The sequence below is a fragment of the Scyliorhinus torazame genome, chromosome 21 (genome assembly GCF_047496885.1).
Source record: "Scyliorhinus torazame isolate Kashiwa2021f chromosome 21, sScyTor2.1, whole genome shotgun sequence".
Lineage (NCBI taxonomy): Eukaryota > Metazoa > Chordata > Chondrichthyes > Carcharhiniformes > Scyliorhinidae > Scyliorhinus > Scyliorhinus torazame.
In genome coordinates, this window is record NC_092727.1 from 14,908,034 (window position 1) to 15,448,346 (window position 540,313).

Genomic DNA, 540,313 nt, shown 5'->3' on the forward strand with positions numbered 1-540,313 from the left:
TGCCCAAGCAAAGCTGGAGATGAGCCACTTGACCTTTCGGAAGGGAGACTTGGGAAGGAACACCGGGAGACTCCGAAATAAAAACAAAAATCTCGGCAGGATGTTCATCTTAAATGATTGGACCCGGGCTGCCAAATATAATGGGAGCTTGTCCCACCACTGTCAGTCCACCTGAACTCGACTCACCAAACTTGTACGGTTCAACCTCCGGAGCCGTGCCCAATCCCAGGCACCTGGACCCCTAAGCATCAAAAGGCAGTCCCACTAACCAAAATGGCACCCCACCCCCCCCCCCCCCCACCAAAAGCTGACTCCCCTTCTTGACGCACCGTCTGGTACGGCGTGCCCTGCCAGCAGTAGGATTCTCCGTCCCGGCAGCCGGCTAATGGACTTTCCCATTGTGGGCATCCCCATGCTGCCGGCGAAATGGAGGATTCCGCCGATGGAGAATGCAGCCCCTTATTTTTAAACAGTTCCCCTTGATTGGAGATTCCTCCCCGCGAGGAGGCACGCCCAGCATCTACCTGTCAAGCCCTATCAGGATCTTATATGTTTCGATAAGACGACCTCTCATTCTTAAAAACTCCAGTGAGCGGAGGACCAGCCTGCTTTACCTTTCCTTTTAAAACCCCCACATCGCAGGAATCAGCCAAGTGATCCTTCTCTGAATTTCTTCCAATGCAAATATAACCCTCCTTAAGCAAGATCAAAACTGTACACAGTACTGCACGTGCGGTCTCAACAATGCCCTGTATAGTTGCAGTAACACTTCCTTACTTTTATATATGCCCTTGCAATAAAGGCCAACATTCAATTTGCCTTCATAATCACTTGCTCTACCTGCATGCTAACCTTTTGCGATTTGTGTACAAGGTCACCTAGATTTCCCTGGACTGCAGAATTCTGCTGTCTATCTCTGTTTAAATAATATTCAACTTTTCTATTCTTCCTGTCAAAGTGGACAACCTCGCACGTTCCCACATTATACTTCATCTGTCAAATTGTTGCTCACCCACTTAACCTGTCTATATCCCTTTGCAGATTTTTTGTATCCTCCTCGTAACTTGTGTTCCTTCCCATCTTTGAATCATTAGCAAATTTGGTTACCAGTCTGTCCCTGCATCTAAGTCATTCATATATATCGCAAATAGTTGAGGTTCCAGGACTAATCCCTGTGACACTCCACTAGTTACAGAATGTCAACCCGTAAATGGCACATATCCCAACTTTATTTCCTGTTAATTAGCCAATCTTTTATCCATGTTAATATATCACCCTCAACACCATGTGCTCTTTTCATGTGATCATGAAATCCAAATCCACTACATCTATTGATTCCCCTTTATCCATCCTGCTTGTTACATCATCAAAGAACTCTTTGTCAAATACAATTTTCCTTTCACTAAACCATGTTGACTCTGCCTGATTGCATTACGATTTTTAAATGTCCTGTTACCACCTCCTTAATAATGGATTCTAACATTTTCATAAGGACAGACACTGGATTAATTGGCCTATAGTTTACTGATTTCTGTCTCCCTCCTTTGCTGAATAGTGGTGTTATATTTATAATTTTCCAATTTCCTTGGACCGTTGCAGGATCTAGAAAAATAATTTTACAGCCCCTCAGCTGGTGTACTTGCAAGTGGGAGTCACATAAAACAGGACAGATGGCTAGCCCTCTTCCTTCGCACCCCCCCACCCCCCACCGAGCTATTCCCCATAATTTGTGGGCAGGTAAGGCAGATAGTCCACCCATCCTTAGGCCTATTGAGGCCATAACTACCTCCATGGACTTCCCAACCTTCCTCCCTGGTCTTCCTAACCTTCCTCCCTGGCCTTCCTAACCTGACCTACCTGGCCTTCCTAACATGACCTGCCACTCCCCTCCTCCATAAGAACATAAGAACTAGGAACAGGAGTAGGCCATCTGGCCCCTCGAGCCTGCTCTGCCATTCAATGAGATCATGGCTGATCTTTGTGGACTCAGCTCCACTCTCCGGCCCGTACACTATATCCCCGAATCCCTTTGTTCTTTAGAAAGGTATCTATCTTTTTCTTAAAAGCGTTTAAAGAAGGAGCCTCAACTGCTTCACTGGGCAAGGAATTCCAGAGATTCACAACCCTTTGGGTGAAGAAGTTCCTCCTAAACTCGGTCCTAAATCTACTTCCCCTTATTCTGAGGCTATGCCCCCTAGTTCTGCTTTCCCCGACCAGTGGAAACAACCTGCCCGCATCTATCCTATCTATTCCCTTCATAATTTTATATGTTTCAATAAGATCCCCCCCGCATCCTTCTAAACTCCAATGAGTACAGTCCCAGTCTACTCAACCTCTCGTCATAATCTAATCCCCTCAACTCTGGGATCAACCTAGTGAATCTCCTCTGCACTCCCTCCAGTGCCAATATGTCCTTTCTCAGGTAAGGAGACCAAAACTGAACACAATACTCCAGATGTGGCCTCACCAACACCGTATACAATTGCAGCATAACCTCCCTAGTCCTGAACTCCATCCCTCTAGCATTGAAAGACAAAACTCGATTAGCCTTCTTAATCACCTGTTGCACCTGCACACCAACTTTTTGCGACTCGTGCACCAGCACACCCAGGTCCCTCTGCACATCTTACCGTTTAAATAATAATCCATTCTGCTGTTATTCCTCCCAAAATGGATAGCCTCACACTTGGCAACATTGAATTTCATCTGCCAGACCCTAGCCCATTCACCTAACCTATCCAAATCCTTCTGCAGACTTCCGGTATCCTCTGCACTTTTTGCTTTACCACTCATCTTAGTGTCGTCTGCAAACTTTGCCACGTTGCACTTGGTCCCCAACTCCAAATCATCTATGTAAATTGCGAACAACTGCGGGCCCAACACTGATCCTTGAGGGACCCCACTAGTTACAGGTTGTCAACCAGAGAAACACCCATTTATCCCCACTCTCTGCTTTCTGTTAATTAACCAATCCTCTACCCATGCTACCACTTTACCCTCAATGCCATGCATCTTTAGTTTATGCAGCAACCTTTTGTGTGGCACCTTGTCAAAAGCTTTCTGGAAATCCAGATATACCACATCCATTGGCTCCCCGTTATCTACTGCACTGGTAACGTCCGCAAAAAATTCTACCAAATTAGTCAGACACGACCTATCCTTAATGAACCCATGTTGCATCTGCCCAATGGGACAATTTCCCTCCAGGTGCCCCGCTATTTCCTCCATAATGATAGATTCCAGCATTTTCCCTACAACCGAAGTTAAGCTTACCGGCCTATAATTACCCGCTTTCTGCCGACCTCCTTTTTTAAACAGTGGTGTCACGTTTGCTACTTTCCAATCCGCTGGGACCACCCCAGAGTCTAGTGAATTTTGATAAATTATCACTAGTGCGTTTACAATTTCCCTAGCCATCTCTTTTAACACTCTGGGATGCATCCCATCAGGGCCAGGAGACTTGTCTACCTTTAGCCCCATTAGCTTGCCCAATACTGCCTCCTTAGTGATTACAATCATCTCAAGGTCCTCACCTATCATATCTTTATTTCCATCAGTCACTGGCATGTTATTTGTGTCCTCCACTGTGAAGACTGACCCCAAAAAACCTGTTCAGCTCCTCAGCCATTTCCCCGTCTCCTATTATTAAATCTCCCTTCTCATCTTCCAAAGGATCAATATTTACCTTAGCCACTCTTTTTTGTCTGATATATTTGTAGAAGCTTTTACTATCTGCTTTTATGTTCTGAGCAAGTTTACTTTCATAGTCTACCTTACTCTTCTTTATAGCTTTTTTAGTAGCTTTCTGTTGTCCCCTAAAGACTTCCCAGTCCTCTAGTCTCCCAATAATTTTTGCCACTTTGTATGTCCAGGTTCCCAATCTCTCACTGACCATAAAACCCAGACTCAGTTTAGTCCGATATCCTTGCCGTCTTCCTTCTCGAGACAGTTTGTAGCCCCAGCAGCCGTCACTGCTGAAAAATGAAATGAAAATGGCTTATTGTCACAAGTAGGCTTCAAATGAAGTTACTGTGAAAAGCCCCATGTCACCACATTCGGGGAGGCTGGTACGGGAATTGAACCGTGCTGCTGGCCTGCCTTGGTCTGCTTTCAAAGCCAGCGATTTAGCTCTGTGCTGAACCAGCCACTGCATCCATTGTGTGCTCTGTCACACTCTGATTATCATTACCCGCCTCACTATCCTGTACTATTGTCTTGTCCTTTCCCTTTAACTTTCCAAATCTCCCCTCACATGAATGTGACCCACCCTGCCCCCCCCCCCCCCCCCATTTAGTTTAAAGCCGTCTCTACAGCCTGTCATGTGAGAGTACCTTTAAGAAATGGGTGTTTATTACTGCAGTGATGTTAGAGAGTAGGTGGAGCTGGGCTGTCTGTCAGATTTTTACTTTCGTTTTAGGCGGTTTGCTGCAGGGTGAGTTTTAGTTTTGTTTTCAGAGCTGGATAGCTGCAGTCACAGCCAGAAGGTGTATTAGAGTCTCTCTGTAATCTAAAGACTGTAAATCGATCCTGGTGATTTAAAATTAACAACAGTAAGTGACTTTAACCTGTTGTGCTTCTGGTAAAAGGTGTTTTAAGTCTTCTGGATGTTGTTTGGGAAGTTATTAAGCATTACTTAGTGTTGTATTCTTTGGGGGTTGTATTTGAATTGATGGTCGCTGAGATGTTCACTGTATATTTTAAAAAGGCTAACTTGAATTCATAGAATAAACATTGTTTTGCTTTAAAAAATACTTTTCCATTTCTGCTGTACCACACCTGTAGAGTGGGCCGTGTGCTCCCCATACCACAATCTAGTAAAGGTTGTGGGTCAGGTGAACTCCATGATACACTTTGGTGTTCTCTAAACCTTGGCCAATAACAAGCCCCAGTTATACAATTCACCAATATACTGGTCCCAACACAGTTCAGGTGATGCTCATCCCAATAGTACAGCTCTTTCTCCAATATTGGGTCGGGATTCTGTGATCCTGAGGCTAAGTGTTGATGCCGTTGGAAACGTCGTTGCGTTTCTCGACGGCGTCAGCTCGGCCTCAGGATCAGCAATTCTGGCCCCGACAGGGGGCCAGCACGGCACTGGAGCGAGCCACGCTGCTCCAGCTGCTGATCCTGGCGTGAACTGGGCATCGCGGGATCCGCGCATGCGCAGTGACTCCCTTCGCTGAGCCGGCCCTGACGCAACATGGTGCAGGGCTACAGAGGCCGGCGCGGAAAAAAGGAGGCCCCCAGCCGGAGAGGCCGGCCTGCCGATCGGTGGGCCCCGATCGCGCGGGCCAGGCCACATCGGACCCACCCTCCCCCCCAACAGGCCGCCCCCGGACCCTTCCATGCCGAGATCCCGCCGGCTGAGAGCAGGTGTGAACGGCGGCGGCGGGACTCGGATTTTTTACGACGGCCGCTCGGCCCACCCCAGGCCAAAAATTGGCAGACCGGCCGTGTAGAGCGGAGAATCACATGCCGGCGTCGGGGTGGCGTGGCGCAAGTTGCGCTGGTCAAGGAGATTCTCTGGCCCCGGGCTGAGAGAATCCCGCACCTGGTGTCTGCTCCATTTCTTCCACACCAATCTTTGAGCCACACATTCAACTGTCTTATCTTATATTGTTCACGGCTCAAGGTAGTAATTACATCTGTGGTTCTGCTTTTTAATTTTGTCCCTAGCTGCTCACACTCCCTCTCAGCAGAACATTAGACTTAACTATGTCACCCCTTTCATTTGCGAGTCTTTTGACTGTGCAGGGACAATGAATTCTAAATCAGGTTCAAAATTATATTGTGCATGCCCAATTTAAGCACATTCATGAGACATCCAACTCTCCACAGGACACTTGGGTGCCCCAATATCCACCACCATTTTATGACGGATGTCATATTTAAGTCTCTAAACCAGCCCCCCCCCCCTCTCTCACGCCCATTTTGGAAAGGACTTTAATATCAAAGCCACAGTAACTATCTACTATGACCTTTTTCTTCCCTCCCACACACCTCAAAAAAATATTTGAAGCAATGTAAGAATGGGAAATCTTGAATACATTTCCTTTTAGTTCAGGTTTTAATATTTGAAATGCCATTTTATGTTTATAATGAGAATGTTGGATTATATGTAGATTCGACCGAGTTTGACATTTGGAGAAATCAATATTACCCAATTAACGCAGTTGTACCCAAGTGTTGGGGATCTGAGGAACTGGAGATGATGTGCAGGTAGATTTAACATCAGAATCTGGTACACTGTGGGAGGAACAAATCCAGCTCTACTCCCAGAACAGCTTCCATCCTTCCATAGTTAACACACATTCGACATAGCTAATTTCATGCCTATTGGGCTTTGCACATCTGAAGAAATCTTTAAAAAAAGGAGAGAACTTGACATAATGCATTGCCTGCAAGCAAGTACACTGTGGATTTGTACAATATAGAGTGCCTTCATGAGCTGACAGGAAGTCAAATGTCAGATTCCCTGTGAATTCAAGTCACACACATAAGAATTAAGATACTTTTTGACTCATAGGCCTGGAAATTCAGCATTGTTGATCAAACTAAAATAGCTGTTTTTTATGTCGGAGTTTAAACTTTTTTCACAGTCTGCATGAACTTGAAAATAGGCAGATCTGATTAAAATCACAATTCATCTACATCCATACTAAAGGGCAAATAGATAAGGATCCAGAAGAGTGTCCGTGAAGTTCCCTACATAATCTGATAGAAATTGCAAACAGCTCTGCAGTGCAGTATTTTTTTTTTAAGTAGGAGAAAAGCAGCAGTGTGAAGTGGTATGGCATGTATTTCCATTTGCACCTCAGTAATTATCTCTATCGTGTCACTGGGGAAATGCTAACCAGCTGGATCACTTTTCCACAGGGATGATGAAGGATTGCAACTTAATAATGGAAAATGAGTCTAGTAATAGTTTTTTAAAGCCTTTGGGGAAGATATTTGGTCAGGAGCTAATCGGCAGTAGTCTTTCAATGACAATGGTAGTTGCACGATAGCGAGTATGGCTGAATTTGTGCTACTTATACTTTTAAAGTATTTAAATTCAATCACATAAAAACTAGCCATTTTAGTTTAATTAACATTCTTAAAATTGTCAGGCCTATGACTCAAATATGTAGCTTAGTTCACATTATAATAATAATCTTTATTATTGTCACAAGTAGGTTTACATTAACACTGCAATGAAGTTACTGTGAAAATCCCCTAATCGCCACACTACGGCACCAGTTTGGGCACGCTGAGGGAGAATTGGGGCGAAATTCTCCGGAAACGGCGCGATGTCTGCCGACTGGCGCCCGAAATGGCGCAAATCAGTCGGGCATCGCGCCGCCCCAAAGGTGCGGAATGCTCCCCATCTTTGGGGGCTGAGCCCCAACCTTAAGGGGCTAGGTCGGCGCCGGACGAATTTCCGTCCCGCCAGCTGGCGGAAAAGGCCTTTGGTGCCCCGCCAGCTGGCGCGGAAATGACATCTCCGGGTGGCGCTTGCGCGGGAGCGCTGGCGGCCGCTGACGGGATTTCCGCGCATGCGCAGTGGAGACAGTCTCTTCTGCCTCCGCCATGGTGGAGACCGTGGCGAAGGCGGAAGGGAAAGAGTGCCCCCACGGCACAGGCCCGCCCCCGGATCGGTGGGCCCCCCCAGGACCCCTGAGCCCGCCCGCGCCGCCTTGTCCCGCCGGTAAGGTAGGTGGTTTAATTTACGCCTGCGGGACAGGCATTTTAGCGGCGCGACTTCGGCCCATCCGGGCCGGAGAATCACGGGGGTGGCCCGCCAACCAGCGCGGCGCGATTCCCGCCCCCACCGAATATCCGGTGGTGGAGAATTCGGCAACCGGCGGGGGCGGGATTCACGCCAGGCCCCGGCGATTCTCCGACCCGGCGGGGGGGTCGGAGAATCTCACCCCAGAATGTCCAATTCACCTAACAAGCACATCTTTGGGACTTGTTGGAGGAAACCACAGTACCTGGAGGAAACCGAAGTAGGCACAGGGAGAACGTGCAGACTCCGCACAGAGACCCAAGCCAGAAATCAGTTACCATGATATGCAGGTAAATAAATAATTCAGGGTTTGATATTCCCCCATGTGTAGCACAAGGATTTAAAAAAATTATTTCATGGGTTCGGAGTTTAGCTGGCAAGGTCAGAATTTTTGTCCATCCCTAATTTCTCCTGAGAAGGTAGTGGTGAGCTGCTTTCTGGGACTGCAGCAGTCCATCTAGTGCAGGTACATCACAGTGCTGTTAGGGAGGAAGTTCCAGGCTTTAACTCAGAAACAGTGACAGAATGGTGTTACATTTCCAAGTAAGGGTGGCGTGTGTCTTGGATGGGGATCTTGGAGGTAGTCATGTTCCCATGGGCTTGCTGCCCTTGTTCTTCCAGGTACCAGAGGTGGTGAGTTTAGAAGATGTTGTTGAAGGAGTTGCATCTGAAATGAAATTTCTCAATCAGCAAAACATACTATTTACACTGGAAGGTAAGGAGTTAATATATGTCTGTTCATCCGATAGTTACAGTTAAGGCACATTGTTGGAACAGCGTACTGTAAATGTTACTCAACTCACAGTCCATGTTATATTTGACCAGTCTAAGTTGACCATAAGTATTTATTTTCCTTAAATTTGGAAAACTGATGTCCCACCATTGTTATCTTTCACTGTGATGAACTGTACATTTCAATTAAAATATAGCGATTTGATACTTTTAACAAAATTCAAACTTTGGAAATGCAGAAACATATGGGGAAATTGTCCCATTTGTTTAAAAATATATTAATTAAATGTTGATTTTTAAGTATAATCGTTTCCATACAAAAAGAAAACTTCATTTGATTCAAAAACTTATATTAGTAACATGTACAATTCTGGATAATCATAGTTTGCATAGCTTTGATTACTGTCAGTACTCAAACTCCACCCCTTTGCTGTACATATCTATTGGATCCCCAGCTCGCACCTCCCACCTATGTGCCTGCTTACTCCTAATAGTTATTGACCTCTTTTAAACTTGCCCAGTCAAATCTGGAAACAACAAAATGAGATTGTTTCAGAAGAATGCAAAATTTTTGCTGAGAGTTTGGATGTGTTATGAAAACAGAGGTAGTTTTAAAGGATTTATATTTGTATTGGTAAACATTAGAAATAAGATATAGTTTTAAGTGTGTTTAATTTAATGTTTCTGTGCTCAGAAGGATAAAATGTATAGTTAGATTCATGCTGGACAAAGGTGTTTGTATGTATTGGGGTTGCTGTCAATTCCAACTGTGATTCAATTGTGCTTAGAGAGGGTCACGGTCTGAAGAATAAATAGCAGCAGTAAATGCCTCGCAACTGGAGACCCTTGTGAGGTAGGAAAAGTTTTAAGTTTTAGCTGGATATATTGCAGTTGGAGATGGGACACCGGGGAGTAAACATCCCTCAACTCTGCCAGAAGACTGGACAGGGTGGGAGTTGGAAAGAGGCAGGCTTCCTAAAGAAGCAGTTATTGTCCAGATAACCAGGGAAATGGGACAGAGTCTCTTAAAATGACTGAAGCCAAGAAAACAGAGAGCAAACTTTTGTGCAGAAGAAGTCAAAGAAAAGTAGACAAAGGTGTTCTGAGTTAAAGAGTCAATTGCAGTAATCGGATTTAGTGTGGGAAATCAAACTTCAGCAGTAAATCAAAGGTTCGATGCCGTTTTAATACAGTCTGGGAATCGAAAGTTAACAGTTTGTACAGCAGTCAAGACAAAGAAATCTTAAAGGAGATGGTGTAAAATCTGGACTGGATTCATTGTTAAAAGTGGAGCGGAAACTTTGTTTAAAAGTGTCAGTTGGAAAACCATGATTGGATTTTGGAATGCAACTGCTAACAGAAAGTATTATTAAAGATTTTAAAGCATGCTTTTGGGAGTGGGGGTTGGGAATTCCAATATGACAAGCATCTAGGTGGACTCTGATGAGAAAGCTACAGACACTAACTTGGATTAAGAGCAGAGCGCGTGCATTTGACCGCAGTCATCTTATGTGCTAAAAGAGATTTTGTGCGAATGAAATCATTGTAGCTTAAGAGGTAGTTAGTAATAAGTGATCATCTTAAAATCTGCATGGAATCGTTAATCTAAGGGGGGGGGGGGGTAAAGGTTATTTTATCATAATTCAATTTTTCCATGCTTAATAAAGAAAAAAATATTGTTTTTTAAAACGAATTAGTGGTCCTGTGACTCAGTAACTCCATGTTTTATAAAAAAAAGTAAAGTTATCGGGCTGGATTCTGTGCCGCGACACATTTCTGCCTTGACCCACTGGCGGGATTCTCCCTTACCCCAGCTGGTCAATGGGGTTTCCCATTGTGGGGTAGCCCCACGACGTCTGGAAACCCCCGGGGCGCCGGCAAAACGGAGCATCCCGTCGGCGGAGAATCCAGCCCATGGTCAGGGTTCCATTTTGGGATTTTCTTATCCAGTTATAAACAGGTAACAGGTGTAATGCCATTTTGGAACTCCACAATAAAATAAAGAGCTAGAACTAAGGCAGCAGGAGATATACTATAGATGGAGTGAATGTTTAAATATTCTGGGGCTTCGAGGACATATGATACTACATAAATTCAAGACCAAACTGTCTAGGAAGCACTGATTAATAAATGCAGTAGCAACAGATCACTTAAATTGTTACAAAGCATTAACTGTTTGGATATATTTTATCCATCATTAATACACTTTTACCCAACAATATAGATCAATGTAAGTGATTATCGCAATTGTCCCCATTTGAAGTACTAGATTTTCATTGCACCAGCAGTAAAGGTAAGTCAATTACTAATGTTGAACATTGGACCAATATCCTTAAGTATGAAATATGCATGTTTATCACCGCAACACGTCTCAATCGATCAACCCAAGGCACGATTTCTGTGATGCAAATGCATCCGAAAGATCGGCAATCAGTTATTATGCTTTCTGCCTTCCTTGTCCAACAAAACTATTGGTGTCAGAAAGCACAGAAAAATCAATAGCCTGCCTACTTTATGCCTGTGCTCAATAAAATACTGCGGAGGCAATATACTGCAAAAGGAAAGAGAACAGGACGCAGGAAAAGCGCCTGCTATTAACTAAATAAGTAACATTCGTCAGATCAAATTACATAGGTTTTATTTGTCATGATCCCACTTTCCAACTAAATTACTAGTTGCAAGTGACCCACACAATGTACTAGATCACTGAACCTTTTGTCCAACATAAACAAGAAAAAATACTTTTCAACATTTCCGAAACAGAAATAGCAAAGTATATTAATATACATTCAACATATACTGCGTATTGATTACTACAATACAAAGCAACATTAAAAATGTGTTACAGATGAGAGATGGCACTGCATTTCAGTTCTGATTTTTTTCGGCAGTCGGCTCTCCCATAAATACAGTGTCATGTAAACAAAACAAAAAAAGATACATACAATAAAAGCTTTCAGTGTTTCCTTGGTACCTTCCCGTTAAACAGCTGAATATCAAGTTTTTTTACTTTTTTTTCATCAAATGAATGGAACAAAAAATATACAAATGACATAAGTTGGACAGATGTGTAGTTTAGAAGCAGATAAATGGGTGATATTTAAATTTTCATCAGGTCTAAAAATTCTCTGTCCGGAGCTACTTATTTTTGTTTTTTTTTAAAACCATGATTATTAAAATCACAGTTAAACACTGCTTGACTGGCTTCGTTGTAATCCTTCTTTCCGTTCGTGCAAATTCCTTTCGAAGTTCTGCTTCTTCCCCTTTTTGAAGCAGCGAAATCTTTCAACTTAAATTTCATTTTCTGATCGGTTTTAGAGTTCAGAAAGAAGCCCCAAACCTGCTGGTCTTTGGGCAGGTTCTGGGTGTTCTAATATATATATTTTAAAAATGACATGACATAGAAACATAATACGCACTGTGAAATTTCAAAGGGTTAACATTAACAAATTTCACCTGGCACAAGGAAACAAGTCACATTACAATGCCATAAAAAGGGAAAAATACTTTAACAAAGGTGCAAGTTACAATTCAAATATAACAAAATCATCTATTTTGACAATTTCTCTTTAACACACGGTTCATTTAATTGATATCTTAAGGTAACTTAACAGGTTCTACGTGGATGGGAAATAAAAACCATAAAATCTAACTTGCTTTTTAAAAAATGGGCGTACGCTTTTTTTTTGGTAATTGACGCAGAAATTAACATGAGAAAGAAAGCACAACGACAAACACTGGAAAATAAAACTTAGGAAAACAAAGCATATTGCACCACTGTTAGGCAAAAATCGAAAATGGAGGAGTATCAGAGGGACAGCAAGCAGTCTTATTGCTCACAGAGTAAATTAGGCCTCAGGGCGCATGCTGCACTGCTCAGGTACTCTCCCTGGATAAAGTGACATCACAGGGCTTGAAGAGTTTTTCTTTCTGCAGGGTAAGGCCAGGGCGAAAGGGCTTGGCGCATGAGGATGTCCAGGAGTCATGGCTGTTTCGCCTTTTCTCTTTCTGTAATTTTCAAAACTTCAATCTTCTCTTATCCTCATGACTGGCACTGACAGGTGTGGCAAGTAGCGCAACCCTCAACTGACAGCAGACAAGTCACGATGTTGTGCTGGAAAGAAATACAATGAAGTTTTGGCGTGATGCTGCTAGATACTGTTGGCAAAATGGACCTTTCACCTCAAAGCTGAACATACTCGTCTGTAGAAGAACAAAAAGAAAACTGGTGTTAGTTTGCAACTTTTCAATTTGCCAACTGTAATTTGAATCCGAGCTCCACTGATAGATCAGAGTGGTAAGGATTCAGGCTCAATCTCTAGTGCATGGAAAGTTAGCTGGAGTCCTAATTTAAGTAGCACTGGCTTTTTAAGTTGCAAAAAGAAAATCTTATCATTTCCTGTTGATCGTGGTTGTGGGTGAACTTGACGGCAGAATTAGGATTGGGAATGCTTAATGGAAAATAGCTAGCCAACAAAGCTTACAAGTAAATAATGGCTAGGTAGACCCGAAGGGAAAGCTGCATGCATGGCAACTAGGACCCAATGACTTCAACAGAGGAAATGAGTGGAGTGCAATTCTACTTAAAAAGCAACAAATATATAATACTTTCCTCAGAACTCAAAGAGGTTCAATCTATGAATGGGTTTTTAAACATTTATTGTTCATTCCGGATTCTCCCGAGGAGTTGGGGTGGACCTTCTTCTATTATTTATCCAGAAGCAAATGTGCAACAAAACGGAAGTATTTGCCTGTAATGCTACTTTTAAACTAATCCTGCAGTAGTGTCAAAAAAAGTACAAAACATCGATCAACAAATTATCCCAAATCCAAAGTATTCTCAATTTTGAAATCTTAAGATTTGTTCTATTTTATCTAGAGGTCATGTTGTAATCTTGATGGTCAACTCACACCTGGACCTGTGTGTCCTGGTCTGAGCGCCATGCTGTATGTAGGATATACAGCTGCTGCAAAATGTGCGGAGAAAAGCAATAATGATCCAAGTGAAAGAGTTTTGAGGAAAGATTAAGGGGGATTTAATTATTAGTCATGGCTCAATGGGAAGCACTCTTGTCCCCGAATCAGAAGATGTTTGTTCAAGAACCACTTCAGAGATTTGAGCACGAAAGTCTAAGACTGACATTCTGGTCCATAACTAATTGTCCTAGATATACTCAGGGAAGTGTTGCACTGTTGGAGGTGTCATTTTGGAGAAGAACATGGAGTTACCCCTGGTGTTGTAGCAATAGTTCTCCCTCATACCTCACAAAATCAATCTGGCCATTGTAACATTGTTGTTTGCGGCTGCCACATTTCCTTCATTACAACAATGTCTACAAATTCAAGAGGACTTCATTGGCTCTTAAGTGCTTTGGGACATTCTTAGATTGTGAAAGGTGCTCCATGAACGCAAATAACAAAGAACAAAGAAAAGTACAGCACAGGAACAGGCCCTTCGGCCCTCCAGGCCCTTCGGCCCTCCAGGCCCACGCTGCCAGTCTAAACTAAAATCTTCCACACGTCCAAGGTCCGTATCCATCTATTCCCATCCTATCTTCATATCCTTAAGTCAAGATACGTAAATTATTAAATAGATAATTAAATAGATGGTTAAAGGAGGGGCAGGACTGGCAGCTCAATATTCCGGGGTACAGATGCTGTAGGAAAGATAGACCAGGAGATAGGAGGGGAGGGGGAGTGGCATTTTTGATTAGGGACAACATCACAACAGTACAAAGAGAGGATAAATCCAAGCGTTCGCCCACTGAGTCTATACGGGTAGAACTGAAAAATACCATGGCAAATGGAAGTCAATAAAAGTCTGAAATTATCCAGTGGTGACTGTGAAATCATTGTCGGCTGCAATAAAACCAATCTGGTTCACTAATGTCCTTTAAGGAAACAGGTCTGCCACCCTTGCTTGGTCTGGCCTACCTGTAACTTCAGATCTACGGCAATGTGGTTGACTCTTAAAAGCCCCAGAAACGGCCCAGCAAACCACTCGAAGTTTTTACGGAATGAAACCAGATGCACCACTTGGTATCGTCTTAGACTCTGGAAACTACAACGTCAAACCCACCCCTGTTGACCCGCCTATAAACATCTGGGGGCTTATGCCAAAATTGGGAAAACTGTCTCACAGACCAGTCAAGTAACATCCATAGTCAAATTAAGGAATCATATCAGATGTTCCAGACACCACCCATCACCAGCCTAGGTATGTCCTGTCCCACCAGCAGACCAGCACAGCAGTATATAGTTGGGAGGGAGTGGCCTTAGAAGTCCTCAACATCAATTTCAGACCCCATAGTGTCTCATTACATCAGATCAAACATGGGAAAGAACACCTCCTGTACATCACTACCATCTAGAAGAACACCACCACCTGGAGGTTCCCCTCCAAGTCATACATCAACCCGAGTTGGAAATATATCACTGTTGCTGGGTCAAAATCAAGGAACACCTCTCTAAAAGCACAGTAGGTGTACCTACACCACATGGACTATAGCGGTTGAAAAAGGCAGCTCACCACCACCTCCTCATTGGCAACTAAGGATGGGCAACAAATGTTGGCCGAGCCAGCAATGCCTACATATAAACTAATTACACAGAACTTAACTTCGAGCCAGCAAACTGATACTCGGGTTGTTATTTTGCCTCACTATGATAACTTAATTTTACATTAGTGTAGCAACTGAATTGTTCTTATTTGTAACCGATAATTGCATTCAGACAGAATGGTCTGGATTTTGTCACTGAGTTTGGGCCCTCGATGTCAGGACCAAATGGGGGTTCCCAGGCCTGCACTCCAGGTCGGCAGTGAGTCCAGCACCACAATCTTCCATCTTGTGCCCAGCATTTCACAGGATCACAGAGCTGTTACGGTGCAGGAGGAGGCCATTTGGTCCATTGTATCTGCATCGGCTCTCTGAATGAGCATTATAACTTTGTGTCATTCTGCTGCCTTTTCTCTTTAACCCTGCACATTGTTTATGTTCAGATAATCATTTAATTACCTTCTTGATTGTCCTGATTGAGCCTGCCTCTACCATACTCCCAGGCAGCTGCTGCAGGCAGGTCAAGGACCACGAGGGCACTCCAACATGGAGGCAGCTCAGCAGTGCAGAAATATCCAAATTCCAGGGTGGCAAATCATTAGGGATGGAGGATAAATGCCAATGCTAGGGTGTACTTGCAAGTGCCGTTGTTAATGCTCAAGGCCGCTTCTTTTTATTTTTATTTTTTTATAAATTTAGAGTACCCAATTCATTTTTTCCAATTAAGGGGAAATTTAGCGCGGTCAATCCACCTAGCCTGCACATTTTTGGGTTGTGGGGGCGAAACCCACGCAAACACGGGGAGAATGTGCAAACTCCACACAGGCAGTGACCCAGAGCCGGGATCGAACCTGGGACCTCGGCGCTGTGAGACTGCAGCGCGAACCCACTGCGCCACCGTGCTGCCCGCACAAGGCCTCTTCAACGAGACACAGAGCTTCCAACTCCGAATTTCTCCCAGCCTGTCGCAGGGAGGCCACCTAAACTAAGTTGGCGGCCTCCACATGAGGCGGAGTCTGCTCCGCTATTGGAACAAATGTTGACGAGTCTGAAAATTCATCCCTAATTGGACCAACCCCTGCCCCCCAACCCCTCTATTTTCCTCGCTCTCCACTCCAAGTCTGCCATTACAGAGCCAGGAAAACTCAGCCCAATGCCTCCTGAACCCATACTTCAGTTTTATAGGCATAACCATACTGTATAAGTAACACTGTCTTCCACACATATTTACTTTTATGATAAAAATGCCACTGCAAACTATGAAAAACAAACCAAAATTTCCTTACACAATAAAGTGCAGCACGGTGGCACAATGGTTAGCACTGCAGCCTCACAGCGCCAGGGACCCAAGTCCGATTCCGGCCTTGGGTGACTGTGTGAAGTTTGCACATACTTCTGGGGCGTCATTCTCCGACCCCCCGCCGGGTCGGAGAATGGCCGTTGGCCGCCGTGAATCCCGCCCCCGCCCCCGCCGAAGTCTCCGAAGGGAGAAAAGTCGGCGGGGCGTTAATGGCGCCGCTGCCGCGGAGAATGTCACGGGCCTGCGCAAGGCAGCCGATTTTCGGCCTGCCGATATTCTCCCTTCCGGATGGGCCGAAGTCCCGTCGACGTGATGACCGTTCACGTCGACGTCAATCAAACCTCCTTTTCATCGGCGTGACCCGGTGCTCCAGGCTCACGCCGACCAGCGAGGAGGTGAGTGACGGCCTGGGGGGTTGGCTCTGGGCAGGAAATGGCGTGGCCGCAGACTGATTGCCTGAGAAGAGGTGTGTCTCGGCTTGTGTGTGTGTGCGGCGGGGGGGGGGGGGGGTGGTTAGAGTAGGCTGGGCTCCGGGGGAGTGCCGGGAGGGGGTCCGTGCCGGGGTGGAGGTTGGGGGGGGGGGGTCCGTGCTGGGGTGGAGGTTGGGGGTTGTGGAGGGGGTCCGTGCCGGGGTGGAGGTTGTGGAGGGGGTCCGTGCCGGGGTGGAGGTTGGGGGTTGTGGAGGGGGTCCGTGCCGGGGTGGAGGTTGTGGAGGGGGTCCGTGCCGGGGTGGAGGTTGGGGGTTGTGGAGGGGGTCCGTGCCGGGGTGGAGGTTGGGGGGGGGGGTCCGTGCCGGGGTGGAGGTTGGGGGTTGTGGAGGGGGTCCGTGCCGGGGTGGAGGTTGGGGGGGGGGGGTCCGTGCTGGGGTGGAGGTTGGGGGTTGTGGAGGGGGTCCGTGCCGGGGTGGAGGTTGTGGAGGGGGTCCGTGCCGGGGTGGAGGTTGGGGGTTGTGGAGGGGGTCCGTGCCGGGGTGGAGGTTGGGGGGGGGTCCGTGCTGGGGTGGAGGTTGGGGCGGGGGGGGGTCCGTGCCGGGGTGGGTGATGGGAGGGCAAATGAGTTGGTCCACCTGGCCAGGTGCCAGCCTCCAACAGTTGGACCCATGCGGTCCATGCCACCTGGCTGGGGGGAGGAGGGGATATGGGCAATGATGACATGTCGTCGTTCCCCTCCCCCCCACCAGGTCGTCATGTTTTCAGATCATCCAGCGATGTTGGCCGCCGTGGTGGCAGCCGCTCATGTCTATGTTGCCCTGGATGAGGAGGAGGAGGAGGAGGAGGAGGAGGAGGAGCGTGCCAGAGAGGCGGCGCAGGCTGCCGCAGAGGGGCAGGCGGCAGCCGCCCAGGCTGGAGGGACACCTGACCGACAGGACGAGGAGGGGGAGGAGGACGTCGCGGCCCCACGGCAACGGAGGCACCCGAGGGCGCCCCGTGTGTACCGGCCCCGGCAGTCATACCAGGACCTCACGGACCGGGAATGCAGGAGGAGACTCCGGATGAGCCGGGAAACCGTGGCACACATCTGCCACCTGCTGGCACACCTGTCACCGCGTGGCACTGGCGGGGGACACCCTCTCCCCGTGTCCGTCAAGGTTACGGTGGCCCTGAACTTTTATGCAACGGGGTCATTCCAGGCACCGAGTGGGGACCTGTCCGGCATATCGCAGACATCGGTGCATCGGTGCATCCGGGCAGTGACAGATGCCCTTTATGCCATGGCGCACCGCTACATCCGCTTCCCCGTGGACCGGGCCAGCCAAGATGCCCGGGCCGTGGGCTTCTCTGCCATTGCCGGGTTCCCCATGGTCCAGGGCGCGATCGATGGGATGCACGTCGCCGTGCGGCCACCTGCAGATAACAGGGCCGTGTTCACTAATAGGAAGGGGACCTATTCGATGAACGTACAGGTGGTCTGCGACCACCGCATGATGATCCTGCACGTCTGCGCCCGTTACCCAGGCAGTGTACACGACTCATTCGTGTTGTCGCGGTCATCCATCCCCGGCATGTACGAGGGACGCCATCCCCGGCTGAGGGGCTGGTTGCTGGGCGACAGGGGCTACCCATTGCGATCGTGGCTGATGACGCCTATACGGAGGCCACGCAATGAGGCGGAGAACCGCTACAATGATGCCCATGTAGCGACAAGGGGAGTGATCGAGAGGTGCTTTGGCGTGCTGAAGATGCGTTTCAGGTGCCTGGACCTCTCTGGGGGCGCCCTCCAGTATCGGTCAGATAGGGTCGGCCGCATCATTGTGGTGTGCTGCGTCCTGCACAACATAGCCCAGCAGAGGGGCGATGTGCCGCAGGCAGAGGAGGGCGGAGTGGAGGAGCAGCAGGAAGAGGCCCAGTCCTCCCCAGATGAGGGGGATGGGGGCAATGGTCAGGGCAGACGGGGTAGACACAGACGGGTGGCTGTCCACCGTTACCGGCTGGCCCAGCGGGCACGGGACAGACTGATAGACGCCCGCTTCACTGACTAGATGGGCGTGGGAATCGGGTAGTATGGCCACAGACCGCACACCATGACAACAGCCGACCACCCACACCCCCCACCCATCCATCCACCCAGCACCATCACCCCCCTCCCCAACCCCACACACCCCACCCGCATGCACACCACCCCCCCACTCCCAATTGCCGATCCACCGGCGGCACAACGGGCCGGGCTCACCCAGTTGCGGGTGGACGCGTGTCTATCGCAGGCCATGGAGAATGATGACAGCCCGCCTCCGATGAGCTCCTGGCTCTACATCGTTGGACTATGTCTGACCCATGGCCACAGTACCACCATCCACCCGGACCATCCCTGCATGCGGCTGTGATACTGCAGCGCACGGTCCCGTCCTCTGCCCGGGGGATGTTGATGGCGGCCCAGGGGGAAGGGGGCAGACTCACCTGGGGCTGAGGTAAGACCACCCCTCACACACACACTTGCGCTCAACGTACATGACACCCCCGCACACTTTGGACAGAGCATAAAGGCAGCTTCGGTAGGTGTAACATTGACTTTAATAACCAAAGGAGTTCATGCACGTGCCCTAGCGCCTAAAACTCATCTGTGCCCTGCACCCGTGCCAACTTACTCAGTGTCTAATTGTTTGGCCTTACGGGCCCTTTGACTACGTCTACGTGGTTCCCCAGACGGTACAGCAGAACTGGAGGTGGACTCCTGTGATTCCTGCCCTCTGACACTGGATCCCTTTGGCGGCCGTTTCCTGGGGCGTCCTGGCCTAGATGGGCCAGGCTGCGGCCCGGGCGACTGGGATGGCGAGCTGCCAGCCTGTCCTGCCCGTTGCCCACCCGATGCACCTGGGACGGAAGGGGGGGAGTCCGAGGTGTCGCGGTGTACCGGGACCTCCCCTACAGAGGGAGCCGGGATGGACCACACCACCTCCTCCTCCCTCGGGGTGCCCGATGGCCCCCAGGCCTCTACATGGGTGGGGGATGCGAACGGACTGGCCATCCGACGCGCCCCCGACATCTGGCGCTGCCAGTCCTGGAGGCCCGTGCTGGTATCGACAGGGGTCTGCAGGTTTGCAGCCATGGAGCCCAGGGGGTTGTCGAACCCTGTCTGCGACAGTGCGACGCCAGCTCGCACATGGCCACTGGCGCCGATGCCCTCAGCGATGGCCTGCTGAGACTGGGCCATGGCCTGCAGAGACTGGGCCATGGCCTGCAGAGACTGGGCTATGGCCTGCTGAGACTGGGCCATGGCCTGCTGAGACTGGGCTATGGCGTTGAGCGCCTCTGCCATCTGGCGCTGGCACTGGCTCATGGCCTCCTGTGAGAGGGCAGCCATTTCCTGGGCCACAGACGCCGCCTGCACGGAAGGCCCCAGGCCTCGCAAACCGTTCCCCATGTCTGACACCGTCGCACCCATTGCCTCCACCGCGGACGCCACCCGTGCGGTGTCAGCCTGGGTGGCACGCATGACCGGGACCACTCCCAGCTCCTGGACGCGGGTGGACTCCTCCACCTGCGACCGCAGCCGCCGCAAGCCACCCGTCACCCTATTCGCTCGTCTCCGTGTCGGTGGTTGCATCGGATCTATGTGTGGGTGTGGTAACTGCAGGAACCCGGGATCCATCTGGGCGGCAGATGTTCGCTTGGCCTGGGCTGCCCTCCGACCGCCCGGTCCCTCTGCTGCTCCTACCTCCACCTGCTGTACCGGGACGGCTGTGTTGTGCGCACCAGTGAGTGTACCAGACGCCTCATCACTAAAGTGCCCAACCGTGGTGAGTGTTTCTGCGATGGTGGAGGGTGTTGGTGACAGCAGTGGCGTTGTGTCGTGCTCTTCGTCCCACTCTGAGTCCATGGCACTTTGGGGTGGGGGTTCGTCTCCACCCATCCACTCTGAGTCACTGTCCGGTATTTCGTCTTCCCGGGTAGGGGTGTCCTGGGTAGTGCTGTCCCGGGTAGTGCTGTCCCGGGTAGGGGTGTCCTGGGTAGTGGTGTCCCGGGTAGGGGTGTCCTGGATAGTGGTGTCCTGGGTAGTGGTGTCCTGGCTCGGATGTGACGGGGGCCTGTGGCTGCCCCCCTCATCGCTGGGTGGTCGCTCCCGCACGTGACGGGGGTGTCGTCTCCCTGTTGCTCCAGGTCTCTCCGTCTCCCGTGGTCTCCGAGGGGCATCCTGCGGGCGTCGCATGCTGGAGGGTTCGGGTCTCTCCGTCTCCCGTGGTCTCCGAGGGGCATCCTGCGGGCGTCGCATGCTGGAGGGTTCGGGTCTCTCCGTCTCCCGTGGTCTCCGAGGGGCATCCTGCGGGCGTCGCATGCTGGAGGGTTCGGGTCTCTCCGTCTCCCGTGGTCTCCGAGGGGCATCCTGCGGGCGGTCTGCATCTGCGGGGATGGGTGCCTGGACGTTTGGTCCTGCGATACACAATGAAGCATGCATGGTTAGACATCAGGCAGTGATCAGGTGATACGGGAGAGGGGGATATAGGGGAGGGGGGATATGGGGACGGGCTGTTGGTGGCTCACTTGCTCGTGGGGCCCCGACCTCTGCATCAGCAACCTCCCGGTCGTCAGGTCCGCCAGCCAGTTCCAGGGCCCTTTCCTCGTGTACGGTCAGTGGCCTCTCATCAGCGGGCCCTCCTCCAGTCCTCACATGCTCCCTATTGTTGTGTGCGCGCTTCTCCTGGGGGGGGGGGGGGGGGGGTGGTGGCAGGGGTAAAAGGCAACAGTGTTAGGCAGGTATATGAATGCACGCCATCGGTTGCGCGTGCATTGCAGAGGTTAAGGTTAGGGCTGGATTCACTTGGGGATATGGGGGATATGGGGGAGGGGGGATATGGGGGAGGGGGGATATGGGGGATATGGGGGAGGGGGGATATGGGGGATATGGGGGAGGGGGGATATGGGGGATATGGGGGAGGGGGGATATGGGGGAGGGGGGAATATGGGGGATATGTGGGAGGGGGGATATGGGGGAGGGGGGATATGGGGGAGGGGGGATATGGGGGATATGGGGGAGGGGGGATATGGGGGATATGTGGGAGGGGGGATATGGGGGAGGGGGGATATGGGGGATATGGGGGAGGGGGGATATGGGGGAGGGGGGATATGGGGGAGGGGGGAATATGGGGGATATGGGGGAGGGGGGATATGGGGGAGGGGGGGATATGGGGGAGGGGGGATATGGGGGATATGGGGGAGGGGGGATATGGGGGAGGGTGGATATGTGGGAGGGGGGGATATGGGGGAGGGGGGATATGGGGGAGGGGGGATATGGGGATATGGGGGAGGGGGGAATATGGGGGATATGGGGGAGGGGGGGATATGGGGGAGGGGGGAATATGGGGGATATGGGGGAGGGGGGATATGGGGGATATGGGGGAGGGGGGGATTTGGGGGAGAGGGGATATGGGGGATATGGGGGACGCTCACCCTGCCTGCTCTGACGAGGTCGTTCACCTTCTTGTGGCACTGGGTGCCTGTCCGTGGTGTCAGGGCCACAGCGGTGACGGCCTCTGCCACCTCCCTCCACAGACGCCGGCTGTGGCGTGGGGCAACTCTGCGGCCGTGCCCGGGATACAGGGCGTCCCTCCTCTGCTCCACCGCATCCAGGAGCGCCTCCACATCGCGTGACTCGAACCTCGGGGCTGAGCGACGGCCAGCCATCAAGTCGGGTGTTGCGGTCGGCTGTTCCGGTCGGGTGGGGGGGGAGCTGCGCGGCCTTATGAGCCGTCACGCCGTGCAGCGCGTATGACGCTGCACGGCGTGAACCACTGCGCAAGCGCGGATCCCGTTACGTCGCTGCTAGCCCATTTCGGGCCGCAGACTATCGGCCCATTTTTATGACGTGACGCAAGTGGGATTTGCGCCGTTTTTTGCGCCGATCGGCGGAGTTTCCGCCGATAACGGAGAATTTCGCCCCTGGTGTCTGCGTGGGTTTCCTCTGGGCGCTCCAGTTTCCTCCCACAGTCTGTGCAGCTTATGTGGATTGGCCATGATCAATGCGTGGAGTTACGGGGATAGGTCAGGGGAGTGGGCCTAGGGTAGAATGCTCTTTTGGAGGGTTGGTGCAGGAGACCCGATATGCAGAATGGCCTCCTTCTGCACTGTAGTGATTCTACAATTCTACGAAAACGACTAGAATTATAGACAAGCCAAATACACGCATTCTCCCGAGAACAGCTGTATTGAAGCTCACCTCTGTATCCCCTACACTCCAGCTTGCTCCATTCCAAAGGCCAAATCAGCGTGTTTGTAGGTGAGAAGTTTGTTGTCAAATGGTGGATTCAGTTCTTTCAGGATGTCAGAGATACATTTGGTGGTGTAGCAGGAACTGTTTGAATGCGGTGAACCCTCTCCTGGATTTGGATCAGCAGAACTCTGTGAACTTTCATCACACTCTGAAAGACCATTGAAGAACCAAACAAGAGAGTAATTTAAAAAGCTGTTTGCACTCAAACCTTTATGTTGCTTTGTTTTCTCATAGATCATAGTCAGCTACAGCAAGAGCCAGAAACAGGGAATACCAAAACTTTTATCAGTGTTCTAGTAATAACATTTCTCAATTCCAGTTCATAATCTGATCTACTAGTCTATGAAAGATGGACTAAGTCCAACTCTGTTTACCTTACATAGAATTGCAGGATTTTAATCAACATTTATGGGATCAAATACCACATTTCCACCCGACGAAAATCAAAAGCCCAGTCACCTTGACAAATGTCTATTCTAAAGCTTCATTAAAAAATAACCTTTCATTTTTATTTCAACAGGTCTGCTTGTTGTATTTCAACTGGAGTTTTTTTTGATGAGAATAGGCTAACTGGGTTTGTTCCTTTTCAGCATTCCAACATACACCTTCTGATGTACAGGATGAGCAGGCAAATTGCTCCCAACACGAGCTAATATAACTGACGTAACAGCTCCTGTGGGGTGGTAACAGGATTTTTTTTGTTGTAAAAAAAGATACTTTTCTGGCTGGATTGTTAAAAAAACAACAAACAGTAATCCTATAAAGACAATGGCGGCCAGTCATAATATACAATTTACATTTCACCCAAATATAAGCATGAAGGACCACGTCTCTTGGCTTTCCACTATCCTGAAACTTTTCAAATTTCTGAGATGAGACATCAAAATGCAATTCCTGGTTCTAAAAAACAATGGCCCAAAAGGAGATATAGAATCATAGAATTTACAGTGCAGAAAGAGGCCATTCGGCCCATCGAGCCCGCACCGGCCCTTGGAAGGAGCACCCTACTTAAGGCCACACCTTCACCCTATCCCCGTAAACCCAGCTAACCTTTTTGGAGACTAAGGGCAATTTAGCATGGCCAATCCACCTAACACGCACATCTTTGGACTGTGGGAGGAAACCGGAGCATCCGGAGGAAAGCCACGCGGACATGGGGAGAATGTGCAGACTCCACAGAGACAGTGATCCAAGCCAGGAATCGAACCTGGATTAATCGAATTCCTCTGGAATATATACATACAGCCAGCTGGACTGGAAGAACTGATTCCCATTCCAGAAATATCAGGGGCATAATTCACCGTTCCTGAGGCTACGTGCCGGCGTGGTGATTCACGATGAGAAAATCTGCGTGGGCCCCTCACTGATTCCGGTACCAGCGTACCGATACGGCACCGGCGCCGCATGAAACACCCGCGGATCGCACAGAAAACGGACGGAGAATCGCTGGGTGCCGGGCCGCGCATGTGCAGGGCTGACAAGCTGCACGGTCGCGCCGGAAAACATGGCGCCGGTCATGCTGCACCACGTACCCACCCACTCCGAGCCCACAGCCCACCCCCCTCCACTTCCCCCAGCCCTAGCAGAAGCCTCCCGGTCAGCAACACAGATCCCGGCCGAGTGTGGCAGCGCTGGACACTGTCCACAACCGGCACACCATGTTCCTGCCCGCTGGGACCACACATGGTCCGCGCCGTCGGGAACTCAGCCCATCAGGAGTGGAACATCGCGGGTGGGCCAGCTGATGACGCGCCAACGGCATTGCAACTGCGCGCATCCCTATGATGCCGATTTGGAGGGGGCGGAGCATCGTGACCCGGTGTCAAACCGGCGTCTGAAGCCATTTTCCACCCAAACTCCGTTCAGGCTACCGAGAATTCCGCCCCAGAAGTCAGAATGCTGTACTGAAAAGCTGCAAATAAAGCTGTCTCTCTCTGTCTCTCTCTCTGCAATATTGTGCAAGAATTTGCAAAATAACCATCCTGAGAAAAGAAATCTTCAGCAAACCGAGATCTTTTGGGAATAAAAAGGTGGGGATCTGCTTCGAATAACTGCACCCACAAAGACAGACGAACAGAATGGCTCCAATGTGCAATCACTGCATCAGGACTGGCCAAAGCAGTGAACCATATGTTCCTTTGTTTGTCTGTCTTCTTCACAAACTGGAAAAAAATCTTTAAGCCTATCCTCTTATTCTGCCATATGTACGAGTGTGTGGGTGAGTGAATGTGGTTGAGATTTAACTAGATTTTTAACAATTCGGGTTGTAGCTTTAATCAATTAATCTTGTTATTTGTTTAAACTCAGAAAACCTGTGTCACTAATTTGTTGCAATCTGAAAGCATACATAGTGGGACTCCTGAAGTATTGGCAAACCACATCACCTTTAAATTCACAAAAAAAAGCCTGTTACGGTCAGGGCTGAAGTGGTTGGACAAGGATGTCATTATCCCTCCTCACACGGTTATATCAGAAATTTGTGGGCAAACATCTGGGATTGATCCCACAGACAGCAAGAGATTTAGAGTGGGGCAAGTAAATTGCTCCCGAGAAGCAATTTGATTCAAATTGCTACAGGTTTCCTTGGGTTTACAATACCAAAATGCAAAAATGTCCACATTCAAAGCTGGTGCCTTTCTCGGTAATTTAAAGGTCCTGTCCCTCCAGGAGTTGAAAAGTGTAGCTAAGGATTTGGAATTAAGAGTTTCACCGAAAAGCCTGGAAATATAAACATTGTCGTGGCCAATTAGATCGCAAACCTGGAGGAATTGCAACAGACAACGTTGTGTTAGTGAAATTAAACTAGAAAGAAAAATTGCTGGAGAAAAAGAGAGAGAGGGAAAAAAGAAAATGAGAGAGAAGAAAGGGAGAGAGAGGAGGCTTCGCAAAGAAGATATCAAGAAAGCATGATAAGACCATGTGAATGGCTAGGGAGGTAGAGGCAGCACGGCAGACTGGAGGATAATACTCCCAAAAAGTCAAGAACATTCGAGAGTGGTTGAAAAGACTGCAGAAAGCCAGCAAGGGAACCAGGAGAGGTTTCAAATCCCAACAGGGAACGGTGGAACTCATGAGATTTGAAGGGGTTAGGGAGGAGCTACTTGAATTTAGCAAGGCCGGAACCTGGCCAGTAAGAGTAAAAAGGGTCAGGATAAGATCTGAAGGCTTTAAAAGGGCCATGCAGGCGGCAACTGCGACTGATGATGATGATGAACATGTTCATAAGCCCTCACCCCAAAGGAAACCTTTCCCTAATCGCCCCCAACAACCTGTAAATGATAGGAGTTGGGAGAGTATTGCAGAGCACTGAAGAACTCGGTATAAAGCTCCACGGTATTAAGTGTAACGCTCTGCAGTACTCTGTATAGATGAAGTAAATGGTGAAATTTCCAATGAGTCAGTAAGTGGGGGGTATAAATTTAAGATCAAAGTGAGAGGTTAGAATGTCTTTTTGAATGCGGGTTGGACCAGGATTGGTGCAAGTGTCTGCCAGCGTGGCCCTGGCATGTTGGGCCTTGCGGTGGCTCAAAGGGTTAAGTATTTAAGGTAAGTGCCCCCAAAGTCAATTGGAGGCCCCCCTCCTACCCAAAACACAAATCCTGCCCAGCTCAACCCACCCCCCAGAACCCCCTGTCAGAGATCCCCATCAGACCACCCATACCGAGAGCCCCCCATATCAGAGGCCCCCTTATATAATTTCCCTTCATGCTTGAATGCATCTCAAGAAGCCTGCTTTGAACTAACCACAATGATTATAAACATCTAGGAGTTAAGTGCTTTCACTCTTTTTCTCAGCAGAAAGCACTTAACTTATTTTGATATGGTCAGTTGTCAATCATGGGTTAGCTGTTCATAAATATTGTGGTTAGGTTCATAGCAGGCTACATGAATGCATTCAAGCAAGATGGGAAAGGAAAATAAAAAATCCAGACATCTGGTTGTCTGGAAGCTGTCAATTACAGTCTACTAAAATCAATTTCTCTATGAAGTGAATAGAAGCCTTGCACATCAAAGGATTTGAGGGGGTTTAAAGCCTTCTGATGTGGTTTTGGCTTTCTATGAAGTAACAGATGCTGCTTTCTCCACTTCTGCCTGAGGCAGCAGGTGTAAGGGACAGGTGAGTGAAAAAACAGTGATAGTTCTCACTGTTTCTCTAGTGACTGATTGAGGGGGGTCTCAGTTATGGGCGGGATCTCTGATATGAGGGGGGTCTCTCACATGGCTCGGCATCTAGGGGATTGGGTCACCCTCATGAGTGCGTGCTGTGGCGGGGGAGAGGGGGTGCATTGGTGTAGCCTATGAGCAGAGGTGGCTTATATTCATATCAATATGTTAAGTATTTAATTTGAGTTTAAGGTAGTACTGATAGCATAATCAAGAGATTCTCACCTTCATTCTCTCTGGTCTGTAGTTGTTGGCTTCCTGTGAGTGATGACTGGCTAAGGACATCTGACATACGGGCAGAGCTAAGCACCTTTCCAGCTAACAAACTCATCCCTGAAGGTTCCGCCTGGTCCTTAAAAAGAAAAGGGACGTTAAATCCGACAATAAAAGGTAGACTGGGACAGCAAAATTAAGAAACAACGAACAGTGTTTTATTCCTGAAGGAAGCCAAATAAAGATTTTGTTCTTTTGTGTCCTTTTATAAATAGAAAATATTAGTGTCATGATAGGGAGAAGAAACTTGGAAACTACCTTTGCCCCAGGTGAGAGATTAGAAATTTCTCCAGCTCAGTTCCCCGATCATTGGCACCAACCATATAATCAAAGCACAAAAAAACTCCCACATTTTTCCAATGGCTGCTTCAGCTTTGTAAAGAAATACCTTCAGCTATTTAAATTTCTGTAGCTTGTTAGTGTCTCACACAGAGGGCAGGATTCTCCAGCCATGCCCGCCCGGCGACCGGTCAACGAACTTTTCCATTGTCCGCGTCTCGCCCGCGGCGTTCTTGCGGCGGGCGGAAGAATCCAGCCCAGAGTCACCTCAGAGCAACCATGTAGGGTCGAGCTAAAAGGCAGTGGATACTAAAGGCAGATTGGAAGGTTTAGTGGCGAAAGCATAGTTGAATAGAAGACGTTTGTTTCTGTTTGAAGAAATCAGAGGGCATTTTCAATCCTTTTAACCTTAATTTTGATGACTACCCAATCACAAAGGGGAAATTACTGTTGGGTTTTGCTGGGCCAAGACTGTGACAGATTCTGCATAGCTGAAGCACCATTGATTCTGTTTAATACTCACTAAACATTCTGCCTTTTGGTTTAATAAGCTTAAATATTGAAAGCAAAGTAGCACAAATTAAAAGTTAAACAAAATGCGCCACATTATTCAGACATTTTCTGTCACACTGTAAAGCAGAGGTAATAATCAGATGTTTAACAGTTAATGATGCAAGAGAGTAAAAACTATTTATACATACATAAGCATCGTCACTTGTCTGAATGGTGTGATGTCGTTGAAGGGTTCTAGTTTGCTGTCTCGATGTGTAACTGACACCATTGTGATCATTTACCTCCATTGGCTGCATAGGAGCTCTTCTCCCATCCATTTGATCCCCCGTCATGGACTCTGAAATAAGAGGGTGTTCATGCTGTTCCAGTGTTGTTTCTTTTTGGGTAGTTCAGAACTAGCCTTATGTATCTCTGGCTTTCTGTTTTTAATCACTTAAATAACATTCAATGCAACTTCCCTCAATCTTTGAACATGGGTCACGGTTTACATTCAAACGAATAAGACGCGGTCTAAAAGGAGAAAATAACAGACACTTGACCGTGAAGACATTACACATTACATTGGAAGTTCTTGGGCCATGCTGTATGTACAGCTTTCCATTTCAGTTCTTCAATGGATGAGATGGCACAGTGCAAATAAAGAGGGAAATGAAAGACTGAGGCATTCAAAGTTACAGAGAGAAACAGAAGAGGGATTAGAGTCATAGAGATTTTTTTGTGGATGATCACTTCATTCAAAGAATGAGAAAAAAACATATCAAAAGGTAAGGAATATAACATTCTGTCTGAGTAAAAGCTTGTGTAGCTTGATTTGGTCAACTAGAAGAATCCCCAATTTTCCCAATCTAGAATGCAAGAGACGACATCATACCGTATCACTTTAGCAGCTGCGCTGGTGTCTGCTCAGAGTGCTAGCTCCCTTTCTCTACCTACTTTCTCCTCTGCCACTGTCTTTAGATAGATCATGGGTGGGACTTAACTAATTGGGAACAAAGTCCCATAGCGAGAACATTTAGCCGCATGTTTCCCGGCATTCTAAGTGCCGAGAAACACGATGTTGTAAAACGGCACCCGGGTTATATAGGGGCCTCAGTGGGGAACACGCAGCAGAATTCGCAGAAAGCCCCGTTTTGGGCACGGATGGGATCCGTTCGCCTGAACTCCTCAGTGTAGTCAGAGGTCAGAGATTTTTAAATGGTGTCCCCCCCACCACCACCCCGCCGGGCCAACGCACTATGGGAGGGTCCCCGGGTCACCCATCGCACCCCCTTGCGCAGGTCACCTCCCGCCCGGTCGGCACTGTGCAAAAAAATGCCAGCTTGGCACCTTGGCAGTGCCATCCTGGCACTGCCCCTGCCAGCTGGTGGTGTCCTTGTCACTGCCAGGTTTGCACCCAGGTGGCACTGCAAGGGTACCCAGGTGGCTCCAGCAGTGCCTGGGTACCACCCTGCCCAAAGGGCATGCTCCTCTGGGCCTCCAATCTCTTGGGAGACTCCCACGACTGCCGTTCCGTCTGGTCCCCTTTTGTGGAGACCAGTAATGAACGGCACTCGCCCAAGGAAGGTCTCCGAGACGAAGGGGATAGATCCCAATGCCTCAGGTACCTCGGGAAACTGCACATTAAAGTGAGACTAGCTGTCTCGCTTTAATACACATGTTTGCCAAAACGTGATCCTGGGATCTACATTGCAACATCACGTGAGATCGCCTTAGATCTCGCGAAGTGTTGCAAGCCAGGTAGATTCCGGCAGGGTGGTCTCCCAGCTTCTATTGGCCACGCTGGTTCGCACAAGCTGCTTTTCAGGTGCAGCGTGGCCGTTCGATCACGACTAATGGCTTTCCATACCTGTTCAGTGTTTTCCTTTCTGTCTGATGCTGCAATAGCTGATCAATGTGCTCCTGTGAAATATTACTTTTTCATCAATTTGATTGTCAGAAGCAGAGGTGCTCCCACCATTGTGGAAATTAATCAAGATTTTATTGTAAAAAAAAATAACATAGTACAGTGGCAGAAGGAAGCATATATGATAAATGCGTTAGAGCAATTACTTGTCACAGCTTTTACTGAGTCAAGTGCAATCAACTGTCGTTTGCAGCTGTTTCAATGTCAGGCTGCATTTTGTCCAGGGCAAAACAGGAAATGAAGTAAAAGACTGCACTTCCAGAGAGTTCCTGTACATGGAATAGCAAACCTAAATGAGAAACGAAGTTCAGCTTGGACAGAGAACAAAGCTCTCTTCTGGAAGCTAACAAAGAAAATATTTCCTTCTGAAGCTATGATGCCCTTCCCAAGGACAAAACTGAGCTCACCATGTTGCTGTGTACTCTCAATAACAGGCATTTCTGGTACGCCATCTACCCCACAGATCCAACAGCACTGACTGTTTCTCTCAGTTATACTGAATGAGCAAAAGCAATTATATTATTTTCCTTTTTCTAGAAAGCAACCTTTATGCCATTAAGATAATTTTCATATTTTTTTCAGTAGAATCTTTAACGTCCAGATTACACATTCACACTGACATCTAAGGTAATCATAAACTCAGATTCTTACTGGCCTTTCAAAACAGCTGATTGCAGCTTTGAAATGTTTTGCAATCTGTAAAGCCTAAAGGGAACAATCATTTGATTATTTGCACCTCTGAAAGCCTTGGGAGCTGCTTCAGGTCAGAAGCTTGTAACACAATGGCAAAAATACAGTTTACAGGTTGATTCCCAGACCAACCTGTTGGCAGTAACAATTTTGCCTTTCCTACAAAGTACACAGCCCCGTTTTTATTAAAATTTAGCGGAACTAATTATTTTTTCCAATTAAGGGGCAATTTAGTGTGGCCAATCCACCTAATCTGCACATTTTTGAGTTGTGGGGGTGAAACCCACGCAGACACGGGAAGAAATGTAAACTCCACACGGACAGTGACCCAGGGCCGGGATCGAACCCTGGTGCTCAGCACCGTGAGGCAGCAGTGCTAACCACTGGACCACCGTGCCGCCCTAAAGCCCCATTTTTTATTACGGGGAGGTCCGCTCGCCGGAAATCCCCATTGTAGCGAGAGATTGGGATGCAACATGAGAGCGCCCCCCCGGCCCCCTCCCCTGCACCCTTCAACACCCATGGTGGGCAATGCTGGACCAATCGCGTACGAGAAAAAAATGCCAGCTTCGCACCTTGGCACTGCCAACCTGGCATCCTGGCAGTGCCCCTGCCACCTGGCAGTGCCACCCAAGCACCTTGGCAGTGCCAACCTGGCATCCTGACAGTGCCCCTGCCACCTGGCAGTCCCACCTGAGCACCATGACAGTGCCAGCTTGGCATCCTGGCAGTGCCACTGCCACCTGGCAGTGCCACCCGAGCACCTTGACAGTGCCAGGAGGCGGCAATTCGGCCCATCGTGCCTACACCGACCCTCTGAAAGAGCACCTTAGTTAGGCCCACTCCCCTGTCCATAGGCAAATGGGACAGAATGCACCAGAAAACACTGTCAGTGGGATGGAGAGCTCAAAAAATGGTGTGAGGGAAGGAATGAACTTCAGAGCTGGAAAAGGTTACAGAAATAGGAATTCCAAAAGTCCTTCCTGAGAGATTTAGTATGCATTTAATAGCTGAATATTAATCATTTTTATCACGATTTACAAACTCTGAAAAACCAGGCTTTGCATTCCTCATTTTTAGCTTTGCCACCAGCAGTAAAATAATCTTTATTGTTACAAATAGGCTTACATTAACACTGCAATGAAGTCACTGTGAAAATCCCCGAGTCGCCACACTACGGCGCCTGTTCGGGTACACAGGAGAATTCAGAATGTCCAATTCACCTAATAAGTACGTCTTTCGGAACTTGTGGGAGGAAACCGGAGCACCCGGAGGAAACCCACGCAGAAACGGGGAGAGCGCGCAGACTCCGCACAGATAGTGACCCAAGCCGGGAATGGAACCCAGGTCCCTGGCGCTGTGAAGCAACAGTGCTAACCTGTGCTACCGTGCCGCCCAATACAATAGTACCACCCCAAGATCGCCACGGACAGGACGCGGATCATGTAAAGGCTCGTTGATCTCGGGCGGGAATGTCCGGTCGCCGGACGGGCACGGCCGAAGAATCCCGCCCTTTATCTCTCCTCCCATGCTTAACGCACCATACGTCAGGACTGAAATTTGGCATTTCCCAGAGCAAATCACAGCTGTATTTCAGTAAAATCAAATCAGTATAATGCTGTAAATAACTCCAGGTTTCTGTTGCCCTCTAGTTTATTAAAACACTGCACATGAATCAGAACTGTACATAAAGCAATTAGAAAGTATCTGGTCCTGGGATTTTAACAGCTTGAACCCAATATAAAAGCCAAGTTTCAAAGGATTACTGAGATCATTATACAAGTTGCGACCTTTGATGAGTGACTTTTGTACTGAATATTACACGAGTGAACGAATGGACTGCAGGATCTTGAGTAAACCCAGTTTCTTCACTCATGAATTAAACAGTTTGGTTAAATGGGTTGGTGGAAAGGAATGGACTTCAGTGCAGGGAGTCTGGCACAATGGCAGCATAGCAAAGATATCAGATAAATCCAGATGAGTTTTTTTAACACTTCAGATTATACTTCAATCTTTGTCATTGTTAATGTGAGGTTACTAAGGAATTGTCTCCAGGTGCTTCCACTAACCCATATATATAGTGGAAGCACCTGGAGACAATTCCTTAGTATCCTCACATAACAATGACAAAGATTGAAATATAATATACATATAAATAAATACCACTTAAAATTGATAATGCAAAACATGTAGACACACTTTATTACGATGGTAGCTTTGTGCGGTTGTGCGCCATGATTTTCAATTTGCAGCCAAATTCTACAAATGCTTTGAGGGAATTTTAACCCACAGTCAACAGAAACCGGCAGGGTGGCAATGAAAGCAGAATGGGAGACTGCGCCCCTGGCCTGCCACCTTGATCTGGATGACTACAATTTTAAACTGCAGAAGCCCAGGACATTCAGCAGAAGCCAGCAGGGTCCTTGTTTACATGCAAACATATGAATTAGGAGTAGGAGTAGGCCATTTGGCCCCTCGAGCCTGCTCTGCCATTTGATAAGATCATGGCTGATCGGATTGTGACCTCAACCCCACAGTTCTTTCTACCCTGATAACCTTCGACTTCCTTGTTAGTCAAGTATCGATCTACCTCTGTCTTAACAATATTCAATGATCCTGCTTCTATTCCTCTCTGGGGAAGAGGGTTTCATAGGCTCATGGTTCTCGGAGAGGAAAAAGATTCTTCTCACCAGTCTTAAATGAGACACAGACCCCTTGGGCGGGATTCTCCGTCCCGCAGCACCCATTTTCTTGACTTTTTGGGAGTATTATCCTCCAGTCTGCCGTGCACCCCCCCACACCGCCCCCCGTCGGCAGCGGGATCCTCATTCTCGGCAGCTGGCGAATGGAGTTACCCATTGTGGGCACCCTTACGCCTTCAGGAAATCTGCGGGCGTGGGTGCGCTGCCGGCGAAGCGGAGGTTCCTGCCGACGGAGAATCCTACCCCCTATTTTTAAACTTCTGCCCCCTAGTTCTAGTCTGTCTCACAAGGGGACACTTTCTTTCAGCAGACACCCTGTCAAGTCTTCTCAGAAACCTACATAAGATCACCTCTCAATCTTCTAAACTCCAATGGATACAGGCGCAACCTGTTCAACATTTTCTTTGAAGGTAACTGCTCCATCCCAGGTATAAGTCGAGCGAACCTTCTCTGACCAGTTTCTCACTCATTTATCTCTTTTCTTAAAGAAGAAAACAAAAACTGTGCACAGTACTCCATATGTGGTCTCACCAACTGTGGTACAACTGTGACAAAACATCCTCACTTTTAATTCCATTCAGCTTCCTAATCACTTGCTGTACCTGCATACTAACTTTTTGTGATTCATGTACCAGGACGCCCAGATCCCTCTGTACCTCAGAGTTCTGCAGTCTCTCCCCATTTTAAATAATATGCTGCTGTTCCATCCTCCCACACAAAGTGGACAAATATACCTTTTCCCATCTGCCAAATGTTTTGATCACTCGCCGGTCCTGGAGCAACTCAGGACCCGATAATAGGCTAGCACCGTGCCACATGGAACTAGTGCAATTCCAATTCATGCTAGCACGTGATACGACAGACTCGGGATAAGCACTGGAGAACCTGACAAGCAGGAGCTGCATATAAGCACTCCACTCCCCACACACCTTCACCCCAGCAAAGATGGCGCTGGTTGCGCTGGAGCACTTCCATCCCATTGATGGGTTGGCTGGGGCCAGAGGGTACCTGGGGAAGTGGCCTGGGGAGGCACCCATATGACCCATGGCACGAAGTGCAAAGTGGGCAGTCAGCGGCCTGTGCAGCCGCATGGCGGCCTTGCAAGATGTGGCAATGGTGACCCATACCCGGTAACCCTGACCCCATGGCTCACCTTCTGGCTGTTCCCCCCCTGCTACTCCCTCCGGCCCTGGCAGATGCACTCTGGCCAGCGGTGTTGGACACTTTCCGTACCCCCCCTCTCTCTCTCCCTCAGCAACCAAAGGTGCCCGGTTTACAATTTTCAATAACACAAGAGAACCTCACCATTGGTAATTCCGCCTGGCGGAGGCGGAGCATCACAGGAAGCCCAGAGAATGCTGGGTAGGGCCCGTTAATGATAGGCCTTTACTGTACAATTTGGATGTCCATGTTGGTGTGCAGCCTGGAACGCATTGGTAAGGCACTGGAGCATGGCATTCCATTGGGCGCCCAGCGCTGGCCTCGACTATTGGCTGACGGGCGATTCTCCACCCGATCGCGTTTCACAATTCCGGTGCCTCTGGTCGGAGAATCCCAGCCCTTATGTCCACTTCACAACTTACCTTCCTACTATATCCTATGAAATAAATATACAGATTTTGTCCCGATGACTTTATTAGAACATGACTGCATGAGAAAGCCCTTTAGTTTCCTTGGCAAGCCAAACTTAGTGGAAAGAGGATACAGGGCACAGGATACCGAAACAGGTAAGCTTTGCAATAATGTCTGGGTTTTATTCTGGGCCAGAAGGAAGAGTTCCCCTTAGGTCCCACAAGGCAACCTTGGTTGAACCCTCCCCTGACATTTGCTCCCTTTTCCCCAACTGCGATTTCCTTCAGGGCTCCCTGGTTACTTACTAAAGTGTCAGAGATCATTTCACAGAGCTTCTGTTGTCTCAGATCCCCCTGCCGCCTACTGACTAGGTAGCGATTCCGTCCAGAGAGCTGGAGTCCAAGCTCCTATTAGGAAATGGGATCCATGAGCTAATTCCTTCGAGCCTCACATGGTATTAGCATGCCAATTTTCCCAGCCCGCACCTTCCCAATAGTAAAATCACCCCCATTATTCGTGAGCAACAGAGCTAGTCACTGAAAGTTGAGTTCATTACGGTTTCCATTTCAACAATGAACAGTGAAAAATGCATGTTATTTAAGGTAAAATCATATCAGGATTCATGCTGCAACTCATGCAACAGACAGATGCTATCCAAAAAAGATTGCTTTTTAAAAAGTGTGTGTGACTGAGTGTGACCTTGGACAGTAAGCATTTATTCCATACCAGACTGTACAGCATCAAAAAGACATACATTTATAATGCGCCGTTCACTACCTTAGGTCATCTCAAAGTACTTACAGCCAATTAAGTACTTTTTGAAGTGTAGTCATTACTGTAATGAAAACACAGCATTTACATGCAACAAGTTCCTACAGACGGTAATGCGACATTGACTCGATAATCTTTTCTTCTTGTCATGATGGTTAAGGAATAAATATTGGTCAGGACACCATAGTGCCACGGGATCTTTTACACCCATTTGAGAGAGTACATGGTGCCTTAGTTTACCAACTCATTTGAAAGGCGCTATTCTAAAACAGTGCTGCCGTCACTCGATACTGCACTGGACTGTCAGTCTAGATTTCCGTGTTTAAATTGTAACAGCAAGAAAGTTTTCTTTCTGTAAAAGTGAAATGTTAAGGATGTGCCTAATAGCCTTATGAAGTCTGAAAAATATTTATCCTTGCCAGTGATGAATCTATACTTAAATGAATCTTGCATTACCATGTTGACAAGTCTTTAGCTAGACTTAGTCATTATAGACTCAGTTTATGTGTAAGTCTGACAATAGGAGCTCCATATGTAAACTCGACGATCACACCACAAACTTTATGAATGGTGCAAAGGGCTGCCCAATCAGACAACAAGCCAAGCCTTTAATTTCTCAACATCTACAGGGAACAAGATTTTAGTAATTAGAAATCTACTATCTAGACTAAGACTATCTAATGTCATGAGAATGTCGCTTTAAGAAATGGTTAGCTGCTCATGTCACTGCAGTGGTGTCAGATTGTGGGTGGAGTTGAGCTCTGGTTCTGCTTTTTAGTTTCACTTTGAGAAAAGTTTGGGTGTGTCTCTGTCCTTTTGGTTTCGTTTTTCAGTGTGTTGCAGCTGAAGTCAGTCAATGCAGCTGTACTGTTGATCTCTCTGCCATGAAGGACTATCTCTTGATCATTTGGTGAATTCAGAAATGTAAATGTTTTCAGTATTGAATGTAAACCCTGATGTGCTTCTGTTTAAAGGTTGTTAAGTCTTTTGGATGTTAAAAGGACAGCTTTAAGGGTTACTTAGTGTTGTATTCTTTGGGGGTTATCTTTGAATTAATGGTTGCCAAGATATTCACTGTTTGTTTTAAAAAGGTTAACTTGAGTTCATAGAATAAACATTGTTTTGCTTTAAAAAATACTTTTCCATTTCTGCTGTACCACACCTGTAGAGTGGGCCGTGTGCTCTCCATACCACAATCTATTAAAAGTTGTGGGTCAGGTGAACTCCATGATACACTCTGGGGTTCTCTAAACCCTGAACCATAAAACTAAGCACATACTTCTTCTCTTACCTCTGCTTGGCACTTTGCTTCTGGCAAAACCAGGGACTGGCTGATGACTGTATGGCTGTGCCATCTCATGCACATGATTCATATTTACTAGTAGTGTCTCTGCATCCCCACATCTAATAGCATTAATCAGTGCTGGATTCTCTTGGCAGCCTTTGGTGGATGTGTCAGTGCAATCTGTATTGTCCTGATATCCCTCCCTGTTCCCCTCGCTCGCACAGTCCTCTTCCATACTCTCTGAATGCATCAATGGGGAGTGGTGTACAAAACTGTGCCCTTGGGATGATGAAGGGGGTTGTGGAATATGCTCTTGACCTCTGATCTGTAATAGACGATGGTGCTGATGATAAGTCTCTGTACTTTGATAAGGCATATTTAACGTTTGGTGCTCTGATAAAGTCTGTTGCTGCCGGCATAGGTTGGCAGTCATGTTCCCAGCATCCCCCACCCCTTGGTTCATGTGCCTCAGCAGGTCATATTCCTGCTGCTGCTGCTGTTGTTGTTGCTGCCGCTGGTGCCGTTTTAAGAAATGTGCCGTCTCAATAGGAGACAAGCGCAGGTCCTGTTGGCCTGTCAAAGAGTGTCTGGGCGATAGTAGGCCCTGGATCATGTGGCCATACTGTTGTGAAACTTGCTGGTGTCTTGTGTAGTCAGATGGCGTTGGAGAGAGCAATGCCTGATGTAGTGACGAAGCGGTGAGATCCTGCTGTTGCTCGTGCTGCAGGAGGCCTTTACCAGCCATGTTTTGGTTATAGTTTAAAAGTGGGTCCATCTGTGCAATTTTCATGGCTTGGGAAAATGCTGCTGCTGGATTGAAGTTGTTAGTTACACATCGAAACTGCTCCTGATAAAGGTGAGGGTGCAAGTGCGTCTGGTCGTAGCTCAAAGGGGAGAATCGACTGATAGGTCGACTAAAAACAAACAGAAATCAGTGTTAACAAACAGTTAAAAGCATTATGAATAGACTGAAAAGTCACATACAGATCAGAGAGTAAGAGTTCCAGCTTCAGTTCAGGACGTTAATGAATTATTTGGGTTATTACAATCTGACTGCTTTTTTAATTCCAGAGTTCGGCAGGTGGTATTTAAACCCATGGCCTCTGTATTGTTAGCTCACTCGACTTCCATACACATTGGAAACTTGAATATGTTCAAAGGCAGATGAAGCGAAATTAGATGTGCATTCCCTTAAAAGATATGATCATACATATGTGTCAAACCTACAACTTTGGAGTTAACATCAGTTTGCATATTCAATTTGTTTCTTAAGCCCAGTTAACCATTTCAATACTCAAAACTGTAATACTACATTTGGGGATCTTGATAAGACTTTCTGAACCATGTTTCAATATAGGTTATTTGTTCTCTCCATTAATTTTGATTCTAACCGTGCAATGCTCAATTCCCCCCAAAAATAGATGGTAAGGCAACTCCCCCCCCCACCCCCCACTCCCTTCCCCATCTCCCACCCCCTCTCCCCTCTCTGTCAATATCACTCTTGTGCCAGTTGCTAGGAGGAATTACTAAAATGTACTTTCATTTCCTCGCCTTTACTGGGGAAGGATCTAACTTCCCTTCGCTGTCCTGCCGTAACACGATTAGAATTAGGAGCTGTACCCAAATAATGGGTCTGATATAATGGATAAAACTTATCCTGACTATTTCGCAGATATTGGATTACACAGACTCTGGGGCAGGAGCTCCAATCTGGAGTGGGAAGCCAGGTTAACAGAAGTCATCAGCACTGCTTCATCTCCTCTCCCGGATACTCTTCAGTTTAACAGAGTGAGATGCCGATATTGAGAACTCGGATCCCTCTCCCCGCTGAAATAACCTCCTCCAGTATTTTACGTGGGAAAATAAATCATTAGGGTCAATTCACGTCAAACAATTGGATACTCTAAATTTAAAAAGAAAATGGGGAACTATGAATACAGGTCCAAACTCTTTTTTTCCCTCTGGGTCTTCAGTGGTTGCAACCAGCTTTGGCACATTCCAGAAATATATGTTTTTATTTCTTTACAGGAGGGGCTTTTATCCCAAGAATCCAAATTGGATTCTTGCCCAACCTCAGTTTTGTCGTTATTGAAGAATCTGACAGCCAGACAATGAGGTATCAAAGGAAACACTACAATTAACCCAAAAGCAAAAGGTCCCCAATCAGAACACTGTGCGCTTTAACGCCATACGCACTTTCTATTTTATGTGTAGAGAATGATTCGGAGGGTTGGAGGCATATATGGGGGAGAAATTGGAGACAGAGAAGTGGGGTAATTGATCATGGTGGGGGGGGAGAGAGAGAGAGAGAGAGAGAGAGAGTTCGCCATCAGCAGTCCATGCCTCCTTTTAGTTGTTGCATTTCCTGAGGTACCAGAAATCCTGCTGGACAGGGTTAACCTTAAAATGGAGCTAAAAATGTGAGGTCCACAGTCTAATATATTCATACAGCTAACTTGCCTCCTATGAGCAGATTGGTTTCCTCCACCACCATTCCCCTCTTCACCTCCACAACCTCCCACCCACGCCCAGCCCCCAGCCCCATCCTTTCTCCATTAAAATAGGGCCTTTTCAAGGTATATTTGGATTTGCGTTTTAAAAGAAACTTTTTACATCCAACCCAAACCCACCTGTTACTGGGGGTTTAAAATTCCCCACAAGCTTTCCGAATCATCAGGTCGTCAGTTACAACGTATGAAGAATTCCACAAGCCTCCTAAGTGAAGGTACAAATTTGATGCCAAGGGATTGGCCCTTAACCTCAACTGAAGTTGAAAGAACCGGAACATTAGAAGTCATCGGATTAATTTCTCAATAAAATGTTCTTGACCTATACACTATTTCAACACTAAATGGGAATATAACACTTAAAATAAATTTATACAAATCAGAATTTACTGTGTGGTGACTGCCATTTGAGGGCCACTATTAAACAGTTAATTCAAAAAAATATATGATTTCGAAGAATTAAGAGGTTAATATCAAGGACAAACTGGTCATATTAAAACTACGGCCAGGATTTTCACCCCCCCCCCCCACAGTATGTTTTCTGGCTGCAGAGGCAGATCACCTTTGGACCCCGACGGGATCTTTTGGTCCCGTCCAAATCAATGGCCATTTTCATTGCGCGTCGGCCACGCCGCTGGAGAAAACACCGGGGGTGAGGGGGTCACTTTCGGTGGGACCGAAGATCCCGCCTGCAGAAAGGGCTGGAAAATCCCGGCCTGTAGCACAGGTAGGTTTCCAACTGATGTAAAGAACTAATTTCAGAAACTTTGGAGGAGAATATTCCATTCTTTACTAAACTTAGATCATGAGGAGCTGCACTTAGCAATCGGGTTCAGAGATAATCTTACCTGTTTGCCTCTGCACTGTCAGCACTCAATTGCTTTGCTAAGGCCCTATGCTGTCCAAGCCCAAGAGATGGCATGTGCAATCCTCTCTGTTGTAGGGGAATTTGATTCCCGGAACTGATGATTCGGGGGTGTGCTGTGTGCAATGGCGGCCCAGCGGTTTGAAGCAAGTTGTTGCTGAGCATATCTGGTGGTTCTTGGACTTGGATTGTAACCTGCTGCGTTTGTGATTGCTGCGGTAAGCCAGGCTGTAAACTCATTCGAGGCAGATTAAGGTTTGAGGGAGGAGGGCTATTACTCGGCTGTTGGAATAAAGCATGTTGGGATGGTAAGCCTTGAAACTGAGATGGCGAGGAAACACAACCTAAGGAATTAAAAAGTAAAAACAAACATTTCAGATAGCGAACTATTCAACTGCGCAAGTGATTGTCTAGAGGCAATATCCAGCTGTTTACATGGTCCTGTGTAATCTACAATGTAGACTGGAAACTTACTAAAATTAAGCTTCAATGAGCTGAACAATAACAGAGAGTCCTGTTATCTCATCACTTAAATTAAACATAATTTTTAAAAATGTATTCTTTCATGGGATGCGGGCATTGCTGGCAAGTCCAGCATTTGCTGCCCATCGCTAATTACCCTTGAATTGAGTGGCTTGCTAGGTCATTTAAGAGGACAGTTAAGAGCCAACTACATTATTGTGGGTCTGGAGTCACATGTAGGCCAGGCCAGGTTAGGACGGCAGATTTCCTTCCCTGAAGGACATTAATGAACCAGAATGGTTTTATTTTACGACAATCAATGATCGTTTGATGATCATCATTACTGAGACTAGTTTTATGTTCCAGGTTTATTAATTGAAGAATCAAGTTTTTTTAACTGCCATGGTGGGATTTGAATCCATGTCCCTGGAGCATTAGCCTGGGCCTCTGGACTACTAGTCCCATCATATTACCACTATGCTCCTGTCTCCCCAAATACTTTTAATATTTTTGCATAGATAGTATCAGAAAAGTTATTTTATAGCTAAATAAAATACTAGCCTTTGGGAGCAGCAATAATGCTACCCACAATGACAGTGAACAGAAAGATGCAAATAATGGAGGACTTTCTATTTGACAGGGCACGATATTTTTTTGCTGGTCCCAATTACATAGGATTGGATTGGATGAGTGTCATACAACAGGCATAAAACACAATTGGAGTAAGTCAGGAATAATTATGTGCAATTTTGAGATGAAAAAGAACTGTTTTGTCACCCAGATGTCTGACATGAGAGAAACACTATCACCATGTTTAGGTTTCAAAACCAAACATCTGAAAGATCCAAATGTGTAGAATTTTTATTTGCACATTTTTCCATAAGAAGATAATACTTTTGTAAATTTGGACAGCTTAGGAGCAGGTGGGCTGAAGCAGAGTATTATTAAGATTCTTACTGCAGCACTGGCAGCACGGTAACACAGTGGTTAGCACTGTTGCTTCACAGCACCAGGTTCCCAGGTTCGATTCCCGGCTTGGGTCACTGTCTGTACGGAGTCTGCACGTTCTCCCCGTGTATGCGTGGGTTTCTTCCGGGTGCTCCGGTTTCCTCCCACAAATCCCAAAAGACGTGCTGTTAGGTGAACTGGACATTCTGAATTCTCCCTCAGTGTACCCGAACAGGCACCAGATTCTGCCGACTAGCGGCTTTTCACAGTAACTTTGTTGCAGTGTTAATATAAGCCTACTTGTGACAATAAAGATATCTGTATCTTGTGCAGCTAGGGCTCCTCAACATATTACAGCAATGGCTTGCTCAGGGTTATTTGAAACCAAGTTGGAACAATCCTGGACTCCATTATTCCATTAGCAAACCAGATTGCTAGTCAATCATCAAAAGTGACCTGCAGTACTGCTGATCCACCTAGTTCAGGTAAGGATTAATGAAATTGAAAAATTGAAAATTGCTTATTGTCACAAGTAGGCTTCAAATGAAGTTTCTGTGAAATGCCCCTAGTCGCCACATTCCAGCGCCTGTTCGGGGAGGCTGGTACGAGAATTGAACCGTGCTGCTGGCCTGCTTTAAAAGCCAGCTATTTAGCCCAGTGTGCTAAAGCAGCCCCTATGTACTACATAGTACTACAACGTTGAATGTACTACAACGGGTTGACTGACCCTAACAGGCATATCACCGTGGAATCACCTCGACTCCAGCAACTCCACTTACCCAGACAGAGAGATGATAATCAACAAATTGAAATAAAAACGCTGCAAAAGATGTTTAGACTGGTTAATCTAGACCTCCAAAATTAGCATGGAAAATGCTTACTGCTGGATTGTATGATGGCCGTGGTGCCAGGAGGAGGGCTGTTATTAGATTTGCTGAAGAGATGGTTGTTGGGATGGTTTGGAGGAGGGCTTGACTGTTCATGCTGAATCTGTAACCTGCAAAAGGTGATTTTTTTTTTAATGTCATAATTTGGAGGCAATTACAAATAATTTTAATTAACTGATCATTGTGATAAAGTCGGCAAATATAGCATTTTATCCAGAATGTAGAAGTACCCAATGATCCATCTAATAATAACTTACCACGAGTGAGCGACTTGTATAAAATCAGTTAAATTTGACAAACGTATGTGGTTTATAGCCATAAGCTAAACTCTACTGAACACAACAGGCTTTGGATGTGCTGTCTGACGATCAGTATCAGTTATGGTGGGGGACGAGCTGATAAATGTAACATTAGAATGTTCCCATTGTAATTTCACAAATATTTCAAGTGGTGCAGTTCTACAAACACTGGTTTTATTCAAAACATAATACAATGTAAGCATTAAAGACACTCTACAATGTCAAAGCCTCCAATAGCAGGTAAGTTTTTTGGGGATGAGAAGTTGTGGAGGGTTCTGGTTCTGGGAGGTGGCGGTGGGGGAGGGTGGTCCTGTGGTAGTACAGAAGGGGAGGTTTTGTAATAGTCTGGGCTTCTCTTCACAGGCACGTGGTTGAAGGTCCAATGATAGGGTGAGGTCCTGGATATGGAAGAGGGCCTCACAGTGGTTTTGGGGTATGGGTGGGGGAGGAGGTGAAAGAGGTGGGAAGCCTGGAGGAAACACTCCTGCGCCTCCTGACTTACACACTTAACTCATGGATTCAGCCCCTCTTGTCTCCTTTAAGCTGCTGAGTTTCCTGAAGCTGGGAAAAATCCAGCTGCCTGCGGTTAAATTGAAGACATGCAGACTCATTATAAAATTTAAATATCAAATCTGCTCTTGTTATGCTCATCCTACGTTATAGTTATCGGTTACTCACCTTTGCAGCTGGTGGGTGATGAATGCTGGCTGGTTTTCCATATGCTGTACCAAGGAAGCTGTTGACAATGGAGGTGAAGGTTGAGCAGGTCGAATACATTCCTATAAGCCATAGAAATGGATGGTCAAAATAGAGAAAAATGCATTACTGTGCAGTACATATGACAACAAGGTTAAAAAAAATCAAATATAGTGTGAAATTCTCCATTTGGGAGACTAAGTTCTCGGGCCGGGGCTGAATTGCCCATGATTTCCGTCAGCGCAAATCACTGAGCGATTCGGTATCCCTCGCCGTGCAAATTTATGCAGGGCGAGGAATATGAGGGATTCTCCAGGGAATCCTGCTATCGGGCTGCCGTTTTGTGCGGGAGGCCCGAAACCGAAGTACCGCGGCCACCCCCCCCCGCACCACATATCAGTCCCCCCACCAGACACCCCATATCGCAAAGCAGCTCCCACCACCCCTTGGTGACCCGTCCTGCCTCCCCCTCGGGACCCCCCAACTAAAGGAACACCCCCACAGAGACCCCTAAGTAAAGGAACAACCAACAGAGACCCCTTAACTAGAGGGACCCCACAGGGACCCCCAGCTAGAGGGACCCCCCCCCCAAACTAGTGGGACCCCTAAACTAGAGGGACCTGCCCAACCAGAGGGATCCCCTAAATAGAAGACCAACTAACTAGAGGGACCCCCCCCCCCTCCCCCCCCCCTCCCCCCCCCCCCCTCTCCCCCCCCCCCCCCCCCCCCCCCAACTAGAGGGACCCCATCCCAGAAAAAAGGACCTCTGTCTCGAAGCTAGAGAGCAGTCCAGACAGGGGCAGGGACAGAACATTTTAATAATAATAATCTGCATTATTGTCACAAGTAGGCTTATATTAACACTGCAATGAAGTTACTGTGAAAAAACCCTTGTCACCACACTCCGGCACCTGTTCGGGTACACAGAGAGAGAATTCAGAATGTCCAATTCACCTAACAGCAAGTCTTTCGGGACTTTCATTTATTTCTAGTAGTGGGCTATGATTGACAGCTAACAGCTGCAGCCTCGACTCATTCATCTTCCTTAGTTAGGTTTCTTTAGTTAGGGGGTCTCTGTGGAGGGGGGGTCCCTAATAAGGGGCTCTCTGGGGGGGGATCTCCCTGATAAGGGGGTCTCTTGGGGATCTCCCCTTTTAGGGGTCTCTGGGGGGGGGGGGGGGGGGGCAAAGGGATGGGCAGGTTGTGTGTTGTGGATGGGCGTTGCCCCTCATATGGACTTTGGGGGCAACCCCCTTAAGGAGTTACCCCCTTGGCCCACCACGAGGTCCACCACGCCAGGCTCACATTTGGTAAAACCTGTTGTGATTCCTGCCCATGTGATTCCTGACCCAGATCACCGGAGAATCACGGAGGACTGGAGAATAGAGTGCCCATTAAAAGTCTACCATTAAATTCCTGCTTTGCAGTGGTATTTATATTGCTTAATTTAAATTGTTGGATCATTTAAATACTCTGGCACAAAAAAACCTGAATTATCAGTGATTAACTTAATATTGTAAACAGTTCATGTATCCCTTAAGACTCAATTTAAAGAATGTGAATGAGAGCAAAAATACCCCTGGAAGTTCTGGTGGGCCTGTCTGCCCCTTTGTGTCTCCACAGTGCTTTCTACCAATTTACATTGCAACGGTATGACTTCTGGGTGATCTGTGTTTATTATGGATACTTTTGGCATCTGATTTAATTTTAAAATCTATTGTGTTGTTGCTTGATGAATTACTTGATTAATTGATTCTCCGTTTCCATATAGCAAGCAGAAACTTCAGGCTGCTCCTGCGTGGGAAAGTGCGACTTCCAGATTGACTTTATTTTTGGGAGGGGAGCGTGCTATGGTCACCATCAGACTAGCCAAATAGCACAATTGGAATGCCACAGTAAAATACTGTGTTACCTGAATCTGTTGGTGTAGGATTTGTTGCTCTTGTTGGTAAAGTATATGTTGTTGCTGTGTCTTCTCAAATATTTTTTCATCCATAGCATTTCCATACATCTTTTGCAAATGTTCACATTCCTAAATACAAAAATAGAGCTTAACACCGGTCATTTGGAGAACAGACCAGTTATTAGTGTTTCTGAAATACTGGATCCAGCACTAATCAGCCTAAGAACCACAATAAGAGTGATTACCCAACAGATACAAAATCTGAAAATACTCTGTTTCTGAAGCAAGGCAGCCAGTGTGCATCCTTGATCATCTTTGGAAGTCACTAATCATCAGTTAAAACATGTATCAGAAAACACTGATGGTAAATATTTACTTTCAGTGAAAGCCTTCTCATTGACCAAGGTATTGGAATTGTGCTATTCGTAGTAACTTCCACTCCATATGTAATTTTGGCTTTATGAAGTACAATCAGGTAATCATGCAGGTTACCCGCCCACAAGTATTGGTTAAAACTGCTTCATTTTTCCATCTTCAATACATCATAGTGCATGGATACCAAGAACCTCACATTGCATAGGTTAGGTCTGCACTTTATAGCTCAGACGGAGGTGGCAAGTCTTATTATGAGTTATGTGAATCATTCCTAACCAGGCAGATAACTTGCCCCTATTGTTTAGTCCACTGTCATTCAGGCAGTGATTAGTCTTGCTTGATGGGCTTCATATCTAAACAAAGGCTGTTTCCTAACATATTTTCGATTACGGAATAAGACAAAGGCTCGTGGCAAGAACATGTATGGTGAGGAATCTTTCCCATCATTGGTCGTCCAAACTGAAGAATCCTGTTTTGGGTTTTTTTAATTTTGTTTGGCGAAGGACTGGGAAGGTATTATTAGGAGCTGGAATTCTTCTCCTGAAATTATAATTTTTGTTCTCACAGCAGCCTTGTCCAACAAGTTATCAACAGGAGTAATCACTCCCTCATAATACTAAAAGCAAAATACCGTGGATGCTGGCAATCTGAAATAAAAACAGAAAGCGTTGGAAAAACTAAGTAGGTCTGGCAGCTTCTGTGGAGAGAGAAGCAGAGTTAACCTTTTTTCAGAAGAGTTATATCGCTTCTCTAATCACTCCTTCATTTGGACGGCAATGGATAAAAGAGTAGGGAAATGCTATCTGTCTGGGTATGCATTGTTCACATATCTTTCTTCATGTTTGCTATCTCTGTTAATAGCCAGTGAGGACAATCACTTCACAAAGTTAACTAGATTTTCCTGGTCAATGCTGTGGAATGCCATTTACCTGTTGCAGCTGTTTTATACTACTGTTGGTGGCGGCGCTTTTCTCCATTTTCTCCAAATGGGCTTTGAATGCCTGTATGCTAGCAGCACCGTCTGAAAAACGGCGGACGGGAGAGAATCTCTCTGTTGGAAGGTGCAGGGTGTTGGGGTCTTTGTAGCAAACACTGAAATAAAGCATGTTTTTTTAAAAATGGGTTCTGTGGAACTGCAAAAAAATTCAGACTCACTTTTATCTCAAATTCTGACTTTAACCTTACTTCATCTTGTAGCTGAGTGCAGAGGTATGATAAGCTACCTCAGATCCTAAAGAGGTTCTTTCTACATCCCACATACATCATTCCTGTAAATTATTCACAGCTTGTCTGTTTACTTTCCTCTGTTTCAATTTACATTGACAAACTTGTGAATGGATAGAAACAGCTACGTTGCATAAAGATTCTTAAATATAAACTAGATCCTAGGCAGCACGGTGGCGCAGTGGGTTAGCCCTGTGCCTCACGGCACCGAGGTCCCAGGTTCGATCCTGGCTCTGGGTGGAGTTTGCACATTCTCCCTGTGCTTGCGTGGGTTTCGCCCCCACAATCCAAAGATGTGCAGGGTAGGTGGATTGCCACGCTAAATTGCCCCTGAATTGGAAAAAATGAATTGGGTATTCTAAATTTATTTAAAAAATATATAAACTAGATCATTAAATAAAGTCAACTTTGTTATAAAAATCGGCCTCAGCTGGAATTGTGTGTCTAATTCTGGGGGCCACACTTTAGGAGGGATGTGAAGGCTTTCGAGAGGGTGCAGAGAAGATTTACACAATTGGATCCAAGGATGAGGGATCCCAGAGGCGGGATTCTCCGGTCTGCGTTTTCCTGCGTGGCGCTCCCTTGCCGGCTGTGGGATCCTCCATTCCGGCAGCCGGCCAATGGGATTTCCCATTGTGGCCACCCCACGTCGTTGGGAAACCTATGGGCGTGGGTCCGCTGCTGGCGGAGCGGAGGATCCTGCCGACCGGAGAATTCCGCTGCAGATATTTGAATAGGTTGGGGAAGTTGAGGTTGTTTTCCTTGGAGGAGAGAAAATTGAGGAGCGATTTGATGGAAGTGTTCAAAATCAGGAGAGGTCTAGATAGAGAAAAGAAAGAGAAAGGGGCCTTGACAGAGGAGATAAAAAAAAATGTTTTAATTGCCAGAAGGGTCAAGACCTGAGGGGGCCTGGCCTGGGAGGGGGGGGGGGGGGCTGTAAAAACACCTCGGTCCTTTAAAAACCTAAGTTGCTGGCAGGGCGGGCATTGAGCGTGATGGGGCCTGCCCCTTACCTTTTTCTTTCTCAATCAGTTTAAAAACATGGCGGGGAAGCTTTAAACGCCCAAGATGACACTTTGTCAAAAAATGGCAACATTCCACCCAATGTATTTAAGCTAGAGTGAAGGTTGGAGGTCTGAAAATGGCCCTTGTTGGAAATATATGTATGCCTCAATGTATGGCATTAATGGATTCAATTTCCTCCTGCTTATTGGTTTTCACAGTAAGGCTGATAATGAATAATGATCACTTAAAGAGGGAAGTAAGCAGTTGAAATATATTGTAATATCTGAGCATGTTAAAATATTGTTTGTTCTGCTGCCCTCTCTGCTGGGAAGCCATAAGTAAAGTTAGTTCAACATTGGCTGCCTACAGTTGAGCGTGGTCTTACTCAGTGCAATACACAACACAAAGAATTTTCTTCTGCATTTCGTTTGCGAAATTAAGGACAGAACATTTTGATGTATTTTTGGAACCCCTGAAATTGATTTTGAGGTTTGAGTTATTTGAAAGATTGCCGCATGTGCATATCGTGTTCAGGTATACAGTGAGTCAGCATGCTAAGTAAATGAAAAAGTGTCACAGCAGGCATATTTGGGGACAAGGAGGGAATTCAACCCCCCCCCCCCCCCCTCCCCAAAAAGGCTGGCGTAATTATAAATGGAGGTTACACATTCGGCTGGCAAACAAAATAGTAAATGAAGATAAAGCAAATGTTTTCCTCACCATGATGGGGCCAGATGCTTCTGAGGTGGTGTAAAAAATGTTGCACCATGGCATTTGGTGAAATTTGAAACCAATAAAAAAGCCTCAATTAAAAGTCTAATGATGACCATGAAATCATTGTTGATTGTCATAAAAACCCAGCTGGTTCACTAATCTACTGGGTTTAGCCCATTTGAGTTAGTTTATGGACATGAAGTATGGGATCCACTAAAATTGATGGAAGGGAAGTGTCTAAAACCAGAGGACAAATCCTCAATGTTGGATTACGCGTCCACCTTTCTGGAAAGACTCACATGAGAGTTTAAAAAAAAAAAAATTTCTTTATTCTCCTCCTTTTACACATTTTCTCCCAAATTTACACCCACCAACAATAAACAACCATCAGTAACAAATATGTCAATTCTCCATATCAATAACAACGATCCCATCCTCCCACCAAACCCCAAACATTAGCCCGCATGTTCACATAAACAAATAACAAAAAGGAATCAGGAATCACCCACAGTCACCATCAACACACACCGCCCCCCTCCCCCAGCCCTCCCACCGCCCCCCCCCCCCCCCCCCAAACTAATGTTCAATGTTATCCAGTTCTTGAAAGTACATGATCAATAATGCCCATGAATTGTAGAACCCCTCCATCCTTCCCTCAGTTCAAACTTAACCTTCTCAAGAGTCAAGAATTCCAACAAGTCCTCCCGCCACACCAGGGCACAGGGTGGAGAGGCTGCCCTCCATCCCATCAGGATCCATCTTCGGGCCATCAACGAGGCGAAGGCTACAACATCTGCTTCCGCACCCGTTTCCAACCCTGGCTGGTCCGACACCCCGAATATGGCCTCACGGGGGCCCGGGTCCAGTTTCACGTGCACCACTTTAGAAATTACCCTAAAAACCTCCTCCCAGCAATCCTCTAGCTTTGGACAGGACCAAAACATTTGAAAGTGATTAGCACCCCCCCCCCCCCCACCACGCTCACACACATCTTCTACTCCTTCAAAGAATCGGCTCACCCTCGCCCTCTTGAGGTGTGCTCTGTATACCACCTTCAGCTGTATCAGCCTCAACCTCGCGCACGAGGAGGAGGCATTCACTTTCCGGAGCACCTCACACCAGAACCCCTCCTCCATATCCTCTCCCAACTCTTCCTCCCACTTTGCTTTGATCCTTTCCAGTGGTGCCTTCTCCTCTTCCAAAGTAGCTCTGTAAACCGCTGACACTACCCCCTTCTCCTGCCCCCCTGTCGTCAGCACCTTCTCCAGCAAGTTCGGGAAGTTCTGTATCTCCTTTCTGACAAAATCTTGAACCTGCATGTATCTAAACATTTCCCCCTGCTCCAGCCCATACTTCGCTTCCAGCTCCTTCAATCCTGCAAACCGACCCCTAAGAAACAAATCTTTTAGTGTCTTAATCCCCTTCTCCTCCCAATTCCGAAAATTTCCATCCCACCTCCCTGGCTCAAATCTGTGGTTCCCCCGAAACGGCATTCCCCTTGACCCTGCCCCCAATCCGAAGTGTTGGCGAAACTACCTCCAAATTCTCAATGAAGCTATTATTACCGGACTCCCTGAGTATTTTCCCGGGGCTATCGTGAGCGGCGCTGTTGCTAGTGCTTTCAATCCTGACCCCCTGCACAAACTCTCCTCCATTCTGACCCACTGGGAATCAACCCCTCTGACCCAGCTCCGCACCTTCTCCACATTCGCCGCCCAGTAGTAATACATCAGGTTCGGAAGACCCAAACCCCCTGCCTGCCTTCCCCTCTGTAGTAGCACCTTTCTAACTCTGGCCACCTTTCCTCCCCATATGAACAACATAATCCTTCCCTCAATCCCTCTGAAAAAAGCCTTTGGCAGGAAAATCGGCAGGCATTGAAAAATAAACAGAAATCGTGGCAACACGTTCATTTTAACCGCCTGTACCTGACCCGCCAGTGACAGAGGGAGACTGTCCCTCCTTGCCAGATCAGCTTTCACTCTCCCCACCAAACTAGAAATCCTGTACCTGCGGAACCCCACTCCCCACCCCCCCCCCCCCACTCCCGGGCAACCTGCACCCCCAGGTGCCTAAAGTGAATCCCTGCCCTACGGAATGGCAGCCCCCCCACCCCTGGCCGAGACACCACAAAATACTCACTCTTGTCGAGATTCAGTTTGTATCCTGAGAAAGACGCAAACACTCGAAGCAGCTCCAATACTCCTCCTATCGACACACTCGGTTCCGACACATATAACAGCAAGTCATCAGCATTCAAGGACACCCTATGCTCTATTCCCCCCCACGCTATTCCTCCCCACGCTATTCCTTTCCATACCCCCAAACTTCTTAATGCGATGGCCAACGGCTCAATCGCGAGTGCAAACAGCAGGGGGGACATAGGGCATCCCTGCCTAGTCCCACGGTGGAGAGAAAAGTATCTTGAGCTGATGTTGTTTGTGCGGACACTCGCCCTCGGCTCTTTATATAATAGCTTTACCCAGTTCACAAATCTTGGTCCAATCCCAAACCGCTCCAGAACTGCCATCAAGTACCCCCATTCTACCCGGTCGAACGCCTTCTCAGCGTCCAATGCCACAACCACCAGTTACCTTCCCCTCTGCCGGTGCCAGAACGACGTTCAATACCCTTCTAATATTTGAAAAGAGCTGCCTCCCTTTCACGAACCCCGTCTGATCCTCACCTATCACCTTCGGGAGGCACTCCTCCAGCCTACCCGCCAGTACCTTCGCCAATACTTTTGCGTCCCCATTCAGAAGTGATATGGGCCTATACGACCCACACTCCGTCAGATCCTTATCTTTTTTTAGCAACAGGGAAATCGATGCCTGTCCCAAAGTTTGTGGCAACACCCCTTCCCTATCGCCTCTTCAAACATCCCCACCATCAGGGGTGCCAGCTTATCCTTGAATTTTTTATAATATTCCACCGGAAACCCATCCGGCCCTGCCCTTTTCCTGACTGCATCCTTCCAATCGCATCCTTTATCTCCTGCTCCACTATTGCTCCTTCTAATGTAGCCCTGTCCCCCTCCCCTAACCTCGGGTACTCCAACCCATCTCAAAATTCCTGCATCTCACGGTCTCCCCCAGGTGGCTCTGACCTGTATAACCTCTCATAAAATTCCTCAAAAACCTTGTTAATCAAATCCGGAGCCACCACCAACTTCCCTGCCCTATCTCTCACCTGCACAATTTCCCTTGCCGCTGCTTTCCTCCGGAGCTGACCTGGTAACATACATGTTAACATACATGCCTTATCTCCATGTTCGTAAACTGCACTCCTTGCTCGTCTCAGTTGGCGCACCGCCTTCCCGGTAGATAGTCGGTCAAAGCTCTCCTGTAATTCCTTCCTCTTTTCCAGCTTTGCTGGGTCCCCATCCTCTGCATAACTCCTATCTACCTCCAACATCTCATCTATTACCCTCTGCCGCACATGAGCGTTTTTAACGGTTTCTGGAGCAAGGATGAAACTGTGGGCAGACAAACATGCTGGGTCCATAATCTTCCACGGTGGAGATGAGGTATTAGTTTTGTTGCCATTACAGGGTGAACCTCTGAAAGCAAAATTCAGTGGCCCCTATAAGGTGGTTAGGAGACTGAGTACGGTGTTACTTAATCAGCACTCCGGGCCACAGGAAGAAGGACCGGTTGTGCCACATAAACATGTTAAAGAAATACTGTTGTTGTGAGGAGGATAGAAAGGGACAAGTATGTCAGGTGGTACAAGTAGTGGAAGAAGACAGTGATGGGAAGAGTGAGGTAGGAGGAAAGGTAGACAGTACACAGAATGACCCTCCTGGGGTAGTACGACTCACAAATACAGCCATCTTAGGACAATTAGAGGCCCAGTTTGCATATTTAGAAGAACAACAGGAAGATCTAATAAAGACACTGGAAAACTATAGACAGATTTGTAGGGACACACCAGGGTGCACTCCAATAACTAATCATGATGTAAACATGGGAAACTCCTAACCAATAAATCAACACCTATATCGGCAGAATCCATGGAGACTGGCTCAGTTAGGGACTGAATTCCAGAGCATTTTAGATATGATGCGGAAACAAGCGACAATGGTATGGTCCACAGAATACCAAGTAGAGTTTGGGAGATAGGGGGCCATATTGGTGGGTTTAGCTCAGTTGGTTGGACAGCTGGTTCATGATGCAGAGCGAGGCCAACAGCGTGGGTTCAATTCCCGTACCGGCTGAGGTTATGCATGAAGCCCCGCCTTCTTAACCTTGCCCCTCATCTGAGGTGTGGTGATCTGCAGGTTAAATCACCTCAGGCAAAGTCAACTCTCCCCCTCAAAGGGCAAAGCAGTCTATGGTCACCTGGGACTATGGCGATTTTACTTTACTTTTAATGTTTAAACACTTCCGTAGGGCAAAGTTTAGTTTGCTCTGATGTGAATGGCAAAGTAACCTGCCTGCTTACCACTGGCTGGGGACTAATGGCAATCCCACAATCCTCAGAGAGTATGAGCTTCCCCAATGAGGGGGGCGGAGAAATCATTAGCAGGTCCCTGCATAAATAAAGCTGGCCAGTATGGAACCAGCTAGAGAGGAGTGAGCAGCAAGGGAGTTACTGCTGCTGTTGTATATATATTTTATTGTAAATAAAGTTTTCTTTCTGTTCTACAAACTCGTGCTGGATTCTTCGTGGCCCTCACAAAAGTAAGATAAAAGCAAGACAAAGTGAAAATGAGTCACGATACACTAAACATAAAACACTAAACTTGAAGAGTTCAGTGCTGCTCAGAAGGTGGGCACTCCCTCCCCAGAGCTGATTGCCTTCCAGCGCTGGTAGCGCCACTGGGAGTGTTGGCCACTGCCAGTATTGCACTGAGGCTGATCCAGATAATCTGCGATGGATCTCCGAAGTCAGGTGTATGGGGCCAGACGGAGTTACAAGAGGGCGCAATCCTTGGGGGAATAGGGGGATCGACAGCATGGGCAGAGTATGGTTTCCTGTGGGGCCCCCCTCTTCCCACGTTGGATTCTTTGATCAGACAAGGAGTACCCAAGTACAAGGGGCCTCCCATAGAAGGCCGCAGGCAAGCCTTCAGGGTTTGTTGGGCAGCCTCCCAGATGGTGGGTCCACAACCTCCATTGATTGAATGTCAGCAGGATGTGATCCTTAAGTGACCACTTAAGGGTCTCAATGAACCACTGTGCGGGAAGGCCATCAACAGGCTTTCTCACCCTAGCCTATGGGTGGAATCTTACCAGAATGTGGCAAAGTGTCAGGCTCAGATTGAAAACTGACGTGTAACTCTCCAGTTGCGCAGACGAGTTTTCTCTCCAAATATTGAGCCTCTTAGAGAAAACAAAATGAGTGTGCATTGTTTATGCCGTCACTCTGACAGGGTGGGGCCTCAGGGAGCCAACCTGTGCCAAAGCACTGCCCAGGCACGTTCCCATCCCCCTGGGGTTATACCTACCTCTGCTCCCCCGGAGAGATCCCCTCGACTGATTCTCGCTTGGCCTAACCTGTTGTGAACCCCGCTGATGTGACATCAGGTCAGTGAGAGATGGGTGTTTAGTGAGGGGGGTACCATGTGGCACGGGGTCTGCTAATAAGATTTAAACTGATAGGAATCGATTAAAATGAGGTTTACGTGCTTTGTGGGCGTGAACCTCGTGATGTTGCCGGTGAGGGGAGGGGAAAATTGGGAAATGCAATCTCTCCAGCGAGAATCGGGTTTCTCGATTATCGCGGGATTTTCCACCCACACTGCCAATCCTGCGCACGGCTAGTGTGGGCCAGAAATTGCCCCTATGTATGTAAATAGATCATTGGGATTTGAACTTTAGAGCAAGATGCCACTAGAGTGAAATGGTGTAAAAGTAAGGAGAAATGTTTTTGAAATACACAAAGATCCAGGGAAAAAACATATAAGCAAAATTCTGGTATGTGTGGTTATGAAGTCTGTGTAGCCTATGGTATTCAACAATTTACCATTTCATGCTAATCTACCTAAAATTCTATGAGCGCAGTTATTTAAAGAATAATGAAATGTATTTCCTGCAAAATTAAAACTATGCAATTCACCAGAAACATTCCAGGCTGCTTGAATTACTGATGTAATCATAGTGCAAATGTATCATCTTGTAATGCTGTTTTGTAAATTGCTAAACCATTGGCTGCATGGCTACTAAGGGAGCTACAGCAAGCCATATCTACCCACTATTTTCTATGGCCTCGAGGTGATTTTAAGACAATAGTGACTTTTTTTAAGCTTATCATCGCACACATTTTTTACAGTTTGGGAAATAGTGGGGAAGTGATGAAAGGATTCCTGAGCTGATTCATCAGCGTTATGAGCGCTCTTTATATGGCCAACAAATCCTGGTGTTGGGATTTGAATCCAGAGCTCGGGATAGGGATGGTAGAGATGCAACTACTGTGCAACAAGACCTCCTCGTAGTGACGTTAAACTTTGAAGGTAAAAAGGCTTATGGTCCGTTCACCTATTGATGTGAGATGTGGGTGGATTTCACAACTGTTCGAGATTTGGCAAAGTACTAAAAATTCTGAACTGGGTTGACTGCTGCGCTGGCTATTTGATAGGTCAACGTTCATGATTAATCTATATCTGCATGTGTACTTTCCATCTTTCTTACAACACTGAAGCCATGCCAGTTCTGTGGATCAGGTCCTCTGGTAGTAGTAAATGTCACGCTCACACAGACTGAATGATAATCTCTTGGGAAACTAGCAGTCCTCGAGCTAACATTCTCAGAACAGCTAAGAATGGAAAGCTGGGACTCAGCTTCATCAGACTTTAAAAAAAATATGTTTTTGCTACCAGTTTTACCTGTTTTAAAGAACATGGAAGCATAATAGGAGCCATTCCCATTGGTAGGCCATTGGATTCTTTGAGCCTGCTCCGCCATTCATTATGCTGATTATTTACCTCAGTAATCTGTTCCTGCTCCCCCTCCCCCATATTCTTTGATCCCTTTCACCCTAAGAGCTATATCTAACTACTTCTTGAAAACATGCAGGGCGGGATTCTCTGATCCTGACGCAAAGTGTTGACGCCGTCGGAAACGCGTCAACATGGCCTCAGGATCAGCAATTCTGGCCCCTACAGGGGGCCAGAACGGCACTGGAGCGACACTCGCCGCTCCAGCTGCTGATCCCGGCGTCAACTGGGTGCCGCGGGGTCCGCGCCTGCACAGTGGCGCACATGCGCGGTGACTCACTTCTCCGCGCCGGCCCCGACGCAACATGGCTTAGGGCTAAAGGGGCCGGCGCAGAAGAAAGGAGGTCCCCAGCCCGAGATGCTGGCCCGCCGATCGTTGTGGCCAGGCCACAACGGAGGACCCCCACCCCCCCCCCCCCCCCCCCCCCCCACCCCACAGGCCGCCCCCGGACTCTTCCATGCTGTGGTCCTGCCGGCTGAGAGCAGATTAGAACGGCGCCGGTGGGTCTCGGGTTTTTTGTAACGGCCGCTCGGCCCATCCCGGGCTGAGAATCGGCGGGGGGGCCACTCTACGGCGCCAATCTGTGCTGTGCCATCGGGCAGCACGGTAGCATTGTGGTTAGCACAATTGCTTCACAGCTCCAGGGTCCCAGGTTCGATTCCGGCTTGGGTCACTGTCTGTGCGGAGTCTGCACATCCTCCCCGTGTGTGCATGGGTTTCCTCCGGGTGCTCCGGTTTCCTCCCACAGTCCAAAGATGTGCAGGTTAGGTGGATTGGCCATGATAAATTGCCCTTAGTGTCCAAAATTGCCCTTAGTGTTGGGTGGGGTTACTGGGTTATGGGGATAGGGTGGAGGTGTTGACCTTGGGTAAGGTGCTCTTTCCAAGAGCCCGTGCAGACTCGATGGGCCGAATGGCTTCCTTCTGCACTGTAAATTCTATGATGTATGAATGGCGCTGATTCTCCACGCGTCCCGGCCCCGGGGGCTGCGTGTCGCGATTCGCGCCGATTCTCCGGCCCGGCCCCGGGGCGGCATGGCGCGATTAGCGCCGATCGCACGGATTCTCCGGCCCGGCCCCGGGGCGGCGTGGCGCGATTCGCGCCGATCGCACGGATTCTCCGGCCCGGCCCCGGGGCGGCATGGCGCGATTCGCGCCGATCGCAGGGATTCTCCGGCCCGGCCCGGGGCTGAGAGAATCCCGCCCACAATGTTTTGGCCTCAACTGCTTTCTGTGGTGGAGAATTCCACAGGCTCACCACTCTCTGGTTGAAGAGATTTCTCCTCATCCCAGTCCTAAATGGTCTACCCCATAATCTTAGACTGTGATCCCTGGTTCTGGACTCCCCCCACCTTCGGGAACATCCTTCCTGCATCTACCCTGTCGAGTCCTGTTAGAATTCTATACGTTTCTATGAGATCCCCCTTCATTCTTCTAAATTCTAGCGAATATAATCCTAACCGACTCAATCTATCCTCATACATCAGTCCCGCCATCCCAGGAATCAGTCTGGTAAACCGTCGCTGCACTTCTTGTAAAGCAAGAACGTTCTTCCTCAGATAAGGAGACCAATACTGTACACAACATTATAGGTGTGGTCTCACCAAGGCCCTGTATAATTTCAGCAAGGCATCCCTGCTCCTGTACTCGAAGCCTCACGCCAGGAAGGCCAACATACCATTTTCCCTTTTCACCACCTGCTGCACCTGCATGCAAGGCAAGTATTTGAAAAGAAAATTATCTTCGGCTTTCATTCCCGTTTTTCATCTCCTGATTTAGTTTACTTGTCTTAACGCTGAAGGTGGACTGTTAATCCACTTGGTCCAAATGCTCTTCTATCTTTTTATCTCCCTCATGCAGGTTTCAACTGCACTCTTCTGTAGATGTAAAATACCCGAAAGTGCTATTTGAAATGCAGCAGGGGAGTCCTGCTAGCCTTCAACCAACATTATTAAATACTGTTGCTGATGTGGGACTTTACTGGGCAGAAATTGGCAGCCACATTTGCAGTGATGACGACTCTCAAAATTGGCTGTGAAGTGCTTTGGGATGCCCTGAGAATGTGAAAGGTACAACACGAGTCTAATTCTTTTCTTCCTGGACTCAACATTTTACACCTTCCTGCGTTTCATAAATCACTTGTTCCTCATTTTGTGTTTTGAAACTGCAAGCCATAGAAGCAGCCTGGCTCCATGTACTGTGGTGGCACTCTTGATAGTATTTATTAAATGTCCTGTGTTTTTCATGAATGGAACGATCTGCCTGGACAGTACGCAGAACAATACTTTTCACCGTACCTCAGTACACGTGACAATGAATCTAAATCTAAAATCTAAATCTAGTAGGAATGGATTGCTACCCACAAAGAGACATTGTTCCTTTAATGTGCCATTAATTTTGAAATTGTTAAACGGCTCAAACTGCTAACAGGATTGCGGGAAGTACCATGGGCTGGATTCTCCATCCCGCCATGCCAGATTTCTGGTTCAGCGCGCCAGCGGGATGCTCCATTTCGCCGGCTGATCAATGGGGTTTCTCATTGGGGGGCAGCCCCATGCTGTCGGGAAACCCCCGGGCTGCCGGCAATACGAAGCATTCTGACAGCGGAGAATCCAGCCCCATATAATTAAAAAGTAGTTCTTCTGCAACATTATTTTTTAGAATCCATTCTCTCATTCGATCATGTATGGTTATGGTCAATGCACTCTGACATGTCAAGCATTTAATAATATGGCAGAGTATTTTAATAAAATCTCAGGTCAAACCACTTTATGTTAAGAAGCTAGATAAAAGCAAAATGCTGTGGAGGCTGGAAATCTAAAATGAGAACAGAAAATTCTGGGAAAACTCAGCAGGTCTGGCAGCAGCTGTGGGGAGAAACAGAGGTAACGTTTTGACTCAGAGGTGCCGGGTTGATGGTGTCAGTGACAGGGGGCAGTGCCAGGTTGACACAGCCAGGGGTGGGCCCTCTGGGGAGCCCAATGGGGAGGTCACCCCAAGACTTTTGTGGTGTTTGCAGGGGGAGGTGACCTGGTCTTTGCATGGTGGTGGGGGGAGGGGCTGGTTGCCCTTCTGCATTTGGGATTTGGGGGGGGCTTTGTAGCTTTTGCCCTGTAAAAACGGGGCCCCGATCTCAGAATTCTGGAGTTGCCGGCATGTTTAAGCTCTGCCCCTTCAGCTGGGCTATGTGAGCATCGCCAGCACTATGTAACTGCACAGAGTGCTGTTAAATCAGACAAGAAAATGTATCTGTGAGGTCAGTGAGTTTCACACAGGTTTCCTTGCCGAATTTGACACTCTTGCAATCTTGGGAAAATTCCGCCCTATGTCTGCGTTGGTATCTCTATTCGCCACGTTTGAGAACTCCAACGTGGCAGTAATCCTGACGTTCACAGTTCTAATTTCTCAGAATGAAATCAATAACCTCAGTACCTGAAAATGTATTTGCTTTCAGCAGTTCATTCTGTCAAACATTTGCAATAGATTATGCCTGAGGATATAATAAACGTAATAAAATAATCAAGATATGTGTGAAGTTGCAGGGTGTGGGTAAAACTACTCAAGCAATTTGTCAAGTGTGAGCCAATTAGCAAGGAAGGCTAGGTTCGAACAGTTGTAAATACTACAGTAATAAATATATCCATGAATATACATATATATATATATATATATATGTACAAAATAAAAGCAAATTATTGCGGATGCTGGAATCTGAAATCAAAAAGAAAATGCTGGAAAATCTCAGCAGGTCTGGCAGCATCTGTAGGGAGAGAAAAGAGCGAATGTTCATACATTTACACTCTTCTGCGCTTAATTTCTCCTCAGGTAAAGCAAATGGGAAAATCAAACAGAAGGATAGCGGGTACTGCACGTGCATAAGGTCTAAAGGTACGAATTCTGGAAAGAACAGCATCCGGGCACAGGGGTGGCCTCGAATACAGATCAATCCAGTAAAATAAAGGATAGTTAGTTACCCTGGCCTCCCCGTCCCACAAAGTTATGGTTCTTATGTAAAGTCCCAGGCCAGAGACCACTCTGAAACGATGACTGTAAGAAACTCAAATATTTATTATACCTATATTACACCCCGTACTCCCCGAAGGGTCTCCCACGCCCGGCCCACGGTATTTATTTCCCAGAGGCCCCTGAAGTAAGGGGCTAGCCCTGCCCCCCACCCCCCTCATCATACTCAGGTGAGGCCCTAGAAACTCTGAGGCTGCAGATCCCTTGGCCTCCTGTTGGGTTATAACAATTATCTTTGCTGTTCCATATCCATTCCCTCCTTATTCCCTTTCCCTTGCTTTACCGCCTCCCGTCCGCATTCTCCAAATTATTGTACGGTACACAAAACACAAAAACAATTTTTAAAAATGAGATTTAAAAGACAGGTGATTTTTCATGAAGTTTATTAAAACTTCATTCACCACGAGTTTTTTTCAAATGAATTTCATCAGAATTTCAGAACAGAAAAAGTCATGTAGTACTTAGTGCCAGTGCTCCATCTACTATAACCTGAACTCTGCATTCTTTTCCCATACCCTTGGTATTTTGTTCAAGTGCTTAGTTCATTTTCTTAAATGTTCATACTGGATTGTCTTCAGTAATCATTTGTCAGACATGGTTGGGTTAATAGCACTCTTATCTCCAAGTCAGAAAGTTGTGGATTCAAGTTCCGCTCTAAGATTTGAGCATACAAACTCGGCTGAGGGAGCGCTGCAATGTTGGAGGTGCTCGATTTCAGATGTGATATTAAGCCGAGGCTCCATTAACCCTTTCACAAAAGATTCTGTGACATCATTTTGAAGAAGAGCATCAAGTTAATCTGTGTGGCCTGGTCAATACTTAACCATCAATCAACATCACAAAAAACAGGTTACCTGGTCATTATCACAATGTTGTTGGTGAGAGCTTGTGCATTATTGGCTGCCTCATTTTCTGTATTGCAACAGTGACCACACTTCAGAAGTATTTCACTGGCTGTAAAGCGCTTTGGGTCATTTTGAAGTCGTAAAAGATGCTATCTAAATGTATGTCTTTCTTTTTTTGTGATACTACATTTCATATTTTTACAATTGTTCATTTCTTCTGACCTCTCCCCTTTATGCTTCGAGCACTAACACTTGGCAAGAAATAAGAAGTATACACATAAGGTTTTTTGCACGTGAATTATTTAAGTGATAAATAATTTAGTAGTATTTTATTTACTCTTAATTATTTGGGTTCTTATATTGCTCCAGTTTCAACCTGCTCTTTACCATAAAGGTTAGGCTAGTATCGTACTCTCAGTCATCTATTGCTCTGCAACTAGTAAGGGGCTGGTTAAGAGCAATTTTGGATCACGCATCTGATAAATTACTCCTTGTGCCATTCTAAGAAACTAGAACGGAAAACTTGGACTGTTGCCACAACTGCAACTGTGCAATAATATCTACCCTTTTTGCCATCAAGACAGGCCGTAGTTAGCAGTGAAATACAGAAAGGCACATCAACAACAGCGCAGGATAATTCCTTTCCATTTCTCATGGTGCCCAGGGGGGGTTTTGTAAATAAATCTCCTTTAAAAATCTTTAAAATAATCTTCATTGGTCACTCTGGAATCTACACACCTGCAGTAGTTCAACTCTAACATCTGAGGTTTCTGCGCAAAACCCACTCACCGGCTGTGCTGCTCAGGGTGAGGAACCCAGGCCCGTGAACGGATTGCCTGTTGCTGTCCCAGCTGCATCTGCAAATCTAGGGGAACCTCAGCTGTGGGGTTGGTCATTGCAAGGGTATGGCGTTTAGACCTGTTAGCCAGATACCTGCAACACAAGTGTATACTTCAGTTGAAATATATCTATGTGAGATAGATACCATAATACTATCTAATAATTAGAAAGTTAGGGTTATCTTTATTTATTTTTTAATTTTCAGTGATTATATGTTATTTATTTACTTTTTCTAAATGTGATGGTTTAAACTAATGTTCTGTGCCAATTAAGACACAGATCATTTCTGCAACCAGCAACAGCACCAATTATTCCCAGTCTAATGATCATCAATGATGAGACGAGATAGCTTTTTACCCTTCTTATACTGTGCCATCTCAATTATTTTCTGAGCCCTGATTCATGGAATTCCTTCAAAACAAAATATTATTAAATAATATTTGCTCTTGCCGGAGATTTTTTGCTCTCAACAGCAAATTGAATGTATTTCTGCGGCAAGAAAAGGCTGAATTTGTTTCACCAAGCAAAGAAGAAATTAGGTTCTTTAAAAGAGAAAGATTTTATCTATGACTGGACCCTGATATTACACAACAGAGCTCAGATCCTGCCAATTGGGATATTGTCCATACCACTCCCTCACCCCAGCCTGTGTAAATTAATCCTATTCACCTGCATCACAGATTAAGATTTTCAATAAAATAGATCTTTATAAGCCTTAATAAGGTACATTGTTTGACGGAAACAGTAATGTATTATTTTATGGCACATAGGTGATTTAATTTGTTTCCTTTGTGCTATGACTGGTTCCAGACCAGTGATACAAAACAATATTTGACCAACATGATTGATGTGTGGATTCCTGCTTCGATTGATCGTGACAACTTTTTCTATTCACATAGTGACAATTAGAAGTTTGAGCAAACCATAATGCTTATTTGAGCAGCTATTACTTTAGGGAACTGTTTATATTACGACAGTTGACTATGATGCTATGGGCACAAAGTGTCATGCATGTTAAATGCAAGATTTTTAGTGAAGCACAAATTTAGAAGATTCAGATCTCCCTTTTAATAACCCATTCCACTATTTGTGTTCTCACATGTTCATTTTTGTTTTTTTTTAAACAAGGGTTTCTACCTGGCATTCAAATGCAGACAGCTACCAATGTTCCCAATTCCTCCACCCTTCACCTATCCATTTCTCAAATATCAACAACTTGTATTTAGATAGCATCCATAACAAAGAGAAAGATCCCAAGGCGCTTCACAGAGATGTAATCGGAAAAAGAAGCTACCAATATCAAGCCAAAGAAGTTACTGAGAGATGTGATCAAAAGCTTGTTGTAAAGGTGAGTTTTAAGGAGGGTTGAGGGCAAAGGAGGCGAAAAGGCAGATGAACTTAAGGGATGGGAGAGCCAGAGGATGAGGCCTTGGCACTTGAAGGCATGGTTATCAACAGTGTTTGAAGTGAGGGAGAATTCATAAACATCACGGACACAGAAAAAGGCCAACGCCAAGAAGGGATTTAAAGATACGGATGAGAATATTAATAGGTTAGGGAGATCTGGGGTGATGTGTGACAGGAACTTAGTGCAGGCTGGATATCAGCAGCAGGGCCTTGAATAAGTTACAATTTATGGCAGGTAATGGCCAGCCAAGAAAACATTAAAAACAGAGTCTGGGCGATGGCAAAGGCACAGTTTTAGGATTCTCAGCACTAGATAGACCAAAGCAAAGCCAGATGCAGAGTTGGATGGTGTTATAATAGCAGAAGTACATACTGGGGAATGTTAAATGCATGCTTTCTTACTGAGATAGCCTGGAAATGAAAAGAGGTCAACAACAAAAAACACCACTAGTGCAGTTACATACCTCTGCACAGCTTCCTGGTCAGGCTCTCCATCTGAGCCCTCCTCATCTACTGGAGTCACGACTGGTACAGCATGCTGTGGGGAAAATAAGTGAGTATAACGCTCTCTGTAAAATTAAAATGATGTGCGGGGCATGGCGGAACTACAAAGAAAAGAAACTAAGAGCTGCACAAAGGTATGCTGAACTGCATTCATTCATTAATAAAAACAATGGGCAACATTTATTGAAGGGTAATATTAGCTAAAGAGAATGTGTGCTGTGCAGTCAGCCACTGCTTAATTATTGCACTGCTAATAGTCCAAAGTTACAGATTAAAGATTTGGAAAGATCCAGACTCATCTTGCAAAATAATAGGTATTAACTAAAGAATCATGAAAATTAAACGACTTTGCCAGTTTAATACCAAGAATTTATACAGCAGTTATCCAGTATACTGTCTGTTGGCAAGAGGAGGAAAACAAGCATTTATCTTCTTTTATTCATTGTAGATGGGGATAAAAGTACAAGGCAACAAAGCTTATGACACAGCCTGCAAAAAGGAAGCCTGACCAAAAGTTCAAAACTTACATTCTTCATTCAAGGGATATGGGCTTTGCTGGCTAGGGACATTTATTGCCTATCCCTAATTTCCCTCGAGAAGGTGGTGGTTGTATGTAGTGATATCATGGTTGTATTGTAATTCACCGACTGACCACTCGGAGTCTCATTAGTATGTAAGTGAATGTTAAGAGTCAGGTGACCTCAGACTGACTAGGGAGCTGGGAGAGAGGTTGCTTGTGCACGGCCATACTATTATTCATCTGTTGTTTATATATATTTGACCCACAGTTAATGTTAATAAATCGTTTGTAGCTTCAGCTACAAGTGTTCTTGTAATATAAATCAGGCCATCCAACAAGAACATTACAGTGGTGAGTTGTCTTATTGAACCACTGCAGCCCTTGAGGTGTCGGTACACCCACAGTGCTGTAAGGAACGGCGTTCTAGGATTTTGACCCTGGGACAGTGAAGGAACGGTGATATATTTCCATGTCAGGGCAGTGAGTGGCTTGGAGGGGAACTTCTAGGTGGTGGGGTTCCCATCTACCTGTTGCCCTTGCCCTGCTAGATGGTAGTGGTCATGGGTTTGGAATGTGCTGCTGAAGGAGACTTGGTGAGTTCCTGCTGCGTATCTTGTGCGTCGGTGGTGAGGGAGTGAATGTTTGTGGAAGAGATGCCAATCATGGAGTTGCTTTGTCCTGGATGGTGTCAAGCTTTTTGGGTATTGTTGGGACTATACAGAACAGTTGAAATGGACATTCCTTCTGCTTACATGTAAGATCAATCCACGGGAGTGATTCTAAATGCTGTGCTGCATGGTAAAGTTTATGATCAGTTATGGTCCCTAACAAAGCAGGTCCCTTTCATCTTAGTGAAAATACACAGAAAAAGTGGGTGCCTGCATAGGGGTGAAAAATCTCAGGACATGTCGCTGGCCTGTTCACTAACACATACCACTGGACGCACAATGTCAGCATCATCCGGAATAGTACTGCTTGGTTGGAGTAGACCTAAGCTAGGTTAAGATGATTTAATCAAATATTTTAAATTCTACCACATAGCTAGCTGTGTATTCAGCATAAGAAAATGCCAGTTCTTTTATTGTCCCTCGGTTGATGTCGGTTTTCTGCATGGTTGCATCTCATGTGACTACTTACTGGATTCATGGTGACTAATGGTGAAGGGCCTCTTGGACGTTTCAGTAACTGTTGGGCATGCAACTGAATGTTAGCTCCACCATCGGAAGCACGGCGACCGAGAGGTCCCATACCATTTAACAACTGTAGAGTTGGAGGCTGAAGCAAAGATTGTTCCTAAGGAGTTCAAAAGAAAGATTTAGGAAAATGCAATATGTTTCATTAAAAATTATCCTTGCCTAGTGGAAATATCCTGCCTAGTAATATAAGACACCGCACATAAACAGAACAATATTTCCTTTAATACTTTTCTGAAAGTCAACTTCTCATTATCGAGTTTGAAAATGTATTGTTTTTAAACATCACGGTGTTTGCACATGATCACTATGCAGGGCTAATTGAATCTACGGAATTCAAGAAAAAGACAAAATGCTGTATGAGACAAAGGGAACAAAGAAACCAGGCATGAAAAAGCAGCACACTAAATAAGAATTAAACATTTAAGATACACATACACCATCAACCACGGTACTGTTCATGCTTAGAGGAAATTTTAGCTGTTTATTCTAACAGGTTGCAAAGCATTACAGTGCCCTCTCTGGACCAAACACAAATAGCAGGATTTCTTATACTACTGTCTTTTCTTTAAGAGCAGTTGAAATGTTTATATTTGTTATTTTACGAAAGTTCTGTATTTTGTTGATTAGAAATAAAGTGCTCCTGATAATTGACCAGTTTTATTATTGAAAAATCTGCATCCAAGGTCATGGTATTGGAATTGAAAACTTTAACATCTCAAAAGTGTTAAAGAATCAATGCATCTGTATACTCTTCACTACGTGTTCCACATCGCTGTGCATAATTACAAACATAGCTGCTGCATTAATGTTGTATTAATGATATCCTGTTCTTTTGCGAAAGGTTTTTAAAATCACAAATTTATACTTTAACTTTTAAAGAGTTAACTGGTGAAACATTTGATGGAAAACATGTAGCATCGAACAAAATAAACTTAACAATAATAAAAATTATATGGTTACAGGTAACTAGTTCTTACTGTAAATTTAATGCATTGCGTGTTCCTTGGCTGCTTCCATTGTTTTGCTTAGAAAGGCAATTAGAGATGGGAAATGGTGGCCTAGACAGCGACGTTCACATCCCGTAATTTTTTTTTTTTTTAAATCAACAAGTAGAAGCTATACTATATATTTACATAGACGTAAGCAAAGTAAATATGTGGTGTTTTTAAAATACGTGTGCAATCCTGCAATAAAAATTCTCTAAATTACAAATAGATTGCATAGTTTAGCCATCATCAGTGTGCCTTTTTATTTGTAACAAAAGCTTAGAATTCTGGATTGACCACATTTCTTCACCAGTGTTAAGCATTTAACATCTAAGTAAGTTTGGGATATCTGGGCATGAGTATCCATTAAAGTTTGTTTATCATGTTTTGTCCAATTGTATGAGATTTTCCAAATTTTATTAATGCGGACATCGACACAAGACATCCAATTGAAAGTGTGTCACACAAAGGCATAATGCTTATCCTCAGCTAGGAGGCTAAAGGTACAGGAATAGATAAACTGGACAACAGGAGTAATCTTCTCCAGGGATAAATAATTTTGCTTCTCTGCAGCATCCAACAGTTCTTCTGAAGTTTGATAAAACTGCTTTGAATAAAGACAGCAGTTGTGAGTTACAGGCAGCCCTGGGGTTATAACCTGTCTGATATGCAAAGCATTGATCTTGCACTTAAAAATCTTTAGTTTATTCTTATCGAATTAATAGTTGAGCTCGTTGATTACAAGGCTCATCTTTTCTGAAATGGAACGCATCATTGATTCGGGCCTCAGGAAACATTGATAAACTGTTCAATGCACAGCAAATTAATGAGTAATGGTGTCGCAATTTTGTTCTTCACAGACTTCTGCACTTTCAAAAACAGCAGAAAGCTTAAGTTTCATTTAGAAAATTTGTCAGAAAAAAAATTAACTCTGGATACAGCAATAGCTTTTTTTGCATTGTGATATTTTACTTAAAAACTGGGTATCTTCAACGCAAAGAGTGAAGTGGTGGGATTGAGCCTCTGGCTTAGAACTTGTAGAGCAGAATTTAATGCAAGAAGTGGATGTTCCGCCTTTCAAACAAAACCTGGTGGCACTCCTACCAAACTGATCTCCTGGAGCTCCAATGGAATAAATTTCCGAACAGGCAGCAGAATCCGATGGGATCCTGGCTGCACTGGGGGCATTAAATCGACGTACCATCTCGTGTGTTGAGATACTATCACTGAGAGCTACCAGACAATCAGATTCCCCAGCTCTCTAGTACCGATAGCGCACCCGGAGCGGTGGCCACTGTTGATATTACACTGGGATCCTGCTGGACCCCATGCAAAGAGGGAAGTGGAGTGGGATGGGAGCCTCAGGGATGGAGGCACCAGAAGTTGTTTGAATGATACAATTGCACACGTCTAGTGTGGAGCTTTACCTGCTGTGTAAACACTGTAGAATATTACACACAGTTAACTCAAGTTTTGATCCATTCATTTAAATAGATAAAATATCATGGGCTGCACTAGATTGACGTCCCTTTTAGCAGATAATTTAGCTTTTAGCAGATAATTCTCCACACTAATAGTACAATAAATTAGCATCCTCTTCAGAATCCTGCAGATGAATTGTGTTTGCTGTGTGTCTAGTTTACAGATACATGTACACATTCTTACACACAAGCTAATGTTACCACCTTCATCTTTTAATTGATTTAAAAATGGAAATTCTCTTAGCCCATTTTACAATTTTCATTTGAATGCGCTGCAAATACCTGCAGTACTTCAGAGTTCCTGGTAGAGGCACTGTTGATGCACGGATCTGCTCAGGAGCACCACCAGCAGAAACTCAGTGGCACTACATCCTTGCAGTGATGTAAATAATAATTTCCATGGTAATTTTGCAAATGTGGATTTAGAAATTCTGGTTACACAATTTCTGGGATCAGTAGCAGCAGCGACAGTTTCTAAATGAAGGAACGTAAGCAGTAGGGGAAAGTGCTACTGCCCTTCAGCTTGGGGGCCACAGGGATCCTTTAGTTAAACCTCAAGTTCATTATTTATTAATAATTTTACAGCTGAAACATCCATACCTTGTACTCCAGCTGTGTGGCTGGCTGTAAATTCTGCGTGGGTAGCATGTTTTGCATTAGATTAACATTTGGGACAACCTGGAGGAAAGGAGCCTGAGGCATGACACGTGGAAAACCAGGCAGGTGGCACTTCTGCAGATCTTCAGTAACTTCAGTTCTACATCATCAAAACATTTGACAATTAATTTCATTGTTAAATATCCTCCAACATTTAACCCCTATCCTTTGAAGCTGCAATTATATTTTGCACTGTTCTGTCCACAATGGCAATCCTCTGACAATCCACCCCGATATTCTTGACATAAAAGTCTAAAGAATGATTCCCAGCAGGCTGTTCAACCATGGCAAATACCACAGCTTGATCTTGTTTTCACTTGACATCCACACATCTTAAAAACTCAAGCAAAAGCCACTTGACGATAATTGTAGACAGGAAAATTGCACAATTACAGGAAAATTACACAATTCCTTCATAGCTCAAGATCACGGAGGTCAGCTATAAAATCTTCCATCATTATTCTGGCAGAGGCAGACTTCCAGTGGTGACATGTAGGATGAGATGGCATGTAAGGTAGCTCACGCTCGAGCCCTGTTTTTTTTTTAGCCCTTTTTATACGGTTTCCAGGGATAATTGGTGTACAGACCAATCCAGGTGGACAGCTGTTTGCAAATGGATGTCAAAAAACCCAAGAAGGAATATTGGGAAGAAGGGCGTGAACGTTAGTCCTCCTGCAGAATCGGGTAAGGTGCGGAGTCCATTGGGAGGCAGGCTGGTCGGGTGGGGCCGCATCTATTACGGTGGATAGGCTGGCGGAGGTGATGGCGACTGAATTAGAAAGGCAGTTCACTAAACATTTCAAACGGCAAGGGAGGGAGATGTTGGAGACCCTCAAGCAGTCGGTGGAGGATGCACTGGCCCCGATAAAGGAGGCTCTTGGGGAAACGTCGGAGACAGTGCGGGAGCATGGTGAGATGTTGAAGGGGGTGGAGGGGACGCTTTCGCGGCACAGTGGCCAGCTGGCCTTGTTGGAAGCAGACCTACTTAAGGTGGAGGATCGGAATAAGGGCCCGAGGGCTGAGGCTGAGAAGCTCAGGATCGTGGGGTTTCCTGAAGGGGAGTATTTTGCACAGTGTTTGTGAAGTTGTTGGATCAGGGGCGAAATTCTCCGACCTCCCGCCGGGTCGGAGAATCGCTGGGGGCTGGCGTGAATCCCGCCCCCGCTGGTTGCCGAAGTCTCCGGCACCGGAGATTCGGCGGGGGCGGGAATCGCGCCACGCCGGTTGGCGCCCCCCCCCCCCGATTCTCCGGCCCAGAGAATCTCCGGCCCGGTGAGCTGAGAGATAATCTTGCATAAGGCGCAGCTAGATGGGGAGACAAGGGAGGAACATCAACTGTTGGTGGATGAGATTTTGGAGGTAGATGGCAAATATTCGGAGGATCCCACCACAGAGCTTCCAGCCAGCAGGAAGAAACTGCAGGCGCAGTTTGACTTGTTGTCCACTGACGAGGCAGGGTGCATCAGTTGCCCTGCTTGAAGTGGGCAATGTGCAAATATGGGGAGAAGGCCAGTCGTCTTTTGGTTGGCCAGCTGAGGCGGCAGGCAGCCTCCCGAGAGATCGTTCAGGTTCAGGATATGGGAGGTGGGTTAGTGTCTGCGCTGGACAAAGTGAATAAGGCGTTCTAGGTATTTTACCAAAAATTGCATAAGTCGGAGTCACCTGGGCATGAGTCGGATATGGCGGAGTCTCTGGAGAGATTGGAGTGTCCTACAGTGGAGGAGGGGAATCGGGAACGGCTGAAAGAGGCAAGGCTGGGTTGAGGAAGTTCAGACAGCTATAGGAAAAATGCAGACTGGTAAGGTGCCGGGGCCAGATGGGTTCCCAGTGCAATTTTATAAAATGTTTGATGACTGACTGGTACCATTGTTGGTGGAGATGATTGCAGATTCGGTAGCGCACGGATCTCTCTCGGAGACAATGATAACGAAGATAAGGACCCAGTGGAATGCAGGTCGTACCGACCGATCTCCTTACTGAATGTGGATACTCAGATCTTGGTCAAGGTACTGGCGGAAAGGTTGGAGGAATCTCTCCCTCAGCTTGTTGGGGAAGATCAGACATGGTTTGTAAAAGGTAGGCGCTTGTCCTCTAAGGTGGCTATTAAATGTGGTACTATCCCCGTCGACAGGGTGGGGGAAACAGGAGGATATTATAGCTTTGGATGCAGAGAAGGCTATTGATGCAGAGACGGCTTATGATAGGGTGGAATGGCGCTACTTGTTTGCAGCGTTGAAACAGTTTGGGATCGGACCCAAATTTATGCATGGGTTCGGATACTATATAAGGCCCCTAAGGCTAGTGTCTGCATGAAAGTGTTGAATTTGAGATATTTTCAGCTACACAGGGGTACCAGACAGGGGTGCCCTATGTCCCTTCCCCTTTTCGCACAGGCGATTGAGCCTTTGGCCATCACTTTGAAGAATTTGGATAAGTGGGTAGAGAGGGAGGGGGGAGATAGAGGGGGGATGTTGCTGAAGTGGTTTGGAGCTTGTTCAGGATATAAATTGAAATGGGAGAAAAGTGAGTGTTTTTCGGTTAGTCCGCCGGGGTAGGGAGCCAATCTGCGGGGGGTGCCGTTCCGCTTAACAGATACTCATTTTAGGTATTTAGGGGTGCAGGTAGCTTGGGATTGGGCTCAGTTTCGTAAGTTGAATTTTAGGAGCCTGGTGAGTAGGGTTAAGGCCGATTTACAGAGATGGGAAATCCTCCCTCTGTCTTTGCCGGGTCGAGTTCAATCAGAGAAGATGAATATTCCACCAAGGTTTCTGTTCGTATTCCAGTGTTTGCCGGTTTTCCTAATGAAGGTGTTCTTTGTGAGTGTGGAGAGATTAAGTCTGTCCTTCATCTGGGCGGGCAAGGGAGCAAAGATTCGGAAAACAGTTCTCCAGAGGAACCGGCAGTCAGGGGATTTGGCGTTGGCGAACTTGTATTACTATTGACCAGCGAATGCGGAGGTGTTGAGCTGGTGTGGGGGCAGTTTGGGTGCAGATGGAGTCAGGTTAGTGTAGGGGGTTGGGATTGTGGGCATCAGTGTCGGCCTCGCTTCCGTTCTCCCAAGGAAAGTATCGAGGTAACCCGGTGGTGGTTTCCACATTGAGGATATGGAGAGAATTTTGGCAGCGCTTTAAACTGGAGGTAGTCTCAAAGTCGGTGCCGATTTGTGCAAACCATGTTTGAGCCAGTGAGGTTAGATGCCAAATTCAGAGGGTGGGAGGACAAGGGGGTGGAAGGAATGAGGGATTTGTTTCTGGAAGGGTGTTTTGTGAGCTTGGAGGAGTTGTCGGAGAAATTCCGGTTCTCGCAGTCAGAAACGTTGAGGTATTTTGAGGTGCGTGAATTTGCAAGGAAGATTTTCCCGACATGCCCAGTGGTGCTACCATCATGGTTGCTGGAGAGGGTTTTGTCACTTGCCGAAACGGAGAGGGGAGTACTTTGGGGATTTGTGGGAGGATTCGGCAGAGGATATATGGAGGGGTTGGAATTGGATGATGGGTGTGGTGTGAGGCGCTGCGGAGGGTGAATGCCACATCTTCATGTGCAAGAATTGGGCAAATACAGTTGAAGGTGGGGTACATGGTGCACATAACGAGGTGTAGAATTATTAGGATGTTGCGGGAGTGGAAGATAAGTGTGAGCATTGTAGGAGGGGCCCAGCCGACCACGTGCATATGTTGTGGTCATGTCCTAAACTCGTGAGATTCTGGGTCTCCTTCTTCAGCACCATGTCGACGATTTTGCAAGTTGAATTGGAGCGCTGGGTGTCAGACATGCCGGAGCTGCAGATCTGGGATCTGGGGGCCGGTGTTCTGGCCTTCGTCTTGCTGATTGCTCGCAGGCGGGTTCTGTTGGAGTGTAGGTCAGCTTCTCCACCCAGTGCCTCAGGATGGCTGGGGGATCTCATGGAGTTCGTTGCGGGGGGGGCCTCTTGAGGAGTTCTACAAAATATGGCAGCCGTTTATTTTATACTTTAAAGAGCTGGTCACCGTCAGCAGCTGATGAGGGAGAAGGGTTTGGTGGGGGTTGGGAGGTGTAGGTATTGTTGCTTTTATTTGTTTTACTGCTGTATTGGTATGTAATTATCAAAAATGCTAAATAAAAATATTTTCCAAAAAAATCATTCTGGCAGAGAATTCAGGTCTGTTATTGAAATGGAACCTTCTTAGCATGTATGTTTCAGTACCATACAATTCATGCATTTCTCCACTAAGCCATTAAGGAAGCTGTTACCCAACCTTTTAAACCAGCAGATCTGTAAAGATTTCCAGTAATGTACTGTTCAACCATAAATCATCAACATTGCCAACTGCAATTAAATGTATCCCTGGAGTTTTCATCATATAACCTGCCCCCACACTCCAGCCATTATTCGGCTGACACATCCATCCTTGTGACCTACTCCTTCCACCAACTGGAAAGCAAAATTACTCATCTCACTTGGATGATGCAGCTGTCAGCCAAACAGCCCTTTCTCCCATTTTCAATACTTCTACATCTGGTAAAGAGAAATGCTCAAAGAAATGACAAGAGGGCAGCATAGTGACGCAGTGGTTAGCACTGCTGCCTCACGGCAAAGAGGTCCCAGGTTCGATCCCGCGGTCCTGGATCACTGACTGTGTGGAGTTTGCACATTGTCCCCGTATATGCGTGGGTTTAGCCCCCACAGCCCAACGATGTGCAGGGGAGGTGGATTGGCCACGCTAAATTCCCCCAGAATCGGAAAAAATGAACTGGGTAACAAGAAAACAATATATTTTTTAAGGTTCCTGTGATTTCCTTCCAAGATTTCACAGAGCAGTGTCCTGGAGATTGACCTTCAATTCAAGCCCAGTTGCGGGCCAATCCTGCGAGTTGTCTAGTATTAGAGTCCGGCACATATAGATAGGGTTGATGTGGGACTGAGTTTAGTACCACCCACAGACTGATGCAAGTGAACACATGACCTGCACCTAGAGGGTCAGTGCGGTGCTGGACAGAACTACGAGCAGACCCAAGCATGGAGACAGCTCCTAGCTTCTACACAGTGGGCTAAATAGGTGGCTTGTAAAGCAGACCAGAGCCAGCAGCACGGGTTCAATTCCCGTACCAGCCTCCCCGAACAGGCGCCGGAATGTGGCGACTGGGGCTTTTCACAGTAACTTCATTGAAGCCTACTTGTGACAATAAGCGATTTTCATTTCATTTCATTATTCTTATAAATGAAATGGCATTAAGGGCAGCACGTGGTACAGTAGTTATCATTGCTGCCTCCAGGGACCTGGGTTCAATTCCGGCCTTGGGTGACTGTCTATGTGGAGTTTGTACGTTCTCCCTGTGTCTGTGTGGGTTTCTTCCGGGTGCTCCGGGTTCCTCCCACAGTCCAAAGATGTGCAGGTTACGTGGATTGGCCGTGCTAAATTGCACCTTAGTGTCCTGAAAAAAAGGTTAGGTGGGGATACGAGGATAGGGTGGAGGAGTGGGCTTAACTAGGGTGGTCTTTCCAAGGCCTGGTGCAGTTTTGATGGTGCAAATGGCCTCCTTCTGCACTGTGAATTCTATGAAATAGTTCTAGTAGTTAATAAAGACTTACAGTTAACCTGCAAAAGACTACAAAGACTACCGAGATGGAACACCCCACAACGTTAGGAACCCTATTAACCACTGGAGTGAGTGTTATAATTGCTGTCTATCCAATGTCTTGCATAATTTAGTCATTGAAATTCCCTGTACAAACATCTCCCTCAATGTTAATAACTGAGCCTCTGTCCAAATTGCCTTCCCATACATACAGTTTTTAAATGTACCTAATTCCTACTGGAGCACACTTCCATACAGCTCCATTGGTGCAGTTGAACTTGCTGTGCGTCTCTGAGGGCACATAATTCTCTCTTCCCTAACTCCCCAATTCCCAATTCCTTCTCTTTCTCATCTCCGCCAGTCTTTCTGAGCATGAAGCTCTCAAACTTATTTCTGAAAATATATTGAGTATATTACCATGATGATCTCAAAATCAATTCTGAAGTAACCTAACATTTCCTGGTTATATACCAAGTCTGATTAAAATAGAACAAATGTAATAGAACCACATATCACTTTCCTTCTCTTCAACACACGTATTTGAGCTTTTTCACATTTCTTATAAAACATAGGGCCATTCAGCAGTAACATGTTGCTGAGTTCCCTGGTATATGTGCATACGCATGAAATAAAAACATGCATGCATCCAATGCTGCTTATATTGGCTATTTAGACAAAGTTACCACATTAATAATACTAACCTGGGGTCAGCCACACCAACAGTATGTCTCCTCATGGACAGGTACCGTGCCAGTGCCTCCGGCGATGGCTCTTCACCTTCGTCGCTATCTAGATTCATGTTACCATCAGTCTGAGAAAGAAGATTAATGATACAACTGATTAATGGAAATGGAAGTAGTAGTAATACCATCGGTCACTGTTAACCTTATCCACCATAATTAAATCTGACCCGCTAGTTACATTCTAAACAACAAGTTCAGCTACTTTGTGAAAAAATTAATCTTAGTAGATAACCCCTGGATCTATATATTTTAGAATTAAGAGCTTCTAGATAAAAATTGTACAGTTTAGCCAATATTCATCAGGCTGGACAGCGAAAACCCAAATGACATGTTCCAGTAGCTAGCCTGGAAAATATCATGACATTGGCAAGCTCACCTCGAAGGTCATCAATGGCAGACCTTAACAAAACAACTAACTTAAATAACTGAGAAATGCTATCAGTTATACTTTTCAAATAGATTTGAAGATTAGAGCGCCACAGACAGCATTTTTCTACCAAAATAAAAATATTTGTAGTTTATGCACAAACAATAATAGGGTTGAAGAAATGTTTTATGGCTCAATGCCAGTTAGTATTTGTCACTTAAGCGTGTTAACATATATTAAAAAAGTGCTGCGAGGCGGCACGGTGGCGCAGTGGTTAGCACTGCTGCCTACGACGCTGAGGACCTGGGTTCAATCCCGGCCCCGGGTCACTGTCTGTGTGGAGTTTGCACATTCTCCCCGTGTCTGTGTGGGTCTCATCCCCACAACCCAAAGCTGTGCAGGTTAGGTGGATTGGCCACACTAAATTGCCCCTTAATTGGAAACAAATAATTGGGTGCTCTTAAAAAGTGCTGCAATTTATTCTAATTGTTGGATTTAGGAACAATATTGAGGTTAGCCAGCAACCCATTGACACAGCTTATTTTCAATGAAATCTCCATTGAGAAGATTATTTAAATTTTTGGTACTTTTTTATGTGTTCAGAGGGTTGGGAAAAATTATCTTGATTTTGGTTGGAGCCTGTATTGTTGGTTTTCACTTCCAATCAATATTAGAGGAAGTGATTGGCACAGCATAACACCCAGTGGCAAACCCCATGAAATCTCCACACGGTTACCATGCACAGCACCAATTGCTGCCAAAGTACTTCAATCTTACAGAGAGAATTCTGGAGTTCAGTGAAAATGCCAATTTCTGAATTGATTAGCAGGATACCAAATTACTCATTTATTATGTCCAAGTACATACTGGGCTTGCATATTATTTCAAAAAGACTTTTGCACCTAATTTCTAATGTAAGATTTATGAAACGGTCTCAAAAATAAATTGTTTGCTATTGTTTCTTTTACCTTACAGGTGGGATTTTGGAACAAATATCAGCATTAGTAACAGTTTAGTAGATCATTTAATTGCCAATAATTGAGGCTCCCAAATCAAAACTCAAAATGTCGAACACACAATTATATGTAATTATGTCTTCAGTGAATAGAAATGTCATTTATAAAGTAACGTAGTTATTGTATTTAATGAATGAATAAAAATCAACTGAGATGACAAGTTGTAAGTTATGCATCTTAAATGTCAGACAAAAATCCGTGCTCAGTTTGAGAAGCTGTAACTAGCTCGTGTGGATTGCTTTTTGCAAAAGTATGATGTTAGAGGACATCACTTCGAAAGGGAGTCTGGAGGTCTGAATAGGTTCAGAGAAATTTGAGGTTGTTGTGCATGATCTGAAAAGGAGGTTAGCTTGATGAGCTGAATGGCCTTTCCTCATTATCAATGCTCTTACATTTTTATTGCTGTATTTTGTTAACATGCAGAATAGGTCCCAGGATTAAATTTATTCGTATATGTTAATTCTGCTGACCCATAACAAAAAGTCTCCATTATCTCAATCTCATAGTTTCTCCCCCCCTCCCCCCCCCCCAAACCCAACAACATAAAGAACTTTCAAAAAGATCATCCAATTGGGTAAGAATTTCTCAAATATATTCCGGAAAACCTCGATTGTCAACAAGTTAAGATTCTTGGGTTTCTTTTTCCTTACATGAAAGAAAGAAAAATTAATCATCCATTAAGATTAAAGATGTTGCGCTAATCATTTCTGATTTAAAATCTAAATGTGGCGACTGTAGCCTTAAGATTCCAAAGCGGTTTGGTGACCTCGCCAGAAAAGATTAAAATAAATCACATTTGAACATATCGCGAACTGACCTGCACTATCTGGTTCTCTGGGTTGATGAGCTGCACTTGTGGCACATTTAGACTCAGTGTGTTACCTGTTTGCTCAGCCTGGTGTTAAAGATCATAGGAAAGTCAGAAAAGAAGTGATCAGTTTTTCCAAAATGTCATTCGCAACACAAAAGTCAGAACTATTTAATAGGTTTTCAGACAGATATAGGTGTCAGCAGGGGATTTATTTCTTAAAGGTATAATCATTGCTCAAAATATATCAGTATGTACAACAACAATTCGTTAAGTCTGAAAAAGACATGGGGTGGGGTTTTCCATCCCTGGGTTCTCCATCCTGGCAGCCCCATTTTCCGGTGCGGCGCGTCCTCGCCAGCAGTGGGATTCTCCGTTCCCGCAACCGGCCAATGGGGTTTCCCATTGTGGTCACCCCCACGCTGTCGGGCGTGGGTGTGCTGCTAGAGAAGGGGAGGATCCTGCCGACGGAGGTTCCCGCAGATGGACTTTGATTCTCTGTTCCTTTGCCGGTGGGATCCTCCCTTCCCGCTGCAGTGAAAGGAGATTTGGCTGAGCGCCAAATTCTCCGTCCTCGTTGGCAGCGGTACCGAGGCAGACTCACAACAGAGAATCCCGCACATGAAGTGCAATCCCTGGTCAGGTTAGAAAACAATAAAAGTGTAGAGGATAGCCAGATGGTGGAATAAGAAGTTAAACATAGTAAAACAGATCTGGAGGAGAAAGGGTAAGAATAACATGAAGAGAAAATAACTCCAAGCCAAGAAAACAAATACTCAGTAACCGCAGGACAATGATCTTTCAAAAAAGTATAATTAAATTCCGCAGTCCAAAAGCTATAATCAATAAGAATTCAAGTGAGTGACATTTACCCCAGGAGTAATAATAGTGTTACAGGAGTTTGAAAAACATGGGGCAAATTCAATATTCAGAGGTGAAGAATGCTAGAATGTGGACAGTGGACAGAAAAGTCTAGTCGGAAATTAAGGATAGCAAATTGATATTCAGAAGATGCCAGAAAAGACTGATGCCTTAGTTGATAAATAGGTACTGGATAAAACATGATGAGATAGCAAGGATATGTCCAGATATTAACACTGTTTCTTTGGAGAATCAAGGGGTATAAAAGAGTGGAGGAAAATAGGAGTTGAGGCAGATTAGTCACAGTCTTTATAGTGGTGATGGTGGTGTTGGTTCAAAGACCTAAAATCAATAAACTGAGTATTAATTAATGGGAATGAGATAACAGAATCAGCTAGTGGTGTTGAGGGACAATTGCATTCATATGTTGCCTCTTTCACATCCTCAGTGTGTCCCAAAGCCATTAATCACCAATGAATTACTTTTGAAGTGTTGTCACTGTTATGTAGGTAAGCACTGGGGCCAATTATGCACAGCAAAATTTCACAAACAGCAATCAGATAAATTACAAATGATCTATTTTGCTAGCATTGGCTGTGGGATGAATTTGGGTCAGGACATGGAGGATTTCTTGCTTTTCAAGATTGGATCTTTCAAAAAAAAATTCCACCTGAATAGCTGGATAGGTTCACAGTTTAATCGTCATCCCTGACACTGCAGCAATCCTTAAGAATCGCACAGACGTGGCAGACAGGTTATATGCTGGTGACCTAGAATGGGGTTTCAACTCAACCTTTTGTCTGAGATTTGTGTGCTACCATTGAGCGAAAATAAAAATGCCAACAGATTGTTTATTGATCAAATGCGTCAAATACCCCAATAAGGACAACTTGTTTCTTCTTCTAGTTTTTAAAACTAGGTCAGTGTACATTTCATAATAAGCAGTGGATCTTCTAGTGGCTAATGACCACAATATATTGATACTGGAGATGTTCTCGCATCAGCATCAGTAAAAACAATAGTGGTTTAATTTAGAGTGGAACATTTTGAAGCAGTGTGGAATAAACTAATATATCTGGCAAACGTATATAAAATATATCTCAGTTGAGGATTGATGGAACACTTATACAATTCTAAATGTTGGAAAATCCAATATAAGCATTTACACAAAAACGCAATTTAAAAAAGTAGTATAAAACATATCAAAAAAAGGAAGGAGAGAATGATGAGAGGAGTATTTGGTAGAATGTTTTCTAGGATAAGTTTCAAAAGATATTAGAGATATAAAGAGGAGTCTACAGATCTGCATTGCTGAAGTTGGAATACTAAAATGTTCTTCCTGTATTAGAATTAAAAGATAAATACAAAATAGTTGAAATATTTAATTCATATTTTCTAGAAGTATTCACCAGAACATAATTCTAATTTGTTATTCAATTTCTGTATACATCACAGAAAAATTGGAATTTGCCATATCTAAGGCATAAATGAGGGGCAATTAGACTAATCAAAACTCATGAACAAGTAGCATATAAGCAGCGGTGCAGAGAGAGATTGGTTGAGAAACCTGTGGGATATTGGCTTTAGGAGACACTAGTGAGAAATCAGTAAGCAACCATTATACAGTAGCTCCACTTAAAATGGTCATAAATCTGAATTAGCCAGGTATAGACTCAATATCCATGTAGGTAAAATATTGGAACCTGTTTTACAGCATTTTATGGAGGAGCACTTGTACAACAGGAATTCCTAATATTCAAAAAATCCTAAGATTCAAAAATTCCCTTCCCTCATTCATCAATCTTACAAAATATATCATAAAATGTTTAAACATAGCCAGAATCCTAGTCTGCCAGTGATCCTAACACTTTACAATGCACTAGTAACGCTATTTATTGTTTTGCTACCAAGCCACAAAAAATCGATACATGCATTAAAGGCAATAAATACAAAGATGTAATATATAAGGAAGGATTAAAACTTTGCCGACTACAAAAAAGGTAATTGAAGGGGAATCTCCTCGAAATGTGTATGATCTAGAATTGTACCTATCCTAATACTCCAAAGTAAGGTATGAAAAGAAGGAAAGAGGATGTAAATGGAACATAGTGGAAAGCTTAGCTTAAATTTAAATCAAATCAAGAAAAGTTTCTTTGCTCAGCGTGATGAATGTTTTGATGATTTAAAGGCAGAGACATGGAGGCAAAACCATTATGGTTGCTAAAAATATAGCTTGATGTACTGGAAGAGATAAGGTACTGAATAAATGGGTTTCAAGTCGTCCAATTGCCTCTTTTGGTCCCTAATGTTCTTCTGCTCTTGTGACAAAGCACTTCACAATTAATGGTAGCTCAGGCTATGATCGTCTGCTATTTTGTAAAACGTACTTGTCATGGAGAAAAATTAATTGGTGTTGTTTCAGGGTCACACACGACAAAAGGAAAATGATCACTGGCAATAAGCAATAGCCAACCTTGATTTCGGAGGTGTGAAATAATAGGAAAACATGCATGTTCTGACATATGAAAGTGCACTTATTCTTTTTACAACCCAAAACTAAGCTGCTAGCAACTAAGTACTGAATTTCGATAGGCTGACAAGCCACGGGCAACTGTGCCTTGGTTGTTTGGGGGAGCTCCAGCTGGAATCCAGGCTCATTCTTTGAATTCTATTGAATTCTTTGAGGAGGTGACCAAGCATGTGGATGAAGGTAAAGCAGTGGATGTAGTGTACATGGATTTTAGTAAGGCATTTGATAAAGTTCCCCATGGTAGGCTTATGCAGAAAGTAAGGAGGCATGGGATAGTGGGAAATTTGGCCAGTTGGATAACGAACTGGCTAACCGATAGAAGTCAGAGAGTGGTGGTGGATGGCAAATATTCAGCCTGGATCCCAGTTACCAGTGGCGTACCGCAGGGATCAGTTCTGTGTCCTCTGCTGTTTGTGATTTTCATTAATGACTTGGATGAGGGAGTTGAAGGGTGGGTCAGTAAATTTGCAGACAATACGAAGATTGGTGGAGTTGTGGATAGTAAGGAGGGCTGTTGTCGGCTGCAAAGAGACATAGATAGGATGCAGAGCTGGGCTGAGAAGTGGCAGATGGAGTTTAACCCTGAAAAGTGTGAGGTTGTCCATTTTGGAAGGACAAATATGAATGCGGAATACAGGGTTAATGGTAGAGTTCTTGGCAATGTGGAGGAGCAGAGAGATCTTGGGGTCTATGTTCATACATCTTTGAAAGTTGCCACTCAAGTGGATAGAGCTGTGAAGAAGGCCTATGGTGTGCTCGCGTTCATTAACAGAGGGATTGAATTTAAGAGCCGTGAGGTGATGATGCAGCTGTACAAAACTTTGGTAAGGCCACATTTGGAGTACTGTGTACAGTTCTGGTCGCCTCATTTTAGGAAGGATGTGGAAGCTTTGGAAAAGGTGCAAAGAAGATTTGCCAGGATGTTGCCTGGAATGGAGAGTAGGTCTTACGAGGAAAGGCTGAGGGTGCTAGGCCTTTTCTCATTAGAACGGAGTAGGATGAGGGGCGACTTGATAGAGGTTTATAAGATGATCAGGGGAATAGATAGAGTAGACAGTCAGAGACTTTTTCCCCGGGTGGAACAAACCATTACAAGGGGACATGAATTTAAGGTGAAAGGTGGAAGATATAGGAGGGATATCAGAGGTAGGTTCTTTACCCAGAGAGTAGTGGGGGCATGGAATGCACTGCCTGTGGAAGTAGTTGAGTCGGAAACATTAGGGACCTTCAAGCAGCTATTGGATAGGTACATGGATTACGGTTAAATGATATAGTGTAGATTTATTTGTTCTCAAGGGCAGCACGGTAGCATTGTGGATAGCACAATTGCTTCACAGCTCCGGGGTCCCAGGTTCGATTCCGGCTTGGGTCGCTGGCTGTGAGGAGTCTGCACGTCCTCCCCGTGTCTGCATGGGTTTCCTCCGGGTGCTCCGGTTTCCTCCCACAATCCAAAGATGTGCGGGTTAGGTGAATTGGCCAATGATAAATTGCCCTTAATGTCCAAATAGCCCTTGGTGTTGGGTGAAGGTGTTGAGTTTGGGTAGGGTGCTCTTTCCAAGAGCCAGTGCAGACTCAAAGGGCCGAATGGCCTCCTTCTGCACTGTAAATTCAATGATAATCTATGATTAATCTAGGACAAAGGTTCGGCACAACATCGTGGGCCGAAGGGCCTGTTCTGTGCTGTATTTTCTATGTTCATTGTGCAGTTTATGAGCTTGCTGCCCCTTTAAGGGACGAGAGCCCTCTTCAAGAGTTGGCGGTCAATCAGAAGGCTGGCAGCTCTTCAGTTCCAGTAGTGTCATCTATTGGGACTGCACCCAGCTGAGAGGATGCAGTGATGGAAACTGCCCTCGCAGCGAGGTAAGTGAGTTTGGATGTTCGCTGGGGTCAGTCAGGCAGACTCTGGGGGAAGGGGGTTGGTTGGTGCAGGTAGGGAGTGGGAGGTGGGGTTGTAGTGGGGGCAGCCATTGCCGCCAGTGGTGGGAAGGGGTGGCCTGAGGGTTATTCAGTGCCCAATTAAGGGGTCACCCTCACTACAAAAGACCACCACGGTTCACCAGGTGGTCTCGCAATGTGCCACTGGTAAAATGCAAGAGGTGGTGGGAAGAAACCCATAACTGGCCACTTAAGCAGCAGAATTGGTCTCTGGATAGGAGGGCTGTCCTCCACCTTCCGCCAGCTGGCGGAATGACACGGCAGCGGGAAGGTGAGAGGCTCTTACACACCATGCCTTTCCTCGCCACTTTCTGCCCTCCCCGTGCCTCATAGAATCATAGAATTTACAGTGCAGAAGGAGGCCAATCGGCCCATTGAGTCTGCACCGGCTCTTTTTGAAAGAGCACCCTACCCAAGCCCACACCTCCACCCTATCCCCATAACCCAGTAGCCCCACCCAACACTAAGGGTAATTTTGGGCACTAAGGGCAATTTAGCATGGCCAGTCCACCTAACCTGCACATCTTTGGACTGTGGGAGGAAACCGGAGCACCCGGAGTAAACCCACGCACACACGGGGAGAACGTGCAGACTCCGCACAGACAGTGACCCAAGCCGGGAATCGAACCTGGGACCCTGAAACTGTGAAGCAATTGTGCTAACCACCATGCTACCGTGCTGCCTCCTTCCCCACAATTGCAGGTCCCATAAAATTCAGCCTGAAATATTACTTGAACCAGTTAAAAACCATTGCAAATGGCACTACTGATAGCTGTACCTCCCTCTCTTTAATAGATGTTTATTGTTCGCTCTGTTGACATTGTGTACAAGCTTTGATGTGTGCCTGGTTTGTTGCGCAATGATTCTTTTGAAGGAGAATCACAGTATTGTTGTGCGAATATGCTGCGTCATGGAGCAGTAGGACACATAATTAGAGTGGTTGATGCATAATTTGAGTAGCTTCATTTCATGTATTCTCTGAAATATTACTGCTATTCATTCAGAATATGCCCACTGCACCTCATTCTCCTGTAAAAAAAAATGATTTAAGTTGCATTTTAACATGTCATATATGCAAAGCTCAATTATTTCACACCTCAGGTGGCAGAAAAGACCAGTTTTCTGCCTTCATCTTATAACTTTCAAGACTGTGCCCTACTTAAGATATCAAATTTCTGATCTCAGCTGAACCTTCACGATGAAATACCCAGCACACTTTGATTGTTCTTCATCGAGGAGGTGGAAAAATCTAACTCTTATCCTGTTTGTTACAAACCACTTGTCCTTTTCGTGAACAGCACAAGCACAAGACAGTGAGAAGACAAAATTAGCTAGCCACCCTCTCATCTACATAATAATACGCAGGGGGATAAAGCATGAAAAAATATAGGAAGTAATGAAAAGCAAAACTAAATGCAATAAATGCGTTAACTCTAATGCTGCACGTCAATACTCATGTGCAATATCAAAGCCATTATATTTTGAAAGTATTAAAATATTCTCCAATTCAAAGAAGAATATATCCAAATCTAAAGCAGAAGTGAATTCCATTGCTTTCTAGCAGAGTAGAGGTTCAGGAAATTACTCAAAAGAGGATTAAAGTGTGACAAGGATATAAACCTACGTTTTTTAATAAACACCTGAAAAAACTTTCATAATTAAGCAATATAAACAGTTCTTCAAAACTGTTTTTTCTTAATTATCAGAATTTACATTAAATATATTCCACGATTAACTGTTTGGCATTCATAAAGTAACAGTCACAGCATTTTTATTGAAGCTCAGCAGAGACCAGTTCCCACGACAAGTCTATGACTACTTTTTTTAAAGGTGTGTTAAAAAAGTGAGGGAGTGATATTCAAACAGAGAGCTGGACTGTACCAGTGCCACCCTCCCACTTTTATTATGCAGTCAGTCCTTATTAGGCTTTCAGTGAGGTCACTGGCTAGATCACCACAAGTGATGAAGTAATCTGTTCAAATGGTCTTCTTCCCGACAGCTGATCCGAAGTATGGGCTCAAATGACTAACCTTATGGACATATGGGTGCCGAGATGTGCCAAACGATAAATATGCTGTATATTTAATAGTTTTCTGGGCTAATTGCCTCAATTTCAAAACTAAAAGTATTTCAAACTCCAAACCATTTGTGCATTGTGGCAGAATGTCGCATTTCCCAATAAACCTATTCTCGAAAAATAACTTGATGGAGGGTGGATTTTAACATGGGTGGAATTGAGTGTGGACTGGGGAGATAAAATGGGCAAAAACGTAGTGGGTTGGGAAACCAGCTTGAATCCACTGGCCACTGAGTTATACTGAAGCAGAACAAGAGACAGACAATCAAACAAATCCTAAGGCATACTGACATTTGAATTATGTTACGGAGGCTAGAAGTCTTGGACTTAACCTACTTTTAAAGTTGGGAAATCAGGCAGCTACATTGAGGTGAGGAAAGCCTCAGGAGGAAGTAAAGTGCCTTCAGAGCACGCCTCCCCCTCTCTCTCTCTCCTCCTCCAAACCTCCCCCGCCCCCCAAACTGGGATCGGATTATTTCCGCTTACCCATTTTTTGGTGCCTGAGGAACTGAAATGCTAGGTTGGAATTCTCAAAATATTTATAGCTTAAGAGAGATGCAAAAGAGCACTTTTTTTGAAAGCCATTAACAGTAGTCAGTAAAATGCTCTGAACCTCATGATGATTGTTCCACATCGTTCAAATAGCATTTGTTTGATGATATATTGAACAAAAAGTGTATAACATTAACATTAGTCCACAATTCTATGGACATTACTGATGCATTACCTGGATATTTGCAGGCGACTGAAAGGGCATGGTGCGAGGCACACTAGGAGGTGCAGAGATGCGCAATGTCTTGTGCCGTTTTAGCTTGTCACACAGCAGGCTGTAAATTGCACTAAAGTGATCATAGGCATCTGTCTTCAACGACTAGAAGTAAAATTAAATCCACAGTCAAACTGATCCGTAGAGAAATTGGATTCAACAGCAATGTAGCCTGGTACTCAGAACAAGATCAATTACTCAATACAGGTCCTATACATTTCATTCAGTTTTCAACTCGAGTTTTCCAATCAAGGCACCAATGATATCCCATTCTTTACAAATGGGTTGTTATTAGACTTACAATCAGAAAACCACTACTGATGCATATAAGAATTTAAAAAACTCACCATGAATAAACCAACAATAGATTTGAAATTTAAATAAAACAGAAATAATTTTGCGCATACATACACAGGACAGTAAATATGCAACATATAAATAAAGATCATAAGATTTTCACAATACCTGTAGTGTGCGTTCTCTTTCCAAACCCAAATCTGTCATGTACATGAGTACCTGCTCATTCAATGGTTCGGTCTTGATTTCGACTTTGATTTGTTTAGATTCTGATATTAACTATAAAAAGCACAAAAAGACGTAATTTTACATTCACCTTCAGAGCGTATTGCAGGTTTCTGTATTGCAACATTAATAACTGAAACTGAACACAAATACGTTAATCGGCAACCGCACCTGTAGTATAAGATGCATTGCAATAACGACTACTTTCCATTGCCTGTGATGCTAGTTTGGAAAAGGAGATGTGGATGTGATCTTTTCAAGTCGATGAAAAATATGAATCATCCAGATTTTAAATAGCAAATTCACTCAGTGTCACTGCAGGTTTCTATGACACAAGAAAGCATGGGCTTGCATTTACCAGTACCTTTCATCTCCTCTCGATTTTCCAATGCACTTGACAAACAATTAACTATTTTGAAGTGCAGTCGCTAATGTTACGTAAGGAGATATATCAGCCAATTTGTGGACAGCACAATACCATAAGCAATCAGCTCAATGAGTGTAAGACTCAGGACAGTTGTAGCCATCTCATCATTGTGGGATTAGGCTCTTATTTTAATGCAGTACCGCATGTCAAAGATGCTGTGCATGATTCAGCGACCCTGTCGCAACGGGTGATTCATGCGCAAACTCTAAACTGGGCTGCACGCTGGGCGCGAGTCACCCTCACTGGGCCTGATCCAGATCGGAGAGTGTAAATAAGCCGTCTTTAAATACCCGGACGCCGGATTCACACAGCGCCCAGGACTCATCGGCCAGTATGTCATTTGGTACTGGTCCACATAAACATGGACCAATCAGAATGGCACCTGGGGGAAGGTCTCTCGGGCTATTAGAGACCCCCGGGTGGTCGAGGACAAAGCAGGGTGGCATCCTGGCACTCCCCCGGCACATGGGCAACTTGACACTGCCAGCCTAGCACCTAATCTATGACGTAAGGCTCACCGGTCTGGGATTTCCTGGATTATCATTGTTACCTTTCTTAAACAAAGGAACAAAATTAGCTATTATCCAGTCCTCTGGGACATCACCTGTAGCAAGTGAGGATATAAAGATTTTTGCCAAAGCCCCAGCAATTTCTTCCCTCAGTATTCTGGGGTAGACCATCAGGCCCTGAGGACTTATCTACCTTAATGTTTTTCAAGACGCCCAACACCTCCTCCTTTTTAATGTTAATGTGACTCAGACCATCTTCATACCCTTCCCCAGACTCATCATCCACCAAGTCCTTCTCTTTGGCGAATACTGATGCAAAGTACTAATTTAATAGCTCACCCATTTCCTCTGGCTCCACGCAAAGATTCCCTCCCCTGTCCTTGAGTGGGCCAACCCTTTCCCTGGCTACCCTCTTGCTCTTTAGAAAGGTATAAAAGCCTTGGGATTTTCCTTAATCATGTTTACCAATGACTTTTTGTGATCCTTTTTAGCCCTCCTGATCCTTGCTTAAGTTCCTTCCTACTTTACTGGGGGGCTGGGTTAGCACAGGGCTAAAGAGTTGGCTTTTAAAGCAGACCAAGGCAGGCCAGCAGCACGGTTCAATTCCCGAACCAGCCTCCCCGAACAGGCGCCGGAATGTGGCTACTAGGGGCTTTTCACAGAAACTTAATTTCAAGCCTACTTGTGACAATAAGCGGTTTTCATTTCATTTTCATTTCACCTGGCTCAGTCCTCGTCTTTTTAATTAGGTTATTTTTAAAGATGAACAATATTTTTTGGGTGAGAGAATAGAAGATAAATCATTTTTTTTTTAAGAAGAGTATTTTTGTGATATTGCAATATTCTCACCCTATCAAACTCTGGATCAGGATCACCTATCTTCATCCATTTATGTTTGCAGATCTGTTCCACAGATAAACGTTTACTCGGATCCAGCACAAGCATATGTCGAATCAAGTGCTCACATTCTGAAAGGAACAAGTGTAATTAGTAAACACACCTAGGCATACAGTATTGCCTGATAACCTTGCAGATCAGAATCAATATGCTCAAAAATGTCACTACAGTATAGAACACAGATACATAAAATATACTGTAAATTAATTTTTTGTACTGCAGTTATAAGCACGTGTTTGGGATTGTTCAAGGTAGAAAGTTGACTTTTTCCACACATTACTATAGTCTGACAAATCTGTTGGTGTGGACTAAGAATGCTCTTCAAATACTGCCTGCACGGTAAGCAATCTATTAGTCTTCACAATTATTCTGAACAAAACCAGTAAGAATTTAATTTGCATGTTCATAATCACGTCTAGTGGCAATTTGCAATGGTAGTTGATAGATTTTGCATAAACAGATGAATTCTCAATTTTGCAACTCAAGCTTTTATTACTGTCTTGCAACAAAGCTAGCTCTGGGCGGCACGGTGGCGCAGTAGTTAGCACTGCTGTCTCGCGGTGCCGAGGACCCAGGTTCGATCCCGGCCCCGGGTCACTGTCCGTGTGCAGTTTGCACATTCTCCCCGTGTCTGCGTGAGTCTCACCCCCACAACTCAAAGACATGCAGGATAGGTGTATTGGCATTGCTAAATTGCCCCTTAATTGGGAAAATTAAAAAAAACACAAAGCCAGCTCTACACCTCATTAGGCTGGAACCTGGTGCCACAGCGTGGGTTCATCAATCACCTGAACATAGGCTCACATAATTTACAACACAACTAGGCTAAGTATTTTGTGTTTATGACTAGTATATTTACATACGATAATAAATGCTTGTGCAGCATGTAGGTTTCTGTGTGGTTCAGGGAGAAAATCTGATCCAAACGCAGAGAGAATACACAGCATGTTGGTATGTAATAGCTAGCATTGGAAATGAAGCTTTATGTGACAAGAGGGGGAAGAAAGAAATTCAGTCACAAGCTCCCAATTTACACTGGCTTTGGTCTATTCAAGTCCAATCATGGTAAACTGCCATTTCGTAGCAACCAACCTGTGCTCGAAATGAAAAGCGCCTCTCCCACCCCACCTTCCTAAATCAGGCCTGGTGAGAATGAAGAAGCCCCCACGGTGGCCTGGCCCGCGATCGGGGCCCACCGATCCGCGGGTGGGCCTGTGCCGTGGGAGCACTCTTTCCCTTCCGCCTCCGCCACGGTCTCCACCATGGCGGAGGCGGAAGAGACTCCCTCCACTGCGCATGCGCGGGAAACTGTCAGCGGCCGCTGACGCTCCCGCGCATGCGCCGCCCCGATATGTCATTTCCGCGCCAGCTGGCGGGGCAACAAAGGCCGTTTCCGCCAGCTGGCAGGGCGGAAATCCCTCCGGCGTCAGCCTAGCCCTTCAATGTTGGGGCTCGGCCCCCAAAGATGCGGAGCATTCCGCACATTTGGGGCGGCGCGATGCCCGTCTGATTGGCGCCATTTTGGGCGCCAGTCGGCGGACATCGCGTCGTTTTGGGAGAATTTCGCCCCTTATTAGTATTAAATGAGAAATCCTGCCACGGTGAACTACTGGTGCAAGTTATTTTGTCAAGAAAATAAAGGACGTTCTAAGCAAAATCTGGAAATGGGTAAAACATTGGCTGAAGAAAAAGTACACAGCAAGCACTTGTTGGGTGAGTAATGACAGGGTGGGTGAGCACAGTGAGAAGTCTTACAAAACCAGGTTAAAGTCCAACAGGTTTGTTTCGAATCACTAGCTTTCGGAGCGCTGCTCCTTCCTCGGGTGAATGAAGAGGTAGGTTCCAGAAACATATATATAGACAAAGTCAAAGATGCAAGACGATACTTTGAATGCGAGCATTTGCAGGTAATTAAGTCTTTACAGATCCAGAGAGAGGAGTAACCCCAAGTTAAAGAGGTGTGAATTGTCTCAAGCCGGACAGTTGGTAGGATTTCACAAGCCCAGGCCAGATGGTGGGGGTGAATGTAATGCGACATGAATCCAAAGTCCTGGTTGAGGCCGTACTCATGTGTGCGGAACTTGGCTATAAGTTTCTGCTTGGCGATTCTGCGTTGTCGCGCGTCCTGAAGGCTGCCTTGGAGAACGTTTACCCGAAGTTCAGAGGCTGAATGCCCTTGACTGCTGAAGTGTTCCAGTGCTCCGAAAGCTAGAGATTCGAAGCAAACCTGTTGGACTTTAATCTGGTGTTGTAAGACTTCTTACTGTGCTCACCCCAGTCCAATGCCGGCATCTCCACATCAAGGCTGGGTGGGAGCATGGGAGTGGCACAGAAAACCACAAGACTGATCCTGGCATTAGAGGACTGAGTTTTGAGGAAAGACTGTGGAAATTTCAGCTGCTTGGCCTTTAAAGTGGAAAACTAAAATAAACCATCTGAAGTATACGGGAAAGCAAATAGTACAGAAAACATCGATCTGAAACGTAAGAAATTATTTCATGATAGTACGGTATGGGGACACTGTTGCAAATATGAGTGATCAATACATGGAATAGAATTCCAGTTAGGGAAGCAGAGGTAAAAACTCTGGAATCATTGAAAAAACGGATGGGTGCTTTGCAGGGGTGGGAGTGGAACAGGGTGGGGGGGGCGCAATAGTAGGTGCTTCCTGGATAAATGAGCTAAGACGTGCCAAATAGCTTCCTTCATCCATAGCTATATTGTGATCTTGTGAACAGTGGTAATTTTGTAAAGATCAAAAAAGGCAGTCTGGAAATCTGAACCAAATGGCGCGATGGCATGAAAAGTCTGACTAGTCAAAAGGAGAGTGGAAACTGGAGATATCAAAATGGTAGGGCAGGAATAGAAAGATAGACAGGGAAAATCAAATTGTAAATTAAACTGTATGGAAGAACAGGCTAGGTAAAAAAATAAAAACAAAGGGGGCAATTCTCCGATATGGAGGCCAAGTGTTCACACCATCGCGTTTCACGACAGCGCGAACAGGGCCAGGGCACGACCTATTCTGGCCCCCATGGGGGGCCAGCACGGTGCTGGAGCGGTTCACGCCGCTCCAGCGTCCTTACGTGGCGCCAAATGGGCACCGCGCCAACCCGCGCATGCGCAGTTGGAGCAACCCAATCCTGTGCATGCGCAGTTGGGCCGCGCCATCCTGCGCATGCGCAGGGAACGTCTTACGCACGCCGGCCCCTCACCAACATGGCGCCGGTGTTCTAGGGCCGCGCGCGTAAGGAGGTAGGCCCGGGGCGGGGGGGGGGGGGGGAGATGTGGCGGGGGGAGATGTGGCAGGGGGAGGGGTAGGGGAAGGACCGGCACGTGCAAATTCTTTGGATGAGGTTCACGCCCACCCATCCCAACCTCTCTGAAATTTTGAGCTGGGGTGGGAAAGGGCCCATCCGAGGCCTTGAGATCCTTAAGCGGCCAGTCTTTGACCACTTAAGGGTCGTTTCCCACCCAGCCTAAAAGCCTGAATATTTAGGATGGCGGGTATGGGCGATGCCTCACTGACCACACCAACAACCCGGCGTCCCCTACCTTTCCTGCCCCGAGACCTCCAAAATCTACTTATTCCTGGAATCCCGGGACGAATACTCCAGAGACTGCACGCAGTCCCAATCATGTCCACTGTGGCCTTTGGCGCTGCAAGGACCAGAGGGCTGTCTGCCAATCCGGCAGCCCTCTGAGGTGGGGCTTCCCCCTGAGGGAGGAGGTGAAAGAGTTGCCCGAAACCAATTAATGCTCGCGGAAGTGTGATCTAGCTGCGGGACAGACAGCTTTTAAAAAATATATATATATTTGTTAAGATTTTTTAACAACACAATTTTTTCCCCTTACAAACAATAACCCCCCCCGTAACAAAATATACCCAAATCGCACTGAGCAAGATATATACATGGCAAAATGGTATATTTACATAGCTTTATACACTGGCTCTCGCCCGCACGTGCCAGTTTCCGGGACAGACAGCTTTGACAGAGATGTGTTCCCCACCCGCCTATTGGTGGGCCCCGATCGCGGGCCAGACCCCATCGGAGGCCACCCTCTCCCTCCCCCACAGGCCGCCCCCCAGCGCTCCCGGTGGCTGGCGGCGGCGGCGGGTATCTGTCGTGTCGTAGCGGCCGCTCGGCCCATCCGGGCCGGAGAATCGCCGCTCGCTGGTTCTCCGAGCGACCCGGTGCGAATCGCTCGCCGCTGGTTTCCAGGGGGGGGGGGGGGGGGGAAATCGCGCGGGGGTCGGGGCGGCGCGATTCGCGCGGCGATTCTCCCACCCGGCGTGTGGGGGGGTGGGGGGGAATAGCGCCCAAAATATATCACTAGGTAGTGACCTAATAACCTCCAGCAGGGGTTTTCAAAGTGGGTGGTCGTGATCCGAGGTGGGAAGGTTCGTGGAGGCAGTATCGAATTGCTGCTCGTCACGCCCATCAGCTGCTAACGCAGTTTCCCAACATGGGCATTCGGAAGCCTGCAGGGAAAATCCTACCTAAAATGTCAATTCAGTCCTCTCCTTGAACAATTACAGTGAGAACAGATTTGACAGTTAGGGATTCTGGCTGATCGCACCAGATTCATGTTTATCAATTTTGCTCCTTTAATTATTTTAAACAAGTGATTTCAGTGCACTGTAATTGGTTTCGGGGTCATAGGTGCTGATGGACGTACATTTATCAGGAAGAATACGCTAGAGTGAATGCAACTCGGGGAACTGACTGTGTGTCTACCACTGTAGGCGAGAACAGAACGGGGCTTCATATCTTAAAATCCTTCCCTAATTTGTGCTCAGCATTTCTGTCCGGAAATGTAATAATACCGGCCGCTGTGAGTGATAAGTGGCACTTGATTAACCTACCAAATTGTTAAAGCACGGGAGGCAACTTCTGTACTGAAGAGCAGGATTGGTAAGATCATAAATATCGTAGTTAATCGATTTATTTGTCTATTGATTAAGGGAGTGAGTCACCAACTATCATTAAATGATCGAGGTGAAATTGCACATTTGCTCGGAGGCAAATTTATATGGTCCTATCCTAAATTCTGTTCTAATTGCTGAATACAATTGGGCATTGGAATTGTTTAGAAAGATCTGCAAATGGAATTCAGACTGACCACAAAAACTGTCATCCCCTTCTCTCTATTTTAATTAAATGCCTGCCTTGTGCTGATTTCACGTGTCTGTGAACGCGGGTGTAGTTAATCGCACAACTCAGCCAACTAATATAACTCTCAGCGGTTTCAACACTTGGAATATGGAAGGCACTATGTCGCTGAAAAAGGGAGACAGGATGACTGAATAAGGATGTGCCTGTACTTTCTCTTACCCTTCATTTTAGCTTTGAGCAGTGCTTCAAAGTTCAGTGATTAAAAAGAAATGGCTAAACTTTTCAGATTGATGGCCTTCCATCACAGCCATCAAGTGCTGCCTGACCTGCTGACTATTTCCAGTATTGTCTGTTTTAAATTCAGGGACTTCGCATTCTCGGGTCGGTTAGCTCAATTATCCTGTCCTCACTCAATGTTGACATAAGTTCAACGCACCGCAGGCTACCACATTCCATTGGGTGAGTGGATATGGGTGGAGATAGTGATTAAGAACAGGAAAACTAGATGATTTTCTTTCTCTCCCTTGTCTGAAGCAAGGAAGCTTTAGTGTCCCAATCATTACTTAGACTCAGGAAGTGAACGGGACGTGGATTTCGAAGGTCGGCCCGCGTGGGTCCCGAAGATTGGCCAGTTGGCAAAAGTGGGTCACGGGAAAAAAAGTTTGAAAAACTCTGACCTACAGTATGATGAATCTATAAGTGACCATGACAGATACCTTAACATTTTATTTTTATAAAGTGAACATATTGTTACATGTCTTTTTTGAAGAGACTTCTATTTTGTGATTTTGAATTCTTGGCTAGAGTAGAATGTTCCATAGCGCACATAATCCCTTTTCGAAGACAAAGACCATCAAAACATGCTCCACAATCAGTACTGAAATAAACACTGACATTATACTGCAAGTACCAAATGAGAGTAGTGCATGTTATACTGACAGGTCTGTTTATAATCAGAACATAAAACAAATACAGAGGTCTGTTGATCTCAAAGTCAATTGGTGTATCTTTCAATGTGACCCACGAAGAAATCGGTCGGATACTTGTTTCTTTGTCGCAACTTTTAAACTGTACTCCCTTCAAGGAGTCCAATCATATGTTTTTGACAATCAGGTAAATTTCTCAAAAAAATGAAAATTGACCACTTGACCTGTACTTTGCCATTTTTCAGATTGCAATGTAAGAATACCACCAGCAAAAATATTAATGATAAAATATGAGCCAATGACTGGCAATGACGGCAGCTCTGATCATCTGTTTAGTGTAAGCAGCAAGCCAGTATGTAGTCAAAGTCGAGGACCACTGAAAATGTGATTTTGTGTTAAACAGAAACATGTAAAATAGTGTTGGAAAGTGCAAGAACAAGATCAGCAAAGCCAAGTGTATTCATCAACCAATTTGAAAATTCAACACAATATTCCCTTGCATTCTATTTGGAAAATAATCAATAAAGACATTAACAGTGATACTAAATTAAACCCTCAGTTGAGGGTAGAATTCACCAACAGCCAGCCCTAGGTTTTCTAATTTATTAATTAAAGCTTAATTTACAATATAAAAGAAAATTACTGCGAATGCTGGAATCTGAAACGAAAGCAGAAAATGCTGGACAATCTCAGCAGGTTTGGCAGCATCTGTGGAGAGAGAAGGGAGCTAGCGTTTCGAGTCTGGATTGCTTTGACAAAGACAAAGTCAAATGGCTCTGACAAAGAGTCATCCAGACTCTTTGTATATTACAATATAGCATCGGGGTGAAGCAGTTTAATTTATACCAATATTAATAAGTTGTCGCATAAAGCCAGAGTCACAGCTGATTACAGAGCTTAGTAGAGGGAGATTTCATTCTCCGAACAATTTCAATCTGCTTATCACGGGCATTTTGGTTGTATGGTTGTAGTGTTTGTACAGTGCCACATATAACAAAACCTTTATGCAAATTTCCGCCCGCCTATAATGCGCACACAAAAATACAACACATATCAGGGGCGAGATTCTCCGACCCCCCGCGGGCGGGGCAATCTGGCCCCGGGGGGGGGGGGGCTGCCCCCACGGTGGCCTGGCCGGCGGTCGGGGCCCACCAATCCGCGGGCGAGCCTGTGCCATGGGAGCACTCTTTTTCTTCCGCCTTCGCCACAGTCTCCACCATGGCGGAGGCGGAAGAGACTCCCTCCACTGCGCATGCGCGGGGATGCTGTGAGCGGCCGCTGACGCTCCCGCGCATGCGCCGCCCGGCAATGTCATTTCCGCGCCAGCTGGCGGGGCACCATAGGCCTTTCCCGCCAGCTGGTGGGGCGGAAATCAGTCCGGTGTGGGCCTAGCCCCTCAAGGTTAGGGCTCGGCCGGTCAAGATGCGGAGGATTCCGCACCTTTGGGGCGGCGTGATGCCGGACTGATTTGCGCCGTTTTTGTTGCCGGTCGGCGGACATCGCGCCGATTACAGAGAATTTCGCCCCAGTTATTCAACTTTTACATCAGACTTGATAACGCTAATGGGCTAAATTCTCCACCTCGTACCATCGGTAGTGGAGTTACTGATAAGGTTGAGGATACATCGGTGTAAAGAAAACGGGTAAGGTGCCAGGCGCCGACCCATTTCCGATGCTCTCGCCCCCTGCTGGCATTGGGATCGAAGTTCGTGCCCTGTGCCAGCGGGAGGATGGAAATGGGTCATTGCCATCCACCTAAGGGGCCGGGCACCATATTCTCCGGGCCTGCGTGTTTCTCCAGTCCTCTGGTATACAGCCCACGTAGCTCAGTTAGTAAATAATGGGATTAGTCCCACATTGGATAATGAATTTTTCTTAAATTGTTGAGTCAGAATACTTTCTTTTATTGATTTTTACTGAAACATGTTCTTAACCCAAATTTAACAATCATTTATCCATAGTGATACTTGAGTGGCTGAAATTTCCTGCTTACATTTTTCATCATTTATTGAATTGTCAGAAGCATGTTTTACAGAGGGAACAGTTGACAAATGATACATGGACTAGATTTTTTAAAATTACAATTGGTGGACAGATAACATTTTTTTACAATTGGTAAGGATTGCACAGACCCAAAAACGGGTAACTTGAACTTTATATTTAATTTGTGACAAGCCAATTTGTATGTTTTAATGCTGGCAGCTAATAATGACACTAAAACTACAAGTTAATATGTGCAGGAGGTTTTGTGGCACAAATAATACATACCCTGGGCTGAATTCACCATCGCGCCCCGGGGATTCTCCATCTTGCCAGCTGGCTAATGGGTTTTCCATTGTGGGCAGTCCCACGCCGTCGGGAAATGCCCGGGCTGCCGGCGCAACAGAGAATCCTGACAGCAGAGAACCCCGACAGCGGAGAATCCAGCCCCCTATATTTCTTTTCAAATTGTGGTGGTGATGTGTTACACAGCATTTGGAGTCTAAGTTGCGTGCAACATACATTTTAGCATGCATGTTGCAGTCTAGAGCTTTGGATAGTGCCAGTAAAGACTCCAACTTTTACGGCTGACAAGAGATCACTGTTGCTCTTTCTGCCTGTCATTGGCATGTGTTGAAAGGATTTGCAGGTTGATAATCAACCTAATTAGCTGGGTTATGAATGCACCTTCCTTACCCATTAAGTCCTGGGGTGAGACCCAAACCTGGAGCTTCCACGTCAGAGACAGGATCGCTGAACCACTGCACCATAAAACATCCTGGGCTAGATTCTCTGTTTCAGTGACTAAGTGTTGACGGCAACGGAGCATGTGTGGTCTTTTACAACCAAAAAATCTGCGCGATACCCTCATTGATTCCGGGACCGTTGAGGGGCTAGCATCAGTGATACTCCCAACTCCCGCGCCGAAAATGGCCGGAGAATGTCCCTGGCCATGCATGCGCATGGCTAACGATCTGCAGCGGTGGCGCCGTACATGGCGCAGGCTGTATGCAGACCCAAACCACCACCTGTGACCCCACAGCCCACCCCCTGGCCATTCCCCACCAGTTCCCCCAGTTCTCGCGGAAGCCCACCTGGCCAACAGCACGGATCCCGCTGGGTGTGGCAGCGCAGGACACAGTCCGCAGCTGCTATGCCCATTTCTCGCAAGGCTGAGACCTCATGTGTCCTGCGGCATCGGGAACTCGGCCCATCAGGCGGAGCATCGTGGGAGGGCCGGCCAATGATGCGGCAACGCCATTGCAATTGCGCGCGGCGCACAACGCAATGGTGCCATTTCGGACGGGGGCGGAGCATGGCTTACCGGCATCAAACCAGCGCCGGCCCCGATTTCGTCGTCAGAGTTGATTCTCCGCCCGATCGCCGATTACGATATCGACGTCGGGCAATGGAGAATCCCGCCCCCTCTTTTTTAAGTGTACTTGGAGAATATGCTTTTGTTCTTACATTTGTATTCCTCAAAAATATTCAAATTGCCATTCACCAAAGATTGCAGGTTAGGCTATTTGTAGTACTTTGTGCCTGTACAGGGGAAACTGTTCTTAATAAGACTTTATGAATTTCCACATAATTCTATATAAAATGATCTCAAATGATAATTTATTCAATGTATTTGTAACCAGTGGTTTTCATTTTTAATTTCTGTGCAAAACCTTGAAAAATTGACATCCTCAAAGAGCTCTTATTTTAACTTCGAAAAGATAGGATCAGACACTCAACAGGAAAATTATTTTACTCGTTTAGAACATAAATATCTGATGACAGACATGTTGGCCCTTTGGACCCCGATGTCCCCATTTACAATTGTTTTAAGTAGGAACTCGAACCACGATGGGGAATGAGTAGATGAAGGAGTGACTAATAGGAAGCTTCCATCCAATACTTTTCTCGAACAGTAATCTGCACCATTATTAAAACCACAACTATCAAAACTCTTCCCTGCAGTAGCAGAAATCACAGGAATTTTGAGTGTTACCCACTGCAGGCTTGGGTCAGTCAACAGGGAGTTGCTCCAACCACCAGAATAAATTGATAGCATGAACCAATTGTGAAGGTGCGAGCCAACTGTTTAATCCAAACCAGAGAAACATATTCTACATGCTGGGAATTTGGAACATGATTCTAAGCAGGGAAATAAGTTTATGTTCTGATGAATGAAAAGTCTAATGCTAATGCTGCCCCATGCTACACTAACGTAGACTTCGCTAACTACATAATTTCCTTTGGAAAAAACACTGATGAATTTTTGTTGCATAATGTTGCCCACAGACAGGTTTCGCTTTCTTCTCCTATGATTATAAAATCACTAATTTTATTGAATGCATATAATTGATAAGTTTAACGGGTTTGTTTATTATTTGCATCTTAAAATTGGCACAAATTCCAGGAAATACTGCTGTTCATCACAAACAAAGAATATAAATAGAGCAGTAGTCTAAAAACTGGTATGCATATCAAAATATCAGTAAGAAGTCTTATAACACCAGGTTAAAATCCAACAGGTCTGTTTGGAGTCACTAGCTTTCAGAGCGCAGCTCCTTCACTCACCTGATGAAGGCGCTGCGCTCCAAAAGCTAGTGATTCCAAACAAACCTGTTGGACTTTAACCTGGTGTTGTAAGACTTCTTACTGTGCCCACCCCAGTCCAATGCTGGCATCTACACACCATATCAGAATATCATCACCAAAGGAAAATTCTAATTTTCCAAAGACGCATAACACTTTAAGCGTTGCTTGGAATGAAGCTTCTTGACCATCAAGAAAATTCTTGTAAATTCTGCTGCATCTTAGACTTTTTTCCCCCAAATGCCAGAAGATGTGGAAAGCTTAGTAAGTCTGTAAGACAGCGGAATAGTCAGTGCATTACCAGTGACTATAACCCAATGGAGAGGATCAAATTGAAAGTTCCAATTGTTTTCTTTCCCTGCGATTAGACCTGTAATCTACCAACTGCCAATATCTTGAAATTTTTAATGCCGAGCTTCGTAAATTTTGGGATCTGAAAACAATCCTGAAAGCTTCTGACCCGTATGGCTCAGTCGCACACCACATAATCCACTTATCGTGGGTAAATATTTTTGAATTTTTATGCAAGTGATTTTGTTTTTGATATCAGAATATTTGCGCATGATAATTGTAAGTGGCATAATGCAAAATATCACAGGGTGTGTGACAACAAGATCCTAAGTGATTAAAACTGCGAATTAAATAATCCATTGTACTCCATTTTGATCGTTAATTAGTTTTCTTCAGCAGCTAAAATCCTTAAGTGGTCTTTTTCAGTATTTCTACCTGTATTTTGAATTTCTTTACTGGTATTATTTCATTTGACAAGTAAAGCCATTGTTCATTTATATTATGAAGGTTTTCAGGAAAATGGACCAAAGCACCCAAGTATGTTTCTGTAATCCTAAATCGACAAAACAATGGATTAGGCAAATGTCAAAATTGACTGAAACTGGGTATTTCAATGGAAAACTGGGACCAGAAGGCAAAATCTGTTTTTGAAGTAAAATCAGTCAACTGCCCAGATACAAATGTTTCCACTTGATGAACCATCTAATGTTCCAATTACAGTATTATTCAGTACCAATCAGTGTCAAATATAACCATTAAATCATGTACTCTACTGCTTCTAATTAAACATTACTGACAGCTGGATTACAGGGAATTGGATATAATAAGTGTTAACCACAAAGAATGGAAGCATTGCTTTGGGCGATTAATAACAATAAGTTGAATTTTTAGACCAATTTAATGAATGTTAGATAATCCCTTGTAGATTATTGTATAGTATATTCAAGACAAGAAAGTAGTTTGTATATATTCTTGTAAAAGTCTTATGAAATTAATTTTTTTTTTAAATTTAGAGCACCCAAATATTTTTTTCCAATTAAGGGGCAATTTAGTGCGGCCAATCCACCTAACCTGCACATCTTTGGGGTGTGGGGGTGAAACTCACGCAGACATGGGGAGGATGTGCAAACTCCACGACTGTGACCCGGGGCGGGGATCGAACCCATGTCCACAGCGCCATAGGCAGCAGTGCTAACCACTGTGCCACCGTGCCGCCCACCTATGAATTTTCAAATTGTGCAATTGCATAATTATTTTGACCATAAGGCATAGGAACAGAATTAGGCTTTTTGGCCCATCGAGCCTGCTCCACCATTCAATCATGGTCAATATGTTTCTGATCCCCATTCTCCTGCCTTCTGCCCATAATCCCTGATCCCATTATTAATCAAGTACCTATCTATCTCTGTCTTAAAGACACTCAATGACTCAGATATTTGAAAGCACGCATAATTTTAACTGTAGAGAAAAAGCTACATAAAAGCCACTGATTCCCATAATAAATTATGTGTTTGTGTTAATGAAATTTGACACTCAACTTTAAGTGGCTTATAAATGCAGCCTGCACGATCTTACTATTTTCATCTGATGTAACATATGAATTGCTAAAATGTTAAAACAAGAGGTGAACTTTCAAATCAAACAAAATTGGACAATATTGCTAGAAATTATATTCAAGTTTAAAAAAATTAAAAAATGAACTGTATTGTGCTGCTTCTGTTGTTATGGAGCATCCTTCTTTAATCCTCTTCTGAAGGCACTGACTCATGTGGCACATTACTGAAATCCTCTAGCTTTTAGTCCAAGTGGTTTTTCTTTACATGCAAGTTTAGACAACGAGCATCAATTGGCGGCTTAATCCTAGGGGCCATCATAGCCAAGCCTATGCTGTCCTCAAACTAATTTTACAATGATTGGCCATTCAACACTCTACCCTATATCTAATGTCCAATTCACCCTCCCAGTGTCTGATGTCCAAATCACCTGGCCTCCAATATTTGATGTCCAATTCCTGCCCCCAATGTCTGTTGTCCAATTACCCCATCTCCTAATTTGTTGTGTCCTCCCCTCCCTAATGTCCGATGCACCCTCCCAAATGTCGGACATCCAATTCCCAGAACCCTCCCAGCAATGTCCAAATTACCTCCACTCCATTCCCCTGCTGCTCACCTGCCCAACAGTCAGCCAGCCACTCTATGTAGCTGGTTGCAGCTGAGAAACTGATACAAAAAAAATGTAAATCAGGCCCTACCATTCGCTTCTGCGGAACCTCCAGGAAACCTACGCGACCTAGACACACTAAACCTCGCGCCCAGTGTCAGTTATCATCACGGCATCTGCTAACAATCGTTCCGTGGTAAACAAAAATGAAGCCGGATGTGTTTCAGAAAGGCAGTTAGACTGACCCTGCCTTAGTTTACTAAGATCAATTGCTTACTTTCCTCAAAGATGTAGTAGTTGCACCTGGGAGTCAAACAGTTTCTCTGTTTAGAAACTAATGTTATGCAAATTCAAAGGAAAGCAGGCATGGCGTGCAACCAAGATTAACATACCAATATTAATAAGGCTTCGATGTCATTTCATGCTCGGTGCAAAATATGGGATCAAAACATGAAGTGATCCAACCATGTACAAACTTTTGTTGAAGTTAAGGACCATGGGATGTCTACTATATAAATCAAGTTGGTACCGAAAATAGACTGCATCCTTTCCAATGCACAAATAATTAGCAACTCTCTCCTTAACAGCACCATACCACATGGACACCAACGGTTTAAAAAGCCGGCTCACTACCACCTTCTCAAGAACAATTAGGAATTGGCAACAAAAGTTGGCTTTGCCACTGATGCCCACATCCCAAAAATGAATTCAAAATATCTTACAAGAACTCAGATCTTCACATTCAAAATACAACCAAACACTGTTTGCCTTCTCTGATTAATCAACTTTCCGGATTTTCACCCCCACAAAAATAATTACCTTCAAATTAGTGTTCATTAGAAAGATATGCAGCGCAGTGAAGGTTAGATCAACAATCAAAACATCTCTTAAAATCCTGTGTGACCTACAGAGGAAACTAGGTCCTTAGCACTTATGTTTCCCTCAAAGACAAGCAAACTGAGAGGAAAACTGTGAAAGATCATGTGCCATAGAGCTTATAATATTCCTAGCATCTGCAAAAAATACAGAAAAATTCAGTAATACATCACATTCATAAATATAAATATACTAAAATATATACTAGATGTTACTTCTGTATTGTAGCCTAGAAGAGGTCCATGATAAAACATAAATACTTTTTCAACTACTGTGGTCACATTTATAAAATCACTAAAATGATTACTTCTGAACCATACACTGGGGTCTAGCTTTGCTGTCTAAACTTTATGTCTGTGAGGCTGCTATCAATCTTTTGCGCCACTCTTATTACCACTGTTTCATGCAAAATTAAAGTTCTTACCTGTAGACATAAAGAATGGAATGCGAAATTTGCCACTCAGTACCCTGGCCCGCAGGTTCTGCAGTGTGCTGCCATCAAATGGTAGGGCCCCACACACCAGCACATATAGTACCACCCCCAAGCTCTGCAAAAAAATTGTTTGTGGTAATTAAATGGGCCATATTACCATGAATCACACTTTCTTTTAATTGTTTATATTTTTCTTACTCACTTCCATCCCCCATTGCTAAACCTCAGTTTGATAATGCAATAGGAATTGCTGACTCCTCAGCAGCAATTTAATCGGTCTTGTACGGTCAGCTCTGCTGGCTGAATATGTCCATCCACACACAAAGATGAAATCAATTTCATGTCGCATATATTTCATAGAAGTGTTAACGAAAGGAGTACAGTAAGAAGTCTTACAACACCAGGTTAAAGTCCAACAGGTTTATTTGGAATCACTAGCTTTTGGAGCGCAGCTCCTTCATCAGGTGAAAGGAAACAGCAATAGGAGTATCAACATTTCTTGGTTAATATAGGAAACCTATAGCTTGACAAATACTTTGCTCATGCACTGCACACTTGAGAGATATCGTAAAACCCAAGTCCTATGTTCAAAATAGTATGATTTTACTTTCTCACATCAAGTGTATAATTTGTTCCATTTAATGCATTCTAAATATATAAAATATATTCGTTTGGATAGAGCAGCAAGGAGGTGAGCAGAAGGTTTATGAACTCAACACTTGAGCATAACATAAATTTCTTAAAAGTTTACATTAAAAGCTCTATTTGTCAATACAAATGAAAAACACTTCCATTCTAGGTTTATTTTGTAAAGCAACATCATCCTTCAATAGTAAAACATTGAAACAAACCATACATTCGTAGAGGGGAATAAAAGTACTAGTTAACAAAATCTTATGACACAGTCTGCAAAGTAAACAGACCACAAGTTCAAAACTTACATTTTTTTTTCATTCAAAGGATGTGGGTTTCGCTGGGTAGGCCAGGAATTAATGCCCACCCCTAATTGCCCTTGAAACGGTGGTGGTAAGCTGTCTTTTTGTACTCCTGCAGTCCATGTGGTGTAGGTAGTTCCACAATGCTGTAAGGGGGGTGGGGTTCCTAGGTAGTGGTCGTGGGTTTGGAAAGTGCTGTCTAAGGACCCTTAGTAAGTTTGTGCAGTGCGTCTTGTAGATGGTTCACACTGCTGCTATTCTGCATCATGGTGGAGGGAGTGAATGGGGTGTCAATCAAGTAGGCTGCTTTGTCCTGGATGGTGACAAGCTTCTTGAGTGTTGTTGAAGCTGCACTTATCCAGGCAAGGGGATAGTATTCCATCACATTCCTAACTTGTGCCCTGTAGATTGTGGACAGGCTTTGGAGAGCCAGGAGGTGAGTTAATCACTGCAAGATTCCTAGACTTTGACCTGCTCTTGCAGCCATGGTATTTATATGACTGGTCAGTTAAGCTTCTTATCAATGGTAGCCCTCAGGATGCTGATTGCAGGGGGTTTAGCACTGTTAGTGCCATTAAATGTCAAGAGGTGATGGCTAGATTCTCTGATGTTGGTGATGGTCGTTGGCTGGTAATTGTGAGTCTTGAATGTTACTTGCCCCTTGTCAGCCAAGCCTGGATATTGTTCAGGTCTTGCTGCATTTGGACATAAACTACTTTAGTATCTGAGAAATTGTGAAGAGTGCTGAACATCCCCACTTTTGATCTTTTGATGGAATAAAGGTCATTGATGAAGCAACTAAAGATTGTTGGGCCCAGGACTCGATGCTGAGGAACTCCTGCAGCAATCTCCTGGAATTGAGGTGATTGACCTCCAAGAACCACAAGCATCTTCTTTTGTGCTAGGTATGGCTCCAGCTAGCAGAGAGTTTTCCCCAATTCCCTTCGACTCTAGTTTTGCTCGGGTTCTTTGATACCATACTCGGTCAAAAACTGTCTTGATATCAAGGGCAGCCACACTCACCTCACCTCTGGTCTTCAGCTCTTTTGTCAACATTTGAACAAAAGGTTGTAATGAGGTCAGGAGCTGTATGGTCTGGTGGAACCCTGACTGAGCAAGTCATTGTTCACTGTAAGGCTTTCTTAAGAATTTAATACAACATTTCTTTATTTTGTAGCTTCTACTCTAGTGCAATCAAAAATGAGATATTCATTAAATGCTTTTGATAAATGCTATTTTACTAACCAAGTCTGGTTGTTGTCTAACAATAATGATACAGCATTTAGACATATGGGTGTTACAATTTGGTGACTTTTTTGAAAAATAAGTAACCATACAGATACCAATACTGGTTTGGGGGAAAATAATAGTAAAATAAAAACTGACAGAGGCACTTAAGAATAGAAGTTAAAGGAGCATTTACCACTCACCCAAATATCTACTTTGGGACCATCGTACTCTTTTCCTTCAAATAGCTCAGGAGCTGCATATGGTGGGCTCCCACACCACGTTTTCAGCAATTGTCCTGGGGTAAAGATGTTACTGAATCCAAAGTCTGAAATATAATAATCTCCTTAATTTAGTATATTGAAGTAATGAAAATGAAAATGAAATGAAATGAAAATTGCTTTCATTGTATAATTGTATCATAAGTGAAAAATAGAATTGTTTAGGTAATAATTTCACACACAAAATATAAAATACACATTCATTTTTTCATATTAATGCCTGGCATTTTGTCAGTAATGATTTTGGATTAATGTACTGCCGAAGGAAAGTATTTTGGTATTTGTACTCTGTTTTGCTTACAACTTCAAATCAAGTCCCTCCCAATCATATGGAGTGGAATTGAGTAGGAACACCACCACCTGGAAATTCCCCTCCAAGCCACTCAACATCCTGACTTTGAAATATATCTCCATTCCTTCATTGTCGCTGGGTCAAAATCCTGGAACTCCTCCCTATCAGCACCGTGGGTGTACCTACAGCACATGGAATGCAACATTCAAGAAGGCAGCTCACCAATTCCATCCCAAAGGTAATTAGGAATTGGCAATAAATGCTGGCCCAAGCCAGCAATGCCCACATCCCATGAATGAATGAATGTTTAAAAATTGATTACAAAGTATTTTGAACTAAACTGTACGACAATGCACAAAGTAAGGTTGTAATAATTGGTCAGCTATCATTAAAAAGGACAATGAAAAATAATGTAGTAATTTGGGGACAGGCAGCTAAGGAAGCAGGTGAGAAATTAACTTGAAGTCCCATATTTCAGCACAAAACCTGCTATTCTGATCAATGCAAGACACTGTTCTATTTAACTTCCAAGTGAACCTTCTTCAGTTTTGTGTTGATGTTCCTAAACCTGAATTTTATTTTGACAGGGTACTTTATTTTGCTCTGTTCCATCTCATGGACTGAATAGCTCGGTCATCAACATGTCTTTAACGGGAAATTATTAACTCTTCATCAGCCTGTTGCATAGTTTTACTCACCAACAAACCAACTTATCAGTGGGCAGATTTCTACTAATAAGTGATCTGGCTGGCCAGGCAGACAAGCATTAAAAACAACAAAACCCACATTCCTTGAATGAGCTCATTTCCAGGAATGCAGAATTATATTTCAACTTGATTTGATCGACTCATATTCATAAGAACATTCTAGCATGTTTCATGATGGAATTGATGCAGATTAACACATGCAGCACTGTCCATTAACCATTTCAGCAAAGACACACTCGGATAATTATCACAATGGATTGGCACACCATAAGGAAGTAAAATGTCAAAACCATTTCTAGAAAAAAACGAATACCCCTAAACAAGATAATTTATCCCAGTATATCCGCTAATCACTACAGCTATGTGAAAGCTCTAACGGAGAGAGGAGTTTAAGCTAATTGTCGCTTTCTGTTATTAATGTCTGCTTTCATTGACGGTATTCTGTTGAATTCTACCATCCATTCAAGCATGCGTTATAGCCTCTAATAACTTATTAAATGGAGCTAAGGTCATTCATCAGAACAGATTTTCGACTAGAACAGTAAACGACAAGTGTTTTGCTGTATCTAACAGAGGTCCATTGTGTTGCAGTGCACAAAAACGTAATTCACTTCAAGGGGAAATAGTTGAGAAAAGATGAAGTCCCGGTGATGCATCTGGATTAGAAGAAAGTTTTTAAATGCTCAAAATGTTTAAAAGTGAAATGTTTATCAGAAATTTACACATAGTTGCAAATTAATTTCAATTTATTTTTTCTTTTACTACACGCCCAGTATGTTCAAATGACAAAATGAATTAAATGCAACTGATTCACGACTCAGCCATTTTAATTCTCTGGGAGTAACATCACAGAGAAGACATGCAAAATATCTCTGAATTTTACAGGGTGACTGTTTAAAATGGCAGTCATCATCCAAACAGAATGCCAAATTCAAAACCCTTCCCCAGTAAAAGAAACTTACCATAGGAATTCAGCCTGTGATGGAAACTACTTGGCATAACATTCATGTTAATGTTAGTGTCACTTCCAACAACACCAACTCCCGATACTTCCAGCTGCACAGAGGCACCAGACAAGGATGCCCACTGTCCCCCCCATTGCTGTTCACTCTAGCGATCGAGCCACTAGCAATCGCCCTCAGAGCAGCAAAAAGCTGGAGGGGGATCCGAAGGGGCGGCAGAGAGCACAGAGTCTCACTCTATGCAGATGACCTGCTCCTCTACATTTCGGATCCACAAAGCAGCATGGACAGAATCATCGCACTCCTGAAAGAGTTTGGCGCCTTCTCGGGCTACAAACTCAACATGAGCAAAAGCAAGATCTTCCCGGTACACCCACAAGTAGGGGGGGGGGGGGGGGCAGCACTAACGGGACTGACGTTTAAACAAGCCTGACACAAATTCCGCTACCTGGGGATTGTAGCCACCGAAATTGGCCAACTCCCGATTTAAAATGGCGAACGGCAAAGGCTGATGGGAAAGTCAGCCAACAAGACAGAAACCGGCAGGTGCAGGTTTGCTGTGTATTAAAACTCTGCAAAAGACCAGACAACATCGATACCAGCGACCATCACCATAACAATGTAGCAGCCATCTGCATACTGATGAGCAATCCCCAGGAACAATAAGTAACATTTGGGACACACAAAGCAAAGCCAGACTCCCCGGCGCCAGCAGGAGCCAACACAATTCAACCCAGGTTCAATTCCCAGCTGGGTCACTGTCTGTGTGGAGTCTGCACGTTCTCCCTGTGTCTGCGTGGGTTTCCTCCGGGTGCTCCGGTTTCCTCCCAAGTCCAAAGATGTGCAGGATAGGTGGATTGGCCATGCAAAATTTCCCTTAGTGTCCAAAAAGCTTAGATAGGGTTACTGGGTTACGGGATTAGGTTGGAGGTGTGGGCTTAGGTAGGGTGATCTTTCCATGGGCCGGTGCAGACTTGATGGGCCGAATGGCCTCCTTCTGCACTGTAAATTCTATGATCTATGATCTACAAAGGAGGTGAACGAGCACCTCAAGACCGCCCATCGATCAGGGAACCACTCCAGTATTGGAGAAATCGAACCAAGCGATTGGGACAAAGTCCAATCACTTCGGACCAGGTACAGGGTCCGCCCCGAAAGGCGGGAAGCCCCTGGGGACTATAAGAGTTAAGCCCCAAGTTAAAATCGCTCTCTCTTCAGCTCTCTTCACCTCTTCGTCCTGCCCGGGTCACCCAGCAACACGAACCAACATTGACCGTGACCAGTGCAGTGACCGCCGAACAAAGTAAGTCTTAATTCAACACTCGCTACGAGATAGGCGCTCCTAGCTACCAATCCGTACCAACTTCGAATCCCGCAGACTCAGAACCCGAACGAAAGGCAATTTGTTCCCCTGACCTGGTGGGCCAGTCTGAAGTTAAGTATTGGCATGTTAGTTGTAGAAGTAGCTTAGACGTAGAATTTGTGCATGAGTAGCGATTACTGTGTATAATAAATGTGCTTTGATTTGAATCTTACTAATCGGTGTATTGGATTATTGATCATTACTCGGACTTGAACCTCGTGGCGGTATCATAAAGATACCTGGCGACTCGAGAGCAAAGGTAATAAAACAGAGCAATTGAACCAATGGAAAGTTAGCAACAGGATCCAGTTAGCCCATGACTGGAAAGGGATCCACAAATGGAACCTCACCAGGCTGACGGAGGAAGTAAAAAAGGACCTGCAAAGATGGAACACACTCCCTCTCTCTTGCGGGGAGAGCCCAGACGATCAAAATGAACGTACTGCCCAGGCACCTCTTTCTACTTAGATACATTCCGATCTACATCCCCAAGGCCTTTTTCAAAGCACTAGACAAACTAATCATGGCGTTCTTATGGGGGGGGGGGGTGCCAGAAGCCGAGTGGGTGCGCACGGAAGAGGCCTCCTGCATGGGGGCCTCCCTCCGGGCCCTCGCCACTGCAGCACTCCCATCCCCACCCAAAAAACACTCCAGCAGCCTGGTGGTGATAGCCACCCTCCAGTACTGGAACCAACTACGGCAGCAATTTGGCCTGACCAAAATGTCGGACAAAGCTCCCATCTGCAACAACCATAGGTTCACACCAGCACTGACTGACGCCACCTTCAAAAGATGGGGACAGGATGGAGGGACACTGACAGTCAGGAACCTATACACTGACGGCAGGATCGCAACACTGGACGAACTGACAGAGAAATTCCAGCTAGCCAGGGGAAAGAGCAAAGGTATGTACAACTCAAAAACTTCCTACGAAAGGAGACAAGGGCATACCCACAACCGCCATGACAAACATTACTGGAAGAGTTACTGGACGCAAGCATACTAGATAAAGGAAACTGTAGCGACATGTATGACTGACTGGTAGAAAGGGCCGACACCGTACTGGACGCAACAAGAAACGAATGGGAGGACGACCTGGCGTTTGAAATAGGGTGGGGACTCTGGAGCGAAGCACTGCATAGGGTCAACTCCACCTCCACGTGCGCAAGGCTCAGCCTGACGCAGCTAAAAGTGGTACATAGAGCCCACTTAACAAGAACCCGTATGAGTAGGTTCTTCCCGGAGGTGGAGGATAGATGTGAACGGTGCCAAGGGGGCCTGGCCAACCACGCCCACATGTTCTGGTCTTGCCCCAGACTTACGGGGTACTGGAAAGCCTTCTTCGAGGCAATATCCAAAGTGGTGGGAATGAGGGTGGAGCCATGCCCGAAAGTGGCGGTCTTCGGGGTTTCCAACCAGGCAGATCTATTCATGGGGAGGAGCGCGAACGCCCTTGCCTTTGCCTCCCTGATCGCCCGCCGTAGAATCCTGTTCGGCTGGCGGTCAGCAGCACTGCCCAAAGCTGCAGACTGGCTGTCCGACCTCTTGGAATCTCTCCAAATGGAGAAAATCAAATTCGCCATCCGAGGGTCAGACGACGGCTTCCACAGAACGTGGGAGCCATTCACCCAATTGTTCTGGGACCTGTTTGTGGCCAACGAACAAGCAGAAGAATAGCCAGACAGCCAAGAATCAGGGGAAAGTAACCAAAGCATGAGAGGGAGAGATAGGCCGGGAGAGGGGGTGGGGGGGGGGGGGGCGGGGAGACAGCTAAACCTAAGAGGAAAGAAAGGCGAACCACAGGAGGGGGGGGGCAGACGCGGGAGGGGGAGGGGGAGGAAGAGACAGGGGACAAGAGAGGAGAACCAGGGAGGTGGGGGGGAGGCAGGGAAATGATAGCCGGAAGGAGTGCACAGGAAACAATAACAAACTTGGCATGTACAGGAACAGAGAACAAGGAGAATACAGGCGAAAGACGGAACGGCTGAAGCGGAGGTGAGCGCGAGACGACAACGGCAGCGAGATCCGTCCGGGAGAAGCAAGTGACAACACCAACACCAGACCCATTCGAGTATTGCCCCCTGTAATTGTTTTTCCGGCACCCAAACGCATATCTACCTCCCCAGTTTCCCCTCCCCTCCACCTCCACAAACAGTTGCCTACTTAGGTGTTGTAAATAATGTTGCCAGTTGGACAGAGTTGCTGCTGTTGAGCTGGTGCATAATACCCTACCAGTTACTTTATTTTATTTTTTATTGTTACTTTTTTTTTTTGTTTGTGTGTGCCCTTCTCTTCTATATATATATATATATATATGTATCTTACTGTGTACATAACGGTAAATATGCTTTGTTCAAAAACCCAATAAAAAAACATTTATTAAAAAAAAATGTTCGTGTCAATTAATTAACCCACCAGAAAGTCTGCTCAAGCATCATATGTAAAGACCTTTTCCTTGTCAGCTATACTTCCCTCCAGAAGACATCAGCAGTCGCTGTACGCCAAAAGTAATTCACTATGCAAAACATTTGCAGGCTTTTCAATTAAAGGGAGTTAAATAAATGAGTATTAAGTAAATTATTATCCACCAATCCCAAATCAACCTAAATTCAAAGGACAGTTGAAATGGGGATTCAATCTTGAGGTTTGTTGTGATAGACGAGAGTCTGACATACAATCTATTGTATTATTGTATTGTTCAATTTATTATATTATTCTATTATTCAATCTACAGCAGCGTGGGTTTAATTCCTGTACTGGCTGAGATTATTCATGAAAGTTCCACCTTCTCAACCTTGCCCTTCGCCTGAGGTGTGGTGACCCTCAGGTTAAATCATCACCAGTCAGCTCTCTCCCTCAAAGGGGAAAAGCAGCCTCTGGTCATCTGGGACAATGGCGACTTTACCTTTACCTATTACTTTATTCCACAGACAAACTCCGTTTGAACCGATCTTTATTCAAACAAGCTTTCTTCTCTGATTAAATATGTTTATAAGGAAACTTGAAAGGATTCAGTAGGATCTGCTTTGGTTTGTCAAGTGATGGATCCAGTGTCACTGAGACAGTTACAGACAACACTGTCTGACATAGTGAAGCCCATTTTCCAGCAATACCACCTTGTAATTATGAAAATAAGAACAGTCATCCTGTTAGACAGCAGAGTTACACAATCTCATAGTTCCAATGTGAGAACAGTGGATTCTCAACTGGTTTTGACTCTATCAGTTTTAGTAATCCTAAATAGCACTTCAAAGCTGGCAAAATACCACTCATAATTCCTGCTAAATCGCTCTCTTTATTCATTTAATGGGAGAAAAATGGTGCACTAATCGGTCATATTTTATTTACTGTGACCGTAACATTAGATTCATCGTAATTTAACACCTCCCTTCCTGTAAGCTCTGCCTAAAGGCGGGTCCTTGGCACATTTTCTGCTGATTCACCCTGAACCATTTTCTTGGCTGTTTATGCCAGTAGTGGTTTGCCATTTCCTTCCACTCCTAGGAGCAGAGCGAGGAAGAGGACCCTGAGTCTACCTCGGCCAGAATAGGAATTGAACCTCCCTGACGGCATTAATCTGAACCGCGTTCTCGCCAACTAGCCAGCCTCCCCAAAAGCATTAATTTATTGGATGCTCACCTTCTAGCGTATATTTTATTAGCTTTCTAAATATTTCTGCTAAATTCAAAATATAATAAAATTCCAATGTATTGGAGCTTCCGGTTGCGGCGATGCGGAGCTAAGCCGCACATTTCGGCAGCTCCCGCTATCACGGACTTTTGGGCTCTCTAGAGGAGCCCCAACGGAAATTTTTTGATTTAATCCCGTGTGGGAAGGTGAAGTAAGGTCCCCCCTTACGTTGTATGGCGGAAATTAGCGGTGGAGCGTCGGAGAAAGAGGCTCTGGAGTAGCGGCAAAAGCGAGGGGGGAAAAACAAGATGGCGGAGGGCGGAGATCGAGCAGCATGGGGGCCGGACCAACAGGAGTTCCTTAAGCGCTGTGTGGAGGAGCTTAAAAAGGAGGTGCTGGCGCCAATGCTGTTGGCGATCGAGGGGCTGAAGGAGACCCAGAAGGCCCAGGTGGTGGAGCTTCGTGAGGTGAGGGATAAAACGAATGAAAACGAGGACGAGATCCTGGGCCTGGCGGTAAAGATGGAGGCGCACGAGGTGGTGCACAAGCGGTGGTCCGAAAGACTCGAGGTCCTGGAGAACAGGTCGAGGAGGAAGAATCTTCAGATCCTGGGTCTCCCTGAAGGAGTGGAGGGAGCTGATGCCGGAGCGTATGTGAGTACGATGCTCCAGTCGCTGATGGGTGCGGAGGCCTCTCCGAGCCCCCTGGAGCTGAAAGGGGCTCACGGGGTCCTGGCGAGGAGACCCAAGGCTGATGAGCCGCCAAGGGCGATAGTGGCAAGGTTCCATCGCTTCGCGGACAAATAAAGTGTTCTGAGATGGGCCAAGAAGGTGCGGAGCAGTAGATGGAAGAATGCGGTGATCCGAGTCCACCAGGATTGGAGCGCGGAGGTGGCAAGGAGGAGAGCTGGCTTCAACCGGGCCAAGGCGGTGCTGCACAAAAAAAGAGTCAGGTTCGGCATGCTGCAGCCTGCGCGACTGTGGGTCACTAATCAGGACCGACACCATTATTTTGAAACACCAGAAGAGGCTTGGACCTTCATCCAATCGGAAAAATTGGACTCAAACTGAGGGGCTGTGGGTGTGGGGGGGGGGGGGGGGGATGTTGGCTGTATACGGGGGTGTAAATATGGGTATAGAATATTTCATGGGTGGGATGATGGATGGGGATGTGGGTAGAGTTCTGGTTAAAATTATTTTTTCTTTTTTTTTTCTGTAGACGAATTGCTGGAGGGAGGTGAGACTCGGGGATGGGGGAACTGGGACAAAGGCCGCAAAAGTAGCTGCGCCACAGGGGGCGGGCTGGCTCAGGAAAGCGTGGGCTTTTTCCCGCGCTAGGGAGGGGGGGGATGGAAGAAGGTAAGGAGGAAGAGAGACTCCCACACGGGGAGATCAACAGGAAGGCGGGGGAAGCAGAAGTCAGCTGACTCGCGGAAGTAATATGGGGGGAGCAAAAGTGCTGGATATGGATCTAGCGGGGGGGGACTCATTAGGGTTGCTGCTGCACTGTCCGAGGGGGAACTGAACATGGAAGAGATGGTCGGGGCGGGGGTTCCCCGTCTGGGGGACTGGAGGGTGCGGGAGGCGCGGGCACGGGCCTAAGATAGGAGATGGCTAATCGGGGGGGCCTAAATGGGCCGGTTAAGAGGGCCCGAGTGTTCGCGCACCTAAAAGGACTGAAGGCAGACGTGGCCATGCTTCAGGAGACACATCTGAAGGTGGCAGATCAGGTCAGGTTAAGGAAGGGATGGGTAGGACAGGTGTTCATTCGGGGCTGGATGCATAAGACCATAAGACATAGGAGTGGAAGTAAGGCCATTCGGCCCATCGAGTCCACTCCACCATTCAATCATGGCTGATTTCAACTCCATTTACCCGCTCTCTCTCTCCATAGCCCTTAATTCCTCGAGAAATCAAGAATTTATCAACTTCTGTCTTAAAGACATTCAACGTCCCGGCCTCGACCGCCCTCTGTGGCAATGAATTCCACAGACTCACCACTCTCCGGCTGAAGAAATTTCTCCTCATCTCTGTTCTAAAGTGACTCCCTTTTATTCTAAGGCTGTGCCCCCGGGTCCTAGTCCCCCCTGTTAATGGAAACAACTTCCCTACATCCACCCTATCTAAGCCATTCATGCAAAGAATAGAGGGGTGGCAATATTGGTGGGGAAGCGGGTGTCGTTTGAGGCCAAGAATATAGTAGCGGACAATGGAGGCCGATACGTGATGGTGAGCGGTAGGTTGCAGGGGACGGAGGTGGTACTGGTGAATGTATATGCCCCGAACTGGGACGATGCTGGATTCATGAAACGGATGTTGGAGCGTATCCCAGACTTGGAGGTAGGGAGCTTGATAATGGGTGGGGATTTTAACACGGTGCTGGACCCAGCATTAGATCGTTCCAGATCTAGGACGGGGAAGAGGCCGGCTGCGGCCAAGATGCTTAGGGGGTTTATGGATCAGATGAGGGGAGTAGATCCGCGGAGATTTGCCAGGCCATTGGCCAGAGAATTTTCTATTTTCTCCCACGTACATAAGGCCTACTCCCAGATAGATTTTTTTCTTTTGGGCAGGGCATTGATGCCGAAAGTGGAGGGAACGGAGTATTCGGCCACAGCCATTTCGGACCATACCCCGCATTGGGTGGAGCTAGGGCTGGGGGAGGAGAGGGATCAACGCCCGTTGTGGCGATTGGATGTGGGACTGCTGGCAGACGAGGAAGTGTGTGGGAGGGTGCGGGGGTGCATCAAAAGGTATCTGGAGGCCAACGACAACAGGGAGGTGCAGGTGGGAGTAGTATGGGAGGCGCTGAAGGCGGTGGTCAGGGGAGAGTTCATTTCCATCAGGGCACATAGGGTGAACAGAGAGGGCAGGGAAAGGGCGAGGTTAGTGGGGGAGATTTTAAGGGTGGACAGGAGATATGCAGAGGCTCCTGATGAGGGAGCACTCAGGGAGAGACGAAGTCTCCAGACGGAGTTCGACCTGTTGACCACAGGGAAGGCAGAGGCACAGTGGAGGAAGGCACTGGGGGCGATATATGAATATGGGGAGAAGGCGAGTCGGATGCTGGCACATCAGCTCCGTAAGAGGATGGCAGCGAAGGAAATAGGTGGAATCAAGGATGGCAGGGGAACTACGGTGCGGAGTGCGGTGAAAGTGAATGAGGCATTGAAGGCCTTTTACGAGGAGCTGTATAGGTCCCAGGCCCCAGGGGGAAAAGAGGAGATGCGACGATTCTTGGACCAACTGAGGTTCCCGAGGGTGGAGGAGCAGGAGGTGGCTGGTGTGGGGGCGCCAATTGGGTGGAGGAGCTAGTTAAAGGACTGGGGAGCATGCAGGCAGGGAAGGCCCCGGGGCCGGATGGGTTCCCGGTGGAGTTTTATAGGAAGTTTGTAGACCTGTTAGCTCCGTTGCTGGTAAGGACCTTCAATGAAGCAGGGGGGGGGGAACGACCCTGCCCCCGACAATGTCGGAGGCGACCATCTCTTTGATCTTGAAGCGGGATAAGGACCCACTGCAATGTGGGTCGTATAGACCGATCTCGCTCCTCAACGTAGATGCTAAGTTGCTGGCAAAAATGTTGGCTACGAGGATTGAGGACTGTGTCCCGGGAGTGATTCACGAGGACCAGACGGGATTCGTAAAGGGTAGGCAGCTAAATACCAATGTGCGAAGGCTCCTAAATGTGATAATGATGCCATCGGTGGAGGGAGAGGCGGAGATAGTGGCAGCCATGGACGCGGAGAAGGCCTTTGACCGAGTAGAGTGGGAGTATCTCTGGGAAGTGTTGAGGAGGTTTGGGTTCGGGGGAGGGTTTATTAGTTGGGTTAAGCTCCTGTATAGAGCCCCGGTGGCGAGTGTGGTCACGAACCGGCGGAGGTCGGAGTATTCCCGGCTGTATCAAAGGACGAGGCAGGGGTGCCCTCTGTCCCCTCTGTTGTTTGCATTGGCAATTGAACCTTTGGCCATGGCGTTAAGGGAGTCGGGGAAATGGAAGGGGGTGGTCCGAGGGGGAGAGGAGCATCCGGTGTCGCTGTACGCAGACGACCTGTTGCAGTATGTGGCGGATCCAATGGAGGGGATGGTTGAGGTCATGCAGATCCTAAGGGAGTTTGGAGATTTTTCGGGCTATAAGCTCAACGTGGGAAAGAGTGAGCTCTTTGTGGTGCATCCGGGGGATCAGGGAAGAGGGATAGACGACCTACCGTTGAGGAGGGCGGAAAGGAGCTTTCGATACTTGGGGATTCAGGTAGCTAGGAGCTGGGGGGCACTGCACCAACTTAATTTGACGCGGCTGGTGGAACAGATGGAGGAGGATTTTAAAAGGTGGGACATGTTGCCACTCTCGCTGGCGGGCAGGGTACAGTCGATTAAAATGGTGGTCCTCCCAAGGTTTCTTTTTGTGTTCCAGTGCCTTCCAACCGTGATCACCAAGGCCTTTTTAAGAGGGTAGGCAGGAGCATTATGAGTTTTGTGTGGGCGCGCAAGACCCCGAGGGTAAGGAGGGGGTTCCTGGAGCGTAGCAGGGGTAGAGGAGGGTTGGCGTTGCCGAATTTGGGTGACTACTACTGGGCAGCCAACGTGGCGATGATCCGTAAGTGGGTGATGGAGGGAGAGGGGGCGGCGTGGAAGAGGCTGGAGATGTCGTTCTGCAAAGGAACGAGCTTGGGGGCGCTGGTGACAGCACCGCTGCCGCTCTCACCGAAAAGGTACACCATGAGCCCGGTGGTGGCGGCAAAGCTATAGATCTGGGGGCAGTGGAGAAGACACAGGGGAGCGTTGGGAGCCTCGGTGTGGTCCCCGATTAGGGATAACCATCGGTTTGTCCCAGGAAGGATGGACGGGGGGTTTCAGAGCTGGCATCGGGCAGGGATTAGAAGAATGGGGGACCTGTTCATCGATGGGACGTTTGCGAGCTTAGGGGCGCTGGAGGAGAAATTTGGACTACCCCCGGGAAATGCCTTCAGGTACATGCAAGTGAGGGCGTTTGTGAGGCGGCAGGTGAGGGAATTCCCGTTGCTCCCGGCACTGAGGATTCAAGACAGGGTGATTTCGGGCGTATGGGTCGGGAGGGCAATGTGTCGGCGATATACCAGGAGATGAAAGAAGAGGGGGTGTTGGTAGGGGGGGGGGTTGTTTGTAAGGTTGAAAATTTTGTTAAAAAACTCTTAACATATATATATTTTTTTAATTGCAAAGTATTTATAGCCCATTCTAAATGGAAAGAAAACGCATTATAGATGTATAGTATCCAATATCAATTAGCTTGTAGACATTTTTTTGTATTCTCAGTGTTTATAATTCCGGACACCAGCAATGCCAGGGCACCACTCTGCCCAAACGGCATGCAGCTGGGGGCCTCCAATCCCCTTGGAAACCCCCCACGAGTGCCATTCCGTCTGGTCCCCATTTGTGGGGACCAGGACCAACCGGCGCTCGCCTGAGGCGAAGGAATTGAATCCCAAAGCCTCAGGTACCTTAGGAATCTGCACATTAGAGTGAGGCTTACTGCCTCGTTTTAATATGCAGATTTGCCAAAATGTGATCCCGGCCATTGTGGGCAGGATTCCCTTGCAACGTCTCGCGAGATTGCGCTGAATCTCGCAAGGCATTGCGAGCTGGGTAGATCCTGTGAGCGAGGTCTCCCGGCTTTCACTGGCCATGCGTGACTGGAAGATCATACCCCATGTCTGGCCTTTTTAATGTGGTGCAAAGATGTGGCTGCATCACAGCCTGGTATGGCAACTGCTCGGTCCAAGATCACAAGAAACTGCAGACTGTGGTGAACTCAGCCCAAAGCATCACACAAACTTGCCACCCCCATATTGATTCTGTATACACCTCTCACTGCCTCAGGAAGGCAGACAGCATTATCAGAGACCTCTCCCACCCAGGCATTGCCTTCTTCCAGACCCTTCCATCAGGCAGAAGGTACAGAAGTCTGAAGACCCGCACATCCAGACATAGGAATAGCTTCTTCCCCACAGTTACAAGACTCCTCAACAACCCCCCCTCGGACTGATCTGTTCCCTGTAAGAACACTATTCACGACGCCCTATGCTGCTCTTGCTCATGTATTTGCTTTGTTGCTTTGTTTGGCCCCTTGTTCCGCACTGTAACCAATCACTGTTTGGTCGATGTACCATTTGTCAATGTTCTCTGCTGATTATTCCTGTGTCTACTATGTACATACTGTGTACGTTTACTGGCCGCAGAAAAATACTTTTCACTGTACTTCGGTACATGTGACAATAAATAAAATCAATCAATCTATCAATCAATCAAATCTAACTGGATATAATCACTGCACAAAATTGAACCACACAACAAATACTATTTACAGTCTAGAGTCCTTAATAGCAAGGGAGTTAAAGGGAGACTTTGATCAATGTATAGATTTTGCCAATGGATGACTATATATATATTTTTTTTAAACGCAAACACTTTTTCAGCTTCCACCCATCTTTGAGTTCCAAGATGATCTTATACTGTGATGTCCTGTATTGTGCACTACTCATAATCCATTAGTTGGGTTCAAATGAATTACTACATAATGCTCAAAAGTACGAAAGAAAACATCTGCGTTCACTGTTACGTCCCCATGATATCTTATTACCATGCTGCATGCAATAAAACTTAGATAAAATGTAACCCTGTGCTCCATATTGAATTTCCTTCTTCAATGTACTATGTATAAGAAGAGCTACTGGAGGAAACATAAGTCAATCACAACAGGGCCAATTCAGGAGAATAGATCTAAAAAGGTGAAAATAAGCTCACACATCAACCTATTTTAAGACGGCAGAGCCCTGTTGTTTTTTGGTAATTAATGATTTTAACATTCCATTGCATTTCTAGAATAGTTTCCTCTGGTTTCACGTATTTGACATTAAAAAAAGCAGCATAAGAAATAGGACCATGCGATCGCTCAAGCCTGTTCTGCCTTTCAGTAAGTGCATGGCTGAATTTCTATGTCAACTTACCTTTCCTTTCCTGCCCTATTCACGTATCTCTTGACTTCCTTTGTCGCAATAAGTCTGTTGATCTCAGTCTTGAATATGGTTCTCAAATGAGCATCCATGGGATAGAGAATTTCAAAGATTCTCAACCATCCGAGTGAAGAAATCTCTCTTCATCTCAGTCCTTATCATGAAACTTTGACGCAATTCTGAACTCTCCAGTCAGGGGCAACAGCCTCCCAATATTTGCCCTGTCAAGTACTTGAGCTAAATGAATTTGATTGTATTGATGATTTCTGCTAGTGGCTGGTATGCCTCAAGTCATATTTTCACACCTGACTAATAATTAAACCGACACAGACTGCTCCTCTTCATTTAAACAGGCTGACAAATCTGCCTCATCTGTGATCATTTAGCAGAATTTTCCAAATGATTTTGCACTGTGCAACAAACAGACATGTGACATGTGAGCTCTTTTACTGCTAACAGCATTAATGTTTTAAGTTAATTAGCTGAACACCCCACTCAAATCCTTTGAGGACTGCAGTGCTCAGCCTGTGTAAAATTTTAAATTTTGAAAGCATAGCACACAAATAGAAGTGGGATAAATCCAGGTCTGTGCCTAGAATTCCCAACTTAGTCAGTTCAAACCAGGGAAGGGAAGACATGTAAAAATGCAATTGTTATCTTGCAGTATTATCGAGGATCTGTTGCTCACCATTAGTTATACCAAAAGGGTTGCATCTCTCTTGTCCCATTCAATAGCTACACACATTTCCCTAATTATATTTGAGAACCATTATTACAAATAAAAAGAAAATTACTTTCACAGAAATACATGGAAAATTGCAAAAAATTGCATAGTTAATCCAGCTTGTAAAGATCAAATACATGTGCCTCACTGTGGTCATAATAATCGCTTATTGTCACAAGTAGGCTTCAGTGAAGTTGCTGTGAAAAGCTCCTAGTCGTCACATTCCAGCACCTGTTCGGGGAGGCTGGTACGGGAATTTAACCCGCCCTGCTGCCTTGTTCTGCATTACAAGCCAGCTGTCTAGCCCACTGTGCTAAACCAGCCCATCATACAAATAATTGTAGTGAAATATTGTGATTAAATATGCTTTAAGGTTTTTGCTTTTGTCAGATATTATCTACTATTAATTTAATTCATCTTTCTTTTGTGCTGGACTTTGACATACGTTACTACGAATATGAGACTGTACAAGCTAGTTATGTTTTAAACGGTTTCTTTAATTTTAGGCAAAAACAGCATCGCCTAGAATGGAGGATCATGAAATCATGTTGAACTCTGCCCGAAGGCAGGCTCATGTGATTTGATTGCCACAGGGAATTGGCTTGGGCCGATAACAATAGAAAGTCAAGTGCCAGTTTTCACACTTGACACAAAACTGCTGCTCTTTCTGGGAAGACCATCAGATTCAAAGAAATCGGAAACAGAAAAATACTTTTGTGGTAGCTGCCAAGCAGAATGGTGTGGGTACATGTTCTCTGAAGAGACGGGACTTCAGAGAGATTTAAGGATCAAGTTGGAAGTCAGTTTGAGGATACTCAGAAAACTGAATAAAGGGACTGTTCAAAGGATACTTCATACTAGAAGACTTATCCTGGTGTAGGAAGTACAGAAGGGCACCAGCACGACTGATAGTGACCCTATCTTTGGCCAGGGGTTTTAACGACATTGTGGTCATGGACCTTAAGATCTGGGATAAAGCAAATAATATATTTATTTTGCATTTTGTAGATTTAGCAACCAGATTTAGTCAATCAACGATTGTACGAAGTAAAGAAAAGAGTAATTCTGGATCAAATCATGGAAAAATGGATAGGGACAGGAATGGGTCCACCGGCAAAATTCCTTACGGACACTGGGGGAGCATTTACTAATGATGAGTTTAGGGATATGTGTGAAAACGTGAATATCAGAGTTATGAATATGGCTGCAGAAAACCCATTTAGTAATGGTGTCTGTGAAAGAAATCATGCTGTCATCGATGACATGCTTCGGAAAATTTTGGCAGATCGACCAAATTGCAGGCTAAATTCAGCTTTAGCATGGGCGGTACATGCAAAGAATTCATTACAGATGGTTGGGGGCTAAAGTCCTTATCAATTAGTGTTTGGTAGAAATCCTAAAATTCCGTCCATTTTGGATGACCAGCCTTCAGCTTGGGAGGGGACTACAATTAGCTCTAGTTTTACTGAACATTTAAATGCATTACATAGTAGTAGAAAAACTTTTTTGAAAGCAGAAGTCTCTGAAAGAATTTGCAGAGCTTTAAGACATAACGTACGGCCATCAGATGCCGTTTTTCAGCAAGGAGGCATGGTATACTATAAGAGAGACAATTCTAATGAATGGAAAGGCCCAGGGAAGATCATAGGCATAGATGGAAAAACAATTATTTTGCAACATGGTAATCAAACTGTTAGGGTACATTCATCAAGGATAATGGGTACATATTACAAATTTTCAAATTTAGACAGAGCAGACAGACATGACGAGGAACCAGAGTCATCTGGTACGTATGTGTTACAGAACTATGAGGACCAGTTATCTGATATAGACAGGGTTTCTGTAGAGGAACACAACACTTCTGAGGAATTAGAACAGGCCATTTTTCCGAAAGGGCAACTGCCAGAAGTTGGTACAAAAGTGACATACTTGCCTGAAGGGTCTAGTCAATGGAAAGATGCAGCTGTTATTAGTAGAGTAGGGAATGCCACTGGAAAGTATAAACATTGGTTGAATGTACAGGATTCAGGAGAAGGAGTCAAGACAATGGATTGGGAAAACAAAGTTCAAAAATGGAGGGCACAGCAACGCAGTGCCAGTTCACACAGTACATCGGATAGTGAACAGGTCCGCAGGAAAAGGTCGAGAACTATTGAAAAGACATCCCACAGCAGAAGGGAAAGATCAAGCAGTAGCAGTACAGAACGAGATACCAGGTGGGAGAGGGGGCATAGTTTATCAAGATCTCGGAACATGAGTAAGACTACGAATACCAATAGGAATAGAAGCCCACATGCACCTGAGATTTTGGTGGCTTCAAATAAATTAGATGAAAAAGTTATCAAAGATGCTAAACAGCAAGAATTGCATAGTTGGAGTGAATTTGGGGTACACACGGAAGTACCGGATGGGGGGGACAAAGAGCTCTATCCCACAGATGGATTTGCACCGAAAAGGTTCTTCCGGATGGAACTTATAAGGCAAAGGCCAGGCTTATGGCAAGGGGATTTGAAGAAAACTTAGAAGATCAGGATTTAAGGGTAGATTCACCTACAGCAGGAAAGGTTATTTTAAAGATCTTCTTGGCTCTATTAGCCACAAAGGCATGGGAATGCAAATCTATAGATATAAAAGCTGCCTTTTTGCAGGGGCATCAGCTCCAGAAAGACATTTTTCTCCATCCTCCTAAAGAAGCAGCTAACACAGAAGGGGTACTCTGGAAGTTAAACAAATGTGTACATGTATTAAATGATGCATCTAGGAGTCTGGTATTTTTCGGTAATGTCAGTTTTGTTAAAGTTAGGCTGTTGCCAGTTGAAAGCAGATCCTGCAATGTTTTACTGGCACTACAAAGGAAATCTTTCTGGAATCTTTATGATGCATGTCGATGATTTTTTTTGTGGGGTGGGACTAGTGATTTTGAAGCTATTGTAATCTCTGGTTTGAGGAAAGAATTCAGGGTTGGAAGTCAGGCTTCCGGTGCATTTAAATATATTGGACTGGAAATTGGACAGACTAAGTTAGGGGCAACTTTACGTCAGCAATCTTATTTGGAAAGCATCAGCCCAATAGCAATTAGTCGTGGCCGAGTTTCACAAAAAGACGCAATGGTTTCAAAGATAGAAAAAGAGCAACTGTGAAGTTTAATTGGGCTACTGAACTGATTAGGTAGACAGACTAGACCGGATGTGAGTTTTGATGTCTTAGAGTTGAGTACAAAAATGCATGATCACAAAGAGGAACACATAATAAGAGCAAATAAAGCATTGGCCAAACTAAAAATGCAGGAATGTGTTTTGAAGTTCCCAGTTTTAGGTGACCTTAGGCACTTGAAACTCACAGTTTATAGTGATGCGTCCTACGCAAATTTATGCGATGGTGTTTCAAGCACAGGAAGTTTTATAATTTTCTTTTTGGGGAACAATGGTAAATGTTGCCCACTTGTGTGGGAAACAAAGAAAATAAGGGGAGTGGTAAAAGCCTTTAGCTGCTGAGATGTTAAGCCTTGTGGAGGCGGTGGATATGGCCTTTTATATAAGTCAGATATTGACAGAAATTTTGGGATTAGGGGATTTGAGTAATATACCTATTGACTGTCACATTGACAATAAATCCCTGTGGGAAAATGTGCACTCTACAAAAAGTGTCAATGAAAAGAGGTTACGGATAGACATCGCAAGTTTGAAGCAGATGTTGGACAGAGGAGAAATAACAAAAATTAAATGGGTCGACACTAGCTATCAACTGTCAGACTGTTTTACGAAAAGAGGGGTGAGTTCACAGAAACTTTTGGATATTGTTAATGAAGGGCGCTTGTTTCTGTGACTTTTTTTTTCTTTCTCGTCCAAACAATAAAAAAAGGGGGGGAAATCATGTGTGTTTTTGAGTTTCTTGAAATTTTGTTTTCACCTAATTATTTTTTTTTCCAAGGAAGGGGAGACTGTTAAGTAATGGATTGAGAGACATTGCAATTAGTTGTCTCATTTATGTTAAGTATCTATTAATTGACACTGATATGTAAAGGGGCTTCAGGTGGCCTCTGTCAGGTGATGTGTAGTTAGAGTTTTGTGCAAAGTCTGTTGGAATGAAATAAATGTGTGTTGGTGAAAAAGGAACAGAACTTTAGACTCTTCATATCACAGCAACTAAAACGTCTAACATTGCAGACAAGCATACTGAAGAATTCTTAAATAGCAAACAGGAAGTAACAATCACTGATTATCTTTCATTTTAAAATAATTTTATAGGGTCAAATAAAATTGGAACATATCCATGGGATCAAAATAGAAAGTAAAACATCACAAACAATCCTTTTTGAAATTCTTAATTAATTTTAAAAATCCATCAGAATGAAGGAACTTGATATTCCACAAATTTACAATTAGTTTTTCAGGGTTAGAGAATTTGTTCACAAATTCTGACTTAGTTGACCATTAAAAACTTAGTTACACCTTACTCAGCAATGTATAACATTTTCAAAAGGTCTTAACAATAAAATAAAAGCATAAACATGGAAGTTCAAGTAAGGTCAATGATTTCTAATGGTTTCCATTGGCAAGGAACTTAAACAGTGCACCCTGTGGAAGAGTGTGGAACTACTAAAAACAACTTCTGGATTTTTGTATTCAACTGTGCATGACATCAGGGGCGTCATTCTCCAACCCCCCGCCCGGTTCGGAGAATGGCCGTTTGGCCGCCGTGAATCCCGCCCCCGCCCCCGCGAAGTCTCCGGTACCGGAGATTGGGCGGGGGCGGGAATCGGGCCGCGCCGGTTGGCGGGACCACCCGTTCAATTCTCCGGCCCGGATGGGCCGAAGTCCCGCCCAGAAATTGCCTGTCCCGCCGGCGTAAATCAAGCCTGGTATGTACCGGCGGGACCAGGCGGCGTGGGCTGGCTCCGGGGTCCTGGGGGGGGGGGGGGGGGTCGCGGGGCGATCTGACCCCGGGGGGTGCCCCCACGGTGGCCTGGCCCGCGATCGGGGCCCACCAATCCGCGGGCAGGCCTGTGCCATGGGGGCACTCTTTCCCTTCCGCCTCCGCTACGGCCTCCACCATGGCGGAGGCGGAAGAGACTCTCCCCACTGCACATGCGCGGGAAACTTTCAGCGGCCGCTGACGCTCCCGCGCATGCGCCGGGAAACTGTCAGCGGCCGCTGACGCTGCCGCGCATGCGCCGCATTTCCGCGCCAGCTGGCGGGGAAACAAACACCATTTCCGCCAGCTGGCGGGGCGGAAATCCCTCCGGCGTCGGCCTAGCCCCTCAATGTTGGGGCTAGGCCGCCAAAGACGCGGAGCATTCCGCACCTTTGGGCCGGCGCGATGCCCGTCTGATTGGCGCCGTCTTTGGCGCCAGTCGGCGGACATCCCGCCGTTGGGGGAGAATTTCGCCCCATAAACTGCTTTTAGTTTCACAGAATGAGAGCACAAATACTGGGTCATTGAAACTTGTCAAAGCAATCACAAAAGTGATTCCAGTAGTATTTCATCCATCTGATCTGATCCTAGTTCACAGAAATCAATGCTGTCCACTAAAAATTCCAGGGTCCAAAGTCCATCATCTAATTGCTATATTCTTAACTATTTGCATGGCAGGACTGGATTTCTCAAGGAACTAAGCTTTGCGTGTTTATTCTTTTTTTTTTGCTTATTACTTCAAGTTATTTGTGTCTCTGTTCTACCCTTGTACCACACACCATTGTCCTTGGAGTGACGGGGGAGATTACCTGCTCCTAAATGTACACAAATCTGTTTTTGCATCGAGTGCGACTTAGAGACAAACAGAATAAGCAAAATTAGGGTCCCATCAATTTTCCTACCATCCCTTCCAAAACAGCATCGCAGAAAGATTTCAAAGTAACCATCAAGAATAATCACAAGTAAACTGTGCCATTGTATCGCTCATTCCACTGTCCTTTGCCACAATATTTGGCATAATCTCACTGTCTGCATCAGTGTTTCATCCTGTACGGCGCTCAACTATATTGGATTTTCTTCTGTACACTACTTTTGGTGCTACAGAGCTCTTGGAGCCTTCACATGCACCCAACTTAACATCTATTTGCCCTGTAGGAGTAACATGCTGTCTATTGTACTTCGCCTTCCACTGATCTCCTCTGTTCCCTGTACTGTTCACTTATATTACGCAACTCTTTCTTCCCCCAGCTGTCAACAGTACCAAAATGTTCATTATGCTGTGTAAAGCATGGCTTGTTTGTAACAAAACAAAACCATTCATCATTCCATTATGTTGCAATCGCATTGCAATGTCTGTACTTCAACCTCTTTAGCTTGCCTTTTCCAAAAAAATTTAGCAGTAAAATTCTTTTTTTTTTTTAAAAAAGAATTTAGCCTGGCCAATCCACCTAGCTTGCACATTTTTGGGTTGTGGGGGTGAAACACACGCAAACACGGGGAGAATGTACAAACTCCACACGGACAGTGACCCAGAGCCAGGATCGAACCTGGGACCTCGGCGCCGTGAGGCCGCAGTGCTAACCCACTGTACCACCGTGCGGCCCCCTAGCAGTAAAAGTCTTGTATTCTTTCATCTTTTAAAGGTGATGGTTTTTTATAGCTGAAGTGAAGACACAAAAATACAAAACTATCAAATAATACTGTGAATGAAGGAACATTTTGTGGCTCTGTGCAACTCTTTATAGTCCAATTTTATAACAGGCACAGGTCATTTATATCAACATTTTGAGAGATGCCATATTACCTGAAAATCAAAGTTGTTATTGTTGCACAAGAATTACCATCTTCAAAAGCTTAAGCTTTACACATCTTGCCTGCAGACCCTATCTCCAAAAAATCAGAATCGAAAAACATGGAACTAAGTTTTGGACTCGGTGAATGTAACAGGACTGATAAATCTTTGCATTAATCAACAAAATATATTTGGGAGGCAGGCATGATGAAAAGGTGCAACAGTAGCTACACCAAAGCAATTCCGGCCTTGGGTGACTGTCCTTGTGGAGTTTGCACTTTCTCCCCATGTCTGTGTGGGTTTCCTCCTGGTGCTCCAGTTTCCTCCCACAGTCCAAAAATATGCAGGGTAGGCAGATTGGCCATGCTAAATTGTCCCTTAGTATCCAGGGATATGCAAGTTAAATGGGGTTATGGAGATTGGGCGGGGTAATGGACCTAGCTGGGGTACTCTTTCAGAGGGTCAGTGCAGACCCGATGGGCTGAATGGCCTCCTTCTGCACATTATAGATTCTATGATTCTATGAAAAATGCAAAACCAATGTTTCATCATTGAAAATGAGTTACACTATATAAGCTTTCATCTTTTGCAGTCATACAGAAGATCCTAGATCGCAGGATATTTTACATCTTATAAATTGCAATCAAATAGTAATTAATTTACTTTAGGAAAGATTACCAGTTACAGTTTCAGATTAGAACATTATTGAGAAGTCGCCGTACAAGACACATAAATATAAAAATCTACTGAATGAGAGAGATTCTAAATTCCGGCGTGTCAATTTTGCCACTTCTATTCCAAAATTTCAGAACAGCCAAAATTACAAATAGCATAGTTATTAAGTTCTTCACTTGGATCTTAGGAAAGCTGCGTTATCAATGCAACACTGTATTTGAAAGTATGATTTGTCAAAATTGAATATAAATTCAAAATATATATTCACAGGAATAGTATATATTGGGATTAAATATATTGTGAACTGTCAATTACTGATCCAGTTGTCTGATCAATATAGCAGTAAACATTTATTCTTCATAGCTCTTGCAAATTGGTAACAAATTAGTGATGAGTCAAACCAATAATTCTTCAGCGGAAAAAAGGCAAATTTATTCAAGTGGCAACTATACCAAATTTTTTAGTTCAGAATACTAACACCCACTTTGACATTAGCACTCCAATTAAGCTGGGACCTGAAAAATTCATATTCTTTTTTTTTAACAAAAAGCTTTGTGGCAGATACGTATATTTTTAAGGTTGCCAGGGTGTCCAGGCAGCAATACCAGGTTGGCAGTGCCAGGGTGCTCAGGTGCCAGGGTGCCAACCTGCCCTGGCTCTGACCGCTCAACGGTTTCCAATCACCTGGGAGACACCCCCCTCTCCCCCCCCCTTCAGGTGTCGTTACTCCTGGTTCACGTTTGTGTGGACCAGTCAGAGACGGTGCCCGGGCACAGCCGGTGAGTTCAAGGCGCCGGGTGAATCCAGCGGCTCGACATTTAAATCAGTGAGTCGAGTGACTCCCAATTGGCCCAGCTCTTGGCACAGAGCCCGATTTGAGGCTCGCGCAGTTCACCCGTTGTGCCTGGCATGTTGCTGAATCGTGCCCAATATATTCTCAGAACCTGAGGTGCACTATTAGGATCCTCAACCAGACCCTGACAGTGGCTAGGATACTGGACCGAAACCCCAATATCTTAGCTTATTTTGCAGACTATGCGGAAAGAATGATTCGTTGCCGGAGCGATTGCAGGAAAAAAAAGGGGTTTGATATTTTTAAAACAAAACTTTATTATTAACACAGTATTAAACTCTTTAACATCACACCCAGAAATACCTTACAACCTTAAACAATATTCCCAATTAAACAGCAAGAAAGAAAAAACATACAGCTCTCCATCCATTCTACATCTCAATGGCACAGAGTAATGCTTGCTTTCCAGAACACCTGTTAGACCCCCTGCAGACTCTGGTTGGATGTCTTCAATCAGTGTTTCAACCGGTTTGTTTCAGCTTCTTCTTTGTCCTCAGACAAGTCTGCATTGCTTTAAATAGCATTAATAATTTTTAATTCTCCTACGGAGAGAGCAAGGCTTTATTTGTGGTCGAAAGGGTAGCCAGATCTGACCTTAATTGAAAAGCTTTTTCGAATTCTCTGGATACCTTGGTTCCATCAAGCAATGACATAAACTCCCCAAGCTGAAAACAAATCAACTCCCTCAGGCTGAAAACACATTAACTCCCCAGGACTCTCATTAGTCAATCAACAGTGCATTAGCCCAGGCTTTTTACTCTGGTCAATTTCACCTCTGGCTCCTAAAAGCTTTCTGGAATTGCAAAACGAGATTATTTTTAAAAACATGACTACTGCACTCAAACACACTCAACCCAGGCTTTTAACCATCAAATTGCCAAATATATATAATCCATTATACCTAAAACCCTGCATTTATCACAGCATTTTGGTGATAGAAACAAATGTTTAGAGGAATATAGGACAACCTGAGGACTTGTTCTTGTCCAGGAAATGACATACAGATACAGATGATCTAATGATGGAATTTCTCTTCTTTGAGACTCAAGCGTCAAAACCAATAAAATAATTTCAGAAAAATTGCTCCATATACTGTAAAGGATGTTTATTCAATTAGCTCATGAAAAAGAAAATTATAATCTACTTAATATACTGATTTCATTGAAACTGTCACCGTTCTCTGGGCTACAAGGTGGCCTTTTTAGATTTCAAAACACAGATCAACCATTTTCTATAAAGCTGTAATATTGAATTTTACAAAGGAGAATTAAGATTTTGCAGATATGCTCCTGCTCTTATCAAAGGCAAGCTAAATTAATTTCAATTTTGAATAAATTTGGGCAGAACAGTGCAATTTGTTGCAGTCAGACATATAACTTTGAACAAAACAGGTGATTTACAAGTGTTACAGTAACAACCAAGGAATACTGCTAAATAACTTAGGGTTAACCTTAAATCTTAGGGTCGATGAAAAGTAACTACACATTTTCTGTGCATTGAGACTACTTTCAGAACAGTAAGATGTGAAAATGTTTTCCTTTACTTAGGCAAATGAATGTAATGAAGGCATTAAGTAGGAACTTTTGTCATGCTCGCCTGAGCCCAGTGAACCAGCTTCAATTGTAATTGTATTTGGAATTACCGACAACATTCTCCAAATTACAACAGCTTGGCCTCTTAAATGGAATATGTCACGGAATAGCTACTAGATTTGCAATTCTGGGCATTTCCTTAGGATCAGACAATATAAAGTAAAATGAAGTTAAAACATACTCTAACCCATATCCAGTCTATTGTAATGACTGCTGCCACTGATCCACTATTGAAGAAAGACGATCGACTGCCAGAAAATTAAGATGGATCTCTGAAAGCCCCTCCTGAGAACGAAGATGGATCCCCAGGAACAGTCGGAGTCTGGAAGATGGACTTCCTCAGGGACACTGAATGTGGAAGATTCACGAGCAGTTGCACCCCGACCCACAGGTGTGGTGTTACAGGATCCAGCATTGCAGGTCGCCTCCATCCTGGAGTCTGGAGGCAGCCCCGGAAATTGTTCAGATGAGCCGTGATATCTATAAATTAGTCCCTAATGTGTTTCCCCGTTGGGGTGGGGGTGGTGGATAGAAGGGGGTTCGGGCAGTCATCTGCATTCCATTAACAGGGTGTAAATTAAGTTCACGTAGGCACAATAGAAGATCCCATCTTAAATTCATGTTGGCATTAAACCGATTTCTGAGTCTCCCACCACAATCTCTCCCCACTCCTGCCAGCAGGAGCTTGGGAGAAGTGTCAAGTTAATAATAATAATCTTTATTAGTGTCACACGTAGACTTACGTTAACACTGCAATGAAGTTACTGAGAAAATCCCCTAGTCACCACACTCTGGCGCCTGTTCGGGTACACAGAGGGAAAATTCAGGATGTCCAATTCACCGAACAGCACGTCTTTTGGGACATATGGGGGAAAACGGAGCACCCGGAGGAAACCCATGCAGGCATGGGAAGAACGTGCAGACTCGGCATAGACAGTGACCCAAGCTGGGAATCGAACCCGGGTTCCAGGCGCTGTGAAGCAACAGTGCTAGCCACTGTGCTGCCATGCCGCCCCCTTCTGAGGTGAGGGCTATAACATTCTTTTAACTCATATTGCTAACTTTCATTTATCTTTCCTGTCCTGAGTAAGAATTTAGGAAATTGAGCAGGGCAAGCATTCAGCCCCTTGAGTCTATTTCACCATTCAATAAGATTGTAGAAAATCATCAACCTCACAAAACCTTTCTGCGCTATCCCTATATCCCTTGATTCCTTAATCATCCAAAATTTTGTCAATCTCTGACTCGCATATACTCAACAATGGAGCATTGACAGCGCACTGATATGGAGAATTCCAAAGGTTCACAACCATGTCATGAAGAAATTTTCTACATCTCATTGCTGATCCCTTACTCTGAGACTGTTTGTAATTCTACTCCTATTAATTTCATTTGAAAGAATTTAATTGTTGACTGCTATCTTTAAAACTGGACAGCACATCGCACTAAAATGTCTGGGAACATCAGAGCTTCAGTATGTTGCCACTGATGTGAAAATATGATTGAATCACAGCTTTGTTAGAAGTGAAAGAAAATCCACAATTCATTCGCAGCTAACAAAGTTACCCAGCACAATTTATCAAAACCAAAGAATTCACCATTCTGACCTCAATGTCTTCAATATGGTTCGTAAGAAGATAGAGGGCGGAATCTTCCCCAAAATGCAGTGTGTTGGTTCAGGTGAGAAAACTGATGTGAAGCTCACAGGGTTCACAGACGGCTTTTTCTCATTGTACTGAACACGTTGCACATTTTAAAAGAGAAGCGAGAATCCGACAGTCACCTGGAGGGGCGGGGCCTAAAAACACCAGAATCCCGAGATTGGTCAGCCGTATTTAAATGGTGGCCCGATCTCCGACTTAAATGAAAGCTGCCCCGCAATATCATCGGCGCACCTGCCCAGGATCCACCGGCCTCCCTCGATTGTCCAGCCTCCTCAGGGAGGCTGCAGCCAGGCGCCGATCAATGCTGGTCCACAAGTATGTGGACCAGGCAGAACAGCACCCTGGGGAAGTCCAGGGCCATCAGAGATCCCTGGGTGGTGAGGGATAGTGCAGGGTACCCCTCCCCGTGGAATGTGGGCACCTTGGCACTGCCCAGCTGACACCTTGGCAGTGCCCACTGCCAAGGTTCCCGGGTGACACCACCAAGCTGGCAGAAGCACTGCCTGGTACCAGAGTAGCAGTGATGGGTGTCCGGGTGGCACTGCCAAGAGTCAGGGCCTGAGGAGGGCCGTGCCCATGAAAAAGTGTGATGGGGAGGTTTGAAGGGTGGGGGTATACAGGGCAGGTAAGTAGGGTTCTCTGGGAGGTTGGGGGGGGGGGGTGACAGGTGGGGTCCTGGAAGTGAGGGGATGCTGTAAGGAGGTTTGGAATGACCTGAAGAGGGGGGACCCCCAGGGACCCCATAGCATGGTGACCTCAATTGCGGCGTGTGGGGTAGTGTCCATGTGTGTGGGGGGTGACATTGACCAAGGGTGGTGTGTGTGGGGGGTCCACAGGCTCACTTAGAGATCGGGGCACCCTTTCAAAATGGCGGCCTGATCTTGCGAGGATCCACCCCCTCCAAAGTGGCGTACTGCGGACTCTGTCCAGCGCCGCCACAGTTGGGGGAGGGATGCTCTGTGGGCAGGGGGGACTCTGTCAGGGGCTGGGGTCACTGTTTGGGGGGGTGGTGTGGGGCACACGAGCCACTATTTTGAACGCCAGGTCCGCGAGCGGCCGACGCCATGTTGCATGGCCCTGGGGAGTTTCTCACCAGCTCCCCAGTGCTAAACAAATTCTAAGTGTGGGCTAAACTGGGTAGCTGGTGAGAAACTCCCCAGGGCCATGCAACATGGCGTCGGCCGCTCGCGAACCTGGCGTTCAAAATAGTGGCTCGTGTGCCCCACACCACCCCCCCAAACAGTGACCCCAGCCCCTGACAGAGTCCCCCCTGCCCACAGAGCATCCCTCCCCCAACTGTGGTGGCGCTGGACAGAGTCCGCAGTACGCCACTTTGGAGGGGGTGGATCCTCGCAAAAGCGGCACTGCCCCAGATTAGGTCGGGAACTTTGATTCTCCGGCCGATCGCCGAAAGCAAATTCACCGTCGGCGACTGGAGTATCCAGCCCAGAAAGTTCCGGAGAATCGTGCCCTAATTCAGTCAAGGGATGTCATATGACGATCAAACCTACAAATACCTGCTCACTTGTTGCACTCAAAATACTGCCAGTGGTAATTATTTGGCCCAAGTTCACGGATTCTTTAAAATGAGTCACAATGTAAAATGAAAGTAAATGCAAAAATTATGAACTGAATTCAACTTATTTTGCAAACAGATGAAAATGGACACGAAAAGGCCAGCTGGTCCCTAGGCAACTTCTGTGGTGTGACTTCCACTCTTACCACACGGGGTACCCCCACTGACCATCAAACAGAAGGAAGAAGGTCTGCACATTTTAGGGAAATACTATGGGAATTTCTTTCTTGCCCTTAAAGGTAACCAGACTGGTTCTGGGAGAAACACAGATCAAAAGTCACAAATCCACTCTATGAAGTTATATCAAACACACTCAAGAGGTCTTCCAGTTTCCTTTTGAATGCTTACAGGAGTATGTACTGACTGTGTATGCTGGCAACTTGTTCCACAGGTCAACAAACCACAGTGAAACAAAGTACCTCCTAACATCTACAAGTTCTCTGCTCACATAACTTCTCCTTCCCTAACAGTTGAGCTCAAGTAACATATTCACGTCGACTAAGTCTAATCTTTGTGTTGTTTTGAAGACATTAACTTCAAAGAGGCTACTCTTTTCCAGGTTAAAAAGGCCTTTCTGTCTAACCCAATGATGGTAACTGTAGGACATTTGAACTTGATATCACTCTACTAGTCTTCATCTGAACCTTTGTAGTTTAGATAAGGTATGGCCAAGGCCCTGTGCAAAAGACATAATACGATTTCTCACCTCGTACTTAATCGCCCTGGCAACACATCCTGGGCTGTAAGTTTGATTTATATCAAATAATCTGGCGCTAGTGTTAGTAAAATGATTCGGGCGCAATTCTCCGGAAAGATTTCTGAGTGTGGTAGCGAACGGGAATTGCCGTGGGCTTCCGCCGCTCGGCCCAGCAAGGCCGGCAACGCAATTCAAAGTTAATTGGTCTCCTTAACAAGGTCTCACAGGCTTCTCGTCGCAAATGAAGGCTCACCAGCTGATTCGCCGGGACCGTGCTCGTCAGCCCCCCACTAACAAGACCGAACAGCACTTAAGCTGCACTTGCTCAACCAACCCCAGCCAGCAATGGCGCCGAGGAGACCGGCCCCAAGATTCGGGGATGTTGACCCAAGGAGGCTCCTAGACAAGATGGAGGCCAGGAGAGGTGTCCTGTTCCCCCAAAGGTCCAGGAGAGTCAGCCTCAAGGCAGCCGGTGCTGCCTGGGATAAGGTGGCAGCAGCTGTCAGCTCAGGGGGTGTGACCAGGAGGTCTGGCATCCAGTGCCGGAAAAAGGTCAACAGCATACACTGGGCAGCACAAGCGAGTGAACACTCCCCCGGAGTGTTCACGCTGGTGATGATTAGGAGTACTGAACCTGGCGGAAGGGCTTCTGTGGGGAGCCTAGGAGGTGAGTAGCCATCTTTGCTCACAGGCAAAGAGCCTGGGGATGCTGGGCTTGCCACCCCAGAGCACCTCAGTGGGGGGTGGGCTGCCATAGGAGGTTGGGGGAGAGGCGCTGGGGGAGGGGCAAACAGGGGGACGTGCTAACCCCTGGATCGTGTGTACCATGCCATCTCCACGATCATGTATACCCATTCCGGGGGCAACACTTGTTCTGCCCGGCAGCCCCAACAACCATCCTAACACCCGCCGGCTGCCATCAAGGTCAGTCTGGTACTGGGTGACATCCCACAGCGAGGCAGACATTCTGTGGAGACCCTCAGCCATGGCTGTCCGACTGCACAACGCCTTGGATACCTTCGCTCATGCTGCCAACATCATACACCAGGCTTTCCACTGCGGTCGCCACTCTAGCAGCGTTGGCCTCAGTGTCATGCATTGCTGGCGACATCTCCTGCGCCCGTAGCCTCTGGGACCCCTCTAAGTGGCTATCGTTCCGCTGGAGTGATGCTGGCATCTGCCTCTGGACGTCCTAGCTGGTCCCTATCGTCTCCATCAGCTCCGGGTACCTCTGTACCACAGGTTCAGCATCTGCTGGGACCCAGCTGGGGCCTGGAATCCAGCAGCCCTCCGACTGCTGTCTCGCCTGGGGGTTCCTGCCTCCACCTGATGTGCATCAGCAGCAGCATGGTGCTCACCAGATTGTGCCCCAGAAGCCTGACTACTAACCGAGGTGTGTGTATCTGCGCTGGTGGAGGGTGGGGATGACAGCTGTGCCGTGCCTATAATGTTTGCATCCTAGGGGCTCTCCTCCAACGTGGTCTCCTGGGAGACAGGAGAGGTGCCCTCCGGGATGGGCCAGCACTATTATCTGGAGGACCTGCGGGAGAATGGACATGTGGTCAGTGGGAGGGGTGGGTCAGTCAGTAAGGCAATGACAACTCATGTTTGACAGGTCCTCTGGGTGGAGCCCAGATTTTTAAAAGGCCCGTTGGTTCCTCACCTCTGCGGCGTCCGCAGCCTCCGCATGGGTGACCGCCCTGTCCTCGGCCAAACCGGGAGGATTCTTACGTCCGGCCCCCCACCGCCAGTCTGGGCCCTCTCCCGATGATTATGGGAGAGCTTTTCCTGAGGAGACACAGAGAGGGCATTATTAACCACATACGTGGTGCACAATGGTGGGAGCGGGATTTAAAGGGAGGGTTGGGGTGGGGGAGGGGTTGAAGGGGAAGGGGGTGGAGGGAAGGTTAGGGGTTTGAAGGGGGAGGGAGTGGAGGGAGGGTTGGGTGTCGAATGGGGAGGGTGGATGATCCCTTGGGGTGGAGGGGGGGGGGGGGGGTCTACTCTCTCGTGCTGCCCAGTGTAGGTCGTTGACCTTTTTTGGGCACTGGCGGCCAGTCCTCCTGGTCACACTCCCCGAGCTCACAGCTGCTGCCACCTCATACCAGGCAGCACTGGCTGCAGGCCTGTGGCTCACCCACCTAGGGCCTCGGTTGAACAGGACATCCCTCTGTCCTCCACATCTCGGAGCCTCAGCAGGTCCACATCATTTGCGGCGAGAAGTCCGTGATACCTCATTAAGTGGACCAATTAACATTGAACTCCGTTGCTGACCTCGCTGGGCCGAGAGACAAAAGCTTGTGGCAATTTCCGCTCTCTACCACACTTAGAATATTTTCCGGAGAATCGTGCCCAGTAATCAGGAAGGAAGGTAACAGCAGCAAGTTTTGGTAGAATATCTATTGTCTTCTTTATAAGTCAAATCTGTGTAAGGCAGCTTCTTGGAGAGGTTTTCTGCCCAAAGGTTTAAGTGCAGGCTTGTGTGTGACTGCCACATGTGTATTGATGGTCTTACACAATTACTTTTTACAAAGCAAAATTGGAAGTGTTTATTCCAAAAAGATCAAAATATTCAAATGGCATTTTAAATACAACACTCATGTCCCATTATAATGAACATCTTGAACTAGGGGCATGATTATTTATTTAAATGAAGGTCCTCAGCAGCTGTTACATCTCAAAAGAGAGCACAGCAAATCAGAAAGTAAACACTGGGGCGACCCTTCAGAAAAGCTCGGGCTGGTGTGCTGCACGTGGAGGAGGAGTGGGGATCGCAACAAGAAACTGCCTGAAAGTCAGGGCATGGAGAGGATAAGACAAAAACAAAATAATAATTTTTTTATTCAACCTTTTTTGTTCCTCTCCTGAAAATTTAAAAAACTTTATAACAAAATATTTCTTTTTTTTTTAAATTCCTTTTTATTTAAAAAAAAATTGTTTTTCAAAGAAGAAAAAACTCTTGGGGGTTTATTCTTTGAGGAGAGAAAAAAAAAGAACTTTTTCGCACCAAAACCCAGGAAAAAGAGAGAAAGGCACATAACAGAAATATGCCTGCAAATAATAATAAATCGGGAGATGGCGAGATGCAAGCAGGAGCAGCAGCGAAGGCGAAGGAAAAAAACAGGTGCTGCGGCCGGCCAGGCAGACGACCCCACGGGGCGAGGCGGAGGTTCAGGCGAGCAAGGAAGCGGAAAAGCTGGCGAGCCGAGCAACAGAGCAGGGACAAGACGCGGCGACCATCCCCCCCACCCCCACCCACACAGGGGGAGGAATGGAGAAGCTTGCTGAAAACGGAAATAAACGCCATGACGGAGGAGATAAAAACGGAGATAAACGCCATGAGGGAGGGACTCAGGACGGAGCTCCACACAATGATGAAGGAGATGCTGGCGGAGACAACGGACAAAATGCAGCGAACCATCGATGGCCTGGATAGGAAGGTGGAGGCGCAGGAGAAAACGATTCAGGAGTTGGAGAGGGCTACCTCAGACCAGAGCGACAGGATGTTAACTCAGGAAACTGAGGTGAAAAGGCTGGTAACGACCCAGAGGAGCCTAAGAGGGAAAGTGGAGGACCAGGAAAATAGGTCCAGGCGGCAGAATGTTAAAATAGTCGGTCTGCCAGAGGGGTTGGAGGGCAGAGACCCAACAGGCTACGTCACCCAAATGCTGGGCAAGCTAGTGGGAAGGGAGAAATTTCCAAACCCCCCAGAAATCGATAGGGCGCACAGGTCGCTCCGACCCAGGCCCAAAACCGGGGAGCAGCCCAGAGCGATTATCGTGAAGCTGCACAGGTTCCAAGACAGGGAAAAATTCCTAAAGTGGGCCCGGCAACCGATATCGAGCAGGTGGGAAGGGAAGATCATAAGGATATACCAGGACATTGGGGCGGACCTGGTCAAAAGAAGAGCTGAATTCAACAGTGCCAAATCAGCACTCTACAAAAGTAATGTGCAATTTGGGATTCCCGGGATTCCCGGCCAAACACTGGGTAACATTTGAGGGGAAGGAGGACGAGGTTTACTGAAAACAGGACAGTTACGGACCCAGAGGGATGGTACGTCATGGTCAGCGGTGTCCTGGAAGGGGCACCGGTCGTACTGGTAAATGTGTACGCTCCCAACTGGGACGACACAGAATTCATAAAGAAGATCATGACAGAAATCCCCGACCCTGACACACACCGACTGATCATGGGGGGTGACTTCAACTGTGTACAGGACCCACTGACCGACCGGTCAAATCCCAGGGAAAAAGACTGGCATGGCTAGAGAACTAGGAGCATTTATGGAGCAATTGGGGGCGGTGGACCCATGGATGTTCCTGCACCCGGGAAAGAAGGAATTTTCATACGTCTCACAAGTACACAAGGTATACACACGTATCGACTTCTTTGCAGTGGGGAAATCGGTGCTTCCAGGGATCACGGGAACGGAGTAACCCGCGATCGTTATCTCTGACCACACTCACACTATATGGTTGTGAGGTTGGAGACAGGCCATGCCCAGCGCCCCATATGGAGGCTGGACACGGACCTCCTGGCCGACAAGGCCTTCTGTCAAAAAGCATCGCGGGCCATGTGCGCTACGTTAGTAACAACCAAAACGGGGAAGTCTCACCCTCCACGTTCTGGGAGGCACTGAAGGCCGGGATTAGAGGAGAGATCATAGCCTACAAGGCAAGCAGAGATAGGGAAGAGAGGGTGGCCAGGCAACAACTGGTGGACTCCATCCTGGAAGTCTACAGAAAATACTCCGAGGCCCCGACCGTAGAGCTGCTGGCGGAGAGAAAAAAGCTGCAAATGGACTTTAACCTGCTATCTACTAGGAAAGCAGTGTACCAACTCCGCCAGACACGGGGGTCCTTCTACGAACACGGAGACAAGGCTGGCCGCCTATTGGCTCACCAGCTGAGAAAGCAGGCAGCCACAAGGGAAATAGCACAGGTAAAGGATAGCAGAGGCAGACTGGTAACAGAACCAAAGGAGGTCAATCGGGCATTTGAGACCTTCTACCGGGGACTGTACACCTCCGAGCCCCCCAATGGGGGCGCTGGGATGAAACAGTTCGTAGACGGACTGGAGCTACCAGTTGTGGGTGAAGACAGAAGGGGGGAGTTGGAAGCACCAACAGACCTGGGAGAAATCATGGACAGCATCAGCTCCATGCAGGCGGGGAAGGCACCGGGACCCGACGGGTTCACGGCGGACTTCTACAAAAAATTTGCACTAGTTCTGGCCCCACACTTAAGGGACATGTTCGTGGACTCACTGGCAAGGGGCACCCTGCCCCCCACGCTAGCGCAGGCCACAATTTCACTGATACCCAAAAAAGATAAAGGCCTGACGGAATGCGGATCATACAGGCCCATTTCACTGCTGAAAGTGGATGCGGAAATACTCACAAAATACCTAGCCAAAAGGCTGGAGGGCTGTGTACCAGAGGTGGTCGCAGAGGACCAAACCGGCTTTGTCAAGGGTAGGCAGCTCACAGCGAACATCAGGCTGCTGCTGAACGTAATAATGACCTCCTCTGGGGAGCGAACACCAGAGGTGATCATCTCCCTTGACGCAGAAAAGGCCTGGGCTAGGAGCGGGGTTCACCGCCTGGGTGAGGCTCCTGTACAACGCTCCCAAAGCGAGCGTCCGAACTAACACCACCAGCTCTGAATACTTCCAGCTGCAGAGAGGAACAAGACAGGGCTGTCCCCTGTCCCCGCTCTTGTTCACACTCGCGACCGCACCCCTGGCGAAAGCCCTGCGGGACGCGAAAAGCTGGAAGGGAATCCACAGAGGAGACAGAGAGCAGAGAGTCTCACTCTATGCAGATGACCTGCTCCTCTATGTCTCGAAGCCACAGGATGGACTGAAGGCAATACTGCAAATACTGAAAGAGTTTGGAAGCTTCTCTGGGCAAAAGCGAGGCATTCCCAGTGAACCCAAATAGGGGGGGGGGGGGGGGGGGGGGAAAGAGAGCTGCACGGGCTCCCGTTCAAAACAGCCCAGAACAGATTCCGCTACCTGGGGATCCAGATAGCCAGAGACACAGATCCACAAGTGGAACCTGACCAGCCTGGTGGAGGAAAAAGGTGGGGCTCACTCCCACTCTCCCTGGCGGGGAGAGTGCAGACGATCAAGATGAACGTACTGCCAAGGTTCCTCTTACTGTTTAGATCCATTCCTATCTTCATCGCCAAGACCTTTTTCTAAAACGTAGACAGTCTAATCATGGCGTTTGTGTGTGTGTGTGTGGGGGGGGGTAAGAACCCGAAAATTCCCAAACAGACACTGCAAAGAAGGAAAATCAAAGGGGGTTTGGCCTTATCAAACCTACAATACTACCACTGGGCAGTAACAGCAGAAAGAGTGAGGGGATGGGTACAAGAACCCGACACAGATTGGGTACGAATGGAGGAGGCATCCTGTAAAGGAACGACTCTCCAGACCCTGGCCACAGCAGCACTCCCATCCCCCTGAACAAGATACACAACGGGCCCAGTGGTAGCGGCCACGCTGAGAACGTGGACCCAGCTGAGACAACACTTCGGGATAGTCAAAATGTCCCCCATGGCTCCCATATGAGGCAATCATAGATTCCACACCCCCAGCCATGCTGGATACCACCTTCAAAAGATGGAGGCAGGACGGGGGTACATTGACGGTCGGGGATTTCTACGTAGGGCACAGACTGGCGACACTGGACGAACTGACGAGGAAGTGAAGGCTAGCAAAAGGACAGGAAATGAGACAACTCCAAATCAAACACTTCCGCCGTAAAGAGACAGTAGGGTACCCCGGGGCCCCAGAAGCCACACTACTAGAGGACCTGATAGGCACAAGCAACGAGAAGGGGGGCTATGTGGGAAAATATACAGCCAGCTACTGGACAGAGCCCGGACACTGCTGGACGAGACCAGACAAAAATGGGAAAACGAACTGGGGACAGAGGTAGGATGGGGACTCTGGAGCGAAGCACTGAGCAGGGTGAACTCTACCTCCTCCTGCGCAAGGCTAAGCCTAATGCAGCTCAAAGTGGTGCATAGAGCGCACCTGACCAGAACCCGAATGAGCAGGTTCTTCCCGGAGGTGGAGGACAAATGTGAGCGGTGCCAGAGGGGCCCGGCCAACCATACCCACATGTTTTGAGCTTGCCCCAAGCTTGCTGGGTTCTGGACAGCCTTCTCCAAGGCAATGTCCGAGGTTGCGGGGGTGAGGGTGAAGCCATGCCCAATAGTGGCAATCTTCGGGGTATCGGAGCAGCCAGAGTTTCACATGGGGAAGGGGGCCGACGCCCTTGCTATCGCTTCCCTAATCGCACGCCGGAGAATCCTGCTCGGCTGGCGATCGGCAGCACCACCCACAGCTGCAGACTGGCTCGCTGACCTCTCGGAATTTCTCCACCTGGAGAAGATTAAGTACGCCATCCGAGGGTCAGAGGAAGGCTTCCTGGATACTTGGGGGCAGTTTGTCGGTCTGTTCCAAAACCTGTTCGAGGCCAGCAATGAGGAGTAAGCTAATAAGAATTTTTTTAAAACACCAAGATAGATGAGGTACCAAAAGACTGAGCAACCCGGGGGGGTGGAGGTGGAGGTGGAAGGAAGGTGGGGAAACCACGAGAGATATGGGGGGGTGGAGCTACCCCCCCTTTTTTTCCCCATTCTGTCCGGAAAATAAAATAAAAGCTCAGCCGAAGCCAGGGGGGGGGGGAAAACAACAGGGAAGGGGGAGGGGAGGAACCATAGACCGATCCAGAGGGCAACGAAATGCACGTAGGATCAGTTGAACGAATGACAAACTAAACCTCTCTGTATAATAAAGGAAATTAGTGCGGGCAAGAAAAACGTAATGTGTATATATACAACTGTTTATAAATATAGGAAATGCCAATAAAAAAAAAATTTTTAAAGCACTGACGGAGTGCTGGGAAGTTGCTTGCCTGCTCTTTCAGTAATGAAATGTTGAACATTTTGGTGGATGGGAACTACAAGCAGATATTCTTTAGGTAGGGTTTCAAAAAGAAATTAAAAATGAAACTGCGGCCTGATAATAACTGAAGTGGGTAGAGATTGAGGTGCAGGTGGCAGAGGACGAAAGGTTTCTACAAGTCTTGCTGAATTTAACAGCAGGGTCTGTTTTAAAGTTTTCAAGTTTCCTGTCCGACAGCCATAGTTTTTTTCCATCCCAAAAGCAGCAAGGGAGCACTGTAGTCTGGCATCGCGGGAAGGGGTAAGTCGGGGGCGTTAGCAGGGACCATGTCAGGGGTCTGATCACAGGGGAGTAAAACAGAGAAGCTTGCTGAGCCGGGGGAAGCAATTCTGCTCATCCTGGTCCACAGGAACTGCTGTCTTTCCTGATGGATCCAGGTCTGCATTCCTCCCTTCCTGGTTTCCCAATACTAGGGAAATCCCGTCCACAGATATAAAAATTAAGGCTGTACTAAAATGGAGGCATGCATCTTCATTAAAATATTTTAATGATCAACCTCCCACTGAGAGTATTTTGGTCAGAAACTCATTTAACCGATTGGGCAAGTTCAATTACAAATATTCCTAAAATTCAAACTGATGACTTTCTCTCTCAAAGTGGCTGTGCATCAGATTTCCATTGCTACGTTTTTTTTACAAATATTTTTATTCACATTTTTACATATTGTCAACAAGAAAAAAGAAAAACAAAGAACACATAAATAAACATCTTACAACTACATCACAAATTCCCCCAATATACAAAACCCCCATTAAGCAATAATAAACACAGTAGAACACACAAAGTATACCCCCACCACCTCTCTGGGTTGCTGCTGCTGACCACCTCCTAGCGCCCCGCTAAAAAGTTTAGGAACGGTTGCCACCGCCTGAAGAACCCTTGCACAGACCCTCTCAAGGCTAATTTTACCCTCTCCAATTTAATGAATCCTGCCATGTCGCTGATCCAGGCTTCCACGCTCGGGAGCCTCGCATCCTTCCACTGTAGCAGAATCCTTCACCGGGTTACCAGGGACGCAAAGGCCAGAATACCGGCCTCTTTCGCCTCCTGCACTCCCGGCTCGTCTGATACCCCAAATAGTGCTAACCCCCAGCTCGGCTTAATCTGGGTGTTTACCACCTTAGACACCGTCCTCGCAATACCCCTCCAGAACCCATCCAGCGCCGGGCACGCCCAGAACATGGGTATGATTTGCTGGGCTCCCCGAGCGCCTCCCACACCTGTCTTCCACCCCAAAGAACCTGCTCAGCCTCGCCCCTGTCATATGCGCTCTGTGAAGAACCTTAAATTGTATCAGGTTAAGCCTGGCGCAAGAGGAGGAAGAATTTGTTAATTAAACTCTTAAATATTTCATGAAATTGAAACTTTATTTTATAGTACCATAAATCTATTTTAATTTCCTGCCAAATTCCTCCACATTACTCTTTTTGTTGATGTAATTCTTTCTTACAGATGCACACTGTTTTTCTCTGAAGCTTAACATACAAAACAGGTTCAGGTTCAATGTTCACATTTTTAAAATCTAAACCCTGACTTGAAACTGCTCATTTCCAAGTTTTTTGAGGAAATGAGACAATGGGAGGGCAGCCAACATGCTCCCAGGAGGTGGGAATGAAATTTAAATATTTTCAGGAGACTGATAGCCTCTGATTTAACCAGCTTTGCAGGTTTTACAGTGGGCAGCAGGGATCTCAAACGTCAGGAAACCTGGCAGCTGAAGTAAAACAAACACAGGTTCTGGGAGGACGCGGAGTAGTAGTAGAAGCATAGGCTAGCAGATATGTTCACAATAATCGTCATACTTGCCCCTAGCGCGCGCACTCACACACATACCTACACGCAACCCCCCCCATCAATCTCATCGCCACAGGATCGGAGAACCACCTACCACAGGATCGATCTCAAGGATCAGAATTCGGTCCCACTTTGTCCTCTAGCCTGCCCCTGAGCATTCCTTGTTGTGATGATGGATGGTATTATTTTTAATATTTTTAGGAATATGGTGATACTCTGTAAATCTATGTGTTTGAGAATGTGCCCATGATTAATTAAACTGGAATACTGTTAATTGGATAGCTTGACTGTGAGAGCTGAGAGATAAAAGGATATGGTGCTAGGTGCATGCATTTGTAATGAGAGGGAATGGTGAGGTTGGATATACAAGTAAATCAGTTGGGTTAAAATTTGCATTGAGGGATAGTACAGACTTGGCTTTTTAGTTGTTAAGTTTCAAAGGGGGTGTAGAAGTGACAAGGAACTTTCAAAGCTTACAAAGTTTTCAGAAGTAGACAGGGGAAGGTTATTAAACTTTACTGACTCAAGAGTAGAGGCAATATGGCGACATGAAAATGTTTTTGGAAAAGTTGAGTTCAAAGAGGTCCTTGAGGGCAATCAAATCTGAGCTGAAAGGGGAGATGGATATATAAGGCAAGGTTCTAAGCTTAGTTAAGGTAACTGTGCGAGGGCAATGTCCTGGGACCAGCTCTGTGCTGGGAGAAGGTGCAAAGGTTGTAACAGCTATCCAGTCAAGCCAGAAAATTATTGGTTTTCAGAAAGCAGGTGGTTTCAGAACCTTCTTGGGTTTCCACGACCAAGGAGTTTTGTGGTATATCTTTATTAAAGTAACAGTAGTTTGTGCCTTGTGTAATGCTACTGGACTTTCATAGTTAAAAATCCATAAGGAAGTTGTTGCTAAGAAGGGAGTTTGCTTGTGTGTTCTGACCAAGTGGGGGGTGGGGAATGTTTTTTGTAAGACAGTTTTAATTGTGTAACTTTAATATTATGTTTTTTTCCTCTTGTTAATAAATCTTTTAATTTTTTAAATCCTAATGCTTCTGGGATCAGTAGCTTCTTTCCTTATTTTCAAAATACAAAAAAAAAGGTTTTAATTAGTTTCCCTCTAGGATCTCTCTTGCTCAGCAAAATAACATCTGCTGTGGTCGTGACACTGTCAAACCGGAAGCATGGCCTGTCAATCAGGCTGACTTCCAACGGGGAACTTTTCAGGGCCAAAAGACACATGCTGAGGAATTTTAACTCCACAGGAAAATTCAGACTCCATCTTCCAACAGAAACTCTAACCGCACTCTAACCGGAACATAACAACCATCCCACTTTCACTCTTCCCTGCTTCCAATTTAATATTCAGACCATTGTTTTCGACTAAACAAAAATCTAATGAAATCTGGGAGACTTAACTTTTTTTTTGGAACATTGACATATATATATCACATCTAGCATGACAAAATAACACAAATCTCATGGCAGGATACCTTATGCTAACTTCAACATAAATAATTGAGAATTATTTTCCTTTTCCATCATATGAATCATAATTAATTGTTTGAAGACATCTATGTTGCTTCCTTTCAGTCCATTTTCTGAAGGAACCGAAAATCAACAGATATTTTATCGAGGTAACAAATTGCTTTCAAGTAAAAACGGTCTCCAGGCACATGTCCAGGCATACTGATGGCTCCCAGTGCAGACATATCCTCAAAGGGCCCAGAGGGTCATGAGAAGAAATCGCTTTCACATGATCAGTTCAATGTACACTTAGTCAGAATTTAAAGTTTTGGAGGTAACTGCTTTGTGTCTAACCGAGATCTGAATTAGTGCGGGCAGACCTGAACAAGCCTTTCTTCAACAGAAATCAGTCTGAGGAGAACAAGACACAAATGAACTAAGCTCATATCCAATTGACCACATTTTTGTCATTTGTATAAACAAATTGCTAGATGTAACAAATTAGTGCTCATTGGTGAACGTGACAAGGCAGAGAGGGATTACATATTTTAGAGTGAGAATTGAGAAAGTGTAATTTTCACTTAATCCCACAAGTACGAGCTGCGTGGACACTTTGCTCAAATTACACACTATCACTTTTATAAACCTAACCAAAAACAGCCTTGCTTTGCATCATGCATAGTTCCTGAAATAAATACTCCTTGATTATATTCAGTCAAGCATACTATTTTGTGGAACCAATCCACAGCCACGATTGTAAGTTAACTCTATGGAGGCTATTTATACAATTTCAATTTAAAGCATGCACAAAAATATCAGCCTGTATATTACAGAAATTGCAGCCAATTTTAGTGCTCTTTAAATCAATGGAAAATGTTCCATCTTCATAATCTATAGCTACAAATCGTTGAAGTGCCTGTGTGAAAATGTTCCCTTGGATAAATTGCATGGTTTCAAATGATTTCAATCATACGAACTTTGCGCCAAGGACATCTTCTTTTCCCTCTTTGCACTAAGTATGTATTTCCCCTCCTCCTCGTACACTATCATACTAAATTCCAAGAGATACTGAGCACTCAGTAGATAAAATAACAAATGGCGTGTACGTGGTCTATTTATTCTCTTGGACAAATTTTGATCATTCATGGGAAGTCAATTAAGGTAGTTGGAGAGGAATTTCCTGGAATATTTTCTCCCAATTTGTCACTAGTTATTTTCCATCATTTTGCTTCTCCCATGAGATTACATGGATTATGATGAGAAGGTGAGAGTGAATAGGTGCCTAATCATAAGGACATAAGAAATAAGAGTAGGCCACACAGTCTGTCCATCGAGCCTGCTCCACCATCAACAGTTCTGTTAACCATGTTTAATTGACCAGCAGGCCTTTACCTGCCTGTATGCTTGTGAATATTTGTTATTACAACACCCTGGGCTAACGCACAGCCAATTCTAGCCCCACGTGCCCTGGAGTCACAACACATGCGAATTAACCAATAATTCTTGGAAAAATACCCAAAGTCTTCGGCCCTTGGCTGCCCAATAATTACAATAACCTGGGGCGAAATTCTCCTACCCGCCCCGCCACATTTCTGCTCCGACCGGCCGGCGGGAGTCTCCGTAACACCGGCCGGTCAATGGGGTTTCCCATTGTGGGGCAGCCCCACGCCATCGGGAAACCCCCGGGCGCCGGCAAAACGGAGACTCCCGCCGGCGGAGAATGACGCCCCAGGTTTGTAAGTTTAAGCACAATTACTGTTTATTTATAACAGGAACCATAATGAAATGTGCAGTAAATACAACCTGTTAACGACAAGCTAATACCTACTACCCACTTTAATGGTCCCACCCTCTACCCACACACACACAAGACAGACAAACACAGACGGGTGGAAAGGGGCAAAAATAATAAAGATGAAGGTCTGGGTGGCACGGTGGCTCAGTGGTTAGCACGGTTGGTTCACAGCACCAGGGACCTGGGTTTGATTCCCGGCTTGGGTCACTGTCTGTGCGGAGTCTGCACATTCTCCCTGTGTCTGCGTGGGTATCCGCCGGGTGCTCCAGTTTCCTCCCACAAAGTCCTGAAAGTCGTGCTTGTTAGGTGAATTCGACATTCTGAATTCTCCCTCAGTGTACCCAAACAGGCGCCAGAGTGTGGCGACTAGGGGATTTTCACAGTGCTTCACTGAAGTGTTGATGTAAGCATACTTGTGACACTAATATTGATTAAGTTATGTTATTATGTAATGTTAAAAGACAAGAGTTTATGCTTCAGATAGTGGTTCTTTAGCACACTTTCTTCACAGCAAGCTTGCTGATTGAAGTCTCTGGTTTTCAGCCGGTAATGGTCTACTTTGTAGAGTCAATCATTCAGGGTCCATGTAGCTTAGCAAATGCAGTACTCACAGGCAGCAGGCTTTCTGAAGAGACACCGTGGATGCAATTTTACTAAAAGGGAACAAGGTCCCATAGCGAGCGATTTTAGCCACTGTAAAACGCCACTCATGTTAGATAAGGGGCCTCGGCGGCGAGTACGCATTCGAGACTGCACATAGCCCCGTTTTGTGTACAGAGGAGCTTTGCTGTATCACTGCCTAATCTTCTCTTTGCTCAACTTCCACACTCAAGGGAGATAATTTTAACTTTGTGACATAGTGTAAAATGGATGATAGCAAATCTTCGTCTCTTTTCATTTTCATTGACTTCAGAACTTGGGAGACTGGGGAATAGCCAGCAGCCATCAAGATGTGTGCACTACTGGTGAAAAACATCACTTTCTGAATATTCTCAATTTTCTCAGCATTAGTACACTGTACATGTTAGACACATTTTTCAGCTCTATATTCAGTACCCAGCCATGCACATTATTTGGTGTTCCCTTCATCTGGCAGCATTCTTCAGTGCATTAAATGTGTTTGCGTTTCCCATGAGCATGATTAGCGTGGATTTAACTTGTCCAATTACTGCCAAATTAGAGGCAATCTCATGCTGGGTGCATGGCCGCCATGGAATTAAGTGAAGCTTCCAAAAGACATTTAATGTGCAGTCACAAGTTATTTATTATGTAAGTTGTAAACATTGTGGCATGTCCATGAGTATAACTTATTACAAGCCTCATCCTATTGCTGATTCCATTTATTGTATGGTATAGTTTCATAAGAGTCATAGAATCATACAGCACAAGAAAGATCCTTCAGCCCATCGTGTCTGTACCGGTCAAAAACAACCACTTAGTCATTCTGATCCCATTTTCCTGCACTTAACACATAGCCTTCTATGCCCTGGGGTTGCAAGTGCACAACTAAATACTTCTTAAATGTTATGAGGGTATCTGCCTCCACCACACTTTCAGGCAGCAAATTCCAAACTCTCACCACCCTCTGGGTAAAAAAAAAAAATGTTCCCCTCACATTCCTCTAAACCTCCTGATCCTTACCTTAAATCTATGCATCCTGGCAGTGCCAGTGCCAGTTGGGTACTTTGGTGGCACTGCCAGGGCACCCAAGTGGCACCAGTAGTGCCAGGGCACCACCCTGCCCAAAGGGCATGCAGCTGGGGGCCTCCGATCCTTGGGAGACCCCCAAGAGTGCCATTCCGTCTGGTCCCCCTTTGTGGGGAGCAGTATCAAACAGTGTTCGCCCGAGGTTTCTGAGGCGAAGGGGTTGAATCCCAAAGCATGCTTACTGCCTCGCTCTAATATGCGGATTTGCTAAAACGTGATCCCGCCCATTGTGGGCAGGATTCTCAGCACGTATTGCGTTGAATCTTGCGAGTCGTTGCGAGACGGGTAGATCCCAGGAGTGGGGTCTCCTAGCTTTAAACGGCCACGCTGCGTCACGACGAGCTGCTCTTCCGGCATTGTGTGGCTGCTGGATTGCGCCCCAAGTCTTTCCAATCTCTCTTCATAACTAACTCTCTCCAACCCAAGCCACATCCTGGTAAATCTCTTCTGAACCCTTTCCAGTGCTATCACATTCCTCCTGTAATTTCAGAACTGCATACAATGCTCTAGATATGGCCTAACCAACGTTCTATACAGTTCCAGCATAATCTCCTTGCTCTGAAACTCTATGCCTTCTCTAAAGGTAGCTTAAGGGACTGGTGTACATGTACACCAGGATTCCCCTGACCCTTGTGCTTCTCAGGCTCCTGCCATTTATCATATAATCCCTTGCCTTGTTTAGCTTGCCCAAGTGCACCAGCTCACACTTATCCAGATTAAATTCCATTTGCCACTGATCAGCCCATCTGACCAGCCTGAGTATATCCTTCTGCAATCGAAGGCTACCCTCCTCACTATTTACCACTCCACCATACACATACTCACTGTTCAACTCTCCTACACTCATATCTAGATCATTTGTATAAAACACAAACAGCAAGGGCTCCAACACTGATCCCTGCAGGACCTCCCTGGACCCAGGCTTCCAGTCAGAAAAACACCCCTTGACCATCACCCTCTGCTTCCTGCCACTCAGCCAATTTTGGATCCAATTTGCCAAATTTCCTTGGATCCCATGAGCTCTTACCTTCGCTATCAGTCTCCCATGTGGGACCTTATCAAAGGTCTTACTGAAGTCCGAGTAGACTATGTCAAATGCATTTCCCTCACCTACATACCTGGTCACCTCTTCGAAAAACTCAATGAAGTTAGTCAGACGTGACCACCCCTTAACAAACCCATGCTGAGTGCTCTTCATAAAACCCTGCCTCTCCAAATGCAGATTAATTCTGACTCTCCCCACCACTGAGGTTAGACTGACTGGTCTGTAGTTTCCTGGTCTATCCCTTCCTCCCTTCTTGAATAATGGTACCACATTGGCTATCCTCCAGTCCTCCGGCACCCCTCCTGTGGCTAGAGTGGAATTGAAAATTATTGCCAGCGCCCTTGCTATTTCCTTCCTTGCCTCATACATTAGCCTGGGATAAATTTCATTTGGCCCTGGAAATTTGTCTACCTTTAAGTCTGCCAGAGCACTCGGAACCTCCTCTCAGTCTATGTTAATCTCTTTAATTTTATTACAGTCCTTCTCCCTGATTTCTATACCCACACTGTCCCTCTCACGAGTGAACACTGACACAAAGTATTCATTTAGAAACCTACCTACATCCTCCGGCTTCACACACAAATGACCAGTGTGGTCCTTAATGGCCCTACACTATCCCTAGTTATCCTTTTACCCTGAATGTACTTGTAAAACAACTTAGGATTTTCCTTTATTTTATCTGCCAGTATCCTTTCATGTCCCCTTTTTGCTCTCCTAATTTCCTTTTTAAGTTCCCTCTTGCACATTCTATACGCCTCTCGGGCTTCTGCTGTTTTGAGCCCTCAATATCTGCCATTAGCCTCCTTTTTTCTTCTTATCCAATGCTGTATATTCCTTGATATCCAGGGTTCACTGGACTTGTTGATCCCACCCTTTTCCTTGATTGGAACATGTTGACCCTGTACTCTCCCTATTTCCTCCTTGAACCCATCCCACTGTTATATCACAGATTTACCTAAAAGTGTCTGCTCCCAGTCCACTCTGGCCAAATCATATATGGGGCGAAATTCTCCGGAAGCGGCGCGATGTCCGCCGACTGGACCCAAAACGGCGCAAATCAGTCGGGCATCGCGCCACCCCAAAGGTGCGGAATGCTCCGCATCTTTGGGGGCCGAGCCCCAACCTTAAGGGGCTAGGCCCGCGCCGGACGAATTTCCGCCCCGCCAGCTGGCGGAAAAGGCCTTTGGTGCCCCGCCAGCTGGCGCGGAAATGACATCTCCGGGCGGCGCATGCGCGGGAGCGTTAGTGGCCGCTGACGGCATTCCCGCGCATGCGCAGTGAGGGAGTCTCTTCCGCCTCCGCCATGGTGGAGACCGTGGCGAAGGCGGAAGGAAAAGAGTGCCCCCACGGCACAGGCCCGTCCACGGATCGGTGGGCCCCGATCGCGGGCCAGGCCACCGGGGGGTGCCCCCGCGATTCCCGCCCCCGCCGAATCTCCGGTGCCGGAGAATTCGGCAACCGGCGGGGGCGGGATTCACGCCAGCCCACGGCGATTCTCCGACTCGGCGGGGGGTCGGAGAATCTTGCCCATGATCTTTTTAAAATTGACCTTCCATAAAACCTTCCCCCAGTTTAGAACTTTGATTTCAGGCTCTTGTCCTTTTCCATAGCAATCTTGAATCTAATGGAGTTGTGATCACTGTCTGCAAAATGTTCCCCCACTGATACTTCAACCACCTGCCCAGCTTTGTTACCGAAAGCTTTCACACTTAGAAATATGCTCAAGACCTGCAGTTACAGAACAATCATCATTAGCTGACTGTATCTTTAGAGCACCATGGAACTCCAATCCCAAAAGACAGAAAGATACTTTTACAATATGAGGTTATTTTTGAAGATTTGTAGCTACATTTAAAAGAAAACATTTTAGTTACAGGAGCACAGAATCTAAACTTTCCTGACTTTAATCCAAGAAAGTTAGGAACCACCTAATACAATTGAGTTATTAGTATGCTGTTCTTAGGAAAGCTACATTGCTACACAGTATAGTGAGATATAGCAAAGACACAATATTTTGCCTGCACGGCAAGAATTTAAATAGGATACCATCTTTTAGACTAAGTGCCATGCAATGCCGAACTGCACTTTTTGGAATCCTACAGGATTGCAATATTTTACTCCAGTTCTCCACCCAAAATTAATCAATAAATGGCAATATCTATAGCGTCACATTTTGATAAGGGCAGATATCAAAGGTGCGATATTCAGCCTAACCCTATCGGTGCACTATCCAGCTGAATTCAAAATCTGCTTTTCACATCTTTTTGATGCTTTGACACTGCTTCCCAACCCTTCGATTCATACTGGCAGTCTTCACCCTCACATTTTAATGTCCTCCCCTCCCATTTCAGTCTTGCATTCTCCTATGGGTACACCTTCCACAAGTTTGCGCCTCAGCACAATTGCCAATTATAGCTCTCGCTGCTCCAAGTGACTGAACATGTGTGTAACAGTGAGTGAGAATTCCTGATATCAAACCAATTCCCTCCCAGAGCATCTCAGTATCTGTGCATTTGTAAGGAGGGCCTTAAAATAGGTGCCACCCCGGAATTGAGTATTTCAGTTTTTTTACATTTTTAGCATCAAAAGCCAAGAGAAAAGCCAAAAAACAGTAAATCTGTAAAATTCAATTATTTTCAACATCACTAAACGCCAAGTAACCATGCAAGAGATTAACAAAGTCACAATTAAGCTAAATGCTCAATTATTTGCTCAGTTCAGAGACACCATTTTATGGGGCTTACTGGCAGTTGCTGAAGCGATTGCCACAAATACTGTCAAGCTACATTAGCACTAAATATATTTGCATTTGTGAATGGACAATGCTACAATATATTGATTGCTGAAATGTATGCTAATGCAGCATATTACTAACTTACTATCAAGAAGGAGACAATTTATTTTTAAAGTCTGATGGAAAAAATAAATAATTAATGCTATAATTTAACTTTCCAGTCTGTTTGGCGAATGGTATACTGTGATCATTGTATTGAATCTTTGCATTTTGTGAATGATACTGCTGTCGTCATTATGATGTCCAAAGATGTGCTGGTTAGTGGGGCTACTGGGTTACGTGAATAGGGTAGGGGCCTGACCCAAGGTGGGGTTCTCTTTCGGAGGGTCGGTGCAGACTCGACAGGCCAAAGGGCCTCCTTCTGTACTGTAGGGATTCTACGATTATCTGAGCTCTTCTGCATGTGTGCTGGCATTGCAAATGTAAAGCATGCATATTTCCAGACCTGACTTTTGCAAAGAATCAAATGGGAAACAGGAGTTTTTTTCCACAAATTTAAGGGGAAATCTGTTTTTAATAGATTCATTGCCCAAATAACATTGAACAATTTATCAGTAGAAATCAGCAAAAACTGATTTTAAAAGATCCCGATGGATGTGAGATATTATGAATCAACAATATGCTTTAACAGATCTGGCAAAAGCAACTATAATATGTCTCAGAATTTAGAATATTTGGCTGGACGTTAAAGCCAAACAGTTTGTAAGAATGAAGGTCTGTTTTACAGAACAGTAAAAGCCAGGCACTTCCTTAAGGCTGTGTGAGGGGAGGCATTGAGAAAGAAAAAGAGAAGAGATGGGGAGGTGGAGGACTGCAAACCTCAGAATATTAGCATAGGCTGAGTCGCAACTCACCTAACTTTCCTCTTGTTTGATTGGTGGGCCTGCTGTTTCCAATCTACCTAAAGAGGGGTGTCAATCTATCCCTCAAACATTCAGAAGGTACTTGCATTAACTGTACCTTGTTTATTTCAGCAGGATATCAAAATCAAGAAGGCTTCCCAAGAAAGCAGCCAACTAAGAAATCTGATGAATTAATTCCATGTGCGACTGTATTTGAAACCCGAGACCACGGGTGCAAAGCAAATGTTTATAACCACTGATTTTGGAGCAAATGTACTTGGAGTATGAACTCAGCTGGACTAGTTCCTGTTAGTGTCAAAACATGTTTTGGACTCATCACATTGCTCATACAGTCAGCATTAATGCAACAGCAACTGCAATACATAAAATATGGCCACGGATTCAAAGGGAATTTCTGCACCAGTCTAGAAAAAAATTACCCATGTACTGCAGAGATTTCTTTAAAATCTAAGAAATTTCTCCAAATGCTGACACTGATTATTTAATAACTTGGCAGTCAGACAGCAAAAATGTAAACATAGAAATTTAAAGCAATGCTGTGGTTTTGAAACATGAACACAGAGCCGCAGTGAAAGGAGAGGAATAACAGGTTCCTCATGAACTTTCATGAGAGCTGTGGCAAAGAGCAACTTAACATCAGTCAAATTTAGCAGAAAAACTGCTTGCCGTAATTCATCTGTTGTTTTGAGAACTAATCCAAACTTCCAGAGAATAATAATAGATTTCAACATCAGAAATGTTTCACCTTCTATAGTTTAACAATCAGGGCCACCACATCAGTAAAAACGCAGTAAATTTGAAAATGCTGCTTTTCATTTACTGACCTGTATTTGTTGCAATTTAAACTTGTGAACAGCTATAGACACCAAATCTAATATTCCATAAATGCATAACGAAAGAATGACAGTGCTCAAATATATATTCTTCAGTCATATGCTGCTTTCATACTGCACATTTCACATCGATTCTAAAAGCTAGCTCCAACGGATTGCAAAACAATGCTAGTGCAGGCCCAAATTGGAGGAAGTGAGAACACCTTCAAGGGATGATTGCCTTCCTTTACTACCGCTGGTGTGAAGACTATTAATAAAAAACTTTGGCAGCTAATTGCTCTACAAGGACTTTCCAACTACAGAAGAAACATCTGAATCAGAAGCTGGAAAATCATGCTTGAAGCAGAATTTGCATCCACTGAGCAGTTCTATCCCCCACTTTGTGGCAATGCAAGTGGGCCCCACCAATTGTCAGGAAACAAAGGCAATCTAAGTAATCTATATTTGTATTTGAGGGTATTAAAAACATGGTATAGCTTTAAGTAAGTTTAATTTTGTGTTTCTGTATAAAAACAGGTTAAAACTTCAGTTAGCTCATGTTAAACAAAGGTGCCTGCATGTCTGTTTCATTTCAAACTGTGCCTGCATTGCAATTAAAGGCTCACCCTAGGTTAGAAAGAACTTTTGAGTTTAGTTTTAAGCTGGACCCAGAAGGATCTGGACAAGATTAGGGGAGCTGTAAAAAGCAGACTTCCCAAATGAACACAAGAAAGTCCAGAGCCAGGGAGTTGAGAAAAATGTATGTCGTAGGAGGACAGTTAAGTTAAAGGAAGAACAAGCAAGCAGTTGAACAAGGTTCTGTTCAGGAGAAGTCACGTTAAAGGTAGCAAAAATGTTCTGAGTTAAAGAGTCAGTTCAAAAAACAGGTTTAAAGTCAGCTTGGTAAGAAGAGAACATCGGAGGTAAATCAAAAGTTTGTTGACACCTTAATAGAGCCTATGAAGCAGTAGTGTTCTGTTGGTATGGCTGGGTACCTGAAAGATTGGGTGGAAGCGTGAATGCACATGGCAATCCAAGACAGAAATACTGAAAGGAGATACTGAAATCCTGGATGCTGATCCTTTGGAGATCACGCAAGAGAAGGCATGCAAGAGAAAGTTTGTGAATAGATTCCCAGGTGTGTTTTTCAAGAGTGGAGCTTGGGAAAACTCATGTGGAAGTCAGAGTTCCAGTGAGACCAGTTGGCTCACAGTGTGATAAGTATCTGGGGAGGACTTAATGAGATATCCACAGAAGTTGTATTGGGTGACAGCTGCCACTTGGTTTCAGAGTGTGGTGTCTCTGGCCACAGTTGACCTGTTGCTTTACATGGAACGTGTGCTTACCGTGAACATTATAATATATTTTATAACTTGTGTTATCCTTAAAAATCTTGTGTACATCTGTGAAGATATAGGCGAGACGAAGGAGTAAAGGATTATTGTATTGTAGTCAATCTTCTCATGTTTAATAAATTGTTTTTTTTTGTTAAAATGAATTGGTAGTGGGCAGCACGGTGGTGCAGTGGTTAGCACTGCTGCCTACGGCACTGAGGACCCGGATTCAAACCCTGCCCTGGGTCACTGTTAGTGTGGAGTTTGCACATTCTGTCCGTATCTGCGTGGGTTTCACCCCACTACCCAAAGATCTGCCGGTTAAATGGATTGGCCATGCCAAATTGCCCCATAATTGGAAAAAAATAATTGGATACTCTAAATTCTTATTTTTTTTTAAATGAATTGGTAGTCCTGTGACTCTGTTCATCCACGTCTTTAAAGAAAATTCAAAGTAACGGCCTTTTGAGTCTGGGTTCCATTCCGGAACCTGACTTTCCAGTCGTAACATCAGCTGGGATTGTAACAACTGAAATATAGCATAAAGATAGCGTTAGTCACAGATTTAAATTAACAAATAAATGAATTAATGATCAAGATTATATTTCTTATAAACAGGAACACTGCAATAGCAGGGGGAATTCAGGCTCTCACACTGCCCTCCTTCTGCATCCACCCTCACACACTTCCATTGAGCTTGTTCCGCCATTTGATTAGATAATGACTGATCCGTATCAATCTCCCTTCATACAGTTAAGATATCGTGCCATTGAGTTTAATAGATACATTTATTTAAGGAAGTTAGCTGTAACTCCATTTGTCACGTTTAATTTGTCCTATTTCTGGAGAAGTTATGTAAACAAATGTGGAATGAATCACAATAGCATTGTGGATAGCACAATTGCTTCACAGCTCCAGGGTCCCAGGTTCGATTCCGGCTTGGGTCACTGTCTGTGCAGAGTCTGCACATCCTCCCTGTGTGTGCGTGGGTTTCCTCCGGGTGCTCCGGTTTCCTCCCACAGTCCAAAGATGTGCAGGTTAGGTGGATTGGCCATGATAAATTGCCCTTAGTGTCCAAAATTGCCCTTAGTGTTGGGTGGGGTTACTGGGTTATGGGGATGGGGTGGAGGTGTTGACCTTGGGTAGGGTGCTCTTTCCAAGAGCCGGTGCAGACTCGATGGGCCGAATGGCCTCCTTCTGCACTGTAAATTCTATGATATCTATGATGACAATACTTGTTTACTCAATTTACATTACAAACAACTTAAAAGCAAAGGGAATTTCAAAGCTTTTTTGACAGACTCAAATTTTTGACAAGATTTGCTCAAAGGGAGACATTAACTTAGGGTCCAATATTTCTACTGCTAGCAATGTGGGTGCTAGGAGGCAGCAGTCAACACTGTGAGGGGCAGAGTGAAACAGGCAACCATTGATGATTCAAGCCAAAGCTTCTGGAAATAAAGATTCCAAATTAGTTCACATTCAAGTTCAAAGTCATGGCCTGCACCAATTCCAAAGGAAATTCTCACAGAATATACAGATTTTTACTCTCAATATGTTAGCTAGTCTTGCTGGGAGCAACTCAAGAAACTCAAAGTTAGTACGAAAATTTGAATTTTCAACAAATATTGCAAAATTGCTCCTTTTCTCTAAAATGCGAGAGTATTGTGACCACAAAGTGTACCCCCTTATATCTTGACAGGTGGAGTAATGTTTTTGACCAAGTATTTTCCATGGCCACCATAAAGATCATTGCAAGTTAAACAAATAAAGCCATGCAGGGAAAGGGCTGGAAGAACTGCTCCCAGGCTACTCTTACAGGTCATAGAATTAAGAGACAACGGTGACAGAGATATAAAGCGGAATTCTCCCATTTTGAGAGTCTGTGATGTGGCAGGGGCTGGAACGTGGTAGTGTGTTTCCCGCTGCGCCTGCCGACGAGAACCATGCCAAATCTCCCAGACCCGACTTCATGAATTATGTGTTTCACAACATTTTCGGTGGTGGGGCAGGCCTGGAAGGCATGTAGTCTGCCGTCGTGTCCGAGTGCCATATTGAGCGCCCAATATCATTGACCCACCACTGAAGAAAGACAGTGAACCACCTGCAAATGAAGATAGATCTCCGGAAGCACTCCAAGACCAGAAGATCGACCTCCTGAGACAGAAAATGGATCTCCAGGAACATTCTGAGGCGAGAAGACAGACACCCTCCAGGACACCTGATCCGGACGAACCACCTGCAGATGCTCCCCCAACCCACTGCTGTGTTGCTTCAGGGTTGCGGGCGGCCTCCATCCTGAACTCCAAAGGCTTCATTGCTAAGATGAGTCCTGACATCTACACACCATGTTGTATGAATGTGTTTCAAGTTGGCTTATTTTCCTGCAGGCATCATGGAGAATCTAGTGGAAGGGAAAGGGTTCGGGCCTTCATTTGCATCCAATCAACAGCAAATGAGGTTCACGTTGGCCTCTGGTGGGTTTTCCAACCTTCCGTGGCAAGCACCAGCAGAAGATCCCGCTGTAAATTCACGCCGGTATGAAACCAATTTCTGGCCCTCCTGCTATATTCTCCCACCATCAAACACGCCAGCGGGAAATTAAGAGAATTGCACCCATAATTGCAGTCAACTGCCTATGCTTTGGGAAAAGGAATGGTATGTGGTGCAGGGAAATCAGAAGCAAGAAGCAGCAGTCGATGGTCATTTAAAAAAAAAGGAAGATTACTTGAAGCTAATAGTTAACTCATTAATGAAATCACACCCATTATTTAAAGCAGAAAGGACTCTCACAATGTGTCTTCTATTGCTTTTAAAACCAAATGGCTGAGATTGCCTATGGAGTTTGGATGGCTGGCAATTTATTCCATAAAACCAGTTTTTTTCTACAAGCAATATACAATTTGTATAATCGACTCTAAAAGTGGTATTTTCAGCCAAACCGGCTGCATTTATTTAGAGAGATGAATAACATCAGCTAAAACATCCAATCAAAAAAATGGGAAATTTCTAAATTACATCAAAAACAACAAATATAGACATTCAGGAAAAATAAGGGTGAGTGAAGCAAGTGGTTTGCAAATGCATGAATAACATGATTAAAATCAAAATCAAATGGACTAAAAATAATTTATGCAAAGCCAACAGGAAAGATGTGGGGAGAAATTTGGAAAGTGCATACATAGGTGGAGTAACAAAGGATGTTAAACAAATGAAAACTTTTCCGCTGTTGAAATAGAAGAGTGGTTAGAGAATTTGTTTCTAACTCTAGCAGAAGGAAATATTTCTAGTTGTGGGGAGGCCAAAACCAAAACCAATTATAAGATGGTCATGAAGAAATTAGGAGAAATTTCTTTAGCCAGAAAGTGGTTAGAATGTAGAACTCATCAGCACAAGGAGACAAATGGTATAAACGCATTCAAGGGGAAGCTAGATAAATACGAGGGAGTAAGGAATACAACGTAATGCTAATGGGGAAAAATGGAGAGGGGTGGGATAAAGCTCTTGTGGAGCATAAACTGACTTATGTCAATTGAGACAAATGGTCTACTTCTGCATTGTACACTCTAAGCAATTCTATGTAAAGTTGTGGTGAATTATTTAATGGATATTGTCAAATTTTATCCACTATTACATAAGAAGGATAACTTATTTTCTGACGCCAAAGGGTCTTCAGCAGACAAAAAGATAGTGAAGAAATTCAAAATGCTGATGGGTTATGGGAAGTACCAGAGGGATGTGATTTGGATGGTCTCATCATTGCCTGTTCTTGGTCTTACATAAAAGATCATTCCTATTTTAAGAAAGAAGAACTACATTTCCTATTTTCCTTTATGACTAAATTTTCCTTTATGACTGGGGCAGCACGGTAGCATAGTGGTTAGCACAGTTGCTTCACAGCTCCAGGGTCCCAGGTTCGATTCCCGGCTTGGGTCACTGTCTGTGCGGAGTTTGCACATTCTCCCCGTGTTTGCGTGGGTTTACTCCGGGTGCTCCGGTTTCCTCCCACAGTTCAAAGATGTGCGGGTTTGGTGGATTGGCCATGCTGAATTGCCCATAGTGTCCAAAAAGGTTAAGTGGGGTTACAGGGATAGGGTGGAGGCGTGGGCTTGAGTAGGGTTCTCTTCCAAGGGCCGGTGCAGATTCAATGGGCCGAATGGCCTCCTTTTGCACTGTAAATTCTATGATTCTATGACTACATATCTCCATTTTTTTCCTCTTTTATGTGGAAGCATCAGGCAAAAGTCAGGCACTTCAAGCGCAGGATATCAAATTGTAATTTCTTAATTCTATGGCACCAAAGAATGGTGCTGAAAGACATATGAACATATGAACATATCAGAGCAAGAAGCAGGAGTATGCCATTCAGCCCCTCAAGCCTGCTCTGCCGTTTAATAAGATCATGACTGATTTGATAGTAACCTCAAATCTGCATCTCACCCTCTTGCTTACCAAGAATCTTTCCCCCTCTGCCTTAAAAATATTCAAAGGTTCTGCTTCCACCAATGTTGATGTCCCACACTTAAGAGGAAATCCAGATGACACAAACATCTCCGTAAATAGTGAAATATGACATCTTTATTCCAGGTAGATCAAAGTTTATTTAAGGCTCTATTCCCTCCCATCCGTATCATTTTCTCTTCATTCCTTCAAACCATGCAAAGCAAAACCATGTTCTCTAAAATCCGGTAGTTTAAAACCCCTGGAAAATTAGCATCAATATACCTGCAATCTTTATGTTAAGGTTAGCATCTAGGAGCAGGTTTTCAGCTTTCAGGTCTCGATGTACAATGTTTCGACAGTGGCAAAAATGGACCGCTGCAACAATCTGCTTGAATTTCTTTCGGGCTTCTTTCTCTGCCATACGTCCATGGGCGACAAGGTGATCTATGGTTTGAAAAGTTGGGGGAAATTGTGAGAAACATGAAATAAAGGCTCACGGTGTCACAAGTTTTGGCAAAATAAAAGAGTCATCACACTTTGGTGATACTAAACGAAGGAGTACACAAATATTTTAACGCATACATACCTATATATGTCACGGAATCACTGGAAATTTAGCAAAGGCAGAATGTTAACTTTAAAGATCATTTTTCTCTTTCTGATCCTCCCCCAACACCCTGCCATCACCATGGCATCTCTCTGAGCAAACACCATATATGAACATCTCGGATTCCTTTGCAGCTTCCTTTAAAGCTATTTTTGTTTCAACAAACACAAAGCAAAATTTTATGTTGAGAAGATGGAAAAAAAATCCTCCATGGTAAGGTTTTGTTGGGAAGTAAATTATTCCAACCAGTGACATATTTCAGAAATGTCAATGCTCTCTAGAATTCAAGCTCAAGACTACAGCAGTGTGGGTACCATAGTGCACAGTGCAGCATCAGCATTCTCTGCACAAAACGCGGTATATAGGTTCAATGTTCTACTCAGATTGCAGCCATGCTACACAGCAAGACATCAGAATTCCATCTATTCAGGCTAAGAGGGAAAAACTGAATAATCGTCTTTTGCCAGGCTGGGCTCTCCTCTTCCTGGTAGTTATTCAAGAGCAATATTTGCAGCAACCAGAGGAAGTGGCCACCTACAACGAATAGTGTGCATTCTGAGAGAATAGTATGTACTTCCAACTCAAAAGAAAGACCACAGCAGTGCCAATCACATCACTTAATGTTATATTAGGCAGTTTGAAGTTTAAAGTATAATCATGTCAATTCCATATGCAAGGTAATATCTAAATGTTAGTTTTGCAGATGGTGATACTCAGGAATGGCTACATTTATTCTGCTGTCTCTGAGCATCACTTTCTCAGGGCAACTTTGGGTAATAATAATATTATTACCCAAAGTTGCCCTGAGAAAGTGATTGACTTTCTTCTTGAATTGCTTGAATGATGCTCCCACAATAAAGCTGGGGTGGAATTACAGAATTTTAAACCAGCAATGGTGAAGAAACAATGATTTATGTCTCAGCCAGAATGCCATGTGACTTGGGAAAACGTAGAGACAATGTGCTTCTTGGTGGAGGGATACAGGGAACAGAGGTGCGTTGAAATAGTTTTGGTAAGTGATTGTTATATATCCTGTGATCTGAACACACTGGAGCCATAATCAGTGGTGGACGCCGAGTCCATTGACAAGTGAACCAATCAGGTGAACTACTTTCGCCTGAATGCTCTCAGGCTTCTTGCAGCTGCACCCATCCAGCCATGTGGCCAGTATTCCATCACATTTCTAATTTGAACCTTTCAGACAGCAGAGTGACTTTGTAGCGTCAGGAAGTGAGAAAATTACCAATGCCTACAAGGGCAGGTCAAGGGCTATGTAGATAAGGCTATTCAAGGTTAGCTTCTAGCTAACAGAAACCATCAGGATGTTGATAGTGGTGCCAATAAAGATCAAGTGGATATGGCTAGGCTTTCTCTTATTCAAGATGGACATTACCAGGCACTTACTGGTATGAATGCTAGCTGCCATTTGTCAGCTCAAGCCTGGATTTAATCTAGGCTCTGTTGTAAGATGGCAAGGATTTCTTCCTTATCAAAGGAGTTGTGAATAGAGATCAACATTGTGGAATTGTAGGTGAACAGCCCCACTCTGACCTTATAAAGGAAGGCAATTTCGGATACAAGTGAAGATGGTTGAGCAAGTGTTCAAGCCTGAGAAGCTCCTACAATGATATTCAACAACCACAACCAGCTTCTTTGGTATTAAGTGTGCTTCTGAAAGCATTTTCCCTTTGACCCCCAAGCCACTTCAAAACAGCTAGTGTTCTCTTGAGCCCTCGTCAGTTGAATGCTGCATTGATATAGAGGACAGATACTCTACATCTTCTCTGGCATTCAGATCCTGCATCCATACTTGAATCAGGGATAACATACATAGAAACGTACATAGAAAATAGAAGCAGGTGGTGGCCCTTCAAGTCTGCTGCGCCATTCATTATGACCATGGCTGATCATCAAGTTCAATACCCTGATCCCACCTTCCCCCCAAATCCCTTGATTCCTTTAGCCCCAAGAGCTATATCTAATTCCTTATTGAAATTACACAATGTTTTTGCCTCAACTACTTTTTGTGGTGATGAATTCCACAGACTCACCACTGTCTAGATGAAGAAATTTCTCCTCACTTCAGTCCTAAAAGGTTTACCCCTTATCCTCAACTATGACCCTTAGTTCTGGACTCCCCCACCATCGAGAATGTTTTTTCTGAATCTACCCTGTCTAATCCTGTTAGAATTTTATAAGTTTCTATGAGATCCCCTCTCACTCTTCTAAACCCCAATGAATATAATCCTAATATAATCAATTTAGTCTCTCCTTATATGACAGTTCCACCATCCCAGGAATCAGCCTGGCAAACCTTCGCTGCACCCCCTCCACAGCCAGAGCATCCTTCTTCAGATAAGGACACTAATACTCCTAGTGTGGCTTCACCAATACCCTATACAATTGTAGTAAAACATTCCTAATCCTATATTCAAATCCTCTCGCTATGAAGACCATCATACCATTTGCCTTATTTTTTTTAACATAAATTTAGAATACCCAATTTTTTTTTCCAATTAAGGGGCAATTTAGTGTGGTCAATCCACCTAAACTGCACATCTTTGGGTTGTGGGGATAAAACCCACACAGCCAAGGGCCGAATGTGCAAACTCCACACAGACAGTGACCCAGGGCCGGGATCGAACCCGGGTCCTCAGCGCCGCAGGCAGCAGTACTAACCACTGCGCCACCGTGCCGCCCTACCATTTGCCTTCTTTACTGCCTGCTGTACCTGCGCGCTTACTTTCAGCGACTGATGCACGAGGATACTAAGGTCTTGCTGTGTGTCCACCTCCGTCAATTTACACCCATTCAAATAATAATCTGCCTTCTTATTTTTGCTACCAAAGTGGATAACCTCACATTTATGTAAGTTATACTGCATCTGCCAAGCATATGCCCACTAACTCAGCCTGTCCAAATCCCGCTGAAGCATCTCTGCATCCTCCTCACAGTTCACCCTCCCATCCAACTTTGCACCATCTGCAAATCTGGAAGTATTACATTTAGTTCCCTTGGCCAAATGATCAATATATAATGCGAACAGTTGGGGTCCTTGCACAGATCACTGCAGTACCCCACTAGCCACTGCCTGCCAATCAGGGAAAAAAACATTTATTCCAAGTTTTTGCTTCCTGTCTGCTAACCAGCTTTCTAAGACACTACCCATAATCCTATGCGCTTTAATTTTACATCATAATCTGCTGTGTGCGACTTTATCAAAAGCCTTCTGGACGTCTAAATAAACCGCATCCACCGGTTCTCCCTGGTCAACTCTACTAGTTACATCTTCAAAGGATTATAGTAGATTTGTCAAGTATGATTTCCCGTTCATAAATCCATGCGACTTTGTCTGATTATACCACTGCTTTCCAAATCCTATGCTATGAAATCCTTGATAATGGACTTTAGCAACATCCCTACTACCAAAGTTAGGCTCACTGGCCTATAGTTCCCTGTTTTCTCTCTACCTCCTTTTTGAACAGTGGGGTTATATTAGCTACCCTTCAATCTGTAGGAACCATTCCAAGTCCAAAGCATTTTGGAAAATGACTGCCAATAGATCTACTATGATGAGGTTTGAAGTAGAGTGGCTCTGACAGAACCCAAACTGTGCATCGGGAGCAAGACACTGATAGTATGTTCCAAAGACCCTCCACAAAGCTGCCTGATTTGTTGCATGTTTCTAACACATATATTTATATATTTCATATTTCCAACATCCAAAGTACTTTACTTTTGTGTTGATAGCAGGTAACACTTGATGACCCTTCTGATGATTTCTTCCATCACTTTACCGATAACTGAAAGAATGCTGATGGGATGATAATGCCAGGTTAGGTGCGTCCTCTTTTTATTTAGACAGGGCATCCTTGCAGAATCTTCCACTTTGTCAGGTAGATACCAGTGTCATATAGTTGTACTGAAAAGTTTTGGTTGGAGTAGTGAGTTCTCAGGCCTCATGGTGCTTGCTATATCCAGTGCACTTTGTCGCTTTTTAATGTTATGTGGAGTGAACAGAATTTGTTGTACATTAGTACTTCTGATGATGGGGGCCAGCAGAGAAGGCAGAACAGGATCACCCACTTGGCCTTTTGGTTGACGATACTTCTGTAATTGTCTTATTTTAAAATAATAAGGGTAGCTCAACAATTACAAATATAAAGGATGAATGGTCAACTGACAAAAATCATGTATCCTTCCCTTGACTAAAATCTACAGGTTCTCTCCACAGAGAGCATTCTTGCTTATACGGAGTTTGAGATCCCAATTATTGCTCCTCGATGTTGCAATATTTCAACAGGTAGAATGTGAAAATTAATATATCTTGGGATAGGGCAGGAATTTATAAATAGAACCTTTTCACCTCTACATTCCAAAGCAGCTTGAATGCTCATATGTAAATACAGCACATGCCACATCACTGAAATCATAATATAATTTCTGTTACAATTTTCCTTTTCAAATTTAATGCTTTTAGGGAAATTATCACTCATTAAGAGCATTCTGATAGGTAATGGCATCAAGAGATTTGGATCAAAGTTTGAAATAGAGTTGAGATACAAATCAGCTATGATCTAACTGAATGACGAAGCAAGCCTGAGGCTGCTTTCAAGGCCTGTTCTTAGTGCTCCTATGTTTATTTGAACTAAATTCAAAGCATTCCAAATGTGATGAAAAAAGATCTCATGACATTCGTCTGCTCAACAAAATGAAATGTTTCACTTCAATGTGAAATGTTAAACTTGCAAAATAAATCCAGAAAGGGTAGCAAGTGCCAGCAAGCTACTGGTCTGCTAATGAGACTGACATAGTTAACATTAGTACAGTTTATTTTGTTTAAATGTACAAATGAATCAGAACTGGTACAAGCAACTATTGAAAAAGTTAAATTCCACTAAGGCTGACAAAAATCCGTAAGCAAGGCCACCAATGACCATGAGTATTTTCATTATTTCATGGTATATATGGATTAAAATTAGCTTTATCCAGTAACGAAAACTAGAATATTATGTCATTCGTTACTATGACCACAAGCTACACCCTGGGTTTCTCATCCAAGATACCTTCCCTTCCTCAGCGATGACTTAAACCTTCTTCTCAACTCTTTACACTGCCTACGTCACCCCTTAACTTCTCCTTCATATAAATTCTCCCACACATTTCCACAATCACCCCTTAATCATGCCAACTTACAATTTAAAAAAAGTAAAATTCAAGAGCACAGAATTATTCACAAATGTAAAGATAGCACCTGTTTCTTCTCTCCCATGTCTCCCTCTGTCCTCACCTTCAAAACATGCAAACTCATAGCATTCATCTTAGTGACATAGAAGTCCAACTGTTTAACTGCCTTTGTTGCATTCCCCATTCCTCAGGAAGACAAACATACCAAGATTCCCCTCCACCATATTCCTGACCCAATATCTTTCTCCAGTTTCCTTCCTATCATGGCCTCTCCAATCTCATCTTGTACATGAGCCCCATGGCCTGTTATCTCAATTTCATTCTCATTCCGAGTAAACTTCTCAGTACTTCCCTTTCTGGTTGCCATGCTCGGCGACATTCTAATTGGTTCTCTCTTCAGGTACTGTTCTTCCCTTTCAGATGACTCTACTTCTTGAAAAATCCACATGTACAGGCTCAACCTAGCTCAGGAGGAGGTAAAGTTCACCCAATACAGGATCTCACTCCACACCCCTCCCTCTAGCCCCAGGCCAGAAGGAGAAATGTGGAGTGAGATCCCGCATAGGGTGAACATTGCCTCCTCCTGCGCTAGGCTGAGCCTGATACAATTTAAAGTAGAGTGCACTTAACTAAGACGCATATGAGTGGGTTCTTCCCTGAGGTGGAGGGCAGGTGTAAGTGTTGTTCAGGGGGGCCCAAAACTAGTTGGGTTCTGGGTCTCATTATTTGAGATCATTGGGGTCAAACTAGAGCCATGTCCGCTGGTGACGACCTTTGGGGTGTCAAGACTTCCCAGAACTCTGAGGGGGGGGGGGCTGGCGTCTTGGCCTTTGCCTCCTTCATGGCTCGTAGGCGAGTCCTGCTTGGATGGAGGTCGGTGATGCCACCCAGGGCCTCGGCATGGTTGAGTGACCTGACCAAATTCCTGCAATTGGAAAAGATTAAATATACCTTGAGAGGGTCGGAAGGTTCTATTCCAGATGGATGCCATTCATCACTTTCTTGAAGGATATGTTTGTGGCCAGCAGTTAGGGGGATGGGGCGGGAGGGTTAGGAGGGGAGGGAATAAAGGAGGGAGGGTAGTGGTCTGGGGGGGGGGGGTGGATAGGGGATTTAGGGTTGTTGCTATTACTTTGTTAAAATAAAAATGACAAACTGTTTGTATGATATAGTTAAGCCTTTGTATGTAAAAATTTGATACTGTTTAGAATAAAATAAATATATTTTTAAAAGTCCACATGATGGATCTGTGCTTGCAAGCTACAACCCCATCTTGAATTATACTTTCCTCTTCAAACCACTTAAACTGTCACCTCCCAAATTAGTGCTCACCCTTCCTGCAATTCTGTACGTGAGTCTATCCCATCAAGTTTTCATCCTTACGCCAATACTAAAAAGACTGGAACCATAGCTGCAAATACCATCCTTTGTGACAGTGACTGTGGTGTATTATCCCTGCTCAACATCTCTGTAGCCTTTACCAGTGTATCACACCTTCCTCCTATAATCACTCTCTTTCACTGTGACTTAATGGAACAATTCTCCCATTTCTACAAGTGCAATCATAACCAAAGCATCTCCAGCAATTGCTTCCCTCCCCACCCTCACAAAATTACCTCCAAAGTTCCTCAAGGATCTATCCTCGGGCAGGGCCTCTTCTTCCATATGCTACCTGGGATCAATTTACGCGCATATACTGCAACACCATTTAACAGCAACACATTGTCAGACAACTATTTTCAGTCGAATTACAATTCCAACATGTTAAACAATGGGAAGACTGAAGCCATCAACTTCAGCCACACTTCAAAACACTGTAACCCTGCCACTGACTACATATGACTGCCCGGCCACTGTCTTCGGTTGAACCATACTGTTCTGTGTTCTCACTGAGCTGACTTCTACCCCTTATTCTTTCCATTGCAAAGATCAGCTACACACATTCTCATATCATCGCCAAACCCTGCCCTGCCTCAGAACATCTGCTGATGAAATCTTCATCCATGCCTTTGTTATTGCCAGACCTGGCTATTCCAATATTCTCATGGGTGACCTCCCAGATTCTATTTTCTTGAAAATTTCAGTTCATCCAGAAGTCTGCTGCTAGTATCCTACCCCACACCTAATCCAATTTATCAGGCACCCCATCCACATTGAAGTACAGTGACACCCAGTTCCTCACTGCCTCAATTTTGAAATTCTTATTCTTCTGTTAAATCCCTTCATGATTATATTGCTATAATCTCTTCAACCCCAATAATAGCTCAAAACCTTTTTCAGCTTCTTAAGTCACATGCTTTGGTATTCTACTCTTTTACTCCTCCAACTCCTTCAAAACCAACCTTAAACCTGTGACCAGGATTTTGATCATCCAACCTTTGGTTCAGTTTTCAATTTCCCCTTATTGCTCTATGAAACAACTTGGGACATTCTTTTCTACAGTATAGGCCTATACAAGCTTTTGTCGTTCTGAAACATCGAATGAAATATTCGATTACTGGTTCATGATTTCTCACTAAAATGCACCAATTTTGCATGGCTATGAATAAACTCCACTTTAAATAAAATATACAATCCAATCAATGATTCTGGATAATTTATAAGACATATCCACTGAAAATATATACCAGATAATCCTGATAAGTCGAATCCCAGGGGATCCACCCACAAATTTGCGTTATGCAGAGGTTCATGTTAGCCAAAGTTCCTTCCTACCCTCTCCCTTCCATCCTCCTGGTCCCCATCTCTCGAAAGACCGGGACTGGATTTGTGCCGGATTTGGGGATTGAATAGATTTTGGGTCTTAGGCCTAACCTGTACTACATAAAATAAAGTAAGAAAAATAAAGAATAAAATGGTTTTATTCCAATTGCTACCCATGGCGCCAGCTTTGACTGTAGTCGGTTTTCAGGTCATTCTGGATTCTGGGGCGCCGGATAAGGGGTCCAGTACCTGCACTTGTCAAATTCTGAGTCACAAGCATTGATTTATTGAAATGTGGGAAACATTGGCAGAGTAATAATGATGAATAATGTTACCAAACAGAAAACACAGGCTAAATCAACCCCCGATGCAATTAGCTTTCTATTTGCTCTTTGTTTCTTAACTGTTCATTCCCATGGTAGCTTCCGGTCATTTCTTGGAATCTAATGATTTCAAAATCGGGGTATAAACTAACACTCTTTCAAAATACTTCCCATCCCGTGTTGATCGACAGAAAATACAGACTTTTCCCAGTATGTGGGCCATCACAATTTGTTAGCACGGGCAGCATGGTAGCACAGTGAGTAGCATTGTTGCTTCACAGCTCCAGGGTCCCAGGTTCGATTCCCGGCCTGGGTCATTGTCTGTGCAGAGTCTGCAAGTTCTCCCCGGGTCTGCACGGGTTTCCTCCGGGTGCTCCGGTTTCCTCCCACATGCTGTTAGATAATTTGGACATTCTGAATTCTCCCTCACTGTACCCGAACAGGCGCAGGAGTGTGGCGACTAGGGGCTTTTCACAGTAACTTCATTGCAGTGTTAATGCATGCCTACTTGTGACAATAAAGATTATGATTATTAGCAAGTTGTTAAAAATAATTGAAGTGTTAACTTTTTTTAATATAAAGGGCAAAGAAGAAAAATAACCAAAGTTCAACAGTGGAAAAACCCATCTAAAGAATCTACTGGTAATCATTAACTCCAGCAGTAAACTCACCTGAAGAATAATTTAAAAGGTTATCTCCAGTTATCACAACTCAAACTATCAATACAAGAACAATGGTGAGGTAGCTGCACTCTCGATTAGCACTGTTCCCCATTGGGTCAATGGGTGCCGAATTATCCCTATCGTTCCATTTCACTGTGTACTTGTTCAGTAATAAGACATTACAGATCTTTGAAAGTTAATTTTATGAGGGTTCTACTTATCCCAGCATCCTTCACCCTCCCATTAGCAGCGTTTTTCTCTCCTGCTGCATTTTCCTCTCTTGCTGTCTATGTTTTCCAGACAGTCTATTGCTGTGGAATTCATTTTGGAAATCCACACAAATACAGATTGTACAACTTATCCAAACATTGCAATTATTGGTTAAGGCTGAAAGAAAAACTTGTATCCCTATGTCACACCTCATCTTCTCTTTAAATAAAAATATATTTCTAAATTACTGAGAAACAATGAGAACTCTTAACTTCAGCGGTAGTACAGTTATCTAGATTCAGTAAACACCATGCAATCTCCTTCATGTGACTGCAGAATTTGTTCAGTACATGGCAAAGTGCTGTTTCTGTGCCGTTATAGTTAGTCCTTTGTACAGTGTTGAATTAAAGAGAGCCAAAGGAATGTGACACAAGTCGTTCTGTGAAGACGGCTTTGGTTGTTTCCAACTTTCTTCTGCACTTTTATTATTTATTTTGCAACAAAACTTGAAACAAGGAACTACTTATTTTTAAGTTCCATCACAAACTTAAATAAAAATACTGCTTTATTGTCAAACAGGCTGACATGATTGGGTTAGAGAAGTTTTCCATATATAAGCAAATGGTCTTTCCGAATTTTACCATTTTCTTCTTTATTTTCTAAATAATTAAGTAAGCACTGGTAAGAAAAGCATAAACAAAACTTGTTCCGGAATCATTTAGTTTATTCAAAAGCCTAAACTCCTTTTGGGGCACCATTTATAATTAAAGCAATTGCCCCGACATTATACAGTCCATTTGGCATTCTGAACTTTCAGAATGTCAAGTGTATTTAACTTTCATTTAAAGAATGTCTGGTCTTCTTACACAATAAGAAAAGACCCAAGAGGAACAATGCTTGGCTCAACTATCACTCTAAGTGTGAAACAGATCTGTGATCAGAAAAGAGATGCAAGTTCCGGTTGCAGCAGGGATGAGCTAGCCGCACGTTTCGGCGGCTCCAGCTCCGACGGAACTTCGGGCTCTTTTAAGAGCCCCAACGGGGACTTGGACGGCCGTAAAACCCGGTGCGAGGCGCGAGGGAAGGGAGCCCCCCCCGAAAGACGGAGGGAAAAACCGGCGGCGGCGGCTGCAGCCCAAAGAATCTGCAGCCAGAAGATCAGAGAGAGAGAGAGAGAGAGAGAGGGAGTGAAACAAAATGGCGGTGGAGAAACCACAGGTGACATGGGGGCCTGAGCAGGACGAGGTGGTGAGACGGTGCGTGGACCTGCTGAAGAAGGAGGTAATGACCCCGTTGTTACAGGCAATTGAGGAGCTTAAGGAGACTTTAAAGACCCAGGAGACGGAACTTCGCGTGGTGGAGCAGAAGGTGTCAGGTATTGAGGACGAGGTCCTGGGCCTGGCGGTCAAGATTCAGACGCACGAGGCACTGCATAAAAAGTGTGCTGACAGGATTGAGGCCCTTGAAAATGGAGCGCGAAGGAAGAACCTTAGGATACTAGGTCTCCCGGAGGATGTGGAAGGAGTGGACTGTGGAGTGTACGCAAGTAAGATGCTGAGCTCACTGATGGGTGCTGAGGCCCCTGCTGGCCTCATGGAGGTGGAGTGGGCAAATCGGATCCCGGCGAGAAGACCAAAAGCGGGAGAACCACCGAGGGCGATAATCGTGCGATTCTACCGCCTTAAGGACAGAGAAGAGGTCCTGAGATGGGCCAAAAAGGTGCGGAGTAGCAGATGGGAGAATGCGGTGGTAAGGATCTACCAGGATTGGAGTGCGGAGGTGGCGAGAAGGAGGGCGAGCTTCAACCGAGCCAAAGAGGTTTTGCACAAAAGGAAGGTGAAGTTTGGGGTGCTGCAGCCGGCAAGACTATGGGTCACGCATCAGGAGAGACAATATTATTTCGAGACGGCGGAGGAAGCATGGTCCTTCATCAATGAAGAGAAACTGGACCGGAACTGAGGGACTGATGCTGCAGGGAACTGTTATTGTTGTTATTATTGTTTTTGTTAATGGGATGGTGAAAGTTAAGCGAGAAGTAAACAGGGAAGGGGGGGGACACTGGGGAAATGTGGGCGCCGGTGAGGGGGGAGAGGCGGGACATAGTCAGAGAATGGGGAAGGAGAGGGGGAAGGGAAAGGGAGCTGCGCCATAAGAGGCGGGACAGGTAAAGGGATGTTCCCGCGCCAGAAAGAATAAGGCGGGAAAACAGGCACAAGGCGGATGGGAGTATCCTCACACCGGGGGGGCCGAAGAGCGAGCAGGAGTAGCCGGGGTCAGTTGAAGTCAGCTGACTTACGGAAGTGATATGGGGGGAGCAATCAAGCTAGATAGGGATCTAGCGGGGGGGGGGGGGGGGGGGGACGACAACTGTGTTGCTGCTGCGGAAATCCAAAAGGAAATGGCTAAAGAGAAGGTGGTCGGGGGCGGAATGCGACACTGGGGGAGCGGGCGGGAGCGCGGAGGCGGGATATGGGACTGGCCTAGAGAAGGTAATGGCTAGTCGACACGGGAGGGGGGCAGGTAGCCCCCCAGTGAGGCTGATCACGTGGAACGTGAGAGGCCTGAATGGGCCGATAAAAAGGGCCCGAGCGCTCGCGCATTTGAAAGGACTAAGGGCAGACGTGGTTATGCTCCAAGAGACGCACCTAAAGGTGGCGGACCAAGTTAGGCTAAGGAAAGGATGGGTGGGACAGGTGTTCCACTCAGGACTGGACGCAAAGAACAGAGGGGTGGCCATTTTGGTGGGGAAACGGGTAGCATTTGAAGCAAAGAACATCGTAGCAGATAGTGGAGGTAGATATGTAATGGTGAGTGGTAGGCTGGAGGGAATGGAGGTCGTGTTGGTTAATGTGTACGCCCCAAATTGGGACGATGCGGGGTTCATGAGACGGATGCTGGGGCGTATTCCGGACCTGGAGGCAGGAAATTTGATTTTAGGAGGGGACTTCAATACGGTGCTGGACCCGGGGCTAGATAGATCCAGCTCAAGGACTGGAAGAAGGCCGGCAGCGGCCAAGGTACTTAAGGGGTTTATGGACCAAATGGGGGGAGTGGATCCATGGCGATTTCTTAGACCCAGGGCTAGGGAGTATTCCTTCTTCTCCCACGTCCATAAAGTGTACTCCCGGATAGATTTTTTTGTTCCAGGAAGGTCGTTGATCTCTAGGGTAGAAGAAGCTGAATACTCAGCCATAGCGGTTTCGGATCATGCCCCACATTGGGTGGACCTGGAAGTAGGAGAGGACAGGGAGCAGAGAACACTCTGGCGATTAGATGTGGGACTGATGGCGGATGAGGGAGTGTGTGCAAGAGTGAGGGGGTGTATCGAGAGATACCTGGAGGTCAATTATGACGGCGAGGTCCCTGTGGGAGTGGTCTGGGAAGCACTAAAAGCAGTGGTCAGAGGAGAGCTGATTTCTATTGGGGCCCACAAAAGGAAAACAGAGGCCAAGGAAAGGGATAGATTACTGGGGGAGATTTTAAGGGTGGACAGGGAATTTGCAGAGACCCCGGAGGAGGAGCTGTACAGGGAGAGGAGACGACTCCAGACCGAGTTTGACCTTCTGACCACCAGAAAGGCGGAGGTACTGTGGAGGAAGGCACAGGGGAGGAGGTATGAATATGGGGAAAAGGCTAGTCGCCTGTTGGCGCACCAACTGCGAAAGAGGGCAGCAGCGAGGGAGATAGGAGGAATTAGGGATGAAAGGGGAGACACCGTGCGAAGGGCAGGAAAGATAAATGAGGTGTTTAAGACCTTTTATGAAGAACTGTATAGGTCTCAGCCCCCAGAGGGAGAGGAGGGGATGCGGCAGTTCCTGGACCAGTTGAGGTTCCCGAAAGTGGAGGAGCAGGCGGTGGCAGGCCTGGGGGCGCCGATTGAGGTGGACGAGGTTATTAAGGGACTGGGAAGCATGCAAGCAGGGAAGGCCCCGGGGCCAGACGGGTTCCCGGTGGAATTCTACAGAAAATATGTGGACTTGTTGGCCCCGTTGTTGGCAAGGACGTTCAATGAGGCCAGGGAAGGGGGGACACTACCCCCGACAATGTCGGAGGCGACGATATCGCTAATTTTGAAGAGGGACAAAGATCCGATGCAGTGTGGGTCCTATAGACCTATTTCACTATTGAACGTGGACGCCAAACTGCTAGCAAAGGTGCTGGCATCGAGGATAGAGGACTGTGTCCCAGGGGTGGTGCACAAAGACCAGACAGGGTTCGTAAAAGGGAGACAATTGAATGTTAACGTGCGACGGCTATTAGGGGTGATAATGATGCCCTCAGTGGAGGGGGAGGCAGAGATAGTGGTGACAATGGACGCAGAGAAGGCATTTGATAGGGTGGAGTGGGAGTATTTATGGGAAGTGTTAAGGAGGTTTGGGTTTGGGAACGGATTTATTCGCTGGGTTAGACTACTTTATGGGGCACCAACGCCAAGCGTAGTTACAGGTCGACATAGATCGGAGTATTTCCGATTATATAGGGGAACAAGACAGGGATGCCCGCTGTCTCCATTGTTGTTTGCGCTGGCAATTGAACCTCTGGCCATGGCGCTGAGAGACTCCAGGAAATGGAGAGGGGTGACTAGAGGGGGAGAAGAACACCGAGTCTCGTTATACGCGGATGACCTATTGCTATACGTGTCGGACCCAGCGGGGGGGATGATAGAGGTTATGCGAATCTTGAGGAGGTTCGGGGAATTTTCGGGGTATAGGTTAAACATGGGGAAGAGTGAATTATATGTGATACATCCAGGGGACCAGATAGAGAGAAAGAAGGCTTACCGCTAAGGAAAGTGGAAAGAAACTTCCGATACTTGGGGATTCAGATCGCTAGGAGCTGGGGAACCTTGCACAGACTTAATCTGACACGGCTGGTAGAACAAATGGAGGAGGACTTTTAAGAGGTGGGACATGCAGCCTTTATCGCTGGCGGGCAGGGTGCAGGCAATTAAGATGATGGTCCTCCCGAGGTTCTTATTTGTATTTCAATGTCTCCCTATTTTAATCACCAGGACCTTTTTTAATAAAATAGATAGGAGCATTACGAGCTTTGTGTGGGCAGGGAAAGTTCCGAGAGTAAGGAGGGGGTTCCTGCAGCGCAGTAGGGACAGAGGAGGACTGGCACTACCGAATTTGGGAGATTATTATTGGGCCGCCAATGTGGCAATGATACGTAGATGGATGATGGAGGGTGAGGGAGCGGCGTGGAAAAGGCTGGAGAGAAGGTCCTGTAAAGGGACGAGTCTAGAGGCGCTGGTGACGGCGCCGCTACCGTTCTCACCGAAAAAGTACACCACGAACCCGGTGGTGGCGGCAACACTGAACATATGGGGACAGTGGAGGCGACAGAGAGGGGTGCGGGGAGCCCTGGTGGGGTCCCCTATCAGGAACAACCATAGGTTCGCCCCAGGAAGAATGGATGGAGGATTTCAGAGCTGGTACCAGTTGGGAATTAGGAAGGTGGGAGATTTATTCATAGATGGGACTTTTGCGAGCTTGGGAGCACTGGAGGAAAAGTATAAGTTACCCCGGGGGAATTTCTTGAGATATATGCAGGTGAGGGCGTTTACTAGACAACAGGTGAGGGAATTTCCGCGGCTCCCGACACAGGGGATACAGGACAGGGTGCTTTCAGGGGTGTGGGTCGGAGAGGGCAAGGTGTCAGAGATTTATAGAGAGATGAGGGAAGAGGGGGAGGAGTCGGTGGGCGAACTAAAAAGAAAGTGGGAAGAAGAATTAGGGGAGGAGATAGAGGAGGGTATGTGGGCTGATGCCCTAAGCAGGGTAAATTCCTCTTCCTCATGCGCCAGGCTTAGCCTGATTCAATTTAAGGTGCTACATAGAGCACACATAACGGGGGCAAGATTGAGCAGGTTCTTTGGAGTGGAGGACAAATGTGGGAGGTGTGGTGGGAGCCCGGCAAACCACGCACATATGTTTTGGGCGTGCCCGGCACTGGAAGGGTATTGGAAGGGAGTGACGGGAGTGATTTTGCAGGTGGTGAAGGCCCGGGTCAAACCAGGCTGGGGGTTAGCTCTATTTGGAGTTGCGGAAGAGCCGGGAGTACAGGAGGCGAAAGAGGCCGATGTCGTGGCCTTTGTGTCCCTCGTAGCCCGGCGCAGGATCCTACTCATGTGGAAGGAGGCGAAACCCCCCGGACTGGAGGCCTGGGTAAACGATATGGCGGGGTTTATTAAACTGGAGCAGATAAAGTTTGCCCTGAGAGGATCGGCTCAAGGGTTCACCAGGCGGTGGCAGCCATTTCTCGACTACCTAGGGGAACGTTAGCGGGAAGACGGATGACCAGCAGCAGCAACCCAGGGGGGGGGGGGGGGGAGGAGGGGGGGAGGCAGTTGAGTATAGGTCAATAGAGTACGAGGTTTTGTTACTTGTATATTATTACTACTATTATTATTATTGTTAAAAAGTTTAAAAATTTCTGTTTTGTTACTGTTATCGTTTCGCTTGTTTTGTAAGCGGGAAAAATGTTGCTCAGGGAAAAAAAATTCAATAAAATATATATTTTTTAAAAAATAAATAAAAAGAAAAGAGATGCAAAAATATGAGCCCTTATGAGTGGAGTCCTAGTTGGAGGATTCAAAGAATCTTCAGACCAAAAGACTTTTGTGTGATGAGTACAAAATATCATTCAGTGGGTCTGTGCCTGCAATGAAGTCACTACAAGACAGTGAGAATCAATTCTATAAATAATCATGGTCTAAGAATACTGTACGTTATCTTCAGCAAAGGTCTGCCCAAGACACTCTTGTTTGCAACAGAATCAAGCAAAAGGCCCATATTTGCTCTGTTTCAATATAACGAGAGCAAAACATGGATGAAAGGTACTGTCATGATAACTCTCAAAGCAGGACAGGCACCAAGAGATGAAGCACAACATTCCCAATGCCATGATTGCAAAAGTTAGTTAGTAGTATGCATGCTGTACCAAATAATGCTGGTCAATTATGTTAGCTGGGTAGATATGCAAGTGAAACGGTCTTTGGAAAATAAATAAAGGAGTGAAACAGTTTGTTAATTCGTTATCACCCATTCAGGTGCCGAGGTTAAGAACTCCATAAAATGAATAACAATTTCACTTTTACTGTGAAATTAAAATTTCTCTCATTAAAATTTGCATTTCAGTTACGGTAGTTTAAAAAAATCATGGAGCTTCCATACATTGCTTCAGGTTATCCTAACCTAGCAATCTTGTGGAGATAACAAAAGTTGCTACAGAGGCATCAAGATTGCAATTGGAGACAAAGAGCAGGGAAATAGACTTCTATGAATTTAGAATCAGGAGAATTTTTTTTTAAATCACTCGAGCAAATAGCACTATTGTTACAACCAAGTGATCTATGCAGTGAACAATAGGAGCCAATCACGAGGGTTTCTTGAGTTAAAGAAAAAACAAGTTTATTATCCACAAATAATAAAAGATGTGACGTCTTTCTCACTCACATCAGAAGTAAGGAAAGTTAAAAGAATACAAGTTAGAAGTACTTTGCTTGTCTTTGAGGTATAGATTATTAAACATTGCAGCTGATTGAAGTGGTCTGGTTCGGTGGAGCAGGTAGATGTAGAAGATGTTGCAATTCCTACAAGATCGCGGGACATTGGCAGATCCTGGGTCCACTGATTTATTGAGCCGGGCGCTGCATTTTTTTCTGGGAGTTGGGGAGGGAGAAGAGAGGAGCAGGAATGGAGAGAGGGATAGCGAGAGAGAGAGAGCACAAAAGAGAGCAAGATAACTCTGCCCCATTAGCAGTTTCCCCAGATTCCTCTGCTTCGGCTCAGCAAACCCAGTTCTTAAAGTGCTTTCTGCTGCATATTCCAAGGGAATTTGATTACTAAGCCTTCCGTAGTCATAAATGTAGAACAAGTAATCACATTTTGATGTTTCATCTCAAGAAACTTTTGACACGCTTCCAGATAGGAGAAACCAATAGGAGATTTGGTTCTTTCATACTTCACAGGGAGTTAGAGTGTCTGCTGTTTGTATATTCTGGCTGACTAACAGTTCCCCATTGTCTTGATAGAATCAAATTTGATAAAAGACCAGCACTTTGCATTTTTAATATCTTCCTTTCAATAGCCCTTTTAGAAGTGGACCTTGACACCCCCAGGTGTGAAATTGAATGAGCTCAATGTCAGGGCATAGTTGCAATAATAGCTTTCCAGAAAAGGTCAACTCACAATTCCAGAAATCAGGTGACGCATGGCAGCCATCCTTAGTCAGTGTATTTTCTTGTCTTGAAAAAAAGGGTTCTTTTTAAACACTCCAGCATGCATTTGGTTAGCTGGTGAAGCTTAAGGTAGATATCACTCAGTCACAATTTCCCGCCGTATTTACACAATACATAATCAATTATCCAATTTCAATTAGTCCCCCTATTTGGGTAAGAGAAAAAAGATTCCAATCTGCTGCAATGATTTATTTAAGGATAAGCAAAAATGTAAAGGAGGTGTGTGCTGTTGTTGGTAAAGGATGAAATCCTTGCAATAGTGAGAAAGAACATTTTGGTGTACAAATAGCCTGACATACAGGGCATGTGATGTCATTGTATGTGCCATGCGTGTGACCTGCTCTCTGCCACCGCTTCTGGCGAAAAGACTCCATCGTTCATATTTAAAGGCCGGTCGCGGCCGGCACTCGTTAAAAGCCAGTTAAGGCCTTTGGGCACTTCTCCCGCAATCGTGAACACCGCAAACAATCACTCATGACCCTCCTGTCACCCGCCTGCAACCCACTCGCAGGTCGCAGCCTGCAGTTTGAAAAGCCCTGCTTTACAGGGTCAGCTCCACGTCCTGTCGTGCCCAGTGGAGCTTAATTCAGTTCAAGATATTACACAGGATGCACTTGACCAAGGCAAGGATTACTGGGTTCTTCCCAAATGTGGAGGATAGATGTGATAGCTTGCCCCAGCTAAACAAACACATAGGTTTTGGCCCTGCCCCAGACCTGCCAGCATCTGTGCATCCATTTTTAGCACTATATCAGAGATTCTAATGGTGGATTTAAATCCATGTCCATTGGTAGCCAAATTTGGGGTTTGAGATTCACCGGCATTTCACTTTCATTGGGCGCGGATGTTGTCGCCTTTGCCTCAATGATAACCCAGAGGCGTATTTTTATTAGTTGGAGGTCTCCCATTCTGCCCAGTGCTTCTGCCTGGTTGGGTAATTTAATGCCATTCATACACTTAGAGAAAATGAAGTATACCATCAGTGGGTCAATGGGGAAGTTCTACCTGAAATGGCAAGTATCTACGGCATGATCTAACTAAAAAAAAAGAAGAGTGCGTTCTGGGTGGGATAAGCAGGGTCGTAGCGCCGGGACGACACCACTATCTAACTGCACTCTCTATGTTTTTAATGTGTTGTTGCCGCGCCCCCTACCACCACCACACACGCACAGTCACATTTACTGCATCGAGGAGCTCCAGCGAGCGGAGATCCTCCGTGCAGGAAGAGATCAGGGCACCATTTTTAATCTCTCGACTCCCCCCCCCCCCCCCCCCAACAACATATGAGGGGGCCATTGAGTCCCCCTCGTGGGCCCGATCCCAGCGTGGGCAAAATGCCAGCCTAGCCCAGCCTAGCACCTTGGCAATGCCAGCCTGCCACCTTGGCAGTGTCCCTATCAGCCTGGCAGTGCCACCCAGGCACCTTGGCAGTGCCAGATTGGCAGCCAGGTGGAACTGCTAGGTGCCACCCTGCATGAAGGACGACTACACGGGGGCTTCCAATCACCTGGGAGATCCTCCCCGCTCAGTTTTAAAATATTTTCAATGATCCTGAATGTATGGACAATCTTTCTATCTTTTTAAATGATTTTTAGTTGGTAGTGCAAATTTAATAAAAACTTAGCAGATCTACACTTTGTTGCTAGGCTTGCAAAGTAGTGAACTATTTGAAAGTGACGACCTTTCAAAAAAAGTCCACCAGCACCAAAGTTATTGGATTCTATTATAAGATCTGATATATGCCTTGCAGAGAACAACCAGAGAAAGCCAGGGAACTACAAGTAATGTGGTCAACAACAACTGATCAATTTTGGTTCTCCCCTACCTCAATGTTTATAAGTGCTTTCACTTCCTCATTTTCTTAACAGAAAGCACTTAACTGCTTTTGATGTGGGCACGACCTGTCAATCATAACTAGTTGTTCATAAACATTGTGGTTAGATTCAAATCAGGGTAGCTGAGATGTAGACACGCGTGAAGGAAAATTAAAATAAACAACCTAGATATCTGGCTGTCTGCAAACTATTAACCATTCAGTTACACCCTATGAAAAAGTTACACCCAGCAAAGTCTCACAAGCAGCAATGAGAACAATGGATGGTTAATTTAACTATATAATATATAACCCTTGTTTTCCTGACCATAACTAATGTATGATTTGCTCATGCGGTTGAAGTCAATCTCAGGCAGACAGTCCAAATCATATTCAATCTCATCATGCACCATCAATTATTAGATATTAGATACAGCTTTACTAATTACATTCAGTTATATAATACTTTCAACAATCCTGAGCCTATGGACAATCTATATATATATTTAAACAATTTTTAGTTAGTAGTGTAAATTTAAGAAAAACATAGCAGATCAACACTCTGTTGCTAGGCTTGCAAAGGAGTGAACGACTACCTTTCAAAAGAAAGTCCGCCAGCGCCAAAGTTATTGGATTCTATTAAAAGATCTGATATATGCCTAGCAGAGAAACAACCAGAGAAAGCCAAAGTACGACAAGAAATGTGTTCAACAACTGATCAATTTCTGTTCTCCCCTATCTGAAGCTAACCACAATGTTTATAAACATCTAGGAGGTAAGTGCTTTCACTTTCTCTTTTTCTCAGCAGAGAGCATTTAACTTCTTTAGATGTGGGCAGGACCTGTCAGTCATAGCTAGATGTTTATTAATATTGTGATTAGCTTCAAAGCAGGGTACCTGAAATGCAGTCAAGCCTGAAGGGAGATGAAAACAAACAAAACAGACACTGGGCTGTCTGGAAGCTATTACGCTGTCAATTACAATTGCAGCTATTTCTCTTTGAAAGTGAATAGAAGCCTAATCAAAGAATCCGAGGTGGTTTAAAGCCTGGTGATTCTTTTGGCTTTCTATGAAGTAACAACTGCTGTTTTAACACTTCTGTCTAAGGCACCAGGTGTAACGGGCTGGTAAGTGAAAAAGCAGTGGTTTTCACTGTTTCTTCCTGGACTGCTGTTTATTTCCCAGACAGGGATGACTAATGGGGAGGGGGCGGTCTCTGATATGGGGTCTGAGGGTCTCTAATGGCAGATTCTTCTGATGGGGAGCTTGGGTAGTGTTGTGGGTGGCCCTCCAATGGACCTTGAGGGCACCAACTTTAAATAATTACCCCCTTGACCCACCGTAGGGTCTTCCACGACAGGGTCAAGCTGGAAACTACTTGAACCAATCCACGGCAGCATGAATCCCAGCTGACTGGCCTGGAGCATCACAGGGGTGTGGAGAATTGGGCTTCCCAGCCAATTAATTGGATATAAATGGGTTCAAATGACGAATTTGCATCATCCCGACGGCACAGGGCATGTAGCTCGCTGCTGCCGCTGGTTGGGGACGGTAACTTCGGAACTTGATCGGTGTCCGACCCTCGATTCTCTGCCCGATCGGTAGCGCTGCTATATCCTTGGGGCGATGGGCAGAGAATCCACCCCACTATCAGTACTACATTGAAAAACTAGAAAACAACAGAAAATAAGAAAACATCTACTGGTAAATACCTTGTGCTGTATTAAGGGCCAACAAAATGTAACCTCCTTTTAAGTAAAGTTGTGATATAGTTTAGTCGAAAAATAATCTGTCGTCGCTGCAGAAAAAGTTCATAAAAAGGGCTTCCAAAATAGAAGGGTAGGTTTGTATTGTTCTTAGAAAAGATGGTTAATCTAACTTTATGTATCACAATATTTAAATTTAATGACAAACAATTTAATTCAATATGTATGATTGCTAAAAATCCAACACAGCAAAACATCAACTTTGAAGGATGTTTTAAAGCCCTATATTGCTAACATCCATTACAAATCAAGGATATTTCACTCACCAAATATCTCCCCACCACTTGCATACTCCGTCACCAAATAAATCATCCTTTCTGTTTCCATAACCTGTAGCACAAGGACATAGTAGACAGATGAGGATAGTCCGAAGTTTTGAAAATACTGACTAGTCATGTTAGTTAAACATATAATACTCAAAAGGGAGTTAGAGAAATACTTGAAGGAAAAATAAATCACAAGAATATGTGGAAAAAGCAAGGGAATGCAACTAACTAGGCTGCTCAAAAAAATAACTCGTGCAAACGCAATGCGCTGAATAAGCCTCCTTCTGTGCTGCACTGTTCTATGATTCTACAGTCGAAGGAAAGAAAGAGAAGAAAATGAAGAGAGAGGAAAGACTTGTCCTTACATAGCATTTTTCAAGACCACAGGATGTTCTAAACTACTTTACAGCTAATGAAATAGTTTCATTACTGTGTAATTACTGTTGTAACACATGGCAGCCAATTTTACATCAAACTCCCACAAACAGCAATGTGATGACCAGATAATCTCTTTTAGTGATACTGACAGAGTGATAAATATTGACAGCAACACGGGGATAACTCACCTATTCTACTTTAAAATAGGACTATGGAATCTTTACGTCCAGCTGAGAGGGCCGACACAGTTGAGTGTCTCATCCAAAAGGCAGCACCTTAAGCAATGTATCACTCCAATACTGCACTGAAATATCAGCTTTGCTTTTTGTCCAGGAGTGGGATTTGAACACTCAACTTTCTGATTCACAGGCAAGGGTTCTACCAACTGAGCCTCAGCTGACACATACTGTAAAAAACATGTACCTCCGAATTTCACATCTATCTAATCAACAAATTAATTTCCTACCATATTCACAGACTAAAAGAAAATATAATTTTGGTTCTCTCCTCATCTCTCTTGTTATCTACCACTCACAAATTGTGCATGCTTCACTTTTTCCTTTCTGTCTTCAACCTTTCTCCTTATTCCTGGCCGAGATAATTTCTGTTGCTGTTTTTATATATCTATGTCTGACTCTCGCCCTGGTCTCTCTCATAAATATGTCTGTTTCTGCAGTCTCTTCACTTCTGCATGCCGCCTCCTCTGTGCACAGATTGCAGTTCATGCTTTTCCCTACGTTGCCTGTCGTATCATTTTTCTTCTGTCACATTCTTTTTGTGTGTTTCTCTTTTAAAATGTCAGCCAAACTATATGCCTGTACCACCTTTGCTTTGCTTTGTTTTTCCTTCTTTAACCAATCAATTTGCTTTTTTTTTCTCACTTCCACAGGGAACATTAATTAAAAGATGAGTATTTTTCTGTTACATAATGAAATAGAAGTCAAACACTATAAAATGTATTAATTTACATCTGCAGCCTGAAGGCAATGGGGTAACTCTGGTCAAAAACCTTTCGTCAAGGTTTCTTTCATTAAATGCCCTCTGCCTCTAATTTTTAAAACAAACATCAAATAGCAAGAACAGTAAGGTAGAGACTGAAGACAACAGTGTGTAAATAAACAGCAGTCAACAGCAGAATTCACTTTAATACTGATTTTATGTGAAACGTTGCAACTCAGCTTTTTTGTAAACAACTAACACAGCCTGCAATATTTGACATCTGTTACACAGACCTTTGCTGGTGGTTTGGAACATCAAAACACAAGTGTCCTCGTTCTACAATCCCCAGCCACCAATTTGTAGGAAACAGTAAAACACACTTCATCACAAGTGGCATGTTTTCAAATATTCCCTCGTACTACTTTCGTCAAAACTTAACAGGTGACATTATAGCCATTGTTCTTTCTGAAATTCAAAAGATCGATCTAGAACTTGGAAACATTGCAGGCGCCAGGCAGTTATGAAGCTTGAAGCACGACAGAAAGAACAATGAGAATCTATCGTGGCACAGTACAATATTTGAGTTTGAGGGTATTATTAGACAGCAAATATTTAAAAGTATTCCAGAAAGCTTTCCGTCACGTGGACTACTGTCTGTTTGCCGGCACGCAGTTCACGTTTAATGAAAGTAAAGCACAATTTGATGCTTGAGAGAAAGTTATACGGCAGTTATGCATTTATAGTTAAAACTGCTCAGAAAATTAGACTTCAGAAGCTGACAATCACCTGAATGCTGCCCTGCAGCACTCTCCTGTTCAGGAATTATTCACTATAACTGGTACTCTTGTTATCGCTAACAGACATTTTTATGATCATTAAGCATCAAGACAGGTAACTTTTTTTAAAATAATGATGTTAGGTTAAGGATTTGAAGGAAATTAGTTTATTTTTCTTCATCTGACTGGAACAGAGCATCTTACTCACAATACAACAAAAATGGTCTAACTTCAAATAGCATTGCAGGTTTTATTCCTCGGATTTTACTAAAATGATAGCATTTGTTCCATCAAAACTGTAATCTATACGCTGTTCAGGTTATTAAAAACACACGAAAAGGAAGACTTGTAAGAAACTGTTGTTCTTTTACAATCAAAGAAGTAAAGGGTTATTAATATAAACAAAAAATGAGAGACATACTCATTGGGTCAGAAAGCATCTGTGGGGAGAGAAACAGAGTTAGCGTTTTGGTAACCTTTCAACAGACTTCCCAGTATTTGCAGTATTTTGGTTGCGTAAAAGGATTCTTAACGGCGATGTTTTAGCTATAATATTAGTGCTACTTCAGCAAGCAATATCAATAATCTCCCTTATAAATAGGAAGAGTTCCATGAAATCAGATCAATAATGTGCCTGATATTTGTGCTCTTCTAATTGAAAACACGGGCTGGAATTCTCCAGCCACTGGAATTCTCTTTTCCTGCTGGCAGGGCACCTCTGCCCACAGATTTCCCGGTGGTGTGGGGCGACTGCAATGGGAAATCCCATTGACAAGCAGCTAGAAGATAGAGTCCCGCAGCCGGCAAATGTCACACCGCCAAGGAACACACGGCTGGGGGAATCGGAGGAACCCGCCAAAGAAATGAAAATCAATCCTTATAAAAGGTATAAGAGTCTCACCTGGTACAACCTAATAATATGGGGGTGCCGGAGCATTTTCATGATTTGAACTTCTCTGAAGATCTTCTTCAGGTTTTCCTCCTCTAATTGTGTTTTATCGACTATCTTTATAGCAACCTAAAAGGCAGAAAAATGTGAAAATTAGAAAACGTAAAAGATTCTGTGATAATTTTACAGATAATCCAACTGTAATTTTAATACATTTTACAAAAGCTGCAACTGGTTATAAAATATTGGTTTAGTGTAGCCAAATCTTCCATAATTTTCCCCATTTTCCTCAGCCTGCATATCTGACCAGTTTTTCTTCTGGCCTCGTTTCTGTTTAAGTCACGGACACTTTCACAAATTTATGGGTAAAATACAGTAGAGACATCTCAAAGCTGGTAGCAACAGACCTGTCATTTTCACCAACAATAAACACGAAGCTGATTACAAAAGGATTAGGGCAAATTGATACGGCAGAATAAATCAGAAAGTGCTGGAAATACTTAGGAAAACAAAGCTCACATTTCAGGACAATAAATTCTTCTCAAAAGCTTAGAGCTAAAAGAAATTTTAAGCAAGTAAAATGCAGGGTAAACGGAAAGAGAAAAAAGGTCAGGTAAAGAAAAATTGTGTGTAGTGGAGGTTAAATGGCAACAACAGAATCATTACCAACGAAATGCTCTCCCAAAAAATGGAAGCAGTGGCTATGACTAAATTGTTGAATTGAATGTCATTTTCGGAAGGCTACAAAGTCTCCAACCAAAAGATCGGTATTGATCCTTGAGCTTCCACTGAACCTCATTAGATCAGCGTAGGAAAACAAGGACGGAGGGGTCAGATTCAGAGTGAGATGGTGAATTAAAATGACAGATGACATGGTCATGCTTGCAGACTGAATGGAGGTGTTCTGCAAAGTGATTGGTTTCCCCTAAGTAGAATTTGAGCAGTGAATATAGATAAAGTTGATTAAGTGTTCACCATTGTTAAAAACTTTAATCTAACATTGGTGGGCCAAAACTAGTTTGTGCAGCATCTCAAAACCCTTCCTTCCAAGATCCAAAACACCCTCATTTGTTTTCTGGCCTTTTGCAAACACTGATCTTTTCATTTCACAAAGGTAATAGTCAAAAACTATAACCAATTATTTTACACGTAGTAACAGATTTCCTGTGACCTTAATCATCCCGAGTTAGATTATACAATGTTTATAATAATAGGGGTATTATGGTAAAATGTGGCAAGGAAACTATTACATAAGAAATTGTAACAAAAAGGAAAATGGGCATTATATGCACGACTTTCAATATATTATAACATACAAAGTGTAGTTTAAATGTCTCCAAACAAAATTCTGAACTCACTGGTTATAGTTCTACAGCAAAACACTTTAACAATATTACCTTTAATATTCAGTATCTATATTTCCAGGCTGACCTGCTTCCAGGTTATATTTGCTAAAAGCAAGGAAAGGGTGCTCAAGTACACTGAAATTGCTTAATTGCCAGAGAAATGGTCAGTGCTCAAAATTTGAAATCAAACGCCATATGTTTTGTTGAAAAAAAAAGTATCCAAAATATCTGTACAACTTAAAACCAGTAATATGCAAGAAGTCAATAATTTTTTTGCTGTTTTTATTCATCAGGGTCTGGTTTAGCACAGTGGGCTTGTAATGCAGAACAAGGCCAGCAGCGCGGGTTCAATTCCCGTACCGGCCTCCCCGAACAGGCACCGGAATGTGGCAACTAGGGGTTTTTCACAGTAACTTCATTGAAGCCTACTTGTGACAATAAGCGATTTTTATTATGATCAGTTCCATATCAGACAACTGCAGAAGATTACAGAATACAAGAGGCTATCTTGCCACGCCGGAATGTGGCGACTAGGGGCTTTTCACAGTAACCTCATTGCAGTGTTAATGTAAGTCTACTTGTGACAATAAAGATTATTATATGTGTACCAATTCTTTGAATTGTTTGTATTAATTTTTTGCAGAAAAAGCAAACGTGCTTTCATTATACTTCATACCTAAGCCAATCAATCACACAACAAATTCACACTGAGCATGTTCAGACTGTTCATTACAAGGTCAAAACCAACAAGAGCAAAGGTATTCGACTGAGTATTAAACGATAATACGGTTCAACCCATCTACTTCCTTATAGTAACTTCAGAGTTTGCAATCGAGGCCTACTAAAAAAAAGTATTTTCAAAATAGAATTACAGGACTTTTTTTAATGTACAGAATACCCTGCTATAATGCAATGTGATCAGTACCAACGTGTAAGTGGTTTGCTGTATCTACAAAAAATTATTTATTTTTTGATAAAACATACCATTATTTTAAGGTCATTTCAAAACCATCATTACTATTCGAAGTGTACAATCCTATTTCATATTGCAAAATCTACAAATTTTTGTTGATAAAACTACAATTGGATGGATCTTTTGTCATACTTTCACTCGAAAAGTGGCAAGTTTGCTTGTGTGTTTGGGAATGCAGAAGAGACAGAAAGATTGTGCATTAACTTCACTATGTGGCATAATGAATTTTAACACATTTTGCATCATGATTGTTTGGAAAGAGAGGAAAGCTTGGCACGCACAGAGACTGTCAGTTTAACAAGTTGGAAATCAAAGCATTAAACATGTATTTTAATTTATAATTGAGTTGGTGTCACCGACTACTGAAGGGAGCTCAGTTTACCACATCAAGGTGTACACATGCTCGGAATAAAGAAAACATTCTGATGCTTGATTAACAGTTCTGAGAGAATGGAGTGTGCACAAAAAACTTGTCTGGCCTGCCATCAGATGCTACCTTAAATCATGAGATACAACAGGGCTAGAAACAAATTCACGGTTGCTAAGGCGATGTCATGTGGAAACAATGAAGATTGTACTGGCAGCTCAGTATAAAACAGGTATTTAGAAAAAAACGTCACTTGCATTTTTAAAAAACTGTATGCTTCAAAATCTATATTGGAAACATATTTTAAAGAATTTATGTATCTCAATAAAAGAAGGTCAAGACGTAAGTCAAACTAAAGATAGCTTTAATCAACTTCTTTTAGGCCAGGCCAGGTTAAAAGTTCCTGAATAAAGACAATTTCAATATCCGGACTTGATTCTTTTGGTTCATGCATTCCCATAGTGGACACATCAATATTTGTGGGAAAAAAGGAACAGTTGATGCAATGGGCTGACCTTCAGGAAAAAATTAACAAAATTTGTGTATACATTAATAGTTTGATACTGAGGATAAAATATTGTTTAATGAGCTCATGTAGCATGTAGCATTGTGGAGAAGGGGGTGGATACAATAAATTTAATAATAATAATCACTTATTAGCATTGTAAATTAAGCAATTTTTCAGAGCTAACAAGCAAGACAGACAAGATCACACAACCTCATTTCAGCATGCCCATACCACAAGCAGCTTTCAATATTTCCACTCCCAATGTCATCTAAATTACAGCAAACAACACCAATAAGTACACTGCTCAATATCATGTCCTACACAATTTGTTTTCTTTTAATTAGAAACTGAGAAAGGGTTAACATTATGCATCAAACAATCTCAAAGCTGCAGTGCTGCAACCTCAGTTGCTAATTTATTTGAAGTAAAAAGCACCGTTATTAATTCAGAAATAGTACGAGGGAATAGGTACCATGCCCAGGCCAGAGGAACTCAGAACTCAATTAAAATTGTAAAGTTATTGAAACCTCTACATCATGCAATAGGTATAGATCATGGCCATTTTTGTAGCTACAAATTGTATATTTGCCAGCTGCTTGAATCAGAAGGGTAGGGTGCAGAAGGTTTGCTTCCTCTAAGTGAGCATTATTCAAGTAGCATATTTTTGGTTTGCTGGAAAAGACAGCTGAAGAGCTTCTTACCCTATTAGAATTGACAGGTTGGGAGCATCATTGAGTATCTTTATTAACAGAGCTACAGAGGAATCTGAATTGTTGGTGAGCCATTGTATGCACTTACCAAGATACTGCGAGATCTGATTTGTTTCAGTTAATTGTTATCGTGATAAATTCATTTTAAACTTCAGGAGATGACAGATCCAAATAGCCTTATTAAGAACCATTTACATACATTGATTTCATGTATCGTTCTTCCCTATATACAACATTTAACATTTTGGGGCTCCAGGCACCTTCCACTTAGGGACTAAATTCGGAGAAGAGGAGCAGGGAAAGGGATGAACAGGAATCCAGGAGTCTTGCTAATAATAAAGTGATTACTTTGTCTTTTCAATTGTATGTAAACTTTACAGTTTGAAATGAAACTGTATCCTAATCCAAATTCTTGAAAACTAAATACAGTAATAGACATTCTCATCTAAAAGAGGTGAAGGCCCTTTCATGTTGACATGCAATCATGTTGACACTTTAGTTTGTCATTTACTCTTGTGCAAGTTCAATGTGATAGCTGTCAAAGTAGCATCACACTCGATCAATGTTATTCTAGCCCATCACAAAGCACATTGCTCCCAGGAATCCAATATGGGCCATTTTCAACATGTCTCAATTTTTTGAACCTCCATTAAATATTTTCATTCGGTTAAAAGTAGAAGACAATCTCACGCAGCCTGTCATTAGCATCCTCAAGAAATTCCATGGTCATGTAGCTGAACCTTGATCCACATGATCTCAATCCATGCTAAACAACATGATCCAAGACTCCAAGAGTTTGAGAGTTGATGCTCACAATGACTGTGAAGGTGGAAGATTTCAAGGGGCGCGATTCAGCAGACAAATATTAAAATCAGCTTTTGGTCATGTTTAGCAGTGCCTTTCCCACTAGCTGTAGCGCCAAGAAACACTCCGCTATTCAATGGCACCTTGCCGGTTTTTTTGGGGCCTCGGAAAGTTTCTCCCCGCCAAGGTCGCACTTAGGCCGATTTCCTGCTGGTGAATTAATCTCGGCAGCAGGAATGGCTGTTCACAGATAGGGGTGCCATTTTGATCAGCAGCCCAAAACGTTCCCCTGCCCTCTTTCACGGTCCCTCCCGCTTTATCGACCCTCTTCACCTGCACCCCCCCCCCCCCCCAACCTTAACACGGACTCTGGGAGCCCCCTTCACCTCCCCTCCATTGGGAAAGGCCCCAAGGTCCTGGCACTGCCGAAGTGCCAGGCTGGCAGTGCCCAGGTTACCACCCAGCCCTGCCCCCAAACACCCGTGGGGCCTGCAAGAGACCTCCGCCGCCCTACCCCCCCCTCCCCCCGCCCAGAGGTTCCAGTACAACTGGCCCACAATTGTGTACGCCAGCACTAAATGGCACCCCGGTGAGGTCTTGAAGGCCTGGCCGCTGAGTTCCGGGCACCAGGGGAATCCTGCGTCTGGATATTTAATGGCCCATTTAAATATGCAGATCTGGATCTCGCCCAGCAAGAGCGAGTCGGGTAACTCGCGATTGGCCCTGCGCGGACCCCAATTTGGGACTCTTGTGTGATTCACCAGTTGCGCCCAGATCCACACTAAGCACAAGGGGGTCGGTGAATCGCACGCAGGGTATTTTAAAAAATAACTGATCAGTCCACAAATCCTTGTATGCATGCTGTAAGAATTTTAGTTATCAATTTGCAGAGTAAATCTACTGTGCAAACTGACCACTAGTTTTATTCAAAATGGTTCAAATAAGTGCAAGCAATGTCAGGGGGTCCGGCCAACCACACCCACATGTTCTGGTCCTGCACAAGCTCATTGGGTTCTGGGCCACCTTCTTTGAGACCATGCCCAGAGTGTTTGGGGTTAAGACGGAGCCATGCCCATTAGTGGCGCTCTTCACGGTATCGTAGGACCCAGAGCTCTTTGTGGCGAGGGGGCTCAATGCCCTGGCATTTGCCCCCCTGATTGCCTGCTTGGATGGAGGTCGGTAGAGCCACCCAAGGCCTCAAGACTGGTTATCCGACCTAGCGGAGTTTCTAAAACTCGAAAGAATAAAGTTCGCCTTCAGGGGACCAGAGGAAGAGCTATTAATAATAATAATAATAATAGCTTATTGTCACAAGTAGGCTTCAATGAAGTTACGGTGAAAAGCCCCTAGTCGCCACATTTCGGCGCCTGTTTGGGGAGGCCGGTACAAGAATTGAACCCGCACTGCTGCCTTGTTCTGCATTACAAGCCAGCTATTTAGCCACTGTGCTAAACCAGTCCCCAGTTCCACCATACATGGAACATACAAAGGGCCAAAGCTCATCGCCAGTCTCACTCCGTCCTGTGGTATGATACACGCTAGGTATCTACTACCTCAGGCCACAAAGGGAGCAGCTCAGACCATATCCACACTATGCTGGTCACTGCAATGTAAATGGACCACTTATCTCTTTTGTTGTATTTTTTTTTCTTTTGCTCTCTGCTTTTGTTTGACATCACTAATGCTAATTTTGACCAGAGGTATAGTAAAAGGGAGTAAATTATTTAGAACCTCAGTTATGATGAATGCACCTGTACAATTGAACTGTATGATGATTAGATTTACTTGCCATAAATGAAAAACCCCAATAAAAACATTTTTTGTTTTAATGGTCATTATTTTTTGTTAGTACAATAGCAAATTCAGACACCAAATAATTTAAGAATATAGCACAAAAATAGCAATCATATTATTTTCTCTATAAAGTTGGGAAAAATTCACTTCTCCAAGTAATTCATTTTATTCCAGCAAGTTTCTATTCTCCAAGTAATCAAACACCTTTGCGTTTCACTGATCTGTAAATTCAGATAAAAATTAGGCTGGTTCACTGTCGTCATACCATCTCTGTCACCTCTGATTTGAGAGAAAAAAATCTACAGCTTGATTGTCTCTTGCATCACATTCAATGTTTTTAAAGCTAAACTGAATCCCCACTGCACCTATAACTTATTACACATTTGGAACTGATAAGAAATGAATAATTGACAACATTTTAGGCCATCCCAGAAACTAAACAAGCTGGGAAAGTGTTAATGCCACTAAGTCCTCACATAAAATATTGCGAACAGTGCTGTAAATATTCTCCTTAACCTGTTCTACCATAGAGCCACATTTATTCATAGCAATTACCACAACTGGAGTAAAGTGAAAACTTGTCCACTGGTTTCTCAGAAGCTGGTTTTAGTTTTTAAACAGCTGTTCACACATAACTTAAGAACATTTTCTTTAATACCACAGTTATATTTCATTTACATTATTTCATATCCAGCTCAATTCTAAGCTGAAATTTCTCGTCATTGATAGTGTTGCTGACCCCAAGAAACTACCGACGAACAGTGGCAGCCGTGTGTACCATCTACAAGATGGGCTGCAGGAATTGACAAAGGTTCCTTCGACAGCACCTTTCAAACCAACGACCACTGCCATCTAGGACAAGGGCGGCAGATATCACCGCCTGGAGGTACCCCTCCAAGTCACACACCATCCTGACTTGGAAATATATCGTCGTTCCTTCACTGTTGCTGGGTCAAAATCCTGGAATTCCTACCAGCAGCACTGTGGGTGTACCTACACCTCAGGGACTGCATGGTTCAAGAAGGTAGCTCACCATCACCTTCTCTAGGGCAACTAGGGATGTACAATAAATGCTGGTCTCGCCAGCAAAACCCACATCCCATAAATAAATAAATAAAAACAAGACTAGATACTATTGTTGGAGGCAAATTATACCTAAAACTACAGAGCAGAACTTTCCCCTTTTACCGAAAACCCCACTTCACAGATATAATTTATACTGTGCCTTAAGCAGTCGCTCAATTTCTCCCGGACCCACAAAATGATTCTTAGTTCCTAGGCAGTTTATTTATGTTCTTTTCTTTTCCCAGCTTACTAACTTTTAAATGCAGAAGTCTTTAAAATTGCGGCTTTTTCTTCCCTCTAGAACAAGTGAGTCAAATCTTCCAGCCTTGTTCCAAATCCTCACGAATTTGGTCTTTTCAATCTGTGTGTGCGCTCCCACTGCATTCCTGCAGTGAACCAAAAACTTTCAGCCTTTAGCTGTTCCTTCTCTCCAGAATTCTGGTAGCAGCCTGGGTCTGTAAGTTTTAACTGAAATTTTAGAAACATTTTCCCTCTAAAAGCCCATGGTCATAGCAACATGAATCACATTGGCCTTATATCCAGATAGAAATGATGATTATCTATCCTCGAGATCGCAATTCTCTTTTACCTTGGAAGTAAATGGACCAAGAGTTATTCTAAAAGCATAACTCTTTACAATCCAATATTCTCAACATCTTCCTAGGATTTTGGGGACAATGCAGTCTAACCATTATAAACATGGGTGCTGCTGCCATTGATCCAAGTGTGAACACTTTACACCTTCTTTCCAGCAAAACAATCCAAAAGTCTCTTTAATCTTCAACGGCCAGGGCTCCCAGGCTGTTTGTCAGGCAGCCCTCAGAATAGGTCACATGACCTCCTTCATTTTATCTGAAATTAAAAACAGCCCCAAAACAATCTTATAAATCTCACCTTTGTAACACCCCTACAATATAAACACAGCAAACATAGCCTGCGATAGATGCTTGGAGTAAAGCTCTAACTGGCTCTTAAAATTCTACTTGTGATGCTGTTGCTTCTAACTAGCCCTTGAGAACCTGCTTAATGTTACTCCTAAATAATCCGCTGACCTACTTTCCAATGTTGTTGCCCCTCACTGCTAATAGTGACAGAGGCAAAGGCAGTGAGATTAAAAACAGAAGCACAAGGAAGGAAAAGAGAAAAAAAACAAGGACAGTGGGGAGGCTGAGAAAAGGAAAGAAACAAAGACTTAGATGTTGTAACATTAGAAGCTATGACTTATATTGCTGGATAAAAGCAAATTACTGCGGATGCTGGAATCTGAAACGAAAGAGAAAATGCTGGAAAATCTCAGCAGGAAACCCTGCTGAGACTTAATATTGCTGATCTGTTACAGATCGAAAAAAGGACAAAATTTCTCTATTAAATAATTTTTGAAGTTATAAAATCATTTCCTAGAAACTTTTAAATGTCAACAAAATTTTCTTAATTTTCATTTCAGTATCTTTTGGCATTTCATAACATAAACATCCTTATTTCCACAACAGTCCAGCCCTGAGGACATTTCAAAATGCTTTATAGGCAATTAAGTACTTTTTGAAGTGTAAGTCAATATTATAGAATCACAGAATTTACAGTGCAGAAGGAGGCCATTCAGCCCATCGAGTCTGCACTGGCCCTTGGAAAGAGCAGCCTATTTAAGCCCACCCCTCCACCCTATCCCCCTAACCCAGTAACCCCACCTATCCTTTTGGACACTAAGGGGGTAATTTAACAGGGCCAATCTGCCCAACCTGAAATTAAATTAAATGAAAGGAAACATCTTTGGACTGTAGGAGGAAACTGGAGCACCCGGAGGAAACCCACGCAGACAGGGGGAGAAAGTGCCAACTCCACAGTCACCCGAGGCCAAATTGAACCCGGGTCCTGGAGCTGTGAGACAGCAGTGCTAAGCATTGTGCCACCGTGCCGCCCATATAATGTAGAGAACTTGCACAAACAGCACTGTAACAATGAACGGATAATCTATTTTAGTTATCCAGGTTGAATGATCAATTTTGGCCACACCTGGAGCACTGCCTCGCTCTCCTAAAAGTAGCATCATAGGATCTTTTATGCCTATCTGAGTTGTAGATGGGGCCGGGGTTAATGTCATGAGCAAGGGACATTGTGTGAAAGAAAAGAACAGATCTGAAATCATAGAACATAGTCCCAATAGAAGGAGACCATTTGGCCCATCAGGTCTGCACCGGGCCTCTGAAAGAGCACCCTACCTAGGTCCACTTCCCCAACCACCCTGTCCTATTCCCGTAACCCTGTAACCTCACCTGCATATCCTTGGACACAAAGGGGAATTCAACCTGGCCAATCCACCTAACCTAAATGAAGGATGGAGAGTGTCAAAAGGAAGGGGGTTGATAGGAGACTGAAATGAAGGGCTGCGCAATTCTAGGTAGTTCAACATTGGCATTGGGCAAAGTAGTTTCTGTTTTGCACCCACGCTAAAGCTATAGTGTAGAAGCATCCCAAATCAAATTCAACCCACTCACTGAGTTGCAGCACAAATATTGAACCTACCACTCCAAAATGCTTAACACCATGAGTGTACATGAACACATTATTACCAAAAAACTGCAATAAAACATGTTAAAAATGAAGTAACACAAACTGCATCAAGCCTCGTTTATAATATTTAATTGAAATGAATGACTTTTGACCACTTAAACTATTATAAATACTCTAACTTCAAAACCACTTCAAGACTTTGCAACCAATGTTTGTGCAGTGATGACTCACTCCCTGATCCATAAAATACTGTCACTCAAGTCTGTCAGAATATTCCAGTGAAACTTTAATTTATTAAATATAATTTTTGAACAATTCCTATGCTTTTGTTTCATAATGAGAGAAAAGAATGATTGTATTGATGCTCGAGCGATGATGATTCAAAGTAGTGGCCCAGATTAGTAAGAGATGGCAACGTCTCTCCCGCCTACACCTGTCCCTCACAACAACAGAAGTTCAATGTGTTAGAAGCTATGGCTTATTAATGCAGATGAGTTACTGATCAAGACTGGGAAAAACTCCTCTATTAAATTATTTTCCAAGTTACTAAATAAATCAGGTCCTCAAAATATTTAAATGTTAACATAATTTTCTTAATTTTTATTCAGTATCTTTTGACATTTCGAATAGTTTACATCCTCATTTCTGCATTAGAAATCCAACCCAGTCCTCGCTAATGCAATTATATTGTCCTAAGAATGCAGAGGAAGATTATTCACTATCCTTGGAAGACACACTGTCACTGAAGTACAGTAGGTCATTTATGATTATATAATTATATGAAGTGCCAATAGAAAATACTGTTACTATGGTTGACAAAATTTTAATGTCATTCTTTTTGACAATATGATGATAAACCTTTACTTATTTTCTAGCAAAATCATGTACCACTTTTCTTATTTATTACATTATTGTATGTTATTGATATTAATTTCAAGGCAAATACTCCTGCTTCAGGATTCAATGTTGATGGTTTAGACCTTGCGTAATATAAGACTAGAATGGAAAGGTAAAACAGAAGCACAGACTCTTGATGTAAATTAATACTGGTTGGCATGACTCGGTTGTGAATGCCTGAATCATTGAGTCAGGAAGTTGTGGGTTTCCACTCCATTCCAACCGTGGTCAAGACTTGATATTCCAGGAAATATAGTGGGAATGTTGAGATGACTGTCTTTGAATTTGGAATTTAAACCCAGGCTGTTCCTACTAGTTCAGTTGAATGTAAAAGACCAGTTGCACTATTCATGATGTCTGAACAAACATTCTTCCTTCAAATAAACCCGCAGTTGGATACCTGATCATTCAATTGTTTTTCTGAAATGCTGGCTACAGTGTGTGCACTTTAAAAGTAGTTCAATGTTGCAAAATACTTCGTAACACCCTGTAGATACTAAAGGTGCTATTTAAATCTTTTGTCTTTTTTTCTTTCACTGTCCTGATCCACAGTCCTTTCAGAAGCACACTGCCGTAATTCACCTCAAGTGTCTATAAATGAGATACAAGAAATTATTATACTGGAAAGTGAGCCTCTGTTTTCCTTATTCATTCATAGGACACAGGCGTCTTTTGTCCATCTCTAATTGCCATCGAGAAGGTGGCACCTTCTTGAACCACTTTAGTCGTGTACATCCACAGTGCGAGAGTTGAGCTCCAGGAATTTGACACAGCAATATTGATGAAACAACAATTCCAAGTAAAGAAGGTGTTTGTCTTGAAAGGAGACTTTCAGGTGGTGCTTCCATGTCCCTGCTTCCCTTGTTCTTCTAAGTGGTAGTAGTCACAGATTCGGAAGGTGCTGTCAAAGGAGGCTTGGCAAATTGCTGAAATGCACCTTGTACACACTACAGCCATTGTACGTTAATGGTGAGGGCAGTAAATACTTAAATTGGTGAATAGGGTGCCAATCAAGCAAGCTGCTTTGTCCTGCATGTTGTGAAGCTTCTTGAATTTTGGAGCTGCACTTATCCATGCAAGAGAGAACACACCTCTGACTTGTGTCTTGTAGATGGTGGACTGGCTTTGGGTGTCAGGAGATGAGTTACTCACCTTTGAATTGTCATCCTCTGACCTGCTCTTGGATCTGTAGGATTTACATAGCTGATTCCGTTAAGTTTCTGATCAATGGTGGCCCCCAGGATGTTAATGGGTCATGATCAGCTGGTCCAGCAGCATCTCACATCCAGCATCGACAGCTAACAGGGCAGTTGAAGGCTTTCTCCTCCAAGTTCTCGGAGCTGATCGTGGAAGATGGTCTCCTCCTGTGGGGCACCAAGGTTGTTGTTCCGGCGAAGTGCCAAACTATCGTGTTGAAGGACCTTCACAACGGACACCCCAGAGTGTTCAAAACGAAGATGCTGGTGAGAAGCTACATCAGTTTCCAAAACCGGCCACCAGATATCGAGACGTTGGCCCAACAGTGCTCCATCTGTCAGGACCACCAGAGGTCTCCCCACAGCGGCACCCCTACACCCTTGGTAGTGGCCAGCACACCCTTGGGCATCCTATCCTGGGTTTGATGTTTCTTGTCCTGGTGGACGGCCACTCAAAGTGGCTGGAGATCCACAAGATGGCGACGATCATCTCCTGGGTGACCGTCGAGCGGTTGCGCATTTCTTTTTCCACTCATTGAATCCCTGAGGTGTTTGTGACAGATAACGGTGCCTCCTTCACGAGTAAAGAGTTTGCTGTTTTTATTTAAAATGTGATTCGCACTGCCCCATACCATCCGGCATCGAACGACTTGGCAGAGAGGGCCGTGCGGACAGTTAAACGGGAGCTAAAGAAACAGACTTCAGGCTTGATGGACACCAGGTTGGCAAAATCTTTATTCTCATCGCGGACCGCGCTGCACGCAATCACTGGGGTGACCTCCACTGAGATGTTAATGGGCCGTAGGCTTTGTACTTGATTATCAAGGATAACAGCGCAAAGGTGCGCCATAACCAAGATTTGGAAGGTCGTTGCTCAGTTCGGCATCGACATCTTCGACATTTCGCACCTGACGATGAGGTGTTCATTCGTATCTTCATCAATGGTGCTCGCTGGGTCTCTGGGATTGTTGTCCGCCAAACAGGACCAGTCTCTTTACCAAGTTTGTGTCTGGGGTAACTAATGCAACTTAATTGGATCACATTCGCTCACAAAGGTTACTCCCTCGTTTGGTTCCTCAAAAGAAATCGGTCCTGGATCCTCTGGCTCCATTGCCGAACCACCCTGCTGTGACAGCTCCAGAGGCTGCTACGCACTCTGGACATTCACCAGAAAGGTATATGCTGACCGATCCGGTGCATCAGCTACAGGACGATTTACCGGAGCCGAAAAGAACCCAATGTCCTCCGCCCGCTCCTCCTGAAATGAAAATCGCTTATTGTCATAAGTAGGCTTCAAATGAAGTTACTGTGAAAAGCCCCTAGTCGCCACATTCCGGCGCCTGTTCGGGGAGGCTGGTACGGGCTCCTTCTCCATCTCATCAATCGTCATGGGGATCTTTGGGCTTTGGGGGAAGAGGAGTGCATGCTCCCCCACTAGGGGCAAGGAAACACTTTTAACCTTTATATAAAAGATCGGCCTTTATGGCTCCAACCAGAACAATAACATGGTCGGTGTATGTTATGTTTGGTCTTCTGTACCTTCCAAAAGAATCCACCAAACACCTTGACTTATTCAAACCAGGATCTTTATTGAGTCTCGTGTGGTAAGATAGCAATCTGTTACAGAGCACGTTATCATGGAGTCTCCTTAATACTACTCTGGAATTACACCTAGCACCGACCATTCACTTGTATGTCTTACTACCATCTGCAACCAACGGATGATGGCCGGATGTGTCTCTACCTATATGGGAGTTGCTGGTCTCATGACCATGGTCTTGATACCGCATGATGTGTTTGCACTGTCACCTGCTGGTTGGAGGTCGCACACCATCCATCTATGATATTGCCCATAGGCATATCACCACAGTGTATATTTTGTGTTGTAAATAAAACTATGTTTCTTTATTTTACTCGGTGTGGACTCCCCATGTCCTTATTAAAGAACGTTATTATGTTGCTTGCATAGCCATAAGGTTTTAACATATATACAGCATTTTGGGTCACATCTGAGAGAAATGATAAAGCACGATATAAATCTTGGTGTAAATCCATGAACAAAACACTGCCTGGCAGTTAGAGTTTTATTCTTCAAAACAGCAGACAAGTTTCTTTGCAATAATAGGAAACAAAATTATTTAAATTTAAATAATTATTTTTCTTTGTCAATATTAAAATTTTAGGCCCTTTCAGCAGAAATGAATAGAAATGCAATCAAAAATGTGGACCAATGCAGGATGAAAGTGCAAACAACAAATAAATTCAACTAATTTCCATATCATCAACAAACAGTTTGAGAATCACCAGAACATTCATGCATCACAGCATTTTCCTTTGATACAACAATGATCTGTATCACAGGAACCTAAAGTTTAGCCATAATCAAGCAACCACTCCCCTGTTAATTGTTATAAAGGATTTTCCAGGAGATGGTAAGTATTAGTCTAAACAGTCTTTTTGAAACATTTGGCTGATCACATGGAAAGTAAGAGAGGAAAAATTCAGCTGTTATTCGCCATTCTCAAAATGTCCTTTCCTGTAGAGGCCACTGTTGTGCTCGCAGTTTTGATTTTAAGAGGCCATGGAGATTAAACAAAAACTGTGAGCTTTAACAATCTTTATCAGTGTCACAAATAGGCTTACATTAACACTGCCATTAAGTAACTGTGAAAAGCCCCGAGTCGCCACATTCCGGCGCCTGTTCGGGTACACTGAAGGAGAATTCAGAATGTCCAATTCACCTAACAAGCACGTCTTTCGGGACTTGTGGGAGGAAACCAGAGCACCCGGAGGAAACCCACACAGACACGGGGAGAACGTTCAGACTCCGCACAGACAGTGACCATAGCTGGGAATTGAACCTGGGGCTGTGAAGCAACAGTGCTAACCACTGTGGTACCGTGACATTTAGGAGATGTAACACTGCAGGCTGCAATGTTACACTGCCCAGTTACCCGGGCAAACAGCCGGTGACATCACGCAAGCATTCTCTTTAAGTGCCCCTGTTCAGCTGCAAGGCTGCTAGTAAGAAATCACTGAAAATACTATAAATACACAACAGCCACAAAAAGGGGATGATACAAAAACTCAACAAAAACACATAAAACACTAAAAGTAGCACTGCCCACATTAAGAGTTCAATTGGGTCAGTCAGCTCTTATCTGAATCTTCATTTGTAATTCCCTACAATCAAACCAACTCAAGAATTAACAAAAATAAGTAGTGTAACCTGAACTGCTGTTGTACGTCTGTTTCTCAGCCACAAAGACAAAAAAAATCCCAAATTTAATCCCCAGTCTGGAATGAGTGATTAATCTCAGGCAGGATTGCAGCACAGATGCGAGAATTAATTGGCATTAGCTTTGCGTTAACAAAAGGAAAAAAAGTGGCTCAGATACAAGGGTGGGATTCTCCGTGATCGGCGCGATGGCCCGACGCCGGCATCAAAAACAGCGCAAACCACTCCAGCATCGGGCCGACCGGAAGTAGCGGTACTCTCCGCACTTCCGGGGGCTAGGCCGGCGCTGGAGGGGTTGGTGCCGCACCAGCCGGCGCCAGAGGGACTGCGCGAGTTAGCGCATGCGCAGAACGGCCGGTGTGGTTCCGTGCTTGCGCAGGCCAGCCGGTGTATTCTGCCGCATGCGCAGGGGGGTGTCTTCTCCCCCGTGGCAGAAAGAAGGAAGAAGAGTCCCCACGGTACACGTCCGCCCGCAGATCATTGGGCCCCGATCGCGGGCCAGGCCACCGTTGGGGACCCCACCCGGGGTCGGATCCCCCCGCTCCCCCCCGAGGACTGCACCAGCCAACTTACCTGCCAGGACCCGCCGTGTGGGACCATGTCCAATCCACGCCGGCGGGACCGCCCAAAAACGGACGGCCGCTCGGCCCATCGGGGCCCGGTGAATTGCCAGGGGGGGTCGCTGCCAACGGCCCCCGACCGGCGTGGTGTGATCCCCGGGCCCTGCCCAAAAAACGGTGCCGGATAATACGGCAGCCGACGTCAGAGCTGCGGGGCGGGATTTACACCACCCCCCTGGAGATTCTCCGACCCGGCGGGGGGGGGACGGAGAATCCCGCCCCTAACCTTTCCACAATAAACCCAATTTTAATTCTGCAAACTTATACTTTATTCATAAAACATCTGAAAGAGAAATTATAAAACATTTCAAATTGTTATAACAAGAACGTGCAACGATATCCAATTTTGTTCCCGGGATTAAAGTGCACTCTGAGATGCTTCAATTCGGACTGTGTTATTCTTCTATCATGGCAGTGCTTGGCTTAACAGGCCTGTACTTTTAAGGCCATAAAATCTCTCCGTCATATACATCCTGAGATCAACTGCAGATTAATTGCTGTTGCTGAGGGATGTTGGAGCTTGGCAGATGTTTGTAAATATCTGGCTCGCGATCAGAAGAATCTGAAATGTGATGCCTGATGTCTGAAAGCGTAAATATATTTATACACCATTAAAACTTCCGTAGAATTGTCCACAGCTAGTCAAGGCCCCAAAATTAATTTTAATAATATCTATTGTGGTTCAGCTGCTGGCTGCACGCGAGTTTATTCATTAATATCATACCAAAATTTTGTACCATGAGATATGGCTGTGCAATGGTAAAAATATGACTTGTATTAGTAATGTTGTAGCATCTAGGTTCATAAACGCAACAAATGTAACACTACTAACTTACTTTACTACAAAATTTGTCAGGCTTTTTGTTCACTTTCCCTCCCAAAAACCTCTTTACTAGTTATTTATAATTTTGTTCTACCACTGGTGGTGAATCTGCAGTATCTGCTTAAGATGCATTTATTTCACCCTTAAGATGCATTTATTGTTTACTCTTGCCTGCTCAGTATTATTTTCTCAATTGTTAAAAATCCCCTTCATTTCTCTTGAATTTACAGTAGCCTTTAGCAACTCAAACTAATCCCAAACAATGTCAACTAAGATTTTTGCACAAATCGTTTAAAATATCCATGTTGAAAAATAATTGAGTTCATTGTGAGCAATTGTCGTAATTGCTGATTCATAGAGCTTTTAAAAAACTGAAAGATTTGGCTTCCTGGTTTCCTTCTGGTTACAGGTTGCACATCACTACCTTTTGCTGTTCTTGATTTATTCATAATTAATCAATTTAATACCTGCTGGGTGGCTGTCCTAATTTTTTATTGTCATAATCCTGTATACCTCTATCAAATCTTCCCTCAACATTCTTTGCTCCAGTCACAACAACCCCAGATTCTCCAACGTAACCTTTTAGCTAATATCCCACTCAGTATAAATAATGCTTATTGGGCTAAATGGCCTTGAGTTTACTGTGTGGATTTTGCACGTTTGCCCCGTATCGGCTGAGTTTCCTCCGGATGCTCTGGTTTCCTCCCACAGAGGGTTGAGTGGATTGGCCATGTTAAATTGCCACTTAGTTCCCAAAGATGTGCAGGTTAGATGGGGTTACGGAGTGGGGGAGTGGGCCAAGAAAGGGTGCTCTTTCAGAGGGTCAGTGCAAACTCAAGTGGCCGAATGGCCTCCATCTGCACTGTTGGGATTCTATGGACACTGGTATTGCACAAGAAATGTATGTTGATCATCAACACAAAACCTGCATCACATTGAATATGTCATGATGTATAGACTGTGCTAGTTGCTTGAAAGGTCCCAGACTTGGTAGGATACCAACAACTGACAGAATTCAAGAGCACTTGCTATGTGCTAGCAGCAATTAACAGCAAATCCCTAACTGAAATTAACCATCCAATTTATATACAGGATGATCCATTGCAGAGCAATGAGATAATGACCACATAATCTGTTCCTTTTTAAAATTTTGGTTGAACAGTAATAACTGGTAACAGTACCAAAAGAACTCCCTTACATTGCTTAAGATAGTGCCACGGAGTCTTTTACATTCATTTGAGGTGGCAGATGGGGCCTTGGGTAACATCTCATCAAGAAGACCACATTCAATTGTGCAGTACCCTCTCAGTACTGCACTGAAGCGTCAACCTATATAATCTGCTCAAGTTTTCTGGAGGGCCAGCACGGCGCTGGAGCGGTTCACGCCGCTCCAGCCTCCCTTCTCGGCGCCAAATGGGCGCCACGCCAACCCGCGCATGTGCAGGGGATTTCTTCAGCGCGCCGGCCCCGACGCAACATGGCGTGGGGGTTCAGGGGCCGGCCGTGCAACACAGTAGGCCCCGGGGGGGGGGGGGGGGGGGTAGGCCAGCCCGCCGATCGGTGGGCCCCGATCGCGGGCCAGACCCCATCAGAGGACCCCCACCAGTGAAGGAGCGCTTTTCCCTGCCCCACAGGCCGCCCCCCGACCCTACGCGCAGAGTTCCCGCCGGCTGCGAGCAGGGATGTACGACGCCGGCGGGACTCTGCCGTTTCCATGCAGTCGCTCGGCCCATTCGGGCCAGAGAATCGGCGGCCCGCACCGCGCCAAACCCGCCGGCGCAAATACCGCCGATTCTCCACAGGGGCTGGGAGAATCGCGCCCAAGGGAATGGGCGCAATCTAATGGAAAGGTTTCTAAGTGTCATTTGTGGCGGATTTTGCTGGGGGTTTCCTGCCAGCTCTGCCGGCAAGTTTCCCACCGCAATCTAACAACATTTAGTCACTTTTTTGGGCCCTGGGGAGTTTTGCATCGGTTTAGCCCACACTTGTTATTTTCATCACTGGGGAGCTCAAATCGAAGATCAGGCTGCCATTTTGAAACGGTGCCCTGATCTTAAGTGAACTTGTGGGTCGTCGCCCCCACCCATGGGCAATGTTACCCCCCACACACATAGCATTACCCCGCAACCCCCCCCCCCCACACCCGCCCCCGAGTGAGGTCCCTGGGGGGCCCCCTCTTTCCTATGGTCCCTGGGGCCCCCTCTCTTCAGACCTCCCACTTTTCAGGACCCCTACCCACACCCCCAACCTCCCAGAGCCCCCTTCTTACCTGCCATGCACCCCCCTCCAACCCTCCATAACCCCTCCACCCTCTTTCATGGGCATCGCCCTCCTTGAGCCCTGTCCCCTGGCAGTGCCACCCTACGACCCTGGCAGTGGTCCTGCTGGTCAGTGACGGGGCAGCGTGGACCCATGGCCCTCCTCCCTGGAATGTGGGCACCTTGGCACTGCCTGGCTGGCACTTTGAAATAGCCACGCTGCCCTGGTCACATTGCCAAGGTGCCCACGTTCCAGGGGGGAGGGGCAGGGGTCCACGCTGCACTATCACTGGTCACCCAGCCATCAGGGTCTCCTATGGCTGGAAGATGCCCGAGGGAGTCATTCCACCTGGTCCACGTTTGTGTGGACTAATACTGAACGGCACCCTGCTGAGCACTTCCCGGGAGGACGTTAGATGCCTCCCAGGTGAGTAGGCCTGAGTAAGTTTACGGCTTACTTACGGGAGCGCAGCTTGGTGACACCTACTGTGGATGGGTTCCTGATCTCCACGCCTCGTGGGACTTGGGTAGATCCCCCGAGGTGTAGTGGCTGCCGGCAATCCCGCAGGAGGCTGCACCCGGCATCTACCGGCCACGTCGCCCTCCCATTCGAGCGTGACGTGGCCGGTAGATCTCGCCCAATGTTTGTGATTCACAGATAGACAGCAACAGGACAGGAAGAACGGGGGAACCCAATCAAAACTATTAACAGTTTATTACTGTCTAAACATTCTTTTTTTTTGCATTCGTAATATTTTTCAGATTACAGGCCTCAAAGTACAAACCTTCAGACAGCGTATCAACTTGACTCTTGTGATCCAATTTTGCCTCTGAACAAAAATTGTGAGTTGAAGTTCTGCTCAAGATTCAAGCCCAAAATCTAGGCTGGCAAATCAGTACTGTACTGAAGGAATGCAGAATTATCAGAGGTGTCTTCTTTCTGCTGAGATATTAAACAGAGGCTCCCATCTTTCTATTCAGTAGAACATAAAATATCCCATGACACTATTCCAAAGGAGCAGAGTAGTGTCCTGATATCCTGGCCAATATTTCTTCCTGAGCCAACACTAGCAAAACAGATTAAACAATCATTATCTGAAACATCTGTGAATTAATAAATATGGTACATCTGGTTGTTCTGTAGTCTGTTATACATGGATGGAAGTAGATGGTAGATGGAGCTGTGTGAATAAAGCACCAGTCTGTCATTATCTGACCAATCTAAAATGTTTAAAGATTTTCTGTTTTTAGAGATGAAGCTAACAATGTAGCTGACTACATTGTAGGAATATCTGAGAGAAATGTGGAGGAGTGACTGCATGAGACAAATATTCAAAAGAAGTGTATGTAAAGTGACAGTGCGACTGCAAATAGAAAAGTCACCGGGATTGATAAGTTTACATCTCTGGATACTGGCACAAGAGGCTGAGGAGGTATTAGATACAGCTTCCCAATGGATTTGTGAATTGTGCCAAAGATTGTTCAGAAACGCCCCGCTGATAGCGCACCAGCCATGGGTTTCTCGGCAGCAGGAGATGGCCCACTGTTGGCCAGCAGCAGGATCTTCTGGGTCCGCCGCTGTCAACGGGATTTCCCATTGAATCCACCCCACACCGCCGGGCAACGCACATCGGGGTGGGGCATGAGCGGGACCTGGGATCTCGCTGCCGTGAACAGCAGAAGATCTCGCCCCATGCCTTTCTTAGAATCTATCCGCGTGCATTCTAGGCTCTTGCACTCAAGAGGATGCAAGAAAACAAATACAACATCTGATGTACAGTCCTCTACTCACCAACTACTCTTTCCACATCACAATCTTTCTTGTTGCTATATTTAATCAACAGTATTTTGGTTATTGCTTCTCTGAACTCATTCCTTCCGAATGCTGCACAATCTTAGATACTAACTTTCCTCCTGCATCTTTCTCAATCTTACTAATTCAGTCTGATTCCAAACCTGTGGAGCTTCTGAACTTACTCAGTCCTCACAAGTTTTTAAAGTTCACATTTGATCTAATTGAATGACAACTTCTTTATTTAACTATTCCTGTTTCCTATTCATTCTAATCGTGGTCAAAAAGTGCATTATGCATCTTGACCCTTCACTTAGTTTTCACAGATGTTTACAGTTTGATCATTTATTTTGCAGTAATGGTTACACCTGCGCAAGCACAGAAGCAGCAATATCACTGAATTGTTCAGACACTATGACCACAACTATTGGTAAGATGCTTGCACTCTCCAAATCACAAAGTTATTTACTTTCAAATACATTTGGCACAAATTTGAAACAGGAATACTGGTAATCATTCCCCCCAAAATGCCCAGAATGCTCTTTTGGAAGCTAGCACTCGTAAACTAATCAGTTGCACCTAAACTTTTGTGAATATTTGCTAAGCATGTTTAAGCTATTTCCAATCAAGTCAGCAATTAAAATTAGCACCTCAACAACTAGGCTATAAGCATGAATGAATTAATTCTTTAAATTTTATTTAGGAAAGCTGCACCAAGGTTCAAAACGTTCAGAAAAATGTAGTGTTATATAAACTCTGAAGTCTACATATTATTATACTGAGCTTAATGACCTCATTGTGTGTACAACACAGGAAAAGTTAAATGATAATTCATATCATTTTCATAATTACAAAAAATTAGCAAGTTAGATTTGAACTTAAGGATGCATTTGAACCACCATATCATGCAAATGTATCAAAATAGCAATGGCTGAAATGGTGGACTGAAAATATTTTTTATTTGGATTGAAAAGGCAACTATACAATCGTGACTGAGTGCTATCCACAGCATGGTTCACATAAAGCACTAAAGTATGAAATAGGCCAAAGGAAAACATCGAGGGGAGCTGCAGATCTGTGGCTGCAGTAAAAGGTAATTAAAAATATGTAGGAGGCCAGCTGTAGCTGGCAATTTAATATTTTTCTTAAGCCGGTAATAATGCGTTTTAATCTGACCTCTACATAATGTCTCCATTGTTGAGCCTGAAGCATTAATTCTGTTTTGACGAACAGTAGCTGGCTGTGTGCAGTAGTATTTCCTGTTGTTTGACTTTCAACATGCTATGGTTCCTTTGAATGATCCACTGAACTACAAAATTGAAAAATGTGCAACGGTGTATTACGCTAACAACAATTATTTTTAAAAGATGGTGAAACAGCTTCTGAAAACACTCAGTGCGGCTAGTTCAAAATAGTAACTAATGTCACTGCGTCACTTAGCCCAAATCATGTCCAAACAAGGCCAAGAAAGAATCAACTTCGGCAAATCCATTATGGATCTACAGTGGCTTAAGTTTTGATTTAAAATACCTGTTCAAGACAAAGATAGACAGATTGCACAACTTCATTTTGTCACAGTGATGTTATTTCTCAGATTACACAGGGGGTTTGCATGGGACAACTGTTCCAAATATACCAATTAGGAATTCATACAGACAATACTCCTACATACACTTTAATAACTTGGATTTTTTACTGCCATGTCAAAACCTATTGTTAAGATATTGCACATAGTCAGTGGAAGAAAAAGCATTCAATGTTGCAATCTTAGAGGAAAATAATAATCTTTTTTGGTTTAAATGTATAAGAATCTCTTCTTTGCAAAACACAATGCTTCCTGGCCTAATAATTACAGAAAATGCTGCAAATACATGGCAGGTCTGGCAGCATCTGTGGAGAAAAAATTGGACTAATGTTTCAGGTCAATGATTCCCAATCAGAACTCTAGGCTACTTTCTGGCCTGACCCTCTTAAGATTGTATGCATAGAATAAGCATTGCAGGCAGTCCTCTGTCATACAACACAATTGGTTCCTGAAAACCACATTGTAGGTTGAAACATTTTTAAGTCAGAACCAATTTTCCCATAGGAACAATGGTATAAATGGGGGATAGGTTCCTGAATCAAGGCCCGAAAATACTCACGGGACGCTCGGTGGTGTAAAATGTTCTCAATTCTTGCGCTGCCAAGTCACTGTCACTGAGGCAACTGTTGATGTCTGCACGCCTTAGCACAAGTTTCTTGGTTAGTGTAGAGGATATAATGAAGCCATTCAATCAGTCAGTTGCCTCATTAACCTTAAACTTTTGCAAGTCTGAGCACACATTAAATACAGCACAAGTGTATAAATGCATTAAAATCGTGATGGTTGCACCAAAAACATTTAACAGAATAAACTAGTTTCCGACCTAATAAATACAGTTAGACCTGTCCAGTCATACAGATATGTCAATGCAAACGTGGCAGCACAAATATGCCGATCTTCCACCACTTTCTTTGATTAAGCAGCTACCAGGGGCCAGGCAATGTAGTCATGTGTGGCTATGTCAGGCAATAATTTAAGCTGGAGCGTTCTCATTTCTTTTCCAGCTTCCTTTAGAATTCCCAATTCAGTTCCGACTACAAACTTTCACAGTTATCTTAAGTACCTATTCCCATCCTCCACGTAGTTGGGTTCTAATTACAGAGCATATTGGTAACCTTACAGACGCAAGGTGGATAGTTTTTAAAATAAATTTAGAGTACCCAATTCATTTTTTCCAATTAAGGGGCAATTCAGCGTGGCCAATCCGCCTACCCTGCACGTGTTTGAGTTGTGGGGCGAAACCCACGCAAATACGGGGAGAATGTGCAAATCCCACACGGACAGTGATCCTGAGCCAGGATCGAACCTGGGACCTCGGCGCCGTGAGGCGAGGTGGATAGTTAACCTAAATGAAGGTTTCTCACCAGATTCACTGGCTTAATTGTCTCAATATAAGAAAGTAAAATGAGAATGCATCTAGTCCAAAGGTGTGCAGGTTAGGTGGATTGGCCATGCTAAATTGCCCTTAGTGTCCAAAAAGGTTAGGTGGGGTTACTGGGTTACGGGGATAGGGCGGAGGTGTGGGGTTTAAGTGGGGTGCTCTTTCCAAGGGCCAGTGCAGACTCGATGGGTCGAATGGCCTCCTTCGATACTGTAAATTCTATGTTCTACTCTGACCGAACAAAAAATGATGCAGAATTTATCTCGATAAAGTATATTGCATACTTCTCAAAGGTAACCTTGCAGAAGTATGGTGATAAGATCATTTGTGAACTAGTACTTGTGCCATCTAACAGTCAAAAATTCACTTCAACAGCTCACTACAGTGTTGTAACCTAGCTAATTAGTATATATTAGGAAAAACTGCATTTCAATCGAATCTTTGCTGAGAGCAAAGTGGAGGGCAACTGTAAGTGGGGTCCGCCTAGGTGTAGTTAGTTGTTGACAGATGTCATAAAGTGTAGATGAGCTACTGTGGAGGTGTGAGGATGGCACAAGACAGACGAGCGTGAAATACCAGCTACAAACAGAGGCAGAGATATGCTCCTTACATTAAATTCTTAATTTTCCACCTCAAATTGCTCCCAGCACGACTGGTTTCAAGAACTACCAGGACTTAAAAAAAATAAATTTAGAGTACCCAATTCATTTTTATCCAACTAAGAGGCAATTTAGCATGGCCAATCTACCTACCCTGCACATCTTTTGGTTGTGGGGGGGGTGACCCACGCAGAGAGTAGAATGTGCAAACTCCAAACAAACCGTCACCTGGGGCCAGGATTGAACCTGGGTCCTCAGCGGCGTGATGCAGCAGTGCTAACCACTGCACCACCGTACCACCCAACCATGACTTTTCTTTAATGTTGCACGGCCAAAAGAACTTTCTCAAGACACAACCCAAGTTTGGAAGGGCAAATCTGTAATTGTACTTCTGGACATTATTCATAATTCAGGTGGAGATAGTGACTCGGACAGCTGTAACAGTGGGAACGGTGACTTTATAGCAAGCAATATTAGCCAACTAATAGAACTTGTAAAGGACGCAAAAATGCGAAAAAATTAATAGAAATGACATGGCACGAGAGCATAACACAAATCAGCTATACGTTCAGTTAAATTTCAATTCCAAAATAGAAAGAATGAAATAACATTACTTTTATCTAGCGCATTTCAAACTCTGTGTTCCAAACCACTTCATTACATTTTGAAGTTTAGTTACCATTGTTATGCAGACAAACATGATGTTCAATTTCACATAGCAGGCTCCCAGAAAGATCAGTAAAATAAATGACCAGTAACCATGCTAGTGTGGTTGAAGAATAAATGCTGGCCAGGATACATGATGATCAAATTGGATCAAAAGTGATTCACTTCAATAATGAAACAAAATTATTAATTTTATGGTGTGTTAATTGTTCTAGTAAACTGGAAAACACAGTCAATACAATTTCTATTGGACTTGTATTGCCAGAAAGACCAATTATTTCTTGTGCCATCTGTAGTTTAAATATGCCTGCCCGAGAAGGTAAAAAAACAAACTCCTTAACTTGCCAGTCACAAAGATGGGGAAGGTGCGCAGTTCAAAGTTAAAATCTGTCCTGAATTAAACAATCTTAGCCAGGGCAGTAGTGGTATTACAACTGTCCACATATCACAAAACATTATTCAGCGACTGATTGTTGAAAATCCACGTATACCAACATTTGGTCTTGACAGAATCAGCTACAACATTTCTGTCAACTTGCCCACGACACTAATTGCACAAGGAGGACCCACACAAGGAGGATCATCTAGGGTGAAGCATCAGAGAGTAGCTACCACCTATGAAACTATCATAGCTTGAATCATTGCCTTTAGAAAGGAGTAGCATGGGGTGAAACTGAAAAGAATTGAATCTCATTGAGTAAAGCGTAAAACTGTATGAATAGAAGCTGCACCACAATTATGTGAAGCACAAAGTCAAAGTCAGTCCCATTTTGATGACAGATCATATAATTTGACACTGATATCCAGCAAAATCCTGGTGTGTATCTTCCATATGGAAGTCATCAAAATTACAAGACATCAAACTGTTTTCATAAGAAGATCAGCATTTTGGACCCCAACCTTTAACACAATCACAAAGGCCAACTTCATTAAATTCTGAAATACGTGTCGTTAAATCCTATTATTAAAAGTCTGGTGATTCTATCTACGCCAGAAGCGAATCCTCTTATGCTATTACGACTTAGGCATGTAGCTTGCCTTAATTTGTAACGGCAAGTTTCACTTTGTCAGTTGAGTTTACATTTTATTTTTCTTTGATACAAATCCTCTTAACAGCCAGCAGGTGGTGCTGTAAAAGTAAACATTTCAGCTAAGTTACAGAATTTTAGGTAACAATAATGGAGATTTAAATAACAGAAGTATATTAAACTATGGGGGTTCAGAAAAAACAGCCTTTGATTCCTTAATACTTAGTCACGAGATCAAATCCCAGCATATTCAATCACCTTTGTTTACTGGCTGCTTGTACTCGCACTCAACCAAACTGTGATATGGAAACACTGCCAGGGTCACCCTTTCCAAACAGATGCACCAAATTATGCCCCTTGGTCATTTAGAAATACAGTTCCACTAATAATTTTATCACATTACTGCACGATGCTCCATATTCTATTGTTGGTGCTATTGTAATTTGAAAATGATTCAGATTATAAATCATCAACTCAAGTAATGTTTAAGACTGAAAAATACTAAACATTTATTTTCTTCTCTTTTTAGAGAAGATATTCAATGAAGTCTGTGTTTGCCTGTTCAGATCACCCGAGTCATTGTGACTTTTGACTAATAGTTGACTAACTTTCATTCATCAACCAATACCAGAAGAACAAATATGTAGTCATTCTGCCCATCTGCTCTTGTGGGCCCTTGCTGTGTACAAATTCCTGCTGTAAAAGTTTAAACAACAGTGACTACACTTCAACAGTAATTAATAAGCCATGAAGCATTTTGGGACACCCCACAAATGTGAAAATTGTCTTTAAAATGTCAGCTCTCTTTTTCTGCTGTTCTCCACTGCATAAAAGCTTAAAAAGGCTTTTCGATGACAATTCAGCACATTAAAACCCCAACATACAACAATAAAGGATTGAGGAGAACCAAATGCATGTCCACCGCCCCAAATCTCCACATGTTGCTTTTTCCACATGACTATAATGAGAAGTTACCAGAGTTCCACAGGTGCAGTTCCCAGCATACTGCCCGTGTTCCTTGACCTAGTTACAAAGCAGCACCGTCACCGACCTAAGGCTAGCTTTCTCGCTGTTGGCTAGTCTGGTAACAGCATGGGAATATGGGTATACTCAAAAATAGGGGGCGGGATTCTCTCAGCCCAGTGCCGGGCTGGAGAAGCCCCGCGACCGGCGCGAATTGTGCCACGCCGCTCCGACGCCGGGATGCGATTCTCCTCAAAGCGGCAAATGGGGGCCATTGGCACCGGTGTGGCTGGCGTGGCGCCGGTCGGGGGCCGCACCAGGCGGCCCCCGCCGCCCGGGATGGGCCGAGCGGCAGTCGGAAAAACCCCGAGTCCCGCCGGCGCCGTTCACACCTGCTCTCAGCCAGCAGGACCTCGGCGTGGAAGGATCCGGAGCGGCCTGTTGGGGGAGAGGTGGGGTCCGACCCCAGAGGTGGCCTCCGATGTGGCCTGGCCCGCGATCGGGGCCCACCGCTCGGCGGGCCAGCCTCTCTGGCTGGGGGCCTCCTTTCTTCCCCGCCGGCCCGTGTAGCCCTGCATCATGTTGCGTCAGGGTCGGCGCGGAGAAGGGAGCCACTGCACATGTGCGCATTGGCGCCAGTGCCACTGCGCATGCGCGAATTAGCACCGGTACCACTACGCATGCGCGGACCCCGCGGCGCCCAGTTCACGCCAGGATCAGCAGCTGGAGCGGTGTGGATCGCTCCAGTGCCGTGCTGGCCCCTGCTGATCCTGAGGCCGTGTTGATGCCGTTGACAAACGCAAAGGCGTTTCCGACGGCGTCAACGCTTAGCTTCAGGATCACAGAATCCCACCCAGGGATTTCACTCACTACCATTTACTTTGGCTGCATAAATGTACATTTTTATTAAAAACTTTGGAAGCTGCATTCATGAAAGCAGTACAGAATTTAAGTTTGAAGCTCACTTAGATAAAGAAAATGAATAAGTATTTATATAGCATCATGCCACATTTCAGAAATAGTGCTTCAGTTGCAATTAATTACACTGTGCTGTTGCTCGTATGAGGGTAAAAACAACAGCCAATTTTCACACGCAGAAATAGCTGAGGTTTTTTTTATAAATTTAGAGTACCCAATTAATTTTTTCCAATTAAGGGGCAATTTAGCACGTTCAATCCACCTCCCTTGCACATCTTTAGGTTGTGGGGGCAAAACCCACGCAAACACAGGGAGAATGTGCAAACTCCACACAGATAGTGACCCAGAGCCGGGATCGAACCTGGGACCTTGGCGCCGTGAGACTGCAGTGCTGCCACTGCGCCACCGTGCTGCCCTAGAAATAGCTGAGTTGAATAGTCAGTTACTTTGTCTTTGGGTGTTTGTTAAGAAGTAGTGTTGACTTTAATATGAGAACTCTGAGCTCTTTTTTTGAACAGTGCCATAATAACTATAGCAGCCACCACAGCTACCAGAACAAACAATTGTCTCTCTCTAATGGAGAGATGCCCATGGTCTTTGCGTCTAATAACATACATACGTGAAACAAAAAAGAAACTCACATTTATATAGTATCCATCACATCCTCAGGACATCTCAAAGTGCTTGATAGTCAGTGAAATATTTAAAATTTATAGTCACTAACATTATGCAGGAAAAATACTTTCCAACAAAATTTACTCTCAATTATCCATTACACTGAATGTTCTGGCTAATCCACATTACCAGTATAACTTTCAGTATGCCAATTTCATTGGTGATCTTGCAACCTAATTTATGCACCTTATTGAACTCGGCTTTGAAACACTATGGTCAGTTACATGTTAATGTGCTGGACATTTCAAAAATCGTTGAACAGCACCTTGGGCATACACTGCAAATACATTTCCTTCGTATGGTCTCCTGACAAATTTATATGCACGATTACCTAGATTCCTCTCCAATCATTCCACACTTCAATAAAGAACTCATTTTAATTTTTCTATTGATTGAACAATTTCCCAGAATTGTAGTCTCTACCTCCTTGACCTCAGCCTCTCTCATCATCAAATCCTGCATCCTCTAATGCTGACGCTTCCACTCTAAATTAATCAACTTTGATCACATCACATTTCTTTTAAAAAATATATTTTTATTAAGGTATTTGCAAAATTTTAATAACAGTAACAAAAACAATAACATTGACATGGTAAAATAAACATTTCCCCACCCACCCCACTCTTCACACACCTCAACCATCTAACACCTATCCGCCCGCCACCGCCCCCCCTCAGAGTGTTGCTTCTGCCGACATTTTAATTTTCCCCGAGAAAGTCGACGAACGGCTGCCACCTCCAAGAGAACCCCAACATTGACCCTCTTAAGGCAAATTTTATTTTCTCAAGACTGGGAAACCCAGCCATGTCACTCACCCAAGTCTCTACACTCGCGGGCTTCAAGTCCCTCCACATTAAAAGGATCCGTCTCCGGGCTACCAGGGAGGCAAAGGCTAGGACATCGGCCTCTTTCACTCTTAAACTCCCGGATCATCTGACACTCCAAAGATCGCTACCTCTGGACTCCGCACCACCCGAGTTCCTAGCACTGTGGATATTGCCTTCGCAAACCCCTGCCAAAATCCACTTGAGCTTCGGGCATGCCCAGAACATGTAGACATGGTTTGCTGGGGTTCCCGTACACCTCACACATCTATCTTCTACCCTGAGAAATGTGCTCATCCTCGCCGCCGTCATGTGTGCCCGGTGGACCACCTTAAATTGTATTAGGCTAAGCCTGGCACATGAAGAGGAGGAATTGACCCTGCTTCGGGCGTCCGCCCATAGACCTGCCTCTAACTCTCCACCTAGCTCGTCCTCCCACTTGCCCTTAAGCTCCTCCACCAGGGTTTCCTCCGCCTCCAACAGCTCCTGGTAGATACCCGACACTTTCCTCTCCCCCACCCAGGTACCAGACACTACTCTATCCTGTATCCCCCGTGGCGGCAGCAGCGGAAAGGCCGGTACCTGCTTTCTTAGGAAGTCTCGCACTTGCAAATATCAAAAACATTCCCTGGCGGCAGTTTAAATTTATCCTTCAGCACTTTCAAGCTGGGAAATCACATCAATTTCTGAGCTGCAAAAACGGCCATGTCTTTCCAGTGCAGCGGTTGAATTACTGCACCTTGATCTGTCATAGCTTTCAATGGAAAAAGAGAATCTGATTTTTTTCCTTTTTCCAGTTTATTCATGTGTCCAGCAAGTGTAACCAGCAGCTGCCTCATATCTTTCGTGTCTCCATTCTCAGTATTTCTTCACTGACTGACACTGGTGATTTCACCATCTTGTCTGACCTCAAACTAATACTAATCAGATACTAATAGCTGATCCACCATTAAAGTATTTTCCAAAATATTCAATCATTTCCATTGTACCAAACACCCATCCAAGACTACAATATTGCTCCTATGTCTGAAGAGGTTTTTCAAGTTGACACCATATTGTTTGAGTAGCAAACCTTCTTTCACCTCCTGCCACCAATTTCTTGCTGTTGCAACAATATTTGTCTGTATTTAAATGCCATGCTACTGCTCCCCTTGACCCTCGAGCTGCAAATACATGTCCCAAGAGACTTTCTTGCACACTGCATCTTCATTAATGGAAAACAAAACTCTTTATACAATTTCACCTCCTAACGTCTTTCAGAGGACCTCAGAACTGTGAACCTCGTTACCTCCCTGTCTTCCCTCGATCCTACAGTCTTCATTTAAAAACTCCAAATCTGCTAAATCGCCAAATTTACATCAACCCTGACTGACTCTTTCAGCCTGGTAGTGTCTTGTACTACTAGCTTTAGCTCTTCACCTTGTTTCTTCTATAAAAACATTGAAAGAAACAGAACTAGAAGGCAAGTGCCATTTATTTCCTTAGAGAATATGAAATATGAAACAATAAAACCTAAACCAAATCAAATCTATTTTTCACACGTATGCAAAGAAGTTTAGCGTCAATCTAGGCAGGGGTCAGCATTCAGAAGACTTGCTCTGTTTTTTCCATTCCAATTGCAATTACACTGCAACTTCATCATTTGCTCAAAATTAAACTGCTTCATACTGGCGCTGTAACTGAAGTATAAATGCAACCTTCATTAACCTTCATGACCTTGAAATGTATCTTAGCATTTGAATTGCAATGATGATCATAGCTTTACACAGAGTAGAATATAAATATGACTCTTAGCCAAAAGAAATATATACCAGCGCAAGAAGGCATCAAAGTAAATTGCTAGAGTACACAATGAGCAGTGTATAGGAAGTTGTAAATTCTAAATGCAAAACTCCTATGCAGCTAAATTATTTTGCAATGCACTAGTAACCCCAAAAAGTGTAAATGTTGCCTTGTTGGGTTAGTTACTACTATATTATGAGGAATTATTTTAAATATAGTGCTGATTTTAAAGTAATAATAAATACAGAAATGCTTTGGTGTGTTTTAATAATCAAAGCAATTTGAAGCCGATGATGAATAGTTCATTTTTTCTTAAGAAAAAGCATAAATCATTAACTGTGTAAAATCAGAAATGATTGCTCTGTTAATTATGTCTTGTACTTCAGTGTCACCAGTTAAGCCTACATCAAAAACATAGCAAGAACATCCAACTGCCATTACAAGCTTCCTAGGCAATTCAGAAATCATTTTCAAGCTTTCAGATTATTTACGTCCACTCCTGTATTTGGTTAAATTGAGTTATTAAGCAATGTGTTTGAAATCTCGTTTCTGGTGTTCTCACCGATAAGTTGCAGTATCTGCTTGAGGCAATGTCAGTTTCTAATTCAAACCGTAGGTAGAGTCATCTAAGTTTGAGTTCTATTTGATTTGCCAATCCATCATCTCTATGGCAAGACACGAAAATGGATACAGTTAATTGTTTCAATTTTAGCTTAACAACCTGGGCGCCTATTCAGTTAACATTATGTTTATGCATAGCAGGTAGTTAATTCTTTGTTGCTTCGGTAACAACACATCACGAGAGACAGTGATCCCAATTTTGCGGTCAGCAGTGAAGAAATAGCGCTCACTGTCCGCAAGGCTTTGCGAAATTCAGAGCTGAGACTGGCTTTATCAGTTGTCTGATCCAGCATGGTGCTCGCCGCAAAACATTCATGAGAAGACCCAGAAAGAATGAAGTGCTTCAAGCAATTACATTGAAGAATTATCACAGAGTCTGAATCAGGAAGTAGATAGCAGTAAGTATGAATTTGATGTAAATCAAGTACAGAAAGTAAAATAAAGATTGGAAAATATAGATGGGATTAAGAGACAGAGATAACTGGGAGGCAATTTTAATCTTAAACACCAATTAACCTCTGAAGGAACAAGGCACCACACTTTCTAAAATAACATTTTCAAGGTCCAAGAGGTTGTTTGGCAGCAATCACCAAACATCACACGTTAAAAATTCACTTACCCTTGAACTCAACAACCTTAACTTTTCCAGCATCTTTAGTGGGGAATTTGTAACTCAACTTTATGTTGCTGCGTGTATTCCAATGCTGAGTCCATCAGCAAAGTTTCCAATGCATGTTATGCAGCACTACTGACAGCATCCTCCAAATTTCCAGGTGTGACTATGCATGTGTGGACACCAAACATTACAAACTGATATATGCCAAGTATCTTGAGTGGCGTTGCCTCAACATAAGAAATATGAGCATTCTGCAACATGAGTTCATCAGAGTTAATAAATAGTGCCATAAAACCCATTCCACACGTGCAACTGTACCATCCAATAGCTTTTTCCTGGTTCTTCACCACGAGGAAATGGAATCCAAAACTAGCATAAATTTCCCCTCCAGTTACATGGGGAAGCAACTCCAATCTGACTGTTGTCTCCTCAGATGGACCAAGAACACACAACATGAGGATTTCTAGGTAAAGATCCCACACGGTAGCACAGTGGTTAGCACTGTTGCTTCACAGCGCCAGGGTCCCAGGTTAGATTCTCGCTTAGGTCACTGTTTGTGCGGAGTCTGCACATTCTCCCCGTGTCTACGTGGGTTTCCTCCAGTTTCTTCCCAAAAGACGTGTTTGTTGTGAATTGGACATTCTGAATTCTCCCTCAGTGTACCCGCTGGAGTGTGGCGACTAGGGGATTTTCATAGTAACTTCATTGCCGTGTTAATGTAAGCCTACTTGTGACAATAATAAAGATTATTATTATATAGATTATTTATATTCTATTACCATTTCACCTTATCTCAGTATCAGCAATAAATAGCTACGCCATGTGCAATTTTTCTCAAATCTGATTCAGTTTCATCTTGCAATTCTTAACTTTTTCTTAAAAATTCTATCCTCACTTCCTGAACATCATTCCTTGGGTTAGATTAAAACAGAAAGCCAAACTTGTGTCATTCATAACCATCCAAGGAGAGGCAGTGACATAGTGGTATTGTCACTGGACTAGTAAACCCGAGACTCAGAGTAATGCTCTGGAGACCCAGGTTCAAATCCCCCCACTGCAGATGACGAAATTTGAATTAAATAGAAATCTGGAATTAAAAGTTTAATGATTGTTGATTGTCATAAAAACCCATCTGGTTCACCAGCTCTGTTGGCTTGTCTTGCTTTGTGAAATGTTTCTTGTGTGAAAATATAAGTGCCTCAATAAAATATTTTTCAAAAAACCCCATCTGGTTCACTAATGTCCTTTAGGGAAGGAACTCTGCCATCCTTACCTGGTCTGGCCGACATGTGACTCCAGACCCACAGCAACATGGTTGACATCTTAACTGCCCCTCAAGGGCAATTAGGGGTGGGCAATAAATACTGGCACAGCCTGCGACGCCCACGTCCCATGAATGAATAAATAAAAAACAACTAGGAAGTGCGTGATAGTTTGCTGATTTTTCCTCTTCCCAAGGGTCAGCACTTCCCCATTGCTCACCACCAAGCTCGAGTCAGAACTGGCTGTGGGAAATGCATGACAAAGCGTTGTCACCGCATGCTGTTGTGCTGCCATTTCTGATGATGAACCATCAGAAATGGCAAAATAGATAAAGTTGCAGATGGTAATTCAATGATGGGCAAAAGGAAGCTAACGTTTTTGAGGATCGGGAGACACAGCAGTTATCTGGAATTACCAAACATGTCACCCAACAGTTTATTTGAATACTTTGCAAGTGACTACCAGGTACAACCTATTGTTCTCCTACCTCAATTGCAGAACGTTTTATTGGATTTAATCCTTGTGGAAATTAAGTAATGAAAGCATTACTGTGTTCTGTACAACAACAGGTTATAAAGTAAACAAGGAAGTATTTAATTTGCATTCAGGCAATGTAAATGAAGACCAAGTCCGAGAATTGTTCGGAATTTGCAGAGGCTTTGTATAAACCAAAACTGCTTTAGCAATATGTCAATTTCTGGTAAGGACTTGTTAAACTAGCTTGAGGTCAAAGATACTGTTAATAGGATTCTCCAGAGATCATTCAATGTTACCTAATACTGGTTCCACATCCTCAGCTTGTCACTCACTGTCAACTACAAAGCACTCTGAATTGCTTTCTACATTTCGGCTGCCATAGCAAATTATTTCTTAGTTTTAAAGCTATAGAGTTTATCAGAACTATGGTCTGCCCTGAGTCACATGGGACCTATTCTGGTAATATATTTTAATTAGTCTCTGATTTAAGAGACAATAGAATCAATAACTCAAATCCCTGAAACTTACTCTAGTATGCCAACCACATATTCTCTGACTCATGTTAGCTCAATCAGCTGCTAAATGGACTACATTAAGAAAAGCACTGCACTTTGAGAAAGGCAAAAAATGTAAACATCTATTACAAAAAGTACAGTGCCCATCAGTGGGCCATACAGCAGGATTACAGCCTGCCATTGCATCTTCTAAATTATTTTTTAAAAATCTTGTCCAAAGTATTTTAAACCAAATTTTTACATTTTCTTTTGAAATTGTTTTCATTGTAGAAAATAAAATTATTTGACCGCTATTAAAGCAATACATGAATCAAAATACTCAATTCTTAATGGTTGATGAAGTGAGTTTTCCTGAGCAATACATTTTCCTTTACAGCTCACACAATGACACTGAAACAAATATCGATATTGCAGCAAAAAGGTATAAATATTTAAATGCCAACAGCAGCTTTCCTGTTGTAATATTAAGTCTGACTTCCTAAATTAAGCTTTTCAATGCATTTGCTAACGCTTTACACTTCCTAATCTGTATTTCCTTCACTTTATTCTTAAAAGTTGCTAAGTAGAACACATTTATGTAGAAGGTACATAAAACTTCCCTGCTTTTCCATCTTAGATTTTCTCCTCGTTCTGCACCTCCAAAATTATCACATCGTCCCATGCCTGAAATGGACACAGTCACTTTAGAAGGTGGCTGCCAATGAACATGGCGAAAACAGCACTGGTGCAGTTCAGAATAAAATGTTATTTTAAAGATCTAACTAAAACAGCACATACATTCCTTAAATGGAACAAATGATTCTCCCCCTCTAGAAACTATGAGTGTGCATACATCAAGTGAGGAGAAGGTTAAGCTTTTTACCTCCGCCTGCACTCATTGCCATGATTCAGAAATCAGTAATGGTCACTGGGCCAGGTACTAAAGAGTGGCTTTGGAAAGTATTAACAGTAAGAGAGGAGGAAACTAGCAGAGAAAAGTCAATTGTCACTTGAAAGAGATTGGCTGTTGAATGAAACAGAGTATCAATTAAGAGAATCAATATGGAGATGTGAAAAAGTGCTGTTTGCAAAATTAGAAAATGTAAACTGAGGACACCAGAAACTACATTTAAATTACAGAACAACATCTTCACACTTAAGAGTTACTAAATCAGTGAACAGATTGTCAACAAAACAGAGTGAACACCCACTTGGTATCACCATTCAAAATACAAATTGTAAGATTCTGGATTCAGCAGGGAGTAAATGGATATCATAGATTATCATAGAATTTACAGTGCAGAAGGAGGCCATTCGGCCCATCGAGTCTGCACCGGCTCTTGGAAAGAGCACACTACCCAAGGTCAACACCTCCACCCTATCCCCATAACCCAGTAACCCCACCCAACACTAAGGGCAATTTTGGACACTAAGGACAATTTATCATGGCCAATCCACCTAACCTGCACATCTTTGGACTGTGGGAGGAAACCGGAGCACCCGGAGGAGACCCACGCACATACGGGGAGGATGTGCAGACTCTGCACAGACAGTGACCCAAGCCGGAATCGAACCTGGGACCCTGGAGCTGTGAAGCAATTGTGCTATCCACCGTGCTGCCCCTTGTGTGGTATTGCCATCAAGGCAAGAAGAAATTAAAACTGGCCTCAAGACCAAGAATTTAAACTGACAAAGATAAATAGATAAACCAAATGCTTTTTCTCGCTTTACCTTCACAGGGATAAAAATGCATTTTACTGATCAGTTAAAAATATTTGTAAAAAGGTTTGACTGAGGCCAGATTTTAATCTCAACGTCTGATGTTGAATGCTTTTGTTTTTAACAACAAAACCTTCTTGGACATTAAAAAAGGAATTGTTTGAATATCACCCCTTTGGAAAACAAGGGAAATCTTGGCAATATTGTACTTCAAAACCAATTTTTCCTGGAACCATATATTTAGAACTCTCACTGCAATAATTGAGAGGAAGATAATTTGTGAAAAATACAAATCTATTTCACCCATCTAATTAACAGCTCCATTACAAAAGGCACAAAGCAAAATGCCTTTCAAGTCAGCTTTACAGACCCAATAAAATACCTCAAGTTTTATTCTGTCAGAAAGCTGCACAAAAAATATTTCTGAAATATTTCAAATATAAAAATGGGAAAATTGTATATATTTCACAAAGCATGGTTCACCATGGTCTACATACACTAGGTTACTATTTTGCATGTGAAGTATTATGCATAATAACACACAAAAGTGATGAAATATGTTATAAAAGATGTGTAATCAAAGAACAAATCAGATTTAGCCAGTAAAACATTGATTTTTTTTTTGTTCCCCTATGAAAATGATTTCCATGGTCAACTCCTCCAGTATTTTCATGAATGCATAGGCACAATATTGCAGCCAGAAACATTGCTGAAGAACTGCTAGATTGACAAGACCGATGGATAAGTATCCAGTTGCATGTAAATTATACCATTAATACTGCATCAAAATGGGCCCAATTATTAAGGCTGCCATTCACAACCTTTTATGTGCATGAATAACAGCTCACCAGAATGACAATGCTGGTAAGAAATTTTAATGCCAGCAATTTATGACAATAAATCTGCCAGCGGGCAGTTTTTCTGATGCTTTTCTTTGAATACCATTTTCTAAAGGGCATTAATACATTAGGCTACTTTCAGGTGTCTCAGTATTCTTCAGAAGGTACTTGTCATAAATGGTAAACCTAAATCTACACTACCATTAGTTGTCTGACCAATGTTAAAACATTCCAGTGGACCAGTTTAAGTTTCTTTTAAAGTAAGTAGAACAGTTAAAACTGATCATTCATATCCCTTAGACTGATTGGGCAGCTTTTTTCATTACAACTACCGGACAGAGAGGGTGGGGCAACTATGTACAATCTATCATTTTAAAAACAAAAAGATTTCCATCCCTTTATGGTATGGATATGTTATCAACTCACCATTCCCAAAGGTAAGTGAACTGCTCTCAAAACTTTTGCCAGTGTAACACTAAAGGCAGCCTCTCAAGAGATACACAATAATGCTGAGCTGACCAAAATGCTCCCTCCTAGTATAAAGATAGAATGTAGACCAGAAAGACTAATGCTTTATGAATATAATGTGCTTTCCCCTCATTAAATTTTCATTCCTTATTCTGTTCTGATGTATTGATTAAACTTTTATTCAGACTGCATGTAGATTTACAGAACTGTCCAATTAACACAATTTTAAATGAATGAAGATTGATGCATTTTAAAAAAAGGTGGTTGAGCAATAAATATTGTGCAACTTTGACCAGAGTGTGAAGACATTTCACTGGATTAGTTTACTTTTCCTTTAAAGTAAAACAGATATCTTGTTTGACATAAAATTCGGAACTTTAATTGCATCAAAAAAGCTGTTTTAAAAAACATTTTGATTTTTGCCTTTGTCATTGAACATAATAGATGTGTGAAAGTTGTATTTATATTTTTCAAAAATCCTCTGCCCATCACTTCTTGCAATGTGAAAGTTCTAATTATATGATATAGGTTTAAGAAGAGGGGAGAATTAAGCATGAGTGCTCTCCCTTTTAATAGTTACATAAGTTTTATTGTTAACTGCCTTCTACAATCTCTGGTAAGGCATTTTGTCAAGAATTCTGAGATACAAACAAACTTTATTTTTCATTAATCCTGCATTTGAATTTTCCTCTAAAGATAACTACATCCAGCATTTATATATGTACTTCTCAAACAAGGTTCTCTTTCTCAGTGAAACAATAGAGAAACATCAACTTTCCTTAACTCAGATAGAATAAATATACATAAAGAAAAGAATTTTGCCCACCCTAGTTCAACCATCAGAAAGAATAGGCAATGTCCACCTGATAGCACCAAACTCTATTTTATGATTCATGTTTTTTTGTTTTCACCACCATGGGCGGGATTCTCCGACCCCCCGCCGGGCCGGAAAATCGTCGGGGGGGGCGACATGAACCCCGCCCCCACCCGTCGCCGAACTCTCCGGCACCGAAAATTTGGCGGGGTCGGAAATCATGCCGCGACAGTCGGCGGGCCCCCGCCCCCGGCGATTCTCCGGCCTGCGATGGGCCGAAGTCCCGCTGCTGTAATGCCAGTCCCGCCGGCATGAATCAAACCACCTACCTTACCGGCAGGACTGGCGCGTGGGCGGGCACCGGGGTCCTGGGAGGGGGCGGGGGCGAGCTGGCCCCGGGGGGTGCCCACACGGTGGCCTGGCCCACGATCGGGTCCCACCGATCCGCGGGCGGGCCTGTGCCCTGGGGGCACTCATTTCCTTCCGCCTTGGCCATAGCCTCTGCGACGGCCGATGCGGAAGTGACCCCCCCCCGCGCATGCGCGGGGATGACGTCAGCAGCCGCTGACGCTCCCGTGCATGCGCGGACTTCCGCCGGCCGGCGGAGTCCCTTCGGCCCCGACTGGCGTGGCGCCAAAGGCCTTTCCCACCGGCCGGCGGAGCGCCAACCACTCTGGCGCGGGCCTAGCCCCTCAAGGTGAGGGCTTGGCCCCGAAAGGTGTGGAGAAATCCACACCTTTGTGGCGGCCCGACACCGGAGTGGTTCCCGCCACTCCATGCCGCCGGGACCCCCGCACCCCCCTGCCCTGCCGGGTAGGGGAGAATTCCGGCCCATATATGAAATCCATTCTTTATACAAAGACCATCTTTTTTTTTTATTTAGTGCACCCAATTCATTTTTTCCAATTAAGGGTCAATCCACCTACATCTTTGGGTTGTGGGGGCGAAATCCACGCAAACACGGAGCGAATGTGCAAACTCCACACGGACAGTGACCCGGGGCCGGGATCAAACCTGCGACCTCGGCGCCGTGAGGCAGCAATGCCAACCCACTGCGCCACCGTGCTGCCACTGTACAAAGACCATCTTGATATTTTCTCTCAGTACGTTTCTTTTTGTTATTCGGTTAATAATGTCTAACGGTTTGCAAATATAACCACATGTCGGTCACCGTTTTTAATTTTGCATCGCAAATTATAATTGCAGTATACAATTCAAAAAGAAAGACAAATGACGGATACAGAAAATTGCAACAAAACATAATAAAAGGCAGCTGTTGACAACAATGGAAAATGTCCTTAATTTTGTTGAATAGGTTTTTTCTCTGTTCAGTGAATTCCTGTGTTTAAGGAAAAAAGTTTAACAGTAGTCAGTTATGTTAAGTTACACAAGTGAGGCCTTAGTTTTGCTTTCAGGTAATTTTTGAAACATTGCCTATGTAAACGTAATATAATGGGAAATAGCAGCTCTGACCTGGCCCATTTGCCATACTTTTAGCAGAGTATACCATTGTTTCTAATAAGTTAAGGCAGCATTTACAAGTATTCTGTTATGTAACGCAAATTGATGAAATACATTGAATTAATGCTGCTACTTAACAGGGAGATGGTCCACCCACACAAACAATTTAACAGCATACAACAAACTGGCCATATTTCTCAGCGAGCATTGCAGTCAATAAAGGGTTATCCTAATTGTACCTCTGATTTTATTACATACAGAAGCAGACATCAAGGCAAGCGTAGGCGTACAAATGAACAAGGATGTTTTCGCTGAGGCCAATATGTAAAATGTAGAGGACCCAGAAAAGAGGGGAAACAACGTCAGCAGGATACATATTTGCCAGGGAAGACTAGGTTGCCTAGAGACGGGAGGAAAGAGCATAACCATACAATGTAACCTTTAGTTGGAGTGTTACAATGCTCCAACCAAGCAACAACCCTGCCTTAATGCTACACAGGGTTGGTTACCAGTACAGGCATTACAGGTCATGTTACTGCTATAAGTATACAGCCATGTATTATTTCTGTTGATTAAAATCAAAGTACTGTACAATTTAAACAGACAAGAGGATCCACTGAGACAACTATTGTTTCCAGATAGTTGGAGGACAACTGGCTATTTCTATTGAACTGATCTAATATATCACAATTATCACAGCAGAATGGGCAAGAATGAAAGATGATCCCTATTTATAAATCCTATCACTTAGAACATAGAACATTACAGCGCAGTACAGGCCCTTCGGCCCTCGATGTTGCGCCGACCTATGAAACCACTCTAAAACCCATCTATACTATTCTCTTATCGTCCATATGTCTATCCAATGACCATTTGAATGCCCTTAGTGTCGGCGAGTCCACTACTGTTGCAGGCAGGGCATTCCACGCCCTTACTACTCTCTGAGTAAAGAACCTACCTCTGACATCTGTCTTATATCTATCTCCCCTCAATTTAAAGCTATGTCCCCTCGTGCTAGACATCACCATCTGAGGAAAAAGGCTCTCACTGTCCACCCTATCCAATCCTCTGATCATCTTGTATGCCTCAATTAAGTCACCTCTTAACCTTCTTCTCTCTAACGAAAACAGCCTCAAGTCCCTCAGCCTTTCCTCATAAGATCTTCCCTCCATACCAGGCAACATTCTGGTAAATCTCCTCTGCACCCTTTTCAATGTTTCCACATCCTTCCTATAATGCGGCGACCAGAATTGCACGCAATACTCCAAATGCGGCCGCACCAGAGTTTTGTACAGCTGCAACATAACCTCATGGCTCCGAAACTCAATCCCTCTGCCAATAAAAGCTAACACACCGTACGCCTTCTTAACAACCCTTTCAACCTGGGTGGCAACTTTCAGGGATCTATGTACATGGACACCGAGATCTCTCTGCTCATCCACACTGCCAAAGAATCTTACCATTAGCCCAGTACTTTGTCTTCCTGTTATTCCTTCCAAAATGAATCACCTCACACTTTTCTGCATTAAACTCCATTTGCCACCTCTCAGCCCAGTGCTGCAGCTTATCTATGTACCTCTGTAACTTGTAACATCCTTCCGCACTGTCCACAACTCCACCGACTTTAGTGTCATCTGCAAATTTACTCACCCATCCTTCTACACCCTCCTCCAGGTCATTGATAGAAATGACAACCAGCAGTAGCCCCAAAACAGATTCTTGTGGCACACCACTAGTAACTGGACTCCAGTCTGAACATTTCCCATCAACCATCACCCTTTGTCTTCTTCCAGCTAGCCAATTTCTGATCCAAACTGCTAAATCACCCTGAATCCCATGCCTCCGTATTTTCTGTAGTCGCCTACCATGGGGAACCTTATCAAATGCTTTACTGAAATCCATATACACCACATCAACTGCTTTACCCTCATCCACCTGTTTGGTCACCTTCTCAAAGAACTCAATAAGGTTTGTGAGGCACGACCTACCCTTCATAAAACCGTGTTGACTACCTCTAATCAAATTATTCCTTTCCAGATGATTATACATCCTATCTCTTATAAACCTTTCCAAGATTTTGCCCACAACAGAAGTAAGGCTCACAGGTCTATAGTTAGCTGGGTTGTCTCTACTCCCCTTCTTGAACAAGGGGGCAACATTTGCTATCCTCCAGTCTTTTGGCACTATTCCTGTAGACAAAGATGACTTAACGATCAAAGCCAAAGGCTCAGCAATCTCCTCCCTAGCTTCCCAGAGAATCCTAGGATAAGTCCCATCCAGTCCAGGGGACTTATCTATTTTCACACTTTCCAGAATTGCTAACACCTCCTCCTTATGAACCTCAAGCCCTTCTAGTCTAGTAGCCTAAATCTCAGTATTCTCCTCGACAACATTGTCTTTTTCCTGTGTGAATACTGACAGAAAATATTCATTTCGCACCTCTCCTATCTCCTCGGACTCCAAGCAAAACTTCCCACTACTGTCCTTGACTGGCCCTACTCTTACCCTAGTCATTCGTTTATTCCTGACATATCTATAAAAAGCTTCAGTGTTATCCTTGATCCTACCTGCCAAAGACTTCTCATGTCCCCTCCTGGCTCTTCTTAACTCTCTCTTTAGGTCCTTCCTAGCTAACTTGTAACTCTTGAGCGCCCTAACTGAACCTTCATGTCTCATCTTTACATAAGCCTCCTTCTTCCTCTTGACAAGTGTTTCGACTGCTTTAGTAAACCACGGTTCCCTTGCTCGATCACTTCCTCCCTGCCTGACAGGTACATACTTATCAAGGACACGCAGCAACTGTTCCTTGAACAAGCTCCACATTTCCATTGTGCCCATCCCCTGCAGTTTTCCTCTCCATCCGATGCGTCCTAAGTCTTGCCTCATCGCATCATAATTGCCTTTCCCCCAGATATAACTCTTGCCCTGCGGTATATACCTATCCCTTTCCATCACTAAAGTAAACGTAATCGAATTGTGGTCACTATCACCAAAGTGCTCACCTACCTCCAAATCTAACACCTGTCCTGGTTCATTACCCAGTACCAAATCCAATATGGCCTCGCCTCTCATTGGCCTATCTACATACTGTGTCAGGAAACCATCCTGCACACATTGGACAAAAACGGACCCATCTAAAGTACTCGAACTATAGCGTTTCCAGACAATATTTGGAAAGTTAAAGTCCCCCATAACAACTACCCTGTTGCATCTGCTCCTATCTAGAATCATCTTTGCAATCCTTTCCTCTACACCTCTTGAACTTTTCGGAGGCCTATAGAAAGCCCCTAACAGGGTGACCTCTCCTTTCCTGTTTCTAACCTCAGCCCATACTACCTCAGTAGACGAGTCCTCATCAAACGTCCTTTCTGCCACCGTAATACTGTCCTTGACTAACAATGCCACCCCTCCCCCTCTTTTACCACCTTCCCTGAGCTTACTGAAATATCTAAACCCCGGCACCTGCAACAACCATTCCTGTCCCTGCTCTATCCATGTCTCCGAAATGGCCACAACATCGAAGTCCCAGGTACCAACCCATGCCGCAAGTTCACCCACCTTGTTCCGGATGCTCCTGGCATTGAAGAAGACACACTTTAAACCACCTTCCTGCCTGCCGGTACACTCCTGCAACTTTGAAACCTTACTCATGACCTCACTACTCTCAACCTCGTATACTGGAGCTACAATTCAGGTTCCCAAGCCCCTGCTGAATTAGTTTAAACCCTCCCGAAGAGCATGAGCAAATTTCCCCCCCAGGATATTGGTACCCCTCTGGTCCAGGTGTAGGCCATCACGTTTGTAGAGGTCCCAGCGACCCCAGAATGAGCCCCAATTATCCAGAAATCTGAAACCCTCCCTCCTGCACCATCCCTGTAGCCACGAGTTCAACTTCTCTCTCTCCCTATTCCTCGTCTCGCTATCACGTGGCACGGGTAACAACCCAGAGATAATAACTCTGTTTGTCCTAGATCTAAGTTCCTACCCTAGCTCCCTGAATTCCTGCTTTACAGCCCTATCCCTTTTCCTACCTATGTCGTTGGCACCTATGTGGACCACGACTTGGGGCTGCTCCCCCTCCCCCTTAAGGATCCCGCAAACACGATCCGAGACATCACGCACCCTGGCACCTGGGAGGCAACACACCAACCGCAAGTCTCTCTCATTCCCACAGAATCTCCTATCTATCCCCCTAACTATGGAGTCTCCAATGACTAATGCTCTACTCCTCTCCCCCCTTCCCTTCTGAGCAACAGGGACAGACTCTGTGCCAGAGACCTGTACCCCATGGCTTACCCCTGGTAAGTCGTTCCCCCCCCAACAGTATCCAAAGTGGTATACTCGTTACTAAGGGGAACGACCACAGGGGATCCCTGTACTGACTGCTTCCTCCCAGCCCCTCTCACCGTCACCCATCTATCTTTATTCTTCGGAGTAACTACATCCCTGAAGCTTCTATCTATGACCACCTCTGCCTCCCTAATGATCCGAAGTTCATCCAGCTCCAGCTCCAGTTCCCTAACGTGGTTTCTGAGGAGCTGGAGTTGGGTGCACTTCCCACAGATGAAATCAGCATATGTAGAAACCATGTAAAGTTATTTCAATTCTGTCCACAAGCATTTATTAGCAGATGGCAGGGAAGGGCATGGCTTTTAAGTAACTTAAAGTATTAGATCAACATGCAACAGATAATGACGAATTACATTGTCGGCAGTCAATACACTATTTCAGCCCCTTTAGTATATATGCCCTGTCACTAGATATAACCCATTTAGCACATCACAGCACATGCTTATAAATCAAGCTGGTGGACAGGTTAAAGCACTGACTTCTCGTACTTCGCCTTTTTGGATATGGGAGCTTAAATGGATCCTCAGTTTCAGAATCCCAGATCTATCTGTGCAACACAAATTGACAAACTGAATGCAGTCATAAACAGTGGCTCAATTATCCTGTAATGCGTAGCTCACAGTCGGAGTCAAAGATAAAGACATCAGCCTGAACAGTGTTTGAAGTTGAATTTGATCTTTATTGTACCAGAAGGAAAGTCCTTTTTAAACCACGGAGGTAAATTTTATTTCCTATGTGATTCCAAGTGTCAAACATTCATCAGCTCACAATCCATAGATGACAGATATCTTCAGCTATTTCTAGGGAAAAGCTTTATTGAGTAAATTCATTCAGAAGGAAGAAAAATGATATAAATACGCTAATGAAGGCAAAACAAAATTCTGATTCAAGCCTACATTATGACATTCCCAAAAGAACTGGAAGATCATTATTGCAAAATATTCCCCGAGCATGGGGGATGGATAAAAGGCAAAATAATAGCAAAATCTTTGGTCGACAGTCCAGAAAGTTCATTAAATTATCTGTTGATAGTAATCACATTGTTTATCATCGGTACTGCCATATACTGGACTGTTCATGGTTCTTCAGTAGAGTACTACTGATTTCGTCAGAGTTGAACCACTCACTCAAAACTTAGTGGGTGGGATTCTCCATTGCCCGACACCGAAATCGGGAACGGCATTGGGCAGAGAATGGCTCCTGACGCCGAAATCGCGGCAGCCGCCGGTTTGACACCGGATCACAATGCTCCACCCCCTCCAAATCGGCGACCTTTGGCCGTGGGCAGTCACAACCCCATTGGAATGTAATTAGCGGGCCCACTCGCGATGCTCCGCCTCCGATGGGCCGAGTTCCCGATGGCGCGGGTCATGTGTGATCTCAGCGGTCGTGAGCCTGACGTGGCAGCTGTGGAGAGAGGACGTGCGGACAGTATCCAGTACCATCACACTCGGCCAAGATACATGCCGCTGGCCAAGGGCTTCTGCCAGGGCTGGGGGGAGTGGTAGGGGGTGGCCAGGAGGTGGGCTGTGGGTGGACAGGTACGTGGTCCAGCACAACCGGCGCCATCTTTTCCGGCACGATCAGTGCGTGTGTGGGGGTGTAGGTGTACGCGCGGCTGCAGCTTGTCAGCATGCGCATGTGCAGCACAGACCCGGCGATTCTCCAACCGTTTTCCGTGCTTTCCGTGGGTGTTTCCCGTGGCACCGGTGCTAGCCTCTCACTGGTAGCAGAAGCTAAAATTTTAATATTCAGTTTTGTGTACCTGCTCCATCTTCCTCCTTCACAAACTCCAACTTGTCCAAAGTGCAGCCACTTATAAATTGCCCTATCCCAAATTTTGCTTGCCCCTCACTCCCATCCTTGGACCCTTCAATGGCCCTGCTCACACAGATGTTAAATTTAAAGTTCTCATCTTGAAGTCCTTTCAATTCACCTCCCTCAACATTTCACTGAATACTCCTTCAACCTTATATGCCCTCCCACCCCATTGTGTCCTCTGACTCTGGCCTTCTGCATCTTGCTATCGCTTTGCCCATTATTGATGATATTTCTTCAACACTACTCACCTTTAAAACCCTTCCCATAAGACATATTTTCCATCAAATTTTCACTTGAGTCTTCCAACCTAGATCAGTGTCATTTCCTATATATGTTTTGCTTCTTCCCTCCAACAACAGTTCAGCACAAAAGGACGTCTGCTAAATTATGGGCATAAATCCAACTTATGGTTGTGGTAGACACCCTACTAAAGGTAGCTAATAGACTCTGTTCATCACTATTATCTCACTTGCTCACTTATCGTGTGACTCCGTAGGAACACCAATTAATAAAGTTTCCATTTTCAGTTTGGGCATAAATGGAGAACTGTTGGTTATGGCCTCAGATGTTGTCTGCTGTATCCATGGTGTTTCCAGGCATCACGGTCTGATTGGATGCTAAACAATAACTCCCACATGCTACATGCCATTCCTATCTACGGGGATTCACTTGGGAGGTGTGAAATGCTCACGTAACTACGATTGCCAATTCTCTTTTAACAGTAGCTTTCAGCCACACGGCCAGAGGCCTCCGTGGTCAGTGGGAGTTATGGGTGGTCTGTGGGACAGGCGGGCAGGGGCTGGGCCTGCCCCCAGAACAGGACCACATGATCCAGGAGTTGACATGGTGGACCCCTGGGCATTAGGACAGCTTTCCCCCACCCACCCACCAATGGTGGCGCACCCCGACTGAGGTTGGCCCTCCGGGTTCTCCACCTCCTCCCCCCCTTCGGGCACCGGGATAGCAAACTCAATGACCCTAGGATCATTGCCCGGGAGCAAAGATGGCTATTCACCTCCTCGGGTTCCGGTAGCAGCCCTTCCGCCAGCGTCACATTTTTACAAAGGTGTACTAATCGACGCCCACGTGACTACTTGCTGGGGAGGCCGTTAGATCATGAGAGGCCATGAGATAGGAGGTCACTCCCTTTAATTGTATGGAGATTGGTCTTAAGTGGTGATTATTGGTTTCTTGCCACACTAAGGTGGGATCCTGATTTTGCCAACGGGAGCGGGCCGGTTAGATCGCAAACAGATTGGTGCCCGCACGGATCCCGATTTTGGCCTCTCCCATGATTTAACGGCCTTGTCATGCTCTCGCTTAAGCCATTAAATCGTGCCCATCATCTACCTTGTGGTGTCAAATATTTCAGAGGACTGACTGTGCACAATAATTAAATTGAAGTTGGAACAAAATCACTCCACTCTCATTTGAACACAAGCCATGTGAATGGTCTTTTTTATTCTTTCAAGAGATGTAGGCATCTCTGGCTAGGCTAGAGCTAACTATATCCACATTATTTGTTAATTTACAGTCTTAGAAATAAATAAAGTAGACGAGGAAAAATGGTGGTTGGAGAGATGGAAGGGAGAAATCAGCTGATCTCAAATCAGGGCAACTGGTGCAATTCAAACATTTTGGGTGTGATCCAACAGCCACGCTGCGCCCGAAAAGCAGCTCACTGCGGTGCAGTGTAGCCAATAGAAGCCGTGGGACATCGTTCCCAGCATCTAACCAGCTTGCAATGCCTCGCAAAATTTAATGCGATCTTGCGGGACATTGTGATGCAAGATCACTTTTTAGCAAATCTGCATATTGGAGCAAGACTGCTTGTCTCACTTTATTGTGCAGATTCTTGAGGTACCCAAGGCACTGGGATATATCCCATTTGCCACAGAGAGCCTGGGTGCATGCCATTCAGCACTGGTCCCCACAAATGGGACCAGACGGAATGGCACCCATGGGGATCGGAGGTCCCCAGATACAAGCGTTCTGGGCAAATTCGCACCCTGGCACTGCTAGTGCTACTCGGACACCCTGACGCTGTCAGCATGGCTCTCTGGCAGTGCCTTCTGTGTTCCAGCCTGGCACTGCCAAGCAGCCCCGGTGGCACTGCCAGTTGGCAGGGGCACTACCAGGGTGTCAGATCGGCACTGCCTCAGAGATCAGAGCTCCTGAGTGTAGAAAATGGGGTTATTTGCGGCCTCGATTGCGCGTTCCCTGCTGAGGCCCCTTATTTAATGGATTTTATTTATTGAATGGCAATGTATAGCCATGTGTTTCCCGGCACTGCGAGCGCTGGAAAACTCACTGCTGAATGGGACTTTGTTCCCATTTAGTTGAATCGCGCCCTTTATTTCATATCCAGTTCTGTTCTTTTTCTGATGCCCACGTCCAAGTAAGTCCAAACTATGGGCTTCAATTTTAACCTTCCCTTTTCAAGGTCTTTATCTTATTTATTCTTTCACCAGATGGGGGCATCGCTGGACAGTCCAGCATTTATTGCCCATCCTTAATTGCCCTTGAGAAGGTGGTAGCAAGTTGGCTTCTTGAACTACTTCAGGTTATGTGGTGCAGGTACACCCACAGTGTTGTCAAGGATGAAAGCTCCAGGACTTTGACTCAGCAACAGTGAAGTAATGGCAATATATTTCAAGTCAAGATGGTGTGTTGGATTTGGCGGAGAACTTACAGATGGTGGTCTTTCCCTACATTACAGCCCTTTCTGTCTAGGCTGTAGAGTTTGTAGAGAGTCACACTCTTGGCTTGTGCCTTGTCGATGGTGGGCAGGCTGTGGGAGTACAGTGAGTTTCTCACCACAGAATTCCTAGCCTCTGACATGCTCTTGTAGCCACAAGATAGTGAAAATGAAATATTCTTTGTCCCAGAAGAGGAGGAATGTTATTGTGAAGCCAACAGCCAAGGGCCAGTAGCCTTACAAAAAAGAGAAAGGAGATAGTGTTTCAAAGAACAAAGAACAATACAGCACGGGAACATGCCCCTCGGCCCTCCAAGCCTGTACCGGTCATGATACCAACCTTTGCCAAAACCCTCAGCTCTTCCTTGTGCCATATCCCTCTACACGCATCTTATGCAGGTGTTTGTCAAGAACGCCGTTAATGTATCTGATCCACAACCTCCCCTGGCAACGCGTTCCGGGCACTCACCACCCTCTGCGTATAAAACCTGCCTTGCACATCTCCTCTAAACTTTGCCGCACGGATCTTAGACCTATGCCCTCTGGTGACTGACCCCTCCACCCTGGGAAAGAGTGCCTGCCCATCCACTCTATCCATGCCCCTCATAATTTTGTAGACCTCTATCAGGTCGCCCCTCAACCTCCGTCTTTCTAATGAAAACAGTCCAAGTCTATTCAGCCTCTCCACATAGCTAACACCCTCCAGACTAGGCAACATCCTGGTAAACCTCCTTTGCACCCTCTCCAAAGCCTCCACATCCTTCTGGTAGTGTGGCAACCAGAATTGTGCACAATATTCCAAGTGTAGCCTTACCAAGGTTCTATGGCATGACTTGCCAGTTTTTATACTCAATGTTCCATCCAATGAAGGCAAGCATTCCGTATGCTTTCTTGACTACCTTGTCCACTTGTGTTGCCACCTTCAAAGATCTGTGGACCTGCACGCCCAGATCTCTCTGACTTTCTATATTACTAAGAGTTTTACCATTTATGGTATATTTCCCCTCTATGTTAGGCTACCAAAATGCATTACCTCACATTTGTCTGGATTAAACTCCATTTGCCATTTCTCTGCACAAGTCTCCAACCTATCTATGTCCTGCTGTATCTTCTGACAATCCTCATTGGTTTCCTTGGAGTCATATAAATAGGATGGTACATACACTTGCATTTTGTGCCAAAAAAATTATAATCTCTTCTTATATCACAGTTTACATAGTTTTTTTTCCCAATATTCATCCACGTCCTATTTCATAGCATAGCACTTAGTCATGGAAAGTTTATCACCTGACATAATGATGTGAAATATGCCACAAATTGTCAATGGATTCACACATCACTGTTCACAAGCTCATTTATACTGATAGGCTGTTTTACTGCCATTGTATCATGAATGTGGGTCTCATGCAACTGTCAGATTCATTTTTTTTTAAACCAAGTCATTCCAGCAGGGACCATAGCAAATTCAGCAAGTTTACTGTGAGTTTCTTGTTCGCTGTGTAACATCCAAATGTTGGGAACCAATGGGACTAGATTACTATGACAAGCAACCAATCTGAAAGCAGCTACAATTGATGCTGTATCATAAACAAATTATACTGCACATCGGGTTTGGCATCAGTGACAGCTCAGGATTACGAACAACCGAACTGAACTTTATATAAGGCACAGTTCAACTTCAACTGGTGGGGGAAAAGCTTAATATTCTCCTCTGCTATTATTCCTAAGGCATTGACTCACCCTGAGGCAGAGCTCCATTGGTACCCTGAAGAAACTCACCTCTTGGCCTACTCTGCATGCGTATATTGAGGCAGGTTTTTCAATTAGAAACAACATCACAATCAAGGCAGAGCCTTTCTTTTCGGCATTCGCATCCAGGTACTTTCCACCAACAATCAATACACAAAAACAACTAGAAGCTCAAATATACTAATTTTCAAATTTAATTTATAATTTGGTGTGTACAAATAATGTTTATTTTAATAGCAATAGTGCTAATCACAATTTCAAACTACATAACTAATTGTATTAAACAATCCAAACTGAGTTCATGATCAGCAAAACAACATTTAAAAATTACCCCCTTCATTTCCTACGGCACCCTGCCAGGCAGACAGAATTTTATGTTACCGACTCTTTTTCACCGTCTAATACCCTAAACACTCCTTCAAAGTGCAATAACTATTTACTTGTACTTCTTTCAATTTAGTATACTGCATATAATGTAGTCTCTTCTGCTTTGGGGAGACCAAACGCAAGCTGAATGGCCGCTTTGAGGGACAACTCTATTTAGACCGCAAGCATGATTGAGTTTCCTGTCACTTGTCATTTCAATTCCCTACACCTTACTTTCACTCTGACCTTTCTGTCCTTGGTCTGCTACAGTGTCCCATCCCGAAACAGAAGCTCAAGAAATAGCATCTCATATTTTGACTGGACACTTTCCAGCATTCTGGGCTCAAGATTGAGTTCAGACATTTTACATTGTAACACGTCGGTCCCATTTTGTTTTTCTTTTTAAATTTTTTTTTCTTTTCATTTCTTCCTTAATCCCTTTACTTTGGTTAGATGGCTGCAATCCAGCATTGACCCCTCATCTAGATCCATCTTTTGCTTCCTTACTTGTCCCATTACCACACACTTTGACTTTGTACCATTAAACTTTCCGGTTAATCTGTCCTGTGCTCAACCGTATCACAAACCATCCCCTTTTGTTCTTCTTCTGTAAAGAATAAAGGTTTTATAAGATGGTCATGTTTTAAACAAAATGGAGCGTGTGAACTCCTGCTAGTTCTGCTTGGCAATAAGTCAATGTGGCCTGGTTAACATAGGGATGTTATTGTCTAGTGTTATTGAAATCCATGTGCCAGGTTTAACATCTGAGAACAAAGAACAGAGATAGCTGACTTTATCATGGGAAGACTTACAAACTCTCAGGCAGTCAAATTAAAAACGCTGGACATGGAGAGAGAGGAAAGCAGCGGCCATTGTGAGCTGCAGGAAAAAGGACTGTACTCTATTTAGTTACCAAGCAGAACGCAGGTGGGAACATGTCCTCTGGTCAAAGAGACAGAACCCGTAGAAATTTAAAGATGCTGGAAGAATTGCCTCAACATGGCCATGCTGCTGAATGTCAATTTAGGGATTCTCAGAAAACTGAGGGGGGGGGACCTTCCACGAACACGGGAAGTTACTACTCAGCAAAATGGGGAGAAGCCAGCCCGTTGGAAGCTGTGAGTAACTTTGAACAGGTTCCTGTAATGACCGTAGTTCTGCAGACAGCATACTGCAATGTATAAATGTGTTTCAAGTGTGTTGAAGTGCTAATAAAGGGCAGCTTTTCCACAGTTTAGTGAATTAGTTGCCTACTGAGTAATGTTTCTATATGTTGATTTTAGTTTATTACGGTAAAAGTTTTAAAGCTTGCAATTCAAGTTCCTTTTTAAAAGATATCGGTTCTACAGAGATCGTGACACATCCCGCACTCCCTCAGTCCTGAAGAAAGGCCACAAACCTAAAACATTAAGTCTGCTTCTTTCTCCACACATGCTGTCAGACCTGCTGAGTATTTCTAGCATTTTTTGTTTTTGTTTCAAATTTCAAGCATCTCCAGTTTTTTGGTTTTGTTTTAAAAGTTGCCTCCTGGGGAAAAAATAAAATGCTACTGGCAATGTATATTATAAATATGCTTCACTCCAACCCCCCACTCCCAATCACAAAGCAATAAATATTCTGCAATATCTATTGCTATAATCGAAAGCTCATATGAACACATCCACCCCTAAAAATGTAACATTTCAGAGTATCATGCATCCATATGTCAAGCCAACGACTGGCTCAAATGAAGACTTAAACGTTTAAGTGGCTAAAATTTTAAGTGAGTAAATGACAATTATTTTAAAAGTGCTCGATCCAATTGCTAACTACCTGTGGAAAAAGATCAAAGAGAAAACTGGACAAGCAAATCATTTAATACAGTTCCAGTACTGACTAAGTAACAAATTTGTTCCGCAGTTATTTCCATAGAGGAGTGAATATAGCTAACAACGTAGTCGAGTAAAAGATAAATGTATTAATTATGTTAGAAATGTCTGTAAAGTTCTTGTCTTATGGGTCTACAATTCTGTTTTGAGTCTGTGACTTGAGTTGGAAATTTCATCTGAACCTGCCTGATAAAAATTCCAACTTTGTTGCTAAATTCTGTGTATGTCTGACAGATGAATGATGGGAACTGTTTCACCATCTTCCTGTGGAACTACAGAGCACAAAGTGCACAAGGACAATTAACGTCATATGACAATCAAGTTACAAGTTTTATGGGCAAACACAAAAAGACAGACAAAGAGAGAGAAATGCATGTGGGAGTTGCAATTTTCAACCCTTTCTTGTGAAACTGCAATATCCAGGGGGAAATATACAGAAAGCTTACATAGGTGTGAGTGACAGAAAAATACAGTTTTAAATGTGTTTATTTTTTTCAGCTTTTATATACTTTGAGCCATTTAATTAATGTTAATGGTATTTAGGTGTTATGGGTGACTTTGGATTGGGGGAAGGGGAGAGAGAGAGAGAGAGAGGAGAGGCAGAGAGAGAGACAGAGAGAAAGACAGTGAGACAGAGACAGAGAAAGAGAGTTTGAGGGTCACTGGTTTGCACTAGGTGCAAGATTTTCAAAAAAGGGGCAAAGTTCTGACTGAAACCCGGCATTTTGTCCCCCCAAAACAGCCAGGTTTTCACTCCACATCTTCTGACGCATTGTGAAGTGGGCGTGTTTCGCACTGTCACTCTGGCAGGGCCAGACCTGATGGAGCCGGCCCACCGAGCTCGAGACGTCCAATCTCAAAGTCCCCCACGGACATCAGGACCCCTGGCAGACAAGGGGAATACCACCAAGCTTGAAAACAGAGAGTCATGCCACCCCCATACCATGCAAGCATCAGGATGCCACCGGACACCCACTCCTTCCCCCCCCCACCCAAATTGCCGGCATCATCATCACCCCCTCCCCCCACCACACACAGAATTTCCAGCAATGGGATGGGCATCATCCCCCTCCTCTCCCCCCTGCTCCAATCATCGCTGGCATTGGGCATCGGTGCCCACACCACGCTCCCCCCCCCCCCCATTATGGGAAATCCCCTCCCCGCAATGGGGTTGGCTAAAGGCTCAGCCCGCGTTGGCACTGCCAGGGGGCTGTGCCAGGACACTGACCGTCACCACTCGGGGGCTATTCTCACCTCCGAGGCCTCGGCGTGGTCATCATGATTGGTTTCCGATTTTGAAAACCAGTAGTGATTCCTGCTAATGTGACATTGCGGAAATACATAAATTCCAAATTTCCACAGTAGGCCAACAATACCATAAAATATGGTGCATATTTTCATTTTAGTTGGTGTGACCTTCAAGTTTGGAACTGCAATCTGCACAAAAAGCATGAACAATATTTTCCTCAAGATCTGTGAACCATATAGGTCACTGGTATTTATACAAGATTCTGCTACTGAAAGAATAAAGGCCTTATTCAAGAAAACAAGTTTGTATCTTAGTGTTATGCACACACTTCTGACACTTACAATACATATTGTATGGATACACAGATCATTAAATACAGTTTGCAGCTATTTTTAATTCTTTCTTGTCTCAGCTTTTGAAAATAATGCAGTCAAATACATTAAAACATATATCTTTAAAAATAGTTTTGTCTAGTTAAAGAGCTATTTATTCATTAAGAGTCTACCATGAATCCAACACCAAAGTAGTTCAGCAAATTTTGTCACAGGAAAGCTTTTAAAATCTTTCCCATGTGTTCAGATTGGGAAGCAAAAATTAGGGATGTCATTGGAGACTTCTGTCAAATATATTATTAAAATGCATTCATGTGGACAGCATGTGGCGTAGTGGTTAGCACTGGGACTACGGCGCTGAGGACCCGGGTTCGAATCCCGGCCCTAGGTCACTGTCCATGTAGAGTTTGCACATTCTCCCCATGTCTGCGTGGGTTTCACCCCCACAACCCAAAGATGTGCAGGGGAGGTGGATTGGCAATGCTAAATTGCCCCTTAATTGGAAAAAAAAATAATCGGGTACTCTAAATTTATAATTAAAAAATACATTGATAAGCACTGCTGCCTCACGGCGCCGAGGTCCCAGATTCGATCCAGGCTCTGGGTCACTGTCTGTGTGGAGTTTGCACATTCTCCCCATGTTTGTGTGGGTTTCGCCCCCATAAACCAAAGATGTGCAGGGTAGGTGGATTGGCCACGCTAAATTGCCCCTTAAATTGGAAAAAAAATGAATTGAGTACTCTAAATTTATTTTTTTTAAATACATTCAGAAAAATGTAGATGGAAAAACTATTGGCAGATGGAAATGATAAATGCATAAACAACAGGCAGATGGGAGAAGCCTTGGCACTGCCAAGGATCAGGGCCTGAGATAGGCCATGCCCATGAAAGGAGGGTGTAGGGGGGTATGGACAGCGGGGGCAGGTACGATGGGGCCTCTGGGAAGTTGAGGGGGGTGACGGGTGGGGGTCCTGCAAGGAGGTGTGGGATAGGCTGAAGAGGGCCTCCCCACCCCCCCTCCCCCCAGGGACAACATAGCGGGTTGTCCTCACTTGGGGGTGTGGGGTGGTGCCCATATGTGTGGGGGGGGGGAGGTAACATTGCCCATGGGTGGGGTGTGGGGTGAGGGACCCACAATCTCACTTAAGAGATCGGGGCATCCTTTCAAAATGGTGGCGCGATCTCAGAGTTCAGCTCCCCAGAATCCAAAAATGTGACTAGGTGTCGGATGGCACAGGAGCACAGTGGTTAGCACTGTTGCTTCACAGCTCCAGGGTCCCAGGTTTGATTCCCGATTTGGGTCACCGCCTCTACGGAGTCTGTATATTCGCGCCGTGTCTGCGTGGATTTCCTCCGGGTGCTCCGGTTTCCTCCCACAAGTCCCGAAAGACCTGCCGTTAAGTAATTTGTACATTCTGGGTGGGATTCTCCGACCCCCATCCACGCCGGTTTTCGGGCAGGAGTGGGGATCGCGCCGCGCCGGTCGGGGGCCGTTGGCAGCGGCACCACCGGCAATTCTCCGGGCCCCGATGGGCCGGACGGCCGCCCATTTGCGGCCAGTCCCGCCGACGTGAAATAGACAAGGTCCATACCGGTGGGACCTGGCTTGGAGGGTGGTTAGCGGGGTCCTCGGGGGAGGAGCGGGGGGATCCGGCCCCGGGGGAGGGCCCCCACAGTGACCTGGCCCGCGATCCGGGCCCACCGATCTGCGGGCGGGCCTGGGCCGTGGGGGCACTCTTTCCCTCCGTGCCGGCCTCTGTAAGGCTCCCCGATGGCCGGCGTGGAGAAGAAACCCGCTGCGCATGCGCAGGAAACACGCTAGTGGTTCTGCTCGGCGCCAACCCCGCCGGCGCCGGCCTAGACCCCAGAAGTGCGGACGATTCCTCACCTTCCAGGCAGCCCAATGCCGGAGTGGTTCACCCCCTCTCTTTGGCGCCAGTACGGGCCGTCCCGCCGATCGCGGGAGAATCCCAGCCTCTGAGTCCTCCCTCCAGTGTCCCCGAACAGGTGCCGAAATGTGTCGACTAGGAGCTTTTCGCATTAACTTCATTGAAGTCCTAATGTAAGCCTACTTGTGATAATAAAGGTTTATAAAAAATGTACGGGCAGCATGGTAGCATAGTGGTTAGCACAGTTGCTTCACAGCTCCGGGGTCCCAGGTTTGCTTCCCGACTTTGGTCACTGTCTGTGTGCAGTCTGCATGTTCTCCCCGTGTGTGTGTGTGTGGGTTTCCTCCGGGTGCTCCAGTCTCCTCTCACAGTCCAAAGATGTGGAGGGTAGGTGGACTGGCTATTCTAAATTGCCCTTTGTGTTCAAAACGGTTAATTGGGGTTACTGCGTTAAGGGAATGAGGTGGAGGTGTGTGCTTGTGTTGGTGCCCTTTCCAAGGGCCAGTGCAGACTCGATGGGCCAAATGGCCTCCTTCTGCACTGTAAATTCTATGATTCTATGAAAGCCATGGGGAAAACCGCCTGCAGAGCAAATGGGAAACACCCTGCAAAACCCACATCAAATGACACTTAAAATATTTCCGTTAGATCGCGCCCAATATCTTTTGTTTAGCATGGTGTCGAGTCCTATCTGATTATGCTTCTGCAAAGCACCCTTGACACCTTTCTACCTTCAAGAAGCAATATAAATGCAAGTTTCATTTGGTCAAAAGGAACCACAGGCTATAGAGAATAAATCGGACATAAAATTCAATAGTTTTGAAAATACTGCGATGATCCTTCAGGTCAATAGATTTACCCAGAATGATACATAGATGGATGCCACCATCCATGTATGGGTTCAAATCCATCCTAGATTGACACCGATTAGTTTTTTTCCCTTTTGTTTTCTCTACATAGGCATTTCTTATTTTAATAATGTAAGGGCCATTTCTAGTTGATTCCTTTATTTCCCATTTCTTTGACTTTGTTATTATAGTTTTTGATCCATGGATTTTTAATGGACATGTGCCTTTAAGTCGAGCAGAGGAAGTGAGGAACTCAAAAGTTGCAAAATAGTACACCGTACTATGAAAATTTTGAGTTTGAACAGAAGAACGCAGACTTTATGGCACCCGAGAGATCAAAGGTATTTGGCTTGATTGGTTGGTTGGGGATTGGCCAAAGACTGTATCCTGCCCGGCGACAGTAATTGCTTTCAGCCAGGTGGGGTTTTTCAGAGTACCCAGGAGACAGAACGGTCCCGGATGCTAAGAGAATAAGCTGTGAGCTGCTCTCTCTCTCGCCAAAAATGTTCTCTTTCAGTTGTTTCTGAATCTGCAGAGAAGACTTGAGATCCTGATGAATCTACAGAGAAAACCCTTACAGACTCAAAGCAAAGACCTCATCCAACTGGAGACCTAGACTGAAGAAAGGTGTACTGGAAGACATCCACCTGAAACAGACTTTTATCCTTTTACTTTTCGTATTATTTTCCCTCTGCATTTGTCTGTCTTGTGTGTGCGTGGGTAGAGGGGGGGGCTGAGTTAAAGGGGCGGGGGGGGGGGTTAGGAATTAGAGAATAGTTAACCAGTTGTATTTTCTGCCTATTTAATTATAGTTATAGCTATTAATTTAAAAAAATTCTGTTTAAATTTACAAACCTGGTGACTGTAGTTATTTGGCAGCCAAAGACCAAAGTCTTTGGATATTTTCTAAGAAATAATAGTCAAATTCAATTATGTTATGACTCCAAGTCAAGTGGGGCTGGAAACGCGCACTAGCCCAGGGTGTCGTAACAATAATATTTTAATATTTCAAGAAACTCACACATTCATGGCATTTCTCTGTTAGCGGTTAGTGTTTTGTCATTACTGGCATGTTTTCAGGTGGTTTCACAAGTTCTCACTTGCAATTTTGATCCCAAGCTGGACAAAAGGCCTGTGCATTAGAAGGGACAAATTACCCAGCCAGGTGTGTGCCAGAAGCCCAGAACTTGGGGTTTCCCACGTGTTGTGATGTTACCTCCAGTGTGTCTTTAGGCCCTGACAACTTCCTTATCTGGCAGTCGACCTGATTGCCAAGTTTGGCTTCTAGTCAGGTAAGGAAAACTTTAGAGTAGGTCACAAGGGAAGGTAGGTCCCATCCACAGTACAGATGGGTGGTGTGTCTGTGACACATGTTGGGGGAGGGCAGCCAGTGAGAAACACTCCTGCTCATCCTGAGCCACAAGCAGGGCTGAAACGATACTTACTTTCTCCCTGAAGCTGTCCTCACTTTGCTTCAGTTGATGAGTTTTCTGAGGTCTAGGAATTCTGCAGCACTGTAAATTCTGCAGATAGATTAAATCAGAGCCTTTCAACCTTATTAATAAATTTAAAATACCAACACATCTCCTGGGAATGTGTTAGCCATCTGTCCCTTGTTCTCACTCTGTAAAACCCAGAGGTCAGCATCCATGCACACTCAGAATTTCCCCAATTTGACCCTCTACCGCACCCAATCCCACGTACTCACCAATGTTAAAACACCTCAGTGTTTGGTATAAGTCTTCTCTGCCATCTCTGCTCCCTACATCGAAAAGTACTTGCATAGTATTTTAAGAACATCAATAAAGCAAAATTGCAAGGGCAATCTCAAACGTTGCTTATATCCAGGGTCTGGTTTATCACAGTGGGCGAAATAGCTGGCTTGTAATGCAGAACAACGCCAGCAGCGCGGGTTCAATTCCTATACCGGCCTCCCTGAATAGGCACCGGAATGTGGCGACTAGGGGCTTTTCACAGTAACTTAATTGAAGCATACTTGTGACAATAAGCGATTATTATTATTATATCCTGTTTCTATTTAGTCTTTTCATAAAGACAGATTAAGTTCTGTTATGGAAAGCAGAGATTAGCCATGCTTCTTAGCTTGAGTGAAAGTTTTTTGCCTTATACACAGAGCTTCACCAGCACTAGGAAACACGGGTTTTCACTACTTCCCACAAGTCAGATCCTGTCTCACTTAATAATCAACAAAATCAGGAAGAAATTATAATCAGGAATGAGTAATTCAACGGGACACAGAGAAAATTACATAATGAAAAAAACATATTTTTGACATTTTGATCTACTTCAACCAGGTGTGACCAGTTAGTTAGCCAATCATCGACTTTCAACATACTGGATGCTCAATATTTATTTTCAATTTTATTGAAATTGAAAAATTAACTAAGGTTTTGTCTTCCACAATAGGGACAACAGGAAGAAACATTCAAACATAGACGTTAATATAGTGCATACATCTTTCCTCTTTTGTTCTTCCCCGTCAAGCCAGACAAAGTAACAAATTATAAATTACTTGACATTCAGGGCCACTCAGCTCCTGCCCTATGGACAAAAGAGCTGAATCCAAGAGGTGAGGTCAGTTTGACTGCCTTTGACATCAAGGCAGAGTTTGACCGAGTGTGGCATCAAGGAGTCAATAGGAATCGGGAAACACCACTGGTTAGAGGCACACCTGGCACAACGGAAGATGGTTGCGCTTGTTGGAGACCAAATCAACATCATGAGGGTCACCATTGACTGGAAACTGAACTGGACCAGTCATATAAATACAGTGGCTACAAGGACAGGCCAAAGACTGGGAATTCTGCAGTGAGCAGCTCACCTCCTAACCCCCCCAAAGCCTGTTCGCCATCTACAAGGCACAAGTGAGGAGTGTGATGCCTGGATGAGTGTAGGTCCAACAATTCTCAAGAAACTTGATGTTAGCCAGGACAAAACAGCCCCATCCACCACCTTCAACATTCATTCCCTCCACCACCAATGCACAGCGGCAATAGTGTGTACAATTTACAAGATACACTGCAGCAACTCACCGAGGGTCCTTCAACAACTGGAAGGACAAGGACAACAGGTGCACATGAACACCACCACCTGCAAGTTCCCCCCAAAATCACACACACCATCCTGATTTGGAATTATATCGCCGCTCTTTCAATGTCACTGGGTCAGAATACTGGAACTTCCTTCCTAATAGCACCGTGTGTATACACCTGGATTGCAGTGGCTCAAGAAGGTGGCACACAACCACCTTCTCAAAGGCATTAGGGATGGGTAATAAACACTGGCCTAGCGACCCATGCCTAGCCACCCATGAAAGAATTTTTAAAAACTTTACATTGGTTGGTTGAAAAAAATGTTAAAAGTAATAACCATCATTTGTTTACCAATAGCTTACTTGCAAAATACAGAATAATTAGCTTCTTAAATACAATTTGCAGCCTACCATGGCATCATCAAACTAGTAAGCAGTGTTTGCCGTTTGTGCTACTGCTGTTTTTCTTTTAAAAACTATCTTGGAGAAACCCGTCACTACTTAATAACTTAAATTATTCACACAAACAGACCTTCGCTGTCAAGATTTGCTCGACACATCATCAGTTTTTGTTTATTGTTGGGTGCAATTTAAGCATAGCCTGGATACTGCAAAATGCTGAACTGCTTAAAAACTCATTGGTATACTTTCAAGGGAAGTAATTTATTTTCATGACTGTTTAGGTTTAAGAAGTGTCATTCAGAAGTAGTGAGAGAGACTCTGGGCTGGATTCTCCACAGCCACGCGCCAAAATTGCGGTTGCCGCAGGGGCGGAGAATCAAATTTCCCGACGGAATCGGACCGGCGATTCTCTGGGCCCCGAATATCCGTGCGATCGCGAATTATGCCGCGCGGCTGGGGGGGTCATTGCCAGAAGCCAACCCAGCGAACCTCCGATCCCAATCGGCCGAGTTCTTGACTGCGTGGAACTAACGTGCTATGGCCGGACAGGACGCTCACGTGGCGGCTGCGGATTCAGACTGTGGTCGCTCTGGTGGGAGACGGGGGGGGATCTGGCACCGGGGGAGGCATTATGGACGACCGGGGGAGAGATCGGACCAGACAGATCCTCGGGCGCATGGCCTATCGGGGGGGCCTAGTTTCTTGGTGTGGGTCCGCAGTCCGAGTCCGCAATGGCGCTCGGCACGGACTCGGAACCAGAGGTGCGGAGGCCCGTATTCGCAGCCAAAGCTGCGTGAATAACTCCGGGTCCCTGCTAGTCCCCTAAAGGTAAGTGAATCGGCTGCTATTTCTTTCAGGAAACTCGGGAGTTTTTACGCCGGCGTGGGGACATAGTCCCATTTTGGGAGAATCCAGCCCCCTGTCTCTTTATTCACAACTTCAATCATGGTGCAAAGCAAAAGCTTGTCATGTATGTAAACCCTAGATAAGCTAATATAGATCTTCGATGCTTACCTACAAAATGTACAGACTTTGCTTTTCCTAGTGATTCCAATGCAACTGTTGGACTTCATATGATACCAATCAAACTGAACTAAAGGAACCACTTATAAGAAAAGTAGAATTTGTTCCAATTCTAATTATTAGGGGAGTGATAAACAATGAGTTGTATCAACGCCAGTCCAGAACACATCTGGAACAATTTAGCATGCAAAAGTCAGGACTCACCTGAACATTGCCTGGGTCTGCCTTCACAGAATACAACACCAAACCCCCAGGTGCATAATTAAGGATATATGACGTGGTTTTCTGCAGCCTCCACAGCAGGAAACACTCTTCGTTCCCACCTACGCCATGGGACTTAGTCCCAGATGAGAGAACTTCACTAAAGTTATTTTTGTGTTTTATGCTTATACGAAATAGCCTCCATTAAAAATTTACTAATATTCCAAGTACTAGTCCTGACTAGTGTTTGTTTGTCTGGGTTGACAAACTTAAATGATTCAAGTGTTCAGAATGTTCAGATTACAGGATATTATTCAACATTAGTTCTTTTTGTACAAAGTTCATCTCTGGTCTCAGCAAACTGCCGCATTTTAGTTTGCTAAGAGACCACAGATTTGAATCTGCAGCTGGGATAAAGCAGCTAAATTTATTATTGTAAATATCAGGCTAGCAGGCCATATCATGGAACAAATGGTATCCTGGAAACGGAATTTGAAGAAAATAATAGTTTTAATTCTAATCCTTGATATGTGTTCTGCAGAGGATGTGAAGAATAAAATGTAGAAGCTCACTATCCAGACAACTCAGAAGTCCTCCTACTGCACTAGCCTCACCAACATTGATGTGGAGTTCTGTGGAGATGTCTTCACATTATAACAATATATAAGAGAAAATTCTGGAGAAGCTCTTTAAGAGTCATATGGACTCAAAATGCTAACTCTCTCCACAGAGGCTACCAGACCTGGTGAGTTTTTTCCAGAATTTTCTGTTTTTATTTCAGATTCCCAGCATCCGTGATATTTTGCTGTTATGTCTTCCCATTACTTGTACTTTCTACTGGCCTCTCTAAACACTCAAAGCTAGAATGGATATAATGCTAGTTTTAGAACATAGAACATACAGTGCAGAAGGAGGCCATTCGGCCCATAGAGTCTGCACCGACCCACTTAAACCCTCACTTCCACCCTATCTCCGTAACCCAATAACCCTCTCCTAATCTCTTTGGACACTAAGGGCAATTTGTCATGGCCAATCCACCTAACCTGCATGTCTTTGGACTGTGGGAGGAAACCGGAGCACCCGGAGGAAACCCATGCAGACACGGGGAGAACGTGCAGACTCTGCACAGACAGTGACCCAGCAGGGAATCGAACCTGGGACCGTGGTGCTGTGAAGCCACAGTGCTATCCACTTGTGCTACCCAATTTTGATCGGGGTAGGGAATGAGCAGGTGGAGAAAAAGGGAGATTTATTTTTAAATATATACATTCAATGAAAATGAAAAATGAAAACCGCTTATTGTCACAAGTAGGCTTCAAATGAAGTTACTGTGAAAAGCCCCTAGCCGCCACATTCCAGCGCCTGTTCGGGGAGGCTGGTATGGGAATTGAACCGTGCTGCTGGCCTGCCTTGGTCTGCTTTAAAAGCCAGCTCTTTAGCCCAGTGAGCTAAACCAGCCCCTTATGGGAGATAACACAATCGTGAAAACACTCATTTATTTCAGAACGGTGGTCAGACTGGCAGCTATCCAATCATGCCCAACTGCAAAATAATTATTTTCAATCTGCACATGCTGTTTCTGCAAATTTCTATAAAACAGCCCTTCTTTTCTCTCAAATCTCATACGATTCTATGATAAAACATAGAACTTCGACACAAAATGTATTTCCATGTTCATTCCAGAAAGTACACTGCAAAGGCAAAATCTGTGAAGGATTATTTAATTTTTTTATGGTGACAATAGCCATCACTTCTGAATTCCTAACAGCAGAGTTTTATTAGTTAAAACTTGTCCTCTAAGTGAAAAATGTGAGTGAACTTTCTCTGATTTTAAAATATAATTACTGAAGAAAGTACCTTATTAGCTTTTTTCTGTGTAATATAGATGATTACTCATCATGGAGGTAATTACCAAGATGTCACAATATACTCTAGGTAATGAATCATCAACTTAATGACATGCCAAATTACTCCTGTCACTCTAAGAGAGAAGGCATTCATGTGTGGTAGATATGTTATAGTTAAGACAGTCTTAACTGTACTACAGGGGTGCATGGCTCTCTGTTTAAAATTGTAATTGTTACAGTCCAGTGACATCAGTGGCAGCTTTGGCACACCATGCATTATAATTCAAACCCACAGAGATATGCTCTGTAATGCAATCAGTGTCCCACAAACAACCAATACAACATTTTCTTTCCACTATAATCTCAAACAATAATTTTTTTAAAATAAATTTAGAGTACCCAATTATTTTTTCCAATTAAGGGACAATTTAGCATGGCGAATCCACCTATCCTGCACATCTTTGGGTTAGAACATAGAACATAGAACAATACAGCGCAGTACAGGCCCTTCGGCCCACGATGTTGCACCGAAACAAAAGCCATCTAACCTACACTATGCCATTATCATCCATATGTTTATCCAATAAACTTTTAAATGCCCTCAATGTTGGCGAGTTCACTACTGTAGCAGGTAGGGCATTCCACGGCCTCACTACTCTTTGCGTAAAGAACCTACCTCTGACCTCTGTCCTATATCTATTACCCCTCAGTTTAAAGTTATGTCCCCTCGTGCCAGCCATATCCATCCGCGGGAGAAGGCTCTCACTGTCCACCCTATCCAACCCCCTGATCATTTTGTATGCCTCTATTAAGTCTCCTCTTAACCTTCTTCTCTCCAACGAAAACAACCTCAAGTCCGTCAGCCTTTCCTCATAAGATTTTCCCTCCATACCAGGCAACATCCTGGTAAATCTCCTCTGCACCCGCTCCAAAGCCTCCACGTCCTTCCTATAATGCGGTGACCAGAACTGTACGCAATACTCCAAATGCGGCCGGACCAGAGTTCTGTACAGCTGCAACATGACCTCCCGACTCCGGAACTCAATCCCTCTACCAATAAAGGCCAACACTCCATAGGCCTTCTTCACAACCCTATCAACCTGGGTGGCAACTTTCAGGGATCTACGTACATGGACACCTAGATCCCTCTGCTCAGCCACACTTTCAAGAACTTTACCATTAGCCAAATATTCCGCATTCCTGTTATTCCTTCCAAAGTGAATCACCTCACACTTCTCTACATTAAACTCCATTTGCCACCTCTCAGCCCAGCTCTGCAGCTTATCTATATCCCTCTGTAACCTGCTACATCCTTCCACACTATCGACAACACCACCGACTTTAGTATCGTCTGCAAATTTACTCACCCACCCTTCTGCGCCTTCCTCTAGGTCATTGATAAAAATGACAAACAGCAACGGCCCCAGAACAGATCCTTGTGGTACTCCACTTGTGACTGTACTCCATTCTGAACATTTCCCATCAACCACCACCCTCTGTCTTCTTTCAGCTAGCCAATTTCTGATCCACATCTCTAAATCACCCTCAATCCCCAGCCTCCGTATTTTTTGCAATAGCCTACCGTGGGGAACCTTATCAAACGCTTTGCTGAAATCCATATACACCACATCAACTGCTCTACCCTCGTCTACCTGTTCAGTCACCTTCTCAAAGAACTCAATAAGGTTTGTGAGGCATGACCTACCCTTCACAAAGCCATGCTGACTATCCCTGATCATATTATTCCTATCTAGATGATTATAAATCTTGTCCCTTATAATCCCCTCCAAGACTTTACCCACTACAGACGTGAGGCTCACCGGTCTATAGTTGCCGGGGTTGTCTCTGCTCCCCTTTTTGAACAAAGGGACCACATTTGCTGTCCTCCAGTCCTCTGGCACTATTCCTGTAGCCAATGATGACATAAAAATCAAAGCCAAAGGCCCAGCAATCTCTTCCCTGGCCTCCCATAGAATCCTAGGATAAATCCCATCAGGTCCCGGGGACTTATCTATTTTCAGCCTGTCCAGAATTGCCAACACCTCTTCCCTACGTACCTCAATGCCATCTATTCTATTAGCCTGGGGCTCAGCATTCTCCTCCACAACATTATCTTTTTCCTGAGTGAATACTGACGAAAAATATTCATTTAGTATCTCGCCTATCTCTTCAGACTCCACACACAATTTCCCATCCCTGTCCTTGACTGGTCCTACTCTTTCCCTAGTCATTCGCTTATTCCTGACATACCTATAGAAAGCTTTTGGGTTTTCCTTGATCCTTCCTGCCAAATACTTCTCATGTCCCCTCCTTGCTCGTCTTAGCTCTCTCTTTAGATCCTTCCTCGCTACCTTGTAACTATCCATCGCCCCAACCGAAACTTCACACTTCATCTTCACATAGGCCTTCTTCTTCCTCTTAACAAGAGATTCCACTTCCTTGGTAAACCACGGTTCCCTCGCTCAACGCCTTCCTCCCTGTCTGACCGGTACATACTTATCAAGAACACGCAGTAGCTGATCCTTGAACAAGCCCCACTTATCCAGTGTGCCCAACACTTGCAGCCTACTTCTCCACCTTATCCCCCCCAAGTCACGTCTAATGGCATCATAATTGCCCTTCCCCCAGCTATAACTCTTGCCCTGCAGTGTATACTTATCCCTTTCCATCATTAACGTAAACGTCACCGAATTGTGGTCACTGTCCCCAAAGTGCTCTCCTACCTCCAAATCCAACACCTGGCCTGGTTCATTACCCAAAACCAAATCCAACGTGGCCTCGCCTCTTGTTGGCCTGTCAACATATTGTTTCAGGAAACCCTCCTGCACACACTGTACAAAAAACGACCCATCTATTGTACTCGAACTATATATTTTCCAGTCAATATTTGGAAAGTTAAAGTCTCCCATAATAACTACTTTGGGTAGTTATCTTTGGGTTGTGGGGGTGAAACCCACGTAGACACGGGGAGAATGTGCAAACTCCACACGGACAGTGACCCAGGGCCGGGATTCGAACCCGGGTCCTCAGCGCCGTAGACAGCAATGTTAATATAAATATATATCCAATTTATTTGTGAAAATTAAAACCGAACCAGTTTCCACCGCACTTCCAGATGGTGTCTTCCTGATTGTAACAGCTTGCTATGGAAAAACATTGCTTCATTTCCCGCCCTGGACTTTTTTGCCAGTGATTTTAAATTACTCCTTTGGTGACCAATCCTTTTGCCAGGGGAAACAGTTTCACCCATCATCTGAAAACCGCTCCTAATTTTGAGCACGTCTATTACATCTCTCCTTATCATTCTCTGCTTTAAGGTGCACAGACCCAGCTCCTGGAGATCAAACATAATTTTCAGGAGATCCACATTCTTTCTTCAGTAATGGGTCAGTAATGTTGTGTTCCTTTTCAAGGTGGTACCCAGAAACGACAGCAGACTACTTGCCATTCAGGTTTACCCCACCTCAAAATACGGTGGAAAATATCTAAGTGCATAATTAAGGATGTTGGCACAAACAATTTGGCATGTTTTCCTGCCAGCCTCCACAGCAGGAAACACTTGTAGACACCTCTCTCAAGATCTACCCGGCTTGCTACACCTCGCGAGATCTACTGCGATCTCGCGAGATGTCACGATGTGAATCCTGCCCATTGTGGGCGAGATCACTTTTTGACAAATATGCATATTACAGGGCGGCACGATGGCACAGTGGTTAGCACTGCTTCCTCACGGCCCTGGGTCACTGTCCGTGTGGAGTTTGCACATTCTCCCGTGTTTGCGTGGGTTTCACCCCCACAACCCAAAGATGTGCTGGGTGGATGGATTGGCCACGCTAAATTGCCCCTTAATTGGAAAAAAAATAAATTGGGTACTCTCAATATTTTTTAAAAAGAGAAAAGAAAATGCACATTTGAGCAAGACAGCTAGTCTCACTCTAATATGCAGCTCCCTGAGGTATCCTGAGGCGTTGGTATCTATCCCTTTGGCCTCAGAGACCTCAGGCGAGCGCCGTTCAGTACTGGTCCCCACAAACAGGGACCAAGCGGAACAGCACTAATGGGGGGTCTCCCAGGGAATAGGAGGCCTCCTTGTGCTTGCTCTCTGGGCAGGGTGGCTCCCTTGCACTGCTGGTGCCATTCTGGCACACTCGGTGCCACCTCGGTGACAACGCTAAGGTTCCCAGGTGACATTACCAGCTGGCAGGGGCACTGCCTGGATGCCACACTGGCATTTCTTTTGCTGATGGGGATCGGGCCATGTGCATGTGAGGTGGGGGGGGTGGGGCCCAAGGACCCCCTATAGGTGAGTTTCAGGGGTCGAGAGATCGGGACACCATCTTTCCCTGCATTGAGGAGTTCCGGCGGGTGGGGCTCATCAGTGCAGGAAACAGGGCTAAGTGCAGCCTAGGCTGTGCATTCCCTGCAGAGGCCCAGTTTCTAACTGGAGCCACGTTAGATAGTGTTGTTTCTCGGCGCTACAAGCGCCAGGAAACACACGGCTAAACATGCTCACAATGGCACTGTGTTCCCATTTGGTTAGCTAGGGCCCCTAGTCTCAAAATGGGAGAATTCCACCCCTAATCTCCAGTCCCTTTCTGATAAATCTCTACTCGCCAACTCCAAAGCCCTGGCGTCCTTCTTCAATGAGGTGCCTAGAATGGGACACAATGCTCCAGCTGAGGCCTAATCAGAGATTTTTAAAGGTTCACCATAACTTCCTTACTTTGGTACTCTATGCTCCTATTTTCAAAACCAATGATTAGAATACTTTTCTACTGCTCAAATGTATGGGATTTGTACAGCCACCGTTGGTGGACTTGGAACAAAGGTTATAAGAACTTGTCTGCAGCTAAACTTCCTGAATTGCTGCAATAATCAAACATTGGCAACTGTACACACATTATTAAAAGCCTGAGTCAAAAAACTTTATCAGATGACATTTTGATGAAAGGGAGGTTGCCTTTCCCTGAAATTAACAGTTATCGTTTAACAATGTTTGTGTCATTTCTTTCCCCTTAGAGAGATGAAAGAGTTATTTTAAGGATAGAGTAACTACAGTTGATTTTGAAACGCATTTGCTTCTAAAATCATATTAACCATTTTAAATGTTGCATGAGTCATGAAAACAGCTTTGCTTCCCACATAGAAATCACAAATTGGATCTTCAGATCCAAGATTTCATATCCACCTTATACAGAAAACGTTGCTTAGTTCATATTCTCAGCTCAGGCACAGCTATTCAAGTGACCTTACACGGACTAAGTCAAGGTCATCATTATTTTCCCAATATTTTCACATTGCTACTCAATTCCAGAAATTAAGTTCCACCCATATCTGTATTCTCTACCAAAAATAATAATTGCAAGGCACATAACATCTGCTACATATTGAGACTACCTTCATCTTGTGGCTTCATGCAGCAGGAATATATTGCAAGAATGATTATTACATATAAGGATATGGTGGTGTAATGATTATTGTACCAGATTCACCGCCCAAAGGTTGGATGTTCAAATCCCAGCTTGGCCAGTGTGTGAAAGTGAATTCAGCAAATGTGCTCATTTGTGGGCAAGCACCAGAAAAATTGTGAATGGTCATAAATGGGCAACTGGGACGGCATTCTGTGTTTCAGGACGGCGTCATCACGGCCTCAGGATCAGCAATTCTGGCCCCTACAGGGGGCCAGCATGGCACTGGAGTGGTTCACGCCGCTCCGCCTGCTGATCCCGGCGTGAAATAGGCTCCACGGGATCCGCACATGCGCAGTTGCATCGGCGCCAATGCGCGCATGCGCAGTGGCTTCCTTCAACACGCCGGCCCCGAGGCAACATGGCGCAGGACTACAGGGGCCAGCGCGGAAGGAGGCCGCCAGCCAGAGGCCGGCCTGCCGATCGGTGAGCCCCGATCGCGGCCAGGCCACATCAGAGACCCCCCCAGGGGTCAGACCCCCCATCCCATCCCCCCCACCCTTCCACGCCGTGTTCCCGCCGCTCGGACCATCCCGGGCTGAGAATCGGCGGGCGACCCGCGTAGAGCGGCCCCCGACCGTGCCGCGCCAACGGTGACGATTCTCTGCTCTGCAGAGAATCGCGTGCCAGCGTGACGCGATTCACGCCGGTCGCGGGGATTCTACGGCCCAGCCCTGGTCTGAGAGAATCCCGCCTCTGGCTTACTGTTGTCAGGAAAGGAAATTTACTATCCCAACTTACTCATGTAACACGTGTTGACTCTCCAAAGTAATCCACCAAGAAAACAGTCCACCAATAGTAATTGTGACCTTACCAGTGTTGGTCACATGCTAAAACAAAAAAGACTTTGCATGACACTGGAGATAGGACCAAATGTAGTCTTTAGGTGAAGAAGGGTTTGAAGACAGGAAATAAAACTGAGACAGGGCACATAATTCAGTGCAGTTTTAAAGCTGCATATCCAATGTATTAAGTGTGTAGTATTTAAAGTTAAGTAACAAAACATAAAACGATCTGTCTAAAGTGATGCGGAGTGGTTGAAGCAAAGACATTCTGCGGCAGTACAGACTAAGGTGCTGGAGTAAACGTTCCCTCGAAGATGAGCAAGGGCATCAGGAACAAACAAGCAGTGTATTAGAAACAGTTCCTTTAACATGGCCCGTGCAATAAACAGGCCACACATTGGCTACAGTGCCACCACTGAAGGGCAAAATAATACAATTCCATGTGACAAGTTTACGTTACCATTTTAAATTAATTATATATTCTGAAGTTACAACAGAAAGGGAATACAGGAAATGCACACAGGCATAAGATTTTAATATATTATAAATGTCTACCTGCGGCAAAAGAAATTAATTCCAATCTTAATATTCTGACACTCATGAAACATTCAAACAATATCTTGTGGTTTAGTATAGCTTCTGAACTACTTCAATTTAATTGCAGCCTCATAACTCACTCACAGGCATCCAGTATTCCCCAAGTATGAATAAATCAGAGACCAAGTAGCATGGTGAATTAGTAATACACAGTTCATTCACCTCTTTGGCTTGGGTTTGGATTTTTTTATTGATTAATGGGATATGGTCATCACTAGCAAGCCCAGCATTTACTTCCCATCCCAAATTGCCCTTGTGAAGGTAGTAGTGAACCGTCTCTTGAGCACTGCAGTTTACTTGGCGAAGGTACTCCTGTTAGATAAAGAGTTCCATAATTGTGATATATTGATAGTGAAAGCCAATATATTTGCAAATCAACATGCTGCATGATTTGGAGGGGAAGTTGAAAGTGGTGGGGTTCCTATGTGGCTGCTGCATCTGTTCTTCTCTGTGCTAGAGTCATGGATATGCTGTTGAAGAAACCTTAGCGAGTTGCTGCTATGCATCTTATAGATGGTGTACATAGGTATAGAATCATAGAATTTACAGTGCAGAAGGAGGCCATTTGGCCCATCGAGTCTGCACCGGCTCTTGGAAAGAGCACCCTACCCAAGGTCCACACCTCCACCCGATCCCCAGAACCCAGTAACCCAACCCAATACTAAGGGCAATTTTGGACACTATGGGCAATTTAGCATGGCCAATCCACCTAACCCGCACATCTTTGGACTGTGGGAGGAAACCGGAGCACCCGGAGGAAACCCACGCAGGCACGGGGAGGATGTGCAGACTCCGCACAGACAGTGACCCAAGTCGGGAATCGAACCTGGGGCCCTGGAGCTGTGAAGCAATTGTGCTATCCACAAAGCTACCATGCTGCCCATAGGTTGTGTCAACAGAGGTGGGAGTGAATGTTTAAGCTGGTTAATATGCTGCTTTGTCCTGAATGGTGTTGAGCTTCTGGAGTGTTGTTAAGAGCTGCACTCATCTATAGTGCAGAATATTCCCCGCACTCCTCACTTGTGTCTTGAAGGAGGTGGAAATGCTTTGGGGAGTGAAGAGCTGAGTCACTCACTGCAGAATTGGGCTTATAGCCTCAGTGTTCATTTGGCTCTTGCAGTTAAGTGTCTGGTGAATACTGACCTCCCAGAATATTGATGACAAAGCTACAGGCCAAGTGCTGGAAAATGGAATTTGAGTAGATAAGTGCTTGATGGTTGGCATGGACACGATGGGCCAAAGGGTCTCTTTCTGTGTTGTAAAAACTCCATGACTCTATGATAGGGGATTTGATGATCACAATGCAATTCAATGTCCTGGGAAATGGTTAGCTCTCCTGTTGGAGGCACTCATATATGCAGTATGAGTGTTAATTATCAAATCAAACTAATAGAATGAAGGTCTTCAATGTTTACCTCCTGTAAAAAGTCCCACATATAATGAGTCTCAGCAATCTTGATCTGTTTCTAACACACAAGCCCACAGCATAAATCTGCCTTTAATGTAACATTAATTGGGAATGTCACAATCATGCAATCAGTGCTTGTAGCAGAATAAAGAATACCTTACTCTCCAACTGAGAATACTTGATGTTCACAGTAGGTGCCTGAAATTGAAAATGACCCATTCTTCAGCATTAATATCCTTCACTAAGTTTATAGGGAAGGGAAGAATTGGCACACAAAAGATTGAGATTGGTAAGCTTCATGGTGGATTTTACAAAATGATCTATAAGATCAAAATGCATTCAATCATGACAAATAATGCCAAAAACACACTTCATTTATCTTTAGTGACAACTGCTGCCTCACTTTAAGACTGACATTCAATTTTCAAACCTTTTCAGACATCATTCGATTGTTATCAGGTAAGAGGTGAGAGAAGGCTTCAGTCCAGTAACAATCTCTCAATTGATACATCATACATATTCATTCATTCATTCATTCTGATAACAGCACACAGCAGCAAATGACTGCAAAACTAATGTGGCTGTCTGTTCTCGAAAGAGTATTCTTTTGTCTTATAAATATATGCTTAAAAAGAGCAGAGGTGCTGGTAATTACAGAATCTGTGCAGCATATAGACATTTTCCACAATCAGTTGCAAGTCCAATGATTTGAACTGGGTAATTGTGGCTTTTGTGTGCACCATCACATACATCATTCCAGTCTTTCCAAAGGAAGTCCGAGAATCCAGGTTGATTTTTCTTAGGAACAATGAGAAATTTAAGTTTTGCCCTCAAAAATTTTAATACAATTTCGGTCCACTTCTAAATCCTTTCACAGCAGATAAATGGCCAAAAACATTTCATGCAGCGCACTTTCCATTCAACAATAGTTCAGCATGAATTCAGTTCCCAATGAGACATCAATGCAATTCGACATCTAACTTTTTCATGTTAATCAGCTGTACATATTACAGCCTCATATTACATATGATACATAAAGTATAAGATCATAGAACAACATTAGTAATAATGCATTTCAATCCTGACAGATTTTGTTAAGGAGAGCTTCGACTCAGTATAAATTGACCTCAAAGTCAGCTACCTTTTCATCAGTGACCTTGGTGCCCAGCAAGGTTTAACAGTGCCCTGAGGAAAATGACAGACTATCCCATGTAATCAGAGATCATCTAACAGTTTAAGCCCCGAGTTTGGCTTCATAAGCCATACATCAAAGGTACCATATCACTTTGCTAATAGTCTACTTCAAACAATTGCAACTTTCAGTCACTAATCTTTTATCTGGACTAGTTAGGATTCAACAGTATAACTATCACTGAAGAATTTTCTCATAAACGCAAAAAAAAAAAACTGTAAATCCAATAGTGCCAAAACAAACATCACATGTTCAAATTCCTGCCAAGTCAATTATTTGCCAACATATCATAAGCAATCTGTTAAACAGTAGGAACATGTTAATGAAAATATCTTTGTCGCATGCACTTCTCTGTGGACTACTCACTAATAGTATTATCACTGAGTATTCATTTTCTGCAAGGAAGTTAATGTTAGCTGTACTGTACACGTTTTGGGTGAGATGTTAATTCAAGACCCCCATTTGCTTGTCCAGGTAAGCATTCATGGTACCCAGCTACGATTCAAAAAGGAATTCAAAGCATGGGGCGGGATTCACCGACCCCCCGCCGGGTCGGAGAATCGCCGGGGGCTGGCGTAAATTCCGCCCCCGCCGGTTGCCGAATTCTCCGGCACTGGATACTCGGCGGGGGCGGGAATCGTGCCACGCCGGCCAGCGAGCCCCCCCCCCAGGCGATTCTCCGGCCCGCGATGGGCCGAAGTCCCGCTGCTGGAATGCATGTCCCGCTGGCGAGGATCAAACCATCTCTCTTCCCGGCAGGATGAGGCGGCGCAGACGGGCTCCAGGGTCCTGGGGGTTGCTCCCACGGTGGCCTGGCCCGCGATCGGGGCCCACCAATCCGCGGGCAGGCCTGTGCCATGGGGGCACTCTTTTCCCTCTGCCTCAGCCATAGTCTTCACCATGGCCGACACGGAAGAGACACCCCCCCACCCCGCGCATGCGCGGGGATGACATCAGCAGCCGCTAACGCTCCCGTGCATGCGTAGACTTCCGTCGCCCGGCGAAGTCCTTTCAGCCCCAGCTGGCGTGGCGCCAAAGACCTTTCCTGCCGGCTGGCGGCGCGCCAACCACTCCGGCGCGGGGCTAGCCCCTCAAGGCGAGGGCTTGGCCCCTAAAGGCCTTATGGGGCGGCCCGACGCCGGAGTGGTTCACGCCACTCCATCCCGCCGGGACCCCCCGCCCCGCCAAGTAAGGTAGAATCCCGCCCATGTTTCTGGTATCCCAATCAACAATCCTCCCTCAACCATCACCTTAAAAAAAAAACAGATGTGAAGGAATATACTTCAAAATAATTAACTGACTGTAAAATTGTGGCAGATGGAATTTAATGTGAGCAAGTGTAAGGTTATCCATTTTGGACCAAACAGTATAGAGCAGAGATCTTCCTAAACAGAAAGAGGTTAGGTATAGTGGATGTCCAAAGAGATTTGGGGTTCAGGTACATAGGTCCTTAAAATGCCAGGAACAAGTGCAGAAAATATTCAAAAAGGCCAATGGAGTGCTAGCTTTTATATCTAGAGGACTGGAATATAAAGACACAGGGGCTATGCTGCTGCTACACAAAATCCTGGTTAGACCCCACTTGGAATACTGTGAGCAGTTCTGGGCAACACACCTTCTGAAGAATATCATGGCCTTGGAGGGAGTGCAACGTAGGTTTACAAAAATGATGTCTTGATTACAGGGGTGGAGTTACGCGGAGAGATTACTCATAGCACATAGTGGATAGCACAATTGCGTCACAGCTCCAGGGTCCCAGGTTTGATTCCGGCTTGGGTCACTGTCTGTGCGGAGTCTGCACATCCTCCCCGTGTGTGCGTGGGTTTCCTCCGGGTGCTCCGGTTTCCTCCCAGTCCAAAGATGTGCAGGTTAGGTGGATTGGCCATGATAAATTGCCCTTAGTGTCCAAAATTGTCCTTAGTGTTGGGTGGGGTTACTGGGTTATGGGGATAGGGTGGAGATGTTGACCATGGGTAGGGTGCTCTTTCCAAGAGCCGGTTCAGACTCGATGGGCCGAATGGCCTCCTTCTGCAGTGTAAATTCTATGATTAGACCTGTTAAGGGGTGATCTGATCAAAGTATTCACAGGCAAAGTCAGGGAAGATAAAGATAAACTATTTCCACTGGTTAGTGATTCTAAAAATTAGGGCTAGAAGGATGTTCAGGAAGAACTTCTTCACTCAAAGGGTGGTCGTGATTTTGAACTCTCTCCCACAAACAGCAGTTGATGCTAGATCAGTTGTTAATTTTAAATCTGAGATAGATAGACTTCCATTAAGCAAAGATATTAAAGGATACGGTCCAAAGGCAGGTATATGAAGTTAGGCCACAGATCAGCCATGATCTCACTGAATGGTGCGACAGGCTTGAGGGACTGTATGGTCTACTCCTATTCCTATCTAATGCACGTGAGAGATAGCCCATGCATAATAAAGGTGCCATGTCAATGTACATTTGTTCTTTCTTTAAAAATCCAGGGATCTATAGTTAGAGTTATGGGAGATGAGGATGGTTATGGGAACACAGCTAGAAACCAGCACCGTGTTTTGCTAACCTGTTCTTAACCCTCCATGTTTTGTGTTTACATTGTGTACCTTGTGTTGCCCTACCACATATTTTCTTTTCATGTACTAAATGATCTGTTTGAGCTGCATGCAGAAAAAAACTTTTCACTATACCTCGGTACACGAGACAATAAACAAATCCAATACAGACATTTCCTTCAGTTTTTTTAAATATCATAATTTGGGCATGCAACATGTTTGGTTAATTGTCTATTACTGAAAATATTTGGGTAAATTTAGAAACTCAGCAACATTTACTGCCTACAAAATTCACTACATTGAACTAGAAAATGCAACAAATTAGATGATCAATACAGTACAGAAAGTTTTGAACCAGCTCCTGAATCAAAAACTAAATGCATCAAACCAATGTATCAATAGCCTTGCTAAATATCTATTTGCTAAGATGTCTGCACTAAAGAAATGCAATTCATTTTTCTAATTTATAACATTGAAATCATTGTGTATGTATAACTGATATAGGAATTTCTTTGGGGCCTTCACTCACCTCCCACCATATATCAATAGCAACAACTACTCAATGCACGCCTTTAATGTAAATAAACATCCCAACATTCACAAGAGCATTATAAAACCAAATTTGACACAGAGCTAGGAAAGTAAATATTATGTCAAATGGCCAAAAGCTTCGTCAAAAAAGGTGGGTTTTGAGTAGTGTCTTGAAGGGGGACGGTGAGGTAGAGAAGTAGGAGAGTATTGCAGAGCTTGGGGCCCAGGCAACTGAAGGCAAGGCCACCAATGGGGGAGCGATTAAAATTGGAGATGCTCAAGGGAAAAGAATTAGGAGAACAAAAATATCTCAAAGTATTGTGGGGCTGATGGAGATCAGAGAAATCAGGCGGGGGAGGCCACAAAAAGAGTTAGAAAACAAGGACGAGAATTTTAAAATCAAGTAATTGCTTGGATGGGAGTCAACGTAAATCAGTGACCACACAGGTGACAGGGAAACAGGACTTTGTGCAAGTTAAGGCAAGGGCAACAGAGTTTTGGATGACCTCAAGTTTTTGGAGGGTAGAATGTGGGAGACCAGCCAGAAGGGCTTTGGAATAGTGAAGTGTAGAGGTAACGAAGAAATGAACAAGGGTTTCAGTAGCAAATGAACTGAATGAGGGAATCTATTATAATCCATCTAAGCACAAATGTGTCTGGAAATACATGACAAGATCAGTCTGCAGAATGTTTATACGCTGCATTGATTATAAAACAAATCATATCACAATATGTTATGTTTAAATGAAACTGATCTAGCCACAAAAAACAGATTAGCAGGTTATTATCTGGTTTATGTGCGCGTACCTTTGATACCATGGCCGGAATTTTCCCACTGTTGGGATTCTCTTCTCCCGCTGGCAGCGCACCCCCGCCTCCCAGCGGCGAATGAATAAGTGGCTGAAGAGATGGTGTGAGGGGGAGACTTTCAGATTCCTGGGGCATTGGGACCGGTTCTGGGTAAGTGGGACCAGTACAAAGTGGACTGGTTACACCTGGGCAGGACTGGGACCGATGTCCTAGGGGGAATATTTGCTCGAGTGGCTGGAAGGGTTTAAACTAAAAAGGGTGAGAACCTATGCAAGGAGTCAGAGGAGGGGGACTCAAGGACAAAAACAAAAGACAGAAAAGGGAATAAGAAAAGCGATAGGCAGAGAATCCAAGGGCCCGATTCAAACAGGGCCACAGTGAAAAATATCGGGAGCGGGACAAGTAATGTTAAAGAAGACAAGCCTAAAGGCTTTGTGCCTCAACACATGGAGCATTCGCAATAAAGCAGATAGACTAATCGCCCAAAACCAGATATATCATCATCAGGATTACAGAGACTTGGCGGCAGGGTGACCAGGGATGGGAACTGAACATCCAGAGGTATTCAGTATTTAGAAAAGACAAAAAGGAAAAGGCGATGGAGTTACATTGCTGGTTAAAAAGAAAATTAACGCAATAGTGAGGATGGATATTAGCTCCGACAATGTGGAATTTGTATGGATCAAGCTGAGAAACACCAGGGGGCAAAAACCATTAGTGGGGGAACTGTAGTTGTGATGTTAGGAATGGCATTAAACAGGAAATTAGAGACGCATGGGATAAAGGACCATCTGTAATTATGAGTGATTGTAATCTGCATACAGATTAGACAAAACTAATTAGTCCCAATACCATAGAGGAAGAATTCCAGGAGTGTATACCAGATGATTTTCTGGACCAATAGGTTGAGGGACCAACTAGGGAACAGGCCATCCTAGACTGGGTACTGTGTAATGAGAACGGAATCATTGGCAATCTGGCTGTGCAAGACCCCTTGGGGATGAGTGACCATATTATGATAGAATTTTTCATCAAGGTGGAGAGTCAAGTAATTAATTCTATCCAGGGACCTGAGTCATAATGAAGAAAACTGCGATGATATCAGGTGTGAGTTGGCTATGATCAATTCGGGAACGTTACTGAAAGAGATGACAGTGGATAGGCATTGGCAAACATTTAAGGAGCTCAGAGGGGAAGTGCAACAATTGTTTATTCATGTCTGGCACAAAAGTAAAGCGGGAAAGGTTGTCAATCCATGGCTTACATGGGAAATTAGAGATTGTATTCAATCCAAGGAAGAAGCATACAAATTGTCCAAGAAAAACAACAGGTCTGAGGATTGGGAGCAGTTTAGAACTCAGCAAAGGAGCACCAAGGGATTGATTAAGAAGGGGAAAATAGAGTACGAGTGTAAGCTTGCAGGGAGTATAAATACTTACTGTAAAATATTGACATAGCTAATGTAACTTCACTATTTAAAAAGGAAAGTACAGAGAAAACAGGGGATTATCACGGATTTTATAGCAGAGCACTTAAAAAACAATGGCAGCATCAGACAGAATCAATATGGACTGATGAAGGGAAATCATGTTTGATAAACCTACTTGACTTCTTTGAGGATGTAACTAGTAGAGTTGATGAGGGGGAGCCAATGGATGTGCTTTATTTGGACTTTCAGAAGGCTTTTGATTAAGTCCTACGTAAGAGTGCGTGTAAAATTAAAGCACATGGGATTAGGAATAATGTATTGAGATGGATAAAAAAACTGGTTGGCAGACAGGAAGCAAAGAGTAGCAATCAACTGGTCTTTTTCAAATTGGCAGGCAGTGACTAGTGGGGTACCTTAGGGATCAGTGCTGAGACCCCAGCTGTTCACAATATATACTAATAATTTAGATGAGGGAGCAAAATGTAATATCTCCAAAATTGCTGATGACACAAAGTTGGGTGGGAGAGTGAGCTGTGAGGAGGATGCAAAGATCCTTCAGTGTGATTTGGACAAGTTGAGTGAGCGAGCAAATGAATGGCAGATGTATTATAATTTAGATAAATGCGAGGTTACCACTTTAGCAGCAAAAACAGGAAGGCAGACTATTATCCGAATGGCCATAAATTTGGAGAGGGGAATGTGCAACGAGACCTGGGTGCCCTCATACACTACTCACTGAAGGTAAGCATGCAGGCACAGCAGGTGGTAAAGAAGGTAAATCGTATGTGCCTTCATAGTGAGAGGATTCAAGTACAGGAGCAGGATAGGACCTTGGTGAGGCCACACCTGGAGTATTGTGTGCAGTTTTCGTCTCCTTATCTGTGGAAGGATGTTCTTGCTCGACAGGGATTGCAGCAAAGGTTCACTCGACTGATTCTTGGGGTGGCTGGACGGAACTCGACTGATTCCTGGGGTGGCTGGACGGAACTCAACTGATTCCTGGGGTGGCTGGACGGACGAATGAGGAGAGACTGAGTCGGTTAGGAATGTATTTGCTAGAATTCAGAAGAATGAGCAAAGGATCTCATAGAAACCTAAAACTCTAACAGTGGGGGGGGGTGCGCGCGCGCAGAACCAGGGGCGTCATTCTCCGACCCCCCAGCAGGTCGGAGAATGGCCGTTGGCCGCCGTGAATCCCGCCCCCGCCGGTTGCCGAAGTCTCCGAAGGGAGAAAAGTCGGCAGGGCGTTAATGGCGCCGCTGACGTCGGAGAATGGCACGGGTCTGCGCAAGGCAGCCGATTTTGGGCCTGCCGATATTCTCCCTTCCGGATGGGCCGAAGTCCCATCGACGTGATGACCGTTCACGTCGACGTAAATCAAACCTCCTTTTCATCGGCGTGAACCTGTGCTCCAGGTTCACGCCGACCAGCGTGGAGGTGAGTGACGGCCTGGGGGGTTGGCCGCTGGGCAGGCGATGGCGTGGCCGCAGTCTGAATGTGTGGGGAGAGGTGTGTCTCGGGTTGTGTGTGTGTGTGTGCGGCGGGGGGGGGTGGTTAGAGTGGGCTGGGTTCCGGGGGAGTGCAGGGAGGGGGGTCCGTGCCGGGGAGGAGGTTGGGGTCCGTGCCGGGGAGGGGGATGGGGGGGGGGGGTCCGTGCTGGGGAGGAGGATGGGGGGGGGCCGTGCCGGGGAGGGGGATGGGGGTCCGTGCCGGGGAGGGGGATGGGGGGGGTGTCCGTGCTGGGGAGGAGGTTGGGGGGGTCCATGCCGGGGAGGAGGATGGGGGGGGGGGCCCCGTGCCGGGAAGGGGGATGGGGTGGTCAGTGCCGGGGAGGAGGATGGGGGGGGGGGGGGGGGGGGGGGGCGTGCCGGGGAGGGGGATGGGGTGGTCCGTGCCGGGGAGGAGGGGGGGGGGGGCCGTGCCGGGGAGGGGAATGGGAGGTTGGGGTCCGTGCCGGGGAGGGGGATGGGTGGGCAAGTAAGTTGGTCCACCTGGCCAGGTGCCAGCCTCCAACAGTTGGACCCATGCGGTCCATGCCACCTGGCTGGGGGGAAGGAGGGGATATGGGCAATGATGACATGTCGTGTCCCCCCCCCCCCCACCAGGCCGTCATGCTTTCCGATCATCCAGCGATGTTGGCCGCCGTGGCGGCAGCCGCTAATGTCCATGTTGCCCTGGGTGAGGAGGAGGAGGAGCGTGCCAGAGAGGCGGCGCAGTCTGCCGCAGAGGGGCAGGCGGCAGCCGCCCAGGCTGGAGGGACACCTGACCGACAGGCCGAGGAGTGGGAGGACGTCGTGGCCCCACTGCAACGGAGGCACCCGAGGGCGCCCAGTTTGTACCGGCCCCGGCAGTCATACCAGGACCTCACGGACCGGGAATGCAGGAGACTCCGGATGAGCCGGGAAACCGTGGCACACATCTGCCACCTGCTGGCACACCTGTCACCGCGTGGCACTGGCGGGGGACACCCTCTCCCCGTGTCCGTCAAGATTACGGTTGCCCTGAACTTTTATGCAACGGGGTCATTCCAGGCACCGAGTGGGGACCTGTCCGGCATATCGCAGACATCGGTGCATCGGGGCAGTGACAGATGCCCTATATGCCATGGTGCACCGCTACATCCGCTTCCCTGTGGACCGGGCCAGCCAAGATGCCCGGGCCGTGGGCTTCTCTGCCGTGGCCGGGTTCCCCATGGTCCAGGGCGCGATCGATGGGATACACGTCGCCGTGCGGCCACCTGCAGATAACAGGGCCGTGTTCACCAATAGGAAGGGGACCTATTCGATGAACATACAGGTGGTCTGCGACCACCGCATGATGATCCTGCAAGTCTGCGCCCGTTACCCAGGCAGTGTACACGACTCATACGTGTTGTCGCGGTCATCCATCCCCGGCATGTACGAGGGACACCATCCCCGGCTGAGGGGCTGGTTGCTGGCGTCAGGGGCTACCCATTGCGATCGTGGCTGATGACGCCTGTACGGAGGCCACGCAATGAGGCGGAGAACCGCTACAATGATGCCCATGTAGCGACAAGGGGAGTGATAGAGAGGTGCTTTGGCGTGCTGAAGATGCGTTTCAGGTGCCTGGACCTCTCTGGGGGCACCCTCCAGTATCGGTCAGATAGGGTCGGCCGCATCATTGTGGTGTGCTGCGTCCTGCACAACATAGCCCAACAGAGGGGCGATGTGCCGCAGGCAGAGGAGGGCGGAGTGGAGGAGCAGCAGGAAGAGGCGCAGTCTTCCCCAGATGAGGGGGATGGGGGCAATGGTCAGGGCAGACGGGCTAGACACAGGCGGGTGGCTGTCCACCGTTACCGGCTGGCCCAGCGGGCACAGGACAGTCTGATAGCCGCCCACTTCACTGACTAGATGGGCATGGGAATCGGGTAGTATGGCCACAGACCGCACACCATGGCAACAGCCGACCACCCACACCCCCCACCCATCCACCCACCCAGCACCCTCACCCCTCTCCCCAACCCCACCCACCCCACCCGCATGCACACCACCCCCCCCATTGCCGATCCACCTGCGGCACAACGGCCGGGCTCACACAGTTGCGGGTGGACGCGTGTCTATTGCAGGCCATGGAGGATGATGACAACCCGCCCTGCGGTGAGCTCCTGGCTCCACATCGTTGGACTATGTCTGACCCATGGCCACAGTACCACCATCCACCCGGACCATCCCTGCATGCGGCTGTGACACTGCAGCGCACGGTCCCGTCCTCTGCCCGGGAGGATGTTGATGGCGGCCCAGGGGGAAGGGGGCAGACTCACCTGGGGCTGAGGTAAGACCACCCCTCACACACACACTTGCGCTCAACGTAAATGACACTCCCGCACGCTTTGGACAGAGCACAAAGGCAGCTTCTGTAGGTGTAACATTGACTTTAATAACCAAACGAGTTCATGCACGTGACCTAGCCCCTAAAACTCATCTGTGCCCTGCACCCGTGCCAACTTACTCAGTGTCTAATTGTTTGGCCTTACGGGCCCTTTGACTACGTCTACGTGGTTCCCCAGACGGTACAGCAGAACTGGAGGTGGACTCCTGTGATTCCTGCCCTCTGACACTGGATCCCTTTGGCGGCCGTTTCCTGGGGCATCCTGGCCTAGATGGGCCAGGCTGCGGCACGGGCGACTGGGATGGCAGCCTGTCCTGCCCGTTGCCCACCCGATGCACCTGGGACGGAAGGGGGGGGGGGGGGGGGAGTCCGAGGTGTTGCGGTGTTCCGGGACCTCCCCTACAGGGGGAGCCGGGACGGACCACACCACCTCCTCCTCCCTCGGGGTGCCCGATGGCCCCCAGGCCTCTACATGGGTGGGGGATGCAAACGGACTGGCCATCCGACGCCCCCCCCGGCATCTGGCGCTGCCAGTCCTGGAGGCCCGTGCTGGTATCGACAGGGGTCTGCAGGTTTGCAGCCATGGAGCCCAGGGGGTTGGCAAACCCTGTCTGTGACAGTGCAACGCCGGCTCGCACATGGCCACTGGCCCCGATGCCCTCAGCGATGGCCTGCAGAGACTAGGCCATGGCCTGCAGAGACTGGGTCATGGCCTGCTGAGACTGGGCTAAGGCCTGCTGAGACTGGGCTATGGTGTTGAGCGCCTCTGCCATCTGGCGCTGGCACTGGCTCATGGCCTCCTGTGAGAGGGCAGCCATGTCCTGGGCCACAGACGCCGCCTGCACGGAAGGCCCCAGGCCTCGCAAACCATTCCCCATGTCTGACACCGTCGCACCCATTTCCTCCACCGCGGACGCCACCCGTGCGGTGTCGGCCTGGGTGGCACGCATGACCGGCACCACTTCCAGCTCCTGGACCCGGGTGGACTCCTCCACCTGCGACTGCAGCCGCCGCAAGCCGTCTCGGGGTCGGTGGTTGCATCGGATCTATGTGTGGGTGTGGAAACTCCAGGAACCCGGGATCCATCTGGATGGCAGATGTTCGCTTGGGCTGGGCTGCCCTCCGACCGCCCGGCCCCTCTGCTGCTCCTACCTCCACCTGCTGTACCGGGACGGCTGTGTTGTGCGCACCAGTGAGTGTACCAGACGCCTCATCACTAAAGTGCCCAACCGAGGTGAGTGTTTCTGCGATGGTGGAGGGTGTTGGTGACAGCAGTGGCGTTGTGTCGTGCTCTTCGTCCCACTGTGAGTCCATGGCACTTTGGGGTGGGGGTTCGTCTCCACCCATCCACTCTGAGTCACTGTCCGGTATTTTGTCTTCCTGGGTAGTGCTGTCCCGGGTAGGGGTGTCCTGGGTAGTGCTGTCCCGGGTAGGGGTGTCCTGGGTAGTGGTGCCCTGGGTAGTGGTGACCTGGGTAGTGGTGACCTGGGTAGTGGTGTCCTGCGTAGTGGTGTCCTGGGTAGTGGTGTCCTGGCTCGGATGGGACGGGGGCCTGTGGCTGCCCCCCTCATCGCTAGGTGGCACACGCCTGCCTCGTCGCTCCCGCACGTGACGGGGGTGTCGTCTCCCTGTTGCTCCAGGTCTCTCCGTCTCCCGTGGTGTGCGAGGAGCATCCTGCGGGCGTCGCATGCCGGAGGGTCCGGGTCTCTCCGTCTCCCGTGGTGTGCGAGGGGCATCCTGCGGGCGGTCTGCATCTGCGGGGATGGGTGCCTCGACGTTTGCTCCTGCGATACACAATGAAGCATGCATGGTTAGACACGCAGGCAGTGATCAGGTGATATGGGGGAGGGGGGATATGGGGGAGGGGGGATATGGGGGAGGGGGGATATGGGGGAGGGGGGATATGGGGAGGGGCGGATATGGGGGAGGGGCGGATATGAGGGAGGGGCGGATATGGGGGAGGGGGATATGGGGGAGGGGGGATATGGGGAGGGGGGGATATGGGGGGGGGGGGGATATGGGGGAGGGGGGGATATGGGGAGGCTCACCCTGCCTGCTCTGACAAGGTCGTTCACCTTCTTGTGGCACTGGGTGCCTGTCCGTGGTGTCAGGGCCGCAGCGGTGACGGCCTCTGCCACCTCCCTCCACAGACGCCGGCTGTGGCGTGGGGCAACTCTGCGGCCGTGCCCGGGATACAGGGCGTCCCTCCTCTGCTCCACTGCGTCCAGGAGCGCCTCCACATCCCGTGACTGGAACCTCGGGGCTGAGCGGCGGCCAGCCATCCAGTCGGGTGTTCCGGTCGGGTGTTCCGGTCGGGTGGGGGGGGAGCAGCGCGGCCTTATGAGCCGTCACGCCGTGCGGCGTGTATGACGCTGCACGGCGTGAACCACGTGTGCAAGTGCGGATCCCATCACGTCGCTGCTAGCCCATTTCGGCCCAGAGACTTTTGAACCATTTTTCCGGCGTGACGCAAGTCAGATCTGCGCCGTTTTTTGCGCCGATCGGCGGACTTTGCGCCGATAACGGAGAATTTCGCCCCAGGAGTCACAGTCTGAGGATATGGGGTAGACTATTTAGGATAGAGATGACATTTCTTCACCCAGAGAGTGGTGAGCTTGTGGAATTTGTCACCACAGGATGTAGTTGAGACCAAAACGTTGCACGTTTTCAGAAGCTGTTAGATATAACACTAGGGACGAAGGGGATCAAAGGGCATGGGGGGTAGACGGGATTAGGCTATAATGAATGGCGGAGCAGGCTTCTGCTGCTCCTATTTTCTATGTTTCTATCAGGGCTAGAGGGAGAAGGCAGGGGCGTGGCACTAGGTAACCTGCCCCTTCAGAGAGACACAGTGCAGACATGACAGGCCCCTTCCATGATATAACAATTCTTGTGAAGTACTTCATTGGCTGTAAAGCACTGGGAGGCATCCAGTGGTTATGAAAAGCGCAATATAAATGCAAGTCTTTCTTTTTTGAAGAAAAGCCTTTGACCAAGGCAAATTAACATTGTCTCTTGGCATCTCTCTACAATCATAAAGGATCACAGGGGAGACAGCAAGTAAGTCAAGAGGCTGAGTTTAAAAAAAAACACAGCACAATCATTACAACTAGTGTGATAGAAACTTTCAAAATTGGTTTGGTTTGCAAACGCTAATCCAGTTATATCCCACGAGGCTGCACATGGATGTGCAGCAGCAATAGGGATTAAGAAATCATTCAATGCAGAGCTTTATGAAACTGGTATGTTATTTGAGGACAAAGGCTAACTATGCTTCTCGAGAGATCACTGGCTTTCTTGAAACAGAGCTAGGCATTTAAACAAAAAACTCCCAAGAATGCAAATCTTACATTTTTATACTTTCGGCTATAAGAAAAATGCAAAACTTCTATTTTCCTTTTAAAAATTTTTCCATTTAAGGGGCAATTTAGCGTGGCCAATCCACCTACGCTGCACATTTTTGGGTTGTGGGGGTGAGACCCTCACAGACACGGGGAACTCCACAATGACAGTGACCCGGGTCCAGCATTGAACCCAGGTCCTTGGCGCCGTGAGGCATCAGTTCACCGTGCCGCCCTTGAAGAATGTAAAACTTTAATGATGGAGATCTCCTGTCATAATGCCCTGACACAGCTTCCTGGAAGAATCTCACACCTCCTAACTTTAAGTGTGTTCGATTGTCTGTCAACTTACCCTGCATAGCCATCTGGGGTGACCACTTACAACCAGGGACAGATAAACTCGCAAAGCCTAGCGGGTAAAATGGACAGAGCAAGATTCAGGCAGGCTCAGAGCCTGAATTGTATATTTGCAAGCAAGGAGTCCAGACAGTATCGAAACTCCGACCAATTAACATTTTAATGGGCCGATTAGCATTTGATGGCCCATCTCCACCAAGACAAAGGACTGATACTCGAGCGACCTGTACAGTCCCAGACATTTCGGCGCCACTTCCTGTTCAAGGAGAGCGTAAACAACGGGGTCAGCGACCGCTTGGGACACGCCCAGCCATCCAGGCACCCGCCCATTTATTGGTTATGAATCGAACAGAGTGATGAGGGATCACCCAATCAGTGGGGTCCAAACTGAAGAACCGCCCGAAAGAGCGCAAAAACCCCCCAGTATAAGAAGAGAGTCCGTCATGTGTTCGTCCTCTCTTGGACCTGGCGCCCCGGCTACGACCATTTTCCAAGTGCAGCACCACCAGAAGCAAGTCCAAGTTCAACGCTCGCTACCAGACAGATGAGTCTTGCTGAGCAGCAGTTACTTCTTCAAACTCGATAGATCCAGAATCGGACAGCGGCCACTGTTCCTCTGACCTAAGCCGAGTGCCTGAAGTTAAGTACAGGTTGTCTTAGTCGATAGATGTAGTTTTTTTTTATATAAATGTTTTATTGAAAATTTTTTCCCAAACAACAATTTTTCCCCTCTTACAAAGCAAACGCAACAATAACAATACAGAAATTTTAAACAATACACAAGTAACAAAACCCCTTTATCTTTGACCTAAACTAAACCCCCCCTCCCCCCCCCCCCCCCGCCCCCCTCCCCCTGGGTTGCTGCTGCTGGTCATCTGTCTTCCCTCTAACGTTCCCCTAGGTAGTCGAGAAATGGCTGCCACCGCCTGGTGAACCCTTGAGCCGATCCTCTCAGGGCAAACTTTATCTGCTCCAGTTTAATGAACCCCGCCATATCATTTACCCAGGCCTCCAGTCCGGGGGGTTTCGCCTCCTTCCACATGAGTAGGATCCTGCGCCGGGCTACTAGGGACGCAAAGGCCACAACGTCGGCCTCTTTCGCCTCCTGCACTCCCGGCTCTTCCGCAACTCCAAATAGAGCTAACCCCCAGCCTGGTTTGACCCGGGCCTTCACCACCCGCGAAATCACTCCCGTCACTCCCTTCCAATACCCTTCCAGTGCCGGGCATGCCCAAAACATATGTGCGTGGTTTGCCGGGCTCCCGCCACACCTCCCACATTTGTCCTCCACTCCAAAGAACCTGCTCAATCTTGCTCCCGTTATGTGTGCTCTATGTAGCACCTTAAATTGAATCAGGCTAAGCCTGGCGCATGAGGAAGAGGAATTTACCCTGCTTAGGGCATCAGCCCACATACCTGCCTCTATCTCCTCCCCTAGTTCTTCTTCCCACTTTCCTTTTAGTTCGCCCACCGACTCCTCCCCCTCTTCCCTCATCTCTCGGTAAATCTCTGACACCTTGCCCTCTCCGACCCACACCCCTGAAAGCACCCTGTCCTGTATCCCCTGTGTCGGGAGCAATGGAAATTCCCTCACCTGTTGTCTAGTAAATGCCCTCACCTGCATATATCTCAAGAAATTTCCCCGGGGCAACTTATACTTTTCCTCCAATGCTCCCAAGCTCGCAAAAGTCCCATCTATAAATAAATCTCCCACCCTCCTAATTCCCAACTGGAACCAGCTCTGAAATCCTCCATCCATTCTTCCTGGGGCGAACCTATGGTTGTTCCTGATTGGGGACCCCACCAGGGCTCCCCGCACCCCTCTCTGTCGCCTCCACTGTCCCCAGATATTCAATGTTGCCGCCACCACCGGGTTCGTGGTAAACTTTTTAGGTGAGATCGGTAGCGGCGCCGTCACCAGCGCCTCTAAACTCGTCCCTTTACAGGACTTTCTCTCCAGTCTTTCCCACGCCGCTCCCTCACCCTCCATCATCCATTTACGTATCATTGCCACATTGGCGGCCCAATAGTAATCGCCCAAGTTCGGTAGTGCCAATCCTCCTCTGTCCCTACTACGCTGAAGGAACCCCCTCCTTACTCTCGGAACTTTCCCTGCCCACACGAAGCTCGTGATGCTCCTGTCTATTTTATTAAAAAAGGTCTTAGTGATTAGTATAGGGAGACATTGAAATACAAATAAGAACCTCGGGAGGACCATCATCTTAATTGCTTGCACCCTGCCCGCCAGCGATAGAGGCTGCATGTCCCACCTCTTGAAGTCCTCCTCCATTTGTTCTACCAACCGTGTCAGATTAAGTCTGTGCAAGGTTCCCCAGCTCCTAGCGATCTGAATCCCCAGGTATCGGAAGTTTCTTTCCACTTTCCTTAGAGGCAAGCCTTCTATCTCTCTACTCTGGTCCCCTGGATGTATCACAAATAATTCACTCTTCCCCATGTTTAGCCTATACCCCGAGAAATCCCCGAACCCCCTCAAAATTCGCATAACCTCTATCATTCCCCCCGCTGGGTCCGACACGTATAACAATAGGTCATCCGCATATAACGAGACTCGGTGTTCTTCTCCCCCTCTAATCACCCCTCTCCATTTCCTGGAGTCTCTCAACGCCATGGCCAGAGGTTCAATTGCCAACGCGAACAACAATGGAGACAGCGGGCATCCCTGTCTTGTTCCCCTATATAGTCGGAAATACTCCGATCTATGTCGACCTGTAACTACGCTTGCCGTTGGAGCCCCATAAAGAAGTCTAACCCAGCTAATAAACCCGTTCCCAAACCCAAACCTCCTTAACACTTCCCATAAATACTCCCACTCCACCCTATCAAATGCCTTCTCTGCGTCCATTGCCGCCACTATCTCTGCCTCCCCCTCCACTGGGGGCATCATTATCACCCCTAATAGTCGTCGCACGTTAACATTCAGTTGTCTCCCTTTTACGAACCCTGTCTGGTCTTCGTGCACCACCCCCGGGACACAGTCCTCTATCCTCGATGCCAGTACCTTTGCCAACAATTTGGCGTCCACGTTCAACAATGAAATGGGTCTATAGGACCCGCACTGCAACGGATCTTTATCCCTCTTCAAAATTAACGATATCGTCGCCTCCGACATCGTCGGGGGTAGAGTCCCCCCTTTCCTGGCCTCATTGAACGTCCTCACCATCAACGGGGCCAACAAGTCCACATATTTTCTGTAATACTCCACCGGGAACCCGTCTGGTCCTGGGGCCTTCCCTGCTTGCATGCTTCCCAGTCCCTTAATAACCTCGTCCACCCCAATCGGTGCCCCCAGGCCTACCACCCCCCGCTCCTCCACTTTCGGGAACCTCAATTGGTCCAGGAACTGCCGCATCCCCTCCTCTCCCTCTGGGGGTTGAGACCTATACAGTTCCTCATAGAAGGTCTTGAACACCTCATTTATCTTTCCTGCCCTTCGCACCGTGTCTCCCCTTTCGTCTCTAATTCCTCCTATTTCCCTCGCTGCTGCCCTCTTTCGCAATTGATGAGCCAACAGGCGACTCGCCTTTTCCCCATATTCATACCTCCTCCCCTGTGCCTTCCTCCACAGTACCTCCGCCTTTCTGGTGGTCAGAAGGTCAAATTCCGTCTGGAGTCGTCTCCTCTCCCTGTACAATTCCTCCTCCGGGGTCTCTGCAAATTCCCTATCCACCCTTAAAATCTCCCCCAGTAATCTTTCCCTTTCCTTGGCCTCTGTTTTCCTTTTGTGGGCCCCAATGGAGATCAGCTCTCCTCTGACCACCGCTTTTAGTGCTTCCCATACCACTCCCACAGGGACCTCGCCGTCGTCATTGACCTCCAGGTATCTCTCAATACACCCCCGCACTCTTGCACACACTCCCTCATCCGCCATCAGTCCCACATCTAATCGCCAGAGTGTTCTCTGCTCCCTTTCCTCTCCTAATTCCAGGTCCACCCAATGTGGGGCATGATCCGAAACCGCTATGGCTGAGTACTCAGCTTCTTCCACCCTAGAGATCAACGACCTTCCCAAAACAAAAAAATCTATCCGGGAGTACACTTTATGGACATGGGAGAAGAAGGAATACTCCCTAGCCCTAGGTCTAAGAAATCGCCATGGATCCACTCCCCCCATTTGGTCCATAAACCCCTTAAGTACCTTGGCCGCTGCCGGCCTTCTTCCGGTCCTTGAGCTGGATCTATCTAGCCCCGGGTCCAGCACCGTATTAAAGTCCCCTCCTAAAATCAAGTTTCCTACCTCCAGGTCCGGTATACGCCCCAGCATCCGTCTCATAAATCCCGCATCGTCCCAGTTTGGGGCATACACGTTAACCAACACGACCTCCATTCCCTCCAGCCTGCCACTCACCATTACATATCTACCTCCGCTATCTGCTACGATGTTCTTTGCTTCAAATGCGACCTGTTTCCCCACCAAAATGGCCACCCCTCTATTCTTTGCGTCCAGTCCTGAGTGGAACACCTGTCCCACCCATCCTTTCCTTAGCCTAACTTGGTCCGCCACCTTTAGGTGCGTCTCTTGGAGCATAACCACGTCTGCCCTTAGTCCTTTCAAATGCGCGAGCACTCGGGCCCTTTTTATCGGTCCGTTCAGGCCTCTCACGTTCCACGTGATCAGCCTCACTAGGGGGCTACCTGCCCCCCTCCCGTGTCGACTAGCCATTACCTTCTCTAGGCCAGTCCCATATCCCGCCTCCGCGCTCCCGCTCGCTCCCCCAGCGTCGCACACCATCCCCGCCCACCCACTCTTTAGCCATTTCCTTTTGGATTTCCGCAGCAGCAACCCAGTTGTCCCCCCCCCCCCCCCTTCTCCCTCCCTCCTCCCCTCCCCGCTAGATCTCTTTCTAGCTTGATTGCTCCCCCCATATTACTTCCGTAAGTCAGCTAACTTCAACTGACCCCGGCTACTCCTGCTCACTCCTCGACCCCCCCCATGTGGGGAACTCCCATCCGCCTTGCGCCTGTCTTCCCGCCTTATTCTTTCTGGTGCGGGAACATCCCTTTACCTGACCCGCCTCTTATGGCGCAGCTCCCTTTCCCCTCCCCCTCCCCTTCCCCATTCTCCAACTATGTCCCGTCTTTCCCCCCTCACCGGCGCCCACATTTCCCCAATGTCTCCCCCCTTCCCTGTTTACTTCTCAATTAACTTCCACCGTAACATTAACAATAACATTTCCTGCAGCATCAGTCCCTCAGTTCCGATCCAATTTCTCTTCTTTGATGAAGGTCCATGCTTCCTCCGCCGTCTCGAAATAATGGTGTCTCTCCTGATACGTGACCCATAGTCTTGCCGGCTGCAGCATCCCGAACTTCACCTTCCTTTTATGCAACACCTCTTTGGCTCGGTTGAAGCTCGCCCTCCTTCTCGCCACCTCCGCACTCCAATCCTGGTATACCCGTACCACTGCATTCTCCCATCTGCTACTCCGCACCTTTTTAGCCCATCTCAGGACCTCTTCTCTATCCTTAAGGCGGTAAAATCGCACGATTATCGCCCTGGGTGGTTCTCCCGCTTTTGGTCTTCTCGCCGGAATCCGATTTGCCCACTCCACCTCCAAGGGGCCCGTAGGGGCCTCAGCACCCATCAGTGAGCTCAGCATCGTACTTGCGTACGCTCCACAGTCCACTCCTTCCACACCCTCAGGGAGACCCAGTATCCGAAGGTTCTTCCTTCGCGCTCCATTTTCTAGGGCTTCGATCCTTTCAGTACACTTTTTATGAAGTGCCTCGTGCGTCTGTGTCTTAACCGCCAGGCCCAGGATCTCGTCCTCAATATCTGTCACCTTCTGCTCCACCACACGGAGCTCTGTCTCCTGGGTCTTTAATGTCTCCTTGAGCCCCTCAATTGCCTGTAGCAACGGGGTCAGCACCTCCCTCTTCAGCAGCTCCACGCACCGTCTCACAATTTCATCCTGCTCAGGCCCCCATGTCGCCTGCGCTTTCTCCGCCGCCATCTTGTACTTCTCTCTTTCTGACCCTTTGGTCGACGATTCCTCGCGCTGCAGCCGCCGCCGCCGGTTTTTTCCTCCTTCGTTTGGGGGGGACTCCCTTCTCACACGCCCCACACCGGGTTGCGTCGTCGAAAAATTCCCCGTTGGGGCTCTTAAAAGAGCCCGAAGGTCCGTCGGAGCTGGAGCCGCCGAAGCGTGCGGCTAGCTAGGCATCACCGCAACCGGAAGTCCCTTCAGTGGCCTTGATGAGGTCTTTTCACAGTTGTTCCCTCTGCTGCTAGAATTCACCTTTGATACAGGCCCTCAGGTCAGCTTGCAGCTTTAAGCTTGCCCTTCCCCCGCCTGCATGCTGGAAGAGGCCCTGTTTATCCTGTAGTTGCAGCCAAATCTTTCACTGTTTCTGCGTGTGTCTGGCAACCAAGAGACATACCCTTCCTAGGGGACACTGTCGGGGGAATATTGCCGCCTTCTTCCCACACCGGGAAATGTCAAACAAATGCCGTGGGGGCCCTGTAAAAGAGCCCAAAAGTCCGTTCCAAGCAGGAGCTGCCGAATATGCGACCTAGCTCTGCATAGCCGCACCCGGAAGTCCTCCGATAGATGTAGTTAACTAGTAGTGTTTGTGTTGCATGACTAATTGTGTGTAAATAAAGTACCCTTGACCTTGAACTAACTAACTGGGGTTTGGCCCTTTGATCGATATCCGGTTGAACCTTGTGGTGGTATCATTCGATACCTGGCGACTCTGAGCATCAGAACATAGATATCAAAAGAAAGGAGGGCAACCTCATTGATTGCCATATTTACAGTAGGTAAAAAAAAGGCAACACCTGCCGCTTTTGTGCAGACTTCCATCCAATACACTGCATCGATTCAAAGTGGCATTCAATCAACAACATTTGCAAGCATTTGGTCATCAATTTACAAACGTATCAGAGAAACTTTTGGGGGGGGGGGGGGGGAGGTGAGGGATAGGGTGTCATAAATATATATATATATTATATCAACACTTTTGTTGATGTAACATCACACAATACTATGCTTTATATCTAGGGCATATGTCTTCATTAGTAATGGCTTCAAAACTATAAGATAAAGGCTGGAATTCACCAGCCGTTGGGAATCTCTGTTTCCGCCAGCAGCGCATTCCTACCCACCGATTTCCCAGCACAATGGGGTAGCTTCAATGGGAAATCCCATTGACCATCAGCAGAAGTAGAGAAACCTGCCACCAACAAATGGTGTGCTGCCAAGAAACAAGCAGCTGAGGGACCAGAGAATCCAGCCAAAGAATCAGCTAGTTCAGATTTAGATTAATTATCATGTGTATCGAGGTACAGTGAAAAGTATTGATCTGCGTACAGTCCAGGCAGATCATTCCATACATGAAAAACATAGGACACATGATAAAAACACAATGTAAATACATAGACATAGACATCAGAGTGTAGCGCTACTCAGTAGAGAAGATGCGTAATTCAACACAATACATGTAAAATCGGATTATCCATCATATGTTTTCCATTCCTCTCAAAACATGATTGTTGAGTAGCTTCTCTAAAAAGACAGACATTATCACAGAAAGAACAGTTGGTGAAGATGAGAGTTCCATTGCAGACAGTGATCACATCAAATCAATAACCAGCTCTGTAGCCAACTTGGAGCACAGTTTCTGACCCACTGAATTTCTACATAACATGCCACAAATTTAAAGTGGCTTTAGTATATTATTACCCTTCAACATATTAATGTACTTCATTGCATTTAAGAAAATAACAACTTAATAGGTTCTATACATAAAATATAACAACTCAGCACAGTTTGCCAGGGGTTCATCATCACAATCTGGGTGGCTTGAGGATGGCCTGTGACAGCATGTTGAGCTGTACAGATTGGAAGGGTGTGCTAGATGGCCTTCTCTCAATTCATGCTTTATAATCTACTGTGCAGCCCAATTCAAGGAACCAAAATGCAACAGGAACATAGGTGAACAAGCAGACCATTCAGCCTATCAAGCCTTCTCTGCCATTCAATACAATCAAGGATGCACTTTCTCCACAATATCCCCATATTCCATCAGGTCAACAGAAATCCATCAATCTCTGCTTTAAGCATTGTCACTGACTGCGCTTTCACAATCCCCTGGGGTAGAGAATTCCTAAGGTTCATAACCCGCCATGTAAAATAAATTTTCCTCGTCCCAGTCCTAACTGACTTACCCCTTATTTTGAATATGCCCTCTGGTTCAAGAGTCCCCAACTAAGGGAAACATTGGGCGGTATTCTCCTCCTCATCCCCCCCCCCCCCCCCCCCCCCGGGCCGGGTGGGAGAATCGGCGGGGCGCCGCGCAAATCGCGCCACGCCGCCCCGACCCCCGATTCTCCCCTCCACCCCCACCCCGAAACCAGCGCCGTGTAAATCACGCCGGGCCACTCGGAGAATCGCCGCAAACGGTGAGTGGCAATTCTCCGGCCCGGATGGGCCGAGCGGCCAGCGAAAAAAGTGACAGCCCGCTGGCGACGTTCTAACCTGCTCTCGGGCCAGCGGGACCTGTGGCTTCAAGGGCCGGGAGCGGCCTGTGGGGGGAGGGAGGGGGGTTCCAACCCCGGGGAGGCCCTCCGGAGTGGCCCGGCCCACGATTGGGACCCACCAAACGGCGGGCTGGCCTCTCTGTCGGCGGGCCTCCTTTCTTCCGCGGAAAAACCTATATCGATGGGCCATTTTTGTGCGGGGCAGCCTGGGGGAGGACAGCCACCACGCATGCGCTAGTTGGCGCCGGCCCAACTGCGCATGCGCGGGACCCAAGGCACCGCGCCGAGGCCCCGCCCCGCCCCAGTAAATTGCGTGACACCCCTGCTAGCCCCACAGAGAGCAGGTAATAGGGGTCTGGGAACGGGCGCCGACGCGCCAGAGTAAAAACACTCCGGTTTTTACTCTGGCATTGCCACTTAGACTCCCGTTGGAAGAATCCCGCCCTACGTACCTGCATCCAACCTGTCTATTCCTTTAAGTATTTTGCCGGTTCAAATGAGATCACTTCTCATTCTTTGAAACTCTAGATAATACAGACCCAGTTTCCCCGATCTCTCTTCATTGGAAAATCCCACCATCTTGCTATGGCAATAATATATTTCCTAATGTAAGGGGACTAAAACTGCACAGAGTACTCCAGTTGGAGTATAAACCAGGTTATATACAATTAAAGCAAGACTTCACTACTGCTGTACTCAAATCCTCTTGCGATAATGGTTAACATACCAACGGACTTCCTAATTGCTTGCTGCACCTGCATGTTGGCTTTCAGTGACTTGCTGACCAGGACAACCATGTCTCTTTCCACATCTAAACTTTTCAATCTCTTATCATTTAAGAAATACTCTGCACATCCATCCCTCCTACTAAAGTGAATAACCTCACATTTTTTCACATTATATTTCATCCGTCATGTTCTTGCCTACTTACTAAGTCTGTCCAAATCCTCTTGAAGGCGCTTGTATCCTCCTCACAACATGCGTTCCCACCGAGCTTTGTGTCATCCACAAACTTAGAAATATTACATTTGGTACCCACATCCAAACCAATGATAGATATTTTCAACAGTGAGGCCCAAATATTGATCCTTACAGACCCACTCTGGTACAGCCTGCCAACAGGATATTGACCCATTTCTTCCTACTTTCTGTTTTTTGCCTGTTAGCAAATACTTAATCCATACCAGTATACTGCCTCTGCCATGAGGATGCTGGAAAACCCCAAATTACATACAAACATACTGAACTTGTAAATAAGATATTTGGTTATAAAACTGAGCTTACAAGCCACAGTTGGCTGCAAATGTAATTTCAGTCACTGGCTAAATTGCTGATACTAAGAGAAAGACAATAGAACTGTACCCTGTTTCCAGACAAGGGCACATCAAAAGTACTAAAACTATATAGAAACTAACTGTCAACTCCTGTGGAGATAATGGGAGATGATTAAGCTGATTACCATCTCTGCATGAATGAGATCCTGTGAGTAATGTCCCAGACCAGTTTGCAGATTTTCATCTTCCAGCTACATACAAAGGCTGGGATAAAAGCCAGCTGTAAAGCCTGGTCAGTGTCGACTAGTGTCAGTGTGTGACACAGGAGGAAAGACAGCAGCAGACCCTGAAAACGTTTACAGGTAACTCTTTCTCCGATTGCTGAAGCATGCCAAGTCAGTCAAGCCATTGCTGAAAGAGAAACAAAGCAGCTTCTCAGGTAAACCGCAGAACACTAGAATCTCAAAACCGACTATTCACCTGCTGAAGTTAGTGCTACCAGAATCATGAATCACAACGGCTACTTCGTTCCACCATCTACTCCTCTTGGTCCAGTCAAAGATTGATTTGTGTAGTATTTTTTCTTACTTTTGGACTCAATTCTCATCTCTGATCTGTATGAATGTAAAGGAATATGCTTTATCATTTTTCTCGTGTTTAATAGCTAATAATCTCACACCTTCTTAAACTCAAGAAAGAATGGTTAAATTGGTTTCTTTTAAACATGAATACTGGGAGTGGGAAAAGTGCAAGGAAAGAAATCAATCCTTTTTGTAAATTAATCTTGTTGCCACAACCCAATGGAGTTGAATAAAGAAAGGGAGCTAGTTCATTCCTCCTTGCCCAGAGCATAACAATTTGGGGATATCCCATCTGAAATTCAACAAATTGAGGAACCCCATCTGGGGATCGGTCGTAACACCTCCTATCCCAAGTCCTTTCATTTTGCTAACCAAACTCCTGTGAGGAACATGATTCTGAAAATCCAAGTATACTGTAGCTACTGATTCCCCTTTATCAATTCTGTTAATAACATCCTCAAAAAATCCAACAGGTTCATCGAATAGTACTTCCCATTTTAAAATCCATTACACCCAATCAGTTTATATTCAAGCGTCTATTTATCACATCCTTTATAATGGATTCTAACATTTTCACTACTACTGACGTACAGTTGACAGGTCTGTATTTCCTGTTTTCTCTCCCCCTCCTTTTAAATAATTTGCTACCTTCCAATCTGCGCAACCGTTGCAGAATCTATAGAATTTTTGGAAGATAATTTTTATTAGGGTTACAAGTAGGCTTACATTAACACTGCAATGAAATTACTGTGAAAAGGCCCTCGTCGCCACACTCTGGTGCCTGTTCGGGCACAGTGAGGGAGAATTTAGAATGTCCAACTCACCTAACAGCACGTCTTTCGGGACTTGTGGGAGGAAACCGGAGTGCCGGAGGAAACCCACGCAGACACGGGGAGAACTTGCAGACTCTGCACAGTGACCCAAGCCGGGAATCAAATCCGGGTCCCAAGCGCTGTGAAGCAATAGTGCTAACCACTGTGCTACCGTGCCACCCACGTTGATTACCAATGCATTTTTGGAAGATGATCACCAATGCATTCACTATCTCCATAGCTATCTTTTCAAGATAGGGGGATACATATCAGGTCCTGGGGACTTATCAACCTTCAGTCACATTAATTTCTCCATGACCTTCTTACCAATACTAATTTACAACAATTCTTCATTCTCCTTTGGATCTAAAATTCTGGGAGATTTCTTGTTATCTTCTTCAGTGAAGAGAGGCATAAAGTAAGAACTTAGCCGATCTGCCATTTCTCTATTCCCCATTATACATTTTTTTGACTCTGCCTGTAATGGGCTCGCATTTGTCTTCACCAAACATTTCCTTTTTACGTGGGTAGGAAGCTTTTACAGTCTGTTTTATGTTTTTGGTAGCTTATATTCATTTCTATCCTCCCATTCTGTATCTGTTTCTTGGTCCTCCTTTGCTGTATTCTAAAATTCTCCCAATCGACAGGTTACTACCTTTTTTGGCAAATTTATAGGTGTTTTCTTTTAATCTTATACAATCCATAACTTCCTTTGTCAGCTATAGTTGACTGACTTTTCTTTTTAGGGGTTTTGTGCCATGAAGGAATGTACAATTGTTGTAAACCCTATAATAATATGTCAGGCACATTAACTGTCAAGAGTCAACAGATGATTAACATAGGAAGGTAAGGGGATAATTTGATTAAAACAATGCTTTTCAAGAAAACAGAAAGAGAATGGTATCTGCAGTATATGAATTATGAATACTTTTTGTTTGGCACTAGTGGCTTGAAGGATTTATTGCAGACAACACAGTGGGAACAAAACTTGGATTTATAAAGTACCTTTCACATCCTTAGGAATGTAAAGCATTTGATGCAATAAACCTCTATGAAACCGCTACGAAACCCAGAAGACTTCAATAATCATGCAATTTCAGCTCTGTGTAGTCACCTTGGCACTGTCTGCTTCACCTTCCCAATATCATATGATCAGAACTCTCTGTCATCATTTGATTTCAAAATGGCTGGTAAATTTGTTCTTTAAAGTTTATAATAAAAAATCTTTTGAAATTATGTAGGTTTCATAACATTTTAAACTATTGGCAAGAAGATCGTAGATTTCAGAATATTTTATATTGCTGTTTCTCCAGTTTCAAGTGATACAGCTCCTTAAATGCAGGCAGCAGTTTCTCGTGCACACAAAATGATGGGCGGGATTCTCCGACCCCCCCGCCGGGTCGGAGAATTGCCGGGGGCGGCGTGAATCCTGCCCCGCCGCTCCGGTGCCGGCTGCCGAAATCTCCGGTGCTGGTTTTTTGGTGGGGTGGGGATCCCGTCCCGCCGGTCAGGGGCCGTTGGCAGTGCCGCCCGCCCCCCGGGTGATTCTCCAGACCCAGATGGACCGAGCGGCCGCCCGTTTTCGGCCTGTCCCGCCGGCGTGAATTACACAAGGTCCTTACCGGCGGGTCCTGGCTCTGAGGGCGGCCTGCAGAGCCCTCAGGGGGGCGCGGGGGGATCAGGCCCCAGAGGGGGGTGGCCCCCACGGTTGTCTGGCCTGCGAGCGGGGCCCACCGATCTGCGGGCAGCCTGTGCAGTGGGGGCACTCTTTCCCTCCGATTCGGCCTCTGTGAAGCTCTGCCATGGCAGGCACAGAGAAGAAACCCCCTGCACATGCGCAGGGATCACGTCGGCGGTTCTGCGCATGCGCCAAAACACACTAGCGCTCCTGCACATGCGCCAACTCATGCCGGCTGGCGGAGGCCCTTCGGCGCCGGTTGGCACACGCCAATCTCTCCAGCGCCGGCCTAGCCCCCAGAAGTGCGGAGGATTCCGCAACTTCTGGGCGGCCCGAAGCCGGAGTAGTTCACGCCACTCTTTGGCGCCGGTGCAGCCCGCCCGCCGGTTAGCGGAGAATCCCGGCCAATATCTTTCAACCGGTTTCCTTGAATCCTCATCAACTGTTTAATCAACTGCAATTTAAAAAATCTTCAGCAAAATACACAACGAGAGCAATTTCCTTCAATCGGTCTGGAAGTACAAACTTACATTTGACAGGTTTACAAGACTGAAATCATGTGCACTGTTTCGCTTCATTTTTCCTCAATACATCTAAGCCTTTGTTTCTTTAAAGTAGCACAAATGATAAACATCAGTTTCAGTGGAAGTATTGTTTGAACCCATTTCTAGAAATATATCTTAATATGTAATTAGGCTGAATTACTTTGCATTTTATGTAGGAGATTTGGCTTTAACAACAAATGTGCTTATTTATATAAACACTCCCAGTCTGAATTACAGAGTCTGTTGATAAAAGTCTTCCATGCCATATTATAACTGAAAAAGAAGTGTTTTCACATTCAGAGAGTTAATTGGACTGCCAGTAATTTGGCAAAAGACTCATTTAAGATTAACCCTGCATGCTAAAACCAATTTAATAATCTTTGGAGGTTCAACTAAACCTGGGATTGACCATCTCGTATGTCAGTGTTCTCAAATCCGGCACTGTGACGCAAAACAGAGTATCCCTGACACCCTGCTGCTATAGAATAGAAAGGAACAACGTAGTTTGCTGAAATTCAATAGCCCATTTCCTTTTACTTTCTTTGTTCCTTTAAATATCAGCATTCTTATTAGCTTCAATCCAGCTTGGAACATTTGCTAAAGCATACAGTTCACAAACAAACATTCAGACATGTTAATAAATTTGAATTTTGAGTTTGCTATAATAATTTGCATTATACATTCCTAAATTTAGCTGCAGAAAACTGTGACTCAACAAGACTGAAGCAATTTCTGTATGGAAATTTTCAGTATCCACAAAGAATACCATCCAAAGTACAATGCAATATACTTTAATACATCTGAGTCACACTGTCATTATTGCTTGGCTGACCATAAACGCCACTTGACCACACCAGCATACCTTCCTCTGCCAATGTGATCCTCCTGTTTAGACCTCCCCAATTAATAGTCCCAGCAGTTTCAACCTCACTTAGGGCTTTTTAATTTCATTTGAAATACTTAATAGTTCAAACTCTTGAATAAACTCATATTAATTTTAACCAGATTCTATAGTAGCCATTCTTACTATAAAATTGCTCTGAAATAAGTTCAATTCAGGGTTATCATGCAAAGAATTCGGTCTGATGTCTTCGCTGGTAAATGCAAGCAATTAATATTATACTGCACTGCACAGGCCAAATAAATCAGAAGTTCAATATCTGTACAATATTCAGTTTACTGACCCCAGGACAGAAACAGGGGGGTAGGGGCGAGGAATGGACAGGACAAAAACAACAAAGAAAGAAAGTGGATTCCAATTGGAAAGTGCCCATGTGCAGATGTCAGGTAAGAACAGGATCAGGGTTGACTGGAACAGCCCCTTGTACTTGAGTAATGAACATCCACTTCTCCAACTTCAGCACCTTCCTAATAGAAAGCAACAAAACTGGATGCAAAATATGCAAAGAACACAGCCTTGATAAAAGTGAAAGGAAATGTGGGTCAAAAAGAACATAAACCAGATTCCCATTCCAACAATATTGATGAAAAGTGTGCACGTGAACATTGAAATGAATTAATTTGGCTCAACTGTGATGATCCTTGAAGCCTGTCAACACGTTCTTCAACACACAAGTATGGAAGCACAGTAAATAGTACAGTTGCCAAAACCTGTGGAAACGTACCCTAGGAACAACCTGAATGGAGAACAGGAGAAAATTTGGGAAAGCAATTTGAATGAGCAAACGTCCTCCTCACTATATTATAAAAAACAAGCTACAAACTTACATATAATGGTCACTACATAAGGAACCTTACGTACAGAAACAGACCATTCAAACAAGTCCATGCTGCTGTTCTCACTCCACAGAAACCATTTCCAATCCTTCTTCATCTATCCCTATCACCATAATCTTGTTGCTTTCTCCCTCACGTGTTAATTCAGCTTCCCTTAAAATTCATCTGTGCAACAACCTTAAATCAAATTATTCCGAAATGAATTATTTATAAGGTACGATGCCCTGTTTCACAAAGATACAAATCTTAAAATTATTTTATTAGCCTTTACACGGTAATAGTATTTCGATCAATCTGACATAATTATTCTCAGTTGCTTTAAGACAAAAAATGTATTAGCTTGAAAGCATTAATCACTGCAGCAGTCAGCAAGCATCCTATCACCTGTCTGGCCCAACTCACTCCAGGGTGAAAGATTTTTAATTTTATCAGCAGCACTCAGCAAGTGTGAGCACATAGCCCTAGTGCACACTTGTCCACAGCTGCTAATAATGGAAGTGAAATAAATTCTCACTCTGGTTGTTTTTCTAATAGACTTAAAGGAAGTTGGGATGATTCGCCTCTCTATCAACCCCTGTCACCTGAATGTAAAAACATATACAAAAAAATCTTAGCATAAAGCAATCCTAATGAGAACAGATTCCATGCTGAAACCTTTTTAAGGTAATGTAAACTCTCACTGTTTGCCCAGGATAGTGCGGTGGGGGGGAGGGGGGGGGGGGGGGGAGGGGGGGGGGGGTTGACATGGATTTCTAGTCTTTTTAGTTTTTATTTCACATTTTCAGCTTATTTTGATTCTTTTTGATTTGAGGATTCCTGCAAAATAAAGTGTCTTACGCAATGTCACCTTTACTTACCCTTAATTTAGTGACTTCCATAATGATTCAACAAAACTCCTGTTGGAGGAGGACAAATGAAACACATAACACAACAAAAATATCAAAGAGCTTAAACTTAAATCCAACAGAAAGTGCTTCAAATCATCTTTTTAGCTGCAGCAATTAAGAGATTCCTGCTGATTTTTGGTTGAAAACATGTCTTTCTTGATTTGTTCTTGGAATGCGAGCATGGCTGGCAAAGCCAGCATTTATTGCCCATTCCTAATTGCCCTTGGGAAGGTGATGGATAGCAGACTTCTTGAACCTTTGCCGTCCAAGTGGCATAGGTATCTATACTGCTGTTAGGGAGGGGTTCCAGGTTTTTGACCCAGCAACAGTTCCAAGAATTCATATCATCCAAGCATACAGACGTTATAATTTTCACAATATTCCTTGGTAGTATTTCAATGTGTTCTTTTTCTTCCAAAAAGGGTATAAAATGAGAGGCCATACCTTCGTCAATTGAGACAAACTGAAGAGTTTCCTTGTAAATCTACTGATAACAAACCTCTGCATTATGTGGTGTAACAAGGTGGCACTGAAAGGAACATTTGTGACCTTTAGGAATTCATACTCCAGAATTTACTGCACAGTCTGCTCTTAATTTAAATCGTCTAACTCAAATTTTCTAAAATACAATTTTTAAGCACAGTGGGCACGGTCTACCGGCCACGTTGCACTCTCGTTCAAGCACAACGCGGCCGGTAGATGCTGGGAGGGGCCACCGGGGGTTCCCAGCATCCTTTACCCCTCGTGTGTTATACCCAAGACACAAAGGCATTGGAATCAGAATCCTGCCCAAAAGGGGCTTGACCAAACGGCACGGGCCTACCTAGATTTTAAACCAACATAGGCAGGCTTGCCTGGGATCTACCGTCCTCCCAGGATCTAACAGCCTCCCCAGGGAGGTTGCAACCAGGCGCCATTCCATACTGGTCCATACAAACATGGACCAGGTGAAACGGCATACAGGGAGGGGGGATCTCCCAGACCATCGGAGGCCCCAAGCATTCCGGATAAGGAATGTTCAACCTGTATGAACGTCTCAGTGCCAGAAATAGAAAACAAATGGAAAAAACATGAGAATGCGCAACATGCTGCAAAAGAAATATTGAGAAAACAAAAAAAAGAGACCAGGAGTGGATGGCTAGCAACAAAAATAAAAAGAGGGAAAAAACACACCTGAGTATGATGAAATTGAAAAGAAAAGAAAGAATACATGTAGACAGCCTAAAGAGAAGTTGTATGATGAGATATATGATGTATTAGCGCTGGAAAGTAACAAAATGAGGATTGTGCACCAGAAGGTGAAATCTTTAACATGTGGAAAGAAAGGGATATCAACAAATAGTACGTGCATAAAAGACAAAGCTGGCAAAATATGGTTTGAAAGCGATACAGTAGCAAAACGATGGACAGAATATGTGTGAGTTGTAGGATAATCCAAATTGAGGGAGTTATCAAGATATGCAGGCAAATGGAGGACCAAGAAGTATGATAACAGAGGAAAAGAATGCTTTGAAATTGATGAGTACAGGAAAAACTCCAGGCATAGATGAAGTAACAACAAAACATTTAAAAACCCTTAGAGAAACTGAATTAGAAGTGGTTACAGAAAATTATGATCAAATATATACCAACGGATACATTCCAAGTGACTTGAGACATTCATTATTCATTAACTTACTGAAGAAACCTAAAGCAATGGGCAGAAATTTGGAACTATAAGCTTGATTAGCCATCTTACAAATTGATCTTGAAAATCATAATAAAAAGAAATAATAACATTTGAAACATAAATTGGTAAAAACATTAGACCTGGAGTAGGAATAAGGGGCGGGATTCTCCCATCCCGCGGCAGAGTGTCCACGCCATCGTAAACGCCATCGCGTTTACGACGGCGTGAAAGGGCCGCTGCCGGGAGTAATTCTGGCCCCTTGGAGGCCAACACGGCGCTGGAGTGGTTCGCGCAGCTCCAGCTGCCGATCCCGGCGCGAACTGTGCGGCGCGGGATCCACAGTTGCGCCGGCGCCAACGCGGATATGCGCAGTGGCAGTGGCGCCAACGCGCACATGTACAGTGGCCTCCTTCAACGCGCCGGCCCCGACGCAACATGGCGCAGGGCTACAGGGGCCGGCGCATAGTAAAGGAGGCCCCAGCCAGAGAGGCCGGCCCGCCGATCGGTGGGCCCCGATCGCGGGCCAGGCCATATCGGAGGCCCCCCCCACAGGCCCCACCCGATCCTTCAACGCCAAGGTCCCACCGACTCAGAGCAGGTTAGAACGGCGCTGGCGGGACTCGTTTTTTTTTCTTATGGACACTCGGCCCATTCAGGCCGGAGAATCGGCGGGCCGGCCACGTAGGGCAGCCCGCGACCAGCGCCGCGCCAACCACGCCGGCGCCAATGGCACCGATTCTCTGCTCTGCGGAGAATCACATGCCGGCGTCGGGGTGACGTGGCACGATTTGCGCGGTCCACCGGTGATTCTCTGACCCGGAGCGGGGTCGGAGAATCCCACCCAAGAGAGGTAGTATTTAACCTAAGTATGATCTTCGATAAATTTCCAGAAGTAAACAAGAACATAAATATATAAAAATATATGCCTCAGACTATGAAAAAGTTTTTGATTGTGTTTATCCCCAAAAGCTAAGAGATGTGTTGCTGAACGTAACACTGACAGTAAAGATGTGGGGCGAAATTCTCCAGTATCGGCGCAATGTCCGCCGACCAGCGCCCAAAACGGCGCAAATCAGTCGGGCATCGCGCCACCCCAAAGGTGCGGAATCCTCCGCATCTTGGGGGGCTGAGCCCCAACCTTAAGGGGCTAGGCCCGTGCCGGACTAATTTCCGCCCCGTCAGTTGGCGGAAAAAGCCTTTGGTGCCCTGCCAGGTGGCGCGGAAATGACATCTCTGGGCGGAGCATGCGCGGGAGCGTTAGCGGCCGCTCACGGTTTCCCCATGCATGCGCTGTGGAGAGAGTCTCTTCCGCCTCCGCCTCCGCCATGGTGGAGACCGTGGCAAAGGCAGAAGGAAAAGAGTGCCCCCACAGCACAGGCCCGCCCGCGGATCGGTGGGGCCCGATCGCGGGCCAGGCCACCGTGGGGGCACCCCCCGGGGCCAAATCGCCCCGTGCCCCCCCCCCAGGACCCCGGAGCCCGCCCGCGCCTGCGGGGGGTCGGAGAATCTCGCCCGTGAGATTTATCCAGAGCCAATCTTGGAACCAAATAGCAAGCATCGGACTAGAAGATGGACTACCAGATAAGTGAAGAGAGGAAGTATTTTTTTTTTTCCAATTAAGAGGCAATTTAGCTTGGCCAATCCATCTACCCTGCACGTCTTTGGGTTGTGGGGGTGAGACCTACGCAGACACAGGAATGAAGAGAGGAAGTACGACAAGCTGTGTACTGTTGTCAAAATTATTTAACCTGTACACAGAACAAATATTGTGCTGAACAATGTGTAAATAAGTTGAATTTATATATGGATAGATATATGTGTGTGCTTTTTGTGTTAAGGAAGTGAGAATAGTTTCAGTTTCATGTAGGTTTGGTTTATGAGCCTTGGTGAGCCTAGAATCTGGATGGACATGTGACTGAAAGGTCAGTCTTTTAGGGTTATTTATAGATATACATTTTTAATGCGATTCTGCAACCCGAGGTTAAAAAGATGGGTTGAAGAGTTGCCAGTTCAGGAATTCAAAAGCAAAGTAGAAAGCCTTTCTGTTGCCCAGCGACAGTGGTTAAGTGACACAGAGGCAAAGAAAGGCCGGAGCTGAGAAGCAGTTCAATGTGTGTCAGAGAGAGAAGATGGTTTCTCAGCTTTCAGAGAAGAAAAATTACATGGCTAGTTTGACATTGGTTAACTGAATAGTCAGTTATAGGTCTTAGTAATGCGATCACTTTTGCCACGTTGCTACTGAAACAGAGTTTAAAGTGCTGTTATTTTTAGATGTCTCGGGTAAGTAAAGAGCTGGGTGAGGAGCATCAAGTGAATGATCAAGAATTCACAGAAGAAAACCATTTGCACGTGCGCCAGTCCCAAATAGGAAGCCTCTGTGTCACGCTATTGTTAACTTTTCACTGGTTTGTGTGTCCGTAAAGATATTGCTGGGTAAAGGAATATTGGGAAATTGAATAATCTTCTTACATTTGCATTGAGATCTTTCCAAACATTTGTCTGGTGTAATATAGTTAATCTTTCTTGTTTTAATAAATATTTTATTCAACAGCCGGAACTTTAGGGCTGTTCACGTAGGCAGGCTCTTCCAGTCCAACCAACATCGCACCCCTGCCACAGGTTTCCCGGCAGCGAGGGGGTGCATTTAACACCCTGCCAACCAGAACATCTCGCTGCTAGACAATGGCGAGCCACCTCCACCGCCGCAGGGTTGTGCCGTAAATCCCACCCATTGTCTTAAAATTACATCGGCGGACTCCTGTGAATCTATTCAGTAACTTTCCTCCATGGCTTTCTAAAAATTCTGTACTTCCAGGGGTAAAAATTGGGGGGCAAGAAAAAGACAGAGGACTTTGAAATGTGAATGCCAAGATATATGCTACAAATTCCATTTACAGACCATACGGCCAATAAAATAGTGCTTGAAATTGTAAGGACAAAACAAAGTCTAAAGTGACATCCAGAAAAGAAAACGTCAGTACTTCAGCAATTTGATCAGAGCTGACAATCTTGCGATCTCTTCTAGAGAGGAAAAAGGAGGGCAGCAGAAAAAGGGGTCAACCTAGGCATAGTTGGATGAGGGATGTCATCGAGAGGTTGCAGACGAGCGACTGTGGATGCGTGAGGATGGCGCAAGACAGACGGGTGTGAAATGAAATGAAATGAAAATCACTTATTGTCACAAGTAGGCTTCAAATGAAGTTACTGTGAAAAGCCCCTAGTCGCCACATTCTGGCGCCTTTTCAGGGAGGCTGGTACGGGAATTGAACTGCGCTGCTGGCCTGCTTTGGTCTACTTTCAAAGCCAGCGATTTAGCCCTGTGCTAAACCAGCCCCAGTGTGCTAAACCAGCCCCAGTGTGCTAAACCAGCCCCAGTAACATACTATGACAGCAGATCACCTAGTAGGATTAACTACAAGCAGCAGCATCTGCAGTTTTCTGATGCAACTGCCTGAGGGCAGATGCACCAATGTGTGCAGGCCCACCCTCCTTGGGTGGGTGGGAGGATAGGGGTGCAGCCATAGGCCTCCTGTATAGGGAATATCCTCACCATATCCATTTTTCACTTAATTTTTTTTTAAATTGCTGAAAGAACAGCACGGTAGCATAGTGGTTAGCGCAATTGCTTCACAGCTCCAGGGTCCCAGGTTCGATTCCTGGCTGGATCACTGTCTGTGCGGAGTCTGCACGTTCTCCCCGTGTGTGCGTGGGTTTCCTCCGGGTGCTCCGGTTTCCTCCCACAGTCCAAAGATGTGCAGGTTAGGTGGATTGGCCATGCTAAATTGCCCTTAGTGTCCAAAATTGCCCTTAGTGTTGGTTGAGTGGGGTTACTGGGTTATGGGGATAGGGTGGTGTGGGCTTGGGTAGGGTGCTCTTTCCAAGAGCCGGTGCAGACTCGATGGGCCGAATGGCCTCCTTCTGCACTGTAAATTCTATGAAATCTATTCTATGAAATCTATGAAACACATTCATGCTGGAGCACCATCTCAGTTACTTATCCTTTACTGCAGCCAACTGTTTCTCTCAAGGTGAGAGACCTCGGATTGGCTCTCCAGCTTCAAGAGCCCATCTGCTACGTTAATTGGACAGGGAAACTGTCTCCATATCAACCAAGAGGCAGCCAATCTGGAGCTTGTCCTCTCAAGTGAGGTTAGGGCGTTGAATGAAGAAGAATATGATAATGTCACAAAAGAAAAACTATAGACGTTATTTTCCATCTTTCTTCTTTTGTGAGATTTGGATGTTGCTGGTAAGCCAGCATTTGTTGCCCATCCATAATTGCCTTTGACCTGAGTGGCTTGCTAGGCCATTGCAGAGGGCAGTTAAGAGTCAACCACGTGATATGGGTCTGAGACATATGTAGAGTGGACTGGGTAAGGACGGCAGATTTCCTTCGTTCAGGGCATTAGTGAACCAGATGGCTTTTACAACAATCAATGAGTGTTTCATGGCACTATTACTGCGATTAGCTCTCAATTCCTAATTTATTAATTATTATGCTTATTTTTTTAATATTTTGCCAATGTAAATACACGAAATTATTTACTGGAGCATTCTTGCGATCAAAATAATCAAAAAATACCATTTGAAGCTTTAAATACTTGCACCAGAAGAGTGAAAGTCTGCTGCTTTTCATTGTCATTTGCTGATTTCTAACCATAGAGTACAATAACTAATAAAATTACTAAGCCAAAAGCATTTGGAGAGCAAATCATTTAATAATGATTTTAATGACTGTGGGCAGCACGGTAGCACAGTGGTTAGCACAGTTGCTTCACAGCTCCAGGGTCCCAGCTTCGATTCCCAGCTTGGGTCACTGTCTGTGCGGAGTTTGCACGTTCTCCCCGTGTGTGCGTGGGTTTCCTCCGGATGCTCCGGTTTCCTCCCATAGTCCAAAGATGTGCAAATTAGGTGCACTGTTCGTGCTAAATTGCTCCTTAGTGTCCAAAAGGTAAAGTGGGGTTATGGGGTTACAGGGATAGGGGAGGGGTCTAGGTAGGATGCTCTTTCGGAGGATTGGTGAAGACTCAATAGGCTGAATGACCTCCTTTTGAACTGCAGGGATTCTATGATTCTGTGATAAAGGCAATAATCCAGAGAATAGCGCGTGTCTGGGCATTACCTGTAATGTCATGAAATCATGGACTGGATTTTGCATTCTGCGGCAAAGTAACACCTGACCTCCAAGAAAGCTGCCCACAAATATACAGTAATGTCTGTGGCATGAATGATCCCTTTTATGATGGTAAATTAAATCTGGCACCAACTCAGGGGGCTCTCCAGGGGTCCAGCAACAATGATGCCAGCAAGCAGGTTATGTAGACAATCAGGCTGAAGTATTGTCACACTCAGCAAATCAGGAAGTTAAAATCACTGAATCCCATCACGTTCAATTTAAATTTTCAGACAGCAAAATAATGAATTGGATAAAGATAGAAGATAAAATATTACAAAATAAACTTCTAAAAATGTTTTAAATTGCAGAAGTTATCATAATGGATAAATCAGGCATACCATAAATTCAAAATTGTTTTTTCAGGATCAGTAAAGGTGTTTAGGAATAACCGTGAACTTAGCACATCTTTAAAAGCTCAGTTACACCTTATTCAACAAGGTGGAATTTTTTCTCAAGGGTTTTTACAACAAGACTAACCGTGCACAAGTAGAAGCTTTGTCAATTCGCTGACAGTTTAGGGGCTCTATTCTTGAGGGACCTCAACAATGCATCCTCAGGAGGAATGTAGAATGACGGAAATCAAATTCTGGATTACTACTTTATTCCACACACTGCAGACTCCTGAAGCTGCTGTCAGTTTCACCACTTCAGAATCCAAGCTTAGTAGAGAAAAGTAAGTGCTTTATAACTAACATTTACCGAAGCCCAAAGATTAAATTAGTTAAAATCACTCTTACCAGTTTAGAATTTTTTTTATATATCGTGGAGTTTGTGCAGCATTTCTTTATGCTTTCTTGGCTACCATCAAATATTGTGGGGAACATATACACAAATGTTTTCCATACAGATAGCAGCAAGGTAAAAGCCACTGCAAATTGATCAATGGTTAATCTATCAAAACCAATAATGTATTGGAAAATAAAACATTTCAGTACTAATTTGCAGCTAATCAACAGTCCTACACTCTTGAGCTTTAATCCAAAATAGCACTGAATGACAGCTTTCATTGGAGGAACAGTAGTTGCAATCTTATTAGAATACATCAGTGCGATGAACTGCTGCTTCAAACTGTCCGAAACACGTTCTGATAATGGTCAATTGCTTGCCCTTAATACTTGGCCAACATTTTTGGGTCATCTTCAGTGCTGCAAAGAATCACCTTCCAACACTGCCTATTTTCTTATTGAGGGAAACAAGAGGAGGTTCACTAACAAGTGACGCATCATTTACTGTTCATCTCATTTCCTCTGCAGTTTACAGTCAGCAAGTCTATTTTAACCACATTTTGCAACATTAAAAAAGGAACATTCCCATTTATTTGAAAATGGTATTCTGTACTTTGAAGATGTAAATTTGCTGATGCAGTGCAAATAGGCTACTGTATACCCTAAAGAGGTCAACTCTGAAGTCTGAATACAATTTTTTAAGATAGATTGTGCAGTCCACCATGAATTACAAATTTCCCACTTTCACTACGTATACATAGATGAGTAACATCTTCATTGCAACTGCCTTTTGAATACTGCATTCCCATATCCACTTTCAGTTAAAACTCAAGAACTTTTCCCCAATATTTTTAGTGCACCATTAAAAAATGTTATATTTTACCAAACTATTTTTGTGAAGTGGCCTTCTGCAATAATCCACACAATAAAAATTGGATTTCTCACAAACTTTAAAGACTTGAGGTTGTCAAAAAGCCACCGGAAAGATGTAAAGGTTAACTTCTTTTATGTGCAAGTTATTTTCTGTATGCTAAATACCTACCTATTGGCTTCCTATTCAGCATCATTATTTCCTATGCATACAACTGCAAGAGCAATAGAAGTCTTGCACAAGACATGTGCACAAACAACTTCGAGAAGCTGCAGCACCTGGTAGCTTGGAAGAGTGGAGATATTTTAAATGTACATTACCATTCTAACTGAGAAATGCAGAGTGGCACATAAATTGCAAGAGGCCCTTCAGTCATACTATCAAATGGCCTTCATTCAACTCACTGTAAATGGAGAACCACAGATTCTCTCCATGAAGGGCACTGGCTTCAACAGAGAAAGCTGTATTTGTCATTGAAACTCAATATCGGAATACAGCATTGCATCACTATAAAATAACATTACCTAAATTACACTAGCTGTTTATAGAGTCAATCAAAGAATTTGTGCATTTGATCAAGGCAGGCATGAATTCAAATTTTTATACTTTATAATAAATATTATTTTTAAATAGAATTTCATGATTATGATCTGGTCCACATCAATTCTCCATCTTTCAGATGTGATGATAAACCAAAGCCCCATTTGCTTTCTTGGGTGAATGTAAAAGATTCCAGGGCACTATTTCCAAGAAGAGCAGGGGAGTTATCCCCAGTATCCTATTCAATATTTATCCCTCAATCAACATCAGAGAAACACATTATTAGGTCGTATCACATTGCTGTTTGTGGGAGTTTGCTGTGTACATATATTCGTTGCTGTGTTTATACAACAGTGACTACACTTCAAAAAGTACTTTATTAGCGGAAAAACAGTTTGAGATGTCCAGTGGCCATGAAAGGTGCTATGTCAATGCTTATTGAGGGAACCAATCTTTTTACTATGAAAAACGTACTAAATATGAATGCATAATATTTTCAATCAATAAAATTATAAGTTACCTTCATTTTTTTTTTGACATTCAAAATATTTTTGTTCAACGGTCAATGCTGATGATCTCATCAAAAGACGTGCTTGGGAAGTGTTACCAGGTCATGTACTCCAAAGGAACTACATGGAATAGTTGAAATTACGTCACTTATCTTTCTGAATTAATAACTGTGACCTTGACATTGCACCATGCAGTAGTCACATACGTCTGCTTGATACAGTAAACTGGGAGTTAATTCACACACCAGCTTCAGCTTCACATCAAAGCAGTTTCTGCTGCATGGCAAAGTTGGTGTATAAACAGAGACTTGGATACTGATCTCAAAGCAGATCAGACTGGAGCTACCCCACCCAAAATGCAGATGCCAAACTTCATGAACACAACCATTTTGCAGACCGGACTCAGAAATTCAGAACAAAGCAAGGGGCACAGCTGGAGGTTTGCTAGCTGGGGAATCTGAAACGGTATTAAAGAATTGGCCTTTCCTCCCTAGATGATGCAGGAAACATTGTTAATTGATTCTAAGTTTAACTAACTGTCCTGAGCACATTCATTGACGTTATTAGACACGCAGACGTCATGAAGTAAAAACAGCAACAATTCTTTAGCTATTTAACCCCAGAAAATAAAGTCTGACTTTGGAAAGTAACACAGACAAGGTGACAGAACTGCTGAAATCCCCATTCCTTTACCAATTGTCTGCAATCAATAAGCTTTTGAGAGGAAGATTTGTGTATGTTCTTTTAACTCACAATTGTGCGGACACTTTGAATAACCAGAACAAGATTTTCTTGGGTTGAAATAAAGAGAGGATTATTTATTTACACACTCACTCTGAAATCTAACACTCCAACACTCCTCGCACACATAAACACACTCAAAGACAGTACAGTTGAAACGAAAGTGCACTTTTCCGAGATATAACCAAATAATTCATGTGCTGCCAGCGCTGTGAGAGCAGGGGGCATCAAATCTATGCGCGCAGGACATTGACAGAGGTGAGAGAGCACGCAAACAGGTGGAGAGCAGGTGCTGCGCATGCACGGAATTCAAAGGTCTGAATTTCAGGGCAAACAGCATCCCAGCAGAATGCAGCCTGTGACATGGGACAGTGGACTCAGATGCAGGATGATCCCATAAAATACGGAACAGTTGGTCAACCTGAGTGAAGAGCACACATCAGAATCTTCACATCACACAAATGTTACCACAGGCTAAAGATCCAGTAGGGCACATCCTCCAAAAAACTTTTCTTGGGCTTTAGTAAGTTGGGAAAAATGTTTTGGCTGTTGGAAAATGTTTTCCAGCACCAAAACAACTACAGGGAGAAATATGACTTTGAAAGAAACTTTTATTTCTTTTATTACCTCTGCTATTAGAAGTTTTCTCCGCAATGCATTTTAGTGGCATCATGCAACAGGGAATTTCCATGTCTACTGATAATGACCATCACATTTCCCTCAATCACAGCAAAGCCTAGGTATTTCCAGAAAAATATCAAACTGGGAATCAAAGTTGTTTCCAAAATGAGAGAATAGGAAGCTACATAAATAGAGACTTGGGAACATGTCACTTAACACATCCTCCGAGTTGGAAAAACAATTTATGAAAGAACTCGGAGATTTGTTTGTGAATTTTATTGCTCATCAAGATGTAAAATGTCAGTGTTCGAAAACGGAACCTAAATTCGACATAGCAACCTCAAGTCAAATACAACACAGTGCATGCAGCACTCTCTATTCTGCCCCAATATGCCTCATTTTCCAAACCATAATAGGACTCTTAGAACAGTATGAATATCTTCATGTTATTAGCCTTCACTAGATTTGAACTGGTCTTCATAGCAAAAGGAATGTCAAGTTTGATGTCCATTTGCCTAAATCTTTAGTATTTGAAAAGAATATTGTAAAAATAAACTAAAAGCTAAAAAGAAACTAGTGACAGTACATAATCTATGAATTTCATTGCACATGCAAACGATCAGTATAAAATTTGATTTTAATGTGGTAAGCCATGGATCAAAAAATATTTTATTTAGAACCATAGAATTCCCAGTGCAAAAGGAGGACGTTCAGCACACCAAGTCTGCACTAAGCCTTTGAAAGAGCAATCTACCGAGGCCCACTCACCCGCCCTATCCCCGTAACCCCACACCTTTGGACATTAAGGGGCAATTTAGCATGGCATATCCACCTAACCTGTATTTCTTTGGACTGTGGAGGGAAACCGGAGCAAACCCATGCAGACACGGGGATAAAGTGCAAACTCCGCACAGACAGTCATCCAAGGCAGGAATTGAACCCTGGTCCCTGATGCTGAGGCAGCAGTGCAAACCACTGTGCCACAGTATCGCCCAAAACATTGATGAACTATTTCTGTACGTGGTGTAAAATAAAGTCATAAAAAAGGGGAACAAAATATAGCCAACAGGTGTAAAATGGTACCACAGATTAGGACATTCTGCTCTGGGACTCAGGTTTGTTCATATCCATTCAGGCCAATGTAATGAACCTCATTACTCAAGATAGTTGTGTGGGTTGTTGATGCAATTTATTTTAAATTGGTAGACTCACTTCACATTCATAGAGTTTACTTCTATGCAAAGTTGATTATTCAACAACAACTTTTACTTACACGGCATCTTTAACATAAAACATCATGTTGCTTCATAAAAGCATTTATAGAACAAAATATTCACAATGGGTCTACGATGATTGATGATCTTAAATTTGGGGGGTGCACATATAATGTTACATACTCTAGTGCTCCTATGTAACAGACTTACTTTTCACTGGACAAAGAAAGACTTTTATACTGTGCCTTCCATGACTTCAGAATGTCACAAACTGCTTTCCAGCCAAAGAAATACATTTGAAGGGTAGTCACTAGCAATATAAAATAGGCGGCAGCAAATTCCTACAAATAGCAATGTGATACTAATCTGTTCCAATGCGTATTGAAGAAAAAATATTCGCTAAAACACCAAGGATTACGGGCGGTATTCTCCGTCCCGCCCCTGCCGGCAACGGAGTCTCTGTCCCGCTAGCCAGCAAATGGGAAACCAGTGGAAACCCACACAGACACGGGGAAAAGGTGCCGACTCTGCACAGACAGTGATCCAAGTTGCAAATCGAACCTGGGTCCCTGGCACTGTGAAGCAACAGTGCTAAGCATTGTGCTGCCCAATACATGGGCACCTTGGGAGTGCTACCCTGGCACCGCTACCCTGGCAGTGCCAAGGTGTACATGTGCCAGGTTGCCCGTCCTGAGGATTGAGCCCCGGTGCCCTGCCCTCATGAGGTGGGGGGAGAGCTTGGGGACCCCTAGTTGACAGGTTGGGGCGTTAGGGGTTCGCGGGCCACGGGGTTTTGGGAGGGGGGGGGGGGGGGGGGAGTTCATCCCAATCTCTTCGTGCACTGGCAAATTGAGCATGTTAGTGCAGAAAATTAGCCTACGCATGGCCTCGGTGAGGCGCTCCTCACCAAGGTCCGAAAAAGATGCCGACCCCGGTTTAATAGTGGGGTAGTCCTTGGCACTGTAAGCGTGGGAAACACCCCACTAAATGTGGCCAAAATGGAACTTATTCCATTAAAACGCCACCATGGTTTTCTAATTGTAAAGACATACATAAATACCTACATTATAAAGGCAAGATTTGAAAATACTGATGTTATTTCCATCAAAGTTGAAAAAGCTACATGAACAATTAATAGAACTTATTTCTAATTTATGAAGTGATGAATGGGGAAAGATTATTTCATTTGCTTAGGAAATAGTAACAAGGGATCATTCATTTACCACTGTCACTAGGAGATTAAGAGGTTAGTGATTTCATTACAAAGTGAGCGCAGCATTGCAACTGGACACATTGGCGACAACCAAGGATGTGAACTATCAGCCCAGTTGGCACTGCCAAGCTGGCAGGAGCCTGCCCAAGTGCCAGGGTGGCAGTGCAAGGGTACGCAGGTGCAAGGGTGGCACTGCCAAGGATTAGGGCCTGAGGGGGGCCATTGTCATGAAGGGAAGGGAGAGGGGGGATTTTAAGGGTGGTGGGGTGCATGGCAGATACATAGAGGCCTCTGAGAGGTTGGGGGTGACAGGTGGGGGTCCTGAATGGGGGGGCATCTAAGGGGCTGTGGGAGGATGGGGATGGTCTGAAGAGGGGGAACCCGAGGAACCCCCATAGCGGGGTGTCTTCACTTGGGGGGTTGTGGGTGAGTGCCCATGTGTGTGGGGGGGGTGGGTGACACTGCCCATGGGTGGGGGTTATGGGGGACGCACAAGCTCACTTACAGATCGGGACACACTTTCAAAATGGCAGCCCAATCTGGGAGTGCTGAAATAAATTCGAAGTCTAAGGCTAAACTGGTACAAAATTCCCCAAGGCCCAAAAAATTGCATGAGTGACATTTGATAGCAGTGGGTAACCCGCAGGCAGAGCCGGAGGAAAGCTCCTTGAAAAAAAACGGCACAAATGAACTTAGAAATGTTTCTATTAAAATTCCACCCTACGGGCGCTATTCCCCCCCCACGCTGGGTGGGAGAATCGCCAGGGCGCCGCGCGAATCGCGCCACGCCGCCCTGCACGCGATTCTCCCACCCCCCCAGAAACCAGCGGTGCTCGATTCGCACCGGGCCGTTCGGAGAACCGGCGAGCGGCGATTCTCCGGCCGGATGGGCCGAGCGGCCGCTACGATACGACAGGTTCCCGCCGGTGCCTTCCACCCCTGGTCGCTGCCGGTGGGAACTCTGCGGGAACGCTGTGGGGGGCGGCCTGTGGGGGAGGGAGGGGGGCTCCTTCACCGGGGTGGCCTCCGATGGGGTATGCCCCGCGATCGGGGCCCACCGATTGCCGGGCCGGCCTCTCCCCCCCCCCCCCCCCCCCCCCGGGCCTACCTCCTTCCGTGTGCGGCCCCAGAACACCAGCCCCATGTTGGTGAGGGGCCGGCGTGCGTAAGACGTTCCCTGCGCATGTGCAGGATGGCGCGGCACAACTGCGCATGTGCAGGATTGGGCTGCCCCAACTGCGCATGCGCAGGTTGCCGCAGCTCCCATTTGGCACCGCGTAAGGACGCTGGAGCGGCGTGAACCGCTCCAGCGCCGTGCTGGCCCCCTGTGGGGGCCAGAATAGGTCGTGCCCGGGCCCTGTTCGCGCCGTCGTGAAACGCGACGGCGTTCACGACAGCACGAACACTTGGCCTCCATATCGGAGAATCGTCCCCTGCATGTTTGTTGATTCCCAGATGTTTGCAGCTATCCCGTGAAAAACTGATCAAATAGCATTGAAAAGACACCAACGTTTATAGCCCCTCCCAAAATAATCTCTTAAAAATGGCACTGGCGCATGTAATCAGAAAGATGTTTCAATATTTTTAAAGTAATAATGAATCTGTCTGCTAATCAAAGGATTTTAGTGCAGGGGACTGCAATTGCAATCGAGGCTGCAAGTAACCATGATGAAATTATGATGTGGAGATGCCGGCAATGGACTGGGGTGAGCACAGTAAGAAGCCTTACAACACCAGGTTTAAGTCCAACAGGTTTGTTTCAAATCACTAGCTTTTGGAGCACTGCTCCTTCCTCAAGTGAATGAAGAGGTAGTTTCCAGAAACATATATATAGACAAAGTCAAAGATGCAAGACGATACTTTGAATGTGAGCATTTGCAGGTAATTAAGTCTTTACAGATCCAGAGAGAGGGGTAACCCCAGGTTAAAGAGGTGTGAATTGTCTCAAGCCAAGGGAACCCTTCCAGTTGAGGAACACTTCAGCAGTCAAGGGCATTCATCCTCTGATCTCCAAGGCAGCCTTCAGGACGCGCGACAACGCAGAATCGCCAAGCAAAAACTTATAGCCAAGTTCCACACACATGAGTATGGCTTCAACCGGGACCTTGGATTCATGTCGCATTACATTCACCCCCCACCATCTGGCCTGGGCTTGTGAAATCCTACCAACTGTCCTGGCTTGAGACAATTCACACCTCTTGAACCTGGATCTGTAAAGACTTCATTACCTGCAAATGCTCACATTCAAGTATCATCTTGCATCTTTGACTTTGTCTGTATATATGTTCTGGAACCTACCTCTTAATTCACCTGAGGAAGGAGCAATGCTTCGAAAGCTAGTGATTTGAACAAACCTGTTGGATTTTAACCTGGTGTTGTAAGACTTCTTACTATGATCAAATTAAATTGAAGATAAATTATCCCTTATAGAAAAGCACTGAGTTTGTGTGTATGCCTTCAACACTATTGACTGGTTGATCTTCTGCCTCTAAGCAAGATGTCTATCAATTAATGGTAAAATAACCTACATGACTCACCTCCAACTTTTCAATAAATGTCCAATTAAATTAACAGTCTAAAACACAATGATGAATAGTATAGCTATATGCAAGATTGCTTCGACCCTGCTCTAATCTCAAGTGATTCAGTCCCAACCCCAAATCAGTCCCAACCCCAAAAGATCTCCCTCAAGCACTACGTCACCCATGGTCTCGGAGGTCAGTGTGCAGAAATGTCAATTTAATGCAAAATTAGTCGATAATTGAATTGAAATTGTCAAAATTCACAGCATATCCCTTATGGCCAGCAGAGACAGGAGACTTTTATTCAGTTAGTCTGGACTGGATCATCTGAGTCTCTACAAGTTCAAATGCCAATGACAAACAGACACATGACTGGAACACAAGATGGTCTTAGTTTTAGATTTCCAAAACAAACCCAACAGTTGATACATTGTTTCAATAAGTAACAATAAAGTCTGATTTAATGATTAAAACCACAGAGTCGTAAATATCATTACAACTCAATGAATCATATAACATAAAAATAACTTCGAACTTTTCTTTCTAGTGGAATTGGAAATAACTTTCCAGTGATGTATCGATCTTGAAATGCATTATTTTTTCCTCCATCTCAAGGCCCACATGCAAAGAATTATCACTGGAATGAGGTGCTATGGGCAAGCTCCATCAGGGGAAACCTATCACTGAAGAAATCAATGCCGCTGGAAGAGGAAAAGGGCGGGAGGGGGGTTAACCGACAGAGAAAAACAAGGAAACAAAAATTCATTCCGTTACGAGATCAGATAAATGAAAAGTAAAGCAACAATCAACAATAATGGTTTTATGGCCCTGACAGAGGATCATTCTTAAACAGTTTCTCAGCAGGGGTTATTGTTCAACAGATACATCAAAACATAGGCTACACAATTATTATAGCTTCAGTATTTTTCAAAAGAGGATGAAAAAGGAAAAGTTTTTCAAATTAAATGTTCAATCCTTTGATATATTTTTAAGATAATTCTATAACTAGTGGTTCCAACGTCTCAGTCACATGCAGCCATCAGTGAACTTGAGGCTTTTATAATATCAATAACCTTTCCAAACGTATCCAGTCATTTGTTTTAATAATGGATTGACAAACAAGATCTAAAATCATGTTTCGTTTACAGTCATGGGCATGAAAGGAGAGACAAAATGCACACAAAACTAAAACTAATAAAACTAGAAAAATATATAATTGTAGAAAATGATATTCCTCCTCTCACTTGGAGGATGCTATCTGCAACCACTTCAAGTTGCCTACGCTGTTAGTTAATTCTTTCCAACTGTGATTCAAAGCCATAACCATTTCAATGCAAATCCCTAACCTTGTTTTGTTTAGAGATATACGGCAATAAAATGCATAGATGAAGCCTACTTATTACAAGTATTCTGCAAGTAATATCTTAGCCTCCTTATGTTGTTCATGCCATGCACCATCCTGAACCTTAAACTCTTTACCTTCCCATTGAGAGATGCTCAAGAATAGCGCACATTAACTCATTTTGCCGATTTTCTTCCTTCCCCCAGAGAACTTTAGGTCCTCTCAAGATTTCTATTCACTCCTCTTCGCAAAAGTTACATTAAGATCAAAACTCAAGGATATAAGGGAATTGTTAACAAAAGCGGCATCCTACCACTACAAAAAACAGTACATTTGTGCACCAATAGATGTTAAACAAGTTCAATGACCAAAATCCAGCATCCTCGGGACCAAGACTTTGCTGGATTTCAGATTTTCCTGGATTTTGGATAGCTCGTGTATGATTGATTCCCCACTCTCAATTCATTGTAGCTTTGCATACACAAAAGTTACCATTAAACAATAAAAATATGTAACCATCATTATAGAACATAGAACATTACAGCGCAGTACAGGCCCTTCGGCCCTCGATGTTACGCCGACCTGTGAAACCACTCTAAAGCCCATCTACACTATTCCCTTATCGTCCATATGTCTATCCAATTTGAATGCCCTTAGTGTTGGCGAGTCCACTGCTGTTGCACCCCCTTACTACTCTCTGACATCTGTCTTATATCTATCTCCCCTCAATTTAAAGCTGTGTCCCTCTACCAATAAAAGCTAACACACCGTACGCCTTCTTAACAACCCTCTCAACCTGGGTGGCAACTTTCAGGGATCTATGTACATGGACACCAACGTCTCTCTGCTCATCCACACTGCCAAGAATCTTACCATTAGCCCAGTACTCTGTCTTCCTGTTATTCCTTCCAAAATGAATCACCTCACACTTTTCTGCATTAAACTCCATTTGCCACCTCTCAGCCCAGCGCTGCAGCTTATCTATGTCCCTCTGTAACTTGTAACATCCTTCAGCACTGTCCACAACTCCACCGACTTTAGTGTCATCTGTAAATTTACTCACCCATCCTTCTACGCCCTCCTCCAGGTCATTTATAAAAATGACAAACAGCAGTGGCCCCATAACAGATCCTTGTGGTACACCACTAGCAACTGAACTCCAGTCTGAACATTTCCCATCAACCACCACCCTTTGTCTTCTTCCAGCTAGCCAATTTCTGATCCAAACTGCTAAATCACCCTGAATCCCATGCCTCCGTATATTCTGCAGTAGCCTACCATGGGGAACCTTATCAAACGCTTTACTAAAATCCATATACACCACATCAACTGCTTTACCCTCATCCACCTGTTTGGGCACCTTCTCAAAGAACTCAATAAGGTTTGTGAGGCATGACCTACCCTTCACAAAACCGTGTTGACTATCTCTAATCAAATTATTCCTTTCCAGATGATTATACAACCTATCTCTCATAAACCTTTCCAAGATTTTGCCCACAACAGAAGCTTTAGGGTTATCCTTGATCCTACCTGCCAAAGACTTATCATGTCCCCTCCTGGCTCTTCTTAGCTCTCTCTTTAGGTCCTTCCTAGCTAACTTGTAACTCTCGAGCGCCCTAACTGAACCTTCATGTCTCATCTTTATATAAGCCTCCTTCTTCCTTTTGACAAGTGTTTCGACTGCTTTAGGAAACCACGGTTCCCTTGCTCGACCACTTCCTCCCTGCCTGACAGGTACATACTTATCAAGGACACGCAGCAACTGTTCCTTGAACAAGCTCCACATTTCCATTGTGCCCATCCCCTGCAGTTTTCCTCTTCACCCGATGCATCCTAAATCCTGCCTCATCGCATCATAATTGCCTTTCCCCCAGATATAACTCTTGCGCTGCGGTATATACCTATCCCTTTCCATCACTGAAGTAAACGTAATCAAATTGTGGTCACTATCACCAAAGTGCTCACCTACCTCCAAATCTAACACCTGTCCTGGTTCATTACCCAGTACCAAATCCAATATGGCCTCGCCTCTCGTTGGCCTATCTACATACTGTGTCAGGAAACCATCCTGCACACATTAGACAAAAACGGACCCATCTAAAGTACTCGAACTATAGCGTTTCCAATCAATATTTGGAAAGTTAAAGTCCCCCATAACAATTACCCTATTGCTTTCGCTCCTATCCAGAATCATGTTTGCAATCCTTTCCTCGACATCTCTGGAACTTTTCAGAGGCCTATAGAAAACCCCTAACAGGGTGACCTCTCCTTTCCTGGTTCTAATCTCAGCCCATACTACCTCAGTAGACGGGTTCTCATCAAACGTCCTTTCTGCCACCGTAATACTGTCCTTGACTAACAATGCCACCCCTCCCCCTCTTTTACCACCTTCCCTGAGCTTACTGAAATATCTAAACCCCGGCACCTGCAACAACCATTCCTGTCCCTGCTCTATCCATGTCTCCGAAATGGCCACGACATCGAAGTCCCAGGTACCAACCCATGCCGCAAGTTCACCCACCTTATTCCAGGTGCTCCTGGCATTGAAGAAGACACACTTTAAACCACCTTCCTGCCTGCCGGTACACTCCTGCAACTTTGAAACCTTACTCATGACCTCGCTACTCTCAACCTCCTGTATACTGGAGCTACAATTCAGGTTCCCAAGCCCCTGCTGAACTAGTTTAACCCCTCCCAAAGAGCATTAGCAAATTTTCCCCCCAGGATATTGGTACCCCTCTGGTCCAGGTGTAGACCATCCCGTTTGTAGAGGTCCCACCAACCCCAGAATGAGCCCCAATTATCCAGAAATCTGAAACCCTCCCTCCTGCACCATCCCTGTAGCCACCTGTTCAACTCCTCTCTCTCCCTATTCCTCGTCTCGCTATCACGTGGCACGGGTAACAACCCAGAGATAATAACTCTGTTCGTCCTAGATCTAAGTTTCCACCCTAGCTCCCTGAATTCCTGCCTTACATCTCTATCCCTTTTCCTACCTATGTCGTTGGTACCTATGTGGACCACGACTTGGGGCTGCGCCCCCTCCCCCTTAAGGATCCCGAAAACACAATCCGAGACATCACGCACCCAGGCACCTGGGAGGCAACACACCAACCGCGAGTCTCTCTCGTTCCCACAGAATCTCCTATCTATCCCCCTAACTATGGAGTCTCCCATGACTAATGCTCTACTCCTCTCCCCCCTTCTCTTCTGAGCAACAGGGACAGACTCTGTGCCAGAGACCTGTACCCCATGGCTTACCCCTGGTAAGTCCCCCCCCCCAACAGTATCCAAAGCGGTATACTTGTTACTAAGGGGAACGACCACAGGGGAACCCTGTACTGACTGCTTCCTCCCAGCCCCTCTCACCGTCACCCACCTGTCTTTATTCTTCGGAGTAACTACATCCCTGAAGCTTATATCTATGACCACCTCTGCCTCCCGAATGATCCGAAGTTCATCCAGCTCCAGCTCCAGTTCCCTAACGCGGTTTCTGAGGAGCTGGAGATGGGTGCACTTCCCACAGATGAAATCAGCAGGGACACTGACGGCGTCCCTCACATCAAACATTCTGCAGGAGGAACATTGCACTACCTTCCCTGCCATCCCCTCTAGATTAAAAAAAGAAAAAGAAAGAGCTTACCTGTTATTCACCTGTTATTTACCTATAATCACTAAAAACGTGAGCAAGGAAATCCTACAGGTGGAGCAGAAATACAGGCTAGCAGTGGAGGTCGTACTTGAGTGCCGCGACTGGCTCATTGAGAATATCCCCAGTTTACGGGTCATCACAATATCCTTTTATCAGTGCATTACAAAATGTCTTGGCTGATGCAGCTTACAAAGAAACCACCCGGCCACCAGCCCCCCCAACATTCTCCCCACCCGCCCAACCACAACTTTGTATTTCAAAATCTCTCAACTGATGCAGTTTGCAGAAAATGCATATCACGGCACAGATATTAAGAGAAAGAACACTGATTGAATTTATGTTCAGGAGTCCTGAGGCAAGCAATGCCTTTCAAGATCAGCTGATTTAACATAGACTGAGGATTGAAAGGAGGTTTTTGCATTTACCAACTGAAGCACTAATATTTTGTGCACGCATAACCCTTCCTGATTCTGTCCTCTGGGATCAGCCCAAGAATGACCTCTTCATTCCCATGTTCACTCTATTCTGGGAGCAACCCCCAGTTCTCCAAAAGACAAAATGGTCCAGTTTTCGGACAGCCGGATTTTGGATAATGTACCTGTATTCAAAACTTTCAAAGTAACAATATATTGTTTGAAACCAAATTCCTTCAATTACCAACAGTATACATTGCCTTTGGCTGTACTTAAACTACAATTGTACTATCGGCACAAAGCTGAACCACTTCACAATGATGCAGCAATTACCACACTAACCTCAAGCTCTTTATAAACCAAATACAAAACGAGGTAAATAATAGCAATAACCATAACCAGGAATGATGCCCAATTCTTTTCCACTTCCAATCTTTGGTTGTTGACAGCTAATTTATATACCATTTGTCAAACCACAGATACGTTCCAGCTGTTGCCAGGAGATTGGTCAAGTAACGGAGGTCAATAGGAACGCAAATCCATCACCAAAGTGCCATAAACTACAAGGTAGATTCAGACAGCAGCAGCTTGGCAGATATTGGTAGCTTGCAAAAGAATGATGTGCAGTCAAAATAATACTTTTCTGCAACAGTAAATTTAAGAAATTAGCAGAAATCCATGCACAAATCAGCACAGACATCAGAGACTAGGGCAGATATAAAAAATGACAACAAAATGCTGCCATATATCTTTGTGGTCAGACTCACAATACAGCTACTGGTTTTTCAATGGAACCCATATTTTTAAAGATTGACCATGCCAGCCTCTTGCAATTCCTTTCAATAACTACTGTAGTTTAGTGGAACTGCCCCCATTTGATTTCACTCTCTAATAATAGCCAGAGCATGAACAGTATTGGCTTTTCACCCCTTCAATAGGATCAAGACAGGAAGGGAGTAAACAAAAATGAGCTCAGAGAGGAAATAAGGGAAGATAAAAAGAGAAACTAAAAATGGCCACGAGATGGGATGAGCATTAGCACACAGGTCAGTTAATTGAATAGATTTGCATTCTTTGTCGGAAAGGACAAAATACTTTCTTCAGCCAAAATGAACCATTTGGGGCAACACGGGCACAGTGGTTAGCATTGCTGCCTCATAGCGCCAGGGAACAAGGTTCAAGACAGGAAGGGAGACTGACTGTCTGGAGTTTGTACATTCTCCCCTTATCTGCGTGGGTTTCATCCGGGTGCTCATGTTTCCATCCACAGTCCAAAGACGTGCAGATTAGGTGGATTGGCCATGATAAACTGCCCTTAGTGGCCAAAAAAAAGGTGAGATGGGGGTCATTGGGTTACGGGGATAGGGTGGAAGTGAGGGCTTAATTGGGTCGGTGCAGACTCGATGTGCCGAATGGCCTCCTTCTGCGCTGTATGTTTTATATTCTATGTTCTTTGTTAGGTGTATTGGCTATGCTAAACTGACCCTTAGTATCCAAACGTGAGATGAGTTATGGGGATACTCAAGGGGGGTGGGCCTAGTTAGGGTGGTCTTTCGGAGGGTTGGTGTAAACATGATGGGCTTAATAGCCTCCTCCTGCACTGTAGGGATTCTATGACTTTATGATTTTTCTTAAAACAAGCTGCAACAAAAAGTCAAAAACATGTTCACTTTTTACTCTTCCATTTATAGACTACTGTAGCATAAGTGTATAAAACAGCTGAAATTGTTAATTCACAATCTTAGAAAGAAAAAGAAACTGGACCACGAAAAGTAGTGGTTGGGGGTTGGGAGAAATAGAAGAGAGAAATCAATTGATCTCGATCAGAGTAACCTGTACCATCTTCGAACATTTCATTTCACATTCAGTTCTGTTTCGTTTCCAGTAGTCATCTACAAGGAGGTCCTAAATGTCGTCTTCAATTTTAACCTCCAATTTGCCCGAGGTCTTTCTTTTATTCTTTCACAGGATGTGGGCATCACTGGGTAGGTCAAGATTTATTGTCCAACCTTAAATGCCCTTGAGGAGGTGGTGGTGCTTTAAGCTGGGGCTGGGTCTGGGGAGATGCCGATTCGGGGGAACCATAGGTTTGAGCCAGGGAAACTGGACGGGAGGTTTCGGAGATGGGAGGAGAGGGGGATCAGGGTATCAAAAGACCTGTTCCTGGGGGGACGTTTTGCGAGGTTGGAAGAGTTGGAGGAAAAATATGGACCGGGGCAAGGGGAAGAGTTTAGGTACCTGCAGCTCTGAGACTTTGCTAGGAAGGAGGTTCAGAGCTTCCCGATAGCACCGGCCCCGTCATTGTTGGAAGAGGTATTGATGGCAGAGGGAAATGGGGAAAGAGGTGTTGACGGTGATCTTCGGGAGGATTTTGGGGGAGGATGGGATGTTCATGGAGGGGATCAAAGCCAAGTGGGAGGAAGAGTTGGGGAGGTTATGGAAGATAGTTTGTGGTGTGAGGTGCACAAGAGAGTGTACACCTTAACCTCGCGCACGAGGTTGGGGCTGATACAGCTGAAGATTGTGGATAGGACACACCTCACCGACTCATTGAGGGAGTGAAGGACATATGTGAGCGATGTGGGAGGAGCCCCGCAAACCATGTACGGATATTTTGGTCCTGTTCGAAGCTGAAGAAGTATTGGAGGGAGGTTTTCAGAGTCATCTCAGGGGTACTGCACGTAAACTTGGAACCAGAGTCCCTAGAAGCCATTTTCAGGGTGTCATACCGGCCAGGGCTGCAGGTGGGTGTGGGAGCAGATGTTTTAGCCTTTGCCTCGCTGATTGCCCTGATTCGGGTCCTGTTGAGGTGGAGGTCAGCTTCTCTGCCCTGTGCCTCGGCTTGGTGGGGGGGATCTACTGAAACTTTTGACTCTCACATCCACACCAGTTAAAATAAGGCTGCATAGTTAGTAAGAGGGATTTATGAAGTCTAGATGTTGGGTTATGAGGCTTGTATTCTCATCATCTTGTTGCACGGCTGTGAAGCACGGATGACTTCCATGTATCAAGAAAGGAAGCTGAACAATTTTGTTCTTCATTGTCTGGGGAACATTCTCAGCATCTCATGGAAGAGCAAAATCATGAGTACAACAGTCCTCTCAAAGACAAACCGCTCAAGTTTGGTACTACTCATCAAGCAGAAGTGTCTTCACCAATTTGGGTACGTTCGCAGGATGGAAGATGGATGGAAGGTGAGGTTTGAGCTAAAGGGGATGAAGGAAGGGTTCTACAATTCATGGGGACTGTTTATGATGCACTTTTGATAATTGGTTGCCATCAAACATTAGAGGGGGCAGAAGGGGGGGTTGGGGTTATTGTTGCTCTTGTTTACGGATTGATTGTTAATTTGCTTTTTTACTTGGAATGTATGGGTGATGTTTTGGTCTGTATACTGAATGGGGTGCTGTTTGGGGGGTTGTTTTTGTTTGTTTTCTTTTGTTGTTTAATTGATGAAAATGTTGAAAATGAGAATAAAAAGATTTTTTTTAAAAGAGACGGTGGTGGTGAGCTGCCTTCTTGAACTACTGCAGGCCAAATGGAACAGATACACCACAGTGCTCTTAGGAAGGGAGTTCCAGGATTTTGCTCCAGCGATAGTGAAGGAACAGTGATACAGTTCAGAGTCAGAATGATGTGTGGCTTGGAGGGGAATTTGCACATGGTGGTGTCTGCGTTTTGTCCAGGCTGAGCTCTCTGTGGAGGTTTACACTTTGCTCCCACACAAAATCCCCACACAAAATACATAGGCCACATTTTGCTGTTAAAGTAGCAATGAGGTTAACTGTTATTTATGTGCAAACGATACAGCAACTTCAGGTGAGGGATAGATGTGCAGTTAAACATGAATATCCAAAAGTTACTGTTTGGGTTATGCTACTCTGCCATTATTTTTCAGTTGTTGTATGGAATTTACCATGCGGTTTATTCAAATTAAAAGGCGCTCCTTGCAGCTCATGCACGTTACCGTATAATCAGAAACAGAAGTGGGTCTTATTTTTTGAACGACTGAAATAATAACCAGAAATAACAAAACGATGCTGAACCGGCGAAACCTGAAGTTGCGCAAAAAGGGCATCTTGTCGTCAATTTTGTTGCTGACGTGCATTGAACCTCATGAAGTTTCTATATTTGAATTACAGATATAAACTAAACACACCACAGATACTTAACGCTGGCAATTATAACCTCTTTGACACTTGCCATTAGAAGTGTGGAGTCCCATTCCTTCAGGTTGCGAATTGTTTCGGGAGATTTTTTTTATCAAGTCAAATTCTAAAATTTTCTTTTTTTACTCTTCCTTTCTGTTTTTGTCTTAATCAAATCTTTATTTTTGGTCACATTCAATTCATCCCCTTTAATCTCCATTTCTCATCAGTACTAGGGGCTTTTCACAGTAACTTCATTTGAAGCCTACTTGTGACAATAAGCGATTTTCATTCATTTCATTCATTCCTTCTTCTGTTTATTTCCCAATGTTTCACTCTCATTGGTTACAGAGATACATTCTGTTTGTTGCCTTATTCGCTCACTCACATCTCCCCTGCTGCATTGTTTCCATGTTTTTGAGCGGAATGGTACAGGGCCCATCTAGCGAACAGCATATACCCTGCTACATACAGCAAAGTCCAGCCCAATATTTTAAAAATCACATTTTTTGAATTGTAACCAGATTCACTATGTATAATAAAAATATTTAAATTGTCTTTTTTATACAAAGTAATCTCAATCTTTTCTGTTGCAATCTGCTGTCAATTTTAATGAATTCACTAGGGATGAGTGCTCATAGCACAAATATTATATGGAGTCAGATGGCAATGTGCAATGCCAAATTACAACTGAATTTTAGGGTTTAGAACTCACTATAAGTAGTGCATGTGGATTACAATCTTGATTTCGAAAAGTTGCTGCACGCAAGAGTGAAATTGAGGCATGAAACGTGGGATGACTCCCATCAGCTGAGTTACAAATTCCATATCCAACATCACGGCTTTCAGCTAAATTCAAGGTTCACCTCAGCAATATGAGTGCAATTATCAAAAGAAGGGAATTTGAACTATAATCTACAAACAATAGGTTAGGGGTATTGTATTTATTAATTTACAGGTTGCAAGTCTGAAATCTGTGCTTGCAGCAAATTAAGCTAATATACACATTGTATAAATCTTTCAGTGGGGTGTTCTGTCAAACCTCACTGTAAAAATAAGCGTATTATCTCCCAATTTGAATTTAAGCAATTATCTCACCCACATCTTTTTAATATAAAAATATGTTCTTGCAATTCTCTTCTATTGACAGTCTAATCTCATTCAGGATACAAGGATGCACAAAAATGTTTGAATTTATTAAATCTAACCTGAAGTGGGCAAGTAAAGGTGACCATCAACACAAAAGATAACATAGTACTGAGGCATATGCTCTTACTACTAACTGCATTCAAAGCAACATGAGGCTTTATTCAGATGACACTCTGCCAAACATTTGAGTCATCCTACCAGAAGTCTTCAATAATCTCCCTCTTTCATCTTAACTAGCCATCATTACTAGGACCTCTATAGCTATCAAACAAATAATGGTCACAGAAATTTGCAATTTCCAGAAAAGTACGAACAAAAAGAAGTTCAAATCTCCCCAAGATTTAGGAAAGAAGCGGAGCCATACTGACAAAGAAGTTGCTACACTGATCTCAGGTGGAATAGCAGAGGTGCTACAAATTACATCAGCAATCTCAGGTCGAGGGGGAAATGGAACAAAGAACAAAGAACAAAGAAATGTACAGCACAGGAACAGGCCCTTCGGCCCTCCAAGCCCGTGCCGACCATACTGCCCGACTAAACTACAATCTTCTACACTTCCTGGGTCCGTATCCTTCTATTCCCATCCTATTCATATATTTGTCAAGATGCCCCTTAAATGTCCCTATCGTCCCTGCCTCCACTACCTCCTCCGGTAGTGAGTTCCAGGCACCCACTACCCTCTGCGTAAAAAACTTGCCTCGTACATCTACTCTAAACTTTGCCCCTCTCACCTTAAACCTATGCCCCCTAGTAATTGACCCCTCTACCCTGGGGAAAAGCCTCTGACTATCCACTCTGTCTATGCCCCTCATAATTTTGTATACCTCTATCAGGTCGCCCCTCAACCTCCTTCGTTCCAGTGAGAACAAACCGAGTTTATTCAATCGCTCCTCATAGCTTATGCCCTCCATACCAGGCAACATTCTGGTAAATCTCTTCTGCACCCTCTCTAAAGCCTCCACATCCTTCTGGTAGTGTGGCGACCAGAATTGAACACTATACTCCAAGTGTGGCCTAACTAAGGTTCTATACAGCTGCAACATGACTTGCCAATTCTTATACTCAATGCCCCGGCCAATGAAGGCAAGCATGCCGTATGCCTTCTTGACTACCTTCTCCACCTGTGTAGCCCCTTTCAGTGATCTGTGGACCTGTACTAAACCCTGAAATGGGTTCCTACTCCATTTCTATCTTGCGACCTCAAGTTGGAATTATATATGCAAGCATGGTGAAGACAGAACTGGACTCAGCTGTAATACCTCCAGGCTGTCAACACTATCTGCACTCAGGCTTGAATAATAGCCACTTGTGTGAGGCATATCTCAGCAAGGAGTCAACACCTCCAAGAGAGGATAAGCGAGAACATTGAGGCAGGAGAAAAACAATTCAAATGACACATAATGCTGCATTTTGTTTTTCTTCTTCTGATGAAGTCATTCAATTTTCACTTTGAGAATGCATAAAATGCATTTGTTATCTGCATAATGCAGAATAACAAATAATTTACAAAGGCTACATTGTAATACACTGCCTTGAGGAAAGTGGCCTACTGCTAAAATGGAGCTCTGTTTAACCCGGCCACAGAGTACACCTCCTGTGCTCAGTGTATGATGTAGTCAATATGAGTTTAATGCTGAATCCATAAAAAACAGACTCCTCAATTTTGCAGCTCGAAACATAGAGTAGAGAAACAAGGCGGCAATGTTTAATTTCTGAAAACCTCAGTTAAATTGCAGGGCTGTGTAGAGTTTTGGGCACCTCTTTGAAGGAAAGATATAAAAGAAATGTGAAAACTTGCAATGCAGATTCAGGTAACAGGGATAATTTGTTTCCACCAGTGACAGGGCAGTAACAAATAGGTATAAATTTAAGATAACCACAAAAATAATTAAAATGGAAGTAATGAATGAATAGAAAAACAAATGCATGGAAATAAAGCATGGAATTACCTGTCACAAACTGTTGTTGCAGCAGAATTAATAAAAGCTGGTTGACTCACAAGAGGAAAATTGAAGAAAAACATTGTATAGACTTATGGGCCAAGCAGCCTGTTCCTGCTATACTTAGGGTTCAATAGTATTACAATTCAATTATTATTTTTCTTGTGACTGAACTTCACCCTGTGATCCACCTCTGTTACCTTATTAACCTGAAACTAGCTCGAAATGTAGAAATACTTAAAATGGCATTACAGAGGATACGATACTGTCAAAGGAAGAAGGGAAATGCCTTTTCAGCAAAGAACACCATTTTACCACTAAGAGTTCTCAAAATGAAAGTTTGTTTGCAGGAATTATATTTACACAGCAAATTTTCTGCCAAGTGCATCCATTCATTGGAAAGCCTGTTAATTTGGGTTGCAGCAGAATCTATTTACAGTGGTGTCCTCCATCCCACATCAGACCTAATAAAAGCCCTTTTCCTTGGAAGTAAAGGCATGATAAGATTCTGCAAAGTTTGTCATTTATAGCAACTCAAGAATTCACATTTATCTACAGGTCAATGCAACAAGTTTGCCAATAGATATTCTAACAGGCCAATCATCATACAAGATCCTCACTACAAAACTATCTGAATTGGTGATTCATTGCAGTTACACCCCCATTTTCCCCCAATGAAAATGTTTACTTCACATCAGACAACACAGTTTTACAATACTCTGTAAACATATTTGGCTGATGGTCTTGGCCCATGTTCAGAAACTTCTATCTTTTCCTTAAAGTCAAAGGGCGCGATCGAACAGAAAATGTTCTAAATGTCATTTGTGGTGGATTTTGCTGGGAGATTCTCACTGGCTCGGCCGGCAAATTTTCCCCGCTATCTAACAACACTTCTCATCAATTTAGACCATACTTAGAGGGCTGGATTCTCCATCGGTGGGATCCTCTGTTTCACCAGCAGTGCACTCACACTGCGTATTTCCTGACGTCATGGGGTGCCCACAATGGGAAACCTCGTTGGCCAGCTGCCAGAATGGAGAATCCCACTGCCGATGGCGCGCACTGCACCAGAAACCGGGGTGGCAGGGTGGAGAATCCCATCCAGAATTATTTTCATTACTGGGGAGCTGAACTCCGAGATCGGGCCACCATTTTGAAAGGGTGCTCTGATCTCTTGTGAGCTTGTGAATTCCCCACACACCCCACCAATGGGCAATGTCATCCCCCACACACATGGACATTACCCACTCCCCCCCCAAGTGAGAGGGTTCCTCCAGGCCCCCCACATCCCCTTACAGGCCCCCTTCCAGGAGCTCCACCCCTCACCCCCCTTACCACCCAGAGGTCCCTTCTTACCTGCCCTGCACCCTTCCCCCACCCTTCATACTCACCCTCCACCCTCCTTTCATGGGAATGCCCCCCCTCGGGCCCTGACCCTTGGAAGTACCACCCTGGCAGTGCACTGCCACCTTTGCAATGCCAGCCAGGCACCTTGGCAGTGCCAAGTTTGCAGTGCCAGCCAGTGCCAAGGTGCCCACATTACAGAGGGGGCAGGGGACCACTCTGCACTGTTCCTGACCACCCAGCAGTGTCCCTGACCACCCAGGGGCCTCCGAGGGCCTGGGAGACCCCCTGGGTGTCGTTCCGCCTAGTCCACACAAACGTGGACCAATACTGAATGGCACCTGGTGAAGGATTCCTTAGGGAGGTTGTTAGATGCCGGGAGGCCAGTAGATTCTGGGTGAGTAGACCTTAGTAGGTTTAAGATCTACTTAAATGAGCGCGGCTTGGTTCTGCCATTGTGGGCAGGAGTCTGGTCATGCTGCCTCGCGGGACTTTCGCGGCCGGTAGATCCCGCCCAAAGTGTTTCATGTTTTTGAGCTGTCAATGTTCAGAAATCATTCCCACTATCATTATTACTCCACTGCACTATATATGTCATGGAATTCAGCTATACCTGCCAGCAAAAGTAATCTTAATACAAATTCTGTCATTTCATGTGCAAAAAATGACGAGACACCTGTTACAAAAAACTGGAAAAGTCTAAGTAATCCATAATTCTAGATATTTAGGCTTGAGTATGCAGAAAAAACACATCACAGGATTGAGATTATTTTTATAAGCCTCTGAAGGGGGGTGATTCTCCGGCTAAGTTGTGCTCAAGTGAGAGCAAAATGCGGCCGAAGAATACTGAGAGGGGCCTGCAGCGAGCCTCTCGACAGACTCTGTGCCTTGCGAGATTCACCGGAGTCCCACGAGGTGCCGGAACTATGCCCCAAATGGGTAGGGCCGAATGACACTCGCCAAAGTAGGTCGTAAACCTACTTACGACCTACCTACCCGGGATCCGTACCCCTCGTAAGGGGCAGGTTTAGCACAGGGCTAAATAGCTGGCTTTTAAAGCAGGCCATGGCAGGCAAGCAGCACGGCTTCAATTCCCGTACCAGCCTACCCGAATAGGCGCCGGAATGTGGCAACTAGGGGCTTTTCACAGTCACTTAATTTGAAGCCTACTTGTGACAATAAGCGATTTTCATTTCATTTTTCATTTCATTTTCATCCAACGGCCTCCCTCGATTCTCCGGCCTCCCCAGGGAGGCTGCAGCCGGGCGCCGAACAGTGCTGGTCCACAAAAGTGTGCACCAGGTGGAACGGGAGGGGGGGGGGCGTCTCCTGGGCTATCAGAGACCCCTGGGTGGTCTGGGTAGTGCAGCGTGGCCCCCTGGCCCTTCCCCTGGAACACGGACACCTTGGCATCGCCCAGGTGGCACCTTGGCACTGCCACTCTGGCACTGCCAAGGTGCCCAGATGGCGCTGCCAAGTCAGCAGGAAGGCTGCCTGGGTGCCAGGGTAGCAGTGCAAGGGTGCCTGAGGCCATGGTGGCATTTCCAAGGGTCAGGGGACAAGAGGCGCCATGCCCATGAAACATAGCTGCAAGCGGGGTTTGAGGGGTGGAGGAGTGCAGGGGAGGTAAGTGGGGACCTCCAGGAGGCAGTAGGGGTGATGGTTGGGGGTCCTAGAAGGGGGGGGGGAGGGTGATGTTAAGGGGATTGGAGGGGCCTGAAGAGGCTAACCCCCAGGGACCCCATAGTGGGATGTGTTCACTTGTGGAATGTCCATGTGTGTGGGGAGTGAAATTGCCCATGGATGGGAGGTAGTTCACTTAGAGAGCACCCTTTCAAAAGAGAACCTGATCTCAGAGTTCAGCTGCCCAATGCTAAAATAAAATTCTAAGTGTGGACTAAGCCAGTGAGAAACTCCCCAGGCCCAAAAACGTGAGTACGTGTCATTGAATAGCGGTGGGGAACCCGCCGGCTCCCTGAAAAACCTGCCACAAATTAACTTAGAATTTTTGGGGGAGAATCGTGTCCAAGGTTTGCTTCATTATCGCATACACTGTGTGTTGATGGTGATGAAATTTGACCAAGATTTTCACTCCATCTAGATGATTTTGGTGACCATAGGCAGGATTCTCTGGCCTCCCAGCGCCCAATTCTCAGCGGCGTGCTGGTGGCGGGATTCTCAGTTCCCGCCGCTGTAAATGGAAATTCCCATTGAAGCCACCCCACACAGCTGGGAAACATGTGGGCAAGGGTGCACTGCCAATGGGACCAGAGAATCCTGTCGCCAGCTTAAGCCAAGGTAGTGTGGTGAAGTTCAATTATTTAAAACTTTTAGTTCAGGTGACTGAACATTCAAAAAAAAGAAATAAGAACATCAGATTCAAAATTGGCATCACATTTAAAATGTTAACAAATAAGAATCAGCGCTCAATCATGTCACAGAATCGTAACAGCACAGAAGGAGGCCATTGAGTCCATGCCAGCTCTCTGTAGAGGAAATTAGTCAGTCCCATTTCCACACTCTGTCCCTGTAGCCCTGCAAGTTTATTTTTCTGAAGTATCTATTCAATTTCATTGTGAAACCAATCATCTCCACTTCCACTACACTTATAGGCAAGTTCCAGATCATTAACACTCACTGCATAGAAACATTCCTTCTTCAATCCTCGCTGCATCTCTTGTGTAAAATCTGAATCTGTATCCCTTTGTACTTGTACGATCAGCAACGGGAACAACTTTTCTTTGTCATGTCTACCTCTCTCCTATCGCCCCTCAATCTCCTCTGCTCCAAACAGATCAACGCAACTTCTCCATCGAACCTATCAACTGGAGCATTTAAACCATCGATACCCTTTTATTTCCAACTTTAAGTTAAATTTAGTTTTATGGGCTTTAATGTTTAAACATTTCTCAGGACAGCCCAATGCCAGACAGGACACCAATTATTTCCCATTCCTACCTACTCTAAGAAAGTGCTGATGACCCTTTCTTCTCTAACTGCTCATTATGGTGGTGATTTTTTACATTTTAACTGTGAATGCTTTGACATTATGAAGGAACCTAATGCAGTCGCTGAGTCCAGCAAAATAATGGAATTATTAATCATCCTGGGTATTCCTTTGGAAGCTTGCTTTCATTTAATCCAAGCCAATTGTTCTGATTCATATATTCATACGTACTCACTATGCATTTGTACTTATATTATACGTTTTGTTTGAAAGGAACCAAATTCTTTTATTTTCTCCCCCATCTACAAGGAATACACAAAACTTGTGGCCAAGACAGTTCCTTGGCCTCTACCAACAGTGCTCTGAGCTAGCTTCTTTAGTATTTGTGATGTTAAGGGGATTGGAGGGGCCTGAAGAGGCTAACCCCCAGGGACCCCATAGTGGGATGTGTTCACTTGTGGAATGTCCATGTGTGTGGGGAGTGAAATTGCCCATGGATGGGAGGTAGTTCACTTAGAGAGCACCCTTTCAAAAGAGAACCTGATCTCAGAGTTCAGCTGCCCAATGCTAAAATAAAATTCTAAGTGTGGACTAAACCAGTGAGAAACTCCCCAGGCCCAAAAACGTGAGTACGTGTCATTGAATAGCAGTGGGGAACAGCGACTCCAGACCTTAGACTTCACTGTTAGAATACATTTTGCCTTTTTGGTCAGTATCTACCCACCTAACAATACTATATAATAAATTCCACAGCTTTTTTGGGGAGATGAGAAGGAAAATCAAACTTCATCACCTGACTATTTTGATAAAACCCACTATATCAGCATTTCTAAAAGTGGTTTAATGGGGAGAATACCCATTAGTACCATGCATTCAAATCTCAACCATATCAGACCAGCTGAGGCCATACCACATAGAAAAGACCTGCTGTGGCAAATGGAATTACCATCATTCGGCTGACTAAAGGATGACTACTTATTTTCACAAACCTAGTCTGATGAGTCAGCAATGTAACAAATAGTTTGCTTCTACATGACTTAATAAGTGGTGCTCTAACATGCCCTAGAATAATTGCAATGTACTTTCAATCACTTAACTACGAGTATTCAAGTTCTAACACACCACAGCAATAGCTACTAAGCAGTATGCACTTTTTAAATGGTTATTTTGTCCCTGTACCAAGAACTAGCATTGTTGAATTAACAGCTTAAGGCAGTAACAAGCACATTTAGATCATTTCAGTATCTGCTATTATTCACGATGATGCAGCTTACATTACAAGTGTTTCTAACATATAGAATTATTTCACCAATTTAAGTAGAGAATTTTTAGAAATCGTAACCTGAAGGTATTATTCATTTTCAAGCAGGAAAGAGAATTGCAAACTTATGAATTTACCTGCTCACAATAAGCTTTGATAATTCTGTAAAAGTGAACATTAATATCAACAACTTTGGCTAATAAGCTTTTTTTAAACTCAGTTAAAAGTCAAAGTGCATTTTACTTGACAGTAACAAATAAAAACAGCTGTTTCATGCATTTCTTAAAAATATTTTCGACACAAATGAAAAACACTCTAAATTATTATAATTCCTAAAAACAATTTTATTCTCCAAAAATGATTTTACAATGATCATTTTAGGATTATTAAAAGTCTGATATGCAACATAGACCACAATGTGGTAGTACCAGGTATTGCGGTACCTAAGAGGCTGATGACCATTGGTTAGACCCAGGAGTCTACCATTGGCTGTTGTTACGTAGCTCCGCCCTGACAGGCGGAGTATAAGAAATGGTGCTGTCCCAGCAGCCTTCACTTTCTGTACCGAAGCTGCTGGGGAACAAGTTCTAGTAGATTAAAGCCTTCAGTTATGAAATCACTTTGTCTTGAGTGTAATTGATCGCGCATCAATTTAATCTACTAGACTGAAGCTGGAAGGATGGATCTCCGAATCAAACCGGAGTGCCTTCAACTCAGCCGCCACACGGAGAACCCGGCTGCAATATTTAAACACTGGCTGGCGTGCTTTAAAGGGTACCTCGAGACGGCCGGAGGCACCCCCTCAGAAGGACAGAAAATGCATCTCCTGCGCTCAAGGGTCAGCCCTGGGATCTACACCCTTTTCGAGGAGGCGGAGAACTATGATGCTGCGATCGAACTGTTAGAACTGTTATAACAGCCCTGTAAATCAGGTCTACGCACGTCACCTGCTTGCAACTAGACGGCAAAGCCCCGGGGAATCGTTGGAAGATTTTTACCGGGCGCTACTGGTGCTGGGCCGAAACTGTGGCTGCCCTCAAGTTTCGGGGAGCGAGCACACGGAACCTTTAATAAGGGATGCTTTCGTAGCAGGTATGAGCTCCTCAGATATCCGCCGAAGACTCCTAGAAAATTACACCCTGGGACTTAGAGAGGCACGGGCCCTGGCAGGTTACCTACAAAAATGTGCAGTCCTATGCGCCCGACCGCGCGACGACCCCCTGGCCTGCGTGGCACCCCGCAGCGGCAGCCCCACAGACCTTCCCCCTGACCCCGCAGGCCTGCGCTATGAGACGGCCCGCTATTGCCGCCGGGCCCCGCTGTTTCTTCTGCGGGCAGGCGAATCATCCCCGCCCGCGCTGCCCGGCCCGCACACCGCCTGCAAAGGGCGCGGCAAGAAGGGCCACTTTGTGGGGGTCTGCCAGGCCCGCGCCATGGCCGCGGTCTCCAGACCGCCACGGCAACCCGCCCTTCAGCCCCGTCCGGCCAGCGCTCACCGCCACCCCCCCTAATCTAGGGCCACGTGCGACCCACGGGCGTGGCCATCTTGCCCCCCTGGACACCACGCTGGACAGGTGGGCGCTGCCATTTTGTCCATCGCCGCCACCATCTTGTTCATCCCCGGACACCATGTGCAACCCATGGGTGACGCCATCGTGGATGGGGCCCCAGGCCCCCAGCACGGCCGACTACATGCTGCCCGATCAGAACTCGCAACTGCTTCATCTGGCCTCGGTGACACTGGACCAAAGTCGACCCCGGACACTCGCAACAGCTACAACGACGGTCTTCATCAACGGCCACAAGACGTCTTGCCTGATTGACTCTGGGAGCACGGAAAGCTTTGTTCACCCCGACACGGTAAGGTGCTGTTAACTTGTAACCCACCCTGTAAACCAAAGGATCTCCCTGGCCTCCGGGTTACACTCGGTGGAGATAAAGGGGTTCTGCCTAGCGAACCTCACTGTCCAAGGCAGGAAATTCAACAATTTCCGCCTGTATGTCCTGCCGCACCTCTGCGCGGCTACCCTCCTGGGGCTGGACTTCCAATGCCATTTGCAAAGCCTGACCTTTAAATTCGGCGGCCCTTTACCTCCCCATACTGTCTGCGGCCTCGCGACCCTCAAGGTCGACCCGCCTTCCCTGTTTACGAACCTCACCCCGGATTGCAAACCCGTCGCCACCAGGAGCAGGCGGTACAGTGCCCAGGACCGGACCTTCATCAGGTCAGAAGTCCAAAGGCTGCTGGGGGAAGGGGTCATCGAAGCGAGCAACAGTCCCTGGAGAGCTCAAGTAGTGGTGGTAAAGACCGGGGAGAAGCATAGGATAGACTACAGCCAGACCATCAACAGGTTTACGCAGCTGGACGCGTACCCTCTCCCCCGTATAGCCGACCTGGTAAACAGGATCGCATAATACAAGGTTTTCTCCACGGTGGATCTCAAGTCCGCCTACCACCAGCTAGCTACCCCTCCGTAATAGTGACCACAAGTACACTGCCTTCAAAACAGATGGGCGGCTCTATCAATTTTCCCTTTGGTGTCACTAATGGGGTCTCGGTCTTCCAGCGAGAGATGGACCGAATGGTTGACCGGTACGGCTTACGCGCAACGTTCCCGTATCTGGATAACGTCACCATCTGCGGCCATGACCAGCAGGACCATAACATCAACCTCCACAAATTTCTCCAGACCGCGAAAATCCTTAACATGACATACAATAAGGATAAACGGTCTTTAGCACCGACCGTCTAGCCATTCTAGGCTCCGTAGTGCGAAATGGAGTTATAGGCCCCGACCCTGAGCACATGCGCCCCTTATGGAGTACCCCCTCCCTCACTGCCCCAAGGCCCTGAAGCGCTGCCTCGGGTTTTTCAGCTATTTCGCACAGTGGGTCCCCAACTACGCAGACAAAGCCCGACCCCTAATCCAGTCCACAACCTTCCCCCTGTCGACGGAGGCCCGCCAGGCCTTCAGCCGCATCAAAGCAGACATTGCAAAGGCCACGATGCGCGCCATCGACAAGTCCCTCTCCTTCCAGGTCGCGAGCGATGCGTCCGACGTAGCTCTGGCGGCCACCCTCAACCAAGCAGGCAGACCCGTGGCCTTCTTCTCCTGTATCCTCTATGCTTCCGAAATTCGCCATTCCTCGGTCGAAAAAGAGGCACAAGCCATAGTAGAAGCTGTGAGACAATGGAGGCATTACCTGGCCGGCAGGAGATTCACTCTCCTCATGGACCAACGGTCGGTTGCCTTCATGTTCGATAATGCATAGCGGGGCAAGATTAAAAACAACAAGACCTTGCGGTGGAGGATAGAACTCTCCACCTTCAACTACGAGATCTTGTACCGTCCGGGGAAGCTAAACGAGCCTCCTGATGCCCTGTCCCGCGGCACTTGTGCCACCGCACAAGTGGACCGCCTCCGAGCTCTCCACGAGCACCTCTGTCACCCGGGGGTCACTCGTTTCTTCCACTTCATCGAGACCCGCAACCTGCCCTACTCCACCGAGGAGGTCAGGACAGTCACCAGGGACTGCCAAATCTGCGCAGAGTGCAAACCGCACTTCTACCGGCCAGAGAGGGCGCACCTGATAAAGGCTTCCCGTCCCTTTGAACGCCTCAGCATGGATTTCAAAGGCCCCCTCCCCTCCACCGACCGCAATACGTATTTCCTGAATGTGATTGACGAGTACTCCCGGTTCCCATTCGCCATCCCCTGCCCAGACAGGACCACAACCACCATCATCAAGGCCCTCCGGGGTATCTTTACACTGTTCGGTTTCCCCGCGTACATACACAGTGACAGGGGGTCCTCCTTTATGAGCGACGAACTGCGTCAATTCCTGCTCAGCAAGGGCATCGCCTTGAGCAGGACGACCAGTTACAACCCCCGGGGAAACGGACAGGTGGAGAGGGAGAACGGAACGGTCTGGAAGACCGTTCTACTGGCCTTACGATCCAGGAATCTCCCAGTCTCCCGCTGGCAAGAAGTCCTCCCGATGGCCCTCCACGCCATCTGGTCGCTGCTCTGTACAACCATAAATCAGACACCTCATGAACGTCTCCTTGTTTTCCCCAGGAAGTCCTCCTCCGGGACCTCGCTCCCAACCTGGCTAGCGACACCCGGACCTATCCTGCTCCGGAAGCACGTGCGGGCGCACAAGTCGGACCCGTTGGTCGAGAGGGTCCACCTGCTGCACTCTAACCCCCAGTACGCCTACGTGGCGTTCCCTGACGGCCGGCAAGATAGTCTCCCTCCAGGCCCACCGGAATCCCACGCGCACCTGAACCATTACCCCGACCCCCACCCCCCTCCCAACAGCACCTCACTGGAGGGTCAGTATTCCCGCCGCTCCTGCCTAGCCCCGCCCACCCACTGATGCCCCCTACAGGCGCCCCCCCCCCCCCCCCCCATGTCAACCTTTTGCCCCAATAGCGTCGCCTAGGGGTGACGAAGCTGCCGGGGAGGCCAAAACCAGGCTCCCGGAGTCGCAACCACCGGGACTCCCACCAGAATCACCATCGAAGCCCAGACGCTCCAGAAGGACGACCAGGCCACCCGATCGACTGATTGCTTCGCTGTGATTTTAACTGTGAATGAACACTTTGTAAATATCCTCGACAGCACGGTACCTCCATATCTGATCATACCATGTTAAAGGCGACTGTTACCACTGGCCACCACCCCCGCCGGACTCTTTTTTAACAGGGGGTGAATGTGGTAACACCAGGTATTGCGGTACCTCAGAGGCTGATGACCATTGGTTAGACCCAGGAGTCTACCATTGGCTATTGTTACGTAGCTCCGCCCTGACAGGTGGAGTATAAGAAATGGTGTCGTCCCAGCAGCCTTCACTTTCTGTACCGAAGCTGCTGGGGAACAAGTTCTAGTAGATTAAAGCCTTGAGTTATGAAATCACTTCATCTTGAGTGGAATTGATCGCGCTTCACACAATAATTACAAAAAGGAACCGGCGGCGGGATTGTCCGAGCCCGGGGCCGGGCCAGAGAATCCCCGCGACAGGTGCGAATCGTGCCACACCGCCCCGACGGCGGCACGCAATTCGCGGCAGAAATCAGCGCCATTGGCGCCCGGGTGGTTGGCGCGGCGCTGGTCGGGGGTCGCTTTACGCGGCCGGCCCGCCGATTCTCGGGATGGGCCCAGCAGCCGTTGCAAAAATGGCGAGTCCCGCCGGCGCCGTCCACACCTGCTCTCAGCCGATGTGACCTGGCCCACGATCAGGGCCACCGATCAGCAGGCCGCCCTCTCTGGCTGGGGACCTCATTTCTTCCGCGCCGGCCCCTGTAGTCCTGCGCCATGTTGCGTCGGGGCCGGCGTGTTCAAGGAAGCCACTGCGCATGCGCGCGTTGGCGCTGGTGCCACTGCGCAAGCGCGGATCCCATGGCGCCCAGATCAGCAGCTGGAGCGGCGTGAACCGCTCCAGTGCCGTGCTGGCCCCCTGAAGAATTGCTGATCCTGAGGCCGTGTTAACGCCGTCAAGAAACGCAACGGCGTTTCCGACGACGTCAACACTTAACTCAGGATCACAGAATCCCGCCCCATGCTACAATAAATACATGTACGATGTAGTATTTCTCATGATTCAGTCAAGCAGATATGCAAAGTGGCAAAATGCTTCCAACTAGCTAAAAAAAATTCATGGAAACAAAAGGCCTACAGTTATGTTCTAATTCCACAGGAAAACTGGTAAATAGCATACGTTAACACCCATCATAGATCACATTTTCCCCCATGATAATAGTCGCAAACGGAGGCAATAAGACTCGATGAATCAGAAGTTGAAGATCCAAACTGCTGGTCTGGCAAAGGTTTTCACTGGTGCCTTCCTTCGCATGTTGGAACAGAGAGAAATAGAACATAGCTTTGTACTCCCACCCACAGAAAAGGTTTTCAGTTTCAGTCAGAGTGTTAGCAGTCGCAAGTTGTTTCCCGACAAACAGGGGAAGGAGGAACGGGTGAGTGAACCCAGATTACTCCTATTACTAGTGACCAAGTACAGGATTGGGAAACATGACACTAATCAGATCTTTCAACCAAGGCGAGCAGAAGGGAAGTTTAAAAATAAATATAGGGTAGATCTCCAAGTTGCAAATAGGATTTATACTTATTCAAATAAAATTAATTTGATAACTTTAAATGGAACAATCTCCAGAGTGATTGATACCAGAGTTTGCATGTCATGGTTCCCCTGACATTATACCATACATTTAATTTTTTTCTCAATTATTACTATTAGTGAGGAACGTCACAAAATTATGGTGCACTTTTGGGCCATGCAAGTTTGTCTCTCACCCGCAACGGTGATTTGCCGTAAGAAATAGGAGCCGGGGTAAGAGCAGGCTACACAACCTCTTGAGCCTTTTCTGCCAATCATCAGGATCATGATCCTCGACCTCAACTCCACTTCCCTGCTTGATCCCCTTATTTTTTGGCTGCCCTAGAGTCCAAAAATCTATCAATCTCAGCCATGAACATACTCAACCATTGAGCATCTACAGCCCCCTGGGGCAGAGACTTCCAAAGTTTCAGAACTCTCTTGAGTGAAGAAATTCCTTCTCGTCTCAGTCCAAAATCACTTTTCCCTTAGACTATGCCCCTAGTTCCAGACTCCCCAGCCAAGGGAAGCAGCCTCTCGGCATTAACCTTATCAAGCCCTCTCAGAATCCTTTATGTTTCAATTAGATAATTTTTCATTCTTCAAAGTCCAGAGAGTATGGGTGCAATTCTCCAAGCCCCGCGATGGGCCGGAGAATCGCCGCAACCGCGCTACGCGATTCTCTGAGGTGCGGAGAATCGGCGCTATTTGGCGCGGCGCCGGTCGCGGGCCACTGTACGAGGCCGGGCCACCGATTCTCCGGCCCGGATGGGCCAAGCGGCCGCGCGGAAACGGCAGAGTCCCGTCAGCGGCGTTCACCCCTGGTCGCTGCCGGCGAGATCTCTGCGCGAAGGGTCGGGGGGGTGGCCTGTGGGGCGGGGAAAAGCGCTCCTTCACCGGGGAGGGGCCCTCCGATGAGGTCTGGCCCGCGATCTGGGCTCACCGATCGTCAGGCTGGCCTCCCTCTCTCTCTCTCTCTCCCCCCCCCCCCCCCCCGGGCCTACTTTGTTCCGCTTCCGGCCCCAGAACCCCCACGCCATGTTGCGTCGGGGCCGGAGCGTTGAAGAAGTCCCCAGCGCATGCGCGGGTTGGCGCAGCCCTACTGCGCATGTGCGGGTTGACGCAGCACCCATTTGGCGCCGGGAAGGGAGGCTGAAGCTGCGTGAACCACTCCAGCGCCGTGCTGGCCCCCTGTGGGGGACACAATCGGTCGTCCCCGTGCCCGTTGCGCGCCGTCGTGAATTCTCCATTTTGGAGAATCGCCCCCTCTAGGTCCACATCTCAAAAGTCTTGTCAAGCGAGAACTTAAATAACTGTTATTTAATAATATGTGCCACCTTTGTCTGTTCAAGTGATCCAACCAACTTTTAGTAAATTTAATTTAAAAATCTGTTGAAACTTACCATCAGACTATAGAGAAACTAATCATGTATTTAGCATATCTGTTCGATAAAGCAGTGCATTACTACTGTTATGAAGAAAGCAGCAGGTTTATAGCCTCCTCTACGATATTATTTACGTGCAACATACAGCTAGGAATTTCATATTGCCTCATTCATTTTGCAAGAATGAAAGGCTGAATCACATAACAATACTATGATTACAGCTGCACCAACACATATAAAAGGGAAAGGATTCTTATTGATGAGACAAGTCAGGAAAGGTATATTATTGGAGAAGAAAGGTTTTTCACATAAAGCAAGTTGAAAATTAAAGACTTGCATTTATACAGCGTATTATCATGTCTGATAAGTCTCAAAGTACTTCAAATAAAATTAGCTGTTCTGAAATGTACTGGAAAATAAAAGGATACAACAACCATTTTGCACTTTAATAAATCCCAAAGCAGCAATATGTTGAACAACTTTGTCATCTGATTTTGGTGGTGGTGGTGTTGTCACTGGACAGGTAACCAGAGACCCAGGGTAATGCTCTGGGGACCCAGGTTCAATCCGCCACTACACATGGTGAAATTTGAATTCAATAAAAATCTGGAATTAAAAATTCAATGATGACCATGAAACCATCGTCGATTGTCATAAAAACCCATCAAGTTCACTAATTCCTACAGGGAAGGAAACATACCGCCTTTACCTGGTCAGACATACATGTGACTCCAGACCCACAGCAACATGGTTGACTCTTAACTGTCCCCTGAAGGACAATTAAGGATGGGCCACAAATGCCATCCCAGCCTACGGCGCCCACAGCCCATGAACAAATAAAAAAAAAGAAACAATCAGGAGATTCCTGCTTCCCTTGGATTACCCTGCCATGGGATCTTTAATATCCACTTTCATGTGACGCAGTTCAACACTTTATCCGAAGTACAGACACAAGTAAATGCAAGGTTTAAGGAAGTCAAGCTTATAGCAAGGCTACAACTTTTGTTGTAGATTAGAGACAGTACATCAGTAGTACTCATTAAAGAAGCACACAAATGTCTAGTCCTATTCCAAATGTGTAATAACATATGGTAAACAGATACAAATAAAAGCTAAAATACATGTTAGGCTATGAAAACCAAAACTGATGCTATGGTTTAGAGAATACATGTTTCCAGTACGTATTGGCTGCATACCACTCACTCAATAAAAATAGATCAAATAATTTAGAAATTGACAATGGATCTAGATGAGTGAATTATAAATATAATGGATTGGTGGTATTGGATGAGGGCTACTGTCTGGTAGGTTGCAGTTTTAAGACTCCAGGTTGTAAACTAAGTTAGCCACACTGAAGCAAATCATTACCCATTCTTCAGGTTAAGTAAAAGTTTAGGGATGTCTATTCTCATGATTTATTTCTTGCATAAACATTGCACATCAAATCCACTAGAAATTAAGATTTGGTGTACAGATGTTATCCAACTCTCCAGCTCTGCATTCTTTTCATTCTATTTCTATTGCTTACATCTGCCAACTCTCGCCTTACTTTAAAATCTCACCAACAGGATTACTTCTGGAAGTCAGCTGAGAAGAATTACCATTAACTGCCTTTTGTTTCATTTACATCAGTTTTTAATATATTTTTGTTTAAACAGTAAGCAACAATGACAATTATGAGGTTAATACACCAGGAAAAGCTGGAAATCTGAAATAAGAACAGAAAATTGTGGATACACTCAGTAAGCCTGCCACTATCTGTGGAGAGAGAAACAGGGTTTTTAGGTCACACTTCGTCACGTTGGAAACATTAACTCCGTTTCTCTCGCCACAGATGCGGCCATACCTGCTGAGTATTTAAAGCACTTTATAATTTAACTTCATAATTGAGGGGCTAGTGTCTTAGAAGGGGCAAACAATATGAGAGGGCTGAATGAACTCAGTTCATATACAAGGCTACAGTGGGTTCATTAAAAAATAATTTCACCAAAAAATGTGGGAAAACTGCAATTTATATTTTTACTTCATGTTTGGGTTAAAGACAAGCAACAAGTATTTCGACTCCCAAATATACTGGGGGCGCAATTTAATGGAAATGAAACAGAGTACATTTCGGGCATGTTTAGCAGGGTGCTTCCTGGCACTTGCAGTACTGAGAATTAAATGGGATTCTGCTTCATTTTTGGGTCTCGGCGAGGAACGACCTGCCGAGGTCATACTTAAGCTCATTTACTGCACAGATTAACTCAGCTCACCTCAGCAGGAAGAGATTTCTAGACCCCCCCACCCCAACTTATCAATTAGGGGGTCCTCGAGCCCCCAGCACTCCACCTCCGGACAGCGTACCCCCGGGCCCGATTCCCAGCACAGACAAGGTGCTGCCTGGGCACTACCATCTTGGCACCCTGAGTCATGGTACACACACACAAACACAAACCCTAGATATGACTATGATTGTGGAAGTGAGTTCTGTACAGATTCAACTGGAATTTCTTTTTAAAAGTCACAAATTTTAAGCTCCAAGCCATTTTAGCATTCACATGAACAAGCAACATAATGCTACAAACAGTGCAAATTTTGGTAAAGCAAGTTGATACCTTAGTTGATTCTAAGGCTATTTATGAAATAACAGCAGTTACTGGTATCAGTTCGCCATTTAGTTTATTCTATTACAATGTTATTTTAGCCTTGCGTTGATCATGAGTGAGAAAATGCTGGAATACTGTATAAGCTTCTGACCATGGCCAAGGACAGGATTCAGACTAGGAGCATGGATGATTTCAAAACTTAACATTCTATCATATTAACAGACTAACAGAGCTTAATTCCCAGTTGAAAACAGAGAGATATGTAATCTTGGTCTTAAATAAAGAGATGTTTGAATAATATCAATGAAAATAACTCATTCGCATTAGACTGGGTGAAAAAAATTAAAAGATGTGTGTGCAAAATTTTAAAATGCTAACTAGAGTGGCAAATATGTGGCACATGCACCCTATAAAAACAACTATTACCACAATAGTCTGCTCATTTAAAAGGAAAAATTGAAAAATACAAGACTAGGAACAAAATTGAAAGTTACAGGCATGAGGTTAAAGAAAGATACCCAGGGTCCTGGGTTCGATTCCCGGCTTGGGTCAGTGTGTGTGTGGAGTCTGCACGTTCTCGCCATGTCTGCGTGAGTTTCCTCCGGGTGCTCTGGTTTCCTTGCGCAGTCCAAAGATGTGCGGGTTAGGTAGATCAGCCACGCTAAATTACCCCATCGTGTCCAAAGCTAAGATGGGGTTAAGGGGATAGTGTGGAGGTGAGGGCTTAAGTAGGGTGCTCATTCAAGGGCAAGTGTAGACTTGATGCGCCAAATGGCCTCCTTCTGCACTGTAAATTCTATGAAAGATGGGCCTAGAATTTGTTATCAAAATAACCATTATTTGTGCAACTGCAAGCAGGGTAGATGTACGGTTTAGCGCAGAAATTCAAACGTTACTTTGTGAAAGTGACCTCTCACTAACTGGTTCAGCATTGAAATGGATTGAACAGCTGAAGCTGTTGTTCGAATGCAAAAGATACAAACTAAAGTTTGATCCAATCAGCCAGGCTGCATTACAGATCAGATGCCATCGGTGAAGTACTGTACGTGAACTCACTCCGCCACCCAGTCTATCCATTATCTCTGGTCCTTTAATTATCACTTTGGCAGACAAAACCAATATCAAACCAGACACTGAATCAGTACTTGCTAATTTAAAAATAATATGTGTGAAAATCACACTCAGAAGAGATGAAGATGAAAGTGAAGCACATCTCACACCATTGAAATAATATCATGCTGGATGCAATAGTATGCTGCAAGCAGATTAGAAGCAAAGGATCTGTCAGTAAGCAGAAACCAGAGCACATTTTTAAGTAGTCACAGCAATTATAACTAATATTGAAGTTGTCAAGTCAACCATTTCAGTCAACCATACATGATAATAGCATAATACAATGCCTTTTCCCACCCAGTAACAAAGCTTTCTGCATTTGAGATTCATATGATTTCTCACAAAGATCGCAAAGCTTAGCCATTTGTGCAATGGTGTAATGGTGAACAAGTCAATACCATCTAAATTCAACAACTCTTCAACCATCCAAGAAGTCTACAAGTAAGACTGAACGTCTTCTCATTGTCTCACTGATTACACATTTCTATTATTTTCTTGCCCTTCTTTTTAAATTCCCTACATTACTTAAGTAATGTAACACTTTATTAATTGACCCAACAATGATCCGAAGAAAGTGGTAGGTTTGAGGTTGGCACGCAAGTCTGGCACATACAGTTCCAGGTATGCAGCTCCTCAAATTAACAAGGATCCTCTCAAAGCTAATAATTCATGTTCTACTAACTTGCAGAGCAAAACAGATGAGTACAACCCCTGATGGCATTTCATGGAGCTATTTAAGAATGAGATACAGCACATAAACATAACTTTTGGGCAAGGATTTTATCTATGTTACTGTTTTAAATACTCTATTCAATTTGATTATATGACATGTGATGTGCTGTAAAATGAAATATCTCCAATGTACCAAACACACCGTGTATTCTGCAACTGCCATCCAATTCGTTGAATTGAGAATAACATCTAGGCAGCCACTCAATTAGTAAAACTAAAATGCTCAAATATATTGCCATTGCAACGTTGTTAAACTCACATTTGCAGAGAACAAGTGACATTGGAAGCACCAATACACTGTGTCTCATAGCAATAGGAGTAAATTTTCCAACCATGTTCTCCCCCATGCAGCAATTTGCCGATTCCTGTCATTCTATCAGAGTGAATGTAAAAGAAATGTTTTCCCTTTAGGAAAAGAATGTACTGCAATCTATACTTGCGGTGCCTTTCAACAGCTACAAGTCATCTGAACTTTTGATCAGGCTATGGACCGCAATTCTCCGAAATCCCGGCCAAATGTTGACGCCGGCGTAAACACCGGAGTGGTGTACCCTGGCGTCAACAGGCCTCCTGGCCTAGTTATTCTCTGGATTTCAGGGGGCGAGAAAGGCAACGGAGTGCTGTGCGCTGCTCCGGCACCGAAAGCCGGCCCGGGTCCGCGCATTCGCGTGGTTGCCGACTCCGCACCGGTCTCCGCGCAACATGGCAGGGGCCCAGCGCAGAGGAACATAGCCGCTGCCCCCCCCTCCCCCCCCCCCCCCCCCAAAGAATGAGTGCGCCCGCCGATCGGTAGTTACCGATCGCGGGCCTGGCCACGCCCCCGCAGACAGAACGGCGAGGTCCTGCCGGGTGGGACCACATGTGAACCGTGCCGGCGGGACTTGGCCCATCGAGCGCGGAGAATTACCCCGGGGGCCGCTTTCGACGGGCCCTGCCCAGCGCCGCAGCAACCGCACGGGCCCGGCATCGGAATGGCGTGGCGGGATTCGCGCCCTCGCCATCACCCCCCCCCCCCTGAGATTCTCCGACCCAGCGCGGGCTCAGAGAATCCCGGCCATGATGTCTGCAATGTCAAAACCTACAGCAGGAATGAGAGGGGAGTTGAGGGTAAAATCAAACCAAAGACAATGCAAATGATTATATTGCAAAAAAAATTACAACATTCATTTGCTTAGATATTTTCTAATTGTTTTTATTCTTAAAGTTTTCAAATTCTGACAGATTTTTTTTCATTCATCTAATGTCTTACATCTCTCAGAAACATCTCAAAGGACTCAACATGAAATCAATCACCTTGAAGAACAGTAACTATTACACAGTAAAAAACAACAACCATTTTTCTCATTACGATTAGCTTTATAACAATAAAATAAGTAGTTCATGCATTTTGGTTGTATTGTTTAAGGGAGAAAATGTGACCTGCTCTTCAAGTAGTGGTAAAGGGCGTTTAATATTCAGCTGAAATGAAATGAAATGAAAATCGCTTATTGTCACAAGTAGGCTTCAAATGAAGTTACTGTGAAAAGCCCCTAACCATTGAAACAAAGAAAAACCCTCATGAAATTATCATTCAGAGGATGGCACCTCTGGCAATGTAGGACTCCCTCAGGACTTCACTGAGATGCCAATGGAGTTTTTGCAATCAAAATCCTTGAGTGATGAGTGTAGATAATCTGCTTCCTTCTCACAGAATGCAGTACCATAAATTAGCTTCACAGCTCATTCATATAAAGGATATAACATCGAACACCATTACATTGTCAATTTGATTATGTAGGTTGGAAAACTCTGGATTGAGTTTATTACTAAACAAGAACAGAGTGACTTAGTCAACATCAACCTAATTTCATAGTGAGATTTTTGCATTCTAAGAGTGGGTGCTACAACAATCTCACTATTTAAATTGAAGTGTTACTGTAATGCATGATGTAAATTGAGGTTATATTAGTTCCATTTCATTACTTGTTGTAAATATCAGAATATATAATTGAAAAACATAAAATATTCCAGTCAGCAGTCTGAACCCTATCACCCCAAACCTCATCAAGTTCATCTCCTCCTTGACAACCACCTTCTATACCCTCTATTCTTCACCCCCCCCCCCCCCCCCCCCACAGCGCCAACCTGACTCCTCACCACACAAATACACAACCACTTCTTATGTCAGCAGATGCTTACTTATACCAACGGCTCATTCCACCCTCCATTCAAGACTGCCATCATCCGCCTCTTAACAAAAGAGCACCCCAAACTCTTTGTTTCCTCCGAAAACTCCCGCCTAAAAGGTTTTTGAATGACATCATCAGCCAACTCTGTAACCATGTTTTTAAAAAATACAACATGCTCATGAAACATAAAACAAAGTGGTACTAATTGTACATTCCTACTATAAGCAGGTTGGATCAAACAGTTATGTCTGTTATGAAAGGGCATAAAATACAAAAGATTTGTATAAAACTCTGGTTAGGCTCCCATTAAGAGTATTGTGTAGTTTTATGTCACCCATTAGAAAAAGGACAAATGGGGGCAGCACAGTGGCGCGCAGTGGTTGACACTGCTGCCTCACGGTGCCGAGGACCCAGGTTTCATCACGGTCCCGGGTCACTGTCCGTGTGGAGTTTGCACATTCTCCCCGTGTCTGCGTGAGTCTCACCCCCACAACCCAAAGGTGTGCAAGTTAGGTGGATTGGCCATGTTAAATTGCCCCTTAATTAGAGGGGAAAAAATGGGTACTTTAAATTTTAAAAATGGAAAAGGACAAATGGTCAATGGGAGAATACTGCATAGATTCCACAGGATGATAGCAAGGATGGAGACTATTGTTATTAGGATAGACTTGAAATACTAGGTCCATTCCCTGGAACAGCTTAACATGTTGTGAAACTTCAACATTCTCATCCTATCCCACACGGAGTCCCCCTACTCAGATATCACACCCACCCTTGCCATCCTCCATTGCCTCCCCTTCCTCACTAACTGAAATTCAAAAACTCTGCATTCAGCTACATATCTCTATGGCATCACACATGCCTAACTTGCAAGGTTTTTGAGCAATGCATTCTTCCAATTCTGGCCTCCTTTATATCTCATCATATGCCACAACCAAACAGCGATTTCAGCTGCCCTAGTCTCAAACTGAAATGTTGTCCCGAAAGCCTTCTGTGAGGTGCCTCTCTGTCCTTCTTCACAAACATCTTAAATACCCACTGTTTTTTACCAGACCCAAGATCATCTAACTCACTGCTCAGTTTCCATTTTTATCTGTATGAAGCTTTTGGGACATTTAACTTGCAATACAAATGCTATTTGAATCACATTATCTGATTTACTTGAGATTGGACCAAGATTGGTCTGTAACAATACAATTTCCCAACTGAAGGTGACAGTTTGTCTTTGAAGATAGATGCTGAAAGGATAAAACAAGGAACCAAATGCCATCTCTACATATCAGCTTAAAAGTTTATCTGAGATGCTTTATCTAATGGTTATTTATTTTACTCCTATTATATACTGGATGCTTGGAAAGTGATAAACTAGAATACAATAGCCCTATTTACAATAGGTCACATAAGAGTATTAAGCTATTAGAATATCTTTGGCATCATTACAGGGACCAGTCGTCTTGTTGAGATAACCCCATTTGTTAAAAACTGAAGCAACAAGGCTTTATTTTCTTGGTATACTAGCTCAAAGTCAGAAAGATAAAAGTTAATATAGGAAACATTTTGAGAATGGAAACATTTTCCACACATAAATAAAAAGCTATTGGAACCTGAACTCAACCTAGCTACTATCGTAGGATACAGCTGTGTATGGTAGAAGATAGCATAACACTCAAAATCATCCTCGGTCATCTGGTATGTATTAGACACATTTTTACATCAAATATTAATTTGAAAGCTACAAAATTATCATATGACTTGCTCCCAGCCCTTTGCATTCTTTCTGATAATTTTACACTCAGCTTCAACCCTTGAAATCATACAGCTCATTTGTTATTTCAGGTTATATATATCAAATATAAGTTCTCCATTAGATGAACCATATCAAAATGCAGCAAAGTTACCCAGACTTCCCTCTCTTTTCTGAGGACTTGCAGCACTCTGTCAGATATCTTGACTGTCAAGAGCATCGTTGTGTCACAGAATAAAAACTATTTAAAAATTAATTCAGTAAGTAATCCAGATACAATCTGGTTTGTTTCTGATGCCATTAATAATACCTGAAGGGGAGGAATGAAGACTTGCTTTTTATTAGCTTGCCACCTACCAATCACAACACAAACAACACTGTTCACTTTCCACTTGGACACACACGTGATCAAATTTCAAAATCCATGTGTAAATATAGATAAGAAAGTTGCACGTATTTCCTTAAAACTGCAAAGTCTAACGTGTAGTTTGCACATTCAGATTTTGTGCCCTCTAAACAGAGAGGTACAGGATTGTTTGTGCAATGTTAACAGGAGAGAAACTTAATCCAAATTTATCCTTGGTCGGCAAATTGACATGGTGCAGCACTGGCCTACACAGACCCAAGTGAAACCCAGGTTCAATCCAAGCATTATTGAGTTACGGCCATCTTAACTCGAGTAATGCCAGAATTCTGGAATTGCTCCGAGTCTCTGGGCTAATAGAGGATGTGAAAAATATAGCCAAAGTATCCAGGGACCCCTGCTGGAAGCACATGGAGATGGACATCAGGTGGGAAAACAAATGGACATGGCTATGACATCACCAAAGGTGAAATGGCCCACCAGAGCTTTACAACATAAACAAAGCCATCAAGAAAGAATAGATAAATGGAGAAAAGTGTCATCACTTTTTAAAATCTTAAATTCTAAAAGCTTAGATAACCTTTCTATTGTGATATATATTTTGAAATAGAATATGTTCATGAAATGCAAAACATTATGGGCGGGATTTATCGACCAACCTGCCATATGTTTTTCGGCAATGGAGGCAGCCCGCCAGCTGGTTCCACCATTGTCAACGGGATTTCGCATTGGCTGCACCCCTCGACAATTGGAAACCTGTGTGCCATCGGTGGAGTGGGAATATCCACCGGTGTGAACAGCCAGTAAATTCCAACATATATGTTTTATGGTCCTGCAACAACTTATCAGTTATTTTCGGTTACATTGAAAGGGCATAGAAATCAAGAAATTGTAAATTTGTACAAACCATTATTAGACTACAGTTAAGAACATCACGCCTAATTTTGGGCACCCCATTATAAAAATCACAGGGAGCATACAGCTTAGATTCCCCAGGATGGTAGCAGGGGTGGTAAACTATTGTTACAGAGGCAGAAAGTTTGAAGGGTTCTGATAAAATAAACAGAGAAATATTGCATCCTCCAGTTGAGAAATCAGGGATGAAGGGTCATCAATTTCAAATCATTATGAAAGGAGCAAGAAGAAATGTTAGAAACAATGCTTTATGTACTAACAGGCACTAGTGCATTTTAAGTGAGAATTGGATAAATATTTTACACAGAGAAACATACAAGACAACAAAGAGATAACAGGCATTGGAATTAGTTTTGGATTGCTTTAGCACAAAGCAGGCATTGGCATGTTTGGCTATGTGGTCAGTCCCCTTCTGTACTCTCAATGTCTATGATTTGATTAGTCCAACATGGCTTCTGCTCTCTATTGAAAGTTTCAAGACCTCCACTCGGCCCAGGGCAGTTTATTCAAACTAAATTATACGTTGACCAAAGAGTGCAATGAAGCAATTACTGACTGCAACTGTTAAAGATGTCAGCTCGCAACAAAGGTCACCAGATGTGGAACTGCATCATGGACATCCTTTATTTTATCAATAAAGATTAAATGCCTTCATTAATAGTACAATTAGTAATCACAATGCTTACTTTTTTAAAATTTCTGCATTTTTTCTTTACTGGAAACATAGTTTAAAAATTAAACACTTGCAGGGCGAATCTGAAATTTTCAAATTCCTGTATTAGTCCCAGGCACACTACATTTCACCATCTATTACAAATTCCCAAGCAGCAACTGGAAGATCATCATCTGCACCACGCAGAGAGTGAACCTTAACCAAAGGGGTGCATGGAAAATCTTAATGAAGTAACCCACAAACCTCCAGAGTTCAGTATAATCTAATTTTCAAGTAATCTGCTTGGTTTTGAATGCATCAAGGGGAAATATGATTTCTGAACAGTAAACAGCATATTTTTGGTCTGTTCTTGGGACCTGAGCAATTCTTTCCTAGGTGGACCTTCTTTTTGAACTTTGTCCTTCTGTAATGGCGCTCCAAGAATGGTATCAGGTAGAATGTACCAGGATATTGACCTAGCAAATATATCTAGCCAGGATGGCATATTTTTACAGTACAACCATAGCACTAGTGTCAAGAATTTCACTTCACTTTCATTCAGAGCCCGATCTCAGTGTCAAGAGACCAGCCCAGCACTGAAAATAAGTGAAATGTCACTGCACCTAGAAGAGTGAATCTCTCATTACGCTACGCTTAGGAGTCAATTTGGCCTTCACACCCAATTTACACGGCAAATTTAATATCAGTGTGAAGCAATTTCAGTCTTTTACTAAAGCTGTGAAGTGTGACAGAGCCTGATGCTATATTTGTTAATGATACATTTACAAAAACTTGTTTTCCACTGTGATGCAAAATTGTTTATGATTAATTTGAAAATGGTTAAGTAAACAAAATGTTTTGCTTCATGATAAACAAATGCAGTGTTTATGAAAGTTTACAACAACAGACATCTGATGACAGATTATATACATACACTTGAATTGTATCATCTCTTCCCTCCTACACATGCACATTGTATTGCTTTAAAAACTAACAGCACAAGCCTGCTAAACAAAATTGGGCATTATTTAAAAGTGGCAACAATCTGTCAAACAACTGAGGCCTCACTTGGTCATTCTAAATATTTACTTTCCAAGTACTCTATTATTTTCAAAACACAAAAGTGGACAAAAAATGGTCAACACCTTCACATTAAAACACTGCATCATCCCCACAGTTAAATATAAATAAAATAGCCTTGATCCCAAAATTCAAGTTGTGAAACTTAGCTCATGCCCAACAACCCACTTTTACTTTGACAGTCCCCTCACCCTCTAACTATTGTTATAGTTAGCATTACATAATACATATGAAAAATAAACTTCAATGGATCATTTTGCTGTCTCTTATAATGTTACTGCATTAGGGGAGATAGTGGCATGATGGTAATGTCACTGAACTAATAACCATGGCAGCTGGTGGAATTTGAATTCAATTAATAAAGCTGAAATGTAAAGCTAGTCTCAATAGGATGATCACAAAATCATCATAAATTCTTGTTAAAACCCATCTGGCTCACTAATGTTCTTTAGAGAAGAAAATCTGCCATTCTTACTTGGTCTGGCCCAATCCACAGAAATGTGGTTGACTCTTAAAAACCTTCTGATATGAGCGAGCAAGCACATGGGAATTTAGGTTTGTGCAATAAATGCTGCCTTTCCAATGATGCCCATATCCCATGAAAGAATAAAAGGTAAAAAATGTGTTTGTATTCTAAATTGCTTTTTCTCTATCTGCTCTTAATATGCAATAGAAAATTCTAACAGCACGCTAATGAAGTAATCAGTTGCTGTAAACCAAGCTCAGGACATCTGGTCCATGCAGGTAAAACTATCTACAAGACATGGGACAAACTTCCAATGGCATATGTACACAAACATGATCAAAGCTCTTGCTTGGAAAAGGATTTTGTTTGGCAGCTTGAAAATAACTTTAAATGTCAGCATCCAAGTTCATCTTCAAGTCTATGGTATCTGGTGATTTAGATTGGAGAAGTTACTTATCAAGGGAAAGACCTTAGAAAGCAATGGCTCACACGATTCTCCAAGGTTTGGCTAGCCTTTCCATAGTCACACTTCATGCGACTGGAGGGGAAGATGGCAATCTTCAATTGGTCCCGCCTGTTTCCTACATTATAAGAGTGATAACATTTCAGAAGTACGTAACTGACTGTAAAGCAATCCGAGATTTTCTGAGGATGGTATAGGTACCATATAATTGCAACATTTTAAGTGCTCTAACATCTACTCACCATATAAGCAAATGAAAAACAACAGACTGAAAAATATCTATTGGTCCATCCAGCCTGCCCCACACAAATATGAAATCTGTGCATCACTATACAATCATTAAAATGCCAACTAGGTGATCAAATGCCAATCAACAATGTCCATAAGTCCAAAAATCAACAACTCAACACCCCTAAAATAGATTCATGTTAAACAACAACCTGGTGATGGGTAGAATGGGGAATGACATGACATGTAATTAGGGAAGGTGCAGAACAAACCAAACCTGTTGCCATTATTTTGATCTCTTTATGCATATTTCCCCAGTAAGCAGGAAATATTCAATATCGCTACAAGGAATAAAGTGTAATCCTTACCGGAAGAGACCAGGAACTTTTATTCCAGTTGGAAAACCGATTGCAATATTTTGACATATTGTAATAATAAACTTCACTGTTACATATAAACCTTGATAATCTGATTTTCACGCAAGCCTTAATAAATCATAAAGGAGTTAACTCTGAATACTGAACTTTACTGAGGAGGTTGAACACAACTCAGTTGTAGCACAAGCTGAAATTCTACACAATGTAAATTAGTCTATTTGCTTTTTTCACATTATCTCATGCAGCATGAAGACTACTTACACAGAACAAGAGGATTTCTTCCTACAACAGTTGATGCTTCTGAAGGAAGGCTAAAATATAGAAAAATGCTTTGCAAGGCAGACAGAAAAGATAGATGCTGAATCAGAGGAATAAATACAACAGAAAAGTTGGGGTGGGTAAGAGTCAGTAAAACAGAATTTTTTTTTAAAAATTAGACTTTTAAAATCATGATGGGGTTGAAATGGTAAAACAGAGGGATTAGAACTCTGGGGTTGGGGGGGCGGGGGGCATTGGCACAATAGTTGAAAGAACTGTCAGCAGCAATGGAACAGAGAACTGTGATTTGGTATCGGGGAAGTACAGGGTTCATGCAGGAAGATAATAATAATAATCTTTATTGTCACAAGTAGGCTTACATTAACGCTGCAATGAAGTTACTGTGAAAAGCCCCTAGTCGCCACATTCCGGCGCCTGTTCGGGTACACGGAGGGAGAATTCAGAATGTCCAGTTCACCTAACAGCATGTCTTTCGAGTCTGGTGGGAGGAATCCGGAGCACCCGGAGGAAACCCACACAGACACTGGGAGAGCATGCAGACTCCACAGACAGTGCTCCAAGCCAGGAATCAAACCTGGGATCCTGGCGCTGTGAAGCAACAGTGCTACCCACTGTGCTACCGTGCTGCCCCTAATATTGAGATCATTGAATGGGGTCAGTGTGGTCTAGGAGGGATTTAAAAGCATTGACAACGATGTGAATGGCCAGTGAACAACCCAAGGATTATGGGAGCATGTGTTAGGATATGGGCAGCAACCAAAGCAGCAGAATGAATCGTAATTTGTGGAGACTGGCATTGAGAAACCAATCCTCCAGCGCATAATGGTGCAAATGTAGGCAGCAGAGGAAGGTGGAAGAGAATATATCCGGGGTGCGTGGGGTCCTTAATTATGCTGGCTGCCTTTCTGAAGCAGCGGGAATTATAGACAGAGACAATGGATGGGAGGCTGGTTTGCGTGATGGACTGGGCGACATTCACGACCTTTTGTAGTTTCCTGCGGTCTTGGGTAGAGCAGGCTCCATACCAAGCTGTGATACAACCAGAAAGAATGCTTTCTATGGTGCATCTGTAGAAGTTGGTGAGGGCCGTAGCTGACATGCCAAATTTCCTCAGTCTTCTGATAAAGTAGAGTCGTTGGTGGGCTTTCTTAACTATAGTGTCGGCATGGGGGGACCAAGACAGGCTGTTGGTGATCTGTACACCTAAAAACCTGAAGCTCTCGACCCTTTCTACTTCATTCCCATTGATGTAGATAGGGGCATGTTCTCCACTACACTTCCTAAAGTCGATGATAATCTCCTTCATTTTGTTGACATTGAGCGAGAGATTATTGTCGTCACATCAGTTCACCAAATTCTCTATCTCATTCCTATACTCTGTCTCGTCATTGTTTGAAATCCGACCCACTACGGTGGTGTCATCAGCAAATTTGAAGATCGAGTTGGAGGGGAATTTGGCCACACAGTCATAGGTGTATAAGGAGTGTAGTAGGGGGCTGAGGACACAGCCTTGTGGGGCACCGGTACTGAGGATGATCGTGGAGGAGGTGTTGTTGCCTATCTTTACTGATTGTGGACTGTGGGTTAGAAAGTTCAGGATCCAGTCACAAAGGAGGAGCCGAGGCCAAGTCCACGGAGTTTGGAGATGAGTTTCGTAGGAATAATGGTGTTGAAGGCTGAGCTGTAGTCGATAAATAGAATTCTGACATAGGTGTCTTTGTTATCTAGGTGTTCCAGGGTAGAGTGCAGGGCCATGGAGATGGCATCTGCTGTGGACCTGTTGCAGCGGTAGGCAAACTGTAGTGGATCAAGGCAATCCGGGAGGCTGGAGTTGATTTGTGCCATGACTAATCTTTCGAAGCACTTCATGATGATGGATGTCAGAGCCACTGGACGATAGTCATTAAGGCACGCTGCTTGACTTTTTTTTGGTACAGGGATGATGGTCGTCTTCTTGAAGCAGATAGGGACCTCAGATTGTTGTAGAGAGAGGTTGAAGATGTCTGCGAATACCCCCGCCAGCTGATCCGCGCAAGACCTGATTGCTCGTCCGGGTACCCCATCCGGGCCAGTGGCTTTCCATGGGTTGACCTTCGAGAAGGCTGCTCTGACGTCTGCAGTGGTGATCTCAGATACAAGTTCATCCGTAGCTTCTGGGAGGGCTCGCTCTCGCTGACCTCTTGCTCAAAGCGGACATAGAATTCGTTAAGCTCATCAGGGAGGGGTGCGTTGGAGCCGACAATTTTATATGCCGTATGGAACCAGGCCGTATGGCCATCGAGACCAAAGAGAAGTCCCCAACACCAGAACAAAAGGACATGCGTGGCAGCCCAGACCTGAGCATGGCGGACCCAGCAGGGTCGCAATGACGGCCCACTCATCGACGCTGATGGAGTTTATCTCTTCAGAGCTCCAGAAAACAGAGAGATGATAAAAGAGAACCTCACGGCGGCAATGAAGTCAGCAATAGAAGCTGCGCTGTCCCCCTTAAAGGAGCAATGGACAGAGCGGACTGAAGTCTGGAGGACCAAGAGGCGATGGTGCAGGAACTGGAGAAAGTGACCACCAACCAGGACGAGCGGCTCGGCTCGCTCAAAACCGAGGTGGCAAGGTTGGTGAAGGCCCAGAATGCGCTAAAGGGGACGACCAGGAAAACAGGTCCCAGCAACAGAACCTTTGAATCGTCGGGCTACCGGTGGGCACAGAGGGTAGGAACTCGACAGAATATATTTCAAGGATGCTCAGAAAAATGGTCGGAGAAGAGGGCTTCGCGACTCCCCCAGAGGCACACTGGGCCAACAGGCCACTCCAACAAAAATCCAAGTTGGGGGAACCACAACTGGCAATAATAGTGAAGCTCCACAAGTTCCAGGACAAGGAGCGGGTTCTGAGGTGGTGGTCGAGGAGCACGCGGTCATGTAGATGGGAAGGACAAACCGTCCGCATACTGCAGGACATTGGAGCTACCTGGCCAAGCGCCCGCAGAGTTTAATGGGGTCAAAACCGCACTGTTCAAAAGCAACATGTGATTCGGCATGTTGTAGCCGGTAACACTTTGGTTCATGTACAACGACAAAGAATGCTAATTCAACATACCAGAGGAAGTAAACTTCGTACAAAAGAATGGACTTGGGATGAAACAGTGAGGGAAAACTAAGAACTATGTGGAATTACGCGGTCGGGTGGGGGGGTTTCGGGAACTAAAAGATCGGTTTCCGAGGGGCCACCGCACTAGCGAGCAAGTTGGTGCACGGGAGTAGAAAATTGGGGGGGGGGGGGGGGGGGGGTGCCTCGTCTCCTGGGAGGGAGCGCATGGCACGAGGGGGGGTGAAACAGCAAGCCAGAGTGGGAGGGGGGGAGTAGCGGGAATGGGGAAGGGGAGGGGGGACTGCAAGGACTGAGGGGATGTTGGGGGATAGGTGGAGGGGAATGACAAAGAAATCCCAGCATGCAGGAGCACACAAGATAAGTTGGCAGACCCCACATTGGGATGGGGGAGGGGGGGGGCCGCCATCAAAATAGTCGCCTGGAACCTAAGGGGACTTAACAGACCACTGAAAAGATCCAGAGTCTTAGCCCGTCTCAAAAGCCTGAGGGTCGCTATAGTCTATCTTCAGGAGATGCATTTAAGAGAGAATCATTGACTGAGGGTATGGAAAAGCTGGATGGGACAGACATAACAGGCGTGCTTTGACACAAGGGTGAGGGGGTGGCCATACTGTTCAACAAAAGGACAGTCTTTACAGTGACAAAAGCTGTGACAGACCAAGGGGGAAAATATATAATGGTTAGCGGAACCCTAGGAGTCCCGGTGGTACTTGTAAATACATACTCCCAAACTGGGACAATTCAGAGTTCATCAAAAAGACCATGGCAGAGATCCGACCAACCTCGACTCCCGCCAATTAATCATGGGGGGGAGACTTCAAATGTATACAGGACCCAAAGGCAGTCAAGTCTGGCCCTAGATAGGGGGCTAACTCAGGAATGGCCAGAGAACTAACCACTTTCATGGAACAGGTGGGGGGAGGCCATGGAAGTTCAGCCACCCGAGGGTGATGGAGTTCTCCCTCTTCTCCCATGTCCATGAAGCCTACACCCGCATTGACTTCTTTGTAGTGGGTAAGTCGGTGCTTCCAGGGGAGGTTTGGATGGAATACTCTGCAACAGAAATCTTGGATCACGCACTGTCCTACGTGGATGTGAGGTTGGAGACGGATCGGGCTGTGCGTCCCCCATTGAGGCCAGACACAGCCCTCCTCACCGACAAGACACTCTGTGGAAAAAATGCCACAAGTCATCGATGGATATGTAACCTACAACCAAAATGGGGAGATCTCACCCTCCACATTCTGGGAGGCACTGAACGGAGTGATAAGAGAGGAATAATAGTGAATAGGGCCCTCAGGGACAGGAAGGAAAAGGCAGCCAGGCAACGGCTGATCGACTAAATATTGGAAGTGGATCGACTATACTCCACGGCAAATGGAATTTGACCTGCTCTCCATTGGGAAAGCAGTGAACCAGCTCCGCCAGACACTGGGAAGTCCTTTATGAGCACGCGAAGAAGGCCAGCCGCCTACTGACACACCAGCTTTATAATAATCTTTATTGTCACAAGTAGGCTTACATCAACACTGCAATGAAGTTACTATGAAAAGCCCCTCGTCACCACATTCCGGCTCCTGTTCGGGTACACAGTGGGAGAATTCAGCATGTCCAAATTACCTAACAGCACGTCTTTCAGGACTTCCTCCGGTATGGGAGGAAACCGGAGCACCCGGAGGAAACCCAAGCAGATACAGGGAGAACGTGCAGACCCCACACAGACAGTGACCCAAGCCGGGAATCGAACTTGGGATCCTAGAGCTGTGAAGCAACAGTGCTAACCACTGTGCTACCATGCCACCCATAAAGAGAACTAGCAGAGAATGGTGAAGAAGCAGGCGGCCACAAGGGAGGTAGCACAGATAAGGGTCAGGAACGGTAGGTTCCTCTCAGTGCCAGATGAGATCAAAGGGGCCTTTGCAACTTTCTACCAGGGACTTTACACGTTTGAGCCCCCGGAGACGGACTTGAACATGAAACAGTTCCTGGACGGGCTGGTCATATCGGCGGTGAGGGAGGTAAAGAGATGGGGACTGCTTGGGTTTCCTCCGGGTGCTCCGGTTTCCTCCCAGACGGGAGGAAGTCCTGAAAGACGTGCTGTTAGGTAATTTGGACATTCTGAATTCTCCCACTGTGTACCCGAACAGGAGCCGGAATGTGGCGACTAAGGGTTTTTCATAGATGGGGACTGGAAGCACCGATAAGACTGGAGGAGGTCATGAGGTGCATTAACTCCATTCAGTCAGGAAAGGTACGGGACCACATGGGCTCCCGGTGGACTGCTACACGACGTCTGTGGTAGCACTGGCCCCTTACCTAACCAGCATGGGAAAGGTACTGGAACTCCTCAGGGAATTTGGAGCCTTCTCGGGATACAAACTTAACCTGAGCAAGAGCAAAATCTTCCCGGTAAACCTCCAGGGGGGAGGAGCAACTTACAACTGCTGGACTTCCTCTGCAAGGAGACCGCAAAATTCCCCCAGCTACCCGGACACACCCTACTGTTCAGACTGTTAGCGGCAGATGAGTTAGGGCACGGTAAATGTGCTGACATGTATGGACAAACGTTAGAAGAGGTAAGGGCCCCACGAGAAAGAGACACGAGAAAGATGGGAGGAGAAACTGGGCATGGAGATAAGGGGAAGACTCTGGATCGAGGAACTACATAGGGTGAACGCGACCTCCTCTAGCGCAGGGCTGAACCTGACGCAGCTAAAGGTAGTGCACAGGGCGCACCTGACCAAGTCGCCTATGAGTGGTTCTTTCTTTTTTTAATATAAATTTAAAGTACCCAATTTATTTTTTCCAATTAAGCAATTTAGCATGGCCAATCCACCTACCTTGCACATCTTTGGGTTGTGGGGGCGAAACCCACGCAAACACTGGGAGAATGTGCAAACTCCACACGGACAGTGACCCAGGGCCGGATTCAAACCTGGGACCTCGTGCTGCCCTGAGTGAGTTCTTCCAGAGTTGGAGGATAAATGTGAGCGATGCCAGGGAAGCCCAGCCAACCACTCTCATATATTCAGGTCCTGCCCCAAGCTTGTCAGGTCTGAACCACCTTTTTCGAGGCCATGTCCAAGGTCGTAGGGGTCAGGGTGGAGCCATGCCCTTTAGTGGTGGTCTTCCGGGGTGTTGGAGCAGCCAGAGTTCTTTGTGGGGAAAGGGGCCAACGCTCTGGCCTTCGCCTCCCTGATTGTCCAGCGGAGACTCCTGCTTGGATGGAGGTCAGCAGCGCCACCAAGGCAGTCCGACAAAGCGGAATTTCTGAAATTGGAAAAAATAAAATTTGTAGGAAGGCTTCCACTACACACGGAGACAATTCACCAGCCTCTTCCGGGCTCCTGTTTGTGGCCAGCAACCCAGGGGGGGTACAGTGTCAGAGTATGTGGGTGATGAGAATCTTTCAGTAAAAATATGTTTTTTAAAGCATTATTACAATTGCGCAGCTCTTCATTGAGGCTCTCCCTGCCTGATTTGACATTCCATAATTAAAGCTGCAAAAATAAATCTTTTTATGAAGCGTTTCCATCACTAAGGAGGCACTAAGGGGCTGGTTTAGCGCACTGGGCTAAATCGCTGGCTTTTAAAGCAGACTAAGGCAGGCCAGCAGCACAGTTCGATTCCCGTACCAGCCTCCCCGAACAGGCGCCGGAATATGGCGACTAGGGGATTTTCACAGTAACTTCATTGAAGCTGACTTGTGACAATAAGCGATTTTCATTTTTCATTTCAGGTCAATCGACATCCAATGACCTGCTCTAAAAACTCTGCCTACATTTTAACAGCTGTGACAAATTCCACCACACAGCTGATAAACTCCACAACATACTAAAACAACTGACATTTTTTGGGGGGGAAAAAGTCAATTAGCACTATTTTCCAATGTTAACAGATTCTTTAGAAGATTCCAGGATGCAGATCTGCATCTTTGCCAAAAATGAATCAGTTCTTCCTTGGGCCATACCCTAGAAGCACACCAGATTTTGTTGAAATAGGTCAGTTTATTTGTCTAGAAACAATATAGCACAAAAATTAATGAGTGAAAACATTAATTCCAACAAGAAGTAGTACAGTTTGGAGCTGAGTAGCCACCCAGACTGCCACACCTCCAAATTTAACTGAAGTGGTCGTGAGGTTGATGATGTCAAGACCTGAAACATGTAGGTACTGGTCAAAGCTGAAAAGAACAGCTTCAGATTTGCCAGCTCTGAAACTGGAGGAAATTTCAGCTGAACGAGGTCTTAATATTGGCCATGCAGTTGAAATGTGCAGCAATAATCTCAGGGTCACTGAAGGTGGCACAGAGATTTAGAACATAGAACAGTACAGCACAATACAGGCCCTTCAGCCCACGATGTTGTGCCGACCACTTATCCTAATCTAAGATGAACTTAACCTACACCCCATCAATTTACTGCTGTCCATGTTCCTGTCCAAGAGTCGCTTAAATATCCCTAATGACTCTGACTCCACCACCTCCGCTGGCAGTGCATTCCACGCACGCACCCACCACCCTCTGTGTAAAGAACTGTCCTCTGACATCTCCCCTATACCTTCCTCCAATCACCTTTAAATTATGGCCCCTTGTGACAGCCATTTCCGCCCTGGGGAAAAGTCTCTGGCTATCCATGCCTCTCATCACCTTGTACACCTCTATCAAATCACTTCGCTTCCTTCTTCGCTCCAGTGGGAAAAGCCCTTGCTCCCTCAACCTTTCTTCAAAAGACATGCCCTCCAGTCCAGGCAGCATCTTGGTAAATCTCCTCTGTACCCTCTCCAAAGCATCCACATCCTTCCTATAATGAGGCGATCAGAACTGGACACAATATTCCAAGGGTGGTCTAACCAGGGTTTTATAGAGCTGCAGCAAAACCTCGCAGCTCTTAAACTCAATCCCCCTGTTAATGAAAGCCAACACACCATAGGCCTTCTTAACAACCCTATCAAACCTGGGTGGCAACTTTGAGGAATCTATGTAAGTGGACCCTAAGTTTCCTCCACACTTCCAACAATCCTGCCTTTTATCCTGTATTCAGCATTCAAACTCGACCTTCCAAAATGAATCACTTCACATTTATCTAGGTTGAACACCATCTGCCACTTCTCAGCTCAGCTCTGCATTCTGTCAATGTCCTGTTGTAACCTGCAACAGCCCTCAACACTTCTACAACTCCACCACTTTGTGTCATCGGCAAACTTACTAACCCACCCTTCCACTTCCTCATCCAAGTCATTTATAAAAATCACAAAGAGCAGAGGTCCCAGAACAGATCCCTGCGGGACAACACTGCTCACCAACCTCCAGGTGGAATACTTTCTATCCACTACCATTCGCTATCTTCTTTTGGCCAGCCAATTCTGCATCCAGATAGCCAAACTTCCCTGTATCCCATGCCTCCTGACTTTCTGAATGAGCCTACCATGGGGAACCTTATCAAATGCCTTATTGAAATCCATATACACCACATTCACTGCCCGACCTTCATCAATGTGTCTCGTCACATCAACAAAGAATTCAACGAGGCTTGTGAGGCTTGGCCAAACTATGATTAAAATTTAATGCCATTGTCATCATAGAATTTACAGTGCAGAAGGGGGCCATTCGGCCTATCGAGTCTGCACCGGGCGTTACAAAGAGCATCCTACTCAAGCCCACGTAACTATCCTATCCCGTAACAGTAACCCCCACTTAACCTTTTTTGGGACACTAAGGGCAATTTAGCATGGCTAATCCACCTAACCCGCACATCTTTGGACTGTGGGAGGAAACCGGAGTGTCCGGAGGAAATCCACGCAGACACGGGGAGAACATGCAGACAGTGGCCCAGCCGGGAATCGAACTTGGGACCCTGGAGCTGTGAAGCAACTGTGCTAACCACTATACTACCGTGTTGCCCTTACTTCACCAAATCATGTGCTAGAATTATTTGGAAGGAATTAGTTCACACGTGGCATTTTTTTTTTGTTTTCACAAATGAGAAGGATCATGAGATATAATAGAGCAGCACTTTGACTAGCAATTACAATAAATAATCACAGAGGAGTTCAGATTTCATAAATCATGAACATAAACTTCAAGCTTTTTGAAAAACTGTGACATTCTCACATATAATTTTTGTAACACTAATGTCGTATGATGCATTGATTATGCGTTCTGGGCTGATGTTCAGTTGTACTCTCTTCCCGTACCATACACTACCCAATTCAAAGAACAAACAAAGAACAAAGAAAATTACAGCACAGAATCAGGCCCTTCGGCCCTCCCAGTCTGCGCCGATCCAGGTCCTTTATCTAAAGCTGTCTTCGATTTTCTAAGGATCTACTTCCCTCTGTTCCCCGCCCGTTCATATATCTGTCTAGGTGCATCTTAAATGATGCTATCGTGCCCGCCTCTACCACCTCCGCTGGCAAAGCGTTCCATGCACATCTCCCTTAAACTTTCCCCCTCTCACCTTGAAATTGTGACCCCTTGTAATTGACACCCCGACTCTTGGAAAAAGCTTGTTGCTATCCACCCTGTCCATATCTCTCATAATTTTGTAGACCTCAATCAGGTCCCCCCTCAACCTCCGTCTTTCCAATGAAAACAATCCTAATCTACTCAACCTTTCTTCATAGCTAGCACCCTCCATACCAGGCAACATCCTGGTGAACCTCCTCTGCACCCTCTCTAAAGCATCCACATCCTTCTGGTAATGTGGCGACCAGAACTGCACGCAGTATTCCAAATGTGTCCTAACAAAGTCCTATACAACTGTAACATGACCTGCCGACTCTTGTACTCAATACCCTGTCCGATGAAGGCAAGCATGCTGTATGCCTTCTTGACCACTCTATCCACCCGCGTTGCCACCTTCAGAGTACAATGGACCTGAACTCCCAGATCTCTCTGTACATCAATTTTCCGCAGGACTCTTCCACTGACCGTATAGTCCGCTCTTGAATTAGATCTTCCAAAATGCATCACCTCGCATTTGTCTGGATTGAACTCCATCTGCCAGTTCTCTGCCCAACTCTCCAATCAATCTATATTTTGCTGTATTCTCCGACAGTCCTCCTCGCTATCTGCAACTCCACCAATCTTAGTATCATCTGCAAACTTGCTAATCAGACCACCTATATCTTCGTCCAGATCATTTATGTATATCACAAACAACAGTGGTCCGAGCACGGAACCCTGTGGAACACCACTAGTCACCTTTCTCCATTTTGAGAAACTCCCTTCCATCACTACTCTCTGTCTCCTGTTGCCCGGCCAGTTCTTTATCCATCTAGCTAGTACACCCTGAACCCCATACGACTTCACTTTTTCCATCAACCTGCCATGGGAAACTTCATCAAACGCCTTACTGAAGTCCATGTATATGACATTTACAGCCCTTCCCTCATCAATTAACTTTGTCACTTCCTCAAAGAATTCTATTAGGTTTGTAAGACATGACCTTCCCTGCACAAAACCATGTTGCCTATCACTGATAAGTCTATTTTCTTCCAAATGTGAATAGATCCTATCCCTCAGTATCTTCTCGAACAGTTTGCCTGATGTCAAGCTCACAGGTCTATAATTCCCTGGATTATCCCTGCTACCCTTCGTAAACAAAGGGACAACATTAGCAATTCTCCAGTCCTCCGGGACCTCACCCGTGCTCAAGGATGCTGCAAAGATATCTGTTAAGGCCCCAGCTATTTCGTCCCTCGCTTCCCTCAGTAACCTGGGATAGATCCCATCCGGACCTTTTAGAATACCCAAAACTTCCCCCTTCCTTATACCGACTTGACCTAGAGTATTTAAACACCCATCCGTAGCCTCAACAGCCGTCATGTCCCTCTCCTTGGTGAATACCGATGCGAAGTACTCATTAAGAATCTCACCCATTTCCTCTGACTCCACGCATAAATTCCTTCTTTTGTCTTTGAGTGGGCCAATCCTTTCTCTAGTTACCCTCTTGCTCCTTATATACGAATAAAAGGCTTTGGGATTTTCCTTAACCCTGTTAGCCAAAGATATTTCATGACCCCTTTTAGCCCTCTTTATTGCGCGTTTGAGATTTGTCCTACTTTCGCGATATTCCTCCAAAGCTTCATCAGTTTTAAGTCGCCTAGATCTTATGTATGCTAATTCCTCTCTCTGTCCGGGCCTGCTGCTGTATCAATTCCTACTGCTGCCTCTTTGTCCTTCTAGCTTTCCCTGCATAATAAAAAATCTTTAAAAATCACACGCACATGCTCTACCTGTGTGCACAATTGCAGAGTCAGTGATGTAAGAGTCAGACCAGTAATGATGCAGGAGCAGCAATTGTTTCCCTAGAAACACACAGAGGCAAGCAGGCTGGCTCCAGGTGATAGGCATTTCTGACAAAAGGGCTTGCAAAATTAACACTGATCCTGATTATGGACAAGTCGCAAAAGAACTAAGTTTTGGATTGATGAGTATTGTGCTGATTGTTGCCTTTACTGCAATAACTGAAACCAACAAAATTACAGCACAACCTGCTTTTGCTAGTATTGGTCCAGACCCCCGTCAATCAAACAGAGCAACATTTGGTTAACACTGCCCAATAATGCTGGAAACTGACCCTCTCAAAAGTCGCATAATTACTCTTGCCTTTGAACTTGTTAGAAAGTGGCGCCAGACTACTGATGGTCAAATGGATTATTTCAAAGCAAAAATGCAGTACTTAAATTATTATTGGATAATAAGCTTGCTCAAATCAACCAATGTTTTAACGTTTATATTCTTTATGCTATCACTGAAGGACTGTGTTTACATAAAGTTCTCATGACAACATTGCAAAAATTAACTCCACAGTAGAAAAACACGAGATTACTCCTCGGAATTAGATTTTTAAAATCATTTCATAATTCGATATTCAGCACAAAATACATTTTGAATTAGTAGCTGACTGCATTACCTTTTCAGTGTCACATTAGCATGGAAATTTCTATGTCTTAATTGAATGTTAACATAGAAATATAATTTCTGTAAATTTCTCCGACTACTTATCAACTGGTCAGAAAGAGTTGTGGCATCTCCAGCCTTCATTATACTTCAAAATTCGCAATACCCCAGTACTGATAAATCCTGCTGTGATTAATACAGGTCTTACTTAAGGCAATAATTGGGGAGTAAAATAATTCTGGTACTTAGACCAAGAAGTTTGAAGTTTTTTTACTTCACATAAAAATATCAATTACTTGGCGGTCAATTTGGAAGTGCGGAAACAAATGCAGCCCAATCCAAATTGGGAATGAGTTTGACGTCTGCTGACCTCATACCATTTTTTCATAGTTCTGTCTCATTAAATGCACCCCACTAAGACCCTTCTGGTCAGGCAAAAACCAGCATATCTCAAAGTCAACATTTCACCACCATTTCCTCATGCAAGCACGACAATGTTTTGTTGGCTTTCCTCCCACTTCCGTGAAACCAAAATAAAATCCTTTCTTGGCAATGCCACAAAATGGAATGTTCCATCTCAGGGGCAGGGGGGGGGGGGAACTAACATGGGTCTTTATCCTACATCAGGAAAATACATTCCAGGTAAGCCAGTCACAGAGTAACTTGGACAGCAGCTGTGGACAAGCTGTGATTTGGACCACCTCTCTTCCCACTTAAAAAAAAACAGGATAATGACAGTGGGCCTCACTGTGAAGTATATAACAAGAAGGAAAAATATGAGGGGGAAAAAGGTGCAATTGTTTCCGAACATTATATATATTGGAATTCCCTCAAGTCTTTCATCATGTAATGTCACTTCTGCACCAAAATGAAAACATTATAAGATTATGTAATAAATTCACTACTTTAACAACATTGATAAGATTCTCCCACACCAGAACAGGATGACTCACTCTGGGTCACTGTTGTTCATATCCTAATGACCAAATACAAAGCAGCAGTGGCAGAAGCCTAAGAACAAGTCACGTGCCTGCTTTATCAGTCACAAAGTGATATACATCTCAGGAAGGGGAAAGGCCAAACTGGTTTGGGGGGTGGGAAAGAGAGAAACGATATTGGTGCATTTTTGTCAGAGAATAGTTGTATTCAAAAAACTCCCATGTTACAATAACGAAACAGTAAGAAGTCTTACAACACCAGGTTGAAGTCCAACAGGTTTGTTTCAAATACTAGCTTTCGGTTTCACCTGAGGAAGGAGCAGTGCTCCAAAAGCTAGTGTTTGAAACAAACCTGTTGGACTTTAACCTGGTGTTGTAAGACTTCTTACTGTGCTCACCCCAGTCCAATGCCGGCATCTCCACATCATAATAACGAAAAACATACATACATCACAAAACGTTAGGGTAGAACTTAAATTGATACATTTCCACTAAACTCTGAAATTATAGGATGGAGATCATACAACAATAGTAAAAGGAAAAATTAAGCCCATTAAGCCACATCTCTACATCACAATCACAACACCATTATCACTCAATTAAGCAACACTCAGTAATAATAAAGTTTCTCCTTTGTTACTCTGTTGGCCAACTTTATTCTCTCAATTAACAGGCTAAAATTGATGTGACATCTAATGCAGCTTCAGAGAAGAAAGAAGGTTTCAAACTGTCCCTTAAAAAAGCAATTCTCTATTTTTAATACTGGCATTTTTCAGGTTGTACTCAACTGCCTACAAATTCCACCGCAAGCTATAAACATGGTGCACGGCAGCATTGTGAATTAATCCGCTTCTGCAAAACAGTGCAGAGATTTTCATGCGGAAATCTCTAAGATTACTAAAGTGTAAATCTATAGATGTGTGAGGACCACGCATTAAACAATAGCTGTCCGGACATACTCCTAGCACATGAATACAGGTGTTGGTGGTCGGTACACAGTTATCTTCAGGATGTAATACTATGTCTAGAAAACATCTTTCTAACTACTGTGTATACATCAATGCAGTAACTACATTCCACTACCATGGAACAGCAGCCTTTTTAAGGGTACTTACTTCTAAAATAGTTGACTAAGAGTAACCTTTTAAGAAACACATTAACAAATCAGTGTCCTGGCCAAATGCCATACATTAAACATTTAAATTGTTACTGTAAAGCAAGACACCCCTTAGTGTGTTGCACTGAGTCATTTACAATATCCGATTAACACCAACAATTATGATCAATAACATTATCTCACACAAGTGCAATTTTAACATTGGCTCGTATCTCAAGGCTACAATCCCAATTTCAAACCAAAATTGATTTGGAAAATAAAACAATTCTGCTTCTATTTTTTGTTCAATATATAAAGAGAAAATTATTGCAGCGTACAAATAAAAATACTCATTACTCCAACAGATAGAAAACTGCTCCCAATTATGGATTAGTCATAAAACACAATAAAAAAAATACACTTCACTGAATAAAACAGTTGACTACACTATGAAAATGCAATATTCAACCTATTTCAATGGTAGTATTAACTATCTTACCAACTCTGCTGCGGTGTGTACCTGTCACTGTATAAAATTTGAACAGCTACAGAACGCAAACTAGACTTCATACTCCAATCTTTACTTAAAAAAATACTAATGTACATCAGCTGGCAGATGTTTAGACACCCCCGCTTTTTATGAAATCTGACACTTGTTTCTCCATTAAATATTCCTAGCAGATCAAAAAAAGTTCCATTTTACTAAACAACCCACATTTAATGAGTAATTTTTGCCCCATACAACGAGCCATTACAAGAAATCTACTCGTTAATAGTAATTGCGCTCAGCACACTAGAAACAGGTAAATGCCCAACTGGCTCCCGATGAAGCTTTTAAAGTACTGCAATTATAACTGTAATTAAGACATTTGAGATCCATTTTTTAATTGTAAATTATTGCCGATCTGTGCAAGCAGCGACGATCAGCGTGCCCAAGTGTGGTTTGACATAAGCTGCAATGAGGGTGATGGTGTTTTGGTTAGTGTTTCCACTTCGCCCAGCCACAGGGATTGAAACTAACTAAGGACGTTTGAATGGAGCCACCCACAGGCCAGTTACCTCGCTTCAAGGCGTTTGGGGCTAGGGTCCGGCCGCACTGGCCGTTAAACAGTCCGGGAAACTTCTTCCAAAACTTATTGGGAAGACAAGACACTTTGACAACGGGACAGGAACAGGCTGATGTACAAAGGGGCAGGCCGAAATGACAGCTCCGGCCTGGCCTGATACCCTCCGGCCGGACAACGTTTTATATATATATATATATAGATAGATAGATCGATAGATCGATAGATCGATAGATCGATAGATAGATAGATAGATAGATAGATAGATAGATAGATAATAATAGGACCGAATGTAATCTTTTTAACAAAATAAAACCTCTTTTGACTGAAACGAAAGAGGGGCAAAATAAAGAGGGGGGGGGATTCTATCCGTTACTTTATAAAGACAGACTGAGAGGAGGGGGGAGAGAGGTGACGGGGGGGGGTTAATTTAAACAGGACAGATTTCCCCCTCACTTGGTGCCGCTGACAGCTGTCAAACACAGGCGGGGACCGCGCCAGGGTACTTTTCTCTCTCCCCCCCAACCCCCCCAACCCAACCCCTCTTTTCAATGAGACCCATTGAAAAGAGGGGACGATTCCCCAGCAACTGGGGGAAAGAAGAGGACAGAAAGCAGCTACTTTCTCCCCTCAGACCCCGCTGATGAGGGGAATGGGGGGGGGGGGGGGGGGAGAGATGATGATAGAAGGGGGGGGGATGATGATAGAAGTTGGGAGGGGATCATCCCTCCAGGCGGTGGGGAGGGTTGACGCGGTGACAGGTTATCGGCTGAGTTATACCGGAGGCTGTGCAATAGAGAGAGAGAGAGAGAGAGAGGAGAAGAGGGGTTGGTGGCTGTCGGTTTGGTGCTGCTGGTGGCAGAAAGAAAAGCTTTGGGATACGTTACTTTGGCCTTGGTGACCATGTGGGTGGCCAGCTTGACCACGGCGAAGTTGCCCTTGCCGATGGTCCTCTCGATCTCGTAGTAGCCGATCCTGGCCGGCGCGGTTTTGTGCGGCGGCTGAGGAAGGTTCCCGTTCCTCACGGCACCGCTGGACGCCATCTTGTCGAAAACAGCAGCCGAGAGCAGGGCGCGCGGGCGAGGCGCGCGTGCCCCGTGCGTGCGTGCGCGCGCGCGTTTGTTCACCTCCACACACACACAACACACCGCGCGAGGAGAGGGGGCGGGGCTAGATGCGAGGGGACGCCGTGCGCGCTCGCTCCCGTCCTGTGCCGCGTCGCGCGTGCGTGCGCGCTCGCTCTCTCTCTCTCTCTCCCCCCCCCCCCTCCCTCCTCCTCCTCTCCTGACGCCCGCGGCGGTGACGGTGATGGAAGAGCTCGGGAGCGCTGACGTCAATGCAAATGAGCTCCAAGTGGCCTGAAGCTTGTGTTTCCTTTTTGCATCTGTCAGTCAGCCAGACAGGCAGGCACTCATCCACCCAGTCTTTGCACATATTCCATTTACCATGTAAATGCACAATTGTCGCAGGGGCTGCAGTTAGCAGAAAGTTTGCAATTGTTGCCTTTATTTTAAATTGTCCTTTTATTTTAATCTCTCCCTCTCAACACGCCCCCCCCCCCACACACTCAGCCAGCAACTCATATCTTTGAGAAAGAGGGTTGCAAAATAACTCAGCAGGTCAGTCAGCCAGCGAAGGTTCAAAAAGTTGATGTTACAGGCGAGCCGCCCTCCCACACCAGTCTTCTCTTGTGGCTGATGTGAACAGAACTTGTATTGGGGTTTTCCTGCATTTTCCTGATTTCAGTTCAGATTACGCTCTTCCAATTCCTGGAGTTCCAACTCTCCACCTCTTTCCCCCTTGAAAACATGCTCAGCTGACCCGGCTTTTGACCGTCTGTCCCCAGTCTCACCTTTTGTGTCTCAATGTCGCGTCTTGCTTTATAACGCTCTGGTGCACCACCTTGAGATTTACTTTGAAGGCACTAAAATAATGCAAGTTGCCGTGGTTACTAATATTTACACCCCTTATCTCTTTTACTCCGTCCTCCTGAGACCTCAAGGTTTTTTAAACCCAGCTTTGAATTACAGTTCAAAAGCAGCAGTTCAGATGAGTTCCAATTCTACTACTGTATAGCAAGTTGTGAACCTGAATTCATAAATCTGACAAATTTGTGGTTGAGCACAGAAATAACCATGCTGTCTAAGTTGTGATTAAAAACCCAGCTGGTCCACTCATGTCCTTTAGGGACTTGCCACCTATGCACACGACTCCACATATCTATAGTTGTCTTCTAATGCCTCTAGGTAAGTGGAGATCAGCAATATATACAATTGCCAGCATGGTGGCACAGTGGTTAGCACTGCTGCCTCACAACGCCAGGGATCCAGATTTGATTCAAACCTTGGGTGGCTGTGTAGAGTTTGCACATTCTCCCCGTGTCTGCGTGGGTTTCCTTCAGATGCTCTGGTTTCCACCCACAGTCCAAAGATGTTCAGGTTAGTTGGATTGGCCATGCTAAATTGCCCCTTTGTGTCCAATGTTTAGATTGGGATCACAGGGTTACGAAGATAAGGGCAGTGGACCTAGGTAGGATGCTCCCGCAGAGGGTTGGTGCCGAATCAGTAGGCCAAATGGCCTCCTTCTGCACTGCAGGGATTCTATGGATACTACCTTAGCAGCACCACACATTCCATAAACAAAAAGAAAACATACTTGACTAGTTTACTTATCTTTAAGAAAGCATACTGGTATATTATTGCCAGCAAGTAGAAACATAGAATTAACTACAGGTTAAAATGATTTAATTTCATTTCAGAAAAGTGTTTCACAAAGGATTTTTCAGTTTCTTTACAAATATGTGCAGCTTGATTATTATCTAATTGCAATCACTTTCCCATAATGTCATTGTGAATTTTTTTAAAGTTTACCAAGATCCAGGTGAGTCCCCATAAAAAAAATATATAACTTATTTTGTTTCCATTTGGAAACTAGAATCATAGAACCCCAACAGTGCAGAAAGAGACCGTTCGGCCCATCGAGACTGCACAGACCCACCGAAAGTGTACCCTACCTAGGCCCACTCCCCTGCCCTATCCCCATAACCACACCTAATCTTTGGACACTAAAGGGCAATTTAGCATGGCCAATCCAACTAACCAGCAGATATTTGGACTGTGGGAGGAAACCAGAGCACCCGGAGGAAACCCATGCGGGCACGGGGAGAATGTGCAAACTCCACACAGACAGCCACCCAAGGTCAAAATTGAACCCGGGTCCCTGGCCCTGAGAGGCAGCAATGTTAACCACTGGGCCATCGTGTTGCCTCATGATACACCTTTTTATTTCATCATAGATCATCATAGATTTTACAGTACAGAAGGAGGCTATTCGGCCCATCGAGTCTGCACCAGCCCTTACAAAGAGCGCCCCGTTGAAGCCCACGTATCTACCCTATCCCCGTAACCCAGTAACCCCCACTTAACATTTTTTGGACACGAAGGGCAATTTAGCATGGCCAATCCACCTAACCCGCACATCTTTGGACTGTGGGAGAAAACCGGACCACCCGGAGAAAACCCACGCAGACAAGGGGAGAACGTGCAGACACCGCACAGAGTGACCCAGCCGGGAATCGACCTAGGACCCTGGAGCTGTGAAGCAACTGTGCTAACCACTATGCTACAATGCTGCCCTTGTTGATTAGTTAATTTCATGGTTAAAATGAGCCGATATTGCTGAACCTTATTTCAAGAAAACAGTAACTTCATACTTGTGACAATAAAAGGTTATTATTATTATTATCACATTTCCTGTGGCAACATGGCTTTTGTTGGACGCATGCAGCACAGGTGTGTCTAAGTTGTGCACCAGACCCATGAGCCATACTGTCAAAATTCAGCCTTTGTTGCCCAGTAACCACCCTTTGGACCCAGATGTTGATGGAGCTGCCACAGAGTTGTTGGGATCATGACTGCTGCCTGGATACCAGACATTGACCTGCCTGATGGGCTGTGTACAGTTGCATTTCAGCTGGATGTTGAGGAAGTGGGATCCCTCTCAGTTGGTCTACAGCTCAGAGAGTGAAATGAACCCAGCTGTCTTGGAATGCAGAGTGCGAGTGATCGCTCCCCGTATAATGGCAAAGTTGCACTTGTAGCACCAAGAAAGCAGGTGCTGGGTTACATTTTGCAATTTCTATTTTTTAATCCATGAAGTTCTTTTCCTTCACACCTTCTTTAGGCCAGCGCGTGACAATTTCTGCTTCTTACCTAAAAGGTCAAGTAGCCAGAGCTGTCAAAATGAGACAAATTCCATGTGCAAGATTTTCTATCATGAGAACAGAGGCACCAAAAGTAGAATGACCGTTAAAAACAAGTAGGAATTGAACATGGGACAGCAGGGAAGACAGAGTACCACAAATGCCTTTCTTAACCTTTTCATTTACCTGTCTTCTGTTTTAGTTTTTTAAAATCTTTATTAGTGCCACAAAGTAGGCTTACGTTAACACTGCAATCAAGTTACTGCGAAAAGCCCCTAGTCGCCACACTCCAGCCCCTGTTCGGGTACACGGAGGGAGAATTCAGAATGTGAAATTCACCGAATAAGCATACCTTTTGGGACTTGTGGGAGGAAACTGGAGCACCCGGAGGAAACCCACCCAGACACGGGGAGAATGTGCAGACTCCGCACAGACAGTGACTCAAGCCGGGAATCGAACCCGGGTCCTTGGCGCTGTGAAGCAACAGTTCTCCATTCCTCCAGTCCCCATTAACAATTGGTTTCTCCTTGGCATCTGTCGGACTTTTGCTTTCTGTCACTGGAGCAGGTAAACTCAGACAACCCATGTGTTCAGCTTTTTGATAGATGGCTTTTGTTGCTTCTGTGCATGCTAGAATAGCCCTATCTCCATAGAGATATTTGTTTCCTCTCAGCCCCTGATAAAAGTAGGCAAGGGGAAATATAATATTGACAAGGGCAATGTATACACGTCCTATGATATGATCCTCAAGGAGGAAAGCAGGAATCTTCCACAATTTCTAGATATTCCTTTTCAATGAAAGTTGAAATCTTTTTCTTACTAAAGAATGATAATTTTATCAGCATTCCGATTGGAGTCCTACGCTATGTTACAAATCTTTTTTTTCATCTGTGTAGCTTGTAAATCTTGATATTAATGGTATTTCCTGTAACTGTTTAGTGATTGTACAAGATAAGGTCGCGCCACTGTTTACATTTTTTGGGTAAAACATTCTGGGACATTTTTTTCCTTAATTTTGTTCAGGCGTAGGTCGAGCAGGTCTAATGCAGGTCTGGGTGTTTGTTATCGCTTTCTTGATGTTCAGTGTACAGAAATTGTACTTTGCGAGGAACGTTGGCCATTCAATGTGGTAAAATGCTGCTGTGTATCTCTTGTGGCCTTTGCGTGTGTGCTTATGCATTTTGCTCTTGTTAATCCCGACTTCCAATAAAATCTTAACTTTTTTAGTGTTCATCTATTCATTTTCCCAGCTTTGTTCACTTGTCCTTCCCCCGCCTTTATCATCATATACTATCAGGTAGCATGTGTTGTTGCTCATAGTAATTGGACAGCAATGTAATATATATAGGGCCTAGTTTCGGGAGCTATTCGGAGGAGGAGGAGCTGTCTCTGAATGAGTATAAAAACCTACTTTAACCCAGGGATCGCGGCCTAGTTTCAGGAGCCGTTCGGAGGAGGAGGAGCAGTCTCTGTGTGAGTATAAAAACCTACTTTAACCCGGGGATCGCGGCCTAGTTTCGGGAGCCATTCGGAGGAGGAGGAGCAGTCTCTGTGTGAGTATAAAAACCCACTTTAACCCGGGGATCGCGGCCTAGTTTCGGGAGCCGTTCAGAGGAGGAGGAGCAGTCTCTGTGTGAGTATAAAAACCTACTTTAACCCCGGGATCGCGGCCTAGTTTCGGGAGCCTTTCGGAGGAGGAGGAGCAGTCTCTGTGTGAGTATAAAAACCTACTTTAACCCCGGTATCGCGGCCTAGTTTCGGGAGCCTTTCGGAGGAGGAGGAGCAGTCTCTGTGTGAGTATAAAAACCTACTTTAACCCGGGGATCGCGGCCTAGTTTCGGGAGCCTTTCGGAGGAGGAGGAGCAGTCTCTGTGTGAGTATAAAAACCTACTTTAACCCCGGGATCGCGGCCTAGTTTCGGGAGCCTTTCGGAGGAGGAGGAGCAGTCTCTGTGTGAGTATAAAAACCTACTTTAACCCCGGGATCGCGGCCTAGTTTCGGGAGCCTTTCGGAGGAGGAGGAGCAGTCTCTGTGTGAGTATAAAAACCTACTTTAACCCGGGGATCGCGGCCTAGTTTCGGGAGCCTTTCGGAGGAGGAGGAGCAGTCTCTGTGTGAGTATAAAAACCTACTTTAACCCGGGGATCGCGGCCTAGTTTCGGGAGCCATTCGGAGGAGGAGGAGCAGTCTCTGTGCGAGTATAAAAACCTAACGGTAACTTCCTGTTTTCCACTTTTCTTTTCAAAAGTGACGTCAGAGGGAAGCTGTGATCTGATTGGTTGATAGGAAATCTGCCCCAAATTTAAAAAAAAACACAGCTAAACTCGTAAACTTAAATTAAACTAATTAATTCATTAGAGATAGCTGGTCAGGTGATGTGCTTGAGCTGCTTGATGTGGGAGCTGGCAGGTCCCATTTTGAGCTGCAGTGACCACATCTGCAGTAAGTGTTGGCTGCTCGAAGAGCTCCGGCTCAGAGTTGATGAGCTGGAGTCTGAGCTTCAAACACTGAGGCACATCCGGGAGGGGGAGACTTACCTGGACACTGTGTTTCAGGAGGCAGTCACACCTGTCAGAGTAAGTAGTTTAAATCCTGCCAGTGGCCAGGGACAGCAGGGTGTGACTGAAAGTCAGGCAGGTAAAGGGGACCAGCAGTCAGGAACTCAGGAGCCTCAGCCCTTGACCCTGTCCAACAGTACGAGGTACTTGCTCCCTGTGTGGATGGCGAACAGGGCTGCAGGAAGGATGAGTCAGCTGATCAAGGCACCATGGTTCAGCAGGCCATTCAAGGGGAGGGAGTAAATAGGCAAGTTGTAGTTGTAGGGGATTCTATTATCGGGGGATAGATAGTATCCTTTGTGAGCAGGATAAAGAGTCCCGCATGGTATGTTGCCTGCCTGGTGCTAGGGTGCGGGACTTCTCTGACCGGCTTGAAAGGATGCTGGAGAGGGAGGGGGAGGATCCAGTTGTTGTGGTCCATGTCGGTACCAACAACATAGGCAAGTCTAGGAAAGAGGACCTGTTTAGAGATTATAAAGAGCTAGGATTCAAATTAAAGTCCTCAAGGGTCATAATCTCCGGATTACTGCCCGAGCCATGTGCAAATTGGCATAGGGAGGCAAGAATAAGGGAAGTTAACACGTGGCTGAAAGAGTGGTGTGGGAAAGAGGAGTTCCTTTTCATGGGACACTGGCATCAGTTTTGGGACAAGGGGGACCTCTACCGTTGGGATGGTATCCACCTGAACCGAGCTGGGACCAGTGTTCTGGCGAAAAGAGTAAATAGGGTGGTCAACAGGACTTTAAACTAGAGATTGGGGGGGGAAGGGAAAGTCAGGGAACCAAGAGGTGAAGTAATCAGTGGGAAGCATAGCTGCTTAGGAATACAAAAAAGCACGAAAAGACAAAACTCAGGAGAGGTTACGATAGTCCCCATCTCACAAAATATGACACAGTGTATGGAAAGGCTCAGTAAACCAAGGTCCACCACACTAAGAAAACAAAAAGGGACTGTCAATAGAGAATTAAAGGTGCTATATTTAAATGTGCGCAGTGTACGGAACAAGGTAGATGAGCTTGTGGCCCAGATTGTGACTGGCAGGTATGATGTGGTAGGCATCACAGAGACATGGTTGCAGGGGGTTCAGGACTGGCATTTAAACATCCAGGGATTCACAACCTATTGAAAAGACAGAGAGGTGGGCAGAGGGGGCGGGGTTGCCTTGTTAATTAGGAATGAAATTAAATCAATAGCACTAAACGACATAGGGTCAGATGATGTGGAGTCTGTGTGGGTAGAGTTGAGGAACCACAAAGGCAAAAAAACCATAATGGGAGTTATGTACAGGCCTCCTAACAGTGGTCAGGACCAGGGGCACAAAATGCACCACAAAATAGAAAGGGCATGTCAGAAAGGCAAGGTCACAGTGATCATGGGGGACTTCAATATGCAGGTGGACTGGGTAAATAATGTTGCCAGTGGACCCAAAGAAAGGGAATTCATTGAATGTTTCCAGGAGGGCTTTTTGGAACAGCTTGTGATGGAGCCCACGAGGGAACAGGCCATTCTGGACTTAGTGTTATGTAATGAGCCAGACTTGATTAAAGATCTTTAAGTAAGGGAACACTTAGGAGGCAGTGATCATAATGTGGTAGAATTCATTCTGCAATTTGAAAGAAAGAAGGTAAAATCAGATGTAAAGGTGTTACAGTTAAATAAAGGTAACTACAGGGGCATGAGGGAGGAACTGTCGAAAATCGACTGGGAGCAGAGCCTAGTGGGAAAGACAGTAGAACAGCAATGGCAGGAGTTTCTGGGAGTAATTGAGGACACAGTACAGAGGTTCATCCCAAAGAAAAGAAAGGTTATCAGAGGGTGGATTAGGCAGCCATGGCTGACAAAGGAAGTCAGGGAATGCATCAAAGTAAAAGAGAAAGCCTATAATGTGGCAAAGAGTAGTGGGAAGTCAGAAGATTGGGAAGGCTACAAAAACAAACAGAGGATAACAAAGAGAGAAATAAGGAAGGAGAGGATCAAATATGAAGGTAGGCTAGCCAGTAACATTAGGAATGGTAGTAAAAGTTTCTTTAAATACATTAAAAACAAATGGGAGGCAAAAGTTGACATTGGGCCGCTCCAAAATGACGCTGGTAATCTAGTGATGGAAGATAAGGAAATAGCTGAGGAACTAAATAAGTACTTTGCGTCAGTCTTCACAGTAGAAGACATGAGTAATATCCCAACAATTCAGGAGAGTCAGGGGGCAGAGTTGAATATGGTAGCCATCACAAAGGAGAAAGTGATAGAGAAACTAAGAGGTCTAAAAATTGATAAATCTCCGGGCCCAGATGGGCTACATCCTAGAGTTCTAAAGGAGATAGCTGAAGAAATAGTGGAGGTGTTAGTTATGATCTTTCAAAAGTCACTGGAGTCAGGGAAAGTCCCAGAGGATTGCAAAACTGCTGTTGTAACCCCCCATTTCAAGAAGGGAACAAGACAAAAGATGGAAACGTATAGGCCAATTAGCCTAACCTTGGTTGTTGGCAAGATTTTAGAATCCATCGTTAAGGATGAGATTTCTAAATTCTTGGAAGTGCAAGGTCGGATTAGGACAAGTCAGCATGGATTTAGTAAGGGGAGGTCGTGCCTGACAAACCTGTTAGAGTTCTTTGAAGAGATAACAAATAGGTTAGACCAAGGAGAGCCAATGGATGTTATCTATCTTGACTTCCAAAAGGCCTTTGATAAGGTGCCTCACGGGAGACTGCTGAGTAAAATAAGGGCCCATGGTATTCGAGGCAAGGTACTAACATGGATTGACGATTGGCTGTCAGGCAGAAGGCAGAAAGTTGGGATAAAAGGTTATTTTTCGGAATGGCAACCAGTGACGAGTGGTGTCCCACAGGGTTCAGTGTTGGGGCCACAGCTGTTCTCTTTATATATTAACGATCTAGATGACGGGACTGGGGGCATTCTGGCTAAGTTTGCCGATGATACAAAGATAGGGTGGAGGGGCAGGTAGTATTGAGGAGGTGGGGAGGCTGCAGAAAGATTTAGACAGTTTAGGAAAGTGGTCCAAGAAATGGCTGATGAAATTCAATGTGGGCAAGTGCGAGGTCTTGCACTTTGGAAAAAAGAATAGAGGCATGGACTATTTTCTAAATGGTGACAAAATTCATAATGCTGAAGTGCAAAGGGACTTGGGAGTCCTAGTCCAGGATTCTCTAAAGGTATACTTGTAGGTTGAGTCCGTAATTAAGAAAGCAAATGCAATGTTGTAATTTATCTCAAGAGGCTTGGAATATAAAAGCAGGAATGTACTTCTGAAGCTTTATAAAGCACTAGTTAAGCCCCATTTAGAATACTGTGAGCAATTTTGGGCCCCACACCTCAGAAAGGACATACTGGCACTGGAGCGGGTCCAGCGGAGATTCACACGGATGATCCCAGGAATGGTAGGCCTAACATACGATGAACGTCTGAGGATCCTGGGATTATATTCATTGGAGTTTAGGAGGTTGAGGGGAGATCTAATAGAAACTTACGATATAATGAATGGCTTAGATAGGGTGGACGTAGGGAACTTGTTTCCATTGGCAGGGGAAACTAGGACCCGGGGGCACAGCCTTAGAATAAAAGGGAGTCACTTTAGAAGAGAGATGAGGAGAAATGTCTTCAGCCAGAGAGTGGTGAGTCTGTGGAATTCATTGCCACAGAGGGCGGTGGAGGCCGGGACGTTGAGTGTCTTTAAGACAGAAGTTGATAAATTCTTGATTTCTCGAGGAATTAAGGGCTGTGGAGAGAGAGAGAGCGGGTAAATGGAGTTGAAATCAACCATGATTGAATGGTGGAATGGACTCGATGGGCCGAATGGCCTTACTTCCGCTCCTATGTCTTATGGTCTTAAAATATTATCCTGCTGCTAAGGCTGAGCTGGGTGTAATATGACAGTATCTTTAAGATCAGACTCAAGTCAGTTGGAGGCCTATTCTTCTTAAACAAGTGTTAATTAGATAGTGTAGATTTTGCATCTGCATAATTTTTCTTATATTTTAATAACTTTTCTGCAGATTGTTCTGTAACTGTAACAAAGTGAGGAACTTTGAAAAGTGATGTCTGAAATGTGACAGATTCAAACAGCTAAATATTTAGATAGGTGATCCGTGGGTCCCGTCTATAATTTCTAAACTGTTGCAGGGACCCATTCTCAATTATCTTTTCTTCTTGTCAATGCACTTGCTTTCTTCCTCTCTTCCTTGCCTGATGCCATTGACTCCTGCTGGATGTGGTTACATGGATACCAGCAGCCGCCTTCTTCCCAGTCTGAGTTGCTGCTCTCTGTTCACAAGCCCAGAGAGTGAGCATTGGCGGGCTATTCAACTTTAGGGAAGATCACCTTTTAAAACTCAGTCCTGTTCACATTTCACCTCCACACGTGCACTTTCCAGTGGGAGGGGGGGGGGGGGGGGGGGGCGCGCACGGAGGGGGAGGGCGGGGGGTAGAGGTTTGTGTTCAACAAAGCAGGCCCTGGTTGATTTCCTAGGCCACTGTCATTGATGCCGGCTCCAACAATTTTACAGGATCATCAATGAAATCAACTAAGTAACTAATGGGAATCAAACCAAGCTCCTTTGTATGTGGCTTGTGTACTTTGACTTACCGACTTACTCATTGGCAATTCTTCATTTTCAGCCTCTGGATTTATGTTGCATCCATACTTCCATTAGCAGGTGAGCACTGAAAGTGTTTACTCGCCTTGTTATAATTTTTTAAATTTCAGTGACCATTATATTGTTTTTTTTCTCCTACTTTTCAAGTTATCCCCACACACCATCCCAGACAAGACAGGCATCAACCTATTACTAGTCCTTTGCGGATACAGACCTGCAATCAATGAAACACATTTATTGGGCTACTCTAATTAGAAGGAAAGAATTTGCATTTAGATAACACCTTTTATGACCTCAGGACATCCCAAAATGATTCACATTCAATGAAATAATTATGAATTATGTTCCCTGCGCTAATTAAGTTAAACAAAGCAATATTCCACGCACAACATAGAGATAAAGACCAGACAATCTGTTTTAATTATATTGGTTGAGGGATACATACTGGCCAAGACACCATAGGAACCAGCCCTGCTGTTCTTCACTTTGAGACCTGTGATATTTTATATTTATCTGACAGAGCAGGCTTTACTTTAACATCTCATCCAAAGGAGAGCAGGTCCGGGAGTGTAGCACTCCCTCAGTATTGCACTGGAGTTAGCCTAGATTATATGCTCAAGCCTTATGGAATGTGACTCTAAACCCGTGATCTTCTGAGTCAGAGACAAAAATAGTACCACTGAGCCAAAACTGGCACCTTGACAATTATTGGGGCTTTGCTGGACTGGTTCAGATTTGTGGTGAGTGAAGGGGGAATTGGTAAAATAATGCTGAAGCACATTACATGCTCTCTCCCAAGAAAATCAGGCAAAGACCCCCTACAAAACATTTGAGATAATCAGTACAGGTAGTGGGACAAAGCAAGATGGGAACCAGTGCACCAGTTGTGTAGTGGGCTCATTAGGCCTTTAGGTTTCACTTGCCTACCCCATATCACAGTTGCAGTACCTGGAGAGTGTTCCATCTTCACAGAGCCATTTGTAATGAGCAACGTATGAAAGGGAAGTATAAAAATAATCAAAGTTAGGTACTTATTGCCCTTTGCACCCTGACACTTTTGTACCCTCTTGGTCAGTTCACCCATGTCCTACTGCATTCCTTGCCCTGACCCCCACCAGGAAAGGATTCAGAGAACAAACAGGCAGCCATCAACCCTTCAGCGGCTGCTGGCATCCAGAAATGAGGCCCTAGGTGCTCCCACGTGACATACAAGAAGAGCCTAGAGCAGAAGTAAAGGGTGCTCATGATGCCACTGTCATAACGCGCAAGGGACTCACAAAGTGAGACTCGCTGAATACGAGCTCCCCGTTAAAGGGGACGGAAACCCTAAACCATATGTGGCTAAATTTGTGTGTGAAGTCGGCCAGTACCGACATATATGAGAGACCAGATGGGATCTTTTAAGCCATGTAAATAATAGTTCATAGAATTTACAGTGCACAAAGAGGCCATTCGGCCCATCGAGTCTGCACCGGCCTTTGGAAAGAACACCCTACCTAAGCCAGTAACCCCACCTACCTAACCTTTGGACACGACAGGGAAATTTTAGCGTGGCCAATCCACCAAACCCGCACATCTTTGGACTGTGGGAGGAAACCGGAGCATCCGGAGGAAACCCACCCAGACACGGGGAGAAAGTGCAAACTCCGCACAGACAGTAACCCAAGCCGGGAATCAAAGCTGGGACCCTGGAGCTGTGAAACAACTGTGCTAACCACTGTGCTGCCGTGCCCTCCCATTATTGTAATAAAACTTTATTTCTTTCTATAACTCGGTGTGGACTCCCTTTGTTCGTCTACTAAAGTGACCTTGCCTTATCCAGGAAGGTCAATCCATTTGTGTCTAGGCCCAGAGCCAACAGTGCTCGGGTGCCGTGTTTGGCCTGATTATCAGTCCCAGTAAGTCACCATGTGAGGAATTGCAGCTCTGAACTCTCACCTTTGTGTTTCCTAGCGCAGTAAGTACACTGTTCCTTATCTGTTTTTAATGTCACATCTTATCTGTATAACACATGCACACTCACATTTTAACGCATTCACATGCCATCTGAGGCAAACTTTTATCGAGGGCAAGGAGGAAGGTACCATACAATGTGAGGACCGCCAAGCAATTTATGTCAAGGTGCTATTTATAGACAGAATTCTGTTTCTTACAGGTCATCCAGAAGGGCCATGGCTGCCATTTTTGGCTTTAAGGTTAACTTTATCCAGACTTCATTGGCTCAAAAACAGACAAAGGGAAATAGAAAATGAAGCACAAGTTCTGGAAATCCAAAATAAAAACAAGGCATGCTGAAAACTTGCTGAAGGTCTGTCAGCATTTGCAAAGAGAAATAAGGATGTTTCTTGTGTCTACAAACAAAATGCTCGGCTGCCTTTTCTCTTCCCAGATGTTGCTGTGTACTGCCAAAATTTCAATGGAGCACTGTAGTCTGGGGAAATATTTGCAACCTTGGGAGCTGATAAGAGGCTCGCGGCATCCTCCCAGATGGACCAAGAGACTAAACATTCTCAGTTGGTGCCCTCTTAAATTCTTCTGTTACTCCAGTGGCCCAGTTAGTGACATGCTTGCTGGAGTCGGAATGTTGTGGTTCTAGCCTCAGTCCAGATACTTGAGCATAAAATCTAGGCGGCAGTAGTGAGGGAGTACTGGCTTCAGGAGAATCCGGCAGAGACATATCTCAATGAGTCTCCTGGCTCCGTTAAGTATGTTAATCTGGATCTCGCCAGCGAGAGGAGATTCAGATCGCAAGGTCTCGTGAGGTCTCAGGAGATCTCAGGAGGCATTCCAAGCTTAGCGAATCTCGCAAGAGGCCTCTCGCAAGATTAACCGGCCTTGCCGTGTCACAAAGTTGGCCGCGACGAGGCCATTAGATCACGCCCAATTGCTTAAAAGTGCATCAAACCGACACCTCCCATACAACCTGTCAGAGAGTTGTTATCAACATTGGTTAGTGGCATCACTGGACTGGTAATCCAGCTAATGCCCTGAAGGGGCTGGTTTAGCACAGGGCTAAATCGCTGGCTTTGAAGGCAGACCAAGGCAGGCCAGCAGCGCAGGTTCAATTCCCGTTCCAGCCTCCCCGAACAGGCGCCGGAATGTGGCGACTAGGGGCTTTTCACAGTAACTTCATTTGAAACCTACTTGTGACAATAAGCGATTTTCATTCATTTCATTTCATTCAAGACATCGATTCAAATCTCAACACAGCAGATGGTGGAATTTAAATTCAATGAATGAAACCTGGAACTGAAAGTTAGTTTCAGTAAGCGTGACCTTGAAACTATCATTGATTGTGTAAAAACCCACCTGGTTCACCAATGCCGACCTTGGCGAAGGAAATCTGCTTTCATCACCTGGCCTACATGTGGTTCCAGATCCACAGCAACACAGTTGACTCATAACAGCCCTCTGCAATGGCCTAGCAAACCCCTCAGTTCAAAGGATGGGCAATGCCAACCTTGCCAGCGATGCCAACCTTGCCAGCGATGCCAACCTTGCCAGTGATGCCCACATCACAGAATCACAGAATTTACAGTGCAGAAGGAGGCCAACATGTCTGCACCGACCATTGGAAAGAGCACCCCACCCAAACCCACGCCGCCACCTTAACCCAGTAACCCCAGTTAACCTTTTTGGACAATAAGGCAATTTAGCATGGCCATTCCACCTAACCTGCAAATCTTTGGACTGTGGGAGGAAACTGGAGCACCCGGCGGAAACCCACACAGACACAGGGAGGACGTGTAGACTCCGCACAGACAGTGACCCAAGCCGGGAATCGAACCTGTGAAGCAGCCGTGCTAACCACTGTGCTACCGTACTGCCCACATCCCAAGAAAGAATTTAAAATGAGGGCAGCACGGTGGCACAGTGGTTAGCATTGCTGCCTCACGGTGCTGAGGACCCGGGTCACTGTCCGTGTGGAGTTTGCACATTCTCCCTGTGTCTGCACGGGTCTCACCCCCACAACCCAAACAGATGTGCAGGGTAGGTGAATTGGCCACGCTAAATTGCCCCTTAATTGGAACAAAAATTGAATTGAGTATTTAAAAGAAAAATGAAGTGGCCCCAAATTGATATCCGCCTCTCCAGAAAGCTGCCTGGGGAAGCCCTATCGGCTTGTGGAGTTCATCAGTCTCATGGAAATGAGGCCAAGATCCAATTTCAATCGAGCTTGAACTTGGCTATTCTGACCGAGCGACCAATCCCGACACCCAGCCCACTTCAACATGTCAGTGCTAACAGACTCTTTCCCAGAATATACAAGTAAGTCAGGGAATTGTGGACCTTACTCAATACTGAAGTGTTGGATGCTCTGCCACACAGATGAACCAACATGGTTGTGAATGGTACAACGCAGTTTTATTTTAAACATCTATTCACATTGGTAAACTGTTTACTGAGGTTCGATCATGACCCTTGATTCTGTGGACCTATTCCTAATTCTATCTTGTGGTGGCACTCAGCACATGGTGGATGTCTGAGTGGCCTGCAATGAGCTCTGTGCCCTGAGCTGCCTCCTGCTCGAGTGCCCAGGAAGTGTTGTGTTCCCTGTTTTGTACTGTGTATGCTCTTGTCTGTGATTGGCTGTCGTGTTGTGTGTGTTGATTGGTCCGTTGATCTGTCCATCAGTATGTATGTATGTATGTGCTATGATGTGTACCTGAATATCATGACATCCCCCCTTTTTTTTACAAGAACATGTGCCTACGTGGTCACAAATAGAGATGTGTACTGAGTGTAGCTAAATGTGTGTGTGTGCAATATTTACAGCATGTACATGGGGCTAAACTATATACAAGGGGCGATGTTGGGTGCGACATAACAACGAGGTTGTACCATAAACAAAGAACGGTTGAACGATAAAACAAATTCCTGTAACGATAAGAACATAAACATGTTACCACTGTGTTAGTATGAGTTCAATGTACAAGCAGTCTCATAAGTCCAGTCTAGTAGGTGGGCGACGAATTCGGGTTGACAGCCTCAAGGGTAGGTCTGGAACCACCGGCTGAGGAATGGGCCTGGCCACGGGCGACGACGGAAGGGGCATGGTGGCAGGCAGCTCCACGAAGTCGATGTCAGGAACAACAGGAGGACACGGTGTCAGTGTAAGGTCCCGTAGCGAGTGTGGAAGTAGGCGAAGAGCCCGGCGATTGCGCCTACGCACGGATCCATCAGGCATGCGAACCAGGAACGAGCGGGGAGCCATGTGTCGGAGAACTTCGGCAGGTGCTGACCAGCCACCTTCTGGTAGGTGGATGCAGACTTCATCTCCAGGGGCCAGGGCGGGAAGATCAGTTGCCCGTGTGTCATATGCCCTCTTCTGGCGACCGCGCTGCAGTTGCATCCTGTGTAGTAGCAGAGCATGGTTGGTTGTGGGTGCCAGAATGGAAGGCACAGTGGTCCTGAGGGCGCGACCCATCAACAGCTGGACTGGTGCGAGGCCAGTGGCCAGTGGGGCCGAGCGATAGGCTAGCAGGGCTAGGCAGAAATCCTATCCGGCAGCAGCAGCCTTGCAGAGGAGCCGCTTGACAATGTGAACGCCCTTCTCCGCCTTTCCATTGGACTGGGGATGCAGAGGGCTGGACGTCATGTGTGTGAAACCATATGAAGCAGCAAAAGATGACCATTCCTGGCTGGCGAAACAGTCAACGGTCAACCAGGGGAGACCATACACATAGTCATGGAACTTGTCTAACCCGGTTAGCAAGCCCAGGCACTCCTTTTCGAGGTGCAGCGCTGTTCTGTGGGGGTCATGGCTCGCGAGGCATAGGCGACCGGGGCCCATGACGCAGTGTCATCCTGCTGTAGGAGCACCGCCCCAATGCCGGACTGGCTGGCATTAGTCGAGATTTTAGTGGCACGAGATGTGTCGAAGAGCGCCAACACCGGTGCTGTGGTGAGCTTAGGTTTGAGCTCCTCCCATTCCTGCTGGTGTGTGTGTAGCCACTGCAACTCCGTGGACTTCTTGACGAGGTGGCGCAGAGCTGTCGTGTGGGAGGCAAGGTTGGGAATGAACTTCCCCAAGAAGTTGACCATGCCTAGAAAGCATAGCACTGCTTTCTTGTCTGCCGGCTGCCGCATGGCTGTGATGGCGCTTACCTTGTCTGCATCCGGACGGACCCCTGACCGGGAAATGTGGTCCCCCAGGAACATCAGCTCGGTTTGGCCGAAAGAACACTTGGCTCGGTTGAGGCGCAGGCCATTTTCGCGTATGCGCGCAAAGACGCGCATGCGCGCAATGACGCGCTGGAGACGATAGATGTGCTCCTGTGGTGTGGTGGACCAGATGATGACGTCGTCCACGTAGACGCGCACCCCTTTGATGCCTTCCATCATCTACTCCATGATCCTATGAAAGACCTTGGATGCCGAGATGATGCCAAATGGCTTTCGGTTGTAGCAGAACCTGCCGAAAGGGGTGTTGAAGGTGCACAGCTTTCGGCTGGACGGATCCAGTTGGATCTGCCAAAAACCTTTCGAGGCATAAAGTTTCGTGAAGATTTTAGCCTGGGCCATTTCGCTCGTGATCTCCTCCCGTTTGGGTATGGGGTAGTGTTCCCTCATAATGTTGTTGGTGAGGTCTTTTGGATCAATGCAGATCTGGAGCTCGCCGGAGGGCTTCTTAAAACACACCATGGAGCTGACCCATGGCGTGGGCTCCGTGACCCGGGATAGCACCCCTTGGTCCTGGAGGTCCTGCAGCTGCTGCTTGAGGCGGTCTTTGAGTGGCGCTGGGACCCCGCAAGTGGGTGAATGACCGGGGTGGCGTCCGGTTTGAGCATAATTCTGTAGGTGTAGGGCAGTGTACCCATGCCCTCGAATGCCTCCTGGTTGTGGGCGAGGAGCGATTGGAGCTATGCGCTGAACTCTGCATCCGGGAAGTCAGATGGGCCGTCTGGAGAGAGAGAGTGGACTCATTGCACGAGGTGGAGAGCCTTGCATGCCTGTGCGCCTAGCAGGGAGTCCTTCGATGAGCCGACTATCTCGAAGGAGAGTGTGGCCGTGCGTGTGTTGTGTGTCACATGGACCTGGCAGGATCCCATAGCCGGGATAACGTTCCCGTTGTAGTCGTCCATCCTGCACCGGGACGGCCGAATTGGTGGTCTGACCTTCATGGCGTAGAAGGCTGACCATGCTATTAGGTTGGCGGAGGCGCCAGTGTCCAGGCGGAATGTTATCGGTGATCGGTTGACCGTTAGGGTGGCACACCATTCATCACCCGGATTGATCGTGTTAACTTGCACCGGCTGGTGGGTCCTGGGTGGAGACATTCGGTTCCCATCAATGACCGCAACACGGAAGGCGTCACAGTCGTCTGTGTCACTGGTCTGGATATCGTCTGGGCACGATTCGTAATAAGGAGGCTGAATGGTCCGCACGTCCCTGCGAGGTTGTCGGAGTTGGGGAACATTGACAGGTTGAGATACTCGACAGCAAGCAGCGTAGTGGCCCACCTTGCCACAGCGGAGGCATTGTCGGGTTCTTGCGGGACATTGCCGCTTTAAATGTGCGGCTCCACAGTTGCCGCACGTCGTGACGTCATGGCGTTCGTTGTGCCACTGCGCATGCGCGGTTCGGTCTTGCGTCGAGCGCGCCTGCGCATCACGTCCCTCAGTGTTGCCTGTATTTTTGGCGCGCCCAAGCACGGGAGGCCTCGAAAAGCGCGCAAAATGTCGGCCCTCGTCCGGGCCGCGGTCCGGGAGGAACTCGATCGCCTGGACCCGTTCGGCCTCGTAGGGCGCCTGCCTCGTCGATCCAGCCGCGTAGGACCCCTGCCGCGCCGATTCGGCCGCCTGAAATTAGGTATAACCGCTAGTCGCGTTTTCATGCAGGACACAGGCTTCGATAGCGGAGGCTAAGGTGAGGCCTTTTATTTTTAAAAGCTGCTGGCGTAGGGTGCCCGAGGCGACCCCAAAAACGATCTGGTCCCGAATCATGGAATCGGAGCTGGTGTCGTAACCGCAGGACTGCGCGAGGATGCGGAGATGCGTCAGGAAGGACTGAAAGAGCTCATCCTTACCTTGCAGGCGCTGCTGGAAGAGATACCTCTCGAAGCTCTCGTTGACCTCGACGTTGAAGTGTTGGTCGAGCTTGAGAAGGACCGTCTTGTATTTGGTCTTGTCCTCGCCTTCCTCGAACACCAGGGAGTTGTAGACATGGATGGTGTGTTGACCTGCCGTGGTGAGGAGGATGGCGATCTTTCTGGTGTCCGAGGCGCTTTCCTTTTCATTGGCTTCCATAAAGAGCTGGAAGCGCTGTTTGAACAGCTTCCAATTAACGCTGAGGTTTCCAGCGACTTGCAGCGGCTGCGGTGTCCATGGCGCAGGATGGCAGATTCGGGAGGATCTTTAGGTAGGTACCAAATTCACTCCTGGTACTATGAAGTGTTGGGTGCTCTGCCACACAGCTAAACCAACACGGTTGTGAATGGTACAACGCAGTTTTATTTTAAACATCTATTCACATTGGTAAACTGTTTACTGAGGTTCGATCATGACCCTTGATTCTGTGGACCTATTCCTAATTCTATCTTGTGGTGGCACTCAGCACATGGTGGGTGTCTGAGTGGCCTGCAATGAGCTCTGTGCCCTGAGCCGTCTCCTCCTCGAGTGCCCAGGAAGTGTCGTGTTCCCTGTTTTGTACTGTGTATGCTCTTGTCTGTGATTGGCTGTCGTGTTGTGCGTGTTGATTGGTCCGTTGACCTGTCCATCAGTATGTATGTATGTATGTGCTATGATGTGTACCTGAATATCATGACAGTACCTCATAATATCACATGGAGCCTTGCTGATTTTTTTTCAGGTATTTTCCCCCCATAAAGCTTTGGCTGCGGCTGGGCTATGACTGGATTCCTTTATTTTGAAAGGCCCAACAAATTGACTGGTGATTGTTGTGGGTTAATATTCAAATCCATCAGGCAGATCGAATGCTGGTTCTCTGCAATATGTTCACCTGGGTGGTTGTTTTGCAGAAAATGTGATGGTCATTATGTGACCAGAATTGTAATCTCCACTTTAATATTCCACAATAACTACCTGGATCTCTTTTCCTGGTTTTCCTTGCGTGGTCTCTCCTATTGTATTAAGAACCCCTCTGATGACTTCCGGTTGCGGCAATGCCTAGGTAGGTCGCACGTTCGGCAGTTCCCGCTGGGAACGGACTTTTGGGCCCTTCAGAGGGGCCCCAATGGCAATTGTTCGACCACTTCCAGTGTGGGAAGGTGACAGCAAGGTTCCCCTGACACTATATGGATTGGACCAGGGGTGGAGCGGTTAAAAAAGTAATCCTGGTGCAGCGGAAAGTGCGAGGGAGGAAAAGCAAGATGGCGGCAGGTGGAGACCAAGCAGCGTGGGCGCAGTGGTCGCAGGAGCAGCAGGAATTTCTTAAACGCTGCTTTGAGGAGCTGAGGACAGAAATGCTGGAACCAATGAAGGCGCCGATTGAGAAGCTTGTGGAGACCCAGAAGGCCCAAGGGGCGGCGATCCGGGAGGTGCGGCAAAAAGTTCGGAGAACGAGGACGAGATCTTGGGCCTGGCGGTGAAGGTGGAGGCACACGAGGCGCTGAGGTGGGCGGAAAAATTTGAGGACCTGGAGAATAGGTCGAGGAGGAAGAATCTCCGGATTCTGGGTCTCCCTGAAGGAGTGGAGGGGCCCGATGCCGGGGCATATATGAGCACGATGCTCAATTCGCTGATGGGCGCGGGAGCTTTCACGAGGCCCCTGGAGCTGGATGGGGCTCATCGGGTCCTGGCAAAGAGACCCAAAGCCAACGAGCCGCCAAGGGCTGCTGTGGTGAGATTCCAACACTTTATGGACAGAGAGTGTGTCCTGAGATGGGCCAAAAAAGAGCAGAGCAGCAGGTGGGAGAACACGGAGATCCAAATTTACCAGGACTGGAGTGCGGAGGTGGCTAAGTTTTAACCGGGCTAAGACGGTGCTCTATCGGAAGGGGGTGAAGTTCGGGATGCTGCAGCCAGCGCGATTGTGGGTCACGTTCCAAGATCGGCACCACTATTTTGAAACGCCTGATGAGGCATGGAACTTTATCCAGACTGAAAAGTTGGGCTCAAACCGAGGGTTTGTCATGGGGAGATGTTTACTGTGTTTACTGCGTTTGGGGAATATTCTTTTTGTTTTGGTGCTGGGTGGGGATGGGTGAATGGATTTGATGTGGGGGCTGTGGGAGAGTGTGGGTATCAGTGTTGGAGGGGCAGGGCCCCGCGGAGGAAGGGGGGGGGTGGAGGCCCAGGGATGGGGAGTTGGGGTAAGGCCGCGAAAAGGGGGCGGGGCCAGCTCAGGAAAGCGCGGGAGCCGGGGCGGGAGTCCGCCGCCTGGGGGACTGGAGGGTGCGGGAGGCGTGGGCACGTGACTGGCCTAGAAAAGGAGATGGCTAGTCGGCGGGGAGGGGGGGGGGCGGCGAGTAGCCCCACGATCCAGCTAATAACTGGGTCAAGAGGGCCCGGGTGTTCGCGCACTTAAAGGGACTGAAGGCAGACGTGGTTATGCTCCAGGAGACACATCTGAAGGTGTCAGATCAGGTTAGGCTGAGAAAGGGATGGGTAGAAAGGAGCTTTCGGTACCTAGGGATCCAAGTAGCTAGGAGTTGGGGGGCCCTGCACAAGCTCAATTTGACGTGGTTGGTGGAGCAGATGGAGGAGGATTTTAAAAGATGGGATAAGCTGCCACTCTCACTAGCGGGTAGGGTGCAGCTGGTCAAAATGACAGTCCTCCCGAGGTTTCTCTTTGTGTTTCAGTGCCTTCCCATTTTGATCCCCAAGGCCTTTTTCAGCAGGTAAGCAGGAGCAACATGGGATTTGTGTGGGCGAACAAGATCCCGAGGGTGAAGAGAGTGTTTCTGGAGCGTAGCAGGGACAGGGGGGTGCTGGCGCTGCTGAATTTGTGTGGCTATTATTGGGCAGCCAATGTGGCGATGATCCGTAAGTGGGTAATGGAGGGAGGGGGGGCGGCGTGGAAGAGGCTAGAGATGGCGTCCTGTGTGGGCACGAGCCTGAGGGCACTGGTGATGCCACCACTGCCGCTCTCGCCGACAAGGTACACCACGAGTCCGGTGGTGGCGGCGACGCTGACGATCTGGGGGCAGTGGAGACGACACAGGGCGAGGTGGGAGCCTCGGTTTGGTCCCCGATTCGGGAGAACCATCGGTTCGTCCCGGGAAGGATGGATGGGGGGTTTCGGAGCTGGCATCGGGCAGGGATTAGAAGAATGGGGGACCTGTTCATCGATGGGACGTTTGCGAGCCTCGGGGCGCTGGAGGAGAAGTTTGGGTTAACCCCGGGAAACGCTTTCAGGTACATGCAAGTGAGGGCGTTTGTGAGGCGGCAGGTGAGGGAATTCCCGCTGCTTCCAGCACGTGGGATTCAGGACAGGGTGATTTCGGGTGTATGGGTTGGAGAAGGCAAAGTTTCGGCGATTTACCAGGAGCTGAAGGAAGAGGAGGAGGCCTCGGTGGATGAGTTAAAGGGCAAGTGGGAGGAGGAGCTTGGGGAGGAGATAGATGAGGGTCTGTGGGCTGATGCCCTGAGTAGGGTTAATTCTTCCTCCTCTTGCGCCAGGCTCAGGCTAATACAGTTCAAAGTTACTCACAGAGCGCATATGACAGGGGCGAGGTTGAGTAGGCTCTTTGGGGTGGAGGACAGATGTGGGAGGTGCTCGGGGAGCCCAGTAAATCACGTCCATATGTTCTGGTCGTGCCCGGCACTGGATGGGTTTTGGAGGGGTTTTGCAAGGACTATGTCCAAGGTGGTGAACGCCCGGGTCAAGCCGAGCTGGGGGTTGGCATTATTTGGGGTAACGGATGAGCCGGGATTGCAGGAGGCGAAAGAGGCCGGTATTCTGGCCTTTGCATCCCTGGTAGCCCGGCGGAGGATTTTGCTACTATGGAAAGATGCGAAGCCCCCTAGTGTGGAAGCTTGGATCAATGACATGGCGGGGTTCACCATTTTAAAAAAGAACCCCTCTGATGTTACCTGCAAGAGTGTCTCAAAAAGGGGCAGCACGGTGACGCAGCGGTTAGCACAGCTCCCTCACGGCGCTGAGGTCCCAGGTTCGATCCCGGCTCTGGGTCACTGTCCGTGTGGAGTTTGCACATTCTCCCCGTGTTTGCGTGGGTTTCGCCCCCACAACCCAAAAAGATGTGCAGGGTCGGTGGATTGGCCACGCTAAATTGCCCCTTAATTGGAAAAAATGAATTGGGTACTCTAAATTTTAAAAAAGAGTGTCTCAAAACCCTGAAGGATAATGTGAATCACTGATTTATATTTGTTTGAAATAATGTGAAGAACAATTTACAACCCAGTAAGGAACCAGTCCAGGCATTGTATAAACAATTCATACAAAATATTTATTAAAGTAAAAGAAGAGAAAGAGCACATGATAAAAGACTAATATACACCAGGACAGTTAAGTATTTTGATAACTAAACACACCGTGTTATCTGAAGTTACCTCTTGTTCCCAAAATACACCCACAATCCCTGAACTCACTGAGACACCCCTTTTCCCAGGCAACAGCCAATTTTACTAACTCTACAGGTCAAATCCAGCTAATAGTTACCACACAATAACGCTCAGGCGACCAAGTGTGAGAAAGCCTCTCTTCCTGGTTCAGTGATGACACAAAATTGTGCCCTTTAGAGGAGGATCTGCCGTGGCTCCAAGTTCTAGATGAAGCAGGCCTCCATGACTCGAATGATAGATGGAAGCAGCCTGTCTGACTGTTGGATGGAGAACTCGCCTGCTTCCCCAATGAGGGTGCTCACAGTCATACTGTTCAGTCTATTTGATATCCCACCCTGTGGATTCGGCTGTCTACGTCTCTCAAATTCCTTGGGCAGGATTCTCTGATCCCGAGGCTAAGTGTTGATGCCGTCGGAAACGCCATCGGGTTTCCCAACGTCGTCAACACGGCCCCAGGATCAGCAATTCAGGCCCCTACAGGGGGCCAGCAGGGCGCTGGAGCGGTTCACGCCGCTCCAGCTGCTGATCCAGCCGTGGAATGGACACCGGGGGATGCGCGCATGCGCAGTGGGTCCGGCGCAAACCCCGCATGCGCAGTCCCACAGACGCGATTTCCGCGCATGCACGGTGTCTCCCTTGTCCGCGCCAGCCCCAACCCGACATGGCGCAGGAGTACAGGCGCCGTCGCGGAGGAAAGGAGGCCGGGAGACAGAGAGGCCGGCCCACCAGGTGGGTCCCAATCGTGGGCCAGGCCACATCGGAGGCCCCCCGGGGTCCCCCCCCAAAGGCCGGCCCCGGACACTGAGGTCCCGCCGGCTCAGGGCATGTTAGAACGGCGCTGGTCTGACTTGGTTTTTTTTTATGGCCGCTCGGCCCATCCGGGCCGGAGAATCGCGGGGGGGGGCCGCAAAGAGCGGACCCCCAACAGGCACCGTGCCGAGCACACCGGCCCCAATGGCGCCGATTCTCTGCTCTGCGGAGAATTGCGTCCCACCGTCAGGGCGGCGTGCCGCGATTAGCACGGCCCCCCAGCGATTCTCCGACCTGGCGCAGGGTCAGAGAATTCCGCCCCGTGTCTTTAGAAGTTGTCACTTGTATAGCCCCACTGATCTCAGGTGAACAATGTTTCTGATATGACTATGCACACCTCAATGTCTTTAGACGCCTGGTGATCTTGTTACTGGGCAAATGGCGAAGATCTGTGCTGCAAGCTGTAAGCTCTGTCCTACTAGGAGGCTGCATCTCGAATGAGCGGGAACTCTGATGCCCCCTGTCTTTATAGTGCGTGTGCTCTAACTGGTGATTGGCTGCGGTGTTGTGTGTGTTGATTGGTCCCGCTGTGTGTCCATCAGTGTGTGTGTACCTGCACCATGATATACTGATGTATATTATGACATCCCCCCCTTTTATAAAAGAATGTATGTGTGTGGCAATAAATAATGTATGGTGAGAATGTTCCTAACTACGTGTGGAGTGCGAAGACATATTTACAGGACTACGTACATGAGAACTAAGCTATTTTCATGGGAAGGTGCCTCGTGCAGAGAAGCAGTATGCAACAAGAATAACGAGATCAACACTATATACAAACCAGGGAAACGATCAAACAAAGCAATAAAACAATTCAGAAAGTCTATAAGTCCACAAAGTTCATAAATTTAGTCTCTGAGGTGGGCGACAAATTCTGGTTGACCGCCTCAAGGGTGGGTCGAGAGCCGCCGGTTCAGGAGTGGGCTGGACTCCGTCAGAGTCGGGGGGATGAAGAGTGACAGGGAGCTCTGCATAGTCCATGGCAGGGTCAGCAGGAGGGCAAGGCGACACTGGAGGATCACGTGGCGAGCGTGGAACGAGACGAAGGGCGCGTCGATTGCGGCGCAGAATAGAGCCATCCGGAAGACGAACCAGGAACGAGTGGGGGGCCACCTGCCGAAGGACAACAGCGGTTGCAGACCAGCCACCATCTGGAAGATGGACTCGGACGTTGTCATCTGGAGCCAGAGCAGGGAGATCAGCTGCACGGGAGTCATGAGCCGCCTTGTGCTGTGCACGAGACAGCTGCATCCGGCGAAGGACCGGAACGTGGTCGAGGTCTGGGACATGAATGGACGGCACCGTCGTCCTCAGGGTACAACCCATGAGTAACTGGGCTGGTGACAGGCCAGTGGACAGTGGGGTGGAGCGATAGGCCAGCAAGGCAAGGTAGAAATCGGACCCAGCATCGGCAGCCTTGCATAGGAGCCGTTTGACTATATGTACTCCCTTCTCCGCTTTGCCGTTGGATTGGGGAACTGGGTGTCACATGGGCAAAATTGTACCGCCTGGCAAAGTTGGACCATTCCTGGCTGGCGAAGCAGGGGCCATTGTCCGACATAACCGTGAGCGGGATGCTGTGTCGAGCAAAGGTTTCTTTACATGCACGAATGACTGCAGACGAGGTGATGTCGTGCAACCGTATGACCTCCGGGTAATTCGAAAAGTAGTCCACAATCAGGACATAGTCTCTACCCAGCGTGTGCAACAGGTCAATGCCCACCTTGGTCCATGGTGACGTGACCAACTCATGGGGCTGCAGGATCTCACGTGGTTGGGCCGGCTGGAAGCGCTGACAAGTGGGGAAGTTGAGCACTGTGTTGGCTATGTCCTCATTAATGCCGGGCCAGTACACTGTCTCTCGGGCCCGTCAGCGGCACTTTTCCACGCCAAGGTGGCCCTCGTGTAGTTGTTCCAGGACAAGCTGGCGCATGCTATGTGGGATGACAATGCGGTCCAGTTTTAGAAGAACCCCGTCTACTACCGCCAGATCATCTCTGACATTATAGAACTGAGGGCAGTGGCCCTTGAGCCACCCGTCCGTTAGGTGGTGCATTACACGCTGTAACAAGGGGCCAGCCGCCGTCTCACGGCGAATTTGACGAGGCATTCATCCGTGGCAGGTAGATTGGAGGCTGCGAATGCCACATGGGCGTCAACCCAGCAGACAAATCCCGCTGGGTCACATGGAGTGTTGACTGCCTTAGAGAGAGCGTCAGCATTGATGAGGTCTTTGCCTGGGGTGTATACCAACTGGAAATCATATGAATACGCTGAAGGACCAAGAATACGCTGGAGGGAGGCGTCATGTTGTTCAAGTCTTTCTGTATTATATTGACCAGCGGGCGATGGTCGGTCTCGACGGTGAATTGAGGAAGTTCATAGACATAATCGTGAAACTTAACCACACCGGTCAGAAGGCCCAGGCACTCCTTTTCTATCTGCGCGTAGCGCTGCTCCGTGGGGGTCATCGCACGTGACGCATATACAACGGGGGCCCATGATGAGGCCTCATCACGTTGAAGGAGCACTGCCCCAATGCCGGATTGACTGGCATTGGTCGAAATTTTGGTCTCCTTTGCTGGATCAAAGAAAGCTAAGACCGGGGCCATGGTCAGTTTTGTTTTGAGCTCTCTCCATTCGCGCTTGTGGGCAGGCAGCCATTGGAAGTCTGTTGACTTCCTGACCAGGTATGAGAAGCGAGGTTAGGGATAAATTTCCCTAAAAAATTAACCGTGCCCAGAAATCGGAGGACCGCATTCTTGTCCTCTGGTGTTTTCATGGCTGTGATGGCAGCTACCTTGTCCGCATCCGGCTGCACACCCAATTGGGAGATGTGGTCCCCGAGGAACTTGAGTTCTGTCTGACCAAAAGAGTATTTGGCCCTGTTGAGGCGGAGGCCATGCTCATGTATACGTCTGAATACGCGCTGGAGGCGAGTAACATGCTCCTGCGGGGTGGTGGACCAAATGATTATGTCATCGACATAGACGCGAACACCTTCAATGCCTTCCATCATTTGTTCCATAATCCTATGGAACACTTCTGATGCAGATATGATCCCAAACGGCATGCTGTTGTAACAATATCTGCCAAAGGGTGTATTAAATGTGCAGTTTCCTGCTGAATTTGTCGAGCTGGATTTGCCAGAATCCAAACTCACTTCGAGTTTGGTGAAGAGCGTGGCGCGAGCCATCTCACATGTGAGCTCTTCGCGCTTGGGAATTGGATAATGCTCCCTCATGATATTGCGATTTAGATCCTTGGGATCAATGCAAATTCTCAATTTGCCGGAAGGCCTTTTTACACATACCATGGAACTGACCCAGTCGGTTGGTTCCGTGACTTTGGAAATCACTCCTTGGTTCTGGAGGTCCTGCAGCTGCTGCTTGAGGCAGTCCTTAAGGGGTGCTGGGACCCTGCGAGGTGCATGCACCACAGGTGTGACATTGTGTTTTAATAAAATCTTGTAGGTGTACGGGAGCGTGCCCATGCCCTCGAAGACGTCGTGGTACTGCTTGATAATGGCATTGAGTTGCGCCCTGAAGTCGGTGTCCTGAAAGGCAGACGCGTCAGCAGGAGAGAGAGAGTGAACTCTCTGAACTAGGTTCAACAGCTTGCATGCCTGCGCGCCAAGCAGGGAGGCTTTTGAGGAGCCCACAATTTCAAAGGGAAGGATGTCTTTGCGTGACCTGTGCGTCACTTCAAGTTGGCACAAGCTGCTGGCAAGCTCCAGGGTGCCACGGGTCCACGCATCACTTCCCGTGTTCTGGAATCACTTCAATTTTCGGAAATCCAACCATTGTCTGAAGGAAATTAAGGGGCCAGATTCCGTTCTGTCCTCTAAAATTGATTGCCCCGGGAACAGTAAAACTTCCAGCCATCCAACCTCAACCTGCTGAGCCCTCAGCTCATATGGTGGCTCCTAATGCGCCCAGCCCCATATCTGGGGTTTCACACCAAGTGCAACCTCCATCCCAACTTGCACATATATCACCATTCCTTCACTGAGTAAATGCCCTGAAATTACCATGGTCCAGTACCATCCTGAAGTGCCTCCATTTTCTCATCCTCGATGAGCTTATCCATGTGTGCTAACTCGCAAAATGCTATTTTCACCCATTATCCCTATGCTTGCTGACGTCGATTGACTCCGTTTCCAGCAACTCCTCGATTTTAATCTTCTCCGCCTTGTTTTTGAATTCCCATTATGGCGGAATTAGTCCCAAACTCTATTATTTCCTCCAACCCTACCATTGTCCAGAATCTCTGTTCTCCTCCACTTCTAGCCACTTGCGTATTATCAGTTCCTACCCCTTCATCATTGGAAGCTTTGCATTCAGCTACCAAAGGCCCAAAGCTCTCATCCAGCGTTTAAACTAGCCGGTCTCACTTCCCCTCTCTCCTCCCTTCAGATATTCCCTAAAAGAATTACCTGGTTGATTATTTGCCTGCCCTAATATCTCCTTATGTGACTCAGTGCCACCTTCTGTTTAATAACACTCTGGTGAAGTAGCTTGGAAAAATTTACTGTGTCTTTTAATTTCAATGTTCTGCTGTTATTGTCATAGGAACAGAAGAACAGGCCGTTCGGCCCATCAAGCCTACTCCATTTTTCAATTAGATCATGGCTGATAATCAACCTCAATGCCACTTTCCTATCATCACCCTGGACTTCAATTGTTCAAGGACAAAGTTGAGCATCGCCAAGTAAACCAGGGATGGGTAAGAAATGCAACGTGGCCCATATCGCAAGAACAAATAAAAGAGTACCGCCAACTTGTTTGGTGCTTTTAATATTCTTACATACTTGGTTCAAATCCCCTCAAAGTCTTTGGTGTAGATTTTGACTTGCTCACAAAAAAAAACCTACCATTCTGCGCATTGCAAAAATCGTTTGATTTTCATTTCTGCTGATTTTAACAAAACTGAAAATTCTTTTAACATCAGCTGAACTGAAACACCAGGCTTGTGTCTCTGCCACAAGTTGACAATCTACCCCTCTTGTGGCTCACTGAGTATTTCAGAATCTGGGAATTGGTTAATCCCAAAGTTACTTCTAGAATTCCTCTTCTTCTTGAAAGCAGTAGCTTCTGCTACCCAGCCTTCAGTACTTTCACCAAGATGCTATTGCCCACGAGTGTCCATGTGAGGGCCTATTCTGATTGCCTTTAGTCAACTTCCAACCCTGTCTAGCAGAAATCCCTGGATCGTGATCGGGACAGAAAACTTGCCGATTAAAGGACCTTGAGGTCAATTACAGACTCGTCCTGCTGTGGCTCTAGCTAAATTAGTGCAAAACAGGGCTCCATGGGCAGCACGGTGGCGCAGTGGGTTAGCCCTGCAGCCTCACGGTGCCGAGGTCCCAGGTTCGATCCCGGCTCTGGGTCACTGTCCGTGTGGAGTTTGCACATTAATAATAATAATTCTCCCTGTGTTTACATGGGTTTTATCCCCACAACCCAAAGATGTGCAGGGTAGGTGGATTGGCCACGCTAAATTGCCCCTTAATTGGAAAAATGAATTGGGTACTCTAAATTTATTTTTTTTACACTGGGCTCCATACTGGAATATTCCTGGTCTGTGTGGCCCAGTGATGCCCTGGAGTCATCTACTTACCCTTGAAGGCACTCATTAATGATTTAATCCGTTCTTTATTTCAGTAATTCCTACACAGTCTCTATAATGATTGTTTAAGGATCAGTGATGTTTTGTAATTCCATTTGGCTTTGTTGAGGTTTTTAATGGATGCAATGAAGGGAGGTAGTTATTTAATTTGTCTTGTGGTTGTGCACCATGGGCCATGTTGGAAGCCCAGTGTTGTCACATTGTGGCAGAAAGTGATTCATGCAATTATTTCTCGTACTGGTATCCTACATTATCAATGCCCACACTTGCTCACAAGCAGAAAGAGGAACAGCAGACTCGCACTCTGTCACATTCTTTCATTATCTCCTTGCTTCTGGTCCCAGCTCCGATAGAGGCCTGGTAAAATGTGGCTTGCCTTCTCTGCCAGGCAATACTGCATGCAAAGGGAACTGAAAGAGGAAAAATATCTATCCATACTCAAAACAAAAATTATACATCCACCATATCTAAAAATTCAAAGATGTGCAGGTTAGGTGGAGTGGCCGTATTAAATTGCCTCTTAGTAACCTGGGATGTACAGGTTAGTTGGGGTTACGGGGATAGGGTGGGAGACTGGGCCTAACTACCTCCCTTCATTGCATCCATTAAAAACCTCAACAAAGCCAAATGGAATTACAAAACATCATTGATCCTTAAACAATCATTATAGAGACTGTGCAGGAATTACTGAAATAAAGGACTAAATAAATCATTAATGAGTGCCTTCAAGGGTATGTGTTCTTTCAGAAGGTCGGTACAGGGTCGATGGGCCAAATGGCCTCCTTCTGCACTGTCTTAATTCTATGATTCGATGACTTAAAACTAACACACAGGTAAAGACCGTGTTGCTCATCTGTGGCTCAATGGTAATACATTCACCTCTGAGTCAGGAGGTTCTGGGTTCAAACCTCAATCCGGGGATTTGGGCCAGCTCCAATGCAGAGTGCTGAGGGAGTGCTACACAGTTGGGGGTTGTATCTTCCAGATGAGCTGTTAAACTGAGGCTGCACCTCTTCTCAGATAGCGTTATTTTGAAGAAGAACAGGGGAGTTTCCCCTGGCATCCCATGCTTATATTTATCTGTCAGCCAACATCATTAAAAAGGATTATCTGGTCATTAGCACATTTGGCCGATGGCCCCGGGGAAATACTCAGGGAGTCCGGTAATAATAGCTTCATTAAGAATTTGGAGGCAGTTTCGCCAACACTTCGGGTTGGGGGCAGGGTCAAGGGAAATGCCGATTCGGGAGAACCACAGATTTGAGCCAGGGAAGTGGGATGGAAATTTTCAGAAATGGGAGGAGAAGGGGATTAAGACACTAAAAGATTTGTTTCTTGGGGGTCGGTTTGCAGGATTGAAGGAGCTGGAAGCGAAGTATGGGCTGGAGCAGGGGGAAATGGTTAGATACAAGCAGTTTCGAGATTTCGCCAGAAAGAAGATACAGAGCTTCCCGGTGGAGCCGGCCTCCACATTGCTGGAGGAGGTGCTGACGACAGGGGGACTGGAGAAGGGGGTAGTGTCGGCGGTTTACGGGGTTATTTTAGAAGAGGAGAAGGCACCATTGGAAGGGATCAAAGCAAAGTGGGAGGAAGAGTTGGGAGGATATGGAGGAGGGGTCCTGGTGTGAGGTGCTCCAGAGAGTGAGCGCCTCCACCTTGTGCGCGAGGTTGGGGCTGATACAGCTGAAGGTGGTATACAGAGCACACCTCACAAGGTCGAGGATGAGCCGATTCTTTGAAGGGGTAGAAGATGTGTGCGAACATTGCAGGGGGGGTGGGGGCGCTAATCACGTTCATATCTTTTGGTCCTGTCCAAAGCTAGAGAATTACTGGAAGGAAATGTTTCGGGTAATCTCTAAAGTGGTGCACGTGAAACTGGACCCAGGCCCTCGGGAGGCCATATTCGTGGTGTCGGACCAGCTGGGGTTGGAAACTGGTGCGGAGACAGATGTTGTAGCCTTCGCCTCGTTGATCACCCGAAGGCGGATCCTGTTAGGGTGGAGATCAACCTCTCCACCCTGTGCCCTGGCGTGGCGGGGAGACCTGTTGGAATTCTTGACTCTTGAGAAGGTTAATTTTGAACTGAGGGGAAGGATAGAGGGGTTCTACAATTCATGGGCATTATTCATTATGCACTTTCAAGAACTGGATAACAGTGAACATTACTTGGGGGGGGGGGGGAGGGGATTGGTGGGGGGGGGGGGGTTGGGAGGGTTGGGGGGAGGGGGCCTGTGTGTGTTAATGGTGACTGTGGGTGATTCCTGATTCCTTTTTGTCATTTGTTTATGTGAACATGCGGGCTAATATTTGGGGTTTGGTGGGAGGATGGGATCGTTGTTATTGATATGGGGATTGACATATTTGTTACTGATTATTGTTTATTGTTGGTGGGTGTAAATGTGGGAGAAAATGTGAAAAAGGAGGCGAATAAAAATATTTTTTTTAAAATGAGCTCATTTGGGAGCTTACTGTGCGTAAATTGCTTCTTGCATTCTCTACGTCAATGACTGCAACTCAAAACGTCCTCAATCAGCTATAAGGGAAGTTCTGAGGTCACGAAGGGTTTTATTTTTAAATACATGGGGGAAAATTCATTTGGATTAAGCAAATTCCCCTCCCCTCCACCCCCGCGACAAGCCTTTTCTTTATTGACTCGGAAAACACAGTTAGAACACAGCAACCAAACACAAATGAACCTTTTTTAGAAAAATGATAGGCAGCCATTTCCCTGCAGTCTCTGTGATCGCAACAGCGACGATCAAAGATTTACAAGCAGTAGCCAATCTGGAGAAATTTCTTAGAAACAGTAATTAGCCTCCAAATGACCTTAGGATGTGCCTTTGGAGAGCACTTCCCTGAGAAGATCAGTTTGAATTTTATTTTTAAAGATTGCACTGAAGCTGAGAATGAAAATTAGTTTTAAAAACGCAGATTATGCCTAGACTGATTTCTAATGGGGCTAAAAGAACATAAGGTAAATAAAATGTTGTACCGGTGATAGATTTATTAATTTTCCTCATTTAACTTCATAATACTTACAAAAAAGAACTAACTTTCAGACCAAAGCCTCTAATTCTAATTCTATTAAATTACTGAGGTTGGAATAACATTTGTTGTGTTTCTATTAAAGATCCCATTTGCCATGTAGATGTGGCTAAGATCCTTGGGATACTGTCACATGGGGCGAGACTCTCCACTCCCGTGCCGGTTGGGAGAATTGCCTGGGCCCCCCAAATTTCCCGGGACGCCGGTCCGACGCCCTCCCGCGATTCACCCAAGCGGCGGGAACGGCCCCGTTGAGTTCCGCGGGCCGCAGGCCGGAGAATTGCCGGAGACACCCAAAATGGCGATTCTCCAGCACCCCCGCTATTCTCAGGCACGGATAGGCCGAGCGGCCAGGCCAAAACGGCGGGTTCCCCCCGGCGCCGTCCACACCTGGTCGCTGCCGTCGGGAACAGCGCGGGAACGCTGGGGGGGGGCGGCCTGCGGGGGAGGGGGGGAGGGGGGATCCTGCACCGGGGGGGGTACCTCAAATGTGGGATGGCCCGCGATCAGTGCCCACTGATCGTCGGGCCGTCGTCTCTGAAGGAGGACCTCCTTCCTTCCGCGGCCCCGCAAGATCCGTCCGCCATCTTCTTGCGGGGCGGACACGGAGAGGACGGCAACCACGCATGTGCGGGTTGGCGCCGGCCAACCTCGAAAATAACCTCAACAGCGTTCACGACAGCGTGGGCACTTCGGCCGCGGGAGTGGAGAATCCCGCCCATGGTTCTCGAATCTAGCTGTACGTCAACCCCTTCTCCCAGTGAAGTTCACTGACAATCCTAAAGGTGCACAAGAATAATAAACCAGATGGGTTATCGCATCTCTGGACTTAAGCAGAACTAGAGGCTGCTGTCTATCAAGTCTGGGTAATTTTGGAATCTCCTTAAAATTAAATTAGTAATGTTCTGAAATCCTGTGCATTAACGGCTCATTCTGTATATCGTTTTTGTGAGTGAACACCAGTTTATTCACAGTCATAAGAATCTGCCCTGTGGCAGTAAATAAACACACAGAGTAAATCCCGATGGGACAACCAACATGCCGGTCCCTGTCCGGGCCAGCCATCATTCTATGTTATTATGAGCCCAAGCTGAGCGGGCCTCTGGCCATTAGTGGGGAAGCTCATATTAACAAAGAACAAAGAACAAAAAAAAACAAAGAACAGTACAGCATAGGCCCTTCGGCCCTCCAAGTCTACGCCAACACATGTTCTATCGAGACCAACTGCGTGTATCCACGAGTCCCACCGAGAGATCAATTAGTCACTACATTAGGCTTGGGTCACTGTCTGTGCGGAGTCTGCACGTTCTCCCCGTGTCTGCGTGGGTTTCCTCCGGGTGCTCCGGTTTCCTCCCACAGTCCAAAGGTGTGCAGGTTAGGTGGATTGGCCATGCTAAATTGCCCTCAGTGTCCAAAAAGGTTGGGTGGGGTTACTGGGTTACGGGGATAGGGTGGAGGTGTGGGCTTGGGTAGGGAGCTCATTCCAAGGGCCGGTGCAGACTCGATGGGCTGAATGGCCTCCTTCTGCACTGCAAATTCTAAAAACAATTCTATCTAAATTACATTTGCCGCCGCCAGGATATTGAGGTCCCACCGCAGGCAACGGGGTTTCCCATTGAATACATCCACCGCTGCTGGGAAGCCCATGAGAACACCCCGGAGGAGAGCTCCGAAGATGCCGCCATAGATGCACCACAGCAATCATCCCCACCCTCCACCAACGCAGAGACACGCACATCGGTGGGCCACGGTAGTGGCCTGGCTTCTGGGGCACAATCTGGTGAGCACCGCACAGCTGCTGATGCACATCAGGTGGAGGCAGGAAGGCCCAGGTGGAACAGCAATCGGAGGGCTGCTGGATCCCAGGACAGAGCTGGGTCCCAGTTGATGCTCCTCCTCTGGAACAGGTTGGCCCCAGGGCTCATGGAGACGATAGGGTGCGGCCGTGAGATTCAGAAGGGGATGTCAGCAACCCTCCAGCAGGTCAATAGCTGATTGGAGGAGTCCCATAAGCTATGGACGCAGGGGATAGTGCCGGCAAAGCATGGTGCCGAAGCCAACACTGCTAGAGTGGCAACCGCAGTGGAGGTTGGCAGCTACCTCCCGTAGTGTTCAAGCACAATGTCCATGCATCAAGGTGTGATTGGGCAATGAGCCCCACATGCTACATGGCCCACCCATCCATGGGGATCCACTTGGGATGTGTGAAGTGCTAACTTAACCAAGATTGCTAATTCCCTATGAGAATTGGCCTCCAGCTGCACAGCCAGAGGTCTCTGCAGTAAGTGGGAGCTATGGGTGGTTGGTGGGGCAAACAGATAGGGACTATGTTTGCCCCCAGAACGGGGACACATAATCCAGGGGTTGGCATGGAGCAGCCGCGCATGGTTGTCCCCCCCCAACTCTGCTACCCCCGCCCATCCCCGATACCTCCAGCCCCCCATGGCGGCCCATCCCAGCCGGGGCTGCAACCTTCCGATTGCCCCCCCCCCACTTCCCTCTGAGCACAGAGGCAGCACCGGGGCTGTGAGCAAAGATGGCTACCCACCTCCTTGGGACCCTACAGCAGCCCTTCCGCAAAGGTCATGTTTTTCAAAAGGAGTACTAATCGGCGCCAGCGTGAGCACTCACTGGGGAGGCCGCTGGATCACAAAAGGCCATTGGATATGGGGTGGCTACCGTTAATTGTATGGACATCGGGCTTAAGTGGTGACTATTGGTTTCTGGCCATGCGACGGCAGGATCCCGATTTCGTCGATGGGAGCGGGCCGGTTGCATCGCAATAGGTTTTTCACCTGGCACAGTTCTTGTTTTTGGCCTCTCCCGCTATTCGCCGGCCTCGTTGTCCTCTCGCTCGAGTGCAATGTGGGCACTGAACTGCTCCTTAAGAGTCATTTGGGTGGATTTGGTGGGGTGTTTCCCGCCAACATTTTGGGTGAGATCCAGACCCGTATTCACCCACCTGTCATTTTTCGGGGGGGTTGGGGAGTTTATTACCGGTCAATCACACACTTAGAAATTTGTTCTGCAGTGGGGAACTAAACTTACTGGCAAGACCGGCTCCTCAGAGATTGGGGCCCCCTTTTGAAAGGATGCCATGATCTTAAAGTGAGCTTGAGCGTCCCCCATACCCCCCATTCACAGCAATGCGAGCCCTGCAGATGTGGGCAACACCCCAAGCCTTGACCCCCCAAGGGGCAACCTCCGCTCCCATCAATAAAAGATAGCGTGAGCCCCCCCCCCCCCCCACATCCCCTCCCCCACACCCACCCACCACCCAGGAATGAGGATGATCCTGTCCCATCCATCCTCAGGTATCGGGCCTTGGTCCACCATCGCAAATGAGCATACCCATGCTATGGGGTCACGACGTTCTTGGCCTTCTCCAGGTACAAAATCTCCATCACGTCTCCCAAACATACTGAGGTACTGGGTGGAGACGCAAACCTCCACCCCAGCAGAACCTGCGTCCGGGCAATCAACAAGGCGACGGCAAGAGAATTCATCCCCGCACAAGTCTGCAGCCCTGACTGCCAAATATGGCAGCTAACTGACAGGGCTCCGGTTCAACATTCAAAATCGCTGACATGATGCTAAAGAAGGAGTTGCAAAAGTTCACAAGACCAGAACAGGTGGTTGGCCGGTCCCCGGAACATCGTTCGTATCTATCATCCACGCCCAAGAAGAAATGACTCATTCTGGATTTGGTCAGGTGCACCTTAAACACCACTTTAAGTTGGATTAAACCCAACCTCACACATGAAGACGCAGAGTTCACCCTACGAACAACCTCACTCCACACCTCATCACCAATTATGGGCCCCAGCTCCTCCTCCCACCTTCCACTGAAACCAAATCCTCTGCGCAAAATCCGCCCATTAATGCCAGATGGGCTACCCTCCTCCCACCCCACAAGTGGAAAGACCCTCTCCATCAGAGGTAGTGGGGAATGTCAGGAAGGTCCGTCGTATGAAATTCCAAACCTGGAGATATCTGAACGAATCCGTGCCCAAGAGCCCAATCTTCACCATCAATTCCTTTAGACCGGCAAACTGCCCCTCCAGAAACAGGTCCTCCAATCTCTCAGGCCCCCACCCTCCCCACACCCCAAATGTGGCATCCAATCTTGCTGTCTCAAGCAGATGGTTAGCACAGATAGGGGCCAGCTTCGACTTTTACCCAAGTTTTAAATGTTGTCTAAATTGTCTCCATAGTTTTAGAGTGGAAACAAGCACTGGACTTGGAGTGTATCGTTGGCCAGAACGGAGCAAAGCCGTCACCAGTTCCCCTAAACCAGATCCCCTGCACAACCTCGCCTCTATCTGCACCCAATGGCCCCCAGGTCGTTACACCAACCAAACACCTTCTCCGCATTAGCTGCCTAATAATAAACAGCAAATTCGGCAATGCCTGCCCCCCTCCCCCCCCCAATTGTCTGTCTCTGAAGGACTACAAATCCTCGGTCTTGCCCAACCATATAAAGGATGAAATCATCCCCCCCAAAAGCCCCTTCATACCCCCTCCACCACCACCACCACCCCCATAGCCACCTGGGATGGCCACTTCCAGAATACAAAATGGACGCCCACAAAGAATGTAGGGAAATGTGGACAATACTAGACAACAAGCAGGCACAGTGCCTGAATGTATATTTGGGAAGCAGTTACCAGACGGAATCGAAACTCTGGGTCGATTAGCATATTGATGGCCTATCTCCGAGGAACAAAGGACTAACACTCAGGTAGTTGATACTGTTACAGACATCCCGGAGCCAGAAAGACACAAACAAAGCAAGGCCAACGGCCACCTAAGACACGCCCAGCCATCAGGGCACCCACCCCTTTATTGGTCAAGATCGATAACAATGATCGAGAAGCTGCCCAATTAATTGGGACCAAGTTTAAGGCCCGCCTAAAAGCGCGCGAAGCCCCTCCAAGTATAAGAAGGAACCCCCACGAGAGATTCGCTCTCTTGGATTCGGCTCTCAGGCGGAGAGACCCATCCAGCAACATCACCAGAAGCAAGTAAGTTCAAGGTCAACGCTCACTACCAGACCGATGACCTCAGCTGTTCTCCTGTTTCTCTTCGAACCAAATAGCCTCAGATCCGAACAACGGCCATTGTTCCTCTGACTAAGTGGCCACCCGAAGTTAAGTACAGGCGTTAGCGTTTGAGATTGTTTAGTTTGTAGTACTGTTGTGCACGAGTAGATCTTACTGTGTGTGTAAATAAATAATATTGACTTTGAACTGATTAGCTGGTGTATTGGCTCTTTGATCGGTATTCGGGTTGAACCTTGTGGCGGTATCGAGAGATACCTGGCGACTCTGAAAGTAGAAACGTAAACATAATTAGGATTAAGGAAGGCGACCATATTAACCACCATATTTATAACCAGATAAACAGAGCAACACCCCGCCTCGCTTCGTACCACCCATTCACACCCCAGCGAGGGTGTGGTCCAGATCGCACCAGGCGTCACGGGTCGGGTGACTTGCGCACAGCTAGGTGCCCGCCACGAAGCCTGTTCCGGCATATCCCATGATGCTCCCGGAACAACGGGATCGCCGCCAGAGGCAACGCAATGAGAAAATGGCACCCACGGTGTTTACTGGTAAAGCATTTTAAACCAGCCTGGTCCACTTGTTAATTCTCCCCACCTCTCTTTTCATTTTTACCAATGATGACCTTAACATTTATGCTACCTAGTTACAGACTCAGCAATACCGAATAAAGGAAATCTTCATGTTGCAGCTTGTTGTGGTTAGAGTAATTCTTACCTTGTGAAGGGGTTTATTGTTCAGAGTGAGACACAGTTGCTTACATTTTTAAAGAATGCCTCTTTCAGAGCCTCACACCTGCAGACACTTGACATAATCTTTGGGCCAATGCACGGCTCATGAAGAAAAGTGGATGCATGATTCCCAGAGGAAATTGTGTACAAAGAACAATGTTGGCACAATCCAAGGCTCCCCTCACCAATCCATGATAGACAAGCCTAACCTTGACCAAATTCGACAACCATAGCATCATATGTTTTTATTGGGGTGAGTTTAGCACAGTGGGCTAAACAGCTGGCTTATAATGCAGAACAACGCCAGCAGCGCGGGTTCAATTCCCGTACTGGCCTCCCTAAACAGGCACCGGAATGTGGTGACTGGGGGCTTTTCACAGTAACTTCACCGAAGCCTGCTTGTGGCAATAAGTGATTATTATTATTATCATCATAGTGTCGTCAGCCAATTCAATTCACTCCACGTGATAGCAAGAAATAGCCAAAGGAACTGGAAATGGCAACGGCTACAGGCCCTGACGATATTCTGACAATAGTACTGAAGACGTGTGCTCCAGAACATTCCTAGCCAAGATGTTCTAGTAAAGTGACAACACTGACATCTACCTGGAAATGTGGCAAATTGCCCAGGTATGTCCTGTCCACAAAAAAGCAGGACAAATCCAATCCAGCCAATTACCAACCTATCAGTCTACACTCGATCATCAGCAAAGTGATGGAAGAAATGGTCAACAGTGTTATCAAGCAGCACTTACTCAGAAATAACCAGCACAAGGATGCTCAGTTTGGATTCCACCAGGCTCACCCATCTCTTGACCTCATTACAGCCTTGGTCCAAACATGGACAAAAGAACTGAACCCCAGGGGGTGAGGAATGAGTGACTGCCCTCGACATCAAGGCAGCATTTGACCAAGTGTGGCATCAAGCAGCCCAAGTATAACTAAAATCAATGGGAATCAGGGAGGAACCTTCCCATTGGTTGGAGTCATACCTGGCACAAAGGAAGATGGTTGTGGTGGTTGGAGGTCAATCATCTCAGTGCCAGGACATCACTGCAGGAGTTCCTCAGGGTAGTGTCCTAGGCCCAACTATCTTCAGCCCCATCAGTGACCTTCCCTGCATCACAAGGTCAGAAGTGAGGATGTTCGCTGATGACTGCACAATGTTCAGCACCATTCGCGACGCCTCAGATACTGAAGCAGTCGATGTCCAAATGCAGCAAGACCTGAATAACATTCAGGCTTGAACTGATAGGTGCCCCACACAAGTGCCAGGCAAAGACCATTTGCAATAAGAGAGAATCCAACCATCTCCCTCTGACATTCAATGGCATTACCATTGCTTAATCCTCCATATGATCCATGGGTTACCATTGGCCGGAAAATGAACTGAACCAGCCCATATAAAAACTGTGGCTACAAGAGCAGGTCAGAAACCGGGAATTCTGTGGCGAGTATGTCACCCCCTGACTCCACAAAGGCTTTCCACCATCTCCAAGGCACAAGTCAGGAGTGTGATGAAATGTCTCGTCCATCCACAAAATTATTTCCGATGAGTTGACATCTTTAACATTCTGGGCCTGGATTAACTGGCAGGAATTAATCCCCCTCCCCCCCCCCCCAAATCACAGGATCAACCCATTTGGCTGATTGTCCCGCAAGGTCTTTGTCTGAAGTGCCGTGATGACAGAGTGGTGCTTATTGTTAGATTCTGAGTTGGCCCCTCTCCCTGCTTTTTCGTAAGTAAAGACAATATTACACGATTGGTCCATTTAAGACATTGCATCAGCGAGCCACAATCTGTGGGAGCGTTTAATGTTTATTTAATATATTTATGTATAGTCCAGAGAATAAATACCAACGAAACTTCATTCTGAGAAGTGGAAGGGATGTAAGCAGGCACTACTTACAGTGCAAGGGAGAAAGAACAAAAATAAAAGGCATTTAAAGTGATTTGCTAAAGAGGCAAATGTGACATGAGAAAAACCTTTTCACACAGCGAGTGGTTGGGGTCTGGAAAGCACTGCCTGAAAGTGTGGTGGAGGCGGGTTCATTTGAGGCAGTCAAGAGGGCATTAGATGATTATTTGAATTGAAACAATGATGCAGGGGTCCGGGGAAAAGGCAGGGAAATGGCACGAGGCTGTGATGCTCATTTGGAGAGCTGGTGCGGAAAAGATGGGCCACATGGCCTCCTTCTGCAACGTAACAATTCTGCGATTCTGTGAAGACTGGAACAGAAAGATAAAACAAGATGGAACAAGTGACATGCAAAGAAAGAATCAAAAGTACACAATGTTTGGTGGCACGGTGGCACAGTGATTGGCACTGCTGCCTCACAGCGCCAGGGACCTTGCTTCGATTGTGACCTTGGGTGACTGTCTGTGTGGAGTTTGCACGTTCTCCTCGTTGTCTGCGTGGGTTTACTCCGGTTGCTCCAGTTTCCTCCCACAGACCAAAGATGTGCAGGTTAGATGGATTGGCCATGACAAATTGCCCTTAGTGGCCAAAAGGTTAGGTGGGGTTACGGGTTTTGGGATAGGGCGGGGGTGTGGGCCTGGGTAGGGTACTCTTTTGGAGGGTTGGTGCAGACTCGATGGGCCGAATAGCCCATTGTAGGGATTCTGTGATTACACAGTTTCTGCAGATGTAAACCATTAACCAAAACAGACTTGACTTTTTGCCACTTATTATTTTATATACACCGTCTTACAACTAATTTTATTATGAACTGACATCAGGCTGAAGTTGCATATTCTTGCGTTCAAAAATACTCCCCGTGTCTGCGTGGGTCTCACCCTACAACCCAATGATTTGCAGGGTAGGTGGATTGGCCACGCTAAATTGCCCCTTAATTGGAAAAAAAATGAATTGGGTACTTAAAATTTTTTTTTTAATTCTTGTGTTCAAAACACTAGAACAATAGGGGCTGACATACCGGGCCATTTTGCTACATTAACTTGAGGATATTTAAAGGGGGCTGTATTGTCAAGAACTTCCTGTTTACAAGGATCACAATTGTGGCATTGCTGTCAACCACAGTACCACATTCATATCAAAGGTGGGCCCTGACAGCTTGTGGTTGCTAGGATTTTTCAAATAATCATCATGTTTTACAGATTTCCAAGGCAGGATTGTCAATTTGCAAACATAACTTTATTGTACGAAAGACAGCAAATGTGAGCCGTCCAACATTGAGACAAAACTGAAATTGTTAGTATTTAAGCTGCTTTATCAATACGTTGGGATTTTTATATTACTGGGCGAACACTGAATAAATAAATTATAAGGCAAACTTCAACTAAACAGTTCTGATAATTTCACGAATAGCAAGCTTAACTTTGCTGCCTTAAAGTTATGGTCAGCCAATTGTTATTCATTATTTTTAAAGAAATATTTGATTTTGACTTTTTGTTGTCTGAATAGTCTACTGGATGATGGAAGATCAGGGCTTATGGTACCATATCATAGAATCTAGAATCTCTACAGTGCAGAGGGAGGCCATTCAGCCCATCAGGTCTACACCAACCCTCTGAAAGAGCACCCTCCCTCAGCACCAATCCCCATCGTATTCCCATAACCCCACCTAGGTGAAATTTATCCTGGCCAGTCCATCTAACCTGCATATCTTTGGACTGTGTGAGGAAACTGGAGCACCCGGAGGAAACCCACACAGACGGGAAGAATATGCAAACTCCACACAGTCACCCGATGTCGGAATCAAACCTGGGTCTCTGGCACTGTGAGGCAACAGTGCTAACCACAGTGTCACCATGCCACCCTTTTTAAGAAATTGATCAGACTGAAATGACTGATATTAAAATACTACACTGATTTTTTAATGATTATTGTTACGAGGCTGTGCCCTTTATTTTTGAAAAATCATGGGTCTGGGTTCTCCGTCCCGTCGCGCCAGATTTCTGGTTCAGCACGCCGGCGGGATTATCCATTTCGTCGGCTGGTCAATGGGGTTTCCCATTGATGGGCAGCCCCATGTCGTCGGGAAATCTGCTTAAAAATGCATGCCAGGTTCCAAGGTGAAGGTGGGAAACCTATAAATCATCCTCAGGGGAGTGTGAAGGGAGAGGCATTACCTATAATTCAGACCCCATTAAAACTCGAAACTGTCTATGGATGAGATATTTAAACAGAAAACACTGATCACTGAAGCAATGGTTGCCACAAGCGATACACCCAAAATCACTTGGCAATACACAATGGATGGAGTATTTTTTTTAAACGATGCCAGTCACTAAAGAGAGATTGCAAGTGACACAGACAATAACCAGAAAGCTTTCAGCACAGGAAACAATGTGAGGGCGGCATCAACTCTTTTTTGGAATAAGTGTGTTGCCCGGCTTGAGAAGCCAGAAACCTGCAAGCAAACTGAGATAATATTAATAATCTTTATTATTGCCACAAGTAGGCTTACATTAACATTGCAATGAGGTTACTGTGAAAAGCCCCTAGACCGGATACATAGAGGGAGAATTCAGAATGTCCATTCACCTAACAAGCACGCCTGTCGGGACTTGTGGGAGGAAACCGGAGCACCCGGAGGAAACCCATGCAGACACAGGGAGAACGTGTAGATCCACACAGACTGACCCAAGCCGGAATCGAACCTGGGATCCTGGCCCTCAGTCGAACCTGGGACCCTACCGTGCCACCCATCTAATAATTGCGACATCTTCTACATCTGACCACATCCGCGAAACCAGCTAAGCTAAATTAGTCACAGCATTTAAAAAATCTAAGTCTCAAGGACAATCAACGGACACTTAATCGTATATTATTTTACCTTTTTCACAGGAATCGTACTCTTCTCGTTCTATGTACATGTTGTGGCATGTGTGGCCCCGAATGACTGCATGTGGGCCAAATGTTTAATGTTGCCTTTTCATTATTTTTCTCTATTTTTTCAGTGGTTAATAAAGTTGCCCTTTCTTTAACTAAATAAAACCTTGTTTGATCGGCTCCTTAATGCTCACAGCGTAAACTGTTAATACATTCTGATTTGGAAAAGGCATATCTTTGTTAAAAAATAAACTTAAACCTTTGTTGTGACGAACCGAGGAGGTTGCAAAGAGGGGAGACAATTCACCCCTTCTCATCTGGTCATGGGGGAGACACTCTGGCATCCCCACAGCGTGTTTCTGGGTGGCGAGAGGGCGGCCCCCTGTTGGCTAGCAGCAGGATCTTCCATCCTGTCGCCGTGAATGGGTTTTCCCATTGAATCCACCCCACATTGCCGGGAAACCAGGGGCGAGGGTGCACGTCAGCTGGACCAGAAGATCCCACCATATCTTTCTGCAAAATACTTTGAAAACCTATTGATGCACGATCAATAACTACTAAAACGAGGTTGTAGCACAACTGAAGGCTTTAATAGACTAGAACTGTTCCCCAGCAGCTCAGGTACAGAATGAGGGCTGCTGGGACGGCACTGATTCTTATACCTCACTTATCAGGGCGGAGCCACATACTATACAGCCAATGGTAAACCCCCAGGTTTAACCAATGGAACTTCAGCCTCTCGGGTACTGCAATACCTGATAATACCACACCTATATGATCAGAATCTCTATGAAACTTGTAATTCCCCATAAGTTAACAAATGTTTTCAAATACTTCATTCTAATAAGGGGATCAACAATCACATGATGGCAGAGTGTAAATCAAAGAAAGGTTCAGATCAACATGTAGGGCATGGACACTGAAAGGTGAAGCGCAGTGGATCAACACTAAAGTGCACCCCAGAAAGATTAATTTCATAAGTTGCAGTACACTTGAATTTCTCTTCTGAGTTGTGCCAATTGAGAGGTTGGTGAGCAGAAAACAGAGCTCTTCTCGCTAGACAGAGAAGGGAAATGAAGGAGTGAGTTATCCCTGCCTCAGTTGTGTAATCCCAGCAACAACTAGTTTCAGAGCATTATTTGGGAATACTGGAGGTGGCCACAAGGGACGGAAATCTCCTGCATAGTGCAACTGGATAAGGGAGAAATATCTTCGCCAAAATGAATCCCATTGCTCAGAAGGCATGCAAGTAAAAACTCATCATATTCTTTCATTCTTTTTCAAATGCAATCTTGCTTTGGGGATGGGGTTGCCAACTGTGATTAAATGTATTACAGAGGTTTCATCACATGATTTGCCCCAACACTCCAGCCATTAGTCGGCCAACACATCCACCCTTGGTCTTCCTACGCCAATTTACCTAATTGGGTGATGCCTGACTGTCAGTTAAACAGGTTTTCCCCCATTCTCAATATTTTATTATCTGCTAAAGAGGAATGTTCAAAGAAAATGACAAAAAACAATTAATGTCCCCATGATTTTTCTCCAGGTTTACATACAGCAGAGCCCCGGAGATTGATCTTCAATTCCTGAAGAAGCCAGGTCAACCTTGGGAGGGTTGGCAACCCTACCCCAGGGCTATCGATACCACATATCACATGACGCAGAACTAGTTTTCTTAGAAGCAATACTACAAAAATTTGCTTCGTCGTCTTTCTGCTTTACTGGAAGAAGTGGCTGTTTTCTCATGAGCAACCAGTCAGAACAGTCTGTTTGTGCAGCTTAATCAGCAATGCATCCTTTTTGAAGCCCAGTCACAGCATAATTATCAGTACAGATGTGACTTGTGGAGCTTTTATGGTCATTCTAGAGTGGCATTTGTTTTTGAGTGTGGTATCCAGGAGGCCTAGTAAAAGTGAAGTCAATTTGTGGGGCGGGGGGTGGTCATGGAGATAGCTCTTCCATGATAAGAACGAAACTAGGCCCAAAGGAAGATGGAGGGATTTGGGCAGGATCCAAGGCCCAACTATTTTAGTTGCTTTTTCAATTACCTTCTCTCCGCCATAAGGTCAGAAGTGGGGATAATTGCTGGTAAATATACTGTGTTCAATTGAAAAATAATTAAGCAGTCCATGCCTGCATGCAACAGACCCTGGACAACACCCAGGCTTAGATGATAAGTGGCAAATAGCATTTTTGCTGCTGGATACTGTGGTACATTCATTCATTCATCACCAAAGCCAAGGCTGAGAGCAATAGTTTGTTTTCACTTGCTTATTATACACTGGGGAGGCAGTGGCATAGTGGTATTGTCACTGGACTAGTTAACCAGAGACCTTGAGTAATGTGCTGGGGACCCAGGTTTAAATCCTGCCATCTAATGATGACGATGAAACCATTGTCGATTGTCGTAAACACTCATCCAGTTCACTAATGTTCTTTAGGGAAGGAAATCTGCCGTCCTTACCTGGTCTGGCCTACATGTGACTCCAGACCCACAGCAACGTGGTTGACGCTTAACTGGCCCCTCAAGGGCAATTACAGATGGGCAATAAATGCTGGCACAGCCTGAGACGCCAACGTCCCATGAATGAATAAAAAATAAATTTCTAGTAGAGTTTGGTGCTTTATGCTGTTTCTCCCATATAAAACAAAGATTGTAGTGCTGACTGCTCTTTGTGAGACTCTCTGTTTAAGTTTTTCAAATAATTTTATTCTCTATATTACACTTGTTAACTAAAGTCATCCACACCGCCTCCATCTGTCCCTGGTGATGGACACAACTAACACTGTTGCTACCTATTGGGAAATATCTCAGTTTTGCCGTTTCATAGGAAACCTCAAAATGCATTTAGAAATTGTCTGCAGGTGCTGTTCTTTATTTTCTCACAAAGCAAAAAGCAAATAAAAATCTTGGAAGAAGTTTGATCTGTAAATTTTGAGATAACTGTGTTTTGTATGAGGTGACATGTTATGCTTCCAGAATTTGAAATCTCCATTGGTGAAACCCTGTTCTTCAAGGTTATTGCAAGTTGTCAGTCCTTTACAGACATGTCGTCCAAAGCTAACCTTTTAGTGGTTACATTTGTCATGGTTTTACACTTTTTGGGCTGTACCCTCACACCAAATCCAAAGGTTCAGTATTTGGCTTGTGCTGAACTTTCTGAGGGTAACCAGGAAGCCAACCGGGGCCCTGCTTCAAAAAATTTCTTCTTAGGGTATGGCTGGCATAATCTTTTTTGCCCATTTGCCACATGACGATGGTGGTGAGCTGCCTTCTTGATCCACTTGAACTATATATAATGGCCAGATCCTCCTGGCCGTTCACGCCACCGGGATCTTCCAGTCCTGCCGATGGTGCACCCCCGCTGCGGATATCGCGGCGGCAAGAGGTGCATTCATTGGGAAACCCTGCTGACAACGGCCGTACCAGGAGATCCCGCTGCCGGCCAATGGTGGGCCACCTCCCGCCGCCATGAAATACGTGGCGTGTTGCAGAGTAAATCCCACCACTTCCTCCGTATCATCAGGTAGTTCCAGGATTTTGACCCAGGTACAATGAAGGAATGGCCAATGTTGTTTCAATTCACTATGGTGTTTGACCTGGAGGGGAACATGCAGTTGGTGGATGTTCTCATGTACTTGCTGCCCCTGTCCTTCTTGGTGTTACAGGTCAAGCCTTTGAAAGTGCTGTCAAAGGTGCCGTGATGATTGGTTACGTCTTGTCGACGGTACGTACTGTGCACCCAGTGGAAAAAATGAATGTTTCAGGTAACAGGTGGACCGCCGATCAAGCAGGTTGCTTTATCTTGGATGATGTCAAGCTCCGTGAATGTTGTTACAGTCATCCAGGCAAGTGGAGAATATTCCATCACACCCCTGACTTGTGTTTTGTAGATGGCAAAATGGGTTTGGGGAGTCAGGAGATGAGTTACTCTCCACAGAATTCTCAGCCTCTGTACTGATATTTAACTACAATATTTATATGGCTGGTTCTTTTCAGCTTCGGGTCAGCGGTAACCCCCCCACCCCCACCCTCCACCCTCTAAATCAGCAAATATCCTCATTTCTGACGTTATGGTTGGAGGGAAGACTGCAGTGACCCCAAGCTACAAAGGGGAAAAGCCAGCAACGGTTCTCTTGTGATTTCTATCCCAGGAGCACAGCTGGAAAATGCTCAATTCTGGAGCAACAAAAAGTCAATATTCATTTCCTCCATCCATCTTTTAGACAGGGTAGACGTTTACAGCATGGAAACAGGCCCTTCGGGCTAGGAACCTTTATTTTTTTGGAGTGAAACCACATGTTTACACATTTTCAAAGGGCCAAAGTTAAATTCTCTGAGGATTAACGATCCAAAGGGTGTGATCTGCCGGCTGTCCACGCTGGTGGGATGGCGCACGGGTTTCCCGGGCATGAGGGGTGCTGTCACCGGGAAATCATGTTCACAATGGTGGGGTAGGTAAATCTTGCTGGCGGGCCACCTCCTCCGCCAAAAATCAGGCTAACCGGCCTATAATTTCCTGTCTTCTGCCTCCCTCCTTTCTTAAATGGCGGTGTTACAGTAGCCATTTTCCAGTCCTCTGGGACCCTCCTTGAATCCAGCGATTCCTAAAGATTACCACCAATGCCTCCCAATCTCCTTAGATATCTCCTTCACAACCCTGGGGTGTAGACCATCTGGTCCGGGTGATTTATCCACCGTTAGACCTTTTAGTTAACCCCAGAACCTTCTCCTTAGTGATGGCCACTACACTCACCTCTGCCCCCTGACTCTCTTGAAGTTCAGGTGTGCCACTGTTGTCTTCCACTGTGGAGACAGATGCAAAGTACTTATTCACTTCCTCTGCAATTTCTTTGTTCCCTGTTACTACTTCTCCAGCCTCATTTTCAAGTGGTGCTTTCTTGCCTCTCTCTTATCTTTTATATATCGAAAAAACCTTGCAATCTTTTCCCCAGGGTAGAGGGGTCAATTACTAGGGGGCATAGGTTTAAGGTGAGAGGGGCAAGGTTTAGAGTAGATGTACGAGGCAAGTTTTTTATGCAGAGGGTAGTGGGTGCCTGGAACTTGCTACCGGAGGAAGTGGTGGAAGCAGGGACGATAGTGACATTTAAGGGGCATCTTGACAAATACATGAATAGGATGGGAATAGAGGGATACCGACCCAGGAAGTGTAGAAGGTTGTAGTTTAGTCGGGCAGCATGGTCGGCACGGGCTTGGAGGGCCGAAGGGCCTGTTCCTGTGCTGTACTTTTCTTTGTTCTTTTATATTACAAGCTAGCTTACACACATACTTTATCTCTCACCTTATAGCATTTTTGGTTGTCCTCTGCTCGCTTTTAAAGGCTTCCTAATCCTCTGGCTTCCCGCACATCCTCGCCACACTTTGATGGCAGGCGGAAGAGAAACCAGTGCTATATGTCTTCCACAGCTGTGATTAAGGGGTTAACAGCTAGGCAGGCGGTGATATCAAAGAACAAAGAACAAAGAAAAGTACAGCACAGGAACAGGCCCTTCGGCCCTCCAAGCCTGTGCCGACCATGCTGCCCGACTAAACTACAATCTTCTACACTTCCTGGGTCCGTATCCCTCTATTCCCATCCTATTCATGTAGTGGTCAAGATGCCCCTAAAATGTCACTATTGTCCCTGCTTCCACCACCTCCTCCGGCAGCTTGTTCCAGGCACCCACTACCCTCTGTGTAAAAAACGTGCCTCGTACATCTACTCTAAACCTTGCCCCTCGCACCTTAAACCTATGCCCCCTAGTAATTGACCCCTCTACCGTGGGGAAAAGCCTCTGACTATCCACTCTGTCTATGCCTCTCATAATTTTGTAGACCTCTATCAGGCTGCCCTTCAACCTTCGTCGTTCCATTGAGAACAAACCGAGTTTATTCAACCGCTCCTCATAGCTAATGCCCTCTATACCAGGCAACATCCTGGTAAATCTCTTCTGCACCTTCTCTAAAGCCTCCACATCCTTCTGGTAGTGTGGGGACCAAAATTGAACACAATACTCCAAGTGTGGCCTAACTAAGGTTCTATACAGCTGCAACATGACTTGCCAATTCTTATACTCAATGCCCCGGCCAATGAAGGCAAGCATGCCTTCTTGACTACCTTCTCCACCTGTGTTGCCCCTTTCAGTGACCTGTGGACCTGTACACCTAGATCTCTCTGACTTTGAATACTCTTGAGGGTTCTACCATTCACTGTATATTCCCTCCCTGCATTAGACCTTCCAAAATGCATTACCTCACATTTGTCCGGATTAAACTCCGTCTGCCATCTCTCCGCCCAAGTCTCCAAACGATCTAAATCCTGCTGTATCCTCTGACAGTCCTCATCACTATCTGCAATTCCACCAACCTTTGTGTCGTCTGCAAACTTACAAGTCAGACCAGTTACACTCATGGAGGGGACTGGCTCTGTTTTGACTTTGGCTTTTGAGCCCTGCACTGTGTCTGGTGTTTTTAGTTTCATTTTTGGTATTCTAGAACAAAGAACAATACAGCACAGGAACAGGCGCTACGGCCCTCCAAGCCTGTTCTGCTCATGATACCAACCTTGGCCAAAACCCTCAGCACTTCTTTGTGCCGTAATCCCTCTATACCCATCCCCTATCCATGTACTTGTCAATATGCCTTTTGAACGCCGTTAATGTATCTATTTCCACAAGAACGCCGTTAATGTATTTACTTCCACAATCTCTGCTGGCAATGCATTCCAGGCACTCACCACCCTCTGTGTAAAAAACCTACCTCGCACATCTCCTCTAAACTTTGCCCCATGGACCTTAAACCTATGCCCCCTAAGACCCCTCCACCCTGGGAAAGAGTGCCTGCCCATCTATTCTATCCATGCCCCTCATAATCTTGTAGACCTCTATCAGGTTACCCCTCAACCTCTGCCTTTCTTATGAAAACAGTCCAAGTCTATTCAGCCTCTCCGCATAGCTAACACCCTCCAGAACAGGCAACATCCTGGTAAACCTCCTCTGCACCCTCTCCAAAGCCTTCACATCCTTCGGGTAGTGTGACCAGAATTGTGCGCAATATTCCAAGTGCGGCCTTACCAACTGTAGCATGACTTGCCAGTTTTTAGACTCAATGCCCCGTCCAATGAAGGCAAGCATTCCATATGCTTCTTGACCACCTTGTCCACTTGTGTTGCCACTTTCAAAGATCTGTGGACCTGCACGCCCACATCTCTCTGACTTTCTATATTCATAAGAGTTTTGCCATTTACTGTATATTTCCCCTCTATGTTAAACCTACCAAAATGCATTACCTCACATTTGTCCGGATTAAACTCCATTTGCCATTTCTCTGCCCAAATCTCCAACCTATCCATGTCCTGCTGTATCCTCATCACTATCTGCCACTCCACCAACCTTGGTGTCATGCACAAACTTACTAATCAGACCAGCTACATTTTCCTCCAAATTGTTTATGTATACTACGAACAACAGAGGCCCCAGCACAGATCCCTGTGGAATACCACTAGTCACAACCTTCCATTCAGAAAAACACCCTTCTATTGCTATCGTTTGCCTTCTGTTACCGAGCCAGTTCTGTATCCATCTTACCACCTTCCCATGTGACATCACCTTTTATACCAGTCTGCCACGAGGCACCTTGTCAAAGGCTTTACTGAAGTCCATGTAAACAACATCCACCGCCCTCCCCTCATCAATCATCTTTGTCACTTCCTCAAAAAACTCGATCAAGTTAGTGAGTCACGACCTCCCCTTTACAAAACCATGCTGTCTATCGCTAATGAGTCCATTTGTTTCCAAATGGGTATAAATCCTGTCCCTGAGAATTCTCTACAATAATTTACCTACTACCAATGTGAGGCTCACCAGCCTATAGTTTCGAGGATTATCCCTGCAATCTTTCTTAAACAGCGGTACCACATTAGCTATTCTCCAGTACTCTGGGATCTCACCTGTAGCCAATGAGGATACAAAGATGTCAGTTAAGGCCCCAACAATTTCCTCCCTTGCTTCCCTCAGTTTTCTGGGGTAAATCCCATCTGACCCAGGATACTTATCTAGCTTAATATCTTTTAAAAGTCCCAATACCTCCTCCTTTACAATGTCAACTTGGCCCAGACTGCCCACACCCCTACCCAAGAATCATCTTCCACAAAGTCCTTTTCTTTGGTGAACACTGATGCAAAGTACTCATTTAGTACCTCGTCCATTTCCTCTGGCTCAACACATAGATTCCCCACACTGTTCTTACATGGTCTGATTCTTTCCCAGGCCATCCTCTTGCTTCTTACATATGAATAAAAAGCTTTGGGATTCACGTTAGTCCTACTTGCCAAGGACTTTTCATGACCCCTCCTAGCCCTTCTAATTTCCTGCTTAAGTACCTTCCTACGTTCTTTAGGGTTTTGACTGTCTCACCCTTTTAGACCGTACAAAAGCCTCCTTTTTCTTTTTGACGAGGTTCACAATATCCCTCGTTATCCAAGGCTCCCTAAACTTCCTGTACTTATCCTTCTTTCCCTCAGGAACCTGAATTTCCTGAATCCTAATCAACTGTTGCTTGAAAGATTCCCACATTTCCAATGTTGATTTACCCTCCAACAAATGCATCCAATCCAAATTCTTCAATTCCTGTTTAATTTTATTGTAAATTGCCTTTCCCCAGTTTAGCACCTTAACAAGAGGGTTACCCTCATTCCTATCCAAAAGTACCCTAAAACCTCCGGAATTGTGGTCACTGCTCCCAACATGTTCCCCTACTGAAACCTCAACCACCTGTCCAGGCTCATTACTGCCCCTTCCCTAGTTGGACTATCTACATATTGCATCAAGAAGCCTTCCTGGATGCACCTTACAAACTCTGCCCCATCCAAGCCCCTAGCACTAAATGAGTCCCAGTTAAATATAGGGGAAATTAAAATCCCTTGCCGTAACAACCCTGTTACTTTTGCACTTATCCAAAATCTCTCTACCCATCTACTCCTCTATATCTCTCTGGCAGTTGGGGGGCCTGCAATAAACGCCCAACATTATGACTGCCCCCTTCCTGTTCCTGAGCTCTACCCAGATTGCCTCATTGTATTAGTCCTCCGAAGTGTCCTCCCGCAGTACAGCTATAATATTCTCCTTAACGTGGGATTCCTCCGGTTTCCTCCCACAGTCCAAAGACGTGCAGGTTAGGTGGATTGGCCATGCTAAATTGCCCTTAGTGTCCAAAATTGCCCTTAGTGTTGGGTGGGGTTACTGGGTTAGGGGGATAGGGTGGGGGTGTCAGCTTGGGTGGGGTGCTCTTTCCAAGGGCCGGTGCAGACTCGATGGACGAATGGCCTCCTTCTGCACTGTAATTTCTATGAATTGACCAGTAATGGTACTCCCCCACCCCTTCTGCTCTGGTTTCTGGGGAAAGGAGGGGTGCTTCTCAAACTGACTTCTGAAAGCTTCTCTTTGTGGACAAGAACTTTGTGAATAAATCTGTAAGCCGCTGCATGTTAACTGTATTAATAAGTGACACCTGACCTGTGTTGCCTGATTGAAATTTTAGAAGTAGATGGGAAAGTAAGCTGAAAGACCTTTCTTTATCTATTTTTTAGAACTGTTTAACTGTTAATTGAAAAGCTGTTTTCTTCCTTGGATGTTAATGGGAGTAGTTTTAAGTTAATAATAAAGCTAGTTTTAATCTGAAATATGCCCAGTTGTCAGTGGAATCACTTCTGGAGCAAAGTACCCTTTCCTCACAGTTTACAAAATTGAAAAATTGTTGGGGGTCTTGTCTGGTTTGCTAAAATAAATTGGGGTCTGGTCCGGGAACCGTACCAACTTCATCAGCAAATACATTTTATTCAAACTCTTTTCTGGGGAATAGCTTTTAGATGCTACGAGCAAAGAAAAGCCAGTGACAGAAGAGACCCTTTAATGGTGTGATGGTGGTACTACTATCCCAATGTTTCTGAAAGAGGAAAGTCAGTTTAGACTTCAATGTCTAATTTTCAAGAGTCTAGTATTGGATTTTGGGAACCAACCTCATGAAATTTATGCAGCTGAAGAAAGATACACTGGGGTGGCGCAGTGGTAGCACTGCTGCCTCACGGCGCCAAGGTCCCAGGTTCGATCCCGGCTCTGGGTCACTGTCCGTGTGGAGTTTGCACATTCTCCCCGTGTTTGTGTGGGTTTGGCCCCCACAACCCACAGATGTGCAGGGTAGGTGGATTGAACACACTAAATTGCTCCTTAATTGGAAAAAATGAATTGGGTTCTCTAAATTTAAAAAAAAGCAAGATATACTGAAGCCATATATTTTTTTAGTTTCTACCTTATCTTCGCCTTTAGGTCAGTTCCTCCAAAAGTCCAGTTGAAAATGATTTAAAATTGTAATAACCTGGCAGAAGGACTACCAGCAGATTCATTAACAAATGAACTGTTTATTAAAGTAAAGAACTATGTTCAGGGAGTGAGATAAAAGCTACCATGTTCAAGGCTCCGAGCTGACTAGGATTCTGCACACTGTCCCCAGAGTTCACACGCTCCCGGCCTCATTGGCTGACTGGGTCGCTGACCCTCTGGGGACTCACCCCCAACCCTTACAAAGGCACGCTACCACATCAATATATGTATATATATCTGTATATTTATAAATTTAGAGTACCCAATTCATTTTTTCCAATGAAGGGGCAATTTAGCGTGGCCAATCCACCTACCCTGCACATCTTTGGGTTGTGGGGGGGCGAAACCCACGCAAACACGGGGAGAATGTGCAAACTCCGCACAGACAGTGACCCAGAGCCGGGATCGAACCTGGGACCTCAGCGCCGTGAGGCAGCAATGCTAATCATTGCGCCACCGTGCTGCCCTCCAATCTATATATTTTAATGACTTGATTGAAAGGCAAAGACCAATCATGTGGTACACAGTTTGAGAGAAAAGATGAGGTAAGTCACAAAGATGAACTTGTCAATTATCAATGATAAATCATTGCTGTCACTGAAGGGAATATTGAGGGAAGTAGGAAGTTCCATAGTTTTGTACGTTTGGCAGGAGATGGTATGATCACTCAATTTGAACACAATGAGGCTGCAGGGAGAAGGAAGAATGTATTTTAACTTTCGAGGGAACACAATAGGAAAATTCGGCAGACCCGAGGGAGGTTGTGATAAAAAGAGACAGGTTTGGACTAGAGGTCAGACAATGATCTTTTATTCCCAAGCCTTTTCCTGTATCACGCCCAAGACTGGAAGATGAGTTAGAAGAGACGTCCCAGAAATGTAACATTATTATTAGAAATATGCCAACTTTGCGGCGCAAAACATTAATACACAAATATATTGCTCTATTAGGCTGATCTTAATTTCTGATTAAATACGCAACCTGTTAGAATATTTCATTCAGGATGATTTCCTTTAATAAATATGATGACACTGTTAGATAAAGAAAGTTCAATTAACAGTGCTTGAATGCATTGATATAGATATTCCTGTTGCAATGAACACTCAGGAAGGCCACATAGAACATAGAACATAAAACATAGAAAATACAGCACAGAACAGGCCCTTCGGCCCACGATGTTGTGCCGAACCTTTGTCCTAGATTAATCATAGATTATCATTGAATTTACAGTGCAGAAGGAGGCCATTCGGCCCTTTGAGTCTGCACCAGCTCTTGGAAAGAGCACCCTACCCAAACTCAGCACCTCCACCCAACACCAAGGGCAATTTGGACATTAAGGGCAATTTATCATTGGCCAATTCACGTAACCCGCACATCTTTGGACTGTGGGAGGAAACCGGAGCACCCGGAGGAAACCCACGCAGACACGGGGAGAACGTGCAGACTCCGCACAGACAGTGACCCAAGCTGGAATCGAACCTGGGACCCTGGAGCTGTGAAGCAATTGTGCTATCCACAATGCTACCGTGCTGCCATTGAGAACAAATAACTCTACACTATATCATTTTACCGTAATCCATGTACCTATCCAATAGCTGCTTGAAGGTCCCTAATGTTTCCGACTCAACTACTTCCACAGGCAGTGCATTCCATGCCCCCACTACTCTCTGGGTAAAGAACCTACCAGACATCCCCCCTATATCTTCCACCATTCACCTTAAATTTATGTCCCCTTGTAATGGTTTGTTCCACCCGGGGAAAAAGTCTCTGACTGTCTACTCTATCTATTCCCCTGATCATCTTATAAACCTCTATCAAGTCGCCCCTCATCCTTCTCCGTTCTAATGAGAAAAGGCCTAGCACCCTCAACCTTTCCTCGTAAGACCTACTCTCCATTCCAGGCAACATCCTGGTAAATCTTCTTTGCACCTTTTCCAAAGCTTCCACATCCTTCCTAAAATGAGGCGACCAGAACTGTACACAGTACTCCAAATGTGGCCTTACCAAAGTTTTGTACAGCTGCATCATCACCTCACGGCTCTTAAATTCAATCCCTCTGTTAATGAACGCGAGCACACCATAGGCCTTCTTCACAGCTCTACCCACTTGAGTGGCAACTTTCAGAGATGTATGAACATAGACCCCAAGATCTCTCTGCTCCTCCACATTGCCAAGAACTCTACCGTTAACCCTGTATTCTGCATTCACATTTGTCCTTCCAAAATGGACAATCTCACACTTTTCAGGGTTAAACTCCATCTGCCACTTCTCAGCCCAGCTCTGCATCCTATCTATGTCTCTTTGCAGCCGACAACAGCCCTCCTTACTATCCACAACTCCACCAATCTTCGTATCGTCTGCTAATTTACTGACCCACCCTTCAACTCCCTCATCCAAGTCATTAATAAAAATCACAAACAGCAGAGGACCCAGAACTGATCCCTGCGGTACGCCACTGGTAACTGGGATCCAGGCTGAATATTTGCCATCCACCACCACTCTCTGACTTCTATCGGTTAGCCAGTTCGTTATTCAACTGGCCAAATTTCCCACTATCCCATGCCTCCTTACTTTCTGCATAAGCCTAATTGAGACAGGATGAAATTCTTATTGGAAAGAAAGTCTGATGTCATTAATTTTGTTTGCTATTGGCCAGAGCAGCTCAGAATTTATAATGTGACTGTACAACTTAACCGAGCTTTGACTGCGCAAATAAATCTTTGCAAACCGAGTTAAATTTCATTGTTTCTTCACAAAGGTTCCACAAACAATGCAGCTTCCTCTGGGTTCTAAAATTTTTGCAGGAAATCATTTCACCAATTTCTGGGTTGAAAAAAATGCAATTCCTGCATCGCTGTTAAAAAAGACCCTTTTGTGTAGACGCAAGTGACACTGTAACCAAGGCAACAGCCTCCATAATCGCCTTGTATGCCGAGGAAAAGATGAGTACTTTGCAAGTTTCCTGGTCATATGTCCCTCTGTAAAAGCTAAGCTTTTATTCCGAGAAGGCCTTTAACCAGAAGTGGAGCCCGCCTTCTTTCATGTTCATTTCTACTGTCCATGTCATCTTTCTGTACAGCTAAATTATGCACTACTTATAGCTGTGAGCCTTAACAATTCCAGACCTTAGCATCTATTTGCTTCTTTTCTCAAATCATACTTTACACAGGGATAAAATGGATATTCTGTTGATAATATCTAGCTGTGTCATTTCGAGTCCAGTTTAATAGATTGCCGCAAATCTTAGCATTTCGGGCCATCTGAAGAAGTGTAGTCTGCTCCAGATAAAGTCATTTTGCATTAAGAAGTATGAACCCCAGGGCAGCACGGTGGCGCAGTGGGTTAGCACTGCGACCTCACGGCGCCGAGGTGCCAGGTTCGATCCCGGCTCTAGGTCACTGTCCGTGTGGAGTTTGCACATTTTCCCGGGTTTGCGTGGGTGTCGCCCCCACAACTCAAAAATGTGCAGGGTAGGTGGATTGGCCACGCTAAATTGCCCCTTAATTGGAAAAACTGAATTGGGTACTCTAAATTTATCAAAAGGAAAAAAAAAGAAGTATGAATGCCACAATAATTTGAATTAAATAATGTAAATAACCCAGTGAGAGCTTCATGGTATTCTATACCACTGAAGGCTACCATTCAGCCAATTGTATTTGTGTCAGCTCTTTGAAAGAGTTGTCCAGATAGTCCGATTCCCCAGCTCCTGTCCCTGCAAACCTATCCTTTTGCAATATTTACAAGATTCCCTTTTGGAAGCTACTATTGAATTTACTTCCATCATCCTTGATGCGACCATCAATTCACACAAAACAAGGAGTAGAAGTAAACTGTGGCTTTAATCGACTAGAACAGTGCCTGCCTGCGACTGCTCAGCTACTGGGAGCCGCCTACAGGACTACTGCTCTTTATACCTCCCCTCAAGGGGAGGAGCCAGGGGCGGAGCCCACTAAGGCACCAACATGATACATCACAGGTAATACCTTACAATGGTCCATAGGTGGAGCCCACATGGGCGACAGCGTGATACAGTTACATATATGGTGAACGGTTAATGCAATACATTCACCACAATCCTTTCAAGCAGTGCATTTCAAATCATAACAGCTCGCTTTGTAAAAAAGATTCTTGCCCTCTATAGTCTTTTGTGCTCTTTGGTAAACACCCTCCTGCTAGTGATCAGTTTCTACTTATTTAATTTGTCGATAAATAGCCTTTTTAATTTTGAACATCTGTAATAAATCTCACCACAACAATCTCTGTAGTAACGACGACAGTTCTAGCTTTACTAACCTGTCCATGTAATTGAAGTCCTTCATTCATGGTATCATTCTATTAAAGCTTTTCCAGGACAACGACAACACGGGCGTTTATCTGACAATGTGGAAAATTGCTCAGGTAACTCATGTCCACAAAAAACACAGCAAATCAATCTGGTCTATTGCCCCTCCACCCCCCGCCCCAATCAGGCTTCTCTCAAAGCGTCATAGACAGTGCCATCGATTAGCACTCACTTCGCAATAATTGGCTCATTGGTGGCCAGTTTGGGTTCCGCCAGGGCCACTTAGCTCCTGACCTCACAAGAGGTGCAAACATGGGCAAAAAAGCCTAACTCCTGAGATGAGGTGAGATTGACTGCCGTCAATCAAGGCAGCATTTGACCGAGTGTGGCATCAGGGAGCCCTAGCAAAATATAAATCAGTGGGACTCAGAAAGGAGCCGGGGGTTTGGGGGGAGAGGGGGGGGGGGGGGGGGGAAGCGGGGGGGGGCAGTGGAACTTGCCCATTGGTTGGAGCTATACCTAGCACAACGGAAGATGGTTGTGGTTATTGAAGACCAGTCACCTCAGTCCCCGGGACATCACTGCAGGAGTTTTTCCGGGTGAAATCATAGAATCATAGAATTTATAGTGCAGAAGGGGGCCCATCGCGTCTGCACCGGCCCTTGGAGCGAGCACCCTACTTAAGCCGTACTTAAGCCCACACCTCCACCCTAACCCAGGAACCCTGTCTAACCTTTTTGGACACTGAGGGCAATTTAGTATGGCCAATCCACCTAACACCAATCAAAGGTCCAGCAATCATCAGCTGCTTCGTCAATGACTTTCCTTCCAAAATAAGTTCAAAAATGAGGACTTTCGCTCATGATTGTTCAGCACCTCAGGCACTGAAGAATGTCCATATGCTGCAAAACCTGGACAGTATTCAGGCTTGAGCTGACAAGTGACCAAAACATTCACGTCACACAAACGTTGGACAATGACCATCTCCAACCAGAGAAAATCTAACCATCTCCCTGATGTTTAATGGCATTACCATTGCTGAATCCCTTACATCCCCTAACAGGATCCTGGGGCTACCATTGACCAGAAGCTGGATTAGTCAGAAAGACGGTGGTGACAAGTGCAGGTCAGAGGCTGGGAATTCTGCGACGAGTAACTCATCTCCTGACTCCCCAAAGCCTGTTGACAGGGCAGTCAGGGGTGTGATGGAATACTCTCCTCTCACCTGGATGAATGCAGCTCCAGCCGCACAAGAAACTGGAAATGAAGAAGAAAGCGGTCCGTTTGATTGGAACCCCATGCACCAAGTTAAGCGTAAATTCCCTCCACCATTGCGGCATAATGGCACCAATGTGCACTATATACAAGATGCACTGCTACCACTTGCTGAGGCTCCTCAAACAGTATCTCCTGCAACCAGGAAGAACAAGGGAAACAGAAACGATGGAAACATCATCACTTTGAGTTCCCCTCCAAGTTACAGAGTATCCTGACTTGGAACTACATCGCCACCGCTACATCTGTCACTGTGTCAAAATCCTGGAACTTTCTCCCTAACTGCACTACGGGTGCACCTACTGTTCAAGAAGGTGGCTCACCACCTCCATTTCGAGCGCAATTTGAGATGTGCAATAAATGCTGGCTTTGCTAGTGACGCACAGATCCTAGGAATTATTTTTTTTAAACTCCTCTGCACCTTCTCCACAATCTTGACAATCATCCTAAAACATGTCAAAATATACTGCTCGAAAATGGAATCTATGGCATGAATCTTCTGAGCAGCAGCAATAATGAGTGGGCAGCCGTTGCACTTAAAGGATCTCGCGACTTGATGCTGCTGTGCATTTCTTCCAGGATCTTCCGTATCAGCTGCCAAAGAAATTCACAGTGCAACATCCCTCAGGGAACGCTATTGGAGCCAAACAAAGAAGAGGGATGGTAGGACTTGCCCATATTTACGGCGCTAGTCCCCATTTGTTAAGTGTCTTTGCATGTTAGTGAATGGATGAGTGAATGGGTGAATGGGTGAGTGGGTGAGGTTAGCAAGAAAGGTAGATAAGTGGGCGACTGGGTTGTCGGGTTTGGTTGGTGGGGTATTGTGGTCATCGGATGGATTGTCAAGACTCAAGATGAGGTGATTAGAGGAAGTCGGATGGGTAGTTCCCTAGATGTTAGACGCGGTTTAATGCGTCTAATGTTTCCTGGTAATCACCCAGGTAAACACCACAAAACTGTCCGACATCTCTGACGTCTCTGACCTGTATACAGATGGAATAGTCTGCATGCGCTTAACCTAGTATCCTATTGGCTGGCTTGTAATGCAGAACAATGCGAGCAGCGCGGGTTCAATTCCCCTACCGGCCTCCCCAAGCAGGCGCCGGAATGTGGCGACTAGGGGCTTTTCACAGTAACTTCATTGAAGCCTACTTGTGACAATAAACGATTTTTATTATTTATTATCATACGTATATATACGCTAGAATTCTCCGGCTGTTGGGATTCTCTTTTCTCGCTGGAAGCCCAACCCAGCCTGCAGGTTTCCCGTCGGTGTGGAGAAGCTTCAATGGGAAATCCCATTGACAAGCTGTGGGAATCCCCACTCCTGCTGCCAGTGAACAGGACACCGCCAAGAAACAGGGGATGGAAATCAGCGGAATGTGACCGCCCTAGTGGTCAACAACAAAATGTCTCGTGGGCCGCACTCAGAGCCCAGGTGGGCTGCATGTGGCTCCCGTGTTACAGATTGCCCACCACCAGTGTAGGAATGAGTAGCAAAAATCCTATAATAAAAATGATAAATCTTAACAGGTTAGACTCAAGCCAAGTGAAGTAAAGCAAATGAAAGTAAATTTATTGTGAAAGGTAATTTTTTTGTGAAATGATGTGTCTGGGTGTAATAACTTTGTTCTGTATTTCTGGGATTAAAATTGTTAATTAAAATAATTGCATGAAAAAAGATAATTAAGTGAATTGTTGACTGGGATCTGTTGGCTATTCAGTCCATATGCCCATAAGACGACTATCTCAGATTATTACTGCAAAAAAAAACATTTTCTTTACCTTATTTTTAAAATTAAAATAAAATGTAATCCTTGTATTTCCAGGATGTAGGGCAGGTAGCTTTTAAATAATTTAAATTAAGAATACCTGTTGAAAAGTTATAGCTGCTGTATCTGCATCTGTAAAGCCAGTATCAATTTGAAAAATAACATGTATTTCTGCATTTAAAAGAGAAATGCAAGTATATGGTGAAGGTGTGAAGATCTCTGCATCGTAACTTGTGGCAGAATAATCTTCCAACTGGAGTATTTGACTGAACATCAGTGACTGTATTTCAAAATGGAATTCATTATGTGAAGCACTGTGAGATGTTTCGATGGTCCAGCACTCCACGAAAATACATTACCATGAGCCTTGACACACATTGAATACATTTGTGAGATGTTGCAGAATTTCATTCACTGGGACCAAGAACAAAAAGATCATAGATTGATAAGAGAGTACTATGACAAGCGGTAAGGGGGGATTGCTCAGTTTATCTAGCCCCACTGCACCACAGGTTATACCACTAGTTTAAAAGTTTAATTCACTCACCAAAATGGCCAATCATTTACCGTCGCTACTGTTAGACCAGAATAAAGGAGACTTTTATCAGGCTTCTTTCAATAAACTCAGAATGATTGATTCTTTTATAAATCAAAACTTTATTGTTTTAAACAAGTTGCAACACACACAATTGTACTCCAGAAGTATAACTATCTATCCCTTTTTTTAAATATTCCAATACACACGTGCACACGCACACACTGCAAACAGAAAGGGGTCGCTGCAGCGATGAGTTTTATAACAAAAAAAGGATCAGGTTCACAGGGTTTTGATGCTATCGATCTGGAATTCCCTCATGTGAAGACAGTAGATGTCTGGAGGTTCTCACCAACAGAGTTTTGGCGTAGAGGAGGATATAGAACTAGATCAATTCTTCTCATCCCAGCTTTTCAGTTTCCAAATGCAGACAAGTTATACTCCGCAGAGGATTCTCTGGTTGCAGGTTGATAACCACACACAGAATTTCAGGCAAGACGGGGAGAGAGTGAGTTACGGCAGCCTTCCTTCTCAATTTATTTCTCAAAGCACACCTGAGTTCACAAGCAACGGGTCCAAAACTTAAAGCTTGCCTCGGTCATGTGATTTCCAATAAATCGCTAACCTTTACCAGTATTTTCCCAAGCAAGTAAAGTGATTGCAGTTAAAAACTAACAAACAGCTCTTCTCCCTCAAGTGCCATTCTGGTCAGGTGATTTTGGGGGTGGGGGGGGGGGAAAGTCATGCTTGCTGACAGTCCCACGGTGAACTTCATGATCTTTTTAAAATAAATTTCAGATTGGAGTCATAGAATCAATACAGCACAGAAAAGGCCTTTCGGCCCATCGTACCTCACCATTCAATCCCATTTTCCAGCACTTGATTATCATCCAAGTGTACAGATAACGCAATTTCTTTCCAATTTTAAAATAAAAAACATAGTTTTGAACGATATGATTCTAACAGTACCAAATGCAGATTTTCCCATCAATGAAACAAACCCCTAGAATATGGGGAATTCTGAAAATTAGGTGTACTGCTGACTGTCCAATTCCCCATCCCAGTAAGTGAGGCTGTCAGTCAGGAGTCTAGCCTCACAAATTTATACAAAGTGCATTGTCTCTTGTATGAAGAAATAAAAATTGAAGTTCCGATGGACCAAAGCACCACAGAATCTCAGCACCAGCCATCCCTCCCTGCACAAATCGCACCATGATCTGTGGAAGTACAGGCTCGAATAGACAAATACCCTGGTCTCATTCCCTGATTTCCATCCCTATCTGGGCCGGTTTAGCTCAGTGGGCTAGACAGCTGGTCTGTACTACAGAACAAGGCCAGCAGCGTGGGTTCAATTCCCATACCGGCTTACCCGAACAGGCGTCGGAATGTGGCGACTAGGGGCTTTTCACAGTAACTTCATACTTGTGACAAAAAATATTATTATTATGTGCTGCCATGCAACACAAACGATAGGTATGTCATGTACTTTCACTGCAAATTGATTGGAATGCTTTAAATTGTCTCCCAGATATTCCTGAAGAACTGGAACCACAGATACGATGTAACAAAAATAAACCAAATGTACCATTTGTATCAGATTGCTACATTAAGGCAGGAGATACAGATACAAATAAATACAGAGTTTTACAAAAATCTATAATGAACATTTAACTTCCTGTCAACTTTCCATGATAGATTCCAATGTCCGTATTTATAACGTAAACTGTTTATTTAAAATGTCATACCACAAAATCAGCACTAGTGAAAAAAAAAATGAAAATCGCTTATTGTCACAAGTAGGCTTCAAATGAAGTTACTGTGAAAAGCCCCTAGTCGCCACATTCCGGAGCCTGTTCGGGGAGGCTGGTACGGGAATTGAACCGCTGGCCTGCCTCTGTCTGCTTTAAAAGCCAGCTATTTAGCCCTGTGCTAAACCAGCCCATAATAACAGCCTATTGTCACAAGTAGGCTTCAAATGAAGTTACTGTGAAAAACCCCTAAGTCTTCACATTCCGGCGCCTGTTCGGGGAGGCTGGTACGGGAATTGAACCTGCACTGCTGCCTTGTTCTGCATTACAAGCCAGCTGTTTAGCCCAGTGTGCTAGTAGACAAGGTGGGTGGGTGTAATTACAGCATGACTGGTTTACATAGGCATGTTCCATTATGAATGGAGACACTGGGATTTAGAATGGAAAAAGAAAAATAGACAAAATTGTGATTGTCGGACCTTTACAACCCAGATTTAATTATCCCCTGCCCTTACATACCACTTCAGGTGATGACTGCACCTGATCCTGCCTCCCCCGAAACAACTAATTGACTAGCTGTGGCAAAAATGCAAACATGAGGGGAATATTTGATGTATCTTGTAGTTCAATGTGGCAGAGCCTTGACCTCTCTGACAAGGAGACCCGTACTTTGCATCCTAATATTGAATGGCAATGTTGGTGTATAAATCTATCCTACCATGCACACAAGGCATAACTATAGATTCAAATTCCAATCACAAACTTGTCCGAGGTGGCCAGCTCGTCTCTTTGACTTGACTCCATATGCAGTATAACTGCAGTCTAGTGTCAAGGGAAATTTGTCATTTTTGTTTTCTTTTTTAAAAATTTAGACTACCCAATTCTTTTTTTTCCAATTAAGGGGCAATTTAGCGTGGCCAATTCACCTACCCTGCACATCTTTTGGGTTGTGGGGGTGAGACCTGTCATGATATGCAAACATGCAGCTAATGAACACATAGAATAGGACACAACCAATGAGCAGTCAGGACACTCAGGGGTGGTATGTCACCATAAAAGGGATGAGGCGCTCACACCCCACCTCTTTCCACTTCTACAGAGTGAGACAGGGTGTATCCTCCGCATCACATCCCAGCACGTGGCTTAGAGCAAGGCTGGTTCAGTTAGATTAAGTTACTACATTTAGATTAGCAGGAGAGTCGAACTCATTGAGAACTGTGTTAATAGTTCAATAAAACACATTGAACTCACTTCAAAGTCTGGAGCATCTTTTACTCAAAACTGCATCAAGTGGCAGCTTGTGTTATTCCAAATTACATAACACAACATGATACCAGGAGTCTGTTCAATCTAGTTAGTTCAACTCAGCAAGATCCGTGATGACCAGCGAATGTATACCGGCACAGAGGAAAAGATTCAGGCTCCTCACAAGCTCAGGACCTCCAGCAATCTTAGTGCCAACTGGTGGACATTCAAGCAGAAATTTCAGCTTTACGTCGAAGCATCAGAACTCAATGGTGCGTCTTATGCGCGGAAGATAGCTCTTCTCCTCACCACAGTGGGTGATCACGCCTTGAAACTATTCAATTCCTTTCACTTCGCCGAAGACCAAGACAAGACAAAATTTTAGACCATCTTGGACAAGTTTGACAGCCACTGTGAGGTGGGCACCAATGAAATCTTCGAGCGTTACATATTCAAGCAGCGATTGCAAGGTAAAGACGAATCCTTCAACTCATATTTAACTAATCTTAGACTGCTGGCACAATCCTGCAACTTCGGTGATATCACTGACTTCATGATCAGAGACCAAATCGTTTTTGGAGTTCACTCTGATCTTCTGAGAGAGCAGTTACTGAAGATCAAGCATATGACGCTGCCAGTCGCGATTGAAACATGCACAGTGCATGAGAATGCTGAAAATCCCTATTCCCAGTACAAAATGGCAGAAAATGATAAACTAGCCTCCCACGAGGCGGAGAGTGTGCAGACCATCTCCCAGATGCAGCGCCTCAACATTGACAAAAGCGGCCATTTTGCGCGCTCTTCCCGGGGCCCGACGCATGCGCGATGCGAACGGGATAATGAAGCGGCCGAAGCCCGCACTGCGCAGGTGCAGACGTCTGAGAACCGCACTGCGCATGTGCAACGACGCACGGAGCATCAGGACGCCGACGTCATGATGTGTTCGAACTATGGCACCGCCCATTTAAAGAAACACTGCCCTGCAAGAGGCAGACACTGTTTAAACTGCGGGAAGCCAGGCCACTATGCAGCCCTGTGCAGATCTGCACTACCAGTCAGAAGCCAGTGCTCCCAACTCTGACGACGGCACATCCGGAGTGTGGAACAACACCTACAGGATTCTGATCCCGCCAGTGCAATGGATCCAGATGATGAATGCCTGGACAACGCCTACCATGTGGGCATTATTACAACGTGTGAATATGCCACCCCAGACACATCACAAGTCCACTCAATCCTAGCTGTGGATTCCGAGGACGAATGGCGAGCAGTGATGAAGGTCAACCAACTGCCCCATCCAGTTCAAGCTGGACACAGGTGCGTCTGCCAACCTCCTCTCACAGGCAGACATCAGACGCATTAAGAAGCCCCCCACTGTACTTCCAGCTGCCTGCAAGCTCCTGGATTACAACGGGAATGCCATCACGGTACTGGGATCCTGCCATCTGCACGTATCCAACCGACACACACTGTTGAGTTGGGCGCTCTGGATCCGTGGAACACATACAGGTCACCAACACTTGAAATAGTGCAACACTATTTTATTGAATCATTAACTGTTTAACATACTCTCACTGTGGGTTAACACGATACTAGCTTTAACTAAAGACCTTTGCCTTGTCCTAACCAGTCGATGCACTCAGCACATGGTGAATGTCTGTGCTGCAGGCTGTAAGCTCTGTCCTACTAGATAGCTGCAGCTCGAATGAGTGGGAGCTCTGATGCCCTCTGTCTTTATAGTGTGTGTGCTCTAACTGGTGATTGGCTGCGGTGTTGTGTGTGTTGATTGGTCCCACTGTGTGTCCATCAGTGTGTGGCTGCACCATGATATACTGGTGTATATTATGACACACACAAGCACGGTTACGCTTTGAAATTGTTAAGCCGGACAGGGCATCCCTACTAGAAGCTGAACCTCATTCAACGGGTTTACACCACGACATCCTCCCATGTGGATCTTCAGGCCGGCATCGACAATATCCTCGCCCAGTATCCAGATGTGTTCAATGGGATGGGCATGCTGCCGTATCGATATAAGATTCTGCTATGACCTGATGCCAAGCCAGTGGTCCACGCACCATGACGTGTCCCTGCTCCACGGAGCGAGCGCCTGAAGGCACAGCTCAAGGATCTTCAGCAAAAAGGCATCGTATCCAAGGTCACCGAACCGACTGACTGGGTCAGCTCGATGGTGTGCATAAAGAAGCCTTTGAGGGACCTGCGCATCTGCATTGATCCCAAGAATCTCAATAAGAATATCATGCGGGAACACTACCCCATCCTGAAGCGGGAGGAACTCACGAGTGAGATGGCACAAAATTCACCAAATTGGATGCATCACAGGGATTTTGGCAAATCCAGCTGGAAGAGTCCAGCAGAAGGCTCTGCACCTTCAACACGCCTTTTGGCAGATACTGCTACAATCGCATGCCATTTGGCATCATCTCGGCATCGGAGATATTCCTTCGCATCATGGAGCAGATGATGGAAGGCATTGAAGGGGTTTGTGTGTACGTGGATGACATCATCATATGGTCCACGACCCCTGAAGAACATGTGTCCCGTCTCCAGAAGGTATTCCGCCGTGTACATGCCAACGGCCTAAAGTTAAACAGGTCCAAATGTTGTTTTGGCACATCGACGCTCAAGTTCGTGGGAGTCCAGATTTCACAGCATGGTGTGCGCCCGGACATAGACAAAATCCAGGCCATCGAGGTGATGAAGGTCCCTGAGGACAAAAAGGCGGTGCAGCACATTTTTGGTATGGCCAATTTTCTGGGCAAGTTCATTCCCAACATGGCCACACACACCACAGCCCGGTGCAACCTGGTGAAAAAGTCAAATGCCTTTGAGTGGAAGGCGGCACACCAGCCAGGAGACAAAGATATCCACAGATGCAAGTCAGGATTGCATCGGTGCAGTGTTGCTTCAGCGAGATGACACATCATCCTGGGCACCAGTAGCCTACGCATCAAGGGCGATGACACCCACTGAGACCAGATATGCTCAGATTGAGAAGGAGTGCTTGGGTCTTCTCACCGGCATCCTCAAATTTCATGATTATGTCTTCGGCCTGCCGACATTCACTGTCGAGACGGATCATAGGCCCCTGGTCCACATCATCCACAAGGACCTGAACGACATGACGCCTCGGTTGCAGAGAATCCTGCTTAAACTTAGGAGGCATGACTTCAACTTGGTGTACACACCTGGCAAGGAGCTCGTCATCGCTGATGCATTGTCCTGCTCCATCACCTCACCCAGTGAGCCGCTGGAGATCATCCAGCACATCGAATCACAGGTGCAGCTGTGTGCTAGCACTCTCCCGGCGACAGATGAGAAGGTAGTTCTCATCCGTGATGAGACAGCCAAAGACCGCCTCTTGCAGCGCGTCATGCACAACCTCACCAATGGCTGGCAGAAAGGGCAGTGCCCACAATTTTACAATGTGAAGGATGACCTGACGGTGATTGATGGTATCCTCCTGAAGCTGGACAGGGTTGTCATTCCGCTCAGTCTCCAGAGCTTGGTGCTGCACCAGATTCATGAGGGACACCTGGGCGTCGGGAAGTGCAGGCGCAGAGCCAGGCAAGCTGTCTACTGGCCCGGCATCAGCCAGGACATCACGACCATGGTCCTGCACTGTGCTACCTGTCAGCGGTTCCAGCCAGCGCAGAGCAAGGAGACGCTCCAACAGCATGACATAGTGACCTCTCCGTGGCCCAAGATTGGCATCGACCTCTTTCATGCGAATGGTCGCGACTAGGTATTGATCATCGACTATTTCTTGAATTACCCTGAGGTGATGAAGCTCCCGGACCTCACCTCTCGGACCGTCATCAAAGCCTGTAAGGAGACATTCTCAAGGCATGGCATCCCAATCACCGTCATGAGCGACAATGGCCCGTGCTTCAACAGTCGAGAATGGTCCACGTTTGCCAGGTCATACAATTTCCAGCATGTCACCTCCAGTCCGCACTATCCGCAGTCCAATGGAAAAGTCGAGAAAGGGGTGCACATTGTGAAACAGCTCATCTGCAAGGCCGCGGACTCTACTTCCAACATACACCTTGCACTGCTCGCGCACACGGTGACTCCATTGTCCACTGGCATGTCGCCGGCTCAACTCCTGATGAACAGGGACCTGCGGACGACGCTTCCAGCCATACACCTGCCCAACCTGGATCATCTCCCGATGCTGCAGAAGATGCAGCAGCTCAGAGACCGTCAAAGCAGGGCTATGATGCCCATGCCACTGATCTGGCCGTGCTATCCCCGGCAGACACTGTCAGGATCCAGATACCGGATGGTGGATGGTCTGCCCCGGCTGTCGTTGTTGACAGGCCGAGCCCCGCTCTTATATTGTACGTATGGCTGATGGCTCCATCGTGCAAAGGAATCGACGGGCACTGCGCAAAGTTGCCTGCCCACAACCACTTTCTCCTCCATTTCCATATGTTGAATTGTCACCTCCTGATACCTCGCACCACAAGGCCACCTGTCAGGCTTCCATCCCGCCTGTCAAGGCACCGTCGTCCCCTCCACCACCTCTCCAGTGGTCGACCAGGATCAGACGGAGGCCTCAGAGACTGGACTTGTGAACGTTTGTTTTGTTTGCTCTGTTCTGTTGTCCCCCGTCAGTCATGTTAGACAGACTCATTCACATGTAAATTCATTCACATATGCCAACAAAACATTTTTAAAAAGGGGAGATGTCATGATATGCAAACACGCAGCTAATGAACACATAGAATAGGACACGACCAATGAGCAGTCAGGACACTCAGAGGTGGTATCTCACTATAAAAGGGATGAGGCACTCACACCCCACCTCTTTCCACAGACCAACATCTACAGAGTGAGACAGGGTGTATCCTCAGTATCACCCCCAGCACGTGGCATAGAGCAAGGTTGGTTCAGTTAGACTGAGTTACTACATTTAGATCAGCAGAGAGTCAAACTCATTGAGAACTGTGCTAACAGTTCAATAAAACACATTGAACTCACTTCAAAGTCTGGAGCATCTTTTACTCAAAACTGCATCAAGTGGCAGCTTGTGTTATTCCAAATTACATGACACAACAAGACCCACGCAGACATGGGGAGAATGTGCAAACTCCACACGGACAGTGACCCGGGGCCGGGATCGAACCCGGGTCCTCGGCGCCATGAGGCAGCAGTGCTAACCACTGCGCCACTGTGCCACCCTAATTTGTCGTTTTTTAAGAATTCATTCATGGAACGCAAGCACCGCTGGGAAGGCCAACATTTGTTGCCCGTGATCTGTAGATGACCTTGAGAAGGAACATCCATCAGGTGGGTCACTGGACGTCGTCAATGCTCTTGGCAGCTCGAGTGAGATCCACAGCCAAGCAGCACACAGTCTCCTGTTGATTGACAACTGTGCTCTGTAGCAATCGGGCTGGCAATGCACCTGTGAGATCGGCAATGCAACACGACCACAGCCCGGGTCCCAGGGCCACTGTGAGACTTTGGGCTCGTGGTCAGTATGGGGGAATTGTCCAGTGCAAATTCTAAATGAATCTTACATCAGACATAACTAAGAAGTGAACCACCAAACCTGTTTTGTAGGAGGAAGTGGATGTTTGTGAATACTACGATTAGCTTCACCTTAAATGCATCCATGCTCTCTTGTAGGACCTTATACATTCTAACATTCACACACTTCCCACTACACGTCTTCCAACATTGCCAAAATGTTTGCTCTTCTTGCAGTTCTCAGTTCCAATGAAGGAACTGAGAACTGCAAGTGAAGTCAGGACTTCAACCCACCTTTACGCTTTACCAATGCTGACTGGCATTGCAGATTCCAGCATTTTCTGTTTGCGTATCAGATTTCCAGCATGTCATTTTTGTAAAGGGAAACAGAAACCAGTGAGGAAATAAACAAATTCACAACAAACACAATTGTAGTCAGGAAGAATGAACCCTGTTGCAGTGAAAGGGTTAAGGGAGTTGCAGAAAAGTCCTTTATTTGAACAATGATATAAAAAGGTTAACTGAATTTAAGGAACAGTTATTTATTAGTGTTCCAAGCAACAATTGCATTTCCAATGCTGCTAAATATATATATATTTTAATTTTGTGTACCCAATTCATTTTTTCCAATTAAGGGACAATTTAGTGTGGCCAATCCACCTAGCCTGCACATCTTTGGGTTGTGGGGGCGAAACCCACGCAGACACGGGGAGAATGTGCAAACTCCACACAGCCAGTGACCCAGAGCCGGGATCGAACCCGGGACCTCGGAGCCGTGAGGCAGCAGTGCTAACCACTGCCCCACCGTGCTGCCCTTCAATGCTGTTAAATATTAATACTGAATTTAATATTCACAGAAGAACAGGAATTACTGAATGCGCCACAAAATTTCAGAAAGTATTTTCATATCTGATATTTTTCCATTCTGATTTACATTTGCTCAGAACAGAAGGCATCTGCACCCACTCATGTCCTCCCCCCCTCCGCCTCCCCAACACCACCCCAACCTCCCAACAACCTCCCCCCCCTCCCCCCCCCCCTCTCCCCCCACCTTCCCGTTCTCCCTTTCTGAGTAATTCCTCTCGGGTTGCCCATTTGTCAGTAAAATATTTGTCACTTGTGCGGACGTGATGCAGGTTGCCCGGGGTAACTGTGAAATTAACCCGAATAATCTCGTTGTTCCTCATAGCAACAAACTGCTTCAATTTAAGTGGGAACAGATTTCAAAGGGAACAAACCAAGAAGAAAAAAAATCTAACAGCCAACCTAACTCCAGTCCTCATTTAATCATCCAAAAATAATCAGCAACGAAACAGTTTCATTTTTAATATTTGCTACATTGCAAAGTGAAACAGAAAGTTCCAAAATAAATATTTTCTCTCGCTCTCTTGATCCTAATTCAACCCATAGGTATCGATCTAAATGTCAGACCAGGTGCATATTTATTACGACGCACCTAATAGTACAGTACATTTTTTTTTTAGGTTTAATAATTTAAGATTCCAATATTTCACATACAAGTCAAACAATGCATCTGAAATTGTAAATTTAGTGTTCAATTCATTTCACCAGGTGACCCAAGTGAACTATAAATTATTAATGTACTTTTCCCGATTGTTTGAGAGGGGGAAATGGATGGATAAAGCCATCTAGTGGCAGAGAGTCAACAGAACCACTGTTAAAATCTTGGTGGAAGTTTGAGGAGAGATATGTATTTTGTGATGCTGTTCTCTGAACCTTATGTTCGTACAGGAATGTATTTGTTGCCATGGCTGTAGAACAGTGGATTTAGGCTGTTTCGTCATCATATTTACTTTATCCCGTAACTAATTTGGTAGGCTTCGATTCCACCTCCTTGAAGGGAGTGTTATATGTAAAAGAACTCACTCCAGCTTGAATTGGTACTTGTGACAACAGTGTACCTTACAGGCCATCCAAGAGCATTGCGGCTCACCTATGCCTGCTGCTAATTCCTGAGGTTGCCTCCCAAGTGCATAGCTTCAGGGAGGGAAATTGAGCACAGCAGCTGTGAAGTTGTCCAGCAACATGAAATGAAATGAAAAATGAAAATCGCTTATTGTCACAAGTAGGCTTCAAATGAAGTTACTGTGAAAAGCCCCTCGTCGCCACATTCCGGCGCCTGTTCGGGGAGGGTGGTACGGGAATTGAACCGTACTGCTGGCCTGCCTTGATCTGCTTTAAAAGCCATCTATTTAGCCCTGTGCTAAACCACCCCTTGAGAGCCAAGGTGTTGGCACATTTCACTGAGTTCCACCTCCAGCTCAGATCAGGAGATTTACAAGGTGAGGAGAAATACCAGTGGAAATATAACAAATTGCATAAACAACTCACAAATATCTCCATCCTCAATGATGGAGGAGCCCAGCACATCTGTGCAAAGGAAAAGGCTGAGGCATTCGCTACAATCTTCAGCCAGAAGTGCCGAGTGGACGATCCATCTCGGTCTCCTCCGGAGGTCCCCAGCATCACAGATGTCAGTCTTCAGCCAATATGCTTCACTCCACATGATATCAAGAAATGGCTGAAGGCACTGGACGCTGCAAAGGCTATGGGCCTTGACAATGTTCCAGCAATAGTACTGAAGACTTGTGCTCCAGAACTTGCCACACCCCTAGCCAAGCTGTTCCAGTACAGCGACAACACTGGCATCTGCCCGGCAACGGAATGTGGCGACTAGGGGCTTTTCACAGTAACTTCATTGAAGCCTACTTGTGACAATAAATGATTTTCATTCATTCATTCAACGGCACAACATCGTGGGCCAAAGGGCCTGTTCTGTGCTGTATTTTCTATGTTCTATGTTCTATGTTCCTCAGACACTGAAGCAGTCCATGTCCAAATGCAGCAAGACCTGGACAATATCCAGGCTTGGGCTGACAAGTAGCAAGTTACATTTGCTCCACACAAGTGCCAGGCAATGATCGTCTCCTACAAGAGAGGGTCTAATCATCCCCCACAATCAACGTCCTTAGGGGTTACCATTGATCAGAAACTGAACTGAACTAGCTATATTAATACTGTGGCTACCAGGGCAGATCAAAGGCTAGGAATCCTATGGTGAAAAACTCACTTCCTGACCCCCCCAAAACCTGTCCACCATCTACAAAGCACAAGTCAGGAGTGAAATGGAGTACTCTCCACTATTCTGGATGAATGCAGCTTCAACAACACTCAAGAAGCTCGACACCATCCAGGACAAAGCAACCCGCTTAATTGCTCCCCCTTCCACAAACATTCACCGACGAACAGTGGCAGCCGTGTGCACCATCTACAAGATGCACAGAAGTAACTCACCAAGGTTCCTTAGACAACACCTTCCAAACCCACGACCGCTACCATCTAGAAGGACAAGAGCATCAGGTACCTGGGAACCCCAACACCTGGAGGTTCCCCTCCAAGTCACTCACCACCCTGACTTGGAAATATATCGCCGTTCCTTCACTGTCGCTGGGGCAAAATCCCGGAACTCCCTCCCTAACAGCACAGTGGGTGTACCTTCATCTCAAGGACTGCAACGATTCAAGAATGTAACTTACCACCACCTTCTGAAGGGCAACTAGGGATGGGCAATAAATGTTGGTCTAACCAGCGACGCCCACAACCCATAAATTAATTTTTAAAAATTATATAGGGCGGAATTCTCCGCCGGCGGGATCCTCTGGTCCGCCAACAGTGCGCCCACGGGTTTCCCAACGGCGTAGCCATAACGGGAAACCCCATTGGCCGGCTGGGGGAACGGAGAGTGCCGCTGCCAGCACAGGCGTGCCGGGCAGGAAAACACGGCTGACGAACCGAAGAATTCCAGCCAAGGTATCTTTCAAAACCTCAGACATCCCATCGCATTTTACAGACAATTGAGTACTATTGAAGTGTAATCAAGCTTGTAATGTATAAAACACATGGCCAACTTGCACATAGCAAGGTCCGTCGGAAAGATAATGGAATCTTTCACATTCGGAGGAGAGAGCTGACCTCATCTCGACCCAAAGACAGCACCTCCAACAGCACTGCACTGGGGTGTCAGCCGGCCATGTGTGCTCAAGTCTCGAGTGGGGCTCCAGCTCACTTCTGACTCAGAGGCGAGAGTGACAGCACGGAGGGAAAAATGAGACTTGTAAAATAATTGTAAGGTGTCAAGACGTCTGACAGTGAGTCATATCAGTAGCAATGGGTGGGTGGCTGGGTGTACAGAAAAAAGCACTGATCAAGGTATTCCTGGAAAACTGATAAGATTACTTTCTAATGCCCACTCAATTGTTTTATAATTCATCATTGATTTTGCTATTTATATGTTATTTCTGATACTGATATTCCACATGTAAATCTGTCTTTTCACTGATTGGAATTTGTTCTGGGGTGGATTACTGGTAAACAATGCTGCTTCATATATCGTAGTGCAGCAATTCTTTCATCTTTGATGGTTTCCCAACATTGGGGCTGCTTAACACAATGTTCCCTTCAGCATGGGTTTCACAGTAGGTATCCAAGGGAGACCAGAGGTAATTAGATTTTAATTTGTGCGTCATAAAACACCCACGAAGTCATCAAACGATTGTCTCTCTGTCACCATAAGACTTGTATTTTTGCCGTTTTGGATAATATCCTCACAAGGTTTGTTTCTGCTGCTTCCTGGACAGCCGGCGCTATTGTGTAAGTGGTTGGGTCAGAGGTCAGCAGACACTGGCTAAGGGGGGCTCCGGGCATCTCTAAGTGCTTACAATTGCCCCCCGGGCATGTTGTCAATATTTGCAAAGGTCTCCTACACAGAAAAGGATGAAAGCCACTGTTTTAAATCCACCAACCTCGAGATTTATTTTGTCTATTGTGCAATTGATTTTTGAAAATTTCTTGAAGAAAGACAACAAAATGTAGATGTGACCTTGAGGGAAATATTGTGCCGATCTTTTAGGTACATCAGGCTTGCTATGATAACCTATCTTGAGTGTTGGAGCCTTCGCCTACAATAATTATCTGCCAAAATGAGATATCGCTCTTGTGGTAAACCACGGTCACACCTGTATTAGGGGATGTAAGGTAGGACCTGTACTACAGGTTCGCCGGTAGCCCCTACCTGCTCGCTCCGAAATCCAGCACTCGTCCGTCGAAAAAGAGGCCCAAGCTATCGTTGAAGCTGTGCGGCATTGGAGGCATTACCTGGCCGGCAGGAGATTCACTCTCCTCACTGGCCAACGGTCGGTAGCCTTCATGTTCAATACCACGCAGCGGGGCAAGATCAAAAATGATAAAATCTTGCGGTGGAGAATCGAGCTCTCCACCTATAATTACAAGATTTTGTATCGACCCGGCAAACTCAATGAGCCCCCAGACGCCCTCTCCCGAGGTACATGTGCCAACGCACAAGTGGACCAACTCCGGGCCCTACATGACAGCCTTTGTCACCCGGGGGTCACACAGTTGTACCACCTTGTCAAGGCTCGCAATCTGCCCTGATCCATCAAGGAAGTACGGACAGTCACCAGGAACTGCCAGGTCTGTGCGGAGTGCAAGCCGCACTTCTACCGGCCAGACCGTGCGCGCCTGGTGAAAGTCTCTCGCCCCTTTGAACGCCTCAGCGTGGATTTCAAAGGACCCCTCCCCTCCACCGACCAAAACACGTATATTCTCAGTGTGGCCGATGAGTACTCCAGGTTCCCCTTCGCCATCCCCTGCCCCGATATGACGTCTGCCACCGTCATCAAGACCCTCAACACAATCTTCGCTCTGTTCGGCTTCCCCGCCTGCATCCACAATGACAGGGGATCCTCATTCATGAGTGATGAGCTGTGTCAGTTCCTGCTCAGCAGGGGTATCGCTTCCAGCAGGACGATCAGCTATAACCCCCGGGGAAACGGGCAGGTAGAGAGGGAGAACGGGATGGTTTGAAGGGCCGTCCAACTGGCCCTATGGTCCAGGAACCTCTCAGCCTCTCGCTGGCAGGAGGTCCTCCCTGATGCACTACACTCCACCCGGTCACTACTGTGCACCGCGACAAATAACACACACCATGACGTCTTTTGGCCTTCCCCAGGAAGTCCACTTCCGGGGTGTCGCTCCTTGGGCTTGGTGGTAAAGGTGGAGGTGCACGAGGCGCTCCACAAGAAATGGCAGGAGCAGTTCGAGGAGATGGAGAATTGCTTGAGGCGGAAGAATCTGCGGATTCTGGGCCTCCCGGAGGGGCTGGAGGGGCCGGACGTGGGGCCCTATGTGGTCACCATGTTGAACTCGCTGATGGGAGCGGGGTCCTTTCAGGGGCCCCTGGAGCTGGAAGGGGCCCACAGAGTGCTGGCGAGGAGGCCCAAGGCTAACGAGCCTCCGCGGGCGGTGCTGGTGAGGTTCCATCGGTTCGTCGATCGGGTGTGTGTGCTCAGGTGGGCCAAGAAGGAGAGGAGCAGCAGGTGGGAGAACGCGGAGGTTCGAATATACCAGGACTGGAGTGCGGAGGTGGCGAAGAGGAGGGCCGGGTACAATCGAGCCAAGGCTGTGCTGCACAGGAAGGGGGTGAAGTTTGGCATGTGGGTTACCTACAAGGACCGGCACCATTATTTTGAGTCTCCGGAGGAGGCCTGGGCCTTTGTTCAGGCCGAGAAGTTGGACACAGATTGAGGGTCGGGATGGGCGATTGGGGATTGCGGTTGATATGTTATGTTTATTCTTTTTTCGAGGGGGGGGGCCTTTGCATTGCTCCGGGTTTCTTCTTTTTCTCTGTGTTTTTCTCTTTCGGGTCGGTGAAGGTGGTTGGGGCGGGTTGGGCACTGTTTTGGTTGGGTTGGTCGGGGGGGCTCTTGGAGGTGGGTAGGTAAACAGAACAGGGGTGGTGGACGGCGGTGAGATGGGGCCCCACGGGGGACGGGGAGGCCCGAGTCGGGGGTGAGGGGACCGGGCCTGTAAAAGGAGCTGCGTCAGAGGTGGCGGGGCCGGGTAGGTGGAAAGCACGGGCCTTTTTCAGCGCTGAAGGCTGGAGGGGGCGGGGCCGGGGCGGGGAAGCGAGGGCTGTTTCCCGCGCTTAGAATGGAAGGGGGAGGGGGAGAGCCTATGGATGGGGAACGGGAGAGGAAGGTGTGTCACACAATGGGAGGAGTCGAAGGAGAGGCGGGAGTGGCTGGGGTCAGCAGGAGTCAGCTGACTTGCGGAAGTGCAATGGGGGGAGTAAATCAGCTAGGATGGGTCCTAGCCATGGGGCGGGGAGGGGGGGCGGTAATCGAGTTGCTGCTGCTATGGTCAAGGAGGAGCTGGAGCGAGTGGGGGGGGGGGGGGGGGTATGCCGCTGTGGAGAACGGGCCGGGTGTGGGGTGCGGGCGTGTGGCTGGCCGAGGAGGGGTCATGGCTAGTCGGCGGGGAAGGGGGGCAGGCAGCCCCGTGATCCGGCTGATAACCTGGAATGTAAGGGGACTGAATGGGCCGGTTAAGCGGGCCCGCGTGTTCGCGCACCTGAAGGGGCTCGCGGCGGATGTGGTCATGCTCCAGGAGACACACCTGAAGGTGGCAGACCAGGTAAGATTGAGGAAAGGGTGTGTAGGTCACGTGTTTCACTCGGGGCTGGATGCCAAAAATCGAGGGGTGGCGATCTTGGTGGGAAAGAAGGTGTCATTCGAGGCGTCGAGCATTGTGGCAGATAATGGCGGTAGGTACATATTGGTAAGTGGTAAGTTGCAGGGAGAGAGGGTGGTACTGGTCAATGTGTATGCCACGAACTGGGACGATGCGGGTTTTATGCGGCGTATGTTGGGTCGGATCCCAGACTTGGAAGTGGGGGGCCTGATAATGGGGGGAGACTTTAACACGGTGCTGGATCCGGCACTGGATCGCTCCAGGTCTAGGACGGGTAGGAAGCCGGCGGCAGCTAGAGTGCTGAGGGGGTTTATGGACCAGATGGGAGGGGTGGACCCTTGGAGATTTGCAAGGCCGGGGGCTAGGGAATTTTCATTCTTCTCACATGTCCATAAGGCTTATTCCCAAATCGACTTTTTCATTTTGAGTAGGGCGCTGATAGCGAAAGTAGAGGATACTGAGTATTCGGCAATAGCCATTTCGGACCACACCTCGCATTGGGTGAACTTGAAGATGGGGGAGGAGAGGGAACAGCGCCCGCTGTGGCGCTTGGAGGTGGGGCTGTTGGCGGACGAGGAGGTGAGCGAGCAGGTCCGAGGAAGTATAGAGAGGTACCTGAAGACCAACGACAACAGGGAAGTCCGAGTGGGGATGGTATGGGAGGCGCTGAAGGCGGTGGTGAGGGGAGAGCTGATCTCCATTGGGGCCCACAAGGAGCGGGGGGAGTGGGGGGAGAGGGAGAGGCTGGTGGGGAGATGGTGAGGGTAGACAGGAGGTATGCGGAGGAGCCCAAGGAAGGATTGTTGAGGAAGAGGCGTAGCCTCCAGGCCAAATTCGACCTGGTGATCTCCAGGAAGGCGGAGGTGCAGTGGAGGAAGGCCCAGGGGGCGGTCTACGAGTATGGGGAAAAGGCAAGCCGGAGGCTGGCGCATCAGCTTCGGAAGCGGGACGCAGCTAGGGAGATCAGGGGAGTTAAGGACAGGGGAGGGTGTGTGGTGCGGAGTGGGGTTGGCATCAATGGGGCTTCAGGGACTTTTACGAGGAATTGTACCAATCCGAGCCCCCACGGGAGGAGGGAGGGATGGGCCGCTTCCTGGACCAATTGAGGTTTCCAAAGGTGGAAGAGGGACTGGTGGCGGGATTGGGGGCCCCGATTGGGCTGGAGGAGCTGATCAAAGGGATAGGAAGCATGCAGGCGGGTAAGGCACCGGGGCCGGACGGTTTCCCGGTCGAATTTTATAAAAAATAAGTGGACCTGTTGGGCCCGTTGCTAGATGGGACCTTTAATGAGGCAAGGGAGGGGGGGGGGGGGGGGGGCGGGGGGGGGGGGGGGGGGGGGGCTTAGCCCCTGACGATGTCCCGGGCACTGATCTCCTTGATCCTGAAGCGGGACAAGGATCCCCTGCAATGTGTGTCTTACAGACCGATTTCCTTGCTAAATGTAGATGCCAAGGTGTTGGCGAAGGTCTTCGCCACGATGATTGAGGATTGTGTGCCGCAGATCAGCCATGAAGACCAGACGGGGTTTGTAAAGGGGAGACAGTTGAACGCGAATGTGCGGAGGCTTTTGAACGTTATCATGATGCCGGCGAGGGAAGGGGAGGCGTAGATAGTGGTGGCGATGGATGCTGTGAAAGCCTTCGATAGGGTAGAGTGGGGGTACCTGTGGGAGGGGCTGAAGGTGTTCGGGTTTGGGGAGGGGTTTGTCAGGTGGGTTAGGCTGTTGTATGAGGTCCCGATGGCGAATGTGGCCACAAACAGGAGGAGGCCCGAGTGCTTTCGGTTGCACCGAGGGACGAGACATGGGTGTCCCCTGTCCCCCCTGCTCTTCGCACTGGCGATTGAACCCCTGGGTATGGCACTGAGGGAGTCAAGGAACTGGAGGGGGTTGGTGCGGGGTGGGGAGGAGCATAGGGTGTCGCTTCATGTGGATGACCTGCTGCTGTATGTGGCAGACCCGGTGGGTGGAATGCCGGAGGTAATGAGGATTCTTAGGGAATTCGGGGACTTTTCGGGGTATAAGCTCAACATGGGGAAGAGCGAGCTGTTCGTAGTTCATCCAGGGGACCAGGAGAGGGGGATTGGCGAGCTCCCACTAAAAAAGGCGGAGAGGAGCTTCAGGTATTTGGGGGTCCAGGTGGCCAGGAGCTGGGGGGCCCTGCATAGGCTTAATTTTACAAGGCTGGTGGAGCAAATGGAGGAGGAGTTCAAGAGGTGGGACGTGTTGCAGCTGTCCTTGGCGGGTAGGGTGCAGTCAATCAAAATGACGGTGCTCCCAAGGTTTTTGTTCCTGTTCCAGTGCCTCCCCTTGTTTATCCCGAAGGCTTTTTTCAGGCGGGTTAACAGGAGTATAATGGGGTTTGTGTGGGCGCGAGGACTCCGAGGGTGAGAAGGGTGTTCCTGGAGCGGAGTAGAGATAGGGGGGGGCTGGCGCTGCCCAACCTCTGTGGGTACTACTGGGCCGCCAATGCGACGATGGTGCGCAAGTGGGTGATGGAGGGGGAGGGGGCTGCATGGAAGAGGCTGGAGATGGCGTCTTGTGTGAGTATGAGTCTGGGGGTGCTGGCAACGGCGCCGCTCCCTCCAAGGAGGTATACCACGAGCCCGGTGGTGGCGGCATAGGGGGGAAGTTGGGGCCTCGGTGTGGACCCCAATACGGGGGAACCACCGGTTCGCCCCAGGAAGAACAGGTGGAGGGTTTTCGGGGTGGCACAGGGCAGGGATACGTAAGTTGGGGGACCTGTTTGTGGACGGGAAGTTCGCGAGCTTGGGTGAGCTGGAGGAGAAGTATGGGCTCCCACCGGGGAACACCTTCAGGTACTTACAGGTAAGGGCGCTTGCCAGGCGGCAGGTGGTGGAATTCCCGCGGCTACTGCCACACACAGTACAGGACAGGGTGCTCTCGGGGGGGTGGGTGGGAGTGGGGAAGATCTCGGAAACATACCAGGTGATGTAGGAGGAGGAGGAGGCCTCGGTGGTGAAGGTGAAAGGTAAGTGGGAGGAGGAGTTGGGAGAGGAGATCGAAGAGGGGACGTGGGCAGATGCCCTGGGGAGGGTGAACTCTTCCTCTTCTTGCGCGAGGCTCAGCCTCATGCAGTTTAAGGTGCTGCCCAGGGCACACATGACTGGGACAAAGTTGAGCTGTTTTTTGGGGGGCGAGGGCAGGTGTGTTAGGTGCTCAGGGAGCCCAGCAAATCACACCCATGTTCTGGGCATGCCCAGCGCTGGAGGAATTTTGGAAGGGAGAAGCGAGGACGGTGTCGAGGGTTGTAGGATCCAGGGTCAAACTGGGCTGGGGGCTCGCAATATTTGGGGTGGCAGAGGAGCCAGGAGTGCGGGAGGCGTAAGAGGCCGGTATTCTGGCCTTTGCGTCCCTGGTAGCCCGACAAAGGATTCGTCTTCAGTGGAAGGATGCGAGGCCCCCAAGCGTGGAATCCTGGATCAGCGATATGGCAGGGTTCATTAAATTGGAGAAGGTGAAATTCGCCTTGAGAGGGTCGGTACAAGGGTTCTTTAGGCGGTGGCAACCGTTCTTAGGCTTACTGGCAGAACGATAGACATTGGTCAATGGCAGCAGCAGCTCGGTGGGGGGGGGGGGGGGGGGGGGGTTTACTTTATTATTGTTTTTGTTATTTACACTGAAGGGTCTGAGGGGGTGTATACACCTGTTGTCTTAAGTCGGGGTGTTAATGTTAATTTATTATTTATGTACAGGGGGGAGGGGGGTCTGGAGGGTTGCTTTTCTGGACTGTGTTTTGTACTTAACCCTGTTGAGTTCTTTTTTTTTTCTCATTTTGTTATTGATATTTTATGAAAACCTTTAATAAAAATATATTTTTTTAAAAGCTCTGCAGATGTAAGTATATGGATAGCTGTAGGTGGGCGTTGATCGCCTCTCGTACAGATCTATCTTGTTTCCCCCCTTTCCCCACTGCTAAACCCACTAATGGCTTCAATAGTGTTACACCCAGTACCTAGCATCCCTGAACTCTGCTACAATGGGATGTTGATTTTGATTGCTGTAGATGTTAATGACAGAAAATGTAGATCCCTTTGCATTTGCTTCAGATGCTGACGTCCAATGCAAACAGGGTGAAGGGTGACCCTCCAAGTGTCTGTTCATGTTACCTCTGTCAAACTCTCCGGAAAGGGTGAAATGAAAATGAGACTGTGTCAGATACTGCGTCAACTGAAAATAATAGCTCCACATTCTGCTATTTACAACGTTTCTTTTTCACGTTACGCTGCAAAATATTTATCAATTAATAAAAGGTCTTTTTTTCCTGCAAGGTATCAATCCAATATTGGAGTGAAGATTTTAGCATCATGTACAGATTGGGACCCATGCTTTATTTCCATTCTCTCTGGGACTGCATGTCTCTCCCGTGTCTTGGCAGCAGAGATGCTGGTGACATTGACGTTGACAAGGTTCCTCCATACCCCCGTGCACTCTTCCACAAACAGAACACACACAATGGCCTCTCTTCAGAGGAACCTGGAGTAGGCCACTGGGCCCTTTGAGCCTGCTCCACCACTCATTAAGACATGGCTGACCTGGTGATGGTCTCAGCTCCACTTTCCTGTCTGCGACACCCCCCCCTCCCCCGGCCCCCCACTCCATTACCCCCAATTCCCCTGCCCAACAAAAGTCTGTCTAACTCTGCCTTCAACAACGTCCTGCATTATGTGGCTTTTCCTGGCCCAATGGAACTCCATGATCCCAGGTCACTTGCCAATTTCATTCTGGAGTTTATGGGTGAGATTTTCTCAGAAATTGGCAAATGCCAATGGCGGGCAGGAAAAGTGCCGTTGAGCTCGCCGAGGGCAATGCCAGCTTTCCCCCACCCTTTAGTGTGGCACTTAGCGGCAAAGCTTTCATCCAGGGGTTTCAAACTGAGTCGCTGGTGGGGTGGCCTTTGATTCACCCGCCCCACAAGGGGTATTAGGGGTATTACGGTACCTAGGTTGTGGCTGTAAGATCATTGGTGTGGGAGGTACCTGAGACAGGAAGATCATTGGTGAAGCCTGCCTGCTGGTTCCGCCCAGTAAGGCGGAGTATAATAGTCTGTGTCTCCCTAGCAGCTGCATTCTGTACCTGCGCTGCTGGGGGAAACATCTAGTCCAATAAAGCCTTCAATTGCCATCCAATCTCGCTTCTGGAGTCATTGATCGAGCATCAAGGTTATTAAGTCTTTCAATGTATAATATATAATCAGATATGAATTTTTAAATGAAAGGTTCAACACACAGGCCAGGATTTTCTGCTGCCGTTCGAATCAGGCAGGTTTGGGATTGTGTCCCGTTCCCCCCCGCCCCCCCCCCCCCCCCCCCCCCCGCCCAGACACTATCGTGGTACACCCCAGTCACTGTCCACATCCTGCCCACTTGATGCCCAGGCGGTGCCCGAGTGGTGCCACAGGGGTGCCCAAGGATGGGGGGGGGGGGGGGTTGCCAGGGTGAACTGGTTTGATTGCTGTGTGCGAAGGCAGCTTTTAAAAATGGCGCCCCGGATCCATCGAGTGTCTAGGTTGATGGCGGGGCAGGCAAATCAGAGGCCAGCCCGCCAGCCATACGTCGTGGGACCCGTGACGTCAGGTTTTTTTTCTGAGTCCCTGACTATTTAGCGAAAGGATGCTCCCATTGCCATGAGTGACGTCCATGCTGCTGTTCCCACCCGACATCGCCCCCTGCTGTTATTGGGGGAAATCCTGGCCATGGCGTCTGGCAAATTAGCAAGCTGTAATAAAAGCAAAATACCGCGCAAGCTGGAAATCTGAAATAAAAACAGAAAATGCTGAATAAGCTCAGCACCTGTGGGAGAGAGAAACAGAGTTAATGCTTCGGGTCGAAATTGCCTTTCATTGCCCCTGGTAATACTGTTGCGTGCAAAATCCTTGCAGCTGAGGATGTGACACAACCACAGCCTAATAAGAGATCATATCACTGGCTGAACTTGAAATTCTCAATGCAAATGTTAATTTAGATTGAAAAGTTGTAGCAGTCATTGTTACACAAACAGCAGTACGGTAATGACACACAGGGGCCCTGACATCTTTCACGCCCACAGATGGGTCTTCAGTTTACCATCTCTTCAAGAGATGGCATCTCTGACATTGCAGCACTCCTTCAGCACTGTGCCAAAGTGTCGTCTTCGATTTCTGTGCTCAGGCCCTGGAATGGGACTTAAACCTGGAACCTGGTGATTCAGAGGGCAGAGAGCTACCAACAGATCTGTGGCTGATGCTGAAGGTCCCTGATTAGCGTTCAGGGTGAGAAAGCTGGAGTGTGGCAATCGAACTCTTTCACGCCCATCATGTCACTGAATTGAGCCATTCGCAAATAACTTTGCTCAAGATTTATCATAGAATTTACAGTGCAGAAGGAGGCCATTCGGCCCATCGAGTCTGCACCGGCTCTTGGAAAGAGCACCCTACCCAAGGTCAACACCTCCACCCTATCCCCATAACCCAGTAACCCCACCCAACACTAAGGGCAATTTTAGACACTAAGGGCAATTTATCATGGCCAATCCACCTTACCAGCACATCTTTGGACTGTGGGAGGAAACCGGAGCACCCGGAGGAAACCCACGCACACACGGGGAGGATGTGCAGACTCCGCACAGACAGTGACCCAAGCCGGAATCGAACCTGGGACCCTGGAGCTGTGAAGCAATTGTGCTATCCACAATGCTACCGTGCTGCCCACAATGCTACCGTGCTGCCCTACAATGCTACCGTGCTGCCCACAATGCTACCGTGCTGCCCTACAATGCTACCGTGCTGCCCTACAATGCTACGCTGCTGCCCTATAATGCTACCATGCTGCCCTATAATGCTACCATGCTGCCCTACAATGCTACCATGCTGCCCTACAATGCTACCCTGCTGCCCTACAATGCTACCATGCTGCCCTACAATGCTACCATGCTGCCCTACAATGCTACCCTGCTGCCCTATAATGCTACCATGCTGCCCACAATGCTACCGTGCTGCCCACAATGCTACCGTGCTGCCCACAATGCTACCATGCTGCCCTACAATGCTACCGTGTTGCCCTATAATGTTACCGTACTGCCCTATAATGCTACCATGCTGCCCTACAATGCTACCGTGTTGCCCTATAATGTTACCGTACTGCCCTATAATGCTACCATGCTGCCCTACAATGCTACCATGCTGCCCTACAATGCTACCATGCTGCCCTACAATGCTACCGTGTTGCCCTATAATGTTACCGTACTGCCCTATAATGCTACCATGCTGCCCTACAATGCTACCATGCTGCCCTATAATGCTACCATGCTGCCCTACAATGCTACCGTGCTGCTCTACAATGTTACCGTGCTGCCCTACAATGCTACCATGCTGCCCTACAATGCTACCCTGCTGCCCTACAATGCTACCGTGCTGCCCTATAATGCTACCATGCTGCCCTACAATGCTACCGTGTTGCCCTATAATGTTACCGTACTGCCCTATAATGCTACCATGCTGCCCTACAATGCTACCATGCTGCCCTACAATGCTACCGTGCTGCTCTACAATGTTACCGTGCTGCCCTACAATGCTACCATGCTGCCCTACAATGTTACCCTGCTGCCCTACAATGCTACCGTGCTGCCCTACAATGCTACCGTGCTGCCCTACAATGCTACCATGCTGCCCTACAATGCTACCATGCTGCCCTATAATGTTACCGTACTGCCCTATAATGCTACCATGCTGCCCTACAATGCTACCGTGCTGCTCTACAATGTTACCGTGCTGCCCTACAATGCTACCATGCTGCCCTACAATGCTACCCTGCTGCCCTACAATGCTACCGTGCTGCCCTATAATGCTACCCTGCTGCCCTACAATGCTACCGTGCTGCCCTATAATGCTACCATGCTGCCCTACAATGCTACCCTGCTGCCCTACAATGCTACCGTGCTGCCCTACAATGCTACCATGCTGCCCTACAATGTTACCCTGCTGCCCTACAATGCTACCCTGCTGCCCTACAATGCTACCATGCTGCCCTACAATGCTACCATGCTGCCCTACAATGTTACCCTGCTGCCCTACAATGCTACCCTGCTGCCCTACAATGCTACCATGCTGCCCTACAATGCTACCATGCTGCCCTACAATGTTACCCTGCTGCCCTACAATGCTACCCTGCTGCCCTACAATGCTACCGTGCTGCCCTACAATGCTACCCCCACAATGCTACCCTGCTGCCCTACAATGTTACCCTGCTGCCCTACAATGCTACCCTGCTGCCCTGGGTTTCCTCTGGGAATTTAATGCCCCTTTAAGATTAATATTCAGAAAAATCAATCTAATTCTCGTGGATCAAGAGCTGCTCACGTCCGAAGGTTGTGAAAAACACAATATGAATATAAGCACTTCCTTTTCTGCTGAAGAGAGCCTCATTGATCTTTATCAAATCTCTAGTTGGCCTTTTCTTTCACAGTTGTGTTCAATCACATTGAACTCGAAAGATCAGAGTGTGATTTGACAGGACGAGTTGTGGTAGGGTGGTTTATTAATGCACAGGACCACATTACTGCAGGACAGAGCTCCGTTCTCCTCCACAGCCAGTTGCCTGGTTACTTTACAAGGTTAGTTCATGAACACTGTCCATTCTATTCCACATGCCCTGTAATGTAGGTTCGAAACCTGCATAAGAGAATCCTGTCCCTTTTCACAATAGATTAATCATTTATTTTCCTTCCTGACAGCCATATGTTACTTTTCCTGTGGATGTAGCAATGTCGTCAGAACAGATCTGTACTGCGAGAGATCCTGTGATGCAGAGGCACACACATATGTTGGAACAAGAGGGGATTGATTGTAGGTTATTTGTTCCATGGAACATAGAATTCCTACAGTACAGAAGGAGAGGCCATTCAGCCCATCAAGTCTACACCAACTCTCTGAAAGAGCACCCTACCTTGCCCCACTCCCCCACCCTGCAACCCCATCTAACCAACACAGCTTTGGTCACTAGGGGGCAGTTTAGCGTGGCCAATCCACCTGCTCCTTCATTAAATGTTTTTAAGATAAAGATAGATAGTTTTTTGAAGAATAAAGGGATTAAGGGTTATGGTGTTCAGGCCGGAAAGTGGAGCTGAGTCCACAAAAGATCAGCCATGGTCTCATTGAATGGTGGAGCAGGCTCGAGGGGCCAGATGGCCTACTCCTGCTCCTATTTCTTATGTTCTTATGTGAGGATGCTCATTTGAGCTTCCATCCTGATAGCTGGTGCAGTTCCCTTCATTACAGCACCCACCTATTCCACCTGCTGTGCTAAAATCCAATGCATGTCCTGATCACTCATTTTGTGAAGAACCTCATGACATCGCCTTAAATTTTATTTTACTCGTTCAATACTCCAGTTTCTCGCCCTAATATCAGAGTGTAGTGAAGTGCTCCAGATCTACATTTGCTGCTCTGTTATATTATCTACCTTTAAGACTGAGAGATCAGACGGAGGAGGGACTTTTGCTGTGGGACAGAAAGGAGGTCGGGGTCGGAGGCTGCCTGGGGGCGGGCCGGCGGATGCGCGGGGCGTGGGCTTGAGACTGGCCCAAGAAAGGTGATGGCTTATCAGCGAAGGGGGGCGAAGATAGGCCCCTCAACCAGGCTGATCACTTGGAACGTAAGAGGGCTAAATGGGCATGTTAAGAGGGCACGCGTGTACGCGCATTTAAGGGGACTGAAGGTGGACGTGGTAATGTTACAGGAGACACACCTTAGATGTCTGATCAGATTAGATTAAGGAAGGGATGGGTCGGACAGGTTATTTACTCGGGGCTGGACACTAAGACTAGAGGGGTTGCGATCCTGATTAATAAGTGAGTGTTACTCAAGGCGGGAAGAATAGTTGCGGATGTGGGAGGCCGGTACATTATGGTCAGTGGGTAGCTGGAGGGGCTGCTGGTAATACTAGTGAATGTGTACTCGCCAAATTGGGATGATGTGGAGTTCATAAAGAGGATGTTGGGGAAGGTCCCGGACCTGGATTTGCATAGGTTGGTCATGGGGGGGACTTTAACACAGGCATCAACCCTGGGCTAGTCCGGTACAACTCAAGAACAGGCAGGGTGCCAGCAATGGCAAAGGAGCTAAAGGTGTTTATGGAGCAAATGAGGGGGTGGACCCATGGAGATTTGGGCGGCCGGGAGTGAAGGAGTTCTCCTTCTACTCACATGTGCATAAAGTGTACTCCCGGATTGACTTTTTTATTTTGAACAGGGCTCTACTGACGGGGGTGGTGGACACGGGGTATTCGGCGATCACAATCACAGATCATGTCCTGCACTGGGTTGATCTACAGGTTATGCAAGGAATGTAGCCAGCGCCCGCACTGGAGGCTGGACGTGGGACTTTTAGCTGATGTAGAGGTGTGTGGGCGGCTGAGGAAATGTATTCAGAACTACCTGGAAGTTAAAAACATGGGTGAGGTTTCGGCGGCGGTGGTCTGGGAGGCATCGAAGGCGGTGGTTAGAGGGGAACTGATCTCGATACGGACCCACAGGGAGAAGGCAGACAGAGCAGAGACGGACCAACTGATAAAGGAGGTATGCGGAGACCCCAGAGGCAGGGCTTCTAAGGGAGCGATGGAGGATACAGGCAGAGTTTGGCTTGTTACCCACAGGGAGGGCGGTAGAGCAGCTGAGGAAGGCGAAGTGGGCGATTTATGAACATGGAGAGAAGGCCAGCAGAATGCTTGCACAGCAGCTTAGAAAGAGGGAGGCAGCCAGGGAGATAGGGAAAGTAAAGGACGGGGCCGGGAACTTGCTCGGAGATTCAGCAGGGGTTAATAAGGCGTTCAGAGAGTTTTACAGTAGGTTGTATGAGTCGGAACCCCCAGCTGGGCCGGAAGGGATGAGGCACTTTAGGGGGGCTGAAGTTCCCGAAGGTGGATGGGGGGTTGGTAGAAGGGCTGGGGGCCCCGATCGGATTGGAGGAAATAGCAGAGGGTCTGAAGGCCATGCAGTCGGGTAAAGCCCCAGGGCCGAACGGGTACCCAGTGGAGTTTTATAAAACGTTCTCTGGGATATTGGGTTTGCTGTTGATGAGAACATTCAATGAGGCAAGGGAGCGTGGGGTGCTTCCCCCCCCCGACGATGTCACAGGCCACTAACTCATTGATCCTGAAGCGGGACAAGGACCCCGAGCTATGCGGGTCCTATAGGCCGATATCCCTACTAAATGTGGATGTCAAACTGTTGGCCAAACTCTTATCCTCTAGGATTGAAGACTGTGTTCCGGACATGATTGAGGAGGGCCAGACGGGATTTGTTAAGGGTAGGCAGTTGGCGGCCAATGTAAGAAGGTTGTTAAATGTGATTATGATGCCCCCAGAAGGTAGGGACGTGGAGGTAGTGGTCGCAATGGACGCAGAGAAGGCATTTGATTGGGTGGAATGGGAATATCTGTGGGAGGTACTGGGGTGGTTTGGATTTGGGCGGGGCTTCATTGACTGGGTCAGGCTGCTGCATCAGGCTCCTGTTGCGAGCGTACGGGCGAACAGGTCAACATTGGACTATTTCAGGCTGCACCGGGGATGAGACAGGGATGCCCCCTCTCCCCGCTGTTCCCCACTATGGCATTGGCCATAGAGCCGCTGGCAAGGGGCTGGAAGGGGCTGGTCCGGGGGGGAGTGGAACACACAGTCTCGCTATACGCACATGACCTGCTCCTATATGTTTCGAACCCACTAGAAGGGATGGAAGAAATTATGAGGATTCTGGGGGAATTTGGCCGGTTTTTGGGTCATAAACTGAATATGGGGAAAAGTGAGATGTTTGTGATCCAGGCAAGGGGACAGGAGAGGCGATTGGGGGAGCTGCCGTTAAGGGTGGTAAGGGGGAAGCTTTCGGTACCTAGGCATTCAGGTGGCGCGGGAATGGGAACGGCTACACAAGTTAAATTTGGCACAATTAGTAGACCAAATGAAGGATAATCTATGATTAATCTAGGACAAAGGTTCGGCACAACATCATGGGCCGAAGGGCCTGTTCTGTGCTGTATTTTCGATGTTCTATGTTCTATGTTAAGGACGATTTCTGAAGGTGGGACGCGTCCCGTTGTCACTGGCTGGGAGGGTGCAGACAGTGAAAATGACGGTCTGCCCGAGATTCCTGTTTGTGTTTCAGTGTCTCCCCATCTTTATTCCACGGTCCTTGGGGGGGGGGGGGGGTGCTGGCACTCCCGAACTTTTGTAATTATTACTGGGTGGCAAATATAGCCATGATTGGGAAGTGGTTGGTGGGGGGAAGGTCGGTATGCGAGCGTGTGGAGGTGGCATCATGCAAGGGCACTAGTATGGGGGCATTGGTAACAGCGCCTCTGCCGTTCCTGCCAGCACGGTACTCCGCCAGCCCCATGGTAGTGGCGGCCCTGAGAGTCTGGGAGCAATGGAGGAGGCATGTGGGAGCAGAGGGAGCATCGGTCTGGTCTCCAATCTGCAATAATCACCGGTTTGCCCCAGGAAGGCTGGATGGAGGGTTCCAGAGATGGAAGAGAGCAGGCATTGAGAGGATGGGGGATATGTTTATAGAGAGGAGCTTTCCTAGCCTGAGGGGATTGGAGGAGAAATTTGGATTGGCGAGGGGAAACGAGTTTAGGTACCTGCAGGCGCGGGACTTCCTACGTAGGCAGGTCTCAACCTTCCCGCTCCTACCACCAAGGGGGATACAGGACAGGGTATTTTCCAGAATGTGGGTGGGAGAAGGGAGGGTTTCTGACATTTATAAGGAGCTTATGGGGTCAGAGGAGACGCAGACCGAGGAGTTGAAACGCAAGTGGGAAGAGGAGTTAGGAGGAGAGATAGAGGATGGTCTCTGGGCGGATGCGTTGAGTAGAGTCAACGCGTCCACATCATATGCCAGCTCAGCCTGATACAGTTCAAGGTCGTTCACTGGGCTCACATGACAGTGGCCCGGATGAGCAAGTTCTTTGGGGTAGAAGGCGTGCGGGAGGGTCAGCGAACCATGTCCATATGTTCTGGGCATGCCCGCTTAGGGGATTCTGGCAGGGGTTTGCAGATGTCATGTCCACAGTGTTAAAAACAAGGGTGGCACCAAGTCCAGAGGTGGCGATTTTCGGAGTGTCGGAAGACCCGGGAATCCAGGAGGAGAAAGAGGCAGACGTTCTAGCCTTTGCTTCCCTGGTAGCCCGGAGATGGATACTATTAGCTTGGAGGGACTCAAAGCCCCCGAAGTCGGAGACCTGGCTAACGGATATGACTAGCTTTCTCTGTTAGGAGAAAATCAAGTTCTCCTTGAGAGGGTCAATGGTAGGCTTCGCCCAGAGATGGCAATCGTTCGTCGACTTCTTTGGGGAAAATTATATGTCAGCAGAAGAAGGGGGGGGGGGTTGGAGTTTAGCTTAGCTTAGAGTAGGGGGTTAGTAAAGGGGGGACCTGTAAGGCAGGAAGCCGGCTTTTGCACTATGTTTATATTTTCATGTGCATTGTTTATTCTATTGTTGTCATAAAATCATAAATACCTCAATAAAATGTTTATTAAAAAAAAGACTGAGAGATCAGTCTTTAGGGTTGTGCAGGATTAACCAGGAAATGGCGATCAATCTCCAGGACGCTGCTGTGTGCAACCCTGGAAAAACATCATCGGGGCGGCATGTATTTTTTGTCAAGTTCTTTGAGCATTTCTCGTTACCAGATATAAAAGCAATGAAAATGTGAAAAATGGTTGTTTGGCCAACAGTCAAGTATCGTCCAATTAGGTAGCGAGTCGTTTTGCTTTCCAATTGACTTAGGAAGGCAGAGCATCGCTAGGATGGGAGTGTTGGCCGACTAATGGCTGGAACCTGGAGGGAAGTCATGTGGTAAAGCCTCCAGGTTTGGTTACAACTGACAACCCTATCAATCTTGTAAGTGCTCCGTACTGTCTCCAGAGCTTAAATATCTCTGTGCCTTGTCGACCAGAACTGATCGAACCAGAGAACCATGTAGTTCGAGCATAACGTCTTCTGAATTATACTCTATTGTTGTAATTATCCTAGTTTATTATTCTACTTGCTTTGTCAATCACCGTTCTGTAGCGATTGGACATAACCTGATTTCTCTCTTTTCAAATGTGGTTGACTCTCAATTGCCTTCTGAAATGGACGGCAGTTCGGTATGGGCAATAAACGCTGGCCCAGACAGCGACTCCAACCTCCTGTAAATAAATAAATAAATAAATAATGCAGTGTCCTTGTTGTCCAAGGGCTGCTAGTCATGGCTATTGCTGTGATATTACCATGGTGCAAGGCAAGGGTAGGCCCTAGGAACTATCTCAGCCGGCACAGAGATTGAACCCATGATATTGGTGTTATTCTGCATCCAGTCAGTTGAGATAACCAGTCCCCGTGTATAATGCCCAAGGTTTATTGAACCCCCAAGATCTCATTCAAGAGATAATTCAACATTATCCAGAAAGTCAAAGTCTCCTCCGTAGCTGCAAATGCTTTGCCTGAAGCCAGATTAATCTGCGCACCAAGTAAAGTGAGAAACCAACTTCATAGAATCATAGAATTTACAGTGCAGAAGGAGGCCATTCAGCCCATCGAGTCTGCACCAGCTCTTGGAAAGAGCACCCTACCCAAGTTCAGCACCTCCATCCTATCCCCATAACCCAGTAACCCCACCCAACACTAAGGGCAGTTTTGGACACTAAGGGCAATTTAGCATGGCCAATCCACCTAACCCGCACACCTTTGGACTGTGGGAGGAAACCGGAGCACCTGGAGGAAACCCACGCACACACGGGGAGGATGTGCAGACTCCGCACAGACAGTGACCCAAGCCGGAATTGAACCTGGGACCATGGAGCTGTGAAGCAATTGTGCTATCCACAATGCTACCGTGCTGCCCTAAACTTCTAGCATGAAGTGGCAGAATTGGGACTGGAAGAGTCAGTATAGGATCTGGGACAGGGAAATTACCGAACAGGGAAATGTCACCAACTGTCTCCAATACTTTACCGGCGAAGAACAGAAGCTACAACAGCACCCAAGTACCAAAAGCTTACTGGGGATAATTTGGAGCCAGATCATATATTCTTACATGGGGTGGGGGATATCGCTGGCAAAATCAGAATTTGTTGGCCATCCCCAATTCCCCTTGAACTGAGTGGCTTGCTCGGCCATTTCAGAGGGCAGCTAGAGTCAACCACATTGCTGTGGACCTGGAGTCGCATGTCGGCCAGACCACGTGAGGAGGGCAGATTTCCTTCCCTAAAGGACATTAGTGAACCTGACGAGTTTTTACAACAATCGATGATAGTTTCAAGGTTACCATTATTGAGACGAGCTTACATTCCAGATTCATCTTGATTAATTTGTTGAATTTATTAATTGTGGGCAGCATGGTGGCACAGTGGTTAGCATTGCAGTCTCACGGCGCCGAGGACCCAGGTTTGATCCCAGCCTTTTGAAAGCGATGGTAAATTATTGGGGCAAGTAGATGGTCCTTACCCTGTAGCCAAGGCACGCCTGGGCAGGCACTGAAAGTTTTCCTTCCAAGACCGACGGTGACTCACCTTCGATGAGCAGCAAAGTCATCAAAAATATGAATGAGAAACAATACCCCCAAACATCAAGCAGGTTCCAGATCAACTTCAAAACAATCGCTGATGGGGTGAAGGGAAAGGTATAGCGGCTTGAAGTGCCCGCGTTCTTCACCGTAATCTTTAAAATGGTATCAAAAATAAAACGGAATTGATATGATTCGTTCTAAATCCCAGTTTAGATTATGTTTATCCAACGTCAATCAGAGCATCAACAATACGCGCTGCCTCTTGAATCCAACATGTATGAACACTTTTTCAGGAAATCACAGACCTTTTTTTGGCTTAGCGGCATAGAGGAATTTACGAACCTCTTGTGTGAATAGTACCGCCTCCTAACCACTTGGCGTCAGCTGAAAATTTCACTGTCCCTCATGTTAATAACAGTAGACACACTGATGTGCACCAATAAACACCTGGATCAATGGTTTTAACATTCAATAAGAAGCCCATGATATCTGTAAGGTTTGAGCCAGTATTAAATTTTCCGAACATTTCCCGTAATCTCCACCCAGGTAATGCTTATTGTTTTATCTGATTTTAATAGACATTTCCCTGTGGGGAGAGGTTCTCAGAGAATAAAACTGATCACTTGTAAATGATGGTCTTTTATTTATGTAACCCACAATAATACTATCTTCTATTTTTTAATTGATTAAGACCATTGTGGCTTTTGTAAACTAAACATTTTGAAAAGCAGAACCCTCCCCTTGTCTTAGAATTCCCCTTTGCTGCAAAGGAAGGATAATGGTAAACCAGAAGTCCAGACCAATCTGTGGAACATGGGTTCAAACACCACCACCACAGCTGGTGCAATTTACATTCAATTCATAAATTCTTTTTTTTAAATAAATTTAGTGTACCCAATTCATTTTTTCCAATTAAGGGGCAATTTAGCGTGGCCAATCCACCTCGAGGTTCACGACGGCGCGAAACGGCCCCTATCCCGACCGATTCAAGGCCCGATAATGGGCTAGGAGCGGGGCCGTGTCATTTACACGCGCCAGGCCTTTCCGCCACGTAAAGGCAGCGCCGCATACATGACACGGCCGGCGCCGCATAACTGGCGTCACCCGCGCATGTATGGTTGCCGCCCTCTCCGAGTCCGCCCCGCACAAGAAGATGTCAGATGGATCTTGCGGAGCTGCGGAAGAAAGGAGGTCCTCCTTCAGAGAGACCCCATTTGAGTACCCCCCCCCCCCCGGTGCGGGATCCCCCCTCCCCCCCTGCAGGCTGCTCCCCCCCCCCCCCCAGCGTTCCCGCGCTGTTCCCGCCGGCAGCGACCAGGTGTGGACGGCGCCGGGGGTAACCCGCCGTTTTGGCCTGGCCGCTCGGCCCATCCGGGCCTGAGAACAGCAGGGGTGCCGGAGAATCGCCATTTTGGGTGTCTCGGGCGATTCTCCGGCCTGCGCCGCGCGGAACTCGACGGGGCCGATCTCGCCGCTTGGGAGAATCGCGGGAGGGCGTCGGACCGGCGTCGCGGGAAAATTCGGCGACCCTGGCGATTCTCCCAACCGGCACGGGAGCGGAGAATCCCGCCCTAGGTGTGCAGATGAGTCATCATTAAAATTACCCAGGAAAGGTCAGGAGAAACAGTACGAACTTCAATGACCTCAAAGATTTCATCAGCGCACAGCTGCATTTACATTTAAACAAAGTTGGCGTGAGCTCTCCAGATATCCGGCTGGGTAAATGCATTGCGAGCTGAGCACCTATAGATTGAGAACGTTTCAAACTGCTCACCGTGTCCTTGGAAAAGCGTGAGGGATAAAATCAGCCATGCTTCTCTGTCCCGAGAAACCTTCATATAGCGCCTTTCCCATCCTCAGGACTTCGCACAACACTTAACAGCCAGGAAGTCACATTGACAATGATTTTGTTATCTCTAAATTCACGTTCCTTCCATATGATGCAACTTCCGCTCCAATCAAAAACTGGCTCAACCCCCTTCTGAAGGCTACAGAGAGTCAGTACCCAACACACCAGCCAACAATGCCTTCCGGAGGCTCACAATTCTGAAGGCTACAGAGAGTCAGTACCCAACACACCAGCCAACAATGCCTTCCGGAGGCTCACAACTCTCCAGGAAAAGGAGGACATTCCAACATCCTGGGTGGAATTCTCCAGCCATTGGGATTCCCTGCTCCCGTCAGCACTTCACCTCTGCCCGAGGGTGTCCCAACAGCATTGGGTGGCTTCAAATCCCATCGACAAGCGGCAGGAGTAGAGAATCCCACCGGCAACACTCGGCTGGGGTCCGGAGAATCCAGCCCCCCTGTCTTTTCCTATTGCTGCATAATTTAAGTTCTGTCTTCTAAGGGCCCTTCGTAGTAATTGCTGCATAACATCGGTCACTACATTGTTTTAAACAAATATTTGAGGACACAATTCTTTTTTTTACAAATAAGGGGCAATTTAGCGTGGCCAATCTACCTACCCTGCACACCTTTGAGTTATGGGGTGAAACCCACGCAAACACGGGGAGAATGTGCAAACTGCACACAGACAGTGACCCGAGGCTGGGATCGAACCCGGGTCATCGGCGCCGTGAGGCAGCAGTGCTAACCACTGCACCGCCATGCCACCCCGGGTCACCACACTGTCCACTGTTAAAATGACACCCATTGCGTGAAATATTTTGAGCGGCTAACCCATTTTATGAATTGTGAGAATGGATTCTTGAAAGATACTTTGAGGAATATTGCTATTCTGTAAAGAAGGCTGTGTGTTTGTTCAAATGATTGAATTAAGCTGGGGGAAGGTTAATAGAGGCAGCTTGTCTGGATCATTGTGAGATAAAAGGAGTAGAGGTATTAAATGAATGCATTTGTAATGAAACTTGGGCCAACTGGTTTTATGAATAAACAGGTTTAGAAATTTGCTTTAGGGGATAGAGGGGACTTGTTTTCTATCAGCTGTTAAATTTCAAAGTGGAGTAAAAGATTTTTACAGCTTGCAAAGGTTTCATAAGTAAATATGGAAAGGTTATTAAATTGTATATAACCCAAATATGTAGACACTAGGAAAGACCATGAAAGATTTTTATATTTTGGAAAAAATAAGGTATTTCTTTTGGGGGGGGGGAATGTTCTGGAAGACTATTTTTGACTGTGTAACTGGAATCTTATGTGCTTATGTTATTTTTGCTTCTTGTGAATTAATCTTTTACTTTTAATTTTTAATATCTCAAAAGTATTATTGCACATGGGGCAGTACGGTAGCACAGTGGTTAGCACTGTTGTTTCACAGCTCCAGGGTCCCAGGTTCGATTCCCGGCTTGGGTCACTGTCTGTGCGGAGTCTTCACGTTCTCCCCGTGTTAGCGTGGGTTTCCTCCGGGCGCTCCGGTTTCCTCCCACAAGCCCTAAAAGACGTGCTGTTGGGTGAATTGGACATTCTGAATTCTCCCTCCGTGTACCCGAACAGGCGCCGGAATGTGGTGACTAAAGGATTTTCACAGTAACTTCATTGCAGTGTTAATGTGAGCCTACTTGTGACAATAAAGATTATTATTACATCTTGCAGCTGTGCTGAGCATATTTTCTTCTTGTTTTCAGCATACAAATAAAAAGGGTTATGCTCCATAAGCCAAAAATTTCCCTCTGGGATTTGGTTCATTCAGCAATTAACATCAGCTGTGGTCATCACAATAACGTACATGTGGTGAATATATTCACCTAAGTATGAACTGTGTATAGTGCTGTGCCCTATGACCTGGAAATGATAATACGGTCTACTTCCAGGTATTGCACTGGAACCCCAGTGGGCTCCGCCTCTGGCTCCGCCCTCACCGGGGGATATATAAACCGGCCACCTGTGGGCGGCACTCATTTATACAACAGATACTGGCAGGCAACTTCCTGGATAATAAAGCCTAGTATTCACTCGTTCTCATGGTCTCACAGTGAATTGACGGTATAACAATTTATTATCCAGCGACAGCACCATGGAAGCCGCTCTAAAGCCAGATCAGCTCGAACTCGACGCGCGAGCGACAGAGGCCAAGGAGATCTTCGAACACTGGCTTCGCTGTTTCAAGCCCTACCTCGACTTCGTCCACGATGCCTCCCTCGGAAACCCTCAAGCTGCGACTCCTCCACGCTCGGGTGAGCCATCGAATCTCCGTGATGATAGAGAAAGCTGCCACGTACGAGGCGGCGGTGGCGACCCTCAAGGCGCATTTTGTGAAGCCCGTAAACGAGGTGTTTGCCCGACATCTCCTCACTACTCGCCGTCAAACGCGCCGGGGAGTCGCTGGATGAGTACCTGGAAAACTGATTCTACTCGCAAGGAACTGCAGCTATCGGGATGTGACGGCGGAGGAACATATGAACCTACAGATCCGGGACACCTACGTGGCTGGGGTCTGATCGAATTACATCAGGCAGCGCCTGCTGGAAAACGGGACCACTGACCTGCACGACACGGCAAAACTAGGCACCTCGTTAGAGGTGGCCTACCAGAACCTCAGTGCATTCGCCGCGGACCTGGCGAACCCCTCGTGGACACCCTCGTCGCGGCCTCCATCGGACCCGACTATGTCACAGGCCTGTGCCGTGCGGCTGCCCGTCCAGACCGGGGAACCGCAGTGCTACTTCTGTGGCCAGGGTCAACACCCCCAACAGCGTTGCCCAGCCCGCACAGTGATGTGCAGCGACTGTGGCAAAAAGGGACACTTCGCCAGAGTCAGTCTGGGCCGACCTAAAGCCCAGAAGTCGAAACTCACCATGCCTGACCCATGGACTCACAGGCCCACAGACCCCGCAATGTGGCTGCGTGCCAGCCGAGAATGCCCCCTTCAGACGCATCATCAGCCTCGTGTGACTCGTGGGGGCCGCCATCTTGGCCACCGGCTCCGGCACTGGCCGACACGTGCGACCGATGGGGCGGCCATCTTGGTTGCCATCTTCGACCCAGCCCGACACGTGCGACTCATAGGGGCCGCCATTTTGTGATACCGCCGACCACACAGGCTACCGGCAGCTTGGCGCCGTCACCCTCGACCAGTCGCAGCCAAAGCACCTGAAAAATTCCATGATGGTCGTCCGGATCAATGGACACGAGACCCCCTGTCTTTTCGACTCCGGGAGCACGGAGAGCTTTGTTCACCCTGACACAGTAAGGCGCTGCTCCCTTCACATCTACCCCACTACCCAAACAATCTCCCTTGCCTCCGGATCCCATTCGGTTCAGATCCGGGGGTACTGTATCGCTAACCTCGCGATGCAGGGCGCTGAGTACGCTCGTTTTAAGCTGTGCGTCCTCCCTCACCTCTGTGCCCCCTACTGCTTGGATTAGACTTCCAATGCAGTCACCAAAGCCTGACCCTACAGTTCGGCGGACCCTTACCACCCCCCCCCCCTCCTCACGGTATGAAGCCTCGCGACCCTCAAGGTCCCCACCCTTCCCTCTTTGCGAACCTCACTCCCGACTGTAAGCCCGTCGCCACCAGGAGCAGGCGGTACAGTTCCCAAGACATGATTTTTATCAAGTCGGAGGTCCAGCGACTGTTGAGTGAAGGGATCATCGAGGCAAGCAGCAGCCTCTGGAGAGCACAAGTGGTGGTTGGCTGGACCGGGGAAAAGAACCGGATGGTTGTGGACTACAGCCAGACCATTAACCGGTTCACACAACTGGATGCGTACCCCTCTCCCGCATAGCGGAGATGGTCAATCAGATCGCACAGTACCGCGTGTTCTCAACGGTAGATCTGAAGTCGGCCTACCACCAGCTCCCAATCTGCCCGGAAGAACGCCACTACACTGCTTTTGAGGCAGCCGGCCGGCTCTTCCACTTCCTCAAAGTCCCTTTCGGAGTCACTAACGGAGTCTCGGTCTTTCAGAGAACGATGGACCGAATGGTGGACCAGTACGGTTTGCGGACTACATACCCGTACTTGGACAATGTTACCATCTGCGGCCATGATCAGCAGGACCATGACGCCAACCTTCAGAGGTTCCTCCAGGCCGCCCAATCCCTCAACCTCACGTACAACAAATTGAAGTGCGTTTTCCGCACTACCCGACTGGCCATCCTCGGCTACGTCATGGAGAACGGAGACCTAGGGCCCGATCCCGGCCCCATGTGCCCTCTCACAGAACTTCCCCCTCCCCACAGCCTCATGGCCCTCAAACCATGCCTGGGGCTGTTCTCCTACTATGCCCAGTGGGTCCCCAACTATGCGGACAAAGCCCGCCCACTTATTAAAACCACCACATTTCCCCTGACGGCTGAGGCCCGCTCGGCCTTCAGCAGCATCAAGGCCGACATCTCTAAGGCCGCAATGCACGCGGTGGATGAGTCCGTCTCCTTCCAGGTAGTGAGCGATGCGTCAGACGTCGTCCTGGCCGCCACACTCAACCAGCGGGCAGACCAGTAGCATTCTTCTCTAGAACCCTCCACGCTTCCGAAATCCGACACTCCTCGGTCGAGAAGGAAGCACAAGCCATAGTGGAAGCCGTGCGGCACTGGAGGCACTACCTAGCCGGTAAGAGGTTCACCCTCGTCACCGACCAGCGGTCGGTTGCCTTTATGTTTGACAACGTACAACGGGGCAAGATTAAGAATGAAAAAATCTTGAGGTGGAGGATCAAACTCTCCACCTACAATTACGATATCAAGTATCGTCCTGGGAAGCTCAATGAGCCCCCAGATGCCCTGTCCCGCGACACATGCGCCAGCGCGCAAGATAGCCGACTTTGGGCTATCCACGATGACCTCTGTCCCGGCTTACCCACTTTATTAAGGCCCGCAACCTGCCCTACTCCACTGAGGAGGTCAAGGCCATAACCAGGGAATGCCAAGTCTGTGCGGAGTGCAAACTGCACTTCTACCGGCCAGACGAGGCCCACCTGATAAAGGCCTCCCGGCCCTTTGAGCGCCTCAGTATTGACTTCAAAGGGCCCCTCCCCTCCATAAACCGTAATATATACTTCCTATCCTTCGTTGATGAGTACTCCTGCTTCCCCTTCACTGTCCCCTGCCCCGACATGACATCGGCCACGGTTATAAAGGCAATGCACAGCATCTTCACACTGTTTGGTTTGTGATGGTGAGCGGGCCGGGCAGCGTTGGCGGGGGTGCTTTTGCTGGCGGCAAAAATAGCATTGGGGCCCCCCCGGGGTTCGCTGGCTGGCGTGTAGCGCAGGCATATTGGGTGGGCAGCGCCCCCGCTGTGGCGGCTGTCTGTGGGATCCATGAAGCGTAGGAGCGGTGGGCCACGTGGTTGGAGGCGTAGGACTGGACATTGCGCAGGGCGACCGTCATGGAGAGCGCTAGCATTTTAGTCTCTGCGAGGTCGCACGTGGCCCCTTCTAGGAACCGCTGGCGTATGATATCTGACCCAATTCCAGTCACAAAGGCGTCCCGCATAAGGAAGTCTGAGTGTTCCTTGGCTGTAACGTCCTGGCAGTCACAATCCCGGACTAGTGGGATTAGGGCCCTCCAGACGTCTTCTATGGACACACCAGGTAGTTGAGAGTGAGTGGCGAGCGCGTGCCTGGCGAAGAGCGTGTTTGTCTTCTGCTCGTAGTTGTCCTTGGGTCGAGTCATGGCTTCGGTGTAGTTTGGCGCATCCTGGATTAGTGGGAAGACTTTGGAGCTCAGCCTGGAATATAAAATCTGAATCTTCTGAGCCTCCGGAACAGGGGTTGGTGCCGCGTTGATATACGCTTCGAAGCAAGCTAGCCAGTGCTGGAAGTCCTTTCTGGCGTCGCGTGAGTGCCGATCCAGCTGCAGGCGATCCGGTTTAATACGGAGGTCCATCCTTTGAAACTGATAGCAATAAATTGAGGCACGATCAATTTGACTAAAGACAAAATTTGAATCCAATCTGAGGCTTTATTGCTATCAGATGTGTGGCCTCCCACAGCAGCTGGCGAAATGGCTGCGAGCAGGAGGACACGCACATTTATACCCCGCCTCCTGGGCAGAGCCAGCAGGCAGGGGCCACAGGCGAACCTGTAGTGCAGGTTCTACCGTACATCCTCTAATATAGGTACAACCGTGGTTTACCACAAACAGGTCATTAATCCAAGGCCCTGTCGGCAGGCAATATGTTTCCCCTGCCTAGGTTGCAATCTTAAATAAGGGGTGGGCCATTTAAAACTCGGATGAGAAAACATTTCTTCACTCGTGGTCGTGACTCTTTCACTTTCTTTCCACCAGAGAGCTGCAGATGCTACGACGTTGAGTATCTTTAAGACAGGGGTTGGTGGGTTTTTGTGGGAGGCAGTGGCCTCATGGTAATGTGGCCGGGTGAGTAGCCAAGAGGTCCAGGTTAATGCTCCAGTAACATAGGTTTGAATCCCTCCACGGCAGCTGGGGGAATTTAAATTCAGTTAATAAATCTGGAAATAAGAAAGCTACAGTCTCAGTAACAGTGGCCACGAAACCATTGTTGTAAAAACCCACCTAGCTCATGAAGGAAGGAAGGAAGTCTGACGTCCTTACCTGGTCTGGCTTACATGTGACTCCATAGAGCAATGTGTTTGACTCCTAGCTGCCCTCTGGAATGGTCTCGCAGGCCACACAGTTGTCTCAAACTGGTGCAAAGTCTAAAAAAAGGAATTAAACCGGACAGACCGACCGGCATTGACCGAGGCACCAGAAATGGGAATGCCCGTGTCGACCCTGCAATGTCCTCCTCACTAACATCTGGGGGCTTGTGACAAAATTGGGAGAGCTGTGTCACAGACTGATCAAGCAACAGCCTGACTGATTCATATTCACGGAATCATATCTTACAGACAACGCCCCAGACACCACTCTCACCATTCCCGGGTATGTCTGTCTCACCGGCAGGACAGACTCAGAAGGGGTGGTGGCAAAGTTGGGGTACAGTTGGGAGGGAGTTGCTGCGGGAGTGCTCAACATCAAATCTGGACCCCATGAAGTCTCATAGCATCTGGACAAGCATGGGCAAGGACTACCCCCCTCTTTCACCCCCCCCCCCCCCCCCTCCCCCTCCACCCTCTCAGCTGATAAATCAATACTCCCCCATGTTAAACGTCACTGGGAGGAAGCACTGAGGGTGTCTTGGATACAAAATGTATTGTGGTTGGGGGACTTCAATATCCCTCACCAAGAGGTGCTCAGTAGCACCACCAGAGACCGATCAATACAAAGCTGAGTCAATACAAGACGGAAAAACACACTTAGCCTCATCCTCGCCAATCTACCTGTCGCAGGTGCAGCTGCCCTTAATAATATCAGCAGAAGGAGAGTGACCACCGCACAATCATGGGGATAAAGTCTTGCCTTCACATTGAGGATTCCCTGTGTCGGGTTGTGTGGCACTACCATTGTGCTAAATGGGAAAGATTCAGGACAGATCCAGCAACTCAAAACTGGGGATCGTTGAGGCGCTGGGGGGCCATCAGCAGCAGCAGAATTGTACTCAGCCGCAATCTGTAACCTCATCGCTCAACATAACACCCACTCTACCATTACCACTAAGCCAGGGGGTCAACCTTGGTTCACTGAAGCGTTCAGGCGGCATGTCAGGAGCAACACCAGGCAGACCTAAAAATGGAGGTGTCAACCTGGTGAAACTACAGCACAGGATTACAGTGAAGGCAGCATGCAATAGACAGAGTTAAGCAATGCCACAACCAGTGGATCAGGGATAAACCCTGCAGTTCTGCCACATCGAGTCATGAACGATGGCGGACAATTAAACAACTCACTGGAGGAGGAGGTAATTACCTTGTTTCCATCATGAAGTCCGAAATGGGGATGTTCGCATAATGTTCAGCAATTTACGACTCTCCAGACACTGAAGCAGTCCGTGCCGAAGTGCAGCAAGAGCTGGACACTATCCAGGCTTGGCCTGACCTTTTTTTCTATAAATTTAGAGTACCAAATTTTTTTTTTTCCAATTAAGAGGCAATTTAGCGTGGCCAATCCATCTACCCTGCACATCTTTGGGTTGTGGAGTGACACCCACGCAGACACGGGGAGAATGTGCAAACTCCTCACAGACAGTGACTCAATGAGTCCAGCTCCACCAACAAAAGATATCATCCAGGGCAAAGCAGGTCACTTGACTGGCACTCCATCCAGCACCTCCAACATCCACTCCCTCGACCACCGAGTCACCAAGGCTCCTTTGACAGCACTTTGCAAACCCCCGACATCTGCCACCTAGAAGGACGAGGGCAGCAGGTACCTGGGAACCCCGCCACCTGGAGGCTCCCCTCCAAGTCACTCACCATCCTGACGTGGAAATATATCGTCCGTTCCTTCACTGTCGCTGGGTCAAAATCTTGGAACTTCCTCCCTAACAGCACTGTGGATGTACCTACACTCCATGGATTGCAGCGCTTCAAGAAGGCAGCTCACCACCACTTTCTCCGGGGGGATAAAAATACTGGCCGGGCCAGTGACGGCCACATCTCATGAAAGAATAAAAGAAGGTTTTAAAACTAAGGGGTATTGGCATTGCGCGGGAAGGTGGAGTTGAGGTGGGAAGCCGGTCAGGACCTTGTTGAATTGTGGAGCAGGTTCGGAGGGCCAAATGGCCTAGTCTTGAGCCTTCCTGCATCCCCTGCCAAGGAAGCGGGAAGAGGAATGTAACATGTATTACACCTTCATCAGAACAAGAATGGTACTTCCCATTTCAACTGCAAGATGAACTTTTCATCAAGCTTGAACCAGCGCTGTTTAAAAAAAGCTTCAGAATGGATTGTCTTCCCGGCAATGGCAACAAATAAACCAGTAAAGTGAGAGGAAGTGAGTTTTAGCAGTGGTTATTAGCTCACAGAGTTGAGAACCCTCTCAGCTTCTGGGCAACAATCAAAATCAGACACCCACCTTTCAAGTGGTTATTATTCTTAGCTTATGGGAACCTCTGTGATTCATGCAACTGACTGAACAAGTTGGGTATTTACTGTGCGTTTTAGCCCAGTTTCCAGACACATAGAATGCTTCATTCTGATCACGCAGATACTTAACATCAAGATGATGTACCAGGGTAGCATGGCCTTCACTGAGCAGAGGCCTTTGGTTTTAATTTAGCTGACAAATCGTCAGGCGGAGCAAAAACAAAAATCACCCACTGTCCCATTAAGGGGCTGTTTAGCACAGGGCTAAATCGCTGGCTTTGAAAGCAGACCAAGGCAGGCCAGCAGCACGGTTCAATACCTGTAACAGCCTCCCCAAACAGGTGCCGGAATGTGGCGACTAGGGGCTTTTCACAGTAACTCCATTTGAAGCCTACTTGTGACAATAAGCGATTTTCATTTTCATTTCATTCTTGATCATTAAGTGGTGTTCCCCTCCGTTAGAATTGGATTTGGGTGAGAATGTTAATTGGCTATAAATCTCCCCATAGCGGTGTGGCTTACTGACAATTGGGCGAGAAGACTTTAACTGTGCCCCCTCCCCCCCCCCCCGGAGAGCTGGGTTTGCTTCCTTCTCTTTCCGTCTCTGCCACCGTTTTGCCTCATCATGAGGGAGTTGTCACTCAAAGGTGGTGCAGCTGGATGGAGAGGCTCCAAAGTGGGATCTGTCCAGCCTGGTGGAGGAGGTGAGGAGGGACTTTCGGAGAATGGGACTCACTCCCACTCTCCCTGGCAGAGAAGGGAAGAAGGGAGTAGGGGCGTGGTGGGAAGTTAGACGGTGGGGGGGGGGGGGGGGGGAGAACACGCACACACAGCGAGGAGAAGGTGAAATCTGCACAATGCACCGAGGGGCACGCATGCTCACGTCCGACAGCACAGCAATACAAGCCGTAGAAAGGGTATAACCGCTGTGCTAGAGCTCTTCTCCTATTTCACTTCTTCCCGGGGTGTGGTGCTTATTGAGTATCCACCGCCTCAAGCTATATCTTTACAACGCTGGTCACGGCAATATAGGTTGACTACTTATCCCTTTCGTCGTATCGTTTCTTTTGCTCTCTGTTTTTGTTTGATGCCACTCATGGAAATATCGACCACATGTATAGGAAAGGGGTGAAAAGTATTTATAATCTCAAACCATACTCGGGGATGGGCAACAAATGCTGGCCCCCAGCAGTCCCTACATCCAATGAAAAATAAGTAAAAAGCAAACATTGTAAATCCTTTTTTTAAAAAAAATATTTTTATTCAAATTTTTACATATTTTTAACAAAACCCCCCCTTACAGAAAAAAGAAAAACAAAACATATAAATAAGCATCTTACAACTACATCACAAATTCCCCCAATATACAAAACCCCATTAAGCAATAATAAACACAGCAGTAAACACAAAATACACCCCCCCCCCCCCCCCCCCCGCCCCCCGGGTTACTGCTGCTGCTGACCACCTCCTAACGCTCCGCTAGAAAGTCTAGGAACGGTTCCCACCGCCTGAAGAACCCTTGCACAGACCCTGTCAAGGCAAATTTTACCCTCTCCTTCGGGTAGGTGGGGGGGGGGGCTTCCCTACGGGTATCTTTGAATGTCATATGGGGGGGGTTACTGTATATGGGGAAACCCAATGTAAAAGTTTTGTATAATTTTTGACTGTTGTGTTTGCGTTTCTTTCTTTTTGTTATTGGGGGGGGGGTTGTTAAAAATTTTGTTGGAGAATTTGAATAAACATTTTTTTATTTTTTTTAAATACATTTTTTTTTGCCCTCTCCAATTTAATGAATCCTGCCATGTCGCTGATCCAGGCTTCCACGCTCGGGGGCCTCGCATCCTTCCACTGTAGCAGAATCCTCCGCTGGGCTACCAGGGACACAAAGGCCAGAATACCAGCCTCATTCGCCTCCTGCACTCCCGGCTCATCCGATACCCCAAATAGTGCTAACCCCCAGCTTGGCTTAACCCGGGTGTTCACCACTTTAGACACCGTCCTCGCAATACCCCTCCAGAACCCGTCCAGCGCCAGGCACACCCAGAACATTTGGGTGTGATTTGCTGGGCTCCCCGAGCACCTCCCACACCTGTCTCCCACCCCAAAGAACCTGCTCAGCCTCGCCCCTGTCATATGTGCTCTGTGAAGAACCTTAAATTGTATCAGGCTAAGCCTGGCGCAAGAGGAGGAAGAATTAACCCTACCCAGGGCGTCCACCCACGTACCCTCGTCTATCTCCTCCCCAAGCTCCTCCTCCCATTTACCCTTTAGCTTCTCCACCGAGGTCTCCTCCTCCTCCTGCATCTCCTGGTAGATCGCCGAGACCCTGCCCCCTCCAACCCACACCCCCGAGAGCACCCTATCCTGGATCCTGAGTGCTGGAAGCAGCGGGAACTCCCTCACCTGCCGCCTTACAAACGCCCTTACCTGCATGTACCTGAAGGCATTTCCGGGGGGGGAAGCCTGAATTTTTCCTCCAGCGCCCCAAGGCTCACAAACGTCCCATCTAAAAACAGGTCCCCCATCCTTCTAATTCCTGCCCTGTGCCAGCTCAGGAACCCCCCATCCATTCTCCCCAGGACAAACCGTTGGTTCTCTCAGATCGGGGACCAAACCAAAGCCTCTACCTCACCCCTGTGGCATCTCCACTGCCCCCAAATTTTCAAAGTTGCCGCCACCACCGGACTCGTGGTGTACCTAGTCGGCGAGAGCGGCAGCGGTGCTGTCACCAGCGTTTTCACACAGGACGGCATCTCCAGCCTCTTCCACGCTGCCCCCTCCCCCTCCATTACCCACTTTGTATCATCACCACATTGGCAGCCCAGTAATACCCACACAGATTAGGTAACGCTAACCCTCCTCTGTCCCTACTCCGTTCCAGAAACACCCTTCTCACCCTTGGGGTCTTTTTCGCCCACACAAATCACATGATGCTCCTACTGACCCGCTTAAAAAGGGCCTTAGGGGTCAGGATGGGGAGGCACTGGAATACAAAAAGGAACCTCGGGAGCACCGTCACTTTCACCGACTGCACCCTACCTGCCAGGGAGAGTGGCAGCATATCCCACCTTTAAAACTCCCCCTCCATCTGCTCCACCAGTCGCGTCAAGTTGAGCTTGTGTAGGGGCCCCCAGCTCCTGGCCACCTGGATCCCCAGGTACCGAAAACTCCTTTCCGCCCTCTTCAATGGAAGCTCGTCTATCCCCCTTCCCTGGTCCCCTGGGTGTACCACGAAGAGCTCACTCTTCCCCACGTTGAGCTTATACCCGGAAAAGTCCCCAAACTCCCTGAGGATCCGCATCACCTCTGGCATCCCCCCCACTGGGTCCGCCACATACAGTAACAGGTCATCGGCATACAACGAAACCCCGTGTTCCTCCTCCCCCCAGACCAGCCCTCTCCAGTTCCTGGACTCCCTTAAAGCCACAGCCAAAGGCTCAATTGCCAATGCAAATAGCAAGGGGGATAGGGGGCACCCCTGCCTCGTCCCCCGGTACAGCCAAAAGTATTCCGACCTCCTCCGATTCGTGGCCACACTCGCCACCGGGGCTTCATAAAGTAGCCTAACCCAACTAATGAACCCCTCCGTGAACCCAAACCTCCTCAACACTTCCCAAAGGTACCCCCACTCCACCCTATCGAAGGCCTTCTCCGCGTCCATCGCCACCACTATCTCCGCTTAACGTTGTAAATCCTAATGGGAGCAAAGGTTCACAACACCAAATGAGCTTGACTTAAAATTACAGAACTGCAGAATGATTAAAAGTGAATAATCTAATCAAGGAGTTCTGGGGATGTAATAAACCTCAAGAAATTAAGTTCTGCGGTTTCTAATTATCCCTTTACCCTTTAGATTAGATTGTCTTGAAATCCCCCACTTGTATCTGTCATTATTCATGCTGTCTGCCTTTTTTCTGCTTTCACGGTAGTAGGTGTGAATAGTGTAGACATTCTGCTGGCAGTTTTACATGGACAGTGCCACTCATATCCGCTTACAGCATGACCATGCTATCCTGCTAATTGACCATAATATAAAGTGAGTGAACTCCACATCCTCAACAGTACCTGTCACCTTTTTTTTTAAACAGTAAATTTAAAGGTATGGAAACAAACATCTCTTTGGATAACCCATATAGTGCTGACTCGATGTACAACAGGCCCATTAAAAACATGGAACAGTATTTAGAGGATGCAGGTCCCCTGTAGTATCCGTTTTGATGGGAGATCATCGACCTGCAACATCAACTCAACTCCTTTCTCCACAGATGCTGCCTGACCTGCTGAGTATTCCCAGCTTTTTCCGTTTGTATCCCAAGCGTTGTTCTCCGAGAGCACCTGCAGCTTAGCAGAAGAGGCTCACGTCAATGGCCTCCCAACTCTAGCTCAGTGGTAGCGCTGCTGCCTTTAATCGCCCAGGGTGTGGGTTCCCATCGCACCGCGGCAACTGGGCTGCCAAATCAAAGGTGACATTCCAGTGCCGCACCGAGGGAACGCTGCACTGTCAGAGGTGCTGTCCTCTGGAGGAGGTATTACACCAAGATCTCACCTACCTTCTCCAGGGGGGGGAGGCGCGAGACCCCCACGGCGTTTTGAAGACGAGGAGGAGCGTTTTGTGTGCGGTATTCATTCCGCAACCAACCGAACTGAAAACTCTCCTCAAGGGCTTTAAGGAATGGCCTAGCCAGCGACGCACACACACAAACACATCCCGCGAAAGAATAGAAAAGAACAGATTATATGGTCATCCTGCATTGGATAAAAGCAAATTACTGCGGAGGCTGGAATCTGAAAGAGAAAATGCTGGAAAATCTCAGCAGATCTGGCAGCATGTGTAGGGAGAGAAAAGAGCGAACGTTTCGAGCCCGATGACTCGACAAAGCTTTGACAAAGGGTCATCTGGACTCGAAACGTTAGCTCTTTTCTCTCCCGACAGACGCTGTCAGGCCTGCTGAGATTCTCCAGCATTTTCTCTTTCGTTCGTGGACATTGCTGGGCGCAAATTGACATGTTTAAGGAGGGAATTCCTGAGGTCATGGTCTGATGGCAGGGCCACCGCTGGTGGAGGGATTAAAATCAGGGACGTTCAAGAGGCCGGGGTCGGAGGTGCGCAGAGATCTGTGAGAATCTCAGGGCTGGCAGCGATTGCAGAGATAGGGAGCAGAGATTTGGGAAAAAAAAGATGAATTTTGAAATAAAGATATTTAGAAAATAAACCGTTCTGATAATCGGTGCAGTATATTAGGGAGACAAACATTGCACAAAATGATACAGCACACCACAAAAAGCCAAGCACTGCTTCACAGCGACACACTGGAAGCAATGGGTGACTTTGCACCAGGTTTGTGAACTCAGCCGCCACCTCCTGGTGTATCATAGAACTGCAGCACTCGCAGCTTGTCCCACATCAACATCCAAATAAATGTCTGTCAAGGATATTTGACTGAGACAGGATTAAAGGCATGCTGATTTTGCATTGTCTCATTCTTCAGGGTATCTGATTTTTATTTTTGGGCAGAGATGCAAGGCTGCGGAAGGATTATGACCGAAACCTAACAACTGTATCAGTGTCCAGATGTGCCCTTGTTCAGCGTGCATGGGGCTTGGGCCCTGCAGTCTGTAACCATTCCAAACCCCGCCACTTGCTCAGCTCTGATAGATGGAATTGTCTCATTCACTGTTTTGTTCCCTTTCTGCAATGAGTCACTAAGCCACGATTAATCATTAGCTCAGTGACTCATTGCTAACATATGCAAAGACAAAAGGATCAGCTTTATCATTGAAACGATGAACAGATATAAAACTCACAATTCCTGCTCCTATTCCACACTGGAAGCTCATTCTATTGACACATAAGTGCCAGATTTAACAATAAGTTCTAATAACTTTTTTTCAATATTCCTTCTTGGGAATCATTGGTCCAGCATTTGATGCCTGCCCCTAATTGCCCTTGAACTGAGTGATTCAGCCATTTCAGAGGAGCAGTTAAGAGTCAACCAGATGGCCATGGGTCTGGAGTCACATGTAGGCAGGACCAGGTAAGGACGGCAGGCTTCCTTCCCTGAAGGACGTTAGTGAACCAGGCGGGTTCTTACGACATTTGACGAGAGTTGTCATGGTCACCTTGACTGAGGCTAGCTTTATATTCCAGATTTACTGACAGAATTTAAATTCCGCCATCGGTTGGTTTGAACTCACGGCCACCGGGCCTCTGGCTTACTGTCCCAGCGGCATTATCACGGTGTCGCCGCCTCCCCGTTTAGCTGGACGGACACTTTACAGTGAGGCATAGAACTGAAAATCCATCCCACCTCCTACAGTCTGCTGATAACAAGCTCTCCTTAAGGTTGAGGTGGTTCTATAACCGGAGCTGTCAACCCTCCAGGAGTGGCCTGGAGTCTCCCTGAATTGAAGATCACTCTCCGGGTCGCTGCTGTGTGCGACCCTGGAGAAAAATAGCATCGTAGGATCATAGAATCATACAGTACAGAAGAGGCTCTTCGGCCCATCAAGCCTACACCGACAAAAAACTACTCTAAATCCACACTAATCCCACTTCCCAGCACTTGGCTCATAGCCATACATCAGAACTAGGAGCAGGAGTGGGCAATTCAGCCCCCTGAGCCCATTCAATACGATCCTGGCTGATCTCATCCTGGCCTCACGTTCCTGCCCGTTCTCCATAACCCTTCAACCCCGTTACCAATGAAAAATCTGTTTATCTCCTCTTTAAATTCGCTCAATGTCCTGGCATCCACCACAATCTGGGGTAGTGGACCCTTTGAGAGAAGTAATTACGCCTCATCTCAGTTTTAAATCTGCTATACCCCTTATCCCAAAACTCTGACCTCTCATTCTAGATTGCCCCACAAGAGGAAGATCTGCTCTACGTCGAATTTGCCAATGCCTTTTGCCATCTTATGTGCCTCAATTAGATCTCCTCTCATTCTTCTAAACTTGAGAGAGTGGAGGCTTAAACTGCTCAATCTTTCTTCATACAAGTTTCATAGTGAACCTCCTCTGAGCTGCCTCTAAAGCAACTACACCCCTCCTCAACTAAGGGGACCAGAACTGTACACAGTACTCCAGGTGCGGTCTTACCAATACCTTGTACAGTTGCAGCTACATTTCCCTACTTTTATACTCTATCCATTTTGTTAGAAGCTTTGCGCAAGTGGAGGAGACACAGCCGGAGTGAGACACAGCCGGAGTGAGACGCATCCAGAGTGGGAATTTGGAACTTGGCAATTTGGTGTAGTGAAGTAATTCGGTGTAGAGTGGGAGAAGGTGCTTTTTCTCTATTGGTTTGTTCTCTCTCTTTCTTCTGGCCTGTAACTTTTAATCTGCAGGGAGAGAACCTGAGAGCATCTGAGAACCTGGGAATGTAAGTGATTCTTATTCATTTTTATTACCTTTTCAAATTGTGTGTGTTGGCGGGGGGGGACGGGGACTGAAGTGACATCACAGTAAAGCTGTGACCTGATTGGCTGGTTGGGAAGCTACATAAATTTTAAAAATTAAGCATTGTTAAACTAATTAAGCATAATTACTTTTAACTTAATTATAATTTAGAGGGTGATCTCAGCCAGAGATCGGAGAGTACAAATCTAGTGCTAGGAAACAGATAGTTAACAGTAACTTTTTTTTTTACTTTTAAATTTAATTTACTAATTAATTGACCCAATGTCAATTAGAGGGGTGCAGTGCTCTGACTGTGAGATGTGGCAGGTCCGGGAGGCTTCCAGCGTCCCGGATGGCTTCATCTGCAGAAAGTGCACCCAACTGGAGCTCCTCATAGACCGCATGGTTCGGTTGGAGCAGCAGTTGGATGCACTTAGGAGCATGCAGGTGGCGGAAAGCATCATAGATCGCAGTTATATAAATGTGGTCACACCCAAGGTGCAGGCAGAGAAATGTGTGACCACCAGAAAGGGCAGGCAGTCAGTGCAGGAATCCCCTGTGGTTGTCCCCCTCTTGAACAGGTATACCCCTTTGGATACTGTCGGGGGGGGATAGCCTATCAGGGGAAAACAGCAGCAGCCAGGGCAGTGGCACCACAGCTGGCTCTGATGTTCAGAAGGGAGGGTCAAAGCGCACAAGAGCAATAGTCATAGGGGACTCTATAGTCAGGGGCACAGATAGGCGCTTCTGTGGACGTGAAAGAGACTCCAGGATGGTATGTTGCCTCCCTGGCGCCAGGGTCCAGGATGTCTCCGAACGGGTAGCGGGCATCCTGAAGGGGGAGGGCAAACAGGCAGAGGTCATTGTACATATTGGTACTAACGACATTGGCAGGAAGGGGCATGAGGTCCTGCAGCAGGAGTTCAGGGAGCTAGGCAGAAAGTTAAAAGACAGGACCTCTAGGGTTGTAATCTCGGGATTACTCCCAGTGCCACGTGCCAGTGAGGCTAGAAATAGGAAGATAGAGCAGCTAAACACGTGGCTAAACAGCTGGTGTAGGAGGGAGGGTTTCCGTTATCTGGACCACTGGGCGCTCTTCCGGGGCAAGTGTGACCCGTATAAGAAGGATGGGTTGCATCTAAACTGGAGAGGCATAAATATCCTGGCCGCGAGGTTTGCGAGTGTCACACGGGAGGGTTTACTACTATGGCAGGGGGGTGGGCACCAGAGCAATAGGTCAGAAGGTGAAAGCATTGAGGGAGAAGTAGGGGATAGGGCCAGTGTGGCTCTGAGGCAGAGCAGACAGGGAGATGTTTCTGAACACAGCGGGTCTGGTGGCCTGAAGTGCATATGTTTTAATGCAAGAAGTATTACGGGTAAGGCAGATGAACTTAGAGCTTGGATTAGCTTGGAGGCCAACGACAACGGGGAGGTGCAGGTGGGGGTAGTCTGGGAGGCGCTGAAGGCAGTGGTCAGGGGAGGCTAATCTCCATTAGGGCCCACAGGGAGAAGAGGGAGGGGAGGGAGAGGGAGAGGTTGGTGGGGGAGATTTTAAGGGTGGACAGGAGTTATGCAGAGGCCCCCGAGGAGGGGCTACTCAGGGGGCGACGGGACCTCCAGACGGAGTTCGACCTGTTGACCACGGGGAAAGCAGAGGCACAGTGGAGGAAAGCGCAGGGGGTTCCTTGCTGCAACGCTTCATCTCACCCTCAGGAAGCTGCCCGCTAAGGCGGAGTTAAAATACATAACAAACAGGAATCTGTTCAAACCTCCATCACCTGCAGGCCATATCCAAGGTTGTCCCATCCTCTGTCATTGAACTCCAGTATGTAGACAATGCTTGCATCTGCGCACACTCAGAAGCCACGTGCCAAGCCATCGTAAACACCTTCATCGTGGCGGGGAAGATCCTGTGACTTACACTAAACATCAGTAAGACAAAGGTCGTCCGCCAAACTGTCCCGCCTACAGCACTGCCCCCCCCAGTTATCGAAATCCACAACGAGACTTTGGGCAGCATGGACTGCTTTCCACAACTTGGAGGCCGACTGTCAACAAAGGCAGACATCGATGATGAGATTCAACACGGCCTTCAATGTTCCAGCACAGCCTTCAGACGCCTGAGGAAGAGAGTGTTTGAAGACCAGAACCTCAGATCCAACAACAAGCTCATGGTCCACAGAGCAGCAGTGATGTTCACCCTCCTCTTTGGCTCAAAGACATGGATTGTGTGCATCAGGCATCTTGAAACCCAGGAGGAGCTCCATCAGCAAGGTCCTGCAAATCCATTGGCAGGACAGGCGCCCCAACGTCAGTGTTCACGCCCAGGCCGACATCCCCAGCATCTCTGCATTGACCGCACTTGACCAGCTCCGCTGGATGGGCCACATCGTCCACATGTCTGACACGAGACGCCCGAAGCAAGTGGTCTACCTGGAGCTTCAACATGACAACCACCCCCAGGAGGGCAGAGGTCATGTTTCAAAGACACTGCAAAGCCTCCTTGAAAAAGTTCAACATCCCCACCGACACCTGCGAATCCCTGGCCCAAGGTCGCCCCAAGTGGAGGAAAAGCATCCGAGAAGGAACTGAACACCTCGAGTTTCAAACCGAGAACAAGCTGAAGCCAAGTGTTGACAGTGAAAGGAGTGGGTGGCAACCCGGGCACCCCACCCACCCGCTCCTGCCACCACTGTCTGCCCCCACCTGTGACAGAGACTAGGCCGTGCATGGGAGTCCTCAGTCACAAGAAAGCCCATTTTTATTGTGGAAGAAAGTCATCCTCAAATCGGAGGGACTGCCTAAGAGAGAGAACTGGAGGTTGTGTACCCCTGGGACTGTGTAAAGACTTCCTCGGTGGTCCACAAAATTAATCAAGCAATGCAAATGAGCAGCGGCTGGTTGGCGAGCTGGGCGTGAGCCAGGAACGGGGGGGGCGGGGGGGGCGGGGGGGGGGGGGGGACGGGGACTGCTATATGTGCCGCACAGAATGAGCTGATGATCTCACCTGGAGGGGCGAATCCCTGGAAAACTCACCAGAAATGCAATCAAAGAGCTGAATAGGTTCCCCGTGTGCTATAATGGCAACAGAATAAAAACAGAAAATCATAGAATCCCTACAGTGCAGAAGGAAACCATTTTAACCATTGAGTCTGTACTGAATCTCCAAAAGAGAACCCTGCCTTGGCCCATGCCCCCGCCCTACCACCGTAACCCCACTTAACCTTTTGGATACTCAGGGGCAATTTATCGTGGCCAATCCACCTAATCTGCACATCTTTGGACTGTGGGAGGAAACCCGAGCAGACAATGTGCAAACTCCACACAATCACCCAAGACCCGGGTCCCTGGCATTGTGAGACAGCAATGCTAACCGCTGTGCCACCCTTGGATTAAAGCAAGATACTACGGACGAAATAAAAACAGAAAATGCCGGATAAACCCAGGTCTGGCAGCGTCTGTGGAGAGGGAAACAGAGTTAAAGTTTTGAGTCTGTTTGACTCTTCTTCAGACTCTAAATGTTTCCCTCTCCGTAGACGCTGCTGGATTTCCCCAGCATTTTCTGTTTTTATTTCGGAGTTCCGGCATCCGCGGTGTTTTGCTTTGATCCTATAGTTGCCAAGGCTGATGGCAGATGGCAAGTGAGTTCAGCTTTGCTTAAGAAGTTTTTTTTGATGTTTAGGTGGTAGTTTGTAAGTTCGCCCAAGTATGAGCATTATGATTTTAGATGGAGGGGGTGCAGGGGGTCTATGATTCGTAATCCATTTGGAAAGGGATTCTCAACCAAAAATGTTGCCGAATATGATGAAAGAGGTAGGTATTAATAAGTGTAAATACACTTCCATAAAATACATTTTCATATAATCCCCAACACGAGACTTCCGGTTGCGGCAATGCCTAGGTAGGTCGCACGTTCGGCAGCTCCCGCCGGGAACGGACTTTTGGGCCCTCCAGAGGGGCCCCAACGGCAATTGTTCGACGGCTTCCAGTGTGGGAAGGTGACAGCAAGGTCCCCCCAACATTATATGGATTGGACCAGGAGTGGAGCGGTGAAAAAAGTGATCTTGGGGCAGCGAAAAGTGCGAGGGAGGAAAAGCAAGATGGCGGCGGGTGGAGACCAAGCAGCGTGGGCGCAGTGGTCGCAGGAACAGCAGGAGTTTCTTAAACGCTGCTTTGAGGAGCTGAAGACAGAAATGCTGGCGCCAATGAAGGCGGCGATTGAGAAGCTTGTGGAGACCCAGAAGGCCCAAGGGGCGGCGATCCGGGAGGCACGGCAAAAAGCCTCGGAGAATGAGGATGAGATCTTGGGCCTGGCGGTGAAGGTGGAGGCGCACGAGGCGCTGCACAAGAGGTGGGCGGAAAAATTTGAGGACCTGGAGAATAGGGCGAGGAGGAAGAATCTTCGGATTCTGGGTCTCCCTGAAGGAGTGGAGGGGCCCGATGCCGGGGCATATGTGAGCACGATGCTCAATTCGCTGATGGGCGCGGGAGCTTTCCCGAGACCCCTGGAGCTAGATGAGGCTCATCGGGTCCTGGCAAGGGGACCCAAAGCCAACGAGCCGGCAAGGGCTGTAGTGGTGAGATTCCAACACTTTATGGACAGAGAGTGTGTCCTGAGATGGGCCAAAAAAGAGCGGAGCAGCAGGTGGGAGAACACGGAGATCCGAATTTACCAGGATTGGAGTGCAGAGGTGGCTAAGAAGAGGGCTGGTTTCAACCGGGCTAAGGCAGTGCTCCATCGGAAGGGGGTGAAGTTCAGGATGCTGTAGCCAGCGCGATTGTGGGTCACGTTCCAGGATCGGCACCACTATTTTGAAATGCCCGATGAGGCATGGAACTTTATCCAGACTGAAAAGTTGGACTCAAATTGAGGGTTTGTCGTGGGGAGATGTTTGATGTGTTCACTGTGTTTATCATGTTTGGGGAATGTTCTTCTGGTATGAGTGCTGGGTGGGGATGGGTGAATGGATTTGATGTGGGGGCTGTGGGAGAGTGTGGGCGTCGGTGTTGGAGGGGCAGGCCCCCACGGAGGAAGAGGGGGAGTGGAGGCCCGGGGATGGGGAGTTGGGGTAAGGCCGTAAAAAGGAGCTGCGCCAGAGGGGGCGGGGCTGGCTCAGGAAAGCGGGGGATTTTTACCGCGTTAGGGAAGGACGGGGTTGGGGCGGGGGGGGGGGGCGGTGCTGGAGAGGAGCGTACACTGACTGCCAAGCGGGGGGGGGGGATTCTCACACTGGGAGGTCGATGGAATAGCGGGAGAGGCAGGGGTCAGCAGGAGTCAGCTGACTTACGGGAGTGTTATGGGGGGAGCAAAATGGCTAGATGTGGATCTAGCGGGGTGAGGGGGAGGGGGGAACTGGGTTGCTGCTGCATTGGCCAAAGGGGAGCTGGAAGTAGGAGAGGTGGTCGGGGCGGGGGTCCGCCGCCTGGGGGACTGGAGGGTGCGGAAGTCGCGGCCACGTGGCTCGCCTAGAAAAGGAGATGGCTAGTCGGCAGGGTGGGGGGGGGGGTGGGGAGTAGCCCCCCAATCCGACTGATAACTTGGAATGTGAGGTGCCTGAACGGGCCGGTCAAGAGGGCCCGGGTGTTCGCGCACTTAAAGGGACTGAAGGCAGACGTGGTTATGCTCCAGGAGACACATTTGAAGGTGGCAGATCAGGTTAGGTTAAGAAAGGGATGGGTAGGGCAGGTCTTCCATTCAGGGCTGGATGCGAAGAACAGAGGGGTTGCAATACTGGTGGGGAAGCGGGTGTCATTTGAGGCAATGAATATTGTAGTGGATAATGGAGGGCGATATGTGATGGTGAATGGTAGGTTGCAGGGGGTGCGGGTGGTACTGGTGAACTATATGCCCCGAATTGGGATGATGCCGGATTTATGAAACGCATGCTGGGTCGGATTCCGGATCTGGAGGTAGGAAGCTTGATAATGCGGGGCGGGGACTTCAACATGGTGCTGGACCCAGCACTGGACCGCTCTAGGTCCAGGACAGGTAAGAGGCCGGCTGCGGCCAAGGTGTTCAGGGGATTTATGGACCAGATGGGGGGAGTGGATCCATGGAGGTTTGCTAGACCCCTGGCCAGGGAATTCTCATTCTTTTCCCATGTACATAGAGCCTACTCCCGGATAGATTTTTTCATTTTGAGTAGGGCGCTAATCCCGAAAGTGGAGGGAACGGAATATTCGGCCATAGCCATCTCGGACCACGCCCCGCATTGGGTGGAGCTGGAGTTGGGGGAGGAGAGGGACCAGCGCCCGCTGTGGCGCCTTGATGTGGGACTGTTGGCAGATGAGGAGGTGTGCGGGCGGGTGCGGGGGTGCATTGAAAGATATTTGGAGGCCAACGACAACGGGGAGGTGCAGGTGGGGGTAGTCTGGGTGGCGTTGAAGGTGGTGGTCAGGGGAGAGCTAATCTCCATTAGGGCCCACAGGGAGAAGAGAGAGGGGAGGGAGAGGGAGAGGTTGGTGGGGGAGATTTTAAGGGTGGACAGGAGGTATACAGAGGCCCCCGAGGAGGGGCTACTCAGGGAGCGACGGAACCTCCAGACGGAGTTCGACCTGTTGACCACAGGGAAAGCAGAGGCACAGTGGAGGAAAGCGCAGGGGGCGACGTATGAGTATGGGGAGAAGGCGAGTCGGATGCTGGCACACCAGCTTCGTAAGAGGGAGGCAGCGAGGGAGATTGGTGGAGTTAAGGATAGAGGGGGGAATACGGTGAGAGTGCGGTGAGAATAAACACGGTATTTAGGGACTTCTATGGGGATCTGTACAGGTCTGAGCCCCCAGCGGGGGAGGAGGGGATGCGACGATTCTTAGATCAGATGAGGTTCCCGAGGGTGGAGGAGGAGGAGGTGGCTGGTTTGGGGGCGCCGATTGGGCTGGAGGAGCTGGTTAAAGGATTGGGGAGCATGCAGGCGGGGAAGGCCCCGGGGCCGGATGGGTTCCCGGTTGAATTCTACAGGAAATACGTGGACCTGCCCGTTGCTAGTGAGGACTTTCAATAAGGGGAGGGAGGGGGGGGACCTTGCCCCCGACAATGTCCAGTGCGCTGATTTCTTTGATCCTGAAGCGGGACAAGGATCCACTGCAATGTGGATTGTATAGACCGATCTCGCTCCTCAATGTTGATGCTAAGTTGCTGGCAAAGGTGCTGGCTACGAGAATTGAGGACTGTGTCCCGGGGGTGATTCATGAGGACCAGATGAGATTTGTGAAGGGTAGGCAATTAAATACAAATGTGCGGAGGCTCCTCAATGTGATTATGATGCCCCCGGTGGAGGGGGAAGCGGAGGTAGTGACAGCTATGGACGTGGAGAAGGCCTTTGACCGGGTGGAGTGGGAGTATCTTTGGGAAGTGTTGCGGAGGTTTGGGTTCGGGGAGGGGTTTATCAGGTGGGTCAGGCTCCTATATAGAGCCCTGGTGACGAGTGTGGCTACGAATCGGCAGAAGTCGGAGTACTTTCGGCTGTACCAGGGGACGAGGCAGGGGTGCCCCCTGTCCCCCTTGTTGTTTGCACTGGCAATTGAGCCTCTGGCCATGGCACTAAGGGAGTCCAGGAAATGGAGGGGACTGGTCCGGGGGGGAGAGGAATACCGGGTGTCGTTGTATGCTGACGACCTGTTGCTGTATGTGGCAGATCTAGTAGAGGGGATGGCGGAGGTCATGCGGATCCTAAGGAAGTTTGGGGACTTTTCGGGGTATAAACTCAACGTGGGGAAGAGCGAGCTCTTTGTGGTGCATTCAGGGGACCAGGGAAGGGGGATAGACGAGCTACCGCTGAGGAGGGCGGAAAGGAGCTTTCGGTACCTCGGGATCCAAGTAGCTAGGAGTTGGGGGGCCCTGCACAAGCTCAATTTGACGTGGTTGGTGGAGCAGATGGAGGAGGATTTTAAAAGATGGGATATGCTGCCACTCTCACTAGCGGGTACGGTGCAGTCGGTCAAAATGACGGTCCTCCCGAGGTTCCTCTTTGTGTTCCAGTGCCTTTCTATTATGATCCCCAGGGTCTTGTTCAAACGGGTAAGCAGGAGCATCATGGGATTTGTGTGGGCGAACAAGATCCCGAGGGTGAAGAGGGTGTTTCTGGAGCGTAGCAAGGACAGGGGGGGCTGGCGCTGCTGAATTTGTGCGGCTATTATTGGGCAGCCAATGTGGCGATGATCCGTAAGTGGGTAATGGAGGGAGAGGGGGCGGCGTGGAAGAGGTTAGAGATGGCGTCCTGTGTGGGCACGGGCCTGAGGGCGCTGGTGACGGCACCGCTGCCGCTCTCGCCGACAAGGTACACCACGAGTCCAGTGGCGGCGGCGACATTGAAGATCTGGGGGCAGTGGAGACGACACAGGGCGAGGTGGGAGCCTCGGTTTGGTCCCCGATTCGGGAGAACCATCGGTTCGTCCCGGGAAGGATGGATGGGGGGTTTCGGAGCTGGCATCGGGCAGGGATTAGAAGAATGGGGGACCTGTTCATCGATGGGACGTTTGCGAGCCTAGGGGCGCTGGAGGAGAAGTTTGGGTTAACCCCGGGAAACGCTTTCAGGTACATGCAAGTGAGGGCGTTTGTGAGGCGGCAGGTGAGGGAATTTCCGCTGCTCCCGGCACAGGGGATTCAGGACAGGATGATTTCGGGTGTATGGGTTGGAGAAGGCAAAGTTTCGGCGATTTACCAGGAGCTGAAGGAAGAGGAGGAGGCCTCGGTGGATGAGTTAAAGGACAAGTGGGAGGAGGAGCTTAGGGAGGAGATAGATGAGGGTCTGTGGGCTGATGCCCTGAGGAGGGTTAATTGTTCCTCCTCTTGCGCCAGGCTCAGCCTAACACAGTTCAAAGTTACTCACAGAGCGCATATGACAGGGGCGAGGTTGAGTAGGTTCTTTGGGGTGGAGGACAGGTGTGGGAGGTGCTCGGGAAGCCCGGCAAATCACGTCCATATGTTCTGATCGTGCCCGGCACTGGATGGGTTTTGGAGGGGTTTTGCGAGGACTATGTCCAAGTTGGTGAAAGCCCGGGTCAAGCCGAGCTGGGGGTCGGCATTATTTGGGGTAACGGACAAGCCGGGAGTGCAGGAGGCGAAAGAGGCCGGTATTCTGGCCTTTGCGTCCCTGGTAGCCCGGCGGAGGATTTTGCTACTATGGAAAGATGCGAAGCCCCCTAGTGTGGAAGCTTGGATCAATGACATGGCAGGGTTCATCAAGCTGGAGAGAATAAAGTTTGCCTTGCGAGGGTCTGTGCAGGGGTTCCTCAGGCGGTGGCAACCGTTCCTAGACTATCTCGCGGAGCGTTAGGAGGAGGTCAGCAGCAGCCCAGGGGCGGGGGGGGGGGGGGGGGGGGGGGCGGCGGGAGAGGGAGGGGGGGGGTTCTTTTGGGGGGGCGTTTGGTTGGGTGGGGGGGCTTCCCTATTGGTGCTTTTAAATGTCATATGGGGGGTTATTGTATATGGGGAAAATCCAATGTATAATTTTTGATTGTTGTGTTCTTGTTTCTTTCTTTTTGTTGGGGGGGGGGGTTTGTTGAAAATTTGTTGAAAAATTTGAATAAATATATATTTTTTAAAAAGAAGTCTTACAACACCAGGTTAAGTCCTACAGGCTTGTTTCAAACACTAGCTTTCGGAGCACTGCTCCTCCCTCAGGTGAAGCAGGAGCTCCTTCCTCAGGAGCAGTGCTCCGAAAGCTAGTGATTTGAAACAAACCTGTTGGACTTTAACCTGGTGGTGTAAGACTTCGTACTGCGCTCACCCCAGTCCAACGCCGGCAGCTCCACATCATGGCAACCATGAAGGAGGCCGAGGTCTGGAGGGGCACTTCCCAGAGTTTAGGCAACTTGGAAGCTGAAGGCAAGAGCCATGGATACCACCCACAGGGTTACTCTGCCCTTCTCCAATTTGGCAGCACTCAGGGGTGTTCAAACCTCTCCCCAGGCACAATTTCAAGACATAGAACATAGAACATAGAAAATACAGCACAGAACAGGCCCTTCGGCCCACGATGTTGTGCCGAACCTTTGTCCTAGATTAATCATAGATTATCATTGAATTTACAGTGCAGAAGGAGGCCATTCGGCCCTTTGAGTCTGCACCGTCTCTTGGAAAGAGCCCCCTAACCAAACTCAACACCTCCACCCAACACCAAGGGCAATTTTGGACACTAAGGGCAATTTATCATGGCCAATCCACCTAACCTGCACATCTTTGGACTGTGGGAGGAAACCGGAGCACCCGGAGGAAACCCGCGCAGACACGGGGAGGATGTGCAGACTCCGCACAGACAGTGACCCAAGCCGGAATCGAACCTGTGACCCTGGAGCTGTGAAGCAATTGTGCTATCCACAATGCTACCGTGCTGCCCTTAAGAACAAATAAATCTACACTATATCATTTTACCGTAATCCATGTACCTATCCAATAGCTGCTTGAAGGTCCCTAATGTTTCTGACTCAACTACTTCCACAGGCAGTGCATTCCATGCCCCCACTACTCTCTGGGTAAAGAACCTACCTCTGATATCCCTCCTATATCTTCCACCTTAAATTTATGTCCCCTCGTAATGGTTTGTTCCACCTGGGGAAAAAGTCTCTGACTGTCTACTCTATCTATTCCCCTGATCATCTTATAAACCTCTATCAAGTCGCCCCTCATCCTTCTCCGTTCTAATGAGAAAAGGCCTAGCACCCTCAACCTTTCCTCGTAAGACCTACTCGCCATTCCAGGCAACATCCTGGTAAATCTCCTTTGCATCTTTTCCAAAGCTTCCACATCCTTCCTAAAATGAGGCGACCAGAACTGTACACAGTACTCCAAATGTTGTGGCCTTACCAAGGTTTTGTACAGCTGCATCATCACCTCACGGCTCTTAAATTCAATCCCTCTGTTAATGAACGCGAGCACACCATAGGCCTTCTTCACAGCTCTATCCACTTGAGTGGCAACTTTCAAAGATGAATGAACATAGACCCCAAGATCTCTCTGCTCCTCCACATTGCCAAGAACTCTACCGTTAACCGTGTATTCCGCATTCATATTTGTCCTTCCAAAATGGACAACCTCACACTTTTCAGGGTTAAACTCCATCTGCCACTTCTCAGCCCAGCTCTGCATCCTATCTATGTCTCTTTGCAGCCGACAACAGCCCTCCTTACTATCCACAACTCCACCAATCTTCGTATCGTCTGCGAATTTACTGACCCACCCTTCAACTCCCTCATCCAAGTCATTAATGAAAATCACAAACAGCAGAGGACCCAGAACTGATCCCTGCGGTACGCCACTGATAACTGGGATCCAGGCTGAATATTTGCCATCCACCACCACTCTCTGACTTCTATCGGTTAGCCAGTTCGTTATCCAACTGGCCAAATTTCCCACTATCCCATGCCTCCTTACTTTCTGCAGAAGCCTACCATGGGGAACCTTATCAAATGCCTTACTAAAATCCATGTACACTACATCCACTGCTTTACCTTCATCCACATGCTTGGTCACCTCCTCAAAGAATTCAATAAGACTTGTAAGGCCTCACAAATCCATGCTGACTATCCCTAATCAAGCAGTGTCTTTCCAGGTGCTCAGAAATCCTATCCTTCAGTACCCTTTCCATTACTTTGCCTACCACCGAAGAAAGACTAACTGGCCTGTAATTCCCAGGGTTATCCCTAGTCCCTTTTTTGAACAGGGGCACGACATTCGCCACTCTCCAATCCCCTGGTACCACCCCTGTTGACAGTGAGGACGAAAAGATCATTGCCAACGGCTCTGCAATTTCATCTCTTGCTTCCCATAGAATCCTTGGATATATCCCGTCAGGCCCGGGGTCTTGTCTATCCTCAAGTTTTTCAAAATGCCCAACACATCTTCCTTCCTAACAAGTATTTCCTCGAGCTTACCAATCTGTTTCACACTGTCCTCTCCAATAATATCGCCCCTCTCATTTGTAAATACAGAAGAAAAGTACTCGTTCAAGACCTCTCCTATCTCTTCAGACTCAATACACAATCTCCCGCTACTGTCCTTGATCGGACCTACCCTCGCTCTAGTCATTCTCATATTTCTCACATATGTGTAAAAGGCCTTGGGGTTTTCCTTGATCCTACCCGCCAAAGATTGTTCATGCCCTCTCTTAGCTCTCCTAATCCCTTTCTTCAGTTCCCTCCTGGCTATCTTGTATCCCTCCAATGCCCTGTCTGAACCTTGTTTCCTCAGCCTTACGTAAGTCTCCTTTTTCCTCTTAACAAGACATTCAACCTCTCTTGTCAACCATGGTTCCCTCACTCGACCATCTCTTCCCTGCCTGACAGGGACATACATATCAAGGACACGTAGTACCTGTTCCTTGAACAAGTTCCACATTTCACTTGTGTCCTTCCCTGACAGCCTATGTTCCCAACTTATGCACTTCAATTCTTGTCTGACATCGTATTTACCCTTCCCCCAATTGTAAACCTTGCCCTGTTGCACGCACCTAACCCTCTCCATTACTAAAGTGAAAGTCACAGAATTGTGGTCACTATCTCCAAAATGCTCCCCCACTAACAAATCTATCACTTGCCCTAGTTCATTACCAAGTACTAAATCCAATATTGCCCTTCCTCTGGTCGGACAATCTACATACTGTGTTAGAAAAGCTTCCTTGACACACTGCAAAAACACCACCCCATCCAAACTATTTGATCTAAAGAGTTTCCACTCAATATTTGGGAAGTTAAAGTCACCCATGACTACTACCCTGTGACTTCTGCACCTTTCCAAAATCAGTTTCCCAATCTGTTCCTCCACATCTCTGCTACTATTGGGGGGCCTATAGAAAACTCCTAACATGGAGTCATGTTGTCAAACAGGAGCAGGCTGAGCTCATTGTCCCTACCTATGATGAGGGACATTGCACAAAAGCTCCGCCGGAGGGCGCTGCTGGTGGAGGGAGGGAGCGCGAGCACGCATGCGCGGCGCAGCAGGGCCCCGCCGGCCTGCGGGGGAGAGGCGGGTGCGAGCACGCATGCGCGGCGCAGCGGGGCCCCACCGGCCTGCGGGGGGGGGGGAAGGGGAGCACGAGCACGCATGCGCAGCGCGGCAGGGCGCCGCCGGCCGGCTGATTGACAGCGGGGCGCGCGGCTGATTGGCGGCTGGGCTGAGGCGCCGGCAGCCAATGGGGAAGCGGTGCAGGGGCGGGACTTCTGCCGGTTGATTGACGGGCGCAGGCGGAAGTTGGTGGAATGCTGTGGTTCCAGGAGGCTTGGATACATTTGTTGCAGAGGAAGGAAAAGCCCGAAAAAGGAAGAGATTGAATTGGATACAGAGGGGAGCCAGTCGGCTACAGCTCACTCTGCCTCAGGTACCAGCTCCCCCCAGACCCCCTGTGACTGCCTGGGCCTCACACCATGGAAGCTGACCCTCTGCCACTCTGGACAAATACCTGATGGCCTGCAAATGCAGGATGCACATTCCAATTCTCTGGCATTGTTACGTCTTTATTTTTTGAAAAATAATGACCAACCACCCCTCCCTGCCTAAACTTCTGGGAATCCTGGCGACGTTTGAGCATCAGCTTTCTCCCAAGCAGGCTCTGTCCTCTCTGGCTGGATCTCTCTCTCTCTGTTTGAGGGAGGGAAGAGGGGGTGGAAAATAAAACCCCATTTCCAGAAATTTAAACAAAATAGCTCGCTGGCTGGTGAGGAGGATGCAGTGCAACATGTCTGCAGGCACAGCCAGTCACAGGGGGGGCAGCCACTCCAATAAACCCCTCTGCTCTGCAGGGGCTTTTCTTTTCTCTCTCGTTGCAGGCCTTGGGTTTTGAACTCTGAAATTGGACATGGTTGTGTTGTGTGTGGGGTAATCCCACCTTGCTCAGGGCTGGCCATGGTTACTGTTGGGGGCATTTATAGCATTCTCACAAGTGGATCTGGAGTATTTGGTGGGGTAGAGTTGAGGAAACTTTGCGCCTACCTGTGCTGTCCCAAGTGTTTGGCATTGATTCTGGGTTTTTACAATGGAAAAGTATGCACTAATATTCCTTACGAAGCAAATAAGTAGATAAAACATTTTTTTATAGGTATTGGAAATGGTGGAGGTATTTTATTAGTTTTATTTGGGAATTTTCTACCTCTTTCTAAGCTGACAGGATTGGATAATGTGTTTGTGGACACTGTTAATGTGGATGTTTGCTCTTGAAATTTAACACATTTGTCTCACCAATTGGACTCCAGTTAAACATGAAACTTTTCAGTGGACCCCGTAATTTTATTTTGCCCATTGAGTTACTTTTCTTTAAATGGTGGCTTCATCAGGAGTCGGCTGATGAGCCCAGGCGGGAGGAGTGACCGAGCTGGATTAACACCAATGCAGTGTCATCACTAACCTAAGGGGTAATTCAGTAGCCTGTGTCACTTCGATTCAGCTTCAACGCATAAGCAACTTCTCCAAAGAAGTTCCCTTGTGATCAGGGGCATGAATGGTCTGAATAAAATTTTCATAAGATCAGAAATAACAAGACTGCCAAAAATAAAGGAGTAACCTTCTAGCTTAATTTTTGAATGGGGTAAAAATAAGTGGAATATCCTTTTTTTTAGAGTCACTGTTTTGATTCCAGGGATGATTCATTCCTGTACAACAACAACAACAAAATTATGTAGCACCTTTAATGTAATAATGATCTGCAGGATCATTGTAAATCCAAGTGTAACAGAGAATAAAACAAACGTTCTGCTCAAGATGAGGGTATTCACACTGCCCACCACACATGTTGAGGGCATGCTGGAAACCATTATCTGGGTTAGTTTTTAATTGGGAGCCCTAAAATGAAGACCCAGAGTGCAGGGTAGCACTCTGGTTGAAAAGCGTCAGTGAGAAAATCCCAGTGAATCGGGAAGTGACGAGTGAGTGGTGCCCTTAATTTTGACAAGTCTGAAGATTTTGGTGGCAGGTGGGACTGAGGGAGACGAGGTTGTCCTCAGCTTTGAGGTCCTGCTAAAGGATGCTCTGGAGGAAGAGATTGTATGATGAGTCTTTTCAACACAGTGAAGATGAAGATCGTGAGGGTCATTTTTAACTTGGCCCACTGAACAATAAACCAGAGGCCTAAAAATTTGCCTGAACAATGGAACTGAACATGACTCTCCTTATCTCTTAATTTCTCACCTTAGGCGTGTGAATAACTGAATTTGGCAAAATTGGGAATTTAATAGAATTTACAGCACTGAAACAGACCATTAGGCTCCCACTGGTCAATACGAGTGTTTATCCTCCACATAACTCTCCTTCCATTTTATTCATTCATTCATTCAAGGCCAGTGTTTATTGCCCATCTTCAATAGCCCTTGAGAAGATGCTGGTAATCTGCCTTCTTGAACTCCTGCAGTCCTTGGGGTGAAGGTTTTTCAACAGAGCTGTTAAGACGAGGAATGTCAAGATAAGTCTGTTCACTCTTTGTTGGCAGCTGTGGGGGGGGGGGCGATTCTCCGATATTGAGGCCAAGTGTTCGCGTCGTCGTGAACGTCGTCGCGTTTCACAACGGTGTGAACAGGGCCCGGGCGCGACCTATTCTGGCCCCCACGGGAGGCCAGCGCGGCGCTGGAGCGATTCACGCCGCGCCAACCCGCCAATGCGCAGTTGGGGCAGCTCAATCCTGCGCCTGCGCAGGGAACTTCTTACGCGGGTCGGCCCCGACCCAACATGGGGTCGGTGTTCAGGGGCTGGCAGCGCCAGAAATTAGGCCGGGGGGGGGGGCGAGAGAGGCCGCCCTGCCGATCGGTGGGCCCCGATCGCGGGCCAGACCCCATCGGAGCGCCCCCCCAAACAGGCCGTCCCCGAGCATTCCCGCAGAGCTCCCGCCGGCAGCCACCAGGGGTGAACGGCGCCGGTGGGACTCTGTCGTGTCGGAGCGGCCGGCGCCACGCCAAATGCGCCGGCGCAAATGGCGCCGGTTCCCCACACCTCGGAGAATCGCACGCCGGCGTTGGGGCGTCGTGGCACGGTTGCGGCGATTCTCCGGCGCAAGGCTCGGAGAATCGCCCCCTTTATGTCTCACTTCCTGCATCATCCTTGTACAGCTTCTTCTGCAGTTTCCCCACTGTCTTTATTTTTTGTTTTAGGGACCAGAACTGCGCAAAGTACTCAAAAGTGTGATGTTAGGAGGCCCAACATATTAATATATTTCATGAAAGTGAATTAGAGGAGTCGCAGCATCACTCACCTCGCAATCCTGTTCTGAACCAGTGGTGCAAGAATGTGAGTGTGAATTTGTTTGTTAATGCACATGAGCAGATGGCAACTTTATCAGTGCAACATTTTAATTGTAAATCCTCTTGTTGATGTGTGCATTCGTGCAGATGCTGCAGCACGGGAGCGTTGGCAAAATGGTGGAATGTATCGTAGTTGGATGGTGTTCAAGGTTTGAAACTACTGTACATAACAGCTCATCAATGTGAATTGCCTCCCTCAATGTTTTGTCGATCTTGAAGATAACCAACAGAAAAAGCTGTTTGCCACTGCTGTTGCCTGATCTGAGAAGTGCATGTGTGGTTGAGGAAATGTTTGTGGGGATGTGGAGAATTTTCTAACGAGCATAAATGTTAAAAAGCATGAAATCGGCATGTCATTAAGTAACTGGGCCGAGAGGGGATGCAGGTTCAGACTGCATAATGAACTGGAAGCTGAGGGAAAGCTGGACTTAAGGCTCTGTGTGTTTAAAATGTTGTATGGAGTCACCCTCATTGTGCCTTCTAGCTGCTCAATCAAACCGCCTAACCAAGATCTTTTTAATATCATTTTTCATACTTCCTCTGGTGCAGTTTGTCACCTAATGCGATCAGGTTCCCATTTTTCCTTGCGCTACTTAGTTGGTGTCAGGCGAACTGGAGTAGGGTTGGAGGGAGTGATGGGGCGACATGTGCTGAGCTCTTCGAGGTGGAGTCTGGGAGCCACGCCTGGTCCATTTCTGTCTGTTCGCTCTTCCTCCTCCCTCGGGCAGGGTGACATCTCCGGGGAGCTTTATCATGGTGTAGACCGGCTGTGGGAGGGAGCTGCTTGTACTGACTTGCGAACTATCAACTGTTGCAGAGATAATGCAATTCGCCCGCCCTCCTGATGTAAAGTCGTCCACCTCCAAGACACGAGATCAAATCTAGCCTGGATTGACAGGCTGAAGGGCCCGATGTGAAATGAAGAGTCTCACTCCAGTCACGAGGTCACAAGTCCACAGGCCATAACCCAGCCCTAATCTGGCAACCCCCTGCCAGAGGCCAAACATGGGGGAAGTTACACAGGGGTCGTAAAGGACTCGATCCTGAGCAGCCATGTTATTGGGCAAAGGGAGAACTTTACTCTGTTTCTAACAAGGCAGTCCAGGTGCCTAAGATGAGAGTATTTTATTTCCAAACACAAATATCCCAAGTCCTTTTGTAGTCCAGAAACTGCACCAACATAATCATTGTTAAATCTTATTGGAGCAAGTGTGACTAGTCTATTGGTGCCAAAACTTTATATAAGTTTAGTGCCAACACAGAACATTGTTCTGACTTGCCACAATTGCTATAATAGTCGTTAAAATCTGTAATGGGGTCAGAGATGTTTTGAATGCAGAAGGATGTATATTTTTGGTGTTGTACGCTGCGTGGCTCAAACTAAATTTCGAGTTGTTAAAATTGTGGCAGGTATAAAATGGCAGGTAGGTGCTCAGCAAATATTTGGTGTGACTTTTTTTTAAAAGCTCAAAGCCTAATTCACTGACGGGCAGTAGAAGCAAAGGAATCCCTGCATTAACTGTCTTGGCAGCGGGCTTGGTGAAGGATTTTACCGTGATGCCGGCTGTCATTGGCGTATCTCCGAGCCGTGGTGCGATCCGCCGTGATGAGTGTTGTGAATTGTGGGTTTAACCAAGTGCTGGTTGCGCGGTTCCGTGGAGGAGTGGCAGCTTTGCTTCTATGAATGATGCTGCTACCCTGACTTGACGACCAGGACTTTCAGTGCTGCAGTGCAGCAGCTAGTTTATTTAGTCTATTTATAGTCTCTGCCTTCCTTTAACTCTGGTGTGTTGGCTTTTCCACGCAGTGCATTAGGAGGCCAGAAAGTACCGGAATTTGACTGGCCGGTAACCTCAGCAGTGTGACTAGTCGAGGAGGGTCTGAGTGTGGCTTTCTGCTTCATTTTTTCACGACCGGTTTCATCAAATTTTTTTTTGTCCTTTTTTTTCTCTCTCTCTCTCCTCCCACTCTCTCCAGTCATGTATTCTCTTCAGTTTTATTCTCATCCGCTAGTTGATCTTCGTCTTCCCCTCACTCCTCTATCCCTCGTTTTTATTTTTGGCTTTTCCTTTCTTATTACACCTTGACCGTCTCAAGCTTGGAATTTATCGCAGGCAGTGGTAGGCCTGATAGGAATCTCCGAGCCTTTGGCTGAGGCCGAATGCCAATGATGGCGAATCTCCTTGAGCTTCCCTCGGGGTCCTAGTGTTTTCCTTTGACCGGTGATGGGCAAGGAGGAAGAATAATCCCGGGTAGCCTGGCAGCAGGAGTCCGGCCACATGGCACCGGACAGGAACTCCTGCCAAGCTGGACATTTGCACTGATGGCCTTTGGAAAATTCTGTGGCTTTGAATGATTGCCGGAAGACGGTTGATAAGACGTTTCGCTAAAGGCTCACTGGAGCGTTTCTGAGCCACGTTGACAGCATGGATAGAAAGCGGGTTCACCAACAGCAGATTGAGGTAGGGCAGTTAGATCTGCTCGGCTGGTGAAGGATTGGAGGTGGGGCAACTTGGGGAGGGTTGTTTGGGGGGGGGGGGGGGGGTCAGTGCTCTTTTCCTTTTTTTCCATAAATTTAGAGTACCCAATTAATTTTTTCCAATGAAGGGGCAGTGTAGCCTGGCCAATCCACCTACCCTCCACATCTTTGGGTTGTGGGGGCGAAACCCACGCCAACACGGGGAGAATGTGCAAACTCCACACGGACAGTGACCCAGAGCCGGGATCGAACCTGGGACCTCGGCGCCGTGAGGCGGCAGTGCTAACCACTGCGCCACCGTGCTGTCCGTCAGTGCTCTTTTTCTGAGTATACGAATGCTCTTTGCGTTAGCCCAGGCACAAACGTGCAATGTTTGTGCAATGTTTGCACAAACGTGCAAGGTTTATCAGGCGAGCTGTAAATGGGTTCAGGAAGAATGGGATAGGTTAGCAGAATGGCGGATATTGTAGTTAAATGTGAAGCAATACATTTTGAAATAAGTAACGGATGTATACACTCAAATGAAAGTTCAGGTTGAAGTTTATTTTAGCAGCAGCAACTGTTTATTACTTTACAACCTGAACCATTCTTTACTTAGAAGGTAGAAAGACAGCCTTTTCATTTATATATCATCCTTCATGCCCGTGGGACATCCCAAAGGAACCTATGGCCTATATATATATTTTATATATATATATATATATATATATTTGAAGAATAATTGCTGATGTATTCTAGGAAAAGCAGAAGTTAATTTGTGCACAGCAAGCTTCCACAAACAGGCGGTAATCATGCTGGTTCACCGACGTTGATCAAGGAATACATATAGGCTCGGTCTCCCGGGGCGAACCCCCCTCTGAGAGGGCAAATTAGACCTCACTTTACTGTCTCCTCTCGAAGACACGACCTCTGACTGTGCAACGCCCGCACTGCAATGTTAGCCTAGAATTTGTGCTCCCGTCCTCTGGAGCGAGACTCGAATCACAACATTCTGACCTGACCTAAGAGGCAAGAGTGTAAGTCTCCAGTGTGTCGCAATTCATGGTGACACTCACTTTAAATAAATCTAGTTCACACGTGAATCCAGACCGGTGGTGGGCAGCCTGAGGCCCGGGCGCTACATGTGGCCCACCTGGGATCTGAGTACAGTCCACGTGACGTTTTGTTGACCGTTGTCCTTGGACAGGGTTACTGGGTTCCGTCTGTGTAGATTTTTTCCTACCAGTATGACTGAAGTGATCGGCACAGACCACATGGGTACATGAAGTGAGGTGTGTGCTGATTACTCACAACATTGACTGTGCGAGCTGTGCACTCCCTCTGCGTCCAAAGTGTAAATATTTATTTTGCTTCTACCATTTTAAATTGAGGATAGTTCTATTAATATATAAACGATGAAGCATTTTTTTACAAATCATTACAAAATATTCGGTGTATGTAAATGTATTTAATTTTATTCATGGTTAGCGATTTTAATCTTGCAGCCCACTGATTTGATACAGGGCCACTCATACGGCCTGCTCACTCAGTCTAGGGTTTCCTATTGCTGGTCTCAATAATGCACCTTGATGGACTCTTTGGCTGATAGGTGTATCACAGGCCTGCCCCATGATCTCCTAACAGCATATCCACCCCTGTGCCTTTTCCAGCCTTGGTCACTGGAAAGATCGGCACTAATTCTTATTAAAAGGAATAATCGGCTGGGACTGTCCACCCGCAGCCACCCTGGAAACCATCAGCTTCCTGCCGGATATAATTGAAAATATCTGTCACGTCCACAATGGAGTGGCCTCTGCTGAAGATAATCCCACAGAGTTTATTCTTATCGTGGGCGTTAGGGTGGAAGTGGGGAGGTTTTAACTTGTTCTTGACTGAACATGGTACTGTTCGATGGATTTGTTCATTTATTGAGAAACACGTGTTGGACATACTCGGGTCAGGCAGCGTCGGTGTAGACCAAAACCGAGTTAACGTTTCAAGTCGATGACCCTTCCTCAGAACTGGAAGCGGTTCTAGATTCAACGGATGATAATAAACACCCACGAAGACCATTATTGATTGATTGATTGATTTGATGTCACATGTACCATTAAAAGGGGGAGGGTCAGGAAAGAATAGCAGGGAAGGTCTGTTTTGGGGTGGAGGGCAGGACTGATCAAATGACAGAGTGGATGATGATGATGCAAGGCAAAATGCAGCAATAAAATAAACATTGGTTCGGAGGAGGTGTAAATGGCAACAGCAGAACCATTGCCAAACTTCTTGGGGGGAAATGGGAGCAGCAGCTATAATCTAGTTTAATGTTGAAGCTGGGAAAATTGCCGTTGTCATTTATTTGTCGTCTTTCTTTCTGGTCTTCTTTCTAGCCCTGTTTTTAACCGAGGAACGCACAGCACACCGGCTTTGAGTGCTGGTTGCACGTCTGAGCCACTGCTCCCTACTTTATTCCTGGTGTTCAGTTCTGGAAGTCACCTCTGGGGAAACGATGAGCCAAGAGGGTTTTAACTCGGCTGCAGTCCCGCTATGTGCAGAGGATGTCCAGGGAGATGGCCGATGGAAATCACTGGTAAGAAGCCTGGCTGCTTCTGAGTGAGTCGCTGGTACTCGCGCGGAGAAGGATCAGTTTGCAACACACTAATAGTTACAAGAGTGTCAAATGCTGAGGGCTGCAAGATTTCTCCCAACATTAAATTTACCTCCACCCACCTTCGACGTCCAAACCAAAAATACTGAATCTATGAAAACCACTGGGTAAGACTCTGAGGACTCTGTCTGATGGTTAAATAGCTCGCTCGGAGGTCAGTGAGTGTAGCCTGATCTGACCTCTATTTTCCACACACAAACACACACGCAGACACACCACACATACATACACAACACGCGGACACACACGCAGATACACCACACATACACACACACACGCAGATACACCATACATACACGTGTACACACACCCGTGCGCGCACACCCGTACGTACGCACACACACCCGTACGTACGCACACCCCCCGTACGTACGCACACCCCGTACGTACGCGCGCACCCCGTACGTACGCGCGCACCCCGTACGTACGCGCGCACCCCGTACGTACGCGCGCACCCCGTACGTACGCGCGCACCCCGTACGTACGCGCGCACCCCGTACGTACGCGCGCACCCCGTACGTACGCGCGCACCCCGTACGTACGCGCGCACCCCGTACGTACGCGCGCACCCCGCACGTACGCGCGCACCCCGTACGTACGCGCGCACCCCGTACGTACGCGCGCACCCCGTACGTACGCGCGCACCCCGTACGTACGCGCGCACCCCGTACGTACGCGCGCACCCCGTACGTACGCGCGCACCCCGTACGTACGCGCGCACCCCGTACGTACGCGCGCACCCCGTACGTACGCGCGCACCCCGTACGTACGCGCGCACCCCGTACGTACGCGCGCACCCCGTACGTACGCGCGCACCCCGTACGTACGCGCGCACCCCGTACGTACGCGCGCACCCCGTACGTACGGGGTTGTACGTAGGCGCGCACCCCGTACGTAGGCGCGCACCCCGTACGTAGGCGCGCACCCCGTACGTAGGCGCGCACCCCGTACGTAGGCGCGCACCCCGTACGTAGGCGCGCACCCCGTACGTAGGCGCGCACCCCGTACGTACGCGCGCACCCCGTACGTACGCGCGCACCCCGTACGTACGCGCGCACCCCGTACGTACGCGCGCACCCCGTACGTACGCGCGCACCCCGTACGTACGCGCGCACCCCGTACGTACGCGCGCACCCCGTACGTACGCGCGCACCCCGTACGTACGCGCGCACCCCGTACGTACGCGCGCACCCCGTACGTACGCGCGCACCCCGTACGTACGCGCGCACCCCGTACGTACGCGCGCACCCCGTACGTACGCGCGCACCCCGTACGTACGCGCGCACCCCCGTACGTACGCGCGCACCCCGTACGTACGCGCGCACCCCCGTACGTACGCGCGCACCCCGTACGTACGCGCGCACCCGACGTACGGGTTGTACGTAGGCGCACCCCGTACGTAGGCGCGCACACCGTACGTAGGCGCGCACTCCCGTACGTAGGCGCGCACCCCGTACGTAGGCGCGCCACCCCGTACGTAGGCGCGCACCCCGTACGTAGGCGCGCACCCGTACGTAGGCGCGCACCCCGTACGTAGGGCGCGCACCCCGTACGTAGGCGCGCACCCCGTACGTAGGCGCGCACACCGTAGTAGGCGCGCACCCCGTACGTAGGCGCGCACCCGAGGCGGCACCCGTACGTAGGCGCGCACCCCGTACGTAGGCGCGCACACCCGTACGTAGGCGCGCACCCCGTACGTAGGCGCGCACCCCGTACGTAGCGCGCACCCCCGTACGTACGCGCGCACCCCGTACGTACGCGCGCACCCCGTACGTACGCGCGCACCCCGTACGTACGCGCGCACCCCGTACGTACGCGCGCACCCACCCGTACGTACGCGCGCACCCCGTACGTACGCGCGCACCCCGTACGTACGCGCGCACCCCGTACGTACGCGCGCACCCCGTACGTACGCGCGCACCCGTCGTACGCGCGCACCCCGTACGTACGCGCGCACCCCGTACGACGTACGCGCGCACCCCGTACGTACGCACGCGCGCACCCCGTACGTACGCACGCGCGCACCCCGTACGTACGCACGCGCGCACCCCGTACGTACGCTCGACGCGCACCCCGTACGTACGCACGCGCGCACCCGTACGTACGCACGCGCGCACCCCGTACGTACGCACGCGCGCACCCGTAGTACGCACGCGCGCACCCCGTACGTACGCACGCGCGCACCCCGTACGTACGCACGCGCGCACCCCGTACGTACGCACGCGCGCACCCCGTACGTACGCACGCGCGCACCCCGTACGTACGCACGCGCGCCCCCGTACGTACGCACGCGCGCACCCCGTACGTACGTACGCGCGCACGTTCGTAAGGCCCCCGTACGTACGTACGCGCGCACCCCGTACGTACGTACGCGCGCACCCCGTACGTACGTACGCGCGCACCCCGTACGTACGTACGCGCGCACCCCGTACGTACGTACGCGCGCACCCCGTACGTACGTACGCGCGCACCCCGTACGTACGTACGCGCGCACCCCGTACGTACGTACGCGCGCACCCCGTACGTACGTACGCGCGCACCCGTACGTACGTACGCGCGCACCCGTACGTACGTACGCGCGCACCCCGTACGTACGTACGCGCGCACCCCGTACGTACAGTACGCGCGCACACCCGTACGTACGTACGCGCGCACCCCGTACGTACGTACGCGCGCACCCCGTACGTACGAACGCGCGCACCCCGTACGTACGTACGCGCGCACCCCGTACGTACGTACGCGCGCACCTCCCGTACGTACGTACGCGCGCACCCCGTACGTACGTACGCGCGCACCCCGTACGTACGTACGCGCGCACCCCGTACGTACGTACGCGCGCACCCCGTACGTACGTACGCGCGCACCCCGTACGTACGTACGCGCGCACCCCGTACGTACGTACGCGCGCACCCCGTACGTACGTACGCGCGCACCCCGTACGTACGTACGCGCGCACCCCGTACGTACGTACGCGCGCACCCCGTACGTACGTACGCGCGCACCCCGTACGTACGTACGCGCGCACTCCCGTACGTACGTACGCGCGCACCCCGTACGTACGTACGCGCGCACCCCGTACGTACGTACGCGCGCACCCCGTACGTACGTACGCGCGCACCCCGTACGTACGTACGCGCGCACCCCGTACGTACGTACGCGCGCACCCCGTACGTACGTACGCGCGCACCCCGTACGTACGTACGCGCGCACCCCGTACGTACGTACGCGCGCACCCCGTACGTACGTACGCGCGCACCCCGTACGTACGTACGCGGCGCACCCCGTACGTACGTACGCGCGCACCCCGTACGTACGTACGCGCGCACCCCGTACGTACGTACGCGCGCACCCCGTACGTACGTACGCGCGCACCCCCGTACGTACGTACGCGCGCACCCCGTACGTACGTACGCGCGCACCCCGTACGTACGTACGCGCGCACCCCGTACGTACGTACGCGCGCACCCCGTACGTACGTACGCGCGCACCCCGTACGTACGTACGCGCGCACCCCGTACGTACGTACGCGCGCACCCCGTACGTACGTACGCGCGCACCCCGTACGTACGTACGCGCGCACCCCGTACGTACGTACGCGCGCACCCCGTACGTACGTACGCGCGCACCCCGTACGTACGTACGCGCGCACCCCGTACGTACGTACGCGCGCACCCCGTACGTACGTACGCGCGCACCCCGTACGTACGTACGCGCGCACCCCGTACGTACGTACGCGCGCACCCCGTACGTACGTACGCGCGCACCCCGTACGTACGTACGCGCGCACCCCGTACGTACGTACGCGCGCACCCCGTACGTACGTACGCGCGCACCCCGTACGTACGTACGCGCGCACCCCGTACGTACGTACGCGCGCACCCCGTACGTACGTACGCGCGCACCCCGTACGTACGTACGCGCGCACCCCGTACGTACGTACGCGCGCACCCCGTACGTACGTACGCGCGCACCCCGTACGTACGTACGCGCGCACCCCGTACGTACGTACGCGCGCACCCCGTACGTACGTACGCGCGCACCCCGTACGTACGTACGCGCGCACCCCGTACGTACGTACGCGCGCACCCCGTACGTACGTACGCGCGCACCCCGTACGTACGTACGCGCGCACCCCGTACGTACGTACGCGCGCACCCCGTACGTACGTACGCCCGCACCCCGTACGTACGTACGCGCCGCACCCCGTACGTACGTACGCCCGCACCCCGTACGTACGTACGCCCGCACCCCGTACGTACGTACGCCCGCACCCCGTACGTACGTACGCCCGCACCCCGTACGTACGTACGCCCGCACCCCGTACGTACGTACGCCCGCACCCCGTACGTACGTACGCCCGCACCCCGTACGTACGTACGCCCGCACCCCGTACGTACGTACGCCCGCACCCCGTACGTACGTACGCCCGCACCCCGTACGTACGTAGGCCCGCACCCCGTACGTACGTACGCCCGCACCCCGTACGTACGTACGCCCGCACCCCGTACGTACGTAGGCCCGCACCCCGTACGTACGTAGGCCCGCACCCCGTACGTAGGCCCGCACCCCGTACGTAGGCCCGCACCCCGTACGTAGGCCCGCACCCCGTACGTAGGCCCGCACCCCGTACGTAGGCCCGCACCCCGTACGTAGGCCCGCACCCCGTACGTAGGCCCGCACCCCGTACGTAGGCCCGCACCCCGTACGTAGGCCCGCACCCCGTACGTAGGCCCGCACCCCGTACGTAGGCCCGCACCCCGTACGTAGGCCCGCACCCCGTACGTAGGCCCGCACCCCGTACGTAGGCCCGCACCCCGTACGTAGGCCCGCACCCCGTACGTAGGCGCGCACCCCGTACGTAGGCGCGCACCCCGTACGTAGGCGCGCACCCCGTACGTAGGCGCGCACCCCGTACGTAGGCGCGCACCCCGTACGTAGGCGCGCACCCCGTACGTAGGCGCGCACCCCGTACGTACGCGCGCACCCCGTACGTACGCGCGCACCCCGTACGTACGCGCGCACCCCGTACGTACGCGCGCACCCCGTACGTACGCGCGCACCCCGTACGTACGCGCGCACCCCGTACGTACGCGCGCACCCCGTACGTACGCGCGCACCCCGTACGTACGCGCGCACCCCGTACGTAGGCGCGCACCCCGTACGTACGCGCGCACCCCGTACGTACGCGCGCACCCCGTACGTACGCGCGCACCCCGTACGTACGCGCGCACCCCGTACGTACGCGCGCACCCCGTACGTACGCGCGCACCCCGTACGTACGTACGCGCGCACCCCGTACGTACGTACGCGCGCACCCCGTACGTACGTACGCGCGCACCCCGTACGTACGTACGCGCGCACCCCGTACGTACGTACGCCCGCACCCCGTACGTACGTACGCCCGCACCCCGTACGTACGTACGCCCGCACCCCGTACGTACGTACGCCCGCACCCCGTACGTACGTACGCCCGCACCCCGTACGTACGTACGCCCGCACCCCGTACGTACGTACGCCCGCACCCCGTACGTACGTACGCCCGCACCCCGTACGTACGTACGCCCGCACCCCGTACGTACGTACGCCCGCACCCCGTACGTACGTACGCCCGCACCCCGTACGTACGTACGCCCGCACCCCGTACGTACGTACGCCCGCACCCCGTACGTACGTACGCCCGCACCCCGTACGTACGTACGCCCGCACCCCGTACGTACGCCCGCACCCCGTACGTAGGCCCGCACCCCGTACGTAGGCCCGCACCCCGTACGTAGGCCCGCACCCCGTACGTAGGCCCGCACCCCGTACGTAGGCCCGCACCCCGTACGTAGGCCCGCACCCCGTACGTAGGCCCGCACCCCGTACGTAGGCCCGCACCCCGTACGTAGGCCCGCACCCCGTACGTAGGCCCGCACCCCGTACGTAGGCCCGCACCCCGTACGTAGGCCCGCACCCCGTACGTAGGCCCGCACCCCGTACGTAGGCCCGCACCCCGTACGTAGGCCCGCACCCCGTACGTAGGCCCGCACCCCGTACGTAGGCCCGCACCCCGTACGTAGGCCCGCACCCCGTACGTAGGCCCGCACCCCGTACGTAGGCCCGCACCCCGTACGTAGGCCCGCACCCCGTACGTACGCCCGCACCCCGTACGTACGCGCGCACCCCGTACGTACGCGCGCACCCCGTACGTACGCGCGCACCCCGTACGTACGCGCGCACCCCGTACGTACGTACGCGCACCCCGTACGTACGTACGCGCGCACCCCGTACGTACGTACGCGCGCACCCCGTACGTACGTACGCGCGCACCCCGTACGTACGTACGCGCGCACCCCGTACGTACGTACGCGCGCACCCCGTACGTACGTACGCGCGCACCCCGTACGTACGTACGCGCGCACCCCGTACGTACGTACGCGCGCACCCCGTACGTACGTACGCGCGCACCCCGTACGTACGTACGCGCGCACCCCGTACGTACGTACGCGCGCACCCCGTACGTACGTACGCGCGCACCCCGTACGTACGTACGCGCGCACCCCGTACGTACGTACGCCCGCACCCCGTACGTACGTACGCCCGCACCCCGTACGTACGTACGCCCGCACCCCGTACGTACGTAGGCCCGCACCCCGTACGTACGTAGGCCCGCACCCCGTACGTAGGCCCGCACCCCGTACGTAGGCCCGCACCCCGTACGTAGGCCCGCACCCCGTACGTAGGCCCGCACCCCGTACGTAGGCCCGCACCCCGTACGTAGGCCCGCGCCCCGTACGTAGGCCCGCGCCCCGTACGTAGGCCCGCACCCCGTACGTAGGCCCGCACCCCGTACGTAGGCCCGCACCCCGTACGTAGGCCCGCACCCCGTACGTAGGCCCGCACCCCGTACGTAGGCCCGCACCCCGTAGGTAGGCCCGCACCCCGTAGGTACGCCCGCAAACCGTATGCGCGTGCACAGACATATACGCACACGCGTGTGCGCGCGCGCACATATGCACACATACGCCGTGCACACACCCACACATACACCCACACACACATAGCACACACACGCGCACACACACCCGCACACACATACATATACATGCATACACATACACACTCATACACACACACACATATACATGCATGCACATATACACTCTTACATACATACCCACACACACCCACAGTGAGGTGCTCAGTCCCTGCTCACTGCCTCTGCCACGTTTGAGATTTGCAAACTAAGCAGTTTGGAGGTTTGAATTTTGAGTCCCTGAAATCTTTCCCAAGGACCAAATGTGGGAATGTTTTTTAAAATATTTTATTGAGGTATTTGAAAATTTTTATAACAGTAACATAAACAATGACATCAACATGGTAAAATAATCATTTCCCCTCCCCCCAGCCCAATCTTCACACACCTCAACCATAAAACAACAATCCCCCACCCCCCGGAATACTGCATCTGCTGACATTTTAATTTTCCCCGAGAAAGTCGACGAATGACTGCCACCTCCGGGAGAACCCTACCATTGACCCTCTTAAGGCAAACTTTATTTTCTCGAGACTGAGAAACCCAGCCATGTCACTAACCCAGGTCTCTACACTCGGGTCGCTCCACATTAATAAGATCCGTCTCCGGGCTACCAGGGAGGCAAAGGCCAAGACATCGGCCTCTTTCGTGCCCTGAACTCCTGGCTCTTCAGACATTCCGATCACTACCTCCGGACTCGGCACCACCCGTGTTTTTAGCACCGTGGACATTGCCTTAGCGAAACCTTGCCAAAACCCTCTAAGCTTCGGGCATGCCCAAAATATGTGGACATGATTTGCTGGGGTTCCCGCACACCTATCCTCTACCCCGAAAAACTTGCTCATCCTAGCCACTGTCATGTGTGCCCGGTGGACTACCTTAAATTGTATCTGGCTAAACCTGGCACACGATGAGGAGGTATTAACCCTGCTTAGGGCATCCGCCCATAGACCCGCCTCTATCTCTCCTCCTAGCTCATCCTCCCACTTGCCCTTAAGCTCCTTCACCGGAGATTCCTCCACCTCCGAAAGCTCCTGGTAAATATCCGATACCTTCTCCTCTCCCACCCAGGTACTGGAGACTACTCTATCTGTATCCCCCGTGGCGGCAGCAGCGGAAAGGCCGGCACCTGTTTTCTCAGGAAATCGCACACCTGCAAATACCTAAAACCATTCCCTGCTGGCAATTTAAATTTATTCTCCAAAGCTTTCAAGCTGGGAAAGTTCCCATCTATAAATAGATCCCCCATCCTTCCAATTCCTGCCCTCTGTCAACTCCGCAACCCGCCATCTAGCCTACCCGGTACAAACCTGTGGTTGTTATAAATCGGGGTCCAAATCGATGCTTCCTCCACTCTCTTATATCTCCTCCACTGCCCCCAGATCCTCAGAGCCGCCACTACCACCGGACTTGTGGCGTATCGGGCCGGCGAGAACGGCAGAGGTGCCGTTACCAATGCTCCCAGACTGGTGTCTTTACATGACGCCGCCTCCATCCGCTTCCATGCCTCCCCCCTCCCCCACTACCTACTTCCTGATCATGGCTATATTAGCCGCCCAGTAGTAATTGCAGAAGTTCGGCAGGGCCAACCCACCCTCCCCCCGACTGTGCTCCAGCAACACTTTCTTCACTCGCGGGGTTTTACCCGCCCACACAAAGCCCAAAATAATGTTATTCACCCGCTTGAAAAAGGCCTTGGGGATGAAGATGGGGAGGCACTGAAAGACAAACAGAAATCTGGGGAGGACCGTCATTTTCACGGTCTGTACCCTCCCCGCCAGTGACAGCGGGAGCATGTCCCATCTCTTAAAGTCCCCTTCCATTTGTTCTACCAACCAGGATAGGTTTAACTTGTGTAGTACCTCCCATTTCCGGGCCACCTGGATTCCCAGATATCGAAAGCTCTTCCCTACCATTCTAAGCGGCAGTTCTCCCAGTCTCTTCTCCTGTCCTCTTGCCTGGATCGCAAACATCTCGCTTTTCCCCATGTTCAATTTATATCCCGAAAAATTGCCAAATTCCTCCAAGATTCACATTACTTCCCCCATCCCCTCCAACAGGTCCGAAATGTACAAGAGCAGGTCATCTGCGTAGAGTGAGACCCGGTGCTCCACCCCCCCCAAACCAGCCCTTTCCAGTTCCTAGAGGCTCTTAAAGCCATGGCCAATGGCTCGATGGCCAGAGCAAACAGTAACGGGGAGAGGGGGCACCCTTGCCTTGTCCCTCGGTGTAGTTCAAAATACCCCAACCTCAGCCGGTTCGTACTCACACTCGCTACTGGTGCCTGATAGAGCAACCGCACCCAGTCAATAAAGGCTTCACCAAACCCAAACCTTCCCAGCGCCTCCCACAGGTAATTCCACTCCACCCAATCAAAAGCCTTCTCCGCATCCATTGCTACCACCACCTCCGCCTCCTCTCCTTCTCAGGGCATCATAATAACATTTAGAAGCCTTCGAACATTGGCCTCGAGTTGCCTGCCCTTTACAAATACCATCTGGTCTTCCCCTATCACCCCGTGGGACACAGTCCTCTATCCTTGTGGCCAGTATCTTAGCCAGCAGTTTGGCATCCACATTCCGTAGAGAAATTGGCCTGTATGACCCGCATTGCTCCGGATCCTTCTCCCATTTCTAGATCAATGAAATCGAGGCCTGCGACATTGTTGGGGGGAGGACTCCCTTCTCTCTTGCTTCGTTAAATGTCCTCTCCAGCAGTGGGCTCAATATCTCTGAAAACTTCTTGTACAATTCCACCGGGTAGCCGTCAGGCCCCGGGGCCTTGCCCGACTGCAGCACCATCCCTGTAGCCACGTGTTCAACTCCTCTCTCTCCCTATTCCTTGTCTCGCTAGCACGTGGCACGGGTGACAACCCAGAGATAATAACGCTGTTTGTCCTAGATCTAAGTTTCCACCCTAGCTCCCTGAATTCCTGCCTTACATCCTTATCCCTACCTATGTCGTTGGTACCTATGTGGACCACGACTTGGGGCTGCTCCCCCTCCCCCTTAAGGATCCCGAAAACACGATCCGAGACATCACAGACCCTGGCACCTGGGAGGCAACACAGCAACCGCGAGTCTCTCTCGTTCCCACAGAATCTCCTATCTATCCCCCTAACTATGGAGTCTCCAATGACTAATGCTCTACTCCTCGCCCCCCTTCCCTTCTGAGCAACAGGGACAGACTCTGTGCCAGAGACCTGTACCTCATGGCTTTGCCCCAGCCGGCCTCCTCCCTGTCCTGGATTTTGACCGGCCCAATTCCAGATCAATGACTGTGTTGAAGTCCCCTCCCATGATCAGGTTATGTGACTCTTAAGTCTGGGATCTTACCTAACACCCGCCTCATAAATTCCACGTCGTCCTAATTCGGAGCATATATATTCACAAGTACCACTCGCACCCTCTCCAGCTTCCCACTCACCATTATGTACCTACCCCCCTTGTCGGACACAATTCTCACTGCCTCGAATGCCACTCGTTTGCTGATCGAGATCGCTACCACCCGGATCTTTGAGTCCAGTCCTGAGTGGAACACTTGGCTAACCCAGCCCTTCCTCAATCTCGTTTGGTCTGTAACCTTTAGGTGTGTCTCTTGTAGCATTGCCATGTCAGCCTTCAGTTCCCTCAAATGTGCGAACACGCGAGCCCTCTTGACCGGCCCATTCAGTCCTCTCATGTTCCATTGATCAGCCTGGATGGGGGCTTCCAAGCCCCGAGCTCGCACCCTCCGCTTACTCGAGTCCCCACTCGGGCTGTCGTCGTTCCCGACCTCCCATTTGTCCCCTAGTAACAGTTCCTCCCCTGTCAGCAAAGCAGCTCCCCCCCCCCCCAACACTAAAAAAACAATCCCCCAAGTCAAGCTCCAGCTTAACACCTGTCCACCCCCCACTACGCTTCCAAGAGTCAGCTGACCCATGCTGACTCAATAGCTCCCGCACCTGGCACCAAGCAGTCTCTCTCCCCTATTGTACTCTCCTCTCTCCCCCCACATGAATAAACATTTTAAAAGCATCACATTCCCCAGTAAACAAACTACAGAAAACAAAACAGTGAAGAAACAATCACTTTAGAAAAATAGTCACCCAAAAAGCAGAACTAAATTCAACCACCCCCCCCCCCTAACAAGGTCCCAACAAGACAGATCAAACTTTAACCATCCACACAGCCCATTATTTGATGTGGGAATGTTTAAGATAAAGTAATTTATATATTTATCATGAAAAGCCAACGGTGTAGGTGCAGCCGGTTGAGCTTTAACGTCTGTTAAACACTTTGGAACATCCTGAGGATGTGAACGGTGCTGTATACATCCAATTTCTTTCTGAATTGGGGTCATTCCGGAGGTAGAAATGAATTTCTGCTGCAGTTCTGAGTTTATGACTCAGCCCAGGCGTGTGTGTGTGTGTGTGTGTGTGTGTGTGTGTGTGTGTGCGCGCGCCCGCAAAACTATAGCATCCTCCTATAGTGACACAGCACCACCTACGCCATTTCGGATATGATGTGTAACCCACCTGCAGTGGTTATCGCAGGAAGTCACATTCTACTTTCGCCTTTGATCACAGAGGGTTCAAGGAGAAATGGATGGGCCTTGCCTTGATTCATGCTATAAATGTGGTATAAAGCTTCCTTTTGATGTCAATTATAATACAGGTTTGTGAGGAGGTAGTGTTGTAGGAGTTTGAGAAGCTATTCTGAAAACTATAGGCTCTAACAGTGCAAAATAATACCCCTCCGATTTGCATCAACTCTGTCATGTCGGAGTATATATTTAGCCTGCATGTAACATCTGTATTTATCCGCCCCACCAATTATTCCTTCTCTGTTCTCGCCCTAATGCATTGTATTTTGCTATAGCCATTTATCTCACCACCCATTGTCTATCCTAAAAACGCTGATCAAAGTTAGAACATTGGAATGGTCTCGGGGGCAGCAAGAGGCTGCAATAGGGAGGGCGAGATCTGACAGGAGGAAGGGACGTCTTTTGTTTCAACCTATGTCTGCAGTTAATTTGACTTGGCCCAAGATGTCCTTTTGCTGACTTGTCGATTTTTGAGGAAATAAATGCAGGCGGCGGCCCCACCGTACCCCGTGCCTTTACCTGAAAGTGTGTCGATGCTGTATTGAGTAGAATGGTGCGGGCTTCAATGAGATTTTTGCTCTTGCAGCACAGCCGATTTGTCCTGGACTGCAAGGACAAAGAGCCGGACGTCCTCTTTGTCGGAGACTCCATGGTGCAACTTCTGCAGCAGTATGAGGTGGGTGAGCTCCTGATTATCCTCTACCTGTTAAATGTCTGCGATGCCGCTATCTTTCGTTTCATTATTGGGACGTGGCAATTGAGTGACTTGCCATGCCACTCCACGGGGCAGTTAAGAACCACCCACATTGTTCTGGGATCGGGGGGTCACTCCTGTGTATAGATGGCAGAATGTTCCCCGAAGGACATTGGTGACCCAGTAGGGTTTTTCGTAGACTCCGAGAATCCCGACAGTACAGAAGGAGGCCATTCGGCTCATGGGGTCTGCACCGACCCTCTGAAAGACCACCCTACCTAGGCCCAATCCCCCATCTTGTATCTTCACCCTAAGGGGCAATTTAGCATGGCCAATCCACCTAACCTGCATATCTTTGGTCTGTGGGAGGAACCTGGAGGAAACCCGTGGGGGGGTGCAAACTCCACACAGTCACCAGAGGTAGGAATCAAACCCGGGTCCCTGGCGCTGTGAGGCAGCAGTGCTAACTACAATGCCACTGTGCTGCCCTGGCAATTATACCAATTCTACAGCTTCATGGGCACTCTAGTAACTGGAAAATAAAACTCCTTTATTTCCAGAATTTTTTGTTTTTAAACAATGCAAATTCTCAAATTGCCATGTTGGGGGATTGCAATTGAATCCTCCTGCATTATTAGTCAAGCCTTCTGAATTACCGATCCAGTAACGTAACCATTTATTGATACACACCCGTAACTACAACTTTCCATTACATCCTGGTCAAGTATATGCTGGACTAATGAATAGAGTTTATTGCCAGTCCTTGTACAAGTCTTACTGCACACAGTGGCCATCACGACCTGAATTCCACAGGCTGTTCAAAACTTTGATGGTTGAGTCATCAAGACTCGGGAATATTAGCTCTGTTCTGTCTGCACAGATGCTGTCAGACCTGCTGAGATTTTCCAGCATTCTCTGGGGGGGGGGTTTGCTGTTCAAAACTAGTGTTCAAGTAGTCATTTGATGGTACGGAACTCGGATGTTGCATTGAGTATTGCAAGGAACAGGCTGTCAAAGCTTTTCGTCCTGCACCCATCAGGACAGAATCCCAAGAATACCAAATCTCAAAAGGAACAACAATTTATACTGGAAGAGAAAAAGGTGGCAAGTGGACTCTGGCAACAGCAGCCGTAGCAACCCATCGACACCCTTTCCATGTGCAATATAAATGGTTGTTCCCTTTGAAATGTGGCATTTGTGTGATTGTCCTGATGGGCGTAAGATGAAAGGTTTTGACAGCGTGCCTCCTTTCTCAGCAATGCTGCAACTATTGTCACTGTTCATTCTATCCACTTCTCTGTCCCTCGTGCTGTCCATTTGTCTCACAGGCATGTTGTTGGAGTGAGTGACTTGGGGTTAGAACCCTGTTCTTTAATTCCTGAACTAAAAATCCAACCACAATTAATCACATGAAAGTCTAATTTCTTTAACAGTTCCGAGTGCCTTGAGTTTGGGCATTCTTAAACTATTTTCTGCCACGCTATTAAAAGCTGCCAATTGTTTTGCACTGGGTTGATAGATTAACTCTGGGAAATAAAGTGCCACATGGTTTCAGATCTTGTTCTGACCTTGGAGTTAAGACTTCAGAATGTCATGTTATTGGACGATGCACCTGAACAGGACGTATTCACTGTGGATGTCAGGTACAAACAAAAGTGTGTCCTTTCTCCGAGCATTAAGCCCCCCCCCCCCCTTCAGATATTGAAGAATGATGGGGCACAGGGCATTTGTATATTTTCCCCTCCTGAACTAGCTCCAATCTTCTTATTTGCGTGTATATGTAACATTAATGTTAAAGCATAACAGGGAGGCACAGTGGTTAGCACTGCTGCCTCACAGCTTCAGGATCCCAGGTTCAATTCCTTTAAATGCCCTCTTAGCTCACTTTATAGTGGGTAGCACAGTGAGTAGCACTGTTGCTTCACAGCTCCAGGGTCCCAGGTTCAATTCCCCGCTGGGTCACTGTCTGTGCGGAGTCTGCATGTTCTCCCCGTGTCTGCGTGGGTTTCCTCCCACGGTCCAAAGATGTGCAGGTTAGGTGGATTGGCCATGCTAAATTGCCCTTGGTGTCCAATGGGGTGGGGTTCCTGGGTTCTGGGGATGGGTGGAGGTGTGGGCTTGGGTGGGGTGCTCTTTCCAAGAGCCGGTGCAGACTCGATGGGCCGAATGGCCTCCTTCTGCACTGTAAATTCTATGGTTCATAGAAGTATGCCTGGCTCCTTCTCTCAATCAAAAATGCGTCTAACTCGGCCTTGAATATATTTAATGACTCAGCCTCCACTACTTTCTTGAGAAGAGAATTCCAACCCTCATGACCCTCTGAGAGAAGAAATTCATCCTCATCTCTGTCTTTAAATCATAGAATTTACAGCGCAGAAGGAGGCAATTCGGCCCATTGAGCCTGCACCGGCCCTTGGAAAGAGCTCCCTACTTAAGCCCACACCTCCACCCTATCCCCGTATCCCCATCTATCCTTTTTTGGACACTTAAGGGAAATTTAGCATGGCCAATCCATCTAATCTTTGGACTGTGGGAGGAAACCGGAGTACCCGGAGGAAACCCACGCAGACACGGGGAGAAAGTGCAAACTCTTAAATGGGAGACTCCTTATTTTGGGGACAACTTACTTGCCTCTTAATAAATAAAGGAGATGCTAATGATGGTTACTGGTATAATTTTAACACTGAACACTTCTTTAAAAATTTGTTTTAACACCCCCAATTATTTCGAAGAACGCCATATCAATTATCATAGATAATTATCATAGAATTTACAGTGCAGAAGGAGGCCATTCGGCCCATCGAGTCTGCACCGGCTCTTGGAAAGAGCACCCTACCCAAGGTCAACACCTCCACCCCATCCCCATAACCCAGTAACCCCACCCAACACTAAGGGCAATTTTGGACACTAAGGGCAATTTACCATGGCCAGCCCACCTAACCTGCACATCTTTGGACTGTGGAAGGAAACCGGAGCACCCAGAGGAAACCCACGCACACACGGGGAGGATGTGCAGACTCCGCACAGGCTTAATCCTGCACTGGAGTGATCTTGTGTCTTCTGATGTCAGTTTAGCTTGGTCAAAAAGCTAGCAGGATAACCGAGTATGATTCTGTTTGGGTAGATCTGGAGGGACCTGTTCTCCCCGCTGCATGCACTTAACTTTGGGATTGGAGGAGATACCACAAGACATGTGCTATGGAGGCTGGAGAATGGAGAACTGGAAAACATCAAACCCAAGGTAACAGCAGAGAAATGCTTACCGCCAATTCAAAACCACCCGCGTAGGCATGGACTTGTACTGAAGAGTTTGTGTCCCCTTTTGAGATGTATTTATCCATAAAAATTAGATTATTGAAGCTGCACATCTGCAATTGGATTGAAATAATTAATAGCTGTGAAGTTTAACGTTTTGGTTAGTGCGTTTACTTATATAATTAAGACAAAGGTAAATGCTAGGATCGAGTAAAAATGCAAACTGTTTAGATGACGTGGTCATGGGCGAAGAAAGGGGCCATCTGGGATGGGCTAGGTACAGAGTGGAATTAAAGGGGCAGTAGATAAGTGGGGAAGATGACGGATGGTCGAGGGGATTGGAGGCGCATGCCTCCGATAAGGTTGGTAACGTGGAACGTCCGGGGACTGAATGGGCCGGTTAAAAGTTCGCGGGTGTTTATGCACCTCAGGAGCTTGAAAGCGGGGGTTGGCTTTTTGCAGGAGACACACCTCCGTGTGAAGGACCAGGTTAGGTTAAGGAAGGGGTGGGTCGGGCAGATTTTTCACTCGGGGTTTGATTTGAAATCGAGGGGTGTGGCGATTTTAATGAGCAAAGAAATGGGATTCGTGAGTGCGAAGGAGGTGAGGGATCCAGGTGGGAGATATGTGATTGTGAGTGGGTTATTGGAGGGGGCACAGGTAGTGTTGGTAAATGTGTATGCCCCAAATTGGGATGATGTGGGTTTTATGAGGGGGTTGCGGGCAGCAATCCCGGATTTGGCCACGTACCAGTTGATCATGGGAGGAGATATTAACTGTGTCCTGGAGCCGAGGGTGGATAGATCGAGCCCCAGGTCGATGGGTAGGGTACGAATGGCAAAGGAGCTGGGGGGTTTATGGAGAGGATGGGTATGGTGGATCCATGGCGTTTTCAGAACCCAGGGGGAAGGGAGTATTCCTTCTTTTCACATGTCTATAAGGTGTATTCGAGGATTGATTACTTTGTACTGAGTCGGGAGATTTTGGTTGGGGTGGAGGGGGCAGAGTATGCGGGGATAGTTATCGCGGACCATGCACCCCACTGGCTGGATATTCAGTTCAGAACGGGACAAGAGCAGAGACCAGGGTGGAGGTTTGACTCGGGGTTGTTGGCGGATGGAGGTTTTTGTGATAAGGTGCGGTTGGCGATTAGGGATTATGTGGAGTTCAATCGGAATGGGGAGGTGTCGGCAGGCATTCTTTGGGAAGCACTGAAGGCAGTGGTCCAGGGAGAAATTGTCTCATTTACAGTATGTGCGAATAAGGAAAGGAGGGCGGAACATGACCGTCTAGTGAGCGAGATAGTGGAGGTGGACAGGGAATACTCGAGGGTGCCCACCGTGGAGGGATTGGCGAGGAGGAAAAAGTTGCAGGGACAATTTGACAGACTGACAACGGGGAGGGCGGTAGGGCAACTGCGTAGGGCAAGAGGGGTGCAATACGAGTATGGGGAGAAGGCGAGCCGCATGCTGGCGCACCAACTGCGGAGGCAGGCTGCGTCCAGGGAAATATTGAAGATCCAGACTGGGGCTGGGGATGTGGTGTCAGAGCCAGGGAAGATTAATGAGGCATTTAGAGAGTATTACCAGCGACTTTATGAGGCAGACCCAGGAGGAGAGGAGGGGGACATAGGGTGGTTTCTGGACGAGCTGGAATTTCCCCAGGTGGAGGAAGCTAAGAGGCAGGCGTTGCAGGAGCCCCTGGGGCTGAGGAAGGTGCTGGATAGTATCAGGGGTATGAAGTCGGGGAAGGCCCCTGGGCCGGATGGGTACCCGGCAGAATTTTACAAGGAATTTGCGGCGGACCTGGCACCACATCTGTTGGGGGCGTTTAATGAAGCCCTGGAGAAGGGGGAGTTGCCGAAGACGATGAAGCAGGCAGTTATCACACTAATCCCAAAAAAATGGAAGGGTCCGGTGGAATGTGGGTCGTATGGACCCATATCACTATTGAACACAGATGTGAAAGTATTGGCTAAGTTGTTGGCGGGGAGGATGGACGATTGTGTCCCGGGGGTGGGGTTGCAGAAGATCAAACAGGCTTCATGAAGGGCAGGCAGCTCACGAGTAATATAAGACGGCTGTTGAATGTGGTGATGAGTCCGTCGAGAGCTCTGGTACTGGAGGTGGTGGTGTCCATGGACGCGGAGAAAGCATTTGATCGGGTGGAGTGGTGGTACTTGTTCGAAGTTTTGGGAAGGTTTGGGTTTGGGCCGAGATTTGTGGCATGGGTGCGGTTGCTGTATGTGGCACCACGAGCGAGGGTGAGGACGAATGATATGAGCTCACGAAGCTTTGACTTACACAGGGGTACGAGGCAGGGGTGCCCGCTGTCGCCGCTGCTGTTTGCGCTGGCCATAGAGCCATTGGCGATGGCTCTCAGGGGGTCGGCAGAGTGGCAGGGGATAATGAGGGGACAGAGGGAGCACCGGGTGTCGCTCTATGACGATGACCTCTTGCTGTATGTTTCGGATCCGTTGGAGAGTATGGGAAGGATTATGGGCCTGATGGGGAGATTCGGAGGGTTCTCGGGATACAAGCTGAATGTAGGGAAAAGCGAGGTATTCCCGGTGATTGAGCTGGCACAGCAGGCTAATTTAGAGGGGATGCCATTTACAGGGTAGCGAGGGATAGGTTTAGGTACTTGGGGATTCAGGTAGCAAGGGAATGGACGGGGCTCCATCAGTGGAACTTAACGAAGCTGGTGGAGGAGGCCGGGGAGGATCTTAAGAGGTGGGATACACTGCACTTGACATTGGCGGGGAGGGTCGAAGTGGTGAAAATGAATATTCTGCCGAGGTTCTTGTTTATCTTTCAGGCTCTCCCGATCTTTACACCAAAGACCTTTTTTCGGAAAGTGGACACAATCATCTCTGACTTTGTATGGGCAGGGAAGGTGCTGAGGGTGGGGAGGACCCTGCTACAGAGGAAGAGGCAGCAGGGAGGTTGGCGTTGTCAAACATGCTTCATTATTATTGTAAGAAGTCTTACAACACTAGGTTAATGTCCAACAGGTTTGTTTCAAATCACTAGCTTTCAGAGCACTGCTCCTTCCTCAGGTGAATTCACCTGAGGAAGGAGCAGTGCTCCGAAAGCTAGTGATTCGAAACAAACCTGTTGGACTTTAACCTGGTGTTGTAAGACTTCTTACAGTGCTCACCCCAGTCCAACGCCGACATCTCCGCATCATTATTATTGGGCGGCAAATGTGGACAAGATGCGGCAGTGGTGGGAAGGAGAAGGGGTAGATTGGATTAGGATGGAGGAGGAATCTTGTAAGGGTCTAGTTTGAGGGCTATGGTGACGGCAGTGTTGCCAATGGCTCCGAGTAAGTATTCAGGGAGCCCAGTGGTGCAGTCCACGGTGAAGATATGGAATCAGCTGAGGAGGCATTTTAGGGTGGAAGGGATGTCGCCGCCATGCGAGAATCATGTGTTTGAGCCGGGGGGAGTGGATAGTGTATACAGGAGGTGGAGGGAGGTGGGGCTGGTCAAGGTGAGGGATTTGTATTAGGAGGAAGGGTTCGCCAGTCTGGAGGAGCTAAGGGAGAGGGTAGAGCTGCCGAGGGGTAGTGAGTTCAGGTATCTACAGGTTAGGGACTTTGCATGAAAGGTCTGGAAGGGGTTCCCTAGATTGCCGGGATACACCCAGCTGGAGTGACTGCTGCATCCGGATGTGGAAGGGGAGGGAAGAATTGGGGATATATGTAAGTGGCTGGGGGAGCAGGGTGCTGAAGATCATGGAGAAACGGGAAGCGGAGTTGGGAATTGAGATCAATTGGGGAGTATGGAGTGAGGCACTGCGAAGGGTAAACGGGGCCTCCTCTTGTGTAAGGATGAGCCTGATACAGTTTAAGGTGGTGCACAGGGTGCATATGACTCGGGCGAGAATGAGTGGGTTCTTTCAGGGGGTAGCAGATGAGTGCGAGAGGTGTGGGCGGGGGCCAGCGAATCATGCGCACATGTTTTGGGGTTGTGGAAGATTCTGGGCGGGAGTGTTCGCGGTCTTAGCCAGGATAGTGGAGGAGGGAGTGGACCCGGACCCTTTGGTGGCGATATTTGGGGTTTCAGAGAAGCCGGAGCTCACGGAGAGGAGGAAGGTCGATGTCTTGGCCTTCGCCTCGCTGATTGCACGGCGACGAGTTTTGCTGGAGTGGCGGTCGGCATCGCCACCGGAGGTAGCAGCTTGGTTGGGTGATCTGTACGACTTCCTGCGATTAGAGAAGATAAAGTATGAGTTAAGGGGCTCAGTAGGGGAGTTTGAGAAAAGGTGGGGGATGTTTGTGACCCTGTTTGAGGAGCTGTTCGTCGCAGGGGGAGGTAGGGTGGCTGATGGGGAGGGGGGGGTGAAAAAGGAGAAAAATCTGTACAAATCGTATAGTTGATTGTTGGGAAGAATGTTTCCCGGGGTGTTTATTTGCTGTAACCTACTAAGTTTGAATAAAAGGCGTTTTTAAAAAATAAAAAAAATGCAAACTGTTTGTAGGTAATTGTCCTCTGGGTGGGGACCAACAATCACGAACACACAGCCGAGGAAGTAGTTGGCGGGATCGAGGCTATCGTACAGCTTATTAACGTTCAGCAACCTCAGGCCAAAGTGGTGGTTTTGGTAAGAGTGGATTGCCTATTTTGTTTCTGTACATCAATTCCTCTTGTCTTTGGTATCCTTTCTGTGCGGGTGGAATAATAACGCATTTGTTTGCTGTATGACCGTCCTGCCCCAAAAGCTGATGGGACAACGACTTGGTCCGTCAGTGGCTTGCTCCACAGGATGGTAAAATAATTGCTCATTCACCAATCACCAGAATGGCCAGGCTTGAATTTGTAACAAAAGTATTTCCTCGTAAAATGAGTTTCTGGATTATTTGGAAAAAGCACAAGAGCTAAAAGTAACTGCTGATGTCATGGAAACATGGACAATAATAGCAGAGGGTAGGTCATTCGGCCTTCGAGTCTGCTTCGCCATCTAATCTGATCATGGCTGAAACTCATGGCCCCCCACCCTCTCCCTGCCAGAGAAAACACCATCCCTACATCCAGTCTGTCCAGCCCTAATTAGAACTTTATATATTTCAATGAGCTCCCCTCTCATTCTTCTAAATTCCAATGGATACAGGCCTCGGCGACCCAATCTCTCCTTGGACGACAATCCCGCCATCCCAGGGGTCAGCCTGGTGAATCTTCGCCGCGCTTCCGCGATGGTAAGTGTACCCTTTCCTGGGTAAAGAGGCAAAAACTGCACACAGTACTCCAGGTGTGTCTAACCAAGGCCCTGTACAGCTGCAGTAAGACATCCTGGCTCAAATCCTCTTGGAATGGAGGCCAACGTCCCATTTGCCTTCCTAACTGTTTGCTGCACCTGCATGCTTGCCTTCAGTGACTGGTGTACAAGGACACCCAGGTCTCTCTGTACATCGACATTTTCCAATCTATCACCATTGAAATAATACTCTGCCATTCTGTTTTGTTCGACTGAAGTGGATAACTTCCCAGTTATCCACGGTGTACTGCATCTGCCATGTATTTTCCCACTCATTCAACTTGTCAAAATCAGCTTGAAGCCTTGTTACATCCTCACCACTCACCTCCACCAAGTTTCCTGTTGTTAGCAAACTTCGAAATATTACATTTGGTTCCCTCATCCAAATAATTGATATACATTGTGAATAGCTGGAGCCCCGTGCACTGATCTCTGCGGTCACTGCTTGCCGTTCCGAAAAAGACCCATTTATTCCTACTGTTTGCTGTCTGCTAAGTAATCCTCAATCCATGCCGCAATATTACCCCCAATCCTATCTGCTTTAATTTTGCACACTGACCTCTTATGTGGGACTTTCAAAAATGTTCAGAAAATCCAAATACACCACATCCGCTGGTTCTCCCTCATCTATTCTGCTAGTTACGTCCTCAAAAAACTCCAGTAGGTTTTGTAAACATGATTTTCCTTTCATAAATCCATGTTGACTTTGTCTAGTCCCATTGATATTTCCTAAGTGTCCTGTTATCGCATCCTTTATAACAGACCCTGGCATTTTCCCTTCTACCAATGTTAAACTAACCGGTCTGTAATTCCCTGTTTTTCCCTTCCTTCCTTTTTTTAAATAGTGGGGTTACATTTGCCAACTTCCAATCTGCCAGGACTGTTTCAGAATTTTTAAATTTTAGGGCGGCAGGCTGGCACAGTGGTTAGCACTTCTGCCTCACAGCGGCAGGAATCCGGGTTTGATTCCAACCTTGGGTGAGTGTTTCTGTGGAGTTCGCATGTTCTCCCGTGTCTGCGTGGGTTTCCTCTGGGTGCTCCTATTTCCTCCCATGTTCCAAAGATATCCAAGTTAGGTGGATTGGCCATGATCAATGCATGGAGATAGGGCGGGGAAAGTGAACTTGGGTAGAGTGTTCTTTCTGAGAGTTGGTGCAGTCTAGATGGGCTGAATGGCTTCCTTCTGCACTGTAGAGAATCTATTCTATGGAAGGTGATAACCAATCTACTAGTTCCATGCCCACCTCCTTTATTACCCTAGAATGTAGATTATCTGGTCCAGGGGATTTAATCAGCTCTCAGTCCCATTAGTTTCTCCAACATTATTTTTAGTAATACTAATTTGCTCAATTCCTCCTTCTCACTGATTCTTCAGCATTTCTAAAATTGTTTGTACCTTCCTTCGTGAAGACAGAACGAAAGTAGATGCTTAATTGCTCTGCCATTTCCTTACTCTCTATTATATATTCTAACATTTATGACTGTAAGGGACCTACATTTATCTTCACTAATCTTTTTCTTTTTGCATGCTTATAGAAGCTTTTATAGTCTGCTTTTATGTTCCTTGCACGTTTACCCTCATACTCTGGTAGCACAGTGGGTAGCACTGTTGTTTCACAGCTCCAGGGTCCCGGGTTCGATTCCCGACTTGGGTCACTGTCTGTGTGGAGTCTGCACATTCTGCTTGGGTTTCCTCCGGGTGCTCCGGTTTCCTCCCACAAGTCCGGAAAGACGTGCTTGTTAGGTGAATTGAGCATTCTGAATTCTCCCTCTGTGTACCCAAACAGGCGCCGGAATGTGGCGACTAGGGGATTTTCACAGTAACTTCATTGCAGTGTTACTGTAAGCCTGCTTGTGACACTAATAAAGATTATTATTGTTACTTTATTGTTCCCCTCTTAATAAATCTTTGTCCTCTTTTGCTGAATTCTAAACTGCTCCCAATCCTCAGGCTTGCCTCACAAATTCCTGTTTGGATCTAATGCTATGATTAATTTATTTTGTTAACCATGGTTAGGCCAATTTTCCGATTGAGTTTTTGCACCAGAAGTGGGTAGATCAGTCACCTTTGACCAGTACCTTGTATCCTTATGGTTATGGAACATGAGTCCTGGGATTGTGTTAATCTTCAGTGCACTCTGTTTGCTGATTGCTTGTAGTGCACAGGGAATTAAATAAGATACAGAGTGTGACATGTTGCAGCACTGCCAGTGTACTGCCTTTTGGAGGGCAGGGACCTGCAGTCATCCAGGCACACCCAGCCATGCCACCTGATGCCTGGCACCTGCCCGCAGGGAAGGAAGGAAAAAGCAGAAGAAACGCCATCCTGGGCCACACTGGATCCAGAACAGCATCAGCTGAGTCCTGAGATCAATTTTGTTGCCTTCTTGATTGACTTGAGATGGCATGTAGAGCAGAGAGAGAAACAGGCGAATCGACCGATTACCTGAGGGCCATCTTCACCCTGCTCCTGCCAGCCATGAACCCATAGCACTGAATCATTTCACCCTTCGCTCCGCCAGCTCCCTCCTCAAGGTAGAATTGTCGAATAGATTGAGCTTTGCTCGATATCTAACCCGTGAGCAGTCAAAAGAGCACGTCTCAATCAATGAGCTTAAGATTTGCAAAAACAAAAATAAATACATTGACTCCTTGTATTTCTCGCAAAAAAGGTGGATAATCTTGGTTGATCTTGTGTTTTCCTTTGTGATACTTCCCCTCAGGGTCTCCTGCCTCGCGGTGAGAAGCCCAATCCTTTGCGAGAGAAGAACGCGGAGGTAAACCTGCTCTTGAAGAGGTCCCTCCTAAAGTTCCCAAACATGCAGTTCCTGAATGTTGACGCAGAGTTTGTGCATTCGGATGGCACCATCTCCCACCACGACATGTTCGACTACTTGCACCTCACCCAGATTGGCTACGCCAAGGTCTGCAAACCTGTCTATGATCTGCTCGTCCAGCTCCTGGAGGAGACACCCGAGGAGAAGCAAGCCACCCTGGCATGATTGGATTCACACCCTTAACATCACCACCCCTTTCAACTGGGATCTGACCAGCGCTACATATAGAATCCTGCAACACTCCTGCCTGGACTGCCTTGGGTAAAGGCACCTTGATTTGTTTCAATATTTGAAGTGCAGGGTTACCTGTGAAGTGGAAGCTGTATGTTCCATAAGCAATGCAGTCCAAGCATTAGGCTACATCTGAAATGCACCATGCAGCTGATACACACATTGTTCTGTTACTGCCATCGGATACAATGAGGTCATTTATATTTAAACATAGTTGTGAGTGTCTGCGATAATTAGTCAGTGGGCTCCATACATTAGCGAAACACAAGATGTCCCCCGTTGATTTTATAGCTGATTTGGAGTCGTGGGAATCCCTGTTTACACCAAACTCTCTCTCGGGCGTAGATGTAGCAGTCACAGGAGTTGAGAGTATTGCTAGTTGTCCAGTACAGAGATTCCCTTTTCCAACAAAAAATGCCGCACGTACAGATTTTTCCCCACCACTTGGGAGTTCGTCTCCAGCACTTGTAAATACTGCATTAGGGAGCTGTGGCGACCTCTGGTGGTAGTGAGAGTGTCGTACGTGTTGTCTTTTCACCATTTTGGGTTTCCCCCCGCTGGTGAATCTGGTTGACCTGTTGCCTCCATTCTGACGTTGGGCGGCTTCACGTTTCGGATTTGAAATTTTTAATGTAACTCGCCACATTCGAATTGGGGCGGCAAATTGTTTCCATGGTTACCCAACACCATGTCCGAGCAGAGAATCTTATTTTGCCACTGATGATTTCTTCAACTGGAGTTGGTAACCCAGCACAGAGTGTGCTTCTAGAACGGAACACAAAGGGAGTCTTCATTCTGTTTTAATTCTTGTTTTATTCGATCTCTTTCCGCCCTTTTCTATGTTTTGTTTCACTGAACTTTGTACTCTTTGGGAGAACGGGGTGGATGGGGTAATGAACCGTACCTGTCTTGATGTCTTTGTGACGTGACTGTACCTTCATAGCATTATTTACCTCCGAACCAGATCTGTGGCTGCTGCTTTGCAGTTGAGGGCTGCCAGTCCTTGTGTAAAGTTTCCCACACTCTCCCCTCCTATGACATATCTTTAACCGCCACATAATGAAGGTCAGGGTACTAATTCCTGATAACGTCCACCTATTCTTTAGAGTCCTATAACTATTGCAACAGCGACTTGGTGCAGTCAATTATTTAAGCATTCAACGGCACACCGAAGAAATGAGAATCATTTCCAGTAATTACTTTCCCGCTGAACGGACGCAGTTGGGTTGCATCCTCGGGAACCTGGAGTCTGAGTCATGACACCGGACGCTGAATAGGAACAGCCTTTGCTGGCTTGTGACCAGGTTCACTGTGACACCAGTGTCACAAGGAAAGGGACACAGTTTAACAACACTCTGCTGGATAATCTAGTATCACCCAGTGTGTTTGGGAAGCTTAGAAGTAAGTCAATGAAGGGAAATTCTGTGCAAGGGCTTTGCATATTCTGGAAGGCACTTACTTGTCAGGAGCAGCTTATCTTTTATTTGTCGCAATTTTGAAAGTTTTTCAAGTTTGGGTAACTTAATGCCATTTGTCTCGATTCCACGATGTATTTGAAGCAGGTGAAATCGGTGCCTTGTTCCCAGATTACCATCAGCACCACACTTCTAGCATTAGCCAAAGAGCAAGTAGTGGCAGTGCGTGAAGGCCAAGCGAGAGAGAGGGGTCCCTACACAGATCGGCAATTAAGTAGAGATGGGTAGGCGAGAGCTGAACGTGCGTCTTTCTATTCCATGCCAATGGCCCTAACACACAGGATTGTTACTGCACCCAAATTTTACTTTGTGGGAACTATTATCATGCTATACATCTGACCTCTTGTTTGAACTCCCTACTTGTTCCCTCAATTGTGCCTTTAATGGTCAGTTGGCCACACACATGATGGCAGCCACATCATCTCATTCACTGGAGAGTAAAATACGAATCCAGCGAAATCTGAAGTAACAATTGTATTGCTCTTTACTCTGCCGCACCTTTTTATTAATCTGTTAGCTACTAGTTTGTCTTCAACTACGAACACTAATTCAGTACTACTTAATGACTTGTCTCTCAATGATTTAGGCCAGTCTCTCTTCACTGCATTTGTTTAGCTCAGTGCTTGCCCTTGATAAGCCAAATGCAACCCAGTAACATCCATGTTCGATGTGATTGAAGCACCACGATGGGGGTGGTCACCCGGGGAACATGAGAGCAGCTCTTAGAACAAAGTTGGAGGAGAAAAGTAACCAAAGTACTGGTGCTTCCCCTGCCTCAGTACAATCAAGTTAGGGACCTTCGTGTCAATTGAAGTTTCAAGAAAAATGTGCTCCACACCAGTCGTCTCGTTTTGCTTAAATTTTGGGAAAATTCTTGAATTCTACATTTAAGTCCTGCGCAGTGTATTGTCCTTTCAACATGAACAACAGCTGTTTGGAACTTGACAGGGGATCCCTGACCCTAATATGCTGCACGGAGTGAATTGCAGGATTCTATATGCTGCTGCAATGATGCAACTCGACAAAAATCTAGCTACATCGTTCCATATTGAAATGTACACGTCATCAAGTATTAGCACTGGCTGCTTACTCCATTAATGCTGCACAAATGATACCTGTCTGAATTCTGAAACGCCTGCAGTAATGATGTGCTGAAATGACCTGTTAACCCAGCCACCTGGATTTCACACACTGCCCAGGAGCCTTTTTATTACTGTAACTTTTGTTAAAAATTCTCTGGTGTTTCCAATCCCTTTTTCCGTTCGTAGTTTGACTTGTTTGGCCTAATCTTGTGAGTTGCGATAATGAAGGTGATGCAATTAGCAGATCTGTGCCATCGCCTGTCAGTGGGTAGTCACTGTGGAGTTCCATACCCTCTGGGGATGTTTACAGGCTGACGGAGGTAGAGTGCATGGGACTGAACTCAACACAGCAATGACTCGCTGGAAACTGGTTCCAGTGCAAACTGGGCTGTGTCAGAGAATGGTTGAAAGGGAATTTCTACTGGAAGACTAAAGCTAGTCAAGTCCAAACCCAGTTTGTCCAACGTGTTTCAGAGTGGATCAGAATTTATAAAAAGTAGGATTGGATGGGAACAGTAAAAAAAAAAATTTTAAAAAATACATATAGATTCTGTGGTTGGAATAAGCAAGGTAAGAGTTTACACATGCTGCACAGTGAATGCATACATAAACTCGAGTTCCATTTGGCATGCAAAGTTAGTGCTGTATGTAAACAGGAGAGTAAATCTTGTTGAATGATCCCTTTCAATAAATAAATCTTTGGTTAGATATAAGCCCTGTGAGTTTCTTGGGACCAGTAACAGTGTACCAGATTTCAATAGCCTGAATCACTGGGACATCTTTTAACTCTTCAAGTCGTTGTGAGCTTGTGATTTTCCTTTGTGCGTGTAAAATGTATGCAGTGCAACTTAAAATGCTGTCTTGTAATGTTTGAGGGCAGGTCTAGCGGAGAAGGTGATACGAAAGAATTATGGTCTGCAGTGACATTTAGCCAAAATTCTGAGGAGAAAATTATGTAACAACTTGCTTGCTTAGACAAATAAATTGTGAGTATTTCAACTGAACAGCTACGGGGCACTAAAGAACAAGAGAGGGTAATTTAATGAAAGAGAGTTCTATTTCCCATTTTGATTTATTTTTCGGACTGGCCAATAGATGTGAAGTCTCAGGCTTATAGTCCTCCTGAGGGATTGGCATATGCATTGAATCAATTCTTGACTGTGTAAGTTGAACTTGGGTGAGTGGTATTTAACGTAGCGGATGCCTGTATCCTATGCACACCTTCTGCATCGAATGTACCTGAAAACACTTTTAAAGTGTATATACCATTTCTGCTTTGCCTGCCACGTTAACAGGTTAAACCAGCCACTGGAAACTGCAAAGCCTTTCATTGAAGCAGCTAAAAATCTGTCTTTGTACTCACCGTAAATCCTCCAGTTTAAGTTATTAGAGTTTCCCCACCTGTGACTGATTCTGCCACCTCGCCTCAATCTAACACAGCCAAACAGTAACCGAGGCACCGGGTGGAATGCTTGCCCCTGGCTAGGTTAAGGTGATGCGGTAAAACGCACTATGCTCAATATATGGATGAATGTATGATTCTCCGTTTAAAAAAAAAAAAAACATATTGTGTAAAGGCTATGTTTCTACTCTGGTCATTTCATTAAGCAGTTCTGTACTCCAAAAGGCATCTGCCTATATTCCCCCTCACACACCCACGCACCCTATATTGAAATTTCATACATTTTTTAAAAAGATATGTTATAGAGGGGTTCCTGGAACAGGGAGCCACAACGTGTTGACTGTCGGCACACTACATGTACTGAAAAATAAATCGAAAGGCTTTTTCTGGAAAATGTTTCCTGCATTCTCCTATTTTACTATCCATATACTTGGCATGTATGATCTCAGTGTAAGATTATGCTTCCAGAAACACATTGTATAGTAATGCTTGATAAAACTCTGTGCGGTAGCCAAACACTTGTCTGTTACATGTAAGATTGAAGAAAGCATACAGTACTGTTTACTTGTTGTTTGAATGACTTGCTGAATGGTAGTGTATATGCTATTTAAAACAAAAAAGAATGTGTAGCTGTTATCAGACATCTGACAGCAGTGGTGTGTTGTGCTTAAATGTACTGTAATTTATGCTTTAATGTACTGTAATATTAAAACGAGAAAGGTTAAAACTTTGCATTTTTGTTTTGGTATAAAACCTGTTTGCTGCAGGAAATTTTCTTCTTGGCATTTTGTAGCGATGCTGAATAATGTTGTATAAAGCTCGACATCATCTATGTTCAATACTCTGCAAGGTGGCTTTGATGTACCGTCCCGAGGTGCTTTCACAGGAGCCTTACAAACAAATACAACACCGAACCACATCACGGCGATATTATTCCTGATGACCGAAGCTTGGGCAGGGAGGTAGGTTTTAAGAAGTGTCTTAAAGATGGAAAACAGAGGGGTTTAGGGAGAGAATTCCAGAGCTTGGCACCCAGGCAGCCGCAGTGATGGAGTGATCACAATTGGGAATGCACAAAAGACCAGTATAATAATAATCTTTATTGTCACAAATAGGCTTACATTACACGGCAATGAAGTTACTGTGAAAATCCCCTAGTCGCCACATTCCGGCGCCTGTTCGGGTACACGGAGGGAGAATTCAGAATGTCCAAATTACCTAACAGCATGGCTTTCAGGACTTGTGGGAGGAAACCGGAGCACCCGGTGGAAACTAACGCAGACACTGGGAGAACGTGCAGACTCCACACAGATAGTGACCCAAGCCGGGAATCGAACCTGGGACCCTGGTGCTATGAAGCAACAGTGCTACCATGCCACCCATACTGGAGGAGTATTTTGGAGTGTTGTGGGGCTGGGGAGGTCACAGAGGGAGGGGCAAGGCCATGAAGGAATTCGTAATTAAAAGAAGTTTAAAATCAAGACGTTGCTCGAATGGGAGCCAACTTATATTGGTGAGCACAAGATATGGGAGAATGGAACTTGCTGTGAGTTACATGGACAGCAGAGTTTTGGGTAACCTCAAAGTTTATAGAGGATAGTAAGAAGTCTTACAACACCAGGTTAAAGTGCAACAGGTTTGATTTGAAGCACTAGCTTTTGGAGCACTGCTCCTTAGGTGAATGAAGAGGTAAGTTCCAGAAACATATATATATAGACAAAAATCAAGACAATACTTTGAATGCGAGTCTTTTCAGGTAGTTAAGTCTTTACAGGTCCAGACGGAGCCCCTGGAGAGAGGGGTAACCCCCCCCAGGTTAAAGTGGTGTGAATTGTCTCAAGTCAGGACAGATGGTGGGGGTGAATGTAATGCAACATGAATCCAAGGTCCCGGTTGAGGCTGTACTCATGCGTGCGGAACTTAGTTATAAGTTTCTGCTCGGTGTTGACTTAAGTGGGTTTGTGATCTGTAGCCCTTTTGGGATCCTGTCTGCCTTCTTGCATCTTTGTAGAAACTTAATATCAGTGTCTATGTGCGCGATCTTCTTGGAGATCCTCCCCACTTTGAGCCGGCAGTTTGCGGTGTCGATGACCACTTTATAGAGGATGAGACACCAGCCAGGAGTGTGCTGGAATAATTGAGTGGACGTTACAAAGATCTGGATGAGGGTTTCAGCAGCATATGAGCTGAGAAAGGTGACTACTGACGTTATAGTGATGGCACAAATAGGTTGGAAACTCATCTCAAGATAAAATGTGACACCAAGGTTTCAAACAGATTGGTTTAATCTCAAAGACTGTTGAAGTGTTCCAAGATTATAGAGAAAACTCACAAAATTGATTCAAGCATATTGTTCACGAGAAACAACAGAGATGGGTGCAAGTACAGTGGATGAGTCAGCATCTGTAGAGTGCGGAGTAGAGTTCATGTTTGCGTTATGGAGAAATGTTGCCTGCTCAATGTTTGCAGCATTTTCTGTTTCTAATTCAGATTTCCAGCGAACTTTATTTTGTTCACTGCAATGAAGGGTTCAAATGACAGGCGACTCAAGTTAAAAGTCTGGAGCAACATAAAGGTCGAAGACTTGAAAGCGCGAACGTTTTTTTAAAGTTCGCTGAAATTTCAAGTTTTGGTGAGGCAGTCAGGATAATGTCTCGGATCCACTAATGTTAACCACAGTGATCTGACGAAAGTTTTGGGTGGAGACCAAACACTTTCCAACAAGGAACTAGAAAAGGCCATTCACTACGTCCCATTGCACAATAGTTACACAATAAATCGCCCCTATAATTGGTCCTGCCTGTTGGTATCGTGTGCCTAACTTTAGAATAGCTGGAATGGAGAATGTCAAGATGTGCAGGCATGCACATAATGAGATACAGACAGGCAGCTAATGGACACAGAGAACAGGACAACCAATCAGCAGGCAGAACACTTGGGGGTGGTTTCCCACTGTAAAAGGCACGAGGCACTCACACTCCGCCTCTTTCCACTGGGGACATCTACAGAGTGAGTCAGGGTGTATATATCACATAACACCTCCAGCACGTGGCTAAGAGCTAGTCTGGTTCAGTCAGACAGAGTAATCACACTTAGGTTAGCAGAGAGTCAAACTCAGAGAACTGCTAACTGTGACTGGTTTAATAAATCAGATTGAACTAACTTCAAGGTCTGGAGTATATTTCGGTTAAAGCTGCATCCAGTTATAGTCTGTGTTACCTGTGTGCTTAACACGACAGAGAGCTGGGGCACGTTAGACCAAAGTGCACTTGAGGAATTTTTAAAAAGCACAATGTCAGAGCAGTACCGAGGTTCCCGAGCACAGGCTGAATTACTCTCCGGGAGCAAAAAGATGGAAACTGACCACACATGACCTTGATCTTTATCCAAGAAAAATGGGCCAGACTTCCCGATGCTGTTTGTTATTCAGTTACCTCAAGGGTAGTGTGACTCCTGTGAATAAGATAGGCCTTAATTGATTGCCCATGTCTGTGGTTATAAAGATGTCCACAATGATTGCCCATGGTCACACTGGAGGCCTAAGGGTTCTGCCTGGTGTCTTAAAATTGTAAAAAGTGTAAAATTTGTAAAATGTGACTTCCAAAAAACTTTCAATTGACTGAGACTGAGGACTTTTAAAAAATGAGACAGCAAACTGCTTTAAAATGCAAAGCCACCTTCCGAGGCGAAGGTGAGAAAAGCATCAAGCCTCAAAGCGATGGTATGAAGAGAGGGACATTTCAAAGAGTCTTTGTTTAAAAAGAAGAGATCGCCCATTTAAGACGAGGTGATGAGATTTCTTTCTCTCAGAGTGTTGTGAGTCTTTGGAACTCTTCCTCAAAAGGCAGGAGAAGCAGAGTATTTGCATTTTTTTTTAATTAAATATTTTATTGAAAATTTTTGGTCAACCAACACAGTACATTGTGCATCCTTTACACAATATTATAACAACACAAATAACAATGACCTATTTTATAAACAAAAAATGAATAAATAATAAATAACAAAAATGAAAACTAGCCCTAATTGGCAACTGCCTTGTCACAAGTAACACTCTCCAAAAATATAATTTAACAGTCCAATATATAATTATCTGTAGCAACGACCTATACATACTATACAGTATATATTAACAACCCTGAGAGTCCTTCTGGTTCCTCCCCCCCCCCCCCCCCCCACCCCCCGATCCTGGGCTGCTGCTGCCTTCTTTTTCCCATTCCGTCTATCTTTCTGCGAGGTATTCGACGAACGGTTGCCACCGCCTGGTGAACCCTTGAGCCGACCCCCTTAGGACGAACTTAATCCACTCTAGCTTTATAAACCCCGCCATGTCATTTATCCAGGTCTCCACCCCCGGGGGCTTGGCTTCTTTCCACATTAGCAATATCCTGCGCCGGGCTACTAGGGACGCAAAGGCCAAAACATCGGCCTCTCTCGCCTCCTGCACTCCCGGCTCTTGTGCAACCCCAAATATAGCCAACCCCCAGCTTGGTTCGACCCGGACTCCTACTACTTTTGAAAGCACCTTTGTCACCCCCATCCAAAACCTCTGTAGTGCCGGGCATGACGAAAACATATGGGTATGATTCGCTGGGCTTCTCGAGCACCTCGCACACCTATCCTCCACCCCAAAAAATTTACTGAGCCGTGCTCCAGTCATATGTGCCCTGTGTAATACCTTAAACTGAATCAGGCTTAGCCTGGCACACGAGGACGATGAGTTTACCCTGCTTAGGGCATCTGCCCACAGCCCCTCCTCGATCTCCTCCCCCAGCTCTTCTTCCCATTTCCCTTTTAGTTCATCTACCATAGTCTCCCCTTCGTCCCTCATTTCCCTATATATATCTGACACCTTACCATCCCCCACCCATGTCTTTGAGATCACTCTGTCCTGCACCTCTTGTGTCGGGAGCTGCGGGAATTCCCTCACCTGTTGCCTCGCAAAAGCCCTCAGTTGCATATACCTGAATGCATTCCCTTGGGGCAACCCATATTTCTCGGTCAGCGCTCCCAGACTCGCGAACTTCCCATCCACAAACAGATCTTTCAGTTGCGTTATTCCTGCTCTTTGCCACATTCCATATCCCCCATCCATTCCCCCCGGGGCAAACCTATGGTTGTTTCTTATCGGGGACCCCCCCAAGGCTCCAGTCTTTCCCCTATGCCGTCTCCACTGTCCCCAAATCTTCAGTGTAGCCACCACCACCGGGCTTGTGGTGTAGTTCCTCGGTGAGAACGGCAATGGGGCTGTCACCATAGCCTGTAGGCTAGTCCCCCTACAGGACGCCCTCTCTAATCTCTTCCACGCCGCTCCCTCCTCCTTTCCCATCCACTTACTCACCATTGAAATATTAGCGGCCCAATAATACTCACTTAGGCTCGGTAGTGCCAGCCCCCCCCTATCCCTGCTACGCTGTAAGAATCCCTTCCTCACTCTCGGGGTCTTCCCGGCCCACACAAAACCCATGATGCTCTTTTCAATCCTTTTTAAAAAAAGCCTTCGTGATCACCACCGGGAGGCACTGAAACACAAAGAGGAATCTCGGGAGGACCGCCATCTTAACCGCCTGCACCCTCCCTGCCATTGACAGGGATACCATATCCCATCTCTTGAAATCCTCCTCCATCTGTTCCACCAACCGCGTTAAATTTAACCTATGCAATGTGCCCCAATTCTTAGCTATCTGGATCCCCAGGTAACGAAAGTCCCTTGTTACCTTCCTCAGCGGTAGGTCCTCTATTTCTCTACTTTGCTCCCCTGGATGCACCACAAACAACTCACTTTTCCCCATGTTCAATTTATACCCTGAAAAATCCCCAAACTCCCCAAGTATCCGCATTATTTCTGGCATCCCCTCCGCCGGGTCCGCCACGTATAGTAGCAAATCGTCCGCATACAAAGATACCCGGTGCTCTTCTCCTCCCCTAAGTACTCCCCTCCACTTCTTGGAACCCCTCAACGCTATCGCCAGGGGCTCAATCGCCAGTGCACACAATAATGGGGACAGAGGGCATCCCTGCCTTGTCCCTCTATGGAGCCGAAAATATGCAGATCCCCGTCCATTCGTGACCACGCTCGCCACTGGGGCCCTATACAACAGCTGCACCCATCTAACATACCCCTCTCCAAAACCAAATCTCCTCAACACCTCCCACAAATAATCCCACTCCACTCTATCAAATGCTTTCTCGGCATCCATCGCCACTACTATCTCCGTTTCTCCCTCTGGTGGGGCCATCATCATTACTCCTAACAACCTCCGTATATTCGTGTTCAGCTGTCTCCCCTTCACAAACCCAGTTTGGTCCTCGTGGACCACCCCCGGGACACATTCCTCTATTCTCATTGCCATTACCTTGGCCAGGACCTTGGCATCTACATTTAGGAGGGAAATAGGTCTATAGGACCCGCATTGTAGCGGGTCCTTTTCCTTCTTTAAGAGAAGCGATATCGTTGCTTCAGACATAGTCGGGGGCAGTTGTCCCCTTTCCTTTGCCTCATTAAAGGTCCTCGTCAGTACCGGGGCGAGCAAGTCCACATATTTTCTATAGAATTCGACTGGGAATCCATCCGGTCCCGGGGCCTTTCCCGCCTGCATGCTCCTAATTCCTTTCACCACTTCTTCTACCTCGATCTGTGCTCCCAGTCCCACCCTTTCCTGCTCTTCCACCTTGGGAAATTCCAGCCGATCCAAGAAGCCCATCATTCTCTCCCTCCCATCCGGGGGTTGAGCTTCATATAATTTTTTATAAAATGTCTTGAACACTCCATTCACTCTCTCCGCTCCCCGCTCCATCTCTCCTTCCTCATCCCTCACTCCCCCTATTTCCCTCGCTGCTCCCCTTTTCCTCAATTGGTGTGCCAGCAACCTGCTCGCCTTCTCCCCATATTCGTACTGTACACCCTGTGCCTTCCTCCATTGTGCCTCTGCAGTGCCTGTAGTCAGCAAGTCAAATTCTACATGTAGCCTTTGCCTTTCCCTGTACAGTCCCTCCTCCGGTGCTTCCACATATTGTCTGTCCACCCTCAAAAGTTCTTGCAGCAACCGCTCCCGTTCCTTACTCTCCTGCTTCCCTTTATGTGCCCTTATTGATATCAGCTCCCCTCTAACCACCGCCTTCAACGCCTCCCAGACCACTCCCACCTGGACCTCCCCATTATCATTGAGTTCCAAGTACTTTTCAATGCACCCCCTCACCCTTAGACACACCCCCTCATCTGCCATTAGTCCCATGTCCATTCTCCAGGGTGGGCGCCCTCCTGTTTCCTCCCCTATCTCCAAGTCCACCCAGTGTGGAGCGTGATCCGAAATGGCTATAGCCGTATACTCCGTTCCCCTCACCTTCGGGATCAATGCCCTACCCAGCACAAAAAAGTCTATTCGCGAGTAGACTTTATGGACATAGGAGAAAAACGAGAACTCCTTACTCCTAGGTCTGCTAAATCCCCACGGGTCTACACCTCCCATCTGCTCCATAAAATCTTTAAGCACCTTGGCTGCTGCCGGCCTCCTTCCAGTCCTGGACTTCGACCTATCCAGCCCTGGTTCCAACACCGTATTAAAATCTCCCCCCATTATCAGCTTTCCCATCTCTAGGTCCGGAATGCGTCCTAGCATCCGCCTCATAAAATTGGCATCATCCCAGTTCGGGGCATATACGTTTACCAAAACCACCGTCTCCCCCTGTAGTTTACCACTCACCATCACGTATCTGCCCCCGTTATCCGCCACTATAGTCTTTGCCTCGAACATTACCCGCTTCCCCACTAATATACCCACCCCCCTGTTTTTCGCATCTAGCCCCGAATGGAACACCTGCCCCACCCATCCTTTGCGTAGCCTAACCTGGTCTATCAGTTTCAGGTGCGTTTCCTGTAACATAACCACATCTGCCTTAAGTTTCTTAAGGTGTGCGAGTACCCGTGCCCTCTTTATCGGCCCGTTCAGCCCTCTCACGTTCCACGTGATCAGCCGAGTTGGGGGGCTTCCTACCCCCCCCCCCCCCCCTTGTCGATTAGCCATCACCTTTTTCCAGCTCCTCACCCAGTTCCCACGCAGCTGTATCTCCCCCAGGCGGTGCCCCCCCGCCCATCCTCTCCCATACCAGCTCCCCCCTCTCCCCAGCAGCAGCAACCCAGTAATTCCCCCCTCCCACCCCCCCCCCCGCTAGATCCCCCGCTAGCGTAATTACTCCCCCCATGTTGCTCCCAGAAGTCAGCAAACTCTGGCTGACCTCGGCTTCCCCCCGTGACCTCGGCTCGCACCGTGCGACGCCCCCTCCTTCCTGCTTCTCTATTCCCGCCATGATTATCATAGCGCGGGAACCAAGCCCGCGCTTCTCCCTTGGCCCCGCCCCCAATGGCCAACGCCCCATCTCCTCCACCTCCCCTCCTCCCCCCATCACCACCTGTGGGAGAGAGAAAAGTTACCACATCGCAGGATTAGTACATAAAACCCCTCTTTGCCCCCCACATTCGCCCCACCACTTTGTTCGAACGTTCTTTTTAATAACCCGCTCATTCCAGTTTTTCTTCCACAATAAAAGTCCACGCTTCATCCGCCGTCTCAAAGTAGTGGTGCCTCCCTCGATATGTGACCCACAGTCTTGCCGGTTGCAGCATTCCAAATTTCATCTTCTTTTTATGAAGCACCGCCTTGGCCCGATTAAAGCTCGCCCTCCTTCTCGCCACCTCCGCACTCCAGTCTTGATAAACGCGGATCACCGCGTTCTCCCATTTACTGCTCCGAGTTTTCTTCGCCCATCTAAGGACCATTTCTCTATCCTTAAAATGGAGGAATCTCACCACTATGGCTCTGGGAATTTCTCCTGCTCTCGGTCCTCGCGCCATCACTCGGTATGCTCCCTCCACCTCCAACGGACCCGCCGGGGCCTCCGCTCCCATTAACGAGTGCAGCATCGTGCTCACATATGCCCCGACGTCCGCTCCCTCCACACCTTCAGGAAGACCAAGAATCCTCAGGTTGTTCCTCCTTGCGTTGTTTTCCAGTGCCTCCAACCTTTCCACACATCGTTTCTGATGTGCCTCCTGCGTCTCCGTCTTCACCACCAGGCCCTGTATATCGTCCTCATTCTCGGCTGCCTTTGCCTTCACGACCCGAAGCTCCCGCTCCTGGGTCTTTTGTTCCTCCTTTAGCCCTTCGATCGCCTGTAGTATCGGGGCCAACAGCTCTTTCTTCATTTCCTTTTTGATCTCTTCCACACAGCATTTCAAGAACTCTTGTTGTTCAGGGCCCCATGTTAAACTGCCACCTTCCGACGCCATCTTGGTTTTTGCTTGCCTTCCTTGCCGCTGTTCTAAAGGATCCACTGCAATCTGGCCACTCTCTCCTCCATTTTCCATCCATATCCAGGGGGGATTCCCTTCTGGTTTACCGCACAGTGTTTTTAGCCGTCAAAATTGCCGTTGGGGCTCCTATCAAGAGCCCAAAAGTCCGTTTCACAGGGAGCTGCCGAAACGTGCGACTCAGCTGGTCATCGCCGCACCCGGAAGTCGTATTTGCATATTTTTAAGACAGGTAGATAGATTCTCGATAAACAAGGGAGTGGAAGGTAGAGGGGAGGTTGCAATCAGACCAACCATGATCTTATTGAATGGCAGAACGGGCTTGATAGGCCAAGTGGCCTACTTACTCCTCCTAATTCATATGGTTGAAACCGACAGACATCAAAACCCAACATTTTAAATAAGGAAGAGATTAAAAACGCAAAGTGCAGACACTCAAACCACCCCTGTGCAAGGTGAAATAACCCCATCTCTGGCTTGCTTCTACTACCTCAAAATGTGTCAAAAGTTTCTTGAGATGAAAGATCAGAATGTGGTTACTTGTTCTGCAGCAATGACTTTTGGGAATTCCTTTTGGGAATATACAGACAGGAGGATTTTAAGATCTGGTTTTGCCAAGCCAGACACAGAGAAAATTAATACAAAGTCATCTGGAAAAACTGCTTAAAGGAACAGTAAGCAATCTCTCTCAAGTTAAGAAACCCCCCATCTCTACAGTATAAAAATCCAACACAAGAAATAGTGACAGTCCTTCAGAAGCTCATCAATTTCTGGAAAATAGATCACAGAATAAAAAGGTAGGAAACTGCCTCCAACAAAGTGTAGTTACCTGGACTTCAATTCTACTCCAGGTATTTAAAGGGAAACACCTAACTTCAAACAACCGCAACATTCAACAATCTCATCTCAAGGCCGAGCAAAGGACTTAATCATATATACTTTTAACATTTCTTGGACTCTAACTTTTCTTTTGTCAATTGTGTGTGTATGTGTCGCCACACCTTTTATTATTTTTCCTCAAGTTTAATAGCTGATAAATTTACTCTTTCTTTGATTCAAGAAAACCTGGTTTGGTTGGATCCTTATTAAAAGAGGGTGGAACGGTAGCATAGTGGTTAGCACAGTTGCTTCACAGCTCCAGGGTCCCAGTTTCGATTCCCGGCTTGGGTCACTGTCTGTGCGGAGTCTGCATGTACTCCCCGTGTCTGCGTGGGTTTCCTCCGGGTGCTCCGGTTTCCTCCCACAGTCCAAAGATGTGCAGGTTAGGTGGATTGGCCATGCTAAATTGCCCTTAGTGTCCAAAAAAGTTAAGTGGGGTTACGGGGATAGGGTGGAGGTGTGGATTTGGGTAGGGTGGAGGTGTGGATTTGGGTAGGGTGTTCTTTCCAAGGGCAGACTCGGTGGGCCGAATGGCCTCCTTCAGCACTGTAAATTCTATGATTCTATGAAAAATGAAATACATTTGGATTGGAAAAGGCATCTACGGGGAGAAGAAATGTAATAACCTTTGTCGCGACCAACCGAGGAGGCTGAAGGAAGGGCAGGCGGCTCGGCTCGTCCCACCTCACCTAACTATAACAGTGGTTTAAAGGCCACTGACAGCCAGGTTACACAGTGGGTGACTGCCTACCTTCTGGGGAAGACAGGAGTAAATGCTAATATTTTGATTGGGTGCAGGAGGCAAACACTTTCTGCATCATTCCTGTCCTCTGCTGCTGCCAGCAGAGCTGCCTCCTCTCCTTCCGTTCACCTTACTCGTTCCCCCCAGGTAAGCACCCTCCATGGACTGGAAAACTCAATGTTGTCCTTCGTGTTTCTGTGTTTTTTAAACATTCATTCTCAGGAACTGGACTTCAGCGGAAAGGCTTGTTGATTCCCAAATTTCTTTCTCCGTCAGTCTGGCCTCAATAAAAGTTGAGATGGATTTGCACGTAAAAAGAAGTTATTTATTTAGCTTGCAAGCTTGATTCATCTTACAGAAACATAAGAGACATCCAGTCTCCTATACTCCAGAAAGCGAATGAACAAAGAAACAAAGGGATCTCTGCAAATCAATTCAAATGGTATCAAGTTTCACATACTCGACGCCCATAGGTCAGCCTATATCCCTCCTGACCTGTTTGATCTATTCTGATTGGCTCACTTCCAATCCCTTTCTCTGGCCCCTATCAATGCAGCATCACTCTCATAGACACACCTCTTCCTGCTTTTTCCATGCGGTCTCAAATCCCTTTGTCCCTAACTGCCAGAATCAAAGTGGCTTATTTCTACATTACATTAACTAGTATCTCTAAAGTAACTATTTTATATCACATTCGTCATTCACTCCTTTTATCATTCCATGATAACCAAACTATCTAATCCATAGCTACGGTTCCTCATCTAAAAAGATCCGTCGCTGCATTTCCAATTCCTGTCTTCGCCCCCCTTCATCTGCCTCACCCTCATGGATTTTAACAGTTAAATTTTTTTTTCGGTGATTGGGGCGGTGATCTGATCCAGTGCACCCCGCATTCTACCCATCACACATTTAAGGATGGCCAGGCCCACAAAGATGCAGCCGATAGCTACCACTAGATACATGGCCATATTTATCAACCAGTCCTTCCATCCTCCAAATCCCCAGTTACCCCAAGAGCCAGGATCCTGCATCCCGTCCAAGTGATCCCGTATGCGATCCATAAATTTAGTAATGTTAGCGGTCAAATCCTGAACTCCCATGATACACTTGCCCTGTACTATGGCACATACCCCACCCTCACGGGCCAGAAGATAGTCAAGAGCATACCGGTTCTGCTTTGCAAACAACCGTAGCTGAGACAACTCCTTGGTTATTGCCCCAAGGGCTCCCAAGGTTTACTACCCGAGTTTTCCTCAGTTTGGCCTTTAACTAACTTAAGTGTATCTCCCGGTAACCTACGTTCTAGCTGTACTTCCCTTCTCATACGCCCCGTCCTCTCTCTAGTCCCTTTCACTTTCTCATAGCCTCTTCCTACACTCTTCTGACAGCCTGATTTTACCTTTATTGTACCACTCTTAACACATCCAAAATCAAATTTACATGTATTCCAAAAACAAGGCAATGTCCATATAATGTTCCCTTCCCATCGCCGGGACCGGTGCAACTGCTTCATGACTCCTGCATTCTCCTTAACTTTGATGACCTTCCATGAGTCGATACCATGTCCTCGTATATGGGGGCAGCGAAGAACATCACCTTTGCATAGGTGATGTATCCTTGTAGATTGGTTGGGGCTACACAGATACATAATATTCCCCTTTTCCATGTCCATCGCCAATAACACGCCAAGCGAAGTGAGGCCAAATATCAGACAGACGATGCGTAGCCACTCCATCATGCTCCACACCTGTAAAATAGCACTGGAGAAGGGAGGCAGGTTAGTATCCGACCTTTTACAGTAGTGGAGATGGACTCAATTTACAGTGATGTAGGTGGACCCAAGCACTTCGCCCCTCCACTTTAACTGCTGTGGGGGTGGTAAGGAGAACTTGGAAGGGCCCGTCCCATCGCGGCTCCGACCCCTTCCTAGTCCAATTTTTGACCATGACATAACTACCGGGCTGGACTGAAAGTGAGCTAGGTACTGGGGGCAGTGGCTGGTGAGCCGCGCGGACTTGGCCATGGAGTTCCTTGAGCACTTGCGTAAGGGCTAGAACATAGGCGGTCATTTCTTCAGTCATCTGATGAAACTGAACCAGTCTGGGAACCTGCAGGCTCCAGGGAGTTCTAAGAGGCCTGCCATAAAGAATCTCGGCGGGAGAGAGCCGGGCCGGTCCCGCAGGTGCAACCCGCAGCTGGAAGAGGGCAACGGGGAGCAACTTAAGCCATGTCAGTCCCGTGTCTGCTCTTAATTTAGCCAATTTAGTTTTGAGGGTCTGATTGTGTCTCTCAACCAACCCGGCCGCCTGCGGTCTGTAAGCACAGTGTAACTGCTGGCGTATGCCCAACTGGGAGCAAAACTCCTTGTTAATTTGTCCAATAAAATGAGGCCCATTATCAGAACTTAACTGAGCTGGTATACCGTACCGGGGAATGATTTCCCTCATCAAGACTTTAACCACAGTAGCAGCTTTATTATCGATAGTCGGATACGCCTCGACCCATCTGCTGAACACATCCACAATGACCAAAACATATTTATAACATTGACACCTTTCCAACTCAATGTAATCCATTTGGAGCGTCTCAAAGGGACCACTGGGCAATGGGGTTTGCCCCTTCCCACAAGGGATACCTTTTCCGGTGTTATATTGCTGACAAATCAAACACCGATCACTGATACTTTGGGCCAACCCCTGCATTTTAGGGTGCCACCAAGTGTCCAGCAACAAATCACTAGTCCCTCGAGCCCCACAATGAGTTGCAAAGTGTACACATTCAATGACCCATAAAGCCAGCACATCAGACATACAAGTCTGATGTGCAGGCGTGGTCCATAAAGAGGAAACAGAATCATATGTACAACCTAACCGTTTCCACATTTGTTTATCACTCTCAGGAGCGTCCTCCTGTAACCTTATGACGTTTTGGATGGTTGGCATTGACTTGTCAGAAGCAGACATATTTATAGTAGATCGTTTAGTCTGACTTAACATCTTAGGCACCATCACTTGCTGAATTTGCGCGGCTGTTCGCGCTGCACGATCTGCTCGTTCATTACCAACGTCAACTGGGGTTGTACCATTCGTGTGGGCAGAGCATTTAATAACGGAAATCTGCGCTGGCATAAGGAGGGCCTGCAGTAGGTCATTAACTAAACCCCGGTGGGATATTTGACCACACATAATCATGTCAGGTTGTTCTGACGAAATGTCACTCAAATCGCCCCTTATTGTGGTAGTTTCCTGAATCAAGGCTAAACATTCTTGACCAGGCGCGTCCTCATGGACAGGGGACCGCTAAGAAAACAGGCTGGATTGATAGTGGTACAGTATTTAAATGTCAGACGTGGATTGTTCAAAAGGTATATCTCATACCTATTCTGACGAGCTGCGGTAAGATGCTGACCATTCGCCCCATATCCCTGGCATGGTACTGGTCATGGACCTGACGTGTAATATGAGGGCTTACCGAAGCTGACTGTGGCCATAAATGTGGTGATATTGTAACAAAATCGGCTGTACCTTCTTTTCCCGTGACTGTGGCTGTAACCTTGACTGGCCATTCGGTCTCAAGTAATGGCCGGTATTTGTCCTCCAACTCCCTGTTTCGTCCAGTTCTGTCATAGGCCAGGGTAACGTGATGCAGTGACTGTTCAACGTCTAACGTCCACCACTGGGGGGTGATAGAAATATAGCACTGTTGTCTCATCCTCCTCTTCGCTGATCCACCCACCCAAAGTCACTATATTGGGGCCCCTGCTGGTAAACTACCGTTTCTGCCGCTTGTTGGGGTCGCAGATCATCCTTTTTCATTACATACTCAGTCTTAACCTTTGTAACTGAGCCTCCTTCTTGGCCTACACCCTCCTTCCAGTAAAATCTGACTGCCCTTGCCATCTGGGAAGGTTCGTTCTCTGTCCAATTCATGTTATTACATTTCACAGCAGTAACCACAGAAGGTGATAGGCAATGCATTAACATAGCACAGTATTGAGGGGAATTCTGACCATTTTGATACAGCAAATCGCCTGACTGCCCCCGGTAGATTTCATTAAAACGCTCCAGAAATTCCTCTGGCTCCTCAGTCTTCCTAGGTTTTAGGTCTAAGATAACAGAAAGATTTATGGGCCTTTGAAATGTGCTATTCAACGCATTCAAGATCTGTGTCCTTCTTTTCTCTATTTGCTCTTTTTTTTTAAACTTAAAAATGTTTGAAAATTCAAATTGAATTACTGCAACTTGCAAGCTTAGCTCTGATCTCAACTCAGAACTAAATTTACAATTTGCTTAACACAAACTTGTATAACATTTACAACTTAATTATTTCTTTATCTTAACAATTTTTCTTTTAACAAGTTTTTTTTCTTTTACATACACATAAGTATTAGCAAAATCAACTATCATCTCCAGATTGACACTTTTTAAAATGGTGTCCATGATCTTCTTTAAGTTTCTATTAATCTCCAGATAAAATGAGATAAACCTTATTTCAAGTAAGTAAAACTTAAGATTCTGGCAATTTCAATCAATTGCTTTCGAAAATAATAACTTTTATCAAAGAGGTGGAGAAACCCACTGGTTTCCTTTAATTAATTCAAAACGTAACTTTGCTGGTGTTCACTGACTCAAAGGAAAGGTATCCGATTTCACTACAGGCTGCTGCTGTTATCTCAAAGCCTGAGTGAGAAGCACTGTCTGTTTTCAACTTCGCCTGCTGCTGTTAACCCTTTGAGAGACTTCTGCTTCAACCAATATGCAGCATTCCCCACAATCTCAACTAGACCTCGGAACTGCGTTTTTCGCCAATACAGTCCAAGGAGACAATTTTAGCTTAATCAACTATATATTTAAAACACTCACACATAGAGTTGAACCATCTTCAGATTTAAAAACAGTTATACTGGACTGAACCTTCATCTACTAAAGTCACATCAGCCCTTGAACCCATATAATAGACTGAACCTTCATTACTGAAGTCACATCAGCCCCTGAACCCATATAATAGACTGAACCTTCATTACTGAAGTCACATCAGCCTCTGAACCCTTATACTTGGAATTGAATCATCATTTGAGATGTCCCATCAACCCAAAACCCTAACCCAAGCCAAAACAACAATATGAAATCCCATCAATTAAATTGCTAATCCCCAGACTGACGTGTGATTTCGTCGAGGCGGTCTTTCTGTGCCAACCGCGAGTGACCAGACTAATCAGACGATAAGAAGAGGGGAACAATCAATGCGCGGTCGTTTTCCAGTTCTACATTGAGGGCCCTTTGTTCCCCATCCTCCTGTTCATAATCAGTCTAATTCTGATTTCGCAGTTGGATCAGGACCGTCCTGAGAAATCCCGGTTTTCGGCACCAAATGTTGATTCCCAAATTTCTTTCTCCGTCAGTCTGGCCTCAATAAAAGTTGAGATGGATTTGCATGTAAAAAGAAGTTATTTATTTAGCTTGCAAGCTTGATTCATCTTACAGAAACATAAGAGACATCCAGTCTCCTATACTCCAGAAAGCGAATGAACAAAGAAACAAAGGGATCTCTGCAAATCAATTCAAATGGTATCAAGTTTCACATACTCGACGCCCATAGGTCAGCCTATATCCCTCCTGACTTGTTTGATCTATTCTGATTGGCTCACTTCCAATCCCTTTCTCTGGCCCCTATCAATGCAGCATCACTCTCATAGACACACCTCTTCCTGCTTTTTCCATGCGGTCTCAAATCCCTTTGTCCCTAACTGCCAGAATCAAAGTGGCTTATTTCTACATTACATTAACTAGTATCTCTAAAGTAACTATTTTATATCACATTCGTCAGGCTGACATTCACTGCTCAGGAAAAGTAGTGTTGCAATCCACGCCGTGCTTTGCAGCAATCTAGTGCAGCTCCAAAGTTTGTGAGATCATTTCTTAATGTAGTTAAGTACCAACCAAATTGCTATCAGCTAGAGCCATGAATAGGCAAAGCCAGATGCCGTACCAGCCTCCCCGAACAGGCGCCGGATTGTGGCGACTAGGGGCTTTTCACTGTAACTTCATTTGAAGCCTACTTGTGACAATAAGCGATTTTCATTTCATATTTGCAAATTAGTTGGGTTTTTCCAACAATCCAACAGATTTGAAATCACTTTTACAGAAATCATCTTTTCACAAAACCGAATTTAAAATCTCAAGTTGTGGTGGAGGGATTTGAAGTTAAGTCTTGCTAGATTATTAGTCCAAACTTCTGGATAACCCATCCAAGAACAACCACAACACAAATGAACCCTGTTAACACTGCAAAATAGGAACCTGTAGAGGTTTCATTAATGCCTAATTGTAAAGAAAATTTGAGGAACCGAATGCAATACCTGAGGGACTCGGATGGTGTAAACAAGTGATTTTAATACAGCCTGCACTTCAGCTGTTTTAGGTCATCTGATTGTTTTTCCGACTCCAATGCAGTTCTGGAGCTACTTTCCCCCCCCCACATGTAGCAGATTGTGTGACCGGGAAAAGTCAGGTACAGGAGCATTTCTGCTACTGCTGCTGGGAAAACTTTGCTCAGGGTCATGTCATCAACCTGCTCCCAATGTCGGCTGACGTAGGGTTATATAAATGATGTGTGTGTGTGTGTGTGTGTGTGTGTGTGCGGTGGCGCAGGTATCCCAGGGGGGCCGGGTTGCTGTGGCAACATGCACTTTCCTCCTCCAGCTGCACCTATCGTGCGTCGCTCTCAATGCCCTCCCTGGGGGAGATGGTGGGGTTGTGGTAATGTCACTGGACTAGTAATCCAGAGGCCCAGGCTAATGAATTGGTACAGGGGTTCAAACCCCACCGTGGCAGTTGGTGGAATTTAAATTCAATGAATAAATTCAACTAATTAATAAAAGAGAAACCTGGAATATAAAGCTAGTCTCAGTAATGGTGACCATGAAACTATTGTCAATTGCCATAAAAGCCTATCTGGTTCACTGATCTCCTTTAGGGAAAGAAATCTGCCGCCCTCACCTGGTCTGGCCTACATGTGACTCCAGATCCACAGCAATGTGGTTGACTCTCAAATACCCTCTGAAACAGAGGGCAATTAGGAATGGGCAATAAATGCTGACCCAGCCAGCGACACCCCATTACATGATTTAAACAAAAATCATTTGTATGTCAATCAGTTCATTTCATCGTCAAAATTAAAAATAATTGATCTCTTTTCCTTCTTCTTCACCTGAGGAAGGAGCAGCGCTCCGAAAGCTAGTGACATCGAAACAAACCTGTTGGACTTTAACCTGGTGTTGCAAAACTTCTTACTGTGCTCACCCCAGTCCAACGCCGGCATCTCCACATTCTCCACCATAACTGACACCAATTCGTTAAAGTATTTACATTTAGCAGGGCAGCAAGGTGGCGCAGTGGTTAGCACTGTTGCCTCACGGCGCCGAGGTCCCAGGTTCGATCCCGGCTCTGGGTCACTGTCTGTGTGGAGTTTGCACATTCTCCCCGTGTTTGCGTGGGTTTCGCCCCCACAGCCCAAAGATGTGCAGGGTAGGTGGATTGACCACGCTAAATTGCCCCTTCATTGGAAAAAATTAATTGGGTACTCTAAATTTATGCTTAAAAAAAGGAGTTTACATTTAGTCATTTTCCAAATATTAGTTTGTTCAATCATTGCTTGTCTGGCGATTCCAATTCTGCATCAAAGTTATTTATTGTTATTATATTGATTGTTTAAATTAATGTAAAAGCGGTGACTATTTCTTATAATAATAATCTTATTAGTGTCACAAGTAGGCTTACATTAAAACTGCAATGAAGTAACTGTGAAAAGCCCCTAGTCGCCACACTCTGGCACCTGTTCGGGTACACAGAGGGAGAATTCAGAATGTCCAGTTCACCTAACAAGCCCGTCTTTCACTTCTCTGTCCTCAATGTCAACAACCACAGAATGCTCTGAAGATTATGGATAATATAAATATTTATATCATTACCAAAGAGGGTGGATTTGACTGAATGCGGGTAACAGGACCATCTCCCTCATCAGTGATGCCAGTAAAATACTATTGAACATCTTGTATATAGAATGAAAAATAGACGGAACGAGGAGATACCGAAGGACAAGCAAGCTACAAAAGTGAAATGGAGATCAGGGACCAACGTTTCAATTTGAAAATATAAATTATAAGCACTTCAGAATGTAGCAATTACAGGGCAGCACCGATGAGGCGCTACACTGTTCAATGCGCCATATTTCAGCTAAGGTGATGTTCCATCTGTCCTCGCAGGTTGGTGTAAAAGATTTTTTTCATGGAATGTCAGTGTTCATAGAACTCTACAGTGCAGACGGAGAGGCCATTCGGTCCATCGAGTCTGCCCTGACCCTCTGAAAGAGCACTCTACCTAGGAGCGCTCCCCTGCAATCTTGTAACCCCACCTAACCGTTGGACACTAAGTGGCAATTTAGCATGGCCCATCCACCTAACCTGCACATCTTTGGACTGTGGGAGGAATCCGGAGCACCCGGAAGAAACCCACGCAGACACGGGGAGAACGTACAAACTCCACACAGACAGTCACCTGGGGCCGGAATCGAACCCGGGTCCCTGGCGCTGTGAGGCAACAGTGCTAACCACCGTTTCACTGTGCCACACGTCCGCGACACTACTTTGAAGACGAGCAGGGAAGACCTCCCAGTGTCCTGGCCAATATTTACCCTTCAATTAACATCATAAAAACAGACCGTCTGGTTGTTATTACGAAAGTTCAATAAAGCTCATACTTTCTCTCTCTATCTTTTGTGCGGTTCAACATTCTGCACCTTAAGTGTCAGCAGGAAACACCAATGGTTCAGCATTTTGCAGAAACAAAATACTGAGGCTCTTGGAAATGTAAAACCTAAACACAAAATACTGGAACTACTCAGCAGGTCTGGTAACATCTTTGGGTTCTCTCTCTGTGGCTGCTGAATGTTTCGGTATTTCCTGGTTTTGTTCCGTAATCACACTTGTGTTTGTGGGAGCTTTCTGTGCTCAAATTGGCTGCTGTGTTTCCTACATTATAAAAGTGACTACAGTATGTGTCAAGAAACCATTAACTCTGCAGACAGTGTACACAAAAGTGGGGACTTGATGTGAGGATTTGCAATTGAGATGGCATGCTCCATTGTTGAACACATGTTCCTCCAGAAGAAATCATTTGGTTTGTTGTTCCCCTATCACGGAATATCATGAGGTCGTGCATCCGTCACCTAACCATACCTCAATCTCAAAAGTTTGATATGTTAAAAATCATGACAAATAGATGTTATACGTTCCATGATGCAGCATCATCCCGTTACCCTGAAGTCTTGTTAAATAATAATGTCTGCATATTTTTGGAACAAAGTAACTTTAAAAAAATACATCAATGAAAGATATTTCCGCGTCTGGTGCCTTTTCACGTTTCTCAGTTCAAAGCCGTTCACGTAGAATGAACAATTTGTGTCTGTACAATAATAAATTTGGGTCTACCATTGATTTCTAGTCAGATTATGTGGTGCCAGCCATTCCCTTAAGCAGTCAAATCACTTGTACCTTACAGATAATCACTCCCACTGCCAAGTATCTAGTGGAGTCACGTGGTGGCTGGACCTTGTGCTTTGGACTGAATCTCTGTGTCTTATGCACATGTACTTCTCCAGTTTCTCAGATGCTGGGTTGATTTGTAAACTGCCTGATTCCACGTCAGCCAAAATCCATAGGGCACAGAATCAGATCAGACAAACTTGGTGCAATCAGTGTAACTTCCGATAACATTCTATCACTAAAAATAAATAACATGCAAGCAACAGTCTATTTTTAAAAATTCACTGACAGGATGTGGGCGTCGCTGGTTAGGCCAGCATTTATTGCCCATCCCTAGTTGCCCTTCAGAAGGTGGTGGTGAGCTGCCTTCTTGAACCGCTGCAGTCCCTGCGGTGTAGGTACACCCACAGTGCTGTTTTCATAGAATTTACAGTGCAGAGGGAGGGAATACCAGGATTTTGTCCCAGCAACAGTGAAGGAATGGCGATATATTTCCAAGTCAGGGTGGTGAGTGGAGGGAAACACCCAGGTGGGGGTGTTCCCAGCTACCTGCTGCCCTTGTCCTTCTAGTTGGCAGCAAACAAACAACAACAGAAAAATAAACAACAAAAGTAAAACAAAGCAACAATCCCAAAAAACAGCCCCATCAATATACAGGCTGATACATTAATTCATACATTCCAAAAATAAATTAACAAGCCTCCAGGCTATCAGCAAGGCGAAAGTTAAAACATCCGTTCCTGCACCCGCCTGGAGCTCAGGCCAGTCCGACACCCCGCAAATGGCCTCTAGGGGACCTGGTCCCAAGACCACGTGCACTATCCCCGAGATTATGCTAAAGACCTCCCTCCAATACCTCTCTAGCTTCAGGCAGGACCAAAACATATATACATGGTTTGAGGGGCCCTTCCCACACCGCTCACAGATATCCTCCACTCCCTCAAGAAGCTGTCTCATCTTCGCCCTCGTGAGGTGCGCCCAATGCATGACCTCCAGTTGTATCAGCACCAACCTCACGCATGAGGTTGAAACATTCACCCTTCGCAGTACCTCACACCACACCACAGACCTTCTTCCATTACCTCCCCCAACTCTTTTTCCCACTTGGCCTTAATCTCTTCCATGGATACCCTATCCACCTCTCCTGTAAATCCCCGTCACCACCCCTTCTCCAATCCCCTTCATCCAACAACAAGGGAGCTGGTTCTATCGGGAAGCTCGGAAAGACCTTCCTTACAAAGTCTCAGAGCTGCAGGTACCTAAACCCTTCCCCTTGCACCAGTCTGTACTTCTCCACCAACTCCTCCAACCTCGCAAAACGTCCCGCAGGAACAGGTCTTTTATTACCTTGATTCCCTCTCCCCTCCCATCTCCGAAGCCTCCCGTCCAACCTTCCCGGCTCAAACCTATGATCCCTCCTAATCTAAATCTCCCTTGATCCAGCCCCCAGCTTAAAATGCTGCCTCAACTGCCTCCAAATCTTCAGCGTTGCCACCACCACCGGTATCCCAGAGTACTTGCCTGGTGCCATCGGAGGTGGGCGCCGTTGCCAGCGCCCTCAATCCCAACCCCCTGCACGAACCTTCGTCCATCGTAACCCACTGGGATTACCCCCCGCCACGGCCCAACCTTCTCCGTGTTCGCCGCCAGCATTCATTTCAATCACCTGCACCCGGCCCGCCAATGACAGGGGGAGATTGTCCCAGCTTGTCAAGTTGGTCTTCACCCTCCCACAAGTTAGTCAAATTGTACCTACGGAGCCCCCCCCTCCTGCCCCCGCCCCCGCTCCCAACCTGCACCTCCAGGTACCTGAGTGGGTTGCCGCCCTGTGAAACGGCAGCCCCCCCCACTCCTGCCCCCTTTCCTGCCTGGCCCACCATAAAATACTCACTTCTCCAAATTTGGTTTATACCCTGAACACGACCTGAATCTTTGGAGAAGTCCCATTATGTTCCCCACCGACGTACGCGGCTCTGAAATATACAATACATCGTCCGTGTACAACCCCCATCCCCCCCCCCTCTGCACTACCCCTTTCCACAGTCCCGAACTCCTTAAAGCGATGGCCAATGGCTCGATCGCCAATGCAAGTATCAGAGAGTACATAGGACACCCTTGTCTGGTACCCCATGCAGAGCAAAGTACCCCGAACGCATATTATTTGTGTGGACACTCGCCATAGGTTCCCTATACAATCGCCGTACCCACTCCGTAAACCTCGGCCCAATCCCAAATCTCTCTCGGACCGCCATCAAGTACCCCCACTCTATCCGATCGAACGCCTTTTCCGCATCTAGCGCCACCACCAGCTCCGTCTCCTTTCCCTTGGCCGGCGTCATGATCACATTTAATAACCTACTGACATTCGAGAACAGCTGCCTTCCTTTCACAAATCCTGTCTGGTCTTCCCCTATCACCGTCTGGAGGCATCCGTCCAGCATAACCACCAGCACCTTCACCAGTATCTTGGCATCTACATTCAATAAAGATATGGGCTTATCCAACCCACACTCCATCGGGCCCTTGTCTTTCTTTAACAATAGGGAGCCTGTCCCAAAGTTTATGGTAGCACCCCCCTCCCTATCCCCTCCTCAGACACCCCCACCATCACTGTGCCAACTTGTCTTTGAACTTCTTATACAACTCCACCGGGAACACATCCGGCCCTGCCATCTTCCCGATTGTCTCCTTTACCTCCTGATCCCCCAATGGCCCCTCTAGCCTAGCCCTATCTTTCTCCACCAGCCTCGGGTACTCCAATCCATCCAGGAACTCCCTCATCCCTTGTTTTTCTCCCAGTGGCTTCGACCTATACAGCTTCTCATAAAACTCCTCAAAAACTTTAGTGATCTGCTCCAGAGCCAACACCAATTTCCCCATCCTATCCCGCACTCGTCGTCGTCTCCCTCCGAAGCTGGCCTGCCAACACATGCCCTGCTTTCCCCCCATATTCATAAACTGCTCCCCTTGCCCGCTTCAGTTGGCGCACCGCCTGTAGACAATCGGTCAAAACTAGCCTGAAGCTCCTTCCTCGTGTCCAAAAGGGTCAGATCTGCATCTCCTGTGCACCTCCTGTCCACCTCCAACATCTCCTCTACCAGCCTTTGACGTTCTTCCCTCTCTTCTTTATCCAACTTGGCCTTGAACGATATCACCTCTCCCCTCACTACCGCCTTCAGGGCCTCCCACACCACGCCTGCGATACTTCCCTTGTACAGTAGATCCTAC

The 540,313-nt window shown here is 46.7% G+C and overlaps 2 protein-coding genes across 6 annotated transcripts; one reads left to right on the forward strand and one right to left on the reverse strand.

Moving 5' to 3' along the window:
- Nucleotides 1–11,121: 11,121 nt before the first annotated feature.
- Nucleotides 11,122–356,489, reverse strand: sik3 (SIK family kinase 3). Of its 4 annotated transcripts, XM_072486535.1 has the most exons (25): nucleotides 356,311–356,489; nucleotides 183,546–183,662; nucleotides 180,552–180,615; nucleotides 159,052–159,213; nucleotides 104,241–104,365; nucleotides 101,867–101,990; nucleotides 87,459–87,577; nucleotides 85,617–85,727; nucleotides 85,113–85,256; nucleotides 76,992–77,069; nucleotides 74,750–74,859; nucleotides 68,436–68,592; nucleotides 65,310–65,465; nucleotides 63,613–63,686; nucleotides 61,691–61,834; nucleotides 47,083–47,245; nucleotides 45,788–45,907; nucleotides 43,858–43,958; nucleotides 42,875–42,990; nucleotides 40,567–40,927; nucleotides 37,218–38,125; nucleotides 28,477–28,625; nucleotides 27,449–27,575; nucleotides 23,006–23,207; nucleotides 11,122–12,703 (listed from the first exon to the last, which is right to left on the reverse strand). In XM_072486535.1, the coding sequence occupies exons 1-24, from the start codon at nucleotides 356,464–356,466 to the stop codon at nucleotides 23,017–23,019; spliced, it is 4,077 nt and encodes a 1,358-aa protein (XP_072342636.1). In that variant the 5' UTR covers nucleotides 356,467–356,489; the 3' UTR covers nucleotides 11,122–12,703; nucleotides 23,006–23,016. The 4 variants fall into 4 exon arrangements, with proteins under 4 accessions (XP_072342636.1, XP_072342637.1, XP_072342638.1 ...); XM_072486536.1 differs by lacking the exon at nucleotides 76,992–77,069; XM_072486537.1 differs by lacking the exon at nucleotides 61,691–61,834.
- Nucleotides 356,490–480,591: 124,102 nt separating this feature from the next.
- Nucleotides 480,592–517,343, forward strand: LOC140398188 (platelet-activating factor acetylhydrolase IB subunit alpha2-like). 2 transcript variants are annotated; one of them, XM_072486541.1, is made up of 7 exons: nucleotides 480,592–480,755; nucleotides 483,511–483,646; nucleotides 488,506–488,705; nucleotides 500,969–501,058; nucleotides 504,201–504,317; nucleotides 508,816–508,938; nucleotides 512,313–517,343. In XM_072486541.1, exons 3-7 carry the CDS (start codon nucleotides 488,625–488,627, stop codon nucleotides 512,589–512,591), a joined length of 690 nt encoding a protein of 229 aa, XP_072342642.1. In that variant the 5' UTR covers nucleotides 480,592–480,755; nucleotides 483,511–483,646; nucleotides 488,506–488,624; the 3' UTR covers nucleotides 512,592–517,343. The 2 variants fall into 2 exon arrangements, with proteins under 2 accessions (XP_072342642.1, XP_072342641.1); XM_072486540.1 differs by lacking the exon at nucleotides 483,511–483,646 and having other exon boundaries at nucleotides 480,594–480,755.
- Nucleotides 517,344–540,313: the final 22,970 nt, after the last annotated feature.

Excerpts from the sequence above, each read along its gene's own strand:
- sik3 (XM_072486535.1), bottom strand. The coding sequence starts at position 356,466 with ATGGCGTCCAGCGGTGCCGTGAGGAACGGGAACCTTCCTCAGCCGCCG. Across the intron at positions 159,214-180,551 it reads AAGTGGTGGGGAGATATTTG|ATCACCTTGTCGCCCATGGA; the intron begins GTGAGTGAAATA and ends TTCAAACCATAG. Across the intron at positions 104,366-159,051 it reads CCTTAACATAAAGATTGCAG|ACTTTGGATTCAGTAACATC; the intron begins GTATATTGATGC and ends ATTATATTTCAG.
- LOC140398188 (XM_072486541.1), top strand. The coding sequence starts at position 488,625 with ATGAGCCAAGAGGGTTTTAACTCGGCTGCAGTCCCGCTATGTGCAGAG. Across the intron at positions 501,059-504,200 it reads AACTTCTGCAGCAGTATGAG|ATCTGGAGGGACCTGTTCTC; the intron begins GTGGGTGAGCTC and ends CTGTTTGGGTAG. Across the intron at positions 508,939-512,312 it reads AGGCCAAAGTGGTGGTTTTG|GGTCTCCTGCCTCGCGGTGA; the intron begins GTAAGAGTGGAT and ends ACTTCCCCTCAG.